This window comes from Bombina bombina, chromosome 4 (assembly GCF_027579735.1).
Source record: "Bombina bombina isolate aBomBom1 chromosome 4, aBomBom1.pri, whole genome shotgun sequence".
Classification (NCBI taxonomy): Eukaryota; Metazoa; Chordata; class Amphibia; order Anura; family Bombinatoridae; genus Bombina; species Bombina bombina.
In genome coordinates this window covers 682,724,998-683,301,713 of record NC_069502.1, presented here as the reverse complement: position 1 = coordinate 683,301,713, position 576,716 = coordinate 682,724,998, and positions in this window count along the sequence as shown.

Sequence of the window (576,716 nt, the reverse complement as noted above, 5' to 3'; positions counted from 1 at the left end):
GCAGCAGGCTCCATTTGAGCCTATGCATTCTGTTGATATTAAGTTATTGTCCTGGAAGGTTTTGTTTCAGCTGGCAATTTCTTCTGCCAGTAGAGTTTAGGAGCTTTCGACTCTACAGTGTGATTCTCCTTATCTTATTCTTCATGCGGGTAAGGCGGGTTTCCATACTAAATTAGGATTTTTAACTAAGGTGCTTTTGGAACGCAATATTAACCAAGAAATTGTTGTTCCTTCATTTTGTCCTAATCCTTCCTCTAAGAAGGAGCGGTTGTTGCACAATCTGGATGTTGTGCATGCTTTGAAGTTCTATTAACAGGCTACAAAAGATTTTTGTCAATCTTCTGCTCTTTTTTGTGTGTTTTCTGGTAAACGTAGAGGTCAGAAGGCCTCTTCTTCTACTCTCTCCTTCTGGTTGAGAAGTGTTATTCAATTGGCTTATAAAACAGCTGGACAGCAGCCTCCAGAGAAAATTACAGCTCACTCCACTAGGGCTGTCGCTTCCTCTTGGGTCTTAAAAATTATGCTTTTATGGAACAGATTTGCAAGGTGGTCACTTGGTCATCATTGCACACTTTTTTCAAATTTTACAAATTTGATGTTTTTGCCTCAGCTGAGGCTTCTTTTGGGAGGAAAGTTCTTCAAGCGGAGGTGCCTTCTGTTTAGGTTTGCCTGTCTTGTGTATCCCTCCCTTACATTCTGTGGACTCTAGCTTTGGTATTGGTTCCCACTAGTAATTGAATGGATTCATGGACTCTCCATGTCCTTGAAAAGAAAACATCATTTATACTTACCTGATAAATTATTTTCTTTCCTGGCATGGAGAGTCCACAACCCGTCCTTATTTTAAGATGGCTTTTTGTCATTTTTCTAAACCTCAGGCACTTCCTCTATACCCTTTGTGTCTTCTACTCTTTCCATAATTCCTCGGTAAATGACTGGGGATTCTGGGTGATAGGACAATACTTGAAGCTTTGCTAGAGTGTTCTTTGCCTCCACCTGGTGGCCAAGAGTTGAATTCCCACTAGTAATTTAATGGATTTGTGGACTCTCCATTCCAGGAAAGAAAATAATTAATCAGGTAAGTATAAATTATGTTATTAGAATACAATTATCAAATATATATATAAATATATATTTAAAAAGAAAAAGAAAAAAAATTCTATGTGAAGAACATTGGAATGTAAAATATGCATAAAGCACTTAAGGTTTCGCGCTGTAGGTCTAACGAGATGTCAGGTTAGCGCACATAAACAATTAGTTATCTTAAGGTGTGTTATGTATATAAAATATTATATATATATATATATATATATATATATATATATATAAAAATTAATAATAATTGATTATAATTAATATAGTAACTGTAAAAAATACATTCTACTAATTTTTTTAGAATTTTTAAAAACATCTATAATAATTATATACATTATTATTTTCCAATATTTTATAATTAATAAATAAATAATGCACCTTAATATAACTCATGTAAGGTCAGCGCACATGAAGAATTAGTGTGCTCCTGTTGGGTTTATGTGTGTATAGTTCTAATAATTCCAACATAATCTCTATAGGCACCCTTCATTGTTCATAAGAAAATATAAACAATAAAATAAATAAGTCTCCACACCAGCATTATGTGGGATGATGCTGTAGAGCTGTTCACATCCACAGTCACCAAAATATCCTGATGTTCTATATGTATCTCATCAATTAATTTTCCTAATTATTATTTATTTTTTAATCCAACAAAAAAGCTCTAGTTTTTGTAAGAATCATTTGTAGAAAATAGACAATGTATTATGGAATGGTCTAAAAACAAGGAATTGATGGACAACACTACTGGTTTGCTAGAAAATTTTGTAAAAAATTTCCGTAATTTAGTCTCTAAAATGGTACCTACAAAAAAATCCAATGTTTAAAACATACTGACTTCTCATCTATATAAGTATGTTGTAGCATTATTTACTATAACTACAACCATTTGTTTATATTTGTTAGTGGAATTAGTCATTAACTGTTGTTAAGTTAAATTGAACTGACAATTGTTCCAATAGTTCCCTCCTATAATATTTATAATCTAAAATAAAATTTTCCCCGCTTTTATACTCAGGACGTACAATTATACTTTCATCTTATCTCAACATATTTCGAGCTTGTAATTTAATTCTTACCCGTTCTTACAAGTCTCACTCTCACCTTCTCTCACTCACACTCCTATTACTACTTACTGCTGGTGACATCTCTCCAAAACCTATCCTTCAGCCCCCACAACCAATCATTCTCTTCATCCTGCCGCAACCACCTACACAATATTTCCAAAAGTTGCCCATTTCTTAGTGCTGACTTGACTACTGCAATAACCTACTAACTGGACTTTCTTTGTCCTGCCTCCCCCTTCAATCCATCCTAAATGCCTCTGCCAGGCGAATTCACCTATCTCATCGATCTGTATCTGATGCACCTCTATGGGAGTCCCATCACTGGCTTCCCATTCACAGCAGAATTAAATTCAAAATTCTCACCCTAACCCACAAAGCCCTTACCAATGCCGCTCCCCACTACCTATCCTCACTAATCAACAAATATACTCTAGCCTGCCCACTAAGTTCCAACAATGACCTGCTCTTTGCATCTTTGATTATCACCTCTTCCCATGCTAAACTGCAGACTTCTCTCTTGCAGAACCTACCCTCTAGAACGCTCTTTTCTAAGCCGTGTCCTCATTCTGTGTATTGACTTTCCATTAATCCACGCATATACATTTTCTCACTGCAATCTGCCTGAACTTTTTAAAATGTATCATATCTTGCTTATATTTATCCACCTTTATGTTTAATTTAATAAGGCAGCTCTCAGTTATATCATAATTTTATTAATAAGAATATTTAGCTCTTATTTTTTTAGTTAGCACTTCAGGCACCAATAATAAGAACTTTTGTACAAGATAGATAAAATATTACACCATGCAAAATACATATATATATATATATATATATATATATATATATATATATACAGGTATACCCCGCTCATACAGCGGGTTAGGGACCGGAGCCCCGCTGTAAAGTGAAAACCGCCTTAAAGTGAACCAAGGCAGTTTTAGCTATCTTTTCACTTGCCAGTGTGTTTAAAAACTTAAAAACATGTTTAAACTAACATATATTAGTGGTGCAATAGCATTAAGTTTAGTTTAACACTAGCTCAGCACAGTATTCAATAAATACTGTACCTGTAAAATAGTGACAATTACTGTAGTACAATTTGCCAGACTATAACACTGAGACACAGATTGCACTGTAATGCTGTAAACAAAGTGAACTGCACATAACAAAATGGTGCCAGTCACTTTTCTCGTAATCTCACAAAGATTACAGCACTGTTTCAAATCTTTGGAGGTTGAACTTCAGCTCCACAAAGCGCTGTATTAGCGAAGCGCTGTAAAGTGAAGCGCTGTAAAGTGAGGTATACCTGTATATATATATATATATATATATGTGTGTATATATGCTAGGCACAAAGGTGGATTATTTCATAAGCTCAGTAACGCCTAGATTTAGAGTTATGCGTTAGCCGTCAAAACCAGCGTTAGGGGGTCCTAACGCTGGTTTTGGCCGCCCGCTGGTATTTAGAGTCAGTCAGGAAAGGGTCTAACGCTCACTTTCCAGCCACAACTTTTCCATACCACAGATCCCCTTACATCAATTGCATATCCTATCTTTTCAATGGGATCTTTCTAACGCCGGTATTTAGAGTCTTGGCTGAAGTGAGCGTTAGAAATCGCAGAAAAAAGTCAGCCGCAGAAAAAAAGTCAGGAGTTAAGAGCTTTCTGGGCTAACGCCGGTTCATAAAGCTCTTAACTACTGTGCTCTAAAGTACACTAACAACCATAAACTACCTATGTACCCCTAAACCGAGGTCCACCACTCTATTAATTTTTTTAACCCCTAATCTGCCGAACGCACACCGCCGCAACCTACATTATCCCTATGTACCCCTAATCTGCTGCCCCTAACATCGCCGACCCCTACATAATATTTATTACCCCCTAATCTGCCCCCCCAATGTCACCACTACCTATAATTATTAACCCCTAATCTGCCGACCGGACCTCACCGCTACTATAATAAATGTATTAACCCCTAAACCTCCTCACTCCCACCTCGCAAACCCTATAATAAATAGTAATTACCCCTAATCTGCCCTCCCTAACATCGCTGACACCTAACTTCAAGTATTAACCCCTAATCTGCCGACCGAACCTCGCCGCTACTCTAATAAATGTATTAACCCCTAAAGCTAAGTCTAACTCTAACCCTAACACCCCCCTAAGTTAAATATAATTTTATTCTAATGAAATAAAATAATTCTTATTAAATAAATTAATCCTATTTAAAGCTAAAGACTTACCTGTAAAATAAACCCTAATATAGCTACAATATAAATAATAATTATATTGTAGCTATTTTAGGATTAATATTTATTTTACAGGCAACTTTGTATTTATTTTAACTAGGTACAATAGCTATTAAATAGTTAAGAACTATTTAATAGCTACCTAGTTAAAATAATTACAAAATTACCTGTAAAATAAATCCTAACCTAAGTTACAATTAAACCTAACACTACACTATCAATAAATTAATTAAATAAACTATCTACAATTATCTACAATTAAATCAACTAAACTAAATTACAAAAACAAACAAACACTAAAGTACAAAAAATAAAAAAAGATTACAAGAATTTTAAACTAATTACACCTACTCTAAGCCCCCTAAAAAAATAACAAAGCCCCCCAAAATAAAAAATGCCCTACACTCTACTCTAAAATAAAAATGTAACCGCTCTTTTACCTTACCAGCCCTTAAAAGGACCTTTTGTGGGGCATGCCCTAAAGAAAACATCTTTTTTGCATTTAAATAAACATACAATACCCCCCCAACATTACAACCCACCACCCACATACCCCTAATCTAACCCAAACCCCCCTTAAAAAACCTAACACTAAGCCCCTGAAGATCTTCCTACCTTGTCTTCACCACGCCGGGTATCATCGATTCGTCCAGAAGAGGCTCAGAAGTCTTCATCCTATCCGGCAAGAAGAGAAGATCCGGACCGGCAAACATCTTCATCCAAGTGGCATTTTCTATCTTCTTCCATCCGGCGCGGAGCGGGACCATCTTGAAGCAGCCGACGCGGATCCATCCTCTTCTAACGACGTCCTAAGTCCGAATGAAGGTTCCTTTAAATGACATCATCCAAGATGGTGTCCCTCGAATTCCGATTGGTTGATAGGATTCTATCATCCAATCGGAATTAAGGTAGGAAAAATCTGATTGGCTGATTGAATCAGCCAATCAGATTCAAGTTCAATCCGATTGGCTGATCCAATCAGCCAATCAGATTGAGCTTGCATTCTATTGGCTGTTCCGACTTAGGACGTCGTTAGAAGAGGATGGATCTGCGTCGGCTGCTTCAAGATGGTCCCGCTCCACGCCGGATGGAAGAAGATAGAAGATGCCGCTTGGATGAAGATGTTTGCCGGTCCAGATCTCCTCTTCTTGCCGGATAGGATGAAGACTTCGGAGCCTCTTCTGGACCTCTTCTTGCCGAATAGGAGGAAGACTTCGGACCCTCTTCTGGACGGATCGGTGATACCCGGCGTGGTGATGAAGCTTGGATGAAGACTTCAGCCGGATCATGGACATCTTCAGCCCCCACTTGGGCTTGGATCAAGACATTGGAGGCTCTTCTGGATCGATCGGTGAACCTGGCGTGGTGAAGATAAGGTAGGAAGATCTTCAGGGGCTTAGTGTTAGGTTTTTTAAGGGGAGTTTGGGTTAGATTAGGGGTATGTGGGTGGTGGGTTGTAATGTTGGGGGGTATTGTATGTTTATTTAAATGCAAAAGAGCTGTTTTCTTTGGGGCATGCCCCGCAAAAGGCCCTTTTAAGGGCTGGTAAGGTAAAAGAGCTGTTAAAATTTTATTTTAGAATAGGGTAGGGCATTTTTTTATTTTGGGGGGCTCTTTTTATTTTTTGGGGGGCTTAGAGTAGGTGTAATTAGTTTAAAATTCTTGTAATCTTTTTTTATGTTTTGTAATTTAGTGTTTTTTTTTTTGTAATTTAGTGTTTGTTTGTTTTTGTAATTTAGTGTTTGTTTTTTTGTAATTTAGTTTAGTTGATTTAATTGTAGATAATTGTAGATAGTTTATTTAATTAATTTATTGATAGTGTAGTGTTAGGTTTAATTGTAACTTAGGTTAGGATTTATTTTACAGGTAATTTTGTAATTATTTTAACTAGGTAGCTATTAAATAGTTCTTAACTATTTAATAGCTATTGTACCTGGTTAAAATAAATACAAAGTTGCCTGTAAAATAAATATTAATCCTAAAATAGCTACAATATAATTATTATTTATATTGTAACTATATTAGGGTTTATTTTACAGGTAAGTATTTAGCTTTAAATAGGATTAATTTATTTAATAAGAATTATATTTAATTTAGGGGGGTGTTAGGGTTAGAGTTAGACTTAGCTTTAGGGGTTAATACATTTATTAGAGTAGCGGTGAGGTCCGGTCGGCAGATTAGGGGTTAATAATTGTAGGTAGGTGGCAGCGACGTTGGGGGTAGCAGATAAGGGGTTAATAAATATAATATAGGGGTCGGCGGTGTTAGGGGCAGCAGATTAGGGGTACATAGGGATAACGTAGGTTGCGGCGGTGTATGGAGCAGCAGATTAGGGGTTAAAAATAATATGCAGGGGTCAGCTATAGCGGGGGCGGCAGATTAGGGGCTAATAAGTGTAAGGCTAGGGGTGTTTAGACTCGGGGTACATGTTAGGGTGTTAGGTGCAGACTTATGAAGTGTTTCCCCATAGGAAACAATGGGGCTGCGTTAGGAGCTGAACGCTGCTTTTTTGCAGGTGTTAGGTTTTTTTTCAGCTCAAACTGCCCCATTGTTTCCTATGGGGGAATCGTGCACAAGCACGTTTTTGTAGCTGGCCGCGTCCATAAGCACCGCTGGTATTGAGAGTTGCAGTGGCGGTAAATATGCCTGTACGCTCCCTTTTTGGAGCATAACGCAGCCCTTCTGAGAACTCTAAATACCAGCGTTGTTTAAAAGGTGCGGGGGAAAAAAAACATGCGTAGCTAACACACCCCTTTGGCCGCAGAACTCTAAATCTAGGCGTAAGTGTGTTCCTTTGTGCCTAACTTGGATATGTTTTGCAATGCCCCCCGGCAGTTGAACTTTGAGTAAGTGTGTGCCAACCTTCCTGTGGGATCTTTATATATATACACACACACAGTATCGAAGAAGAGCACTCTCACTTAAAGGGACAGTCTACACCAGAATTGTTACTGTTTTAAAAAATAGATAATCCCTTTTTTACCCATTCCCTAGTTTTGCATAACCAACAGAGGCAGCCTTCAAGGTCTAAGAAATTAGCATATGAACCTCCTAGGTTAAGCTTTCAACTAAGAATACCAAGAGAACAGAAAGAAAAATTGATGATAAAAGTAAATTTGAAAATTGTTTAAAATTACATGCCCTATCTGAATCATGGAAGTTTTTTTTGGACTAGACTGTCCCTTTAATGTGACAACTGCCAGGGTGCTAGTATTGGATGAGTATAACAAAACAAAAAAATTGCACTCTCTGGTCTTTTTCAAAATATATAATATATAATTTTATATATATAAAATATATATATATATATATATTCATGAGCTCTGTGTAGGTGCTATTTTCACATACATGTTTTACAATACCCTAAATCCATCATTATGTTTTTATTTCCCGTAAAAACGATCTTATTATATCCAACTTCCATCTAGGAAAATAAAAACAGCTTTATATTGATTTTCATCTGTCTTTACTGAAAATCCCTGTAGTGAAGATTTTCTGCCGTGACTGGAAACTGGAAAAACATATTGCATTTTGTACTTCTATTAAGAGATAAAGTCTATAGATATATTGACAACTTTCTCTGTGTTCTAGTGGATGAACATGCACATGTATTTATAAAGTTTATAATTCATAAGTCAGATGTTGTTACATTTGCATTTTGTCTTTCAAAATGTTATAAAATCCAAACATACCTATAGGAACGTTATTGAATATATCCATCGGTCAGTTCTATTGATGATCTATCTTCTTGGGTGACCAATATTTTTCCCAATAATGTAAAAAACAATTGTACCACTAAAATCTTATTGACGTAATTACCTTTGTTTTCACTGCTTCTACTGAAAAAGAGGTTGGAGTGCCTATTGCAAGATCCCGCAACATTCTAGACATTGATTGCTTGGTCAGTGCAGGAGCATATTTACATCTGTAACTATGTGGCTGTAATGCTCGTGGGATATTCCACTATCAGACCGAACTCGGCCAGTAGTCTTCTTATCCCGGCATCGAGCTGGAATGATAGGGAATATCCCAGAGCAGAGAAAGTTTGCAAGATGAGGTAAGCGGCACTCACCACAGGCAGGATAGTCTTCAGAGGCAACAGGCAGGGAATCAGAGAAAGGCAGTTCAGGGGTAAACCACAAGAAGGGTCAGGCAGGCTGGTTTGGCAACGGTAAAGGAGTCCAAATGTAAACCACTAGAATGGTCAGTCAGGCAGGGTTTGGCAATGGTAAAGCAGTCCAAAGGTAAACCACTAGAATGGTCAGGCAGGCAGGGTTTGGCAACAGAGAAGTAATCCAGAACAATAGGGGTTAATCAAGCAGAGGTCAGACAAGCAGAGTTCAGCAGCAGTAAATCAATCCAGCAATTTAGGGGTTAACAGGCAGAGTGGTCAGACAAGCATAGTTCAGCAGCAATATATCAATCCTGTAGTTTAGGGGTTAACAGGCAGAGTGGTCAGACAAGTGGGGTTCAGCAGCAGTAAATCAATCCAGCAATTTAGGGGTTAACAGGCAGTGTGGTCAGACAAGCATAGTTCAGCAGCAGTATATCAATCCAGTAGTTTAGGGGTTAACAGGCAGAGTGGTCAGACAAGCACAGTATATTGATCCAGTAATCAGTAATCTATCACACCCAGGAGCACACAAAGTAACACCTATACTTGGGCAGTGATAAATTGCTAAATGGCAACTTACATAGATGCAGGATTCGCGCCACAGGGAATCCTATTCGGCATCAGAGTGGAGAGCGTGCGACGATGATGTCAGCGCCGCACGCAACAGGAGCCGACACAGTCCCTGACAACAAGCAGGGAAGCAGGCACCGCACCCCTAGTAATGGTTAGTGCGGCGCGGCGTGACAGTGGCTACTGAAAAGAGGCTAAAATAAATTATAATTTTAAATGCAGTGTATAATTGTTGATAACGAATCATATATACATAAAAAAGTCTTTAATATTCCTTACGGCCATTGTTTATTTTTACTTCTTGTATATGTTTATACGAGATGAGAAATAGTTTTTGGGGACAATTTAAAAGAAAACAGACAAAAAAAAGAAACAAACAACTAGTGGGGAAAAACTTAACACCCTACCAGTGCGCAAACCCAATCACATTTTCTCCAGTCCGCTAAACCTGAAAATATTAATATTTCACATTCCAATGTTCTTCACATGGAATGGGAAATATTTACAGTGCAAACACAGTCAAACACTTTATTAAATATGAATATTGCATAAATATGATTTCACATGTTTTCAGCTTATGATTTTATATAAGTCCCACGGGTTTCAATATCATTTGTATGCCAATGAAACTTAAATCTACCTCTCTGCACCAGACCTACCTCCTTCCTTACTAATGTCACTAACTGTCTTTCTCATAGCTCATCTTGGATGTCCTCTCACTACCTTAAGCTAAATCTCTCCAAAACTGAACTCCTTATTTTTCCCCATTCTTCCAAAATCTCCACCCCCCAATTTTCTATAACTGTCGATAATTCCATCATTACCCCTACCCTGCATGCCCGATGTCTTGGGGTCACACTTGACTCAGACCTTTCCTTTACTCCTCACATTCAGTTCTTGGCTAAAGCCTGCCGCTTCCACCATAAAAACATATCTAAAATTAGACATTTCCTTACACAAGACACAACTAAGGTTTTAATCCATTCTCTCATCCTTTCCTGTCTTGACTACTGCAACTCATTCTTCTCTGGTGTATCTAGCTGCCCCCTAGCAACTTTACAATCCATAATGAATGCCTCTGCCAGGCTCATCTTCCTAACATGTCGCTCTTCATCTGCTGCACCTCTCTACCAATCCCTTCATTGGCTTCCTCTTGCCTCTAGGATCAAACACAAAATTCTCACTCTGACCTACAAAGCCCTCAACTGCACTGCTCCCCCCTACATTTCAGACCTTGTCGCCAGATACTCTCCCTCCTGTCCCCTTCACTATGCTCACAATCTCCTACTCTCCTCCTCTCTTGTTACTTCCTCACATTCCCGTTTACAGGACTTCTCCAAACTGGTCCCTATCTTGTGGAACTCCCTGCCTTGCTCCACAAGACTATCCCCTAGTTTTAACAGCTTTAAGCGCTCCCTAAAGACTGTACTATTCAGGGATCCATACAACCTACACTAACCTTTCCTAACTCCATTGCTTTCCCCTTGAACCCCTTAGAATGTAAGCCTATGAGCCCAGCTGTTTGCAGATTGCCTTCATAAGAGCCGACTACAACAGTGCAACTCTCGGCAGGGTCCTCTACCCATTTGATCCCAATAAATGTTATCCTGTATACCTACTATGTTTATAGCACTGCGGAATCTGTTGGCACTCTACAAATACCTGTTAATAATAATATTAATAATTTTCAGCTCTGTATTGTACATGCTAACCTGAACACATAATACAGCCTGAAAAAGGAATGGCGACATCACTGAAGTGTGAATCTCCCATTAAAGGGACAGTCTGCTCCAGAATTTTTATTGCTTAAAAAGACAGATAATCCCTTCATTACCCTTTCCCCAGTTTTGCATAACCAACACGGTTATATTTATACACTTTTTACCTCTGTGATTACCTTGTATCTAAGCCTCAGCAAACTGCATACTTATCTCAGTTCTTTTGACAGACTTGCATTTTAGCCAATCAATGCCCTCTCATAAGAAACTCCATGGGCATGAGCACAATGTTATATATATGGCACACATGAACTAATGCCCTCTAGATGTGAAAAACTGTCAAATGCATTCAGATAAGAGGAGGCCTTCAAGGGCTTAAAAATTAGCATATGAGCCTACCTAGGTTTGGAATATTAACACAAATCAGGAGCACCAGTTCATCCATTTGAATAAAACATAACATGTATTGGAGAATTACAGCTGGATAAAAAGTTACAAATGTAACCACAAACTATCAGTAAGTAGCATATGCAATTCCCATTGTGCTAACGCAATTTGGCATTAGCCGTAGTCATAGCTTAATGAAAATAATGCATACACAACCTTTTAAAGACCTTCTATACATTGATAGGTTAATTAAAATTCTAACCCTGCTTACTGATTGGTTTATTCATCAACTAAATTCTCTAAGTAATCCACACAGTAGCATGGAGTTAGTGTGAGTCATTTAACCCCTTACTACATTTCTATGAGGTTTGGGAAACAATTATAAACTCATTATTTACATCAAATTATGACAATAAACACTCAAACCTGTATATGTTTGGACCTTATAATATGTAGTTTTAAATGATGTCACTGACAATGTTGCCAAATGCACTTATATTATCTGTTTTATATTTATCTTTATAGAATATTTTAGCAAAAATAGGATTCAATTAGATCAATTTATGAAATGCTATTGCAAGATTAGAATTGTATTAGGTAACATTTTTAAAAAAAAATCTCAATATTTTGACAGTGAAAATTATTTTAAACTTTTAATATAACCAAACTCTAAGGCCTAGATTTAGAGTTTGGGGGTAGCCGTCAAAACCAGCGTTAGAGGCTCCTAACGCTGGTTTTTACCGCCCTCTGGTATTTGGAGTCAGTCAGGAAAGGGTCTAACGCTCACTTTGTAGCCGCGACTTTTCCATACCGCAGATCCCCCTACGCCATTTGTGTATCCTATCTTTTCAATGGGATCTTTCTAACGCCGGTATTTAGAGTCTTGGCTGAAGTGAGCGTTAGAAATCTAACAACAAAACTCCAGCCGCAGAAAAAAGTCAGTAGTTAAGAGCTTTCTGGGCTAACGCCAGTTTATAAAGCTCTTAACTACTGTGCTCTAAAGTACACTAACACCCATAAACTACCTATGTACCCCTAAACCGAGGCCCCCCCACATCGCCGCCAATCTATTAATTTTTTTTAACCCCTAATCTGCCGCTCCGTACACCGCCGCCACCTACGTTATCCCTATGTACCCCTAATCTGCTGCCCCTAATACCGCCGACACCTACATAATATTTATTAACCCCTAAGCTGCCGTCCCCAACGTTGCCGCCACCTACCTACACTTATTGACCCCTAATCTGCCGACCGGACCGCACCGCTACTATAATAAATGTATTAACCCCTAATCCGCCTCACACCCGCCTCAATAACCCTATAATAAATAGTATTAACCCCTAATCTGCCCTCCCTAACATCGCCGACACCTAACTTCAAGCATTAACCCCTAATCTGCCGACCGGAGCTCACCGCTACTCTAATAAATTTTTTAACCCATAAAGCTAATTCTAACCCTAACCCTAACACCCCCCTAAATTAAATATAATTTTTATCTAACGAAATAAATTAACTCTTATTAAATAAATTATTCCTATTTAAAGCTAAATACTTACCTGTAAAATAAATCCTAATATAGCTACAATATAAATAATAATTATATTGTAGCTATTTTAGGATTAATATTTATTTTACAGGCAACTTTGTATTTATTTTAACCAGGTTCAATAGCTATTAAATAGTTAATAACTATTTAATAGCTACCTAGTTAAAATAATTACAAAATTACCTGTAAAATAAATCCTAACCTAAGTTACAATTAAACCTAACACTACACTATCAATAAATTAATTAAATAAAATACCTACAATTATCTACAATTAAACCTAACACTACACTATCAATAAATTAATTAAATACAATACCTACAAATAAATACAATTAAATAAACTAACTAAAGTACAAAAATAAAAAAGAACTAAGTTACAAAAAATAAAAAAATATTTACAAACATTAGAAAAATATTACAACAATTTTAAACTAATTACACCTACTCTAAGCCACCTAATAAAATAACAAAGACCCCCAAAATAAAAAAATGCCCTACCCTATTCTAAAATTAAAATAGAAAAGCTCTTTTACCTTACCTTACCAGCCCTGAAAAGGGCATGCCCCAAAGAATTCAGCTCTTTTGCCTGGAAAAAAAAAAACATACAATACCCCCCCAACATTACAACCCACCACCCACATACCCCTAATCTAACCCAAACCCCCCTTAAATAAACCTAACACTAAGCCCCTGAAGATCTCCCTACCTTGTCTTCACCACGCCGGGTTCACCGATCGATCCAGAAGAGCTCCTCCAATGTCTTGATCCAAGCCCAAGCGGGGGGCTGAAGATGTCCATGATCCAACTGAAGTCTTCATCCAAGCGGGAGCTGAAGAGGTCCATAATCGGGCTGAAGTCTTCATCCAAGCGGGAGCTGAAGAGGTCCATGATCGGGCTGAAGTCTTCTATCAAGCGGCATCTTCAATCTTCTTTCTTTCAGATCCATGTTCATCCCGCCGACTCGGAACATCCATCTTCACCGACAACTTCCCGACGAATGACGGTTCCTTTAAGGGACGTCATCCAAGATGGCGTCCCTGGAATTCCGATTGGCTGATAGGATTCTATCAGCCAATCGGAATTAAGGTAAGAAAATTCTGATTGGCTGATGGAATCAGCCAATCAGAATCAAGTTCAATCCAATTGGCTGATCCGATCAGCCAATCAGATTGAGCTTGCATTCTATTGGCTGATCGGAACAGCCAATAGAATGCGAGCTCAATCTGATTGGCTGATCGGATCAGCCAATCGGATTGAACTTGATTCTGATTGGCTGATTCCATCAGCCAATCAGAATTTTCCTACCTTAATTCCGATTGGCTGATAGAATCCTATCAGCCAATCGGAATTCGAGGGACGCCATCTTGGATGACGTCCCTTAAAGGAACCGTCATTCGTCGGGAAGTCGTTGGTGAAGATGGATGTTCCGCGTCGGCGGGATGAACATGGATCCGGAAGAAAGAAGATTGAAGATGCCGCTTGATAGAAGACTTCAGCCGGATCATGGACCTCTTCAGCTCCCGCTTGGATGAAGACTTCAGCCGGATCATGGACATCTTCAGCCCCCACTTGGGCTTGGATCAAGACATTGGAGGCTCTTCTGGATCGATCGGTGAACCTGGCGTGGTGAAGATAAGGTAGGAAGATCTTCAGGGGCTTAGTGTTAGGTTTATTTAAGGGGGGTTTGGGTTAGATTAGGGGTATGTGGGTGGTGGGTTGTAATGTTGGGGGGGTATTGTATGTTTTTTTTTTACAGGCAAAAGAGCTGAATTCTTTGGGGCATGCCCCGCAAAGGGCCCTTTTCAGGGCTGGTATGGTAAAAGAGCTTTTCTATTTTAATTTTAGAATAGGGTAGGGCATTTTTTTATTTTGGGGGTCTTTCTTATTTTATTAGGGGGCTTAGAGTAGGTGTAATTAGTTTAACATTGTTGTAATATTTTTCTAATGTTTGAAAATATTTTTTTATTTTTTGTAACTTAGTTCTTTTTTATTTTTTGTACTTTAGTTAGTTTATTTCATTGTATTTATTTGTAGGTATTGTATTTAATTAATTTATTGATAGTGTAGTGTTAGGTTTAATTGTAGATAATTGTAGGTATTTTAATTAATTTATTTATTGATAGTGTAGTGTTAGGTTTAATTGTAACTTAGGTTAGGATTTATTTTACAGGTAATTTTGTAATTATTTTAACTAGGTAACTATTAAATAGTTATTAACTATTTAATAGCTATTGTACCTGGTTAAAATAATTACAAAGTTGCCTGTAAAATAAATATTAATCCTAAAATAGCTATAATATAATTATAATTTATATTGTAGCTATATTAGTGTTTATTTTACAGGTAAGTATTTAGCTTTAAATAGGAATAATTTATTTAATAAGAGTTAATTTATTTAGTTAGATTTAAATTATATTTAATTTAGGGGGGTGTTAGGGTTAGACTTAGCTTTAGGGGTTAATACATTTATTAGAGTAGCGGCGAGATCCGGTCGGCAGATTAGGGGTTAATTATTGTAGGTAGGTGGAGGCGACGTTGGGGGCGGCATATTAGGGGTTAATAAATATAATATAGGGGTCGGCGGTGTTAGGGGCACATAGGAATAACGTAGGTTGCGGCGGTGTACGGAGCGGCAGATTAGGGGTTAATAATAATATGCAGGGGTCAGCGATAGCGGGGGCAGCAGATTAGGGGTTAATAAATATAACATAGATGTTGGCGGTGTTAGGGGCAGCAGATTAGGGGTACATAGGGATAACGTAGGTTGCGGCGGTGTATGGAGCGGCAGATTAGGGGTTAATAATAATATGCAGGGGTCAGCGATAGCGGGGGGCGGCAGATTAGAGGTTAATAAGCGTAAGGTTAGGGGTGTTTAGACTCGGGGTACATGTTAGGGTGTTAGGTGCAGACTTAGGAAGTGTTTCCCCATAGGAAACAATGGGGCTGCGTTAGGAGCTTAATGCTGCTTTTTTGCAGGTGTTAGGTTTTTTTTCAGCTCAAACAGCCCCATCTTTTTCTATGGGGAAATCGTGCACGAGCACGTTTTTGAAGCTGGCCGCGTCCGTAAGCAACTCTGGTATTTAGAGTTGCAGTGGCGGTAAATATGCTCTACGCTCCCTTTTTTGGAGCCTAATGCAGCCATTCTGTGAACTCTAAATACCAGCGGTATTTAAAAGGTGCGGGGGAAAAAAGCATGCGTAGCTAACGCACCCCTTTGGCCGCAGAACTCTAAATCTAGCCGTAAGATATTACTCATATGGTGGCATTACATTGCTAGTGCTAATTCCTTAAGAGCACATCATAAGCAACTTCAAAAATATAAAATACATAAGTGAATAGGTAAGTTGTCCATCAGAACGTAGTGATCTTATCCTCTTGTTAACGCCTTTAAAGTGTTAATCTATCAAATACATCTTATGATAACACATAGAAGCAAGTTCTGATTCCCTAAATTTACTATATCAAAATATAAGGGTAAGAACATAGACAAAGCTATCTATCGGAGCATTTAGTGTTGCTCTGTGATGTTATATAATTTAAAGGGACAGTAAACCTAAAAAATAATGTTATATAATTCTGCACAGAGTGCATGTTAGTAGGTATAATGTATATAAATCTCTGCAATTAAGACACATGTTATGTTTAAACATCTCTCCTGTTGCTGAGCACCTAAAACATCCCCTTCTAGTAGAAACTCACATGCTCAACAATTTATATTACTACAGTGGTAAGTGCCTCTAAATCTTAACCAAGAGCTCTGTTCGGCTCTAGGGCTTTGCAATCTCTTAGGGGCTATGTGATTCCCTATTGACATACCTTTCTTAAATGTAAATCTAAATCCTTGTTGTGCTATTTCTACTAGTTTCTCATCCGCTTGTAAGAGTGGTGAATGCTTCTTTATGATGTTACATATCTCATGAAATTGTTTGTTTTTTCATGTCTTTAAGAAGATCAGTTCTGTTAATTCTATCAACTGATGATTTAGCTTTATTTATCATCTTCTTTGTATAACCATGGCTTCTCAATTTGTTAGACAGAATTTCAGAATGTGTATTGTATGTTTCATCTGTACTACAATTGCTTTTGAGCCTGGTGAATTTCCCCTTTGCAACTGATCCAAAAATTCTCTTTGGATGATTACTATCATGAAGGAGAGTGTTTCCAGTTATAGGTTTGATATATACTTCTGTGTGTATTTTGTCATCACTTCCCCCTGATAATTTAACATCCAAATAATTAATTTCTCCATTATTGTATTCTGAAGTAAACTTGATCCCTACATCATTTGTGTTCAAAAGGTTAACAAAATCCTTGGCATTATCACTGCCACCCCTCCATATGAGAATCAGATCGTCTATGAATCTGTGATAATAAACAATATTGTCCTTGAGGGGATCCTCACATCCATAGATGTGGGACAGCTCCCACCACCCCATAAAGAGGTTGGTGTATGAGGGGGCAAATTTGGCCCCCATGGCTGTCCCACATCTCTGGAGGTAGAAGATCCCCTCAAATTAAAAATAGTTATGAGTCAAAAGAAACTTTGTAACTCTCAATATGTACACCCTGAATGAATCACTAACATCTGTCTTTCTGCTCATGAAAAAATCGATAGCTTTTAGTCCCATAGGATGGGGGATTGACGAGTACAGAGCCTGTACATCAATCGTCAACCAACCATACTCAGATTTCCAGGGAATTGTATCAATTTCCCTAAGTGTCACACTCTGTCTGTATAAGCTGTCTTGTCTGGATGGTTGGATCTCAACTGCAGATATACAACTAAATATATAACTGGTGGGTGAGAGTAGATTCTCAAGATAGTCTATAGAAATATATTCAGGTTAGTTTTGAAGAGGAAAGAGTTAAACACTTCTGTGTAAGTTCAGGATTATTTGGTTACAGGAGAGAGTCCTGTTTAATTCACTGCTTGTACTGTGGTGGTATACTTAAGTTTGTGCTGTTAGATACTGGAGCAACTGGAGGTATGTATCTTTGTTATTGAAGTAACCGGAATAAAGTCCTTTTGTTAACACAGCATTAAGATTCAATCCTTGAGGTATTGACAGGTAGCCGTAGAGGGAGAGGTGTGCAGCTGCAGGCTCTGTGCTGCGAGAGCAGAGGGTGTGTGCGGAAGCACCAATGAGGAGGTAGAATTCACTGACAGGCTGATGCAGCGTAACTAGTATCGCAGTGAGGAATCTTGTTTGCGGGGAGACCCGCGCTGCTGCAGAGGAGAGCGGGGAAACTTGTTTGCTCACCGGAGTGAGCTGAGGAAGCTGGTAAATGTTACTCAGAGATACCGGAGTTGATATGGTGAGTGAGGATCCGCTCTTGCTGTTGTTTACCCCAAAGACACAAGGAGAACCCCTGCCGGGGTTGCACTCGGTATACAGTTCAGTACACTTTAATAGCTGGATGTCACAGTAGGTGAAATGGCTTCTGTAAGTGAAAGTTATAATCCTTCAGCAGTGGTTTAATTGTTTCAAATGGTATAGAGCCTAGATTAGAGTTGTGGTAGCGTCTCTGCCAGAGAAAGAGTTCACAACTGAAATTAAATGGCAGGTGAGAGGGGGAGGAGCAGTCTTAAATAATGTTGGAGTTAAAGGCATACACCCCATACCTGACACTAAGTAATTGTTTGATGTCACGTAAGTAACTTGTCAGTCCCTTGACCAATGGCTGTAGAATCTCATCCAGCCACTGAGACCAGTGTTCAGTCACTGACCCTATGCCGCTCACTATGGGGAGGCCAGTCATATTTTCTATCACTTTATGGATTTTAGGTAACAAATTGAAAACTGGTATGACTGAATGGTTGGATGTCACAGTAGGTGAAATGGCTTCTGTAAGTGAAAGTTATAATCCTTCAGCAGTGGTTTAATTGTTTCAAATGGTATAGAGCCTAGATTAGAGTTGTGGTAGCGTCTCTGCCAGAGAAAGAGTTCACAACTGAAATTAAACGGCAGGTGAGAGGGGGAGGAGCAGTCTTAAATAATGTTGGAATTAAAGGCATACACCCCATACCTGACAGGTCCCCCCATCAAAGGTGCTGCACCGCAGCAGGAGGAGCAGGCTTGTCCGGATGAGCCGAGTGGAACCGGGCAATCAGTCGGGCGGTATTTATGTTGGTTGACGGCTCCCAAGAATCTTCATCGGGGGAAAACCCCTTCCAACGGATGAGGTACTGCAGGACACCCCTGTAAATTCTGGAGTCCAGAATGGAGGACACTTCGTATATGTCATCATCGACCACTATGGATGGTGTTGCAGACACTGAGGTCTGTTGTCTAGTCGGGGTATAGGGTTTTAGAAGCGAGACATGGAAAGTAGGGTGCACCGGAATCTCAGGTGGGAGATTCAAGGTTACTGCGTTGTCATTCACGAGTTTAGTGATTTCATAAGGTCCGAGGAAGAGATGAGAGAATTTCCGACTAGGTGTCTTTAGTTTAAGATGTCGAGTGGAGAGCCAAACCCGATCACCCACCTTGTAGATAGGAGGGATCCTTCTCTTGGAGTCGTAGTAACGTTTCTGTCTGTCTTGTGCTGCGGTTATATTCTCTTTAAGGAATGTGAATATCTCGGACATAGTGTTGGATGTCTCATCTACAAGAGGAGAGGTGGTGTTTAGATGCGGGAAGAGATGAAAAGTAGGGTGGTATCCATAATTGGCAAAGAACGGTGTATTCTTAGTGGAGGCATTCAGGGTATTATTATATGCGTATTCAGCTAAAGGTAAGTGGAGGGTCCATTGATCCTGTTGGTTGGAACAGTAGCACCTAATGTATTGTTCTATCCACTGGTTAACCCGCTCAGTTTGCCCATTAGTCTGGGGGTGGTAAGCGGTACTATATCGATGATCAATCTTAAGTACTGAACAGAGTTCCCTCCAGAATCTGGAGGTGAACTGCGAACCCCTATCAGATATGATGATAGAGGGTAGTCCATGAATGCGTACCACATGGGATAAAAAGAGGGCTGCAGTCTCAGAGGCGGTGGGTAGTTTTTTATATGGAATGAAGTGAGCCATCTTCGAGAGGTAATCCACAACTACCATTATGATGGTCGACTGGTTTGAGCATGGTAGGTCTACGATGAAATCCATCCCAACTGTATGCCAAGGTCTTACTGGTACGGGAAGAGATTTCAAAGTACCGTAGGGTTTGGAATGTTCATGTTTCGATACAGCACATACTTGACAAGACCTTACGTAGTCGTCTACTGTTTTGTGTAGATTGGGCCACCAATAATTCCTTTTGATGAGTTCAGTTGTTCTTTGTATCCCTGGGTGACCAGCTAGTGGAGATTCATGGCGAACTTGGAGAACGTGATTTCTTAACGTAGGTGGGATGTAAATCTTCCCCTGTACGTAGCTTATTCCATTGGAATCTTTTTCTTGTTGATCTTTGGGGTAGGTAGTGTCCTTATCCTGGTGGAACCGTAAGGTCCGATATTTATCGGTAAGAACACCAATAAAATGTTCCGGGGATAGTATAGGCTGGGCAGGTAACTTTTGAGAAGGACGTGGTAGATGTCTGGAGAGAGCATCGGCTTTGCCGTTTTTAGACCCTGGGCGGTAGGTTATGTGGAAATGAAATCTGGTGAAGAAGAGACTCCAACGGAGTTGTCGAGCCGACAGGGATTTACTTGTTTGAAGGTATTCCAGATTGCGATGGTCGGTATAAATGAGTATCGGATAAGTAGTACCTTCTAATAAGTGTCTCCAGTGTTCTAAAGCGACCTTGATCACAAGAAGCTCCTTTTCGCCTATGGGATAGTTCTGTTCTGGTGGTGTCATTAATCGGGAATAGTATGCCACTGGGTGAATGGGATCAGATGGAGTTTTCCGTTGGGAGAGTATAGCTCCTAGAGCGTAATCCGATGCATCCACCTCAAGAATGAACTGGAGTTTGGTATCCGGGAACTGGAGGATAGGTGCCGTGACGAAAGATTTCTTAAGGTAGTCAAATGCTTGTTGGGCCTCTGAATTCCAAAGGAAAGGTGTGTGTGATCCAGTGAGTTTACAGAGAGGTCTGGATAAGTTGGAGAACCCCTTGATGAACTTCCTGTAGAAGTTGGCAAAACCCAGGAACCGTTGGACGTCCTTTCGAGAAGTAGGAATTGGCCAGTTTTGGATGGCTTGAATCTTTCCATCTTCCATCTTCACACCAGACGATGAGATGTTATAACCTAGGAAGGTTATTTCGTAAGTGTGAAAGGAGCACTTTTCCGGTTTGGCATACAGTTGATGTGTTCTTAGTCGATTGAGAACCCAGCGTACATGTTTCTTGTGATCCTCTAAGTTGTCTGAGTAGATCAGGATGTCGTCCAGATATATCACTAAGCACACGTCCAATAGATCTCTGAATATGTCATTAATGAAATATTGGAACGTGGCAGGGGCATTACAAAGCCCGAACGGCATGACCGTATATTCATAAAGCCCATAGCGGGTCCGGAAGGCAGTAAGCCACTCATCTCCCTCTCTGATCCTGACCAGATTGTAAGCTCCTCTGAGGTCCAGTTTGGTATAGATGGTAGCCTTGCTAAGTCGTTCCACCAATTCGGGAATGAGGGGTAACGGATATCTGTTCTTCTTAGTTCTTTTGTTAAATTCCCGATAATCAATGATTGGACGTAGGGACTTGTCCTTATTCCGTACGAAAAAGATTCCAGCGCCAGCCGGGGAAGTAGAAGGTTTAATGAACCCTTTTTTGAGGTTTTCATCAAGATAAGTCTTGAGATGTTCCAACTCAGGTTGTGAGAATGGATAGATATGCCCATAGGGTATAGTAGAACCTGGTAAGAGTTCTATGGGGCAATCGTAAATATGATGAGGTGGTAGGGTTTCCGCTTGTTTTTTATCGAAGACATCCAGGAAATCGTGATATTCATGAGGAACGACTTCTTCAGAGAGTTGTAATATGTGTTGCTGAGGATAACAGGATTCTTTACAATATGGAGAATCTAAGTGGACCTGGAGATTTTGCCAAGATATGGAAGGTTGATGTTGTTGAAGCCAGGAAAGGCCTAGTACTATGGGATATAAAGGAGAGGGTATGACATCGAAAGTAATGTATTCGGTATGTCCCTTACCCAGGGTGACCTTAAGTGGCACTGTGTGGTGTGTTATAGGACCAGATTTGACATAGGTACCATCAATCACACGAATTGAGACAGGAACTGCTTTGGTAAGTGTAGGTATTTTATTCTTTTTTACAAGGGTTAAATCCAGGAAATTGGAGTAGGCCCCCGAGTCTATAATGGCTTCAGTTTGGAGGGTCCGATGGTCCCACTGTAAGAGGAGAGACATAGTACAATAAGCTACGTTTACAATTTTGTTAGTCAAGCATACATTTACTTGTCTAGGCTTACTTCTTTTTTGGCGTTGGAGGAGTGGGCATTCCTTGACTGGGTGCGTGGGTGATGCACAGTACATACACAAATTCTTTTGTTGTCTGCGGTGTCTTTCTTCCCGTGTCAGTGGTCCTTTTGTGAATCCTATTTCCATAGGAGTGGTAACTTCTTTTGGTACTTGTGGTGATGGGTAGTATCTTTGGTTACCCTCAGATTGTTGTCGTTCAGACCTCCTCTCACGGAGTCTCCTATCTATCTGAATAGATAGGGACATCAGCCCTTCTAGGGTTCTAGGGATCTCAATTCGAGCAAGCTCATCCTTCAATATGTCGGATAACCCGAGGCGGTATTGGTTTCTTAATGCTATCTCACTCCACTCTGAGTCCTTCGTATATAACTTGAACTCGGAGAGATATTCTTCTACAGGTCTTCTTCCCTGGCGCAGTGAGCGCATCTTTGCCTCTGCGGTGAGCTGCTTCTGGGTGTCCTCATATAGTAAGCCCATCTGTGTGAAGAAATCGGTAAGAGATCCCAGGATAGGATCATTGTTCTCTAGGAATGTGTCCGCCCATACTCTGGGTTCGCCAGTAAGGAAAGAAATGGTAGTCATAACCTTGAGCCTCTCGGTATGGTAGGTCCTAGGTTTCATTTGAAAAAGCAGAATACAGGCATTCCTGAACTGTCTGAAGAGTTTTCTGTCTCCTGAGAATCTCTCAGGTAAACACACATGGGGTTCAGGAGTGTTATCTCTTATGGCTGCTCTGAGGCTGTCATTTTGGAGTTGTAAGTCTCTTAATCCATGGGACAACTGGTCCACCTTTTGTGTGAGATTATACACAACAGTGGGTAAATCTGCTGGATCCATTGCTTAGGGCCGTTTAATATGTCACACTCTGTCTGTATAAGCTGTCTTGTCTGGATGGTTGGATCTCAACTGCAGATATACAACTAAATATATAACTGGTGGGTGAGAGTAGATTCTCAAGATAGTCTATAGAAATATATACAGGTTAGTTTTGAAGAGGAAAGAGTTAAACACTTCTGTGTAAGTTCAGGATTATTTGGTTACAGGAGAGAGTCCTGTTTAATTCACTGCTTGTACTGTGGTGGTATACTTAAGTTTGTGCTGTTAGATACTGGAGCAACTGGAGGTATGTATCTTTGTTATTGAAGTAACCGGAATAAAGTCCTTTTGTTAACACAGCATTAAGATTCAATCCTTGAGGTATTGACAGGTAGCCGTAGAGGGAGAGGTGTGCAGCTGCAGGCTCTGTGCTGCGAGAGCAGAGGGTGTGTGCGGAAGCACCAATGAGGAGGTAGAATTCACTGACAGGCTGATGCAGCGTAACTAGTATCGCTGTGAGGAATCTTGTTTGCGGGGAGACCCGCGCTGCTGCAGAGGAGAGCGGGGAAACTTGTTTGCTCACCGGAGTGAGCTGAGGAAGCTGGTAAATGTTACTCAGAGATACCGGAGTTGATATGGTGAGTGAGGATCCGCTCTTGCTGTTGTTTACCCCAAAGACACAAGGAGAACCCCTGCCGGGGTTGCACTCGGTATACAGTTCAGTACACTTTAATAGCTGGATGTCACAGTAGGTGAAATGGCTTCTGTAAGTGAAAGTTATAATTCTTCAGCAGTGGTTTAATTGTTTCAAATGGTATAGAGCCTAGATTAGAGTTGTGGTAGCGTCTCTGCCAGAGAAAGAGTTCACAACTGAAATTAAACGGCAGGTGAGAGGGGGAGGAGCAGTCTTAAATAATGTTGGAGTTAAAGGCATACACCCCATACCTGACACTAAGTAATTGTTTGATGTCACGTAAGTAACTTGTCAGTCCCTTGACCAATGGCTGTAGAATCTCATCCAGCCACTGAGACCAGTGTTCAGTCACTGACCCTATGCCGCTCACTATGGGGAGGCCAGTCATATTTTCTATCACTTTATGGATTTTAGGTAACAAATTGAAAACTGGTATGACTGAATGGTCGACCTGTATATATTCTTTAGTCTGTTGGTCAAAAAACCTTTCTTCGAAACCCTCATCAATTAGATGGAATAGCTTCCTTTCTACCTCGGGGTGGGGTCTGACTCCAATTTGGTATATTGTGTATTATCGCTTAACTGGCGAATTGCTTCCTGGATAAAGTATGATCTATCCAGGACAACAATTGAGCCGCCCTTATCAGATGCTCTCACTACTATGTTGTGATTATTTTTAAGTGTACTAATCACTCCTTTTAATTCTCGTGTGAGGTTAGGTTTAGTGCTTTCTGATTTATAGGCCAAAACTGTCAAATCATGTTCTATTCTTTGTTGGAACTTTTCTAAGATCGTTCCCCTGCTTTGAATGGGATAAAAAACAGATGGTTTTCTAAATTTTGGTGTAACTAGGCAGTCAGACCCATACTCTAGGTTACCCCCTTCTGCTACCAAATCCTCCAATGCTGCTAGATCACATGTTTCACTAAAGGATAAATCACAAGTAGTATGTGTGGAGATTCCATGTAACTTTGATCTTAAGTTGTCATTAGTGATGTCATGTACATCCTTTGAGAAATGCTTTTTAAGAGTTAGGTTTCTGATGAGTTTATTAATGTCTAGTATTGTCTGAAAAAAGGTTAAAACTCTCATCTGGGACAAAGCTTAAGCCCAACCTCAACACTTTTCTTCTGCATTTGTCAAGTGATGTTTGGAGAGATTAACTATAATGTTCAATTGTATGTCATTTGATTTTTGCCTCTCCTGATGGGGTATCTGTTTTGTCTTATGGAATCTTTGCCTCTCCCCCCCCCTTCTGGTCTTGTGTTTTTTTTTTTAAAAAAAAACCTGGGCTAGATCTCTATGGTCAGATTCTTTTAAAATGCCTACTACAGTATTACTGGTAGAGGGGGTTGCTAGGTACTTTGGGACTTCACCTGTTCTATCTTGTGAAGGGTCATAATTGCTAATGTTACTGCTGACTTTTGGTCTCACCGTTTGTGTTTCATGAACACATGTGTTAGCACTAATTTCAGTCCTTTCTTCCTCCCCTGAGGTAAACCCATCACCTGAGTATTCTCCTTGTGACTCAGCTTCACTGTCTGTAAATGTTACCCTTCTCTGTGTGGGTGTATTATCTCCATGATGCCCCCCTCTATTAGTGTTGCCTCTACTGTTTGATCGACCTCTGCCCCTTCCTCTACCTTCTGTAGTTGGACCTTTGTTTTCTCTGCCAAATGTACACTTTATTTGTGTCATAGTCGGATTGGTCCCTGAGGTATTTTCCTTGTTTAACCTCCATTATCAGTTTTTTAGTTTCTGCTATGGAGTTTTTAAGAATCTGGTCAAATTTAACAAACTGTGCTTCCTGACTTTCGTATACTCAAAACCTCTTGTATGGCATCTATTTGTTTAGAAATCTCTAAGCAATTTTGTTTTGTATTCAATTAATAATAACATCAATTTCAAAGAACAGTCAGTAAGTGTTCTATTCCAAATTTTGATAAACTCTGCATCCTCTGTACTGAAGGTGGGAAATTTACTGATTCTCAGTCCCCTACCTAGGTTTGGCTAGTTTCAGCTAAGAATACCAAGAGAACAGTCAATTTGATGATAAAAGTACATTGGAAAGTTGTTTAAAATGACATGCCCTATCTGAATCATAAAACTTTAATTTTGACTAGACTGTCTTTTTAAGCTTATGTCTATATATGTATACAAATGTATTTATGTGTTTATATGTGTATATACTGTATGTCTATAAATACATATATACACATATAAATACATAAATACATATGCATACACATATAAATATATATATATACATACATATACATATTTAGACATGCGTATTTATGTATCTGTATGTTAAAGCCCTTTGCATGTCACCTGAAACCTCATATCTTTGAGCCCTTATAATTTTTGTATGCAAATTTCTTCTTTTTTTAAATAATTTTTATTAGACAGTGTTGAGTGTAACTGTGCTGTACAATATTTTTTTTGATGTGTTTTTAGTCGAGTGTAGCAGTTAACCAGAGCTCTGAAGTCACACTCACGTGTTCGCATTTACTTTCAACTCGTAATACATGCGCTCCTTCCGATGAGTGCAAACAACTGCATTAATGCTCATGCACAGAAGTTAGCGCTTCACTTGTAATCTAGCCCAAAGACGGGAACCTTGTCTGCCCACAGATTTAGTACATGGGGCCCTAAAACTATTCTTTATAGGGACACTTAAGTCAACATTTAGATAGAGCATGCAGTTTTAAGAGACTTTCTAATTTACTATACCAGTCTTTTTATATGCACACTTTCTGAGGCACTACCTCCTACTGAACATGTGCAAAAGTTCATAGTGTATATGTATTCTAGTCTGTGATTGGTTGCTGGCTGTCACATGATACAGGAGGCCAAAAAATGGGGAAAATATATTTTTTCAGAAGAAAGTCTACTGCTTGCTTGAAATTCAAAGTAAGTGTCATTGCATTGTTTTTTTTAGTATGCAATTCTATTGTATTTAATGGTCCTTTAACCCCTTCAGACTCTGCATGGACATCACATATTTCTTGGTTTTATTTAATTAAAATTCTGTATTTTGTATTTTTCTCCTCAAAAACTTCCTAGAAAGTCTTGAGAGAAAAACTGCAATGACAGAAAGTCAGGCATCAAAGAAGACAGCCATGGCACACAGCCACATCAGAAAGAGAGTAAGCAACGTTTTAACCTTTTAAATATTGATTTTATTTCATTTAGGAATTAATTTCTTGAGCTGCATTTCCTTTTAGCATAAGTTGACCTAAAAAGGGTTATTTTATAGATGTTTCCAATATATGGAACACAGGATTTAAAACAAAATTAAACGTAACATAATGAACATAATGGGGCATATGTATCAAGCTCCGAATGGACCTTGATGCTCCGTGTTTCTGGCGAGCCTGCAGGCTCGCCAGAAACAGCAGTTATGAAGCAGCGGTCATGAAGACCGCTTCTCCATAACCCTGACCGCCTGCTCTGAGCACTGTGAGCAGGTGGACAGACATCGCCGGAAATCAACCTGATCGGGTTGATTGACATCCCCCTGCAGAGTATTTGAAAAAATACTTGTTTTACAATAAAAATGATCATTTATGATGAAAAACAAAAGCACCAAGATTCAAAGGCCGCAGTGCTCTGAAAAGCAATGTCTACTGTGACAAATGCAACATTCATCTATGCTTTGTGCTAAGTAGAAACTATTTCAAAACAGCTCATCACAATCAGACACAGTCCATGAGAGGGGGGCATCTGTAAGGAGAACCCACCAGTGGTAGAACTCAGGTCTTACAGGCCATAAGAAATGTTTTGGAGGCCATGCAAAAACATAACATTCAGTAAGTTGTATTTTATTTCAGACAATATCAATGCAAAGTTCATACATATATCATTTTTGCTACACTGCAGGTCAATCATTCAACAAAAGGGAAAATCCCATGTGAGGTTTAATGAAATTTCGCTCTTTATGTCCATTATAGTGGACTTGAAAAAAACATGTTCAAGATGTCACTTAGCTTAAAAAAGTTTAGTATCATATTTGGATGAAGGATTATATTTTCCTATAAAAAAAAATTTCACTCAGTCCAAATAATAGTTTATGTAGAAACAAATAGTTAATCTTTTTTTATGCAGTTCTAGATGTAGTAAAAGGAACATATATATGATAATTACATTTTCGGGAATCAGATAGAGCAAGCAATTTTTAAAGAGATTTTTAAATTGACTTTATTCATTAAATATGTTCTCTTGATATCGTTTGTTGAAAAGCATACCTAGGTAGGCTCAGACGCAACATTGCGTTACTGGAATCTAGCTGGTGATTGTTGGCTACACCTCAATGTTTCTTGTCATGGGCTTACTAGATTTGCTCTGAAGCTGATTTTAATCATGTTTTTAACCTATCCACAATATTATATACAAACAATAGATCTATAATACAAATGCATTTTCTTTTTGCACATTTATGCCCCTTTAAGAAAGTTACTGTGCTTATAATGGGATTTAATCTTTCTGTATTCTACAAAAGACCCCACAGAACTGCATGATATCTCATAGGTACATTTTTAAAAATATATATTTAGCTGTATGGGTAGCAAGAAGTGTGACAATTGAATGCAAAACAATGAGAAACAAAATGGTAGCTTTACATGCTTTAAAACCACTGATTGTACATGCAGATAATCTGCAATGCTGTGATTAATTTCTGATATATATATATATATATATATATATATATATATATATCAAAATTACTTTAATTGCCATTTAAAATATATAATAGTAATGAGATTCCAAGCTGACACAGTCTCTTGATTACATAACATGACACATTATTCGGATTTTCTTCTCCACTGCTAATAGACATTCTCACATTATGAAAGGAAATAAGACCTCCAATGTTTTACTTGATTATGTTTATTACATTCTCATAAAAATATATAAGCTATAATATTTGGACTATAACTGTAGAAAAATAAAGCAATAGTTAGAAAAAGAATGTTAATTAGGGATAGGAACCAATTTACGATCCAGTATTAGCGTTGCTCACTTCCTGTCTTGGCTTTTCTGAAGAGGCCATCAGATATGCAAATTGATGTGTGCTATACATTGTAGCTCACATACTAGTATCATTTCAATATTTAACCAACATCTGATTAATAGGATAACTAGTATGACAATTTAAATATATCCAATCCTCCTGGTGTTTGTGAATAAAATAATTCCTTTAAGTGCATCTGTGAATAGAAAAAAAAATGTGGATCAATAATTGTCTATGTATCTAGTCCTCTGAGATTGCAGTACTTATGCTTGGAGTACTAAACAGCCTATTAAACTATAATGTGGAAGATAATCATGTCTGTGGTTTGCTTAAATGCCTCAAGAGACTCAACTGAAATACAAAATCAAATGTAAAGATACAAGAGAACAAAAGACACGTGACTGAGTATTGAGTAGGCTAAGGTTTAATTAGTAATTCATGGATGGCTATGTAATGCAGACCGCTGGGGATAATAGAGACCTTATGTGGGTGATTATCAATGTGTGAGAGGGGAGAGGAAAGTCATTAGTTTAAAATATGATACATTATATAATATGCTTACAAAAAATGCAATAAAAATGATATATCAATATATATATATATATATATATATATATATATATTTTTTTTTTTATTTTTTTTCAAATAGCTAATGAACTTTGTACTGAGTTCTCTCTACAGGACAAACTAACACTATTCATCTTAAAGGGACATGAAACCCCAAAAATGTATTCCATGATTCAGATAGAGCGCACAATTTTAAACAACTGCCCAATTTACTTCTGTTATCTAATTTGCAACATTCCCTTGGTATCCTTAGGGACAATGCTGCATTTTGTGTAAGTAAAATAATATGTATCCGATCGTCTTCTCCCCAATAGAGGAAGTGAACCCGCTGCTTTCAAAAAATCCAAGCACTTCCTACTACCACGGAGTGCCGTAGCAGTGGTGAAATCAAGCCACTTAGTGTAGAGATGCGGAGAAGAAAAGAGCAGGCACTACTGAGGGGTAATTACCATAAAAAGTAGAAATTTATTGGAAAGACAAGAACAATAAAAACAGCAAGTGCTGGGCGCTATTATATGAAGCCAAATAATTATCCCTCAGTAGTGCCTGCTTTTTTCTTCTCAGTAAAATAATCTAGCCATATTGCAACTGAGACATACAATTAAAATAGAAGGAAGATATTCTCTGTTAGATGACTAGTAACTTGACCTTCTCATTATGATATGGTCGATATTAGATAACCAAAGTAATACATCCATATTAAATTAATAAATATGCGGATGCTCTTATAATGCTCTTTTAAATATGAGGTCAAATGTCCATCTGAATATATTTAAACAAATAAAAGTGTATAAATCACAAAGTCAAAATACAAAAATAATAATAAAAAAAACTAAAACAAATAGGAAAAATACACTTTTCCTATTGGATGACAGAATCAGGCAAAATGGAGTTTTAATATTGGCTGTTGAGGTTCACACTGTCAAATGCTGCTAGTACAAATCTGTATAAGTTAGCGGAGAAAGAGGGAGACGATCATAGTTTAATGCTGTTCTTAAAATTTGACATATAAGATGAAGACAAATGTTTACTTACGCATATTTGTATGCTACTTGTGAAGGCTACACCAGGAAAAACTGCAGAGGTCAGAATAAAAACTTATTTTAGGAAATCAATGAAAAAAAACTAGCCACAATGAAACCACTGATGGAACATATGAGTGGTAGGACAGATAAACATACAGTTGGTATCTCTTGACGTCTGCAGTGTTTCCTAACTGTGCTAAGGTATACTGGCCATGTTGAAACTGCCTGTTTATGTCAAAATCTAGCATAATATTATTCCATATCTAATACTGTATAATAATGACATGGCAGTGTTTTCATACTTAAAGCTGATTTATATGAGCATGGAGTGGGCTACTTTGTAATGAAACACATAAGGTTCTCATTATGCATAACTTGAAAGAAGAGGAGAAAAATAATTTTAAAGTATTTAAACCATAAATAAATCCAAGGACCATTAAATATAGCAGAATTGTATAATTGACAAAAGGACAATGCAATGACACTTACTTTGATTTTTTTGTTAATTCCACCCCCCCCGTAGCATGTGACAGCCATAAGCCAATTACAGAATGAATATCTGTACATACTGAGCACTTTTGCACATGCTCTGTAGGAGCTAGTGCCTCAGAAAATGTGCATATATAAGGACTGCGCAAATTTTAATAATGGAAATAAATTAGAAAGTTGTATGCTCCATCTGAATCATCCAAAATGTAATTTTGACTTCAGTGTTACTTTAAACAATTAATGGAGCAAATATATTATTTGTGCTGGCATTACAAAATTACAAAATCTAGCCCCAAGGGTTTTCCAAAAAGGCAGCCAAATTCTAAAAACATTATCCTCTAAGAATATATATTATTTAATTAAATGTTAGTATATGTAGGGATCATCTTAAAAATGTGGCGGTAGAATTTAACACAATAATCAATCACATATTTGCTGTGGGTAGGCAGAACAAAGTCTGCACAGAACAAAATACAAGGCCAAGAAGCAGATTATGTATGGAAGATTTGAAACAGGTACCTGTTGCAAAAATCAGCAGACTAGGTCCTATGCTTATTTCTATTGGCAGTGACAGGGTTGCTCTATTAACAAATTCCTACTTTCTCCAATGGGGTCGCTTTATCAAAGACTTAGCTAGCCTTCGCCCCCCCCCCCCCACGACTGCAGGTTCTCACAAGAGAAACTGCATTCTGTATTTATGAAGCGGCGGTCATCAGACCACTGCTTCTCTAACCTCTTCACCACTTCTTATGTGGCGATTTCAATTGAAAGCTCCTGTCCGCACGTGATTGGCTGTGTACGGGCAGAGGGGCGGCGTTGCAAAAGAGTGAAAAATTGTGTTCTTGTGCAACGCTGAATTCCGGCATCAGAATTCAGTCCACCAGAGGCGAGCTGCGGTGGACAGGGGCGCGTATGTACTGTCCTGTCCGCCGTAGCTTGATAAATCGACCCCTAAATATTAGCTGATGATCAAATTGCATCATCTTCCAGATAAGCATGACAGCTATTGTTTTCTATGGAATGTGTTATGCATTACTAGCAGCAGATGGGTCGATAACAATCCTTCAGAAAAAAATCAACTTATCATAATTATTTATCTGCAAAAATCTCCATAGACTTTAATGAAGATTTTCTGTTGAAAACCAATAGATAAGGTTTTTCTAAAGGATTGAATGTTATGCTGCTATATCTGGCCAGTCACAATATATGAGCAAACCCCTTTTCCCTTAAGGCTGCATTGACCTGGTGTTAAATGTTTATATAAGCCTCAAGGCAGCCTAAATGGTTGGATCAAAAATAAATGATTTCTTAATCAGTGTTTAACATCCACAGCAAGAAAGAGGACCTCAAGGTTCCCTATTACTGCTGGATAGAAGAGGCTGAAGACAGGTGATGCTGGATTTTACTTAATTTTTTGTGTTTTTTTTTTTATTAGAATTGGGTTTAGTTACTTAGGGCCAGATTACAAGTTGAGCGCAAAATATTGCTTCTGCAAAAGCGATATTTGTGCTCAACTTAGCATAACCAGCGCACACAAATGTGCACTGGTATTACAAGAAAGGTGCAATGCGAACGCGACCTCGCGTTCACATTGCACAGAAGCATTTGTGCTCATGAGAGCACGATTCCATAGGCTCCAATGGGAGCCTCGCTCTAATGCTGTAATACAGTGTTTCTCACCCTTTTTGTAGCAAGTACCCCATCAGGCATACATATTTGTCCCCCAAATGCACATAAATATTATAAGGTAACAAAAATAAGGGAAATGCCCCAGAATGTGTGTAAAAGATAATGAAAAATCAAGCCACTGAGTACCCCGTACCAAAGCTACAGATACCCCCAGGCGTACATGTACCACAGGTTGACAAACTAGGCTGTAAGACACAGCATGAAAACTAGCGCAGCGAAGGGGGTAAGTAGCGCAGCGATGGGCAGCAAATGTAAATATATATGTATATGATTATATACATATATATTTATGTGTCAATAGGTGTATATACACATATTAACACATAAATATATATGTATATAAGCATATACATATATATACAGTATATATATATATATATACATATATATATATACTGTATGTATATATATATATATATATATATATATATATATATATATATATATATATACACAGGGAACACACAGTTCCCCTAGACCGCAATCTAAAGGCACTTTTCAGGGCTGTTTTTTTTTTTCAAACACCCAATAGCCACCAACTTTAGCCCACAAAAACTGCATAGTGCAGTTAAATAAAAAATTAAACTATACATTAATTAAACTATACATTAATTTGGGGCCAATTGGGGCAATTTAAAAAAAATAACCAGAGGTTTGACCTCTGGTTAAAGGGACACTAAACCCACATTTTTTCTTTCATGATTCAAATAAAGCATGCAATTTTAAGCAATTTTCTAATTTACTCCTATTATCAATTTTTTTTTTGTTCTCTTGCTATCTATATTTGAAAAAGCAGAAATGTAAGCTTAAGAGCCGGCCCATTTTTGGTTCAGCACATGCGTAGCGCTTACTAATTGGTGGCTAAATGTAGCAAACCTATTAGCAAGCTCTACCCAGGTGCTGAACCAAAAACGGGCCGGCTCCTAACCTTACTTTCCTGCATTTTCAAATAAAGATAGCAAGAGAACGAAGAAAAATTGATAATAGGAGTAAATTAGGAAAATGCTTAAAATTGCATGCCTATCTGAACCAGGAAAGAAAAAATGTGGGTTTAGTATCCCTTTAAGTTTTTGAGCGCTAATTGCTACCACTTGTAATGGTTGGTTATTTATTGCGCCCATGTAAACGGGCAATTTTGCACATTTGCAGGTGCGTGATAAATTTGAGCTCCACTTGTAATCTGGCCATTAATATTTATTTTAATATTAACAGGTGAGTCAATGTGCCAGCTGCATTACATGATTTAAATGCTGTCAGTTCTACTATTATCCATTGGGTTTGCTAAGTCAAAAAGGCAAAAACTTAAATTGAAAGCCCTGTATATAATTTATGGTCAACGAGGTGATACAGATTAAGTGCAATATATTAATACATTTCTCAAATACATTGCTCAAATAGGGCTAGATTACGAGTGGAGCGCAAAATATCGCTTTTGCAAAAGCGATATTTGCGCCCCACTTAGTAATACCAGTGCACACAAATGTGCACTGGTAAGAGCAAATTAGGTGCTCGCATTCGCATTGTAGAGTCTCCAATGGGAGCTTCGTTCTCATGATGTGAAACACGGCATGAGAACCAATCTAGTGCAGTGAAGGGGATAAGTCGCACAGCAATGGGCAGCAGATTGAAGCATATATTTATATGCTTATATACATATATATTTGTGTGTTTATACAAATATTAACACATAAATATATATGTATACAAGCATATACATATAAATTTACAGGGAACACAGAGTCCCCATAGACCGCAATGTAAAGTCATTTTTCAGTGCCCCACACCACACCTGCCAAATTAAGCCAAAAAAAACTGCTTTGTGCAGTTATTTGTAATAAAATTAAAGATGCTAGATTTTTAATTTTAATAAAGGCACACTATTCCTAATTTTGCGGTCAATTTGGGGACAAATAAAATGAACCAGATATTTGATCTCTGGTTAATTTTATGAACGCTAATTGCTACAGAGAGTAATGGCTGGTTATTTATCTTGCGCCTGTAAACGGGCGAATTTGCCCATTTACGGGGGCATGATAAATTAGTGCTCCACTTGTAATATAGCCCATAATGTTTAATTAAATGTTTTCATAGTACTTTGTAGGTTACATGCGAAATAATGTGATTTGAATATGTTTACAATGATTTTTTTAAGCACCCTTCTACAAAAAAAATATCTAATTCAGCTTCTAAAGTAGACATTTTTGTTTTTCTTTTAGTACTAGCTTCCATTTTCTGTTTAACATTTTCTGTTTAACAGTGCATTAGGGAAAACACAATGACATAGTGTATAATTACAATAATGTATGTATAATTACAATAAGTACAAATATTATTCATAACAGCCCCCATTAAAGGGAGAGTATACTTACCTAAATTTAGTTCTAGTAAGAAAGTGCTATTTATCCTTGTTGTTTTTTTTAAGGCCAATATATTTTTGTTCTGTGACATTTGTAGTAGGCCTGGCAATTAGGGAGGACACAGTGACAGCTGTGAATTGTGTGCATCTCTGTAGAATTCATCACCTCTTTATATAGGATGAGGTGAACTAACTAAAGGTCAGAGGTTATATCATTTTTCTCAGGACTTTTCCTCTCCACACCTCACAACAGGAAGGTATACACGTTCTCCATGTGTTATTTTCACTCATACATGCCCATCCCTTAGTGAAATACTGCAGACCATGACATAACAACCCAGTAGGAAGCTCATAGCAAGACAGTTGCAGAAGAATTTTAAGTAATAAGAGGATTTAGATCAAAGGCTTGAGGGTACGTCAGAGGTCTAAAGGACTAGGGTGTTGACATATGGGTCAGTCTGAGGTCTTGGTTGGCAAATAATGTATGATTTGTATTTGTCCATTCACAGCTGGGAGGATGATTTGGGAAGTCTGGAGAATGAGGGAAAATTACAGTAGCACTGTCTCTGGTTAAATTTAGCCAACTGAATTTAAATAGAAAAGTGGAAGAGCTTATTGCAGATAAAACTAAAAGTATAGTTTATAGTCACCTATTTTGAACTATCAGAGTTTCAAAAATACCTTCCATTAAAGGGACATTAAACACTCTGCAATATACTTTCATTATTTATTTTGTCCTCTTTGCCTGTAATTCCATTCTGAAATTGTGAGCTTTTCAGTTCCTGTTAGAAATGGAAGTGCAGAACACTGTTAAATCCAGCACAGCCATTGGCTGCACACTCTAGTGACCTATTTATAACTGCCCCTAATTGGCCACAGCAGAGAAGGTAACACAAGTTACAACATGGCAGCTCCCAGTGTTTTATAGACACTAAAACTTTACACTTATTTTGTCACTTTTTAAACAACTAAGGAAACTTTAAAAAATACATCTACATGTTAGTCATGGACTAATCTTTTCTTTGAATGCATCATTCTATCTAGCATAGTGTTTAATGTCCCTTTAATATCTATAAATGAAATACCTAAATAATGATAAATTACATCTGCTTCACACACATTTGCAGCTTCTTCTTCATGTTTTACCAGAATGTGCTCTATTCCTAGAACGTATTCTCTAATCTCTAGTCAATTCTTCTACATTGCACTAAACTGACAAGGTTATTTACTACAGTGTAAGTCACTTCTTCAAATTATGTTTTGTGCATTGCTGGCAATGGGATGGAGCAGCCAAAAAACTATTGTAAAACTAGAGGGGCAATGCTTCTTTTTTACAAAAGAAAAAAAAAATGTAGATTTTGTAATATTAATTTTTCTTGTAAAATATTTGATAAGATTAAAGGTCAGTTATGTTTCCAAAAAATGGGTAACTGTTACAGAATAATAAGAAAAATGGGCTCCATTTATCAAATGTCGAGGGGACATGATTCACTGTAGCGAATCATGTCCTCTGGACATTGCTGCATGCAGACAGCATACGCTGTCCTCATTTATCATTGCACAAGCATTTCACCAGAAATGCTTGTGCAAGGCCGCCCCTGCTCACTGGCGGCCAATCGTCCACTAGCAGGGGCTGTCAATCATCCTGATCGTAATGGATTGGGATGATTTCAATCCTCTACCTTTTAAGTGGTGGACAGGTTAAAGGGATATGAAACCCAAATTTAATTTTCTTACCCTTAGGGACCAGGGCTATTTTTACAATTCTGCGGTGTTTGTGTTTAGCTGTAATTTTCCTCTTACTCATTTAATGTACCCACACATATTATATACCGTTTTTCTCGCCATTAAATTGACTTTCTAAGATACGATTACTTTCATCATATCTCATAATTTACTATAATTTTTTTCTTTTTTTAAATATGATGAAAAAATTTAAAAAAAAACACACTTTTTCTAACTTTGACCCCCAAAATCTGTTTCACATCTACAACCACCAAAAAAAGACCTATGCTAAATAATTTCTAAATTTTGTCCTGAGTTTAGAAATACCCAATGTTCTTTGCTTTTTTGCAAGTTATAGGGCAATAAGTACAAGTAGCACTTTGCTATTTCCAAACCATTTTTTTTCAACATTAGCGATAGTTACATTGTAACACTGATATCTGTCAGGTATCTTTATTTAAATAAGCAGGAATATAAGTTTAAGAGCCAACCCATTTTAGGTTCAGCACTCTGGGTAGCGCCCTGGTGGCTACATTTGAGAAACACGTTACGTGAAAACTAAGTTATATGTTTATCACTCTGTGCAAAGCAAATTATTTAACTGTTGTTATTTAATAATTCCAGGTGCTATAAATCATCTAAAAGTAAAATTAAAATACTATCACATATTGGTGTAACTAGTTCTTTTCATTTTACGTACCCCTTCAAAGTTATAATTTTCTCATATGCATTTCTAACAATTGAGTAGTTGAGTTACTCACTTAGATACTAATTTAAAAGGGCATAAAACGACTGGGCACAACAACAATAGTTTAGTTACTGAGGATACTATTGTATTTTCACCAGAGCCGGCAGCTCTCTTAAAAACTCTTCTTTTATTTTAACCCCTTACTGATGCCAGTTGGTGAAGCTCCAGATACTCATACTGGGTGCTGCCATCTTGGAGCTTAAGTATTTTTACTCTCTGTAATAGCTTTTTTACAGTGGTTTTGAGCTTGGTGCAATGTGCATGATACAGAGTAAGAGCTTTATATTTTTGCAAGTGACTGCATTGTTCAATATCACGGGTCATCAATTGTGGACCTCCATAGTTTTGGAAATACATTTCTCATGATGTTCAGCCATTTCAGCTGGCTGAGCATCATGGGAAATCTAGTTCCAAAACCTCTGGAGAACCACAATTGATGACCACTGTTTTATATGTTTCATGTGGCCTTGATGATATGTAACTTTTAAACTATGTATAAAGCTGACAAAATGTAAACTTCCTGCTCTGTATTGCATGTGCTAACCTGAAGCACACATTAAAGCTGTGAAAAAGCCGGCAACATCGCTGATTTGTGAATGTTCACCACTTCTATCACAGAATATTTGAGTTCCAAGATGGTGGCACACAGTATTAAAATGTGGAGCTTCACTAACTAGCACCTGTAAAGACACAGATATTTGCACTTTCACACAAATAAATCTTGTACTGAAATTAAATTAATCGAATGCCACATCCCATGGCCATATTTTGCATTCGTTTGAGAAAGGAATCACAGAATGCAGATGCCTAGCTGTTATTTTATCTATTTAATAGCTGATAGCTGTTTTCCCTTTTAGGAGCCAAACATATTTTCATGTAATTACAGTTGTTAACTGTGAATGCAAATTTTATTTTTTATCCACACTAAGATACTACATATTGTTATACTTTTGTTTTACTTATATTATATAGGATCAACTGACACTATTCTTTTCTTTAAACTTTTTATTCCCAGCTTATATTAGCTTTCCAATTACATCTACAATAAATGTGCATAAATGATATGCCATTACAAACCACACAAATATACTGTATACAGAGAGGAATGGTATAAGTATTAACCACAGACAAATGCCTAATTAGAAAAAAGATGTCAGTCATAGACCATGGTCAACATTGGCAAACCCTGGAAGCAGCCAACAAGTCTTCTCATCATTTCCAACTGTGTAAACAACCTGCAAAAGCATTTATCACAGACAGGCCTCATAAAGTAGACTTTACAGACACATAAAAATAACTGTCTAGAAGAAGTCACTGTAATAATGTTTTAATTATAGGCACCTATGAGCAAGGTCTCCAAAGCTGTGTCTGCAACTTGATAAAGGGAATCCATATCATTTTTGTTTTACATTGAGCATGATTCCTATAAAGGAAATCTGAGGCTGTGGTCTCATTTGTGTGTAGATATAATTGTGGATAAAAGAAAGGCACTGTTTTAGAGCTTGGTTCTTATCAGATAAGAAATCTGTCATTCAGTAGCTGACCTACTCAACAGAGGGACCTGGTCTACGTTTTTGTTGGGGCCAAAGTAAAAGTAAAGCAAAAGTAATAATATACATTCTGCTCTGTATAATGATTTTGAGGATAGATAAATGGACCTACAAGCTGCACTAATACAATTCTCCTCTGCATTAGGATTGTACACATTCTGCACATGATTATGTATATAAATTGGCTGTTATGGGCATCCTCCAGCTCTTGGGCCCTGATGCCACTGCACCTGCTGCACCTGCTGTAGTTCTGCCCCTTCTGTCATTTTCACCCTGACTACATGATAAATAATTGAGGATATTCTCTTTTTTCAATGACAAGTTGTAACCCCTCTTATATGTATTGGGTATGAAATAACATCTTATTTTTTAAGCCCAGGATCATACTCAAGACATGCCTAGGACACAGGAAACACATTTACCCTATCACCCATCCCCCATTTGGAGGCCTAAGTTCATGTTGTATATTTTATTATGTAATATTATGCTTAGGCTGTATTTGCCAAAATTGTGGAAACCTTTTGCAAAACGTATATTTTTGAGGTTAGATGGCTCTTAATACAACTTTTTTTTGGAGTAATACCATAAAATTATGTATCAATAGAAAGATAAGGTAATGCAACAAAGTTTGTTCAATTATCTGTATTCTATGAAAAGTTATAGCCAAATAACCAGAAAAAGGAAGCACAACTTGCTTAGGTTGATATGAAGTTGCTTTCCTTCATTTGAATGTAGCCAATGAGCATGAGTGTTTAGAGAGCCAATCAGGTGTCATGTTGTTTTGCAATGAGCCAATAAAGTCACAGTAGGATTCAGCTAGTATTGATGTCATGTATTGGAGCTGAGAGGAGGACATTTGTCAGTGTGTTATGTGATTGCTATTAAGCTGGTTGGTGTTTTTTGTGTTCTTTCATTTAGTGAGCTTGTAAAACGTAATAAAATTAAAGTAATGCGCAAAGAGTTGACTGGTCACCCAGAAAGCAATGTAAAATAGTACTATTAAGTGAACAAGGATACAGTTCTGAAGAAATTATAATAACTATAATAATAATAACTAATATTTATATACCGCCTTTCTCCCAGTGGGACTCAAAGCGCTTTTTCAGCACTCGCTCTCTGAATTAACCAAATCGGCAGCTGAATAGTAATAGTTGTTACTAGAATAAATATTGGTGGAAACCTAACCAAAGGTGGCATTTCTAAATTTTTGAAGAGGTATAAGGAGGCTCAGTCACTACAAAACCAAACTGGTAAAGGCAGGAAAAGATGCACAACAGCATGTGATTATAGAATAATTGAGAGACTGTGCCTACGTGACAGAAGAAAATCATCTGGGTGTATACAAGATGAAATTGCGCAATACAATGTGAAGTTGAGCGCGGACTGTTCGGCGCAGACTGCAGGAATTTGGTCTAAATGCTAGAATTCTAAGAAAAAAGCCATTTTTATCTCTCAAACAAAGGTTGAAAAGATTAAACTGGGCTAAAACCCATGTTAACTGGACAGCGGAACAATGGGACAGTGTTATTTGGAGTGATGAGACCAAAATCTCCCTGTTTGGTAGTGATGGCATAAAATACGTAAGGAGAAGAATCGGAGAAGATTTGCATCCTGATTGCATTACACGTACCATGAAACACCAAGTTAGTGGTATGATCTGGGGTTGTATGACATCTAACGGTGTGGGCAGAATTTGCATGATTAATAGGAATATAAATGCCCAAAAATACATAAATGAAATACTTGAGCCCGAACTGAAGCTTTACGAACTTGATCTTTTCCAAGATAATGAAGCATTTATATTTTAACAGGATTCAGCTCCATGTCATGTTGCTGCTGTGTGAAAAAAGTGGTTTCAAGATAATCATATTCTACTGCTAAAATGGCCTGGGAATAGCCCAGACCTTTACCCAATCGAAATACTATGGAGCCAACTAAAGAAACTTGTTAGTCAGAAGGAACCCAGCAATAAAACCCAATTAATAGAAGCAATAATTCAATCTTCGTTTCACATTATAACAGCTGCAGAACTAAAAAAACTTGGTTCACTCCATGTGAAGGCGTTGTAAGGCCGTAATTAACGCTAATGGTTACCTAACTAAGTATTAACTGACATGTTGAGAATTTTTGTATATATCATTTTTTTTATGTTTCACTTTTCTTCTTTATAACTGCTGTTCTAATAAAAAAAATCTTCATAAAAGTTATTGCATTACATTCTGGATTATATTATCTTTACATTGATATATAATTTTATGGTATTACTAAAAAAAAATGTGGTGTTATGAGCCATCAAACCTCAAAAATACACTTTTTCCAAAAGGTTTCCACAATTTTGGCCACTTCTATAATATGCTAAATAAAAATAATTACTCAGATAAACACTGAATAATTTTGTAGGTTAAATTAACAAATAGAGGGAGATCAGACATGAAAATACATTTTTGAACCTCAATTAATGCAAAGAGACCTATTTATCAAGCCGTCAACCGCAAATACGCTGGAATTCCGCAGCGTAATTGTGGCGAGCTTGATTTGACCTAGTTATCAAAGCCTACAGGCCGGCAAAAGTTGAAATTTGTGACGTAACATACGATCCGCCGGTCTCAATCCGACACAGATCGATGCTTACGTCATTACAGATGTTCCGAATACAAATTCGGCACTATCTGACACCTTTTGCAAGTTATCAAATTTCTAACAGGTACGCTCGCCACTATTCAGGCCCAGCATACCTGGTTTTCAATCCGCCACCCTGGAAGCCGCAGATGCCATAGGAATCAATGGGAGTCTGAAAGCAGCGAAAGCTTATGTTCGATGCTGCAAGATATCCCATTGATTTATATGGTAGAAAACCTGTAACGTTTACACCTAACACCCTTAGATAAGCCCCGAGTCTAAAAAACCCCTAATCTGCCGCCCGACACCGCCGCCACTAAATAAAGTTATTAACCCCTAAACCCCTGGCCTCCCATATCACTACCATTAACTAATCCTATTAACCCCTAAACCGCCAGCCCCCCACATCGCCATAAACTAAATTAAGCTATTAACCCCTAAACCTAACAACCCGCTAACTTTACATTAAAATGACCTCATCCCTATCTTATAATAAATTAAAACTTACCTGTAGAATTAAATTAAACTATATTAAACTATTAATTAACCTACCCTAACTATTATACTAAAATTACATTAAACTATATTAAACTATTAATTAACCTACCCTAACTATTATACTAAAATTACATTAAACTACCAATTAAATTAACTATATTACATATTTTAAAACCTAACCCTACTCAAATTATTTAAATCTACAATTTTTTTTTTTTTTTTAAATCATTTTTTTTTTTTATTGGATTAATCTCCACAAGAAATACATCAAAAGAAAAAAATATAAGAATCGCAAAAACATTCCATATATATAAGTGCATGGTAAACAAAACAATGAGATGAGAGCTAATATATCATGCAATTTGCGAGGACCAACTAAATCTTGTTGGAGCTTTCATTAATAAATTAAAAGGGAGAGGGAAAAAAAAACAAAAAAAAAAAACCCCACCGCTGAGCCCAAGCCAGACCAGCCCACCGATATTAAGACAGTTATAATCTTATATTAACCAGGTGCCAGGAAATTTATTCAGAAGCACTAATTCTGCAAAACTTATAGACAAACGGAATGGGTACAAGATCTGTTTTTGCAGCGGGAGAGGATAGGATTCAATAATTGGAAGCCAACCAAGAAGAAAATCTTCGATTCTCTTCTCCGAGGCATCTTGTAGGTGAAATGATTCGAAAATAATTTGTTCTTGTATTTCTTTTTGGACTACCGAGAAACTCGGTTCTCTATTCGCTGTCCAATTTTTAAGAATGAGATGACGAACTGCAAGAATAATCGTATTAAATATACGGGTCAAACAAGGGGAACTATCATTAACTTGAGGGAACAATACAATTACATCTTGTAATGCAATAGAAATATTTACATCATAAAGAGTACTAAGCCAAAAGCAGATCTTAAGCCATAATTGGTTTAATTTGGGACACCACCAAAACATGTGGAATAAATCCGCTCTGGACTTAGAGCAGCGTGGACAATTCCCTGCACTAGTGGGAAAATACTTTTGAATTTTCGCTGGGTGTAAATAATAATTATTCAGCAATTTCACGTACATTAAACTATATTAAACTATTAATTAACCTACCCTAACTATTATACTAAAATTACATTAAACTACCAATTAAATTAACTATATTACATATTTTAAAACCTAACCCTACTCAAATTATTTAAATCTACAATTAACTATTTCTAAATTACAAAAAAAAGTAAACACTAAGTTACAAAAATTAAAAAAAACACTGTTACAAAAAATTAAAAACCACAGTATCAAAAATAAAAAAGAATTACACCTAATCTAATAACCCTATCAAAATAAAAAAGCCCCCCAAAATAAAAAAAACCCTAGCCTACAATAAACTACCAATGACCCTTAAAAGGGCATTTTGTGGGTCATTGCCCCAAAGAAATCAGCTCTTTTACCTGTAAAAAAAATACAAAGACCCCCCCAACAGTAAAACCCACCACCCACACAACCAACCCCCCCAAATAAAAAGCCTATCAAAAAAACCTAAGCTCCCCATTGCCCTGAAAAGGGCATTTGTATGGGCATTGCCCTTAAAAGGGCATTTAGCTCTTTTACTGCCCAGACCCTACTCTAAAAATAAAACTCACCCAATAAACCCTTAGAAAAAGCTAACACTAGCCCCCAACGATCCACTTACAGTTTTCGAAGACCGGACATCCATCCTCATCTAAGCAACAGAAGTCTTCATCAAAGACGGATGAAGTCTTCATCCAAGTGGGCCAAAGTCCTCATCGAAGCCGGCAGAAGTCTTCATCCAGATAGCATCTTCTATCTTCATCCATCCGGCACGGAGCGGGTCCATGTTCAATATATCCGGAGTGGAGCTCCTCTTCTTACGATGGTCAACGTAGAATGAAGTTTCCCTTTAAGGTACGTCATCCAAGATGGCGTCCCTTACATTCCGATTGGCTGATAGAATTCTATTAGCCAATAGGAATTAAAGGGGAAAAATCCTATTGGCCTATTGGCCAATAGGATTGAGCTCGCATTCCATTGGTTATTCCAATCAGCCAATAGAATGCGAGCTCAATCCTATTGGCTGATTGGATCAGCCAATAGGATGAAAGCTCAATCGTATTGGCTGATTGCAACAGCCAATAAGATTTTTCCCCTTTAATTCCTATTGGCCTGGGAGCGGCGGGATAGGGGTTAAACATTTTAGTATAGTGGCGGTGTTTAGTGACAGGGTATAAATAAAGTTGGTAAAAAGCCGAATAGCAGCGAGATCAATGACTGTTAGTTAACAACAGTCCGCTGCTCATCGCCCCGTACTTGGTGCGTGTCTTTTTGCAGGCTTTTTTTATAAATATCGAGATCGTATTCAGGTCTGCGGCCGCGATGTTAGGCGAGCGTATTGGTGCCGCTGAATGCAGCATAGTTGACGGCTTGATAAATAGGCCTCAAAGTGATATGGCTATAATAGGGTGAGTAGCACTAAGACTAATTTGTTTTCCTTTGCGGACCATGTTACTTTCTGTTATATTGAATCGGGATGGTACAGGGCGTTGAGAATAAAACTATAACCTTCACAAAATAAAAATAAAAGTTGGTGGCCTAGATTACAAGTGGGTCAATACAATTTTATTGCACTTGAACACTAACTGCGCTCAAGGTAAATCAATAGCGCTCCCATGTTAGTGCTGGTATTAAAAGTTAACAGTAAAAATTTAAGATGTGAGTGAAAGGCACAGGGGCGCTAACATATGGAGGTCAGTCCCTCTCCCCATAGACTTCTATGGGACACGCTAAAAAAGCTTTTTCTTTTTATTATTTTTCTACTCACCCAAGGCATGCAAGACAAACTGCGCTAAAGGCAAAGGTGTGTTAAGAATACTTCAAATACCTATGTTCTTCACTTAGAAGAAAATTATATTTTTAAATATATACACATATATACAGTATATACAGTATATATATATATATATATTTTTTGTAAAATATATAACTATATATCTATATAAATATACATATACATATATATATATATATATTGTATATACATATAACTACACATATATAAAGCTCTTCCCAGCCAAACACTTTACCATATCCTTTTAAATCCTTTTAAAATATTTTTTTTTCTATATAAAAATAATATTTTTATTAAAAATGTTTATATATCAATGAAATACTTTATTTTAATGTTTTCCATGTGTTTTGTGAAACTTTTATTTTAACCCTAATACTTTACTTCAGGTCGTGGGTCGCATTAATTCTTCCAGCGCTATTTTAGCTTGTGCTTGAGCGAAACCATACATTTCTACTTGTCATATAAGCAATATTTGCTGCAGGCGCAATCTCCATTGAAAGTATAGGGCATGCTAAAGCAATGTCAGCTGCGCTAAATCTTCTCTGCTAAATCTGTTTTACCATTGACTTGTAATATCAATTTGCAAGCTAATTATAGCACGGTCTAGCGATATTGATATCGCTTACCGCGCTATCATTAGCGCTTTACTTGTAATCTAGACCTCTATATTTTTATAAATGCATTTTTTCTATGGGCTTAATTATTAGCATAACCTAAGTAGCTTACAGATATTAAAATACAATTTGTTAGAAAAGAAAAAAATAATATACAGACTATCTAAAACAACTGAATCTTACAATGTTGCTGGAAACCATAGGACCAGCATTAATGCACTGACCTGCAATGAGTTCACCACAAAGCAAGTGCATATGAGATGTTTATTAGTCAACAGCAGACACATAACTTCCGTGCTATTCTTTCTTCTTTTATTATTTAAGATACATTTATTACTTTTTTTTAAATTCAACAATTTGTACAAAACAGTTTGATATTTATTGTTTGCTTTATATAGCTATTTATTCATAGAGGATAATTATAGTCGTAAATCTGTACATTTCTCAATTTATATTTCCCATATAAAAGTCTCTTTTGACTCTTCATAGTTCATATGGGCATCATTACCTGGTAATCAGTTCCAAATACATTTCTACAATAAATTGTTTCACAAATGCTTTTCATTAACCCTTCAACTTTGACAGTATATACAAGTATATAACATATTAGTGTGCAGATTTAACTCAGCTATTTATACACAGTACATGATATTCTTATTGGTACCTTAGTCACAATATAAACTTTGTGGTAATATTTATGAAGTTAAACTTTAAAAAGTTTTATTTTTTGTATATAGCAATAGACATGTCTCTTGGTTTTTAAATAATATATCTTATTTTATTTTTGTTACAGAAAAAGTCTTTGATTTTTCTCAGATTTTTTCCCCTATTTTAATTTTTTTTTTTACATTTTTTGTTATTTTGCCAAATATATGAATTACCTTTGGTTAAGGTATTTCATGATCTGACTAAAGATCCGGTTAATATAACTACAAAGATAACATTCTGCCTTTGTTATAAAATTGTCTCAATAAAGAAGTCTAATACAATAATTTGCTTGTTAATTACCCTGGAGGGAGTGGGAATAAAACACAGGATGTGTTGATCAATTAAACTCTTCCTCTTATTTTGCCAAATGTCTTGAGGGAAATTTTTGTTCATCCCAAATATACTTTTTGTTTCTTGATCTATAACTAAATTTGTCATATTTTCCTTCAATTTATATTAATTTTCTGAATTCTGTGGTCTATGTATTTCTAAATAGATATCCCTTTATATATATTATATATAATCATGTATATATATATATATATAGGTATAGATATATGTTACCAAAATACCATCAGATATATGTTGAAATATGTATTTATGAATAAATATAGCATATTCTTTTACGTAAAGAACATTGTAATATATTTATATATTGTACCAACATACCATCAAATATATGTAGAAATATGTATTTCTAAATAATTATAATTTGCGCTAACCCGTCATGGAAATATGAATATTTCACATTCCAATGTTCTGCACAAAGCAGAATATGTTTTATGTATTTGTAAATAAATATTCCTTACCGGAAACAGCAGTTATGAAGCATCGGTCTAAAGACTGCTACTCCATAACCTGTCCGCCTGCTCTGAGGCTGCGGACATCAATCCGCCGGATCCTATACGATCAGGCTGATTGACACCCCCTGCTAGTGGCCGATTGGCCACAAATCTGCAGGGGGCGATATTGCACAAGCAGTTCACAAGAACTGCTTGTGCAATGATAAATGCCGACAGCGTATGCTGTCTGCATTTAGCGATGTGCAGCGGACATGATACGCTACATCGTATCATGTACGCTCGCACTTTCATAAATTGGCCCCTTAGTGCTTTAGGAAACATGACTTTAGGAAACATGACTTTAGGAAACATAACTAAATACATTGTGTTGATGACGACCATGTGTCATTATCTTGCTGTGGCAGGGATCTTAAAGAACTCATTGCAGTCCCCCTGCCGTCACAGGCAGTTGTGAGGTGGCGTGGCCAAGTTGCCTGGCATTGCTGGAGGAATCTGGGGATGTCAGTGACATCATCAAGTATCCATGATTGTGGTGATGTCACTAGGCCCTGGAAACCCATATGGGTCAGGCTGCTGCAGATAGCTTAAGGAAGTTGGATGAGGAAGTAAGTGTTCTAATCCATTGGTCTCAACTCCCCGAAGTCCTAGAACCCCCAAAATACTCAGTATAAGGCAATCACCTTGTGTGGAATAAAGATTAAAGGGACATTCCGGTCAAAAATTAAATGCACATAGATTAATTACATCTAAAAATAGAAATATATTTGTAATATACATGTATTGGCAAAATGCTTCTAGTAAAAGTTAACACTGTTATAGTACTAACATTTTCTCTGCACGTGCATGTGAAGCATAGCTAGATATTTAAAAAAATGCAGCTGATCAGAGATCCAGTGGGGCTTGTATCATGTCAGCAATTAACAAATGTAGTCATTACCAGATGGTACAAGCACCTTAGGCTCTCTGAACAAGTGCTGTGTTTAAAATGCTGGTGCACGGTGCATACTTTTTTGCTAATACAGGCATACCTCGTTTTATTGTGCCTCGCTTTATTGCGCTTCGCAAATATTGTTCTATTTATAAATTTAAGGTTTGTGGAACCCTGTGTCGAGCAAGTCTATCTGTGCCATTTTTCCAACATATATAAACATATAAACGCATAAATATACATGGATACACATATATACACACCTATATACACACACCACCAGCAAAAAGACTGTGGGGCCTATCTATCAAGCTCCGTACGGAGCTTGAGGGCCCGTGTTTCTGGCGAGCCTCCAGGCTCGCCAGAAACACCAGTTATGAAGCAGCGGTCTAAAGATCGCTGCTCCATAACCTGTCCGCCTGCTCTGATGAGGCAGACAGGAATTGCCGCAATTCAACCCGATCGAGTGCGATCGGGTTGATTGTCACCCCCTGCTGGCGGCCGATTGGCAGCGGGTTTGCAGGGGGCGGCGTTGCACCAGCAGCTCTTGTGAGCTGATGGTGCAATGCTGAATACAGTGATCGTAATGCTCTCCGCATTCAGCGAGGTCTTGCAGATCTGATCCGCACTGTCGGATCAGGTCCGCAAGACCTATGATAAATAGGCCTCTGTGACTCACTGAAGGCCCAGATGACGGTTAGTATTTTTTGGCAATAAAGTATTTTTTAATTAAGATATGTCCAGTGTTTTTAGACATAATGCTATTGCACACTTAATAGACTACAATATAGTGTAAACTTACATTTTAAATGCACTAGGAAATCAAATAAAATAGTGTGACTCACTTTATTGCTATTTTTGCTTTATTGCGGTGGTCTGGAATCAAACCCGCAATATCTCTGAGGTATGCCTGTACAGGTATATTACAAAAAACATTCTGTTCAATACCGAAATGCACCCATGTGGTTTCTAATTTTGGCTGGAATATCCCTTTAAGCACAATATAATAAAAATAATGCACATACATTTTGTAGAAAGGGGGAATTTATGTGCCTGTAACAGCTCATCAAAAGACATAGAGACACCCAAGACCACTTGTTTTTAATCTCAAAAGCCTCTCTTTAAAATGAAGCTCATATATACATTTTAATAGCCAGTTGATCACCTGGCGTGTATAAATGTGCATTTGTTTGAGTAGAGGCTCATGGGAGCCCCTATGTGCAGATAAAAGTTATATACATATACAGTACCTAAAGGCCCTTATTAATATGGGGATGACAACTTCTTTTTTACAACAGAGTTTAGAAAAACCCCAAACAAAATGGACAAGATTACGAGTGGCACACTAACAGTTGCGCACAAGCCATAAGGGGTTTATCGCAGGTGATTGCGCACGTCAGAATTAGCAAGCGTATTACAAGTTTAAAGTAAATGCGTTCGCTTGAGCTCAATTGAATTTACTGCATCGGGTAAGGAAGACTTCAGAGCTCTAATTACGCAAACAAAAAAGTGTTTATATGTGTATACAGATGTATTTATGTATTTACAGACATATATACACATATAAACACGTAAATACATTTGTACACATATACAGAAATGTCTTAGGCCACCATTAGATGTGTTGTTTTAGCATTGGTATAATGACCATATATTATTATTTCTCAGTCTCTTAAATTAAAATACAACCAGGAAATACAGGATATTTGTATGCAGTATTAAAAAATAGAAAAAGAATAGCTTCTATATGCTAAAGTGGCAAGTATTTAGTGTGACCTCCCCTTACACTTGAGCAATAGCAGGAACCTTGATCTCGTAAACCTAAATGGAATGGAACCTTTATTAATGTCATTGCTAGCACCTGTATTTGTCCTACTATTTCATGTCAAAATGACTGCTGTGAAAAAAGGTCTATTACACTAGGTTTGTGCAAGACAAGCTTCAGCATTACATACACATGTAGTATGAGTTTAATTCATTGGAAGCTTGCTAATAAGACCATCTTTCAATCACATTAAAAATGCCAAATATCACAAAGTTTGACAGACATAAAATCATACTCTTGCATCAGCAAGGCCACTCTCAAAGGGAAATCAGCAAACAAACTGGATACTCAAGATGTGGTATTCAAGCTGTTATAAAGAGGTGTTGTAAATGTAAAGTGGTGTTGGTGATATTGGCCCCTAGTTATCAAGCCGTCAACCTCAAATACGCTGGAATTCCGCAGCGTATTTGTGGCGAGGCTGATTCGCCTTAGTTATCAAGCCCTAGACACCGAAAAAAGTAGAATTTTGTGACGTAAGCTTCGATCCGCCGGACTCAGTCCGACACAGATCGATTCTTACGTCACTCCAGATGTTCCGCACACAAGTTCGGCACAATATGACTACTTTTGCTAGTTATCAAAAAACTAGCAGGTACGCTCGGCACTTTTCCGGCCCAGCGTACCTGGTTTTCAAACCGCAGCCCTGGAGGCGGCGGATCCCATAGGAAACAATGGGAGTCTGACCATAGCGAAAGTTCATGTTCGCTGCTGCCAGATATCCCATTGATTCCTATGGGAGCTGTCTACACCTAACACCCTAACATGTACCCCGAGTCTAAACACCCCTAATCTGTCCCCCCTACACCGCCGCAACTAAATAAAGTTACCGCTACTCCTGGTCCCTGCCGCAACTATAATATATGTATTAACCCCTAAACCGCCGCTCCCGGACCCCGCCGCCACCTACATAATACCTATTAACCACTATCCTGCCCCCCCTACACCGTCGCCACCTATAATAAAGTTATTAACCCCTATCCTGCTGATCCCGGACCTTGCCGCAACTAAATAAATTGTTTAACCCCTAAACCGCCGCTCCCGGAACCCCGCCGCCACCTATATTAAACTTATTAACCCCTAATCTGCCCCCCCTACACCGTCGCCACCTATAATAAATTTATTAACCCCTACCTTGCCCCCCCTACACCGTCGCCACTGTAATAAAATTATTAACCCCTAAACCTAAGTCTAACACTAACCCTAACATCCCCCTAACTTAAATATTAATTAAATAAATCTAAATAATATTTCTCTTATTAACTAAATTAATCCTATTTAAAACTAAATACCTTTAAAATAAACCCTCATATAGCTACAATATAAATAATAATTATATTGTAGCTATCTTAGGATTTATTTTTATTTTACAGGCAACTTTCAATTTATTTTAACTAGGTAAAATAGCTATTAAATAGTTATTAACTATTTAATAGCTACCTAGTTAAAATAAAGAGAAATTTACCTGTAACATAAAAACTAACCTAAGTTACAATTACACCTTACACTACACTATACTTTAATAAATTATTCCTATTTAAAACTAAATACTTACCTGTAAAATAAACCCTAAGATAGCTACAATGTAATTAATAATTACATTGTAGCTATTTTAGGATTTATATCTATATAGCTAAAATTTAACTTCCTAGCTAAAAGAAATACAAAATTACCTGTAAAATAAATCCTAACCTAAGTTACAATTAAACCTAACCTGTACCTAACACTACACTATCATTAAATTAATTAAATAAATTAGATACAAATAACTACAATTAAATTCAATTAAATAAACTAACTAAAGTACAAAAAATAAAAAAAGCTAAGTTACAAAAAATAAAAAAATAAGTTACAAACATTTCAAAAATATTACAACAATTTTAAGCTACTTACACCTAATCTAAGCCCCCTAATAAAATAACAAAGCCCCCTAAAATAAAAAATTCCCTATCCTATTCTACATTAAAAAGTTACCAGCTCTATTACCTTACCAGCCCTTAAAATGGCCTTTTGCGGGGCATGCCCCAAAGAAAACAGCTCTTTTGCCTGTAAAATAAAAATACAACCCCCCAACATTAAAACCCACCACCCACATACCCCTACTCTAACCCAAACCCCCCTTAAATAAACCTAACACTACCCCCCTGAAGATCATCCTACCTTTAGCCGTCTTCAGCCAGCCGACCCACCGATGGAACTGAAGAAGAGATCCGGAGCGGCAGAAGTCATCATCCAAGGGGCGCTGAAGAAGTCTTCCATCCGATTGAAGTCATCATCCAAGGGGCGTTGAAGAAGTCTTCCATATATATATATATATATGTATTTATGAATAAATAGAACATATTCTTCTATGTGAAGACCATAGAAATGTGAAATATTGAAAAAATGTGATTTGTTTTGAGCGATTTGTTGGGTGTTAGTTTTTTTAAATTTTTCTCGTTCTATAGGGGAATTAGTTAATGTGGTTGCGATATTCAAAGTTTGTCTATTTGTGCTTCGGGATAGTGCGCGAGCAAAAATGTTTTACTTTCAACTTGTAATATGTGCAGTACCTGACGCATGCAAAAAGCTTACTTCCAGCGGAGTTAGCACGCGAGCGGGAACGATAAATAGTGCTCCACTCGTAATCCAGACCAATATTATTTACAATATTGTTTACTGCATTTTCCACACTTCTTTGTTGCAACTTTGTGTTATAATATATACATATAATAAATTAAAATAAGTAATAAAATGTTATAGTTTAAATCTGTGAAACAACAATATATAATATGCGTGGCTTTGTCATTGAATAAGCAAATGGTGAAAAGTATTTCTGCAGTTAACTACTTAAATGGACATTCAAGTGAAAATTTAAATGCAATTAGATGTATTACATCTTCAAATAGAAACATATTTGCAATATACATGTATTGGCAAAAACGCTTCCAATAAAAGTTATCACTTATTTAGTTTTAATATTTTTCTCTGCAGGTGAATATGACGTATAGGTAGATATTCTCAGTGCAGCAGCATTTTAAATACTGCAGCTGCTCAGAGAGCCAGTGGGGATATATAAGCTAAAGAAACATGTCTATGTACACGTGATAAAGTAACAAGATCTAATTATACCTACAAGCTCAACCCAGGTTGTAGCTTTAAAACACAAAACCATCTAATTAATTTACAAATAAACCTTAAAAAGCAAATTCTTATACATTATATACTCTGCAGTTGGTAAAAAAAGTAATAGGAAACACAATTTTACAAAAGGGAAAACAATTTTACAGTATACTGTCCCTTTAACATTGCTTTTATGAACTACTACAAAATGTCTCCCACATTTGGACATATATAGTTTTCGGCATATACAACTGATGGGCCATATAAAACACCCCATAAGGCAACATTATGGCCCTTGCCTCTTATATTTGAAAAGTCTGTCCTTGAGAAACAAAAAGAACCAGGAAAATCCCAATGCTCACCTGATTTGTCAAAATTGTTCAAAACAAGGATCCATTCATTTTTTTAACACTTTGAGCGCTAAGCACTTTCCCACCTGGGTGCTAAGCTGATTTGAGGTTTTTTTCTTAAATATATATATTTTTAACTTTTTTATTATTTTTTTCAGATCCCCAAGACTTAAAGGTTAGGCAATTAATTTTCCAACGGTGGGTCTTGGGGGTCTGTAGCTGCTAAGATGCCTGAGATACAGGCTTCTAAGCAGCATGCCTCCTTTCTCTATACTTTTCATTGTGATTTTTAAATAAAGTTATGCAGTGACGTAATCACGTCATTGTGCATGACGTCACCATGCAAAACGTGAAGCCCTGGCGATGCCTGTCACTACACAGGCCCAATCACCGGGGTAGGAGCGGGTGGGAGCCCCCAGATCTCCCTCAAGATGGGAGAGTGCTAGCGATGGCTCTGAGTCATCGTTAGCACCTGTCTGAGACAATATGCGACGGCTCCGAGCCGTCGTTAGCACTCAAGGGGCTGTCTTTTTGGATGCCATATTGGTATACTGTAAGAAAAATCTAATTTGTGTATGAGAAAAATAAAGGACAGGGCCTTGAAATAGGTATAATCTTCCTTAGTTGACAGTCTGACTTTTTCTTTGGAATACAAAAAACTAAGCTATTCAAATAAAAAGACGTTTTTTCTAAGTAATCCAAAATATTAGTTATTAGACCCACCTTTCTATCGTAAATGTCACATTTTCGTACAGAGAATGTGGGGTGAATTTTCTTTTTATAATACAGATATAATTCAAATGTATTTTATGTTTGACAAAGAAATGATATTATTATCTTGCCTTTCAACACTACTGACTTGGCTCGTTTTCCTGGCATAGTTACATCAAATCAAGCACTTCCCTTCAAATAGGAAATTGATACTATAATAAAGTAATAATAAAAAATGATCTGTAAAAATTACAATTTCAGAATTTAGCACGGCTTGAAATTCTTTAACATAATCACTGTAGCAGATGGTCAGCCAAACGTGTGCCTTATTCTTATGGGAGCTTTGCTACACAGTTCTCAGTATTTCTATTTGACATCTTATTTGCAGGGATCTTTTCACATTTCCTTTCTACTTTAGGTTAAGGAAATGTAACATTTCTTTAATATAAAATTCCTCCCAGGGAGACATAAAAATATATATATACATGTGTGTGTATATATATATATATATATATATTTTATTTATATATATATATATATATATATATATATATATATATATATATATATATATATATATACATATATACATTATGAAATATCTATACAGAAAAAAGGAATAAAACAGCAGAGCTTCAAAAATTTAAAGGGAGATGAAACCACACATTTTCTTTTGTTATTTAAACACAGCATTCAATTAAAATTCCAGCTGATTTCTATTATAAAATTGTTATTAGTTCTCATGGTATTTTAGGTATACTTAGGTAGGTGGTGTGCACAATTGTAGCACTACATGATAGAAAAAAGTGCTGCTGTATAGTGCTCTTGCAAATATATAACATTCTTGCAAAACTGCTGCCATATGGGGGCCTATTTATCAAATGTCTTGCGGACCTGATCCGACAGTGCAGATCAGGTCTGCAAGACATCGCTGAATGTGGAGAGCAATACGCTCTCCGTATTCAGCATTGCACCAGCAGCTCACAAGAGTTGCTGGTGCAACACCGCCCCCTGCAGACTTGCGGACAATCAGCCGCCAGCAGGGGGTGTCAATCAACCCGATCGTACTTGATCGGGGTGAATTGTGGCGATTTCTGTCCGCTTGCTCAGAGCAGGTGGACAGGGTTATGGAGCAGCGGTCTTTAGACCGCTGCTTCATAACTGGTGTTTCTGGTGAGTCTGAAGACTCACCAGAAACACGGGCCCACAAGCTCCATACGGAGCTTGTTAAATAGGTGCATAGTGCTGCAGAAATACAAACTCCTAAGCTTACCTCTCTGTTTTTTAACAAGGGATACCAAGTAAACAAAGAAAATTTGATAATAGAAGTAAATTGGAAAGTTGTTGAAAATGACACATTGGGGCATATGTATGATGCCCCGTGTTTCTGGCGAGCCTGCTCTGAGCAGGCGGACAGATATCACCGGAAATCAACCCGATCGAGTACGATCGGGTTGATTGACACCCCCCTGCTAGCAGCCTATTGGCTGCTGGTGCAATGCTGAATACGGCGAGCGTATTGCTTGCCGTATTCAGTGAGGTCTGTTGGACCTGATCCGCACTGTCGGATCAGGTCCAACAGACCTTGATAACTATGGGCCAGAGTATCTGAATCATGAAAGAAAACTTTGGAGTTCCGTTTACCTTTAACTTGAAACTGCAATTTAATGGAAATTACTAAGTGAAAGGTCACAAGTACTTTAGTCTATGAGAAAATAGAGAAGGCGCCACATAGCATAATTCTGTGTGAAATGTCAGAAAGATAATTCAGACTCTGATACACTCACGTTTTGTGAAGCACCAAGATGTGGTACAGGCTGGGCATACCGGAACCTTAGAGTTGTCCGGTAAAACTCTCCTCTTAAGCTCACAGGAACCAGGTCTCACTCCCTTGGCAATCGGTAATGGAATTGTAGCCTTTGGGGATCCACCTCACTGTTCCCACCTCCAGGTATTGGAAGATTAGAAGCAAAAGAAATCCAAAGTAGCAAGTTGCAAAAAAACAGTGTTTATTAACACAAAAATACAGCAACGCGTTTCTCAGTAACAGTACTGTTTCTTCAGGCTGATAAAAACAATTTAAACTTGCTACTTAATATACACCAATGTAGCCAATACAAATGGCTGCTAAAAATACACACCCTTTTTCCATTGATTAATCACATGATTACCATATGGTGGTGTGTTACAATAGGATTGGGTGATTGACAGTTCCTTCTATTGCGCAATTGGTGAAGTGAAGGGGCGGGCATTACACACTCATCGGAGTGTGTAATGCTGCATACGGGCTAGCGGACAAACAAGTTGAGAAGCTTGTCCGCATGCCAGTTAAGACATGGGGCCCCAAGAGTGCAAAAGAAAAAATGAAATTGAAGTAAAAAGGATTTTCTTTTATGCCTGGAAAGGTTGCAGTATATTAAGAAGCAATATCTTGCAATCCTCTCCAACATCCAAGCTTTTTACATAGGTCTCCACTATTTCATGATTTTTCTTACCTGGATTGGCAGTGTTGCCCATGAAATCCTTGATGCGGTGAAAATTTTCCTCACCAACATAAAGGCTGCAACGTTTTCACTGCTATAATATTATAATACTTTACGTGGTTGTTACAAGCAATATCACACACATGCTCACTTGTGCACATATTACACGTATTAGTTGAAAGTAAACAAGTGCCCAAGAGCACAAACAAAATTTGCACTTGTCAGGTAAACGTGAGTGAAGACCTAGCTTAATAAGGGGGGGGGGGGGGAGTTGCACCAAGCAGAACATAAGTACATTATAATAAAGTGTTACACTCATACAGTATATAGACTATCTGATAAAAAATGATTCACATACATATTTAAAAAATGTTATAAGAGTTAAAATGTATATGGTATATGACAAGATATTTGACTGGAAAGGGCTATAATGTGTGTGTATGTATATATATATATATATATATATATATATACAACACACAGAGAAAACCCAGCACTCACTTACAAGCTCTCAGCTAAAATTTAAAAGCAAAAATGGAAAGGTTAGTCACCGCATCTGGCGAAATGGGACAAGCTCAGGTACCACATCAAGGTCCTTTCCAATACCTGAGACCCTGAACAGCCACACAATGCAACCTTTCAAATCCAAACAAACTGAAAACAAGGGAAGGGTGCACAGGAATATGTAACCACCCTATACATATACAAAACACGGAAGGGAACTGCACTCTCATACCGGACTGGGTACACATCGCATGACCCTGCAACATGCTCAGCCCTGGGTGCCACTGGCACTCACAGGAAGCTGTGCTGTCCCCAGAGCCACAAGCAGTTAACCCCAGACAGGTCTGGGTGCAAGAACCATAGGGAAAATTACAAAACAAATTAATACAACACACAGAGAAAACCCAGCACTCACTTACAAGCTCTCAGCTAAAATTTAAAAGCAAAAATGGAAAGGTTAGTCACCGCATCTGGCCAAATGGGACAAGCTCAGGTACCACATCAAGGTCCTTTCCAATACCTGAGACCCTGAACAGCCACACAAATGTTTGAAAGCAATTTGAAAGCTTGCATTGTGGTTCTTGCACCCAGACCTGTCTGGGGTTAACTGCTTGTGGCTCTGGGGACAGCACAGCTTCCTGTGAGTGCCAGTGGCACCCAGGGCTGAGCATGTTGCAGGGTCATGGGATGTGTACCCAGTCCGGTATGAGAGTGCAGTTCCCTTCCGTGTTTTGTATATATATATATATATATATATATATATATATATATATATATACACACAAGATGAGGTATAGCACTATATTTCCAAAACACTTTTCAAGTGCACATAGACTTACAGGGCACTAGTAACCCTATTCTTTATCCAATCCAAGAAAATAGAAGTAGTCTCAGCACTGCTTTAATCAAGGTGAATCCTTTATTGAGGTGTAGAGGATAAACACAGCAATATTTTGAGCCTACATAGCCCTTACTCATGCGCATGAGTAAGGGCTATGTAGGCCCAAAACGTTGCTGTGTTTTATCCTCCACACCTCAATAAAGGATTCACTTTGATTAAAGCAGTTCTGAGACTACTTCTATTTTCTTGGTAATACTGTATATATATATGTTTCTTTAACATCCAACACTGAGACACATTCAATTGAGATTGAAATATACAGGAAAAGCACAGCAGGCAACACGATATTGCACTCAACATCATGTCACCCTAAACATACTATTGAGTCCATTCCATATGGACAATTAGTAAGAACAAAACGTAACTGTACTACGGATTCTAAATTTCAGATACATGCAGAAAGTACAAATCAGCGTCTAAAAGCCAGAGGGTACAATACAGAACTTTTGAACAAAACCAAAGCAAGAGTAGATCTCCTAAATAGGGAGGATCTAATTTATAAAAGTAATACACGTAAACAGAAAGAATATACTAAACCAATCTTTATTACTAATTACAGTAAAGATTACAATATGATCTGTAACATTGTACGGAATTGTCTTCCCATCCTTGAAAGCGATGTAAAACTTAAAAAAATTGTGGCCAATGGTTGCCTTTTTTCAGCACGAAAAGCGAAAACCTTGGGGAGCATTTTGGCCCCCTCCATGTTACCTACAAGTAATGGTCAGACATGGCTCACAAAAAGGCTAGGTTGCTACAAATGTCAAGGTAGAATCTGTAAAACCTGTCCACATATTGAACAAGGGAACAGATTTAAATCGAGTACAACGGGAAAAGAATTTGATATACGTTATAGAATTACCTGTAACACCACACATATCATATACCTTTTGACATGCCAGGGATGTAAGAAACAGTACGTGGGGCGCACGAAACGTGCCCTACGTGACAGGGCCCTCCAACATTTTAGGGACATAGGAAATCCAGATTGTACTACCCCAATAGCGAAACACTTTAGGCAGGAACACAATTCAGACGATTCATTATTGACTATACAAGGCATAGATCATGTGCCAAGACATAGAAGAGGGGGAGACAGAGAGAGACATTTGGACCAGAGGGAAGTGTTTTGGATATTTAATTTAAAAACCAAGCACCCTTCTGGTCTAAACTCCATTATGGATGTAGATTTATTTTATTGAATCTTTAATAAAATTCTTCCTTTGTAAATACAATTTTGACAAAGGAAACATTTGAGTTGATTGTAGATAAAAAATGTATTTCAAAAATGAAGTTTAAATATTAGTATGCATTGTTTTCAAATATTCTAAATATAAAGTCTTTTGCTTGAACTAAGTTTTTTGCCCATAAGGGGTTAATAAGATACAGGTGCCTGCAATTAACTTAACTCCTTACCTTTAAATAGTACTAGTAGGTGTGGACACAAACTATGCCAGTGAACAAGGGCTGAGATCTGGCCCGAAACATGTTTGGCTATTTTTAGTCCTGAACATCTTGTTGCAGGCCTGTGACTGTTGTGAAACTTTTAACTTTTGTGATGAATAAATTTTGAAGTTTTTAAACAAATATCTCAAGTCCTCTTTCTGGAGTAGCGGGATTACAGAGTGTGTTTACTACATATATATATATATATATATATATATATATATATATATATATATATATATATATATATATATACAGGGAGTGCAGAATTATTAGGCAAGTTGTATTTTTGAGGATTAATTTTATTATTGAACAACAACCATGTTCTCAATGAACGCAAAAAACTCATTAATATCAAAGCTGAATAGTTTTGGAAGTAGTTTTTAGTTTGTTTTTAGTTATAGCTATTTTAGGGGGATATCTGTGTGTGCAGGTGACTATTACTGTGCATAATTATTAGGCAACTTAACAAAAAACAAATATATACCCATTTCAATTATTTATTTTTACCAGTGAAACCAATATAACATCTCAACATTCACAAATATACATTTCTGACATTCAAAAACAAAACAAAAACAAATCAGTGACCAATATAGCCACCTTTCTTTGCAAGGACACTCAAAAGCCTGCCATCCATGGATTCTGTCAGTGTTTTGATCTGTTCACCATCAACATTGCGTGCAGCAGCAACCACAGCCTCCCAGACACTGTTCAGAGAGGTGTACTGTTTTCCCTCCTTGTAAATCTCACATTTGATGATGGACCACAGGTTCTCAATGGGGTTCAGATCAGGTGAACAAGGAGGCCATGTCATTAGATTTTCTTCTTTTATACCCTTTCTTGCCAGCCACGCTGTGGAGTACTTGGACGCGTGTGATGGAGCATTGTCCTGCATGAAAATCATGTTTTTCTTGAAGGATGCAGACTTCTTCCTGTACCACTGCTTGAAGAAGGTGTCTTCCAGAAACTGGCAGTAGGACTGGGAGTTGAGCTTGACTCCATCCTCAACCCGAAAAGGCCCCACAAGCTCATCTTTGATGATACCAGCCCAAACCAGTACTCCACCTCCACCTTGCTGGCGTCTGAGTCGGACTGGAGCTCTCTGCCCTTTACCAATCCAGCCACGGGCCATCCATCTGGCCCATCAAGACTCACTCTCATTTCATCAGTTCATAAAACCTTAGAAAAATCAGTCTTGAGATATTTCTTGGCCCAGTCTTGACGTTTCAGCTTGTGTGTCTTGTTCAGTGGTGGTCGTCTTTCAGCCTTTCTTACCTTGGCCATGTCTCTAAGTATTGCACACCTTGTGCTTTTGGGCACTCCAGTGATGTTGCAGCTCTGAAATATGGCCAAACTGGTGGCAAGTGGCATCTTGGCAGCTGCACGCTTGACTTTTCTCAGTTCATGGGCAGTTATTTTGTGCCTTGGTTTTTCCACACGCTTCTTGCGACCCTGTTGACTATTTTGAATGAAACGCTTGATTGTTCGATGATCACGCTTCAGAAGCTTTGCAATTTTAAGAGTGCTGTATCCCTCTGCAAGATATCTCACTATTTTTGACTTTTCTGAGCCTGTCAAGTCCTTCTTTTGACCCATTTTGCCAAAGGAAAGGAAGTTGCCTAATAATTATGCACACCTGATATAGGGTGTTGATGTCATTAGACCACACACCTTCTCATTACAGAGATGCACATCACCTAATATGCTTAATTGGTAGTAGGCTTTCGAGCCTATACAGCTTGGAGTAAGACAACATGCATAAAGAGGATGATGTGGTCAAAATACTCATTTGCCTAATAATTCTGCACTCCCTGTATATATATATATATATATATATATATATATATATTTATATATTTTTATATATATATATATATATATATATATATATACACAGTATATATGTCTAAATATGTATATGGGTGTTAAATATATGTACAGTATATATATATATATATATTTATGTGTTTTTATGTGTTTATATATATGTATATATATATATATATATATATATATATATATATATATATATATATATATATAAATAAAAATAGCCTTTTCTTCTATGTGAAGAATATTGGAATGTAAAATATTCATAACTACCTTCAGGTTTAGTGCTGTATGTCTAACACGGTGTTGGGTTAGCACGTAAATTATGTGTTTGTTTTGTTTTTTGTTCTGCCTGCTCCATTGAAGGCTATGGGGAGAAGAAGTTAACAATATCAGAAGCCCTGAAGTTAGCGTGCATTGGGTTTTGCTTGCACACAACTCAATTTACTTTGAGTGGTGTTTCTGCTCAAGTGGAAATAAAAATTTAACCAGATACTTGTAATCTGGCCCATACTGTGGAGAGGTGATCTTTTTACATAAATATAAATTGAAGGCTACAATTTCTACTTGCTATGCCACAATGTGAGCAAGGTGCGTCATCATCTTGATGTAATCTGTTGAGGGCTCCATATACCATGATTTTTTTACAAAATCTTGTTGATTCTCAATCCTATTTGACTGATGAAAAAAAAATCGGTTTTGTTTTCCCCTATTGGGATTATTTACCAAACCTACAATATTATATCCATCATTTGGTGTATGAATAAAGGTATGGCATACAATTAACAAAATGCATAAAGCAGGGGTGGCAAATCTTTGCACAGTTGTCTATAGTGGACAAAGTGACACATAGCTCTACCCCTTAAAATTGCTAATACCAAAAGAATATACAAACATAATAAGTATAAAATCTAAAATAAAGGTAAAAATGTTCAGATACACTAATACAAACAAACCTAAAAGAAATACATTATCTAAAATGTCTAAAATTTTTAGAGGCTCTATTAAAGTTGTTTTTAACCTTACACATAGATCCGGTGTTGCGCTTTTCTCGTTTTGTCTTTTTTTGCAGTTGTCTATAGTGGCACACAAAATACTTTTGTTAGTGAGACCTAGAATAGCACGAAGCACTTTATATCTCAGCAAGGAAGACGGAGGTCTTAATATCCCTAATCTCATTAATTATTATAGAGCAGCTCACTTAACAAGGGTTATCTCCTGGAATCATTCCCCTCCTGACAAGATATGGATACAGATAGAGAGACACCTCTCCAAAGTTAAAAATATGAGAGATATTGTTTGGCTCCCAAAACATTCCAGATCTCAGACACTACAATGCAATAGCTATATTAAAGCCACCCTTGAGACTTGGGATTATGTTATTACCCACGTCAATGGAGTATCCACTTCAGCATCCCCTCTAACCTCTTTACCCACACTAACACGAATAAACTGCTTCAGAACCTTCCCATATATCTACTAACAGACTCAACTGGAGTTAAAGAGAGAACTTTACTTAATGAAGAGCTAGGGCCTCCTTTCCAAAACTGGTATGCGTATCTCCAAATCAGGCATGCCATCCACAGCAGCCCTTATAAGCAAGATATACAGAGGCCATTGACACAATTTGAACAATTATGTATCGACCCTAAGATTAAAAAAGCACATCTTTCTAGGACATACAATATCTTAAGAGGTTCCTTCCCGGAACAGCGACCCACGTATTTGGCGAGGTGGAATGAGGAAATACTGCATGACTTAGATGATGAAGATTGGAAACGTTGTTTCCGTATTACCCATTCCTCTTCCACCTCTCTAATTATGGCCGAAGTGAATTATAAAATTATAGCTCGTTGGTACTTAACACCCCAACGCCTGCGAGTCATTTACCCTAACGCCTCTTCCAGTTGCTTGAGGAGATGTGGAGAGGTGGGCTCTATGATCTACATTAGGTGGTCCTGTCCTGCTCTGGCTGACTTCTGGCCACAAATAGAGCAGAACATAAATCATGTTCTGGGCACTAACATTTCTCTGAACTCATGTGCCATTCTTATAAACCATTTACCCCAGGTTCCCTGCGCCTACCGTAAAAAATTGCTTCTTATAATGCTAACGTGCGCTAAGAGGTTAATTCCCAGGTTATGGAAGACACAAGAGGTACCCACTATTCCCAAATGGATCTCGGAGGTAGATCATGCCATAACTCTTGAAAGAATGTATTACTCTTACTTAAGTAAACAATACTTTATAACCAATATATTATTCCTATGGGAATAAAGGTTTCATACTGTTAATTGACATTGTGGTAATTCTTTTAGGCCTTTATTTTATGTGCAGAGAGGACTAGAACTGTGTGTAGTGTTCTTAGAAATGTGTTGTTTGGCTTTGATCTGTTTCTCAGAAATAACAAGGATACACTCTGGACTTGAAATGATGTATAAGTGATAGGATTCCTTTCCCTCTTTTCATCCTCCCTTGTCCCCAAATCCCCCCCCCCCCATCCCCTTCCTTAACCATGTAAAATGCTGGGTCACTGTTACAATATAAGGTGTATTGTTATGCAATTGCTTAATCTGTTGTTAAAAGATATTTTGTACTTTTGTTATATTGCTACACCCAATAAAAAATATTTAAATGAAAAAATACTTTTGTTAGTATGTAACATGCAGTTATACTGATTGGCTACCATCATACTGCCCCTGCTAATGCTCTAACAACTGTGAGAAACATTGGGCTAGGTTTATAGAAGTTCATAAGACTAGGGGCTCCATGTACTAAGCAGCGAAAGCTGCTCCAGAGCCCTTGCGGGGCAGGTTTGCATATGTGAGCCTGCTTCCCGCAATGTAAGAAGCAGTCTTTATACCGCTGCTTCTTACAGCCTACGCCACCTCTGAGGTGGCGAGGGAAAATCACTGAGAGCTCGCTTGCTCACTCTCGGTGATTGACAGCCCCTTCAGTCGCGCGATTAGTCGCACAAATGAAGGGGCGGGCATTACACACTCCGATGAGTGTGTAATGATACATACGGGCAAGCGGATCAACAGATCCGCTGCCCGTGTGTAGCGAAGGAGGGCGGGCGGACAGCTTTGCGAGTTGAGAAGCTGTCTGCCCGCCAGTTAGTACATGGAGCCCTAAGTCTTGCTCTAAAGGTGACATATTTTTTGAAATTCATTGAGCCTTGCTTCACATATCTTTTCAAGCCTATCGTTAGTGGCCTCCTGCAACTCACATCTATGCTTGCATTAAGTGCACAACACATGAAACCTTTTACATAAAACAAAAACAAATTTTATGAACAAAACTTGAAAATTATTAAAATATTGTCAATTTAAATGTCTGTAGAAAAGATAGAATGAGAGATATCTCAGAAACCACACAAACTGAATGAAGGGAAGACCAAGGGCTTTTTTGTGTTCCTTTGGGGGCATGATCATGAATTTTCCCCATAACCTTTTGAAAGTTAACAATGTTGTCTCCATTTTATTTTTATTTTATTTTACTTTTATTTTATAAAGGATGGATTTTTCCCATTTAAATTTGTAAAGTTGTATTTGCATTGTGGGTATGCTTCACAGTGGAGTTTGTTCTATTTGCATAAGAAGAAAATGACTACAAGATAGATTCTAACTGAGGGTGACTCAACTAGCAGCAAATCTTTTTAAATTCCACAATTTTATAAGGCCTTTACCTTTGGTTTCCAAACTTTACCACCTTAATGGAAAAACTAGGCCTAATTGTAATATTGTGGCAAGTTTTTTCCAGCTACATTTTTTTAATTACAAATTAGTTTTATTTAATCTAGTCCCATAGTTAGAAATGTGTCACCAATTTTGTCACCTAATCTTAAAAAGATTTACCAACAACTCTCCTATTTAATTTACACTTTATGTACTAAATATAAATATTTAAACATTTTTGAACAGCTAACGGTTTTGTAAACATTAGACAAATTATACTAGGTGGTTTGTATATTGATTCTTGATGTCAAATGTCTGCAGTCTGTGGCAGCTATGAGGAAAACCAACATACTTCAGAGGTAATGTTTTTTTTATATATATATATGTATGATACATGTGTGATAATCAACACCTTCTCTCTACAAAATCATATCATTATGATTACTTCATTTGGAAAATGAGGACAAGTGAAGGAGACAGGAAACCTCTCCCATACTTTCATTTTTAAGGATTAACATATCTAGAAAAGGTGACAAAGAATTGAAATTGACATTTTTTTGTTGGTGAAAAATGAATTGGTAGGTGATTAATATAGAAATTATAGTCTGCTCTATTAGACTTAACAATGAATGCTCACATTTGATGGAACATTTAGAAGAAAAATTATTATTTTCAGTGGTTAACATTGTAAGTCAAAAGTTGTATTTCCTATATAATAAATAGATGGTCACTGAAGTAATAACAGAGGCTTGGTTAATGAACTTTATATAACGATATCATCTTCCTGCAGGCTGTTGGCAAGACGTAGAAAAGTTGAGGCCTTTGTTCTGCAGAGGAAGCAAGAGTGTTCCTTTAAAATGTCAGGATTTGGCTACACCTTAAAAAATAACAGTGAGTTGATGTCTAGAAATTTAGATTTTAACCCATGTCTTGCAGGATGTCCTTCAATGCATTGATTTGTAATAAAACATTCATCCATTATGGAAAATAGGTTTGTATTAAAATAAAGAAAGATGTATTCATATAACAATGTGCCATATTAGAAATGTTTTCATTAAGCATAGTAAACTTGTATTACTTATTAATGCCCTCTTATTTCTATTAAATAGCTGAAAATTGTGCTCCTTTCACTGTCTCCAAAGAGAATGGAAGGCATCCTGTAGTATCCAAAAACTGACTCTTCAACTGCAATTGCTTGATCAGTGCAGGAGCTGATTTATATGGTCCCTAACTGGCTACAACAAAGAAGATAAGATAAACATACTAAAAGGGATGTTATTATTATTATTATAATTTTTGTATAACGCACCAGAATATTACTGTGTTATCACATTACAGGGAAAGTAAAGACAACATTAAACATTTATTATTCAGACAGATCATGCAATTATATACTACTTTATAATTTACTTCTATTATCTAAAAGTTGCTTTGTTTTCTTGGTTTCTTTGTTGAAAGGCATACCTAGGTAGGATCTGGAGCAGCAATGCACTACTGGGAGCTAGTTGGTGATTGTTGTCTGTCATTGGCTCACCCAATTTGTTTAGGTAGCTACCAGGAGAGCATTACTGAACATTTGATAACAGAAGTAAATTGTAAAGTTGTTTTAATCTGCATGTTCTAAAGGAAGTACATGGGAAAGTTAAGGATTCTGAGACAATAAATACTGTAGATCTTAAACTTGATTGTATGCACCGCTGAACAGATATGTTTTTAAGAAATGATTGAAACTGAAAGCTAGAAGGAAGTCTTAATTACTGTGAGAAGTTCCACGTAATAGGTTCTGGAAGAGTCTTGCCGACAGGAACCAGGAGAATTAACTGGGGTGTTTATGGTACTGAGGCTTAGAGAATCACCCCTATGAGTCTCTAAGCCTTTGTGTTTCCCTTCTTCTCAGTACTGGAGTTGTTAGGAGAACTTTGCACTATATTTCCTGGAGATCTGCAGTACAGACACAGCATTTCTTTAAGTCTATTCCTCTCACATGCGCATACATCCATGGGCTCAGTAGCTTGGGGTGTCCTAGAGAATTTTGTTCTCTCAGTTTGCATTTCCACATATTGATCATTAATTAAGAGTGCCAGAGAAATTGAACCTTCTATTGAAAAAAGAAGCCGGCCAACAAACCAGTTCTTTCATTCACTCTGTGAGGCTCTTAACATCATTACAAAAGGTCTCATGTGCTACGGTGCACTGTCCCACTGATCCATTTCCTTCACTTGTATCCAGTAGAGATGAACTAGTATGTTCCTTCCGTCATGAACATCAAACACTTCAGAGAATAAATAAACTGGTAATAAATGGTCAATAGAAGTGATTCTTCTTCAAACTGAGGCTATTTACAGGCTAAGGTTGTTTACATAACTGAAGCATGATTAAGGCATTCTTTGGGGCCTATCTATCAAGCTCTGAAAGGAGCTTGACGGCCCGTGTTTCTGGAGAGTCTTCAGACTCACCAGAAACAGCAGTTATGAAGCAGTGGTCACAAAGACCGCTGCTCCATAACCTGTCCGCCTGCTCTGAGCAGGCGGACAGACATCGCTGGAAATCAACCCGATCGAGTACGATCGGGTTGATTGACACCCCCCTGCTGGAAGCCCATTGGCCGCGAGTCTGCAGGGGGCGGCATTGCACCAGCAGCTCTTGTGAGCTGCTAGTGCAATGCTGAATATGGAGAGCGTATTGCTCTCCGTATTTAGTGAGGTCTGGCGGACCTGATCCGCACTGTCGGATCAGGTCCGCCAGACCTTGTTAAATAGAGGCCTTTGTCTCCTGTTGAGTGAAGTTTAATGAATCAGAAGTGAAGCATATGTGACAATGGTTCAATAACCTCTACACTCTTTTGGATTCCTATAATTCTTGTCGGGTAAAGGTAGCATGAAGGTAGGAGTTCCCTGAGGAACAGGCAGAGGTGCTGCAGGATGTTCCCAAGCTTTAATTTTTGACAAAGTACAAACAAGCTATTTCTGAGTAAGTTTGTTAAATAATTTGACTTAAAGGGACAGTTTACTCAAAAATTTTCTCCCCTTTAATTTGTTCCCAATGATCCACTTTACCTGCTGGAGTGTATTAAATTGTTTACAAGTAGCTCCTTTACCCTTATATTGGCATTTGAAATGGTTAATTTAGCATGTGGTATCCCCACCTATTCTGAAAGTTTGTGGCCGCGCGTACCAGCTATAGATAAGCTTTGTAAACACAGCCAGCAGAAGAAATTACACTCCCAGTGTGATAAAGCAGAGATAAGGTAATAAAATGTTGATTTTCCATTGTTCTCTCAAAGTATTGGTGATTGTTTTAAGGACAGATATAAGATAAAGAAGCAGGTATATGTGCACAATGTGATACAGTAATGAGATCTGATTATACCTACAAGCTCAACCTATTTTATTAGGTTGTGGCTTCAAAGCACAAAATCAGAGCTTTAATATACAGAAATAAACCTTAAAAAGCTAATTTTCATAAATTTTTTACTCTGCAGTTGGTAAAAAAAGCAATTGTAAACACATTAAGGGAAAAACTATTTTACAGTATACTGTCCCTTTAACTTGTTGGCCCTAGTAGACTTTAAGATTCTGTGTAATTTTATGGTATGGATTTTAATGCAGTCAGTATTAGAGTAAGGAAGTTCAGTAGCATTGTCTGATTAGGGGCTTGGTTCTGTAAACTGTGTAGTTAGTGCTGACAGATGGCAAATATGGCTAGAGAAGAAGCCACATGCACAGGTTAGGCCACATGTAAGGCTGCTGGAACAGGTGAGAGCACAGGTAAGACTGCTGGCACAAGTGTGACATGGAAAGGCTACTCATACCGGTAAGGCCACATTAACAGGTAAGACTAAGGCAAGGTTGCAGAAACAGGTGAAGCCACATGAACAGGTGAGGTCAAGGCAAGGCAGAAATGGGTGAGGCCACAGGAATAGATGAGGCCAGGGAAAGGCTGCCTGAACAGGTGATGCCATAGGAACAGGTGAGGCCAAGGCAAGGCTGCAGGAACAGGTGAGAACATGGCAAGGCCACAGAAACAGGTGAAGCCAAGGCAAGGCCACAGGAACAGGTGCAAGCTGAATAAACAAGCACAATCTTTGATACAGACTTGGTCCAGGTGCAAGTGGAGTTACAGGTACAGACTCTGGTGCAATATCAAGTACAGGTGCAACCTGAGGTACAGGTACAAGCTTAAAGCTTAAAGACAGGTTGTAAGTGTTCTACTATCTGCAAAGGGACTTCCCAAAGGATGTACCAGTAGTATTTGTACCCATTGAAGGGTGACGTTAACTCTGGGTACTGCACCTTTAAGAAGCTGTGGGAGGAAAGAAGAGAGCAGCAGACGGTTGAAATTCTCAATACTCCAGGGAGGAGGATCAACACTGAGCTGGTAAATCTTGACCCCTTATAAATAAACTTAATATTGAGATCTTGATATATATCTCAAGCATTATGGGTTTATTCTAATCATTCTGAAATTTTCATTAATTAATTTACATTTTTTTTCAAAACCAATCAAAATCTTACCAAGTCAAGCACAGCTGAGGTTGATAATTTATATGATATTCAATCTCCATTTTGCCACATTAGCAATTTAAACAATCGATAATGACTGTCGATAACAAAAAAAACGAAATTGTTTAATGGGGTTAATAACGTCCGTGTGTGTGTTGCAGATGGATATAATGGTGTTTCTGTAAAGTGTTAAACAATCAGAATGTAATTTGTATATGGTCATGGTGGGTATACTGGGTGTGTTTGCTCAATAGTGTTTTTCTACCTTTAAAAATGTTTTTTTTTACTTTTTGTTAATCATTAATTGAGAAAACCATGATTTCTGATTTGGCTAGATTTCCATAAAAAATCAAGAAGAATATTGCAGGAAATTATTTTCCATAAGAATAAAGTGTTCGTAACTTATATCATCTCCTATATCAGGATTTACTTTAACAGTTCTAATACTGTAAATCATGAAACTGATATGTTCCGAAGTTTAAAATATCAGCAAAAACTTTCTGTAAAAAGCTATGCAAAAGATCATGGCTGCCAATAAACAAGACAGAATGTCAAACTGTTAAACCCTGGTGACAAAGACGTGATGGCCGATAGAAATAGTGTTTCAGAAGAGTAATTTACTATAAATTACACTCATGAAGATGTTATTATGAAACATTTTAAGAACATGATTGCTAAACACCATTTCTAGATGTTGTGATTATGTTTTTCTTGCATTTCCTGCAGATGTTGTCCATGCATTGTATGGCTACCTTTTTTTATATATCTATTCAGATCTTTATCCAATACAGATATCTGGGTCCATTAAACAAAGGCTGGACGGACAAGAGCAGACATCTCCACACCTGTGCACCCGGGCAGACAGCTGAGTGAACTGAGCACATTGGGTGAGCTAATGACAAGACACACATATGTCTACCCACCAATCAGCAGCTATCTCCTAGAAGCACACTGCTGCTTCTGAGCCTACCTAGGTATACTTTTCAGCTAAGAATGTCAAGATGAAAAAGAAAATTATATAATAGAAGTAAATTAGAAGAATTTCATGCTCTGTCTGAATCATGAAAGTTTAATTTTGACTTTACTTTCCCTTTAACTTGCATTGCTTCTAGTTTCACATACATGCCTTTTCCATCAGTGTAATAAGTGTTTTGTGCATTTGAAACAAACTTGAAAGCTTACATTTGATTAGATAAAAAACCTGTAAGAGTAAATTACCTACAAAATACATTAACGAGAAAACTTTAGACTCGCGCAAGGAGTGCCCTTGCGTCAACTCCCGCAAATAAAATATACTTCAAATTCTGTACTTGTTAATGCTTTTTTAAATGTATATTTTGAAATTACATTCTGGTATATTACGAGTTGTGCGTTCGTCTTTTAATGCTGAAAAAATGGTAATTTCAGTGTTAAAACAACAACGCAGCCATTACAAGTCTTGTCGGTATAGCTGTACCGCAAGCCTTTTAGCCTGTAATGCAATGTCAGTCGCGCACTCATAAAAATAACGTTTTTTCATGGGACTTCCATAGTGCAGCCATTACGAGTTTTGCGTTCAGGCTAAAAAGCTTGTGTTACACTCTATAACAGCAAGATCCGTACCGCCATCTGAGAGCAATAGTTATGAGTTTTACACAACACAACTGTTACATAAAACTCATAGCTAAAGTGTTAAAAAGTACACTAACACCCATAAACTACCTATTAACCCCTAAACCGAGGCCCTTCTGCATCGCAAACACTATATAAATATATATTTATATAAGTTTTTAACCCCTAATCTGCCTCTCCCGACATCGCCCCCCACTAATAAAATGTATTAACCCCTATTCCGCCGCTCCCCGACATCGTCACCACTATAATAAAGTTATTAACCCCTAAACCGCCGCCCTCCCGCATCGTAAACACTATTTAAATATTATTAACCCCTAATCTGCTGTCTGCCCACTATAATAAACCTATTAACCCCTAAACTGCCAGCCCCCCACAACTAAATATACTAAATTAAAGTATTAACCTCTAAACTGAAAGCCGCCCACAATAAACTAATTTAAACTAGTGATCCCTAAACCTAACGCCCCCCTAACTTTATATTAAAATTACAATTTCCCTATCTTAAATTAAATTAAAACTTACCTGTCAAATTAAAAAAAATAAGTTTAAACTAACAAACTAATATAACTATTAAACTAAAATTAAACTAACTACCAATTAAATAAACTATAATACACATTATAAAATCCTAACACTACTATAAAAATTACAAACTAATTACAAAAAATTAAAAATACTAAATTACAAAAAATAGCAAACACTAAATTACAAAAAATAACAAACGAAATTATCAAAATTAAAAAAGAATTACACCTAATCTAATAGCCCTATACAAATAAAAAAGCCCCCCTAAAATAAAAAAACCCCTAGCCTACAATAAATTACCAATAGCCCTTAGAAGGGCCTTTTGTATGGCATTGCCCTAAGTTAAACAGCTCTTTTAGCTGTAAATAAAACACAAAGACCCCCAACAGTAAAACCCACCCACCCAACCAACCCCCCAAAATAAAAAAACCTAACTCTAACAAAAAACTAATCTACAAATTGCCCTGAAAAGGGCATTTGTATGGGCATTGCCCTTACAAGGGCATTTAGCTCTTTTATGAAAAGCCCAAACCCTAAACTAAAAAAAAACCCACCCACAAAAGTTTAAAAAATCCTAACACTAACCCCCGAAGATCCACTTACAGTTGCTGAAGTCCCGCTTGAAGGATCTTCATCCCGGTGGCTTCATCTTCATCCAGACGGTTCCATCTTCATCCAGGTGGCTCCACCTTCACCCAGGAGGCATCTTCTATCTTCATCCCGGGCGGCATCTTCTATCTTCATCCTGGCGGTGTCTTCTATCTTCATCCTGGCGGCGCTGAGCAGGTCCATCCTGAAGACACCCGGCATGGAGCATCCATTTCATGCGGTCGCCGCCATATAATGAATCTTCAATGCATGGTACACAATTCAAAATGGCGTCCCTTGCATTCCTATTGGCTGATTTGATTTTAGAAATTCAAATCAGCCAATAGGATGAGAGCTACTGAAATCCTAATGGCTGTTCAAATCAGCCAATAGGATGAGAGCTACTGAAATTCTATTAGCTGATTTGAATAGCCAAAATCATATCAGCCAATAAGAATGCAAGGGACGTGATTTTGAATCGCGTACCTTGCATTGAAGATTCAGTATTCCGTAATTCCGATTGGCTGATAGAATTCTATCAGCCAATCGAAATTGAAGGGACGCCATCTTGGATGACGTCATTTAAAGGAACCTTCATTCTGTGTTAGTCGTCGGAAGAAGAGGATGCTCCGCGTCTGATGTCTTGAAGATGGACCCGCTCCATGCTGGATGGATGAAGATTGAAGATGCCGTCTGGATGAAGACTTCTGCCCGTCTGGAGGACCACTTCTACCCAGCTTGGATGAAGACTTCTGCCCATCTGGAGGACCACTTCTGCCTGGTTGGATGAAGACGTCTCCTGGTATGGTGATCTTCAAGGGGTTAGTGTTAGGTTTTTTTAAGGGGGGATTGGGTGGGTCTTAGAGTAGGGTTGGTTGTGTGGGTGGTGGGTTTTAATGTTGGGGGGATTTGTAATTTTTTTTACAGGTAAAAGAGCTGATTACTTTGGGGCAATGCTCCGCAAAAGGCCCTTTTAAGGGCTATTTGTAATTTAGTGTAGGGTAGGGCTTTTTTATTTTGGGGGGACTTTTTTATTTTGTTAGGGGGATTAGATTAGGTGTAATTTGTTTAAAAATCTTGTAATTTGTTTATTTTTTTATGTAATTTAGTGGGGGGGTTTTTGTACTTTAGATAATTTAATTTAATTTAGTGAATTAATTTAATTATAGTGTAGTTTTAGGTGTAATTGTGACTTAGGTTAGGTTTTATTTTACAGGTACTTTTGTATCTATTTTAACTAGGTAATTATTAAATAGTTAATAACTATTTAATAACTATTCTACCTAGTTAAAATAAATACGAACTTGCCTGCAAAATAAAAATAAACCCTAAGCTAGCTACAATGTAACTATTAGTTATATTGTAGCTAGCTTAGGGTTTATTTTATAGGTAAGTATATAGTTTTAAATAGGAATAATTTAGATAATGATTTATTTATATTTCTTATTATTTTTATTTAAATTATATTTGTTAGGGGGTGTTAGGGTTAGGTTTAGTGGTTAATACATTTAATATAGTGGCAGCGACGTTGGGGGTGGCAGATTAGGGGTTAATAAGTGTAGGTAGGTGCCGGAGACATTGGGGCGGCAGATTAGGGGTTAATAAATATAATGTAGGTGTCGTCGATGTTGGGGGTAGCAGATTAGGGGTTCATAAGTATAATGTAGGTGGCGGCTGTGTCCGGAACGGCAGATTAGGGATTAATAATATAATGCAGGTGTCTGCGATGTCGGGCGGCAGATTAGGGGTTAATAAGTGTAAGATTAGGGGTATTTAGACTCGGGGTTCATGTTAGGGTGTTAGGTGTAGACATAAATGTATTTTCCCCATAGGAATCAATGGGGCTGCTTTAGGAGCTTTATACTGCTTTTTTGCAGGTGTTAGTTTTTTTTTCCAGCCGGCTCTCCCCCATTGATTCCTATAGGGAAATCGTGCACAAGCACGTTTAGCCAGCTCACCGCTAACGTAAGCAGCGCTGGTATTGAGGTAAGATGTGGAGCAAAATTTTGCTCTATGCTCACTTTTTTGCGGTTAACCCCGGATTTATAAAAAACCCGTAATACCAGCACTGTCTGTAAGTGAGCGGTGAGCATAAACTGCTTGTTAGCACTGCACCCCTGTTAACGCAAAACTCGTAATCTAGGCGTAGGTTTTTTATTTTGGGTTTTTTTTTTAAATGGGTATTAGAATAGCAATAATTGTTATTATTTCTTGTTTGTTATTTTGTGTAAAAATGTTTTCGTTTTTGGGTGGGTTTCTCTTTTTAGAATAGACATTTTTTATTTTTAGGAGAGGATTCAAATGCAAGCATTTGAAAAGTATGCACATAAATAGCACTCAACACCACAGGGGAACAGTAGCTATAAGGTTCAAGTAGGACACAATTGGAATCGTCCAATAGAAGGGGTGAAGAAATTAAACTTAACCTTTAAAATATTTAAAACTAAAACTAAATGCAAGTTAAAAACACAATGTGATAGAATGAGTGGATCACCAGTAAGGGTAGAGTTCCAGAGCGTAATGCCTCTAGGAAATAAATAAAACTACCCTTGGGATCAAGTATACAGAGATCTAAACCTCAAATGGGACTTATGGTGATGCCAAATCAAAGCTGGATAAATCACGCACAAGCAAAAAGATACAGTAAGGATAGTATTCCAGCTGTTGGCAATGCCCCCTATGTTAGTGGGTGAAAAGGTACTATAACTGTAATAGTGGCTGAATCTTGTGTGGATTACAAATTAGTTCAGTAAGTGAAAAAATGTGCAATAGACGCTACAGTGCTACCCAACGTATTAAATATATGATGTGAATTCAATAATTAATACTGATAAGGATATCAAGCCGGAGTTGGACGTGTTGAAATAATACTGAATGAGAGTTATAGAATCTATTGGCCAACTGGGGCATACATTCATTGAATATGTGTGTTTATTCAGAATAGTGTATACATATATATCATAGTAATAAGAGAACACAGGTTGATAAATAGGGTTGTATACAATACTCAACAACTGTTGGTGATAGAATTGTGAGCACTTCACCCTTCCATTTGATTTGTGTGCACACTTACGGCTAGATTACGAGTTTTGCGTTAGAGACTATGCAGTGCTAACAAGCAGTTTTCCCTCACCGCTCACTTCCCTACAGCGCTGGTATTACAAGTTTTTACAAACCCGTTGTTAAAAGACAAGAAGTGAGCATTGAGCAAAATTTTGCTCATTACCGCACTCCAATACCAGTGCTGCTTAAGTCAGCGGTGAGCTGGTCGTACGTGCTTGTTCACGATTTCCCCATAGAAATCAACGGGGAGAGCCGGCTGAGAAAAAGTCTAACACCTGCAAAAAAGAAGCGTAAAACTCACTAACGCAGCCCCATTGATTCCTATGGGGAAATAAAAGTTATGTTTACACCTAACACCCTAACATGAACCGCGAGTCTAAACACCCCTAATCTTACACTTATTAACCCCTAATCTGCCGCCCCCGACATCGCCGACACCTACATTATACTTATTAACCCCTAATCTTCCGCTCCGGACACCGCCGCCACCTACATTATACTTATGGACCCCTAATCTGCTGCCCCCAACATCGCCGCCACCTACATTATATTTATTAACCCCTAATCTGCCGCCCCCAATGTCGCTGCCACCTACCTACACTTATTGACCCCTAATCTGCCGCCCCCAACGTCGCCGCCACTAAAATAAACATATTAACCCCTAAACTGCTGCACTCCCGCCTCACAAACATTAGTTAAATATTATTAACCCCTAATCTGCCGTCCCTAACATCAATGCCACCTACCTACATTTATTAACCCCTAATCTGCCGCCCCAACGTCGCCAACATTATACTAAATGTATTAACCCCTAAACCTAAGTCTAACCCTAACACCCCCTAATTTAAATATAATTTAAATAATTCTAAAGAAAATAAATATCATTAACTACATTATTCCTATTTAAAACTAAATACTTACCTATAAAATAAACCCTCAGTTTAGGATTTATTTTTATTTTACAGGCAAGTTTGTATTTATTTTAACTAGGTAGAATAGTTACTAAATAGTTATTAACTATTTAATAACTACCTAGCTAAAATAAATACAAACTTACCTGTAAAATAAAACCTAACCTAAGTTACACTAACACCTAACACTACACTATAATTAAATAAATTAACTAAATTAACAACAATTAAATCAATTAAATTAAATTAGTTACAAAAAAACAACAACATGAAATTACAGAAAATAATAAACAAATTACAAGATATTTAAACTAATTACATCTAATCTAATAGCCCTATCAAAATAAAAAAAAGCCCACCCAAAATAAAAAAAACCCTAGCCTAAAATACCAATAGCCCTTAAAAGGGCCTTTTGCGGGGCATTGCCCCAAAGTAATCAGCTCTTTTACCTGTAAAAAAAATACAAACAACCCCCCCAACAGTAAAACCCACCACCCACGCAACCCCCCCCAATAAAATACTATCTAAAAAACCTAAGCTCCCCTTTGCCCTAAAAAGGGCATTTGGCAGTTAGTTCTTTTGTAAGCCTAAACCCTAACCTAAAAATAAAACCCACCCAATACACCCTTAAAAAACCTAACACTAACCCCCTGAAGATCGACTTACCGGGAGAAGTCTTCATCCAAGCCGGGCCGAAGTCCTCAACGAAGCCGGGAGAAGTCTTCATCCAAGAAGTGGTCCTCCAGACGGGCAGAAGTCTTCATTTAGACGGCATCTTCTATCTTCATCCATCCGGCGCGGAACGGGTCCATCTTCAAGACATCCGGCTCGGAGCATCCTCTTCAATCGAAGTCTTCTTGCAGAATGAAGGTTCATTTAAACAACGTCAACCAAGATGGCGTCCCTTGAATTAGAATTGGCTGATAGAATTCTATCAGCCAATCGGAATTAAAGGTGAAAAAATCCTATTGGCTGATGCAATCAGTCAATAGGATTGAGCTTCAATCCTATTGGCTGATCCAATCAGCCAATAGGATTGAGCTTGCATTCTATTGGCTGATTGGAACATCAAGGGACGCCATCTTGGATGACGTCATTTAAATGAACCTTCATTTTGCAAAAAGACTTTGACAGAAGAGGATGCTCTGCGCCGGATGTCTTGAAGATGGAGCCGCTCCGCGCTGGATGGATGAAGATAGAAGATGCCATCTGGATGAAGACTTCTACCCGTCTGGAGGACAACTTCTGCCGGCTTGGATGAAGACTTCTCCCGGCTTCGTTGAGGACTTCTTGCCGCTTGGATGAAGACTTCTCCCGGTCTTCAAAACTGTAAGTGGATCTTCAGGGGTTAGTGTTAGGTTTTTTTAAGGGTTTATTTGGTGGGCTTTATTTTTAGATTAGGGTTTGGGCACTTGAAATAGAGCTAAATGCCCTTTTAAGGGCAATGCACATCCAAATGCCCTTTTCAGGGCAATGGGGAGCTTAGGTTTTTTTAGTTAGGATTTTATTTGGGGGGTTGGTTGTGTGGGTGGTGGGTTTTACTGTTGGGGGAGTGTTTGTATTTTTTTTTACAGGTGAAAGAGCTGATTTCTTTGGGGGCAATGCCCTGCAAAAGGCCCTTTTGAGGGCTATTGGTAGTTTAGTTTAGGCTAGGGTTTTTTTTATTTGGGGGGCTTTTTAATATGTTTATTATAGTGGCGGCGATGTCTGGAGCGGCAGATTAGGGGTTAATAATTTTATTTTAGTGTTTGCAATGCGGGAGGGCCTTCGGTTTAGGGGTTAATAGGTAGAGTATGGGTGTTAGTGTACTTTTTAGCACTTTAGTTATGATTTTTTGTTACAGCTTTGTAGCGTAAAACCCATAACTACTGACTTTCAGTTTACGGTATGGATCTTGGCGGCATAGGCTGTACCGCTCACTTTTTGGCCTCCCAGGCAAACTCGTAATACCGGCGCTATGGAAGTCCCATTGAAAAAAGACTTTACGCAAATTGCGTAAGTTAATTTGCATTACGGCCAAAAAAGTGTGCAGTACAGAAATACCTGCAAGACTTGTAATAGCAGCGGTAGTGAAAAAGAGCCTTAACGCTGCTTTTTTACTCATAACGCAAAACTCGTAATCTAGCCGTAACTTAGTTATATTGTAGCTAGCTTATGTTTTATTTTACAGGTAAGTATGCATTTAGTTTTAAATAGGTATTATTTAGTTATTAATTGTAACTTTTATTTAGCTCTATTTTAATTAGGTTAAAGTTTGGGGGTGTTAGGGTTACGTTAGGGTTAGGGTTATGGTTAGGGGTTATGGGTTATGTTAGTGTTAGGGTTAGGTTTAGGGGTTAATATAGTTTAATTTAGTTGTTGCGATGTGGGGGGCTGGCGGTTTAGGGGTTAATAGAATTATTTAGTAATAGTGATGTGGGTGGCCATAGGTTTAGGGTTAATAACTTTATTTAGTGGTGGTGATGTCGTGGAGCGGCGGAAGAGGGGTTAATAGATTTATTATAGTGTTGGCGATGTTGGGGTGCAGGGGAATAGGGGTTAATAACTTTAGTATGGTGGCAGCAAATTTCAGGAGTGGCAACTTAGGGATTAATAGATTTATTTCGGAGGCGGCGATATCGGGAGCGACAGATTAGGGGTTGATAACATTATGTAGGTGGTGGTGATGTCGGGGGTGGCAGATTAGGGGTGTTTAGACGTGTGTTTTTATGTTTAGGGTGTAAGGTTTAAACATAACTTTTTTTCCCCCATAGACAGTCAATGGGGCTGCGTTGACGAAGCTTTTCATTCCGCGATCGCAGTTGTTAGTTTTTTTTTTAACCCGCTCTTCCCATTGATGTCTTTGGGGGGAAAGCGTGCACTAGCACGTCGAAACAGCGCTTGTATTTTGTGCGGTATGGTAGCTCAACGCAACAAGCTGGCTGTTTCAAAACTTGTAATGGCTGCGCTATAGATGATTAAATAACGCAACTTTTGTTGCGTTCATTAAATTCCCTATAGCACGTATAACTCGTAATCTACCCTATTGTAAAAATTTTTTGGTTTTTTTGCGTACAATAAATAACATTTTTCTTGTATACTAAAAAGAACATGAAACCCAATATTTGGCTTATTGTGTTAAGATTAAGAAGCAGCAGTCTGGTGATCTCTGCTTCTTAACACTGGACTACAGACTCACTTGTGCAAACCTACAGCCAAAATGACCCTTAAGCATTTGTTTACACTGAGCATTCTTCCAGTATCTAAGTCCTTAAACAGTATATAAATACTATAGGTGTAATGCTATTAACATGTCATGTGATATGTTTGTTAATTTGCATACAGAATGTTGATTGGTTGTTGGTGTTTCTACCATATATGGTAACAAGTTCAGTTAGGATAATAAACAGTTAGTGACTAGATGCAGATCTGTGTTCTCTGAGTTTTTCGTTGGTAAGACACTAATTTGAGTGACTACACAAGAACAATGCATGGTGTCAGAAGCTGGTTTCTTGCTGCAAAATGGATTTATCAGGTGTTGCCTATGCCATAGATGGATTAGGACTCAAAAAGTTTACTAGAAGCATGGAGGAGATTTCAACAGCATTTACAGCTCATATTCTTCGTCCCACTCTGTGACAAGCCTGAGGAAACCTTGTGCAGCTACTTGCTTCTTTGGGTAGGTGAAAAAGGGAGAGATGTTTAGAATACTTGGACATAAACATTTGAGGAGTCTAAAACGTTGATGTCTTATTATGACAAATTTGAGGAATATGTTATGCCCAAAGCTAATCCAATCTTTGCAAGATACAAGTTTCATGAAAAAATGCAGGTGGAACATGAGGCATTTGAACATTTTGTAACAGAGCATAAATTGTTTGCAAAAGACTGCGGATATGTTAACAGTGATGAGATGGTACGAGACCGCATTGTTTTTGCCACTAATTCTCCAAAAGTCAGAGAGAAATTACTTAATCAGGGTGCTGATCTGACACTTGAAAAAGCCATTGATATAGCGCGGTCGCACGAAATTGCACAAGAGCAGCTAAAGACAATAAACTCACGTGCAATGGGAACCCAGAGCCAGTCAGCTCATGCAGTGTTTAGTAAAAAAAACAGCACCAGCCCAGCAAAAGCATTGAACAACTGTGAAAGAAGTGACAGGAGCATCACTTAAGACAGGCTATGCAGTCGTTGTGCTCTTCAACACAGCCAGGAAGACACGTGCCCTGCAAAAGGACGTCAGTGCAAAATATGCAATAAATTTAACCACTTTGCCAAGGCATGTAAGTCAAGGCCGCCAGATACACATAAAACTGTACATACAATTCAAAACACAAATATTGAAGAGCTGGATGAACTGTTTATTGATGCAGTTAACAAAGAGCACAAAGACAAAGACTGTGAACAGGCTTTCACAGAAATTGAGTTAGGTGCACAAGCAGATAAAGTCAAATTTAAATTAGATACTGGTGCTCAGGTAAATATAATTCTTACCAACAGATACCTGAATCTCTTCAGTACTGTAACACTGAAGCCCACAACACACCGTCTTACAGGCTATGGTGTTGAGCCGCTTGATGTTAAAGGGACCTGTCAGTTAAAATGTAAATACAAAGATACCAAAAGAGTGGCCTAGGTGCCGTATTACTCCAAGAACTTAAGCTAATTGCCTATGCTTCTAAATCTCTCACATCAACAGAAAAAAATATACTCAAATTGAGGAGTTATATGCTGTGGTGTTTGGATGCAAATGTTTTCACACATATGTCTATGGCAGAAAGATTGTTGTTGAATCTTACCACAAACCTTTAATACCAATAATGAAGAAACCCCTTGCAGCTGTACCGCCACACCTTCAGAGAATGATCTTGCAGCTACAGAGCTATGACATTGAAATAGTACATTGGTCAGGAAAAGATATTCCAAAAGCTGATACCCTGTCCAGGAAATCAATACCATACAGTCTTGAATCACTGAATGAAGGAATGGATGCACAGATTCACACAGTCATAATCTCCCTATTATTGACTGACATTCGAACAGCTACAGAACAGGATCCTCAACTCATTATGCTGAAAAAAAATTAATCAAATCTTGGTGGCCTAACGTAAGGAAAAGATGTCCCTCCAGCCTTGTTGAATACTGGAATCACAGAGATGAAATTTCAGAGATTGAAGGGATCCTATTCAAAGGCGAGAAAATAATTGTCCCAGGTGTGCTGAGGGCAAACATGGAGAGAGGAGTAAGCAAAGGGCCAGAGACATCGTATTTTTGCCAGGAGTGAACAAACAAATTGAGTATATGGTAGAAAAAAGGGGAATTTCTCAGAATCAGAAGAAATTGTACAGATGATGCAATTTTTCATCAAAGAGCTAAGGAACTTAAAAAACGACTAAAAGAAAGAGGATATACACATAATGCAATACGCATAGCCTTTCAAAGAGCAAAGAGAACAGCTAGAGATTCACTTTTAACACCTAAGATTAAAACCAATACAGTTGATGAAACAGTGAGATTTGTTACAACTTTTAATATAGATCATAAAACAATTAATAGAATACTTAATAGTCATATTAATATTCTAAAATCGGACAAAATAATATGGCAATATATAGGTGAAACCAGTTGGAGGAGGGCACCAACCATAGGTAACAAATTAATGCAAAGTCACTTTGTAAAAAAAGACCTAGTGACAAGAAAATATGTGATACCTTTACATGTGGCGGATGTAGCATAACGGAAGGGAGTACAGTTCCCCAACAGGAATTAAACGCATCGATTTGCTAATTGCAAAACTAAGAATGTTGTGTACTGTCTTCTGTGTAATTGTGGAAAAAGGTACATAGGCATCACAACACGGGAACTCCGTGTAACATTGGGGGAACCTGTTAACAGTATTAAGAATTGTGAATCTGATATAAAATGAAAGACAAAAATCTGACCCCCTGTCGCGAGACACTATTTGTACCAAAATTGGAACTAGACTACTTCTCAAAGTATGGTGTTCTGCAAGTTATCAAACCAGGTAAAGAGGCGGGGTGATATTGAATCCATGCTACTTCAAGCTGAATGTAGATGGATCTTTTGGTTGAACACAATTGTGCCATACGGCTTAAATGAACAGGATGGATTTGGATCTTCCTATGATATACTATCGTGACAAAGTGAATATTATTTAATGAATTATTTACAGCATGCTAACTTGTTATAAACCACTATCATTAATCCTTACCTAAACATATGAAATAATGTGGTCACACAATGGCTTATTAACATGGATAATTAATTGACTTATGTATTGAGGGTTTTTATGAACTATAACCATAGCATTTCTATACTCTGTATTAATCTAAGCAATCTCCTATTAGACGTTTTTGTATTATCCATACTATGTCAACATTTCCTATGATTCTATTGTTGACCTCTTTATTATTTATTATCTATAGAGTTTGACAGCTGTTTAATTGACCTTTGAAAATTATAATTATATAGGATGTATTTTAACATACTTTTTCAAGCCTTATTAATGTTCATTATTTTGTATGTATTTGGATGTATTCCATACATTTGCACACCCTATATGATCAAATGGGTTAACCTGTTTTAGTTTTGAATTCCATTGCTGGTGTTTTCTAACACGTGTATGTCTGTCAACACACAAGAGAATTATGTTATTGCGAGACATTTACACACGTGACTGGTTCATGGCCAATGAACGCTAGTCACCTGTTATAGGTTGAAAGGTGGTTTTACTTTCATACGATATCCCATTGTTATTGAGAGAATAATATTTAATTAATTGTTTGCAGCATACTAACTGGTTGTAATTACTATCATTGTTCCTTATCTAAACATATTTAATAATGTAGTCAAACAATGTTTGTTTATCGTGATAATAATTTAACTCATGTATTGAGAGTTTGCTTTATGAACATCTTTATACCCTTGTATTAAGTTGTCTCCTATTAGGCACAATTGTTGTCCTTTTCACACTATATTAATTTTTTCCAAGATGGTATTGTTAACATATTTCATTATTCGTACATTTTGACAGTTGTCAAATTGTACCTTTGTAAATTACTATTAATCGGGTGTTTAATAGCATGCAGGTTGTGTGGCTAAAGATGGTGTCCACGACTAGTAGGAATATTCGTTATATAAAAATTTGTTATATAAAAAATGGATGTGTATGTATAATAGATACAAAATTATAAAATTGTGAACAAAATCTAACAATCGTTTTATTAAAATAAAATAAAATTGCAATTTAAAATTGAGCGAGTATATGTAGAATAAAATCTCTCTAAGATTTTAATTTTATTTTAATAAAACGATTGTTAGATTTTGTTCACAATTTTATAATTTTGTATCTATTATACATACACATCCATTTTTATATAACAAATTTTTATATAACGAATATTCCTACTAGTCGTGGACACCATCTTTAGCCACACAACCCTCATTGGGGGTAGTGTAGCGCTGTACCTTGGCATTTTATCTCTTATTCACACATCGGAATCTGGTTTGGGAGACTCCACCTTATAGGGTATAGCTTGTATGGTATTATTGTGGCGCTGAGAGATAATTTACTTGTCTGTATAATAGCATGCACTTTCAAGCGTAATCAATGGTTAACATTATGTGATCTGATGTATTCCATACGTCTATACATGTTATATGATCAAATGGGTTTAACTTGTGTGAGTCTTGAATCCCATTTCAGTGTTTCTTACAACTAGCGTGTCTGTCAATACACAAGATGACATCATTGTAGACGTTTACACATTGTGACAGGTTCATGGCCAATGAACGCTAGTCACCGTGATAGGCTAAAAGGTGTGGGTGTGTAACCGCACTCAACGGCAATTTGGTTACTCAAAAATATAAAGACAAGGGGGCAAATACCACGATCGGGTTAGCCCTTTGACAAAGCCGTGGGTAACGGCGAAATGCGCATCAGGCGTATTTGGGGGACAACATCTACTTTTATAGTTTCTTAAACATAGATAATTGGTTATATTTTGGGTTTATACCCCTAATCTATACCTCCAGTCACATAGAGCCATGCTTACTTCTGCTCCATATTGCATTTTTCAGTTACATTGTGGCGGGGTCAATCCCCCTTTTTAGGTAATTTTCCTTGCAATTTATGAGCTTTGGTTGGTTTGCACTGAGCTGTGTGGCTTGCGGTTTTATTTAGTACTGAGTATACTTAGAATATTTTTAGTGGATGTTGTCACTCTTTGTATATATATTTAATCTAAGTTTTAATGCATTCACACCGTATCCACATTATTTTATTTATCCTAATTAAATGTTAAGTTTTATTAGATCCCTGATTTAGGTGATCTTCCTTGTCACATTATTCATACATACTTTATTTAGTATCTCATGAGTGCTATTATACTGTCACTTTTCTTTTTGCCTCTATTAACCACTGACAGTTAGCACCCCCATTTAATCATTTATTGATAATTAACTCTATTTGGACATATATCTGCTAATATCATGTTTATCATGTAATATATGAGGGAATATCATTCTTAATTATCTGACAAAATTAATAAGGGGTCTCTTTAATTGCTTTGAATTTCCCACCATAATAATTTACCTAGAAAAATGCCCTACCTGCCTAGAACGCCAAAATTGTAACCCTAAAGAGCCCACGATCTCTCATCAGATTCCAGAGCATCCATGGCAAATCATTACAACAGATCTTTTTATGTGGAATGGTCAGGACTACGTAATTTTTTGAATTGGAAAGACTCCACTCAACCACATTAGCGACCATAATCCGCAAGCTAAAGGCTATATTTGCAAGACATGGTATACCTGAATAGGTATGCAATATAAATCATGTGACTTTGAAAACTTTGCAGGTCATTGAGACTTTGCACATGTAACATCCAGTTCCCACCATCCACAAAGCAATGGTCTTGCAGAAAAGACAGTGCAAACAGCAAAGACCATACTAAACAAAGTAAAATCTAGAGGAAAGGACCAGTATCCTGCTGGAACACAGGAATACCCCTGTTGACAAATTCAAGTCTCCCACACAATTGCTCATGAGTAGACGTCTACATTGTATCTTGCCTACAACTGGGGAACAACTGCAGCCTCAGGTAGTTGATCAAAAATGTGTGCGTGCCAAAAGAGAACATAAACAAGCTAAACAAAGACATTACTATAATCGCACTGCACAGCCTTTGTCCCCATTGACACAAGAAAATACTATTCATTTTCAGCAAGCCAGTGGTCAATGGGTGCCACTATTCTGCAGCCTGCAGACACAAAAAGATCTTATCTCGTCTGCACCGACGACACCTGATGCAAACTAAAGAACCCCAACTAGAAGCACATGAGCCAACCCCTGGGAACCCCAGCACAACTACAAATACATGCAATCCCAGAAACACTGAAAGAAGACACTGACAACCCTGAAACATGCACAGCAGGTTTTCAATTCACACGTTCTGGTCGTATGGTGAAACATTCTGGACCTATAACATAAAATATAAATGTGGTATTCCAAAATTTCATAAAAAGAGAGATGTAATGTTATTAACATGTCATGTGATGTGTTTGTTAATTTACATACAGAATGTTGATTGGTTGTTGGTCTTTCTACCAAATATGGTAACAAGTTCAGTTAGGTTAATAAAACGTTAGTGACTAGATACAGATCTGTGTTCTCTGAGTTATTCCTTGGTAAGACACTAATTTGAGTGACTACACAAGAACAATACAATAGGTAATGATTTATTCAAGGCAAAGATTATCTTGAGAATAATATTCTGATTATACTATTTGGTTCAATATTGAGGAAATAAGTGTAAAATTGTAGTCTCTGTAAATAAATGGGGTGCTGTCCTGTTGAAACCTAGGTTTCCCTCTGTTTTAAATAACATTATTTTATCTCCTCAGCTAGGACCATTTAGCGGCAGGTACAAGTAAGTCACTAGAGTTAAAATCTCAGAGGCCTAGATTTGGAGTTTGGCGTTAGCCGTGAAAACCAGCGTTAGAGGCTCCTAACGCTGGTTTTAGGCTACCTCCGGTATTTGGAGTCACTCAAAATAGGGTCTAACGCTCACTTTTCAGCCGCGACTTTTCCATACCGCAGATCCCCTTACGTCAATTGCGTATCCTATCTTTTCAATGGGATTTTTTCTAACTCCGGGTATTTAGAGTCGTGTCTGAAGTGAGCGTTAGAATTCTAACGACAAAACTCCAGCCGCAGAAAAAAGTCAGTAGTTAAGAGCTTTCTGGGCTAACGCCGGTTCATAAAGCTCTTAACTACTGTACTATAAAGTACACTAACACCCATAAACTACCTATGTACCCCTAAACTGAGGTCCCCCCACATCGCCGCCACTCGATTAAATTTTTTTAACCCCTAATCTGCCGACCGCCACCTACGTTATACTTATGTACCCCTAATCTGCTGCCCCTAACACCGCCAACCCCTATATTATATTTATTAACCCCTAACCTGCCCCCCCACAACGTCGCAGCCAGCTACCTACAATAATTAACCCCTAATCTGCCGACCGCAAAGCGCCGCCACCTACATTATACTTATGTACCCCGAATCTGCTGCCCCTAACCACCGCCAGACCCCTATAATATATTATTAACCCCTAATCTGCCCCCCTCAACGTCGCCTCCACCTGTCTACACTTATTAACCCCTAATCTGCCGAGCGGCAACCGCACCGCTACTATAATAAAGTTATTAACCCCTATCCAGGTACAATAGCTATTTAATAGTTAAGAACTATTTAATAGCTAAAATAGTTAAATAATTACAAATTTACCTGTAAAATAAATCCTAACCTAAGTTACAATTAAACCTACACTACACTATCAATAATTAATTAAATAAAATACCTATAATTATCTACAATTAAACCTAACACTACACTATCAATAAATAAATTAAATACAATACCTACAAATAACTACAATGAAAGATAAACTATCTAAAGTACAAAAAATAAAAAAGAACTAAGTTACAAAAAATAAAAAAATATTTACAAACATAAGAAAAATATTACAACAATTTTAAACTAATTACACCTACTCTAAGCCCCCTAATAAAATAACAAAGCCCCCCAAAATAAAAAAATGCCCTACCCTATTCTAAATTACTAAAGTTCAAAGCTCTTTTACCTTACCAGCCCTTAACAGGGCCCTTTGCGGGGCATGCCCCAAGAAGTTTCAGCTCTTTTGCCTGTAAAAAAAACATACAATACCCCCCCCCCCAACATTACACCCACATACCCCTAATCTAAACCCCAAACCCCCCTTAAATAAACCTAACACTAAGCCCCTGAAGGATCTTCCTACCTTGTCTTCACCCTGCCCAGGTTCACCGATCGCGTCCAGAAAGAGCTCCTCCGATGTCCTGATCCAAGCCCAAGCGGGGGGCTGAAGAGGTCCATGATCCGGCTGAAGTCTTCATCCAAGCGGGGCTTGGATCAGGACATCGGAGGAGCTCTTCAGGACCGATCGGTGAACCTGGCAGGGTGAAGACAAGGTAGGAAGATCTTCAGGGGCTTAGTGTTAGGTTTGTTTAGGGGGGGTTTGGGTTAGATTAGGGGGTATGTGGGTGGTGGGTTGTAATGTTGGGGGGGGGGGTATTGTATGTTTTTTTTTACTGGCAAAAGAGATGAACTTCTTGGGGCATGCCCCGCAAAGGGCCCTGTTCAGGGCTGGTAAGGAAAAAGAGCTTTGAACTTTAGTAATTTTGAATAGGGTAGGGCATTTTTTTATTTTGGGGGGCTTTGTTTATTTTATTAGGGGGGCTTAGAGTAGGTGTAATTAGTTTTAAAATTGTGGTAATATTTTTCTTATGTTTGTAAATATTTTTTTATTTTTTGTACTTTAGTTAGTTTATTTAAATGTATTTATTTGTAGGTATTGTATTTAATTAATGTATTGATAGTGTAGTGTTAGGTTTAATTGTAGGTAATTGTAGGTATTTTATTTAATTAATTTAATGATAGTATAGTGTTAGGTAGTAATTGTAACTTAGGTTAGGATTTATTTTACAGGTAATTTTGTAATTATTTTAACTAGGTAACTATTAAATAGTTCTTAACTATTTAATAGCTATTGTACCTGGTTAAAATAATTACAAAGTTGCCTGTAAAATAAATACACTGCTCAAAAAAATAAAGGGAACACTTAAACAACACAATGTATCTCCAAGTCAATCACACTTCTGTGAAATCAAACTGTCCACTTAGGAAGCAACACTGAGTGACAATCAATTTCACATGCTGTTGTGCAAATGGGATAGACAACAGGTGGAAATTATAGGCAATTAGCAAGACACCCCCAATAAAGGAGTGGTTCTGCAGGTGGTGACCACAGACCACTTCTCAGTTCCTATGCTTTCTGGCTGATGTTATGGTCACTTTTGAATGCTGGTGGTGCTTGCACTCTAGTGGTAGCATGAGACGGAGTCTACAACCCACACAAGTGGCTCAGGTAGTGCAGCTCATCCAGGATGGCACATCAGTGCGAGCTGTGGCAAGAAGGATTGCTGTGTCTGTCAGCGTAGTGTCCAGAGCATTGGAGGCGCTACCAGGAGACAGGCCAGTACATCAGGAGACGTGGAGGAGGCCGTAGGAGGGCAACAACCCAGCAGCAGGACCGCTACCTCCGCCTTTGTGCAAGGAGGAACAGGAGGAGCACTGCCAGAGCCCTGCAAAATGACCTCCAGCAGGCCACAAATGTGCATGTGTCTGCTCAAACGGTCAGAAACAGACTCCATGAGGGTGGTATGAGGACCCCAACGTCAACAGGTGGGGGTTGTGCTTACAGTCCAACACCGTGCAGGACGTTTGACATTTGCCAGAGAACACCAAGATTGGCAAATTCGCCACTGGCGCCCTGTGCTCTTCACAGATGAAAGCAGGGGCACACTGAGCACATTTGACAGACGTGACAGTCTGGAGACGCCGTGGAGAACGTTCTGCTGCCTGCCAACATCCTCCAGCATGGCCAGTTTGGCAGTGGGGTCAGTAATGGTGTGGGGTGGCATTTCTTTGAGGGGCCGAACAGCCCTCCATGTGCTCGCCAGAGGTAGCCTGACTGCCATTAGGTATCAAGATGAGATCCTCAGACCCCTTGTGAGACCATATGCTGGTGCGGTTGGCCCTGGGTTCCTCCTAATGCAAGACAATGCTAGACCTCATGTGGCTGGAGTGTGTCAGCAGTTCCTGCAAGATGAAGGCATTGATGCTATGGACTGGCCCTCCCGTTCCCCAGACCTGAATCCAATTGAGCACATCTGGGACATCATGTCTCGCTCCATCCACCAACTTCACTTTGCACCACAGACTGTCCAGGAGTTGGTGGATGCTTTAGTCCAGGTCTGGGAGGAGATCCCTCAGGAGACCATCCGCCACCTCATCAGGAGCATGCACAGGCGTTGTAGGGAGGTCATACAGGCACGTGGAGGCCACACACACTACTGAGCCTCATTTTGACTTGTTTTAAGGACATTACATCAAAGTTGGATCTGCCTGTAGTGTGTTTTTCCACTTTAATTTTGAGTGTGACTCCAAATCCAGACCTCCATGGGTTGAAAATTTTGATTTCCATTTTTTAATTTTTGTGTGATTTTGTTGTCAGCACATTCAACTATGTAAAGCACAAAGTATTTAATTAGAATATTTTATTCATTCAGATCTAGGATGTGTTATTTTAGTGTTCCCTTTATTTTTTTGAGCAGTGTATTAATCCTAAAATAGCTACAATGTAATTATAATTTATATTGTAGCTATATTAGGATTTATTTTACAGGTAAGTATTTAGCTTTAAATAGGAATAATTTATTTAATAAGAGTTAATTTATTTAGTTAGAATAAAATTATATTTAACTTAGGGGGGTGTTAGTGTTAGGGTTAGACTTAGCTTTAGGGTTTAATACATTTATTAGAATAGCGGTGAGCTCCGGTCGGCAGCTTAGGGGTTAATGTTTGAAGTTAGGTGTCGGCGATGTTAGGGAGGGCAGATTAGGGGTTAATACTATTTATTATAGGGTTAGTGAGGCAGATTAGGGGTTAATCACTTTATAATAATAGCGGTGCGGTCCGGTCGGCAGATTAGGGGTTAATAAGTGTAGGCAGGTGGAGGCGACGTTGTGGGGGGCAGATTAGGGGTTAATAAATATAATATAGGGGGTCGGCGGTGTTAGGGGGCAGCAGATTAGGGGTACATAAGGATAATGTAAGTAGCGGCGGTTTACGGAGCGGCAGATTAGGGGTTAAAAATAAAATGCAGGTGTCAGCGATAGCGGGGACGGCAGATTAGGGGTTAATAAGTGTAAGGTTAGGGGTGTTTAGACTCGGGGGACATGTTAGGGTGTTAGGTGCAGACTTTGGAGGTGTTTCCGCATAGCAAACAATGGGGCTGCGTTAAGAGCTGAACGCGGCTTTTTTGCAGGTGTTAGGTTTTTTTTCAGCTCAAACAGCCCCATTGTTTTCTATGGGGGAATCGTGCACGAGCACGTTTTTGAGGCTGGCCGCTTGCGTAAGCAACTCTGGTATTGAGAGTTGAAGCTGCGTTAAAAATGCTCTACGCTCCTTTTTTGGAGCCTAACGCAGCCTTTATGTGGACTCTCAATACCAGAGTTATTTTTATGGTGCGGCCAGAAAAAAGCCGGCGTTAGCTACGCGGGTCCTTACCGACAAAACTCCAAATCTAGGCCAGAGTGTTTAACATCTTTTTAATTAATGAAACATTTGAAAAACAGAAAGTAACATCAAGTAGGCAAAATACGTGTATTTTTCCTAAGCCATGGTCATCGGAGGAATTTCCATGATTTGGTAACGAAAAAAGAAAATACATTTAAATCAGGAAACAAATGTTAACCTGTTACAGCATTCTCAGGAAGTCAAATAGAATAACATCACCAGCATATTTCTAGAAAAAATGTAATTACATTGATTTTCAAATTGTTTTCAAATTTGAAGCCAATCCAAATCATAATGGTGGATTGTCTGTTTTTACCCTTTGTTCACAACGTAAATGTATATTGTAAAATTACATTGTACATTATATATGATTTTACTGTGTACATTAAATAACTTTTTTCTTGCATGCTAAAAAGAACATGAAACCCAATATTTGTATTTCATACACTTCTAAAAAAACTTTCCAATTTACTTCTATTATCAAATTTGCTTCATTCTCTTAGTATCCTTATATCAAGGAGCATCAATGAACTACTTTGAGCTAGCTGAACACATTGGGTGAGCCAATGACAAGATGCATATATGTTCAGCCACCAGTCAGCAGCTAGATCCCAGTAGTGTATTGCTGCACCTGAGATTACCTATGTATACTTTTCAACAAAAAATACCAAGAAAACAAAGAAAGTTAGATCAAATAACTAAATAGGAAAGTTGTTTAAAATTGCATGTTCTATCATGAAAGTTCAAATTTGACTTTACTGTCCTTTCCTTTTAAAATAAGAATTCAACTCATTTTGATAATATGATTTATAATGTTTATTGTTAAAATGTTTTTTAAGACTTACTTTAATTATGATTCTTACATTGTACTTTCGACACATTCTTAAACTATTTAATTTATTATCACTTATTTATAAAGCGCCAACATTTTACGCTACGCTATACAACGATACATTACAATCATAAGGGTACAATACAATAAAAAAAACTTACAATGAGATATTATGTAAGACTATACAATGTATATTACTACATTTACATTAACAAACATAAACAAAAGGAGAGGAGCCCCCTGCCCCTGAGCACAATCAGTTGTAGTTGCAACTTTATCCAAAGTGAACTACAATTAGTCCCACATTTAAGAAAGACTGGGGGGTGAACAGTGGCCTGCATCTATACCCCTTGCCGCCCGGCAGCAATCCACTACCCGCATTTACTGTTGCACACATTCGAAAGTGTTCAACCCTGCCCCGGCTCACCCTCAGCCAATCACGCACAAGCAGGGGCTGTCAATCTCCCTGGTCGGAAATTGTCTGCGGGAATTGACAAACACCACAAAACACTTGGCGTAGTGTGTTAAGAAGCAGCAGTCTGATGACCTCTGCTTCTTAAATCTCGGCTGCAGACTCACTTGTACGAACCTGCAGCCAAAAGGACCCTCAAGCCCTTGTTTCCACTGAGCATTCTTCCAGTATCCAAGTCCTTAAACAGTATATAAATGCTATAGGTAATGATGTATTCAAGCTAAAGAATAGCTTGAGATTAATATTCTGATTTATATTTTAACCCCTTAAATACTAACAACGGCGCTGAGCCATCGCAGTTTCCCACTCAGGTGCTAACGACAGCTCAGAGCCGTCGCTAGCACTCTCCCAACTTGAGGGAGATCTGAGGGCTCCCACCCACTCCTAGCCCTGCATAGTGACAGGCATCACCGAGGCTTCACGTTTTGTGTGGTGACGTCACGCGCAATGACGTGATGATGTCACCGCGCAACATTATTAAAACATTTACAATACAAAATATAGGGAAAGGGGGCATGCTGCTTAGACGCCTGTATCTCAGGCATCTAAGCAGCTACAGATCCCCAAGACCCATCGTTGGAAAGGTAATCGCCTAACCTTTCCAAACCCTTAGCACCCAGGTTGGAAAGTGCTTAGCACTCAAAGGGTTAATTATACTATTTGTTTAAATATTGAGGAAATAAGTGTAAAGTTTTAGTATCTCTAAATAAATGGGGTGCTGTCATGTTTGTATCAAAGAATGTCACTAGAGTTTAAATCTCAGAGTGTTTATTATCTCTTTAATTAATGAAGAATTTGTAAAACAGAAAGTAACATCAAGTAGGCAAAATATGTGCATATTTCCTAAGCCATGGTCATCAGAGGAATTTCCATGATTTGGTAACAAAAATAGAAAAAAAAATTAAATCAGGAAACAAATGTTGACCTTTTACAGGATTCTCAGGAAGTTGAATAGAATAACATATCCAGCATATCTCTAGCACGAATTAATATTTTACTGTTTTAAAAAAAAAAGAAAAAAAATGTTTTTAAGATAAGAATGTGAGTAAATGTGTTTGCGAGTTAAAAAATGCTTAGCTTTTAAATATTTTTACCATGGCAGGATTCAATATAAAAATCACTGCATTCTGTTTTCAATGAATATTTTAATTATTCATAATTGTCATTGATAAAATTATACATCAATTAATAAAATTGTACATCAATCAAAATGTTGTCCCTTATTTTTAGAGGCATCTGCATAAACAGAACAGTTTTTAGTCTAGACAGTTATCTCCCTTATCAACTTTCTAGTCATCAGGCAAAGCCTTGAATCCAACAGAAAGAAAAAGCCAGGATTCCTGATGCTGCGTTTCTATGGTGATATCATTAATTTGCCAGGAAAATAAATCAACCAAAATAATGAGAGCCTATTACAGTATGCACACTGATGTCTATAATTAGTAGGAACTAAAGTTTATTTCATTTTGAAAGACATCTGTAAATGTCTTTATTTTTTGTATTCTTGACCTGTCAGTGTTTGATCTATTTTTACAGAAATGATCTTTTCTGTAGAAATTACATTCTTATTGGTGTAACCAATATTTTATTTTAAAAACAAAACAAAGAACAAAAAACAAGGATAAGCAAATGTTTATTTACTCACTTTTTAGAATTTTAAACTAAGAAGTGTGTTCCTTTTATGATTCATTTAAAAAAAAAAAAGAAAAGATGTTTCAGAAAGAATTTATATGCAGAATAAATATACGTTGTCCTGTTTGAGCTGTTTGGGCTTGTTTCTGTTCATCAATGCAGCTTTGTGGCTTGTTCTTATGAGCCAAACATAATGAACACTGCAATAAGTCAATATATATATATATATATATATATATATATATATATATATATACTGTATATATCTAAAACAGTAGGAGTAGTTGCTCACTCACAAACTAAGTTCAAATGCCAGGGTGCTAAATAGGATAAGTATAAGTACATAAAAGACAGCACTCACTAGGCTTGAAAAAAAGGTGCAGCAAGTGCCTTTTATTCAGTGACGTTTCGGGGAATACACCCCTTCATCAGACCAACGTGCATACAGTGAAAAACAAACATTTATACTCTATTAGACCCTCCAAACAAATGCCAAACTGGTTGCCATGGCAACCAGTCAAATTTACAGTAAACAAAATAACATATTTAAATAACATGTAAAGCAATAGTATAACAAATAATATATACAGTGCACATACATTGTCACATACAAGTGGACAACGATACATTGTTGTCACAGGACAAAAGTGTCAACAGAAGTGTCAAATTAGGAAAAGAAAAAATGAAGAAAAAAACAGCTCAATCTATCTCATAATAACAGTGACAATCTAAAAAGCTGATCAGAAGAAATACACACACTTAATTTTATCCCTACTACCTAAAATGCTGTTAAAGGGATAGTATACCCAAATATTTTATTTAATGGATAGAGCATGCAATTTTAAGCAATTTTCTAATTTACTCCTATTAGCATTGTTTTTGTTCTCTTTGTATCTTTGTTTGAAAAGCAGGAATGAAATCTTTGGAGCCGGCCTATTTTTGGTTCTTTTCCCTGGATAGGGCTTAATGATTGGTGGCTACATTTAGCCATCCAATCAGCAAGAGCAACCTAGGTTCTGGACTTAAAATGGGCTGGCTTCAAAGCTTTTATTGCTGCCACCACTTCTAGACACAGGACCATCACCTAGGAGACACTTAACACATGCTGATCATTTTCGTTAATGGAACCCAGTACTACCTCACAACCTAACTCCAATATCCCTGCAGAGATAGAGGAAGCAGAGACTTTGACCCTGACTGAGAACGATGCTGCTAGGATTCTGTTTGAGACAGAAATCCCTGATAATCCAGCTGAGAATGCCCAGACAATCTTCCTCCAAATCCCAAAACTGAAAAAGAAAGAGGTGGATCTTAAACTACATGGTATCTACCTGTCAGAATACCACCACAAGAAACTTATTCCAAGGGGTTTCTGCATTTAGAATGTTCCAACCATTGGAAGACCAAATCCTGAGTTTTGTAAACGTTGGTGTGCGGTACTCAACAAATGCTCCCTTGACCTCATACTTCTAGTAGTCGAAAAAGTAAGGACCTTGTTGCAGAAAGCCAAAGCTAAACTGGCACAACTTGAAGAGATCAAGGGCATTATATTCACAAATGATAATAGTGAAAATTGGACAGATAAAATATCTGTACAGCTTAAAGAATACAACTATGCCTTTATTGCATTTAAAAACAAAAAACTCACATACGTAACAGAGGATTACAAAATCATTGAAAGGGCATTTCAACATAACTGGATCGACACAGCTCTGAAGGATTGGCTAATGGTCCAGTACCCTATTAGACCTATCCTTTACACCATGCCGAAAATCCATAAACATCTCCAAAACCCCCCTGGTTGCCCTATAGTATCCGCCCGTGGATCCTTACTACAGCCACTAGCTACATATGTTGACTTCATTCTACAGTCATTTGTTGTAAACAGGAAGTCATATTCACGTGACTCTCTGTCCCTCTTGGATAGCTTATCTGACATTACAGATGTTGAACCTGGGGATATCCTAGCCAGTATGGATGTCACAAGTCTTTACACGGTTATTTCCCATGAGATGGGCATTAACATAGTAGTGTGCTTTGTGAACAAATACCCATACATTGGGCCTTCACCAGAATTTATTACTAAATGTTTGTCTCAAATCTAATTACTTCAAGTTCGAGAAGGGCTTCTACCTACAGCTAACAGGACCAGCCATGGGTTCAAACATGGCACCAGCATTTGCTAATATTTTCATGGAGTACGTAGAGAAAAGGATACTCAGAGTATAGGAGCATGCACAGATACTACATTACAAGAGATTCATCGATGACATCCTCCTTTTATGGAGAGGTACTAAAGAAGAGCTGTCTAATTGGACTGATAGCGCCAATACTCCCACAAGTCCTATCAAATTGAAGGTCAATGTGAGCACCCAACAAATCATTTTCCTAGATCTTCAAATTTATAAAGAAGGGACCACATTAGGTACTACTCTATACAAGTAACAGACGGATTGCAGTTCTATCCTGCATGTGAAGAGCTGCCACCCACTATCACTGATCAAGGCGATCCCCAAATCCCAGATGCTCAGGGTCATACGGAACAATGCCTCTGAAGAGAAACGTACAACCCAATTGAATGAGATGGAGCAAAGGTTCATGGCTAGGGGGTCCAACAGGGAAATCATTACCACAGAAAGAATGGCAGTCACAAGTGGAGCATATGATTCACCTAAGACACAAACAGAACCAAGCTGCAACCAACAACGGATTAATTTAATTACCACCTTCACACCCCAGTCCAGTACAGTGGATATGTTTTTGAAGGAACATTGGAGTATCATGAGATTGGATGACTCTTTACCTTTTCAAGAGTATGGGCCACCCAGAGTTGGGTATAAACGTTGAAGAAATCTCAGGGATATACTAATGAAGACATACCCGGTAACAAGCTACAGTACAGATACAGGGACTAAATCTACAAAATTGGGCTCATATAGATGCCCTAGTTGTACGACCTGTCACTCTATGTTACAGGGGACTAGCTTCAGACACCTCCATACCAACCAATGATTCACAATTAGACATTATCTTGCATGCATCACTAAATTTGTCATCTACATGTTAAACTGTATTTGCGGCCTTTTTTACATAGGAAAAATGTCAGATGACATCAAGAAATGTATGGCAAAACATACAAGTGCCATATGGGGCATTGGACAAGGGCAAAAGTGACCAACTGGTAGCCAGAGACTTCCTAGAGCATGGGCATACGGTAAAGGATTTATGCTTCATGAACCACATCCCCCTACTTAAAAGAGGGAGTGACAGGGAAAAACTATTGCTCCAAAGAGAGGCATAGTGTATTTACAAATTGGACATTATTCATCCCAAATGACTAAACATGGGTGTGGACTGGCACTGTTTTCTATAGTACATTTGCCAAACTTCTGAGGTCCCTCCAGGGACTAGAAGGACAGTTCTTGCCCACACGGCGAGTATGCTTTTTGCAGTCTTAATACATAGTTTTAACCCCTATGGTCCCATACAGCACACTGTGGAGGCTACTTTTCTAGACATGTTAACTGAGCATTAGTAATTGTATATAACCAGTTCATATAGTGTTTACAATAATGTAACATATTGATGTGTCTCTACTTCATAGTCTGTATATAGTTGTAGATATTTGATGACATACCCACATGTGTTCCATTGCACTATATCCGTTAAACAATACACTAGGCCATAGGCATTCTTGGTCAAAATATAGATAATATTTGCTATAGATTGTGCACAAATTAAGTTAAATTGATCTACAAGTCTAGGACTATTTGTGCCTTGGTTTATTATAGGTGGGTATTGATATTCTTTAATACACTCCCCCACACTAGCTATATTTTCTTCGGCTCCTTGTTCTCTATGATGTGTGCAGTTCCCACTATGGGTGAGTTTGACCCTGTTATGCCCAAATAGTGTATTATACTCTGCCATCCACTATTTGAATAAATTGACACTTTCAATGCAAGCCAACAGAAGGTGTGTCCCTTCTAACCAATGATAATCCTAGAGTGGTTTGTGCACACTGTTTGTGAACAATGCTGTGCTTAAGGCTGCTTTGGCCAAAATGGATTGCAAATGATGCACACATTGAGGAGGCTATACACCACTGCCGCATACACTCCGGTGTTCACCCGCTCATGATATACCCCACACTGCCACTATTAGTAATTCTCTCATTCATCACATGTTATGTACTTTATGAGTAAGCACAACAGTTCCTGTTATGTATATTCAAAGTTAATGGGTCTACATTTTTGTACCCTGCAATAATTATATAAATGTACAGTCTTAACAGCATTTTAAATAGTACGGATAAAATTAGGTGTGTGTATTTCTTTTGATCAGATTTTTAAATTGTCACTGTTATTATGGGATAGATTGAGTCGTTTTTTTTCTTCTTCTTTTTTTCTTTTCCTAATTTGACACTTCTGTTGACACTTTTGTCCTGTGACAACAATGTATCGTTGTCCACTTGTATATGACAATGTATGTGCACTGTATATATAATTTGTTATACTATTGCTTTACATGTTATTTAAATATATTATTTTGTTTACTGTAAATTTGGCTGGTTGCCATGGTAACCAGTCTGGCATTTTTTTGCACAGGGGGAGGGTCTAATAGAGTTTAAATGTTTGCTTTTCACTGTATGCATGTTGGTCTGATGAAGGGGTGTATTCCCCGAAACGTCACTGAATAAAAGGCACTTGCTGCACCTTTTTTTCAAACCCAGTGAGTGCTATATATATTAGCGCTGCAGAATCTGCTGGCACACTACAAATAACCGATAATAATAATAATATATATATATTCCTGCTAGTTACAATTTTAATGTAAAACACTTTTAATTATTTTATTTCAAGCAATAATGAAATATTCTGTATTTGTCATTCTTCCATAACCCATTAGATCTTTTCTTATCATGTCAATTTATAGTTGTTGTGGTTTTGAAATTCATGTGACACATCATTTTAAAAAGATAAATGAAACATTTATACTGCAGTAAAAGCCATTATGAGAGGACACCTGTGGGTTGCATAAGGATAACGGTTTTGGTTAATGTTAATAGAAAAAACAAAGCTTTTGAGAAGATGTAGCACTGTAAGATATAATGGCCATTAAACAAAACCTATGGATCTAGTGAGATTGATCCCACCAGACAAAGGGGCCTATTTATCAAGCCGTCAACTGTGCTGCATTCGCAGGCACTAATACGCTCGCCTAACATTGCCTAACATCGCTGCCGCGGACCTGAATACGCTCTCCTTATTTAACAAAAAAGCTGTCAAAAAGCTGTGCACAAAAGTACGGGGCAATGAGCAGCGGACTGTTGTTAACTAACAGTCATCGATCTCGCTGCTTTTCGGCTTTTTCACAGCTTTATTTGTATACTGTCACTAAGCACCCACACTATACTAAATGGTTTAACCCTTATCCCGCCGCTCCCAGACCCCACCGCAACAAAAGTTATTAACCCCTAAACCGCCGCTCCTGGAGCCCACCGCCACCTACATTATACTTATTAACCCCTAATATGCCGCCCCTACTCCGCCGCCACCTACATTATACTTATTAACCCCTAATCTGCCACCCCCTATACCGCCGCCACTTACATAAATTTATTAACCCCTATCCTGCCACTCCCGGAGCCCACCACAACTAAATAAATGTATTAACCCCTAAACTGCCAGCCCCCCACATCGCCATAAACTAAATTAACCTATTAACCCCTAAGCCTAACAACCCACTAACTGTACATTAAATATTAAATCATCATCTTATAATAAATTTTAACTTTCCTTTATATTTAAATTAAACTATATTAAACTATTAATTAATCCACCCTAACTATTAGACTAAAATTACATTAAACTATATTAAACTAATAATTAATATATTCTAATTATTATAATAAAATTACATTAAACTATATTAAACTAATAATTAATCTATTCTAACTATTATAATAAAATGACATTAACTATATTAAACTAATAATTAATCTATTCTAACTATTATAATAAAATTACATTAAACTATATTAAATTAATAATTAATCTAACCTAACTTTTATACTAAAATTACATAAAATTACAAATTAAAATAACTATATTACATATTTAAACACCTACCCTACTCAAATAATTTAATTCTACACTAAAAAATTACAAAGTTACAAAAAACTAAGTTACAAAAAATAACAAACACTAAGTTACACAAAAAAATAAACACATACGGCTAGATTTAGAGTTTTGTCGGTAAAGACCCGCGTAGCTAACGCAGCTTTTTTTCCCAACGCACCCTTAAGACAACGCTGGTATTTAGAGTTGTCTGAAGGGCTGCGTTAGGCTACAAAAAGGGTGCGTTGAGCCTAATGTACCACCACTTCAACCCTCAATACCAGCGTTGCTTACGGTAGCGGTAAGCTGTCAAAACGTGCTCGTGCACGATTCCCCCATAGGAAACAATGGGGCAGTTTGGGATGAAAAAAAACCTAACACCTGCAAAAAAGCAGCGTTAAGCACCCAACGCAGCCCCATTGTTTCCTAAGGGGAAACACTTTCTAAGTCTGCTCCTAACACCCTAACATGAACCCCGAGTCTAAACACCACTAACCTTACACTTATTAACCCCTAATCTGCTGCCCCCGCTATCGCCGACACCTGCATTATATTATTAACCCCTAATCTGCCGCTGCGTACACCGCCGCAACCTACATTATCCCTATGAACCCTTAATCTGCTGCCCCTAACACCGCCGATACCTACATAATATTTATTAACCCCTAATCTGCCCCCCCAACGTCGCTGCTACCTAACTACACTTATTAACCCCTAATCTGCCACCCCTACTCCGCCTCCACCTACATTATACTTATTAACCCCTAATCTGCCACCCCCTATACCGCCGCCACCTACATAAATTTATTAACCCCTATCCTGCCGCTCCCGGAGCCCACCACAACTAAATAAATGTATTAACCCCTAAACCGCCAGCCCCCCACATCGCCATAAACTAAATTAACCTATTAACCCCGAAACCTAACAGCCCACTAACTGTACATTAAATATTAAATCATCATCTTATAATAAATTTAAACTTACCTTTATATTTAAATTAAACTATATTAAACTATTAATTAATCCACCCTAACTATTAGACTAAAATTACATTAAACTATATTAAACTAATAATTAATATATTCTAATTATTATAATAAAATTACATTAAACTATATTAAACTAATAATTAATATATTCTAACTATTATAATAAAATTACATTAACTATATTAAACTAATAATTAATCTATTCTAACTATTATAATAAAATTACATTAAACTATATTAAATTAATAATTAATCTAACCTAACTTTTATACTAAAATTACATAAAATTACAAATTAAAATAACTATATTATATATTTAAACACCTACCCTACTCAAATAATTTAATTCTACACTAAAAAATTACAAAGTTACAAAAAACTAAGTTACAAAAAATAACAAACACTAAGTTACACAAAAAAATAAACACATACGGCTAGATTTAGAGTTTTGTCGGTAAAGACCCGCGTAGCTAACGCAGCTTTTTTTCCCAACGCACCCTTAAGACAACGCTGGTATTTAGAGTTGTCTGAAGGGCTGCGTTAGGCTACAAAAAGGGTGCGTTGAGCCTAATGTACCACCACTTCAACCCTCAATACCAGAGTTGCTTACGGTAGCGGTAAGCTGTCAAAACGTGCTCGTGCACGATACCCCCATAGGAAACAATGGGGCAGTTTGGGATGAAAAAAAACCTAACACCTGCAAAAAAGCAGCGTTAAGCACCCAACGCAGCCCCATTGTTTCCTATGGGGAAACACTTTCTAAGTCTGCACCTAACACCCTAACATGAACCCCGAGTCTAAACACCCTTAACCTTACACTTATTAACCCCTAATCTGCTGCCCCCGCTATCGCCGACACCTGCATTATATTATTAACCCCTAATCTGCCGCTGCGTACACCGCCGCAACCTACATTATCCCTATGAACCCCGAATCTGCTGCCCCTAACACCGCCGATACCTACATAATATTTATTAACCCCTAATCTGCCCCCCCAACGTCACCGCTACCTAACTACACTTATTAACCCCTAATCTGCCGACCGGACCTCGCCGCCACTATAATAAATGTATTAACCCCTAAACCGCCGCATTCCCGTCTCACAAACACTATAATAAATGTTATTAACCCCTAATCTGCCCTCCCTAACATCGACGCCACCTAACTTCAAGTATTAACCCCTAATCTGCCGACCGGACCTTGCCGCTTCTATAATAAATGTATTAACCCCTAAAGCTAAGTCTAATCCTAACCCTAACACCCCCTTAAGTTAAATATAATTTTAATCTAACAAAATAAATTAAATCTTATTAACTAAAGTATTCCTATTTAAAACTAAATACTTACCTGTAAAATAAACCCTAATATAGCTACAATATAACAAATAATTATATTGTAGCTATTTTAGGATTTATATTTATTTTACAGGCAACTTTGTATTTATTTTAACTAGGTACAATAGCTATTAAATAGTTATTTACTATTTAATAGCTACCTAGTTAAAATAATTACAAAGTTACCAGTAAAATAAATCCTAACCTAAGTTACAATTAAACCTAACACTACACTATCAATAAATTAATTAAATAAATTACCTACAATTACATACAATTAAATAAACTAAACTAAATTACAAAAACAAACAAACACTAAATTACAAAAAATAAAAAAAGATTACAAGAATATTAGGCTAATTACACCTACTCTAAGCCCCCTAATAAAGTAAAAAAGCCCCCCCAAAATAATAAAGGTCCTTACCCTATTCTAAATTAAAAAGTAACCAGCTCTTTTACCAGCCCTTAAAAGGGCTTTTTGTGGGGCATGCCCCAAAGTCATCAGCTCTTTTGCCTGTAAAAAAAAATACACCCCCCCAACATTAAAACCCACCACCCACATACCCCTACTCTAACCCAAACCCCCCTTAAATAAACCTAACACTACCCCCCTGAAGATCTCCCTACCTTGAGTCGTGTTCACCCAGCTTGGCCGAAGTCTTCATCCGATGGGGCAGAAGAGGACATCCAGACCAGCAGACATCTTCATCCAAGCGGCATCTTCTATCTTCATCCATCCGGAGCGGAGCCATCTTCAAAGCAGCCGACACGGAGCCATCCTTCTTCACCGACGCCTACTCGCCGAATGAATATTCCTTTAAGGGACGTCATCCAAGATGGCATCCCTCGAATTCCGATTGGCTGATAGGATTCTATATATTTGACTCATACCGCCCTATATCGCTCCTAAACGCGGATTACTAAATATTTACCGCAATTCTGGCCTACAGGCTTAAATCTATTCTTGGATCCCTGATACATGTGGATCAGGTCGGCTTTATGGCACAGCGGAATTCAATGGCCAGCATTAGGAAAAAAAATTTGTTAATAGTTTTCCTGCACTCTAATAAGACCCACTGCCAGGTTGACTCAGCTATTCTATCTCTTGATGCCCAAAAAGCATTTGACTCGATTACATGGGATCACTTATTTTATACGATGAAACAGTTTGGGTTTAGAGGGCACTTCCCTACCTGTATTAAGGCACTCTATTCAAATGTATCGTCAGTGTTACTGGTAAATGGCTCACTCACAGATCTCTTTAATATTAGGACTGGCACTCGTCAAGGTTGTCCGATCTCGCCACTTTTATTTAATTTGGCATTAGAACCTTTAGCATTAATGTTAAAAACACAGCTAGCGGGGGTTAGTTTAGGTGATAAATTTCTTAAAGTATTGTTATACGCAGATGATGTATTACTCTTTCTTAGTGATCCGCAATCCGAGATCCCTCGTATTTTGGAGACTATAGACCTATTCGGCTCATTTACGGGTTATAAAATTAATATCAATAAGTCTGATCTACTCTGGTTAAACCCACTTCCACAACTGAACTATGTGCCCCAATTTAATGTTGCAGATCATTACATTACCTATCTAGGTATCAGAATTAGTAGAAACCCATCGAACTGGTACGAACTTAACTTTGCACCACTGTTAAACAAAATAGAAGCAGACTTAATGAATTGGGCGAAAATACCCCTTTCACTAACGGCGAAAATTAATTTAGTTAAGATGACTATCCTACCAAAATTATTATATACTATGCAAAATATTCCTATTATACTATCAAAAAAAGATATTAAGTTCTTGGACAATCGACTTAGGATATTTTTATGGGGTACGGGTAGGAAAAGGATCTCGCTTGACAAAATGGCACATCTCAGACAATTTGGCGGGCTAACATTTCCTATATTTTCACTCTATAATAATATTTGTCTGGCTAAGGTAGCCATGGATTGGATTACGGATAGATCTTATGTTGCTTCTCTTGAAGTAGAGCAAAAATTAGTTTCTCCCTTTTCATTAATAGCTTTATTACACTGTCCCATTAAGGCGCTTCCAAATAAGCTTAAGAATAGATGTACAATAGTAAATGTCATTAAAGCATGGCAGCACATTCGATTACGCATGAATGATAATCCTCGGATCTCGGATTTAGTTCCTATTATTAAGAATCCTTGCTTTAGTCCTGGCTTAAATAATAAAGTATTTAATAGATGGGCGGCACAAGGTCTCACTCATTTATCTCATTTCCGAGACTCTGAGAATTCTAATATATATACATTTGCTTTTCTCAAATCTAAGTATCAACTTATGAATAGAGATTTCTATGCGTACCTACAATTTCGGCATTGGTATAATGAAATAGCTCAAAACCAAATTGGACAATGGCTTCACCCTGTTATAAGAATGGGCCTGTCCCTATATAAAGTGGGAAAACACTCCAGTAGTTACTGGTATAGACTGATATTAGCACAGATAGGGGAAGCCAATCTTGCAAGAATCCATGCTAAATGGTTTCATGATATCCAAACAGTAGATATTGCCCAGATGAAATTTAGTATAACAGCGGTCGAACGAGCTACTCTATCGGCAGCCTGGCGTGAATCACATTTTAAAATTTTAAATCGTATATACATATCCCCTGCAGATATAAATAAATGGTATGGCCAATCATCAAATCTGTGTCCAAGATGTAGCTCTGCCGTGGCTGACCTGGTCCACATGTTTTGGAGATGTCCAAGAATTCTGCAATTTTGGAGACAGGTACAGTTTTGGCTGAATAGATTGCTAACTGTTCAAATCACTCTACTGTCAGCCAATATTTTTTTTCTAGTAAATTCTACTCCCTATATACATAATGTAAGTTTCATTAATACTGTAATATTGGGCGTCAGATATCTTATCTTGAAAAACTGGAAGGCTAACCGACCACCAACAATCAATAATTTAACATATTTACTTTATTCACAATATATAATTGAACAGACGGACAATGTTAATAATGGACCCCAGCAACAACTCAGCTTTGCTAAAAAATGGCTAGATTTCATTCAAAACTACAGACATACTCCATAACCTTTTTTTTTTTTTCTCTCTTCTCCCTCTCCCCTTCCTTCGCCTTGCCCATCTACCCACCCAACCATTACCCCCCCACGCTACTCTGTGAGTGGATGGGTATCGATCTAATGCTACTGACAAGTAGTTATGTATTTGCTCACCTGGTAACTGCTTAAATCAACTTGCAAGTCTAGAGACTTTTCTAAGGTTCTTTTGACACAATATCAGGTCATGTGTTTATTGATAATCGGAGGGAAATTTATTATATGAAATTTTAGTTAATTAAGAATATATGTTATTGTATTTAGGAAACGTCTTATCAACATTGCTGACGTTATAAAAGATGTTGTATATGAGTAATGATTGTTCCAAATGATTACGATACTTGAATCTGTTTTGATGACATAGAAAATAGATAGTATGAATTCTGTTCATTGTTGTGTTTAGTAATTTTGTTGTGACAATTATTTTTTTGCTTTTTGAACATACTATGTCAATCTGTAACAGGCTGTTATTCTTTTTGTTTGTCCCTCAATAAAAAATGAAATTTGAAAAGGATTCTATCAGCCAATCGGAATTAAGGTAGGAAAAATCTGATTAGCTGGTTCAATCAGCCAATTAGATTGAAGTTCAATCCGATTGGCTGATCCAATCAGCCAATCAGATTTAGCTCGCATTCTATTGGCTGTTCCGATCAGCCAATCAGATTGAGCTCGCATTCTATTGGCTGTTCCGATCAGCCAATAGAATGCAAGATCAATCTGATTGGCTGATTGAATCAGCCAATCAGATTTTTCCTACCCTAATTCCGATTGGCTGATAGAATCCTATCAGCCAATCGGAATTTGAGGGACGCCATCTTGGATGACGTCACTTAAAGGAATATTCATTCAGCGAGTAGGTGTCAGTGAAGAAGGATGGCTCCGCGTCTGCTGCTTTGAAGATGGCTCCGCTCCGGATGGATGAAGATTGAAGACGCCGCCTGGATGAAGACTTCTATCGGATGGAAGACCTCTTCAGCGCCCCTTGGATGAAGACTTCTATCGGATGGAAGACATCTTCAGCGCCCCTTGGATGATGACTTCGGCCCGGCTGGGTGAACACGACTCAAGGTAGGGAGATCTTCAGGGGGGTAGTGTTAGGTTTATTTAAGGGGGGTTTGGGTGGGTTAGAGTAGGGGTATGTGGGTGGTGGGTTTTAATGTTGGGGGGTTGTATTTTTTTTACAGGCAAAAGAGCTGATTACTTTGGGGCATGCCCCGCAAAAACCCCTTTTAAGGGCTGGTAAAAGAGCTGGTTACTTTTTAATTTAGAATAGGGTAGGGACCTTTATTATTTTGTTTTTTTTTTATTTTATTAGGGGGCTTAGAGTAGATGTAATTAGTTTAAAATTCTTGTAATATTTTTTTATTTTCTGTAATTTAGTGGGGTTTTTTTTGTAATTTAGTTTAGTTTATTTAATTGTAGGTAATTGTAGTTAATTTATTTAATTAATTTATTGATAGTGTAGTGTTAGGTTTAATTGTAACTTAGGTTAGGATTTTTTTACAGGTAATTTTGTAATTATTTTAACTAGGTAGCTATTAAATAGTAAATAACTATTTAATAGCTATTGTACCTAGTTAAAATAAATACAAAGTTGCCTGTAAAATAAATATAAATCCTAAAATAGATACAATATAATTATTAGTTATATTGTAGCTAGTTTAGGGTTTATTTTACAGGTAAGTATTTAGTTTTAAATAGGAATACTTTAGTTAATAAGAGTTAATTTATTTCGTTAGATTAAAATTATATTTAACTTAGGGGGGGTGTTAGGGTTAGGGTTAGACTTAGCTTTAGGGGTTAATACATTTATTAGAGTAGCGGCGAGGTCCGGTCGGCAGATTAGGGGTTAATACTTGAAGTTAGGTGGCGGCGACGTTGGGGGGGGGGCAGATTAGGGGTTAATACTATTTATTATAGGGTTTGTGAGGCGGGAGTGCAGCGGTTTAGGGGTTAATAACGATTTTAGTAAATATATTATATTATGTAGGTGTCGGCGGTGTTAGGGGCAGCAGATTAGGGGTTCATAGGGATAATGTAGGTTGGCAGATTAGGGGTTAAAAATATTTATTATAGTGGCGGCGATGTGGGGGGGGACCTCGGTTTAGGGGTACATAGGTAGTTTATGGGTGTTAGTGTACTTTAGAGCACTGTAGTTAAGAGCTTTATAAACCGGCGTTAGCCCAGAAAGCTCTTAACTACAGCCTTTCCATGGGCGGTAGGAGTTTTGTCGGTAGAGTTGTAACGCTCACTTCAGCCAAGACTCTAAATACCGGCGTTAGGAAGATCCCATTGAAAAGATAGGATATGCAATTGGCGTAAGGGGATCTGCGGTATGGAAAAGTCGCGGCTTGAAAGTGAGCGGTACACCTTTACCTACCTAACTCTAAATAGCTGCGGGCGGCCAAAAGCAGCGTTAGGACCCCTTAACCTTGTTTTTTACGGCTAACGCAGAACTCTAAATCTAGTCGTAAGTTACAAAATTTTTTTTTTTTTTATCAAAGCTTTAAACTAATTACACCTAATCTAAGGGCCCTATGAAAATAAAAAAGCCCCTCCAAAATAAAAAAAACCCCAGCCTACAATAAACTACAAATAGCCCTTAAAAGGGCCTTTTGCGGGGCATTGCCCCAAAGTAAACACCTCTTTTACCTGAAATAAAAAATACAAATACCCCCAACAGTAAAACCCACCACCCACACAAACAACCCCCCCAAATAAAAACCTAACTAAAAAAACCTAAGCTCCCCATTGCCCTGAAAAGGGTATTTGGATGGGCATTGCCCTTAAAAGGGCTTTTAGCTTTATTGCAGGCCCAAGTCCTAATCTAAAACTAAAACCCACCCAATTTTTTTTATTTGGGGGGAGGGGGGCTTTTTTATTTTCATAGGGCCCTTAGATTAGGTGTAATTAGTTTAAAGCTTTGATAATATCTTTTTTATTTTTTGTAACTTAGTGTTTATTTTTTGTGTAACTTGATGTTTGTTATATTTTGTAACTTTGTAACTTTGTCATAAGCTTTTGCTGCTTTCAGACTCCTATTGATTCCTATGGCATCCACCGATTCCAGGGCGGCGGATAGAAAATGATAAATGCCAACAGTGTATGCTGTTGGCATTTGTCAATGTGCAGAGGACATGATACGCTACATTGTATCATGTCCGCTCGCACATTAATAAATATACCCCTATGAGTTGTTTCCTGACGGCATTCTGAAAGCAACTATCATCATGTTAAATGCTATTTAAACATAATTAGACATGATATATTAAAAAAAAAACTTATCTTCATATGCAGAAGTATGTTTCATTTCAAAGTAAATAAACTAATAAATAATGTTAGAGGGATAGTCTACACCACAATTGTTATTGTTTAATAAGATAGACAACGCATTTACTACCCATTCCCCACCTTTGCACAACCAACATTGTTATATTAATATACTTTATAACCTTTAAACCTCTAAATTTCCTCCTTTTTCTAAGCCACTAAAGACAGCATCTTATATCACATGCTTTTTTTATTTGCTTTTCACAACAGGAGACTGCTAATTCATGTGAGCCATATAGATAATATTGTGCTAACGCCCGTGGATTGTGGCAGACACTGCACTAATTGGATAAAATGCAAGTCAATAGATAATAAATAAAAAGTGATGTGATCAGGGGGCTGTCAGAAGATGCTTAGATACAAGGTAATCACAGAGGTAAAAAGTGTATTAATATAACCATGTTGGTTATGCAAAACTGGGAAATGGGTAATAAAGGCGTTATCTATCTTTTTAAACAATAACAATTTTGGAGCTGACTGTCCCTTTAAATCTTGAGTTGTTTTTTTTTTTTTTTTTGCATTTCATCATGTTCCATCTCCTCACCAGCACTGCAAGATACATCAGTGGTAGGTGCTCTTTCTTATTGGCTACTCCAGAAGAACAATGGTGCTCTATTCTTTATAAATTCTGCAAGGGACCTCACAGGTCTCAATTGTGTAAAACAGTTCACTCTAACATATGTACAAAAGAAAACTTTGGAAATAAAGAGAAATAAAGAAAAAACTAGAGAACCGCATCAGCTTTGAATTAACGAGATTTGACCATTCACAGACGCAATAGACTCTTTATGAATTTTGCATGCTCGAACAAGGTTTAAGTGAAAAACCTCAAACACTCCTCTAGAATGCCTCGCCACATCCACATTTGTGAGATTTCTGAAACACCTCTCCTTCGATCCAAAGAGACTACATTAACCTAATAATACAGAAATGTAGATATTTTGCAATAAAGAACATTTACATTTCCTGTTTTGCAAGCGTGTTTCCTAAGTGTTACAGTAATTATTAGACAAGTGCACTGGTGACAAATTCAATGCGCCCAAATCCTTCGGAACTAATTTTCAATAAATTTTGTTTCTGAATATTTAGCTGCCATCCCATTTCAGTTTAAACAAAATGAATACTGAATGTACACAGAACATTTACATATTGCTTTCATTAAATGAATGTAAATGTTCTTTGCTATAGGTGAAAAAGTTCACCTGTAGCATTATACTTACCTCTAGCGCGCTGTAGAGCAGTTCTAATTCAGACACATTTTCACAGAACCCAGGGTGCGCAATTAGGAGGTTTGGTGTGGCAGATCCCAGGGCCTACAATAAAGGATCTTCAGGATTAGCGTGGCTCTCAAGTGGGTTAGAGGTAAGAATTTTGAATCTCTAAGGTAATTTAATGGACATTAATGAATACTGCTGAATATTTGAAGTAATGTATATTTGATCTGAAGATAACACTACTGTGATCTCTAATATTACCACAGACATTTTCATGGTCAAATATTCAATTTTCAAACTCGTAGCCAACACAATCAGTGCCCTGTGGATGCTTTTCCACTAACATTCTAGGCCACTGTAGTTTATCTTGATCTGCCATTCCCTTCACTGGCCTGCAACTTCTAATGCAGAGTAGCAGTAGAGCTCTCTGCTTTCATCTAAATAATCAAGCAGTGTGATGTCTGATTGGCGATGCTAGCTCTTGAACACGTAAGTTAAAAAAGAAGAAAAATAAGTTTAAATTGGATGAGTAGCCTTAAAGGTTATTAAGCAAGGACCAATGATGGTTTTGAAATTAAAGTTGAATGGACGTTAAACTGCTGAGCACCACTATAATAGAATGGTTATTAATAAAAGAACAGTTAACACTAAAATTGTTATTGTGTAAAAAAGATAAATAATGCCTTTACTAACCATTCCCCAGCTTTGCACAACCAACATTGTTATATTAATATATTTTATAACATTTTAACCTCTAAATTTCTGCCTGTTTTTAAGCCACTAAAGTCAGTCTCTTATCACATGCTTTTTTATTAGCTTTTCACAACAGGAGACTGCTAGTCCATATGGATAACATTGTGTTCACTCCCATGTAGTTAATTAAGAGTCAGCACAACACAGCACTAATTAGCTAAAATGCTATATAGATAATAAATAAAAAGTCTTGTGATCAGGGGGCTGTCAGAAGATGCTTATATACAAGGTAATCACAGAGATAAAAAGTATATTAATATAAACATGTTTTCTGTGAAAAACTGGGAACTGGGTAACAAAGGGATTATCTATCTTTTTTTTTTTTAAATATTTTTTTATTGAAGTTAAAGTATATATTAACAAACAAGCTTCGCCCTGAGGCCAAAATTACATCAGAGTAAATAATACATTGTCTATAAACTGACATTATTAGAAAAAGAAAAACAAGATACGCATGTAACAATATAATTACATATCAAATCTTAACCTGAAGATAGACAATAAGTTTAGGCGAGGTGGAATATAACTTCATTTTATGTTATATTATTAATAAGTGATCTCCATAGTACTATAGAAAATAATCAATAGAGTATCAAAGTCAGAGGTATCAGGCTGTGGAGAATTAGCTTATGTGTCAGCCACTCTTGGGCTGAGATATATAGGGGGGGGATATTCAGCGAGTAAGCACCGCTATATATATAGGGAAAACGGTGGAGAGGCGGGGGGAGGGGGGCAGAGCCTGTATGAGTATGAGAAGTTTAAAGTAAGTGCTGGGAGCTTAGAAATGTTCAAGTGGAGGGACCCCAGAACTGTCTAGGGAAGATTATATCTAGTAAATCATAGAACGGATTAGGGTATCCTCTGTCATTAAGCTTCCCCTCTATTAATATGATTGTACCTATAGGGTTGAAGGGAAATTAGTTAGTAGAGGAACATTATCAGGGCTTAGAATGTCTTAACACTGTCATCACAGCAGGACTTATAAACTATGGGCCAAGACATTATGGGAATAGGTTGGTATTGACCATAGTAAAGTTCTGTAAGAGCGGGGATATTAGAAAGTGTGGAATATAGGGGACTTCTGGGGGGAGCTCCTCACCTAGGGAAATGCTAGCTATAAGCGATGTGGGAAAAAGGAGTAAGGGTATGACCCACAGGCAGCAAGCCAGCGGGAAAGGGAGGAGAGGAGCTCAGCTGGAGCCGTAGGTTCGTGCTATCAGTAATTTCTACATAGGGAGTATACCATTATTGGCAGGGAGCATGTGCGGGCTAAGTAGAGAAAGTTCCCCTATATAGGGGGAGATGCATCATACTAACCATATTAATAAAAGATAAATGTATCCAGCTGGATCTCCCTAGTCTAGCTTATCCCTACATACTCTTAGCATATATATAACTTTTGGAGACTATTTGCCATATGGCAAACTACTATTGTGCAGGAAGAGGCTAAGCACCAACAGAGTAATAATAACCCAGGTGTAGGGTAACAGTCAGTCCCACCATGGAGAAAATATATGGTCTATTATCATATGTTTTGCTAAATTACAAGATGAAGTGTTTTAATTGCAGAGATAGAGCCATATTATATAGCGTGTCATATTTAAACATAAGTAAGCTAATTATTTGAGTAGTCCTTATCTGGAGGAAGCAAAAGCCTGAGTACAATACATAAGCCCAAATAATTTATGTGAAATAAAGCGTGTCACCTGTGTCATCCTTAGTCAATCCTCTTCTACCTTTGTATTAATACTTATAAAAGCATGCTGCTCTGTGTAAGGCTCGATGTCTGAAGTCGAACACTACAGGACAAAACCCACCTGTTTAAATATTTACATAGGTATACCTCTCCCATCATTGGATACTCATACTAGAGCAAGACTGAGGTTTAAAGAATAGAGCTGCATCATTAAGGTATATTGCGCCTTATAGCTATACAGGGAGTGCAGAATTATTAGGCAAGTTGTATTTTTGAGAATTCATTTTATTATTGAACAACAACCATGTTCTCAATTAACCCAAAAAACTCATTAATATCAAAGCTGAATAGTTTTGGAAGTAGTTTTTAGTTTGTTTTTAGTTATAGCTATTTTAGGGGGATATCTGTGTGTGCAGGTGACTATTACTGTGCATAATTATTAGGCAACTTAACAAAAAACAAATATATACCCATTTCAATTATTTATTTTTACCAGTGAAACCAATATAACATCTCAACATTCACAAATATACATTTCTGACATTCAAAAACAAAACAAAAACTAATCAGTGACCAATATAGCCACCTTTATTTGCAAGGACACTCAAAAGCCTGCCATCCATGGATTCTGTCAGTGTTTTGATCTGTTCACCATCAACATTGCGTGCAGCAGCAACCACAGCCTCCCAGACACTGTTCAGAGAGGTGTACTGTTTTCCCTCCTTGTAAATCTCACATTTGATGATGGACCACAGGTTCTCAATGGGGTTCAGATCAGGTGAACAAGGAGGCCATGTCATTAGATTTTCTTCTTTTATACCCTTTCTTGCCAGCCACGCTGTGGAGTACTTGGACGCGTGTGATGGAGCATTGTCCTGCATGAAAATCATGTTTGTCTTGAAGGATGCAGACTTCTTCCTGTACCACTGCTTGAAGAAGGTGTCTTCCAGAAACTGGCAGTAGGACTGGGAGTTGAGCTTGACTCCATCCTCAACCCGAAAAGGCCCCACAAGCTCATCTTTGATGATACCAGCCCAAACCAGTACTCCACCTCCACCTTGCTGGCGTCTGAGTCGGACTGGAGCCCTCTGCCCTTTACCAATCCAGCCACGGGCCCATCCATCTGGCCCATCAAGACTCACTCTCATTTCATCAGTCCATAAAACCTTAGAAAAATTAGTCTTGAGATATTTCTTGGCCCAGTCTTGACGTTTCAGCTTGTGTGTCTTGTTCAGTGGTGGTCGTCTTTCAGCCTTTCTTACCTTGGCCATGTCTCTGAGTATTGCACACCTTGTGCTTTTGGGCACTCCAGTGATGTTGCAGCTCTGAAATATGGCCAAACTGGTGGCAAGTGGCATCTTGGCAGCTGCACGCTTGACTTTTCTCAGTTCATGGGCAGTTATTTTGCGCCTTGGTTTTTCCACACGCTTCTTGCGACCCTGTTGACTATTTTGAATGAAAACGCTTGATTGTTCGATGATCACACTTCAGAAGCTTTGCAATTTTAAGAGTGCTGCATCCCTCTGCAAGATATCTCACTATTTTTGACTTTTCTGAGCCTGTCAAGTCCTTCTTTTGACCCATTTTGCCAAAGGAAAGGAAGTTGCCTAATAATTATGCACATCTGATATAGGGTGTTGATGTCATTAGACCACACCCCTTCTCATTACAGAGATGCACATCACCTAATATGCTTAATTGGTAGTAGGCTTTCGAGCCTATACAGCTTGGAGTAAGACAACATGCATAAAGAGGATGATGTGGTCAAAATACTCATTTGCCTAATAATTCTGCACTCCCTGTATATACATGTAGAGGTCCTGGTGGATGACAGATTATAAGGAGCAGTCAGGGGGGCAAAGACGTTACAAGCATTAACTATAAAAATAAATATATATGGCACAGTAATAGCAATTCACATAGGTGTTCAGTACTAACCTAAATATTAAAGAAACAAGCAGTATATGAACTTATCCAAATATTACTTATTAAAATTGTCCACTAGCAGAAATGGAGTGCGACGAAAAATATACAATATCATAACACATTTGAGAAGATAGTAAACTGTTATATCTAATGAGTATAAAAACAAACATTTCTCAACCTGATGTCCAACCCCTCCCTATTACTGGGTCATGAGAGTAGAAGAATATAAAACATTTAGCCGCCATCTTAGAAAATTCTTAGAGCCAATATATATCTGTGGCCCAGTCATTCAACTTTTAAGTCCATGGTCGCAGAAATTATGTTAGCCTTCTGATTAAAGTGGGGAGAAGTAGCAGTGCTAATACAATTTATTTAAAATTGAAGAGAGATGGAATGGGAAATGGGCAAAAAAAACAAAAAAAAAACATATGTAACCAGCTGTAGTGATGCGTCCTGCTATTATAAAACTATTAGTTGCGTCTTATCTAACAGACATTACAAACATTAGGGACATGAAACACAGAAAATAGAAGAAGAAAAAACCCTGAAAACTTTATAGGAGTGTGCTGGCATTCATAATACCCTCCACAGACCTCTACAACATAATAAAAGGTAACAGTGAGAGGCAAATTCCTTACGGCCATAAGTCATATACTCCTGACTACTTGACTGAATGTAAGCACAATAATATCACAGGGCATTTGTAGTTATCTTGCTATATAATACTATCTGGCAAGCATAATACCCTCCATAGACCTCTACAACATTATAAAGGGTAACAGTGAGAGGCAAATTCCTTACAGCCATAAATCATATAATAATATCACAGGGCATTTGTAGTTATCTTGCTATAGAATACTATCATTGAGCTTTGGTTCTGTATAACTTCAGGAATTTATATGCGGCTATCAGATAGTTTTAATATTTTTCAGTGTCCCATTCTTCAGATCTCTAGATCGTCATGTTGGGTAAGATGTCTTTCACAGCACAGGACAAATGTTATCAGTTCATGTATTTGCGAGTGAGCAAGAGCTAAGTGAGCTAGAGCTAAGTGCCCAAGATATAGGGGCCGCAAATATAAATTTACCCCACTCCAACATTTAATGTCAGCTGTGCGCTAGTTGTTGGGGAGCTCCACCAATATACCGTATTGCAGCAACAATATAGAGCGCTCAGGATCAGCAAGCCGGTTCTGGTGACTTTCATTGCGACCAGGGGGGCCATCTCAGGGCCCTTTCATATCGGCAAAGGCAGTGATGCTAATGGGGAGCAAAGTACCTCTACTGTCATGAGGGATGGTTTAGGGTCTGATGACTGTCGCAGCTTCGCCCTCTGAGGAATCAGCCCTGATGCTCCGTTAGCGCTCATTGCGACTGGCGAGCCATCAGGAAGTAGCAGACCATGTTGGCTCCGTGGCGGGCATTCTCGATCTCCCTCTTCAGTGTGGAGAGGTGGGAGGCAGCATTGCGCTACTGGTGCGCTTTCCAACAGGGGTTCACTCCCCAAGGTTACGGCTTCCCCAAAGGCAATTGCACTCGTGGTCGCTCCATGCAGTGCCGATCTCAGGGTATCCGTTAGATCCTCAAAACAGCCAGTGAGCTGTCGGTTTAGCCCCTGCAAAAGGGTAAAAAGTTCCTCCACAGGCTCCTCCATTTTCAATGTAAATTTAGGCTCCGTTCTGTATTGATCTAAGCCATGATAGTTGCAGTTAGGCCCAGATATCGCGCCATTTGCAGTTTAGCAGCTCCTTCACAAAAGGGATGTTAGAATCTGTAGTAATACTAAATGTTGATTCAAGCAGAGTGTCCTTCCTTTATAGGTTAGTAGGGAAATGTCCACAATAAAATCTAGCTTGTTTTTTATCTAAAATTAGCCACTTTATGTAAGTATGGCCTAGGAGCTCAAGCAAGACACGTCTGCTCTCCTCGGCTGCTGGCTCCGCCCCCCCCAGATTATCTATCTTTTTAAACAATAACAATTATATTGTAGACTGTCCCTTTAATCACCATGTTATTGTATTTCGCCCTGTACATGCAGCACAATTTAAAGCCATTTCCTATTTCTATACCTTAAAGGTACCACATGGTGATGCTCGGTCTCTTGTTACTGGGTGATGCCATCTTGGAGTACAGGTATTCTAACACCCTTTGAAAGAAGGGGTGCACACTCACAGATCAGTGATGTTAGCAGCTGTTTGACAGATCACTTCAATCAGAAGCCGTAACGCTTGCATCTATTGACAATTTTCAAGAGACTGGTTTTGTGTCCATTTTAATTCTGTATGCGCTACATCAGGAACATCTTTCTTTTTACATTCAAATTGGGTAAACACACTGGGGGTTTTTTATAGAAGTTTCAGCAGACCTACAAGGATGCCTCATACCAAGCCAAAGTGAAAGTAAAATACAGTGGCTAATTGATTAATTATTGATAGTGACTGCCTAATGCGTCTGAAAGCAAATTGTTACACTTAAAGGGACACTAAACCCAAATTTTTTCTTCCATGATTCCGATAGAGAATACAATTGTAAACAGCATTCCAATTTACTTCTATTATCTAATTTGCTTAATTCTTTAGATATCCTTTATGGAAGAAATACCAATTCACATGGATGAGCCAATAACACGAGGCATCTATTTGCAGTCACCAATTAGCAGTTACTGAACCTATCTAGATATGCTTTTCAACAAATGATATCAAGAGAATGAAGCAAATTACAAAATAGAAGGGAATTAGAAAGTTGTTAAAATTGCATGCTCTTTCTAAATCATGGAAGAAAATTATTGGGTTTCATGTCCCTTTAACTAATAATATCCATTCATGATTTAACAGTTTCATATATGAGTAATTGTTTAATTTATGAATAAAAAATTCTGCTGATCATAGTGGAGTACATGTTTCAGGTTTTATTTGAGATTTCTTTTTATTAATTACTAAAGAATTTGATTACATCCCAAAATGCTCATATGTATTAATATATGAATTGAACAACCACCATTATGATTTGGATTGGCTCCAAATTTGAAAATCAATGTAAATCAATTTGCATGACTCTTTTAAATTACTTTAATAGATCTCAGCGTGTCACAGAAAAATAATTAAAAACCATGAACTATTATTCAGAGTAACAACAGTCAAAGTAGTAACCAATAGTTAATTGCCAGAGGGTGGCATGTTGCTCTTTCATCGTTATCATATATAGAGAGAGTTTAACAACATCTAAAAAGATCATTTTACCTTCTTGAGTGTTTAAAACATAATTGATAATCAAAACAAGGCAATAGCTTCATAGTGAAACAATCAGACAAATAACTGATTGCAAAATCTGTGGGGTGAAAGTGAGGCGCTAGAAATAAGCACTAAGGGTTAAAAATCAATGGAGGTGACAATGAAAAAAGGGGGACCGAATATATTTCTATCTCACAAATGAATAAGATATTACAATAATCAAAAGATATATATATATCTAACAAGAAACGGGAATATTATAATCAAATACAGAATATGTAAATACTAATCAAAATCAGCATATGTAAATACTTAGGTAAAATAATCGAGGATACAACAAAGGAAATTATAATAATCAGTTTATTAAACCATTAGATATAACATCTCTCAAATAATCTTAAAAATCTATAAACCAGTGTTGCAACACTAAAAAAGCTGTTCAAATAAAGGATTATTTAAAAAACAAAACAGCATAAAAAATTACATAAAAAGAGAATGAAAAAAGAAAAATTCTAAAAGTATTTGCCACAGATCGCTGGTAGAAAGCTCAATATTAATTTCACATGTGAAACCATCTAAGAAGCGCTACTATGAGCATATTGACAATCCAGATATTTGTTAATCAGAATCACAGCTTAATTATTTGTATCGTGACCTTTGTTGGTAATAAACAATGTCTCTGTTTTGTACATAGGTTTGTATCCAAATTTGAGAATGTTATTGTATTTCTGAAGATGTAATTATATTTGTATTGTAACAGTGTCTCTTTCAGTACATAAGCTTTTTGTATATATTCAAAATAATCAGTGCTTATTCACTCCACTCTCGTAATCAGCAGCTTCATATGATTAGATTTTTCTTAAAGTGTTAATTTCAATCTTGAAGTTGGTATAAGACCTTTAAATGTGTTATCCTATTGGAGAAAGCGATAATTTACCGGTATTCTTACCGTGTCGCTTTTCTTGTGTGGTCTCCGTGGCTTTCAGATTGTTCCTTCCAGGATCAACTCCACCGTGGCTCTTAAGGGGTTCTTGTAAGTGCCTGGGAAAAAAAAGGTACTGTCTCGTATATTACCTTACCCGCTGCAGCATCTCTCGAGTTCTCAGAACACACACACGCACTGGCGGTAGAGTTGTCTAATGATGACTTCACAATTTCACCGGGTTTGTATTTTTGTAACTTGGGCAAGTTAGTTGGTGAATCTTGAAGACTACTGCGTCCTGCACTTTAGTACTCCTGTACGCAGAAGACAGCTCTCCACTCTAGATCTTCGACTCTTTTTTGGGGTAGAGATTATTATGGATTCAGATAGGAAATAAACTTTCCTTTCTCACTGATACACTTATCTTTATCCTCAGGGTGTTGGCAACACACTTTAAAACATCAACGCGTTTCACCAGGTGCTCTGGCTTTTTCAAGTGCCTCACTTTCACCCCACAGATTTTGTTTTTATTTTTAAATATTCTATCTAGGAAGGAGATAGTTTGAAGAGAGGCATAGGGGTTATTAAATCCAGCACCCAAGTACAAACATCCATTACACAAATAACTGATTGCAACTGATTGGTGCACTAATTACCAGAATTGATCTTCAAGATAGACAGAAAGATTAGTGCTCTATTCTCTGCCAGAAACTTTACAGTTGCTGATCATCAGAATTTGATGGAAGACTTTTTGTTCTTTCTTTCTAAACACATTTTATTTCTTCTAGAAGCCAAACTTTATTTTTTTTATGTTCAATTATTCTTTAAAGTGTTAATACGCATTGTGAAAACATGTCACAGATGTCTATACACACAAGTCATAAACATCAGAACACACGCTGCAAATATTTGTCTGCATCGTTTGCTTGTTTATAAAACAAAACAACAGAACAGCATCTGTCTCTGGGATGAAACACATTTATACTACAGTGATTCATAGATCTTATGATATTTTCTTATAACAAGCACAAAATGTAATTTCATCATTTTCCAATTACAAAACATAATACTGTATTGGTATTGATGGAGCTATAAATTATTCAGTGATAAATGGTAGCACATAATAATGTAATTCATAAGCAACATGTTATTACTTTAAAAAAAATATATTTATTAAAACACCCATTCAGCTGTTTTTAATAAGAATTTATATAGTTGTATTTCATGTGATCTGTGTTTAGAGAGGTCCTTTTTTCTTTTCTTTAAAGGGACACTCAATTCAAAATAAACGTTTATGATTCGGAAAGAGCATGCAGTTTTAAGACACTTTTTATTATCAGATTTTGCACAATCTTGTTACATACACACTTTCTGGGGAACAAGATCCTACTGAGTATGTGCACATTGTATTTCACAGCATCTTATTTGCTTCTAGACATGCTCCAGCAGGTAATCACTGTATACTTCTGCATTCTACCAAAGCAATGGTAGATATAGATACAGCCATAGAAGGAAATGTGTGTGGGGAGTTAGAGCTGTAAAATTTGGAAACTTAAAAGAAAGGGTCAATGGCGAGGCACTGCAGTATAAATTTGCAGGTAAAAAATTAAATTAAAGTAACAAGGGCCTAGATTCCAATTTTACAACTAAAGAGATCTGGTATCAATTTTTAATGCTAATCAAAAATCACAAATAGCTACCTAATAAATTGATAGACATTATTAATAAGCATTGCAATGTTGTTTTTTCTGACTTCTGATGCCAAAAAGGGCATTAACAAATCCAGAAGTTTCTAAACCAATAGCAAAATGACACATCATCAAAAATCAATAAATGGTTTAGCACTATATCATATCTTAATTTTCACCTATTTTGTGGAATCTGCATATGTATATACTGATATACAAGCTGTGTATTTATCCTCCTGTTTAGTTTTGTATAAATAATATATGAGGTATAAGAGCATATATATTTTTTCATAGGAAATCTTGTAATGAGAGGTATTCATGTTTTTATTATTATTATTATTATTATTATTTTAGAATATTATTAGCAAATTGTAGTTACTGTACAGGGAATATTTCTGTTTTGTATTACATCTGATTTTTTTTTTTTAAAAAACTATATAAAACACTACTATAAAATTCAAACATTTTCATATTTTTTATATAAACATTTCAAATTAAAATGACAGATTACAGATTCCACAAACAGGATCCCCAAAATACAACACAACCTTTGCAGGGGTGGAACACATAAGGGTTGATCTCAAACTATTGTTTGATAATTATGTGCATTTTAATGGCTGCCCTTTTCAATGTTGACGCAATCACAATCAGTTATCATTACTGGTTATCGGCAACACTTTTTTCATTATCGTTTCTGGGAAAATGATCTTATACTTAAAGTGAATGTAAAGTTAAGGCTAATTGATAAAGTCAAACGATAGAAGTTAAAAAATGAATGACACTTTCATTCATGGAATCGTAAGTATATACTTATCTTCAGCTCCAGTCGCCATTTTCAGCAATTGATTGACAGATGACTCATCTGCAATCAACTAATCGTTGTTTCCCCCTCCCCCCCGGGCCGTGATTAGTTGATTGCGGATGAGTCATCTGTCAATCAATTACTGAAAATGGCGACCTGAGCTTCAGCTCTTAAACGTATAACATTTCATTTTAAATATCTCTGAAGGTAAGTATATACTAACGATTTGATGAATGAAAGTGTCATTCATTTTTTAACTTCTATCGTTTGACTTTATCAATTAGCCTTAACTTTACATTCACTTTAAGTATAAGATCATTTTCCCAGAAACGATAATGAAAAAAGTTTGACTTTATCAATTAGGCTTAACTTTACATTCACTTTAAAGGAGTCAGGGCCATAAAACACTGCATTTCAACAACTAGTAAAATGTTTCATTATTGAAAATGAAACATTATTGCAATATACATTCATTATTTATTTTGCTTTAAAATACATATAAAATTTGTACTTGTTCCAATTCCCCCAAAGGAGGATTAGATTAATAATTGTAGATTATTTATCTGTGAGGTTTTGTTTAGCATCCTCCTACCTCACATTCTCTGTATTCATTTGTTATTTTTAAGGTGGATTATCAGTTTTGCATCAACAATCATGATAGAGAAAATATTCTTTGCAATAGCAGTGAGCATACAAGGTAGTTTAGATGTTAATATTATTGTGCATATATAAATATATAGTTATACTTAGCTATTAGATAGAGATTACAACAGAATATATGTTTGTTTATTTAAATACCTGTTAATATATTTTTTTTTTATTAATTAACTAAGCTGAATCAGTGCTAAACCATCTTAAGGAAATACAAGAGGTCAGGCTGCCCTAGTCTCTTTCCTTACCTGCACATGTGCAAACAGAGTTCATGCTATATCTGCGTATTAGTTTGTGATTGGTTAGCAAGGGTTATTTTGTTCTGGGGGACACGGAAATGAGTGAAAAGAAAAAAAAACATAAAATAATATGCTCATTTGACAAAATAAAACAGCATTATTCATTGCAAATTCTTCTCAGATATGAAGCTACATTATCATACAGCTTACAATTAGTGTTTAATGACCCTTTAACGTGACAGTCCTGTTTTCCTGGTCACAGTCCAAATTCACGATAATTAACGGCAAATTTATGGGACAATTTTTTACTTAGGGAATTCAACAGCTAAAAGGACTATATAAATCCCCAGAAAACACCTTTCCAATTAGAACTGACATTTTAATTTTAACTAATTATGTGCATGGGATCAACAGATTAAATGATCTTCCAATATTGGATGATATTAGGAAACAAATTCACCAAACAAATACAAATGCTACCTGTTCAATCAATTGAAGTTAAAGCACTTTAATATTAATATAAAATAGCCAAATCCATAACCGTACACACACACACACACACACACACACACATACCCACTATACTGATAAAGCACCTGTTCAAATCCCTTAAAAAGATGTACATATATATCTCTATGGTTATGTAGCACATTAGGATAATTACACACATGTCACGTTACACGTATTAGCAGCACTACACACTATTTAACGAATCAGTCAGCATACAGACCCTTTAACCCGTGATGTTAATCACTAAACCCCCAAAATCCCCATTTTGTTTGTCATTATTCTTGAACAATTGTTTTTTGGATCACTAAATTGAGAGATGAAGGATGCAGATAATGATTTTGTGTAGTGACCACTGAAAATATATACTGATAATACAAGTCATATTAAAAATAAGAGTAAAATTGTCATAATTCCTATAGTTATATGCTGGTGCATAACTAGAGGGGTCTCAGAGCTCTTAAAGGGCCACTAAACCCAAAATCTTTCTTTCATGATTCAGATAGAGACTAGAAATTTAAACAACATTACAATTTACTTCTATTATTTATTTTGCTTCATTTTTTAGATATCCTTAGTTGAAGAAAAAGCAATGCACATGGTGAGCCAATCACACGAGGCTTCTATGTGCAGCAACCAATCAGCAGCTACTGAGCATATCTAGATATGATTTTCAGCAAAGAATATCAAGAGAATAAAACAAATTAGATAATATAAGTAAATTAGAAAGATGTTTAAAATTACATTCTCTTTCTAAATCATGAAAGAAAAAATGTGGGTTTCATGGCCCTTTAACTAAGACTAGGCCCACACCTCTATGGGGCCCATCTTCCACTGTAATCACTAATGGCATCACCACATGGGAGTCTGATTGGGCACAGGCTCCACCGGCGATACATCTGGCCCCTCTGTGTACCCCCTTGCTAAATATGGCTTACAGTATAGGAAAACTGTATGGATTTTACTTTACAAATATGGTAGCAGGTTTGTCAAGGTGGCCACATCTGCATTGCTGTTCAGAAAAACCTGTCCCATACTTGTACAAGAAGGCTAGTGCATATCACCTTGCACAGACCAAACAAGAGGGAAAAATTATTCACAGTCACAGAGAAGCAGCTCAAATCTGTGGAACATGGGTGCGTGCTACCAATCAGGTATGCTGATGAAATGGGGGGGGGGTGGAGGGTACCACAGCCTTTTATCATTGGGCACAATGAGGCCTAGTTATGCCCTTGGATATATGTAAGCATTTGCTTTTAGACCCTTTATGTCATTTTAACACTATTCCACTTAATATATCTATTATTTATTTTGTCCCCTTTTCCTGTAATTCCATTCTGAAATTGTGAGTTTTTCAGTTCTTGTTACAAATGGAAGTGCAGAACATTGTTATATTCCACACAGCCATTGGCTGCACACTCTAGTGACTTATTTATAACCTAAGTTACAACATGGCAGCTCCCATTATTTTATAGACCCTAAATCTTTACACTTATGTTTTCAATATTTAAACAGCTAATGAAACTTTAAAAAATACATCTACATGTTATCCTCAGATTAATCTGTTCTTTGAATGCATCTTTCTATCTAGCATTTATTTAAGTGTTTAATGTCCCATTAAGTATCTAAGGGTTTCTTGTTGTCCAAAGTAGTCACCCTAAAATGCTTACAATGGGGAAAGTAAAACTGATTCTGCAAATAGTTTCCTGGATAAAAGTAAAAAAGAGAGATGGTTGGTTAATTCAGGAAGTGGTCCAGATGTGACTGGATACAATTGGTGTAAACAGTTTCTACAGCTGACACAAACCAAAACAATTTAAAGTAGCTCAGAAGTAGCCATACTGTAATTTTAAATAGTTAAGGACTCCCATTTCCCTTGATAAATAATTCAGGAATGTCTTAAATCAGACATTGTGTTATAGCTTATTAAGGTTTGCATTATAAGCTGCATCTCCCATTGCTTCTCAGAAGTATTTTTTTATGTATTGACTTCTTTGTCTTAGATAACTTTTACTTTAATACAGGAGTCATTTTGACATTTTTTTTCTTCAGTTACTATACCCCATTACTACTTAACACAGAATAATTAAATGAGCCCTTTTCTTTATGTAAATATGTACATTATTACCCTGAGAAATGTCTAAATAATGAGGTGAACTAAATGTGGACTCTCTGACCCTTTTTTTTTTATCACCTCAGAGTACACTATAAGGGGCCCCTTGTTTTCAAAGTGGAGCTTGCCTTACAACACATCACACTTTTTCCTGGAACTATTCCATCAAGTCTTCTAAAGTGAACAGTGACTATATTACACACTTTTGGTTCTATTATTATTTTTGCACATTCGCTGTTGCACATTTATACGCACATTTGTTATTACCAATTGCAAAAACAAAGTTTTACTTATGGTCATTTGGTTTCACGTTTTTATCATTGTTTGAACAGTTAATACCATATTTATATCTAATTTATTGTTATTAATGTCACATTTTTATTGATTGACGCATTATTGAGTTTCACAGTAGGTGTGTGCCACCTTTTTTTTTTCCCCAGACACCTTCCCTGGCCAATGTTCCTAGAGGGAAATGGCTGCACCTCACCGATAAGACCCACGGAAAGAGGATACATTCATCGGGAGTTAACATACTCCTTTCAGTGGAGGACTGCTTGGCATTTTGGGGGTAAGCTGTCATTTTTTAAGTGGGAACAGACTGCTATACTTCCTTAAAGTGATGGTAAACTTTAACTAATCAAATGCCATATATGTAATCTTTGCCAACAAAAAATATATGAGTAACTTTTTTTGTTTTTAATCCATTTGTGAAAGGGTTAAATTAATGCATATAATAATGCTTCTATTGCAATGTTATGCCGGCCCACTTGGATGAACTATTTTTTTTTATGACAATTCCATTAAACATCCAATCAACATGTGTGTCATTTGACAATCTTGAAGACCAGCCCCTTTAAAGCCCTTAGAACGCCTATGTGGAGAGTGGATGTGACTGCTATATACATTGTAGCCCAGTCAAAAGAGGAAATGAAGAGGTAGGAGGGACAGACAATACCAATTAGGATTATAAATATTTTATTATACAATATATATATATATATATATATATATATACTGTATATATATATATACACTAAAATAATTATGTGGTTTTACTTGCAAACTAATATATTTTCCATTGCAACATTGTTATATTCTAAAATTTACCATCACTTTAAGCTGAGCTAATTTGTTTAGTACAACTAGGCTAAAAGAGGCTGCCCCAGGTGGGGACTTGCCATAAAACAAGCCACTGAGTAATTTTTTGTCCCTGATTAAATACTTCTCTTTCTGTCAATATATTCATTAGATGAAACCATACTTTGAAGAGATGTCTCAACTAACTTGTACAAACTATCTGCCCAAGAAGAGCTTATTCCTTTTCAGTGCTGTTTCTGATTTGCAGTAGTAGGCAGCCAAATGTGCAGAACCTATAATAAGATTAAAGAGTGTATTGCAAAAGTTGTATGACTTAAACGGACATTGTACTAAAATATTTTCTATCATGGATAGAAAAAACAACATTTACACCTGTCAAGATATGTTTTGTTGCCAGAAAAATATTGTTAAAGGACCCCTCAATTCAGTAGAATTACATTATTAAGTACAAAAAAAAAACAAATTCAATAACACCTACCCTTAAATTTCAAATAAGCAGTAGATTTTTTTCAACAAATTTATTTTTTCTGCCATTTGCTAGCCCCCTGTATCATGTGACAGACATCAACAAATACGTATACCCTGTGAGCTTGTGCCCATGCTCAGTAGAATCTTGTTCCCCAAAAAGTGTGAATATAAAAAGACAACATTTGATAATGGAAGTAAATTGGAAAGTGTCTTAAAACTGCATACTCTATCTGAATCATAAAAGTTAATTTTGACTTGAGTGTCCTTTTAAGTAAACGCTACTTGCATTTATGCTAAAAATGAATAGCGCAGTATTGGTTTTGTAGTTCCTACTAATTCTTACTGGTTGATAAGAATAGCTGAAAAGACAAAAGATATAATAAGCATCCACATGGCACACAAAGAAAAAGACTACCCATATTAAACATTGCATATCTTCATAGGATGTGGACGTGCATCAATAAACTTAACGTTTATTCAGTTCCTGAGAAGAAGTGAAAAACACACACAATGAATATGAAACAAAATTAAAAGAACTAACACATAAAATATACCTCTATTCTCCTCCTTCACAAAAATGCAATCACAATATGTGCCCAAGAATAACACTACAAGGTGAATAGAAAAAATTCAAGCAGCACATCCACTTATAAACAAATTTCTGCTTTTGTTTTTGTGTCTGGGTACAATAAAAGCAGAAAGTTTTTTCTATACAGAGATTGATTTGGAGCTTTGGCAGTAGCTCCCCAGGCTTGCACTCCCATCACCAGTGCTGGAGGACATTACATTTGTTTTAACACTACAAGGTGAGATACCTATGTCTTTGAAGAACCCTGTGAAATTGCCTTTTAACCCCTTGAGTGCTAATGACGGCTCTGAGCCGTAACAGAGTTTCCCACTCTGGTGCTAATGACGGCTCAGAGCCGTCACTAGCACTCTCCCAACTTTGGTGACGTCACGCGCAATAAACGTGATGACGTCACCGCGCAACTTTATTTAACATTAACTATGTTAAATATAGGAGCAGGGGGCATGCTGCTTAGAAGCCTGTATCTCAGGCATCTAAGCAGCTACAGACCCCCAAGACCCACCGTTGGAAAGGTAATCGCCTAACCTTTCCAACGGTGTACGTCTTGGGGATCTGAAATAAATAAAAAAAAAGTAAAACATTTTTTTTTTAAAAATATTAAAAAAAAAAAACCCTTTAAGAAAACCTTAGCACCCAGGTGGGAAAGTGCTTAGCACTCAAAGGGTTAATGGCTGTTACAGCCCCACAGGGTAAACATTGAGTTGGACACTATCTAATCTTTTACTGTTCACCATATGAATTATTTAAAAAGAGCTTGGTATTCCCATGCTAGCCTCCTATACAAATGTACTGATACAAGTATACATTCAAAACACACAAAAAATGACCCTCTACAGGTTTTACAACAAACAAAGCAGTAGGTCAAACATGCAGTCATTTAGTACCTCTTATTTGTTACTTGGTTATATACAGGTATCACAGCATATCTTATAACTGGAAAATGGAGAATAATAATATTCTGATCTCAGGGGATAAACAAACTAGATGTAACTCTATTTGCCTATGTAGTCTCCCTGCATTAAAGGGACAGTCTACACCAGAATTGTTATTGTTTAAAAAAGATAGATAATGCCTTTACTACACATTCCCCAGCTTTGCACAACAAACATTGTTATATTAATCTATTTTATAACATATAAACCTCTAAATATCTGCCTGTTTCTAAGCCACTAAAGACAGCCTCTTATCACATGCTTTTTTATTTGCTTTTCACAACAAGGGAGTACTAGTTCATGTGAACCATATAGATAACATTGTGCTCACACCTGTGGGTTGTGGCAGACATTACACTAACTGTATAAAATGCAAGTCAATAGATAATAAATAAAAATTAATGTTATCAGGGGGCTGTCAGAAGATGCTTAGATACAAGGTAATCACAAAGGTAAAAAGTTTATTAATATAACAGTGTTGGTTATGCAAAACTGAGGAATGGGTAATAAAGACATTATCTGTCTTTTTAAACAATAACGTTTTTGGAGTAGACTGTCCCTTTAAAGGACTATTAAATACAGTCAAATTGCATAAAACATAAAAGGACAGAAGCGCCACATGGTCCAATATTGTTTGGTACACTAGTAAATTTTGTGTATAGTGGATACACTCACATTTGATGATGCACCCTTATTGGTGCAAAAGGGACAGGCTGGGATCTACTCAGTCACCCAGCAGACTGGCCTCCGGTGAATATTCAATAATCTGTAAGTGATATAAGCAGAAGAACAAGGGTGCCAATATGGCCTAGTATTGTTTGGACAATAGAGGTGTAATGTGGCTAAAGTTTACACTCACATTTTGTGATGCACCTCGCTTAGTGCAATAGAGGCAAATTGGGATCAGGCAGTCACCCAGTAGACTGATCCTAGGTCCACAGGAGTTCCCAGCAATCCAATCAGGTGGTGGTGATTAGAAGAGAAAGAGTATGGCAGCAAGTAGTAAGTGTATTAAAAAACATACTTTATTTAAAAGTTGTTAAAATGCTAGCAACGCGTTTCTCAGCCAACCAGTGGCTGTTTCATCAGGCTTAATCAAATTGCATAATGATTATAAAGAAATACAAGGACAGAAAAAGAACATCCCCAAAGCACTCAAAGAGGGTCTCAATCTAATATATAAAACTTAACTTTTAATAATGATACAAAGTAAAAAGAGAAATAAAACACCATAAAAATAAATAATAAATAAATAGAAAATCATATATACATTGGCATGTGGGGTCCATGGAAACAGTATAAATCATATAATATCAGATCCAAAACCAAAACAAAAAAAGCCAGACACAGACAAGTACATTATGGGTAACTATCTCCATTGAACTGGGTCAACAAAAGGCCCCTAAATACAGACTATCTGTGACTCATAAGCCTCCCTAGGAAACATAATACGATGGCAATCTGCTATACTCGTGTGTGACACCAGTGCAATTATTTAAGAATAACAAGGTATTCCTGTACTAGTCTGAGCCAGCATAACATATCAGAAAAATATTACCAAATTGCAAGCGATTTCACTGAAGACCCTGAGCCAGGATCGGACCATGCCAGAAATGCCTTGTAAATTGCATAATGAACAAATGAATAATAAAAAAGACAATGCAATTGCACTTAGCATCTGAAATGAGCAGTAGATTTTTTCTGACAAATTTACAAAATGTACTTAAAGGGACACTGAACCCATTTTTTTCCTTTTGTGATTCAGATAGAGCATGCAATTTTAAGCAACTTTCTAATTTACTCCTATTATCAAATTTTCTTTACTCTCTTGGTATCTTTATTTGAAAAGCAAGAATGTAAGTTTAGATGCCGGGCCATTTTTGGTGAACAACCTGGGTTGTTCTTGCTGATTGGTGGATAAATTCACACACTAATAAACAAGTGCTGTCCAGGGTACTGAACCAAAAATTGTCTGGCTCCTTAGTATAGATGCCTTCTTTTTCAAATAAAGATAGCAAGAGAACGAAGAAAAATTGATAATAGGAGTAAATTAGAAAGTTGCTTAAAACTGCATGCACTATCTGAATCACAAAAGAAAAAAAATTGGTTCAATGTCCCTTTAAATTTGTTGGGCCACTGTATCATGTGACAGTGATCAGCCAATCACAGATTCATATACGTATACACTGTGAACTCCTGCACATGCTCAGCAGTAGTAGTCTCAGAATAGGTACAAAAAAGACTGTACGCAATTTGATAATGGAAGTAAATTTGAAAGTCTCTTAAAACTGCATGTTCTAAGTGAATCCTGAAAATTTAATTTTGACTTTAATGTCCCTTTAAGGTGAAAAGCTCTTTACTGATCTAGAGAGTCAGTCACTGCTGTGTCCTGCACTTATGTGATATAGGCCCTGTCCATTGAAGTGGTGCTGAACTGTGCTGGAGTCTCTGAATCTCTACATCTCAAAGCTACTAACCTGAATTCCTTGCAACGCCTCTTCTTATTGTGGTGTTTCCTATTATAAATGTAATTTAGAGAAATTTAATAAAAGTGCTACAAAAAAAAAAAAAACATTTTTGCATAGTAAAACTATGTTTGTATGTTTAAAGGGACACTGTACCCAAAAATGTTCTTTCATGATTCAGATTGAGCATGAAATTTTAAGCAACTTTCTAATTTACTCCTATTATCAAATTTTCTTCATTCTCTTGGTATCTATATTTAAAATGCAAGAATGTAAGTTTAGATGCCGGCCCATTTTTGGTGAACAACCTGGGTTGTCCTTGCTGATTGGTGGATAAATTCATCCACCAATAAAAAATTGCTGTCCAGAGTACTGAACCCCAAAAAAGCATAGATGCCTTATTTTTCAAATAAAGATAGCAAGAGAACAAAGAAAAAATTACAATAGGAGTAAATTAGAAAGTTGCTTAAAATTGCATGCTCTTTCTGAATTACAAAACATTTTTTTTGGGTTCAGTGTCCCTTTAATGTATTTAGGTCAAATCTTACACAATTATCTGTCAAACCCCTCTAATCCATAGCCTCACAATTTGTGAACTTCAAACACATCTTTACCACATTAAGGGGTAGAGATCCAGTTCATTTTATAAGGGTTTAAAGTGAGGGGATATGGGGTGTTAGAAACTGCACTGAAAAGTAATACATATGTACACACACACATATTTACAGTATATATAAATATATTTTTTCTTTCATAATTCAGATATAGCATACAAATTTAAATAACTTTCCAATTTACTTCTGTTATAAAATTTGTCTCGTTGTCTTGATTTCCTTTGTTGAAAAGCATACCAAGGTAGGCTCAGGAGCTAGGATATAGCTGCTGATTGGTGGTTGCACATATATGACTCTTCATTGGCTTACTTATGTGTTCAGCTAGCTCCCAGTAGTACATTGCTGCTCCTTCAATATAGGATTTCAAGGTTATGAAGCACAATTGTTAATAGAAGTACATTAGAAAGTTGTTTAAAAATGTGTGCTAGATTCAAATTATAAAAGGAAAAATTTGGATTTCATGTCCCTTTAATTATAATAATTTGCACACAGTTTTCATGTATTTTCAATACAATCATATTAATAGTTGCAAATTATTTTGATATATTTTATATATAAAAGTTACCTATAAATAAAAAAAAAACATATACAATTCTGAAATATTACATATTAAAATACTTACTAATTCATATGTATCTAAATAAGATAATATTAAAATCATAAACAAAAATAGTTAAATGACTGTAAAAAACGTTTAAATTGTAATATATAATGCTTAATTAAGCAAAGTAAAACAGCTCTACAATATAATATTATTTATTTTGCTCCCTTTCACTCCACTTTCAGTCCTTCACATGCCTAACTTATTTTATCTGCTGAAGCCAAATAGTTAAATAGACACTGAATCCAATATATAATGCTTAATTAGGCAAAATAAAACAGCTCTACAATATAATATTATTTATTTTGCTCCCTTTTCACTCCCTTTCAGTCCTTCACATGCCTAACTTATTTTTTTCTGCTGAAGTCAAATAGTTAAATAGACACTGAATCCAATTTTTTTCTATTGTGATTCAGATAGAGCATGACATTTTAAGCAACTTTCTAATTTACTCCTATTATCAAATTTTCTTCATTCTCTTGGTATCTTTATTTGAAATGCAAAAATGTAAGTTTAGATGCCGGCCCATTTTTGGTGAACAACCTGGGTTGTTCTTGCTGATTGGTGGATACATTAATCCACCAATAAAAAAGTGCTGTCCAGAGTTCAGAACCAAAAAAGCCTAGATGGCTTCTTTTTCAAATAAAGATAGCAAGAGAACAAATAAAAATTGATAATAGGAGTAAATTAGAAAGTTGCTTAAAATTGCATTCTCTATCTGAATCACGAAAGAAAAAATTTGGGTTCAGTGTCCCATTAATATTTTGTTAAAGACCTGTCATTTCCAGACTTAAAGGGTCAGTCAAGTCAAAATTAAACTTTTATGATTCAGGTATCGGTGGGGATGCAATAGGCAAAAGTAGCTATTTTAAATAACAAAATAAAGGTAAAACTCTATTTGTAAACAATTGAATACACTCCAGCAGGTAAAATGGATTATCGGGAACACAATAAAGTGGAGAAAATGTTACGGTACATATGCCTTTTACACCTGGCACACTTTTTGAAAACTTGCCCATAGTTGGCTAGGGTTAATAATAAAAACATTACATGCTCTTATGAGCATATCATTTTTTTCATTCAAATGTCCCTTTAACAGAATATAAATCATGCTCTTGGTTATATCGTTTTCCTATTTGTGTTGAATTTTAAAGTTTTGATAATTTTTTCATCTTTATTTCATATTATATTGATGAGATTAAAACAATTTAAAACATTTTTTAACTATTTATTTACTTTCTAATTGTTAAAACAGACAAAAAATGTCCTATTGTAAAATATAATTTTAGTGTCTGTCTTTAAAATATCCTTCAAGCAATAAAGATTTATATGTTGTGCACAACTCTTACCCATAATCCCACTAAAAAGAGCAACAGCCACAACATTAAAGAATTTACGTGAGATTTACAAACACAGCCCTTTCCCTGTCAGCTTAATCGTGTAACATAACCGCATAACATAATCAAACGTCTGCCAAATGCAAGATAGTGGTCTTTTACCATTAAGTTCTAACCAAAGGCAATACTTCAGGCACAAACTATCACATTTATAACCCTCCTGGCTAACTTCCCAGTCTTAACAGGAAAAAGAGATATTTGTCCACCCACAGTTCTGGCAAGGATCAAACCACCAGTTAGCACATTTAACCCTTAGCTCTACTAGACAGATTTCCATCATTTCAAAAATATATTCCCATGGACTCCTCTTGTAAATGTTATTCTTTATGCTGTTTTGTGTTTTTCATTCTACTATCAATAATTATAATTAATTATTTTTAATAAGCAGCCTTGTACTACAAATAGAAATAAGCATAGTTTTTATTGTAAAACAGTGTAAGATATATGGAAAATAGCAGTAGAGACAAATACATAATGATAATGATAGAAATAAAGATAGATAGATAGATAGATAGATAGATAGATTATAGAAAGAAATATGATAGATAATATGTAGATAGATAGATGATTTCTAGATAAATATATGATAAATCGATAGATAGATAGATAGATAGATAGATGATAGATAGATAGATAGATAGAGAGAGATGATATATAGATAAATAGATAGATAAATAGATGATAAATAAATAGCTAGATAGACAGACCAATAATTGATTGATAAATAGATAGATGATAAATAGATAAATAAATAGATAATAAATAGAATATATATATATATATATACTGTATACAGATGAAAGATAGATAGATCCTATATGGCTGCTTGCTTGCATGCAGAGCTCTCTAATTATTAGTAAACACACCTGATATTATAACATAGTAATTGGAGAACTGTATCCCCCACGAGAGTTACCTGAATCATAGTAAATAAAGGTTAGTTATGTAATTAAAACAATCATCCAAATTTCATTAGAACCAGGATATAGATGGAATCAAGTGCTCAACATCACAAGATTTAAACATAAATACAGTATATGCACAACATAGGTTTTGTTGAAGACAAACAATATCAGATGTACATTACTGGCAACATAAAATATGCCATTATTTACCTGAACAATAACATTACTGATCACAAGACATTATAGCACCAGTGATATAACTAGTTTAACCTACAACAGGACATTAAAGGGATATGAAACCTCCCAAACAATCTTTTGTTATTTAGACAAAGCATACTTTAAAAAAAAAAAAATCCAATTTGATAATAGAAGTAAATTAAAAAGTTGTTTATCTCCTTAATGAACGCGACATGCCATGTACGTTGCCAGTCGTTAAAGGGACAGTATACTGTAAAATAGTTTTTCCCTTAATGTGTTTACAATTGCTTTTTATACCAACTGCAGAGTAAAAAATGTATGAAAATTAGCTTTTTAAGGTTTATTTGTGTATATTAAAGCTCTGATTTTGTGTTTTGAAGCCACAGCCTAATAAAATAGGTTGAGCTTGTAGGTATAATCAGATCTCATTACTGTATCACATTGTGCACATATACCTGCTTCTTTATCTTATATCTGTCCTTAAAACAATCACCAATACTTTGAGAGAACAATGGAAAATCAACATTGTATTACCTTATCTCTGCTTTATCACACTTGGAGTGTAATTTCTTCTGCTGGCTGTGTTTACAAAGCTTATCTATAGCTGGTACGCACGGCCACAAACTTTCAGAATAGGTGGGGATACCACATGCTAAATTAACCATTTCAAATGCCAATATAAGGGTAAAGGAGCTACTTGTAAACAATTTAATACACTCCAGCAGGTAAAGTGGATCATTGGGAACAAATTAAAGGGGAGAAAATTTTTGAGTAAACTGTCCCTTTAAGGTTTTCCTTGTCGATAATAGCGCAGGTCTCACAACAAGCGCGGGACTGAGATATTATACCCTTTCTCTTCCCTTCTAGTCGCCGGAAATAGCACGGTTTTGCCGCTGGTGTTGAGACTGGGCTATTAGTAACACAAACCCCATAGAAAGACTAGCAACAAACAGGGTTCATCGCTGGTTCTTTAAGGGGTTAAAATCACATGCTCTATCTGAATCATAAAAGAAAAAAATTGTGTTTCATATCCCTTTAACCTCAAAATTAAACCTATATAAAATACTGATTTAAATAAGATAAAAAAAACTATGCAATCTATTTAAATTTGTATTCATTTTATTCTTCCTATACTTAAAAAGTTATCGCGCTCTCTCTAATCCAATGTGGGCAAAAAAATGAACTTACAATATCGCGTGAGTGATAACCTTTTCTCCTATAGAAGTCAATGGAGAAAAAAGTGGTAGAAAAAATGTTTTTTATGTTCTGCTAACCCGACATGAAAATATCATTATTTCACATTCCAATGTTCTTCACATTGCAGAATATGTCCTATTTATTCCTAAAAAGCATATTTCTACATATATCTGATGGTATTTTGGTGTAATATATATCTAAACCTATATATACAGATGATTATATACAGGTATAGATATATACAGATATATATATAGGAATATCTATTTATAAATACCTAGAACATATTCCCCTATGTAAAGAACTTTGGAATGTAAAATATTTACAGTAAATACATAATTAAAACCTTTATTAAATATAAATATTGCATAAATATGTTTTTCATGTTTCATGTACTTAAAGGGATGCTAAACCCAAATTTTGTCTTTCATGAATCAGGCAGAGCATGCAATTTTAAGTAACTTTCTAATTTACTCCTATTATCAATTTTTCTTCGTTCTTTTGCTATCTTTATTTTAAAAGCAGGAATGTAAGCTTAGGAGCCGGTCGATTTTTGATTCGGGACCTGGGTTGCGCTTGCTGATTGGCGGCTAAATGTAGGGAAAAAAATGTAGTAAAAAAACTTCTTAAAAAATAACAAGGCAGTAAATCTAGAAGAAGACTCATATGTGGAATGAAATAAGCCATCTTAGTGAAACAATCCTCCACCACTGAAATAGTTTTGTGGCCATCAGAAAGAGGAAGATCTGTGGTGAAATGCATCATTACACAAACCCAATGGTACTTAGGAATAGGCAAAGGATGGAGAATATCAGTAGGAGCCACATTTAAATTCTTCATGCTAGCAAAAACAGAATATCTGTAGCCAATCCTGGTCACCAGACTGTCCTAGCAGTAAATTCTTGAGTCTCCTTAAAGGGACATGAAACCCCCAAATTTTTTTTCATGATTTAGGTAGAACATACAATTTTAAACAATTTTAAAAAAAAATTCAATTTACTTCTACTATCAAATTCCTTCTCTTGGTATCATTTGTTGAAGGAGTAGCAATGGACTACTGGTTTTTAACTGAACACATAGGTGAGCCAATGACAATCGGTATATACAGTGTATGTGCAGCCACCAATCAATAGCTAGAACCTAGGTTCTTTGCTGTTCCTGAGCTTTCCTTGATAAACCTTTCAGCAAAGGATAACAAGAGAATAAATCAAATGAAATAATAGAAGTAAATTGTAAAGTTGTTTAAAATTGAATTCTCTATCTAAATCATGAAATAATTTTTTGGGGTTTCATGTCACTTTAATAACCCCATAACTAGTAGAAAGGTAAACATGGCAAAACTGTAAAACTTCTAACTACATCTGGACACAAAATTATTACTTTTATAGTACCACAAACCATCTAAAGAAAGTATTGCTAAATGGAAGAAGGAGGATACCACTAAAAGACTTGATCTTATCAATTAAAGAATGATGAGTAGCAAGTAAAAATCCTTTCAGTAGAATATTATTAAGCTGAACCAAAGAATCAGATTAAACTTCTAAATTTTAGATAAAGATCATCAGGCCCATTTATCAAGCTCTGTATGGAGCTTGTGGGCCCGTGTTTCTGGCGAGTCTTCAGACTCACCAGAAACCCCAGTTATGAAGCAGCGGTCTAAAGACCGCTGCTCCATAACCCTGTCTGCCTGCTCTGAGCAGGCGGTAGGAATTGCCACAATTCAACCCGATTGAGTACGATCGGGTTGATTGACACCCCCTGCTGGCAGCCGATTGGTCTCGAGTCTGCAGGGGGCGGCGTTGCACCAGCAGCTCTTGTGAGCTGCTGGTGCAATGCCAAATACGGAGAGCGTATTGCTCTCCGCATTCAGCGAGGTCTTGCGTACTTGATCCGTACTATCGGATCAGGTCCGCAAGACCTTTGATAAATATGCCTTCATGTCTCCTTATTATTGGATCCTGGTTAATACATAATGGCAAAATGAAATCTGTAGATAGACAAAGCTCATAAAGTCTGCCTAGGACAGAGCCTTGGTAGAACTAAGATATTCCAAATTACAGTAATCCTTAAAAAAGTGTAATAGAATGGACATCACACTCTAGCAAATACCTCCAATTTTCCAAAGCCCACTTTATCAGCAATAACTCCCAAACTCCTATATCATAACCATCTTGAGAAAAAAGCTACTGGATGCATCTACTTCCAGGTAACATAAAGCTAAATAATAATTGGGAGCTTATGAAAAGCTATTTCTGTTTCTGGTGTCCAGCAAAAGGAAGTTTGATAAAAATGAGACAGGTAATAGGAGCACAGACACCAGGAAAAGTTCTGATAAAACATCTATAAAAACAGGCAAAACCGATAAATGTTTGCACAACCTTCTTGCTAGTGGGTACAGGCCATCCCAAAATTGCAGAAACTTTCTTAGGGTCCATTCTAATATGGCCAGGAGATAAAATGTACCCCAGAAATTTCACTGACGATACTGAAAATTTACATTTCTGCCAATTAAGCAAATAAGTATTAGCTCTAAATAGTAGTTTCACAGATGAATCATGAGCAACATAAGAGTCGTGAGTGGGTGAAAATATAAAAATATAACCATTATAAATCACAATCACCTAGATTACGAGTTTTGAGCTAAACAGGGTGCGAAACTTATGCCAAACAATTGCATTATTGCGCTCTCCATAGCGCTGCCATTATGAGTTACTGAAAAGCCTCCTTGTGCTGTGTGTTATGGTGCATCAAGCTATATACTGCACAAAAGCCATGGGCTGAGTTTATGTGCTCGTGCACGCTTTCCCCCTAGACATCAATGGGGAGAAAGTGTTAGAAAAAAACTAACACCTGAAAAGCGGAATTGCAAATCGCCGTAACGCAACCCCATTGATATCTATGGGGAAAAGAAAGTTGCATTTAAACCTAACACCCTAACATAAACCCCTAGTCTAAATACCCCTAATCCGCCGCCCCCCGACACTGCCGACACTAATAATAGTAATTAACTCCTATTCTGCCACTCCTCGACATCGCCAACACTAATAAAAGTTATTGACCCCTATTCCGCCGCTCCCTGACATCGCAGACACTAATAAAAGTTATTAACCCCTAATCCGCCGCCCCCCCGACATTGCCAACACTAAATATAATTATTAACCCCTATTCCGCTGTTCCCCGGCACCTAAATAAACCTATTAACCCCTTAACTGCCGGCCCCCACACATCACAAAACACTAAATTAAACTATTAACCCCTAAATCTAGCACCCCCTAACTTTAAATTAAAGTTACAATAAAACTATCTGAAAATACATAAAAACTTTCCTGTGAAATAAAAAAAAAACTAAGTTTAAACTATAAATTAACCTAACATAACTATTCTAATAAAATTAAAAAAACCTACCAATTAAAAAATCTAAATGACAAATTTTAAAAACCTAACACTACGAAAAAAATAAAAAAATCTAAAATTACAAAAAATAATAAACACTAAATTATGAAAGATAAAAAAACTCTAAGATTACAAAATAATAAACAAAATTATAAAAAAAACAATTGCACCTAATCAAATAGCCCTATAAAAATAAAAAAGCCTTCCCAAAATAAAAACACCCCCTAACCTACAATAAACTACCAATAGCCCTTAAAAGGGCCTTCTGTAGGGGATTGCCTAAGTTAAACAGCTCTTTTACCTGGCAAAAAATACAAAGTCCCCCCAACAGTAAAACCCACCACCCAACCAACCCCCCAAATTAAAAAACCTAACTGCTAAAAAAACACTAAGCTACCCATTGCCCCTAAAGGGGCATTTGTATGGGCATTGCCTTTAAAAGGGCATTCAGCTCTTTTTCACTGCCCTTTAAAGGGGATCCAGCTCTTTAGCACATTGCCCAAAGCCCTAATCTGAAAAAAACACCAAAAAAAATAAAAATAATACCTAACACTAACATCTGAATATCTACTCACGGTCCCTGAAGTCCAGACATCCATCTCTATCCAGGCGGCGAAAAGTCTTCATCCAGGCAGCGAGAAGTCTTTATCCAGGCGGCGACATCCTCATCAATCGCAGGGGCATCTTTGATTTGAACAGCCAATAGGATTTCAGAAGCTCTCATCCTATTGGCTGATTTCAATTTGAAGATTCAAATCAGTCAATAGGAATGCAAGGTACGCCATTTTGAAACGGCTACCTTGCATTTAACTTCAGTGTATGGTGGTGACCGTATAAAGAGGACGTTCCGAGCAGGATGTCATCGGCGGTCCAGGATAGCTCTGCACCGCCAGGATGAAGATAGAAGACGCCCCCGCAATGGATGAAGATGTCACCGCCTGGATGAAGACTTCTCGCCACCTGGATGGAGATGGATAACCGTACTTCAGGAACCGTGGGTAGATCTTCTGGGGTTAGTGTTAGCTATTTTTTTAATTTTTTGTGATGTTTTGTTTTCAGATTAGGGCTTTGGGCAAAGTGTAAAATAGCTGACTGCCCTTTTAAGGGCAGTGAAAAAGAGCTGAATGCCCTTTTAAGGGCAATGCCCATACAAATGCCCCTTTAGGGGCAATGGGTATCTTAGTTTTTTTTTAAATTAGGTTTTTTATTTTGGGGGGTTGGTTGGGTGGTAGGTTTTACTGTTGGGGGGATTTTGTAAGAGCTGTTAAACTTAGGGCAATGCCCTACAAAAGAGCTATTGGTAGTTTATTGTAGGTTAGGGGGTGTTTTTATTTTTGGGGGCTTTTTTATTTTTATAGGGCTATTAGATTAGGTGTAATTGTTTTTATTTTTGATAATTTCGTATATTATTTTTTATAATCTTAGTAGGGTTTTTTTTTTCGTATTTTTAGTGTTTATTATTTTTTGTAATCTTAGATTTTTTAAATTTTTTTCCTAGGATTATTTTTTTTTTAAATTTGTAATTTAGGTTTTTAATTTCTTCGTAGTGTTTTTAGTTTGTAATTTAGGTTTTTAAATTGGTATTTTTATTTTATTTTATTAGAATGGTAATGTTAGGTTAATTTATAGTTTAATGTTAGGTTTATTTTCATTTCACAGGTATGTTTTTATTTATTTTAATTTAGTGTTTTGCAATGTGGGAGGGCCAGCGGTTTAGGGGTTAATAGGTTTAGTTTAGTAGTTACAATGTGGGGGGCTGTTGTTTAAGAGTTTAATAGATTTATATAGTGGCGGCGATGTTTGGGGCCGGAGGTTTAGGGGTTAATAGGTTTAGTTTATTCATTACTATGTGGGGGCCAGTGGTTTAGGGGTTAATAGGTTTATATAGTGTTGGCAATGTGGGGGGGCGGCGGTTTAGGGGTTAATAGGTTTAGTTTATTCGTTACTATGTGGGGGCTGGCGGTTTAGGGGTTAATAGGTTTATTTTAGTGTCAGCGATGTAAGTGGACAGCAGATTAGGGGTTAATAGGTTTAATATAGTGTTTGGGATGCAGGAGGGTGGCGGTTTAGGGGTTAATAGGTAGTTTATGGGTGTTAGTGTACTTTGTAATGTTTTAGTTATGAGGTTTGTGAAACATTTTTGTTACACAAAATCCATAACTACTGCTCTCAGATGGCGGTATGTATGGATTGTGTCGGTATAGGCTATAACGCAAGCATTTTTAGCCTGAACGCACAACCTGTAATATGGGCGCTATTTTTTTGAGTGCGGAATGGACGTTGCAATACAAGCTAAAATGCTTGTGGTATAGCTATACTGCCACAACTCGTAATATGCGTTCTTGGCCATTCCAGCGTAATGGAATGGCAGTAAGTGTCTAAAGATGCCATTCAAAAAAACATTGAAAAGTGATAATTTAGTACAAAAGGCATAACCAGATACTCAAAATGACTGCAAAGAGTGCAAAAAGCTGTTATCCACGGAACTTCCTCTCTGATTCAAACTAAATTATAGGCTCCCATTAAAAAAAGTGTTGAAAACCTGAGCTCCTTTAATTCTGTCTAACATCTCTGGAATTAAAAATAAAAGATACCTATTACGGACAGTAATGCTTCTTAATATTCCTTAAAATTACGTAATTCTGGACTAAATAAAGGAAAAAATATCCAAAAAGTTGATACTCACGGAACCAAAATCAAAAAGGACAATCACATGGACATCTTGGAGGAAGTAGATCAGCACCTTTTTTTCTCAAATCCATCTCAAAAGTCTCTATAATGTTCAGGGACAGATAATACTTTCTGCACCCCCAAAAATACCACAGACTGGCCTAGACAAGATTATTGACTAAAATCAGAGTAATGCTACCAGTGCTCCAATTTATTGTAGGATTGTGCAGTCTTAACTAAGGTAATCCTAAAATAACAAGGTATAATGGAGATGCAACAATATCAAATTGTAAAGTCTCTTTATTTGTAAGGCCCAAAACAATGGACAAAGTGACAGTTTCTTTCAGAACCAGACCAGATCTCATACGACTTCCAACATCAAAATATAATTGAATTGGTATGAATTTTATTGTTGAGTAATTCCTAAATAAAATGCATACAGAGAGAAGTGCTCTAACAACTGTTCAATAGCTTGTTCTATGGCAAGTCACCATCTAGGAGCAGCCTCTTTTAGCCCAGTTCTGCTTTTCACAAAGGAAAACTTTCCTGAAGTATACCCGTTTGATCCCGCCAAGTGAAGTCAGTCCAGCCCCGAAATACCAGGCAATTCTCCTTTGAACAAGGAACATGACAACCCCAGACAATAGTTTTAGCCTCCTATGGGCCTCGTTAGTGAGATGCAGCCATATTCCTCTAAGCTTCACTGGGCAAGGAGTCCATGCCTGGTTTCCACTATCACCCTAAGTTGCTAAAGTAGTGTAAAAAAAAAACAACCACTTGCTCCAGAATCAATTACTGCTTCAATTGCCACTGTTCTGGTAGGCCAGAGAGATAGTTACAGATAAATATGACGCAGCAGAGACTTAAGTATTATGGAAAACAACTGCAGGCTCCACTTTACATTCTTTAGGCTCTGTTTTAGGCCTCACTGGAGAAGTCCTAAAAAAGAAAATTGCCATCCTTCCTATAATAAAACATAAGTTCATATTTCTTTGTTTAATATGCTCAGAAGACGAAACTGGCCCCTTGATAGTTCCAATCTGCAAAGGCTTCTCTTATGGCAGTGACTCAGAGGCAAAAGCAGATAAAGAAGCAGAAATAGCTTGAGAAGGAGAAAAGTACTGTGAAATTAAGCTCATGTTGTCTTTCCTACTGCCTTTTATGAAATCTTCTATCAATCTGGATGCCAACTCATTCTTAACATTTTCAGAAAGGCCCATATAAATGTGATCAAGCATTCCACTCTGTGTCACTGGCAATATATCAGAAGTCACAAACATAGTCCTCCACTGGCCTTTTACTGTGCTTTAAAGCTCTTAAAGCCATCTGAGCGAAGGAAGCACAATGAGGATCATCATAGAGAGTACTCATTAAAGCAACAAAAAAAATCCCAGGTATTGAGTACATCACTAATACTTTTAGTAAGGTTATGGCAGAGCAAATCTTAACAAAGTCTGTAGTAGACATGTGCAATTCGTTTCGTTACAAATCAAAATTTGGACAAAAATCGGGTGATTCAGGGATTCGATGTATCCGAATCTCCGAATCACCCTAGTAATGAAACTAAACTAATTGAAATAAATTTGTAACGAAAAATCTGAATTAGTTCGGATTCATTCATTTTATTCAAATGGCCATGGCACGATAGTCTGACTCTCTAGACTAATCCCAATTCCTTTGTCGTTCCATACTTATTATAAAAAAAACTAATAGAGATATATTACAATTAAATATAGTGAGATAGAACAGTGAGATGATTCATTTTGTGTTGGTTGGAACCATCCGAATCAACGTAACATAACATAATGATTGAATCCGAACATACAGAACTTCCGAATGCATCCGAAACGAATGACCGCTATAACGAATCAATACGAATGCATCTGAAATGAATGAATAATATAACGAATAGATCCGAATGCATCCGAAACTAAATTAAAGAATACTGAATCAAAATTTTCCAGGTGAACATGTCTAGTCTGTAGCATAGATCTAACTTCCAACAAAATTTGACAAGCAGTGATGAAAGTACAGAACTGCTGTTTGTCACCTCCAGATCTTTCTGGTAAAGGCTGATTCAGCTCAGGGAAATTTATTTGTGCTAATTACTGATTTCCAGCTATCTAGGCCCTTCAGCAACAGATGATGCTAGAAACTGATGAGGTGGTAACAGATATAAAATCAGTCTTTGACTGAGCCTGAAATCCTACTACCTTTGTAATAAATTTAGCTGAGTGGACTGCAACTCATGCATGGATTGGGTTAAAGTAGTCAGTTGTGGAGACAGGGTACCAATAATGCATGACATCTCCGCTGGATTCATATTTGCATGGTAATTATATAAGGTAAAAATGAAGTTACCTTGGTTAGAGTCTGGAACCAGTCCACAGATGTGTTGCCAGGTTTACCATTAGATAGTAATCAGCAGGATAGTCAGGAACAAGGCCAGGATTTGATACAAGATTAGCAGACAGGAGCCAGACATCACAGCTTATGATAGAAACAGAAGAATTGTCAGAATTTGTGTTCCACATGTCAGTAGCCTCTTCATAAAGCTCAGTACAGGCAATAATGAGGCAAGAAGCATAAATCAGGATACAAACCAGGGTCGGGATCAAAGGAACATGTCATGAGCAGGAACACCTAGATATCTATAAAGAATTACCAAGCACAGGACTTGTGTCAATAAGAGTCTTTTAAAACCTAGGCAGAATGATAAGTTTATAGATTGTGTCACCTTTATCGCAGGTCACTGTGTCCTAAATACTATAAACTTCACAAGGAGCCTCAGCCTCTCTATCCTTAGTGCAAGTTAACACATCTTCCTAACTAATTTTAGTGGAAGCCCCAGCCACACTATCCACAGCAGCCAGTGTTGGAGCCTAATGAGTGAACTGATGGGGTTAGTGGGTGTAGACCATCTTCTTTTTTTACTAGATCATGCTATTGGAGAATAAATCCTTTCGGGACAATAGCATATCCTTTGTTTAGACTGTTTATTGTCCACTTATTTTACATTTTCTTTTATTAAAAGATTCTTTCCTATATGATAAATGTATTCTGTTAATTCTCAGTGTTATTAGTGCAAATGCTGATGATAGGTGAACAGAGTTCTTTTTACTCCATGCATGAAATTGGCTAGCACTCCATGTGTCAAATCGCTAACCTGTAGTTCAGCGTTCCTCACGTTGCTCTATCTTTGTGTAACAAGCAGAATGTTCCCCTACAAATTAATGCTTCTCCTCACTGGTGCCCAGGAATAAAACACCTTTCAATAAATAAGTGTAAATACTCAACTTCTCTATCTCAGGGTCTGATGATCTAAACCTCTCTGTTCTCGCGAAATGATCTAATACGTCTCGGCAGGTCCCTCAAAGACTTTTAAAAATGCAATGGTTTCTTCAGAATTGTTTATCTCTCTATGCAGAGAAAGATAGACACCTATGTTGCAAAATAATGTTCAAATATAGTCCCCAAAGATTTTGCAAAATTTCTCTCCATGCCAGCGAGTTATTGATAATCACCCTCAGTCCAGAAAATAAATAAAAATAAATAAGAACAACTGCCTTTATTCCAGTCTCATAAAAGCATAACACAGAAAAAGTTAAGAATCAAGTGCATTTTGTATGATCCTATATAACTTTCTCAATGACTCATATTGACAAATAATGGAATTCCCCATATTTAAAGACAAACCACACCCTAATTACACATTTATTGAATTACTTTGTAATATAGATGCTCTCTTAGAACATTTATTTTATTTTAGTTCAATGCTAGTCAGATCTTGATATTATACAGCTAATGAAGCTAAACATTATAATTACATTTATAACAATTGAGTTTTCCAAAAGTGTGAGGATTTGAGGATTTACAGTCTTTTTTTTTTTTCTGTAACTTTTAGTTGAAATGTAGCTGCTTTCCATGAGGCCATACAGAACTAGGCTTAGAAATCTGCAAATTTCTTAAGCACTATATGGCAGCAGTGTCTGCAAAAACAAAAAAAGATATTTATATCTATCTATATATATGTCTCTCTCTTCATCTGCCTCCATCTCTCTTAATATATATATATATATATATATATATATATATATAAATATATATATATATATACTCTATAAATATATATATATATATATATATATGCTGTATAATATATAGGTATATATATATATATATACGTATATACATACTATATATACAGTATAGATATGTATATATATATATATATATATATATATATATATATATATACGTATATACATACTATATGTACAGTATTGATATGTATGTATATATATATATATATATATATATATACGTATATACATACTATATATACAGTATTGATATGTATGTATGTATATATATATATATATATATATATATACGTATATACATACTATATGTACAGTATTGATATGTATGTATATATATAGGACAAGAGTCCAAGAACCATCTGTAAACCCCCAAAAAAGGCTGACACCTTACCTCATAGGATTGAGGTACTTTCTGGTAAGCACATCTTACTTACCCTAGAAGGATAAAAACTGTTGAAGCATAAGAAATAACTTGAGCTCAAAACCAATTTTATGGACATATGTACTTTATTTTTACTTTTATTTGTATGACATATCAATCAGCAATACATTGATATTGACAATACTTCAATTTATTGATCAATAGCAATCAGCTGTGCGCCATTACTTGATTTTCTCTTTCTATTAACAATATATATATATATATATATATCAAGATACAACAAGATAAGTAGCCTAGGCATATAATTATTCACAGTTTTTAATAAAATATTAAACAATTATAAATCTGACAGTCATCTCTTGACAAGATCAAACAACCATCTGATAAACTACCTGTCTGAGAATTTGCAAGCTTTTTATTTATTTAATGCTGAATAGCAGGGTTTGAAATTGCTAATATGCTGCCTCCAGACAGTCGTTTAGATGAATGACACCAAAGAAAAAGTATCCATGCATGTTTTTTCATTTGGTTAAATCATTTTAGATGTCTTCTTTAAAGGGACATAAAACCCATTTTTTTTTCTTTCATGATTTAGATAGAACATCAAATTATAAACAACTTTCTAATTTAATTCTATTATCAAATTTTCGTTCGTTTTCTTGTTATCCTTATTTGAAAAGCAGAAATGTAAGCTCAAGAGTGTGCACGTGTCTGCAGCACTATATAGCAGCAGTTTTGCAACAATGTAATACATTAGCAGGAGCACTAGATGGCAGCACTATTTCCTGTCATATAGGGCTTCAGGCATGTGCACGCTACCTACCTAGGTATCTCTTCAACAAAGAATAACATGAGACTAAAATAAATATGATAATAGAAGTAAATTGGAAACTTTTTAAAAATGGTATTCTCTATCTGAACCATGAAATAATTTTTTGGGGTTTAATGTCCCTTTAAAGAAAAACATAATAAGAACTTCATGAATTTATTTGATAACAGACACATACATTTCTTTCCAAGGTAAATGAAGACCTGGTATAAATGCATACAATTATTATTTTCAGGAAGATGAGAACCATGGAGAGAGAGAATTTTTATTTTCCTATTTCTTTCTTATTTTTGTTTTCTTTTTAAACAAATGTCTATATAATTTAAAGTAAAGATGTGAATAGAAATAAAAGTGATAAATGGAGAATAGAAAATAAACTTTACAGATATTAACAAAATAAAAATAAAAATGGTCCCAAGGAGAGATTGGAATAATGGGGAAAATCATTTATTTACCATTAAAATTAGTTTTTTGGGAACATACACCAAGATTACAAGTTTTATGGTACTGTGCGGTATGGCTATATCGCTGAAAAATTGGCCATTGCGCTTTAATGGCAGGTCTCCCGTAATACAAGTTACGGCGGTATAGCTATACCGTAAGCATTTTAGCCTATAACACAACTCTCCATTCAGTCATTTTTTGAGTGCAGGATTTCCATTGCGCCGTATTACAGGTTGTGCGGTCCGGCTAAAATGTTTGCGTTATGGTCTATACCGCTATGGTCTATACCACAAAACATTCCGCGATCTGAGACCAGTAGTTATTAACCCCCCTGTTCAAATCAGCCAATAGGATTTCAGTAGCTCTCATCCTATTGACTGATTTGAATTTTTCATCCAATAGGAATGCAAGGTAACCCAAATATAAAATGGATACCTTGCATTCAAGCTTTAGTGTGCGGCATCAATCGCATGAAGAGGATCCTCCATGCTGGATGGCTCTGTGGTCGCCGGTCCTGTTCCGCGGTCACCTCCGCTCCGTGCTGCATTCACCCTGGATGAAGATAGAAGAGGTCCCGCACTGGATGAAGATATTGCCGCCTGGAAGAATACTTCACCACCTGGAAGAAGACCTTCTCCGTCGGACTTCAGGAACGGTGCGTACCTATTTGGGGGTTAGACTTAGGTTTTCTTTTATTTTTAGGGGTTCTTATTTTAATGGGCTGTAAAAGAGCTGAATGCCCTTTTAATGGAAATGCCCATACAAATGCCCCTTTAGGGGCAATGGGTAGCTTAGGATTTTTTAGAGTTAGGTTTTTTTTTATTTTGGGGGGGTTGGTTGTGTGTGGGGTTTTACTTTTAGGGGGACTTTGTAACTTTTTAAGGTAAAAGCTGTATTTATTGTTAGGTTAGGGGGTGTTTTTATTTTGGGGTGTCTTTTTTGTTTTTATAGGGCTATTACATTAGGTGTAATTTTTATTATTTTGGATAATTTCGTTTATTATTTTTTGGTTTTTTTTTTATTTTCCGTAATTTTGCATTTTTATTTTTTGTAATGTTAGATTCTATTTTTTCGTAGTGTTAGGTTTTTATAAAGTTACATTTTTTGAATCTTATAATTTAGTTTTTTTTTATTTGTAGTTTATTTTCTTTTCTTAAAATAAAGGTTTTTTTTATTTCACAGGTAAGTTTTTATTTATTTTAAGATAGTTATATTGTAAATTAAATTTAAAGTTGGGGGGTGTTAGGTTTAGGAGTTAATAGTTTAAATTAATGATTCGCGATGTGGGAGGCCGGTGGTTTAGGGTTTAAAAGATTTCGTTTTATAGTAGCGATGTGGGGGGGGGGGGGTGGCGGTTTAGGGGTTAATAGGTTTATTATAGTAGTAGTGATGTGGGTGGGCGGCAGTTTAGGGGTTAATATGTTTATTTAGTGTTGGCGATGTTGGGGGACAGAGGATTAGGGGTTAATAACTTTAATTAGTGTTGGCGATGTTGGGGGCGGCGGATTAGGGGTAATTAGAATAGGGGTTTATGTTAGGGTGTTAGGTTTTAACATACTGTAACTTTCTTTTCCCCATAGACATCAATGGGGTTGCATTACGGCGATCGCCATTCCGTGATCTCAGGTGTTAGTTTTTTTCTAACACTTTTTCCCCATTGATGTCTATGGGGCAAAGCATGCACAAGCACGTCAAGTCAAGCCTTGGGTTCTGTGCCTTAAGGAGCTTATCGCATCATCTCGCACAACAAGAGAAGGTTTTCTTGTAACTTTTAATGGCAGCGCTATGGAGAGTGCGATACCGCTCATTTTTTGCATTCTTTATGCACCCGGTATAGCGCAAAACTTGTAATCTTGGCGAAAGTGTTACATTCACTTTTATGTATCTCTATCTATATACATTTATTGGCTCACAATAACATTTTTAAATAAAAATATGAACATTAAATGTAGTGGCGATGGAGTAATGTAATAATGAGTATCCAACCCCTAGGTGTTGCTAGGGAGGGCATAAGCCCCCCCAGTAGAATGCCTCACCCCGATATTCCACCCCAAAAGTGGCTTCCTGACACCACTCTGCTCAGGTAACAAACAAAGGTTATTATCCTCTTCACATAAAACTAACCTTAATCACAGTTATCACTGCTTCCAAATAAACTGGGAACATATTATACCTATTCAGTCTCATAATTAATGTATGCAACAGGCCGTGGTATATCTCCAACATATGTGTCACCCACACAGTCTAAATGTTCCTTTTATTCTGTCTAAAACCCCCGTCTACAGAGAGTGAGATATATAACAAGGACACTGGAAAAGTCCGCTGCTCACCTCTCCTCCTCAGGGTAAACGCTGATGTGTGGCGACCTCCTTGTTCCTGTGCAAAGCTGTTCTCCTCCAGATTCAACCCGGTATCAGGCAAAAGTAAATCCATTAGAAAATGCAAAAACCGGGGAGTCCGTTTAGATAAAGCATACATCTTTATTGCTTCAACATTTTAAATCCTCCGAACAGCATATCCATGTTCCACACTGTCCCAATAACATTTGCGGAATTTAAATATGGTAAATATGTTCATTTGCGGTTTTTCTAATATAAGGTTTTTCTTATTTGTGTGTGCTCAGGTTGTTGTTAATTACAGGGTGATGTTAAACACACACACACACACACACATATATATATATACATCCAGTCGTGTCTTTTTGGAGGGTTCTGTCATCCTGGTTTCCTGTTTAGATTGAGTATGTTAAGTAGGTGTTCATTGTTTTTAATTGTTGGACAAATCAGTGTATTGTACATGCTTTTTAAATCTGTCTTGTATGTCTGTACCCTAGGCTATGATTACGGCTTAACCGCCGAAACATGTTAGCTCACGTATCACACCTGTTGTAACCTCTACATTTGGATGCGTTCATGCTTTTTTGCTTTTAATGCATTTAACAATAAAGGACTTTTTTTTTATTATAAACAGCGGGACCCCTTCCATTGTTTATTGCTATTTGCCACCAGCTTGGTTACCGCTTTTACTCAGTGAGTCCCAAGGCACCGGGCTGGTATATTTACACTCCCCCCAACAATACGTCCCAAGTGACGTCATCCTACATTACCGTTGGAGGCCAGAACCGGGACACAGCTCTGGAGGGTAGCTGCTTGTGTCTCTCAGCCCGTGTGGAGACCGGATGGTCCCCGTGAGCTTGTGAGTAGCTCCTACTTTCACCGTAACATCCAGGACAGTTTTGGCTCATACAGGTACTGAAGCAGTACTGCTCTTTACACGTGTTTACTAAAATGGTGGATACAGGCATGGGGGAGGATAAATAATAATATATGCGTAAGTCCCGTTGACCGGACTGGTCTCTATTTTTGTATGCACTTTCAGTTTTATTGCATAAGAATTCCTCTCTTGTTTACATTGTCATGAATTTGATGCCACCAGTAATTTCAAATGCATTTTCCTTTAGCATCATAAGGTAGATACGGTAGGGTTAGCAAAAAATGTTTGTGTTACTTGACTTGTGCTACATATTAGTATGTATCCTGAACGCTAGGTACAAATAGTTCATCTTGGTGGGTCACATGATAGAGAAGAGATTTGCTTTATAGGAAGGTAGTAGAGTACTATACATTTGAAAATGCTCGGGATAGGCATTGGACAGGATTGTTGGGAGCCTTGCATCTGTATGTGTATGCATAAATAGTCTAAAAAAGGTACTGCTTATATTGAGGAATGCATATAAACTATTTGTGTTTCATCCAAAATTTGTAGTGGCACTAATAGTAAAAACAATATTTCATTGTGGCTCCTTAAGAAAACAGGGTGGACAGATCTGAAATATACAAGTAGAAAACCTTTTATCCAAACTGCTTGGGACCGGAAAAGGTTTGGATTTCAGAATAGTTTGGGTTTTGGAATATTTGCATCTTTAAAATGGGACAGTTTCAAAAAGAATGTAACCAAAAGTAAAAAACAATATCTTATGTCATTTAGGCAATCTTTACATGTCATAATACATGCAGCCTAAAGGTAGTTTTATTTCATTTTTAATACTTTTGTATACATAGTACCCTTGGTACAGTTTGTAATCAGAAAGGTGATATTTGTTGTTTTAAATAATTATAGACTTTAATTTGCATAACCAAAACAAAGACAAAACAAAGACAAAAGAAAATTGTTACTTACAGGCAGGGAAAACCAGTCATTTTTGATAATTTTGTTTTAAAAAAATATTAATTCAAAAGTTTGGGATTTCAGAATAAATTTAGATTTTGGAATTCTTGATTTGGGGATTTTTACTATATTTTAAAGGGACAGTCTACTCCAGAATTGTTATTGTTATTTAAAAAGATAGATATTCCCTTTATTACCCATTTCCCAGCTTTGTACAACACACACGGTTATATTAATATACTTTTTACCTCTGTGCTTACTTTGTATTTTAACCTCTGAACACTGCCCCTTATTTCAGTTCTTTTGACAGACTTTAGCCAGTCAGTGTTGACTCATAAATAACTCCACAGGAGTCAGCACAAAGTTATCTATAAGGCACACACGAACTAGTACGGTCTATCTGTGAAAAACTGTCAAAATGCAAAATGAGATAAGAGGCGGCCTTAAAGGGCTTAGAAATTAGCATATAAACCTACCTAGGTTTAGCTTTCAACAAAGCATACCAAGAGAACAAAGCAAATGTAAGGATAAAAGTAAATTGAAAAGTTGTTTAAAATTGCATGCCCTATCTAAATCATGAAAGTTTAATTTTCACTAGACTATCCCTTTAACTATTAAGAATCCAACGTTCCCTCTTCACTCCACTTACCTCATTCTATGCTCTCTATAAACACAGCAGATTTAAATACTTTTGCTGTGGCTACTTGTATATAGGTCAAAAGTATTATGTGGGCTTTTTGAAACTCGGGTCAAAATATGCAGCTTTTTGATAGTCATTAATTGTTTTCCTGACCTATAGACTTTGAATAAACAAACACAGTATATTAACAATAAGAAAGTCCATGTGTTTTTTTTTTAATATTTGAATGACAGAATACAGAATTAGAACACATATTTCATTTATAATGTACCAAATTTAACTGTACACGATGCATTTTGGGAAATTAATTGCACCAAATTATATGCACCAAAAAAAAACATGATTATAATTATATTAAAGTCAAACTTTAGCTAATAGAATTATTTTTTTTGTTCAAAAGCTTCAGTTATATTTAGAAATATAAAAAAATAGCAAGTAGAACTATGTGATTGAAGGTTGTTATTAGAAAAGCAAAATGCTGCTGCATTGTTTTCCCTCGCACACCTTCTTCAGGCCATATGGATTAGGACTGATCATATTTTGAAACCACAGCACTGTAGATATAAAAACAATTTGCATTCTTGATTTAATGTAAATATGTGTCCATTTGTCTATGATAACTAACTTTTCACCAAGGGATTATTGATGTGCGTAAAACTCTACCTCAGATTTTTTTTCATTTGCTATTGTTCTTTAAAAATGTAGTCTCTTTTTCAGTCTCTAGCAATGTGAAGTTATTTTAGATATGCTGCCTTATTCATTACTTTTGAGGTATGCTAAGTAATTATACGCATGTGGTTTAGTATGTCTATATTATCATACAACATGGAAGTTTTTTTTTTATTTTTAGCCATGAGCTTAATAAAAAAAATTGGAATTTCCCAGTGGTTTGGGATTAGTTCTAGGTAAACAAGCTACAATTTTTAGGTTACAAGAATACCGAGAACTTTTGTTACCTCATAATTGTCTTATACTGACTCTCTAAATGGCTATCTGTTGGCGCTCTACAAATACCTGATAATAATGACTCTCTAAATGGCTAAACGTATTTATTACATATGTGTATTTGGATTCAGGTTAAATAAAATTACTAACAAATAAATCAATAAAATAATGCAATGTGAGTAAAAACTGTAGTTGAGTCGTTTATGACATTAAAACTGGAAAGTTTTTTTAGCGGGTAGATAAGGCTTTGCTGCATGAAAGATAGGCCTCAATTTTTACAGTTTTACATTATTTAAAAGCAAGCCAGACACGTTGCTGTTAGTTGATTGATTTCTGTGTCATCTAATGAGAGTGTAAGCTTCAATTTAGACAAACCTGAGCCCCTTGGATTCAGGTGAATGCAAGAAAAAAACCAATAACAAATAAACCAAAAAAATTAATTCAATGTGATTTAAAAATGTAGTTATACAGGAACAAGATGCTTAACAGGAACAAGAATGGATCATAAGATTGGACACTATTGCTCTGATGGGACTAAATTCTATGTCAGATCTGGGTAGTCTTATGTAAATAAAGCATATATTTTGCAATAGGGTGGGTTGTTGAGGGTAGCATGTGTAAAGTTCTTAGTGAGTATGATATAGGTACTTTGATGTCTCTTGACATTAGGAATCTACATCTGTTTACCCACCGTAGGTTTTATTCCGGAGTTTCATAGACCCTGGAATAAAACTTGATTAACAATGAGCATATACATAAGCTGCAATAGCACCACTAGATCACCCTTAATGCATCTGTAATGTTTTGCTATACATATGGCTTTTTTTTTTTTGCTTTAATACACTTTATAGACATACACCTGACAGAGCAACCCCTTAGAGCTACAATAGTGAGATCTGTAACTTTAATTATTACAGTTATAATGTGTACCAGTTTAACAATGCACTACATTGAGTAACCAACGCTATTACTCTATAGCTTAGACAATACTGTTATCCACAAATTGAGCCAGTATATAGATAACACATATTCACATGTTTGAAAGCATATATATTTGGTGCTGATTTGAGTAAGGTGCCTCTTTCAATACATTTTTCTATATGAATAAATTATACACTTAAATTAACAGCTAACACTTGTGAGTGTTGTTACACACTGATTATTGTCCAATTGTATCTAGTGTGTACAATTTGTGCTTTGTTTTTTTGCAAATAGGTTGTGTGATGTTGTAAGAAAATGTTTTAGTTTCATTTTGCCCCACTTCCGGTTTCGAAGCCAGTTCTTTACAATGTGGATGTTACATAATGCCCCACATAATCCGGAATCCACAACACTAACAGGTGATATGGCGCTTGAGACATACAATATATTAAAATCTGTTACTGATAAACGTTATATAGCACACTTGTCAGACTTATTGAGGTGTGGGTTATACATAATTCTTTGAAAGTTGGTTTATAACGCCGGACCGGAAGTGGTTTGGAATTCTACCGGTTTGGCGATTTTCCCATTGTGTGCATTAAGTTTGGCACCTTCATACAGATGGGACTGAGGTAATTACTGTTTTTAACCCTATATAAGAGCATGTTTCACATATTTTTTTTGTTCTGAAAAAGGGGATTGTAATCCCTAAAACGTCAATAAATTTGGCACGTTTGTCAAAATCCTGTGACTTCACTGTTTATTGCTTTGTATCTTTTTCGAGTGCCCAGGTGGTTGTCCCAGGAGGGCAGATTCATATTTGGATTTATATATATATATATATATATATATATATATATATATATATATATATATATATATACAGTGTATATACAGGGAGTGCAGAATTATTAGGCAAGTTGTATTTTTGAGGATTAATTTTATTATTGAACAACAACCATGTTCTCAATGAACCCAAAAAACTAATTAATATCAAAGCTGAATAGTTTTGGAAGTAGTTTTTAGTTATAGCTATTTTAGGGGGATATCTGTGTGTGCAGGTGACTATTACTGTGCATAATTATTAGGCAACTTAACAAAAAACAAATATATACCCATTTCAATTATTTATTTTTACCAGTGAAACCAATATAACATCTCAACATTCACAAATATACATTTCTGACATTCAAAAACAAAACAAAAACAAATCAGTGACCAATATAGCCACCTTTCTTTGCAAGGACACTCAAAAGCCTGCCATCCATGGATTCTGTCAGTGTTTTGCTCTGTTCACCATCAACATTGCGTGCAGCAGCAACCACAGCCTCCCAGACACTGTTCAGAGAGGTGTACTGTTTTCCCTCCTTGTAAATCTCACATTTGATGATGGACCACAGGTTCTCAATGGGGTTCAGATCAGGTGAACAAGGAGGCCATGTCATTAGATTTTCTTCTTTTATACCCTTTCTTGCCAGCCACGCTGTGGAGTACTTGGACGCGTGTGATGAAGCATTGTCCTGCATGAAAATCATGTTTTTCTTGAAGGATGCAGACTTCTTCCTGTACCACTGCTTGAAGAAGGTGTCTTCCAGAATCTGGCAGTAGGACTGGGAGTTGAGCTTGACTCCATCCTCAACCCGAAAAGGCCCCACAAGCTCATCTTTGATGATACCAGCCCAAACCAGTACTCCACCTCCACCTTGCTGACGTCTGAGTCGGACTGGAGCTCTCTGCCCTTTACCAATCCAGCCACGGGCCCATCCATCTGGCCCATCAAGACTCACTCTCATTTCATCAGTCCATAAAACCTTAGAAAAATCAGTCTTGAGATATTTCTTGGCCCAGTCTTGACATTTCAGCTTGTGTGTCTTGTTCAGTGGTGGTCGTCTTTCAGCCTTTCTAACCTTGGCCATGTCTCTGAGTATTGCACACCTTGTGCTTTTGGGCACTCCAGTGATGTTGCAGCTCTGAAATATGGCCAAACTGGTGGCAAGTGGCATCTTGGCAGCTGCACGCTTGACTTTTCTCAGTTCATGGGCAGTTATTTTGCGCCTTGGTTTTTCCACACGCTTCTTGCGACCCTGTTGACTATTTTGAATGAAACGCTTGATTGTTCGATGATCACGCTTCAGAAGCTTTGCAATTTTAAGAGTGCTGCATCCCTCTGCAAGATATCTCGCTATTTTTGACTTTTCTGAGCCTGTCAAGTCCTTCTTTTGACCCATTTTGCCAAAGGAAAGGAAGTTGCCTAATAATTATGCACACCTGATATAGGGTGTTGATGTCATTAGACCACACCCCTTCTCATTACAGAGATGCACATCACCTAATATGCTTAATTGGTAGTAGGCTTTCGAGCCTATACAGCTTGGAGTAAGACAACATGCATAAAGAGGATGATGTGGTCAAAATACTAATTTGCCTAATAATTCTGCACTCCCTGTATATATATATATATATATATATATATATATATATATATATATATATATATATATATATATATATATATATATATATAATTTGAAGTTCAGGACAATTCCCAGTTTACTGAATAAGAATATCCTGCCAGTAAAAATGACCCGCAGAATTTTTTAGGTTCCTACGCCCATGAATGTATGTATGAGTGTATTCATTCATAAGGTTAAAACAGGAAAGTCTTTTTTGCACGGATTAAGGTTTTTCTGTATGCAGGATAGGGCTCAACTGCTGCTGGTGGCTATTAGCTACTACTTTAACTTTATTTAAAGGGGCAGCTAACACCAGAAGTTTTCTTGTTTTAAAAGATAGATAATCCTTTTATTACCCATTCCCTAGTTTAGCATAACCAACACAGTTATATTAATATACTTTTTACCTCTGTGATTACCTTGTATCTAAGCATCTTCTGACAGTCTGCTAACTTAGAATTTCGCTTGTGATAACGTATTCCCCAATAGAAGTCAATGGAGCAAAACAAGTGGAAAAAAAACATAACACCTGATCCCATATTCTCAGGTGCCCTAACCCAACATGAAAATATGAATATTTCATCATCTTCACATAGAAGGATATTTTATATTTATTTATAAATACATATTTCTACATATATCTGATGGTATTTTGGTACACTATGGGCTCTAGTTATCAATGTCTGTCGGACCTGATCCGACAGTGCGGATCAGGTCCGACAGACATCGCTGAATACGGCGAGCAATACGCTTGCCGTATTCAGCATTGCACCAGCAGCTCACAAGAGCTGCTGGTGCAACACCACCCCCTGCAGACTCGCTGCCAATCGGCCGCCAGCAGGGGGGGTGTCAATCAACCCGATCGTACTCGATCGAGCTGTATTGCGGTGATGTCTGTCCGCCTGCTCAGAGCCGGCGGACAGGTTATGGATCAGCGGTCTTTGTGACCGCTGCTTCATAATTGCTGTTTCTGGCGAGTCTGCAGGCTCCCCATAAACACGGGGCATCAAGCACCATACGGAGCTTGATAAATATGCCCCTATATATCTATAGCTATATATATAGATGATTATATAAAGGTATAGATATACAGTTACATATAGGAATATCTATTTAATAATACTTAGAACATATTCAACAATATTTACAGTGAATACATAGTTAAAAACTTTATGAAATATATTGTATAAATATATTTTTTTATGTTTCATCTACTTAACTGAAAATACTGTATATAAGTGATTCAATGCACTTATATATATATATATGTCTATGTATTGATGTGCTTATATGTGTATATATATCTGTAAATACATATATACAGATATAAATACATAAATACATATGCACACATATATAAACATATATATATATATATATATATATATATATATATATATATATATATATATATATATATACATCTTTAGACATGTATATGTATGTATGTCTATGTTAAAGCCCTTTGTTTGCCTTTTTTCATATCTTTGAGCCCTTATAACTTTTTTGTGCAATATTTTTTATTAGATGGTGTTATTATGAGTGCAACTGTACTTTGTAATGTATTTTTGATGTGTTTTGTAATACTTTTTTTTCTCTCAAAACAGTTAACCAGAGCTCTGAGGTCACGCTAATCCGACGTGTGTTAACTTCAATTGCTCTCAAGCAATCGCGTTAACTTTCAACTTGTAATACGAGCGAAAAACCCAATGATCGCAAACAGCCGCAATAAACCCCTTTTCACTTGTGCGCAACTATTAGCGTGCCACTCGTAATCTAGCCCACAATGTTGTCAAAATTAATCTGAACTGAAGGACCTTATAAACTAATTTTGGATGGAAAAAAAAAAAAAAAAAACGAAGGAATTTAATGTCCCTATAAAAGGTAATACAAAATAATGATATAGCTGCAATTACCAATTTTGTAACATTTTGTAAACATCAAAACACTTAACACTTAATTGCAATCATAAATGAGCTATCTAATGAACATCAGTGTGCATGTTCCCCATGTGATTTGAGCAGAATCTTTTTAATGAACAAGGAAACACTAAGGCATCTACTTATCAAAGCGTAGACTTTTTGCATTCGACGGCACCAATATGCTCGCCTAAGATCGCCTAACATCGCTGCTGCAGACCTGAATACACTCTCCAAATTTACCAAAAAAGCTGTCAAAAAGCTGCGCACCAAGTACGGTGCGATGAGCAGCGGACTGTTGTTAACTAACAGTCATCGATCTCGCTGCTCTTCGGCTTCTTTACAGCTTTCTTGGTACCCTGTCACTAAACACCCACACTATACTATACTGTTTACTCCTTATACCGCCACTCCCGGAGCCCACAGCAACTCTAATAAATGTATTAACCCCTAAACCACCACTCCTGGAGCCCACCGCAACTAAATAAAGTGTTTAACTCCTAAACCGTCGCTCCGGGACCCCGCCGCCACCTACATTATACTTATTAACCCCTAATCTGCTGCCCCGACACCGCCGCCACCTAAATAAAAGTTATTAACCCCTATCCCACCGCTCCCGGACCCCGCTGCAACGAAATAAACATATTAACTCCTAAACCACCGCCACCTACAATATATTTATTAACCCCTAATCTGCCCCCCCTACACCGCCGCCACTATATTAAATTTATTAACCCCTAAACCTAAGTCTAACCCTAACCCTGACACCCCCTAACTTAAATATAATTTAAATATATCTAAATAAATATTACTATCATTAAATAAATTATTCCTATTTAAAACTAAATACTTACCTATAAAATAAATCCTAAATAAGCTAGTTACATTGTAGTTAGCTTAGGATTTATTTTTATTTTACAGGCAACTTTGTATTTATTTTAACTAGGTACAATAGTTATTAACTATTTAATAACTATTTAGTTAAAATAAAGACAAATTTACCTGTAAAATAAAACCTAACCTAAGTTACAATTACACCTAACACTACACTATAATTAAATGAATTCCCTAAACTAAATACAATTAAATACAATTAAAAAACATTATCTAAAGTAAAAAAAAAAAAAAAAAAATACTAAATTACAGAAAATAATAAAATAATTACAAGATTTTTAAACTAATTACACCTAATCTAATCCCCCTAATAAAATAAAAAAGCCCCCCAAAATAATAAAAAGCCCTACCCTATACTAAATTACATTGCCCCAAAGTAATCAGCTCTTTTACCTGTAAAAAAAAGTATAATACCCCCAATATTAAAACCCACCACCCACACACCCCACCCTACTCTAAAACCCACCCAATACCCTATTAATAAAGCCTAACACTAATCCCTTGAAGATCACCCTACCTTGAGAAGTCTTCACCCAACCGGGCCGAAGTCCTCAACGAAGCCGGGCAAAGTGGTCCTCCAGACGGGCAGAAGTCTTCATCCAAGCTGGGATAAAGAGGTCCTCCAGATGGGCAGAAGTCTTCATCCAGGCGGCATCTTCTATCTTCATCCATCTGGCGCGGAGCGGCTCAATCTTCAAGACATCCGACCCAGAGCATCCTCTTCAAACGACGTCCAACTGAAGAATGAAGGTTCCTTTAAATGACGTCATCCAAGATGGCGTCCCTTGAATTCCGATTGGCTGATAGAAATAGAAATCAGCCAATCGGAATTAAGTTAGGGAAAATACTATTGGCTGATGTAATCAGCCAATCGGAATTCAAGGGACGCCATCTTGGATGATGTCATTTAAAGGAACCTTCATTCTTCAGTTGGATTTTGTTTGAAGAGGATGCTCCGCGTCGGATGTCTTGAAGATGGAGTCGCTCCGCGCCGGATGGATAAAGATAGAAGATGCCGCCTGGATGAAGACTTCTGCCCGTCTGGAGGATCACTTCGCCCGGCTTTGTTGAGGACTTCGGCCCGGTTGGGTGAAGACTTCTCAAGGTAGGGTGATCTTCAAGGGGTTAGTGTTAGGTTTTATTAAGGGGGTATTGGGTGGGTTTTAGAGTAGGGTTGGGTGTGTGGGTGGTGGGTTTTAATGTTGGTTGGGTAATGTACTTTTTTTTACAGGTAAAAGAGCTGATTACTTTGGGACAATGCCCCGCAAAAGGCCCTTTTAAGGGCTATTTCTAATTTAGTATAGGGTAGGGCTTTTTATTATTTTGGGGGGCTTTTTTATTTTATTAGGGGGATTAGATTAGGTGTAATTAGTTTAAAAAACTTGTAATTATTTTATTATTTTCTGTTATTTAGTGGTTTTTTTTTTGTACTTTAGATAATTTGTTTTAATTGTATTTAATTGTATTTAGTTTAGGGAATCTATTTAATTATAGTGTAGTGTTAGGTGTAATTGTAACTTAGGTTAGCTTTTATTTTACAGGTATATTTGTATTTATTTTAACTAGGAAGTTATTAAATAGTTAACAACTATTTAATAACTATTGTACCTAGTTAAAATAAATACAAAGTTGCCTGTAAAATAAAAATAAACCCTAAGATAGCTACAATGTAATTATTAGTTATATTGTAGCTATCTTAGGGTTTATTTTATAGGTAAGTATTTAGTTTTAAATAGGAATAATTTATTTAATGATAGTAATATTTATTTAGATATATTTAAATTATATTTAAGTTAGGGGGTGTTAGGGTTAGACTTAGGTTTAGAGGTTAATAAATGTAATATAGTGGCGGCAGTGTAGGGGGGGAAGATTAGCGGTTAATAAATATAATGTAGGTGGCGGCAGTGTAGGGGGCGGAAGATTAGGGGTTAATAAGTATAATGTAGGTGACGGTGGGCTCGGGAGTGGTGGTTTAGGGGCTCATATGTTTATTTAGTTGTGGCAGGGTCCGGGAGTGACGGGATAGGGGTTAATAACTTTTATTTAGGTGGCGGCAGTGTTGGGGCGGCAGATTATGGGTTAATAAGTATAATGTAGGTGGCGGCAGTGTAGGGGGGGCAGATTAGGGGTGTTTAGACTCGGGGTACATGTTAGGGTGTAAAGTGTAAACGTTCCCATAGGAATCAATGGGATATCGGGCAGCAGTGAACATAAGCTCTTGATGCTTTCCGACTCCCATTGATTCCTATGGCATCTGCCGCCTCCAGGGCGGCGGATTGAAAACTAGGTACTCTGGGCCGGAATAGTGCCGAGCGTACCTGGCAGATATTTGATAACTTCCAAAAGTTGTCAGATTGTGCCAAACTTGCCTTCGGAACATCTGTAGTAACGTAAGCATCGATCTGTGTCGTAACTGTATGTTACGTCACCAAATTCTACTTTTTCCAGTTTGTAGGGTTTGATAACTAAGGCGAATCAGGCTCGCCACAAATATGCTGCGGAATTCCAGAGTATTTGTGGTTGACGGCTTGATAAATACATGCCTAAGCATGCACAGCTGTCATAGGGAGTCTTGAAAATAGTGACCTTGCAACATGCTACGTATTGAAACACCTGTACAATATTTAATCTGTCCCTTAACAACTTTGGCAGAGGACATAAGATTACCATACTGAAGAAGTTTTTCAGTAGTTATGCCACTGGAGACCGCAAAACAATGTAAACTTTGCTAACAAAATGACATTTCATTGTTTATATAACATTTATTGTGCTTGCATATGCTGTTTAATGCAGTACTCAATTATTTCTACAATAACTATATATAAAAAATACTTTTAAATTAATTTGTAATCTGATATTTTCTTTTTTTCCATCTATAGAGAATATTTGGAAATGTTTTAAAGAGATTTAGTATACAAAAAAAAAAAGTATGTTTCTTTGCTACTAAACAAAGAAACTTTGTGGGAGTGAGCAAAAGATAGCCAGCCAGTGAGCAAAAGATAAATATGATTGAATTGAAGATATACATTTACTTTCTGTTAGTTTCACTTTAAATGTAAACAGCTTTTACTTAAAGGGACACTGAACCCAAATTTTTTCTTTCGGGAATTCAGATAGAGCATGCAATTTTAAGCAACTTTCTAGTTTACTCCTTTTATCAATTTTTCTTCATTCTCGTGGTATGTTTATTTGAAAAGCAAGAATGTAAGTTTAGATGCCGGCCCGTTTTTGGTGAACAACCTGGGTTGTCCTTGCTGATTGGACAGCACCAATAAGCAAGTGCTGTCCATGGTCTGAAACAAAAAATTGCTGGCTCCTTAGCTTAGATGCCTTCTTTTTCAAATAAAGATAGCAAGAGAACGAAGAAAAATTGATAATAGGAGTAAATTAGAAGTTGCTTAAAATTGCATTCTCTATCTGAATCAGGAAATAAAAAAATTGGGTTCAGTGTCCCTTTAACCTTTTTAATGCAAAAGCATATTTAGCTGTTCCCTTTTATGATACAAGTTAAAAATGGAATACTATGGCCCCGAATCTAAAAAAATCTCCGGGCTGGTGAGACTCTATAAGAATGCTCGCCAGTACTTCTATTTCTCTGGTGGAATGATCTCGCTAAGGGGCGTATATTGCATTTTCACATGGGAAGGAGATGCATACGTTACAGAAGTGCACAATAAAATTCGTAATTTTAGAATATTTCAAAAGGAATAATTGAACCATTCACACAAAAATACACAGGAAGAAACTGTATTGTTAAGGTGCACAAAAAAATCGTATTTTATAAAAAATATAAAGGGCTAGATTACAAGTGAAGCCCAAAATATCGCTTTCGCAGGGGCAATATTTGTGCTCCACTTAGTAATAGCAGCGTAATTTGATTTGGGTTTCCCTCTCTGTTCTTCGCCCTCCATTGCAAACTTTTACCTCGCAGAGAGCTCTCATTATTTGTATGGGCTACAACTCACATCTCGTAGGGTCAGTCCCTTTTTAAATATAATTCAAGAAGGGCTGCCCCTGCAAGTTTTGGCATGGAAAACCACGTCTTGACCAACAAAACTTTTAGAATTGGGATCTATATCCCTTTAATATCCCTTTACCTGAAACCAAAATGAGTTTCAAAGTAAATTGCCTACTTAGACATAAGACTAAAACATAGAAGATTAAAGGGTCAGAAAGGTAAAAATTTAAAAGTGCATTGGTGCATTGCAGTTCTTAATAGACATATTTTTGCAATATACTTTCATTAGCAAAAATGGTTTTAGTAAAAGTTACTGTTTTTGCAGCATACACATATATACTATAAGTGCCCAGTGCACCTGCAGTGGATTGTTTTCACTGACCCAGTACACACCACTACCAGCTGTCTGATCTCTGCTGATCCAGGTATTTCTAGGCTGGTGGCTTCCTCCATGGCTGCTCCTGCGGTTGCAGCTGAACCAGCAGTCGCTAAGGGTATGACCTGTCCAGCCCCCCTCCCTCAGTGTTATGTCGTGACTTCCTTAACCAAGTGGGCATTTACTTTGAAATGGTTCCACAGAAATTTCCTTCTGATAGATCGAAGGTGGGCTTCCTGATTTGCTCTCAGTTAAGGCTTTTGCCTGGGCAAATCCTCTATGAGAGAGCAATAAACCTGTGATGTATGATTACTCAGAATTTGTTGCCTCCTTTTATAGGGTATTCAATATACTGGCTCATTACTTCTCTGCCACCAAGCAGCTCATGTCTATCCGACAGGGTACACAAACATTTTCAGAGTATGCCATTGAATTTCTTACCCTGGCGACAGAGGTGGGCTGGAATAATGAGGCTCTGGTGGTCGCTTTCTCACATGGCCTTTCTGATAGCCTAAAAGATAAGATTGAGGCTAGAGACCTTTCTTATGTGCTTGAGGCTCTCATATCTTTCCTGATCTTGATCGATACAAGGCTCAGGGAAAAACCATCCTTTAAGGAGCGTCTTCGGAGTCTCTCTGAAGCTAAGTGGGTTTTTAGGAGTAAGGAGGGTCTATGCATTTACTGTGGTCTCAGTGGTCATCTCCTAAAGACGTGTCCAACGCGTCCGGGTAATGCTCGCACTAAAGATCCTGTCAGGGGCAGACCTTTGGTGGACTTTCCTCTTAAAAGACAAACCATTAGTTACTGTTGTTCTCTCCTAGGCCGATTCCTCTGCTGTCAGGCCCTAGTAGACTCCGGTGTCTCTGGCTACTTCATTGACAGCACGGTTTCCTCAGAGAATTTCATTCCTTTGTTGCCTCAAAACCGCTCCGTTGGCCATTGAGGCAATTGATGGCAGACCCCTCCTTCCTACCAGGTCAGGGAGAGGGTGTGGTTGTTGTCCCATAACCTCAAGCTCAGAGTGCCTACTCCGAAACTGGCACCTGATTACATTGGGCCTTTCTGTATTCTCCATAAGGTTAACCCAGTTACCTACGCCCTCAAAAATACTTCTAGCATGCTTATTTCCAATGTTTTACACTTATCACTCCTTAAGCCGCTATTTTGTTCCTGTTCTCTGTGTTTGACTCTGGCTTTGACTGTCTCCGGCTATTGTTCCTGTAGTTCTTGCCCTCTATGTTCCCTGATCTGGCTTGGCTGACTACCCGCTTTGGCATCTGTCCCCTGGCTTGGTACTGACTTAGTCCTGGAAATCAGTATTGTTATTTATTGTTATTTTTAATAAACTTTATTTATTTTCTAACCTGCACTTTCTGTTTCTCAAAAGCAGACATAAGCGATAGTTTAAGGACCATAAACCTCAGGAATAGACTCAGGCATAGGCTCGGAACCATAACCCTCAAAATAAGACATAGACAATAGTTTAAGGACCGTAAACCTCAGGAATAGACTGTCAGGGTGCCAGGGATCAGACTGAGACGAGAAGTGCAAAAATAATCACACCTTTATTAATAGCAAAAAATAATAAAAAGTCCACAAGTCAAATAACAAGCCAGGAGTCAAAGCGAATAGTCAGACAAGCCGGAATCAGGAACAAGGAAAACAGCAGAGTCAGGAACAAGCCAGGGATCAGGAACCAGGAAGGACATCAGGCAGCCAGGTAATACACAGGAACTCTCACAAACAGATCTGAGACAACGCAAAGGCAAAGCATACTGAACAGAGGCCCTTTAAATAATAAGTGATGACATCACAATTCTGAGACTGCATGCTTTCTCACATGGATGATGCACACCAGTCTGGCCATAAAAGGAAGTGCAGGAATTGAGCAGCATCCCCCACAATGCACCATAGTCAGGAAGAGAGGTGAGTAAAATGGCTGCCAGCAGCACATGGCAAACACAACAGGGAAATAACCCTGACAGTACCCTCCCCTCAACGACCCCTCCCCCGCAGGAGGACAAAAGGCTTATTGGGGAAACGGGCATGGAAGGCACGGAGGAGGGCGGGAGCATGAAAATCAGAGGAGGGAACCCAAGAACGCTCCTCCGGACCATAGCCTCTCCAGAGTACCAAATACTGTACACGGCCCCTGGACATACGAGAGTCAATAATGCTGCTGACCTCATAATCCTCATGGTTGTCAACAAAGATAGGATGGGGATGAGGCAACACAGTGGTAAACCTATTACAAACCAATGGTTTCAAGAGGGAGACATGAAAAACATTGGAGATGCGCATAGCAGGAGGAAGGTCAAGAGCGTAGGCCACATGATTAACCCATCTGAGTATTCGAAAAGGACCAACATAACGGGGAGCCAATTTATTGGAAGGCACATGAAGGTTCAAGTTGCGGGAGGACAGCCAAAGTCTATCACCAACCTGGTAGGGAGGTGCGGGCAGACGCCTACGAACAGCCTGGAACTTTTGGCGCTGCATAGAACGATGAAGGCAATCCTGAATCTGCACCCGCGTGGAACGGAGTTGCCGGAGATGCTCCTCCAAAGCCAGAATACCCTGAGACATGAATGAATCAGGCAACAAGGATGGTTGAAACCCATAATTCGCCATGAACGGGGATATCTTGGAGGAAGCATTAATAGCACTATTACGAGCAAACTTTTCCCAAGGTAACAGTTCAGACCAATTATTGTGGTGATCTGAGACATAGCAACAGAGGAACTGTTCCAGAGCTTGATTAGACTGTTCCGCGGCCCCATTGGATTGAGGGTGATATGCCGAGGAGAAGGAAAGCTGGATCCCAATTTGAGCACAAAAGGAACGCCAAAATCTGGAGACAAACTGGCTATCCCGGTCTGACACTATCTCCTTGGGTAACCCATGTAAACGGAAGACCTCCCGGGCAAAAATTGAAGCAAGCTCCTGAGCGGTAGGCAGCTTCATCAAGGGAATGTAATGTGACATTTTAGAAAAACGGTCAACCACCATAAGGATAACAGTATTGCCATTGGAAACAGGGAGCTCGACAATGAAGTCCATGGAAAGATGTGTCCAAGGACGAACACCATTAGCAATAGGTTGAAGAAGACCCACAGGAAGACGTTGAGGGGTCTTATTCTGTGCACAAACTGAGCAGGAGGCAACATACGCAGCAACATCAGAACGAAGACCTGGCCACCAGAATTGTCGAGTGACACACTAAATCATTTGGTTCTTGCCTGGGTGACCTGCAGCTTTAGGATAGTGGTAAGTGTGCAAAAGTTTAGTTTGAAGATTCTTGGGAACAAAACACTTACCACTAGGTTTCTCAGGAGGTGCATTGGTTTGTGCAGCCAGGATCTCCTCCCCAAAAGAGAAGTCAAATTAGTACATATGGTAGCCAAAATATGGTCAGGAGGTATAACAGGAGTAGGTACAGACTCCTCCTTGGACAGAGGCGAAAATTGTCGAGAGAGGGCATCAGCCCTTACATTCTTACTACCAGGCAGGTAGGAGACCACATAATTAAACCGAGACAAAAATAGCGCCCTTCTGGCCTGTCGAGGCAACAAACGTTTTGCTTCAGATAGATAAGTTAAATTCTTGTAGTCAGTAAGAATGAGCACGGGCACACTAGTACCCTCGAGAAGATGCCTCCATTCCTTAAGTGCCAAAATTATGGCCAGTAATTCCCTGTCGCCAATTTCATAATTGCACCCCGCTGGAGACAATTTCTTAGAGAAGAAACCACACGGATGCAAGGAACCGTCAGGCATAGGACGTTGAGACAAGAGGGCACCTACTCCAGTCTCAGATGCATCGGCCTCAAGAACGAAAGGCAGGACAGGATTAAGATGAGCCAGAACTGGAGCGGCAACAAAGGCAGTCTTAAGACTATCAAAGGCCTTAATGGCAGTAGGTGACCAATGGAGTGGATCATTCTCTTTACGGGTCATGTCTGTGATAGGTTTGACCAAGGAAGAAAAGTTTTTAATAAACTTTCTATAATAATTGATGAACCCCAAAAAACTTTGAATAGACCGAAGACCAACTGGGTGAGGCCACTGCAGAACTGCAGATAACTTGTCAGGATCCATGGAGAACCCTGCAACAGAGATAACATAACCTAGGAAGGTTATTTGAGTCTGATGGAACTCACATTTCTTGAGTTTACAAAACAGGCCGTTCTCACGTAGTCTCTGAAGAACCCGTGTAATATCAGAACGATGAGCCTCAAGTGTGGGTGAGTGTATGAGGATGTCGTCTAAGTACACCACAACACACTGTTGCAACATATCTCATAGGACATCATTAATAAATTCCTGAAAAACAGCAGGAGCATTACATAGGCCAAAGGGCATTACAAGATACTCATAATGCCCGCTCCTGGTGTTATATGCTGTTTTCCATTCGTGGCCCTCTCAAATCAAGTTTAGTAAAGACCGTAGCTCCCTTGAGGTGGTCAAAGAGTTCCGTAATAAGTGGAATAGGGTAAGCATTCTTAATGGTTAGATGATTAAAACCCCTATAATCGATACATGGTCACAAAGAAGAAGCCAGCCCCTGCAGGAGAGCAGGATTTATGGATGATCCCCTGCGACAGAGCATCGGCAACATACTCCTCCATAGCACAATTCTCTGCAACAGACAGAGGGTACACCCGGCCCCGAGGAGGAATTACTCCGGGTTGCAGGTATATGGCACAATCGTAAGACCGGTGAGGAGGCAACGTACCGGCACGCACCTTGTCAAACACGTCTAGGAACTCTCGGTACTCCTCTGGCAATTGAGAAACCAAAGAAGTGCACAAGACTTTAACTGGTTTCCGAAGACAAGTGGAAATACATTGCGGGGACCACGATAAAATTTCGGACCTGCACCAGTCGAGACTGGGATTGTGCTTTTGGAGCCAGGGATAACCCAGAACAACCGGAAAATGCAGAGAGTTTATCACCTGTAACTGGAGGGTTTCAAAATGGAGAGCCCCAACAGCCATGGACAACGGAGCAGTTTCGTGAGTAACGAGTGCGGGCTGAAGGGGCCTGCCATCAATGGCCTCAATAGCAAGCTGAACAGACCGAGGCAAAACAGGAATGGAGTGCTTTGATACAAAAGCACTGTCAATGAAATATCCTGCAGCACCGTAGTCAACAAGAGCCTGGGTGACTATGGAGGAGTCCACCCAGGAAAGGACAACCGTGACCAAAGGTTTCTCCTTAAGCAGTTCCGGGGACGAGGATAAACCACCCAAGGTCTGCCCCCAACAGGACCTTAGGTGTGAGCGTTTCCCGGCCGTGTAGGACAAGACTTCAAAAGGTGGCCCTGTAACCCACAATAGAGGCAGAGCCCCTCCCTCCTCCTAAAAGCCCTCTCCGCCGCGGAGAGACATGTGAATCCCAGCTGCATCGGTTCAGCAGTACCTGGTGACTCGGGACCAGGAGGCATGGGTGGAGAGGGAGGCATGGGTGGGAACGAACACGTAGGAGACAACAGAACAGGAGGCTTCCACAAGCGCTCCTTGAAAGAGGGCCTCTCTCTGAGTCTGATGTCAATTAGGATAAAAAAAGACACCAATGCCTCGAGATCCTCTGGTAAATCTCTGGCAGCAACTTCATCTTTAATCGCATCAGAGAGCCCATGAAAGAAGGCGGCAACAAGGGCTTCATTGTTCCAACCTACCTCTGCGGCAAGCATACGGAACTCAATAGCATACTGAGCAACAGATCTTGTACCTTGCTGAATGGACATGAGTCATTTAGCAGCAGAGGAGGAGCGAGCCGGAACATCAAATACCCTTCGAAAGGAGACCACAAATTCAGGGTAATTAGAAATCACAGGTTTATTAGTCTCCCATAAGGGATTAGCCCAGGCAAGAGCTGCGTCAGAGAGTAACGAGATGAGAAATCCCACCTTAGCTCTGTCAGAGGGAAACGCCTGAGGTAACATCTCAAAGTAAATGCCCACCTGGTTCAAAAACCTCTGCACTGAATAGGATCACCTCCATATCGCTGAGGTAGAGGTGCAGAACCGGACATGCTCCTGGTAGGACTAGGTGCAACAGCGGAAACAGGAGCAGCCATAACTTGTGGGACACTTTGGTCCAAATGTGCAGTGCGAGTCAGCAGGGTTTGCAGGGCTAGTGCAAATTGATCCAAGCGGTGATCCTGTTCATCCATCCTGGAAATTATGGCAGGTAAAGGTGGATTATTAGCACCATCAGGATTTATGGCCTTTGCATAATGTCAGGGTGCCAGGAATCAGACTGAGACGAGAAGTGCAACAATAATCACACCTTTATTAATAGCAAAAAATAATAAAAAGTCCACAAGTCAAATAACAAGCCAGGAGTCAAAATCAGAGCTGGTAGTCAGACGAGCCGAGTCAGGAGCCAAAGCGAATAGTCAGACGAGCCGGAATCAGGAACAAGGAAAACAGCAGAGTCATGAACAAGCCAGGGATCAGGAACCAGGAAGGACGTCAGGCAGCCAGGTAATACACAGGAACTCTCACAAACAGATCTGAGACAACGCAAAGGCAAAGCATACTGAACAGAGGCCCTTTAAATAATAAGTGATGACATCACAATTCTGAGACTGCATCCTGTCTCACATGGATGATGCACACCAGTCTGGCCATAAAAGGAAGTGCAGGAATTGAGCAGCATCCCCCTCAATGCACCATAGTCAGGAAGAGAGGTGAGTAAAATGGCTGCCAGCAGCACATGGCAAACACAACAGGGAAAAAACCCTGACATAGACATAGGCATATGTTCAGGACCATAATCCTCAGAAGCAGACATAGACAATAGTTTAAGGACCATTATGCTCAGGAATATACATAGGCATAGGTTCAGGACCATAATCCTCAGAAGCAGACAAATACAATAGTTTAAGGACCATTAACCTCAGGAATAGACATAGGCATAGGTTCAGGACCATAATCCTCAGATGCAGACATAGGCAATAGTTTGAGGACCATTAACCTCAGGAAAAGACATAGGCATAGGTTCAGGACCATAATCCTCAGAAGCAGAAATAAACAATAGTTTAAGGACCATTAACCTCAGGAAAAGACATAGGCATAGGTTCAGGACCATAATCCTCAGAAGCAGAAATAAACAATAGTTTAAGGACCATTAACCTCAGGAATAGACATAGACATAGGTTTAGGACCATAATCCACAGAAGTAGACATAGGCAATAGTTTGAGAACCATTAACCTCAGGAAAAGACATAGGCATAAGTTCAGGACCATAATCCTCAGAAGCAGACATAGACAATAGTTTAAGGACCATTAACTTTAGGAATAGACATAGGCATAGGTTCAGGACCATAATCCTGAGAAGCAGACATAGGCAATAGTTTAAGGACCATAAACCTCAGGAATAAATACAAACGAAGTAGGGAACAGCAACCAGCAGTGGGCACGGAGCAAAGGGTCAGCCAACCCCTCAATATAAAGTATAAAAGAAAAAGTCACTCCAGCCCAATATCTAAATCATCAGACCTTTATTGATTCATGGTCCCAAAATACAAACAACAACATTTCAGACCTCTCACAGATATGACTAAGGACCTGTGAAAGATCTGAAACATTGTTGTTTGTATTTTGGGACCATGAAGCAATAAAGGTCTGATGATTTACATATTGGGCTCATGGGCTGGAGTGACTTTTCCTTTTAAACCTCAGGAATAGACATAGGCATAGGTTCAGGACCATAATCCTCAGAAACAGACATAGACAATAGTTTAAGGATCATTAACCTCAGGGATAGATATAGGCATAGGTCCAGGACCATAAACCTCAGAAGCAGACATAGGCAAAAATTTAAGGATCTTAAATCTCAGGAACAATGGGGGCGTTGCTGATAGAATTAATTGCAAAGTAAAAGTTCAGCAAAACAATTGTTAGAGGAGGAGTTGTTGTGAATGAAAGGGGTTTTGGGTCACAGATAATGGAAGTGGCGCTTTTTGCAGTCAGGGTAAATTCCCTTGGGGGTTCAGGTCAACATAGTTTGAAGTTTGTTGGGGAATTGGGTCAATACTTTTATCATATTTGGAGGTGCGGAAGGTCACCATTTTTTTTGTCAGTAGGTTATTAGAACAGTGCACTTAAGTAATTTTGAGGTGGATTTAGCTGTATTTATGATTACAACGTGGTGGGGGTTGCAGTTAGATTTAATATGATGTAACCCTATAAAATAACTCTGCTATTTTGTAGATCTGACACTTGTGTCTCTTTATATGGCTAACTAGCTATATCATATATATTTATATTTATTGATGAAAGACCAAATTTATAGTACTTGCTCAGTATCACTTTATAAGCAAACCTGTCTCAGAAAGGAAATTACTAAACTTTCTTGATATATTTTAGAGAGGAAACAAAATTCCACAAGAAAATAATTTATGATGATTACAATTTCTTATGTTGTATTACAAACTTGATTAACAACAGGAGTAAAATTCACTCTACTGAACGAGTATGGTAAGAAACCAGTTTCTGTTATCAGTTTTCCTTATTTTTTCTTGAAAATAATAAAAGTAAATTAGAAAGTCTCTTAAAATTACATGTTCAATCTTAATCATGAAACTGTAATTTTAACTTTAGTGTCCTTTCCTTTTGACTAGATTTTGCTATTTTCAATGAAAACAATTAAGGCTATGGCCTCTATTTAACAAAGTCTGGCGGACCTGATCCAACAGTGCGGATCAGGTCCGCCAGACCTCGCTGAATACGGAGAGCAATACGCTCTCCGTATTCAGCATTGCACAAGCAGCTCATAAGAGCTGCTGGTGCAACGCCGCCCCCTGCAGACTCGCAGCCAATGGGCCGCCAGCAGAGAGGTGTCAATCAACCCGATCGTACTCGATCGGGTTGAATTCCGGCAATGTCTGTCCGCCTGCTCAGAGCAGGCGGACAGGGTTATGGAGCAGCGGTCTTTGTGACCTCTGCTTCATAACTGCTGTTTCTGGCGAGCCTGCAGGCTCGCCAGAAACACGGGGCATCAAGCTCTATATTACAAGTGGAGTGGTATTTAGCTCTCCAGCTTGAACTTTTTGCGTGTGTCAGGTAGCACGCATATTACAAGTTGAAAATAAAAAGTTTGCACCTTAATCAAAGATTTCAAATATCACAACTACGTTAATGTATTCTCCCTATACACTTTAATGGACAGCACAGAAGAAAAAACCTAACCAGACAGGATTTATTAATATTTCACATTCCAATGTTCTTCACATACAGAAAAATGTTTTTTTAATTGTAAATATATATTTCGATTTAAATCAATATTTACCTATAAACGTATATCTATTCCTATAGATATACAGATATAAGATATATATTTTACATTATTATTATCAAATATATATATATATATATATATATATATATATATTAATACAAATTTAAAATGTTTCTATATAAAGAACATTGGAATGTAAAATATGCGTAACGAGGTATCGGGTTAGCACACATGAAAACCTAGTTGTCTTAAAGTGAAAGTAAATTTTTAACCTGTGCAACACATCTATGTAATCTTTATAAGTAATATTTATGTATCGTTTTTTTTTTTTTTTTTTTTTTTTAAATTTGGGTTTATATTTTAATACTTTATTTCCCTACCGTTATTATCGTCGCTCATCCCACCCTCCTCTTCCTGTATTTTTTAGACATTACGTATAGAGTGGTCACACCCGCTCTATACGTAGTCTAAATGCGTGTTCACGATACCTGCAATGTTTGCGCATGCGCGATTCGCCGATCAGGATTACAATGCGCATGCGATTTTATTCATAGCCAATCTTCAACGCGCATGCGTCAACAGATTTCTCAGCTGAAAAAGAGAAGTAGCTGTGCGCATGCGCGAATTGTGCACGAGCTTCGGATATAATCTTGTTTAGAAAATATTTTGCGCATGCGCACTTGATTGCATCGTTGCATGACGTAGCTTCACGGGCGCCGATCGGCCAGAAAGTCAATTGGAGGAGAAAAAAAACGTGACCAGGAAGTGCAGTATGTTTGAAAAAATGGGTTGAGTTGAAAATAGGAAAATTAGTACTTTATTTGCGGCGAAATAGGTATTTATATATTGCTTGGACAAAATTGATGAAAGAAACTCATATTATTTTGATATTGCCTAGGTAAATGTGCATAGCTGACCACCGAACTTTACTTTAACTTTAAGGTGCGTTATGGAAATATTAAAAATAAAATAATACAAAATATTAATAATTCTAAAAAAAATATAGCTACTGTTAAATATATCTATCAATTATTTTGAACGTTTTACAATATCTTTAATAATTTGTAATAATTATTATTAATATTTTTTAATATTCTATATTTAATATTTACATAACGTGGCTTAAGATACCTAATTCTTCATGAGCACTAACCTGACACCATATTAGACCTAAAGTGTGAATTTTTTTTATAGATACTGTAAAAATATATACAGGTGGCCCTCGTTTTACAACGGTTCAATTTACACCGTTTCAGAATAACAACCTTTTTTTTTCCAGTCATGTGACTGCTATTGAAAAGCATTGAGAAGCAGTGCATTTATTAAAATAGCCAGTAGGTGGAGCTGTCCGTTTGTGTTGCAGCAAAGCCAAGCAAGCTGAAATTAATCAGTTTAACCAGACCTGAGCTATCGAGCAGATTTCAAAGGAACAAGATCTTCCTGTCTATAAATCAGTCCTTTTTGGAATGCATAGAAAGAACTGTTTGCAGAAAACATGCAAGTGAAGTCTGTGTTTTGTGATTTTATTAGGTTTATAATGCTGTTTAGCAAATGTTTTTGTTCATTTAACTTAGTTTAATTATATATTCTGTGTTGTGTGATTATTTTATTAGGTTTATAATGCTGTTTAGCATTTAAAGTTTTCATTTCAAAGTGTATTAGGTGTTACTTATGACAATTTTGAGAGGGGCCTAGAACCTATCTCCCTCACTTCCTATTGACTTACATTATAAACTGGGTTTCAATTTACAACGGTTTCGATTTACAACCATTCCTTCTGGAACCTAACCCCGGCGTAAACTGAGGGCTACCTGTATTTAGAATAGTTTAGTACAGCAAAAATAATTTTTACAATTTTTTAGTAGTATTTTTTAATATTTAATATTTAATATATTTAATATTTCAATAACGTGCCTTAAGAGAACTATTTCCTGTGCGCTAACCCGGCACCATTTTAGACCTAAAGTGCAAAACACGAAGCAGGTTACACATATTTTGCATTCCTATGTTCTTCATTTTTTTTAATTTATATTATTAAAGGGACAGTCTAGTCAAAATTAAACTTTAATGATTCAGATATGACATGCGGCTAGATTTAGAGTTCTGCGGCCAAAGGGGTGCGTTAGCTACGCATGCTTTTTTTCTCCCGCACCTTTTAAATACCGCTGGTATTTAGAGTTCACAGAAGGGCTGCGTTAGGCTCCAAAAAGGGAGCGTAGAGCATATTTACTGCCACTGCAACTCTAGATACCAGCGTTGCTTACGGACGCGGCCAGCTTCAAAAACGTGCTCGTGCACGATTCCCCCATAGGAAACAATGGGGCTGTTTGAGCTGAAAAAAAACCTAACACCTGCAAAAAAGCAGCGCTCAGCTCTTAACGCAGCCCCATTGTTTCCTATGGTGAAACACTTCCTATGTCTGCACCTAACACTCTAACATGTACCCCGAGTCTAAACACCACTAACCTTACACTTATTAACCCCTAATATGCCGCCCCCGCTATCGCTGACCCCTGCATATTATTAGTAACCCCTAATCTGCCGCTCCGTACACCGCCGCCAGCTACGTTATCCCTATGTACCCCTAATCTGCTGCCCCTAACATCGCCGACCACTATGTTATATTTATTAACCCCTAATCTGCCGCCCCCGCTATCGCTGACACCTGCATATTATTATTAACCCCTAATCTGCCGCTCCGTACACCGCCGCAACATACATTATAGTTATGTACCCCTAATCTGCTGCCCCTAACACCGCCGACCCCTATATTATATTTATTAACCCATAATCTGCCCCCCACAACGTCGCCGCCAGCTACCTACAATAATTAACCCCTAATCTGCCGACCGGATCTCACCGCTACTATAATAAATGTATTAACCCCTAAAGCTAAGTCTAACCCTAACACTAACACCCCCCTAAATTAAATATAATTTAAATCTAACGAAATAAATTAACTCTTATTAAATAAATTATTCCTATTTAAAGCTAAATACTTACCTGTAAAATAAATCCTAATATAGCTACAATATAAATTATAATTATATTGTAGCTATTTTAGGATTAATATTTATTTTACAGGCAACTTTGTATTTATTTTAACCAGGTACAATAGCTATTAAATAGTTAATAACTACTTAATAGCTAAAATAGTTAAAATATTTACAAAATTACCTGTAAAATAAATCCAAACCTAAGTTACAATTAAACCTAACACTACACTATCAATAAATAAATTAAATAAAATACCTACAATTATCTACAATTAAACCTAACACTACACTATCAATAAATTAATTAAATACAATACCTACAAATAAATACAATGAAATAAACTAACTAAAGTACAAAAAATAAAAAAGAACTAAGTTACAAAAAATAAAAAAATATTTACAAACATTAGAAAAATATTACAACAATTATAAACTAATTACTAATCAAATCTGATCGGGACAGCCAATAGAATGCGAGCTCAATCTGATTGGCTGATTGGATCAGCCAATCGGATTGAACTTGAATCTGATTGGCTGATTCCATCAGCCAATCAGAATATTCCTACCTTAATTCTGATTGGCTGATAGAATCCTATCAGCCAATCGGAATTCGAGGGACGCCATCTTGGATGACGTCATTTAAAGGAACCATCATTCGGCGAGTAGGCGTCGGTTGAAGAGGATGGATCCGCGTAGGCTGGGAAGAAGATGGCTCCGCTCTGGAAGAAAGAAGATTGAAGATGCCGCTTGATAGAAGACTTCATCCCGATGATGGACTTCCGACTTCAGCCCAATGATGGAGTTCTTCAGCCGCCGCTTGGATCAAGACTTCGGACCCTCTTCTGGACCGATCGCTGAACCCGGTGAGGTGAAGACAAGGTAGGGAGATTTTCAGGGGCTTAGTGTTAGGTTTATTTAAGGGGGGTTTGGGTTAGATTAGGGGTATGTGGGTGGTGGGTTGTAATGTTGGGGGGGGTATTGTATGTTTTTTTTTTACAGGCAAAAGAGCTGAATTCTTTGGGGCATGCCCCGCAAAGGGCCCTTTTCAGGGCTGGTAAGGTAAAAGAGCTTTTCTATTTTAATTTTAGAATAGGTTAGGGCATTTTTTTATTTTGGGGGGCTTTGTTATTTTATTAGGGGGCTTAGAGTAGGTATAATTAGTTTAAATTTGTTGTAATATTTTTCTAATGTTTGTAAATATTTTTTTATTTTTTGTAACTTAGTTCTTTTTTATTTTTTGTACTTTAGTTAGTTTATTTCATTGTATTTATTTGTAGGTATTGTATTTAATTAATTTATTGATAGTGTAGTGTTAGGTTTAATTGTAGATAATTGTAGGTATTTTATTTAATTTATTTATTGATAGTGTAGTGTTAGGTTTCATTGTAACTTAGGTTAGGATTTATTTTACAGGTAATTTTTTAATTATTTTAACTAGGTAACTATTAAATAGTTATTAACTATTTAATAGCTATTGTACCTGGTTAAAATAATTACAAAGTTGCCTGTAAAATAAATATTAATCCTAAAATAGTTACAATATAATTATAATTTATATTGTAGCTATATTAGGGTTTATTTTACAAGTAAGTATTTAGATTTAAATAGGAATAATTTATTTAATAAGAGTTAATTTATTTAGTTAGATCAAAATTATATTTAACTTAGGGGGGTGTTAGTGTTAGGGTTAGACTTAGCTTTAGGGGTTAAAAATTTTAGTAGAGTAGCGGTGAGCTCCGGTCGGCAGATTAGGGGTTAATACTTGAAGTTAGGTGTCGACGATGTTAGGGAGAGCAGATTAGGGGTTAATACTATTTATTATAGGGTTATTGAGGCGGGAGTGAGGCGGATTAGGGGTTAATACATTTATTATAGTAGCGGTGAGCTCCGGTCGGCGAGATTAGGGGTTAATTATTGTAGGTAGGTGGAGGCGACGTTGGGGGCGGCATATTAGGGGTTAATAAATATAATATAGGGGTCGGCGGTGTTAGGGGCAGCAGATTAGTTGTACATAGGGATAACGTAGGTGGCCGCAGTGTACGGAGCGGCAGATTAGGGGTTAAAAAATTTTAATATAGTGGCGGCGATGTGGGGAGACCTCGGCTTAGGGGTACATAGGTAGTTTATGGGTGTTAGTATACTTTAGAGCACAGTAGTTAAGAGCTTTATAAACCGGCGTTAGCCCAGAAAGCTCTTAACTACTGACTTTTTTCTGCGGCTGGAGTTTTGTCGTTAGATTTCTAACGCTCACTTCAGCCAAGACTCTAAATACCGGCGTTAGAAAGATCCCATTGAAAAGATAGGATACGCAAATGGCGTAGGGGGATCTGCGGTATGGAAAAGTCGCGGCTGCAAAGTGATCGTTAGACCCTTTTTCTGACTGACTCCAAATACCAGCGGGCGGTAAAAACCAGCGTTAGGACCCTCTAACGCTGGTTTTGACAGCTACCGCCCAACTTTAAATCTAGGCCATGGAATTTTAAACAACTATCCATTATACTTCTATCATCAAATTAGCTTTGTTCTCTTGGCATTCTTTGTTAAAAGCTAAACCTCTGTATGTCCTTATGCTAATTTCTAAGCCCTTAAAGGCCACCTCTTATTTCAGTGCATTTTGACAGTTTTTTTCCAGCTAGACAGTGCTAGTTCATGTGTGTCATATAGATAACATTGTGCTATACGTTAGCACTGATTGGCTAAAATGCATGTCTGTCTTCTCCAAGGACAATAGAGCAAAATCTGAAGAGGTAAATTACAGGAAAAATAAAATAAATAAAAATTCAAATACATTGCATAGTTTTTTTAAATATTATTTAAATCAGTATTTTATAGAGGTTTCATTTTAAAGGTTAAAGGAACATGAAACCCAAAATTTCTTTCACGATTCAGATAGAGCATTTTTAGGCAACTTTCTCATTTATTTCTATTATCAAATTTTCTTTGTCCTCTTGGTATCTTTTGTTGAAAAGCGAGTATGTAATCTAAGGAACCTGCCCATTTCTGGGGCACTATACGGCAGCAGTTTTGCAAGAATGTTATCCATTTGCAAGATCACTAGATAGCAGCACTGTTTCCTGTAATTTAGTGCTCCAGACACTTACCTAGGTATCTCTTCAGTAAAGAATACCATGGGAACAAAGCAAATTTGATAATAGAAGTAAATTTGAAACTTTATTTACAATGATGTGCTCTGTCTAAATAACAAACACATTTTTGGGGTATCATAACCCTGCTGTAGGTTAGTGATATCACTGGTGCTATGTCATGTGATCAGTGATGTCATTGTTCATGTCAATTATTGGAATATTTTATGTTGCCAGTAATGTACATCTGATATTGTTTGTCATCAACAAAACCTATGTTGTGCATATACTTTATTTATGTTTAAATTTGCTCATTTTGTGGAGTTCATTGAACACATGATCCATCGATATCCTGGTTCTAATGAGATTTAGATGATTGTTTTCATTATATCACTAACCTTAAAGGGACAGTCTAGTCAAAAATTAAACTTTTATGATTGAAATAGGGTGCATGTTATTTAAAACAACTCTTTAATTTACTTTTATCATTAAATTTTCTTTGTGCTCTTGGTATTTTTTATTGAAAACTAACCCTAGGTAGGCTCATATGCTAATTTCTAAGCTCTTGAAGGCTGCCTCTTATTTAAGTGCATTTTTACAGTTGTTTCAAAGCTACACAGCTCTAGTTCATATAGATAACATTGTGCTCACTCCCGTGGCTAAAATGCATGTCTATCAAAAGAACTGAAATAAAGGGGCAGTCATCAGAGACTTAAATACAGTATTGGTTATGTAAAAACCGGGGAATGGGTAATAAAGGGATTATTTGTCTTTTAAAACAGTAAAAATTATATATATATGAAATAATGTTAATATAAAATATATTTCTATACCTATATATTTATAGGAATGGATATATAGGTATATATATATATATCCAATGATTTCATTTTGACAGTACAAAGCATTGATCATGTCCCCAGACATAGGAGAGGTGGTGACAGAGAGAGACTTTTGGACCAAAGGGAAGTGTTTTGGATTTTCCATCTTAAAACAAAGCACCCCTTTGGTCTAAATTCAATTATGGATGTGGATTTAATTTACTAATAAGTTAATGTAACGTGTTTATTTCCTAAAAAAATCAAATGAAAGTGAAATTTGGAAACATTTGTTGAATTTAAATAATCATTCATATTTTCTAAGTAAGGGTAACATTCTATATATATCCAGCTAAATGATAGTTTAAATATATTTAACAAATAAGGAAAAATCCAAACAAAATAATTAAATAAAAATTATTTTTTACCATGACCACAAAGCAAGTCATGGGTTAATTTAACAGATGCATGTAATTGATAATTAACTATACCTTTAAATTGAGGCTCTATACACAGCATTAGTTATGCCAGTGAACAAGGGCTGACACTAGGCCTGTAACATGTTTGGCTGCTGCTGCTCAAACTCAGTTACAGGACTGTAGCTGATATTCTATTTTTTCATGTTTTTACATGCAATTGATTTAAATATTTTTGTATTTAATAAAGTTGTGATTTAAATTTTTATTCATTGCCATATTCCCTTTATATGTGGTCCGGAGATGCGGATTAGCAGAGTGTATATATTGTTTTGACCTACTCCATGATGGTCGTACTTTTGCAACTTTCCCTGCTTTAAGGATTACATCTTGGCCATTGAAGACTAGTGAGAAACATGGGGTATGTAGCGCAATTGTGTTTGTTTTGTTCCTAGGATTTGGATTGGCTTACAGTTTGCTGCTTTAGTAATACCCACATACACAAAGACTGCTATTAATTGTTCCCACTTAAATGTTTTAACAATACATACAGAAGTACAATTTATCTGAATACTCGCAGGGATTTGCATAAAACTTTCAGGAAAGCTGTAATATATTTTACCCTTCTCTTCATGCAATGCATCTGTGTTGGGCATAAGTGATAGGGATCATGGTCTCGGACGTTGCTTGATGGTCTCCAGACTTGCCGGTCCTGTGACGCTACTGGAAGGCACAGTCTGATGCTGATGACGTCACAATCAGGGGACAACACAGGCATAGAGGTTTGAGCGCACATCGGAGCAATGCCGCTGCAACGGAATTGATCCCCAACATTCACCGCCCAGCTCGAGTCCATCTCTACCCTCCAGTATTGTGCAGTGAGCAAGGAACTGCTTCTCAGGTATTGTTAATAAGAACTCAGGGCCCAAGCAATCTAAAAAAGTTACATTTAGTGAAACCGAATATGATTATGATACTTCTGACTAGGAAATTTCACAACATACATCCGTCATCTAATGGTAATTCAATAGGGGACACTATCTCTGTACTAGATACCCCAATCACCAGTACATCTTCACAGCCAAAAAATGGGGTGGGCCCCAGCAAACCAAGTACAAAGATAAAAACAAAAAGAAAATACGAAGAGGGAGTAGGGGACAAGGGAGAAGGTGCAAATTACAACAGGTACCCCCAAAGGAAAAAAGTGTCCTACAGGACAACTCGTTCTTAAATAATGTTATCAACCTATCCTCTAGAAATCTCAAAAATCATGAAATTTCACTTTTACAAAAAGGTTTAAGCTTTGCCCCCAGTTGTAACTTTGATTTGTTTTCTACTATCTTAGACGTCAACAGATTTGTAAGGGACATTACCTTGAAAAAACATTTCTTTAATGATGAGTCAGAGGAACATAATGTAACACAAGAGGATAATGACAATACCACATCTACTGAGCCTACACATAATTTCAACTTTAACTTTAATGATCAAGCAGCCATGATAGATATGCAGGAACTTATGAGGGAAAGTAATGTTAAACAAAGATTTGGTCCCTCAGAAAAAGATATTTATCTTGGTAAATTTAAAGATAAAACAAAAAAAAGGTTTTTCAACAAACACTTGAGACTCAGCTTATTGAATTGGATAGAAAGAACAAAAGCACTACAACTAAAGGATTCAGAAATAATAATCTTACTGCACTTGATAGGAAAGCCATTAATGACCTTAGAGATGATCCAAAATTAGTCATTAGGGACTCAGATAAGGGTGGCAATACCGTAATTTTGAACAAATGTGACTATGTGGCTGAAGCCAATAGGCAACTTGCAAATGCGGACATATACCAACCCTTAGCTTGTGATCCCACTGACAGATTTCAAAGATCCCTAGCAGAGGTAGTTCACAAAGCAAAATTGGACGGGGTGATTTCTGAGAAAGTGGTGGAGTATTTATTACCTAAATATCCAACTATGCCGATATTCAAACACTTGCCCAAACTTCATAAAGACCCAATCAATCCTCCAGGTCGCCCGATTGTGGCTGGTATTGGTTCACTTAATGAGAGACTATCGGATTTAGTTGACACGTTCTTATAGCCTATAGTTACTAACTTATATGGTTATTTACGAGACACTACGGCACTTATTGCACAGGTTGAACATATAACTTGGTGTGATAATTACAGATTAGTCACAATGGATGTGACATCACTTTATACATCCATCCCCCATGATAGGGGATTACAAGCTTTGATGTTTTTTCTTACAAATTTTACCACTTATGATTTTCTCACTATTCAGTTTTTGCACACTGCTGTTGAATATTTACTCACTCACAATTTTTTTTATGTTTGAAGGCAAGTACTATCTCCAAAGGTATGGCACAGCCATGGGTGCGAAATTTGCACCATCATATGCTAATTTGGGGTTTTGGGAGCTGTGCCACGTCTTTGGAGATACCAATCCCTTCTGTGAGAACACTGTCTACTTCGGTAGATACATAGATGACTTGCTCTTGGTGTGGGATGTAATAGCTTAAGTACAAAGTATAGGATGGATCGCAACTGCAGATGGATATTAATAATTCTGTATCACCATTGACCTTTGAGCTATTAGATTTGCATAGATCAGGTGGTCAGAGGTGAAGAAATAATAAATTATAAGTAAGATGCTGTTAATTCAGGCACAGCATGTTCCTTTAAGACACTGTATTCCCAGAACTGTTAATGTAGCACAGTAAGGAATTTAGTGTTGTTTACTATAGGAAAATAATGTTCTTGTGTTTGTTAAGTATAGAAACAAATTAGCAGGTTAGCGTTCCTGACTGGTGTTGTTAGAAAATCCCTGCAAACCTGTGGTTGCGTTAAGACTATAGTTGAAGGAGATCAAGTAGCAGAGAAAAAGTATTTTAGAGGGTAAACAAAACTTCCCTTTAGCTGCTGGGGAACTTGATATTTCAGCCGGGTATACAGCAGATTAGCCACAGATGGCTTCGGCTCCGGTCATCTGTGAATTGAAGGAGGAGATGCAATGTCAATCACAATGATGTCACGGCTGCAGTTACAAGCCGATTAAGTGGTTAGTTTGTTTGGGGAATCTTCCTTTGTCAAACAAAATGGAATATATATACCATAGATATCGGAGAGTATAGGCAGTCCTTAGAATTCAAAAAGCAGTCTGTACAAGTAAGACCTACTTGTTAGAGAATGTAGCGGAGGCTGTGAACACACAGCAGATGAGTCTTGCAGCGGCTGTCAGCTTTCAGCTCAGATGCGGTTTACACAATTGCAAGTGTTGTGAAGTTCAGAGAGTATAATTCAGAACAACTGTTAACTGGAACAATCCGTAGAGAGAATAGTTCTAAAGTGAAGCAACAAATATGTACTTTGTAATCCAATAGGGTTGACTTAGCTGAGTAGCAGAAAGTAGCAACCAGCAAGGTGAAGCTACTACGTGGAATAATTAAGCACCTGTTTGTTGTCAGGTGATCACTTAAGTAGAGGAAAGGTAGAAACCATGTGATGTAGGGAGAGAAAGGTAAAACGTGCAGTGGATTCCTTACATGGGATGGGGACAGTCATTTGGTTCATCAGTTCCTTGACCACGCCAACAGCAACAATCTAAATTTGGAATTCACTATGTCTGAAAGTGTGGACAGTCTCAATTATTTGGACGTCACACTTACTTCTCACATTGATACACATTCTTTGGAGATTGAACTCTACAGAAAGAGTTCAGCAGGGAACACTGTTCTTCACTCTTCTGCTTGTCACCCTAAGGACAAAATCAACGTTATACCTTATGGTCAAATGGTTAGAACCAAAAGAAATTGCACCACAGAGGATAAATTTCAATTACATGTAACCAATACCAGCAACAGATTGGAAGCGTGAGGTTATGATACTAAATTACTAAAGGAAACTAAGAGTAGAGTGGACAAATTAAATAGAGATGACTTACTCATTGCAAAACATATTAGTAAAACACAGTCCAAGAGAAATAATAACAAACCCTAACTAACTATAGCAAAGACTATAAGAAAATTTGTGGCATTATTCGTAATTGTTTACCAATTTTAAAAAGTGATGCCAAATTAAACAAAATAGTCCGGGATGGCTGTAATTTTTAGCCTGTAATGCAAAGACTTTAGGAAGGTTATTAGCTCCCTCCATGCTACCGTCACATACAAACCAATCCTGGCTTAGGAGAAAAATAGGTTCCATCAAATGTCAATGAAATATTTGTAAAACCTGCACACACATACAACAGGGACCCAAATTTGTATCTAGTACAACAAATAGGGAGTTTGACATACGTTTCAGTATTTCATGTAACACCAATTTTGTTATCTACCTTCTTACATGCAAAGGCTGTAAGAAACAGTATGTAAGGCGCACTAAGCGTGCCCTACGAGATAGGTTTCTACGACACCTTAGAGATATTGGAAATCCAAAAAGCACTGCACCAATAGCTAAACATTTTAGGGAGGAACATAATTCCAATGATTCCCTTTTGACAGTACAAGGCATTGATCATGTCCCCAGACATAGGAGGGGTGGTGACAGAGAGAGACTTTTGGACCAAAGGGAAGTGTTTTGGATTTTCCATCTTAAAACAAAGCACCCCTTTGGTCTAAATTCAATTATGGATGTGGATTTATTTTACTAATAAGTTAATGTAATGTTTTTATTTCCTAAAAAAATCAAATGAAAGGGTAACATTCTATATATATCCAGCTAAATGATAGTTTAAATATATTTAACAAATCAGGAAAAATCCAAACAAAAGAATTAAATAAAAATAATTTTTTACCATGACCACAAAGCAAGTCATGGGTTAATTTAAAGGGACACTGAACCCAAATTTTTTCTATTGTAATTCAGAAAGAGCATGCAATTTTAAGCAACTTTCTAATTTGCTCCTATTATCAATTCTTCTTCATTCTCTTGCTATCTTTATTTGAAAAAGAAGGCATCTAAGCTTTTTTTGGTTTCAGTACTCTGGACAGCACTTTTTTATTGGTGGATGATTTTATCCACCAATCAGCAAAGACAACCCAGGTTGTTCACCAAAAAAAAGTTCAAAGTAGACAAGCACTCCAGAAATCAAGTCACAAGTGCCCAGGGTGCAACAGATAGGCAAATAGAAACAAAAGAGAGAGTGTACTCGCCAGGACTTTTTCAGAAATTTATTCCAAATATGTACATATTTGGAATAAATTTCTGAAAAGTCCTGGTGAGTGCACTCTCTCTTTTGTTTCTATATATATAAAAATAACAAGAGTATTGCAGTGAGCTCAATGCAATACTCTTGTTATTTTGATATCTAAATCTCTGGACTAACACGGCTACTCCAATCAACGTATATATATTTAAAATAAAAATAACATTGTCCTTTATGTGAAGAACATTGGAATGTGAAACAATAATAACTCCCATTTAAAGTTTATGGGGAGAAAAAGTTGGTGCAGTCCCGATATCCGAGGTCCTGAAGTTAGTGTGCGTTGGGTTTGGCTCACAAACAATACATTCATTTTCAACTTGTAATATGCACGCTAACCCCAGCGTGCAAAAAGATTACTTTTAGCTGTGTTAATGCTCAAGTGGAAAGCGGAAGTGCTAAATAGCATGCCACTTGTAATCTAGCCCAAAATGTGTACACATGTTCATTTATGATTTCAATTAAGTGTTTAGATGTTTAAACATATTAATCATAACATTAATCAAAATATATGAAATTGTTAATTGCATACTTGCCCTAAGTAATAAGTAAAAAACCTTCATACAAACACATTAGGCAGTCATTATTAATATTGAATTAATTATTACTTTAGTTTTGTCTACATATCTTTTACTTACTGTGAAAATCTCTGAAAATCCTTGCTAGAATGTCCTTTAAAAATCATACAATACTGTTGTTTCTTATAGATTTGGTTTGTTTTTCATGCGTTAATCCTCATATGAATGCATCTGTCCGTATTTTATATAAACTATATTTTGGTATTTACAGCATGTGCTACTTCTCAGGAGAACAAAATAGGTTTCCATTTACTTTTGCAGATATATCTAATACTTTCCTTCCTTATGCTTAGGATCTTATCCATGTAAAACCTTTCTAAAGTCTATTTTCTTTTATTTTACTGTAGTTAAAAAGTACTTGAATAGTAAATCATACTATTTGATCATCACAAGACTCTAAGCTGCTAAGCTGTAACCCACAGACACGTGATAATATATCACTGGTTGTGAGTAGTAAGTCCTATATACAGTAGTTGTGTAATATATGATGTAATAAAACGGTGTCAATAAGTAAAGCTGTCCTTTTTTGTGAATTCTGACCTTCTTTAGACTTAAAGATAATGGAGCAGCCTCCTTGGGTAGTGTTGTGGTTAAAAAGTAAAAAAAATAAGTAGAATCAATTTCCTATACCACTTAAAGTATAAAACGTCATTAGGCTGCTCAACCCCTGTTAAAAAAACAAAAAATATTTATTCAATATTGTACTAAAAACATATTGTGTGAAATAGGCATGACAGACAACAGGCTTAATAACTTCACCCAATACATATCCCACTGGTCCAGATATATAGATGATATTTTGCTTATATGGTCTGGACCGGGGGGAATATTAGAGGAATTCATTAAAACACTCAATGCCAATCCTTTTGGCCTTTTTTTTTTAACATTTACATCTAATGTGAATAATGTGGAATTCTTGGATTTAACCATTAAAAAGGTTGACAACTAGCTTGAAACTGATGTGTAACGAAAGCCAACAGCTACTAATAATATCTAGTTATCATCATCCCTCAACTGTGAGAGTCCTTCTATATGGTGAATACCTAAGAATTAAAAGGAACAGCACCACATTAAATTTGTTCAAGAAGGCAGCATCTGATTTGAGAAATAGACTTTCACTATGTGGATACTCCAACAAATCATTGGCTAGGGCATATAATAAGGCCCTTGCAAAGGATAGAGATGATTTATTGAGACCCGAACAACATGGCTCTACAAACACACTCAGGTTCATCTCCACTTATAATCACCAAAGTGATACATTGTCTGATATTGTTAATAAACACTGGCATATCTTACAGGGAGATAAACAACTAAGATCATTGCTACCAGAAAAAACACTCATTTACCTTTAGGAGAGAACCCAATCTTAATGACCGTCTCACCACAAGTCACAAAAATGCCAAAAAACTACCATTATATATGGGTTCTGTTCCATGTGGAGACTGTAAGGTGTGTCAACACATGGTTAAGAAAGAGTTTATGATTGATATATATCATAAAAAATGGAGGATAAACACACATATTAATTGCCAAAGCACTAATGTGATTTACTGTATTTCATGCTCATGTGAACATTTTTATGTTGGGATGACAACTAGAAAATTGGGTAAACACATGACGGAACATCTAAGTGATATCCGTAATGCCTGCAAAGACTTGTATAATGACAAACAAATAACTAGTGCGGCTAGACATTTCCTGTTTAATCACGGAGGTGGCACAGGAACCTTTAAATGTTGGGGATTGGAGAAAGTGAAACCTGGTATTAGAGGTGGAGGGTGCAAACAAACACTGCTTCAAAATGAGACAAATTGGATATTCAGATTAAACTCAATCAGGCCATATGGGATGAATGAAGCCAATAATTTGTGAATTTTTTTTTAATGAATGATCATACATACATTTATCTTGCAAATATTTGTTGTATCTTAGTGGATGAAAACTAGCGAAATCATATTGAGTATCAGATAATCAGTGATATGAATTCTTATCCCCATGAAAGGTATTTTCTACCACTTGTGTAACTAGGTGGATTTAATTAATTTTTAACCTTTATGGTATGATACCTGGTTCATGGAAATTACCTGATTACAGGCTACAATTAGCTAAATTACGAGTTTTGCGTTATGAGCGGCTCGGTGCTAACTTGCAAGTTATTTCCACCGCTAACCTCCCTATAGCGCTGCTATTACAGGTTTGCAAAAACCCGGCGTTAGCAGGCAATATGGCAGCGTTGAGAAAAATTTAGCTCCATACCGCACCCAAATACCAGCTCGTGCACGATTTCCCCATAGACATCAATGGGGAGAGCCAGCTAAAATAAAGCCTAACACCTGCAATAAAAGAGCGTAAAGCTCTGTAACGCAGCCCCATTGATTCCTATGGGGAAAGAAAAGTTATGTTTACAACTAACACCCTAACATAAACCCAGAGTCTAAACTCTGCCCCCAACATCGCCGACACCTACATTACACTTATTAACCCCTAATCTGCTGCCCCCGACACCGCCGCCACCTACATTACAGTTATTAACCCCTAATCTGCCACCCCCGAAATCGCCGCCACTATACTAAAGTTATTAACCCCTAATCCTAACCCTATGTCTAACCCTAACGTAACCCTAACCCTAACACCACTAACTTTAACATAATTAAAATAAATCTAAATAAAAATTACAATTAATACCTAAATAATTCCTATTTAAAACTAAATACTTACCTATAAAATAAACCCTAAGCTAGCTACAATATAACTAATTGTTACATTGTAGCTAGCATAGGTTTTATTTTTATTTCACAGCTAAGTTTGTATTTATTTTAACTAGGTAGACTAGTTAGTAAATAGTTATTAACTATTTACTAACTACCTAGTTAAAATAAATACAAACTTACCTGTAAAATAAAACCTAACCTGTCTTACACTAACACCTAACCTTACACTACAATTAAATCAATTACATTAATTAAATACAATTAACTAAATTACAAAAAAATAAACACTAAATTACACAAAATAAAAAAGAAATGATCAAATATTTAAACTAATTACACCTAATCTAATAGCCCTATCAAAATAAACCCCCCCCCCAAAAAAAATAAAAAAACCCTAGCCTAAACTAAACTGCCAATAGCCCTTAAGAGGGCCTTTTGCAGGGCATTGCCCCAAAGAAATCAGTTATTTTACCTGTAAAAAAAAAAATACAAATAACCCCCAACAGTAAAACCCACCACCCACACAACCAAACGCCCCAAAGAAAATCCTATCTAAAAAAACCTAAGCTCTCCATTGCCCTGAAAAGCTAAAAATAAAACCCACCCAATAAACCCTTAAAAAAACCTAACACTAACCCCTGAAGATCCACTTACAGTTTTTGAAGACCGGACATCCATTCTCAACAAAGCCGGGAGAAGTCTTCATCCAAGCGGGCAGAAGTCTTCATCCAGATGGCATCTTCTATCTTCATCCTTCCGACGCGGAGCAGCTCCATCTTCAAGACATCCAGCGTGGAGCATCCTCTTCTGACGATGGCTATTGAAGAATAAAGGTTCCTTTAAGGGACGTCATCCCTTGAATTCCGATTGGCTGATAGAATTAAAGTTGAAAAATTGGCTGATGGATTGAGTATTGGAACAGCCAATAGAATGCAAGCTCAATCCTATTGGCTGATTAGATCAGCCAATAGGATTGAAGATTAATCATATTGGCTGATTGCATCAGCCAATAGGATTGAAGATTAATCATATTGGCTGATTGCATCAGCCAATAGGATTTTTTCAACTTTAATTCCGAATGGCTGATAATAACTTTAGTGTAGTGGGGGCGATTTTGTGGGCAGCAGATTAGGGGTTAATAACAGTAATGTAGGTTGCGGCGATGTTAGGGACAGCAAATTAGGGGTTAATAATATTTAACTAGTGTTCAGGGGTTAATATGTTTATTATAGTGGCGGCGATGTTGGGAGCGGCAGATTAGGGGTTAATAATTTTATTTTAGTGTTTGCAATGCGGGAGGGTCTCGGTTTTGGGGTTAATAGGTAGTTTATGGGTGTTAGTGTACTTTTTAGCACTTTAGTTATGAGTTTTATGGTACAGCTTTGTAACATAAAAGCCATAACTACTGACTTTCAGTTTACAGTACGGATCTTGACGGTATAGGCTGTACCGCTCACTTTTTGGCAGGACAGGCAAACTCGTAATACCGGCGCTATGGAAGCCCCATTGAAAAAGGACTTTTTGAAAGCTGCGGTAGTTACGTTGCGTTATGGCTAAAAAAGTGTGCGGTACAGATATACCTGCAAAACTCCTAATACCAGCGGTAGTGAAAAAGCAGCGTTATGAAGCTTTTTCATTCATAACGCAAACCTCGTAATCTAGCCGTTTGTGTTTAATCAGACCATAATTGGGTAATATACATAGTGTCAACCAGATAATCATCATTATAGTTATTCTGAACTGACTATAACTATTATAATATGTAAATTAACATCATTACACTACAGGGGATATCATTATACTGAATGATGCACTATATTAGATATATTCACATTTGAGTAAACTCCTTATCTGTTGCAGTATCCGTTGTGAACATCAAGTATAATCAGACCACTGATAATACATGAGTAGTATAGTGGGGACCGAATTTTAGGTTTTCCATCATACTCGCTTTTAGGGCTCACACATACTTGATTTTAGTCCAATGATGTGCACTGATCACGTTCCTAATAAACATGATAGCTAATGATTATCTACTTCCAATGCCACCCATAAATGACCTCACAATAACAGCTAACCTATCACATTTCTGATTAGGTTATATTGTCAGATGCTATGCTGTTAGTACTGTATATGGGTTATTACCAGGACTGAAATTGGTGTATATCATAGCAAGCTGTGTTCTCATCACTCGTTGATATGGTTTAAATAACCTCATAGGGATAATATGATTAGGAATGCATGTTGATGCATATTCTGATCGAAATGACTGCACATAACGGGTAAGGGTCCACATATGTACACATAACGCAGTGCTTTGAATATATGGCTACTTACATATCGTGGATCGTTTAATACACAATTACTGTTTAGTTTTTGTTTATTTTAAATGCAATCACAGGAAAACACTCTGACAGTACCAAGTTCAGAAATCGTTATTTATTGAAAACAAGTGCAAATGGTGATCAACCGCTTTATGTCATAAATGCTATATAATATACTTATGTAAAATAATTTGTTTTAAAGCTTGTTTAGTGCAAATAACTTGAAAAAGAAATAACATTTGACATTCCTAAATTTGCTTAACAATTATCTATCGATTTGGACAACTTATAATTTTAAATATTGATCTAGCATGAACCTTGTTGAACATTATATAATAGTATCAATAGAAATGTCTTCTTAGTTGAGCTATACTGTATTGTACAATATTCCCCTGCCTGCTATGCGCAGTGTGTGGTAGTTTCTATTTTGTGTGATCAATTCAGTTTTTATTTGGTGATAGTTTGTTAAATTGGTTAAAGAAGCCCAAAGCTTTGCATTTTGGCTGTGTTGTGTAAGAATTCAGTCCTCTGACTATTTACTAATAAAACAACTAGATCACACTTTCAAAGTTTGCTTAAATCGTTCCGACACTAAAGAACATTGGAATCTATTTTACAAACCAGTAAAATAGACCCAACTTCTATGAAAAGAAAAGACCCAGGCAGACTTTTTTTTTTTTTTGGAATGTCTGTATCAGAAGCAAAGTACTGGCAATTCAATGTAACCCCCATTCACAATTGTAATGTCAGCACCCCTAAAGCACTCTCACGTTAAGAATGTTTTTAATAGCTGCCATCATTTGTCTTTCACAGCAAGATTCACATACGAAGCAAGGAGATTAGAATAAAGTTTGGCGTAACCGAGGGCCAAGGAATGGGAGCCTTAGTTCAGAAGACGCCCACATAAAAGAGATTCTTTTCAATTTCAGTACAGTAACATTTGCATGGCTGTGCCTAATCTGACAGTTATTTATTGGTTAGATAAAGGAAGAGCTTGATACGTGCCAGATTTCACAGATGGCTTTTTTCTCATATGAACTTATTTCATTAGAACAAGTGGCTTTCGATCCCTGAATAGATGGTGTTCATTCCGTAGCACACAAGATTTGTAGATATACAGTGACTGCATATCAAGAAGCAAACATTACATTATTAGACCTTTTAACAATTCATTATGTTTAGAAACATGGCATTTAATGACAGATGAGAATGAATAAACATATCAAGTCATATCTATACCAAAAGATTTGGCGAAGTCGCTACTCTGTAAGTCCTCATTCATATTCTATGAATTGTTGAAATCCCTTTACTTAATTTGTTTCCATTTCTTCTGCTGGAAGTCCATACCAAATACATTTTAATAATTTTATACTTTTGCAAAATACAGTCGGCTAGATGACGAGTTTTGCGGTAAGATGAAAAAGCAGCATTAACAGGTGCTAACGCTGCTTTTTTACTACCGCTGGTATTACGAGTCTTGCAGGTTTAGGGTCACCGCACACTTTTTTGGCCTTACCGCAAACCGACTTACGTAAATTTCGTAAAGTCTTTTTTCTATGGGACTTCCATAGCACTGGTATTACGAGTCTGTCCTGGGAGGCCAAAAAGTGAGCGGTACACCCTACCCTGTCAAGAGTCCTAACGCATTCTAAAGTCACTAGTTATGAGTTTTATGGTACAACACCATAGCATAAAACCCATAACTAAAGTGCTAAAAAGTACACTAACACCCATAAACTACCTATTAACCCCTAAACCGAGGCCCTCCCGCATCCCAAATACTAAAATAAAATTTGTAACCCCTAATCTGCTGCTCTGGACATCACCTCCACTAGAATAAACATAATAACCCCTAAACCGCCGCACTCCCGCCTTGCAAACACTAGTTAAATATTATTAACCCCTAATCTGTTGCCCCTAGCATCGCCACAACCTACACACATTTATTAACCCCTAATCTGCCGCTCCGGACATCGCCGCCACCTACATTATACTTAATAACCCCTAATCTGATGCCCCCAACATCGCCGACACCTACATTATTTTTATTAACCCCTAATCTGCTGCCCACAATGTTGCCGCAACCTACCTACACTTATTAACCCCTAATCTGCACCCCAACGTCGCCACCACTATTCTAAATTTATTAACCCCTAAGCCTAAGTCTAACCCTAACCCTAACACCTCCTAACTTAAATATAATTTAAATAAATCTAAATAAAATTCCTATCATTAACTAAATAATTCCTATTTAAAACTAAATACTTACCTATAAAATAAACCCTAAGATAACTACAATATAACTAATAGTTACATTGTAGCTAGCTTAGGGTTTATTTTTATTTCACAGGCAAGTTTGTATTTATTTTAACTAGGTAGAATAGTTATTAAATAGTTATTAACTATTTAATAACTACCTAGCTAAAATAAAGACACATTTACCTGTAAAATAAAACCTAACCTAGGTTACACTAACACCTAAACCTACCCTACAATTAAATAAATTAACTAAATTGAAAACAATTAAATAAATTAAATTAAATTAGTTAAATCACAACCCCCCCCACTAAACTACAGAAAACAAAAAACAAATTACAGATCTTTAAACTAATTACACCTAATCTAAGAGCCCTATCAAAATAAATAAAAGCCCCCCCCAAAATAAAAAACCCTAGTCTAAACTATCAATAGCCCTTAAAAGGGCCTTTTGCGGGGCATTGCCCCAAAGTACTCAGCTCTTTTACCTCTAAAAAAAAATACAAACACCGCCCAACAGTAAAACCCACCACCCACACAACCAACCCCCCAAAAAAACCAAGCTCCCCATTGCCCTGAAAAGGTCATTTGGATGGGCATTGCCCTTAAAAGGGCAGTTAGCTCTTTTGCGGCCCAAACCCTAATCTAAAAAATAAAACCCACCCAATACACCCTTAAAAAAACCTAACACTAGCCCCCTGAAGATCGACTTACTGTTCTGAAAACCGGACATCCATCCTCAAGGAAGCGACAGAAGTCTTCATCTAACTGGGCCGAAGTCCTCAATGAAGCCGGGAGAAGTCTTCATCCAAGCCGGGCGTAGTGGTCCTCCAGACGGGCAGAAGTCTTCATCCAGACGGCATCTTCTATCTTCATCCATTCAATGCGGAGCGGCTCCATCTTCAAGACATCTGACGCAGAGCATCCTCTTCATCCGGAGTCTTCTTACTGAATGACGGTTCCTTTAAGTGACGTCATCAAAGATGGCGTCCCTTAGATTCCGATTGGCTGATAGAATTCTATCAGCCAATCAGAATTAAGGTAGAAAAAATCCTATTGGCTCATGCAATCAGCCAATAGGATTGAAGTTCAATCCTATTGGCTGATCCAATCAGCCAATAGGATTGAGCTCGCATTCTATTGGCTGTTCCGGTAGATTAGGGGTTTATAAGTGTAGGTAGGTGGCGACGATGTCGGGGACGGCAGATTAGGGGTTAACAAAAACAATGTAGGTATTGGCGATGTTGGGGGCAGCAGATTAGAGGTTAATAAGTATAATTTACGTGGCGGCGATGTCCGAAGCGGCAGATTAGGGGTTAATAAGAATAATGCAGGTGTCGGCGATGTCGGAGGAGGCAGATTAGGGTTTAATAAGTGTAAGATTAGGGGTGATTAGACTCGGGGTTCATGTTAGGGTGTTAGGTGTAAACATACATTTTATTTCCCCATAGGAATCAATGGGGCTGCATTACTGAGTTATACGCTGCTTTTTTGCAGGTGTTAAACTTTTTCTCAGCCGGCTCTCCCTGTTGATTCCTATGGGGAAATCGTGCATGAGCGCGTACAACCAGCTCACCGCTGACTTAAGCAGCGCTGGTATTAAAGTGAGGTGTGGAGCAAAATTTTGCTCTACACTCACTTTTTGTGTTTTAACGTCAGGTTTGTAAAAACCCATAATACCAGCGTTGTATGTAAGTGAGCGGTGAGAAAAAACTGCTTGTTAGCACCGCACCCCTGTTACTGCAAAACTCGTAATCTAGCCGTATATTAATAGCGGGATTGATTTATTTAATTGTTTTATTTAATTCCTTTTATTACTAAAGTTAAATATATTGGGATTAACACTTTCAGCTAAAGATATGCAGAAAATTCCAATAGAACACCCCCACATTCCAGAAAGAAGGTTATTACAAATGAGAATACTTTGGTTGTCACTTGGTGTAAAGGTCAGTAATAAACAAAGACCCAAGACCTTACAATGATGATGTAAAACTCAGGGCAGAACAGGCAAAAAATGAGCCTAGAGGGGATGGAATCCATTAGTCAATAATTTTTTAAAAATCCTGAAAGAGATAGATTGCCAAATCCAGATAAGTGTAAACATGCAACCCACAATGACCAGAAGCAGAGCAAGGATTAGACAGCGGGTATAAAATTAGGCAACACAAGAAAGAATAAAACTTAAAGGGCCACTAAACCCAAAATCTTTCTTTCATGATTCAGATAGAGAATAGAAATGTAAACAACATTACAATTTACTTCCATTATTTATTTTGCTTCATTTTTTAAACATCCTTAGTTGAAGAAAAAGCAATGCACATGGTGAGCCAATCACACAAGGCTTCTATGTGCAGCAACCAATTAGCAGCTAGTGAGCATATCTAGATATGCTTTTCATCAAAGAATATCAAGAGAATAAAACAAATGAGATAATATAAGTAAATTAGAAAGATGTTTAAAATTGCATTCTCTTTCTGAATCATAAAAGAAAACATGTGGGTGGCATGTCCCTTTAAGTAAAGAAGATGGAAGATACAATTGCACAAACAGACAGATGCTAGAAAAGGTTAATGAGTTTTTTAAAGGAGTAAATTCTAAACAATAAATGCACACATCTCCTGGACTGCAAATGCTTACAACATAGTATGTATTCATTAATTCCATCAGAAGTAGTATACTTTCAACATTAGTCAACATAAACAATGTTCTCCTAGGACTATAGGCCCCATTTATGTAGGTGCAGATAAAGCTCTAGGGCCCAAGCATTTCAGGATTGTACGAGTGAGCCTGAAATCCTAGTTAATTATCTGCTGTCATAGGTCACTTAGCCCCTCCGCCACCTCAAGGCAGAGTTGCAGCATCCTGATCCAATCAAATCTGGATGATAGACAAGATCTTCTCTAATGCAATTGGTTGTTCTAGCACAGAGGGGGCAAGTGCACAAGCAGTGCCGAGTGGATGAGGTTCCTAAGACGGAACCTTGTCTGTTCAGGCATTTAATATATGGGGCCCTATATCTAAATTACTTTCACATCTTAACTAGCAAAAGAGAAAACAAGGAGCAAAAAAACCCAAAACTAAACATATTCAAAGTAATTGCATGCACAATACATTTCCAGTTGTTTTGTTAGTGCTAATGTTTAATGGTCCTATAATTGTTTAGACTTAGGGGCCGAATTATCATTGTGCGAGAGGACATGATCCGATATTGCGGATCATGTCCGCTGCACATCGATAAATGCCGACAGCATAAGCTCTCGGCATTTATTATTGCACCAGCAGTTCTTGTGAACTGCTGGTGAAATGCAAGCCCCCTGCAGAGCTAGCATGGGGTGTCAATCAACCCGATCGCATTCAATTGAGTTGAATTCTGTCGATGTCTGTCCGCCGCCTCAGAGCAGGCGGACAGGTTATGAAGCAACAGTCTTTAGACCGCTGCTTCATAACGTGTTTCCGGCGAGCCTGAAGGCTCGCCAGAAACACGGAACATCAAGCTCCACACAGAGCTTGATAAATATGCCCCTTAGTCTTTTCAAATATATCATCAAGAGGCTGGAGACACAATGTAATTTTGGGAAACTGCCTGTGCTCACTTTGAAACATGTTAGAGGAATTATGTAGTACAGTCAAAATATTTAAGCTTTAATACAAAAAAAATATATTACTTCAATAAAAGTGGGTCTCAAATAGCTTCATTTGTATTTTCCACAATATGTTTATCCACACATAATATCAATCAGCCTAGATAAATACTAAGGTGCCGATTTAACAAAGCCCATAAAGACAGGCTTTGCTTCATTTAACTTGTCCACCCTGGATCAAAGAAGGCAGGCAAGAATACTCTGCCCGCATTTAACATTGCATAAGCGTCTGCTTATGCAATGCCGCCCCAGAAGCTGCTTCTTAACTTTCGGCAGCAGTCATGCGAGCCAGCAGCAAAGGGCCTCCAAAGCTGCATAAGCAGCTTGATAAATGGAGCCCTTAGTCTAATTTTATTAACTTGGTAGTCCATGATGTAAATATGTAGATATTGTGATTAAACTGATCCTGATTCCTGAATATATATTGTTTTGCACTTACAATAATAAATATATTTTACAATAATAAATATATTTTGTAAATAATTATCACAAGCATCTTGCAATATGTGCCAAATAGGGTGGATGTGCAAACTGAATGTACTGTAAAAAGACTACATTTTAGATTTTACAATGCTGAAAACATTGTTTAAAAAAATAAATAAGTAGAAGCCAATGGGTGTCCATTATAAGGATGAAGGCTGTTATGTCACAGTTAGTGAAAGGCAACAAAGGCATTGTCATAAGTGGAGGGTGTCATGTTAAATGTGAGGTATAATGAGATTGGTCCCAGTCAGTGTTGCCTTTAAGGCCAGTTTTGTGAGTGGCCCAGCAGTAAAACAGTTAATTAGTACAATTAGCAAACAGTACACAATGCAGGTTGCCTTATTAACTGTTTCACTGCTGGACTGCTTGGCTACGGCAAACTGGTAGCTATACTTGAATCATTGGAGTGAGTCAGAATTTTTTTGCACTAGCCATGGGGGCAGGCTACATAAAGCTCACAGCTAATGGTGTTTCACTAGTTAGCACTGCTTAGGCATCGGCAGTTGCGAAAACGGGCTGTTGTGGGCATGCTTGCCGCCCTTTCAGTTTTCAACCATGCACAAGGCTTTGAGGATTTCTCCAGTTCCTTTTTAGTGAGACAGATTTTAAAGGACTGGGTAGAGTGGAGGTGCGACATATGGACAGGGTGTAAGCTCATAACACAAGCTCTTGAAGCAGCTGTTGCAACAGCTATCAGCGATATACTCCTCAAATTTTGAGGTTGCCTTGTTTAAGGCAGCATTTGCCCTTGCATTTTTTTTGAGCTCTGAGAGTGAGAGAACTTGTGTCCCAATCTTCGAGGGCGATGGGTAGGGGTGTTCAATGCGACCATGAGAGGTTTTATTCCGATGCTGTTTTGTTATTTATCCCAAAATCTAAGATGGATTAGGATGCAAGGGGTGTCTGGGTGACCTCAATGGCAAGGGATAATTATTCAGCTTTTCCAGTTCAGCTAGTGGGAGAATTCCAACATTTGCGTTCACATGGTGGCTCACAGTTTTTGATGCATGAAAATGGAAGGGCCTTGACCCTTTTTCAGTTTAGGAGAGCCATAGGTTGAGTTGTAGAGAGCAGGGCTGGTTCCAGCTAGGATAACCCCACATTCTTTTAGAATAGGTGCTGTGACCTCAGCAGCTGCTGAAGGGGTCTCTGAAAGCACTATTAACCTCTTAAGGACATATGACGGAATTTTTCCGTCATAAAACAATTGAGCAAACTGAAAGCTGTGTCCTTAAAGGGTTAAGAGTTTGGATAGGTGGTAGTCTAAAAAGTCTAGACTTTATGTGCGCCCAGTTTCAGGGAATGGCAGTCATAAGTTACCCTTCTGTTCCGGTAGTTGTTGGTAGTTTTATTAGGTTTGTTAAGGTTCTGTTTGAATTGTTGTTTTTTTTAGGCATGTACAGTGGAGCTACAAGGGTGTGGATCCTGGATTTCCTTGGAAGATGGCCAACAGTTAGGTTTTTCCTCTGCTAGTACTACAGTTAGGTAGATAGGTAGCAGGGAGCTGTGCTGGAGGGATCCTCCACTTATGTTAGCTGATACTCAGAGAAGGTGCGGCAGACCACAGATTGTGGTTTGGCATTTGGGAGGCAATGACATGAGCTTGTTAACATGCCTGGATATGATTCGCATTATGTAGTAAGACATCGAGTGAATGAGGGCTTGGTGCGCTGGTTGGCTTAGTTGAATATAGTAGCTTGACTTTAAAGGAGGTATATGGGTTCCTCTAGAGCAGCTTATCGAAAGAGAAAAAAGATAAATAGAGAGGACGTAAAACTGTCAAAGGGTCGGGTTTTGTAGGGTCCCATCAAAAAATTACATTTGACTACAGAGAGCTGAACAGAGCCGATGGGATTCACCTATCTGACAAGGGTTTGGATATGTTTATTGGAAATATCTGCAGAGAGCTGTGCTCTCACTTTTAAGGTGGTGCATTTTGATTTTCTGTGTTAGCGGCATTAGTTTCCCTAGTATAACTCTTGTGGTTATGGCCTTTTTATGGGCCCTAATTTTTGGGGGAAAGGATGGAGTGATGTCCCAAGCAGAGGGGGAGGAGAGGATGCTTCAGGTTGGAGTCTGGGGTGCTTCTCCTCGAACAGTTGGAGCAGGAGTACTCTGCGAATCTTGAGTACCATGCAAATGCAGAATGCTCTCTGCTGTAGTTTCCAATGGGAAAAATGCTATGCACTTTAGTTTATTCAGTTATATGTATATGTTATTATTAAATAAACACAACCAGTGATGGTTATTACCTCCAATATTTGTTTCTGTGAGTTATACATAGTTAGTGTTGGTGGGGGGGAGGGGCGTAGTTAAGTTACTTAAAAATTAACTCTAGGTGTTTAATCCATTATGTTTCTGATATGCAGTTTTTTTACTGGTTTTAATTGTAAATAAGAAATATAAACTTTTATGAGGAAAGGTGGGAACCTTAACACTTAGATGCCGGTAGTTAGTTTCATGCCATTCTAACAGTGTTGAGCTTTAACGCTGTTAGGACGGGATGGGACATCTTACCTTACGTTGCATCCTGCAGCCTTCCCTTCTTACACAATCAAGAATTGGGCTGGGGGCTTACCTAGTAACTTAGGCATGTGGGTATTGTTGTAGGTCTGTTGTGGTGGGTGTTTATTAGGTATAATTGGTGTGGTAGGTACAGTAGCATAGTTGCTGTTAGATATGATTAAAGTTGGTTACGTTTTTGGTGAGGGGTGGTCTCAGTGATTTCAGTTTTGGGTAAATGAGGGTAGTGCTAAACATTTCTGTAGTTGGCTCCTTATTATTTTGAGTGTCTTCAAGATTTCAAATACATCTAACAAGAATTGCATTAGGGGACTGATTTTACCATGGGAGGTATAGATGAGAGTCACAGAGATGTAGTGGGTGAACTAAGGTGGCCAATGTTGATGTCTTGTTTATTATGTATGGACCCCCATGTATAGACTATAATTATTTATATTATATAGGTTTTAAAGAATTTAAGTATAAATGAGGGCTCAAACTGCTTATTCATATATTGGCCTAGCATAACTATGAAATATAGTTCAATTCAAAATGAGCCTGTTTGTCTATTAAGGGACAGTGAGTCCAAAAACTGAAACGGTGAGTGTTATGTTAGAGCTTACTCAATTTTTATCGTTGCTGATGAGTTACATAAAATCCACCCCAGTTCTCTGATCAGAAGTGGAGTTTGAATGTTGTTGTACATGGTATTTATATAAATACCCTGCTGGAACCTGGCAAGCAATAGTCTTACCAAAAGCATTTTTGCTTAAAAAATGCTTATATTCAAAACTGAAATGCACTGATGTTCTTTAGAATTGAAGAAGATGAATGTCGCTTTAGTATTTTAAAACCTTTCATATATTTGTTTTCAGAGTATCATGTGTTTCTGCTTTACTGCACAGGAATCATAGATTGAATTGGGAACTTTTTTCATATCATTTATCACATGAATAAATTAAAAATCTATCGTAAGCCATCTATGATTCCATAAACCTCAAGATTTTTTAATGTATTTTTAAACACGGTACACCCAGCCCCAACAGCAGAGCCATTGTGCCTAACTTCTAAATACACATCGTCTATCATAAACCAGGGAGAGTATAGTCTCTTTTGAAAAACCTTGTTTTGTTTTGTATTTTTGGTCATGTGTCTTTTAATTAATTTTGTCTTGCTTAGTTTTTGTCTTTCTTTGGCCTTTATTTGGCACTGGATTTTGAGATAATACTAAAATATTTGTGTGGTCTGTTGGCAAGAATATTGTCAATGCGATAAAAGACCTGGCTGTTGCCCAGAGTCTGTGTTGTGTTTTGTCTGGGGATTTAAGTAAGGTAGCCTGAGTTACTTAAGTTGAGAATCTTACAATTGGTTGAAAACCTGAATAGTGCACATTTTCTTGGCATTGGCAAATCAATGTATCCGTTTCGGAGTATGTTAATAGAAAATTGATTTTGACATGGGATTGCAAATTTCCCATGAATATTTATTAGCATATGTTGCATTTTTTGCCACATTATCATGTCAACTCCATTTGAGCCATTTGTTAAATGAAACAAAAAATACATAATGACAGCATTCCATTTGGGTACATTCACCTTTGTATTTAGACGTTCTGAAACTGGGCAGTGAGCACTGGGAAACACTATTAGGATGCTTTCTTTTGTTCCGTGCTTTCTGTTTGATACATGAAAGTCTCTAGCTATTCTATCAAGGCTTTTCTTTTCATTAAGCCTATTCCTGGCTCAGAACATTGCAACTGGTGCTTTTTAGAACACTGTTTTGGCTACAAGAGTCCTCTTTACAAGCCTTGCACAGGAGAAAGTAAGTAGAAACTGTGAATAATGCAATTGCTTCTTTAGGCCATAACGTCTACTTGTAAGAGAAAAGTAACAAGGCTAGATTTAGATTTAGAAGAAACTAGGATTGAGGAATCCCATATTCTTCAGCTAATCCTTTGCTTTTATATGTTAAAAAGCAGAATGATTAAAAAAAAGTCTGTAAAAATGATGGCAATAATTATTTGACTAAAATAGTTATGCTCGGCTAGGTTTTCTGGACAACCTTTGGTGTCACTGACTCAGACTGAGGTTGACATTAAAGACTAGATATGGTAAAAAAAAAATACCCATTACTCCTGATATCGTTGTTTGATTATAAGCTCTTAACTATTAAATGATCATATAACTCAAAATTGGATGAATTTTAGTTTTGAATTGAAGTATTTTTGTAATACACATATTTGAGTAAATGTTGTCACTGTTTCAGTGATAGCTTTTACTGTACATGGAGCATATGTTCATATGCCCCAAGCTGGTCTGGTTCAGGACATTGTGCTGTCTGTGTCTGGAGAGAAATGAAGTTCACAGCTCCCCATCTACTACAGTCTATGCCCATCAGTTTTAAAGACGCTAATGCCCAGCTGTTGAGACATATTTTTTAAAAACACTATTACTCTTAATATGCTCACTCTATGTTTCACGTCTCCCAAATGTCAACTGGATCCCATAGTCCCACCTTGTTTAGTTATAGGGCTCAATCTATCAAAAGCTGGATGGAAAGGTTCCCATCTGGGAACCTTGACCACCTGGCATCACGGCAAGCAAGGAACATCCACACAAACAATGAGTAATGGAAACTGTAGTTCTTGTATGTTTTCAAAGACATATTGGAAACTGACTCTATTTACGCATTCATGCATATTAACATTGAAGGGCTCACACCTTTTATAGCCATTTAATTGGTTACTAATAAAGATTTAGATCTAAGTAGGTAAAAGAACATATTTGCAGAGTTCCCCCCGCGTACACTACTAAGGGTTAGATTACGAGTGTCGCTCTAACTGTTGCGTGGGAGTGATGAGCGTAATTTAATTTAATGTGTGTCGGGTTAGAACAACTTGTTTACTGTTACATTCGACTAATAAGTTACACATCAAAAATACACTGTACAGTACAGTTACACTGTCTGATAAAAAAATATTTAAAAGACATTCAGCTAGATTACAAGTTATGGCGTTATGGCTGCTCGCTAATTTTGTGTACGTTATTTTAATCGCTCACCTTTCATAGCGCTGCTATTACAAGTTCTGAAAAAGCAGGCTTGCACGGGCGATATGGTGGCGTTGAGCTCCATACTTCACCCAAATACAAGCGCTGCTTTGACATGCTCATGCATGATTTCCCCATAGACATCAATGGGGAGAGTCGGCTAAAAAAAGCCTAACACCTGCAATCGCGTAATGAAAAGCTTCGTAAACGCAGCCCCATTGATGTCTATGGGGAAAGAAAAAGTTAAGTTTAAACCTAACACCTTAACATAAAAAACACTTCTAAACACCCCTAATTTGCCGTTTCCAACATCGCCGCCACCTACATTACAGTTATTAACCCCTAATCTGCCACCCCCGACATCGCCGGCATTTACATTACAGTTATTGACCCCTTATCTGCCGCCCCCAATGTCGCCGCCACTATACTAAAGTTATTAACCCCTAAACCTCTGGTCTCCCACATCACTAACGCTACATAAATATATTAACCCCTAAACCTAACCCTAACACCCCCTAACTTCAATATAATTGACCGTTTTCGAAGACTGGACATCCATCCTCATCCAGGCAGCAGAAGTCCTCATCGAAGCCGGCAGAAGTCTTCATCCAAGTGGGAAGAAGACCTCCTCAAAGCTGGCAGAAGTCTTCCTCCAAGCGCAGAAGTTTTCATCCAGACAGCAAAACTCGTAATTTAGCTGAAAGAGATACAATAAAAGTGAGCGCTAAATAAATAGCAAATTGAGATGTGATATGTTGTTAGATTCAAACACCTAGATTACTAGTTTTGCGCTAAACAGGGTGCAAAACTAACGCAACAAAAATGCGTAATTTCACCCTCCATAGCGCGGCCATTGCGAGTTACTGAAAAGCCTACTTATGATATGGTGGCGTTAAGCTCCATACCGCACAAAATCCAAAGGCTGCTTTAACGTGCTTGTGCACACTTTCCCCCATAGAGATCAATGGGGAGAGAGTGTGTAAGAAAAAAAACACACACCTGAAGTGCGGAATGAAAAATCTCCATAACGCAACCCCATTGATGTCTATGGGGAAAAAAAGTTACGTTTTAACCAAACACCCTAACATAAACCCCTAGTATAAACATCCCTATTCTGCCGCGCCCGACATCGCTGACACTAATAAAAGCTATTAACACATAATCCGCCGCTCCCCGACATTGCCTCCACTATAATAAAGTTATTAACCCCTAATCCACCACTCCCTGATGTCGCTGCCACTATAATAAAGTTATTAACTCCTAAACCTCCGGCCTCCCACATCTCTGCCACTAAATAAACCTATTAACTCCTAAACCACTGACCCCCACATCGCAAAACACTAAATTAAACTATTATCCCCTAAACCTAACACCCCCTAACTTTAACTTTAAATTAAAATTACAAAATAACTCTATTTAAATAAATAAAAACATGCAAAATAAATATAAACCTAACATTAAAACTATAAATTAACCTAACATAACTAATCTAAATAAATAAAAAATACTACCAATTAAATTATCTAAATTACAAATTTAAAAAAATCTAACACTAAGAAAATTTTTTAAAAATATAAATTACAACTAAAAAAAAAAAAATCCTATGAAAAATATAATTAACACTAAAATCACGAAAAATAAAAAACACTAAGATTACAAAAAATATAAACGAAATTATCAAAAATAAAAACAATATAATATAATAGCCCTACAAAAATAAAAAAGCCCCCCAAAATAAAAACACCCCCTAGCCTACAATAAACTACAAATAGCCCTTAAAAGGGCCTTTTGTAGGGCATTGCCCTAAAGAAATCAGCTCTTTTACCTGTAAAAAAATACAGTCCCCCCAACAGTAAAACCCAACCAACCCCTCAAAATAAAAAACCTTACTCTAAAAGGGGCATTTACATAAGCATTGCCATTAAAAGGTCATTTAGTTTTTTTTCAAAGCCCTAATCTAAAAAAAAAAACACCCCCCCCCAAAAAAAAAAAACTAACACTAACCCCAGAAGATCTACTCACGGTTTCTGAAGTCCGGACAGCCATCTCCATCCAGACGGCAAGGTCTTCATCCAGGTGGCGAGGTCTTCATCTATCTCGGGGGCGTCTTCTATCTTCATCCCGGTGGTGCGGAGCGGAGCCATCCTAAAGCCAAAGACATCCTGCGCGGAGCGTCCTCTTCATATGGTCACCGCCGTACACTGAAGTTGAATTCAAGGTAGTCGTTTAAAAATAGAATATCTTTCATTCCTATTGACTGATTTGATTCTTCAAATTCAAATCAGCCAATAGGATAAGAGCTACAGAAATCCTATTGGCTGATTTGAACAGCCAATAGGATTTCAGTAGGTTTCATCCTATTGGCTGTTTTGAACATCCAATAGGATTTCAGTAGCTCTCATCCTATTGGCTGTTTTGAACAGCTAATAGGATTTCAGAAGCTCTCATCCTATTGGCTGATTTTAATTTGAAGAATCAAATCAGCCAATAGGAATGCAAGGTACGCCATTATGAAACGGCTACCTTGCATTCAACTTCAGTTTACGGTGGTGACCATATGAAGAGGATGCAGGATGTATTTGGCTTCCAAGATGGCTTCGCTCCTCGCCGCCGGGATGAAGATAGAAGATGCCCCCGGGATGAATGAATACCTCGCCACCTGGATGAAGACCTCACCGCCTGAATGGGGATGGATGTCTGGACTTCAGTAACTGTGAGGTTAGTGTTAGTTTTTTGTTTTTTTTTTGGGGTGGTTTTTTTTTTAGATTAGGGCTTTGAAAAAGAACTAAATGCCCTTTTAAGGGCAATCCCAAAGAGCTAAATGCCCTTTTAAGGGCAATGCAAAAGAGCTAAATGCCTTTTTAAGGGCAATGCCCATACAAATGCCCCTTTAGGGGCAATGGGTAGCTTAGGTTTTTTTTTTAGAGTTAGTTTTTTTTATTTTGGGGTGTTGGTTGGGTGGTGGGTTTTACTGTTGGGGGAACTTTGTATTTTTTTTACAGGTAAAAGAGCTGATTTCTTTACGGGCAATGCCCTACAAAATGCCCTTTTAAGGGCTATTGGTAGTTTATTGTAGGCTAGGGAGTATTTTTATTTTTGGGGGGCTTTTTATTTTTATAGGGCTATTAGATAAGGTGTAATTGTTTTTATTTTTGATAATTTTGTGGTTTTTTTTGTAATCTTAGTGTTTTTTATTTTTCGTGATTTTAGTGTTAAATATTTTTGGTAAACTTAGATTTTTCAACTTTTTCGTAGGATTTGTTTTTTTTAGTTGTAATTTAGATTTTTATTTGGTATGGTACCAATTTTAATTGGTATTATTTTTTATTTTATTAGATTTGTTATGTTAGGTTAATTTATAGTTTAATGTTAGGTTTATCTTTATTTCACAGGAAAGTTTTTAATTGTTTAAATAGTTATATTGTATTTTTAATTTAAAGTAACGGGGGTGTTAGGTTTAGGGGTTAATAGTTTAATTTAGTGTTTTGTGATGTGGGGGGCCGGCGGTTTAGGGGTTAATAGGTTTATTCAGTGGCGGAGTTGTGGGAGGCCAAAGGTTTAGGAGTTAATAGGTTTTTTAGTGGTGGCGATGTGGGAGGCCAGATGTTTAGGGGTTAATAACTTTATTAAAGTGGCAGCAATGTCAGAGAGCGGCGGATTAGGGGTTATTAGGTTCATTTAAAAGTCACAATGTGGGTGGGCGGCAGATTAGGGGTTAATACGTTTTAAATAGTGTTTGCGATGCAGGAGGGCGGTGGTTTATGGGTTGATAGCTAGTTTATGGGTGTTAGTGTACTTTGTAACAGTTTAGTTATGAGTTTTGTGAAACATTTTTGTAACACAAAATCCATAACTACTGCTCTCAGATGGCGGTATGGATCGTGTCGGTATAGGCTGTAACGCAAGCTTTTTAGCCTCAACGCACAACCTGTAATACCGGTGCTATAGAAATCCCACTCAAAGACTTCATTTTTTTGAGTGAACAGGCTAAAATGCTTGCAGTATATCTCTACCGACACGACTCGTAATATGCGTTCCTGGCCATTATGCTGGAATTTACATTTTTTTCAGCGTTAAAAGCCGTAAAGCAAAACCCTTATCTACCTGAGAGTATCTAACAATATATCACATCTCAATTTGCTATTTATTTAGCGCTCACCTTTATTGTATCTCTTTGTCTTTTTCTGTTACAATTTGAGAAAAATGTAATTTTTAAGGTGTAGCTTAGATTGAGACACTGAAGTGTTTTTCTTAATACTGCTTTGTTTCTTAAAAAATATTTTAAAAAAAATATTGCATAAAAAAGTTATAAGGGCTAAAAGATATGAGTTCTCAGGTGAATAAAAAGGCAGACAAAGGACTTTAACATAGAGATACATACATACTCATGTCTAAATATGTATATCTATGTACAATATATGTTTATATGTGTTTACATGTATTCATTTGAAGATTATTTGAAGAATTTTTTTTCCGGCAAATGAAACCAGGAGGATGGCAAATTGCTTTATTTTTATTAAAAATTTAAATCAGAGATACTTTCTGCATCAACAGCCCAAATAAATATTTATTGTTTTAACCCCTTCTTACCTTGTCAGACAGTGATAAGTCTGAGAGGCTGTGCAAAAGATGGAGGCAATGACAAATAAAGAATAAACTTACTCTTGACCACTCTCTGCTAAAGACAGCAACCTTCTTTCCTCCTTCTCTAGCTCTCACTTTGCCTCACACAGTCACTCACAGGCACAGCAGATACTTCTTTCCAGATGTGGCTGTGGAAGAGGTAGAGGGAAGGAAGAGAAGGAGTCAGCTGTATCCCACACACACAAAATGGTTAATTAATGGGGGAGCATGAGGGACATGTAACTATTGCATTGTCTTTGAATAAGTATAAGTCACGTGTGGACTTTCACTTTATTGGGATTTATCTCCCTCCCACTTAAACACATATTTATATTTATCTGATGGAAAGATATCTTTCCAATGCCAAAATCAAATCCCCAGCTATGCCGCCCAAACAAAAAGAAAAAAAAATGAGACAGCTTGACAGATAATCCAGCGGAAACTGCAAACACTGGGCTGCCTTATATAGATATGCAGGCCCTAGTCAAACAAATATCAGACCTGGTTCTACCTCAGTTTGATCAAATCTGACAAGATGTGGCTGAAGTAGCCAATGAGGTTAAAGGTACAGTCAAGTCCAAAAAAACTTTCATGTTTTAAATAGGGCATGTAATTTTTTAAACAACTTTCCAATTTACTTTTATCACCAATTTTGCTTTGTTCTCTTGGTATTCTTAGTTAAAAGCTAAAACTAGAAGGTTCATATGCTAATTTCTTAGACCTTGAAGGCCGCCTCTAATCTAAATGCATTTTGATAGTTTTTCACCACTAGAGTGCATTAGTTCATGTGTTTCATATAGATAACATTGAGCTCAAGCAAGTGAATTTACCATGGAGACAGCTCTAATTGGCTAAAATGCAAGTCTGTCAAAAGAACTGAAATAAGGGGCAGTCTGATGAGGCTTAGATACAAGGTAATTACAGAGGTAAAACATGTATTATTATAACTGTGTTGTTTATGCAAAACCAGGGAATTGTTAATTAAGGGATTATCTATCTTTTAAAACAACAAAAATTCTGGTGTTGAATGTCCCTTTAAAAAATTTGCTTCAAGACTTTCTAAGGTGGAATCCAGGATCTCAAATTTGGAAGACACAGGTTTTAAAAATCAGTCTGCCTTGAAAGATCAGGGAAAAAAAGACTAAATTATTGCAAGAAAGACTAGATGAGATTGAAGATCGGCTACATAGAAACAATGTAAGAATAATAGGTATTCATGAACAGACTAAATTTACTGATTTTATGCATTTTGCATCAGTCCTATTACCCCAAAATCTAGGCATACAATCTACTCCCCTATTGGTTGAGAGAGAGCACAGGTTAGGCCAACTGAAAACTTCTCAAAGAAAGAAGGGAAATGTGTCCTCTCTGTTTCAAGTTGAAAATTAAAATCTTCTATAAAGATCAGACATTGGTAATAGACAATGTGAGAGAGGCAAATGAGTTTATTCACAAACTTAACAAGTCATCTCTAGATAGTACTAACTGATACTATTAACTAACAATCGGCCAGATTACGAGTTTTGCGTTAGAAGCTGTGTGGTGCTAACGAGCAGTTTTTTTCTCACCGCTCACTTACCTGCAGCGCTGGTATTACGGGTTTTTACAAAGGCAAGAAGTGAGCGTTGAGCAAAAATGTGCTCCTTACCGCATTTCAATACCAGCGCTGCTTAAGTCAGTGATGAGCTGGTTGTACGTGCTCGTGCACGATTTCCCCATAGGAATCAACGGGGAGAGTCGGCTGAGAAAAAGTCTAACACCTGCTAAAAAGCAGCGTAAAACTCAGTAACGCAGCCCCATTGATTCTTATGGGGAAATAAAATTTATGTTTACACCTAACACGAACCCCGAGTCTAAACACCCCTAATCTTACATTTATTAACCCCTAATCTGCCGCCCCCGACATCGTCGACACCTACATTTTATTTTTTAACCCCCTAATCTACCGCTCCGGACATCACCGCCACTATAATAAACATATTAAATCATAAACCGCCACACTCCCGCCTCGCAAACATTAGTTAAATATTATTAACCCTTAATCTGCCGTCCCTAACATCACCACCACCTACCTACATTTATTAACCCCTAATCTGCCGCCCCCAACGTTGCCGCCACTATACTAAATGTATTAACCTCTAAACCTATGTCTAACCCTAACACCCCCTACCTTAAATATAAATACAATAAATATAAATAAAAATTAATATTATTACCTAAATAATTCCTATTTAAAACTAAATACTTACCTGTAAAATAAACCCTAAGATAGCTACAATATAACTAATAGTTACATTGTAGCTAGCTTAGGGTTTATTTTTATTTTACAGGCAAGTTTGTATTTATTTTAACTAGGTAGAATAGTTACTAAATAGTTATTAACTATTTAATAACTACCTAGCTAAAATAAATACAAAAGTACCTGTAAAATAAAACCTAACCTAAGTTACACTAACACCTAACACTAAATTACAATTAAATAAATTAAATACAATTAAATAAATTAAATTAAATTAGCTAAATCACAAAAAAAACAACACTAAATTACAGAAAATAAAAAACAAATTACAGAACTTTAAACTAATTACACCTAATCTAATAGCCCTATCAAAATAACCCCCCCAAAAAGTAAAAAAAACCCTAGCCTACATGAAACTACCAATAGCCCTTAAAAGGGCCTTTTGCGGGACATTGCCCCAAAGAAATCAACTCTTTTTCCTGTAAAAAAAATACAAACACCCCCCAACAGTAAAACCCACCACCCACACAACCAACCCCCAAATAAAATACTAACTAAAAAAACCTAAGCTCCCCATTGCCCTGAAAATGGCATTTGGATGGGCATTGCCCTTAAAAGGGCAGTTAGCTCTTTTGCGGCCCAAAGCCCTAACCTAAAAATAAAACCCAACCAATACACCCTTAAAAAACTTAACACTAACCTCCTGAAGATCGACTTACTGTTCTGAAGACTGGACATCCATCCTCAAAGAAGCTGCAGAAGTCTTCATCCAACCGGGCCGAAGTCCTCAACGAAGCCGGGAGAAGTCTTCATCCAAGCCGGGCGAAGTGGTCCTCCAGATGGGCAGAAGTTTTCATTCAGACGGCATCTTCTATCTTCAAACATCCGACGCGGAACGGCTCCATCTTCAAGACATCTGACGCGGAGCATCCTCTTCATCCGGAGTCTTCTTACTGAATGAAGGTTCCTTTAAGTGACGTCATCAAAGATGGCGTCCCTTAGATTCTGATTGGCTGATAGAATTCTATTAGCCAATCGGAATTAAGGCTCGCATTCTATTGGCTGTTCAAATCAGCCAATAGAATGCGAACTCAATCCTATTGACTGATTGGATCAGCCAATAGGATTGAACTTCAATCCTATTGACTGATTGCATCAGCCAACAGGATTTTTTCTACCTTAATTCCCATTGGCTGAATTCTATCAGCCAATCGGAATCTAAGGGACGCCATCTTGGATGACGTCACTTAAAGGTACATTCATTCAGCAAGAAGACTCCAGATGAAGAGGATGCTCCGCGTCGGATGTCTTGAAGATGGACCCGCTCCGCGTTGGATGGATGAAGATAGAAGATGCCGTCTGGATGAAGACTGCTGCCCGTCTGGAGGACCACTTCACCCGGCTTGGATGAAGACTTCTCCAGGCTTCGTTGAGGACTTCGGCCCGGTTGGATGAAGACTTCTGCCGCTTCCTTGAGGATGGATGTCCAGTCTTCAGAACAGTAAGTCGATCTTTAGGGGGTTAGTGTTAGGTTTTTTTAAGGGTGTATTGGGTGGGTTTTATTTTTTGGTTAGGGCTTTGGGCCGCAAAAGAGCTAACTGCCCTTTAAAGGGCAATGCCCATCCAAATGCCCTTTTCAAGGCAATGGGGAGCTTAGGTTTTTTTAGTTAGTATTTTATTTGGGGGGTTGGTTGTGTGGGTGGTGGGTTTTAGTGTTGGGGGTGTTTGTATTTTTTTTACAGGAAAAAGAGCTGATTTCTTTGGGGCAATGCCCTGCAAAAGGCCCTTTTAAGGGCTATTGGTAGTTTAGTATAGGCTAGGGTTTTTTTTTTTGTTTGTTTGTTTTTTGTTTTTTGTTAGGGCTATTAGATTAGGTGTAATTAGTTTAAAGATCTGTAATTTGTTTTTTATTTTCAGTAATTTAGTGGGTTTTTATTGTGATTTAGCTAATTTAATTTAATTTATTTAATTGTATTTAATTTAGTTAATTTATTTAATTGTAGTGTAGTGTTAGGTGTTAGTGTAACTTAGGTTAGGTTTTATTTTACAGGTCAATTTGTATTTATTTTAGCTAGGTAGTTATTAAATTGTTAATAACTATTTAGTAACTATTCTACCTAGTTAAAATAAATACAAACTTGCCTGTAAAATAAAAATAAAACCTAAGATAGATACAATGTAACTATTAGTTATATTGTAGCTAGCTTAGGGTTTATTTTATAGGTAAGTATTTAGTTTTAAATAGGAATAATGTAGTTATTGATAGTAATTTTCTTCAGATTTATTTAAATTATATTTAAGTTAGGGGGTGTTTGGGTTAGGGTTGGACTTAGGTTTAGGGGTTAATAAATTTAGAATAGTGGCAGTGACGTTGGGAGTGGCAGATTAGGGGTTAATAAGTGTAGGTAGGTGGTGGCGATGTTAGGGGCGGCAGATTAGGGGTTAATAATATTTAACTAGTGTTTGTGAGGCGGGAGTGCGGCGGTTTGAGGGTTAATATGTTTATTCTAGTGGCAGCGATGTCCGGAGCAGCAGATTAGGGGTTCAAAATTTTATTTTAGTGTTTGCGATGCGGGAGGGCAGCGATTTAGGGGTTAATAGGTAGTTTATCGGTGTTAGTGTACTTTTTAGCACTTTAGTTATGAGTTTTATGCTACGGCGTTGTACCATAAAACTCTTAAATACTGACTTTAAAATGTTAGGGATCTTGGAGGTAGAGAGCGTACCACTCACTTTTTGGCCTCCCAGAACAGACTTGTAATACCAGCGCTATGGAAGTCCCATAGAAAAAAGGGTTTACAAAGTTTACGTAAGTTGTTTTGCAGTAAGGCCAAAGAGGTGTGCGGTGCCCCTAAACCTGCAAGACTCATAATACCAGCGGGCGTAAAAAAGCAGCGTTAGGACCTGTTAACGCTGCTTTTTCAGCCTAATGCACAACTCGTAATCTAGCCGAATAATAGTATGCTAAACTATCCCCTATTTATTATGTACATAGGTTGTTTGTCGAAAGTTTGGACATATATTTGGGTATTTTTTGGGATAAGACAGTGTATATGATTTGTTATGCATTATATTCATTTTCTTCTCTCTCTGTTTCTTTCTCTCTCCCTTGCCCCCCGCTTAGCAATTGTCTTTTATATCAGACTTTAAATGGTTTTGAAATATGAAAGATAACATTAACCTCCTGTCATGGAATGTAGAGGGGATCATGTCACCAATGAAAAGAAAATCTATAATAAAACAAATGACATTGCTTTGATTCAAGAGACCCATTTAAAGCTTGAAGAAGCTCGGAAACTCAAAATAAAATGGGTAGAAGAAGAGGTAGCACATTCATGTAAAACACGTAAGAAAGGGGTTGCTTTCCTATTTAGTAAAATTTTAATTATAAGATTATCACTGAAGAGATAGACAAAGATGAGAGATATATAATTCTACATTTAATAATAGAAAACTTCCCTATAGGCCCAATAGAGAAGCTAATATTCTTTAATAACTAAGCAAGAATCTAGCCTTAAAAGATATTTGGAGAATAAAAAACCCAGATGTGAGAATGTATATGTGCGATTTACCAGCTCACAAGACATTGTCCAGCATTGATGTGCTTTTGACTGGAGACAAATTGTGTAGCTTGGAAATGACACCTGATATACAAAATATATTTTTTGTCTGATCATGCGATAATCTCTCTTAAAATCTTTATTTCATAATATCAGACTCCCAATACAGGGAGATTTTTTTCCCCCATAGATATCTTATGGTTAATATTCGTTTTCAAAACTGGATAAAAGAAAAGTGGAAAGAATATTATAAAAAGAACTGTTGCCTATCTCAATAAAATAGAGGTGTTTTGAGAGGCCTTCAAAGCTTTAATTAGGGGAGAAATTAAAGTCTTTTTGGTTAAAAATAAGAAAAAAGCCACTCAGAGTGTGATATACCTTTAAGGTATATTCCCGCCCTGCATTAGTTACACCCTATTTATAGTAGCTCAGGGACAAACATTCCTTGCCTGAAAATTGAGCTTACTAGCAGATACTCAGACCGCTACCTCTCTAGCTTGAGGTAGCACTCAGAACTTACACTGAATTCTACATACTGTTCAAACACTAGTACTATAGCGTCACTTGAGACGGGGATACCAGGGCTATATCAGGATTTGGCAGAGGTTTTCAATATGAAAGAAGCAGAAAACTTACCTCCTCATAGAAAATCCGACTGTCCTATAGATTTAATTCCAGGGTCACAGATACCACATGGAAAGATTTATCCTCTATCTCAGGAGGAATTAACGTATTTGAGGACATATTTGGATGACAATTTAAGAAAGGGATTCATATCCCACTCAACTTCCCCAGCTGCAGCAGGGATGTTTTTGGTTAAAAACAAAGATAAAACTTTAAGGCCCATAATTGACTACAGGGCTCTGAACACTATAGCGATAAAAAATAGGTATCCATTACCACTAATACCAGAACTAATAGAACATTTAAAAGGAGCGAATATATACACAAAGTTGGATTTGAAAGGTGCTTATAACCTTATCAGGATGAAACAAGGAGACGAGTGGAAGACCGCATTCAGGACCAGGTATGGATTATATCAGTATAACGTCATGCCTTTTGGATTAAGTAACACCCCAGCCACATTCCAGCACTTTATAAATGAAATATTTCACGATCTAATGGATATCTGTGTCATATCTTGACAATATTTTAATCTATTCTAAAACACAACAAGAACATGAGAAACATGTACGTTGGGTTTTAACAAGATTGAAGGAACATAAGCTATATGCCAAACAAGAAAAATTTATTTTTCACGTGAACAGAATTAAGTTCCTCGTATACATTATAACACCTAATAGGATCCAAATGGATCCCGAAAAAGTTTCAGCTGTAGTACAATGGCCTCTACCGAATTCAATACGTTCATTACAACGATTCATAGGTTTCACGAACTATTACCGAAAGTTTATAAAAAACTTCAATATAGTGAAACCGTTGACTCAACTAACTAACAGAAAACAAAGATATTAATGGACAGACCAGGCACAATCAGCTTTCGATTGTCTAAAAGAGCAGTTTATTAATGCCCCACTTCTGCATATGCCAGATAATAATTTACAATATGTGCTGGAAGTAGACACCTCCAGTTCAGGAATTGGTGCTGTTTTGTCACAGTATAATAAAGAACAGACGTACCCAGTTGCCTTTTATTCAAGAAGATTTTCTCCAGCAGAAAATAACTATAGTATAGGTGACAAGAAATGACTTGCCATAAAAACCTCCCTTGAACAATGGAGACATTTATTAGAAGGAACTCAAGAACCATTCAAAGTATTCACTGATCATAAAAATTTAGAATACTTGAAGAAAAGTAAGACCTTAACAGCCAGACAAGTAAGGTGGTCATTATTCTTAGACAGGTTTAATTTCCTGATCATATACAGACCAGGGCACTTAAACACCAAGGCAGATGCACTCTCAAGGGTACAGGAGTTATCACATCAAGAAACATTAACTCCAATTATACCAGCTGAAAAATTCATTGGAGTTCTATCTCCTTTGGAAGTAGAAGTTAAAAAAGCATTAGAGAAAGAAGTTACATTACCTAAAACTTGTAACAAAGATCCAAAAACAGGTCTTTATTATCACAAAGATCATTTATACGTACCCAAACCATTAAGAAGCCAAATCCTAAAACACACACATGATGACCCATTATCAGGTCATACTGGCATTCAAAAGACCATAGAGAAAACAAGAAGAAATTTCTGGTGGCCACAAATGGATCAAGCCATTCATGAATGTGTTATTTCCTGTGACATTTGTGCTAGAAATAAAATAGATCATAAAGGACCCATCGGATTGTTGACCCCCCTGCCTGATCCTGATAGGCCCTGGTCCACGATCTAAATGGATTTCATTGTTGAATTGCCCAAATCACAACATTACAACACCGTACTAGTAGTGATAGATCACTTAACGAAACTAGGGCATTTCATACCATTAAAAGGTCTTCCAACTGCCTACACAACTGCCGATGTCTTTCTTAAACACATAGTAAAGCTACATGGACTCCCAACAAACATTATCACAGACAGGGGTACACAATTCACCTCAGCATTTTGGAGGTGATTGTGTAAATTGTTAAAAATAAATTCCAGGTATTCAACAGCATTTCACCCACAAACTAACGGGATGACGGAAAAATTGAACCAAACATTGGAGCAATATTTACGTTGCTATATATCGCACTTACAGGATGATTGGATAGACTGCCTTCCTATGGCAGAGTTTTCGTACAACAACTCAATATCCTCATCAACAAAAATGAGACCTTTTTATGTTACTTATGGATATCATCCGACTACTATATCATTATCCAAAACAGAGGTAAACTCACCTGGTGCGAAGGACTACTCCATTAGATTACAGGAAAGATTAACACTCATTAAAGCTCATCTCTCAGAAGCTAAAGATTACCAAAAACACTATTACGACTTTCATCACAGACCCAGTCCTGAATACAAGCTGGGTGATAGGGTACTTCTATCAATTAAACACCTAAAGGTGCATGTACCCTCTAAGAAGTTAGCAAACCAGTTTATAGGACCATTTAAGGTCGATAAAATAGTGAATTCATCTACTGTCAGATTGGCGCTTCTCACTTCCTACAAAATCCACCCCACATTTCATGTATCTCTGATAAAGCCTTATAAGTCTACAACCCGAGAATCTATTCAGACCCCTATTACGATACTGATTGATGACCAGAAGGAATTTGAAGTTGAACAAATTTTGGATTCTAGAATCCGGAGTCGACATTTGGAATACTTACTGAAGTGGAAGGGTTTTGGGCCCGAGGACAACTCCTGGCATCGCCATTCTGAAGTTCATGCCCCTCGTCTGATTCAAGCTTTTCATCAGAGGTATCCCTCAAAACCCTCTCTTGAATCTGTGAGGGGGTCCCTTCATGGGGGGAGTATGTGATATACCTTTAAGGTATATCCCCGCCCTGCATTAGTTACACCCTATTTATAGTAGCTCAGGGACAAACATTCCTTGCCTGAAAATTGAGCTTACTAGCAGATACTCAGACCGCTACCTCTCTAGCTTGTTTTGCTCTTGTGAGCATTTACCAATTACTTCCTACTTCTAGCCTCATTCACCAACTGCCTCTGAATAACCTATTTCCTTTTGGATTCACCGTAATTCATTTTTATATGGTACCTGTGTTCTCTACTTTTCCTCCGATACCATCACAAAACTACATTCAGATTAAGGACCTGCCGGATCTACATCTCAGTGTTCCCGGAAGCCGCAGTCACACCGCCGACACTGACCGGAACGGTCATACAGGTATCTCTCTGCAAATTGATTACCATTCCTATTTTCTAACTTTGGATTACTTATACTTATCTAAACTTATTGCAATGCAGATGAACTATCTCTGAGCACGCTATTTCAACCTGCTATTTGATTGTTATACCATGGTTGTTTACCTAAGGAGTATTATCGGATATGTCTGGAACTGTATATATTTTAAGTATGAATGTGTGAGTGCGTGAAGAGTATTCCTACTGGATCAAGTTTATATCTCCAGAGTCTCATCAATCTCACAAATATAAGTTAACTTCATAAGTTACATGGTTTGCAACAATTGTATTCATTTGATCATTACAGTAACAAGGTTAACTCCCCAGTGAACTGTTTAAATATATAAAGTTTCTATACATACTCTATACAGCATCTTAAATCAGACCTATATCTTAAGATCATATTAAGAGGTTTCACATTATATCAGTAACTTTCTCACTTATTGTTTTAACGGGTAATTCAAAGCCAATATTACCTGGTTTAACATAAAAGAGATACAAACCCTATATAAAAACACTGCAAAGATCATCTGGTAAGGCAGGTCATCACACAGAGAACTCCAATTATCGTCCCAACTTAGAAATATTAGAATTACATTGCTAACCCCTCTAGGGACAATTGGGAAAGGTATATAAATAAAAAGGAACAAGAGATATTTTTATCCCAAAAAATTGCTTAAGAAGATTTAAGATTAAGATCAACCTATTATAGATATGGGGAAAAAACAAGAAAGCTATTAGCGAACTTAGTCAGGATAAAACAAAAAAAAGCAGTCTATCACAGCAATTTAAATTGAAGGTCAGAGGTACTGTAATTCCCAAGATATCAACAAGCACATTACTGGCTTTTTTCAAAAAATATACTCTAAAGTAGAAATCAATGAGCAAGCTAAGAAGTTCCCAAACTAGCAGCTCATGAACTAGAGGCCTTGAATAGTCGTGTTTCAGAAGAATAAATTAATTGGGCAATTAATAAGGTCCCTTTGGGAAAGGCCCCTGGTCCAGATCAGTTGTCCTCTGAGTTCTATAAAATCTTAGGAGAGGATCTTCTTTCAGTCTTAAAGTCTTTATACAATGAATATTATGGAAAAGCCCAAATGACATCTACGTATTTTACAGCATCTCTAGTGTCATTGATTGTGAAAAAAGGTAATGATCCTGAGACCGATCTCATTGCTAAACAATGATTATAAAATGCTTACATCTGTAATTGCGAAACAAGTAAAAGAAATAATAAATTCCTTAATCCATACTGATCAAACAGGTTTCATGTCAGGAAGAAGCTCCACTACTGATATTAGGAAATTGCAACTGATTCGTGATTATTATTGGCACCAAGTGAACAAGACAAATCCTAAATTAAAAACAGATTATGCAGTAAGTACAGTGGACGCAGAAAAGGCGTTTGATACAGTATCATGGGACCATTTGTTTACTACCTTGGAAAAGTTTGACCTAATTGGGTTGTTCCTTAGGTTTATCCAATTAATTTATAGTGAACCCTCTACAGCCCTCTTGATCAATAACGTAACAATGCAGAGCTTAAGCTTGCAAAGAGGCATGAGACAGGGCTGCCTAGTATCCCCATATATTTTTAATCTTATAGTAGAATAGCTTGTGATACTACTGTTAATCTAGGATGCCGGGCGGTGACATTATCTCTTTATGCGGACGACCTGTTAGTGTTTCTGAGCAACACAAAAAAACAACATACCTATTTTTACAGATATGATGAATAATTGTGCATCCTTTTCTGGGTACAAATTCAACATTAACAAATCAGAGATTATCTGGTTAGCTAAGAGTCAACAGAGTAATGAACTCACCCCTTTTAACGAAGCTAAGGGCACAGTCAAATATCTGGGTATCATTTTTTTCATAGACCCGCAAAAATGATATGCCCTAAATTATCCAATAGGCTTACAGAAATGTGAGGAAGAACTTAGGAGATGGACAAAATTCCCTCTATCTTTGATGGCCAGAGTGAATTTAATTAAAATGTCTCTCTTTCCTCAAATAGGCATTCCCCTAAGTTAAACAGTTCTTTTACCTGTAAAAAAATACAAAGACCCCCCAACAGTAAAACCCACCACCCATCCAAACCCCCAAAATAAAAAACCTAACTCTAAAAAAATAAATAAGCTACCCATTGCCCTGAAAAGGGCATTTGTATGGGCATTGCCCTTAAAAGGGCATTCAGATCTTTTTCCTGCCCTTAAAAGGTCATTCAGCTCTTTTAACCCTAATCTAAAAAAAACCCCACCCCAAAAACCTTAAAAAAACCTAACACTAACCCCTCTTTAGGTACTCACAGTTGCTGGCGGCTCCATCTTTATCCATCATGGGACAGGCATCTTCTTCATCCCTGCGGAAGTGGAGCGGTTGATGCGCGGAGGCAGAGGTCCAGGTGAAAGGTCCAAGGAGGAGGTCCAAGGCGGAGGTAGAGGCGGAGGTCCATCTATCTGACGTGGAGGTTCTCTTCATGTGATCGTCCGCCGCACACTGAGGATTCAAATGCAAGGTACCCCTTTTATAATGGGGGTATCATTGCCTTCCTATTGGCTAAAAAAATGAAATCAGGCAATATTAATTAGAGCTGCTAAAATCCTAATGGCTGTTCAAATCAGCCAATAGGATGAGAGCTACTGAAATTCTGTTGGCTGATTTGAATAGCCAATAGAATTTCAGTAGCTCTCATCCTATTGGTTGATTTGAACAGTCAATAGGATTTTAGCAACTCTATTTCCTATTGGCTGATTTAAAATTTTCAGCCAATAGGAATGCAATGGTACTCCCAGTATAAAAGGGGTACCTTGCATTTGAATCCTCAGTGTGCAGCGGATGATCGCATGAAAAAGACCTCCACTTCGGATAAATGGACCTCTGCCTTGGACCTCCGCCTTGACCTCTGCCTTGGACCTTTGTCTGGGCCTCCACACATCGACCGCTCTGCCTCTGCAGGGATGAAGAAGATGTCAGTCCCGCGATGGATGAAGATGGAGCCGCCTGGATGAAGATGGAGCCACCGGGATGAAGATCGTTCAAGCGGGACTTTAGCAACTGTAAGTACCTAAAGAGAGGTTAGTGTTAGGTTTTTTTAAGGTTTTTTGGGGTGTTTTTTTTTTAGATTAGGGTTTGGGCATTTCTTAAAAGAGCTGAATGCCCTTTTTAATGGCAGGAAAAACAGCTGAATGCCCTTTTAAGGGCAATGCCCATACAAATGCCCTTTTCAGGAAAATTGGTAGATTAGGGTTTTTTAGTTAGGTTTTTTATTTTATGGGTATGGGGGTTGTAATGTTAGGGGGTGTTTGTTTGTTTTTATTTTTAGAAAAAGAGCTGATTTCTTTAGGGCAATGCCCTACAAAAGGGCCTTTTAAGGGCTATTGGTAGTGTATTATAGATTAGGGTTCTTTTATTTTTGGTGGGGGTTTTTAAAACGGGGTATTAGAATAGGAATAATTTTTATTATTTTGGATAATTCATTTGTTATTTTGTGTAATGTTTTTTTTTCTTTTTAAGGGTGTTTTTTAGAATAGCCTTTTTTTATTTTTAATGGGCAGCAAAAGAGTTGAATGCCATTTTAAGGGCAATGCCCATACAAATGCCATTTTCATTATGAAGATGTCAGCAATGTCGGGGGCAGCAGATTAGGGGTGTTTAGACGTGAGGTTTATGTTAGGGTGTTAAGTTTAAACGTAACTTTCTTTTCCCCATAGACATCAATGGGGTTGTGTTACATAGCTTTTCATTCCGCGAATGCAGGTGTTAGGTTTTTTTCTAACACGCTCTCCCCATTGATATCTATGGGGAAAGCGTGCATGAGCACATCAAAGCAATGTTTGTATTTTGTGCGATATGGAGCTCAATGCAACCATATTGCACGCACAAGGCGGCTTTTTAAAAACTCCTAATGGCAGCGCTATGGAGGATGAAATAACGCTGCTTTTGTTGCGTTCGTTAACTACCCTCTATAGCGCACAACTCGTAATCTACCTTTAAGTCCGTTAAAACAGACAGAGACTTTGTCATGCAGATCCTTTGATAACTTGAAAGAATAATTCAATATTCATAGCAAAGACTTTTTGCATATCTCCAGATACGGCATTATTATAATAATATGATTCAAACATACTTAAAAGTTCAGGATTGGGATATTTTAGAACCTCTAATCTCTATAAGAAAGGGAATCGTTCCAACTCTTTGCTTTATAAATTAGCCCAGGACCCTCAGGGTGAGATTAACCTACAGAATATATGGTGGAGTTGGCTTTCACCCAACAAAAAAAGTGCATCTAAATAAAAATAACTTTACTTTATTGGATAAAGCTACATTTTCAACAGCATGGAAGGACTCCCATTTAAAACTAATGAATAGAGTTTATATAACCCCAGAGAAACTAAGTGGGAAAAGAACTTGGTTAACTCTTGCCACAAATGTAAATTACCAATGACTGATTTGCATCATTGTTTATGGAGTTGCGACAAAATTTGTAAATTTTGGAACAAAAAACATTTTTGGCTTAAAGGGACACTAAACCCAAATTTTTTCTTTCGTTATTCAGATAGAGCATTAAATTTTAAGCAACTTTCTAATTTAATCCTATTATCAAATTTTATTCATTCTCTTGGTATCTTTATTTGAAATGCAGGAATGTAAGTTTAGATGCCGGCCCATTTTTGGTGAACAACCTGAGTTGTTTTTGCTGATTGGTGGATAAATTCATCCACCAATAAAAAAGTGCTGTCCATAGTCCTGAACCAAAAAAAATAAAAAGCTTAGATGCATTATTTTTCAAATTAAGATAGCAAGAGAATGAAGAAAAATTAATAATAGGAGTAAATTAGAAAGTTGCTTAAAATGTTATGCTCTATCTGAATCACTAAAGAAAAAATTTGGGTTCAGTGTCCCTTTAACAAAATTCTAACTGCCAAGATAGAATTAGGGCACATTCTATTTTTATTCTCAAGAGCTAATATTATAGACAATTAAGCCTTTGGGGCCGATTTATCATTGTGCAAGCGGACATGATCCGATATTGCGGATCATGTCTGCTGCACATTGATAAATGCCCACAGCATACGCTCTCGGCATTTATCATTGCCCCAGCAGTTCTGGTGAACTGCTGGTGCAATACCGCCCCCTGCAGATTCACGGCCAATCGGCCGCTAGCAGGGGATGTCAATCACGGTTATAAAGTATATTAATATAGCAATGCTGGTTGTGCAAAGCAGGGGAATGGGTAGTAAAGTAATTTCTATCTTTTTAAACAATAAAAAATTTTGTATTGACTATCCCTTTAACGATCCGGCACTAACTACGCTAGTAGTAAGCTTTTTGCGCACATTGGGTAGTGCGCATATTACAAGTTGAAAGTAAAAAGTTTTCATTTGTGCGCTAACCCGATGAGTGCAAAAAGGTGAACTTTGAATATTGCGACAATGTTATTGTATTCCCCCATAGACTTCAATGGAGCGTGAAAAGTGGAAAAAAAACACACAACCCTATAAGTTGCACAAACCCAATTACATATTCTCAAGTGCACTTACCCAACATGAAATATGAATATTTCACATTCCAATGTTCTTCACATAGCAGAATATGCTCTGTTTATTCATAAATACATATTTCTACATAAATCTGATGATATTTTGGTACAATATTTATCTATACCTGTATATATATATATATATATATATATATATATAAATATATATATATACTGTATATATATATATATATATATATATATATACATACATGATTATATATAGGTATATATATATACAGATATATATATATATATACACTCACCGACCACTTTATTAGGTACACCTGTTCAATTGCTTGGTAACACAAATTGCTAATCAGCCAATCATATGGCAGCAACCCAATGCATTTAGGCATCTAGACGTGGTGAAGACAACTTGGTGAAATTCAAACTAAGCATCAGAATGGGGGAAAAGGGGGATTTAAGTGACTTTGAACGTGACATGGTTGTTGGTGCCAGATGGGCTGGTCTGAGTATTTCAAAAACTGCTGATCTACTGGGATTTCCACACACAACCATCTCTAGGCTTTACAGAGAATGGTCTGAAAAAGAGAAAATATCCAGTGAGCGGCAGTTGTGTGGACAAAAATGCCTTGTTGTTGTCCGAGGTCAGAGGAGAATGGGCAGACAGGTTTGAGATGATAGAAAGGCAAAAGTAACTCAAATAACCACTCGCTACAACCAAGATATGCAGAATACCATCTCTGAATGCACAACACATCAAACTTTGATGCAGATGGACTACAGCAGCAGAAGACCACACCGGTTGCCACTCCTGTCAGTTAAGAACAGGAAACTGAGGCTACAATTCGCACAGGCTCACCAAAATTGGACAATAGAAGATTAGAAAAATGTAGCCTGGTCTGGTGAGTCTCGATTTCAGCTGCAACATTTAGATGGTAGGGTCAGAATTTGGCATAAACAACATGAAAGCATGGATCCATCATGCCTTGTATCAATAGTTCAGTGGTGGTGTAATGGTGTGGGGGATATTTTTTATTGGCACACTTTGGACCCCTTAGTACCGATTGAGCATCGTTTAAATGCCACAGCATACCTGAGTATTGTTGCTGACCATGTCCATCCCTTTATGACTATAGTGTACCCATCTTCTAATGGCTACTTCCAGCAGGATAATGCACCATGTCACAAAGCACAAATCATCTCAAACTGGTTTCTTGAACATGACAATGAGTTTGCTGTACTCCAATGGCCTCCACAATCACCATAGCTCAATCCAATAGAGCACCTTTGGGATGTGGTAGAACGGGAGATTCGCATCATGGATGTGCAGCCAACGAATCTGCAGCAACTGCGTGATGCTATTATCAATATGGGCCAAAATCTCTGAGGATTGTTTCCAACACCTTGTTGAATCTATGCCACAAAGAATTAAGGCAGTTCTGAAGGCAAAAGGGGGTCCAGCCCCAAGGTGTATCTAATAAAGTGACCGGTGAGTGTATAGGAATATGTATTTAAAATTACAGAGAAAAATTTCTCCTGTGTGAAGAACATTGGGATGTAAAATATTTACAGTAAATGCACAGTATAATAACACTTTATTAAATATGAATATTGCATAAATATGATTTTTCAAGTTTTTAGCTACTTAACTGCAAAGTGCTCCAGTGCACTTATATATCTATATATATATACATATGTATCTATGTGTTTATATTTGTATATATGTCTGTAAATACATATATACACATATAAATACATATGTACACGCATATATACATACATATATATACATATATATATATACATATATATATATATATATATATATACTATATATATATATATATATATATATATATATATATATACATTTACATGCTATATATACAGCTTTAGACATGTATGTATATGTATCTCTATGTTAAAGCCCTTTGCCTGAAACCTCATATCTTTGAGCCCTCGTAACTTTTTTGTGCAATATTTTTTTAATAATTTTTATTAGATATTGTTATTATGAGTGTAACTGTACTTTGTAATGTATTTTTGATGTTTTTTGTTACACTTTTTGTTTTGCGTAACAATTAACAAGAGCTTTGAGGTTGCATTTGCATTTACTTTTCACTTGCAATACGAGCGTTCCTTCTGACATGAGCAAACAGCAGCGATAAACTCGATATCACTTGCGCAAAACAGTTAGCGCGCCACTCGTAATGTGACCAATAGTGTATGAACAGTACCCCTGTTCAGATGAGGTTATTGAGGGGGTGGCTACCTAGTACCACACAATCATGATGATTATGGCCATAATAAGTATGAGTGAGCGGTCTAGGAGTGCAGCTTGTATAAGTGTCTGAGTCTTTATTCCCCCCCCCCCACATCAACTCAATAACCTCCTTTGAGCAGTGTGCTGTTCATACACGGGATGGCCCAGGCCTGAAGCTCTACTGCTCTGAGAAGGATGTGTGTTAGGGGAAGGCATGGAGCGTGCCTGGCATTGTGAGTGGCAAGTGGCACTCGCAGGACAAAGACATTCTATGAATGCTTCATTCTATCTATCTATTATTTATTTATTATATTATTTATTTAGAGTTTAATGTCCCTTTAAGGATAGGCATCAAAGTATTTGAATTAACCCCTTCACTACCGGGAGAATTTTTAGCATTTTGCTATCACTCCATTTAAACAGAAATAGGGCCTTTGTTTTTTTTTTATTTACCAGTCAAAACTATATACAGACATCCCAACCTGCAAAAACTCATTTCAGGGAGGTGGCTTCTCCTGCTACTGCGCCGCCGCCGCCCCCCCCCCCACCCCTCTCAGTTATATATTGGACACCTTGAAACCCTAAATAAGAGACTTATCATTAAAGTAGCTTCCCACTAAAGTCACATTAAAAAAAAAGTAGCTTTATTGCACAACCACATAGAACAAACCTATTTTCCAGTGATCGTACACTTGTTGAATGCTCAAATATTTTAGAATACGAAGTTTATTTACGTGCAGTAAATAAGGTAGTATTTGTGTTTTATTTTATTAAAATCAGTGGGGGCTTTTTGGTTACTGATGCTTTGAGGGTTCTATAGCGTCCCAGCAACTAAAGGCATTCTTTAAAGAAACACTTTTCCGGATTTGGGCCACATTGGATCATGGTACTTGGAGTTTCAGGGAGATTGCATTCCATTTGCTGGCATCAGGGAGTCGCTATTACAATCAGGGAGACTCCCTGAACTTCAAGGAGACTTGGGATGTCTGTATATATATTTTTAAGTAGACAACCAAACGTATTGTTCTAGGCCCATTTTGGAATATTTCATGCCACCATTTCACTGCCAAATGTTATAATATTAAAACATTGTTAGCTTTTTTGCAAACTTTGGGTTTCTCACTTAAATTATTTGCATACTGCTTGTGCAATCATGACACAAATGATTGTAAAAGCTTCTCTGGGATTCCCTTTGTTTAAAAATAGCAGACATACATTGCTTTGCCATTGGATTTTGGTAATTAGAATGCTGCTAATTGCAGCTGTGCATCACACTTCTATTATCCAAGGCAGTGAAAGGGTTAATCAGGTTTTTTGAGGTTAATTTTAGCTGCAGTTTAGATTAACCTCACACCTGGCACCTCCCACCCCCTGATCCCTATCACTTCCCTCCTAAACAGCTCTCTTCCCTCCCTCATACCCCACTGGTCACCACTCTATGCTAAAGAAAAAGTTAGATTATGAGTTGAACATTATGAGTCAAATAGCAGCATTGTGGCCCATAACACGTCATTTTCCCTAAAGCAGCCATTACAAATCTTGTCGGTAGAGCTGTACCGCAAGCCTTTTAGCCTGTAACGCAACGTCAGTACGGCACTCTTAAAAAAGTTGTTTTTTAATGGGATTCCTATAGCGCTGGTATTACGAGTTTTGCGTTCTGGCTAAAAAAACAGCGTTACAGCCTAAAACGACAAGATCTGTAACGCAATCTAAGGTCAGTAGTTATGAGTTTTATGCTACAAATCTGTAACATAAAACTCAAAACTAAAGTGTTACAAAGTACACTAAATACCCATAAACTACCTATTAACCCCTAAACCGAGGCCCTCCTGCATCGCAAACACTATAATAAACTTATTAACCCCTTATCTGCCGCTCCTGATATCACCGCCACTAATAAAATGTATTAACCCCTATTCCGCCGCTTCCCGACATCGTCACCACTATGATAAAATTATTAACCCCTAAACTGCTGCGCTCCCGCATTGCAAAGACTATTTAAATAATATTAACCCCTAATGTGCTGTCCGCCTACATCGCCCCCACTATACTAAAGTTATTAAGCCCTACACTGCCGCCACTATAATAAACCTATTAACCCCTAAACTGCAAGCCCCCCCACAACGAAATATATTAAATTAAACTATTAACCCCTAAACCCTATTAACCCTAATTCGAATCAGCCAATAGAATGAGAGCTGATTAAATTCTATTGGCTGATTCAAATTTTTCAGCAAAATAGGAATGCAAGGAACGCCATCTTGAATTGCGTCCCTTGCATTGAAGATTCAGTGTATAGTGCGACCGTATGAAGAGGATGCTCTGCGCCGGATTTCTTCAGGATGGACCCGCTCCGCGCTGCCGGGATCAAGATAGAAGCTGCCGCCTGTATGAAGATTGAAGATGCCGCCTGAATGAAGACTTCTCCCCACTTGGATGAGGACTTCAATGCCGGGATGAAGATCGTTCAAGCGAGACTTCAAAAACTGTAAGTTGATCTTCGGGGGGTTAGTGTTAGGCTTTTTAAAGTTTTTTTGGGTGTTTTTTTTTTTAGTTTAGGGTTTAAGCAGTAAAAGAGCTAAATGCCCTTTTAAGCTTAGGTTTTTTTAGAATTAGGTTTTTTATTTTGGGGGGTTGGTTGGGTGGGGGGTCTTTGTGTTTTTTTTTACTGGTAAAAGAGCTGATATCTTTGGGGCAATGCCCCACAAAAAGTCCTTTTAAGGCTATTGGTAGTTTATTGTAAGCTAGGTTTTTTTATTTTGGGTGGGCTTTTTTATTTTGATAGGGCTATTAGATTAGGTGTAATTCTTTTTTATTTTTGATAATTTCATTTTTTTATTTTTTGTAGTTTAGTGTTTTTTTGTAATTTTAGGTTTTAGTGTTAGGTTAGGTTTTATTTCACAGACAAGTTTGTATTTATTTTAACTAGGTAGCAAGTAAAAGTCATCTTACACCATTTATGAAAAATACTCTGGCCCTGATATTCAAAACCTCTCTGCTCAGGTGAGATATTCTAAAATGATCCTCCAGCAATGCGAGATCCCAAGTGAAATATTCAAAAGACTTATTTTGCTTTGCTTCTCCAAGGGGCGTTCCCTGAATTTCTGTATGTGAAGGAAAGACAAGCACAGTGCAATACAGCATTGCATGACATGACAGTTCTGCTGCATTTACACTTTGTGCTTTCTATTTTATATCAATTTACTCTTCAAATTAAGTTGTATTACATTTAAACTTTGCACTTTCTATTTTGTATTTCATTTTGTATACAGCAGTGTATTTGGGATTGTGATTTTTCAATTTCTGATTATGTCTTTACAGTTTCTGTGTAACTTTAACAAATAAGGCTCATACTTTGTGTATCTTTTATAAATTAGATTGCACTTTGCATGTGTTTTTTATTTAAATTTAAACTGAAAAGCTGTCAGCTTCAGTTGCCATTACTTTCCATGGGCCAGAAAATCAAACATTCTCTAGTTTGGAGAGAGAATATAGTGCTGACTTCACAAAGGCAAAACTCATGGAATTTTTAAGAAAAGTGGAGGAACTTGGAAATCCCAGGGAGACGAGATATGCCTCCCATAGGCCTAGATTTAGAGTTTGGCGGTAGCCGTGAAAACCAGCGTTAGAGGCTCCTAACGCTGGTTTTAGGCTACCGCCGTTATTTGGAGTCAGTCAGGAAAGGGTCTAATGCTCACTTTCCAGCCGCGACTTTTCCATACCGCAGATCCCCTTACGTCAATTCCGTATCCTATCTTTTCAATGGGATCTTTCTAACTCCGGTATTTAGAGTCATGGCTGAAGTGAGCGTTAGAATTCTAACGACAAAACTCCAGCCGCAGAAAAAAGTCAGTAGTTAAGAGCTTTCTGGGCTAACGCCGGTTCATAAAGCTCTTAACTACTGTGCTCTAAAGTACACTAACACCCATAAACTACCTATGTACCCCTAAACCGAGGTCCCCCCACATCGCGGCCACTCGATTACATTTTTTTAACCCCTAATCTGCCGACCGCCACCTACGTTATACTTATGTACCCCTAATCTGCTGCCCCTAACACCGCCGACCCCTATATTATATTTATTAACCCCTAATCTGCCGTCCCCGCTATCGCTGACCCCTGCATATTATTATTAACCCCTAATCTGCCGTCCGCACGCCGCCGCCAGCTACATTATAGCTATGTACCCCTAATCTGCAGCCAATCAGATTGAGCTCACATTCTATTGGCTGATCGGAACAGCCAATAGAATGCAAGCTCAATCTGATTGGCTGATCGGATCAGCCAATCGGATTGAACTTGATTCTGATTGGCTGATTCCATCAGCCAATCAGAATTTTCCTACCTTAATTCCGATTGGCTGATAGAATCCTATCAGCCAATCGGAATTCGAGGGACGCCATCTTGGATGACATCCCTTAAAGGAGCCTTCATTCGTCGGTAGTCCGTCGGGCCAGCAGGATGTTCCGCGTCGGAGGTCTGCAAGCTGAACATGGATCCGGAAGAAAGAAGATTGAAGATGCCGTTGATAGAAGACTTCAGCCGGATCATGGACCTCTTCAGCTCCCGCTTGGATGAAGACTTCAGCCAGATCATGGACATCTTCAGCCCCCCGCTTGGGCTTGGATCAAGACATCGGAGGAGCTCTTCTGGATCGATCTGTGAACCTGGTATGGTGAACATAAGGTAGGAAGATCTTCAGGGGCTTAGTGTTAGGTTTATTTAAGGGGGGTTTGGGTTAGATTAGGGGTATGTGGGTGGTGGGTTGTAATGTTGGGGGGGGTATTGTATGTGTTTTTTTACAGGCAAAAGAGCTGAATTCTTTGGGGCATGCCCCGCAAAGGGCCCTGTTCAGGGCTGGTAAGGTAAAAGAGCTTTGAACTTTTGTAATTTAGAATAGGGTAGGGCATTTTTTTATTTTGGAGGTCTTTGTTATTTTATTAGGGGGCTTAGAATAGGTGTAATTAGTTTAAAATTGTTGTAATTTTTTTCTAATGTTTGTAAATATTTTTTTATTTTTTGTAACTTAGTTCTTTTTTATTTTTTGTACTTTAGTTAGTTTATTTAATTGTATTTATTTGTAGGAATTGTATTTAATTAATTTATTGATAGTGTAGTGTTACCTGTAAAATAAATATAAATCCTAAAATAGCTATAATATAATTATAATTTATATTGTAGCTATATTAGGGTTTATTTTACAGGTAAGTATTTAGCTTTAAATAGGAATAATTTATTTAATAAGAGTTAATTTATTTCATTAGATTTAAATTATATTTAATTTAGGGGGGTGTTAGGGTTAAAGTTAGACTTAGCTTTAGGGGTTAATAAATTTATTAGAGTAGCGGTGAGCTCCTGTCGGCAGATTAGGGGTTAATACTTGAAGTTAGGTGTCGGCAATGTTAGGGAGGGCAGATTAGGGGTTAATACTATTTATTATAGGGTTATTGAGGCGGGAGTGAGGCGGATTAGGGGTTAATACATTTATTATAGTAGCGCTCAGGTCCGGTCGGTAGATTAGGGGTTAATAAGTGTAGTTAGGTGGAGGCGACATTGGGTGGCGGCAGATTAGGGGTTAATAAATATAATATAGGGGTCGGCGATGTTAGGGCAGCAGATTAGGGGTACATAGGGATAATGTAGGTGGCGGGGGTGTACAGAGCGGCAGATTAGGGGTTAAAAATAATATGCAGGGGTCAGCGATAGCGGGGGTGGCAGATTAGGGGTTAATAAGTGTAAGGTAAGGGGTGTTTAGACTCGGGGTACATGTTAGAGTGTTAGGTGCAGACGTAGGAAGTGTTTCCCCATAGGAAACAATGGGGCTGCGTTAGGAGCTGAACGCGGCTTTTTTGCAGGTGTTAGTTTTTTTTTAGCTCAAACAGCCCCATTGTTTTCTATGGGGGAATCGTGCACGAGCACGTTTTTGAAGCTGGCCGCGTCCGTAAGCAACTCTGGTATCGAGAGTTGCAGTGGCGGTAAATATGCCTGTACGCTCCCTTTTTGGAGCCTAACGCAGCCATTCTGTGAACTCTCAATACCAGAGGTATTTAAAAGGTGCGGCCAGAAAAAAGCCAGCGTTAGCTACGCCGGTCGTTAGCGACAAAACTCTAAATCTAGGCGATAGAAAGTAATGAAGCTCTCTGGGATACAAAATTCCACATAGGAGAGAGAAGGTAACTGGAGAACCCCTGGGGTTGATATAAAGGTTCTGTTTGCATCAATTCCAAATTAAACTGAAATGTTTTCACTTTTATAAATTACTTTTCTGTTAGTTAAAATAAGTGTATTGTGAATTTTAAGCAAACGTCACCTGCATACAGCTGGCGAGACAAATCAGTGAGACCAGCTTGTTTAAAATGCATAGAAAATGTCATAAGACTTGTGAGAGAGCTTCAGACATACCCTGGACACTCCTCTGTTCAGCCCAGGGAACTGCCCTGTCCCTCCAACTTTCTGAAACTGTCAGTTTACAATGGAGAAAATACAAAGTGCAATTAATTTGTAAAAGATACACAGAAATATACATAGGGGCTGAATGATCAAGCTATGAATGGAGCTTGATGCCCCTGTTTCCGCGGAACACTATGATAAATTGCCCCCAAAGTATGATCCTAAGTTATTAACGTAACACAGAACCTTTCAAAGCATAATCAGAATGTGTAAAATTACTGCTAGATCAAAATTTAAATGTATTAAAATGCAAACGAGAAAGTGCAAATCTTAAATGCAACCATACTGAAAGGACCAAATCTGAAATGTATAGTAACGTAAAATACAATGCACAAAGGGCAAGATTACAAGTAGCGCGTTATAGGTTTTCTGCGTGCGATGTGATCTTTTTGCAATCAATTTCCATTGCGCAGGTATTAGAAGTCTTGAAAAATTGCAATTGCTAGCGCGCATTGGCCTTTTAAGCAACAAGCGCTGCGGAATCTGTTGGTGCTCTACAAATACCCGATAATAATAACAATTATTTTCGTGCTTGAAGAGCTGTAGTAAGCAGTTTTGCAAACATAAAAGTTTAACAAAACACTTCAAAAATACATTACAAAGTGCACTTACACTCATATTAACACTGTGAAAAATTATTTAAAAAAAATATTTCACACAAAAGTTATAAGGGCTCAAAGAGACAAGATCCCGGGCAAAAAAAAAAGCTGACTCAGGAATTTTACATTGGCATACATACACATACTTAGAGTAGAGAAACATGTATTTATATGTATAGAGATATGGTTAACAATGCGGTATTCGCATATAGATCTCGAGATATGTAGACATATTTATATTCATATTAGACTTGTGCACGACGGGAAAATTTGTTTTGTTTCGGTTCGAATTGATTCGGATGTTTTCGAATTTCGTTTTTGGATTGATTCGAATTTGGAAACATTCGAATGCATTCGTTTTGGATTCATTCGGATTTATTCGGATTCTAATAAATTCAGATGTATTCGGATGTATTCGGTCCGGATTCGATTAGCAAATTCGGAAGTTCGGTATATGTTAGGTAGGATGTGATGTGTATTAGACTAGTATTATGTACTGTAATATTAGGTGTAACCCATAGCAGAGTGATATAACCTAATATACTGTATAATACTAGTGTAATTGTGATTATTCCATGGCCATCCAAATGTAACGAATAAATCAGAACTAATTCGAATTTATTCGTTAGTTTCGGTGCTACGGTAATTCTAAATTTGACTAATTTGTCCGAATTTTGATACGGAACGAAACAAAATGCACATATCTAATTCATATACATATCTTGCTATAAATAGATATATCAGTCCAAAAATCATCACATATATAGAGAAATATTTATTTACAAATAAATAGAAATATTCCGTTGTGAAAACAATATGAAATATTCACATTTTCATGAACACTTTTCAAGGAGCATACGTCATGGGCTTTGTGCAACATATGAGGGTTTCTGTGCGGTTTTTTTTTCTATTTGTTTTCTCCATTGACTTCTATGAGGAATACGTGAATGCACACGTGATTTGGATGTTTGCATTACGCGGCTTAACGTGCTTGCAAAATAAGTTATTTTGCAACTTGTAATAGCTGTGCAACCCCAAATGCGAAAAAGTCATAACGTGTGCAGTATTTTCGCAACTGATTTGCTGCATGACTTGTAATCTTGCCCAAAGTGTGTGTAACAAAAATCTGATATCATGCAGTGCTATATTGCACTAGCCTTGTTTCACCTTCACATATAGGAATAGAGAGATCTCGCGGGGTAGCGTTCCGCCCTTTTTCTTTTGAAAATTCAGTGAGTTCAGCCTTTGTTAAGTCTGAAATAAAATGTATCTCCAAGCTGGAGAATCCTTAAATATCAGGGCCGCTATGAGGCCATACTAAGCAGAGACACGTTGCTTCTCATCAAAATGTGCATATTTCTAAGAAATAAAATTCTGAAACAACCTGCTTAAGAAAACAATGACATCTTCCAACACTGAAATACCAAGAGATCTGCTAGGAACATCTGTTTTGCCTGAAGATTATTTCACCTTTATTGATGGTGGTTTTCCTCCACACCTGTCAGACTTGCCTTCTAAACTTATCTGTCAAAATTACCTTAGAGATCAGCTGCCTTGTGCATAAGATCACATATTTTCTTTTTTTCAAGCTAAACTGAAAGTCCTAAAAGGACACCTTGAGGAGAACTTCTGGAAAATGATTAACCTTTAACCCCTAAAACAAAGAAAGTTTTAAATGAAACATAAAAATAGTTCTGTTTAATCATCAACTGCAAGCAGCTAAACAGATGAGCATTTATGGTAACATTTAGTTCTTAAACATGAACGTTTAGGGAAATTCGTACTGACATTCATTATGAGTGATATCTGAATTGTGTTCCACAAATGCATAAAATGCTGATTTGCCAATATCCCTGCAGATGCATAACATTTTTTGAAGTTTAAAATGAGTGAAAAGATACTGTTGTTATGTAAAAACAATCGGCTAGATTACGAGTTTTGCGTTAGAGGCTATGCAGTGCTAACAAGCAGTTTTCTCTCACCGCTCACTTACCTGCAGCGCTGGTATTTTGGGTTTTTACAAACCCGGCGTTAAAAGGCAAGAAGTGAGCGTTGAGCAAAATTGTGCTCCTTACCGCACTCCAATACCAGAGCTGCTTAAGTCAGCGGTGAGCTGGTGGTATGTGCTTGTGCATGATTTCCCCATAGGAATCAACGGGGAGAGCCGGCTGAGAAAAGTCTAACACCTGCAAAAAAGCAGCGTAAAACTCAGTAATGCAGCCCCATTGATTCCTATGGGGAAACACATTTTATGTTTACACCTAACACCATAACATGAACCCCGAGTCTAAACACCCCTAATCTTATACTTATTAACCCCTAATCTGTCGCCCCTGACATCGTCGCCACCTACATTATACTTATTAACCCCTAATCTACCACTCCGGACATCGCCGCCACTATAATAAACATATTAACCCCTAAACTGCCGTACTCCTGCTTCACAAACATTAGTTAAATATTATTAACCCCTAATCTGCCATCCCTAATATCGCCGCCACCTATCTACATTTATTAACCCCTAATCTGCCGCCCCCAACGTCACCACCACTATACTAAATTTATTTACCCCTAAACCTAAGTCTAACCCTAACACCCCCTAACTTAAATATAATTACAATAAATCTAAATAAAAATTTATATTATTACCTAAATAATTCCTATTTAAAACGAAATACTTACCTATAAAATAAACCCTAAGCTAGCTACAATATAACGAATAGTTACATTGTAGCTAGCTTAGGGCTTATTTTTATTTTACAGGCAAATTTTATTTATTTGAACTAGTTAGAATAGTTATTAAATAGTTATGAACTTTTTAATAACTACCTAGCTAAAATAAATACAAATTTACCTGTAAAATAAAACCTGACCTAAGTTACAAAAACACCTAACACTACACTACAATTAAATAAATTAACTAAATTAAAAACAATAAAATAAATTAAATTAAATTAGCTAAATCACAACCCCCCCCCCCACTAAATTACAGAAAATAATAAACAAATTACAAGATATTTAAACTAATTACACCTAATCTAATAGCCCTATCAAAATAAAAAAAGCCCCCCAAAATAAAAAAAACCCTAGCCTAAATTAAACTACCAATAGCCCTTAAAAGTGCCTTTTGCGACCCAAAGAAATCAGCTCTTTTACCTGTAAAAAAAATACAAACAACCCCCCGAACAGTAAAACCCACCACCCACACAACCATCCCCCCAAATACTGTATAATCCTAACTAAAAAAACCTAATCTCCCCATTGCCCTGAAAAGGGCATTTTAATGGGCATTGACCTTTAAAGGGCAGTTAGCTCTTTTGCGGCCCAAAGCCCTAACCTAAAAATAAAACCCACCCAATACACCCTTAAAAAACCTAACACTAACCCCCTGAAGATCGACTTACTGTTCTGAAGACCGGACATCCATCCTCAAGGAAGCGGCAGAAGTCTTCATCCAACCGGGCCGAAGTCCTCAACGAAGCCGGGAGAAGTCTTCATCCAAGCCGGGCGAAGTGGTCCTCCAGACGGGTAGAAGTCTTCATCCAGACGTCATCTTCTATCTTCATCCATTCGACGTGGAGCGGCTCCATCTTCAAGACATCTGATGTGGAGCATCCTCTTCAATCGGAGTCTTTTACTGAATGACGGTTCCTTTAAGTGACGTCATCCAAGATGGCGTCCCTTAGATTCTGATTGGCTGATAGAATTCTATCAATCAGAATTAAGGTAGAAAAAATCTTATTGGCTGATGCAATCAGCCAATAGGATTGAAGTTCAATCCTATTGGCTGATCCAATCAGCCAATAGGATTGAGCTCTCATGGATGAAGACTTCTGCCCGTCTGGAGGACCACTTTGCCCAGCTTGGATGAAGTCTTCTTCTGGCATCTTTGAGGACTTCGTCTCGGTTGGATGAAGACTTCTGCCGCTTCCTTGAGGATGGATGTCCGGTCTTCAGAACAGTAAGTCGATCTTCAGGGGGTTAGTGTTAGTTTTTTAAGGGTGTATTGGGTGGGTTTTATTTTTTAGATTAGGGTTTGGGCCACAAAAGAGCTAACTGCCCTTTTAAGGGCAATGCCCATCTAAATGCCCTTTTCAGGGCAATGGGGAGCTTAGGTTTTTTTAGATAGTATTTTATTTGGGGAGTTGGTTGTGTGGGTGGTGGGTTTTACTGTTGGGGGGGTTGTTTGTATTTTTATTAGAGGTAAAAGAGCTGATTACTTTTGGGCAATGCCCGGCAAAAGGCCCTTGTAAGGGCTATTGATAGTTTAGTTTAGGCTAAGGTTTTTTTTTATTTTGGTTGGGCTTTTTTTATTTTGATAGGGCTATTAGATTAGGTGTAATTAGTTTAAATATCTTGTAATTTGTTTATTATTTTCTGTAATTTAGTGGGTTTTTTTGTACTTTAGCTAATATTATTTAATTTATTTAATTGTTGATAATTTAGTTAATTTATTTATTTATAGTGTAGTGTTAGGTGTTATTGTAACTTAGGTTAGGTTTTATTTTACAGTTACTTTTATATTTATTTTAGCTAGGTAGTTATTAAATAGTTAATAACTATTTAATAACTATTCTACCTAATTAAAATAAATACAAACTTGCCTGTAAAATAAAAACAAACCCTAAGCTAGATACAATGTAACTATTAGTTATATTGTAGCTATCTTAGGGTTTATTTTATAGGTAAGTATTTAGTTTTAAATAGGAATTATTTAGGTAATAATATTATTTTTTATTTAGATTTATTGTAATTATATTTGTTAGGGGGTGTTAGGGTTAGACTTAGGTTTAGGGGTTAATAAATTTAGTATAGTTTCGGCGACATTGGGGGTGGCAGATTAGGGGTTAATAAATGTAGGTAGGTGGCAGCGATGTTAGGGATGGCAGATTAGGGGTTAATAATATTTAACTAGTGTTTGCGAGGCAGGAGTGCGGCGGTTTAGGGGTTAATATGTTTATTATAGTTGTGGTGATGTCCAGAGCGGCAGATTAGGGGTTAAACATTTTATTTTAGTGTTTGCTATGCGGGAGGGCTTTGGTTTAGGGGTTAATAGGTAGTTTATGGGTGTTAGTGTACTTTTTAGCACTTTAGTTATGAGTTTTATGTTACGACGTTGTACCATAAAACTCTTAGCTACTGACTTTTAAATGTGTTAGGGATCTTGGAGGTAGAGGGTGTACTGCTCACTTTTTGGCCTCCCAGGACAGACTCGTAATACCAGCGCTATGGAAGTCCCATGGAAAAAAGGGTTCACGAAGTTTATGTAAGTTGTTTTGCAGTAAGGCCAAAGAGGTGTGCGGTGCCCCTAATCCTGCAAGACTCGTAATAGCAGCTGTAGGGAAAAAGCAGCGTTAAGACCTGTTAACGCTGCTTTTTCAGCCTAACACACAACTCGTAATCTAGCCGTATGGTAGCTGACTAGGGAACAAATCCTGCTTGTTCATAAGTCAGTAAAATGGCACCTGTTATCAAGAAGGCATATTACATAGCAGAAAACAAAGGGAAAATTTTATAAAGAAATCCTTTTCAAATCCTTTTCAGTCTGTCTCTTAATGTTAAAAATTATGATAAAAGAAGAAGAAAACAATCCATTTGTAATACAGTTATTCCCCTAAACCTATTATAACATTGTATTAAATTGCTAAGATTATGTGCAGAAAACCATCAGATAAACCAACAAGGATGATTATAAAAGCTAAAACAATTATATAGAAAATATTTAGTCAGTAGCTTCCTATACAGTTTTCCATGTGCATCTAGTGCCAACAAAATATAATTGCAAAGACATTTCTTTTTTCTTTTTTTAGCATTGTCTAAAATTCGAAGATTTCCAGATTCAGCAGTGTCTGTGGGAAAGGTCTTAGGAAGATATGAGAAAAACTTATTTTGTTACATATTGCTCAGGAATGTAAGCGCTCTTGTAAAGTATGGGAATAATGTGCCTTTTTATGGCTTCCTTAGGACAACATTTTATTTACTAGTAAGTTTGGTACCCATACTTCGAGACCATGTAACGGACAAAAGAAAGCTCATCTGTTCAGGGATTTCTTCATAACAGTTTTATTTTTTGTGATTTGAGGTTGAGTCCTCTATTTATCAAGCTGTCAACCGCAAATACGCTGGAATTATGCAGCGTATTTGTGGCGAGCCTGATTCGCCTTAATTATCAAACCCTACAAACCGGCAAAAGTAGAATTTAGTGATGTAACATACGATCCCCCAGACTCAGTCCGACACAGATCGATGCTTAAGTCACTACAGATGTTCCGAACGCAAGTTCGGCACTATCTGACTACTTTTGCTAGTTATCAAATAACTAGCAGGTACATTCTGCACTTTTCCGGCCCAGCGTACCTGGTTTTCAATCCGCCGCACTGGAGGCCGCGCATACCATAGGAATCAATGGGAGTCGGAAAGCAGCGAAAGCTTATGTTCGCTGCTGCCCGATATCCCATTGATTCCTATGGTAATGTCTACACCTAACACCCTAACATGTACCCCGAGTCTAAACACCCCTAATCTGCCCCCCTACACCACCGCCACCTACATTATACTTATTAACCCCTAAACCACCGCTCCCAGACCCCGCCACAACTGAATAACGTGTTTAACCCCTAAACCGCCGCTCCGGGAGCCCACCGTCACCTACATTATACTTATTAACCCCTAATCTGCCCCCCCTACACCGCCGCCATCTACATTATATTTATTAACCCCTAATCTGCCCTCCCTACACCGCCGCTATATTAAATGTACAGGGAGTGCAGAATTATTAGGCAAGTTGTATTTTTGAGGATTAATTTTATTATTGAACAACAACCATGTTCTCAATGAACCCAAAAAACTCATTAATATCAAAGCTGAATAGTTTTGGAAGTAGTTTTTAGTTATAGCTATTTTAGGGGGATATCTGTTTGTGCAGGTGACTATTACTGTGCATAATTATTAGGCAACTTAACAAAAAACAAATATATACCCATTTCAATTATTTATTTTTACCAGTGAAACCAATATAACATCTCAACATTCACAAATATACATTTCTGACATTCAAAAACAAAACAAAAACAAATCATTGACCAATATAGCCACCTTTCTTTGCAAGGACACTCAAAAGCCTGCCATCCATGGATTCTGTCAGTGTTTTGTTCTGTTCGCCATCAACATTGCGTGCAGCAGCAACCACAGCCTCACAGACACTGTTCAGAGAGGTGTACTGTTTTCCCTCCTTGTAAATCTCACATTTGATGATGGACCACAGGTTCTCAATGGGGTTCAGATCAGGTGAACAAGGAGGCCATGTCATTAGATTTTCTTCTTTTATACCCTTTCTTGCCAGCCACGCTGTGGAGTACTTGGACGCGTGTGATGGAGCATTGTCCTGCATGAAAATCATGTTTTTCTTGAAGGATGCAGACTTCTTCCTGTACCACTGCTTGAAGAAGGTGTCTTCCAGAAACTGGCAGTAGGACTGGGAGTTGAGCTTGACTCCATCCTCAACCCGAAAAGGCCCCACAAGCTCATCTTTGATGATACCAGCCCAAACCAGTACTCCACCTCCACCTTGCTGGCGTCTGAGTCGGACTGGAGCTCTCTGCCCTTTACCAATCCAGCCACGGGCCCATCCATCTGGCCCATCAAGACTCACTCTCATTTCATCAGTTCATAAAACATTAGAAAAATCAGTCTTGAGATATTTCTTGGCCCAGTCTTGACGTTTCAGCTTGTGTGTCTTGTTCAGTGGTGGTCGTCTTTCAGCCTTTCTTACCTTGGCCATGTCCCTGAGTATTGCACACCTTGTGCTTTTGGGCACTCCAGTGATGTTGCAGCTCTGAAATATGGCCAAACTGGCCGCAAGTGGCATCTTGGCAGCTGCACGCTTGACTTTTCTCAGTTCATGGGCAGTTATTTTGCGCCTTGGTTTTTCCACACGCTTCTTGCGACCCTGTTGACTATTTGGAATGAAACGCTTGATTGTTCGATGATCACGCTTCAGAAGCTTTGCAATTTTAAGAGTGCTGCATCCCTCTGCAAGATATCTCACTATTTTTGACTTTTCTGAGCCTGTCAAGTCCTTCTTTTGACCCATTTTGCCAAAGGAAAGGAAGTTGCCTAATAATTATGCACACCTGATATAGGGTGTTGATGTCATTAGACCACACCCCTTCTCATTACAGAGATGCACATCACCTAATATGCTTAATTGGTAGTAGGCTTTCGAGCCTATACAGCTTGGAGTAAGACAACATGCATAAAGAGGATGATGTGGTCAAAATACTCATTTGCCTAATAATTCCGCACATTCCTTGTATTAACCCCAAAACTTAAGTCTAACCCTAACACCACCTAACTTAAATATAATTTAAATAAATCTAAATAAAATTATTCCTATTTAAAACTAAATACTTACTTATAAAATAAACCCTAAGATAGCTACAATATAACTAATAGTTACATGGTAGCTAGTTTAGGATTTATTTTTATTTTACAGGCAACTTTGTATTAATTTTTACTAGCTACAATAGTTATTAAATAGTTATTAACTATTTAATAACTACCTAGTTAAAATAAATACAAAAGTACCTGTAAAATAAAACCTAACCTAAGTTACAATTACGCCTAACACTACACTATCATTAAATTAATTACCTACATTAACTACAATTAACTACAATTAAATAAAATTATCTAAAGTACAAAAAAACCCCCCACTAAATTACAGAAAACAATAAAATAATTACAAGTTTTTATGCTAATTACACCTAATCTAATCCCCCTAATAAAATAAAAAAGCCCCCCAAAATAATAAAAAGCCCTACCCTATACTAAATTACAAATAGCCCTTAAAAGGGCCTTTTGCGGGGCATTGCCCCAAAGTAATCAGCTATTTTACCTGTAAAAAAGTACAATACCCCCCAACATTAAAACCCACCACCCAAACACCCAACCCTACCCTAAAACCCACTCAATCCCCCCTTAAAAAAACCTAACACTAACCCCTTGAAGTCCTCCATGAAGCCGGGCGAAGTGGTCCTCCAGACAGGCAGAAGTCTTCATCCGAGCCGGCCAGAAGAGGTCCTCCAGATGGGCAGAAGTCTTCATCCAGACGGCATCTTCTATCTTCATCCATCCGGCGCGGAGCGGGTCCATCTTCAAGACATCCGATGCGAAGCATCCTCTTCCAACGACATCCGACGACTGAATGAAGGTACCTTTAAGTGACGTCATCCAAGAATTCTATCAGCCAATCAGAATTAAGGTAGGAAAAATCCTATTGGCTGATGCAATCAAAAAATAGGATTGAAGTTAAATCCTATTGGCTGATCCAATTAGTCAATAGGATTGAGCGTGTATTCTATTGGCTGTTCTAATCAGCCTATAGAATGCAAGCTCAATCCTATTGGCTGATTGGATCAGCCAATAGGATTAAACTTCAATCCTATTGGCTGATTGAATCAGCCAATAGGATTTTTCCTACCTTAATTCCGATTGGCTGATAGAATTCTATCAGCCAATCAGAATTCAAGGGACGCCATCTCGGATGACGTCACTTAAAGGTACCTTCATTCAGTCATCGGATGTCGTTGGAAGAGGATGCTCCGCGTCGGATGTCTTGAAGATGGACCCGCTCCGTGCCGGATGGATGAAGATAGAAGATGCCGCCTGGATGAAGACTTCTGCCCGTCTGGAGGACCACTTCTGGCCGGCTTGGATGAAGACTTCTGCCCGTCTGGAGGACCACTTTGCCCGGCTTCATGGAGGACTTCGGCCCGGTTGGGTGAAGACAGCTCAAGGTAGGGTGATCTTCAAGGGGTTAGTGTTAGGTTTTTTTAAGGGGGATTGGGTGGGTTTTAGAGTAGGGTTGGGTGTGTGGGTGGTGGGTTTTAATGTTGGGGGGGGTATTGTATTTCTTTTTTTTACAGGTAAAAGAGCTGATAACTTTGGGGCAATGCCCCGCAAAAGGCCCTTTTAAGGGCTGGGAAAAGTGCCGATTACTTTGGGGCAATGCAGGTAATTGATTTAATGATAGTGTAGTGTTAGGTGTAATTGTAACTTGGGTTAGGTTTTATGTTACAGGGACTTTTGTATTTATTTTAACTAGGTAGTTATTAAATAGTTAATAACTATTTCATAACTATTGTAGCTAGTTAAAATAAATACAAAGTTGCCAGTAAAATAAAAATAAATCCTTAGATAGCTACAATGTAACTATTAGTTATATTGTTGCTATCTTAGGGTTTATTTTATAGGTAAGTATTTAGTTTTAAATAGGAATAATTTTATTTAGATTTATTTAAATTATATTTAAGTTAGGTGGTGTTAGGGTTAGTGTTAGACTTAGGTTTAGGGGTTAATACATTTAATATAGTGGCAGCAGTGTAGGGGGCAGATTAGGGGTTAATAAATATAATGTATGTGGCGGCGGTGTAGGGGGGGCAGATTAGGGGTTAATAAATATAATGAAGGTGGCGGTGGGCTCTGGGAGCGGCGGTTTAGGGGTTAAACACTTTATTTAGTTGCGGCGGGGTCTGGGAGCAGCAGGATAGGGGTTAATAACTTTATGTAGGTGGCGGCGGTATAGGGGGCGGAAGATTAAGGGTTAATATGTATAATGTAGGTGGCGGTGGGCTCCGGGAGCGGCGGTTTAGGGGTCAATAACTTTATTTAGGTGCGGCAGGGTCCAGGAGCGGCGGGATAGGGGTAAATAGTATAGTATAGTGTGGGTGTTTAGTGACAGGGTACCAAGAAAAAAACCCAAAGAGCAGCGAGATCGATGACTGTTAATTTTGGAGAATGTATCCAGGTCCGCGGCAGCGATGTTAGGCGAGCGCATTGGTGCCGTCGAATGCAGGTAAGTTGACGGCTTGATAAATAGAGGCCTGGGTGTTTAGTTTAAATGTAGTTGCGACGTCATGTTTGTAAAGGGAAGCACATTATATATATAAGAAATGGCGAGAGACACTAAAGTTAACTGATGTAAATATATTGTATAAGTGAAAACAAACAATATTCATTGTTTATTGACAGAAATGTAGACTTGTAAGGAAGCATTATACCACTAGAGATACCTGCTGGTTATAGGAAATCTTGGGGATGTGGGACTCCCTCATTCAGTTTATCTGTTGCATTACCCACACTTGTACCACTTGTTTCATAGTGCTGTGGAATCTATTGGAGCTCTACAAATACCTGATAATAATAATATGGCAAATAGTACAAGATATTGGAACAGAAAAATCAAAGCCTAACCTATAGGAGCACAACAGTACCCCACATTCCCTCAAGCCAGCTAAGTTAAAGAAAAGACAAGATAACTAGACAGGAATATTCAATCTATTATTCCTTCATCATTTACAAAATATTTCTTGCACTATTTTATACATTACCTGAAGTAGTAAAGTGTAGGCTATAAAATGCCTGTTGTTTTTCTAATACCCTCTAAGTTGTGATAGATAAAGCAAACAAAACACAGATTTACTGAATTATTCATTATGGGCTAGATTACAAGTGAAGCACGAAAATATTAAAGATATTGAGCGCTAACTGCGCTCAAGCTAGTTTAATAGCACTTTAATAGTCAATAGGATGTAAACAGCTCTCATCCTATTGGCTGATTTTAATTTTTCAGCCAATGGGAATGCAAGGTACCCCAATGTAAAAGGAGTACCTTGCATTTAATCTTCAGTGTGCGGCGGACGATTGCATAAAGAGGAACCTCCACTACGCTGATGACCGCCTACATGACTGCCTACATGTCCGCCTACATGACTGTAATGTTTGATTTTTTTATTCTGTGTAATTTTAGATTTTTAATATTTTCGGTAATGTTATTTTTTTTTGTAGTTTAAGCTTAGGTTTTAATTATTTTAAGGTAGTTAGTATATTGTAACTTTAATTTAATGTTAGGGGGTGTTAGGTTTAGGGGTTAATAGTTTAATTCAGGTAGTTGTGATGTGGAGGGATGGCAGTTTAGGGGTAAATAGGTTTATTTTAGTAGTGCCAATGTGGGGGGATGGCGGTTTAGGGCTTAATGGATTTATTTTAGTAGTCACGATGTAGGGGGGACGGAGGTTTAGGGGTTAATGGGTTTATTTTAGTAAAAGCGATGTCGGAGTATTGTGGTTTAGGGGTTAACAGCTTTATTTATTAGTTGCAATGCTAGGGGATGGTGGTTTAGGGGTTAATAGTGTAATTTAAGGGTGTAAGTACACTTTATAATATATTTTTTATGGGTTTTGTGAAACTTTTTTGTTTTGCAAAATCCATAACTACAGGTCTTTGAATGCGGAATGGATCATTACGTTATAGGCCATAACGATCGCGGTAAAGCCATACCGTGTGACTTGTAATACAGAGTAGCTGACCATTCCGCACTCAAAGGCCATTTTTTTAGATAGTAAAGCCTGAACGGCACAACTTATAATCTTGGTCTGTGTGTGCCAAACCCAACTCTGGGTTTGGCACATTCAGCTCTATTTTGGTTTTATCTGACCATAGAACCAGATCCCATTTAAGTTCCAGCAGTGTCTGGAAAACTGAAGATGCTTGAGTTTGTTTTTGGATGAGAGTAGAGGCTTTTTTCTTGAAACCATTCCAAACAACTTTTGGTAGTGTAGGTAATGTCGGATTGTAGTTTTGAAGACTTTCTGACCCCAAGATGCAACTAACTTCTGCAATTCTCCAGCTGTGATCCTTGGAGATATTTTGGCCACTTAAACCATCCTCTTCACAGTGCATTGAGACAATATAGACACATATCCTCTTCCAGGTTGATTCATAACATTTCCAGTTGACTGGAACTTCTTAATTATTGCCTTGATGGTGGAAATGAGTATTTTCAATTCTTTTGCTATTTTCTTATAGCCACTTCCAATTTTGTGAAGCTCAACAATCTTTTGCCGCACATCATAGCTATATTCCTTGGTCTTACCCATTGTGATGAATGACTAAGGTAATTTGGCCTATATTTATACCCCTGTGAAACAGGAAGTCATGATTGAACAATTTCCTGTTCCTAGTCACCTAAAAAATGAATATGCTTCAAATATATTTTTCTCATATAAATTCATAGGGGTGCCAATAATTGTGGCAGACATATTTAGCAAAGATTTTTTTATATATAAACCTGTGTTGTGTTTGCAATTGTTTGATATCCACGAGAGCAGAGTATTTTTGTGTATTTTTTAACATAACATTTAGACCTCCCCAAGGTCATAATAAAAATTTATACAGAGAGAGAAGCACTCTACCAGGAACGAACAAGCTAGTTGCTTGTTCCAGTGAGTGCGCTTCTCTGTGTGTGTATATATTCTTAAATACATATTTCTATATTTATATCATGTGCGCAACCCCGACCACGTTAAAATCTAAATCGTGAAACACGATGCACAAAACGCATATTTTACATTTCTAATTCTTCACGTAGAAAATAATGTACTTTTTATTATTAATATATATATATATATATATATATATATATATATATATATATATATGATACTGTTCATGTAAAATACACCAGGTACTTCAAAAAAATGTAATCTTCAATCATTTCTAAATGATATCAAGAACCTCCCCTGGCACAGATTAAACCTAATTCCAGATTTAGACTCAGCAGTTGAATTCTTTCAGTCCGAACTCCAACAAGTTTGGAATTTGCATGCCCCGCTGCGTAAGGTGAGAGTAAAAGGAGCACATATGAATTGGATCACAGCTGACCTCATTCAAATGTACCAGTTTCGGGACTCATTGTGGTCAAAGTTCAAGCATACTGGTTCTATGAACGATCACTGTGTATATAGACAACGGCAAAATATATGCACTAAACAAACAAAATTGTCCAAGGCCCAATATTTCTGTGAAAATCTGAACAATAACATATCAAACCGTAGAATGTTTTGCAAAGTCATAAATAATTTGCACACTCCACCAATCCACTCCCAACCCTCCTCTGTCAAGTGGACAACCAAAAACTGCAACTTCCCTTAGAAGTAGCAAATGCCTTTAACAATTATTTTGTCAGATGCTCCACCACCCTGATTGACAAACTAATAAATGACACACATCCTGAAACTACAAATGTGGACCAGGCCCCACTAAATTTGCAAAGACCCAAAATAGAGAAGTTCAATTTTAGACCTGTACCCATCAATGTCATTAAGAAACACCTTAATAATCTAAAAATGAAAAACCAGTCTGGACCTGATCAAATCCCAGCAATGCTGTTGAAACTCAGTGCGCCGGCAATTGCTAAACCTGTCACAACCCTAATTAATGAATCCTTGGTGTCTGGGTACATACCCAAACTTTGGAAGACTGCAAGAGTAGTGCCTATCCATAAAAGTGGTGACATCACCTTGGTTTCTAGCTATCGCCCAATATCATTGCTCCCAGTATAGTAAAAAATCTTAGAAAACTGCGTCCATACGCAACTATATGAGTATTACCAATAATCTAACTATCTGACCCGTGCTCAATCAGGTTTTCGCCCAAATCACTCCACTGCAACTGCCCTCCTAAACGTTTGCAACGACATCCAAACTGGCATGGAACAAGGAGACCTAACTGGAGCATTTTATTTAATTTTGCAAAGGCCTTTGACACAGTACACCACAACATACTACTGCTCAAACTAAAAAACTCAGGTATTGGTGATTGTCGGCTAACCTGGTTTCAATCATATGTATTGGATCGATCACAATATGTCTCCATTTCTGACAGCATTTCACTCCCTCTCCCAGTCACGTGTGGTGTTCCCCAAGGTTCCATTCCCAGCCCCCTACTATTCACATTATTTATAAATGATCTGCCAAATGTCTGCAAATCCTCAACTGTACACATGTACGCAGACGACACTGTAATCTATGCAAGCAAATCCGATCTGCCGCAGCTTGAGGCTGTGTTCCAAGACCAGTTCACAGAGCTAGAAAAGTGGATCTCAAAAAACAAACTCTTCCTAAACACTGACAAAACACAATGATCTTTGGAACGGTACCTAAATTACAAAAACTACAAAATTCCCATCTACGCATCAAAACAAAATCAAATTGCACACTGACCGCAGTCCACAGTTTCAAATACTTGGGAATGTTGTTAGACCCCAATCTATATTTTGGCCTCCACATAGAAAAACTTGCATCTAAACTCTATCCAAAACTAGGTGCCCTGTACAGAAACAAATCCTGCCTAAGCCCTACAGGAAAGGAAAAGATTGTACAGCAAATGGTGATGCCAATCATGGATTATGGGGACATAGTATATGCACCTGCCCCGCAAACTCACCTTAACAAACTTAATACACTGTATAACTCATTCTGCCGCTTTGTGCTACAATGTAACTACAGGACCCACCATTGTGACATGCTAAAAGAACTAAACTGGCTGTCGCTGGAATCCAGACGCACCCTCCATCTTTCCTGCCTTGTATTTAAAAGCTTTTCTAGGAAGCTCCCACCCTACCTGAGCAGAATGCTCTCCACGGCTGTTCCCACCTCCTATAACCTCTGATTCAGTACCAGCACATTATTTAGCTTGCCTCAATACAAAAAGAAAGCAGCTTGATCCTCCTTTTCCTACAGAGCGCCACAATTATGGAACGACTTCCCGCACACTTTCAAACCTTCCCCAAGCCTAATATCCTTTAAGAGATCCCTCTCTACATATCTCAAAACAAAATGCACCTGTCATGGTTGATTATATATTTCCTACCTGTTCTATGTTAAATTTTGCATATATTATGTATTAATATTGTTTTTGTATTTTATTGTACCCTATTGTATCAATGCAATGTTTTGAGGACCCAGGACATACTTGAAAATGAGAGAACTATCAATGTATCCTTCCTGGTAAAATATTTTATAAATAAATAAATATCTATAGGAATAGATATGCAGGTTTATTTATATATAGATATATAAATAGAAATATATCTTTTCAATAAAAAGGACATTATTCTGTAAGTGAAGAACATTGGAATGTGAAATATGTACAGTAAATATACAGTATAACACATAAATGCATAGATATGTATATATATATATATATATATATATATATATATGTAGTCTCAGAGTTTGGGGGGATTTGCACTCTCACCTTCATGTACATCAGCCAGGTTGTCTGGAAGCAACAATCGATTGCAATTCATATTCAATTCCGCACTCACTGATGAAGGGGTAAGTGAGCTCCGAATAAAGAACTTTTTGTTTATAAGTCCAGTGAGTATGGAATTTAATACAAATTGGAATATATATATATATATATATATATATATATATATATATATATATATATATATAAAACAAACAGAGAAAGTCCAGCACTCACTTACAAGCTCTCAGCTAAAATTTAAAAGCAAAAATGGAAAGGTTAGTTACCACATCTGGCCAAATGGGACAAGCCCAGGTACCTTGTCAAGGTCCTTTCCAATACCTGGGACCCTAAAACAGTCACACAAAGCAAGCTCTCTAATCCAAACAAACTAGGAATAAGGGAAGGGTGCACAGGCTTATGTAATCACCCTAGACATATACAAAACACGGAAGGGGACTGCACTCTCATATTGGACCGGGTACACATCCCATGACCCTGCAACATGCTCAGCCCTGGGTGCTCACGGGCACTCACAGGAAGCTGCGCTGTCCCCAGAGTCACAGGCAGTTAACCCCAGACAGGTCTGGGTGCAAGATCCATAGGGAAAATTACAAAACAAATTAATACAACACACAGAGAAAGTCCAGCACTCACAAGCCCTCAGCTAAGATTTAAAAGCAAAAATGGAAAGGTTAGTTACCGCATCTGTTACCACCCTTCCTTTGTTCCCAGTTTGTTTGGATTTGAGAGCTTGCATTTTGTGGCTGTTTTAGGGTCCCAGGTATTGGAAAGGACCTTGACGTGGTACCTGAGCTTGTCCCATTTGGCCAGATGCGGTAACTAACCTTTCCATTTTCCAACTAACATTTCCATGTGTTATTGTCTATTTGATACACTGATTTGAATATATACCTTTTGGTACATTGTTATATTTCAGAGCAGGTCGCAGAGCATTAATTCAGCAGGAGTAGTACATGAGTACGTCAGATATTTTGACATCTGTCTACATGAATTAGGCTTGATTTAGGCTCTCTGAGGCCTATTTAACAAATGTCTGTCAGGCCTGATCCAACAGTGCGGATCAGGTCCAACAGACATCGCTGAATGCAGAGAATGCAGATACACTCTCCGTATTCAGCATTGCACCAGCAGCTCTTGTGAGCTGCTGGTGCAACACCGCCCCCTGCAGACTTGCGACCAATCGGCCACCAGCAGGGGGTGTCAATCAACCCGATCGTACTCGATTGGGTTGAATTCCGGCGATTCCTGCTATGAGCAGGCGGACAGGGTTATGGAGCAGGGGTCTTTGTGACCGCTGCTCCATAACTTGTGTTTCTGGCGAGTCAGTTCAGAGCGTGATAGATAGGCCCCTATATATCTAAGCAAATTATATTTTTTTTCTTCGTTTTATTATATCACAATGAACTTGGTGAGGTCACTTGATGGTTATCTTGGATTAATAAAAATGATATTATATATATATATATATATAGACAGCAGACAGGCCAGCACTCATGGTTAACATTTCATCTACCCAGGGTACTTCCATAGTATTGATAGTAGTAAAGAATGGGGATGCACTCGCCAGGATTTCCAAAGTTACCTTTAAATGTAACGTTTTGGGGTGTTATGCCCTTCGTCAGACAATACAAAATAACACCCCGAAACGTTACATTAAAAGGTAACTTTGGAAATCCTGGGGAGTGCATCCCCATTCTTTACTATATATATATATATATATATATATATATATATATATATATATATATATATATATATATATATATATGAAGTATATATAAATAATTAGATGGATACATAGATAAAAACATCAGATATGTATAGAAATATTTATTTAACAATAATTAGAACATATTCTTCTATGTGAGGAACATTGGAATGTGACATTTTGATATTTTTATGTATGGGTGTTTTTTTCCACACTTTTCACGCTCCATTGAAGTCTATGGGATAATGTGTTTGCGTGTGTCAGGTAAGTGCTAGTTCACAAACTTTTTACTTTCTATTTATAATATGATCGCAACCCAACGCACACAAAAAAGCCTTCATCTAGCCAAGTTAACGCGTGAGCGGGAGTGCTAACTTGCACTCCATTCGTAATCTAGCCCTTAATGATTTGTGGATGGTCAAAGAACAAAAACAGCTATTTCCTATACAAAAATAAACACAAAGAGTGATTTTATATTCTGTTGCAGGAATAGCAAGCTTTAACAGACAGATATGTGATTTCTCATACAGCTAACGAGATCTGCGAGAAAAGGTAGAATATGAAAATCACATGACTACAACATTGAGAAATGACAATCAGCAATCGTTCTCTTAATATCTTTGGTTTTATTTTCTTGGATATGTGGGATTATAAAGTACAGTATTCTAGTCTTTAGGAAGGGGTTTTCTCAATTGCGTTGTCATAATTGGAGTAAGAGTGAGTTTTGGAAATTGCGCATTCGGAAACTATGTTAGTATACAAATAAGGAAGGAGCTGGGCGCTCGCGGCATTCAGCTCTTTTTGGAGCCGGATTTGTTCATGTGAAATTGAAGCACGCAAAGATTTATGCAACACCAGATCTTAGTGTATTGTAATTTCACAAGGAGAAATCTGGCTCCAAAAAGCCCTGAAAGTCACAAGCAGCCTCATTCTTTCTCATTTGGATAATAACAAAGTATCCAAATGCACATGTCTATTCTTTACAGAGGGTATTTGAAATTGAGGTATGTATAGTGGGCTTTGACATTGTGGTCTATACAGTTTTTAAAATCACATTCTGAGTTGCGCAACGTTGGACCATCTTTAGAAATTCATCTCTTATCTGTCTCACAAATTACAGTGTGAGAATATCTTTCTTTTTAGGGAAATTAATATCCCGCACTGTCCTTCTTGATTTTAAAAGAAAATCTTGCCAAAATGGAAAACAAGGTTTTCTTTTATAATATATATATATATATATATATATATATAGACAAAGCAAGAGGTGTGACAGGTGTTATATATATACACACATATAATGTTGTTATTGGGAGGTGGTATAGAGATGTGACAATATTAGCAATCCAATTTAGCACAAAATAAACAAAAAGTCTCTAAAGAAATAGTCCATGAAGAATTAGTATATTTCCGCTGCGAAGATACCACTGTAAAATCCCCAAATGATAAAAATGTCTACTTACTAGACCTTACCTTAATCATAGGAGGCAGGTGAGGCACCTGACATTTGGGGCAAATTGAAATTTTTTGGGGTGTTTTTTTTTTTAGATTAGGGCTTTGGGCTTTTTTAATGACAATACAAATATACAAATATTCCTTTAGGGGCAATAAGTAGCGTAGACTTAGGTTTTTTATTTTGGGGGGTTGGTTGGGTAGTGGGTTTTACTGTTGGGGAACTTTGCATTTTTTTTACAGATTAAAGATCTGTTTAACCTTTTAATGGCTATTGGTAGTTTATTGTAGGCTAGGGGGTGTTTATATTTTGGGGGGCTTTTTTATTTTTATAGGGCTATTAGATTAGGTGTAATTGTTTTTATTTTTGATAATTTTGTTTATTATTTTTTGTAAGCTTAGTGTTTTTTATTTTTCGTAATTTAGTGTTTATTATTTTTTGCAATTTTAGATTTTTTATTTTTTTTAGTAGTGTTAGGTTTTTTTAAATTTGTAATTTAGATTTTTTAATTGGTAGTATTTTTTTTATTTTATTAGAATAGTAATGTTAGTTTAATTTATAGTTTAATGTTAGGTTTATTTTTATTTCACAGGTAAGTTTTTATTTATTTTAAGATAGTTATATTGTAATTTAAAGTTAGGGTGTGCGAGGTTTAGGGGTTAATAGTTTAATTTAGTGTTTTGCGATGTGGGGGGCCAGCGGTTAAGGGGTTAATAGGTTAATTTAGTGACGGCGATGTGGGAGGCCGGAGGTTTAGGGGTTAATAACTTTATTATAGTGGCGGCGATGTGGGAGGCCGGAGGTTTAGGGGTTAATAAATTTATGATAGTGGCCGAGATGACGGGGAGCGGCAGATTAGGGGTTAATAGCTTTATTATAGTGTCGGCAATGTCGGGGGGCGGTGGATTAGGGGTTAATAAGTTTAATATAGTGTTTTCGATGCTGGAGAACGGCAGTTTAGGGGTCAATAGGTAGTTTATGGGTGTTAGTGTACTTTCTAACAGTTTTGTTATGAGTTTTGTGTAAAATTGTTGTTGCGCAAAACTCAGAACTACTGGTCTCAGATAGCGGCATGGATCGTGTCGGTATAGGCTGTAACGCAAGCATTTTAGCATCAACGCACAACCTGTAATACCGGTGCTATGAAAATCCCATACAAAAAAGTAATTTTTTTGAGTGCAGAATGGACGTTGCATTACAGGCTAAAGTCCTTGCGGTATAGCTATACCGACACGACTCATAATATGCGTTACTGGCCATAACGCTGGAATTTATTTATTTATTTATAAAATAAATCTAAATAAAACCTACTATCATTACCTAAATAATTCGCCGACACCCCTAATCTGCCGCCCCGACATCACCGACACCTACGTTATACTTATTAACCCCTAATCTGCCGCCCCCAATATCGCTGACAACTACATTATACTTATTAACCCCTAATCTGCTGCCCCCAACATCGCCGCCACCTACCTACATTTATTTACCCCTAATCTGCCGCCCCCAACGTCTCCGCAACTATGCTAAAGTTATTAACCCCTAACCCGAAGTCTAACCCTAACCCTAACAACCACTAACTTTAATGTAATTAAAATAAATCTAAATAAAACCTACTATTAATAACTAAATAATTCCTATTTAAAACTACCTATAAAACTTACCTATAAAATAAACCATAAGCTAGCTACAATATAACTAATAGTTACATTGTAGCTAGCTTAGGGTTTATTTTTATTTTACAGGCAAGTTTGTATTTATTTTAACTAGGTAGAATAGTTACTAAATAGTTATTAACTATTTACTAGCTACCTAGCTAAAATAAATACAAATTTACCAGTAAAATAAAACTTAACCTGCCTTACACTAACACCTAACCTTACACTACAATTAAATCAATTACATTAATTAAATACAATTACCTAAATTGCAAAAAAAAAGCAAAACAATAAATTACACAAAATAAAAAAATAAATTATCAGATATTTAAACTAATTAAACCTAATCTAATAGCCCTATCAAAATAAAAAAGCCCCACCAAAAAAAAAAAAAAAACCCTAGCCTAAACTAAACTACCAATAGCCCTTAAAAGGGCCTTTTGCGGAGCATTGCCCCAAAGAAATCATCTCTTTACCTGTAAGAAAAAATACAAACAACCCCCCACCCACACAACCAACCCCCCAAATAAAATCCTAACTGAAAAAACCTAAGCTCCCCATTGCCATGAAAAGGGCATTTGGCTGGGCATTGCCCTTAAAAGGGCATTTAGCTCTTTTTCAAGTGCCCAAACCCCTAATCTAAAAATAAAACCCACCCAATAAACTCTTAAAAAAGTCTTAACACTAACCCCCGAAGATCCACTTATAGTTTTGAAGACCTGACATCCATCCTCAAAGAAGCCGGCAGAAGTCCTCAATGAAGTGGCAGAAGTCTTCATCCAACCGGGAAGAAGTCTTCATCCAACCGGGCAGAAGTCTTCATCCAGACGGCATCTTCTATCTTCATCCATCCGGCGCGGAGCGGGTCCATCTTCAAGACATCCGGTACGGAGCATCCTCTTCAATCGACGTCTTCTTCCGAATGAAGTTTCCCTTTAAATGATGTCATCCAAGATGGCATCCCTCAGATTCCGATTGGCTGATAGATTTCTATCAGCCAATTGGAATTAAGGTTGAAAAAATCCTATTGGCTGTTGCAATCAGCCAATAGGATTGAGCTTCAATCCTATTGGCTGATCCAATCAGCCAATAGGATTGAGCTTGCATTCTATTGGCTGTTCCGATCAGCCAATAGAATGCAAGCTCAATCCTATTGGCTGATTGCAACAGCCAATAGGATTTTTTCAACCTTGATTCTGATTGGCTGATAGAAATCTACCAGCCTATCGGAATCTAAGGAACGCCATCTTGGATGACGTCATTTAAAGGGAAACCTCATTCGGAAGAAGACGTCGATTGAAGAGGATGCTCTGCGCCAGATGTCTTGAATAGTGATGTCGCGAACATAAAAATTTGGGTTCACGAATGGCGAACTTCCACAACTGTTCGCGAACGGGCGAACCGGGCGAACCGCCATAGACTTCAATAGGCATGCAAATTTCAAAACCCACAGGGACTCTTTCTGGCCACAATAGTGATGGAAAAGTTGTTTCAAGGGGACTAACACCTGGACTGTGGCATGCCGGAGGGGGATCCATGGCAAAACTCCCATGGAAAATTACATAGTTGATGCAGAGTCTGGTTTTAATCCATAAAGGGCATAAACCACCTAACATTCCTAAGAATCCTAAATTGTTTGGAATAACGTGCTTTAAAACATCAGGTATGATGTTGTATCGATCAGGTAGTGTAAGGGTTACGCCCGCTTCACAGTGACAGACCAAACTCCCCGTTTAATGCACCGCAAACAACCGCAAACAGTCCATTTGCACAACCGCAAACTCCCCATTTGCACAAGGTTGGATACCAAGCTAGTCATGTCCTGTTCCTTGTCCTCACTGATGTCATTGAAGGTCTCTTCCTCCACCCAGCCACGTACAACACCAAGGGTCCCCGAAAGGTGACAACAAGCCCCCTGGGACGCCTGCTGTGTTTGGTCTTCCACCTCCTCAAAGCCACCTTCCTCCTCTGACTCCTCTTCTTCAGACTCCTCTCTCTGCGTTGCCTCTATCTGCGTTATTATAAGGTGTGTTAAGTAGTACTACTCCTATCAGTTTAATCCCTGTTACGTCCCCTATCAGGGGACGTGCATATGGCATCGATTTTAGGAACCGGGAGATGGAAAAAGATGCTTGTTCGGTCCTCCTACTTCAAATTTGGGGCACTGCGCGTGCAATCGTGGCCGGACTTTTAGCCGACGGACATTTGGCAGATGGACATTTGGCCGACGGACATTTGGACGAAACACAAGTGGATGTCAGATAACAGTCCGGCCACGAGATAGATAGATTTGATAGATAGATAGATACATAGAATTAGATAGATAGATCAATAGATGCAATAGATACATTTGATAGATACGATAGATAGATACGATAGATAGATACGATAGATAGATACATAGATTTGATAGATAAATAGATAGATTTGATAGATAGATAATTTCCCAGACAGAGAATTACAAGACATGCGGTCTGTGACCCATGGTAAGGTTCCCAGAGGCAGTTGCGGCGCCAGGGGACGTGTATATGGCATGGATTTTAAGAACCGGGAGATGGAAAAAGATGCTTGGTCGGTCCTCCTACTTCAAATTTGAGGCACTGCACGTGCAATCTACTGTGCCACCAGATAGGAGTGGTGTGTTAAGTAGTGCTATTCTTATCAGTTTAGTCCCTGTTACGTCCCCTATCAGGGGACGTGTATATGGCATGGATTTTAGGAACCGGGAGATCGAAAAAGATGCTTGGTCGCTCCTCCTACTTCAAATTTGGGGCACTGCGCTTGCAATCGTGGCCGGACTTTTAGCCGACGGACATTTGGCAGACGGACATTTGGCCGACGGACATTTGGCCGAAACACAAGTGGCTGTCAGATAACAGTCCGGCCACGAGATAGATTTGATAGATAGATAGATACATAGATTAGATAGATAGATCAATAGATGCAATAGATACATTTGATAGATACGATAGATAGATAGATTTGATAGATAAATAGATAGATTTGATTGATAGATAGATAGATAATTTCCCAGACAGAGAATTACAAGACGTGCGGTCTGGGACCCATGGTAAGGTTCCCAGAGGCAGTTGCGGCGTCAGTGGACGTGTATATGGCATGGATTTTAGGAACCGGGAGATGGAAAAAGATGCTTGGTCGGTCCTCCTACTTCAAATTTGGGGCACTGCGTGTGCAATCTAATGTGCCACCAGATAGGAATGGTGTGTTAAGTAGTACTATTCCTATCAGTTTAATCCCTGTTACGTGCCTTTTTTTTTGTTTGGTTTTTGAAGCCACAGTGCAGCACCAGAGGCCAGAAAAATTTGGCATGTACACATGCCTGAAAAATTAGGTATTGTTGCAGCCGCTGCTGTAGCAGCGGCTAGAAAAATTTATGTTTGTTTCCCAGGCAGAAAGTGCCCTAAAACATTGCGGCTTGAACCCTAGTTGGTGGCGGATAAGTCACGCAAGTCATCCGGCATTCGAAGATAAAATACAGCCCATGTGGACCATTTTTAGCCCAAGGCAGCTCATCTCATCAGGCCTTTTTTACTCAAATGTATTGCCCAATGTCAGTCCCTTCGGGATCCATCCCTCATTCATCTTAATAAAGGTGAGGTAATCTAGACTTTTTTGACCTAGGCGACTTCTCTTCTCAGTGACAATACCTCCTGCTGCACTGAAGGTCCTTTCTGACAGGACACTTGAAGCGGGGCAGGCCAGAAGTTCTATCGCAAATTGGGATAGCTCAGGCCACAGGTCAAGCCTGCACACCCAGTAGTCAAGGGGTTCATCGCTCCTCAGAGTGTCGAGATCTGCAGTTAAGGCGAGGTAGTCTGCTACCTGTCGTTCGAGTCGTTCTCTGAGGGTGGACCCCGAAGGGCTGTGGCGATGCATAGGAGTTAAAAAGCTCTGCATGTCCTCCATCAACATGTCTGTAAAGCGTCCTGTCCATGCCAGCTTGGTCATGGGAGTCGTAGGATTACTTTCACCTCTTCCCCTGTTAGATACCTGTTGTGCTGTGACATCACCCTTATACGCTGTGTAAAGCATACTTTTTAATTTATTTTGGAACTGCTGCATCCTTTCCGACTTGCGGTAGTTCGGTAACATTTCAGGCACTTTATGCTTATACCGGGGGTCTAGTAGCGTGGACACCCAGTACAGGTCGTTCTCCTTCAGCTTTTTTATACAAGGGTCACTCAACAGGCACGACAGCATGAAAGACCCCATTTGCACAAGGTTGGATGCTGAGCTACTCATGTCTCGTTCCTCGTCCTCAGTGATCTCACTGAAGGTATCTTCTTCCCCCCAGCCACGTACAACACCACTGGTACCAGATAGGTGACAACGAGCACCCTGGGATGCCTGTTGTGGTTGGTCTTCCTCCTCCTCCTTAAAGCCACATTCCTCCTCTGACTCCTCTTCCTCACAATCCTCTTCCAGCGTTGCCACTGGTCCAGCAAGCAATGCTGATAAGGCTGTTTCTGGTGGTGATGGTGACCACAACTCTTCCTCTTCATGCTCATCTACGGCCTGATCCAGCACTCTTAGCAGGGCACGCTCCAGGAAGAAAACAAGTGGTATGATGTCACTGATGGTGCCTTCGGTGCGACTGACTAGGTTTGTCACCTCCTCAAAAGGACGCATGAGCCTACAGGCATTGCGCATGAGCGTCCAGTAACGTGGCAAAAAAATTCCTAGCTCCGCAGAGGCTGTCCTAGCATCCCGGTCATACAAATACTCGTTAGTGGCTTTTTCTTGTTGGAGCAGGCGGTCGAACATTAGGAGTGTTGAATTCCAACGTGTCGGGCTGTCGCAAATCAAGCGCCTCACTAGCATGTTGTTTCGCCGCTGGATATCGGAAAAGTGCGCCATGGCCATGTAGGAACGCCTCAAATGGCCACACACCTTCCTGGCCTGCTTCAGGATGTCCTGTAAGCCTGGGTACTTATGCACAAAGCGTTGTATGATCAGATTACACACATGTGCCATGCACGGCACATGTGTCAACTTGCCCAATTTCAATGCCGCCACCAAATTACTTCCGTTGTCAGAAACCACTTTGCCAATATCCAGTTGGTGCGGAGTCAGCCACTGATCCACCTGTGCGTTCAGGGTGGACAGGAGTGCTGGTCTGGTGTGACTCTCTGCTTTCAGGCAAGTCAACCCCAAGACAGCGTGACACTGCCGTATCCGGGATGTGGAATAGTACCTGGGGAGCTGGGGGGGTGCCGTTGATGTGGAGCAAGATGCAGCAGCAGAAGAGGACTCAGCCGAGGAGGTTATGGAAGAGGATGGAGTAGGAGGAGTAGAGGAGGTGGCAGCAGGCCTGCCTGCAAGTCGTGGCGGTGTCACCAACTCCTCCTCTGAAGAGCCACGCATTCCATGCTTGGCAGCCATCAGCAGGTTTACCCAATGCGAAGTGTAGGTGATATACCTGCCCTGACCATGCTTTGCAGACCAGCTCTCAGTGGTCATATGGACCCTTGCCCAAACACTGTGTGCCAGACATGCCATTACTTCCTTTCGCACAATCGAGTACAGGTTGGGGATTGCCTTTTGTGCAAAGAAATTTCGGCCGGGTACCTTCCACTGCGGTGTCCCAATAGCTATTTTTTTGAACGCCTCAGACTCCACCAGCTTGTATGGTAAAAGCTGGCGGGCTAAGAGTTCAGACAAGCCAGCTGTCAGACGCCGGGCAAGGGGGTGACTTTGTGACATTGGCTTCTTATGCTCAAACATGTCCTTGACAGACACCTGACTGTGGGCAGATGAGCAGAAACTGCTCCGGAAGAGAGACGAAGTGGCGGATGGTTGAGAGGGGGCAAGGAGGACAGCAGTGGTTGACGTGGCTGAAGATGCTGGACCAGGAGGAGGATGGCGGCTTTGAGTTTGTGTGCTGCTTCTACTCATGTGTTGATCCCATAGGCTTTTGTGATGTGCGATCATGTGCCTTCGCAAAGCAGTTATACCTAGGTGGGTGTTGGACTTCCCATGACTCAGTTTCTTTTGGCACAGGTTGCAAATGGCATCACTGTTGTCAGAGGCGAACACACAAAAAAAATGCCACACTGCTGAGCTCTGCGATGATGGCATTCTGGTGGTGGCAACAGCATGCATTGATTGGCGTGCTGTCTGGCTGACCCCGGGTGCCGATGCATGCTGTCTGACTGTGCCACTAGCTCCTTGCGATGACCTCCCCCTGCTTCCAACTCGTCTCCTCCTCCTCCTCTCTGTCTCCCCATCTGAACTTTCCCCCTGTTCTTCTCTTCTAGCGGGCACCCACGTGACATCCACGGACGCATCGTCATCATCAACCGCTTCACTTGTATCTGACAAATCAACAAAGGAAGCAGCAGCGGGTAACACATCATCATCACACAGTACGTCCATGTCTGTAATGCTGCCTGACTGAGACATATCATTGTTATCTACATCCTCTGTCAATGATGGTTGCGCATCACCCATTTCTTCCAACTGATGTGTAAAAAACTCCTCTGACAGATCAAGTGAAGCGGCTGTGGTGCTAGTGTTGGTGGTGGCGGCAGGCGGGCGAGTGGTAACTTGAGAGGTGCCCGAAGATAAGCTGGAGGAGGATGGTGCGTCAAGGTTCGGAGCGGAAGCTAAAGAAGATTGGGTGTCCTGTGTAAAAAAGTCAACTATTTCCTCAGAACTTTTCGAGTTCATGGGACGTGGCCTCTGAACACTGGGCATTATTTTAGGGCCAAAGGGAATCACAGCACCACGACCACAACGGCACCTGCGGGGTGGCCTGCCTCTGCCTGTCATTTTTTTTTTAAATGTACACTTACACTACTATTAAACAAGTGGTGTGGTGGCACTGGGCAAGTGGGCACAGTATACGCTGTGAGCCTGACACAAAAAAAGCAGACTGATGTTTCACAGTCCAAAAAGTTTTTATTTTTTTATGTTGAAATATTCTTTATTATTATCAGGATCACAAGGTAAAGTACATAACAAGACATTTTTCATAACTGAAGAGGGAACATATACTGGAGTCACCACTCCATCCTTAACATTTATACAGAAAGAGAAACTTGTGTTGTGACCAATGTACAATCTCATCAGATAAACTCCTGTCATCCTCCCTCCCCACTTCCCTTTCCTGTCATCCCTTCCTATTTTGTTAAGTAAAACACCCTCCGTAATAACAAAACTCTGTTCTGGTCTCAACCAACCGTACCAGAACTAACCAAATTTTCCTGTAGTACTTGAAAACTGAAATTTTTCCAATTTTTACTCCTGTCCTGTCTCTTCTCTACTCACTGAGCTATTTAACTATTTCAGGTGAGACTAGATTCTCCGATAGGGGTATTACTCTGTATTACGAATCCCTCTTATTCTTGCCGCTCTCTCCTCTCTCCCACTTCTGCTCTACCTACTTGCTCTATACATGATCCAGTAGAACCAAATGTTCGTAAACTGTTCCTTGGTTCCCTGCATATTGGCCGCTATCTCTGACATTGTATAAATGTGCTCAATCTTATCCAGCACCTCTGACCATTGTGGCGCCCCTACTTTCCAATGTCTGGCAATACAGACCCTAGTAGCCGTGCAGGCTGTCCTAATGAAGGTGTTAATTACCTTATTGTATGGTCTTAGTGTGCTATTAAGGAGTGCATGCACCACTGTCAGGTTTACTGCGTCTCCCAGGACATCCCCCTAAAGACTCTCTAACCGTACCCAAGTTGACCTTATCTTATTGCACTCCCACCACATATGTAAATATGTTCCCTTGGCCCCACAACCCCGATAACATTTGTCCAAACCTTCTGGGGAGAAGTGTTGTGTCCTATCTGGCGTGAGATACCATCTAAAGGCAGTCTTAACACAATTTTCCCTAAGGTCAGCGCTAATCAACCCCTTGCTTGAGCTGAACAAGATCATATCCCATTGTGACCTTGAGAGAACCAGTCCCGTGTCTTGTTCCCATTTAGTCACTACTGACGACCTATTTTGAGATTTAGCTCCCTGGAGGGCCAGGTATAGTGATGTGATGACCTTTTTTGACCGTTCTCGCCTCATGCATGTATGTTCTAGGGTAGTAGGTGTTTGGGTAGTCCCTGGTGGACAGTATTTCTGTAGTGCAGAGGATATTTGTAGGTAGAGAAACCATTGTAATTTGAGTGGATGAATGCTGTCCTGTATCTGTGAGAACGTCCGTATGCGATTCCCATCTAAGAAGTCAGCTACTCTATATAGCCCCTTATTTTGCCACTTACTTTGTGCTCGTAAATCTGGGTGCAATAGAAGATTTAGTTGTCTGGCCCTAGAGTTTGTATGAATCAATGCTAAGGACCCCGTTACTGTTTTCCATCCCCGAACTGTATCCACTGTGGTCTGAATCTTTGAGGGAGGACCCTCACCCGTGTGTTTTGTCTCCCAAAGTACATCTGCTGGGTATGTGTAGCTCCCTAAGTCTGCTTCCAGTCTCGTCCATATAATGTTATAGTCATTTTTACTCAGTAAAGAGTCTTGGGCCAGCCTGGCTGCTCTGTAGTAGTCGATCAAGTTTGGGAGACCCCCCCCCCCAGCTGTCTGTGTCTAGTGAGAATGTCTGAAGCTATCCTGCCCCTTCTCTCTCCCCTCAGAAAATTGGTCAGTGAAAGCTGTAACTTCTGTAGCTCGGCTCCTGGCACCGTTATCGGGAGCGCCCTAAACAAGTATAAAAGCCTTGGTAGGATGTTCATTTTAATACTCGAGAGCCTACCGTACCAAGAGAAATTAAATGCCTTCCACCTCTTCAAGTCCCTATTTATAGTATTATATAAAGGAACGTAGTTCAAACCATATTGCTGCTGATATGAATCCACTAACTTAATACCCAAATAGGTAATGGATTTCTTGGCCCAGGTGAACTCAAAATTAGTTTCAATCAGCTTCTTGGTCTGCTGGGGGAGATTTAGGGGTAGCGCCTCGCACTTGTCCAGATTAATCTTGAAACCCGAGACAAGAGAGAAGTCCCGAAGGATTTGGTATAGATTTGGCAATGATATCAGGGGTCTAGTCAAGGTCAGCAGGATATCATCAGCAAAGAGCGACAATTTATATTCTGCCTCCTTGACCAGCACCCCCGAGACATCTGGGTTTTTCCTGATATTCGCCGCTAATGGCTCCATGCACAGTGCAAAGAGAATCGGCAAGAGAGGGCAGCCCTGGCGGGTGCCATTTAGTACCTCTATAGTTTTAGATTGAAATCCTGCCGCCCTAATGACCGCCGTTGGTGTGGAATATAGTCCCCCGATAGCCTTCATGAAGGGTCCCTCAAAGCCCATTTCCTCCAAGACCGCTCCCATATACTTCCAGTTTATCCTGTCGAACGCCTTCTCCGCATCCAGGGATAGGAGCAGAAAAGGCGTTCCCCTCCCCCTTAAGCACTCAATCAAGAAAACCACCCTCCTCACGTTGTCTGGAGCCTCCCTTTCTGAAATAAAGCCCACTTGGTCCGGGTGGACCAACTTCGGAGCTATATTCCTGAGCCTATTAGCCAGGATCTTAGTGAGAACTTTGATGTCCTGATTAATTAATGAGATAGGCCTGTAGCATTGACATCTTTCTGGATTCTTACCTATCTTGGGGATCACAACAATTTTGGCCCTAAGCATCTCAGAGGGGATGACCCCTCCCCGCATACCACCATTACAGAAGGTTTGTAGGTGAGTAGCATGTTCCTCTTTGAATGTTTTATAATACTCCCCATCCATCTGGGCCCGGGGCTTTTCCCACCTTCAAATCCCTGAGTGCCAACAGGATCTCCCCCCTAGTAACGTCTGCATTCAGCAGGTCTTTATCTTGTTCACTAATGGCTAGATTTAGAGTTTGGCGTTAGCCGTCAAAACCAGCGTTAGGGGCTTCTAACACTGGTTTTGGGCTACCGCTGGTATTTAGAGTCAGTCAGGAAAGGGTCTAACGCTCACTTTGCAGCCGCGACTTTTCCATACCGCAGATCCCGCTACGCCATTTGCGTATCCTATCTTTTCAATGGTATCTTTCTAACGCTGGTATTTAGAGTCGTGGCTGAAGTGAGCGTTAGAAATCTAACGACAAGACTCCAGCCACAGAGAAAAGCCGGGTTTATTTAAGGGGGGTTTGAGTTAGATTAGGGGTATGTGGGTGCTGGGTTGTAATGTTGGGGGGGGTATTGTATGTTTTTTTTTTACAGGCAAAAGAGCAGAATTATTTGGGGCATGCCCCGCATAAGGCCCTTTTAAGGGCTGGTAAGGTAAAAGAGCTTTTCTATTTTTATTTTATAATAGGGTAGGGCATTTTTTTATTTTGGGGGGCTTTGTTATTTTATTAGGGGGCTTAGAGTAGGTGTAATTAGCTTAAAATTGTTGTAATATTTTTATAATGTTTGTAAATATTTTTTTATTTTTTGTAACTTAGTTCTTTTTTATTTTTTGTACTTTAGTTAGTGTATTTATTTGTATTTAATTAATTTATTGATAGTGTATTGTTAGGTTTAATTGTAACTTAGGTTAGGATTTATTTTACAGGTAATTTTGTAATTATTTTAACTAGGTAACTATTAAATAGTTCTTAACTATTTAATAGCTATTGTACCTAGTTAAAATAAATACAAAGTTGCCTATAAAATAAATATTAATCCTAAAATAGCTACAATATAATTATTATTTATATTGTAGCTATATTAGGGTTTATTTTACAGGTAAGTATTTAGCTTTAAATAGGATTAATTTATTTAATAACAGTTAATTTATTTCATTAGATTTAAATTATATTTTATTTAGGGGGGTGTTAGTGTTAGGGTTAGACTTAGCATTAGGGGTTAATATATTTATTAGAATAGCGGTGAGGTCCGGTCGGCAGATTAGGGGTTAATACTTGAAGTTAGGTGTCGGTGATGTTAGGGAGGGCAGATTAGGGGTTAATACTATTTATTATAGGGTTATTGAGGCGGGAGTGAGGCGGATTAGGGGTTAATAACTTTATTATAGTAGCAGTGAGGTCCGGTCGGCAGATTAGGGGTTAATAAGTGTAGGTAGGTGGAGGTGACGTTGGGGGCAGCAGATTAGGGGTTAATAAATATAATATAGGGGTCAGCTTTGTTAGGGGCAGCAGATTAGGGGTACATAGTGATAACGTAGGTGGCGGCGGTGTACGGAGTGGCAGATTAGGGGTTAAAAAAAATATGCAGGCGTCGGCAGATTAGGGGTTACGTTAGGAGCTGAACGCTGCTTTTTTGCAGGTGTTAGGTTTTTTTTCAGCTCAAACGACCCCATTGTTTCCTATGGGGGAATCGTGCACGAACACGTTTTTGAAGCTGGCCGCGTCTGTAAGCACCGCTGGTATTGAGAGTTGCAGTGGCGGTAAATATGCTATACGCTCCCTTTTTGGAGCCTAACGCAGCCCTTCTGTGAACTCTAAATACCAGTGGTATTTAAAAGGTGCGGGGGAAAAAAAGCCAGCGTTAGCTACGCGGGTCGTTACCGGCAAAACTCTAAATCTAGCCGTAAGTTTGTTGAGGGTAGCATTAGTCAAAATTCTCTTAAGGGTTTCCTGAGTAATAGGGGAGTGTTCCACTTTTTCCCCGTCATATAGGACAGAGTAATAATCCGCAAAGGTATCTGCTATCTCTTGGGGGTCAAAAGTGCGCCTACCATCCTCTCTGACTATCGAGGGGATCTAGAAGGCACTAGTCCTCTCCCTAATTTTGTGCGCTAAGTATCTGTCCGGTTTATTCAAGTACACATAGTATTGTGCCTTCAGTCTCTGTATAGCTCTAACCGAATTGGAATCTAAGATATTCTTTAGCATCTGTCTCTTCAGGTGTAATAGCTTAAGTGTTGCTCCCGACGATGTTTGCTGATGCCTTTTCTCTAATTTCCCAATCTCCCTCTGCAATTTGTTGATTGTGTCTAAGTGTTGTCTCATAAATCTCCCTTTTTCCTTAATCAATAAACCCCTTAGGTATGGCTTGTGAGCCGCCCAGGTGTTAAGTGGATTAACAGTAGTCTCTGCATTGTGCGTCCAATATTCCATTAACAGTTTCGTAAAAATCTGTTGGGTTTTGGGGTCTGTAAGTACTATCGGGTCGTAAGTCCAGGATCGCTGTCTATTGTAATTAATTAATCCTGTCACCTCTAACAGTACGAGCAAGTGGTCAGACCAGACGCACGGCTGAATAGAGGATGTCAGCATATTCGGAATCAATATTTGACTCACAAATATGTAGTCCAACCTTGAGTATGAGCGGTGAGCTGAGGAGTAATATGTGTAGTCATTCGTCCTACCAAATTTAGCTTCCCAGGTGTCCAATAGGTTATGTACCGCTAGGGAGTCCCTAAAAGTCTTTGCCATAGAGTTGTGTCTATGTTGTTTATTAGTTAATATTACCTTCCCCATTGTACCCAAGGGGAGTAGGGAGATATTAAAATCCCCAACCAGAATAATTCTAGATTGGGACCACTGGGTTAACAAGTGAGAGATGTGGCTAAAGAATGCCCCCTGTTTCTCATTGGGAGCATACACATTGCAAATGGTGACCGGGGTGGCCTGGATGGACCCTCTAACTATAAGGAACCTCCCCTCCGGGTCTGAAATTACTTCCTCTGTCTGAAACTGAAGTGATTGGTGAATAAGGATGGAAACCCCTATCTTTTTTGTATCTGTCACTGAGTGGAAATGTGTAGGGAACTTCCTAAACCAGTACCTTGGGATAACTGTATTGGTGAAGTGGGTCTCCTGTAACAAAATTAACTCCGCCCTAGCTCTCATATATTGTGTGAGTGCTGTTTTCCTTTTCACATCTGTATTGAGACCCCTCACATTGTGTGAGATTATTCTAATAGAATTATCCATCTATCAAGTTCTTCCTATCAAGGTATTTCTTGTACCCTTATCATTACCTCTTTTGCAGAATTCAGCACCACAGAGAATCAATGAAAACAAACATATTAAACAATTTAACATAACATAATGAACATTGTAAATAAAAAATGGGCCTATGGCCCCAGTAACATGGATAAGCATTTACAATCAATACCTTTGTGTGAACATAGCCCCTCTCATGCATCTAACAGTTATAATTGTAAATCTAAACTTTGAGCCAAAGGAAGCAGCACATATCATGTATACTTAAGGCACTGAATATCCCGCCCCCCCAGCACATACATTTCCTCCCCATTCCTACTAAGAACCCACCATTACCCAGTCCATGATAAGTCTCTTAGTTTCATACTCCAGTACACTTTATACTAACAAAACATGCTTATACTCTGATCCTGTTCAGTCCTTGATAGTCCAGAGTCCCTGAGGGCCTGAAGCCTCTCTTCTTTTGCAAATCTGAGTCCTATTCCCCTTTAACAGGGAATTCAGGTCTTTTGTTTCTTTTTAAACTGCTTGACCCAGTTCTGCCTCTGCGGCAAAGCCCGGGATCTATTGTAGTCCTTGCTGTTGGGTTCTGGTGGGTCCTCAGGTACCCGAGGAGCCTTCAGACCTAGATGACTGCAGATTTCCGGGATATCTTTGGCCTCTCTGATGGTAAAAGTTGCTCCTTTATGTAGCATGGTGAGAGCAAACGGGAAGCCCCATCTATACTTTATCTCATTCTTTCTGAGCAAAAGTGTGAGCGGTCTCATGGCATGTCTTTTCTGTAAGATTTGCGCACTCAGATCCTGATACAGCTGCACCACTGACCCCTGAAACTTAAATGTGGGGTTTTTCCTTGAAGCTGCCAATATGGCCTCCTGAAGTGGAACATACGTACGATGACATCCCTTGGAGGTGCATCCCCCTAGGTTTTGCCCTTAGGGCTCTGTGTGCCCTTTCCTTCTGGAAACATCCTTCCTCAGAGTGGCCTGTGATGGCTTGAAATAGCTGTGTCAAGTAGCTCTCCAACCCTTCTGGGGGCACCGATTACGGAATGCCCTTCAGTCGGATATTGCACCTCCTACTCTGGTTCTCAATATCTTCCATCTTATCTTGTACCAATGCCAGCTCCTGTTTTTGTATCTCCACCTGTTGTGCAATGGAACTAACCTCCTCCAGTACCGCAGCCTCACCATTTTCTAAAGTAGACACCCTGTTACCCAGATCTTGAATCTCATGTTTAATTTCATCCAAGCTGGTGGTTACTGAATTTTGCATTGCATCCATCTTTTCCCAGAGTTTGTCAAAAGTATTTGATATGTCTTGTTTGGAGACTAGCATTTTAATGTCTGCCTTAGTGACTGGGTTCTGGTCTGTGTGAAGCTCAGAGGTACTATTATCAGAATCTGCTTCTTCTTCTTGTTCTGCCTGTGAGGTGACCACAGCCTTATCCCCCTTCAACTGTTTAAAAAAATGGTGTGTAGTGGTGGCTTTACTTCCCTGAGAGGCCTTATTTGGTTTCTTTGCTGCCATCTTTAGAATGTATTGCCCCTGTAGGGTAGCTCTGCTAGTGACACAGATTAGGAAAACAGTATGCCTCTCTCCTCTGCTCCCCACCAAAGTAAAAGGTAGTATTTCAGTTGCTCACTCTGATCGACTCAAGTCGCTATATCTGGGGATCCAGTAATGTTGTCCCTGCCCTGATGTGATTCACTCAGACTATGTGGGGGTCTTTTGTGAGGGACCTTGTTAACTGGCCCCTTGATCTCTCTATAACTCTATTAGAGTCTCTGCCACTGTCCGTTTTAAGGAGGCTGGGGGGCAACTTTGTGAGCGGTATCTTAGATACATATGCCCCTTATCATCTCCCTGTTCAGAGCTCCCACTATCTCCAACATGCTGCCCTGTATTATAATAGGGCTAACGCTTGGCTCTGTGGTGAAGTTGTCAGGCCGTTTTGGCTAAGGCCCAAAAAGCCCTCAGTTCCTCTCTGCTGGCCTATGATTATTTAATACCGCTATGAGGGGGCGCACCTCCGTGGCGCTTACCTTAGTCAGCTGTCTCCGATTCTCCCTAGCTCCTGCTACAGTCTCTCCGGCGTGAGTGTTTTGCTGACCGGCCCGCCACGTGGGGGATCCAAGATGGCCGCCGCACTCACTGTATCACAGAGTGCCGAGAGCTGTGTAAGCTTGGCTTTATGCCCCTGCTTCAGTCTGACCTCTGTCGCGGCTGCTCTCAGACTCCCTGTATCCTCTGCTCACCAGATTGGTCCCCTCATTGTGCCAGCCAATGTTTATTCGGCTCCCTTTGGCTCCGGTGTGCACGGAGCTCTCACACAGTGCGTCTCACTCCATTGCCATCCAGGCTCCGCCTCCAAGTTTTTATTTTTTTAAATGTACACTTACACTACTATTAAACAAGATATGAGTGGTAGCACTGGGCAAGTGGGCCCAGTATAAGCTGTGAGCCTGACACTAAAAAGCAGACTGATGTTTCACAGTCCAAAAAGTTTTTTTTTTTTAAATGTACACTTACACTACTATTAAACAAGATATGAGTGGTAGCACTGGGCAAGTGGGCACAGTATACGCTGTGAGCCTGACACAAAAAGCAGACTGATATTTCACAGTCCAAAAAGTTTTTATTTTTTTAAATGTACACTTACACTACTATTAAACAAGATATGAGTGGTGGCACTGGGCAAATGGGCCCAGTATACGCTGTGAGCCTGACACAAAAAAGCAGACTGATGTTTCACAGTCCAAAAAGTTTTTTTTGTTTTTAAATGTACACTTACACTACTATTAAACAAGATATGAGTGGTGGCACTGGGCAAGTGGGCACAGTATACGCTGTGAGCCTGACACAAAAAAGCAGACTGATGTTTCACAGTCCAAAAAGTTTTTTGTTTTTAAATTTACACTACTGTTACACCAGATATGAGTGGTGGTACTGGGCAAGTGGGCACAGTATACGCTGTGAGCCTGGCACACACGCTGGCAGGCAGGCAACTGCAATTAGATTACACAAGCAGACTGATGTTTCACAGTCAAAAAAGTTTTTTTTTTTAAATTTACACTACTGTTACACCAGATATGAGTGGGGGCACTGGGCAAGTGGGCACAGTATACGCTGTGAGCCTGGCACACATGCTGGCAGGCAGGCAACTGCAATTAGATTACACTAGCAGACTGATGTTTCACTGTCGAAAACGTTTTTTTTTTTAAATTTACACTACTGTTACACCAGATATGAGTGGTGGCACTGGGCAAGTGGGCCTGGCACACACGCTGGCAGGCAGGCAACTGCAATTAGATTACACTAGCAGACTGATGTTTCACAGTCAAAAAAGTAGTTTTTTAAAAAATGTACACTACTGTTACACCACAAAAAAGCAGACTGATGTTTCACAGTCCAAAAAGTTTTTTTTGTTTTTAAATGTACACTTACACTACTATTAAACAAGATATGAGTGGTGGCACTGGGCAAGTGGGCACAGTATACGCTGTGAGCCTGACACAAAAAAGCAAACTGATGTTTCACAGTCAAAAAAGTTTTTTTTTTTAAATTTACACTACTGTTACACCAGATATGAGTGGTGGCCCTGGGCAAGTGGGCCTGGCACACACGCTGGCAGGCAGGCAACTGCAATTAGATTACACAAGCAGACTGATGTTTCACAGTCAGAAAAGTTTTTTTTTTTAAATTTACACTACTGTTACACCAGATATGAGTGGTGGCCCTGGGCAAGTGGGCCTGGCACACACGCTGGCAGGCAGGCAACTGCAATTAGATTACACTAGCGGACTGATGTTTCACAGTCAGAAAAGTTTTTTTTTTTAAATTTACACTACTGTTACACCAGATATGAGTGGTGGCCCTGGGCAAGTGGGCCTGGCACACACGCTGGCAGGCAGGCAACTGCAATTAGATTACACTAGCAGACTGATGTTTCACAGTTAAAAAAGTTTTTTTTTTTTTTAAATTTACACTACTGTTACACCAGATATGAGTGGTGGCACTGGGCAAGTGGGCCTGGCACACACGCTGGCAGGCAGGCAACTGCAATTAGATTACACTAGCAGACTGATGTTTCACAGTCAAAAAAGTTTTTTTTTTTAAATTTACACTACTGTTACACCAGATATGAGTGTTGGCACTGGGCAAGTGTGCCTGGCACACACGCTGCCAGGCAGGCAACTGCAATTAGATTACACAAGCAGACTGATGTTTCACAGTCAAAAAGTTTTTTTTTTAAATTTACACTACTGTTACACCAGATATGAGTGGTGGCACTGGGCAAGTGGGCCTGGCACACACGCTGGCAGGCAGGCAACTGCAATTAGATTACACTAGCAGACTGATGTTTCACAGTCAAAAAAGTTTTTTTTTTTAAATTTACACTACTGTTACACCAGATATGAGTGGTGGCACTGGGCAAGTGGCTTGGCAGGCAGGCAACTGCAATTAGATTACACAGGAAAAAAAATAAATGATGTTCTAGCCCTAAAAAGGGCTTTTTGGGGTGCTGTCCTTACAGCAGAGATCAGATGAGTCCTTCAGGACTGTAGTGGACACTGAATACTCTAGCCTAGCTATCAATTTCAATATTAAATCACCAGTAGCTACACTGTCCCTCCTCTCACTAACAATGCAGCTTCCGAATGAATCTAAAATGGCTGCTGTCCAGGAGCTGGGAGGGTCTTGGAGGGAGGGTCTGCTGCTGATTGGCTGGAATGTGTCTGCAGACTGTGAGATACAACGTCAAAGTTTACTCAAAGATGACGAATAGGGGGCGTGGATCGAACATCGCATATGTTCGCCCGCCACAGTGAACGCGAACATGCTATGTTCACCGGGAACTATTCACCGGCGAACTATTCGCAACATCACTAGTCATGACCACAGCAATAAATCTACAAGATACTGACATCCAAACTGTGATCTTTCACATGGGTAGCTCCAGGCTGACTAAGTGATATTTCTTCTATTTCTTCTGACTAATTTCCTCTGGAAGTCAATGATACAATAAAGGAGTTTAAATTGTTCAAGAAATTATGAGGAAATATGGAATAAATCCTGGATCTGCATTAAAAATATGTTGTTTGTGTCTAATAATGGTAAATAACAATGGGCCAGATTACAAGTGGAGTGCTAATTAATGCTCCGGCTCAAACATTAATCGTGCTAGAAGTATGCTTTTTGCGCTCGTCGGGCTGCGCTCATATTATGAGTTGAAAGTAAAGTGTTTCCAGTTGCGCGCTAACCTGACGAGCGCAGAAAGCCGCACTTAGAATATTGTGTGAATGCTATTGTATCCCCCCATAGAAGTCGATTAAGAAAAAAAAAAAAGTGGAAAAGAAAACCCAACACCTTACTCTCTCGCAAACCTGGTCGCATATTCTCATGTGCGCTTACCCCAACATAAAAATATTAATATTTCACATGCCAACGCTCTGCACATAGCAGAATATGTTCTATTTATATATATATATATATATACATAATTCTATATATTTAAGATGGTTTTTGGTATAAAATATATCTATAACTATATATAATAAAAATTCAAATTTAGGATTATTAGTAATATATAGATACAGACACACATGTAGATTCACGTTTTTTCTCTCTCCCAATCTTTATCTCTTTACAAGAATGGTGAAATATCATAAGTGAAAATGAGATTAAACATTTGAGTAGATAATATTTCCTTTCAATAGATATTATTACTGTCATAATATGTATGACAAGGTCTCTTTAAGAATTAATTACACAGGTGTCTACTTTTAGACACATTAACTGTAAATAGGAGTCTGGTTTGAGATTTGAAACATGCCAGTGACCAAGGGCTAGAAGAAAGCCCAAAACATGTTTGGCAAATAAATCTCAGTCCAGACTTTGGATTTTTGTTACTGATTTTATGGCTTTTTGCATTTTTAACTGTTTACAATAATTAAATACTTTTTTTTTACTTTTACATCTTTCTCTGATGTCCATTGAATGAGAGGTGCAGACATACTTGGATTGTATACTTATATTTATACAGTAATTGCCAAAAATATTGGCACCCCTGCATTTCTGTCAGATAATGCAGCACTTCACCCAGAAAATTATTGCAATTACAAATGTTTAGTCATTATCATGAATATGATTATATATAGGTATAGATATAAACAGATATGTAGGAATATAAATTTACAAATACATAGAACATATGCTACGGGTAGAACATTAGAATGTGACATATTTACAGTAAATACACAGTATAACACTTTATTAAAAATGAATATTATATAAATATATGTTTTTTTATGTTTTCATCTACTTAACTTCAAAGGACTTACGTATGTATTATACATATATATTTATTATATTTATATGTATATATTTGTCTGTAAAAAATTGACAGATTTAGCAGAACTAGCAGGAAATAAATGAGTCTAAAATCCCTATACTTGAAGCAGCACCATCACATGAACAGGACAAAGTCAGTAGGTATAAACGAAGGAATAAGGGGCACTTATGGTGAGGTTCTTTGGTGCGCTTCAGCTTCATCCTGTACCATGGGCTGGTGCAACGGCACCTTGTATCCTCAACCGCTTCGCTCCCTGTAGCTGCCTTCCAGCGTAGGCTTCCCAAAGAGCTTCCTGGTAATCTGATCTTGGTATCAAGCGTGAGAGCCCAAGGTGCGGTCCAATCAGGTTCACAGAGTAGGAAGAAAGCAAGCACCTAGCAAGACTAGCTCAAATCACGCTATTTTATTAATTAAAAAAGGCATACACTTACGTGGGCCAAGCATAATCAAAAAAGGAAATATAAAAACAAGGAAAGACTAAGCAATGCACATCCCACACACAGGACGTATTTCGGGTTAGCCCCGTATTCACAACTGAATGGCTATTTGCGCATGCAGGCTTTTTATGCAAATCTACAGGCTGCTCATAAAAGATTAACTAATTACACCTATATTTATAAGTCTTCTTAGAACTATATTACAGAAAACAGTCAATACCTTTTCTTCATGCTATATTAGAAAGTTACACCTATACATACTATATACAATATGCAGATTATTTGTAGACATAGAGGCCCATTTATCAAGCTCCGAATGGAGCTTGAGGGCCCCTGTTTCTGGAGAGTCTGTCTAAAGACCGCTGCTCCATAACCCTGTCCGCCTGCTCTGAGCAGCCAGACAGACATCGCCGGAATTCAACCGAATCGAGTACGATCGGGTTGATTGACACACCCCTGCTGGCTGCCGATTGGCCGCGAGTCTGCAGAGGGCGGCATTGCATCAGCAGCTCACAAGAGCTGCTGGTGCAATGCTGAATACGGAGAGCGTATTTCTCTCCGCATTCAGCGATGTCTGCCGGACCTGATCCGCACTGTCGGATCAGGTTCGACAGACATTTGATAAATATGCCTCATATTCTGCATGAAAATGAGTAAGTGATTGATATTTGATAATTGAACACAACAACAGTGACTTGAATAGAGATAAAAAAAATTATACTATGCGGGATATATAGAATATATATATATATATATATATATATATATATATATATATATATATATATATATATATATATATATATAATTCAACAAACCAAAGCGTGATTTGACATTAGTTGGCAAACAGTGCTACATATTTGAACTATGCATCAAGATAGGTCATATATATGCACTCTACAGAATCCAGGATAAATATTTATTATATGCAGGCAAACAATGCCACATAGTTGATCCAAAAGTTTTAAGTTGCTCAAATATTGCAATATAATAGTATAATCATAATAAGCACCTAAAGATAATAGTGAACAAAGTTTAATTTACTATACCATAGCTTAGAATGGGCTCAGTCTAAGTCCAAAAAATTAATAAAAAATTAAACTAGAACTAAAGCTAGGAGTGTTCTTTACTGCAAAACCAATTTTAAATCAATTTTATTTTAGACTACAGACATTAACACTTGGATATATATATACATGTGATGTAATCCGACTACATAATTGAACCAAGAGTTTAGATAAATCATATATATATATATATATATATATATATATATATATATACACACACACACACACACACATGCAGTCTAGCAAATCCAGAACAAATATTGCATGCAGGCAAACAGTGCCACATAGTTGACCTAAAGTAATAAATTGTTTAAATAGCGCGATATAATAGTATAATCATAAGCACCTAATGTTAATTGTGAACAATGTATAATATACCAATGCTTTAATGGGCTCAATCTAAGGGGCCAATTTATTAAAGTGCGAGCCAACATGATACGATGTAGCGTATCATGTCCCGTCGCACATCGATAAATGCCAACAGCATACCCTGTCAGCATTTATCATTGCACAATGTTACCCCTGCAGGGGGTGTTAATCAGCCCAATCGTATAAGATCGGGTGGATTTATGTCTGCAGCCTCAGAGCAGACGGACAAGTTATGGGGCAGCGGTCTTTAGACCGCTGCTTCATAATCTCTTTTTCCGGCGATGACTGAAGGCTCGTACGGAAACAGGGGCATCAAGCTCCATTCGGAGCTTGATAATTCGGCCCCTAAGTCTCAACCTAAAACTGGAACTAGGAGTTTCCTTTTCTGCAAAACCAAATGTACTTTAAATTTTAGATGTTAACGTTTGAAATTATTTTTCCCAGTGATTCATTATGACATATTCTGAATTAAAGCCAGAGGGAAGTCTGGTATATAGCTTGAATATCCAGAAGGTTTCTCTTCTATTCAGTTCTTTTAATTTATCACCTCCACTCTTGGGACACCTCACTGGTTCAATGGCTTGCCATTTAAATGTACCAACTGATGTGTGGTGCACATGTATGAAATTTTTAGCTAAAGCTGAGCATCCTTTCTTACAGTTGATATTGCTAAGGTGTTCTCATACCCTTGACCTTACTTCTCTGGTGGTAAGCCCAACGTACTGGAGTCTACATGATACACAGGAGATAAGATAAACCACATAGCACATGCTACAGTTGATGCATTGAGAGGTTTCATACCTCTTTCCCGTAACATAGGATTCAAAATGGGTATTCACTAGAATGTAGTCACAGGCTTTACACCTTGTGCTTCCACATCTAAATGTTCCTTTGTGGGTAAACCAACTGTTTGTTCTTGTTTGTTTTTTCGGTAGAACAGTAGGGGAAAGAATATTTCCTAAGGTGATACTGCGTCTGTAGGATAAACTACAGTCTCCCTCTGCTATATCTTTTAATTTGTTGCCTGCTAGTAATATAGCAAAATGTTTATTAATAATACCACAGATTTCTGGGTATTGGTCACTATGGCTAGTTACAAATGTTATTTTAGGGGCGTTTTCTGCTACACCTGATTTAGATCAATTTGTATCAGCCAAAAGCTGTTGGCATGGAATAAGATTCACCTCTCTCATGGTGTCAACTATCACCTTTTTAATGTAACCTCTTTGTTTGAGTTCTTTGCTAAGAACTCTGCACTTCTCTCTGTAATGATCTTCTCTGGAGCAGTTACGCTTTATTCTAACAAACTGTCCTTTTGCAATGGCTTTATAGATGTTCTTAGGGTGATTGCTGGTTGAATGAAGAAGATTGTTCTTGGCAATGGGTTTGCATTATGTTCTTGTCTCTATCCTCCCTAGAGTACTATTAGAAGATAGGGTAACATTCAGATAATTTGTGTTTGTTTTATGCCATTCCATTGTAAATTCAACATCGTTGGAATTAAGATACTCCAAAAACATTAGGGCCTTATCCTGGGACCCCCTCCACACCATAATGAGGTCGTCGATAAACCTCCTATAGAAGACCACAAGGTGTCTGAAAGGGTTTCTATCTCCAAAGATGTGGGATGTCTCCCGCCAACCTAAAAATAAGTTGGCGCAGAAAGGGTCAAATATGGCGCCCATGGCTATTCCACACCTCTGGAGATAGAAATTTCCCTTGAATTCAAAAAAGTTATGTTCAAGTAAATACCGGGTGATCATGACAAAAAAGGAGATTTGATCATTCTTAAAGCTGGTTGCTGCTGCCATAAAGTATTAATTAGCACGTAGTCACCATCTATGCGGGATAGACGAATACAGGGAGACCACATCTATGGTGACCCAGCTGAAGCCATCTTCCAAGATGAAATCATCCAGTAAATTAAGAAGATGTTTAGTATCTCTCAAACAACTCCACAGCTGGGCCACCATAGGTTGAAGTTTTGCATCAACCCATTCAGAGTGGCTCTAGTATTGAATCTATGCCAGATACCATTGGTCTCCCTTTTATACAGTCAAGCGACTTGTGGACTTTTGGGAAAAGATGAAAAGCAGGGGTTTTAGGATGTTTAACACACAAAAAGGATGCTGTCTTATCATCAATGTAGCCTTTTTCTTTGCCCTCATCTATCAATCATTTTATCTCTGTTGGATTTCCTGAAATGGACATATAGGTGGTATCATCGTTTAGTTGGCAAAAAGCTTCAGATATATAGTCTTTTTGCAGAAGTATTATATATCTGAAGCTTTTCGCCAACTAAACAATTATACCACCTGTATGTCCATTTCAGGAAATCTTACAGAGATTATACATAAACAGATAAAATCATTGATTTGCACATACAGACTTTTTTCATAATCTACAGGCTCCTCATCACAGATTAACTAATTACACCTGTATTTCTAAGACTTCTTAGAACCATATTACAGAAAACAGCCAATAACTTTTCTTCATACTATATTAGAAAGTTACACCTATACATACTATATACAGATTATTCGTCAACATATACTGCATGAAAATAAGTAAGTGATGGATATTTGATAATTGAACACAACGACAGTGACTTGAATAGAGATAAAAAAATGTTATACCATGCGGTTGTGAATACAGGGTTAACCCAAAACGCGTCCTATGTGTGGGATGTACATCATTTAGTCTCTCTTTGTTTTTATATTTCCTTTTTGAGTATGCTTGGCCCACGTAAGTGTGTGCCTTTTTAATTAATAAAATATTGTGATTTGAGCTAGTCTGGTGCTTGCTTTCTTCCTGCTATATATATGTCTGTAAACACAGATATACACATAAATACATATGTACACACACATATATATATATATATATATATATATACACACACACATATTTAGACATGTATATGTATGTATCTCTATGTTAAAGCCCTTTGCCTGACTCTTTTTTTTTTTTTTAAACCTGAGAGTTCATATCTTTGAGCCGTTATAACTTTTGTGTGCAATATTGTTTTTTTAATATTTTTTATTAGATGGTGTTATTATGAGTGTAACTCTACTTTGTAATGTATTTTTGATGTGCTTTGTGACACTTTTAGTTTCGCAAAACAGGTAACCAAAGCTCTGAAGTCGCACTAATCATTCTAGCGTAAATCACGATTGCGCTCAAGTGATCACGTTTTTCTTTGAACTCGTAATACCAGCGGTAAGCCTGATGAGTGCAAACATCCGCTATAAACTCCTTATCGCTCACGTGCAAATGTTTGCGCTCCACTCATAGTCTGGCCCAATGTGTTTACAAAAAACAATAAAACAGTGACCAAATAAAGATCAATCTCAGAAATGTATTTTTGAAATGCCTGAAATAAATGTGACTCCTGAAGACTCATTCAAGCAACATACTTAGATTAAAATGTGAATAAGAAACAGTAGACTGATTTATTTGCCTATTCTCTTGTCTATTTAAAGGGACACTAAAGTCAAATTTAAACTTTCATGATTTTAAACAACTGAGGTTGTCTGTGATTAGCTGATGGCTGTCACATGATACATGGGACAGTGAAATTAAAGGAAGGAAACTTTAAAAATGTGTCAGAAAAAAATAACCTACTACTCATCTGAAATGTAATTGATATGGGTTTTTTATTACGAGTTTGTGGATTATATAGTTCTACTGTTTTTCTAGTACTTTAAGCAGATATAAAACTCCAAACATTTTTATAATGCATAATAAAAAAACAATTACACTTGCAAAAAAGGTTTAAATTCAAGCTAATAAAAATGTAATTAGAGCAACTCTGTTAGTTGAAAGGAACAATTCTTCACTAGCACAACATTAAAAACTTTTCGTTTCTAATCAAGAATCAGGAAAATACATTAAAAAATATTTTTAAAATACCCTATTTATGCCTAGATTACAAGTGGTGCACACCCTGTGCTATCAGTATTGAGGGCCCATGGTTAGAATAGAGCACAAGTCAATGGTATTACAATAGTATTACAAAAGTATTACAATAGTATTACAAGTCAATGGTTACATAAAATATGCTAAATAAATTAAAGTATAAAGTATTGCACGCACACACACACATATATATATATGTGTGTGTGTGTGTGTGTGTATGTGTGTGTGTGTTGAGCCCTTCCCAGTCAATCACTTTGTCATATACCAAATACCTTTAAAACAATGTTAACATCACTTATGTGTTAATTTCAAAATATAAGTAGTTGAACTAGTTTTGTTCTTCACTCATTTAAAAAATATATTTTGATCTATCAATCTATCTTTTTATATACATACAGTATATATTAATAAAAAATAAAATTTTCTTCTAAATGAAGAATAATGCTAGGTTAGCTGTTGAGCAGTCTATGCATAGATAGATTTAGCACGACCATGCTGTCAGAACCTCTAGATGTTAATGCATCTGAGGCTTTCGTTCGAGCAATAGCTTTTTACTTGTATTATGAGTGCAAGAATGAGAGCAATATTGATTTAACTTGAGCAGCACTCAACAGAAAAAAAGCAAAAAAACAAAAAATTTAAATGTTAATGGTTAGGATATTCCTGTTAATGTCTTCACTTTTTTCATCCCTAATGTTTTCATTGGATTTCCAATATTATTTATATTTTGTAGGTTTGTACAACTATACTCATATATACAGCAGTGGATGTATAAAACTGTAAACATTAAGGGCTAGCTTATGAGTGGAGCACTTAATATTGATTGCATGCAAGCAATATTAGCACTCCACTGAGTAATACCAGCGCACGCTAATGTGCGCTGGTATTACCAGTAAAGCGCAATTTGAATGCAAGCTCACGTTCACATTGATAGGAAGCATTGAGCTCATGAGAGCGCACTTCCATAGGCTCCAATGGGATCCTCGTTCTGATGCCGTCAAAAGCGGCATCAGAAGCTCGCGCAGTGAAGGGGTAAGTAGCGCAGCGATAGCAGTATATTTTTAAATATTTATGTATATGACTATTTACATATATATATATATATATATATTTTAAATAAAAAACTATGATGCCCTCCATTTTGAGGGCATTTAGGGCACTTTTAGAAATTAAACAGAGATCAGATCTCTGTTTAATTTTCTGAGAGCTAATTGCTACCACTGCCACTTATAATGGCTGGTTAATTATTTCACGCCTGTAAACAGGCAAATTTGCCCCTTTTGCGGGTGTGCGATAATTTTAGTGCTCCACTTGTAATCTGGCTCCGATTTCTTTCACCTTTTAACGAATAAACATAAATAAATACACTAGTTTATACTACTTCATTTTGATTTGTATTCTAAACCCATAGACCGTAATACTTTATTAACTTTTAGTATTCCCCCCCCCCAATATTATAAATAGCCTTCCCTTTAGCGAGCTTATTCAAATTAAAGAATTGTTGATGATCCTATAGGGTTGGATCAAAGAGTAGGTGAACTTATGAATAGGTTTAAAGATAGACATTTTCCCAGTGCTTTATTGCAGGAACAACATGAATGCCTTAGCAATTCATCAAGAAAACAGACCTTTACAGAACCAACTTAAACATAACTCCATTGGAAATCAGATACCATTGGTACTCCAAGATGGGTACCATGTGAAACATATAAAACAGATAATTTAAAAATATTGGAATATTCTTTCTAAGAATACCCAACTAGGTTCTACTTTCAAGGAGCCCCCTGTTTTCTCATATAAAAGAAAAATAAACCTGGGGAAATTAAAAAGAAGTGAATATTTCCCTGTTTTAATTGTGCTCAATTCCATTGTATATAATTAGGCTACACATTCAATTAAGTGTCCTTGTGGGTTGGCCTATTTGGGGGAGACGACCCAGAAAGTCAAATACAGGATACGCCAACATAAGACAGCAATAGGAAAATTCGATACTGATGCCCAGTAACGCATCACTTTACAGTGCATAATCACAATAGGAATCAACTTAGGTTTCAAGTTGTAAATTGGGTACCCCCCTTAGGAGGGGTGGAAACAGATTCAAACTTTATTAGGAAAAGAGGTCATGTGGATTGGCAAGATAGATTAATAGATACAATGCATCTGGATGGTTTCAATAGAGAATTAAACTGGGGCAGCTTTATTTGAGATACAGGATTGGTGAGTGTCCATAATGAGGATTCTGGATAGTGAATAGGAGAAATGTTGATGTTAATGTAAATAGTACGTTGTGTAAGGTACTAGAATGACTTATGAATGTTAGAAATCTGTAGAGTTAAAAAGGTAACGTCATCAGTTTCTGTTTAATAGACAGGGTATTCATTTTTAATTCTTTTGACTATTACGGTATCTTGTAATCAGTTCTTTCACTGTACATACCCCTTGACATATTAATGGACTAGTATGACAAGTATTGGATACACATGGAGATGTGATATTAAATTTGCCATTAAAGGGATATGAAACCCAAACATTTTCTTTTGTGATTCAGAGCAAACCATTTAAAAAAGTTTCCAATTTACTTCTATTATCACATTTGCTTTGTTATCATGATATTCTGTGTTGAAGAGATACCTAGGTAGGCATCTGGAGCACTACATGGCAGTAAATAGTACTGCCATCTAGTGCTCTTGCAAATGGATAACATTCTACAAAAACTGCTGACATATAGTACTACAGAAATGGGCTGGCTCCAAAGCATATGTCCTTTCTTTTCAACAAAAGATACCAAACGAATGAAGAAAATTTGATAATAGAAATAAATTAGAAAGTTGTTTAAAATCTCAGAATTTTGGGTTTCATATCCTTTTAAGGGATTCCCATTTGACTATGTGAGCACAAGAGGGAGCCCTGTGACACACATTAGACTTAGCACGTTTTGTTTTTCTTATAAATATGTAGAAGATTGTTCAGCCAATACGGGCCTAGTAAAAATGGCAAAGTTGAAGCACTCACCTGGCTGATGGGACACTTAATATGGAGTTACCAAAAGTTTGGGAAGGTATTATGAAGAACTGCAAAATTGATTGTTACTGAGCTTTTCTTATGATGAGAGGAATGGCCATACAGTAGAACATTAGTGGTTATGGTATACCTCTTATGCTTCATGAAGTTCATCTTTAAATGTCAATACACCTTTGGAACAGAAGGTAAAGATTATTATGTGCTGCTTGAGAGTTTTTTTCCATAACAACGAATGGGCATTTAGATTGCTTGTGAAATTCTGGTTATGTGACAGTTTGTTCTTGTTGAAAGAAGATTTTTTCTTATGTGCTTATATTTACTTGTTACAGGTGAGTTGATTAACCTTTAAGAGCTAGATTGATATACATATACAACGTGAACATCAGCATAAAGAACTCTCTTGGTACTATATTTCTGTCCAGTTTGATCTATATGGGTGGGTGGATTAACCCCTAAAAGCCTATATTATATATACACATGGTATAAACTGTGTTTTCTGAAACTCAAGCCCGACAATTAGATGGTACTTCGGGATACTGCTTGTAGTCACTATTAAGTGCTGGATGGTACATTCTATAGTAGATTTATAATACCCTGCATTGATAGGTTATTTGTGTAGCCCAAGAAATTGGCTGTATATATATATATATATATATATATATATTATACATATACAGTATATATATATATATATATATATATATATACATGGAGTGCAGAATTATTAGGCAAATGAGTATTTTGACCACATCATCCTCTTTATGCATGTTGTCTTACTCCAAGCTGTATAGGCTCGAAAGCCTACTACCAATTAAGCATATTAAGTGATGTGCATCTCTGTAATGAGAAGGGGTGTGGTCTAATGACATCAACACCCTATATCAGGTGTGCATAATTATTAGGCAACTTCCTTTCCTTTGGCAAAATGGGTCAAAAGAAGGACTTGACAGGCTCAGAAAAGTCAAAAATAGTGAGATATCTTGCAGAGGGATGCAGCACTCTTAAAATTGCAAAGCTTCTGAAGCGTGATCATCGAACAATCAAGCGTTTCATTCAAAATAGTCAACAGGGTCGCAAGAAGCGTGTGGAAAAACCAAGGCACAAAATAACTGCCCATGAACTGAGAAAAGTCAAGCGTGCAGCTGCCAAGATGCCACTTGCCACCAGTTTGGCCATATTTCAGAGCTGCAACATCACTGGAGTGCCCAAAAGCACAAAGTGTGCAATACTCAGAGACATGGCCAAGGTAAGAAAGGCTGAAAGACGACCACCACTGAACAAGACACACAAGCTGAAACGTCAAGACTGGGCCAAGAAATATCTCAAGACTGATTTTTCTAAGGTTTTATGGACTGATGAAATGAGAGTGAGTCTTGATGGGCCAGATGGATGGGCCCGTGGCTGGATTGGTAAAGGGCAGAGAGCTCCAGTCCGACTCAGACGCCAGCAAGGTGGAGGTGGAGTACTGGTTTGGGCTGGTATCATCAAAGATGAGCTTGTGGGGCCTTTTCGGGTTGAGGATGGAGTCAAGCTCAACTCCCAGTCCTACTGCCAGTTTCTGGAAGACACCTTCTTCAAGCAGTGGTACAGGAAGAATTCTGCATCCTTCAAGAAAAACATGATTTTCATGCAGGACAATGCTCCATCACACGCGTCCAAGTACTCCACAGCGTGGCTGGCAAGAAAGGTTATAAAAGAAGAAAATCTAATGACATGGCCTCCTTGTTCACCTGATCTGAACCCCATTGAGAACCTGTGGTCCATCATCAAATGTGAGATTTACAAGGAGGGAAAACAGTACACCTCACTGAACAGTGTCTGGGAGGCTGTGGTTGCTGCTGCACGCAATGTTGATGGTGAACAGATCAAAACACTGACAGAATCCATGGATGGCAGGCTTTTGAGTGTCCTTGCAAAGAAAGGTGGCTATATTGGTCACTGATTTGATTTTGGTTTGTTTTTGAATGTCAGAAATGTATATTTGCGAATGTTGAGATGTTATATTGGTTTCACTGGTAAAAATAAATAATTGAAATGGGTATATATTTGTTTTTTGTTAAGTTGCCTAATAATTATGCACAGTAATAGTCACCTGCACACACAGATATCCCCCTAAAATAGCTCTAACTAAAAACAAACTAAAAACTACTTCCAAAACTATTCAGCTTTGATATTAATGAGTTTTTTGGGTTCATTGAGAACATGGTTGTTGTTCAATAATAAAATTAATCCTCAAAAATACAACTTGCCTAATAATTCTGCACTCCCTGTATATATACAAGAGAATACATACCTTGATTATGCGCTGTTTCTTTAAGTTTAGTTTGGTCATTTTATCAAATACCATTATGGCTTAAAACCAATATGACTTATTGGTTGAGTGCCCTATTTGTACCTCTCTCTTTTGAATGCAGATATTATCTTGTAGTATTTGAACCGTTTTTAGGTTCCTTATTTTTTACACTATTTATAGTTGTAATGTTTATTTCCTCTTGTCCCATTTATCTGTATGTACACTGCATATCAGTGTTTTGACACACATGTAAACAACATGTAATTGATTTTTCCCCTAGGGTTTTAGCCCAATATGTTATCTATCATCAGTATGTTGGAAGTACTGACCCTTTAAAAATTCTGTATATTCTGTTTGGTTTATGTGGTTTATGTGTGTTTTTCAAACCACTGTTTTTGCATTGATGATAATCGTTCGATGGTCCGTGATAGACTTATAATGTTTAGATGTTTAATTCATTACTATGGGTTGTGTTTTACCAAATCATCCATTTAAATCCAATAAATATTGTGATATCTGACAAACTTAGCTGTTGCTATGCATAAGCTGTTGCCAGATCAGTATGAATCCAGTCACGCCCTATCCCTATTACAGACATCATGGTTTGGACCAATTCCAGAGTAGCAGGTCAGTTTAAAAAGGGTCAAATCTGTTATGTGTATATACACTGCCAAGCAATGGCACTGTGAAACGCTGAGTTGTTGCTATAATCGATACCGGTATGTGTTATATACTTATATTTGTTACCAACTTGCGTAGGGCACTTAAGAATGTTGTCTTTGAAAGATAACTTTGGCCAATAATACTAGTGTTTACAACATGGAGTAATTACGTTGGGTCTCAATAGTTGTCAAACAGGCTAAAAAAGTTTTATAAGACATAAGCTAAATGCATGTTTTAAATGCAGGTGGATAAAATACATTGTATCTAGCAGTGATACACTAATTACTATTTGGGCCCTGTTGCAACATGGGATTTTACTTGCTCGATAGAAACATTCAATGGATACTTTTCAGTATTACCATACAAGTAATTCCCTGGTTTATGCAGATTTAACATGGAAATCATGGTGGATCTATGGTTCTTTTTTCTCAATTTTTAAAACATTTGTTTAAATTAGGGTGATATTATATTTATGAGTATTAGTCATAATGTCTAGGTAAGGGATTTATATTTGTATTTAGGTCGCTGTTGATTATATACTAATGTATGTATGTATATCATGTTTTTAGATTGTCTTGAAAAAGGCTAGATGTATAGCCGAAACGTTGACTGACACACTGTTCTATGATGAATATATGAAATAAAGATCTGTCAAGTCCTGTAAGTGCCCTTTCTTGGATTCTCTTGTACATATTGTTTGAGGAGTCACCTGAAGTTCAATCCGATTGGCTGATCCAATCAGCCAATCAGATTGAGCTCGCATTCTATTGGCTGTTCCGATCAGCCAATAGAATGCGAGTTGAATCTGATTGGCTGATTCAATCAGCCAATCAGATTTTTCCTACCTTAATTCCGATTGGCTGATAGAATCCTATCAGCCAATCGGAATTGAAGGGACGCCATCTTGGATGACGTCCCTTAAAGGAGCCTTCATTCGTCGTTAGTCCGTCGGGGAAGAAGGATGTTCCGCGTCGGCGGGATGAAGATGGATCCTGAAGAAAGAAAATTGAAGACCCCGCTTGGAAGATGACATCGCCCGGATGGAAGACTTCTTCAGCGCCGCTTGGAAGATGACATCGCCCAGATGGAAGACTTCTTCAGCGCCGCCTGGATGATGACTTCATAGGATGGAAGACTTCTTCAGCGCCCCTTGGAGGATCACTTCTGCCACTCCGGATCTCCTCTTCGGTTCCATTGGTGGGTCGGCTGGCTGAAGACAACTCAAGGTAGGATGATCTTCAGGGGGGTAGTGTTAGGTTTATTTAAGGGGGTTTGGGTTAGATTAGGGGTATGTGGGTGGTGGGTTTTAATGTTGGGGGGGTTGTATTTTTCTTTTCCAGGCAAAAGAGCAGAATTCTTTGGGGCATGCCCCACAAAAGGCCCTTTTAAGGGCTGGTAAGGTAAAAGAGCTTTGAACTTTTTTAATTTAGAATAGGGTAGGGCATTTTTTTATTTTGGGGGGCTTTGTTATTTTATTAGGGGGCTTAGATTAGGTGTAATTAGCTTAAAAATTGTAATATTTTTTAAATGTTTGTAACTTATTTTTTTTATTTTTTGTAACTTAGCTTTTTTTATTTTTTGTACTTTAGTTAGTTTATGTAATTGTATTTAATTGTAGTTATTTGTAGTTAATTTATTTAATTAATTTAATGATAGTGTAGTGTTAGGTTTAATTGTAATTTAGGTTAGGATTTATTTTACAGGTCATTTTGTATTTCTTTTAGCTAGGTAGTTATTAAATAGTTAATAACTATTTAATAACTATTCTAACTAGCTAAAATAAATACCACGTTACCTGTAAAATAAATATAAATCATAAAATAGCTACAATGTAATTATTAATTACATTGTAGCTATCTTAGGGTTTATTTTATAGGTAAGTATTTAGTTTTAAATAGGAATCATTTATTAAATGATAGTGTAGTGTTAGGTGTAATTGTAACTTAGGTTAGTTTTTATTTTACAGGTAATTTTCTCTTTATTTTAGCTAGGTAGCTATTAAATAGTTAATAACTATTTAATAGCTATTGTACCTAGTTAAAATAAATTTAAATTTGCCTGTAAAATAAATATAAAAAAATATAAAAAAATATTATTTATATTGTAGCTATATTAGGGTTTATTTTAAAGGTAAGTATTTAGATTTAAATAGGATTAATTTAGTTAATAATAGAAATATTATTTAGATTTATTTAATTAATATTTAAGTTGGGGGGTGTTAGGGTTAGACAGGTTTAGGGGTTAATAATTTTATTACAGTGGCGGCGGTGTAGGGGGGCAGGATAGGGGTTAATAAATTTATTATAGGTGGCGACGGTGTAGGGGGCAGGATAGGGGTTAATAAATGTATTATAGGTGTAGGGGGGGAAGATTAGGGGTTAATAAGTTTAATATAGGTTGCGGCGGGGTCCGGGAGCGGCGGTTTAGGGGTTAAACTATTTATTTAGTTGCGGCGAGGTCCGGGATCGGCAGGATAGGGGTTAATAACTTTATTATAGAGGGCGGCGGTATAGGGGGGGGGCAGGATAGGGGTTACTAGGTATAATGTAGGTGGCGGCGGTGTCCCGGAGCGGTGGTTTAGGGGTTATTACATTTATAAGAGCTGCGGCGGGGTCTAGGAGCGGCGGTTTAGGGGTTAATAACTTTATTGAGTTGCGCGGGGCTCCGGTATAGGGGGTAGAACAGTGTAGTTAGTGTGGGTGCTTAGTGACAGGCTAGCAAGAAAGCTGTCAAAAAGCCGAAGAGCAGCGAGATCGGATGAGTGATAACTCTCACAATCCGCTGCTCATCGCCCCGTACTTGGTGCGCGGCTTTTTGACAGATTTATTGATAACTTAGGCAAAATTTCGCAGGTCCGCGGCGGCGATGGTAGGCGAGGATAGGCGGGCGTATTGGGCCGGCGAAGGCAGGTAAGTTGACACGTTGATAACTAGGCCTCAAAGACTGTAAAGGAATTCAAAAAAGCCTGGGACATGCATAAGGCTATCCTAAGAAAAAAGTAACATGTAATACAGGTAGACTTTATGGGCCTTTTTGGTTCTTATCTACCGTAAAATTCTATGTTTCTATATTATAATACTTAAGTTGTGAAATCTTATGTATGTATGTCTTGAGCATGTGTACAATATCTAGAGCTATCCCATATACCTGTTTTTAAATTGATTGGGGACGCCTAATCAATTAGGTAATTTTTAATAAATGTTGATATTTTTGGTGATTATTTTATTTTTGTCTGTTAAACTTCAAATTGAGAGCTGGGTCTCATTTATATTTTTCATAATATTCATTTTGTGATCCTTTGGAACGGGAACCTTTGACACGTACACCACATGTGTTCAGAATTCAACTGCATATTTGTTTCAATAAGAGGTGCAATTCTTTATTGTAGTTTATACAAGTGTTTCACTGAGCCAACATTTTAACACAGACAGTCATTTTCTTGCTCTTTTATAGAGACAACTGAACAAATAGAACAGAATAGATATGGAAGGCTGATGAGTAGGAGCAGCAATGCACTACTGGGTACTAGCTGCTGATAGGTGGCTACACACACATCTTTCTTGTCGTTGGTTCACCAATGTTTTCAGTTAGGTTCCAGTAGTGCATTGCTGCTCTGGAGCTGAATTTACTTATGTATTTAACATATTAGAGGAACATTAGCTGATGATTTAGTATCCTCATTTTTGTTTAATAAAAGAGACAGTAACTGTTAAAGGGACAGTCAAGTCAAAATAAAACTTTCATGATTCAGATAGAGCACACAATTTTAAACAACCTTCTAATTCACAACAATTTTCTAAATGTGCGCAATCTTTTTACATGCACACTTTCTGAGGCGCCAGCTCCTACTGAGCATGTGCAAAATTCACAGGATATATGTCTATGCATTTTGTAATTGGCTGATGTCTGTCACATGATGCATTAGGGAAGAAAATGTAAAAAAAATCTACTACTCATTTGAAATTCAAACTAAGTGCATATGCATTGTATTTGTATTATGCATTTACTGATTTTGGAATTCTACTGTGTTTGGTTTAGTGGAGTTTTTTTTCATAATTCGGTATCATATGCACAAGTAATAAGCACAATGAGAATCTTACATTTTTTCTCTATATATAGGACTATAAAGTCCTCTGATTTATTTTTTATAGCCCTCTGTCTTTCTCTGTGTTTTTTTTTTTTTTTTAAACGGCATCACAGGTTTTACTCAAATCACAACCCGCTTGATCACTTTATTCACTTAACCCCTTAAGAACTGGGCATTTCAGACTAAAACTTCCCTCAGAGTATTTTTAGCATTTTTGCCATTACTCCATTTAAACAGAAATAGAGACTTGCTTTTCTTTATTTACCTATCAAAACAATATATTTTTTTAGTAGACAACCCAAAGTATTGATCTAGGCCCATTTTGGTATTTTTCATGCCACCATTTCCCCACCAAATGCGATCAAATAAAATAAATCGCTAACTTTTTCACAAACCTTAGGTTTCTCACTGAAATTATTTACAAACAGCTTGTGCAATCATGACAAAAATGGATGTTAAAGCTTCTCTGGGATCCCCTTTGTTCAGAAATAGCAGACATATATGGCTTTGCCATTGCTTTTTGGTAATTAGAAAGACGCTAATTGCAGCTGCATACCACACTTTTATTATTCCCAGCAGTGAAGGGGTTAATTAGGTAGCTTGTAAAGTTAATTTTAGCTTTAGTGTAGAGATCAGCCTCCCACCTGACACTTCCCATACCCAGATCCCTCCCTGATCCTTCTCAAACAGCTCTCTTCCCTCCCCCACCCCCCAATGGTCACCCCCATCTTAAGTATTAGCAGACAGTCTGCCAGTATGATGTTTTACACCTTTTTATTTATTTATTTATATTTATTTATTTATTATTATTATTGTCATTAGTGTAGGATTACCCCCTTACCTTCCTACCTCCCTGATCCCTCCCAAAAAGCTCTCTAACCCTCCCCCCTCTAACTAATTACCACCATCTTAGGTACTGGCAGCTGTCTGCCAGTACCCAGTTTTCCAAAATTTGTCAATTTTATTTAATAAAAAAAACTAAACATTTTTTTCTGTAGTGTAGCTGCCCCCCACCTAATTTACCCCCTCCCAGATCTATTTCCCAACTTCTAATCCCTCCTCCACTGTATGATCCCCCTATCCCTCCTCCCCCCTCCCTGCTTCTCTCAGAGGGTTTTTTTCTGTAGCTTAGCGTTCCCACCCTGTTCATTTTTTATCTAATAAGACTTTTGAAAAGACGGAATCAACCCAATATAAGATATTGTTGCAAATATATATTTGAATTTAAACTAAAGTTGTAATGAATCTAGGCCTCAATCACAATCTATTTTATTCTATCTATTGGGAGTGGCAATCTTGCCTTTTGTAATCTGATGTTTACTTGTGGCTATGTCTTTTCACCTTTAACTCTCCAATTCTTGTATAATCTTAGTTGAACAGGGATAACCTTATTATATACCATGAATCATTTTTTGCTGTATTCATAACTATTATAGTTTAATGGGACCTATACCTTTAGTTTTATAGAATTGTATTCTAGGTACTGTGTGTTGAACTCACTATATGCGATTTAGTTAATTATTCAGTACTATAAACATACAAAAATACTTTCTCAATAAGAAAGCTCTGCCTTTAGCGTTCCACAGTTTTTTTATAAGCTGTTGCTATATGACAAATTTAATTAAACTATAATTTTTTATTCTTTTGTTCTCTCTCTAATAATTTTTCAACCAGTTTATGTTAAGATTTCCCAAAACACACTCAAATATGTAAAAGCGAGTAACATCCATTTTGACCTGTTGTTATACTTTCCGATTCTAGATTACTATTACTACGTTTATTATTTTCACTCTGTAATAAAATATACAAGGAGATTTGGATGTAGAGGATATTATCTATCTAAATATGTTAAAGCGATAGGAAAGTCAAAATTAAACTTGCAGGATTCAGATAGAGCATGTAATTTTAAAACACTTTTTAATTCACTTCTATTTTCAAATCTGCTTCGTTCTCTTAGTATCCCTTGTTAAAACAATTAATACGCACATATCATACACTAGTGGGAGCTGCTGCTAATTGGTGCCTGCACATATTTGTCTCTTGTGATTGGCTAACTAGCGGCTAGATTTAGAGTTCTGCGTTAGCCTTCAAAAGCAGCGTTAAGGGGTCCTAATGCTGCTTTTGGCCGCCCGCTGGTATTTAGAGTCAGCCAGGAAAGGGTCTAGCGCTCACTTCCTTACCGCGACTCCAGGCTACCGCAGATCCCCTTACGTCAATTGCGTATCCTATCTTTTCTATGGGATTTGCCTAACGCTGGTATTTGGAGTCTTGGAAACACTGAGCGGTAGACCCTCTACCGACAAGACTCCTACCGCCAAAAAAAGTCAGTAGTTAAGAGCTTTATGGGCTAACGCCGGAATATAAAGCTCCTAACTACTGTTCTATAAAGTACACTAACACCCATAAACTACCTATGTACCCCTAAACCGAGGCCCCCCACATCGCAAACCCTCTAATAAAAATTTTTAACCCCTATTCTTCCGACTGTAAACCACCGCCACCTACATTATCCCTATGAACCCCTAATCTGCTGCCCCTAACATCGCCGACACCTATATTATATTTATTAACCCCTAATCTGCCCCCCCCAACGTCGCCGCAACCTAACTACACTTATTAAACCCTAATCTGCCGACCGGGCCTCGCCGCCGCTATAATAAATGTATTAACCCCTAAACCACCGCACTTCCGCCTTGCAAACACTAGAATAAATTTTATTAACCCCTAATCTGCCCTCCCTAACATCGCCGCCACCTACCTTCAATTATTAACCCCTAATCTCCCGACCCCAACGTCGCCGCTACTATAATAAAGTTATTAACCCCTAAACCTAACTCTAACCCTAACCCTAGCCCCCCCTAACATAAATATAATTTAAATTAAACAAAATAATATTCCTATAATTAAATAAATGAATCCTATTTAAAACTAAATACCGGTACTTACCTATAAAATAAACCCTAATATAGCTACAATATAAGTAATAATTACATTGTAGCTATTTTAGGATTTATATTTATTTTACAGGCAACTTTGTATTTATTTTAACTAGGTACAATAGTTATTAAATAGTTAATAACTATTTAATAGCTACCTAGTTAAAATAACTACAAAATTACCTGTAAAATAAATCCAAACCTAAGTTACAAATACACCTAACACTACACTAGCAAGAAATTAATTAAATAAATTAACTACAATTATCTAAACTAAAATACAATTAAATAAACTATTCTATAATACAAAAACCCCCCACTAAATTACAAATTTTTTTTACAAGAAGTTTAAACTAATTACACCTAATCTAAGCCCCCTAATAAAATAAAAAGCCCCCCAAAATAAAAAAAATGCCCAACCCTATTCTAAATTACAAAAGTAACCAGCTCTTTTACCAGCCCTTAAAAGGGCTTTTTGCAGGGCATTGCCCCAAAGTAATCAGCTCTTCAACCGGTTGAAGAGGATGGCTCCGCGTTGGCTCCTTTGAAGATGGCACCGCTCCACTCCGGATGGATGAAGATTGAGGACGCCGCCTGGATGAAGACTTTTACCGGATGAAGGACCTTCTCTGCGCACCTTGGATGAAGATTTCGGCCCGTTGGGTGAAGATGACTCAAAGTAGGGAGATCTTCAGGGGGTTAGCGTTAGGTTTTTTTAAGGGGGGTTTGGGTGGGTTAGAGTAGGGGTATGTGGGTGGTGGTTTTTAATGTTGGGGGGTTGAATTTTTTTTTTACAGGTAAAAGAGCTGATTACTTTGGGGCAATGCCCTGCAAAAAAGCCCTTTTAAGGGCTGGTAAAAGAGCTGGCTACTTTTGTAATTTAGAATAGGGTAGGGCATTTTTTATTTTGGGGGGCTTTTTTATTTTATTAGGGGGCTTAGATTAGGTGTAATTAGTTTAAAATTCTTGTAATTTTTTTTGTAATTTAGTGGGGGGGTTTTGTATTATAGAATAGTTTATTTAATTGTATTTTAGTTTAGATAATTGTAGTTAATTAATGTAATTAATTTATTGCTAGTATAGTGTTAGATGTATTTGTAACTTAGGTTAGGATTTATTTTACAGGTAATTTTGTAGTTATTTTAACTAGGTAGCTATTAAATAGTTATTAACTATTTAATAGCTATTGTACCTAGTTAAAATAAATACAAAGTTGCCTGTAAAATAAATATAAATCCTAAAATAGCTACAATGTAATTATTATTTATATTGTAGCTATATTAGGGTTTATTTTATAGGTAAGTATTTAGTTTTAAATAGGAATAATTTTTTTAATTATAGGAATATTATTTTGTTTAATTTAAATTATATTTAACTTAGGGGGGTGTTAGAGTTAGGGTTAGAGTTAGGTTTAGGGGTTAATAATTTTATTATAGTAGCGGCGACGTTGTGGGCGGGAGATTAGGGGTTAATAATTGTAGGTAGCTGGCGGCGATGTTAGGGAGGGCAGATTAGGGGTTAATAAGTGTAGGTAAGGTAGCGGCGACGTTGGGGGGGGCAGATTAGGGGGTAATAAATATAATGTAGGTGTCGGCGATGTTAGGGGCAGCAGATTAGGGGTTCATAGGGATAATGTAGGTTGCGACGATGTCCGGAGCAGCAGATTAGGGGTTAATAATATAATGCAGGTGTCAGCGATAGCGGTGGCGGCAGATTAGGGGTTAATAAGTGTAAGGTTAGGGATGTTTAGACTTGGGGTTCATGTTAGGGTGTTAGGTGCAGACTTAGAGAGTGTTTCCCCATAGAAAACAATGGGGCTGAGCTAGGAGCTGAACGCTGCTTTTTTGCAGGTGTTAGGTTTTTTTTCAGCCAGCTCAGCCCCATTGTTTCCTATGGGGATATCGTGCACAAGCACGTTTTGCCAGCTTACTGCTACCGCAGGCAACACTGGTATTGAGAGTTGAAGGAAAGGTAAATTCTGCTCAACGCTCCCTTTTCTGAGCCTAACGCAGCCAATCAGGCAACTCTAAATACCAGCGTTGTCTTAAGGGTGCGCTGGGAAAAAAAGCAGCATTAGCTACGCGGGTCTTTACCGACAAAACTCTAAATTTAGCCGTAGATGTTTTCAGCTTCCTGCCAGTAGTGCAATGCTGTCCCTTCAGCAATGGATAACAAGAGAATGAAGCAAATTTGATAATAGAAGTAAATTGGAAAGTTGTTTAAAATTGTATGTTCTATCTGAATCCTAAAATAAAATGTTGGCGTTTACTATCCCTTTAATCGTTACAGATGTTTATATATGAGTATTTATGTTAAATGTTCATGTAGAAGTATTCATTATTTGCCTTATTTGGAGGAGCCAATCGGGGCTTGAGTCTACAGACAACAAGGCTTACCAAAGTCATATTATTATTATAAAATGCATCTTTTGCAGTTCTTATCTGCTAAAGTCAATTGGGGAAAGATATGTAGCAGGGTTATCCTTGAGAAGTCTGCTGGGTGTTTTTTTAATTCTGACAATTAGAAAAGCTGCTATTTTTAAAGTTATAAATAAATAATAAAAGTATATTGTGAAGTTTTCAAATGCCATGCTGATAGTACTGGAGTTTTTCATGTAGTTCTGCGCTATACTAATTCAATGAAAGTTAAGTTTAAAACACAACCTACATACATACACACATATAACTCACACATATAACTACACACTCATGCAACTTTGACCACTTCCCAGTCACTACCCTTTTCATATGCCATATCCCTTTAATTCTGCTTAAAATATTCTTTCATGAATACAACTTTAACCGTAAAGCTGAACAATAGCAAGACAATGCAATAGCACTTACTTTGAATTTGAATTGAGCAGCAAAATATTTTCAAATTTAATCCAATTTTCCCTTCCCTTGTATCATGTGACAACCATCCACCAATCAAAAAATGTATATGTCTATACTATGCACTTTTGCACATGCTCAGTAGGAGCTGGAGCCTCAACAAGTGTGCATATAAAAGAGTGTGCACATATTGATAATGGAAGTATATTGTAAAGTTTTTTTAAATTCCATGCTTTATCTGGATCATGAAAATTTTATTCGAATTTAGTAGCCCTTTAAGTTAAAATATAATTTAAAATCTTCATTCCACAACATTTTCATGTGTGTTATGCAAACTAGCAAGTGACAATGGTTTATTTCAGCTATGAAAATGCTCCAAATTGTGTAGCACAATGAGCACCCTAATAGTGATCCCTGCTCTCTAGATTAAACGTACAGGGTGTGCAAATATAAACACACATGATAGCCCCTTCCAGCTGAACCCTTGACCCCGATATTTAAAACATTGACAGGCCGATGACAAACTGCATGCTTGGGTTCGCCAGGCTCACACTCCGTTGGTCGGTCGATAATTTTAAAGAAAAGGGGCATTGCCAAGCAGTCTAAGCAAGCGGCGATTTTTCTCTCATATAAGTCAATGTGAGCGTGACGTCACCAACCGCATTGTCGACATCTCCACTCGACGGCATTTTTGCTAATAGCTGGCGAGACAAATATGGCCTCTACCCTCCTCCCTACCTGCACTTCGCTGATTCGAACATATCACACTGGTGGTGATATATCTAAATCAAAGTGCAGCCTACTCCCTCTAGCACACTAACTCCCCTGGACACTTACACCTACATCACATCTAACCTACACTACCCCTGCACCACCCAGCTAGCTCTACTTGACCACCTACACCTACGTCACACCTGACCTACACAACCCTGTAAAACCCAGCGAAGTCCCCAAAGACCGCCTACACTTATGTAATGTCTAACCTACACTTCCCTGGAATGCTCCAGCTAACTCCCATATACTATGGACAAACTACCAACTTGGGGATCTCCTGGAACTGAGCACCACCGGCGCATTTTAAAGTTTCCCCCATTCCTCCCAAAAGGTAGCACCCCAAACAAGTGGTATCCCCAGGTGCCTCACCAAATAGCCGACAACATACTAAAAGAGAGACTTGTTCCCCTGCCCTCTGCTTGATCGGCATCCCTTTTAAGATGTGCCAGACCAGAGCTAAAATCCAGTCCGTCCTTCAGTTAGAGGAGCAAGGTTTTACTGTGCCTCCGGCGTTTACCACATCTCCTTGACAAAATATGCTTTTTCATGTCATAATTTAATTATTCTATTGGTTGATAAGAATTTAAAATAAAATAATATCCAGGGACTGGCTCAATTAAAAATCAGCAAATAGGGATGAAGCGGTACCCCTATTTAAAGGGGTTCTGCACATCCTGAAATTCAGTGTGCAACGGAGACCGCAGGGCTCTAGGAAGAAAGCTGAAGACTGAAGACTCGCCAGAACACGGGCCCTCAAGCTCCATTTGGAGCTTAATAAATGGGCCTCTGTGTCTTCTATCTCCAATGTTGGGTCCCCGGGGCCGAGACCCTGGATGAAGAGGGCCCAAGTTGTATGAATATGACACATTGGAGGCAGAAGTCCACCTCTTTCAAGATCCTGTATGAAGAGGACCCAGTCTCGGATCAAGAGAAGCTGGATTTTCAGATGGTGAGTTAGTGTTTGAAATAGGTGGGTGGGGCAAAGGCAACTGGCCCATGCTCAATGTTCAATCTGGACCTACCTCCCTCTAATTGTGGGTGTCACCATTTTGGAGCCTAGGTTTAACTGCAGGTATCTGAAGGAGAATTGCTGCACATATGTCAACAATGCAGTGAAAGCTAGATTTCAACATAACGGCACTCATGACTAGAGAGAGGCGGGAAATAACCTCAATACTATGCTTTTAAAATATATTGTAATTAAAATCCCTTTAAGGGCAAGTAAAGGATTCCACTGTGAAAAAGCACATTAGTTGCTAATGATCAAAACATATTAGAAATAGAAACTGGATTTAAGATTCAGTGCCGCTGTTTTAATCAGTTGTTATGAATTATTATAATTATTAGTATTATTGTTATAGTCTGTTACAACTGCATTTTGTCTATACTTTAAAAATGTGCTTCTGTCTAGATTTTGGCCGCTTTAAGGAACTGAATATCTTTATTTAAAATACATAAATAATTATTTCTTATATCACAACCTGTGGAAAATATGCAAAAATATATTGTTCAACGAGTTTCTTTTCACAAGCAATTATATTTTATTGCTAGGGGATTTGGTAACATCTTATGTAACATTGCAGTCGGAGCTCCCAGCAGGACGCACGTTTTCATGAGCACAGCCTGAGCTACCAACTGTTTTCTAAGCTGATAAGTAAAATAAATGTAGCTACTAATATTACACTGGCTAGTGCTAAAAAGAGAACACACATGGAGACTAATATAATCATAATAAAATGTAACATTTTGTTAAGACAAAAAAAAAAATGTTAATTAAACTGTTCCCACAAATTCAGGTAGAAAATTGTATTTTGGTTACATTTAAAAGTGCTAAACACTCTTCTCAGTGGAATCACTCAATATAAAAAAATATTACCGCAATGCATTCTGGGTACATACTAAGCAAAACAGGCATACACTGTAGAATGTAATGAAGTGTGAAAGCTTTGAAGCTTGCAGTTATATTTTTATCTTATATGTTCTTTATTTTTAAAAGGTACCAGAAGTTAAGTGGGTGTGTCAAAGCTGCATTCTGGAGAGGACGCATATTCATGTTGCCGCTGACGAAATCTTGGTAATCTGTTGATATTAGATATTTCAGACAGCATCTTTGTTAAAAATGAATATCTTTATTGACATCTCTCAGTGGGACACTGTTCCAGTTTGTCAGAAAGTGGTGGCTTTGCATAAGATCAAGACTCCTCTCCCCCGGTTACTTTACCACATCTGGACAGAAGCACACAAGACCTCTACTGATTTCTACTTAAACTTATCTCTGCACTTGCATTCTTTGAACTTTCTTTGGGCTGAATTACAAGTGGAGTGGTAATTACTGCTCATGCGCGTGTTACCTCTCTGCGCGTATCGGGTAGAGCTGGTATCACAATTTGAAAGTAAAAAGTTTTCTCTTGCACGAAAAATGACATGCGTTAAAAGTTTACCAGAGGATATCACTTTTGCAATATCACAGTAGCCCCATTGAATCCAATAGAGCAGCAATGTTAAAAAATCACCTTTACACGTTTACCCCAATCGCAGTAAGTCCCCTACTCTAATAGCCTCGCAATAAGTCCCCTACACTATTAAACCCCTAACCACCACACCCCCTATTGCAATATTCTCCTCAATATAATCTTTAAGATATTTCTGTTCAGGCCTTACACAGGGGAGAAATCTTGCCAAAAGCTACACTAGCACCTGACAAAAGCTCAATGGGACAATCATAAGGTTTATGAGGTGGTAATTTTTCTGAATTGTTCTTTTCAAAAAAATCCCTAAGCTCACAGTATTTAGAGGAATAGGCTCAACATCAGAATAGCCAATACAAATTACAGAAATAATTTTAGACAAATACTCCTGTTCGCAAAACGAAGTGGAAAAGACTACCAATTAATACTAGGATTATGTTTTCTAAACAAAGGTAATCCTAAAGTTATGGGGAAAATTGGAGTTTTAACTACTAAATTTGACTAATGAAAATACCATAGTACCATAGTTGGATTCTCCTTTTCTACCAGTGGTATAGACAATTTCTGAATAAGGGAAGAATAAAAAAAACAACCACTAGCACCAGAATCAATAATTCCCCTAAATTCAATCCGTCTTTCAGGCCAACAGAAAACAAAGGAAATAGACAAATAGTCTGCAGATGCAAAAGAAGAGATACTAAGAAACATACTTGGACTCTCTTTCTTGGGGTTTATTTTGCAACAAAACAGGACAATTCTTAACCATATATCCCTATTATCACAATATAAACAGAACTTTAACCGAAAACTGTATTACTGTTCCTCAGGGGGAAAGGATCCCTTAATCAACTCTATCTCACACTCTTTAACAATAGACTTAAAGGAAGATTCAACTTTAGGTTTACTTAAAAAAGAAAAATCCTTAAAGGATGCTTTCTTAAATAAAATTTGATTGACTGTTTTCACTCTTTTCTTTTCCCTAAATCTAAGTTCAATTTGTATAACCAGTTTCATCAAAGACTTACATGTTAACTCATCATTAAGTTCCTCATATAGTCCAATTCTAAGCTGATCTGCCAATGCAGCCTCATTCCACCCTGTATCACCAGACAACAAATTAAATTTAGGAATATCATCTTCCACAGGCCTAACCCCCTAAGTAATCAAATAGAACTTTGAGCTGTAGCAACAGAAAATGAATTATCATCGATAAACTTCATAGCTTCCACAAAAAGCTCCATGTATCAAGGGTTTTACCCCCAATTAAAAATAAATTATGGGCCAATTTAAGGGGTTCATATGATAACAAAGAAAAAGCTATTCTAATTTTCACAAAATCTGAACAAAAGGTTTTGGGTTTCAAAGAAAACAATACTTCACAGGCCACACTTCACAGTTTTAAACTGCTGCTGGTCCCCTTTTAAATTAGGCTTTACAAAAATACAGGCCAATGCAGATGAATTGGAAATGTTTGCAGCAGGACGTTGCTTGCAATCATCAGGATTGAAATTAAAATGTGGCTCACCTGACCACAAGTCCTTACTGGTGCACTGAACATTAACAACACTATGGGGTAGATTTATCATACCCCGGGCGGACATGATTCGCTATAGTGAATCATGTCCGCCCCCTGCATCGCTAAATGCTGACAGCATATGCTGTCAGCATTTAACATTGTACAAGCAGTTTTGGTGAACTGCTTGTGCAATCGTGCCCCCTGCAGATTCGCAGCCAATCGGGGGTGTCAATGAAATCAATCGTATACAATCGGGCAGATTGCTCTCCGCAGCCTCAGAGGCAGCAAGCGAGTTAAGGAGCAGCGGTCTTAAGACCGCTGCTTCTTAACTCCTGTGTCTGGCGAGCCTGAAGGCTCGCGTGGAAACAGCTGTATTCAGGGCCATTCGGCCCTTAATAAATCGGCCCCAGTGTATCAACAGAGGCCAGGGGAAAGAGAGCAATGAGACTAAACTTAGCAGCTGAACTCTCTCCTGTACTTTAATCAGCTTCTACAAAACAGACAACAATTTAGTACTAGAAAGTAACTGTAAGTGTAACTGTATAAGTTTAGTCTCGCTATACAGACAAATACAACTTTTGTAAATTACTTAATGCAGTGTGCCCTATAGATATCTATGAGGAGAAGGAGTTAGCAGGCGATATCCAACGTCCTGAAGTTAGTAGACCTGAGTCTTTCACTTGCGTGTTACCATTTTACTTTCAACTTGTAAAAAGCACGCCAATGCGGCTGCACTAATTTTTTACTTTGAATGCAGTTTGCTCGTAAGCTGAAAAAATATCACGCCACTTGTAATCTGGCTCTTAATGTGTTCCCAGTGATTTATTTTACCTACTGAAGTTTATTAAATTATTGTCAAAGTCCCTTTACTTTTATTTTGCCATTGAAATAATTGTTTTTTGCCAATAATTCTTTAGATAATATACTCCACTCTATTCAGGAATAATACAAGTTCATGATTGAGAATAATAACAACTCATTTGAACCTCCTGTTTTTTACATATATTTTGTTGCACCATAATACATTGCAATGAGACAGACTTTGCTTTGGATAGTTGTAGTTATTAGTCTAATTGGCGCTAGTTTTTTTGTGGAATGAGTCATAAGATGAGCTTTTATAATTCCTAAACGCAGCTGTTGTGCAGTATATTTTCTATAGACTTCTTGGATTGTCGCCTGTCCTTTCCTGCTATTGAACTGTTTGGTTTGTAATTCTTTATATTGTGGATGATCTGACCGACTTAATTTTGAATCATTTGTAGTTGGACTGATTTTTATGTCTATGTTTTCGGGGGGCGGGGGGGATTTTGTTTTTTGTTTATTTTTTGCTGCAGTTTATTTATTTTTCTTATTTTTTTTTTATATTTTGTTATATTCTTTTACGTATTTTTAATTATCTCTGTGATGTTGATTGATTTCACTGTTTAAATAAACTGTATTTTTTTTTAAATATACTCTGTGTTTTTAGTGCTTCTTTATATTTCTTAATAAAGGATTCAACTACCCATTCATCCTTCCTTGAGTACAACCCCACCTATCCCACTTAAAGGGACAGTCTACACCAGAATAAGTATTGTTTTAAAAGATAGATAATCCCTTTATTACCCATTTCCCAGTTTTGCATAACTAACACATTTATAATACTATACTTTTAACCTCTGTGATTATCTTGTATCTAAGCCTCTGCAAACTGCCCCTTTTTTCAGTTCTTTTGACAGACTTGCAGTCTAGCCAATCAGTGCCTGCTCCAAGATAACTTCTCGTGCACGAGCACAGTGTTATCTATATGAAATACATGAACTAACACCCTCTAGTGGTGAAAAACTGTTAAAATGCAATCTGAAAGAGGTGGGCTTCAAGGTCTAAGAAATTAGTATATGAACCTCCTAGGTTAAGCTTTCAACTAAGAATACAAAGAGAACAAAGTAAAATTGGTGATAAAAGTAATTTGGAAAATTGTTTAAAATTACGTGCTCTATCTGAATCATGAAAGTTTATTTTGGCCTAGACTGTCCCTTTAATACCTCAAACAACAATAAAGACAAGGACACATTTTTGGAAGGAAGACCGGTCACGTTCGTGTTTAATAATACAAATAACTTTATTAACATTCGGCTAGATTATGAGTTTTGCATTATGAGGGGTGCGGTGCTAACTTGCACGTTATTGTCACCGCTCACTTACCTACAGCGCTGGTATTACAGGTTTTCATAAACCTGGAGTTAACAAGCAAGAAGTGAGCATAGAGCAAAATTGTGCTCCATACCGCACTCCAATACCAGCGCTGCTTAAGTCAGCGGTGAGCTGGTTTTACGTGCTTGTGCACGATTTCCCCATATACTTTTTTCAGCCGGCTCTCCCCATTGATGTCTAGCACCTGCAATAAAGCAGCGTAAAGCTCCGTAACGCAGCCCCATTGATTCCTATGGGGAAACAAAATGTATGTTTACACCTAACACCCTAACATAAACCCTGAGTTTAAACACCCCTAATCTGCTGCCCCCGACATCGCCGGCACCTACATTATACTTATTAACCCCTAATCTGCAGCCCCCAACATTGCCAACACCTACATTATACTTATTCACCCCTAATCTCCCGCCCCCAATGTCGCTGCAACCTAAATACACTTATTAACCCCTAAACCGCTGCACTATCGCCTCGCAAACACTAGTTAAATATTAATAACCCCTAATCTCCCGCCCCTAACATCGTCGCCATCTACCTATATTTATTAACCCCTAATCTGCTGCCCCCATCATCGCCGCCACTAAACTAAATTTATTAACCCCTAAACCTAAGTCTAACACTAACACCCCCTAACTTAAACATAATTAAAAGAAATCTAAATAAAACCTACTATCATTACCTAAATAATTCCTATTTAAAACTAAATACTTACCTGTAAAATAAACCCTAAGCTAGCTAAAATATAACTAATAGTTATATTTTAGCTAGCTTAGAGTTTATTTTTGTTTTACAGGCAAGTTTGTATTTATGTTATTAACTATTTACTAACTACCTAGTTAAAATAAATACAAATTTACCTGTAATATAAAGCCTAACCTATCTTACACTAACACCTAACATTACACTACAATTAAATAAATTAAATTAATTAAATACAATTACTTAAATTGCAAAAAAAAAACCACTAAATTACACAAAATAAAAAACAAGTTATCAGATATTTAAACTAATTACACCTAATCTAATAGCCCTATGAAAATAAAAAAGCCCCCCCCAAAATAAAAAAAAACCCTAGCCTAATCTAAACTACCAATAGCTCTTAAAAGGGCCTTTTGTGGGGCATTTCCCCAAAGAAATCAGCTCTTTTACCTGTAAAAAAATACAAACAACCCCCCCCAACAGTAAAACTCACCACCCACACAACTAACCAACCCCCCAAATAAAATCCTAACTAAAAAAACCTAAGCTCCCCATTGCCCTGAAAAGGGCATTTGGATGGGCATTGCCCTTAAAATGGAATTTAGCTCTATTGCTGCCCAAACCCTAATCTAAAACTAAAACCCACCCAATAAACCCTTCAAAAACCTAACACTAACCCCCGTAGATCCACTTACAGTTTTGAAGACCGGACATCCATCCTAAACTAAGCCGGGAGAAATCTTCAGCGAAGCGGCAAGAAGTCCTCAATGAAGCCGGGAGAAGTCTTCATCCAAGCCGGCAGAAGTGGTCCTCCAGATGGGCAGAAGTCTTCATCCAGACGGCATCTTCTATCTTCATTCATCCGGCGCGGAGTGGGTCCATCTTCAAGACATCCGGCGTGGAGCATCCTCTTCTTCCGACGACTAAAGACGAATAAAGGTTCCTTTAAATGACATCATCCAAGATGGCGTCCCTTTAATTCCGATTGGCTTATAGAATTCTATCAGTCAATCGGAATTAAAGGTGATAAAATCCTATTGGCTGATGCAATCAGCCAATAGGATTGAGCTTCAATCCTATTGGCTGATCCGATCAGCCAATAGGATTGAGCTCGCATTCTATTGGCTGATTGGAACAGACTTCTGCTTGTCTGGAGGACCACTTCTGCCAGCTTGGATGAAGACTCCTCCCGGCTTCATTGAGGACTTCTTGCCGCTTCGCTGAGGACTTCTCCCAGCTTCATTTAGGATGGATGTCCGGTCTCCAAAACTGTAAGTCGATCTTCGGGGGTTAATGTTAGTTTTTTTAAGTGTTTATTGGGTGGGTTTTAGTTTTAGATTAGGGTTTGGGCAGCAATAGAGCTAAATGCCCTTTTAAGGGCAATGCCCATCCAAATGCCCTTTTCAGGGCAATGGGGATCTTAGGTTTTTTTAGTTAGGATTTTATTTGGGGGGTTGGTTGTGTGGGTGGTGGGTTTTACTGTTGGGGGGGGCTGTTTGTATTTTTTTTTTTTTTACAGGTTAAAGAGCTGATTTCTTTGGGGCAATGCCCCGCAAAATGCCCTTTTAAGGGCTTTTGGTAGTTTAGGCTAGGGTTTTTTCTTTATTTTGGGGGGGCTTTTTTCATTTTCATAGGGCTATTAGATTAGGTGTAATTAGTTTAAATATCTGATAATTTGTTTTTTATTTTGTGTAATTTAGTGTTTTTTTTTTTGTAATTTAGGTAATTGTATTTAATTAATTTAATTTATTTAATTGTAGTGTAATGTTAGTTGTTAGTGTAAGACAGGTTAGGTTTATTTTACTGGTAAATTTATATTCATTTTAACTAGGTAGTTAGTAAATAGTTAACTATTTAGTAACTATTCTACATAGTTAAAATAAATTGCCTGTAAAATAAAAATAAACCCTAAGATAGATACAATGTAACTATTAGTTATATTGTAGCTAACTTAGGGTTTATTTTATAGGTATTTATTTTTAAATAGGAATAATTTAGGTAATGATAGGAATTTTTATTTAGATTTCTTTTAATTATATTTAAATAAATATATTTATTTATATATAAGTTAGGGGGTGTTAGGGTTAGATTTAGACTTAGGGGTTAATAAATTTAGTATAGTGGCGGTGACGTTGGGGGCTGCACATTAGGGGTTAATAAATGCAGGTAGGTGGCGATGTTAGGGGCAGTAGATTAGGGGTTAACAATATTTAACTAGTGTTTGCGATGTGGGAGTGCTGCAGTTTAGGGGTTAATATGTTTATTATAGTGGTGGCGATGTCAGGAACGGCAGATTATGGGTTAATAATTTTATTTTAGTGTTTGTGATGCGGGAGGGCCTCAGTTTAGGGGTTAATAGGTAGTTTATGGGTGTTAGTGTACTTTTTAGCACTTTAGTTATTAGTTTTATGCTACAGATATGTAGCGTAAAACTCATAACTACTGACTTTAGAATCTTGCGGGATAGGCTGTACCGCTCACTTTTTGGCCTCCCAGAAAAAGCTTGTAATATTGGCGATATGGAAGTCCCATTGGCCAAAAAAGTGTGCGGGACAGCTGTACCTACAAGACTCGTAATAGCAGCGGTAGTGAAAAAGCAGCGTTATAACCCATTATGCTGCTTTTTTACTCATAACGCAAAACTTGTAATCTAGCCGATTATTAGGCCCCTACTTCAGCTGGTCACGGCCCCAAATCAGGTATCTGCGATGGAGTAGTCTTGCTCCACTCATATAACTGACCATCACTCAATTCTTCACTTTATTGCACATTGGGACGCGACCAACCGCTGTAGCTAGGGCATTTGTCTAAGCCAGGACAGAGACACCCAGCTGAGCAAGGTTTACAGCAAGCAACAACTTAGTGGATAATTAAATTAAATAAGTGCTTAATTAATAAACATTCAAAGTTCTAGTTCAACTAAGACAACTCCCACCGACAAAACTGAAACAAAGCACACTACACATATAGAGGCCCATTTATCAAGCTCCGTATTGAGCTTGTTGGCCTGTGTTTCTGGCGATTCTTCAGACTCACCAGAAACAGCAGTTATGAAGCAGCGGTCTAAAGACCGCTGCTCTATAACCCTCTCCGCCTGCTCTGAGCAGGCGGACAGGAATCGCCACAATTCAACCCGATCGAGTACGATCGGGTTGATTGACACCTCCCTGCTGGCGGCCGCGAGTCTGCAGGGGGCGGCATTGCACCAGCAGCTCTTGTGAGCTGCTCGTGCAATGCTGAATACAGAGAGAGTATTGCTCTCCACATTCAGCGAGGTCTTGCGGACCTGATCCGCACTGTCGGATCAGGTCCGCAAGACCTTTGATAAATATCCCCTATACACAGAACACACATACAACCAACACTCATATTGCACACACTACACATGCATGGTAAATACTTAGGGGTCCATTTATTAATGTGTGGATGGACATGATCCAATATAGCGGATCATGTCCGCCGCACATGGATAATTGGCATTTATCATTGCACCAGCAGTTCTTGTGAACTGCTGGTGCAATACCACCCCCTGCAGATTCGTGCCCAATCGGCCGCTAGCAGGGGGTGTCAATCAGCCCGATTGTATTCGATTGGGCGGATTGCTGTCCGCCCCCTCAGAGGTGGCGGATGAGTTAAGGAGCAGCGGTCTTAGGACCGCTGCTTCTTAACTTCCACTTCAGTCGGAACTGAAGCGGAGTGGGTCAGAGGCAGCATCCACTGCTTCATAAATAGACCCCTTAAACATAGAGATACATATAGATACATTGCTACGGATGTATTTGTACATATATGTGTGTGTTTAACTATGTATTTACTGCAAATATTTCACATTCCAATGTTCTGCACATAGCAGAATATGTTCTATGCATTTTGAAATAGATATTCCTATATATATCTGTATATATCTATACCTTTATATGATCATCTATATATATATATATATATATATATATATATATATATATATATATATATATATATATATATATATGAATAAATCAGATATATGTAGAAATATTTAATTATGAATAAATAAAACATATTCCGTTATGCTAAGAACAAAAGTTGAATATGAAATATTCATATTTTCATGTTGGGTTAGTGCAATTGCGAAAATGCGATCGTGTTTTTGTGCTAATCTGGTTACCGCTTGCGCAAAATACGTTTTTTTTACTTTTATTAGCAACTGACTAGCGCAAAAAGCTTTACTGTAGCTGAGTTTTCGCAATCGCGAAAAATGCAATATACAGTGCCACTTGAAATCTAGCCCACACTTTTTTTCTTTACTGTAACAATTAGGAAGTTCAGTAACAAAAACTTGCATTAATTCTAGAGATGTTGAAATACATGACAAATCTGAAATTAAACGATCTACTCACATAGAATTTGATAAAATAATAATACAATATATTTATAATTGGGGAATAGATTTTTGAGATATCCATGCTTATTAATATTTGACTAGGAACTTAAATTTGGCAATAACATATTTTTTTTACACTTCAATTCATTATTAATTGATATTTTGATATAAGGAACCTTTACTCATATAAATTATATTTTTAATGTTGGTATTATAGATATATAGATAGACAGACAGACAGACAGACAGATAGATAGATAGATAGATAGATAGATAAATTGATTGATCGACAGATGATAGATAGATAAATAGATAGATCATACATTGATATAGAGATATCTACAAAGTTTAAACTAGCAAGTAGATTAAAAACTGCACAAGTAGGAAGCATGTAATCTAAGCAAGATAAACAAAGACTACAGATCTAGAGGTTTTATATTTTTCCACATAACCTTTTTTTTACTTCTCTCCTATGACTTCAAGCATCTGCGGCAGGTGTGGTTGCATATTCATTATAATCGTGGCAAATTGGTAATTTTGTCATGGCTTTCATAAAGAAAGAGTTTGAAGTTTTTTTTCTGTGGGAATGGAATGTTATGAAGTGCAAAGGTGTGTTCCAATAAATTTTACGCTCCATAATTAATGTATTTATACATAATAACGCTGACAGATATATACAAGATACATGAGACGTAATGCAAAGTGTTTACACTTTCTGAGAACTATCTTCATTATTTAAAAAGAGTCCCTGAATCTTAGAGAGTATTACTGGTTTATGCTATATAAACAGATTTCATTTAGCTGTACTGAGCAGCAGAGTCTGTGTAACACAAGAGAAGACTGTATAACACACAGAAAGACATTTGCAAAGCATAGCTACAATAATTACTTATTCACTAATGGAGAAAATAGTATTAGTAAAGTAAAAGTGAACTTAAATATTCCACAAAGAATATATTTCAAAGTTGATTAATTTGACCAAGGTGTTAAACACATCCTGAACTAAACACGGTTGGTGATTTGTTCAGCGTATATGTTCAGCTCCATTTATTAAGCTGTATCCACCATTGCTGAGCAGAATCACTCAAGTAAGGCTACAATGACCACTGCTTCTTTAGCTCTCCGCCATCTCCAGGGTGGTAGAGTTAAACCACCCCAGGTCAAGGGTTTTCAAAGTCATAGGTCTCCCCTCTGATAAAATTTAAAAGACAGCAACCTCCACAGCCCCCCAATAGCTGTTGCTTTTATTTATTTATTTTCTTTAAAGAAATTTGTAATATTTATTATTAGTTTTAGTTTGGGGAATTGTCATCAGATCCAAGGTTCACACACAAAGATCTTAAGCAGTGATTCTCCTGAACCAAAATAGCATTTCACTTAAGTTTCAATTTGCATTTTGTTGCTCCTGCATTAAAAGCAAGTTACTCATAAAGACAACAAATGCAATGCAGTCTCTGAAGGATTTCAACCTCAGTACCTTTTCCCCCCTCATGTGGTTTCCATAAAAAGTGTGAAGTGTCACTATTCCCGCGCCTCGCCTTATATGCTCACGCACACCCTGGGCAGGCCCGCCTCACACTTCAAAAACCACTGCCCCAGACTGATCAATGCAAGGTGATTGACAACCCCTGCTCTTACTCGATTGGTTGAACATGAGCGGGGGGCGGAGCTGTACAAGTGTTTGCTCGTACAATGATAGATGCAGGTAGATACATGAAGGTTGCCTGTGAGCTTGGGCAGACAGGTTTGCTGCCTGAGAAACTTGTTTACCAGTATATAAATTATTGGGACATATTAATGCACAGGATTGCCAGGTGTTTAGTATTAAACTGGACAGTCCAGTATTTCAACTGGCTGTCCAGTAAAATCTCACTGATCAGTTGGTTAAAGGGATAATAAACTTTAAACAGATTACAAGGGGAGAGCTAATTAATGCTCCCGCGTTAACTGTGCTAGAAGTAAGCTTTTTGCGCTTGTTGGGTTGCGCTTGTATTATGAGTCGAAAGTAAGCTGTTTTTACTCTTGCGCTAACCCGACGAGCTCAAAAAGCCGAAATTATAATATCATATGCGTGGTCACGTATTACCCCATAGAAGTCAATGAAGAGAAAAAAGTGGAAAAACTCTAACACCCAACTCACGTGCAAACTCGATCCCATATTCTCAAATTACTTTTTTTTATCCTTCCCCTTGTGTACATCTTTTTAAATGATAATCCCCCAGGATTCAAGTGTTTTTTTTTTTACATTTCTTCTCAATCTATACTTCCTGCTCCTACTGAAACTAAAGGAGCACATTCTCACTGCCTGTGCTATACTATTCTGGCAATGTAGAGATGGGTCTCACATGGAGATATCCAGTAGAATGCCCATATGTTTATTTTAGCAGTCTAAGAGAGTAAGAATTAAAATAAAACAAAACCATTTTTTTTAGTTGAATCCCTCTTTTTTTTCTCCCCTTTTCTATAGAATAACAGGCTGTAAAAGATGTGACTGTCTGAACTGTTTAAGTTGCCAAAATTATGTCTGCGATAAATGGAGAACATCTGGGTTTTTTTCAATAATTTTTACACCCATCTGACGAATTTCTCATGAAAAAAATCTGAGATATTTGCGTGCGTGAAATGCGTTAGATGGGGCTGTCTCTTTTCACAGACATTATGCCGGCTGCTATATTAGTGCTTTTATACACGTTCAAATAAAAGTGAAGTTTCAATACTAAGTGCCTCCAGTTTTTATGGAATGCTGCGGTGAGACCCGGAGAGTCACTTGCTAACATCTGTAAAGGGAATGATAACAAAATATGGTCGCTGGGCAACCACTAGAGGAAATGGAATTCAGCAAGCAACCGAGGTAGGCCACAACTGTGGCCACTGCCTCTTCAACAATGTGAGTAAGATGATGTTCATCTATAATAATACTCTGTTTAAAAAATATCTTTAGAAATAAAACGAAAAACTAGGCCATAATTGTAAAAAATATATTTTTTAACAAATTGCCTGCAGTCTACTTGTATATGTGTAAATTAAAATATATACACTGTATTTATTTCACTAATAATTGTATACATGGCTTGATTTGCTATTAGACATAGTAGGGAGCTGTCTAGCTTAAAGGGATATAAACTAAAACATTTTCTTGTGTGATTCGGACAGAACATACAATTTAAAAAAAGTTTCTAATTACTTATATTATTACATTTGCTTTGTGCCCATTGAATTCTTTGTTAAAGAGATCCATAGGTAGGTGTCTCTGAACACTACATGCCACAAAATAGTATAGTCTTCTAGTGCTCTTGCATATGGATATCATTCTTGCAAAACTGCTGCTATATAGTGCTCCAGACACGTGCACACTCCTGAGCTAACACCCTGCTTTCCAACAAAAGATACCAAGAGAACGAAGAAAATGTGATAATAAAAGTAAAGATTGAATGCTCTATCTGAATTATGGACAATAAATGTTGGGTTTCATGTCCCTTTAAGTGAAGTGATATAACTTTAGAGTAAGGGGCCGAATTATCAAGCTCAGAATGGAGCTTGATGCCCCTGTTTACGCACGAGTCTTCAGGGTCGCCAGAAACAGTAGTTATGAAGCATCTGTCTAAAGACCGCTGCTCCATAACTGGTCCGCTGCGATCTTCAATCCGCCCGATCCTATACGATCGGACTGATTGACACCCCCTGCTATCGGCCGACTGTCCGCGAATCTGCAGGGGGCGGCATTGCACAAGCAGTTCACTAGAATTGCTTGTGCAATGATAAATGCCGACAGTGTATGCTGTCTGCATTTATTGATGTTCGGCAGACATAATATGCTACATGGTATTATGTCCGCTCGCACTTTGGTAAATTGGCCCCTAAATCTCTATTTGTGTAAACATGCTAGATGTGTTATCATTTGTCATAATAAAATCTAATGGAAAAGCAGACTAAAAAAATAAATCTTGGCCTAGTGTGGTGGTTTATTAGTTTTTATGCTGCATTAGGCCCGTTTTAATGTGATGCTATCTCCTACATTGTTTGTGTGCTTTTCATTGACCTTATTCATATTTTTCTCCTTTTGTAGCTTAGTCCTTTGTGCACACATAATATGAGAGGCGTTAAATGATGGGAGAACAAGCAGAATATGCTTATTATTTAATCAGCTGCACATGTAAAGATCTAGGCCCATATTTATCAAGCTCCGTACGGAGCTTGAAGGGCTGTGTTTCTGGCGAGTCTTCAGACTCGCCAGAAACACAAGTTATGAAGCAGTGGTCTAAAGTCCGCAAGACCTTTGATAAATAGGGGCCCCTAGGCATCTACTTATCAAGCCGTCAACTTACTTGCATTCGACGGCACCAATACGCTCGCCTAAGATCGCCTAACATCGCTTCCGCGGACCTGAATACGCTCTCCAAAGTTACCAAAAAAGCTGTCAAAAAGCCGCGCACCAAGTACGGGGCGATGAGCAGCGGACTGTTGTTAACTAACAGTCATCGATCTTGCTGCTCTTCAGCTTTTTCCCAGCTTTATTGGTACCCTGTCACTAAACACCCACACTATACTATACTGTTTACCCCCTATACCGCCGCTCCCGGAGCCCACCGCTACTCTAATAAATGTATTACCCCTAAACCACCGCTCATGGACCCCGCCGCAACTAAATAAAGTGTTTAACCCCTAAACCACCGCTCACGTAGCCCACCGCCACCTACATTATAATTATTAACCCCTAATCTGCCGCCCCCTACACCGCCGCCACCTACATTATACTTATTAACCCCTAATCTGCCCCCCTACACCGCCGTCACCTACATTATACTTGTTAACCCCTAATCTGCCCCCCCCTTCACCGCCACCACCTACATTATACTTATTAACCCCTAATCTGCCCCCCCCCCCTACACCGCCGCCATCTACATTATACTTATTAACCCCTAATCTGCCACCCCCTACACCGCCGCCACCTACATTATACTTATTAACCCCTAATATGCCACCTCCTATACCACCGCCACTATATTAAATTTATTAACCCCTAAACCTAAGTCTAACCCTAACACCCACTAACTTAAATATAATTTAAATAAATCTAAATAAATATTCCTGTCATTAAATAAATTATTCCTATTTAAAACTAAATACTTACCTTTAAAATAAACTCTAAGCTAGCTACAATATAACTAATAGTTACACTGTAGCTATCTTAGGGTTTATTTTTATTTTACAGGCAAGTTTGTATTTATTTTAACTAGGTACATTAGTTATTAAATAGTTGTAGGTGTAGGGGGCGGCAGATTAGGGGTTAATAAGTATAATGTAGGTGGCTGCTTTCAGACTCCCATTGATTCCTATGGCATCCGCCGCCTCCAGGGCGGCGGATTGAAAACCAGGTACGCTGGGCCGGAATAGTGGCGAGCGTACCTGGTAGAAAATTGATAACTAGCAAAAGTAGTCAGATTGTGCCGAATTTGCATTCAGAACATCTGTAGTGACGTAAGCATCGATCTGTGTCGGACTGAGTCTGGCGGAGCGCATGTCACATCACAAAATTCTACTTTTGCCGGTCTGTAGGGTTTGATAACTAAGGCAAATCAGGCTCGCCACAAGTACGCTGCGCAATTCCAGCGTATTTGCGGTTGACAGCTTGATAAGTAGATGCCCTAGTATTGACTAACCAGATTTTTTTATTTACCATCATACCTATGTTTTTACTGAAAAGTCAAGGAGTTCTCGATGACATCAGAAAAAGATGATAGTTTAAGAAAGTCAAATACCTCTTGAGTAAAACTGTAAAACGATGTTTAAAAATACTGCTAGGTGTCAGGTTTGGGTAATTTTACAAGGATTACTCGTCTCTTGGTATTCAGAAAAGGATACAATGCCTGTCTTGGCAACAAATTACAGTCTACTGTCTGGTTACAAAGGGGTTAAACTTGTCGCTATAATTAGTTAACTTAGGACCTATTTTAAATTTAAAATAAAGATCACAAACACCACTGTTGCTACTGTTTAAAAATGATAAAATAGCAGAAATGCGAACTAGAGGACAACAGAACAGGTATTTCTGGAATACAAACAATATTCAAGTTGTCGGCGTCAACAATGTTCTGAGATTGACTGAAAAAATTTGTCTCTGAAGAAAACTAGATGTCACTTTCATGTAATTAATAATGTGGGAAAGGCTTTGCACATTTTATCACTCTAAGATTTCAATATGAGCTTGTCGTTTAAAATCAGCAATTCATATGTGTGACCTCCTTAAGTAAATGTTGCACTATTAAGCATGTATGTATGCTTTTAATAGGTTTCCAAAGAGAAAAATGATCATCATTATTAATTATCTTCAGTTATTAATAGACACTGCTGAGTACATTTGTGAAATCGTATCCATTAGCAGAAAATATTTCCCATAAATACATTGTTAAAATAGTGTTAAAGACCACAAGTGACATCCTGTAGCACTGCATGCAAGTACAAATGAGTTATTAGGCACCAGCAGTTAGACTCCAAAAGCTTATTCTAACCCACCCATGACAAATATAAATCTGTGTTGCTTGATGTAAGAGTAGAATACACATGAAAAAAACCACACCATTAGAATTATTCAAAGCAATTCCAAGGCAAATGTAAAATGAATAATATATTATATTGACTAGCAGTTATTAGGTAATGAGTACCTGACTTATGTGAGACACTGAAAGATGCTGCAATATAGAGAAAACTAGGTAACTATGGAACAGGGGATCTGAATTGTTCATTTATATATATATATATATATATATATATATATATATATATATATATATATATATATATATATATATACTGTATATATATATATATATATATACAGTATATATAAATATATATATATATATTATATATTCTGTATATACGTGTATATATATATATATATATATATATATTATATATTCTGTATATATGTGTATATGTATATATATATATATATATATATATATATATATATATATATATTATATATTCTGTATATACGTGTATATATATATATATATATATTATATATTCTGTATATACGTGTATATGTATATATATATATATATATATATATTTTATATATTCTGTATATACGTGTATATATATATATATATATTATATATTCTGTATATACGTGTATATGTATATATATATATATATATATATTATATATTCTGTATATACGTGTATATATATATATATATATTATATATTCTGTATATACCTATATATATATATATATATATATATAGATATATAAAATATATATATATATATATATATATATATATTGGCATTTAACACACTGTACCATATGTCTCATCTTGTTTGACTTAAAGGAAGAGTTAGAAACATAGAAACATAGAATTTGACGGTAGAAAAGAACCAAAATGCCCATCAAATCTACCCTTATTACATGTTACTTTTTTCTTAGGATAGCCTTATGCATGTCCCAGGCTTTTTTGAATTCCTTTACAGTCTTTAGGGTAGATTTATCAAGCAGTGGATGCTGCAATCTACCCCCAAAGCTTCAGGTTCCCCTAAAACATAAGTTAAGAAGCAGCAGTCTTAACTAGTCCGCTACCTCTAAGGTGGTGGACAGCGATCGGGATGATTGACTCCCCCTGCTAGCGGCCGATAGGGCGCGAATGTGCAGGGGGTGGTATAGCACAAGCATTTCACACAAAATGCTTGTGCAATGATAAATTCCAGACACATGATAAATCGGCCCCATAGTGTTTACCACCTCAACTGGAAGTTTGTTCCATGAATCCACCACCCTTTCTGTAAACAAATGCTTCCTCACATTTCTCCTGAGTCTGCTACCCTCTAATTTTGGTCTGGTCTGGCGCTGGACTAACCTGTAAAAAGCATTACTCGTCTAAAAAGAAGCTGCACCCAGGTGGTAAATCGCCAAAGATCAGGCTAACAATGGTATTGAGCCGGTTGTTCATTCCTGTGAGTGCTCTTCTCTCTATGTGTATTTACCCTCTAATTTAAGATCGTGACCTCTTGTTTTGGCATTTCTTTTTTTGAGGAAAATGCATTTTAGCTTCCACTTTATTAAAGGGACAGTAAACCTTAAAAATAATGTTATATAATTCTGCACATAGTGCAGAATTATATAACATTATTTAGGTGCTATAGCCATGACAGGAGCGAGCTGCACTTAGTCTTATGGCGCGGTCGGGCCAGGCTGTGACTATACAGCTGGCCCGATGCGCTGACTGAATATTACAGACCCGCTCAGCAGAGAGCAGAAAGCGGGTCTGTAAAAGCGCCGTATTTTAGCAAAATATAAAAGGAAAAAATGCTTTTATGGCTATAGCACCTAAATAATGTTATATAATTCTGCACTATGTGCAGAATTATATAACATTATTTTTAAGGTTTACTGTCCCTTTAAGTACCTTCATATTTTTTAAGGTTTTCTATTATGTCACCTCTTTCCCTTCTCTACTCTATACTATACATATTTAGGTAATATAGACTTTCTTTGTATTTTTTTTTGTTTGTTTTTTAAATTTATATTTTTATTGAGGTTATATAAAATATAAACATAAGCAAGGTTACAATATGATCATGGTACAGTTTTTTGAGCTCAGGTATCACAATGGTAAAAAAGATCAACAATACATGTCTTGTTTATTATAGGAAATAAAAAAGATTTAGCTTTCTTAGGCATATGTACAGTAAGATATAAATAATTAACCTATATTATCAGTTTTCAACCTATTTTACATTTGTGTTTAATTATTTCCCATTTCACTTGATGGCCATTCTTTGACCCTGGAAATTTAAGTATTGGGGGAACAGTAGTTTCAATATTAATGGAATAAGGGGAAATTCAAAATAATAGAACCAAAAATATAATAATATATAGGGACTAGCATTATATGATACTTAGGTTGAGCATATGTTTTATAAATCTAGTCCCATAGAAACAAGATATAGTCGGTTGCTTCTATAATATATCTGTATTTCTTATATTAATTGGAGGATGTAGGTCAAAGAATACAGTTTCTTGTGTTTGCCAAGCAAACCATGATGAGGGGGGGGGGGGGAGCAGATCTAATGGTGCATTGCTGGAAGTCTTATGAAGATAGAAGTAACTAAGTAGGTTGTGGTATTAGATATATGAAGCTAACAGCTTCAGTCATGGGGTACTGAGTAAACAAAGCATAAAATAGGTTTTGTTAAGGTCACTATGTGTCTTTATAGAGGATATCATATCATTCAAGGTCTTTTGTGAGCCTATAGGTAACTAAATGGGGTTTGTTATATAGATAAGACTATAATTGATTTTATGCTCCCATCTAGAGAGGAGACTTGGTATCATCATCTTATCTTAGAATAATTTACTTTCCATCCACCTTTCCACCATCTATAGGGGGATATATCAAAATAGATATCTCTGACATCGTTGAAGGAATGACATATTGTAGCTTACCAAGCCTGGGGAGGGATAGTCAGTATCTGCCTCAATATTATCAACTAGATATCTACAAATAATTAAAGTAATATATTCTATATACGCATGTCCTAACAAAGCTTTTATAAGTCTAAGAAAATATCATATGTAACTTTGCTATATTAAAGTGTTCCTGCTAAAGGCCTAATATAATCTGGTATAAGAATCTATATTTCTTTGTATGTTTTAAATTTTAGACCATGTACCATTTTAGTAGCCCTCCTTTAGAAAGTTTCTAGTGTATTTATATCTTTCTGAAGATATGGTCTCTAGAACTGTACACAGTATTCCAGATTTGGCCTAACTAATGATCTGTAAAGTGGCATAAGAACCTTGCTATTTCTGCTATCTAATACCTCTCCCAATGCAACCAAGTATTCGACTGGCCTTACTGGCTGCACTACTGCATTGTATACCACATTTTAGTATGAAATAATAATTCCCAAGTCCCGTTCCTCTTTAGTTACAGTCAGTAATGTACCATTGAAATTATAATAGGCCTTTGGGTTTTTGGATCCTAAATGCATAATTTTGCTCTTGGTAATATTACATTTCAGATCCCATTTATTTGACTAGTCCTCTAGTTTTTTAATATCACTGTTCAATTGAACAAGCCCTCCTGGAACATCAACTCAGCAAACAAGCAAACCTTCCCCTAAAGTCCACTTCCAATATCACTTGGGAACATGTTAAACAAAACAGGGCAAAGAACTGACCCTTAGAGAACACGATTAGTAACTGACCCCTCATTTGAATGTACTCCATGAGGGGTCAGTTGCTAGTGGTGTTCCCCTAGGGTCAGTTCTTGGGCCTGTTTTGTTTAATATGTTCATAAGTGATAGTGGAAGTGGGCTTCAGGGGAAGGTTTGCTTGTTTGCTGATGATACAAAAATGTGTAACAGAGTTGATGTTTGAGGAGGATTTGCAAAAAAAAAAAAAAAATTACATAAAACTAAACAAAACTAAAAATATTTTGTAAAAAAAATTCTTCTTTTCTTCCATAAGTTTTTACAAATTTTCAAAACCACACTATTATCCTTCTGTTACGGCAACTGATACATGTTAAAAATTGCTGATACATGTTATCTGTGAAAATTTTATTTAATTACATCAATCTTCATAGATCCTTCCAGTAGAGGTTTAGTACTCATTGTGCATCTATAACAGGAAATAATTAACAATCCACAAGTACAGTTTAAATAAATAAATAAAATATCAATTAAAATAACAATTTTGCATTCATTTCTATTAGCAATGTAGCACTGTTTAGAGCTTCTAAGATAAAAACAATTAAAATATATATTTAACATACCTTTAACTGGTTACCCACTATATATTTATTTTGTTAAAAATATATACAGGTAGCCCTCAGTTTGTGCCGGGGTTAGGTTCCAGAAGGAATGGTTGTAAATCGAAACCGTTGTAAATTGAAACCCAGTTTATAATGTAAGTCAATCGGAAGTGAGGGAGTTAGGTTCCAGGTCCCTCTTAAAATTGTAATAAGTAAGACCTAATACATTATTTTTAAAGCTTTGAAATTAAGACTTTAAATGCTAAACAGCATTACAAACCTAATAAAATAATCACACAACACAGAATATATAATTATACTAAGTTAAATGAACAAAAACATTTGCTAAACATCATTATAAACCTAATAAAATAATCACACAACACAGACTTTACTTGCATTTTTCTGCAAACAGTTCTTTCTATGCTTTCCAATCTGGACTGATTTATAGACAGGAAGATCTTGTTCCTTTGAAATCTGCTCGATAACTCAGGTCTAGTTAAACTGATTCATTTCAGCTTACTTGGCTTGCATATCTTTTCTGCAACACAAGCAGACAGCTCCACCTACTGGCTATTTTAATCAATGCACTGCTTCTCAATGCTTTTCAATAGCAGTCACATGACTCAAAAAAAGGTTGTTATTCTGAAACGGTGCAAATTGAACCGTTGTAAACAGAGGGCCACCTGTATATATTTGGTACTATACTGATAAAGACTCACCCTAACCTTCTTTCTCACAAAATAATTATATATAAGATCCTCCTCTAATAATTCCTTTTACTATAGTGTTATATTCTCATCATTCACACTTCTACTAGATCTAATTGCCATGTTTGAGAAAGTGACAGGGAGCTGTGTGCAGCATTCATTGATAACAGATAAGATCGTTTACAAAAGCAATAAAACGTGAACGCGCAAAAATGTGCTTATGGTGCCATGTTAAATTTTAGTTCAAAATATCTCAAAAACTACTAATCACACACATTTTCACCCAACACCAGACTCTCAGCACACAATATATTCATATATCAAGTTTCAAACAAACCCATTAATCTGTTTCTTAGATATGCTATTCTTTATTACTAATATTAAAGGACCACTCAATGCGGTAGAATTGCATAATTAACAAATGCATAATAAGAAGACAATGATTTAACATCTACTCTGAATTTCAAATAAGCAGTAGATTTTTTTCTTAAACATATATTTTTTCTCCCATTTTTAGGCCCACTATATCATGTGACAGACATCAGCCAATCACAGACTAGTATACATATACCCTGTGTACAAAATTTGATAATGAAAGTTAATTGTAAAGAGTCTTAAAAATAAATGCGTATTTTATCAGAATCATAAAATTTTATTTTGACTTGAGTGTCCCTTTAAGTCTAAGGGATTTTCAACTCATAGCCCTGTTTTTTCAATCTCAAATATCTCAAAAACTAATTAGCAAAATCACATTTCCCTGTTTTCTAGTGGTTCACAGTCTGGATCTAACTGCCAAATTTCATCAAGATATTTAATTCCACTTCGATCATGAAAGTGTTATTGTGCCTCTGGGTTATGTCTGTTCAGATCGCGTCACACTACAGAGTCTTCCCGGGTGTTAGAGAAAAATGGCGGTATGTCGGTCATCCTGGCAGTTCTAATGTGCGCTTTAGCCATGAGATTGATCTCTGGTCCAGTGACCTCCCTGTTCTCTGTTGTGCCATGGCGCTTTAAAGCCACTTTGTGATCCTCTAAGTGTAAAATTAAGAGGTTGATGGCTCTTCTCCCTGACCTGAGACCGTACCTTGCTAATTTAACAGTGAAGACCTATTGTGATAGTCATGATACCCTGATTAGATTAGGCCCTTTTTATTTTCAGTCATGTAAATACACAGTCATCCCTTCGAGAACCCACCACTCTATATATAAATAATATGACCTTCACCCACTCCCTTTACCTCTTCGTTCTGTCATCCTAGTGGGCTCCGCCCCTCCTCCCCTTCCCTATTTCAATTTGAGCGGCTCTTGCCTGCTGTACTTCCTTTCCCCTATATACTTGGGTCCTTGAGCGACCAAAACATAAAACTAACTCCCCTTGCCTCAATTCTCTCAGAGTAGATACCTTATTGAGTGTTCTTTATGGCAATGTGGGGATCATCTTCCTTTTTAATATCATAAAACTGAGGTTACATTATATTCTGTCCGAACTCTTTTATGACATACTAGTTAAGCATACCCTGAATTTTCATTTATATTCATTTATTTAATATTGTAGATCTCTTTATTTTTATTTTTACTCAGATGATTAAAATACAAGACATAGCTATATACTTTATAGTTATAGCTCTTCCATTCCTCTAGTAACATACCTCTTAGTATATTGACAATAATTACTTGTCTATATTGTTCTACAGAGTCGATGCCTAAAGCAGTAACCTATATGCTTCTTTGTTTTGTTAATGTGATAACAATGTCTATCTTATTTCTATGTTCTTATTGTCTATGGACGTAACCATTATGTTACATTTCTCACAACCTCAATAACAAATTAAAAAATAAATAAATAAATAAATATATTTATGTTTAAAATAATAAACACACCAAACAAGAATATCTACATTTTAATTTCTATTCAATACTTAGAATAATATGCATTATACATGACCTGCACTGCATGGCCATGCAACATTTCTTTGAAAATATCATTAAGGCAATATGTGGCGATGCTGGCGAGACATGCGGGCCATTTCCTCGGTGGCCTGACGATATTTTAAATATACGGTCCATACGGTCACACAATCCAACCTCCAGATGTTAGAACATTTGAGTCTTTCGCTTGCGCACTAACATTTTATTTTTAACTTTTAATATGAGCACAAGAAGAAAAGCGATATTGATTTAAACTTGAGTGCAGTTATCACACAATATTTTTGCACTCCACTTCTAATCTAGTCCAAAGTGTATATAATTTGAAATACAAAAAACAATATTTCATAACTCATTCAAGAGGATTGAACCTTGAAAATGGTGTAAATTGAGCATAGAGAAACCTCTCAGTAAATATTTGAAGCTCAAAATGTCCAAAGTTATACTTTTGATTTGATTTACCAAATTTATAGCCATAATATACCAATCATATTGATTGTATCCAAAGGCCAGGTATAATAGAGCATACATACTGTACTTCATTTCATACAATGTATTTATTCAGCATTTCTTGACATTTCTGGGTTTTTTTCTCCACAGTTTTCTGATTATTGAAAACCATCTATCCCAGCTCGTATTTGGATGAGTCACTTTAATGTTGCAAATTTTTCATAAAGGACTTATTTGAAATTTTTTTTTTTTAATTTTGGTTGCACTCAAGTAACATTTTAGTGATTGATCCATGCACATGAATGCTTCTTTATACTTAAAGGGACAGTCTTTATTACCTATTCCCTAGTTTTTCATAACCAACACAGTTATATTAATACACTTTTTACCTCTGTTATTATCTTGTATCTAAGCCTCTGCAAACTACCCCTTATTTTAGTTCTTTTGACAGACTTGCATTTTAGCCAATTAATGCTGGCTCATAGGAACTCCACGTGCATGAGCACAGTGTAATCTATATGAAACACATGGACTAACACCCTCTAGTGGTGAAAAACTGTCAAAATGCCCGGAGCTAAGAGGCGGCCTTCAAGGGCTTAGAAATTAGCATATGAACCTCCTAGATTTAGCTTTCAATTAAGAATACCAAACGAACAAAGCAAAATTGGTGATAGAAGTAAATTGGAAAATTGTTTGAAATGACATACTCTATCTGAATAATGAAAATTTCTTTTGGCCTAGACTGACCCTTTTAACGGATGCTAAACCCAATTTTTTTTCTTTCATAATTCAGATAGAGCAATTTTAAGCAAGTTTCTAATTTACTCCTATTATCAATTTTTCTTCATTCTCTTGCTATCTTTATTTAAAAAAGCAGCACTGCAAAGCTTAGAAGCCAGCCCATTTTAGGTTCAGACCCTGGACAGCACTTGCTTATTGGTAGCTACATTTAGAAAACCAATAAGCAAGCATAACCCAGGTTCTCAACCAATAATGGGACAAATTGATAATAGGAGTAAATTAGAAAGTTGCTTAAAATTACATGCTCTATCTGAATCATTAAATAAAAAAAATTGGGTTTAGTATCCCTTTAAGCTTGACTCTGTGATTATTGTCTATATTCTTGGTATGCAACTGATTATTACCATACACTTAGACTGAGTCTGCATTATCATTACAAAATACATGGCCAATGTCTATAAAATTACTGTCTTTATACCTGTATGTGTCTTCATGATTAATGTTATATGCCAAGTGTGTGTCAGTGGATTAATGACTACATATGCTTCCCTACATTCTGTATGTCTATATGGCAACTGTATAATTCATGTTGGTGACCACTCCTATGTGTGATTATTGTTCATATAACCGTTGTTATCTGCTTAATTAATGGCTATATAGCTTTTCTATCCCTGCAGGACTATTATTATAGTCTTAATAATATTTACAGATTCTCCATCCATTTGTTAATATATTGTACAGCACTTAAATATTACATTTAAAAAACAAACAAAAATAAAACACAGTTTAATAATCTTTCTCTTCCATTTTAACTTATCTTTCTGGCCATTCAAGAGCTTTTTTTTATTAGCCAGTGTTCTGCTTTATTACACAGCCACGATTATATGGGCATTACTCATATGCATCACAGTTTTGGTGTATATATATATATATATATATATATATATATATATATATATATATATATATATATATATACCGTATATATATATACCGTATATATATATATATATATATATATATATATATACTGTATGGCCAAAAGAACATGGTCAGGCACACCTGCTATTAGGTGCATACAATCCAGCACAGCCATGAAATGTCCATAGACAATCAATTGCAATACAGTGGCTGTATTGGAGTGTTTTGTCTGCTTTGCCACAAGTCAGTTTCTGAAATTTGTGCATTACTAGGTCTGCCCTGGATAGCTGTAAGTGTTATTATTGTTAAAGGGACAGTATACTATAAAATAGTTTTTCCCTTAATGTGTTTCCAATTACATTTTTTACCAGCTGCAGAGTATAAAATGTATGAGCTGCACAACAAGATATAAATACAGCGCTAAGTCTAAAGGTTAAAACTTGCCACTCCCAGACCACCTCCCTTAGAATGGACACAGTAGACAATACAAAAATGGAATAGATGAGAGGTCGCTAAAAAGCTAGAAGTAACCAACACATTTTTTTCTGTTAACATCTAGTTAAATATAAAAGGCACAGTGTATAGATTTAGATTAAAATTGACAAGAATCTAAAAATAAAATTGCAAACATGCAAAGGGTATACAATAACGGGGACGTCTCCCCTAAATGTAAAATAATATAATAGTACAAAATTTATATATTTATAAAAAGCAATACATTAAAATTGCAGTATGTAAAAAATAAATATACCAATATACCACCTTATACTAATACAGACCACCTTTTAAAATGATGATTATGGGTGATGTTATATAAAGCAATGTACAATTGTTCTTGTTCTCCGAGACAGGATAAAAGAAAGAATCAGATCCGTGTCTACAGACAGATGGCAACAAATCAAAAAAGTGTTACTGAGGCCACATGTAACAATGTAACTAATTGAAGAGTTAACCGTGTTGCTTCAGTAAGACGAAACAGCCTCTGTATAATTATATACAGCCCGGAAACTGTAATAACCCACTGCTCACCTTCAGGGGAAGTCGGATTGATGGCACTCACCCCACTTTTTCAAAAAAGCAGCTTGTATATCTGTGTTTGGACTCACAGTACTGCCAGATCGCAGTTTTGTCAGGTCGGTATCTTGTGTGATAGATGTCACTACTCACAGTTCCTATGCGTGGAGAATACCAACAGTATCCCCGCGGTTGCAAAGCTTGTGTTCCAAAGATAGGGCGGCTCGCACTTAGCGTGTATCATGTGTGGGTTAGACTTGGTAAATAGTAATAAAGTCTTGTTCTTAGCAGGACAAACAGCTTTGCTTCCTTCAACGCGTTTCACCCGTTATGTTAGGCTTTTTCAAGATAGCAGCTGCTCCTGGAACCATGTTTAAAAACCTGCTGCTTAAATTCCATTGGTCAAGTTCCGTCTTGATTGTTTTTGAAGGTGGAATTTTCTTTAAGGTGGTGTTTTTAAACCAAACAACGTTTTTGGCTCAATTGGTAATTTAGACCTGCAAAAATATTGCCTGATTTTTCTTAATAAATTGTAAGGTATAAATATATATAGATATCCATAAAGGTGGTATATGGCAAAAATAAATTTGAATATATTATCATAACAGGTGTGTGTCTATCCTATACTTCCAAGGTGACATATGTAAAACTAAAAATGTTTTCAATTTGAACATCACTAATATTTTAAAAAACATATAAATCCTATACCATACTTCTTATAGTATTCAACTGAATATTCTTGATCTTATATATGAAAAAAATATGTTAAAAATAGACATTAAGGACAGAAGATGTAAATAATTTAAGTGAATTCAATAATGTTTTTTATTTTAACCAGTCTATATTGTGGCAATGGTTTCTATTTTGAACAGATTTCTTTTAATTTCATTGTGGTTCTAGATGTAATTTTTTTACATCACTTTAGTAGTAAGGAGGAGGGATATAGAATGGGGCTATTTTATAACATAACTTAACTGTTTAAGACAAACAATTTAGAGTTACCTTACACTCCCAAAAAAAGGGGACAAATCCATTTCTGAGTTTAACCCTTTAGGAAAAAGGGTGTCTAGTTTGTGTATTATTTCTGATTCTTTCCTAAAAAGTTTATTTTCAAAGTTGCCCCCTCTCCAGTTTCCCTTAACTATACATATACCCCAGAATTTAAAATGCTTCAAGTTGTTGTTGTGAGTTTCTCTAAAGTGTTTATATAAATGGGTATCAATATTTATTTTTTCTATATTGCAAAGGTGTTCTCTAATCCTATCTCTCAACATCCTATTGGTCTCACCGATGTAAAATAAATTGCATGAGCATTTTATTAGATATACGTCCGCTTTTTGTGAACATCTAATTGTATCTTTAATATTGAAACTATCCCCAGTTCTTGGTGAGTGGATCGATTTGCTTTTTGTGCTATATCTGCAAGCTCTGCATGTATGGCATGGGAAAAAGCCACTAAAATTTAACCTTTTAGGTCTTTATCAACCTTAATTCTACCCTCTCTCTTGAGTTTACTGGGAGCCAATACTTATATTGAAGTAAAGAACTAATTTCTGTCCCATATGCTCTATTAAAGGGACACTCAATCAAAATTAAACTTTCATTATTCAGATAGAGCATGTCATTTTAAACAACTTTCCAATTTACTTCCATTAACAAAATGTGCACAGTCTTTTTATATTTAAACTTTTCGAGTCACCAACTCCTACTGAGCATGTGCAAGAATAAGAGTGTATGCATTTGTGAATGGCTGATGGCTGTCACATGGTACATGTATGCATTTGTGATTGGCTGATGGCTGTCACATGGTACAGGGGGAGTGGAAAAAGCCATAACTTTTAAAATTGTCAGAAAAAAAATCTACTACTCATTTGAAGTTCAGACTAAGTGCTATTGCATTGTCTTGTTATCTTGCATTTGTTGATTATGCAAAACTACTGTGTTGACTGGTCCTTTAATAGCTCCTCCTAATTCCTGATCTGTGTAACCCCTGTCATTAAACCTTTTTTGTAAGATATTGATCCGTGTTTCAAAATCTATTTGTCTTGAACAGTTCTTTCTGATTCTCAAGAACTGTCTAGTGGGTATATTTTCCTTCCATTTTTTAAGATGGCAACTTTTTTTATGGACATAATTATTACAATCTACCTTTTTAAAAAAGGTCCTAGTTGCAAAATTACCTTTATCTACAAATATCTCTAAATCTAAAAACAAAATTGATTCTTTGCTATATTCATAAGTAAAATGTAGGCCCCTATCATTAGAATTCATATCCTGAAAAAGAGATTTTTAAGTTATCTTCAGATCCTCTCCAGATGATCAGAATATCATCAATGTATCTATTGAAGAGTACGAGGTCCGCACCAAGCCCGTGCACACTAAGGAACTGGTCTTCCCAGTCCCCATGAAAATGTTAGCATAGCTTGGTGCAAACCTCGTTCCCATCGCGGTACCCTCTATCTGTAGATAATATTTATTATTAAACTCAAAATATTTGTTTTCCAAAATAAACTTGATGCTTTCCAAAATATATTGACCCATTTCTGGGCTCACTTCCTCATCTTTGCGTAAAATATTTTCTACTGCCTGTAATCCCTTAGTGTGGTCTATAACCGTATACAGTGAAGTGACATCACTAGTAGCTATAATGAGGTTGTCTTCCCATTGGACATTTTCTACTAGCTGTAATACTTATGTGGAATCCCGTAAATATGTGCCTAGATTCCTTACATATTTTTGAAGATAAATATCTACATATCTCGATAAATTACAAGTAATGGATCCGATTCCCGAAATTATGGGTCTCCCCGGGGGATTTATAAGGCTCTTATGAACTTTGGGGAGAAAGTAAAAGATAGGGATCCTGGGAAAATCTAGCTATATGAATTTAAATTCATTATCATTCAGAATTCCCTTATCTTTTCCTTTCTCAAGAATATTCAAAAGATTATTTCTGATTTTATTTGTTGGATTTAGTTCCAATATTTTATAAGTCTTAGGGTAATTTAAGATCCTATTCGCTTCTGTAATGTAATCAACCTTGTTCATAATAACAACTCCTCCCCCTTTGTCCGCTGGCTTTATAACTACCTGTTTGTTCTTCTGTAATTTCTCAATTACATCTCTATCTTTTTTAGTCAGATTGATGTTAGGTTTGAGTTTTTTCGGATTATAGTCTCTTCTTAGATCTCAAAGCACCATTTTTTTCGAAAGTTTTCAAATTGGATCCTTTCGCGTGTAAGGGGTAAAATTTTGATTTTGGTCTTAAATTTGTAGGTGCAATTTTGCTGTCCAACTCAGTTTCTACTTTTGCAAATTTGGAAAAGTTTAACTGTCTCTCAATGGGATTCTTAATGAAATAACGCTTTAATGTCAGCTTTCTTACAAATTGCTTGATATGTATATGTGTATCAAATTTGTTGAGGACTCTTGTTGGGGCACAGGACATTCCTAAAGATAGGACCTGTTTCTCATCTTCTTCTAACTCTATATTGCTTAGATTGAAGATCCCAGTATGTTCTCCCACTACCTCACTCTTTTGGCCTCTCCTATTTTTTCCTCCTCTTTGTCTTCTAGCTGTCTTTTCTTTTGATTTAGAGGAGTGTAAAATTTTTCTCTCCTGTCTAAGGCTAAGAGGTTTTTTGAACTGCCCTCTCTCAGAGGGCCGATCTCTAAAAAATCTTTTTCTATTTGGTTGGAATAGTTATTTTCCTTATCATATCTTTCATTAAAGTGTGAAAATCTATTATTAGTCTCTATTTTCCAACTATCTGATCTTGGTCTGTACGACTGATTTGTATAAGGTCTCTCATTTGAATAGTGGTTAGTATGTGAATTCTTAAAAAAAGGATTAGGATTTGAATTATAGTTTATGTTACTATTGTAATTTCTATTACTATTAAAATAGTTCCTGTTGCCATTGTGATAAATTTTGATAATGGGATCTAAAATGCTGTTGGGTTATGTGATCAGAATTTGTTCTCCAATTGGAGTGTGTGTAGTTAGTGTTAGAGGGTACTGAGTTGAAAGTTTCTCCTCTGTATTGACCTCCTTTATATATCCCTTCTCTATATGTGCCTTGGTTTCCTTCTCTATATTGTCCTTGTTGTCTTTACCTCTCCCATTCTCCCTTTTTATTATGGTTAATTGTTTTCCAGCAATTCTGTTGACCTGTGTTTTCATTTTCATTACTGATTTTTTCTTGATTTTTCCTATTCTGCTCTTCCAAATCATTTTTATCTCTTTCTAATTTTCTCCATTTTGTGTCTAAGAGTTCGTGTTTTAATTCTACTAATTTATCTACTAAGGTGGCTTGTCTTTCTTTGAAACCTGGGTATTCTCTCTTTGTTTCTAATATTTGTTTAAATTCAGTTATTTGTTCATTAATGTCCCCCAAATTATCTTTAGGTGATTTTTTAAGAATTTCTATAAGACTATGTGATGCCTCTTTTAAGAATATATCCTACTCCTTTTGGTGTATAGGGGTTAAAGTAAAAGTACAAGCTTTTTAAAATTTTAGACCTCTTGGTATTAAATCTAAATCTGTGTATAATAGTAACAGAAACTATAATTCAAATCCAAATCCTTTTTTTAAGAATTCACCTACTAACCACTATTGAAATGAGAGACCTTATACAAATCAGTCGTACAGACCAAAAGCAGATAGTCGGAAAATAGAGACTAATAATATATTTTCACACTTTAATGAAAGATATGATAATGAAAATAACTATTCCAACCAAATAGAAAAATATTTTTTAGAGATCAGCCCTCTGAGAGAGGGCAATTTAAAAAACCTCTTAGCCTTAGACAGGAGAGAAAAATTTTACACTCCGCTAAATCAAAAGAAAAGACAGCTAGAGGACAAAGAGGAGGAAAAAAAGAAGGAGAGGCCAAAAGAGTGAGGTAGTGGGAGAACATACTGGGATCTTCAATCTAAGCAATATAGAGTTAGAAGAAGATGAGAAACGGGTCCTATCTTTAGGAATGTCCTTTGCCCTAACAAGAGTCCTCAACAAATTTGATACACATATACATATCAAGCAATTTGTAAGAAAGCTGACATTAAAGCGTTATTTCATTAAGAGTTAAACTTTTCCAAATTTGCAAAAGTAGAAACTGAGTTGGACAGCAAAATTGCACATACAGATTTAAGACCAAAATCAAAATTTTACCCCTTACACGCGAAAGGATCCAATTTGGAAACTTTCGAAAACATAATGCTTCAAGATCTAAGAGACTATAATCCGAAAAAACTCAAACCTAACTTCAATCTAACTAAAAAAGATAGAGATATAATTGAGAAATTACAGAAGAACAAACAGGTAGTTATAAAGCCAGCGGACAAAGGGGGAGGAGTTGTTATTATGAACAAGGTTGATTACATTACAGAAGCGAATAGGATCTTAAGTTACCCTAAGACTTATAAAATATTGGAACTAAATCCAACAAATAAAATCAGAAATAATCTTTTGAATATTCTTGAGAAAGGAAAAGATAAGGGAATTCTGAATGATAATGAATTTAAATTCATATAGCTAGATTTTCCCAGGATCCCTATCTTTTACTTTCTCCCCAAAGTTCATAAGAGCCTTATAAATCCCCCGGGGAGACCCATAATTTCAGGAATCGGATCCATTACTTGTAATTTATCGAGATATGTAGATATTTATCTTCAAAAATATGTAAGGAATCTAGGCACATATTTACGGGATTCCACATAAGTATTACAGCTAGTAGAAAATGTCCAATGGGAAGACAACCTCATTATAGCTACTAGTGATGTCACTTCACTGTATACGGTTATAGACCACACTAAGGGATTACAGGCAGTAGAAAATATTTTACGCAAAGATGAGGAAGTGAGCCCAGAAATGGGTCAATATATTTTGGAAAGCATCAAGTTTATTTTGGAAAACAAATATTTTGAGTTTAATAATAAATATTATCTACAGATAGAGGGTACCGCGATGGGAACGAGGTTTGCACCAAGCTATGCTAACATTTTCATGGGGACTGGGAAGACCAGTTCCTTAGTGTGCACGGGCTTGGTGCGGACCTCGTACTCTTCAATAGATACATTGATGATATTCTGATCATCTGGAGAGGATCTGAAGATAACTTAAAAATCTCTTTTTCAGGATATGAATTCTAATGATAGGGGCCTACATTTTACTTATGAATATAGCAAAGAATCAATTTTGTTTTTAGATTTAGAGATATTTGTAGATAAAGGTAATAAGAGCCTTATAAATCCCCCGGGGAGACCCATAATTTCGGGAATCGGATCCATTACTTGTAATTTATCAAGATATGTAGATATTTATCTTCAAAAATATGTAAGGAATCTAGGCACATATTTACGGGATTCCACACAAGTATTACAGCTAATAGAAAATATCCAATGGGAAGACAAACTCATTATAGCTACTAGTGATGTCACTTCACTGTATACGGTTATAGACCACACTAACGGCTAGATTATGAGTTCTGCGTTAGCTTTAAAAAGCAGTGTTAAGAGGTCCTAACGCTGCTTTTTATCTAACGCTGGTATTACGAGTCAGGCAGGAAAGGGTCTATCGCTCACTTTCTTTCCGCGACTTGAAGCTACCGCAGATCCCCTTACATCAATTGCGTATCCTATCTTTTCTATGGGATTTGCCTAATGCTGGTATTATGAGTCTTGGAAGAAGTGAGTGGTAGAGCCTCTACCGACAAGACTCGAACCGCAAAAAAAAGTAAGTAGTTAAGAGTTTTATGGGCTAACACCGGAACATAAAGCTCTTAACTACAGTGCTATAAAGTACACTAACACCCATAAACTACCTATGAACCCCTAAACAGAGGCCCCCCACATCGCAAACACAATATTAAATTTTTTTAACACCTAATCTGCTGAACGGACATCGCTGCCACCTACATTATCCCTATGAACCCCTAATATGCTGCCCCTAACATCGCTGACACCTATATTAAATTTAATAACCACTAATCTGTCCCCCCCAACCTCGCCGCCACCTACCTACACTTATTAACCCCTAATCTGCCGACCGGACATCGCCGCCACTATAATAAATGTATTAACCCCTAAACCGCCGCACTCCCGCCTCACAAACACTATAATAAATTGTATTAACCCCTAATCTGCAATCCCTAACATCGCCGCCACCTACCTACAATTATTAACCCCTAATTTCCCAACCTCGCTGCTACTATAATAAAGTTATTAACCCCTAAACCTAAGTCTAACCCTAACCCTAACTCCCCCTAACTTAAATATAATTAAAATTAAACAAAATAAATTTACTATAATGAAAACAATTATTCCTATTTAAAACTAAATACTTACCTATAAAATAAACCCTAATATAGCTACAATATAACTAATAGTTACATTGTAGCTATTTTTGGATTTATATTTATTTTACAGGCAACTTTGTATTTATTTTAACTAGGTACAATAGCTATTAAATAGTTAATAACTATTTAATAGCTACCTAGTTAAAATAATTACAAAATTACCTGTAAAATAAATCCTAACCTAAGTTACAAATACACCTAACACTACACTATCAATAAATTAATTAAGTAAATTACCTACAATTATCTAAACTAAAATACAATTAAATAAACTAAACTATAATACAAAAACAAACACTAAATTACAGAAAATAAAAAAATATTACAAGAAGTTTAAACTAATTACACCTAATCTAATCCCCCTAATAAAATAAAAAATCCCCCAAAATAATAAAATGCCCTACCCTATCCTAAATTACAAAGTAATCAGCTCTTTTACCAGCCCTTAAACAGGCTTTTTGGGGGGCATTGCCCCAAAGTAATCAGCTCTTTTACCTGTAAATCAAAATACAATACCCCCCAACATTACAACCCACCACCCACATACCCCTACTCTAAAACCCACCAAACCCCCCTTAAAAAAACCTAACACTAACCCCCTGAAGATCTCCCTACCTTGAGTCATCTTCACTCAGCCGAGCCGAATTCTTCATCCAAGCGGGGCAGAAGAGGTCATCCATCCGGTTGAAGTCTTCATCCAAGCGGGGCAGAAGAGGTCTTCCATCCGATTGAAGTCTTCATCCAAGTGGCATATTCTATCTTCATCCATCCGGAGCAGAGCAGCAGCATCCTGAAGACCTCCGACGTGGAACATCCATCCTGGCCGACGACTGAACGACGAATGAAGGTTCCTTTAAATGACGTCATCCAAGATGGCATCCCTCAAATTCCGATTGGCTGATAGGATTCTATCAGCCAATCAGAATTAAGGTAGGAAAAATCTTATTGGTTGATTTAATCAGCCAATCAGATTGAAGTTCAATCCGATTGGCTGATTGGATGAGCCAATAGAATTGACCTCGCATCAGAATTGACGTCATTTAAAGGAACCTTCATTCGTCTTTCAGTCGTCGGCCAGGATGGATGTTCCGCGTCGGAGGTCTTCAGGATGCTGCCGCTCCACTCCGGATGGATGAAAATAGAAGATGCCGCTTGGATGAAGACTTCAATCGGATGGAAGACCTCTTCTGCCCCGCTTGGATGAAGAATTCGGCTCGGCTGAGTGAAGATGACTCAAGGTAGGGAGATCTTCAGGGGGTTAGTGATAGGTTTTTTAAGGGGGGTTTGGGTGGGTTTTAGAGTAGGGGTATGTGGGTGGTGGGTTGTAATGTTGGGGGGTACTGTATTTTTATTTACAGGTAAAAGAGCTGATTACTTTGGGGCAATACCCCGCAAAAATCCCTTTTAAGGGCTGGTAAAAGAGCTGATTACTTTGTAATTTAGGATAGGGTAGGGCATTTTATTATTTTGGGGGGCTTTTTTATTTTATTAGGGGGCTTAGATTAGGTGTAATTAGTTTAAACTTCTTGTAATATGTTTTTATTTTCTGTAATTTAGTGTTTGTTTGTTTTTTGTATTATAGTTTAGTTTATTAAATTGTATTTTAGTTTAGATAATTGTAGGTAATTTATTAAATTAATTTATTGATAGTGTAGTGTTAGGTGTATTTGTAACTTAGGTTAGGATTTATTTTACAGGTAATTTTGTAATTATTTTAACTAGGTAGCTATTAAATAGTTTTTAATTATTTAATAGCTATTGTACCTAATTAAAATAAATAAAAAGTTGCCTGTAAAATAAATATAAATCCAAAAATAGCTACAATGTAACTATTAGTTATATTGTAGCTATATTAGGGTTTATTTTATAGATAAGTATTTAGTTTTAAATAGGAATAATTGTTTTCATTATAGTAAATTTATTTCGTTTAATTTAATTATATTTAAGTTAGGGGGTGTTAGGGTTAGACTTAGGTTTAGGGGTTAATAACTTTATTATAGTAGCGGCGAGGTTGGGGTCGGGAGATTAGGGGTTAATAATTGTAGGTAGGGGGTGGCGATGTTAGGGACGGCAGATTAGGAGTTAATACAATTTATTATAGTGTTTGTGAGGCGGGAGTGCGGGGGTTTAGGGGTTTATACATTTATTATAGTGGCGGCGATGTCCGGTCGGCAGATTAGGGGTTAATAAGTGTAGGTAGATGGCGGCAAGGTTGGTGGGGGCAGATTAGGGGTTATTAAATATAATGTAGGTGTCGGCGATGTTAGGGACAGCATATTAGGGGTTCATAGGGATAATGTAGGTGGCGGCGGTGTCCGGAGTGGCAGATTAGGGGTTAATAAGTATAATGTAGGTGTCAGCAATAGCGGGGGCAGCAGATTAGGGGTTAATAAGTGTAAGATTAGGGGTGTTTAGACTCGGGTTCAAGTTAGGGTGTTAGGTGTAGACTTAGAAAGTGTTTCCCCATAGGAAACAACGGGGCTGCGTTAGGAGCTGAACGCTGCTTTTTTTCTTTCAGCCAGCTCTGCCTCATTGTATCCTATGGGGAAATCGTGCACAAGCACATTTTTCCAGCTTACCGCTACCATAGGCAACGCTGGTATTGAGAGTTGAAGGGAAGCTAAATTTGTCTCAACGCTCCCTTTTCTGAGGCTAACGCAGCCATTCAGACAACTTGTAATACCAGTGTTGGCTTAAGGGTGCGCTGGAAATAAAAGGCTCGTTAGCACCGCGGGTCTTTACCGACAAAACTCTTAATCTAGGCGTAAGGGATTACAGGCTGTAGAAAATATTTTACGCAAAGATGAGGAAGTGAGCCCAGAAATGGGTCAATTTATTTTGGAAAGCATCAAGTTTATTTTGGAAAACAAATATTTTGAGTTTAATAAAAAAATATTATCTACAGATAGAGGGTACCGCGATGGGCACAAGGTTCACGCCAAGCTAAGCTAACATTTTCATGGGGGACTGGGAAGACCAGTTCCTTAGTGCGCACGGGCTTGGTGCGGACCTTGTGCTCTTAAAAAGGTACATTGATGATATTCTGATCATCTGGAGAGGATCTGAAAATAACTTAAAAATCTTTTTTCAGGATATGAATTCTAATGATAGGGGCCTACATTTTACATATGAATATAGCAAAGAATCAATTTCGTTTTTAGATTTAGAGATATTTATAGATAAAGGTATTTTTGCAACTAGGACCTTTTTTAAAAAGGTAGATTGTAATAATTATGTCCATAAAAAAGTTGCCATCTTAAAAAATGGAAGGAAAATATACCCACTGGACAGTTCTTGAGAATCAGAAAGAACTGTTCAAGACAAATAGATTTTGAAACACAGATCAATATCTTACAAAAAAGGTTTAATGGCAGGGGTTACACAGATCAGGAATTAGGAGGAGTTATTAATAGAGCATATGGGACAGAAAGGAGTTCTTTACTCCAATATAAGAACAAAATACCCCTGATTAATGAAAGAAGTAACAAGTTCAATATAGCCTTTATAACAGACTATAGTAAAAATCATCTGGCCATTAAGAAAATAATTAACAGACATTGGTATATTTTAAAAAAGGACCCTCGGATAGGAGATGCCCTAACATATAAACCAAAAATGATATTCAGAAGAGCAAAAAATCTTAGCTCCCAGTGAACTCAAGAGAGAGGGTAGAATTAAGGTTGATAAAGACCTAAAAGGGTTGAATTTGAGTGGCTTTTTCCCATGCCATACATGCAAAGCTTGCAGATATAGCACAAAAAGCAAATCGATCCACTCACCAAGAACTGGGGATAATTTCAATATTAAAGATACAATTAGATGTTCACAAAAAGGGGGTGTATATCTAATAAAATGCTCATGCAATTTATTTTACATTGGTGAGACCAATAGGATGTTGAGAGATAGGATTAGAGAACACCTTTGCAATATAGAAAAAGGAAATCTTGATACCCATTTATATAAACACTTTAGAGAAACTCACAACAACAACTTGAAGCATTTTCAATTCTGGGGTATATGTAAAGTTAAGGGAAACTGGAGAGGGGGCAACTTTGAAAATAAACTTTTTAGGAAAGAATCAGAAATAATACACAAACTAGACACCCTTTTTCCTAAAGGGTTAAACTCAGAAATGGATTTGTCCCCTTTTTTGGGAGTGTAAGGTAACTCTAAATTGTTTGTCTTAAACAGTTAAGTTATGTTATAAAATAGCCCCATTCTATATCCCTCCTCCTTACTACTAAAGTGATGTAAAAAATTACATCTAGAACCACAATGAAATTAAAAGAAATCTGTTCAAAATAGAGACCATTGCCACAATATAGGCTGGTGAAAATAAAAAACATTATTGAATTCACTTAAATTATTTACATCTTCTGTCCTTAATGTCTATTTTTAACATATTTTTTCATATATAAGATCGAGAATATTCAGTTAAATACTATAAGAAGTATGGTATAGGATTTATATGTTTTTTAAAATATTAGTGATGTTCAAATTGAAAAAAATGTTGGTTTTACATATGTCACCTTGGAAGTATAGGATAGACACACACACCTGTTATGATAATATATTCAAATTTATTTTTGCCATATACCACCTTTATGGATAGCTATTTATATTTATACATTTCAATTTATTAAGAAAAATCAGGCAATATTTCTGCAATTACCAATTGAGCCAAAAATGTTGTTTGGTCCAAAATATCACCTTAAAGAAAATTCCACCTTAAAAAACAATCAAGACGGAACTTGACCAATGGAATTTAAGCAGCCGGTTTTTAAACATGTTTCCAGGAGCAGCTGCTACCTTGAAAAAGCCTAACATAACGGGTGAAACGCGTTGAAGGAAGCAAAGCTGTTTGTCCTGCTAAGAACAAGACTTTATTACTATTTACCTAGTCTAACCCGCGCATGATACACGCTAAGTGTGGACCGCCCTATCTTTGGAACACAAGCTTTGCAACCTGTTGGTATTCTCCACGCATAGGAACTGTGAGTAGTGACATCTATCACACAAGATACCGACCTGACAAAACTGCGATCCTGCAGTACTGTGAGTCTGAACACAGATATACAAGCTGCTTTTTTGAAAAAGTGGGGTGAGTGCCATCAATCCGACTTCCCCTGAAGGTGAGCAGTGGGTTATTACAGTTGCCGGGCTGTATATAATTCTATACCAGATGCTGTTTCGTCTTACTGAAGCAATACGGTTAATAGTAAGAAGATTTGTCACTCTCTTCAATTAGTTACATTGTTACATGTGGCCACAGTAACACTTTTTTGATTTGTTGCCTTCTGTCTGTAGACACGGATCTGATTCTTTCTTTTATCCTGTCTCGGAGAACAAGAACAATTGTACATTGCTTTATATAACATCACCCATAATCATCATTTTAAAAGGTGGTCTGTATTAGTATAAGGTGGTATATTGGCATTTATTTTTTACATACTGCAATTTTAATGTATTGCTTTTTATAAATATATAAATTTTTTACTATTATATTATTTTACATTTAGGGGAGACGTCCCCGTTATTGTATACCCTTTGCATGTTTGCAATTTTATTTTTAGATTCTTGTCAATTTTAATCTAAATCTATACACTGTACCTTTTATATTTGACTAGATGTTAATAGAATAAATGTGTTGGTTACTTCTAGCTTTTAAGCGCCCTCTCATCTATTCCATTTTTATAAAACTTATGAGATTTGCTTTTTTAAGGCTTATTTGTGTATATGAATTAGCTGATATTTTGTTTTGAAGCCACAACCTAATAAAATGGGTTGAGCTTGTAGGTATACTCAGATCTAATTACTTTATCACACTGTGTACATATACCTGCTTCTTTATATTATATCTGTCCAAAAACCAATCACCAATACTTGAAGAGAACAATGGAAAATTAACATTTTATTACCTTATCTCTTCTATAACCAACTGGGAGTGTAATTTCTTCTACTGGCTGTGTTAACACATCTTGGCCTCGAGGCCAAAAACTTTCAGGATGGGTGGGGATACCACAGGCTAAACCAACTATTTCAAATGCCAATATAAGGGTAATGGAAATATTTTTAAACAATTTAATACACTCCAGCAGGTAAAGTGGATTATTGGGAACAAATTAAAGGGGAGAAATATTTTAAGTAAACTGTCCCTTTAAGTAGAAGCGGCTAGGAGCAACAACAGCGCAGCCACCAAGTAGCAGCCCACACCAATCACAGAGAGCTGAAAGCTGAAGCAGATAGCACATAAAAACCTATCATCTGTGGCATCACTCACTTCAGAGTTCCAAACTACCTCTGGAAGCAACAATTACTGATTTTGACTTTGCTAAACCCTTTATACGTCTTGTTAACCTTTCTTTAAAATATGGAATATAGCTACAGAATTAAAGGGACATTGTAATATGTACCAAATCAACCATTTTACCTGTTAGTGTTAAATTACATATGAATTAGCTTAATTACCTTCAATTTGTCCTTTGCAACTTCTACATTTGGCTGTTGAATCCTCCACCTATACTGAAAATTCCAATACTGCAGTAATGGCTATAGAAAGTTATGTAAATAATAAGCAGCATAGGTAACCAACCTCCAAGTGAAGGTGGGAGGAGAAAGCTCAGACTATTTTAAATGTGTGTTGCCTGCTGCTGCTTTGAATACAATAAACTTATCAGTTGCTTGTTTGAGTACATTGTCCCTTTAACCAGTCCTTTTGATATGATCAATCCCCTCTCAGTTTACTTGATATGGAGATTATGTGAATATTGTAATCCTTCAGAAGCTAGCCTTAAACCTAACGCTAGCCCTTTACTCTACTGTAATCACTGTTTAGTGTATTCTATTGCACTTAGTTCATAATAAACTACCGCATTCTCATGTGTCAGTTCCCTTTTTCGGTACTATAGTGAGACCTAATTTGTGTTTTTCCCACCACCAGAACATAAAACAACTGCACTGTAACAACAAAAGTGTTATTAATATAGAATAAGCAATCCCTATTATTTCCTATGGGAGACACACCGAACAGAGAGGGTAAGCTCACTTTCTTCAAATATATCGCCAGATCCACGGATTGCGAGACTGTTGAGGCCAAAAGACAATTTCTCATGGGTCTGATGATGTTTTGATCATCAGGGCCGTAATGAGATCATTAATCACTACCCACCATTGACCATATATGTCCATGGACAGAAGACCACTATTTTTGTGAAGAAGCCAAGAGTTCAAGATTCTTAAAATTAGATGGAAACATCCAATTTGTAAAGGGTGAAGATGAAATCTAAAGACTTTTTTTAACAACACTACAATCATGGTATGGGCAGGCAATTACGTAATGATTAGGTGGGGGATATTATAGTTGTAAATCTTAGTTTGGGGTAATCTTGAAAAAATAAACTTAGCGGATACAGTAGTTATTAAAACATATTATTAAAACATAATATAATGTGTTAATAATGTGTTTTCAATATAGTACAGGGTGAACTGAATTTAAAAAAAAAATGTTTTGTTTTTTTGCATTTTCCATAGTGTCCCAACTTTTTCGAAATTGGGGTTGTATAACAACCGCAAACACCTTTACCTCTCCCTAACTTCACATTAGAAGCATCACATAAATGTAACATCTATCTTTTGCATAACATTTATAAACACGAACAGATATTTTGCATGACAATTTAATACATTACATGAAAACACTGCAATATTATCTTTCATAGTCTTTGAGGTACCCAAAAGGTCTGCTATTTTCTCTGTAGGGGGTATTTTCTATCATTGACTGAGAACTGATCCCGTGCTATGTTTCCTTCCTCTTTCCTGCTCTTGTGTGTGTGATTATTCAGGTTATCATGTTCTTGGAATAAGTCATCATCTTCTGGATCAGACCTTCCTACAGCATAAAAGGTTTAGTATATATTGTGTAAACTTTCATCTTGGGTTTGTCATGATAATCTTTTTGATAAATGCTTGTCGAGTGTCTCTGCGAGTGAATCATTTATATCTGGAAGTTTGATCCAACGTTTGCAAGTGAATAACAGCCCTGCAGGCAATCTGCATGGTGGGGTTGATTGATAGTCGCTTAGAAGGGAGTTCAAATTCTGTTTCCATGACCTACCTTGACCTGTAGTTGCCCTTAGAAACTTCCCCATACAACATTCTTTCGGCTTCCTACATTAGCTTATGGCCACAAAGGAGTGTGGGGGACATTGTTTCAACAATTTTAGAAAATCCCAATAAAAAGTTCACTTTGTCCCAAACCGCTGAGGATGCTGAACTGATAGTTGTTGGGTGAAGTTGTTTAGTAGATATCACCCCATGATAGCATTTTCCTTATTTATTATGGAAGTAAAAAGCGAGTATCACGTGCTATTGCATTCCTATTTTACATATTACCTTTTGAGCAGCTATACTAATCTAATAATAACTGTTACCTCAAGTTTATCTGAGTTATGAAGACTATGATCCCTTGGCATCTTCAGCTGCAGTGAGTTGGTTTTATGTTTGGTAAATTGCTTTAGTAATAAATGAAACATTTTCTTTCAGTGTTGCTCAATCAAATGAGCTAATCCATTAAGTACCATTAGAGGAACAGTAAACTCAAACTTAAACTTTTATTATTCAGATACACTATGCAATTTCAAACAACTTTCCAATTTACTTCTATAATCTAATTTGCTTTGTTTACTTGGCATCCTTTGTTGAAAAGCATACCTAGGTAGGCTCAGGGGCAGCAACATGCTACTGATTATTGGAGGCTGCACATCTATGCCTCTTGTCATTGGCTCACCTGTGTTCAGCTAGCTCCCATTAGTACACTTATGTTTCTTCAACAAATGATACTAAGAAAACGAGGCACATTTGATAAAATAAGTAAATTGTAAAGCTGTTTAAAATGATATGCTCTATCTGAATCATGATTGTTTTGAGTTTTCATGTCCCTTTAAATTCATATAATCCTTATATAGTGATATTAGTGATAAAATAAAATGTAGGTACTAATTTCAGAAATTTGGAATAAAATAATGTTATATTTTTACTAGTGCATATTACATAGTTAATATAGCTATCATTTAAAATAAATATAATGACTTGTTTTATTTCATAAAAGTAGTCAGATACTATTTAAAGTGACAGTCTACACCTTAGTTAAGCTGCAAATATCGTCCTGCATCCTTTCTATATCATGCATCAGTAACAGTAAAAAAAGTTATTTTAAAATGACTATTGAATGGACTAATTAATTATTTTAATCAATATGTTGCATAAACAAGTACAGCGATGTTTGTTGTTAAACTACTGAATTACACATTGTAATAAAAAATACAAAACAAAAACAAGCCCTGTATTGAAAACTGATTACAAATTTAAACTTAGTCTATGCTTGATTTAATTTCATATTTGTTCAGGTTTTGAAACCAAAACATTATAAATGATGGTTTTGCTGCAGATTTTGAGCTGCTTTTAACAGCTGGACAAACAATAGTTTTTGTTTTTTTTATATAGCAAAATTGCAAAGAAAAATTGCAAAAGACTAATTTCTCCTCATTATCTGCCTCATTTAACAAAAACAAAAATGTTTCCTTAGGGGTTTAATTTGTCATTAATAACACCCAAAATAAAACTGCAGCATTTTTTTTAATTTAGTGGATTAAATACTGCTCTGCTGGTCATTCAAAATCTTTCTGTTCTGGCAGAATTTACATTTAAGAAATAATGGAGCATTTTTTTAAAGGATAATTGCACTAAAGAATTGGACATTCTAATAATTTTTGTTAATTAAGGTTGATAATTAGACATAATTATTGGCATTTTGAACATTCAGGCAGGCATTTCTTTTATAGCTTGATGAAGCATCAAGTAAAAATAATTTTAATGCAAATTAGACATGTCATAAGCTTTGGAAATCAGAACATCGAACAGAGAATTAAGAGCTTTTTTTATATTCTTTATAGGTAAAGTAAACCTGGTAAAAAGAAATGTAAATGAAGAATCATAAAAGCCTGCTGAACTTTATTTATTCATTTTTTTATTTATTTTTTTACTTTTACTACAACCACTCCAATCTCACATTGATTTACATGACCCTGTGCATCCAATCAGAATGCAGTCCCTAAGGTTGGTGTATGTACATGCAACTATGGGCACAACCTCACCAGTATTTTAAAGTATCATTTGGATGAATAACTTAACCGTTGAACATACTCTTAGGGGTCGATTTATCAAAGGCTTCACCTGCCTTCACCTGCCTTCACCTGCCTACGACTGCAGGTTCTCACAAGAGAACCTGCAGTCCGTAATTATCAAGCAGCGGTCATCAGACCGCTGCTTCCCTAACTCTTCTCCACCTAGTTTCAGATGAGACTGGGGAGATTGACAGATCCTGCCTGCGTGTGATTGACTGTGCGCGGGCAGGGGGCAGCGTTGCACAAGAGCGCAAAATACCATTCTTGTGCAATGCTGAATTCTGCCAGTGGAATTCAGTCCGCCAGAGGCGAGCTGTGGCGGACAGGTGCGCATATGTACGCCCCTGTCCCCTTTAGCTTGATAAATTGAGCCCCTAGTCTAAAAATTCCCTGTACTGCAATTTTAAGATACTTTTTAATTCCCATATAATATCAAATTTTGTACATATGCTCAGCAGCAGCAATGCACTACTGGGAGCTAGCTGGATGTTGGCCTTGTCATTGGTTCACCACATGTGTTTAGCTAGCTCCCAGTAGTGTACTTCTGGAGCTGATTTTAACTATGAGTTTAACTCATTTACAGGGGTTGAACACATAGATAAGGGCAAACAACAGCACAATACTAAAATACTATAAGATAATAGTAGAGACAGAGTATGTATTACACATTTCAGCAAATTCATAGAGGTTATTACCCATATTGGGCAAGATTACGAGTGGAGCACAAACATTTGCACGCAATCTATAGGGGATTTATCATGTTTTTTTACACACGTTGGGTTTATTGCTTGTATTACAAGTTGAAAGTAAACGCGATCACTTGAGCGCAATTCAAGTTGTTAGAAAAAAAAGGGGGGCAAAGGGTTTTAACATTGAGATACATACATATACATGTCTAAAAAATGTATATGTATGTATATATACAGTATCTCACAAAAGTGAGTACACCCCCTCACATTTTTGTAAATATTTTATTATATCTTTTCATGTGACAACACTGAAGAAATTACACTTTGCTACAATGTAAAATAGTGAGTGTACAGCCTGTATAACAGTGTAAAGTTGCTGTCCCCTCAAAATAACTCAACACACAGCCATTAATGTTTAAACCATTGGCAACAAAAGTTAGTACACCCCTAAGTGGAAATGTCCAAATTGGGCCCAACGTGTCAATATGTTGTGTGACCACCATTATTTTCCAGCACTGCCTTAACCCTCTTTGGCATGGAGTTCTCCAGAGCTTTACAGGTTGCTACTGGAGTCCTCTTCCACTCCTCCATGACGACATCACGGAGCTGGTGGATGTTAGAGACCTTCCGTTTGAGGATGCCCCACAGATGCTCAATAGGGTTTAGGTCTGGAGACATGCTTGGCCAGTTCATCACCTTTACCCTTAGCTTCTTTAGCAAGGCAGTGGTCATCTTGGAGGTGTGTTTGGGGTCATTATGTTGGAATACTGCCCTGTGGCCCAATCTCCAAAGGGAGGGGATCATGCTCTGCTTCAGTATGCTACAGTGCATGTTGGCATTCATGGTTCCCTCAAAACTGTAGCTCCCCAGTGCCGGCAGCATTTATGCAGGCCTAGACCATGACACTCACACACATAATGCTTGACTGTAGGCAAGACACACTTGTCTTTATACTCCTCACCTGGTTGCCGCCACACACGCTTGACACCATCTAAATCAAATAAGTTTATCTTGGTCTCATCGGACCACAGGACATGGTTCCAGTAATCCATTTCCTTAGTCTGCTTGTCTTCAGCAAACTGTTTGTGGGCTTTCTTGTGCATCATCTTTAGAAGAGGCTTCCTTCTGGGATGACAGCCATGTAACATAGTAACATAGCAGATACGATTGAAAAAAGACTGAAGTCCATCGAGTTCAACCTATACAAATCTAAAATACTTACAAAAAGCTCCAGTTAAGCTTAAATAACCCCACTAAAAGGTGACCCATTTAATACTAGCAATTGTATCCATGAATTTTGTTTATATACATAAAATGTATCCAGACTATTTTTAAATGTATCTATGGTATTGGCATTCACTACCTCCTTTGGTAATGAGTTCCACAATTTTATTGCTCTTACAGTGAAAAAACGTTTCCGTTGCAGGAGATTAAATCTCCTTTCCTCCAACCTTAAATTATAACCTCTTGTCAGAAACAATTTTCTTGGAATAAACAGAACTTCTGCCATCTCTGTATATGGGCCTTGAATATATTTATATAAAGTAATCATGTCACCTCTCATGCGCCTTTTTTCTAAAGAAAACAGACCCAGTTTGGCTAGCCTCTCCTCATAGGTTAATTTCTCCAATCCCCTTATTAGCTTTGTGGCCCTTCTCTGAACTTTTTCTAGTTCTGCAATATCTTTTTTAGCGATCGGTCCCCAGAACTGCACTCCAAACTCAAGGTGAGGTCTTACCAGGGCTTTATATAATGACAGAATTATGCTTTCCTCCCTTGAATCAATGCCTCTTTTAATACATGCTAGTATCTTATTAGCTTTTGAAGCCGCTGCCCTGCATTGTGCACCCATCTTTAGCTTGTTATCTATTACTACTCCTAAATCCCTTTCCTCCTGTGTTTGGCTAAGTCTTGTCCCATTTAAAAAAATACGTTGCCTGCTTATTTTTACTTCCAAAATGTAGAACCTTGCATTTTTCCGTATTAAATCTCATTTTCCATTTACTTGCCCATAGTAATAATAATAGCTCTGACCTAATGACCTTACTTAACTTAGTATCATCTGCAAAAATAGAGATGTCGCTATTTAATCCTTGCTCCAAGTAATTTATAAAAATATTAAAAAGAACAGGGCCCAGTACTGATCCTTGGGGGACGCCACTGATTACCTTTGTCCAATCTGAGTATGATCCATTTACTACTACTCGTTGCTCCCTATCTTTTATCCAGTTATTTATCCATGAGCTAACATTTTCAGCTATTCCCAGTCCCTTAATTTTGTGCATTAATCTCTCATGTGGCACTGTATCAAATGCCTTTGCAAAATCTAAGTATATCACATCAACTGATTCCCCTTTATCTATATTTTTACTTACTTCCTCGTAGAATCTAATTAGATTAGTTTAACATGATCTATTTCTCCTAAAGCCATGCTGATTAGAACTCATAATCTTGTTTACATGAATATGCTCATCAATATAATCCCTTATAATCCCTTCAAATATCTTCCCCACTATTGATGTCAGACTAACTGGTCTATAACTTCCTGGATCATCCCTGCTTCCCTTTTTGAAGAGTGGCGCCACATCAGCTTTACGCCAATCCTGGGGTACCCTGCCTGAGGATAATGAGTCTTGAAAAATTAAGAGTCGAGGTTTGTCTATAACAGTGCTAAATTCCCTTAACACCCTTGGGTGTATTCAATCTGGGCCTGAAGTTTTATTTACCTTAATATTATCCAGTTTTTTCCTGATATCCTCTAAACATAACCCAGTTAATGATATGGACTGGCATGTTCTATTTTGTTCCAAAGTATCATCCAATGGTTCCTCTCTTGTGTATACCGAAGAAAAAAAATGGTTTAGTACCTCAGCCTTCTCCCTGTCATTATTTATCATGCTACCCTCCATGCATTTTAATGTACCTATATTATTCTTCTTAGATTTTTTGCTATTAATGTACTTAAAGAACCTTTTAGGGTTAGACTTAGAATCCTTGGCAATTAATTTTTCATTTTCAATTTTGGCTAATTTGATTGCTTTTTTGCATGTTTTGTTACATTCCTTATAAATATTGTATGTTGAGTCTGTACCATTTTCTTTTAATAATTTAAATGCCCTACGTTTTTGCCTAATTTCTCTTAACACATTTTTATTTAGCCATAACGGCTTTGATTTTTTATTTTGATTTTTATAACCATATGGTATTTGTTGATATGTATATTTATTTAACAAATTTTTAAATATTATCCATTTATCCTCTGTATTTTTATTAGAGAATACATTGTCCCAATTTATATTATTTAATGATTTCCTAAAATTGTTGAATTTTGCTTTTTTGAAATTAAAAGTCTTACGGCTAGATTTAGAGTTTTGTCGGTAACGACCCGCGTAGCTAACGCCGGCTTTTTTCTGGCCGCACCATAAAAATAACTCTGGTATTGAGAGTTCACAGAATGGCTGCGTTAGGCTCCAAAAAAGGAGCGTAGAGCATTTTTTACGCATCTGCAACTCTCGATACCAGAGTTGCTTACGGACGCGGCCAGCCTCAAAAACGTGCTCGTGCACGATTCCCCCATAGGAAACAATGGGGCTGTTTGAGCTGAAAAAAAACCTAACACCTGCAAAAAAGCCGCGTTCAGCTCCTAACGCAGCCCCATTGTTTCCTATGGGGAAACACTTCCTACGTCTGCACCTAACACTCTAACATGTACCCCGAGTCTAAACACCCCTATCCTTACACTTATTAACCCCTAATCTTCCGCCCCCGCTATCGCTGACCCCTGCATATTATTATTAACCCCTAATCTGCCGCTCCGTAAACCGCTGCTACTTACATTATCCTTATGTACCCCTAATCTGCTGCCCCTAACACCGCCGACCCCTATATTATATTTATTAACCCCTAATCTGCCCCCCACAACGTCGCCTCCACCTGCCTACACTTATTAACCCCTAATCTGCCGACCGGAGCTCACCGCTACTATAATAAATGTATTAACCCCTAAAGCTAAGTCTAACCCTAACACTAACACCCCCCTAACTTAAATATAATTTAAATCTAACTAAATTAATTAACTCTTATTAAATAACTTATTCCTATTTAAAGCTAAATACTTACCTGTAAAATAAATCCTAATATAGCTACAATATAAATTATAATTATATTGTAGCTATTTTAGGATTAATATTTATTTTACAGGCAACTTTGTAATTATTTTAACCAGGTACAATAGCTATTAAATAGTTAAGAACTATTTAATAGTTACCTAGTTAAAATAATAACAAAATTACCTGTAAAATAAATCCTAACCTAAGTTACAATTAAACCTAACACTACACTATCAATAAATTAATTAAATAAAATACCTACAATTATCTACAATTAAACCTAACACTACACTATCAATACATTAATTAAATAAAATACCTACAAATAACTACAATGAAATAAACTAACTAAAGTACAAAAAATAAAAAAGAACTGTTACAAAAAATAAAAAAATATTTACAAACATAAGAAAAATATTACAACAATTTTAAACTAATTACGCCTACTCTAAGCCCCCTAATAAAATAACAAAGACTAAGCCCCTGAAGATCATCCTACCTTGTCTTCACCTCACCAGGTATCACCGATCCGTCCTGGCTCCAAAATCTTCATCCAACCCAAGCGGGCGCTGGCGATCCATCATCCGGTGGCTGAAGAGGTCCAGAAGAGGCTCCAAAGTCTTCATCCTATCTGGGAAGAAGAGTAGATCCGGACCAGCAACCATCATCTTCCAAGCAGCATCTTCTATCTTCATCCGATGACGACTGGCTCCATCCTGAAGACCTCCAGCGCGGATCCGTCCTCTTCTTCCGACAACTTCCCGACGAATGACGGTTCCTTTAAGGGACGTCATCCAAGATGGCGTCCCTCGAATTCCGATTGGCTGATAGGATTCTATCAGCCAATCGGAATTAAGGTAGGAATATTCTGATTGGCTGATGGAATCAGCCAATCAGAATCAAGTTCAATCCGATTGGCTGATCCAATCAGCCAATCAGATTGAGCTCGCATTCTATTGGCTGATCGGAACAGCCAATAGAATGCAAGCTCAATCTGATTGGCTGATTGGATCAGCCAATCGGATTGAACTTGATTCTGATTGGCTGATTCCATCAGCCAATCAGAATATTCCTACCTTAATTCCGATTGGCTGATAGAATCCTATCAGCCAATCGGAATTCGAGGGACGCCATCTTGGATGACGTCCCTTAAAGGAACCGTCATTCGTCGGGAAGTCGTCGGAAGAAGAGGACGGATCCGCGCTGGAGGTCTCTTCAGGATGGAGCCGGTCCTCATCGGATGAAGATAGAAGATGCCGCTTGGAAGATGATGGTTGCCGGTCCGGATCTACTCTTCTTCCCGGATAGGATGAAGACTTTGGAGCCTCTTCTGGACCTCTTCAGCCACCGGATGATGGATCGCCAGCCCCCGCTTGGGTTGGATGAAGATTTTGGAGCCAGGACGGATCGGTGATACCTGGTGAGGTGAAGACAAGGTAGGAAGATCTTCAGGGGCTTAGTGTTAGGTTTATTTAAGGGGGGTTTGGGTTAGATTAGGGGTATGTGGGTGGTGGGTTGTAATGTTGGGGGGGGTATTGTATGTTTTTTTTTACAGGCAAAAGAGCTGAACTTCTTGGGGCATGCCCCGCAAAGGGCCCTGTTCAGGGCTGGTAAGGTAAAAGAGCTTTTAACTTTATTAATTTAGAATAGGGTAGGGCATTTTTTATTTTGGGGGTCTTTGTTATTTTATTAGGGGGCTTAGAGTAGGTGTAATTAGTTTAAAATTGTTGTAATATTTTTCTTATGTTTGTAAATATTTTTTTATTTTTTGTAACTTAGTTCTTTTTTATTTTTTGTACTTTAGTTAGTTTATTGTAGTTATTTGTAGGAATTGTATTTAATTTATTTATTGATAGTGTAGTGTTAGGTTTAATTGTAGGTAATTGTAGGTATTTTATTTAATTAATTTATTGATAGTGTAGTGTTAGGTTTAATTGTAACTTAGGTTAGGATTTATTTTACAGGTGATTTTGTAATTATTTTAACTAGGTAACTATTAAATAGTTCTTAACTATTTAATAGCTATTGTACCTTGTTAAAATAATTACAAAGTTGCCTGTAAAATAAATATTAATCCTAAAATAGCTACAATGTAATTATAATTTATATTGTAGCTATATTAGGGTTTATTTTACAGGTAAGTATTTAGCTTTAAATAGGAATAATTTATTTAATAAGATTTCATTTATTTCGTTAGATTAAAATTATATTTAACTTAGGGGGGTGTTAGGGTTAGACTTAGCTTTAGGGGTTAATACATTTATTATAGTAGCGGTGAGCTCCGGTCGGCAGATTAGGGGTTAATAAGTGTAGGCAGGTGGAGGCGACGTTGAGGGGGGCAGATTAGGGGTTAATAAATATAATATAGGGGTCGGCGGTGTTAGGGGCAGCAGATTAGGGGTACATAAGGATAACTTAAGTAGCGGCGCTTTGCGGTCGGCAGATTAGGGGTTAATTATTGTAGGTAGCTGGCGACGACGTTGTGGGGGGCAGGTTAGGGGTTAATAAATATAATATAGGGGTCGGCGGTGTTAGGGGCAGCAGATTAGGGGTACATAAGTATAATGTAGGTGGCGGTCGGCAGATTAGGGGTTAAAAAAATGTAATCGAGTGGCGGCGATGTGGGGGGACCTCGGTTTAGGGGTACATAGGTAGTTTATGGGTGTTAGTGTACTTTAGAGCACAGTAGTTAAGAGCTTTATGAACCGGCGTTAGCCCAGAAAGCTCTTAACTCCTGTTTTTTTTCTGCGGCTGGAGTTTTGTCGTTAGATTTCTAACGCTCACTTCAGACACGACTCTAAATACCGGAGTTAGAAAGATCCCATTGAAAAGATAGGATACGCAATTTACGTAAGGGGATCTGCGGTATGGAAAAGTCGCGGCTGAAAAGTGAGCGTTAGACCCTTTTTTCAGTGACTCCAAATACCGGCGGTAGCCTAAAACCAGCGTTAGGAGCCTCTAACGCTGGTTTTCACGGCTACCGCCAAACTCCAAATCTAGGCCTTAGTTAAACCTTTAAGACACTGCATATGAAAAGAGATTTCAAATGTGACCATGTTATGATCACTGTTACCTAAATGTTCTTTGACTTCTATGTTTGATATTATATCTGTATTGTTTGATAGCAATAAATACAATATAGCTTTACTCCTAGTCGGCTCATCTATTAATTGTGACAAGAAGTTATCCCTGAGAACATTTGAAAATCTATCCCCCTTAGCTGAATTACTAGTTTCATTGGCCCAGTTTATATCAGGGTAGTTAAAATCTCCCATAATTACAGCACTGTTATTAGCAGCCTTACCTATTTGGATAAGTAGTTGAGTTTCCTCCGAGTCACTAATGTTGGGGGGCTTGTAGCATGTTCCTAGTAATATTTTTTTAGGATTTTTCCCCCCACTTTTTATTTCAACCCACAGGGTCTCTACATTGTCACTTGTATCATAAATATCTTCCCTTATTGTAGATGTAAGGTTAGGTTTAATATACATGCAGATTCCTCCACCCCTTTTGTTATTCCTGTCCCTCCTAAATAAAGTATACCCCTCTAAGTTAACTGCCCAGTCATGTGAATCATCCCACCAAGTTTCAGTTATACTGATAACATCATAGTCCTCTTCTGCAACTAAGAGCGTCAGCTCCCCCATTTTACCTGTCATGCTTCTTGCATTTGTTGTCATACATTTTATTTTCATGTGCTTTCTGCTGCTACTTGGTGTGCTTTCCTCTATATTTTCTAATGTGACATTTCTTAAGTCATCCCTTCCTTGAGATATTAAGGGAGTGACATATTCACAGACTGATCTCTCTGTTCTATTGTGTTCTAACTGACCCTCACCCCCTTTGCCTAGTTTAAAAGGTTCTCTAAACGTGCTACCATCCTTTCCCCCAATACACCTGCACCCATGTCATTCAGGTGCAATCCATCCTTACTGTACAAATTGTACCCTAGTGAAAAATCAGCCCAGTGTTCTAAAAAGTTAAACCCCTAATTTTTACACCATGTTTTTAACCATGAATTAACAGGCCTTAGCTCCTTCTGCCTTACTGAGTTAGCACACGGCACTGGTAATATCTCAGAAAATATTACTTTGGAGGTCCTTGCTTTAAGCTTGCTACCTAACTCCCTGAAGTAATTTTTTAGGACTCTCCATCTCCCGCCGATTCCTTCATTAGTACCAATATGCACCATGACTGCAGGATCAGACCCACATCCCTCTAACAATCTATCAATACGCTCCACAATATGCCTAACATGAGCCCCTGTAGACCAATTGGATGCAGTGTGCGGTGTATTGGTCTGAGCACTGGCAGGCTGACCCCCCACCCCTTCAACCTCTGCAGCAATGCTGGCAGCACTCATACGTCTATTTCCCAAAGACAAGCTCTGGATATGACACTGAGCAGGAGCACTCAACTTCTTTTATTGACAATGGCAAGGCCTGTTCTGAGTGGAACCTGCCCTGTGAAACTGCTGCATGGTCTTGCACACTGTGCTGCAGCTCAGTTTCAGGGTCTTGGCAATCTTCTTATAGCCTAGGCCATCTTTATGTAGAGCAACAATTCTTTTTTTCAGATCCTCAGAGAGTTCTTTGCCATGAGGTGCCATGTTGAACTTCCAGTGACCAGTGTGAGAGTGTGAGAGCGATAATACCAAATTTAACACACCTGCTCCCCATTCACACCTGAGACCTTGTAACACTAATGAGTCACATGACACCGGGAAGGGAAAATGGCTAATTGGGCCCAATTTGGGCATTTCCACTTAGGGGTGTACTTTTGTTGCCAATGGTTTAGACATTAATGGCTGTGTGTTGAGTTATTTTGAGGGGACAGCAAATTTACACTGTTATACAGGCTGTACACTCACTACTTTACATTGTAGCAAAGTGTCATTTCATCAGTGTTGTCACTTGAAAAGTTATAATAAAATATTTACAAAAATGTGAGGGGTGTACTCACTTTTGTGAGATACTGTATATATATATATATATATATATATATATATATATATATATATATATATATATATATATATATATACCATAATCGCATTGTAACGCATCCGTTGGCAGTTGCGCACCCATCCAAACAGGAATGTTGGCTGCGTGCACAGCCAAAAGAATTGCTGCATCCAGGTGGATTCCGAAAATGGCAGGGTGGTGAAAGAATCCACCGCAGGCAAGCATTAAGAAAAAAACACGCAACCGAGCGCACTAAATATTAACAAAAAAACACGCAACCGCCTGCATGAAATAACAAAAAAAAACCTAACCGCCCCCATGAAATAATAAAAAACAAAGTATAACAAAAAACACTTAGGGGGCGGGGCTAGAGAGCAGTCATTGAAAGCTGCAGCGCTGTTCAAATATCGTTATATATCCCTAACTAAATTTGAAGTTCACCACTCAAACTTCAACCCATCTTCATTGGCAATCCAGCTGGGTCATATGTACCTAACACTCAACTATCAGCTGAGGCATACCTGTCATAATAGCGGATACAGCAGGCCAAGACAAGCGGGTGCTGACCGCCATCCTAGAAGCCCCATCATCTGAGACCTTTCTGTCCTGAGACATCGGGAGCGTGTTGTGCACTCTTAGCCTTGCCGGTGTGTAAGCGGCAGCTAGCACAGTGGAGACTGAGCAGTTCTTTGGCGTGCATCGCCATTACGACTCTCCAGCAGTAAGCTGAGTTGCACATGTGATAGATTCCCCACCACCATCCAATTCCAGAGTCCGGTCAGTTTACATGTTGACTTCGCTCGCATTTGCCTGTTACAAAGCTACACACCCCAGGAGCGTACTTTACAGTGCCTAGGTCTAACACAGGGTTTTGGAACTATCTTGCCACCTACTATAAATGTGAGTACTTAGGCCGAGAGGCCCTATGCTAGCCAGGCACTCATCCTATACATGGAACACTTCACTTACTCACTGCAAACTGTTAATCACTTAGGAATTTGCAGCCCTGCTTCTGAACTGCTAATTCAAAACTAGTTTAGTGGGGCCTGGAACTTCCTACCACCAGATAATAAATATATACTGCTGCCATGTATACAGGCCATACCTGGGGCCTATATACCCAACACGTACCCTACTCAAATTCAGTGAGAATTGATGTGACAGTCTGCCTGGAGATAACAGCTTATATGTGCTGAATCCACCTACACTAAACACCTAATAAATAACTGACCTCTAACTATCAAGGGGCACAGTCAGGAAGAAGGCTTCTACATAACTGATCTCTCCCCTCCCTTTCCCGCCGGCCCATATTGCCTGCGGGTCATATCCAACCACCCTTTACCAACATTGTCCTAAGGAGACAACACCCTAGGGGAGAGATACGTGTGTTATATAGTACACTCAGGGATAGAACCCTGAATTGTCTTGGGCTCTTCTCAAGTTTACTAGAGGGACTTCTCTATACCAGTATCCACAAGTGAAATCTCCTTCATCGGGTTGATTTTAAATAAAATTGCCACTTAACTCTATGTAGAGAGGGGGGACACTGTGAGCCTGTGTGCAAGATAAGTGGTGGTTAACTTGCTACATCACAAGCGAAATCAGATACATTGAAACCCTTTCAACATTTCTTTGAAAACGTAGACAACACTCTATACTTGCTGAATAAACCTGCACTAACTGTCAAATACACCACTTTCAACATGTCTCAGTCAAAAAAAAGAAAACTAAACATTCACAGTCTATTAAACGGACAGTGGTGGATCATTTTTACTCCTCTGCGCTAGCATCAGTTACCACCATGATGGAAGAAAGTTCACCTCCTTCTAGCCAGAACATACATCTCTTTCGGCAGAGGCAGCTAGAGTGTCAGGTATGATGGTCTGTTACCTATAGGAATAGAGTGTAGACTACTAGTCTATAGTACCAGAGTACAGTTATCCAAATGTTACAGATACCATAACCCTGTGATCTAAATTGAATGACAGGTATGTTGATCTCTGTGTAGTTCTATTAAACTGAAATCATAGTGTGTTATGAGCATATCTGAATTCATAAACACTTAGTTAAATTTTATGTTTAAATAAAAAATAATAAAGTTGGCACCAAACAAGTATTTAGCATTTAATAACGTAGTTACTAGACTTGAACAATGATTCAGTTGTAATCACAATTGTTGTTATAATCAGGTAGATTTTGTTAGACTGCTGACTGATCAGAATATTGAGAGTGATATCCTTACGGATCAAGTTGATAGGAAGTCTGTTTGTGAGCAGCGTGGATTAGCTTCAGAGTTCTGTGAGAGCTGGGAGAGAGAGCTGGTCCATAGCTGATGACGTCACTTCGTTACTGCACTGAAACGATCTGACAAGCAAACTGCAGAAATCGAGCTAACAGTGACATAAACTGAAAAGGCTCAGGAGAAAGTTTCCTTGAATTAGCAAGTACTAATTTGGAGAGAGGAGTGAACGGTTAGTATAAACACAGAATGCAATTAGCAATAGGAAGGGCAAGTAAGTTGCTCTAGATTCTGGGAACAAATTATCAAGCAATGATATTAAGGTAGTGAGTAGATTATATAGGCTAACAATTGAATCCACCCACAAGGGGGTGGTCTTATGACATATCCCCCCCTCAAGGAACAACCAAAGGTTGTTAAGGTCTCTGGCGATCTGGGTGTCTGGGATGAAAGATTGAGACCAGTCTGGGTGCATGAAGGTTCGTAGCAGGCTCCCAGGAGTCATCATCAGATGTGTAACCCTTCCATCTGATGAGATACTGTAGCACTCCCTTATGTCGTCTCGAATCTAAAACATGAAGAACCTCATATTCAGCATCAGGTTGAACAATTTGAGGCTGAAGTATGGATGTACAGGTTGATTGCGCAACAGACGAGGGCTAGACCAAGGAGACGTGAAATGTGGGATGTATTTTGAGATGAGAGGGTAAATCTAATGTGACTGTGTTTAGATTTTTGATCTCTATGATCAAATATGGTCCAATAAATAATGGACTTAATTTCCTTGAAGGTGTTGAGAGGCGTAAGTTTTTTGTTGCCAACCAGACCATCTGTCCCACCTTATAAGTTGGAGAATGTCTCTTACGTAAATCATAATAAAACTTGTGAGTCTCCTGAGCTTTCAGTATGTTATCTTTTATAACAGAGACATTTTGTGCAATTTATTGTATCATTGACCTGTGGACAAGCACTGTTTGTGTCAGAAAATGCATGAAAATAAGGATGGTAACCATAGTTAACGAAGAATGGAGTTTGTTGAGGGGTTGAGTTCACAGAATTGTTATAGGCGAACTCAGCTAAAGGTAAGTATGTTGTCCAATCATCTTGTTGGAAGGAACAGTAGCAGCGAAGATACTGTTCTAACCACTGGTTAGTATGTGCCGTCTGGCCATTCGTTTGTGGATGTTATGAGGTACTAAGTCATAGTTGAATCTTCAATGAGGAACATAATTCTTTCCAGAACCTAGATGTGAACTGGGATTCCCTGTCTGAAGTGAGAGAGCTAGGCAGACCATGTAATTTAATTACCTCCTTAATTAATAGGTCACTGGTTTGTTTTGCTGTGGGTAGGGAATGATAGGGTATAAAATGAGCCATCTTGCTAAACTGATCGACCACTACCAGAATAGTTGTGTTATTAGAAGTTGTGGGCCAATCCACAATATAATCTAATTAAATGTTAGACCAAGCTTTATTTAGTACTGGTAGGGAAAGATGTAACCAATAGGGTTTGTTTCTACAATATTTTGAAGTAGAACAAATTTTACAGTCAGGAATGTATGTTTTAACATCATTTGTCATACTTGGCCACCAAAATGTTCTTTTAAGTAAAGAAGTTGTTTTGTTTACTCCTAAATGTCCTGCTAAAGGAAAGTCATGCACTGTCTGCAGTATAGAAGATCTACATGTTTTGGGAATGTAAAATAAGTTATCGTACGTATATAAACCATCATTGTTCTTGTGTAGAAGATGCTTAGGTAATTCCTTGTCTTTTAACTGATATTTTTTCAAGGATGATGGTGTTATATGGCGTAACCCTAGGAAACAACTTTTAGGTAACAATGGTGAGGGAGCTTCTGAATTAGATGGTTTTGTTGGAATCCTAGATAAGGCATCCGCCCTGCCGTTTCTTTTCCCAGGTCTATAGGTAATTACAAAATTAAATCGTGAAAAGAATATACTCCATCTGACCTGACGGGCTGAAAGGTTTTTACAAGACTGCAAATACTGCAAGTTTTTATGATCAGAATAAATCAAAATAGTCTTGAGTGTTCCTTCTAATAAATGCCTCCAATGAACGAAGGAGGATTTATTAGAGAGAAGTTCCTTTTGTCCCACTGAATAATTTAATTCTGCAGAAGATAAAACTCTTAAATAATATGCCACTGGATGAAGAGTGTCAGTAGAAGTTTTCTTTTGTGACAGAACTGCGCCTATGGTGTATTCTGATGCATCAACCTCCAATATAAATTGCAATGATGGGTCTGGATATTGTAGTATTGGAACTGAGGTAAAACTTGTCTTTAAGTAATCAAATGCATGTTGTGCATCTTTACCCCACTTAAAAGTGTGTTGTGTCTTAGTGAGATTAGTTAGGGGTTTAGAGATCACTGCAAAATTTTTGATGAATTTGCGATAGAAATTTGCAAATCCAAGAAAACATTGAATCTGTTTTCTGGTTTTGGGTTGAGGCCATTTCTGTATAGCTTGGGTCTTAGTTTGATCCATTTCTATGCCAGATGGTGAAATATGATATCCCAGAAAAGTAATATCTGTGGAGTTGAATATTCATTTTTCTAATTTAAAAATAAATGATGTGCTCGTAAATGGGATAAAACAGTTCAGACATGTTTGATATGTTCCTCTCTAGATTTAGAGAATATTAAAATATCATCCAAATAAATTACAATATATATATCAAGGATGTCTCTGAATATATCGTTTATAAAATTATGAAACGTAGCTGGAGCATTGCATAAACCAAATGGCATGACCTGATATTCAAACAAGCCATACCCAGTTCTAAAGGCAGCCAGCCATTCATCTCCAGATCTGATACGAATCAAGTTATATGCCCCTCTAAGGTCTAGCTTAGTATAGATGGTTGCTCCATGTAACCTTTCTATAAGTTCAGGTATCAGAGGTAGTGGGTAGCGATTTTTCTTGGTAAATTTATTTAATTGTCGATAATCTATTATCAGCCGTAGGGAATTATCCTTATTACGGACAAAAAAAATCCCTACCCCTGCTGGAGAGGTAGAAGGTCTTATAAAACCCTTCTTTAGGTTTTCTTCAATATACTCTTTTAAATGACATAATTCAGGTTTTGAAAGAGGGTATATTCGGCCAAAAGGTACAGTACTACCAGGAATTAAATCAATTGGACAATCATAATGTCTATGTGGAGGTAAGATTTGAGACTCCTTGGAATCAAAAACATCACTAAAATCTGAGTATACCTCTGGTAGAGTAGGTTCAGAAACATGTACAATGTTATGAATGTGGTGGCAAGTATATTTGCAGTATTCTGAGTCAAGCTGTAGCGATAAATTATTCCAATCTATGTCAGGTTTATGTTTAAGTAACCAGTTCATACCTATTACGACTGGATATAACGGGGAAGGAATAATATCAAAGGACATATATTCAGTGTGTGATTGAAGGGTACTTACTAGTAATGGTATGGTTTCTTGTGTGACAGGTCCAGTACTAATAGGGTTACCGTCAATAACTCGAATGGACACTTAATTTTCTTTTGCTGTGAAAGGAATTTTATTAGTGACTACAAGGTTTAAATCAATGTAACATCCAGTAGCTCCAGTGTCAACGATTGCGTCAACGTTCAGCTGTCTTTGGTCCCACTGTAAAGATAAAGGAAGCCGTATGAATGTGCTATCTGAAAAGGAAGTACATAGGGTGGTGTTAAAGTGTAATGTCTTACCTAACTTCTGTTTTTTAAGCATAGGACAGTCTTTTATTATGTGATCCTTTGAGCCGCAATACATACAGAGTCTATTGAGTCTCCTCCTGTTTTTCTCCTCTTGGGAGAGGGGTCCTCGGAGAATACCTAGCCCCATGGGAATTTCAACAGTTGATGGAGATGTTGGAGATGAATACACTGGGTTAACAGTATGTTTTCTTATAGTAGTATCTGACGTATAATTTTCTTGTCTTCTTTCTCTAAATTGCCTATCTAATTTAATAGACAAGTCATATAAGGCTTCTAATGTCTCTGGGGTATCTAGCCTGGCCAGCTCATCTTTTAAATTTTCATTTAACCCTAAGGGAAATTGATTACGCAAGGAGACATTATTCCATTGTGAATCTCTTGCACATCTTTTAAATTCTGCTATATAGTCTTCGACTGGTCTTTTTGCTTGTCTTAGATGTCTTAAAGTGTTTTCTGCTGTAACCTGACTATAGGGATCCTCATATAATGAGGATAAGGCATCTAAGAATGCCTGAGTGGAATTTAATATTGGGTCTTGAGTTTCAAAATAAATGTCTGCCCATGCCCGAGGTTCACCCCTGAGGTATGAGATTATCGTTAAAACCTTTTGTCTTTCATTGGAGTAAGTTTTAGGCCATAAGGAAAAGAGTAGCAAACAGGCATTTTTAAAATCTCTGTATTTAGTTCTGTCACCAGAAAATATTTCAGGATGCAATACCTGGGGTTCAGGGGCAGTAACAGGTGTAGTTAATTTATTTGCAATTTCCTGCGTAAAAATGGAAAGCAAATTCTGAAGTTCAAGTTGAGTTTCTCTGAGACCCTGACATAATGGCCCCTGTTTATCAAGCCGCCAACCGCAAATACGCTGGAATTCCGCAGCGTAATTGTGGCGAGCCTGATTCCCCTTAGTTATCAAAGCCTACAAACCGGCAAAAGTAGAATTTTGTGACATAACATATGATCCGCTGGTCTCAGTCCGACACAGATCGATGCTTACATCACTACAGATGTTTTGAATGCAAATTCTGCACTATCTGACTACTATTCCAGCACAGCATACCTGGTTTTCAATCCGTCGCCCTGGAGGCGGCGGATGCCATAGGAATCAATGGGAGTCTGAAAGCAGCAAAGCTCATATTCGCTGCTGCCCATTGATTCCTATGGGAGAATAAAAGTTACGTTTACACCTAACACCCTAACATGTACCCCAAGTCTAAACACCCCTAATCTGCTGCCCCCTACACCGCCGCCACCTACATTATACTTATTAACCCCTAATCTGCTGCCCCCTACACCGCCACCACCTACATTATACGTATTAACCCCTAATCTACCACCCGACACCGCCGACACCTACATTATACTTATTAACCCCTAATCTGCTGCCCCTATACTGCCGCCACCAACATTATACTTATTAACCCCTTATCTGCCGCTCCCTATACCGCCGCCACCTACATTATACTTATTAACCCCTATCCCGCCACTCCCGAAGCTCACCGCAACTAAATAAAGTTATTAACCCCTAAACCGCCAGCCCCCCATCTCGCCATAAACTAAATGAACCTAGTAACCCCTAAACCTAACAACCCGCTAACTTTATATTAAATATTAACTCATCCCTATCTTATAATAAATTTAAACTTACCTTTAGAATTATATTAAACTATATTAAATTATTAATAAATCTACCCTAACTATTATACTAAAATTACATTAAACTATATTAAATGAATAATTAATATACCCTAACTGTTATACTAAAATTACATTAAACTACAAATTAAATTAAATATATTATATATTTTGAAACCTAACCCTACTCAAATAATTTAAATCTACACTAAAAAATTACTAAGTTACAAAAAACTAACAACTTAGTTACAAAAAATAACAAACACTAAGTTACACAAAAAAATAAACACATATGCCTAGATTTAGAGTTTGGCGTTAGCCGTCAAAAGCAGCGTTAAGGGCTCCTAACGCTGCTTTTTACCGCCCGCTGGTATTTAGAGTCAGTCAGGAAAGGGTCTAACGCTCACTTCCAAGCCGCGACTTTTCCATACCGAAGATCCCTTTACGCCAATTGCGTATCCTATCTTTTCAATGAGATCTTCCTAACACTGGTATTTAGAGTCTTGGCTGAAGTGAGCGGTAGAGCCTCTACCGACAAGACTCCATCCGCAGGAAAAAGTCAGTAGTTAAGAGCTTTCTGGGCTAACGCCGGTTTATAAAGCTCTTAACTACTGTGCTCTAAAGTACACTAACACCCATAAACTACCTATGTACCCCTAAACCGAGGCCCCCCCTACATCACCGCCACTATAATAAAAAATTTTAACCCCTAATCTGCCGACCGCACATCGCCGCCACCTACATTATCCCTATGAACCCCTAATCTGCTGCCCCTAACATCGCCGACACCTACATAATATTTATTAACCCCTAATCTGCCCTCCCCAACGTCGCCGCTACCTACCTACACTTATTAACCCCTAATCTGCCGACCGAAGACTAATCGATGAATGAAGGTTCCTTTAAGTGACGTCATCCAAGATGGCGTCCCTCAAATTCCGATTGGCTGATAGGATTCTATCAGCCAATCGGAATTAATGTAGGAAAAATCTGATTGGCTGATTGAATCAGCCAATCAGATTCAAGTTCAATCGGATTGGCTGATCCAATCAGCCAATCAGATTGAGCTTGCATTCTATTGGCTGATCGGAACAGCCAATAGAATGCGAGCTCAATCTGATTGGCTGATTGGATCAGCCAATCGGATTGAACTTGAATCTGATTGGCTGATTCAATCAGCCATTTAGATTTTTCCTACCTTAATTCCGATTGGCTGATAGAATCCTATCAGCCAATCGGAATTCGAGGGACGCCATCTTGGATGACGTCATTTAAAGGAACCTTCATTTGTTGTCTAGTCATCGGTCAAGAAGGATGTTCCGCAGCGGAGGTCTTGAAGATGGAGCTGCTCCTCGTCGGATGGATGAAGATAGAAGATGCCGCTTGGATGAAAATGTCTGCCGGTCCAGATGTCCTCTTCTGCCCGGATAGGATGAAGACTTCTGCCGCTCCGGATGCCCTCTTTTGGTCCATCGGTGGCCGGTTGGGTGAAGACGACTCAAGGTAGGGAGATCTTCAGGGGGTAGTGTTAGGTTTATTTAAGGGAGTAGGGGTATGTGGGTGGTGAGTTGTAATGTTGGGGGTGGTATTGTGGGGTTTTTTTACAGGCAAAAGAGCTGATTTCTTTGGGGCATGCCCCGCAAAAAGGTAATAGAGCTGTTAACTTTTTTAATTTAGATTAGGGTAGGGAATTTTTTTTATTTTGGGGGGCTTTGTTATTTTATTAGGGGGCTTAGAGTAGGTGTAATTAGCTTAAAATTCTTGTAATCTTTTTTTACTTTTTGTAATTTAGTGTTTGTATGTTTTTGTAATTTAGTTTAGTTTATTTAATTGTAGGTAATTGTAGGTACTTGTAGTTAATTTATTTAATTAATTTATTGATAGTGTAGTGTTAGGTTTAATTGTAACTTAGGTTAAGATTTATTTTACAGGTAATTTTGTAATTATTTTAACTAGGTAGCTATTAAATAGTAAATAACTATTTAATAGCTATTGTACCTAGTTAAAATAAATACAAAGTTGCCTGTAAAATAAATATAAATCCTAAAATAGCTACAATGTAATTATTCGTTATATTGTAGCTATATTAGGGTTTATTTTACAGGTAAGTATTTAGTTTTAAATAGGAATACTTTAGTTAATAATATTTCATTTATTTCGTTAGATTAAAATTATATTTAAGTTAGGGGGGTGTTAGGGTTAGGGTTAGACTTAGCTTTAGGGGTTAATACATTTATTATAGTAGCGGCGAGGTCCAGTCGGCAGATTAGGGGTTAATAAGTGTAGGTAAGGTAGCGGCGACGTTGGGGGGGGCATATTAGGGGTTAATAAATATAATATAGGTGTCGGGCATGTTAGGGGCAGCAGATTAAGGGTACATAGGTATAATGTAGGTTGCGGCGGTGCACGGAGCGGCAGATTAGGGGTTAATAGTGTAATGCAGGTGTCAGCGATAGCGGGGGCAGCAGATTAGGGGTTAATAAGTGTAAGGTTAGGGGTGTTTAGACTCGGGGTACATGTTAGGGTGTTAGGTGCAGACTTAGAAACTGTTTCCCCATAGGAAACAATGGGGCTGCGTTAGGAGCTTAACGCTGCTTTTTTGCAGGTGTTAGGTTTTTTTCTGCCCAAACTGCCCCATTGTTTCCTATGGGGAAATCGTGCACGAGCACGTTTTTCCAGCTAGCCGCTACCGCAAGCAACGCTGGTATTGAGAGTTGAAGTGGCGGTAAATTATGCTCTACACTCCCTTTTTGGAGCCTAACGCAGCCCTTCAGAGAACTCTAAATACCAGCGTTGTCTTAAGGGTGCGCTGGAAAAAAAAGCAGCGCTAGCTACGCGGGTCTTTACCGACAAAACTCTAAATCTAGCCGTAAGTTACAAAAAATTAAAAATAAATTATCAAAGATTTAAACTAATTACACCTAATCTAAGGGCACCTATGAAAATAAAAAAGAGTGAGCTTCAATCCTATTGGCTATAGAAAGAAATATATATATTTTAAAATGTGTTTGTTAAAGAACAATGTACACAATTGTATATCCCACAGACGTTAGACTTTAGAACAGAACAATATAAACAATCGTATGTATCCCACAAATGTTAGACTTGAGAACAGAAATTCTTCCTTGGGGTTGTTAAGTCCCTGTGAAGATTTACTATGCTGTTTACTTCACATATCCCATGTTAAGTTTGGTACCGCAGGTAAAACGTTAAATAAATGTAGTCTTATGAAAATAGCTGATGTAGATGGGCTAGTTCTTAGTTTATAGAGATTAATGCTAATTGTGAAGTTCCTTATTTGATTTGATGAAAACACGTTAACTTACGTGTATCTTCAGCCTTCCGGCCCAAAGTTACCTTGGTTCTTGTTGCTGCAAACTGCAGTTCCGATTTCTGCAGTTCCAGTTCTTGCTGTGTTTCTTCTTCCGAAACGTACAGTGCACTGTAATTGCGGTTATTAATTCCTTAGTGGTGTGCTGGATGAATTTGTGTTCTCATAGTCTATATATATAAGATAGAACATAGACACCGGTGTCCATTATCATTTTAACAAGTATTCACCCATTTTTTACTAGTAACGAATAAATATTGATTTTAATATAATTTACCGGTACCTGTCACTATTATTATTTTAGCTTACATAGGAATATCCAGATGTTTGGAAAATGTCTTTAAGCTATTACTTTAGGACTTTAGGAGTCAGGAGTACATATTCTGTCTATATGCTTTTTTATTAGCCAGTTCTTTAGGAATCAGCAAATAACTTTGTGCCACCTTCTTTTTTTATATTTATTAATTAACAGTTTTTTGGCAAGAAACGTTTAAAGGTGTGCTGTATTCCTATTCTGCCCAGGACAGATATTCACTTTTCTATCACTTTTTGTATGCTATGTTTTATACCATTCCGATGTTTTATTCTTACAATGTTGAAATGTTCTATGTTACCAGTTTTATATTAGCTGTTATAACACACCATATTAAGAAAGTGAACCCCTTGGTTACTAGGTGAGGGTTCAGAAGTGAGAGATTTTCTTTCCATATAAATGTATTTATACTTTTTCCGCCCCTTCCCCCAACCCCTACAAAAGACAACCTTGAGTCTTAGATAATAGCCCTTTAGGTTATCTAATAAACATCTTAAAGATTCCCAAGATCACTCTTGAGTATTATTTTCTCAGCTTATCTCTTAATAGACTCAGAACTTAAAATGACCATACAAACAATCATTGCCCCTCCCCTTTTTTTTTTCTTTTCTCATTCCAAAATTGAAAATGTGTCAAAATTATAGATAGTCAGGGTCGATGCAGCTGCAGCGATATCATACAGAGTATAGGATTTACCATTAGAAAGTGTAACAAGGCTGTTTTGATATTGTGACTTGTTTTTCTATCCTTCAAAAGGGATCTTATAGTAGACGTACTAATAAGGCATATTTGTTCCATTATAAATCCTATCTAATATTTTTCTAACAACAAAAGCTGGCAGATACTCTAGTACACACTCAAGGGAAGCGATAGCTGATAAATTTATGGTTAGCGTTAGAAGGTGAGATTGTTAAGTTTGAAACCTAAAGAATTGGTCGCCAAACTTAATTTTTTTGTATTTCTTAGGTAGCCTAACCTAATCTAAAACAGATCCCTTAATGTTTAATGGCTGTGCAATTAGATGACTAGATTGAATTGCAAGCACGATCCATTGAGTGTGGATATATAGTACTGCCAACTGATAATAGTACATAGGAAAATGTAATATAAACTGTTTTGTATGGTGCTGTAAGGATATTAGGCAAAAGATCATATAAAACCAATCTAAAAATATTTGATGCTTGTTTCACCACCGTGAAATATTCTACATATTGTATGTACTACATTTTAGACCCGGATATCATTACTGCTTCTCTAATGTATTCTGAATGATATAGTGAAATAACTGCATCTGACAACAAGGGTAAAGACATGTAAAAAAGGTTGCATTATTGTTATATATCTAGTTAAGTACATAAATAGGCTGATTTGAGGCCTTATGTTTTGCTTTGTTTTACTCAATTTAGTACTGCATTATTTACACAAGCATTATGAGTTTGGTACAACACAGCATTTATTTGCATGCTACTATAAAGCACATTAAGATAATACATTTAAATAATATTCCCAACACCAATATCAACAAGAGATGTAAAAACAGACACTGCACTCACATTCTTGGTCTAATCACTTTCATTGCTTTATACATACTCTTAAAACTGCCCCCCTTTATTTTTATTTAATCTCTCGCTCCCCTTACATTTCTTATGGCACTGATATATCCCAGAGGGGGATATAAAGGCGCGCTATTTTGTAAAACAGGGGAAAAAATGAGAAAAATATGAAAAAACAATTGAAAAATATATTGTCTTAAAATGTTGGTAGTATCAAAAATAATATTTGTAACGAACAGTCAGATGGTGATACGGTAGTGATGGCCAAGGTCCCTGGATGGGTGATATTCCTGACCGTGAAGTCCCAACAGGCTGCTCCTCCGTGTCCCAGAGAGTGGGGGTATTGCTATAGGTAGAAAAAGAAGAAAAGAGGGCGCCACATAGGGTGATATCGTTTGATACAGCAAAGGGAACGGACGTCTGTACAGTTGTACGCTTACCAGAAGCTGTGGTACTGTTCTATGACCAGTACTGTCTCGCCTGCTAGCACTTATGTCAGTGGCTAGTACACTGTCTGGCAATCACTTGTGAGCTCTTCTTCTTTCTGAATGTCGGCTCTGCCGTTAAAACACCTGCTCGGGTTGTTCAGAGACTTGTGTGATGGTAATGGATAAAAAGATGCCGGACAACTTCCAAATATAAAAAGTACAGGCTTTATTTTATAACGCGTTTCTCGACCGCCAAGGGTCGTTTCCTCAGATAAAAGCAAGTAAACAAAGTGTCAAACATGGTAACATTATATACACATTCAAAAAATTAAAAACGGAAGTTGTCACATAAAATTTTCACCAATAGGAGTCAAGTACTACTTGTTTAACCGGCATTGGCGGCACAGCTGCTCGAATTAGGAAGCGAGTCTTGGTCTATGTTTGTGAATGAAGGTGGATTTGAAAAGGTACAGCTGTACTAATCAGCGTGTGGGCCGATAGAACACAGACTTGCTATCCTTGCAAAAAAACACACATATTTAGTACAAAGAACAACCAACAACCATTATATTCTTTGAATACCATACAATTAAAACCTTTATGTGTTATTCTCACAGATCCTTCCCGTATATGTCATTTTAATCCTGATCTTTAAATGTGCCGTATAAATACATTGTATAGAGGATGCAGATAAAATGGCAGAGATCTTATCAGTAATAGATACAATGGCATATGTTAAATAATACTACATCAAAGTTGTGTATCAACAATAAAAGTAAATTGTGTCCATTGTAAATATCAATGATAAACTGGTACATGTCAAACAATTTAAAAATATGCTGCATAATAGTTGCAATTCGAATAACTTAAGTCATAGACAATAACGTTGTGTCATACAAGTATATGTCAGCGTATGGACTGTATTCCAGCCCACCGCTGTTACAGAAAAAACTTAAATAAGTCATAGGCAATAACATTGCATCATACTGGTATATGTCAGCGTATGGGTTGTGTTCCAGCCCACCGCTGTTACAGAAAAAACTTAAATAAGTCATAGGCAATAACATTGCATCATACAGGTATATGTCAGCGTATGGGTTGTGTTCCAGCCTACCGCTGTTACAGAAGAAATAATATATGAGATTAGCTTGGTTAATTCATAGTGTGTAAATTTATAGAACAAACGAACTTCATGCTATTATATAGAATTTGAATTTATATCTGTTGGAATAGGTCTAGATATCCTTTTTTGAAAGGCATGTATGATTTGAGTTAATTGTAGAGCTCTATATCATAGAGATATGATGGGTGTATTGATGTAGCATTGAATAACTGATTATTTCTCACATTTGTGACTAAGTAAAATACTAATTTCTATTATTAGATTCAAAGATCTATTCCAGAACCTCTCACACAATTGTATACATTTATTTCAATTCTTTCTGATTTTTGTCAGTCTCAATGATTGTGATCTCGATCTAAAGTTTGCTTTGATTATGTGTTTATTAACACTTATATACACACGGAGTTGTAAAAAGTGTTATGCTCTGTTATATGAGTGGATTTTGTATATGAAATATGAGATATTGTATGTATATGTTTAAAATGTATTATAACCAGCATATGTGTCTGTGTAATGTAATCTCTAAGCGGAGGATCTACTGGTTGAAGGCTGCCAGATCCAAATTGGCATTAAGTCCAAGTGGATGTAGTGTCTTCAACCGGTAGATCCAGTATGTTTCACGTTGTCTGAGTCTGATTAACCTGTTGTAATCTGTGTTTTTTGGAATATAATCAATTGCAATATATTTGAAAATATATGGATTCCCATTGTGTTTGGTTAGACAGTGATTGGGTATGCTATGTTTGATATTCTTTTTTTTGGAGTTTTTACAATTTCGGTGATGTTCACCCCATCTAACGCAAATCATACATGCCTTTCAAAAAAGGATATCTAGACCTATTCCAACAGATATAAATTCAAATTCTATATAATAGCATGAAGTTCGTTTGTTCTATAAATTTACACACTATGAATTAACCAAGCTAATCTCATATATTATTTCTTCTGTAACAGCGGTAGGCTGGAACACAACCCATACGCTGACATATACCTGTATGATGCAATGTTATTGCCTATGACTTATTTAAGTTTTTTCTGTAACAGCGGTGGGCTGGAACACAACCCATACGCTGACATATACCTGTATGATGCAATGTTATTGCCTATGACTTATTTAAGTTTTTTCTGTAACAGCGGTGGGCTGGAATACAGTCCATACGCTGACATATACTTGTATGACACAACGTTATTGTCTATGACTTAAGTTTTTCGAATTGCAACTATTATGCAGCATATTTTTAAATTGTTTGACATGTACCAGTTTATCATTGATATTTACAATGGACACAATTTACTTTTATTGTTGATACACAACTTTGATGTAGTATTATTTAACATATGCCATTGTATCTATTACTGATAAGATCTCTGCCATTTTATCTGCATCCTCTATACAATGTATTTATACGGCACATTTAAAGATCAGGATTAAAATGACATATACGGGAAGGATCTGTGAGAATAACACATAAAGGTTTTAATTGTATGGTATTCAAAGAATATAATGGTTGTTGGTTGTTCTTTGTACTAAATATGTGTGTTTTTTTGCAAGGATAGCAAGTCTGTGTTCTATCGGCCCACACGCTGATTAGTACAGCTGTACCTTTTCAAATCCACCTTCATTCACAAACATAGACCAAGACTCGCTTCCTAATTCGAGCAGCTGTGCCGCCAATGCCGGTTAAACAAGTAGTACTTGACTCCTATTGGTGAAAATTTTATGTGACAACTTCCGGTTTTAATTTTTTGAATGTGTATATAATGTTACCATGTTTGACACTTTGTATACTTGCTTTTATCTGAGGAAACGACCCTTGGCGGTCGAGAAACGCGTTATAAAATAAAGCCTGTACTTTTTATATTTGGAAGTTGTCCGGCATCTTTTTATCCATTACCATCACACAAGTCTCTGAACAACCCGAGCAGGTGTTTTAACGGCAGAGCCGACATTCAGAAAGAAGAAGAGCTCACAAGTGATTGCCAGACAGTGTACTAGCCACTGACATAAGTGCTAGCAGGCGAGACAGTACTGGTCATAGAACAGTACCACAGCTTCTGGTAAGCGTACAACTGTACAGACGTCCGTTCCCTTTGCTGTATCAAACGATATCACCCTATGTGGCGCCCTCTTTTCTTCTATTTCTTATGGCCACAGGCTTTCTAGGTGCTCCCTCCCCTCCCCCTCTCTCTCTCATTGCCACTTCTAGTTTCCTAATAATCCTATCGACTCCTCCCTTATTATCTCTCTCAGACATTTTTTATATGATACTTAGATAAGTGCCTGCTAGCTTACGTCAAAATACTATAGTCTAATGATCGTCTAGCTCTAACTACCCCCATACTTATAGTTCTCTGACCTCTACCCATATACAGAGATTTAATATGAGGTTTCTCTTGCAAATAACCGCCATCAACAGTTTATATTAATTTAACCATTTAGCACACCGTAGGTGCAACCCCCTTCCTCCTCATTCCCTTCCCATTATGAGTGTCACTTGTGTTTCACAGAATGTTAGAGGCCTCAATTCCCCTGCCAAATGCAGTCTTCTACATAATTTCATTAGATCAATTAAAGCTAAAATAATTTTTCTTCAGGAGACACTTTGGGTGGCTGAGTCCTCCCCCCTGTTGCGATTCCCTTCCTACCCGGTACTTGAAGAAGCCTCATACACACAGAAATCGAGAGAGGTAGCCATTCTTGATCATAGAGATATTATATACGAATGTTGCCAAAAGTATGCCAATCCTGTGGTTCCTAATTTTAGCCTGCAAACTAGACGGTATCCCCTACACTTTGGCATCATATTATGATCCTAACACCAAACAAATTAGGCACTTCAAAAAGTTTTTAAATCACTTGGAAAAAATTAAGCATGGTTACGTTATTCTTGCTGGAGACTTCAACATGGTATAGGATCCCAAATTAGGCAGAGGTCTACCGACGGGTAGGTACCCATATAAGACCATGTCAGACATTTCTAAAAAATTATATTCCCTCATCTCCCAAACAAACTTATTTGATATCTGGAGTGCACACCATTCCACATCTAGAGACTACACTTATTATTCCCAAGTACATGACTCATATTCTAGAAGAGATCTATTCCTTTGTCATCCATGGCTGCTGGATAAAATTCAATCTGCTTAGATTGGACTTTGCACATGGTCAGATCATGACACAGTACTCATACAGATCCCAGAACTTCATTCCATAACAATTAGACCCCCATGGAAACTACACGATTCTCTCCTATCCATACCAGGACTAAGAGATAAAATTAAAAAAGAGATTTTTCACTTTCTCTTAACCAACGATAATGGTGAGGTTGAAGATTTCGTTCTTTGGAGTACTTTAAAAGCCTTTCTTAGGGGAATCTTCATCAAAACTCAGACACAGGTTCGCAAAAGGTCGTTGGCATCTTTGGCAGATCTCCACCAGTCCCTAAGATCCTTTTTAGAAACACACAAAGACTTTCTAGACCCACAAATCCGCCTGTGTATAGCTTCAGTGAGACAGTCAATACAAAACCTATAAAATATACGGGTCCAAGAACAACTCAGACATTGTAAAAAGCAGTTTTATTGTAAAGGCAATAAAGCAGACTATCAAACTACGAGACAGGAATTCGCAAGCGTGAATACCCTTCTTACAATCGAGAGGCAAAAAAATCACGCACCCTAAAGAAATTGGAGAGGAATTGGCTTCTTATAATATAACTTAAGCTCCACTTTGCATAACACACCAAACAGAGACCTTATAAAAAACTTTCTTAACCCGTTTATCTCTTTCCACACTTCGAAAAGAGCAATTGTAGAATTTAAACGTGCCAATCACATTAAAAGAAGTTCAGACTGCAATTTCCCACCTAAAACCGTGTAAATCTCTGGGTACATAGACATCTTCTATAAATCATTCTCACAACACTTAGCCCCACTCTTGCATCGTGTCTTTACTCTTGCTGGTCAAGAGGGAAAGTTCACTGCAGAATTTTTACAAGCGACTATCATCACTTTGGCAAATCCCCAGAGTCATGTGAAAATTTTATACCAATATCACTTTTAAACCTTGATGTCAAATTATACGCAAAAATTCTATCTACTTACTTAACAGCATTATTCTACACCTAGTTAATCCAGACCAGGTGGGCTACACGTTGGGTCGACAAGGCCCAGACAACACCAGACAATTGTTGAATATATTCATGGAAACACATAGGCTTGGCCAGCCTTGTGTTACCCTTTAACTAGATGATGAAAAAGCCTTCAACCAGGTTAGCTAGTCCTATATCACTGAGGTTCTACTCAAATTTAGCTTTTGCTCAAGCTTTTATAAATAGAATACTAGCACTATATTCACAACCGTCGGCGGTGGTCAGAGGTCTGGGCTTTTGTTCTTCTTCATTCAAAATAACCAATGGCACTCGGCAGGGGTGTCCGATATCCCCCCTTCTCTTTGCCTTGGTGATGGAATTAGCTGTTCTTCTCAAATAGAGGGAATTTCAATCCACAGATCATCACATAAAGTCACGCTATTTGCCAATTACCTCACGGTAGGTCTCTACAATCCTCAATCTTTCCTACCGGCGTTATTCACACTACTAGACAAATCCAGTTCTATTAGTCTTTATAAACTTAACATCACAAAAACTGAAGCTTATTTTATCAATCTCTTGCAGGATTCTATTAGAAACCTGCAACTTTACTACCCGTTTTTTCTGGTCCACTACCCACCTTAAAATTTTGGGAGTTTACGTACAATCATTTCAGCTAACTTTCATCCTCTTCTTTGGAAATTCAAAGAGAGTGTGACAAAATGGGACTCTCCAAGCCTCTCATGGTGGGGAAGAATCGCATATATCAAAATGAATCTTTTACCCAAACTTACATGCCTGTTTCGATGCTTGCCTGTCCCAGTACCGAGAGCGCTAATAGAACAATTCCAATCTAAATGAAAGGGGTTGCTATGAAAGTTATGCACAACCCGGTTTTAGCTGGTGGAACAGCGATGCCAAATATCGCCACATATCATGAAGCCTCCAGGTTGGCACATATTATGGCATGGGCCCACTCAGCAAACACCAATAAGTGGTTAATATTAGAACAGGCTTCTATAACAATAGACATACCACTTAAAGACCTGATGTGGGTTCCCAAACATACCAGGCCACGAGATTTAACAGGGAACTTTGTTGTGGCTTCCAACCTTAAATTCTGGGATAAAATCAGACATCTACCAGCTGTGTCACCTCACCCCTCTCCAATCCACTCCATCAGAGGATTACTAGTTGCATTACAAGACTCACATCCCAATTTGTGGAGGGAGATAGACATGAAAACCATAAGTGACCTTTTTATACAAAACTCAATATACACTGTCGCACAATTCCAGGTAACATTTTCAGCATCCCCACTCCTACTTTTTGAATTTTATAGATTTAAAAGTTTTTACAATCCTAGGGCTTCCTGCACCTACCCTTGAGACAACCAATGGACTGGGAGAAGAGATGGTTGATGGGGTCTTTGTCCCGGCTATCTTTATCCCTCTGCTATAGAGACATATTACATTTTCCTATTACTTTTTTTTAATCTTCCCACATACTTCAATGGGAAAAAACAGTCAAATTTGAAGCTTCTATTGAGGCTTGGTCTAAGGCCAGCAATATAACTAAACAAGCAATCCATAATATAACCACATATGAACTTTATTCAAAATCCTAACGCAGTGGCACTTAACTCCCCTTTGTCTGTTTAAGATCTCTAATGTACACTCACCGATGTGCTGGAGAGGCTGTGGTAGAGTTGGCACAGACTTGCATATGTGGTGGGATTGCCTTAGGATACGTAGACTTTGGGCGAGGGTTTTTTTTCTATTCCAAATTGGGGGTGGTCAGTATGGCCAATCCTCAAATGGAACTATTCTATCTCTTTCCAGATAATATACCTAAGCACATCATAAATCTAATTATTTACATTTTTATGGCAGTTAAGGCGGTCATCGCCAGAAACTGGCAAAAACCCAAATGCCCTAAATGGTCTCAAGTAATTGACAAAATGGTCATCTAGAATACATGGAAAGTAGCTTATTTGCGGATACAAGAAGAATAGATCTCCACTGTTTATGCTGGGAGACTTGGAGGCAGTGTGGTGGGGGTGCGGCCTAGCCCACCAATAGAAACAGATAATAACATAAGCATGTATCCCCGAATTAAGCTGCAGTATGTGAATACACGAGTAAGAGTTATTATTGTGACCTTAACTCATACCTTCCATTCACCCCCCTTCCCCCTCTTTCTTTCTCCCCTCTTTCTTTCTTTCTTTCTTTCTTTCTTTCTTTCTTTCTTTCTTTCTTTCTTTCTTTCTTTCTTTCTCCCTACACTATGAGTTGCACCCACGATCATTTACTCACCTTATATACCTTATCCCATTTATTCCTAGCTTTACTCGCACCCTTATATACATCTACTTGAACACCTGATGTCCTGTTCTAATATACGGTTGTTTTATTATATAGCCTTATCATGTCTCTACCAGATTAACTACCCATATAGGGCACAAATGAGTATAACATTACTGGACAGTGAATAGCTACCATAATAAAATTATTTTATTAATCTTTTATTTGTATAATGATATATACATTCTACCAAATTGTGTACCTGACAAGTTTTACATTTTGTATTGTTACATATTGCTACTGATTAATGTTTTGTAATATGTAAAACTTAATAAAAATGATTTATAAAAAACAAACAACAAAAAACCCACCTAAGCGCACGCAAGATATATTAACAAACATCTAAACCGCCATACCCCACATTGCAAAATAATAAAGAAAGTAACCCTAATCCGCAAATTAAACAACGCAAATAACATAATTAACCTATTAACCCCTAAACCACCAACCCCCACATTTCAATAAACCTAATTAACTTATTAACCCCTAAACCGCCAACCCCCATATTGCAATAAACCTAATTAACCTATTAATCCCTAAACCGCTAACCCCCACATTGCAATAAGCCTAATTAACCTATTAAATTCTAAACTGCCAACCCCCCACATCACAAAAAAAACTAATTAACCTATTAACCCCTAAATAGTGATGTTGCGAATTGTTCGCCGGCGAATAGTTCCCGGTGAACATAGCATGTTCGCGTTCGCCGCGGACGGCGAACATATGCGATGTTCGATCCGCCCCCTATTCCTCATCATTGAGTAAACTTTGACCCTGTACCTCACAGTCAGAAGACACATTCCAGCCAATCAGCAGCAGACCCTCCCTCCCAGACCCCACCACCTCCTGGACAGCATCCATTTTAGATTCATTCGGAAGCTGCATTCTTAGTGAGAGGAGGGACAGTGTAGCTGCTGCTGATTTAATAGGGAAATCGATAGCTAGGCTAGTGTATTCAGTGTCCACTACAGTCCTGAAGGACTCATCTGATCTCTGCTGTAAGGACAGCACCCCAAAAAGCCCTTTTTAGGGCTAGAACATCAGTCTGCTTTTTTTTTTTTTTCCTGTGTAATCTAATTGCAGTTGCCTGCCTGCCAGCGTGTGTGTCAGGCTTACAGCGTATACTGTGCCCACTTGCCCAGTGCCACCACTCATATCTGGTGTAACAGTAGTGTACATTTAAAAAAAACAACACTTTTTTGACTGTGAAATAATAGCAGACAGCTGCCAGTACCCAAGATGGCCGCCAGTAAGACAGATGGGGAGGGTTAGAGAGCTGTTTGGGGGGGGGGGGGGATCAGGGAGGTTGGGGGCTAAGGGGGCATGCTACACCACAGCATATGTAAATATGCTAAAAAAATTAAAAAAATTGAAAAACCTTTTATTTTAGTACTGGCAGACTTTCTGCCAGTACTTAAGATGGCGGGGACAATTGTGGGGTGGGCGAGGGAAGGGAGCTGTTTGGGAGGGATCAGGGGGTCTGATGTGTCAGGTGGGAGGCTGATCTCTACACTAAAGCTAAAATTAACCCTGCAAGCTCCCTACAAACTACCTAATTAACCCCTTCACTGCTAGCCATAATACACGTGTGATGCGTAGCAGCATTTAGCGGCCTTCTAATTACCAGAAAGCAACGCCAAAGTCATATATGTCTGCTATTTCTGAACAAAGGGGATCCCAGAGAATCATTTACAACCATTTGTGCCATAATTGCACAAGCTGTTTGTAAATAATTTCAGTGAGAAACCTAAAATTGCGAAAAAATGTAAGTTTTTTTTAAATTTGATCGCATTTGGCGGTGAAATGGTGGCATGAAATATACCAAAATGGGCCTAGATCAATACTTTGGGTTGTCTACTACACTACACTTAAGCTAAAATTAACTCTACAAGCTGCCTACATGCTCCCTAATTAACCCCTTCACTGCTGGGCATAAAACATGTGTGGTGCGCAGTGGCATTTAGCAGCCTTCTAATTACCAAAAAGCAATGCCAAAGCCATATAAGTCTGCTATTTCTGAACAAAGGGGATCCCAGAGAAGCATTTACAACCATTTATGCCATAATTGCATAAGTTGTTTGTAAATAATTTCTGTGAGAAACCTAAAGTTTGTGAAAAAGTGAACAATTTTTTTTATTTGATCGCATTTGGCGGTGAAATTGTGGCATTAAATATACCAAAATGGGCCTAGATCAATACTTTGGGTTGTCTACTACACTACACTACTAAAATTAACTCTACAAGCTGCCTACATGCTCCACCCTAATTAACCCCTTCACTGCTAGGCATAAAACACGTGTGGTGCGCAGTGGCATTTAGCAGCCTTCTAATTACCAAAAAGCAACGCCAAAGCCATATAAGTCTGCTATTTCTGAACAAAGGGGATCCCAGAGAAGCATTTACAACCATTTATGCCATAATTGCATAAGTTGTTTGTAAATAATTTCTGTGAGAAACCTATAGTTTGTGAAAAAGTGAACAATTTTTTTTATTTGATTGCATTTGGCGGTGAAATGGTGGCATTAAATATACCAAAATGGGCTTAGATCAATACTTTGGGTTGTCTACTACACTACACTTAAGCTAAAATTAACTCTACAAGCTGCCTACATGCTCCCTAATTAACCCCTTCACTGCTGGGCATAAAACACGTGTGGTGCGCAGTGGCATTTAGCAGCCTTCTAATTACCAAAAAGCAACGCCAAAGCCATATAAGTCTGCTATTTTTGAACAAAGGGGATCCCAGAGAAGCATTTACAACCATTTATGCCATAATTGCATAATTTGTTTGAAAATAATTTCTGTGAGAAACCTAAAGTTTGTGAAAAAGTGAACAATTTTTTTTTATTTGATCGCATTTGGCGGTGAAATGGTGGCATTAAATATACCAAAATGGGCCTAGATCAATACTTTGGGTTGTCTACTACACTACACTTAAGCTAAAATTAACTCTACAAGCTGCCTACATGCTCCCTAATTAACCCCTTCACTGCTGGGCATAAAACACGTGTGGTGCACAGTGGCATTTAGCAGCCTTCTAATTACCAAAAAGCAACGCCAAAGCCATATAAGTCTGCTATAATGGCATGTCTGGCACACAGTGTTGGGGCAAGGGTCCATCTGACCACTGATACCTGGTCTGCAAAGCATGGTCAGGGCAGGTATATCACCTACACTGCGCACTGTGAAGCGGGCTTAACTCTTACACTACCTGATCGATACAACATCATACCTGATGTTTTAAAGCACGTTATTCCAAACAATTTAGGAATGTTAGGTGATTTATGCCCTTTATGGATTAAAACCAGACTCTGCATCAACTATGTAATTTTCCATGGGAGTTTTGCCATGGATCCCCCTCCTGCATGCCACAGTCCAGGTGTTAGTCCCCTTGAAACAACTTTTCCATCACTATTGTGGCCAGTGTCAGTGTGGGTTTTAAAATTCGCCTGCCTATTGAAGTCTATGGCGGTTCGCCCGGTTCGCCGGTTCGCAAGCTTTTGCAGAAGTTCTCGTTTGCGAACCCAAAATTTTATGTTCGCGACATCACTACCCCTAAACCGCCAACCCCCCACATTGCAATAAACCTAATTAATCTATTAAATCCTAAACCCCCAACCCCCCACAACACCAATAACTAATTTAATTACTAAGCCCCCTAACTTAACACCCCCTAAATTAACCCCAATTACATAAAATAAAAAAATACTAAGTTACAATTAAAATAAAAAATCCTAACATTAATTTAAAAATAAAACCTAAGATTAAGTTACAAAAAATAAAAAAGTCTAAAATTACAGAAAAAATAAACCAAATCTAATAACCCTATGAAAATTAAAAAAAAACCCGAAAATAAAAACACCCCCTAATTTAAACTAACAGTAGCCCTTAAAAGCGCCTTTTGTAGGACATTGCCCTAAGTTAAACAGCTCTTTTACATTAAAAAATATTCTAAGCCCCCTAACAGTAAAACAACCCCACCCACCAAACCCCCCAAAATAAAAAAACCTAACACTTAAAAAACCTAATCTACCCATTGCCCCTAAAGGGGCATTTGTATGGGCATTGTCCTTAAAAGGGCAATCAGCACTTTTGCTGCCCATTAAAATAAAAAAGCCCTAATTTAAAAAACCCCCACTAACACTAAACTACCAATAGCCCTTAAAAGGGCCTTTTGTAGGGCATTGTCCTAAGTTAAACAACTCTTTACCTAAACAATTTGCAGTTACCCCCTAACACTAACCCCCTCCCACCCAACCAACCCCCCAAAATGAAAAAACCTAAGTGCAAAAAAACTAAGCTACCCATTGCATTTGTATGGGCAATCAGCTCTTGTACAAACAGCTCTTTTGCGCCCATAAAAAAAAAATCCCTAATCTAAAAAAAAAAAAAAATACCCCAAAAAATAAAAAAAAAAACACCTAAGTTTAACCCCAAAATAGGTACTCACAGTTCTTGAAGTCCAGCGGCGAAGGTCTTCTTCCAGGCGGTGAAGGTCTTCATCCAGCGGGGACATCTTCTATCTTCATTCGGAACAAAGGCATCACGGAGCGGAGGTGATCGTGGAGCAGAGATGACCGTGGAGCAGGACCAGCGATCACAGAGCAGGACCAGCCGCCGTGGAGCAGGACCGGCGTGGAGGTTACTCTTCATGCGGTCGCTGCTGCACACTGAAGATTGAATGCAGGGTACCCCATTTATATTGGGGTACCTTGCATTCCTATTGGCTGAAATTTTGAAATCAGCGAATAGGATGAGAACTACTGAAATCCTATTGGCTTATTTGAACAGTCAATAGGATTTCAGTAGCTCTCATCCTATTGGCTGATTTCAAAATTTCAGCCAATAGGAATGCAAGCAACCTTGCATTCAATATTCAGTATGCGGCGGTGACCGCATGAAGAGGATCCTCCACGCCGGTCCTGTTCTGCAACAGCCAGTCTTGCTCCGCGATCGCCGGTCCTCCTGCTCCACAGTCATCTCCGCTCCGTGATCACCTCCGTTCCACGCCGGTCCTGCTCCATGGTCATCTCTGCTCAGCGATCACCTCCGCTCTACAGGTATAAACTTGCACTGGGGCTTTGATCTTTTGATGAATTATCAACTGAGGCCTTGATCACAATCTTTCCAATATTTGCTCCTAATATACAGGTTTAATTTTGGTCAATATGGGCAGTCTGCTTTTAAAGTGATCACAATCCCATATCAGCCACTAAAAGGCCTCAGCTGTGAATAAGTTTTCAAATTAAAACCTTTGGAAAATGTGTTTAAGTGTGTTTAGTGTCTAAGAGAAATACTAATTTACCTGTATAAAATTATCATTAAGTAATCAAAATCCATGCTGATAAATGATAAACAATCTAAATGCCTTTTTATATGGGTATAATGGATATACTGGGCATGTTTGCTCAAGAATTTACACTTTTACTATTTTTTTTTTTATTAATAATCAATTGAAAAAACACAATTTTCCAATTTGGCAACATTTTTATTTGAAATCAAGAAGAAAACTTGGACAAATTAATTTCCAATATAAGAAAGTGGACGCAATTTCTATAATCTTCTATAACAGGATTTTAACAATTTTAAAACTGTCAATCGTGAAACCAATAAGTTACAAAGTTTAAATTTAGCCAAAAGCTTCACTGTACAAAAAAAGAACAAGATGGTGAATTCCAGATATCGTAAATTACGATAATTCAAATTTTTATTTTTTGGGACTTTGATTTTTTTTTAAAAACTTTGCAAAACATCTGGGTCGCTGTTATGCCTCTACAAATTGTGCAGAATATAAAATGCAGTCTAGCTGTGTGGGTGGACTTTCAGGTGCTGAGTCTGGATTTAATCCTGTCACCCTTTGTTCCTGGTCCTCTGTGTTGTCAGATCACCACTGGGGGTGTTTTATTTGCTAGCTGTTTCTTGTCAAGTTATTTTTTCTACTCTTTGGCTCCACCTTCTTTTCAGGTGTTAGTAATTGCCAACCTCATCATCCCATAAATATCTTAACCTCCCTTTAGTCTGGTCCCATATATAGAGCTTGTCTCTGGGTTTGTGTTCCTGTGTATTTTTTGCTTGTATTTTATCTTGATTTTTAACCTTGCCTGAATCTTTTGACTATTCTCTTGCCTGCAGATTCTGTCTGTTTGATGCCTGACTGGATTTGACCCTTTGCCGGAAATTGACTATAATTTTTGGATTCAAATTTTGTTCATGTTATTTTTACTTTGCCTGCAGTCACTTACCGCATTCCGGTCCATATTCTGAGTATTGTCCTTCACACTGCCTTTCCACCTAAAGCTCGGATAAGAAGACTACTGGCCAGGAAACTGGTCTGGTAGCTTTGCAGGACATAACAGTCACCAAAAATAACAAGAGGAACAAAACTATGAAATCCCTTTCACGACAATGTGATCAGCAATAGAAGATAGAAGAAGTGTAAAGTGTGTATATGTTTCTATAAGAGGTAGTAATGACAAACACTGTGAGGGGACTTTAAGAATGCCTGGGTTAAGCATAAGGCTATCCTACAAACTAGATGTTTATACTTTTAGGAAATATCGGGCAGAAATATTGGGCAGACTTGCTGGTCCTATGGCTCTTATCTGCCGTCAATATCTATGTTTCTCTGTATCTATGTGTAAAAATAAACTACAGGATTGCTTAATGTAATTTCTAGATTTTGCTGTACAGTTTATCACTCACTTGTCTGTCTATTAAATAAATATAAAATGTAAATTTATTTCATACCCACTACCAACAGTCTATACAATAAGGAAAAATATAGTTTTAATGTTTGTATATGCATCACAAAATGGCATCTGTGGCCATTTCAGAGGATGTTGCTCATGCGAAAAATATTAGAATTATTCCATATTGTCTATAAATACTCGCAAATATGTTGAAAAGCCATTTTACTACTTCATCAATTCCCTGTCGAATTCAATAAGTGAAAAATGGTCCTGAAAACCTGTTGAAAAATATTGAGAAATTGGATAGTAATCACCTTGAAAATAAAATGACTGTGCCATGTAAAGTATAGAGAGTGTTATTGATGATAATGTGTTTTTGGCTATGAGAAACACTTAACATAGTAACATAGTAGATGAGGTTGAAAGAAGACAGAAATCCATTGAGATCAACCTATATAGATCTTACCTGATTTACAATAAAAGCCAGAATTCACCTTAACTTAATCCCATTACAAAAAGGAAATCTAAGCTGTTTTAAATGTATCAAAGGTATTGGATTCCAATACCTCCTTAGGCAATGAGTTCCACAAACTGTTGTTGGATATTAAATCTCCTTTCCTCTAGCCTTAAATAGTTACCTCTTGTCACAAACAATTTCATTGGAATAAACAGAGCTTCCTCCAACTCTGTATATGGGCCTTGAATATATTTATATAAAGTAAGCATATCCCTTCTCAAGTGCCCTTTTCTAGAGAAAACAGACCTAGTTTGGCTAACCTTTCCTCATAGCTTAAATTCTCCATTACCTTATTAGTTTTGTGGTCCTTCTCTGAACTTTGTCTAACCCTGCAATGTCTTTTTTTGAAAAAAGAGTGAAAAAAGAAAATTCTTTGAGATACAACACTAAAAGGATCTCTGTCTTGGAGCTAATCTATAATGGTTAAACTGACCTCTAATGCTGGTAACCCATAATACTGTAATCTAGTGGATTTTACTACAATGTGGAATAATAATATTATTATTATTCTTTATTTACAAAGCGCCAACAGATTCCACAGTGCTGCCTATGGGTACAAAGATAAAAGTACAACGGAGAAACAATACAATAAAAGACAAAATTTTACAGACAAATACAGGGGTAATTGAGGGCCCTATTCCCGTGGGAACTTACAATCTAGATGGGTAGGAGGATGGGAAACAGGAGGTGGGGACTGCAAAGGTGAGAATGATATTAGTGAGGAGATAGATGAGGAGAGCTGTTAGGTTAGTACAGTGAGATACTCCAACAGACAGAGGCAATGGAGAGGAGCAGTCACCAACAAAAGAGAAGGAGAAGGATCTGTTAGAGAGATAAGAGTGAATCCAGCAGAGGGCAGTGTCACAGAGCCCAAGAGAGCTGAGAGTCCATAGGAGAAGGGGATGATCAACAGTGTCAAAGGCAGCAGAGAGATCAAGTAAGATGAGTCTAGAGTAGTAGCCTTTGTTTTTAGCAGAAAGGAGATAGTTAGTAACCTTGGTGAGGGCAGTCTCAGTTGAGTGTTGGGGATGGAAGCCAGATTGTAGGGGGTTGAGCAGTAAGTTGGAGGACAGGAAGTTGGTTAAGTGATCGAAAACTAGTTTTTCAAGGATTTTTGAAATTAGCGGGCACAGTGATATAGGGCGGTAGTTTGCAGGAGAATTAGGGTAAGGGAGGGTTTTTTGAGGATGGGGATGACCTTTGCATGTTTGAAGGAGGCAGGGAATGAGCCGGTAGAAAAGGCATAGGTTGAATATATGGGTAAGAGCCAGAGTGAGGGTGGAAGACAGAAAAGGTATTAGATGTGAAGGAATAGGGTCAAGTGGGCAGGTAGTGAGGTGTGAGGAAGACAATAGGGAAGCCACTTCACTCTCAGTGGTTGGTAGGAGGGTGCAGAGAGCGGCAGAGGGGGTGACTGGGAACGAAGTTGGGAGATTGCAGGCTTGTTTTGGGATGTTTCTTCGGATGTTGTGTTTTATTAAAAAAGTAGTCAGCCAGGTCTTGAGCACTGAATGCAGATGAGGGGGTGGTGCAGGTGGGTAGAGAAGAGAGTTGAAATTGGAGGAGTCTTAGGGTTTGAGGAGTGAGTGAATATAAGAGAAGAGAAGAAGGTTTGCTTAGCTAAGTGAAGGGCAGAGGTGTAAGAGTAAAGGATGAACTTATAGTGCATGAAATCAGGTTCAGAGCGGGATTTCCTCAAGGCACGTTCAGCAGTTTGCTGGGAGTACCAGGGCTGGAGCTGATGATGTGGGGCTTTGCAAAGTTGGGATGGAGTGAAAGTGTCAAGTGCAGAGGAGAGAGTATTGTTATAGTGGGTTATGGCAAGGTCAGGGCAGGATATTGTGGAAGTGTGGGGGAGGCATATTTGAATAAGGTTGGAGACTGAGTTGGGGAGGGTCTACAGTGTGCAGATTTCTACAGGTGCGGGGGCGAGAGGGGGGAAAGTAGGTTTAGCCAGTATATTAAGATTAAAGGTGAGCAGATGGTGGCCTGAGATGGGAAATGGGCATCAGGCAACATCTGGGAGAGAGCAGAGATAGGAGAATACCAGATCAAGAGTGTCCATCGCAGTGGGCAGGGAATAGGGTGGATTGTGAAAGGCCGAAGGAGTTAGTGAGTGAGAGAAGTTTAGAGGCAGCAGGGATGGGTTGACAATGGGGATGTTGAAAAAAAAACAATATTCAGGCGTGGAATATGAAATGTAAAACAATCTTAATATTTATTGTAACAAGCGAACAGAGTAAAAAGTTAAACTAATTAATCTTAAAAATGATGCCGGCATCAAAATGAAATACACTAGCTAAGATAATTCATAAAATAGGTCTGAAAATAGAGTATAAAATTACTTATATCTATTCGCTTTAAAATACTAAAAAACGCATATACGATGCAATGTAACACAATACAATTAAGCGAAGAATGATATAAATATGTTAATGCAACATATGTGATAATATGTATTGTAGCAAATGATATGGACAGAATTCGTAGGAACTAAGTACTGAAAGGATTTGAAGCCGTATGTACCGTGCTCCGTGATTTAGACAGTGTCTCTTAAGCTGTAAAAAGAGAACCTGAATGTCTTTGGTTACACGTTTTTTTGTATGTATGCATCTTTAGTATGTAATATTGGGGTTTAGAAATGCATAATCGCTCACGTAACTTCTAAGTCAAATTTACAGGCAACTCAGTCTTGGGCATCTACTTATCAAGCTGTCAACCGCAAATACGCTGGAATTCTGCAGTGTCTTTGTGGCGAGCCTGATTCCCCTTAGTTATCAAAGCCTACAGTCCGGCAAAAGTAGAAATTTGTGACGTAACATATGATCCGCCGGACTTAGTCCAACACAGATCGATGCTTACTTCATTACAGATGTTCCGAATGCAAATTCGGCACTATCTGACTACTTTTGCTAGTTAACAAAAATCTACCAGTTACGCTCGCCAGCCCAGCGTACCTGGTTTTCAATCTGCCACCCTGGAGGCGGCAGATGCCATAGGAATCAATGGGAGTCTGAAAGCAGCGAAAGCTCATGTTCGCTGCTGCCCGATATCCCATTGATTCCTACGGGAGAATAAAAGTTATGTTTACACCTAAAACCCTAACATGTACCCCGAGTCTAAACACTCCTAATCTGCCGCCCCTACACCACACCACCTACATTATACTTATTAACCCCTAATCTGCCGCCCTGACACCGCCGCCACCTGCATTATACTTATTAACCCCTAATCTGCCTCCTCCTACACCGCTGCCACCTGCATTATACTTATTAACCCCTAATCTGCCGTCCCCAACGTCGCCGCCACTATATTAAATTTATTAACCCCTAAATCTAAGTCTAACCCTAACACCCCCTAACTTAAATATAATTAAAATAAATCTAAATAAATATAACTATCATTAACTAAATTATACCTATTTAAAAATTAATACTTACCTATAAAATAGACCCTAAGCTAGCTACAATATAACTAATAGTTACATTGTAGCTAGCTTAGGTTTTATTTTTATTTTACAGGCAAGTTTGTATTTATTTTAACTAGGTAGAATAGTTACTAAATAGTTATTAACTATTTAATAACTACCTAGCTAAAATAAATACAAATTTACCTGTAAAATAAAACCTAACCTAAGTTACAATTATACCTAACACTACACTATAATTAAATTAATTCCCTAAATTAAATACAATTAAATACAATTAAATAAAATGATCTAAAGTACAACCTCCCCCACCACTAAATTACAGAAAATAATAAACAAATTACAAGATTTTTAAACTAATTACACCTAATCTAATCCGCCTAACAAAATAAAAAAGCCCTCCAAAATAAAAAAACCCTATCCTACACTAAATTACAAATAGCCCTTAAAAGGGCCTTTTGCGGGGCATTGCCCCAAAGTAATCAGCTCTTTTACCTGTAAAAAAAATTACAAATCCCCCCAACATTAAAACCCACCACCCACACAACCAACCCTACTCTAAAACCCACCCAATACCCCCTTAAAAAAACCTAACACTAACCCCTTGAAGATCACCTTACCGGGAGAAGTCTTCACCCAACCTGGCCGAGGTCCTCAATGAATCCAGCAGAAGTGGTCCTCCAGACGGGCAGAAGTCTTCATCCAGACGGCATCTTCTATCTTCATCCATCCGGCGCGGAGCGGGTCTATCTTCAATACATCCGACACGGAGCATCCTCTTCATCTGACAGCTCTTCTGGAATGAAGGTTCCTTTAAATGATGTCATCCAAGATGGCGTCCCTTCAATTCCGATTGGCTGATAGAATTCTATCAGCCAATCGAAATTAAGGTAGGAAAAATCCTATTGGCTGATGCAATCAGCCAATAGGATTGAAGTTCAATCCTATTAGCTGATCCAATCAGCCAATAGTATTGAGCTGGCATTCTATTGGCTGTTCCAATCAACCAATAGAATGCCAGCTCAATCCTATTAGCCGAGACTTAGGAAAGGATCCAGGAGATATTTGACAGATTTTGGGGCAGGAATTACGTATATAGAGACCACTCGTATGATACAGAGTGACTCAATACACCTGTCCTACTGCCAGTTTTCTTAGACCATATAAGAGGTAAACAAAAAGTGAGCAGATCTACGCGTTTCAGACGTTCAGCCTTTATCAAGATGCTCACTATTACAACAGTCCGGGTTTAAGTTTGTATTAGATTCCTCTCATTGATTATTTGGGTGTTTGAGATTGACCAATCCTGAAGTTAGGGTTTGTACAACGCCTTTATTTTTTGCTGGGGTTTTTCGAGAGAGAGAATTAACTCTTGTATCTCTGAATACAGTCTGTTTGTTTATTTTTGTAAGAACACTAGACTTCATTAGAACCAAACAATGGATCGAAATGAACAATCCTGTTTAAGTTATTTGATGGTAATAGTCTGTCATTTAAAACAGACTTACATTTACAATGAATGTCTTTTTTTTAAATTTGGTCCCCAGAACTGCACTGCATAATCAAGATGAGGTCTTAACAGGGATTTATGGATTTATATAGTGACAGAATTATGCTTTCCTTTAATACAAGTTAGTATCTTATTAGGCTTAGAAGCATCTTCCCTGCATTGTGCACCCATTATTAGCTTGTAATTGTAAGTGTGCCTAAATCCCTTTCCTCCTCTGGTTTGCTAAGTCTAGTCTGATTTAAAAAATAGCCTGCTTAATTTTACTTCCAAAATTTAGAACCTTCCATTTTCCATTATCAAATCTCATTTTCCATTTACCAGCCCATTCTTTAAATTGTTTTAAACCCCCTTGCAAAGCAATTTCATCCTGAACTGACTTAATGACCTTACTCAACTTTGTATCATCTGCAAAAATAGAGATGTTGCTATTTATTCCTTGCTCTAAGTCATTAATAAAAATATTAAAAACAATAGAGCACAGTACTGATCTTTTGGGTACCCTACTAATTACTTTTGTCCAATCTGAGTATGAACCATTTACTATCATTTTTCCCTGTCGTTTATCCAGTTATCTATCAATGAGCTAAAATTTTAAGCTATTACCAGCCCCTTCATTTTCTACGATAATCTCTTATGTGGTACTGTATCCAAAGCATTTGCAAAATCCAAAACAAAATTGCCATTTTCCCCTGAAAAAAACACTAGGGAAAAAATTGGCCGATAGAATGTGATCAAGGTCTTAATCTTTCACTGCCTATTTCTTTTTCCCTTTCTTTCCCTTACTACCCACGCTACCACACTCATCCTCTTAACCTTTCTCTCTGCACCTCCCTAAAACTCTCTTCAGTATAAGTAGTAATGTATGTAGTATGTTTTTATTAGTCTCTAGTATATCTATATATGTGTAGGGCATGCAATATAGGATACAATAATATGTATCTATTTTTTGATGATGCAGTTGTTTCCTATTGGCTGGTTATAGCTTCCTTCTATTAAGGTCTGCAAAAATCCCATACAATGTCAAAAAGTTTCAAGTAAAGCATGTATATGTCTTGCATATACTTAAACCTATGCAAAAACTAATGTCAGTCACGCAAAAATATTGTATGCAATTTATGTATTGTTTGGTAATTCAAAAGGATAGGATTGATTTAGAAAATGAAGTAAAAAAAATCAACAGAGCTGCATGCATTGTTTTCTCATGACAAACTCTAATCGAGTGAATTGGGTCCAAAGTGTGACACAGGCACTAAAATAAAGAAGTTTACACTTTTTCATAGTGGATGCAATTTAGCAACACATATAGGAGCTACTCCAATTTGTTTGCAAATGTGTTGTTCTTTATAATATTCAATTATACTCTGCCAAATGCAATGATATACTGACCCACTCTTTCCTCATTATGGTAGCATCACATATATGTAATATATGTAAGTGGAGGTGACTTCATTATGACAAGTTTGACACCTGACACAGGTGTGGGCCAAAAGGAAGAAAAGACATGTTGCTGTGTAAATAGATTTAGTCATAAAGTGCTTCATTAATAGCTCACAATATGTACCTAAAGAATGGTAGAACTGCTGCCTGACACAATTTGTCACATAGGTATAAAAAATGGGAACGTCTTTAAGAATTGTTTGTGGATGTATTAATTGAGGATAATGGTAAAGTTTAGAAAAGAATAGTTTTTTCAACCTGCAAACAAGGGAGAGGCTATACTTACATAGCTTTTCAGAAGCGTGTTAAAGCAAACACTTTGTGTGTATATTGGTGTGTTAGCTTTTCACTGACCAGGAGAATTGAAGAGAGGGTTGCATATATCGGGGTTATTGTTGTAAGGCGGGAACATAGCTTAATGTATTATATAAAGAAAGACCTTCAGAATTGGAGAACTACCTATTGTATTTGTATTATCCATTTATCTGATAAGATACATGAATAGTAACAAGAATGTTGTGGGGTATTTCAAAGTCCTCATATGGGCCTCAGTAAAGACCAATAGAGGACATTTGTGACAAGAAGACATGAGAGACAATGTTGAGAGATTTTCACTGTCCACAGATTTATCACTATTAGGGCAGTGAAATTTGGAGAGTTTAGGAATTATACGTGTGTGAGTAGGGAAAATATTCTTCTGCATTGTATAAAGGTGGTCTTTATGTAGATGTGTCATTAGGGTCAAAAGATCAGTGACAATTTATATCCTAAGAAGTGAAATTGATGCTATTTGCTTTTACATTAATGAAACATAGAAGTCAAAATTAAACTTTTATGATTCAGAAACAGGGTACATTTTTTTTAAAAGATAAATCTGACAGATGCTATCTATCAGAATGAGAATAACCAACCTGTCTGAGGTAGATCACACAGGTGAGGTACGTAGCATTGAAAACAAAATTGTTTCATCATCAAATGTCTTTAAGATATGACATTTAGGCATCTATTTATCAAGCCGTCAACCGCAAATACGCTGGAATTCCACAGCGTATTTGTGGCGAGCCTGATTCCCCTTAGTTATCAAACCCTACAGACCGGCAAAAGTAGAATTTAGTGACGTAACATACGATCCGCCAGACTCAGTCCGACACAGATCGATGCTTACGTCATTACAGATGTTCCGAATGCAAATTTGGCACAATCTCACTACTTTTGCTAGTTACCAATTTTCTACCAGGTACGCTCGCCACTATTCCGGCCCAGCGTACCTGGTTTTCAATCCGCCGCCCTGGAGGCGGCGGATACCATAGGAATCAATGGGAGTCTGAAAGCAGCGAAAGCTCATGTTCGCTGCCCGATATCCCATTGATTCCTATGGGAGAATAAAAGTTATGTTTACACTAACACCCTAACATGTAGCCCGAGTCTAAACACCCCTAATCTGCCCCCCCTACACCACCGCCACCTATAATATACTTATTAACCCCTAATCTGCCGCCCCTACACCGCTGCCACCTAAATAAAAGTTATTAACCCCTATCCCACCGCTCCCAGACCCTGCCGCAAATAAATAAACTTATTAACCCCTAAACCGCCGCTCCCGGAGCCCACCGCCACCTACATTATACTTATTAACCACTAATCTGCTGCCCCTACACCGCTGCCACCTACATTATACTTTTACCCCTAATCTGCCGCCCCCTACACCGCCGCCACCTACATTATATTTATTAACCCCTAATCTGCCCCCCTACACCGCAGCCACCTACCTACATTTATTAACCCCTAATCTGCCGCCCCCAACGTCGCCGCCACTATATTAAATTTATTAACCCCTAAACCTAAGTCTAACCCTAACCCTAACACCCCCTAACTTAAATATAATTTAAATAAATCTAAATAAATATTCCTAGCATTAAATAAATTATTCCTTTTTAAAACTAAATACTTACCAATAAAATAAACCCTAAACTAGCTACAATATAACTAATAGTTACATTGTAGCTAGCTTAGGGTTTATTTTTATTTTACAGGCAACTTTGTATTTATTTTAACTAGGTACTATTTAATAACTTCCTAGTTAAAATAAATACAAATATAACTGTAAAATAAAACCTAACCTAAGTTACAATTACACCTAACACTACACTATAATTAAATGAATTACCTAAACTAAATACAATTAAATAAAATTATCTAAAGTACAAAAAAACAAACACTAAATTACAGAAAATAATAAACAAATTACAAGATTTTTAAACTAATTACACCTAATCTAATCCCCCTAACAAAATAAAAATGCCCCCCCAAAATAAAAAAGTCCTACCCTACACTAAATTACCTTAAAAGGGCCTTTTGCAGGGCATTGCCCCAAAGTAATCGGCTCTTTTACCCGTAAAAAAAAATTACAAACCCCCCAAAATTAAAACCCATCACCCACACAACCAACCCTACTCTAAAACCCACCCAATTCCCCCTTAAAAAAAAACCTAACACTAACCCTTGAAGATCACCCAACCGGGCCGAAGTCCTCAACAAAGCCGGCAGAAGTGGTCCTCCAGACGGGCAGAAGTGGTCCTCCAGACGGGCAGAAGTCTTTATCCAGACGGCATCTTCTATCTTCATCCATCCGGCGCAGAGCGGCTCCATCTTCAAGGGCATCCTCTTCTGACGAGTTGCGGTGGGCTCCGGAAGCGGCGGTATAGGGGGTAAACACTATAGTATAGTGTGGGTATTTAGTGACAGGGTACCAAGAAAGCTGTGAAAAAGCCGAAGAGCAGTGAGATCGATGACTGTTAGTTAACAACAGTCCGCTGCTCATCGCCCCGTTCTTGGTGCGCGGCTTTTTGACAGCTTTTTTGATAATTTTGGAGAACGTATTCAGGTCCGCGGCAGCGATGTTAGGCGAACTTAGGTGAGCGTATTAGTGCCGTCGAATGCAAGTAAGTTGATGGCTTGATAAATAGATGCCTTTGTGTCAACTGATTTATTAATTTACTTTCAAATTTTAACATCACTGGTTGGGGCATTCACATGATATTGATTCAGCAATGGTAACAGAACCTACAGGTGGAAATTCATTTTTCCTCTTAAGGACTGCAAAGTCTTCCCACAATAAGCATGCCGTATTTTTTTTATTATCATCTAGCTTTAATGGCAGTGTGTCTATAAGAATTTACACAAGCATAATATATGCAGATGTCAGACACCTTATATATGTGCTTAACATTAGCGCTTTTAAGTTCAATGCTTAAAAATAAGTCAGAACATTGGCAGTGAGGTATTAATTTGTTAATGGCTCAAGTAAAGCACCTGTGCTGAGCTGTTTTGGAGTTTTCAGAAGATTCTCAAATTTAAGCCCTATTTTAGGACATTTTTCAGTGAGAAATCCACATCGATTAAATGTTTTTGTAACAGACCCAGCAGATTCAAACTATTCCATTATTGTATGTATATATCATGACATTTGAGAACGCTACATTAAAATGTATGAAAAAAATGTATATTTTCATTTAATTTTAATAAGCAACGTTTTAAAAAAGTTTGTGTTTTTTAAATAAACAATATAGTTAAAAGAAGAAGGGGTTATACTTCTATAAATTGGGGCTTTTGGATATAGTTTTATAACTTTGTTGTGCACATAGGGGCTCCCATAAGCCACAACTCAAATAAATGCACCTTTATTAACACCAGGGGTTCAATTTATTAATGTGCAAGCGGACTTGATACAATGTAGCATATTATGTCCGCTGCACATCGATAAATGCCAACAGCATACGCTGTCGGCATTTATCATTGCACCAGCAGTTCTTGTGAACTGCTGGTCCAATGCCGCCCCATGCAGATTCGGGGCCAATCGGCCGCAAGCAGGGGGTGTCAATCAACCCGATCGTATTCGATCGGGTTGATTTCTGTCCGCCGCCTCAGATCAGGAGGACAGGTTATGGAGCAGCGGTCTTTAGACCGCTGCTTCATAACTTCTGTTTCCGGCGAGCCGGGCCATCAAGCTCCGTACGGAGCTTGATAAATTGACACCCAGGTGATCATTAATCTAGGATTTTTTAAGGCGTATTATAAGCACCTAGAGACCCCCCCATTAAAAATAACATATATATTTACACATGTGTATATATTATTATTATTATTATTATTATTATCAGGTATTTGTAGAGCGCCAACAGATTCCGCAGCGCTGTAAACATAGTCAATATACAGGATAACTTTTGCAGGGATCAAGTGGGTAGAGGGCCCTGCCGAGAGTTTCACTGTTGTAGTCGGCTCTTATGAAGGCGATTTGCAAACAGCTGGGCTCATAGGCTTACATTCTAAGGGGTTCAAGGGTATATATGTATCTCTATGTTAAAGCCCTTTGCATGCCTTTATTCTAACACCTGAGACCTCATATCTTAGAGCCTTTATAACTTCTTAATGCAATTTTTTAAAATATTTTTTTATCAGACAGTGTTATTATGAGTGTAACTTATCTGCACTGTTAAAAGTAGTTTTGATGTGTTTTGTGCAACTTTTTCATCTTGTGTAACATTTAACCAGAGCTCTGAAGTTGCGCTAACTCGACCAGCGTTAAATTTGATTTTGCTCAAGGAAACATGTTTACTTTCAACTCGTAATACGCAGGCTATTTCTGTTGCGTGCAAAGAGCCGCAAAATACCCCTTATCACTTGTGCACTACAGTTATTGTGTCACTCGTGATCTATCCCTTAAGGAACATATAAAGTGTGTATTTACTTTAAAGCATCAGTTCCACTGAAAAACAAATCATTTGGAATTCATTATTACTTACTAAAGTATCAACTTATATTAACATTGCTTCCTAATCTTGCTCCCTTTCCCAATCTGCTTTTCCTTATACCACTTTGCTTAACAGCTTAACAACCAGCACTGTACCCTGTAGGGTGTACGGTGCTGGTCGTTAAGCCTTTAAGGACCAGTGCCGAACCCTGTACGACACTGCTGTCCTGGGCCTCTCTTTGCCGTGATCTCACTAATAGAGGCAAGATTGCGCTATTTCTGCATGGCAGTGGGGCAGTGCAGAAATAGACTTGCAGAGTTACCGATGTGTCCCTCTCTGCATCGGGTAGCAGGTTGTGCCAATCTTTGGTGTGGGCTGGTTAGGAGGGAGGCGGTGGGTCGGCCCATTGCTGGAGGGAGGGGTGAGAACCGGTGGGACCGCTGCACTACAGAAAAAAATCAAGGCTGAGAGTGGGAGGGAGAGAGAAGGAGGGAGGGGGTGGGAGGTTGAAGGAGGGAGAGGGGATTCCTAGAGTGTAGAGGGGGGATAGAGGGTAGGACAAAAGAGCTTGGAGGGGGAGGTGGGGTAAATGAGAGGGGGCAGCTACACTACAGAAAAATATGTTTTTTTTTGTTTATTTTATTAAAATAAAATGGATAGAAATCTGGGTAAAGGCAGACAGTTGCCAGTACCTAAGATGGCCGATACTTGTTAGAGGGGGGAGGGTTAGAGAGTTTTTTGGGAGGGATCATGGAGGTGGGAAGGTACATACACTGAAGAAAATAATAATAAAAAAGGACTAAAACTGCATACTGACAGCACATAAGATGGAGGTGACCAGTGGGGGGTTGAGGGAAGGAAGAGAGCTGTTTGGGAGGGATCAGGTAGGGATCAGGGGGTGGGAGATGTCAGGTAGGAGGGTAATCTCTATACTAAAGCTAAAGCTAAAATTAACCTTACAAGCTACTTGAATTACCCCTTAACTGCCGGGCATAATAAAAGTGTGGTGCGCAGCTGCAATTAGCGGCATTCTAATTACCAAAAAGCAATGGAAAAGCCATGTAAGTCTGCTATTTCTGAACAAAGGGGATCCCAGAGAAGCTTTTACATCCAATTGTGTTATGACTGCACAAGTGGTATGTTAATAATTTCAGTGCGAACCCCAAAGTTTGTGAAAAAGTTAACAATTTTTTTTAATATGATCACATTTGGTGGCATGAAATATACCAAAATGGGCCTAGATCAATACTTTGGGTTGTCTACTAAAAAATATATATAGTTTTGATAGGTAAATAAAAAAAACAAGGCTCTATTTCTGTTTAAATTGAGTGATGGCAAAAAATGCTCTGGTCTTTTGGGGAAGTTTTAGTCTGAAATGCCCGGTCCTTAAGGGGTTAAAGTGCCACTAAATACAGTAGAATTTAAAAAAAATTATACACAATAAAAAGACAATGCAATGTCACTTACTTTGAATTTCAAATAGCCATTAGAATGTTCTGTCAAATTTCAAAGTTAATTTAAGTTATCCTCCTCTTGTATCATGTGACAGCCATCAGCCAATCACAAAATGCATATACGTCTACACTGTGCATGCACTTTTACCTAGGCTCTGTCATAAAAAGAATGTGCTTGTTTTGATAATGGAAGCATATTGGAAAGTTTTTTTAAAATGCATGCTCTCAAATCATGAAACTTTAATTATGACTTTAGTAGCCCTTGTAGCATCCCCAGAAAAATGCACTCCTATCCGCAGGCGTCTATGTTTCCTTTGATTTGTTACATTGAGGAGTCATTTATAGAAGAAGAAAAAAAGACATAATAAGGGGGCAGAATTTTCAACTAAGTTCTGTTAAATACATATTAAGCAAAAAATATTTTATTTTAAAATGTTTTTCAAATGCCTGATTTTCATACCCTCTTAACAATATTTAATGACAGGATTGTTTTGTTATGTCATTTTCTTATTACAGTAAGTGTTAGATGGGATTCTTTGAAACGCTTGATAAATACATTGTCATGAACTCCTTGCCAAATATGTGCTTTGGAATCCAGACATATCGGGCCCGATCCAATATACGGCGCAGGTTTCAGCGTAAGCGCAGAAACCCACGCCGTCCGTAATTTCACCTCGCACATAGGGGTATTACATATATGGCGCCGGCAGTTCCTAAGTGGCGTTAAGTCAGATAAACTGGCGACGTTCAGAAATGTGCGCAAATACACATTTCTGTCGTCACCAGTAACTTATGGCACTTTAGAAACTGCTGGCGCCTAAGAAAAGTAAAGAAAATTACAAATCTCCCGTAAAAGTCTAACACGCCTCCCAAAAATAAGCCCGACATGTAAAACCCCTATATCCGCAATCCCCCCTCTCACTACTAATAATAAATGTATTAACCCCGAGACCGACAACCCCCACAATACAATATGCCTATTTAAACTATTAACCCCTATATCCGTTATCAAACCCACACCGCAAATAATAACTAAATTATTAACCCCTAAATCCACCAACCCCAACATCGCAAACTACCTATTAAAACTATTAACCCTTAATCTGCCATTAACCCACAACGCAATAAACCTTTTAAAGTATTAAGCCCTAAACCACAATAGCCCACAACGCAATACACCTATTAAAGTATTAACCTCTAAACCGCCATAGCCCACAACGCAATAAACCTATTAAAGTATTAACCCCTAAACTGCCATAGCCCACAACGCAATACACCTATTAAAGTATTAACCTCTAAACCGCCATAGCCCACAACGCAATAAACCTAACCTCTAACCTAACCCTCCCTGACCTAACCCCCCCTAACCTAACACCCCCTAAATGAACCAAAATTATCTAATTTACAAAATACTAAAGTTACTCTTAAATTACAAAAAACTAACACTACTTTAAAAATACAAATAAACTAAGTATAAATTAAAGGGGCAGTCTAATCAAAATTCTGGAGTAGACTGTCCATTTAAGCTAGAATTACAGAAAATAAAAAAATCTAAGATTACGGAAAATAATAAAGAAAATTACAAAATTTTAAAAAAATTATACCTAATCCCTATGAAAATAAAAAGCCCCCCCAAAATAAAAACACCCCCTATTCTAATAAACTACCAGTAGCCCTTAAAAGGACTTTTTGCAAGGCATTGCCCCAAGATAATCAGCTCTTTTTGCAAAAAATACACAAACAGTAAAAGCCCCCACCCACCAAACCCCCCCCAAAAAATAACCTAACACTAAAAACCCTAAACTACCCACTGCCCTGAAAAGGGCATTTGTTGGGCATTGCCCTTTAAAGAGCATTTAGCTCTTTTTCTGCCCACCCTATCTAAATAAAATAACCCCCCAAAAAAAAAACTTAAAAAATCCTAAGTCTAACCCCCAAGTGGTCCTCACCTGTCCTGAAGACCGGCGGAGAAGGTCCTGTTCCAGGCGGTGAAGTCTTCTTCCAAGCAGCGACCTCTTCTTTCTTCTTCCAGGAACCAGCCGGCGCGGAGAGCGGAGTTGAAGACCGATGACTGCGGAGCTGAAGACCGGCGACTCTGGAACTGAAGACCGGCGAGCCTGGAAGTGAAGACCGGCGACTGCGGAACCATAAAGCATGGAAGATCCTCTTCATACGATCTCCACCGTACACTGAATAGGAATTCAAGGTACGCAATTAAAAATGGCGTCCCTTGAATTCCTATTGGCTGATTTGAGCCTTCAAATTCAAATCAGCCAATCGGATGAGAGCTACTGAAATTCTATTGGCTGATTTGAATAGCCAATAGAATTTCAGTAGCTCTTATCCTATTGGCTGATTTGAATTTGAAGACTCAAATCAGCCAATAGGAAATCAAGGGACGCCATTTTTAATCGCGTAACTTGAATTCCTATTCAGTGTAAGGCGGAGATCGTATGCAGAGAATTCTCCACGCTCCATGGCTCCACGGTCGCCGGTCTTCACTTCCAGGCTCGCCAGTCTTCAGTTCCAGAGTCGCCAATCTTCAGCTCCACGGTCATCGGTCTTCAACTCCGCCCTCTGCACGCCGGCTGGTTCCTGGAAGAACAAAGAAGAGGTCGCCGCTTGGAAGAAGACTTCACCGCCTGGAACAGGACCTTCTCCACCGGTCTTCAGGACAGGTGAGGACCAATTGGGGGTTAGACTTAGGGTTTTTTAAGGGGGTTTTGGGGGGGTTTATTTTATTTAGATAGGGTGGGCAGAAAAAGAGCTGAATGCCCTTTTAAGGGCAATGCCCAACAAATGCCCTTTTCAGGGCAATGGGTAGATTAGGGTTTTTAGTGTTAGGTTATTTTTTTGTGGGGGTTTGGTGAGTGGGGGGTTTTACTGTTGGGGGGGGGGCTTTGTGTATTTTTTTCAAAAAGAGTTGATTATCTTTGGGCAATGCCCTGCAAATAGCCCTTTTAAGGGCTACTGGTAGTTTATTAAATTAGGGGGTGTTTTTATTTTGGGGGGGCTTTTTTATTTTCATAGGGATTAGGTATATTTTTTTTTAAATTTTGTAATTTTCTTTATTATTTTCTGTAATCTTAGATTTTTTTATTTTCTGTAATTCTAGCTTCAAGGAACAGTCTACTCCAGAATTTTGATTAGACTGCCCCTTTAATTTATACTTAGTTTATTTGTATTTTTAAAGCAGTGTTAGTTTTTTTGTAATTTAAGAGTAACTTTAGTATTTTGTAAATTGTTCATTTAGGGGGTATTAGGTTAGGGGGGTTTAGGTTAGGGGTTAGGTTTATTGCGTTGTGGGCTATGGCGGTTTAGAGGTTAATACTTTAATAGGTTTATTGCTTTGTGGGCTATGGCGGTTTATGGGTTAATAGTTGGATAGGTTTATTGCATTGTGGGCTATGGCAGTTTAGGGGTTAATACTTGAATAGGTTTATTGTGTTGTGGGCTATGGCAGTTTAGGGGTTAATACTTGGATAAGTTTATTGCGTTGTGGGTTAATGGCGGATTAAGGGTTAAGAGTTTTAATAGGTAGTTTGCAATGTTGGAGTTGGCGGTTTTAGGGGTTAATTGAGTTATTACTTGTGGTGTGGGTTTGATGGCGGATATAGGGGTTAATAAACTTTATTAGTTGTTGCGGTGGGGGATTGCGGTTGACAGGTAGATAGACATTGCGCATGCGTTAGGTGTTAGTTTATTTTTGCAGGAATTTTCAGGAGTTACGGTGCTCCTATACTCAGCGCAAGGTTTGCTACGGCTGCCTTTTATGGCGAGATAAAAATGGAGTAAGATTTCTCCATTTTCGCCACGTAAGTCCTTGTGCTAGTTATTGGATACCGATTTATGACGCGGTCCCATGTTAGCCTATCGGAGTAAAAATTGCGTGCGACGGGTGAAATATACGCGTGTAACTTTTATGTTACGCTGTATATGTGATACCAAAAAAGCGCAAAAAACAGCGTCGACGGCTTTTGCGAGCGACGCTTCATATTGGATCGAGCCCATCACATATTACATTATTTTGGAGTATGCTACTAGTACTGAATACAAAGTGAACACTATACCCAGGCATACTGAGAGTCCGTACAAAATAAGCTTAAAAGATTCACGAGGTTTTAGAGACCTTGTTCTTGTATGTTAGATCTAGAAAAAAGAATAAAAATGATAAAGCCAGGGTTACGTCATATCTATGCAAAATTTAGAATTTTTAGGAGAATAAATAGCCAGTTGTAACAAAAAAAGAATATACAGTATAAATATATTTAAACAATGTCAAATTAACACTGTGTTCACATATCGTATATACTTCCTATGAAAAGGCAGAATTTAAACATGAAAATTGACTGATTTTGCCGGAAAAAAATATCAAGTAAAAGCTTTTTAAATTTCACTTGAAGCTAATATATCTGTATCAGTTCCTGCTAATACTCAAAAGGCATCAACTTGAGATTGTAATATAAAATGTTTAATTATACATAGTAAAACAACTTTTAAATACACTTTATTATTATTTATTATCATAAGTTACCCCCCATCGGAATTTAACAGTGAAAATTAAGAGTTTTCCAATTCTGAGTATTGGAAGTGCACACGCAGGCATCATAAGCCTAACCCTTACCAAAGATAAGAAAATTCAAAACAATTGAACTTTTGCTAACAAAATGACAGTGGCTGTTTCTTCTCCTGTCCTTATTGGTTCCTTAAATAAAGCAAGTGGTGGGTGAAGTTTAGCTATTGACACAAAAATATATAGTAACTCCAAGGTGTTTAGTCATTTTAACTGTTAAAGGGACATTAAACACTAAATATATTTTATAAGCATATTCATGAGGCCATTCCCCACCTCTCTCTAGTGATGGGTGCCGTCATGTTGAAATCTGTCTTTCACTGCTTCCAAGTGCTGACGTGTTTGCACGTGTGCAGCGACTTTTCTTCAGATACCTGCAGTGTAACCGAGTTTCCTAAATGGTGGCACCCATAATTAGAGGTAGGTGCATGAAATGTATTATTGTCTAATGTCCCTTTAAGTACAAATGCTCATGGTTAGCCATATGGGCATTAGCAGGAAGTACCTATCAACTAATGCATTTAAAGGATTTAAAGGCATGTGAAACCCTTTTTTTCATGATTCAGATAGAGCATGCAATTCTGTTATCACATTTACTCTGTTCTATTGGTATTTTTTTTTTAAAAACAGAGACCGTAAGCTCAGGAGTGTACATGTGGCTGAAGCACTATATGATGGCAGCTATACAAGAATGTCATTTATTTGCAAAAGCACTAGATGGAAACACTACTTCCTACCATGAAGTGCTTCAGAGACCTACCTAAGTATCTCTTCATCAAAGAATACCATGGGAACTAAGCAAATTTGATAACTGAATTAGAAATGTTATAAAAATGATATGCTCTGTCTGACTCACACAATTTTCATGTCCCTTTAACAGGAAGTATGCAACTGATACAGCTGTATTAATTTCAAGATGAATTTAAAAATCTTTTTTTTTTCATAGAAATGATTAAACAATGTGAATACAGTGTGTCTTTAATACAAAGGCATAGCCCCCAACTGTCCCGATTTTCGCGGGACAGTCCCGATTTTATGGGTCTGTCCCCCTGTCCCGGGTTGCTAGCAATCTGTCCCGATCTGCCCCATGCATTAAAAATTATTATATTTTTTTTACATTCTAATGGGCCCATACTCAGAAGCAGCTGGCTTTGCTCTCACAGGGTTAGATACCTGTTTCCCTGTGGAAAAGGAATGGTGTGTGGGTTAAGCAGGAGTAAGAAGGCTGTATACCCTCTGACCACGGGTAATGGTGATGTCTAACCCCTGGTGATAATACTAGCATGCCTTCAGTTTTATACAATGAGCAGTGCTAATACCAGAGTAACGAACAGTGGAAGCCGCAGACTGCCAGCTAATGTGCTTGCCAACCCCAGGACTCCATACAATGAATTACAGATACCCATATATGATGTAGTGTGTGTGTCTATCTGTATCCATAACTGTGTGTGTGTGTATCTGTATGTATAAATTTATGCTATGTAGTGTGTGTGTGTCTGCATGTATTAATGTAAGCTATGTAGTGTGTGTGTATCTGCCTGTATAAGTGTATGCTATTAGTGTGTGTGTGTATCTGCATGTATAAGTGTATGCTATTAGTGTGTGTGTGTCTGCATGTATAAGTGTATACTATGTAGTGTCTGTGTATCTGCATGTATAAGTGTATGCTGCATGTATAAGTGTATGCTATGTAATGTGTGTGTGTGTGTATCTGCATGTATAAGTGTATGCTATTAGTGTGTGTGTATCTGCATGTATAAGTGTATGCTTTTAGTGTGTGTGTGTCTGCATGTATAAGTGTATACTATGTAGTGTCTGTGTATCTGCCTGTATAAGTGTATGCTATGTAGTGTGTGTGCATCTGCATGTATAAGTGTATACTATGTAGTGTCTGTGTATCTGCATGTATAAGTGTATGCTATGTAATGTGTGTGTGTGTATCTGCATGTATAAGTGTATGCTATTAGTGTGTGTGTATCTGCATGTATAAGTGTATGCTTTTAGTGTGTGTGTGTCTGCATGTATAAGTGTATGCTATGTAGTGTCTGTGTATCTGCCTGTATAAGTGTATGCTATGTAGTGTGTGTGCATCTGCATGTGTAAGTATATGCTATGTAGTGTGTGTGTATCTGCATGTGTAAGTGTATGCTATGTAGTGTGTGTGTATCTGCATGTATAAGTGTATGCTATGTAGTGTGTGTGTATCTGCAGTAGTGTGTGTGTATCTGCATGTATAAGTGTATGCTATGTAGTGTGCGTGTATCTGCATGTTTAAATGTATGTTATGTAGTGCGCTACTGTGCATTTTTGCTGACTTTAAAGGCCATAATCTAGAATATTAATGGGGAATGCAGAGAGCAGTTTTAAAGAATCTATTATTAAATGTCCAATTAAGATAAAAATATTTAGCAATGTATTTGCAAAGGCTAATTAAATACATAGCTCACATAGCCATACCAGTGGTTTGAGCTTGTGTGTGATTTGCTGCCTTAGGCCTAGATTTGGAGTTTTGCGGTAGCCGTGAAAACCAGCGTTAGAGGCTCCTAACGCTGGTTTTAGGCTACCGCCGGTATTTGGAGTCACTGAAAAAAGGGTCTAACGCTCACTTTTCAGCCGCGACTTTTCCATACCGCAGATCCCCTTACATAAATTACGTATCCTATCTTTTCAATGGGATCTTTCTAACTCCGGTATTTAGAGTTGTGGCTGAAGTGAGCGTTAGAATTCTAACGACAAAACTCCAGCCGCAGAAAAAAACCAGGAGTTAAGAGCTTTTTGGTCTAACGCCGGTTCATAAAGCTCTTAACTACTGTGCCCTAAAGTACACTAACACCCATAAACTACCTATGTACCCCTAAACCGAGGTCCCCCCACATCGCCGCCACTCGATTAAATTTTTTTAACCCCTAATCTGCCGACCGCCACCTACGTTATACTTATGTACCCCTAATCTGCTGCCCCTAACACCGCCGACCCCTATATTATATTTATTAACTCCTAATCTGCCCCCCTCAACGTCGCCTACACTTATTAACCCTTAATCTGTGGAGCGGACCGCACCGCTACTATAATAAAGTTATTAACCCCTAATCGGCCTCACTAACCCTATAATAAATAGTATTAACCCCTAATCTGCCCTTCCTAACATCGCCGACACCTAACTTCAATTATTAACCCCTAATCTGCTGACCGGAGCTCACCGCTATTCTAATAAATGTATTAACCCCTAAAGCTAAGTCTAACCCTAGCACTAACACCCCCCTAAGTTAAATATAATTTAAATCTAACAAAATTAATTAACTCTTCTTAAATAAATTATTCCTATTTAAAGCTAAATACTTACCTGTAAAATAAACCCTAATATAGCTACAATATAAATTATAATTACATTGCAGCTATTTTAGGATTAATATTTATTTTACAGGCAACTTTGTAATTATTTTAACCAGGTACAATAGCTATTAAATAGTTAAGAACTATTTAATAGTTACCTAGTTAAAATAATTACAAAATTACCTGTAAAATAAATCCTAACCTAAGTTACAATTAAACCTAACACTACACTATCAATAAATTAATTAAATAAAATACCTACAATTACCTACAATTAAACCTAACACTACACTATCAATACATTAATTAAATACAATATCTACAAATAACTACAATGAAATAAACTAACTAAAGTACAAAAAATAAAAAAGAACTAAGTTACAAAAAATAAAAAAATATTTACAAACATAAGAAAAATATTACAACAATTTTAAACTATTTACACCTACTCTAAGCCCCCTAATAAAATAACAAAGACCCCCAAAATAACAAAATGCCCTACCCTATTCTAAATTACTAAAGTTAAAAGCTCTTTTACCTTACCAGCCCTGAACAGGGCCCTTTGCGGGGCATGCCCCAAGAATTTCAGCTCTTTTGCCTGTAAAAAAAAACATACAATACCCCCCCCAACATTACAACCCACCACCCACATACCCCTAATCTAACCCAAACCCCCCTTAAATAAACCTAACACTAAGCCCCTGAAGATCTTCCTACCTTGTCTTCACCCTACCAGGTTCACCGATCCGTCCTGAAGAGCTCCTCCGATGTCCTGATCCAAGCCCAAGCGGGGGGCTGAAGATGTCCATGATCCGGTCGAAGTCTTCATCCAAGCGGGGCAGAAGAGGTCTTCCATCCGATTGAAGTCTTCATCCAGGCGGCATCTTCTATCGTCATCCATCCGGAGCGAAGCGGCAGCATCCTGAAGACCTCCGACGCGGAACATCCATCCTGCCTGACGACTGAACGACGAATGACGGTTCCTTTAAATGACGTCATCCAAGATGGCGTCCCTCGAATTCCAATTGGCTGATAGGATTCTATCAGCCAATCGGAATTAAGGTAGGAATATTCTGATTTGGCTGATGGAATCAGCCAATCAGAATCAAGTTCAATCCGATTGGCTGATCCAATCAGCCAATCAGATTGAGCTTTCATTCTATTGGCTGTTCCTAAAATAGCTACAATGTAATTATAATTTATATTGTAGCTATATTAGGGTTTATTTTACAGGTAAGTATTTAGCTTTAAATAGGAATAATTTATTTAAGAAGAGTTCATTAATTTCGTTAGATTTAAATTATATTTAATTTAGGGGGGTGTTAGTGTTAGGGTTAGACTTAGCTTTAGGGGTTAATACATTTATTAGAATAGCGGTGAGCTCCGGTCGGCAGATTAGGGGTTAATAATTGAAGTTAGGTGTCGGCGATGTTAGGGAGGGCAGATTAGGGGTTAATACTATTTATTATAATAGCGGTGCGGTCCGCTCGGCAGATTAGGGGTTAATAAGTGTAGGCAGGTGGAGGCGACGTTGTGGGGGGCAGATTAGGGGTTAATAAATATAATATAGGGGTCGGCGGTGTTAGGGGCAGCAGATTAGGGGTACATAAGGATAATGTAAGTAGCGGCGGTTTACGGAGTGGCAGATTAGGGGTTAATAATTATATGCAGGGGTCAGCGATAGCGGGGGCGGCAGATTAGGGGTTAATAAGTGTAAGGTTAGGAGTGTTTAGACTCGGGGTACATGTTAGAATGTTAGGTGCAGACGTAGGAAGTGTTTCCCCATAGGAAACAATGGGGCTGCGTTAGGAGCTGAACGCGGCTTTTTTGCAGGTGTTTTTTTTCAGCTCAAACAGCCCCATTGTTTCCTATGGGGGAATCGTGCACAAGCACGTTTTTGAGGCTGGCCGCGTCCGTAAGCAACTCTGGTATCGAGAGTTGGAGTGGCGTTAAATTATGCTCTACGCTCCCTTTTTGGAGCCTAACGCTGACATTATATGGTCTCTCAATACCAGAGTTATTTTTATGGTGCGGCCAGAAAAAAGCCGGCGTTAGCTACGCGGGTCGTTACTGACAAAACTCTAAATCTAGCCGTAAGTGTATTAAAATATGTGACTTTATTTAGAATTTTATTTATATTACTTTGGTCTTATGATTTTTTAAGCCCCGCCCACTAAATTTCAATTTTTTTTGCCGTGGGGGGTGTGTGTCCCTCTTTTGAACTATGAAATATTGGGAGGTATGCAAAGGGGCATAGCTAGCCTTCACTAGGCAAAAGGTCATAGTCTGTGCTCCCTCATTTCAGCAGCAGCCCTACCAAAGAAACCCAAATACTTGCAGCATAATAAATCGGTTTACCTGAATAATAACTGATACCATATTCCATAAAGCATTTCATTTTATTAACATAATACATAATAATACCATTTAGCATAATGTCTTATTTCTAGACATAGGTATCCTGGACATAGACATATTACAAAATTCCAAACAGCACCCCAAGAGATTGTTTAAAATATAAAAATATTTTTTGCATTCTTCAGCGAGGCCATGGTACTGTAGGGGTGAATGGACGGGCTCTCTATAAGGCTGGGCTCAAACTCAACTGAACAGAGACTTTTGACATTACACCCCTCAGTATAAATATCAAAATGAATTTAAGAGTATACTGGAAAGTAACATAGAATACAGAACTGTCCTTGAGTCTGTAAGTAAAGGGAAACAACATTAATTTTATTTTGTAGCAAGCAGAAAGGTTAGGTGACCATTTAAAAAAAAGATAAGTGAGTACCAAAAACGCTTACATTTTTATGCCTTTGGACACTTGTTCCTGTCCAACAAAATAGTGTAGAGGTTGTTTATAATAGTTATTGGCAATAAAGACTGTAGTTTTACTTTATACAAACATATTTTTCCTCTAGTTTAAATTAAAATGTAATGAATTAATATGAAGTATCTCAGGACTGGATTTAATAAAAAAAAAGGAAATTGATTATTCATGGGATATCTTGCAGTTTTACTGTAACTTCTTTAGTGTCTTACTTCCTATGTGCTACTGAGAATGAGCCAATCAGAGGCAGTCCTTCTAGATCTATAACCTTATTTTAAGCAACCATATACTTGTTGAATCTAAAATTATAAATGATACTGGTAATATTATTGGGAAGAAATAGAGTGATGAAGAAATGTTCCATGCTTGTTGAAGTTTGCCCGGTAGCCAGTACAGTTGGGGGAGTGGTTTGCTTATCAGTTGTGCACAAATGTTAATTTCCTGCTAGCTTTAGCATACATTTAAACAGCATTAAAGTAACCATTTTCAGCTAAATAAATATTTCACTATTAAATTACTACCCTTTCATAGCTGTGACAATATATATATATATATATGTATATATATATATATATATATATATATATATATATATATATATATATATCCTATAATATAAAAGGCCAAGTGTGTTTGTCCAAAGCTGTCATGCGCAGTAGAGACAGCACGAGGACAAACACACCTGGCCTTAGAGTCCCTACCTGATCCGGTGCAAAGGGGGCTTGTCCGGGCGTGAAGGGGCGTGACCAGGCGTGATGGGGCAGAGCCAGGTGTGGCGGGGGCCAGGCGCGGGCACACACACGAGATAGAGGGGAGAGAGAGATAGAGGGGAGAGAGATAGAGTGGGGGGAGAGATAGAAAGAGGGGGAGAGAACAAAAGAGATGGGAAATAGATAAAGATAGGATAAGAGAGAGCAAGAGAGGTGGGAGAGAGAAAATAAGAGGAGGAAAGAGAGAGAGCAAAAGAAAAGAGGGAGAGAGAGCAAAAGAAGAGAGGGGGGAGAGAGAGAAAGAGAGAGAGAGAGAGGGAGAGAGGGGGGGAGAGAGAGGGGGAGAGAGAGAGAGGGGAGAGAGAGAGAGAGGGGAGAGAGAGAGAGAGGGGGGAGAGAGAGAGAGGGGGGAGAGAGAGAGACGGAGAGAGAGAGAGGGGGGAGAGAGGGGGGAGAGAGTGAGGAAGGGAGAGAGCGAGAGGGGGGAGAGAGCGAGAGGGGGGAGAGAGCAAGGGGGGAGAGAGCGAGGGGGGGAGAGAGCGAGGGGGAGAGAGCGAGGTGGGGGAGAGAGCGATGTGGGGGAGAGTGCAAGGTGGGGGGGAGAGAGCGAGGTGGGGGAGAGAGAGCAAGGGGGGAGAGAGCAAGGGGAGAGAGAGTGAGAGGGGGGAGAGAGCGAGGGGGGATATATAGCGAGGGGGGGAAAGAGCGAGGGGGGAGAGAGCTAGGGGGGGAGAGAGTGAGGGGGAGTGAGTGAGAGCAATAGAGAAGGGGAGAGTGAGAGCAAAAGAGAGGGATGGAGAGAGAGAGGAAAAGAGAGGGGGGAGAGAGAGCAAAAGAGAGGGGGGAGAGAGCGCAAAAGAGAGGGGGGAGAGAGCGCAAGAGAGGGGGGAGAGAGCAAAAGAGAGGGAGAGAGAGAGAAAAAGAGAGAGGGAGAGAGGGAGCGCAAAAGAGAGGGGGGGAGAGAATGCAAAAGAGAGGGGGGAGAGAGAGGGGGGGAGAGAGGGGGGAAGAGAGGGGGGGAAAGAGAGGAGGGGAGAGAGAGGGGGGAGAGAGAGGGGAGAGAGAGAGGGGGAGAGAGAGAGGGGGAGAGAGAGAGAGAGAGAGAGAGAGAGGGGGGGGGAGAGAGAGGAGGGGGATAGAGCAAGGAGGGGGATAGAGTGAGGGGGAAGGGAGAGAGCAATAGAGAGGGGGAGAGAGAGCAAAAGAGAGGGATGGAGAGAGAGAGCAAAAGAGAGGGGAGAGAGAGAGCAAAAGAGAGGGGGAGAGAGAGCAAAAGAGAGTGAGGAGTGAGCGCAAAAGAGAGGGGGGAGAGAGCACAAAAGAGAGGGGGAGAGCGCAAAAGAGGGGGGAAGAGAGTGCAAAAGAGAGGGGGGAGAGAGAGCACAAAAGAGAGGGGGAGAGAGCGCAAAATAGAGGGGGGTAGAGAGCGCAAAAGAGAGGGGGGAGAGAGAGCGCAAAAGAGAGGGGGGAGAGAAAGCGCAAAAGAGAGGGGGAGAGAGAGCGCAAAAGAGAGGGGGAGAGAGCACAAGAGAGAGCACAAAAGAGAGGGGGAGAGAGAGAGCACAAAAGAGAGGGGGAGAGAGAGAGCGCAAAAGAGAGGGGGGAGAGAGAGCGCGCAAAAGAGAGGGGGGAGAGAGAGCGCAAAAAGAGAGGGGGAGAGAGAGAGCGCACAAGAGAGGGGGGGAGAGAGAGAGAGAGCAAAAGAAAGGGGGGAGAGAGAGGGAGCAAAAGAGAGGGGGAGGGAGAGAGGGCAAGAGGTGGGACTGCTGTACTGCAAAAAATGGCCCGTGTGAACGGGCTTTAGGACTAGTATATATATATATATATATATATATATATATATATATATATATCAATAGTTGTGCTCATAATATTACATACCCTGTCAGAATTTAGGATTTCTTTAGCCATTTTTCAGAGAATATAAATGATAAGACAAAAACTTTTCTTTCACTTATGGTTAGTGTTTGGCTGAAGCCATTTATTATCAATCAACTATGTTTACTCTTTTTAAATCATAATGACAACAGAAACTACCCAAATGACCCTGATCAAAAGTTTACATACCCTGGTGATTTTGGCCTGATAACATGCACACAAGTTGACACAAAGGGGTTTGAATGACTATTAAAGGTGACCATCCTCATCTGTGATCTGTTTTCTTGTTATTAGTGTGTGTGTATAAAAGGGCAATGAGTTTCTGGACTCCTGACAGACCCTTGCATCTTTCATCCAGTGCTGCACTGACAATTCTGGATTCTGAGTCATGGGGAAAGCAAAAGAATTGTCAAAGGATCTGCGGGAAAATGTAGTTGAACTGTATAAAACAGGAAAGGAATATAAAAAGATATCCAAGGAATTGAGAATGCAAATCAGCAGTGTTCAAACTCTAATAAAAAAGTGGAAAATGCAGAAGAGCAAAACATTTGCAACGAACAACAGTAAACTTTTTAAAATTAGAATTTTTGCTAATTGCAATTCTATAGGAGTAGTATATTTACAACATTGCTCCTGTCCTTATTTCTATATAGGAAAAACAAAGAGAGTTTTTAAAGAAAGAATTCAGGAACATAGAAATGACATAATATATGGCAGAGACACAAGTGTTGCAAGACACTTTGCTTTATATCATGGAAAAAATCCAGCATCCTTAAAGTTTATTGGGATTGATAGAGGAATCTTGAGTGGTAGAGGGGGTGATGAGGATAAATGTCTCCTCAGAAAAGAGTCTAGATGGATCTATGTCCTTCAAACAATGTCCCCAAAAGGGTTAAATGAAGTAATAGAGTATGCCCCCTTTTTAAGCTAATGACATGGCATAAATAAAAATATAGGTAAATTACTTATACTTATCCCTTTTGTTAGGGAATCCAATAAGGATATGTCTGTTTAAAGTATGCAATAAGTCTGTATCGCTTTCAAATAGCTGTTGCAAAATGTTTAAAGCTAAATTTTAAGGGAAAAAAAGTGCACTCGCAAAATAATAAGACATTTGCGCCTGACTTTGCTAGGATGAGGTCCATTGCTAATAAAGAAACTAACGCCTAGATTTAGAGTTGGGCGGTAGCCGTCAAAACCAGCGTTAGAGGCTCCTAACGCTGGTTTTTACCGCCCGCTGGTATTTGGAGTCAGTCATTAAAGGGTCTAACGCTCACTTTCCAGCCGCGACTTTTCCATACCGCAGATCAACTTACGTCAATTGCGTATCCTATCTTTTCAATGGGATCTTTCTAACGCTGGTATTTAGAGTCGTGGCTGGAGTGAGCGTTAGAAATCTAACGACCAAACTCCAGCCGCAGAAAAAAGTCAGTAGTTAAGAGCTTTCTGGGCTAACGCCGGTTTATAAAGCTCTTAACTACTGTGCTCTAAAGTACACTAACACCCATAAACTACCTATGTACCCCTAAACCGAGGTCCCCCCACATCGCCGCCACTCTATTAAAAATTTTTAACCCCTAATCTGCCGTCCGCACGCCGCCGCAAGCTACATTATACTTATGTACCCCTAATCTGCTGCCCCTAACACCGCCGACCCCTATATTATATTTATTAACCCCTAATCTGCCCCCCTCAACGTCGCCTCCACCTGCCTACAATTATTAACCCCTAATCTGTCGACCAGACCTCGCCGCTATTATAAAAAAGTTATTAACCCCTAATCCGCCTCACTCCCGCCTCAATAACCCTATAATAAATAGTATTAACCCCTAATCTGCCCTCCCTAACATCGCCGATACCTAACTTCAAGCATTAACCCCTAATCTGCTGACCGGAGCTCACCGCTATTCTAATAAATTTTGTAACCCCTAAAGCTAAGTCTAACCCTAACACCCCCCTAACTTAAATATAATTTAAATCTAATGAAATAAATTAACTATTATTAAATAAATTATTCCTATTTAAAGCTAAATACTTACCTGTAAAATAAACCCTAATATAGCTACAATATAACGAATAATTATATTGTAGCTATTTTAGGATTAATATTTATTTTACAGGTAACTTTGTAATTATTTTAACCAGGTACAATAGCTATTAAATAGTTAATAACTATTTAATAGTTACCTAGTTAAAATAATTACAAAATTACATGTAAAATAAATCCTAACCTAAGTTACAATTAAACCTAACACTACACTATCAATAAATTAATTAAATAAAATACCTTTAATTACCTACAATTAAACCTAACACTACACTATCAATAAATTAATTAAATACAATACCTACAAATAAATACAATGAAATAAACTAACTAAAGTACAAAAAATAAAAAAGAACTAAGTTACAAAAAATAAAAAAATATTTACAAACATAAGAAAAATCTTACAACAATTTTAAACTAATTACACCTACTCTAAGCCCCCTAATAAAATAACAATGCCCCCCAAAATAAAAAAATACCCTACCCTATTCTAAATTAAAAAAGTTCAAAGCTCTTTTACCTTACCAGACCTGAAAAGGGCCATTTGCGGGGCATGCCCCAAAGAATTCAGCTCTTTTGCCTGTAAAAAACACATACAATACCCCCCCAACATTAAAACCCACCACCCACATACCCCTAATCTAACCCAAACCCCCCTTAAATAAACCTAACACTAAGCCCCTGAAGATCTTCCTACCTTATCTTCACCTCGCCGGGTATCACCGATCCGTCCTGGCTCCAAAATCTTCATCCAAGCCCAAGCGGGGGCTGGCGATCCATAATCCGGCGGCTGAAGAGGTCCAGAAGAGGCTCCAAAGTCTTCATCCTATCCGGGAAGAAGAGGCGATCCGGACCGGCAACCATCTTGATCCAAGCGGCATCTTCTATCTTCATCCGATGAGGAACGGCTCCATCGTGAAGACCTCCAGCGCGGATCAATCTTCTCCTTCCGACGTCCAACTGAAGAATGAAGGTTCCTTTAAGGGACGTCATCCAAGATGGCGTCCCTCGAATTCCGATTGGCTGATAGGATTCTATCAGCCAATCGGAATTAAGGTAGGAAAATTCTGATTGGCTGATGGAATCAGCCAATCAGAATCAAGTTCAATCCGATTGGCTGATCCGATCAGCCAATCAGATTGAGCTCGCATTCTATTGGCTGTTCCGATCAGCCAATAGAATGCGAGCTCAATCTGATTGGCTGATCGGATCAGCCAATCGGATTGAACTTGATTCTGATTGGCTGATTCCATCAGCCAATCAGAATTTTCCTACCTTAATTCCGATTGGCTGATAGAATCCTATCAGCCAATCGGAATTCGAGGGACGCCATCTTGGATGACGTCCCTTAAAGGAACCTTCATTCTTCAGTTGGACGTCGGAAGGAGAAGATTGATCCGCGCTGGAGGTCTTCACGATGGAGCCGTTCCTCATCGGATGAAGATAGAAGATGTCGCTTGGATCAAGATGGTTGCCGGTCCAGATCCCCTCTTCTTCCCGGATAGGATGAAGACTTTGGAGCCTCTTCTGGACCTCTTCAGCCGCCGGATTATGGATCGCCAGCACCCGCTTGGGCTTGGATGAAGATTTTGGAGCCAGGACGGATAGGTGATACCCGGCGAGGTGAAGATAAGGTAGGAAGATCTTCAGGGGCTTAGTGTTAGGTTTATTTAAGGGGGGTTTGGGTTAGATTAGGGGTATGTGGGTGGTGGGTTTTAATGTTGGGGGGGTATTGTATGTGTTTTTTTACAGGCAAAAGAACTGAATTCTTTGGGGCATGCCCCGCAAATGGCCCTTTTCAGGGCTGGTAAGGTAAAAGAGCTTTGAACTTTTAAATTTAGAATAGGGTAGGGCATTTTTTTATTTTGGGGGGCTTTGTTATTTTATTAGGGGGCTTAGAGTAGGTGTAATTAGTTTAAAATTGTTGTAAGATTTTTCTTATGTTTGTAAATATTTTTTTATTTTTTGTAACTTAGTTCTTTTTTATTTTTTGAACTTTAGTTAGTTTATTTAAATGTATTTATTTGTAGGTATTGTATTTAATTAATTTATTGATAGTGTAGTGTTAGGTTTAATTGTGGGTAATTGGAGGTATTTTATTTAATTAATTTATTGATAGTGTAGTGTTAGGTTTAATTGTAACTTAGGTTAGGATTTATTTTACAGGTAATTTTGTAATTATTTTAACTAGGTAGCTAGTAAATAGTTATTAACTATTTAATAGCTATTGTACCTGGTTAAAATAAATACAAAGTTGCCTGTAAAATAAATATAAATCCTAAAATAGCTACAATATAATTATTCGTTATAATGTAGCTATATTAGGGTTTATTTTACAGGTAAGTATTTAGCTTTAAATAGGAATAATTTATTTAATAATAGTTAATTTATTTCGTTAGATTTAAATTATATTTAAGTTAGGGGGGTGTTAGGGTTAGGGTTAGAATTAGCTTTAGGGGTTACAAAATTTATTAGAATAGCAGTGAGCTCCGGTCGGCAGATTAGGGGTTAATGCTTGAAGTTAGGTGTCGGCGATGTTAGGGATGGCAGATTAGGGGTTATTACTATTTATTATAGGGTTATTGAGGCGGGAGTGAGGCGGATTAGGGGTTAATAACTTTATTATAATAGCGGCGCGGTCCGGTCGGCAGATTAGGGGTTAATAAGTGTGGGCAGGTGGAGGCGACGTTGTGGGGGGCAGATTAGGGGTTAATAAATATAATATAGGGGTCGGCGGTGTTAGGGGCAGCAGATTAGGGGTACATAGGTATAATGTAGGTTGCGGCGGTGTACGGAGCGGCAGATTAGGGGTTAAAAAGAATATGCAGTGGTCAGCGATAGCGGGGGCGGCAGATTAGGGGTTAATAAGTGTAAGGCTAGGGGTGTTTAGACTCGGGGTACATGTTAGAGTGTTAGGTGCAGAAGTAGGAAGTGTTTCCCCATAGCAAACAATGGGGCTGCGTTAGGAGCTGAACGCAGCTTTTTTGCAGGTGTTAGGTTTTTTTTCAGCTCAAACAGCCCCATTGTTTTCTATGGGGGAATCGTGCATGAGCACGTTTTTGAAGCTGGCCGCGTCCGTAAGCATCGCTGGTATCGAGAGTTGCAGTGGCGTTAAATTATGCTCTACGCTCCCTTTTTGGAGCCTAACGCACTGAAAACCCAGCCATTCTGTGAACTCTTAATACCAGGGGTATTTAAAAGGTGCGGCCACAAAAAAGCATGTGTAGCTAACGCACCCCTTTGGCCGCAAAACTCTAAATCTAGGCGTAAGTTTTGTTATATACTTCTATCTTTAGTCGTAATTAATGTATCTTAAAGGCAAATCACCTCAGTAGCAATCAGAGGTATTATTTAAGTTTAAGCCACGCCTTTGAATTGTGACTCAATAAGTAAGGTGAAAGTACCTGTAATAATCAGTCCTGACGAGGCCCCGGATAATCGCAAAGCATTGTGAGGCGAAACGTACGTCGACTGTGCAAAAGACAGAGCACACCTGTTTCAGCAGCCTGATGGTCCGTATTGTGAAGTTTGTAAGCAAAAAGCTTGAGGACACTCTAATCCGGTGGATACCAGCAAACAGACTCATGGGAAGGAGCAATTAAATGCTGCAGCGGTTTCACCTAAGTTATAAGGTAACACGCTAAAGATACGGCACAGACCGGGACAGACCGCTTGAAAGGTATAATTTACCCAGAGTGTTATTTCCTCGCATGGAGCTTTAATTAGCACATTGGAAACTGTGCTGCTGAACAGTATATGCAAAGCGTCAGGATACTTTATTGATGCTGAACAACACTGCATTGATTTGCATTACATGATGAACTATCAGCTCTATATTTCATTCTTTGAGGCCATAAGTAATATTTGTATTAGCTTTTAAGAGGACGCTTTTACCTCGTAAGCCTCCATTTTAGACAATCTGTGGTGAGGCTATCTGCTACAATGTTGAACTTTCATCAGCTTACAACATAAGTTTCAAAGTGGCTGATTTAATGGATATTTTTTGCCATATATAAGTGTTTGTCATTTAGCACATGTTTGTATGAGATTATTATATATTGCTGGTCAAAGTATTTCAAATTTAGGGGCTAAATGCCCAACTTTATATCATCTTGTTGTTTGGAATATTTGCATAGTCATGCTTTTAGTATGTAGTAATGCATCACTTAGTAATCCTATATATCAATTTATTTTGACGTAAATAAATTTCTCAGAATTATAGCAATGTTTTGACTGCCGTTTCTTAAACATTGTGTGGTGGGTGCGGATCTCCCTCGAGTGATTAACTGAACAATATATTGAGTGCTGAAATCCCTATCTTTGTGAATATATAAAATATATTCTTTTTTCTGAAATTAATAGTTGACATATTATTATTAGGGTCTGCACCACTATTTATAGTGTTTGAAAGTACACTAAATAGGTATCTTTTTTACATACTAGTGATAAATATATATTTTTATCCAATTGTATTTACACTTACTCTCTCCCTATACTTACAATTCTTGTTATATATATATATATATATATATATATATATATATATATATTATACTTTAGTGTTCCTTTAAAGTGACACTGAACACAAATTATTTATTTTGTGATTCAGATAGAGCATGCAATTTTAAGCAGCTTTGTAATTTACTCCTATTATCAAATTTTCTTCATTCTCTTGGTATTTTTATTTGAAAATCAAGAATGTAAGTTTAGATTCCGGCCCATTTTTGGTGAACAACCTGGGTTATCCTTGATGATTGGACAGCACCAATAAACAAGTGCTGTCCATGGTTCTGAACCACATATTGGCTGGCTCCTTAGCTTAGATGCCTTCTTTTTCAAATAAAGATAACAAGAGAATGAAAAATAATGATAATAGGAGTAAATTAGAAAGTTTGCATGCTCTATATAACTCACAAAAGAAAAAAATTGGGTTCAGTGTCCCTTTAAGGCAGAGATAGGCTTAGGCACTACATCTTTAAGGCTTCCCATGCAGCCCCAAACTTTCACCCTACATAACATATTCATCTCCACTCCACTTTTCTGTCATAATAATCTCTACCACACACACAGTGGATTTAAACAATGTTGCTGTGGAACTAATATGAGGTTTAAAAATGCAATGTAACCTTTTGAGGATTGAAGGCTTCAAATGTGGCTTTTTGAGGGGTTCCCCGGCACTGATTTAAGGGAAAATTTAGCACACAAAAAAAAAACTTGTACTTCTACTAAATACCCCACAGCAGTCAAAACTGCTTCATTATGACATCCCCTATAAAAGCCAAGGCATCATTAACATTACTCACAAGAATTTGTTTTAAAGATATGTAGAACTTTTTTCAATGATAAATATAAGTGCAGACTATTGCAAAATATTAAATAATATTTTTATATTATAATTTTAAAGGGCACAACGAGTCATTTACTTGGAAAAAGTATACAAAAGTTAACATGCAATCTTTATTTAATATGACTTGATAAGTCTCCTTCCTCTTCACAGGAGCCATGTACTTATAGATAATATAATTATAATTTATATCCTAAGTGCCAGGATATTCTGCAGCACTATTAAACAAGAACCATAGTCACAGAGAATAAAAAGGGCAATGCAATACCACAAACAGTAAATGCATACAGTATATGGCCCTGTCCGTGAGTGCCCATCTGATGCATACCACCTTTATGTAATATAATCTATAGCAATGTGTCTCAAAGTGCAGTGCCACAAGAGATGTGCTGCCAAAATTTGACAATAAAAATAATTTTGTCCAAATTACAGTGCACTTTTGCCTATTTATACAATTATATTTGTATAAAAATGTTTGCAGTATAATATGTAATCAGTTAACATTTATTTCAATAGGTTGTTGTTATGGTCCTAATGTTATTTGCTCCACTCTAGCCAGTCAGCTATAGGAGAGGGGATACAAATAAGAGATACGATTATTGATCTTTCATCATTTTCACCTCAAAGCAGTCTGGGCAGCATGTACAGGCCTGGACTGGCCATAGGGCATACAGGGCAAATGCCCGGTGGGCTGGGTTCTTATGTGGGCCTTGCTGCTATATACCACCCTCTCTTAATATGGGTAACAATAGGAAAGCTGTTAAAATCTACATATTTTGTAAAGCAGAAGTACATTTTCTGTCTGGCTGTTAAGCAGAGCTGCTGACAGAGGTCTAACTGATGTGGGCTGCTCTGCCTTTAAATGCCTGGGCCTATTTTTGGTCCCAGTCCTGAGTATGTAGGATCCATGAATTTCTATTACAATCATATGGGCACCTGCAGTTTTTAGTGCACTTGCCATGAGCAACTATCCACCAGTAAAAAGATTGCTGTAAACTATGCAGTGTGCAGGCAGGCCAAACTAGTGTACTGACCCAATGTTTGAATCACTTCTACTCAAAGAAATTCTACTATCTATTATCTATGATAGTTGTGAATATCCTATACAGTAAAATACTGTATATTTATGGTTAAAGGGACAGTCAAGTCCAAAAAAAACCTTCATTTTTCAAATAGGGCATGTAATTTTAAACAACTTTCCAATTTACTTTTATCAACAATTTTGCTTTGTTCTCTTGGTATTCTAGTTGAAAGCAAACCTATGAAGGCACATATGATAATATTTATAAGCCCTTGAAGGCCGCCTCTATTTTATTTACTTTTCACAGCAGGGGAGAGCTAGCTCTTGTAGGCCATATAGATAGCATTGTGATCACGCCCGTGGCTAGTGGCAGACACTGCACTAATTGGCTAAAATGCAAGTCAATAGATAATAACTAAAAGTCATGTGATTAGGGGCGGTCAGAAGATGCTTAGATACAAGTTAGTCACAGAAGTAAAAAGTGTATTAATATAACAGAGTTGGTTTTGCCAAACTGGGGAATGGGTAATAAAGGGATTATCTATCTTTTTAAACAACAAAAATTCTGGTGTTGACTGTCCCTTTAAAGGGACATAATACTCATATGCTAAATCACTTGAAACCAATGCAGTATAACTGTAAAAAGCTGACAGGAAAATATCACCTGAGCATCTCTATGTAAAAAAAAGGAAGATATTTTACCTCACAATCTCCTCAGCTCAGCAGAGTAAGTTCTGTGTAAAAAGTTATACTCAGTTGCTGCCCAGCTGCAGGTAAAAAATTTTTTTTAAAAAATGAAGAAATGAACTGCAGCCATGAACTGAGGTCATGAACTCTTTTACTATGATCTCATGAGATTTGATGTAACTCTCATGAGATTTCATAGTAAACATCCTTAAACTGAATAGGGAAATAACATGAGAGTGCAGGAAGCTCAATCCCTTAGCTGTCCCGGGACAGACATACTAATTTGCTGCTTAGAAGTCCTTTACAATGGGAGGTGGCTACTGAGGAACTTTTGAGGTAAAAAATCTTTCTTTTTTTACATTGAGATGTTCAGGTGATATTTTCTAGTCAGCTTTTTACAGCTATGCTGCATCACTTTCAAGTGTTTCAACATTTGGGTATCATGGCCCTTTAATACACTTTTTACCTCTGTGATTTTCTTCTGTTATGTGTGATCAGTCCACGGGTCATCATTACTTCTGGGATATAACTCCTCCCCAACAGGAAATGCAAGAGGATTCACCCAGCAGAGCTGCATATAGCTCCTCCCCTCTACGTCAGTCCCAGTCATTCTCTTGCACCCAACGACTAGATAGGATGTGTGAGAGGACTATGGTGATTATACTTAGTTTTTATGACTTCAATCAAAAGTTTGTTATTTTACAATAGCACCGGAGCGTGTTATTACTTCTCTGGCAGAGTTTGAGGAAGAATCTACCAGAGTTTTTTACTATGATTTTAACCGGAGTAGTTAAGATCATATTGCTGTTCTCGGCCATCTGAGGGAGGTAAAAGCTTCAGATCAGGGGACAGCGGGCAGATGAATCTGCATTGAGGTATGTAGCAGTTTTTATTTTCTGAATGGAATTGATGAGAAAATCCTGCCATACCGTTATAATGACATGTATGTATACACTTCAGTATTCTGGGGATGGTATTTCACCGGAACTACTCTGTTAAAAGTCACTAATCCTTTTAATAAGTATTTATCATGTTAAACGTTTTTGCTGGAATGTAGAATCGTTTACATTTCTGAGGTACTGAGTGAATAAATATTTGGGCATTATTTTCCACTTGGCAGTTGTTTGGTTTTAATTGTGACAGTTTCGTTTCTCTTCACTGCTGTGTGTGAGGGGGAGGGGCCGTTTTTGGCGCTCTTTGCTACGCATCAAAAAATTCCAGTCAGTTACTCTTATATTTCCTGCATGATCCGGTTCATCTCTGACAGATCTCAGGGGTCTTCAAACTTCTTTGGAGGGAGGTAGATTCTCTCAGCAGAGCTGTGAGAATTTTATATTGACTGTGAATAAAAACGTTGCTCTGTAATTTTTATGTCAAATTTAATTATTGTTATTTTGCTATTGGGAACAAACCTTTGCTAAAAGTTGTGTTGTTTTAAAGTTTGATGCTATAACTGTTTTTTTTTTTCAGTTCATTATTTCAACTGTCATTTAATCGTTTAGTACCTCTTTGAGGCACAGTACGTTTTTGCTAAAAAAGATTATAACCAAGTTGCAAGTTTATTGCTAGTGTGTTAAACATGTCTGACTCAGAGGAAGATATCTGTGTCATTTGTTCCAATGCCAAGGTGGAGCCCAATAGAAATTTATGTACTAACTGTATTGATGCTACTTTAAATAAAAGTCAATCTGTACAATTTGAACAAATTTCACCAAACAGCGAGGGGAGAGTTATGCCGACTAACTCGCCTCACGCGGCAGTACCTGCATCTCCCGCCCGGGAGGTGCGTGATATTATGGCGCCTAGTACATCTGGGCGGCCATTACAGATAACATTACAAGATATGGCTACTGTTATGACTGAAGTTTTGTCTAAATTACCAGAACTAAGGGGCAAGCGTGATCACTCTGGGGTGAGAACAGAGTGCGCTGACAATACTAGGGCCATGTCTGATACTGCGTCACAGCTTGCAGAGCATGAGGACGGAGAGCTTCATTCTGTAGGTGACGGTTCTGATCCAAACAGATTGGATTCAGATATTTCAAATTTTAAATTTAAATTGGAGAACCTCCGTGTATTACTAGGGGAGGTCTTAGCAGCTCTCAATGATTGTAACACCGTTGCAATACCAGAGAAACTGTGTAGGTTGGATAAATACTTTGCGGTACCGGCGAGTACTGACGTTTTTCCTATACCTAAGAGACTAACTGAAATTGTTACTAAGGAGTGGGATAGACCCGGTGTGCCGTTCTCACCCCCTCCAATATTTAGAAAGATGTTTCCAATAGACACCACCACTCGGGACTTATGGCAAACGGTCCCTAAGGTGGAGGGAGCAGTTTCTACTTTAGCTAAGCGTACCACTATCCCGGTGGAGGATAGCTGTGCTTTTTCAGATCCAATGGATAAAAAATTAGAGGGTTACCTTAAGAAAATGTTTGTTCAACAAGGTTTTATATTGCAACCCCTTGCATGTATCGCGCCGATTACGGCTGCGGCAGCATTTTGGATTGAGTCTCTGGAAGAGAACCTTAGTTCATCTACGCTAGACGACATTACGGACAGGCTTAGAGTCCTTAAACTAGCTAATTCATTCATTTCGGAGGCCGTAGTACATTTAACCAAACTTACGGCTAAGAACTCAGGATTCGCCATACAGGCACGTAGGGCGCTGTGGCTAAAATCCTGGTCAGCTGATGTTACTTCTAAGTCCAAATTACTTAATATACCTTTCAAGGGGCAGTCTTTATTTGGGCCCGGTTTGAAAGAAATTATCGCTGACATTACAGGAGGTAAGGGCCACGCCCTACCTCAAGACAAAGCCAAAGCTAAGGCTAGACAGTCTAATTTTCGTCCCTTTCGGAATTTCAAAACAGGAGCAGCATCAACCTCCACTGCACCAAAACAGGAGGGAGCTGTTGCTCGTTACAGGCAAGGCTGGAAGTCTAACCAGTCCTGGAACAAGAGCAAGCAGGCCAGGAAACCTGCTGCTGCCCCAAAGACAGCATGAACCGAGAGCCCCCGATCCGGGACCGGATCTAGTGGGGGGCAGACTTTTTCTCTTCGCCCAGGCCTGGGCAAGAGATGTTCAGGATCCCTGGGCGCTAGAGATCATATCTCAGGGATACCTTCTAGACTTCAAATTATCTCCCCCAAGAGGGAGATTTCATCTGTCAAGGTTGTCAACAAACCAGATAAAGAAAGAAGCGTTTCTACGCTGTGTACAAGATCTGTTATTAATGGGAGTGATCCATCCGGTTCCGCGGTCGGAACAAGGACAAGGGTTCTACTCAAACCTGTTTGTGGTTCCCAAAAAAGAGGGAACTTTCAGGCCAATCTTAGATTTAAAGATTCTAAACAAATTCCTAAGAGTTCCATCGTTCAAAATGGAAACTATTCGGACAATCTTACCCATGATCCAAAAGGGTCAGTACATGACCACAGTGGATTTAAAAGATGCTTACCTTCACATACCGATTCACAAAGATCATCACCGGTATCTAAGGTTTGCCTTCCTAGACAGGCACTACCAGTTTGTAGCTCTTCCATTCGGATTGGCTACGGCTCCAAGAATCTTCACAAAGGTTCTGGGTGCCCTTCTGGCGGTACTAAGACCGCGAGGGATTTCGGTAGCTCCGTACCTAGACGACATTCTAATACAAGCTTCAAGCTTTCAAACTGCCAAGTCTCATACAGAGTTAGTTCTGGCATTTCTAAGGTCGCATGGATGGAAAGTGAACGAAAAGAAGAGTTCTCTTTTTCCTCTCACAAGAGTTCCATTCTTGGGGACTCTTATAGATTCTGTAGAAATGAAGATTTACCTGACAGAAGACAGGTTAACAAAGCTTCAAAATGCATGCCGTGTCCTTCATTCCATTCAACACCCGTCAGTAGCTCAATGCATGGAGGTGATCGGCTTAATGGTAGCGGCAATGGACATAGTACCTTTTGCACGCCTACACCTCAGACCGCTGCAATTGTGCATGCTAAGTCAGTGGAATGGGGATTACTCAGATTTGTCCCCTACTCTGAATCTGAATCAAGAGACCAGAAATTCTCTTCTATGGTGGCTTTATCGGCCACACCTGTCCAGGGGGATGCCATTCAGCAGGCCAGACTGGACAATTGTAACAACAGACGCCAGCCTACTAGGTTGGGGCGCTGTCTGGAATTCTCTGAAGGCTCAGGGACTATGGAATCAGGAGGAGAGTCTCCTTCCAATAAACATCCTGGAATTGAGAGCAGTTCTCAATGCCCTTCTGGCTTGGCCCCAATTAACAACTCGGGGGTTCATCAGGTTTCAGTCGGACAACATCACGACTGTAGCTTACATCAACCATCAGGGAGGGACAAGAAGCTCCCTAGCAATGATGGAAGTATCAAAGATAATTCGCTGGGCAGAGTCTCACTCTTGCCACCTGTCAGCAATCCACATCCCGGGAGTGGAGAACTGGGAGGCGGATTTCTTGAGTCGCCAGACTTTTCATCCGGGGGAGTGGGAACTTCATCCGGAGGTCTTTGCCCAAATACTTCGACGTTGGGGCAAACCAGAGATAGATCTCATGGCGTCTCGCCAGAACGCCAAACTTCCTCACTACGGGTCCAGATCCAGGGATCCGGGAGCGGTTCTGATAGATGCTTTGACAGCACCTTGGAACTTCGGGATGGCTTATGTGTTTCCACCCTTCCCGCTGCTTCCTCGATTGATTGCCAAAATCAAACAGGAGAGAGCATCAGTGATTCTAATAGCGCCTGCATGGCCACGCAGGACTTGGTATGCAGATCTAGTGGACATGTCATCCTGTCCGCCTTGGTCTCTACCTCTAAGACAGGACCTTCTGATACAGGGTCCATTCAAACATCAAAGTCTAACTTCTCTGAAGCTGACTGCTTGGAAATTGAACGCTTGATTTTATCAAAACGTGGTTTTTCTGAGTCGGTTATTGATACCCTGATACAGGCTAGGAAGCCGGTTACCAGAAGGATTTACCATAAAATATGGCGTAAATACCTATACTGGTGCGAATCCAAAGGTTACTCCTGGAGTAAGGTTAGGATCGCTAGGATATTGTCCTTTCTACAAGAAGGTTTAGAAAAGGGTTTATCAGCTAGTTCATTAAAGGGACAGATTTCAGCTCTGTCCATCTTGTTACACAGGCGTCTGTCAGAAAATCCAGACGTCCAGGCCTTTTGTCAGGCTTTAGCTAGGATCAAGCCTGTGTTTAAAGCTGTTGCTCCGCCATGGAGTTTAAACTTAGTTCTTAACGTTTTACAGGGTGTTCCGTTTGAACCCCTTCATTCCATTGATATAAAATTGTTATCTTGGAAAGTTCTGTTTTTAATGGCTATTTCTTCGGCTCGAAGAGTCTCTGAGTTATCAGCCTTACATTGTGATTCTCCTTATCTGATTTTTCACTCAGACAAGGTAGTTCTGCGTACTAAACCTGGGTTCTTACCTAAGGTAGTCACTAACAGGAATATCAATCAAGAGATTGTTGTTCCATCCTTGTGTCCAAATCCTTCTTCAAAGAAGGAACGTCTTCTACACAATCTGGATGTAGTTCGTGCCCTCAAGTTCTACTTGCAGGCAACTAAAGATTTTCGCCAAACTTCTTCCCTGTTTGTCGTTTATTCTGGACAGAGGAGAGGTCAAAAAGCTTCTGCTACCTCTCTCTCTTTTTGGCTTCGTAGCATAATACGTTTAGCCTATGAGACTGCTGGACAGCAGCCTCCTGAAAGAATTACAGCTCACTCCACTAGAGCTGTGGCTTCCACTTGGGCCTTTAAGAATGAGGCCTCTGTTGAACAGATTTGCAAGGCTGCAACTTGGTCTTCGCTTCATACTTTTTCCAAATTTTACAAATTTGACACTTTTGCTTCTTCGGAGGCTATTTTTGGGAGAAAGGTTCTTCAGGCAGTGGTTCCTTCTGTATAATGAGCCTGCCTATCCCTCCCGTCATCCGTGTACTTTTGCTTTGGTATTGGTATCCCAGAAGTAATGATGACCCGTGGACTGATCACACATAACAGAAGAAAACATAATTTATGCTTACCTGATAAATTCCTTTCTTCTGTTGTGTGATCAGTCCACGGCCCGCCCTGTTTTAAGGCAGGTAAATATCTTTTAAATTATACTCCAGTCACCACTTCACCCTTGGTTACTCCTTTCTCGTTGATTCTTGGTCGAATGACTGGGACTGACGTAGAGGGGAGGAGCTATATGCAGCTCTGCTGGGTGAATCCTCTTGCATTTCCTGTTGGGGAGGAGTTATATCCCAGAAGTAATGATGACCCGTGGACTGATCACACAACAGAAGAAAGGAATTTATCAGGTAAGCATAAATTATGTTATCTTGTATCTAAGCCTCAACAAACTGCCCCCTTATTTCAGTTTTTTTGATAGACATGCATTTTAGTCAATCAGTGCTGACTCCTAGGTAACTTCATGTGCATGAGCACAGTGTTATCAATATGACACACATGAACTAACACCCTCTAGTGGTGAAAAAACTGTCAAAATGCATTCAGATAAGAGGCGGCCTTCAAGGTCTAAGAAATTAGCATATGAACCTCCTAGGTATAGCTTTCAACTAAGAATACCAAGAGAACAATGCAAAATTGGTGATAAAAGTAAATTGGGAAGTTGTTAAAATTTACATGCCCTATCGGAATAATGAAAGTTTATTTTGGACTAGACTGTCCCTTTAAACTAAAATTAGCTAATATTTAAAATGTTCAATTGCACAGCTTATCTTTAAATACATTTATGTTAAATTATTAAATGATTTGTGCTTTGTGGCAGAAAATTTTATAATGTTAGAAAATATGACACTGCCCCCACCCGGCTACTTCATAATGCCATCCAGCAACTACATAATGCCACCCGACAACTTCATAATGCTACCCGGCTTCATCATAATGCCACCCGGCTACTTCATAATGCCACCCGGCTAGCAAGATTTTCTGTGGAGAACATTGAATAATAACATTTTCAAATAGTGACTGACAAATATATACAGAGAAACGACAGACATCAGTGTTCTCCCAAGGACCTATTTAACGGGCCTACCACTGGCTGATTTAAATCTTAACCCAGCTAAAATTTAAGCCAATATAAAAATGTAAAATTATCTTATATTACATTTTTCCAATGTTTGTTGTACAAATTATCATTACTAAATTAAAGGGACAGTCAGCACCATAATTTTTGTTGTTTTTAAAAGATAGATAATTCCTTTATTAGCCATTCCTCAGTTTTGCATAACCAACACTGTTATATTAATACACTTTTACCCCTGTGATTAACAGGTATCTAATCATCTTCTGACAGCTCCCTGATCACATGGCTTTTTATTTATTATTTATTGACTTTCATTTTAGCCCATAAGTGCAGTGTCTGCCACAAGCTACGTGCGTGATCACAATGTTATCTATATGGTTGACATGAACTAGCTCTCCCCTGTTGTGAAAGCAAATAAAAAAGCATGTAATAAGAGGCGGCCTTCAAGGGCTTAGAAATTATATGAAGCTTCCTAGGTTTAGCTTTCAACTAAGAATACCAAGAGAACAAAGGAAAATTGGTGATAAAGGTAAATTGGAAAGTTGTTTAAACGTACACGCCATATTTGAAACGTGAAAGTTTTTTTGGACTTGACTGTCCCTTTAATGTTAAATTAAGCAAATAATTTGTGCTTTGGATAGCTTAAAGGGACAGTCTAGTCAAAAGTAAATTTTCATGATTCAGATAGGGCATGCCATTTTAAACAATTTTCCAATTTAATTTTATCATCAAATTTGCTTTGTTCTCTTGGTATTCATTTTTGAAAGCTAAACCTAGGTAGGCTCAAACTGATTTGAAAACCACCTCTTATCTCAGTGCATTTTGACAGTTTTTTCACAGACAGTGTTAGTTCATGTGTGAAGTTATTAAGAAGTCAGCACTGATTGGCTAAAATGCATGTCTGTCAAAAGCACTGAGATAAGGGGGTAGTCTGCAGAGGCTTAGATACATTGTAATCACAGAAGTAATAAGTGTATTAATATCAATCACAGTGTTGGTTATGAAAAATTGGTGAATAGGTAATAAAGGGATTATCTTTCTTTTTAAACAATAACAAAATTCAAGTGACTGCCCCTTTAAGTAACATTTATAAATAGCAAAACAGGAGAAAATGTTATAATATTGCAAATTATTATACTGTCCCCATACTGTTCCCAGCTATTTAATAATGCCACCTGACTGACAATATTTTCTGTGGAGAACACTGCATGGCTATGTTAATTTAATATTCTTCTTTGAATTAATATGTTTGTGTTTAACAAGTATACACACACAAATATATATATATATATATATATATATATATATATATATACACACACACACACATATATATGTATACACACATATAGTGGCATAGGGGTATTGTGTGACATGTTGGCATCTACAAACATCTTGAGTTACAAAAAGACAATTAACAAAATATATTTTGTTATCATTATAATTTTCTGTGTAGAGTGGCTGCCACATTATAATGAATTTATTAATGTTTTAATAAAAACATATACTGAATGGAGTTGAGTAATTATATTGTATTTATTTGTTGATACCACCAAATATAGTGAAATAATGCCCAGTACTGGTGTCCTTTTGTAGATAAAAATGTTAAAAACAAGCATGAGAGAAAAAAAAAAGAATAATAGGATATTCAAATGGAGGAGAGAAAATAATTAGAATGGGAAAAGGGGTGGAATTAGAAATTAATTTACATTAAGGAGGAAGATTTGTAGTGTGAAGAGATGGTAATGCTTTGAGAGTGAGGTGTAAAAGGCAAAGAACTTGTGAGGGAAATTATTCTGAGAAATATTGAAAATACAAAGTGTTTGAAAAAGTGTAACAATGTAGTTACAGGAAAAGGAAATGGCACAAAACAAAATACAAATAGTTTAAACTATTAAAGCAATTAGGTGATAGTTTATAGAACATTTCAAAAGTGATTGAGAGAAATAAAACCAGGCAACAAAAACTATAGGCGAGGAGATAAAAATGGATGTTAAGGGGCCCCCCTATTGGCTGCAGTGTACAGGCAGGGCGCTCTCTGTGATGTTGAAGATTTAATGAAGTATCCTGTGAGAGAATGGAAGGGATGTCCCTCGCTGCACAGATGGTTCTTTGTTATTGCTGACACCTGCCATCTGCTTGCTTGTGTAAATGATGTTGGCGGGGGGATTCTGAGCTTCCAATCTGCTAAGCTGCCTCCGCCAGCTTCCATTGACCTTCTGACCTCAAGTGTCAGACAGGTCCAGAGAGTTTGTTCTTTCAGCTCAGTGGGTTCTTCCTTCCCAATATTTACAGCCCCTTCCCAGCCAAAGATATACACAGCAGCAACGGCAGCTGCTACTGGCCCGTGGCTCCTCTCACTCCAGGGTACTGTGCCTAGGTTATCACACTGACTAATGCAGGAAACTGCTCACTGAACACACGGGGGAAGAAACCAGAAAATAGTGAGACAATGGCTGACATGTTTGCAGCCAGACACACCACCAGCCGCACGTTACTTGCCACACAGGCTCTGTTCCAGCGCGGGACTATTGTTTAACCCCCCGCCCCCCCTCAAAAAAAAAAAAAGGATTCGAAGGTTATTGTATTAATCACGTCAGTGCCAGTGGAGCCTGTGTGACTCACTGCAACATGTGTGTGTGCTGCAAACTATACCAAACTCGTTATTACTAACTAAAAAAGTTACTTCCAAAGCCTTTAAAATTATTTTACTGCATATCTGAAACCAACTTAAAAAAATAAAATTGTTGCTCTTTTTGCAACTCTGCTAATATTGGTGCTTTTACCTCACAAATCCACATTTTTGTCTTTATTGAACAAAAATAATAATAAATAAATAAATAAAAAACAAACAAAAATATTATTCTAGATGTATGTATGTTAACCATTAAGCTTTAAATAAAATATAGTGGGGAAAATCCATTTTCCCTCAGTTTGGTTCTCTATAGTCTTTAGATTTTTTTTTATAATTTGTTATAACATTATTTATTGAATCTTTTATGGATTCATATTGGAAGATTGATCTGTTAGGTATAAGTGAGCTGGAGAGTTTATGCTCACAATGGCCCTGATTACAAGCGGAGTACTTACAAACTTGAATCACATTCAATAGCTCTAATATGTTTATGGGGCCTATCTATCAAGCTCGGTATGGAGCTTGAGGGCCAGTGTTTCTGGCGAGCCGTCAGGGGCTCACCAGACAGGCCTTTCATAAATAGGGTGGCCAGAAACACCAGTTATGAAGCAGCGGTCTAAAGACTGCTGCTCCATAACCTGTCCACCTGCTCTGAGGAGGCGGACAGACATCCCGCAATTCAACCCGATCGAATACGATCAGGTTGATTGACACCCCCTGCTAGCGGCCGATTGGCCATGAATCTGCAGGGGGCTGCGTTGCACCAGCAGTTCACAAGAGCTCCTGGTGCAATATGAATGCGGAGAGCATAATGCTCTCCGCATTCAACGAGGTCTGTCGGACATGATCCGCAATGTCCGACAGGCCTTTCATAAATAGGCCCCATCGTGTTTACTGTAGGCAGGATATGGCACACATACAGTGCTTTATACTCTGTATACTATACCATTAAAGGTCATCAACTTTCATTTAAAGGGGCATGAACCAAATTGGAATTGTAATACAGAAAGCTAGATTGCAAGTGGAGTGCAATCAATAGTGCAGGGTTCAACCTTGTGCAAAGAATAATGCACAAGTTGGTGCTCTTTAAGGCCTGAAGTAAATCATTATTAAAAATTGTACATCACAGAACTACATGAAGAACTTGTGCACCCTTGACTTAGCACATTATTGGCTTAGCACTTGAGTAACATGACTTTTACTGCTCGCCCCCCATAGAACTCTATTATGTGAGATATTTAGCGGACCCAGGCTATCCAACATGTCAATGTTAGTGCGCCGTAGACTACTGCTCATGTGATAAAAAAAATAAAAATTATGCAGAATTAAAAAAAAACAAAAACCTTTGCAACATATATTTATTTGGACCCTTTCTTTCTGTAATTGAACTCTGAAAATAGTGCACACTGCAGACTTCACATGCCTAACCATGATACACTGCTAGATAACTCATGGAAACCCTACTGTTCCCTAGATTGACAGAGACAGGAGAGACTTTTTCAGTTTTAGGTAATCTAAAACAGTCTGTTAAAAGGATAGAAAACCCCTTTAGATTTCAATAGACAATGCTAGTAAAAGAATTTTGCAATATGCTTTCATTATTTTAGCTTCCCTTTCATGTAATTTAAATCTGAAACCTATGGCTTTAATAATTTTGAGCTGGAAATGCATACTGCAGACCTATCAAGGCAAACCTTGCTACATATATGTCCCTAAATGTCTTTAGCTGATAACTGCAAAGCAATGCACTTTATAATAAAATAATGACACTGGGTAGCCTTTTTTGTCTGCAGACTCAAGTCAGATTGTCTCCACAAAATAAGGCAAATGGTGGGTGGAGTTTGGCCATTGGAAAACAATTGCAGCAAGCAAGACGTTCAATTTTTTTAAACATTTTCATACTTGCTGAAATGCTATTCTTTAGCAAGACAACAAAAATGTTTAGTGTCCCTTCAATGGACATGTTCCATGGAGAGATTGTCACAGTCGTATTCCTACTTAGGTACTACACTGACTTTCTTTACATACAGTATTTTATTTTTGGCTTTTAGATAAGAACCAAATGGTCAGTCTAGTGCAGGGGTCTTCAAACTTTTTTTCCCCAAGACCCAGTGCCATGATACTACATACCTTTGCGACCCTATTTTTATGCTTGGTCTGAAAATTTCTGAAGTAATATACAAGATAGCTGCAATTTTTGGCAAAGTGACTAAAATATGTGCATACTTTATTCCTGATTGTAGTCAGACTTGAAAGTGTTGTAAAAGGTAATAACACATACAGACACTCTTTTACAACACACACACACAATTTTATAAAACACACACAACACTCATACAACACACACTCTCCTACAACATACACACACACCACATACACTCTCCTCCTACACCACATACTATCTCTTACACCACACACACTCTCCTACACCGTGCACCACACACACTTTTCTACAACACACACACACTCTCCTATAACACATACACACACCACACACACTCTCCTACAACATACACACACCACATACACTCTCCAACACCACCCTCTTACACCAAACACTCTCTCCTACAACACACACACTCTCATACAACACACACCACACACACTCTCCTACAACACACACCACACACTCTCCCACAACACACACACTCTCCTACAATAACACACTGTCCCACAACACACAGACTCGCCTACAACACACACACATACACACACACACACACAAGTCAGGACCCAGTAAACATGGTGTTGCAACCCAGTAATGGTTTAGTGTGCTGTATGATTTTTTGTAATATGTAAACTTGTTTATAATAATCTGTGTAGCATTATGCATATCTCATTCACTATTAAAGTCCTTTACTCTCTCTGCTCCTATCATTTCAGCTAGAAGTCTTGGCAAGATAGCTTCCAGTCTAGCCATTTTGTTAAAGAGATGTCGTAAATTACTTTTCAAAGGGACATTGAAATCCATACTGTAGGCCCTTTGCAATACAAAGTGTGTAAAATGCTGATTTAGCTTTTATATTAACACTAAGTGCACAAGGTCTATGCATTTGAGTACAGAGTGGTAGGTCACAGACTCATATACATATAGTATACCAAGAGAACAAATTCAATTTGATATCATTTGAATAGGGTTTCCACCCCCAGAAATTGCATGCTCCATCTGAATCAAGAAAGAACATTTTCATTTTCCATTAATTTTGAAGCTGCTTTTAGAAACATTTTGACATAGACATCCAGTTGCAAAAATACTTTTATTAAAAACGTGTTAATGTTTAGCATGCACATGGCCTCCTGACAATTCTATTTAAAAAAAGACTACAGATGTTTATTTGCAGAATTATATAGCAGCTAAGTGTTAGGGGATTTTGTAGAAGATTTCACTGGCACATATTCCAACAGAAATACAATAACCCCCAATGGGCCAGATTATGATTGGAGCTCTTTCGCTAGAACTCTAATTGCGCTAGAAGTAAACTTTTTGCAAACCCGATCGCATATCCTCATGTGCACTAACCCGACAAGAAAATATGAATATTTCACATTCCAATGTTTTGCACATAGAAGAATATGTTCTATTTATTCATAAATACATATTTCTATATATATTTTTTGACAAAATATATCTATACCTATATAAATAAATGATTATATATAGCTATAGATATATATAGATATATATGTAGGAATATCTATTTACGAATACTTAGAACATATTCTGCTATGCGCAGAACATTAGAATGTGACATATTTACAGTAAATACACAGTATAACACTTTATTAAATATGAATATTGCATTTACATGTTTTCGTATACTTAACTGCAAAATGGCTCCAATGCACTTCTGTAAATCTCTATATATGTATACATATATATTTATGCGTTTATATGTGTATATATGTCTGCAAATACATATATACACATATAAATACATAAATAAATATGTACACATGTATAGACATATATAAATACATACATATTCATCTTTATGTATGTATCTCAATGTTAAATTTTTATTAGATGTTATTATAAGTGTAAGTGTACTTTGTAATGTATTTTTAATGTGTTTTGTGACACTTTTTGCAGACAGACAGGTATAGATACATACACAGGCAGACAGATATAGATAGATAGACAGACATATATAGATAGTTAAAGATATAGATAGATAGATAGATAGATAGAAAGATAGATAGTTAAATAGATAGATAGATACCAGCAAAATAATATTGCTTGACTATTGCAATTAGTTCATAGTGCACTCAGAGCAATTGCTAGTAAAACTATTATGATGCTCATCTTTAGTGGGAACAGCTAATCTTACCATTTGCATCTCAATGACTAAGTAATTTGGGTTCAAGAGAGCGTATCCAAAGTAAATCATCCTCACACTTTTTGTGACAGAAAATGTGAAGAGTGATAATGAAAAGGAGACTGATTCATTACCAGGAATAGTGTGTTGTTCTTATCCATCAAATATAACATATTGGAATTAAAATCAGAATCGTGATTTATGTTGTAGATTTGCCGTGGGGCAGTATATTACTTATAAAAACAATTTGATATAGTCATCGTGGTCTGACATTTTTGAAAACTGAAGGAAGATCATTTCAGGATGGACATTGGAGATAATTGCTATTTAATTATTATTTAACTTGTTTTGCTAGCAGACAATGATTCCAACACAAATTTAACTGAGTAGCTTCAGGAAGTTTCAAAAGACAACAATATATTTTCATAACATTAACTAAGTCTTTGAACTGTTAAATGAATCTAGTTAATGAGTATAGAGTTTATCTGTTCACCAAATGTGTAAATTACTAAAGCATTAAACTTCCAGCGATGTTTAAAACATCCTAAAGGAAATGCAGTTCATTTAGTGAATGTATCATTATGCAGTAGTTATTAATTGTGCTGAGATCTAATGGCGACTACCTTCCAGTTTAAACAAACTCATTTGAATGACAAAGATAATTCTGAAAGCACCATGCAGCAAGTCTGTGTTTCCAAGACATTAAAGCAAGTGGCTTACATGCTCGGCCACACAGCAAAGAGCACGTGTTTGTGAAGCAAGTCTAGCTTAGAGAAGCATAACCTTTACTTTTAATTCCTTTTTTTCCCATGAAACAAGGTGTTAACATAACCATGTTGGCACACGTGGAACAAAGAGAGCTGTGTAGAATGATACCATTAACAAGAAATTAGATGTCAACATACAGTATTTTGTAAATTATTTCCATAAGGAGAAACTGAAATTATTGATCAAAATTAAACTTTAATGATTTAGGTAGGGCATGCAATTTTAATGAACTTTCCAATTTACTTTTATCATCAAATTTGCTTTGTTCTCTTGATATTCTTTGTTGAAAGCTAAATCAAGGTAGGCTTATATGCTAATTTCTAAGCCGTTGAACTGACTCTTATCTCAGTGCATTTTGACAGTTTTTCACAGTTAGACACTGTTAGTTCATGTGTGTCATATAGATAACATTGTGTTCACTCCCGTGGATTTATTTAAGAGTGAGCACTGATTGGCTAAAGTCAGTGGTGTATTTAAGTTTTGTGCTGCCCTAGGCACTCAAAATTCTGCTGCCTCCCCAATATTTTTTGTTTAAGGAATAACGTGAATTTTTTTTTGTTTTGTTTATTTTTTCATGGTATTTCCAAAGTAAATGTTCACAAGGACTTGAAAAACACTTGCATGCACACACACCAATACATACAGAGCAACACACATCTATCTATTGCGGCAATATATATATATATATATATATATAAAACCAGACAGAAGCGCACTCCAAAGGTCTTGTGTTAATGGTCACTTTTAATGTGAACGTTTTTGAGTCTAACAGACTCATCCTCAGACAAACAGTGTACAGTTGCACTTACCACCACCAAACATTTAAACAGTATCCAGGCAGAGCATCACATTCTCCTTAGTAGACACGCCCCCACATGGGCGTCATCGTCCAAGGCAGCGTGAGTCTGTGTGTAAAATTAATCTGTGAAGATATCATGAAAAATGATAACAAACTAATAACAAAGAACAAAAATGTGGTATGTCAGGCAGTAGAACAATATGGCAAAATAATAAATTATAAATTCATAGAGCAAAGCCGGTGCCCATATGTATGATGCAAATGTGTACTTCCGGATTTGGAACGGTTACCATGGTAACAGATGTAAACACATCCCCAAATAAAGTGGAAGCGATCACATAAATGGGCATCAGGTTAGCTCAGCATACAAAAATATAAATACAGAGAATAGGAGAAGAGCAGAATGAATGTAAGTGTAATTAGGGACCCAGCGATCCCGGCACAGTTTCTCATTCTCAGACGGTTACCATAGTAACAAACGTATACAACCCCACAGAAAACAATAGGGTGCTGTTACTAGTGAAAACATGTGGTTGGTTCCTGGGGCCCTACCATGGATACACCTTCATATATTTATACACACCTCCTGAAATTAAAACAAAAAGAAAAAGACCTCTCCCTACACGGAACCTACTTGTCTGAGTACCATCGGAAAGGCTATATCCCAATCCCACGAAGTTTCCGAATTTGGAACGTACCAACCATAGGCAGAAATAATCCTGCTTTCTGTGAGCGCTGGTGTAGTATAGAGAACAAGTGTTCGTTAGACCTTGTTCTCTTGGTTATCTAGGAGGTAGCACGATTACTGGCAATGATTAAAGCAGAGATAACGACTTACGAATTACCTAACCTTCCGAGACTTCTGGCTGATACTAATGAAGACTGGTTAAAGAAACTACAGATAGACAAATATGAGTCCGATTTGATTGACTTTAAGAATAAAAAATTGGAGGCTGTAATTGGGGATTACAGGGAGAAGCGAGTTTACCTATGGCAACTCTAGGCCCAGGAGCGCCAGAGACAACATCAATATCGAGGGAGACGCCGACGATACCAAAAACCCAAGGATCTGACCACATTGGAGAGCTCAGGATCAGGCTCAGGATCGGAGGGAGAACAGCTAGGGGGACAAGAGCAGACCCAACAGCAACCAACAGAAGTGACCACACGGTCAAAAAACTCTGTAGGAAAAGAGCAAGGACAAGGCGAGGGGGGTACAAAGAAAAAACCTCCCCCTATGCCACCGAAATAAAACAAGAGAGCATAGTAGTCAATCTATCCGACTAAGTTTTGAGTGATCTTGAAAGTAAAATATAGAACAAGGGCCTGAATTTTATCCCCACTTGTAGGACCGATCCCTTTGATCTATTTATCGATGTGAAGAAATTCCAATGACAACTATGCCTTAAAGAAAAGTTTAGGGATGTAGAAACTGAACAGAAGTAGTTCCACAAAAAATCTACCTATACCCTCCAATTTTTTAATGCCAGCATTAACAAGTTTACAATATTATTGTTGGAGGACATGAATGAATCTGTTACACAACATGAGACTGACATGTTCAACAAATTTTCAATGGAAGAATGGAATGCGATGAAGAAACTTGCCAACAATAAAGCCATTATTATCCGTGATAATACATTGACAAGGATACTTTTTCTTTCCTAATAGTTATTCACCCTCGGATTCCGGTATTATATACCCTAAAAAATATCCACAAACAGCTACAACATCCACCTGGTAGACCCATAGTTTTGGCTATTGGGTCCTTTCAACAGCCTTTGGCCACCTTTGTGGATAAATTCCTCCAATCTTTGGTCCAACATATGCCCTCGTATTTGAGAGATTCAGCTACATTATTTGACTTACTGGCAGAAATGGAAGTGATAGGGGAAGACGTGCTCTTGGTCACATTAGACATAACAAGTCTATATACGGTGATCCACATTCAGAGGGCTTACGGGCTATTGCCCTCCAGCTGGCCAGATTCCCATACGTGGGTCCACCATCGGAGATTCTCCTCTATCTGTTGGAGGTTAGTTTAACAATGAACTATTTTAGATTTGAACAACATTTCTATCTCCAACTCACAGGGACGGCGATGGGGTCCAATGTGGCCCCATCGTACACCAACCTGTTTATGTCCTGGTTTGAAGAGTTTAAACTGAGCTTTTGAAAGTAGGTGAGATTATTTTTTTCAAGAGATATATAGACGACCTTTTCCTTCTATGGTCAGGCACCTCTAAGAACTTGGAAGGATGGCTTCTAAATCTGAATCTGGAATACCCTGCATTAAAATTCAAGATCCAATATGATAGGGAGCAAATAGATTTCCTTGATGTTCACCTCTATAAACACGGGGCAAACTACAGTCCACCTTGTTCCGCAAAAACACGGATAGGAATTCACTACTACATTTCATCAGCTGCCACCCCCCAGCATTGAAAAAAGCGCTGCCCAAATCCCAACTATTGAGAATTTTGAGGAATAATACAGAGGAAAAGAATAAAGAGGAACAACTTGGAGAGATGGTCCAAAGGTTTCGGATACAAGACTATCCTAACAAATTATTTGAAGTCCAGCGACAAAACCTCCTTGAGGAGCAAGAGCGTAGAAGAATTCCTGAAACTCAAAGAGGGATGTTTGTCACAACATATACTAGCGATAAGAGAACACTGAAGAACGTGATTAATAAACACTGGGATATTATCAAAACAGACAAATCTCTTCCCCTGACCCAGATGTTACCCCCACATATTGGCTATAAGAGGGCTAGATCCCTACTGGATTTCCTGATTAAAACAGATTTGATACAATGCTATAAGCAAGTTACCTGGTTGGATACCAAGAAACCAGGTGTATTTCGATGCCTGGACTTTGAAACCTGTGGGGGGCTCATTACGGGATTGTCTTTCACTCATCCCCATAGACGCAAAATCTACAAGCATAGGTTTCGCCTCACATGTACAACGACCTACATTGTGTATTTATTACACTGTATTTGTGGTCTTTATTATGTGGGCAAGACCTCAGATGATCTGTGGACGAGGATGGCAAACCACCGCTTGGCTATTCACACTGCCCTGAAGAAAGGCACTTCCGAGCAACCGGTGGCACGCCATTTCCTGTAATGTCAACACAAAGTGACTGATCTCAAGTACACCATCATCGATCATGTCCCCTCCATGAATAGAGGGGGTGATCGTAACAGAACTTTGCTGCAAAGAGAGGCTAAATGGACTTTCCATCTGGAGAATATTATGCCAAAGGGACTTAACACACATTTGGATTGGCAGGTCTCTTTATAACTATGACCGGAGGAGAGCCATTAACCTTTTGGGCATTATGTCATCTTTTGTATCTCTCAACTCTTGATTAATTTATTAGTGGGCACTAGATTTGATGATCACATAGAAAGATGTCTTTTTTATTGCTTATATTATTGCTTATATATCTGCTTATATATTTACATGCTCTTCCCAATGTTCTTATGATATATAATTGTCATTATGTTTCAGTGCATGTCTTTTGAAGGGCCCCAGGAACCAACCACATGTTTTCTCTAGTAACAGCACCATATTGTTTTCTGGGGGGTTGTATACGTTTGTTACTATGGTAACCGTCTGAGAATGAGAAACTGTGCCGGGATCGCTGGGTCCCTACTTACACTTACATTCATTCTGCTCTTCTCCTATTCTCTGTATTTATAGTTTTGTATGCTGAGCTAGCCTGATGCCCATTTATGTGATCGCTTCCACTTTATTTGGGGAAGTTGTTACGTCTGTTACCATGGTAACCTTTCCTAATCCGGAAGTACACATTTGCATCATACATTTGGGCACCGGCTTTGCTCCGTGAATTTATAATTTATTATTTTGCCATATTGTTCTACTGCCTAACATACCACATTTTTGTTCTTTGTTATTAGTTTATCATTTTTCTTGATATCTTCACAGATTAAGTTTTGCACGCAGACTCACGCTGCCTTGGACGATGATGCCCATGTGGGGGCGTGTCTACTACTATGGAGAATGCAATGCTCTGCCTGGATACTGTTTAAATGTTTGGTGGTGGTAAGTGCAACTGTAAACTGTTTGTCTGAGGACGAGTCTGTTAGACTCGAAAACGTTCACATTAAAAGTCTGGTTTTGTATCTAATTTACGGCTGCACCCAGGGCTGTTGAGTGGAAAATCCGGCTTGCACTTTGTCTGAGATATATACTGTATATATATATATATATATATATATATATATATATATATATATATATATAGATCCATATCAAGAAGGGCACTCTCAGGATTTCAACAAAGAATGGTCGACGTTTCGGCCCTTATTCAGGCCTTCATCAGGACATATTAAATCTGCAAACGGCTGTATAGTGAAACTCCCAAAGAGAAAAAAAAGACGTCTTTTTTTTCTCTTTGGGAGTTTCGCTGAGAGTCTTTGGGAGTCATTCTCTGAGGATTGCACCCAAGTCTACTACACACAACCTAGGTTGGAGTGCTGGGCCACAGGCTAATTGTTATACTATATATATATATATATATATATATATATATATATATATATATATATAAAAAAAACTCCTAAACACAGATTTTTTGATACAATACTTCCCCAAAACAACACTAAGTGCTGAAAGCCAACAGAACTAAAGGAAATAGCTAGTTAAATAAATTAAAGGTTCAGAGTTAGCTATAAACTGTAAGCTTCATGGGCAGCCTCTTATTATACCTCCTATAATGCAATCTCCTTGGGCAAAATCTCTTATTATATACCTGTATAATACTTCTAAAATATAAGCTTCTTACAAATATTGCCACAAAAAAAGTGCTGCTCCCCCTCCAATCTGCTAGGTAAGTGCCTTGTTTGCCTAGGCCAACATACGCCCCTGGCTAAAATGCATGCCTGTCAAAAGAACTGAGATAAAGGGGCAGTCTGCAGAGGCTTAGATACAAGGTAATCACAGAGGTAAAAAGTGTATTAATATAAGTGTTGGTTATGTAAAACTGGGGAATGGGTAATAAAGGGATTATCTATTTTTTTAAACAATAAAAATTCTGGAGTAGACTGCCCCTTTAAATAGAAAATATATCTCATAATGTCACAGTAGCCTATTAAGCTTTCAGCATTAGTTTAATCTAATATGCTTTCAGCATTAAAGAGGTATGAAAGTCAAAATTAAAGTTTAATGGTTCAGATAGAAAATGCAATTTTAAGAGACTTTTGAATGTAATTGTATTATAAAATCTAATTCATTCCTTTGTTATCATATGTTATGAAGCATAGGCTCAGGAGCAGCAATGCACTTCCTGGAGCTAGCTGGTGGTTGATGGCTACACACATATGCCTCTTGTCTTTGGCTCACCATATATGTTCCTCTAGCTCTGAGTAGTACATTGCTGCTCTAGAGCTTACTTTGACAATTTTTTTAACCCCAATTTGCAATGGTTAAACTCATAGTTATATGCAAGCAATAAATGCAATAATAAAATGCTCTTACACATTAGAATATTTTCCTTTTGCACTTTTTATGCCCATTTAATTCATTAATGCAGGTATCTGCTGATTTGCTACATTATTTCAGGGGGTCGATCCGATAAAAATCGTCGCCCACAAAAGCCGGCGATGCCAATATTTACGCTGGTTTGGTATCACATATACGGCGTAACCTAGAAGTTACGCCCGTATATTTCTGCCGTCGCCCGTAGTTTTTTGGGCCATAGGCAGGTATACCAAACCAGCGCAGTTTGGTATCCAATATGCAGCGTAAGGACTTACGTGGCGAAAATGGAGAAATCTTACTCCATTTTCACCTCGCCACAAAAAGCAGCCGTAAGAAGCCTTACGCTGACTATTGGAGCCCCGTAACTCCCTAAACTAACTAGAAAAGAAACCTAACACCTAACGCATGCGCAATGTCTATCTACCTGTCACCCGCGATCTGCTAAATAAAACCTAACACCTAACGCATGCACAATGTCTATCTACCTGTCAACCGCGATCCTCCCCCCCCCGAAATCCCTAATAAAGTTATTAACCCCTAAAACCGCCGCTCCCGGACCCCGCCGCCATCTACATAAACTAACCCCCTACTGTGAGCCCCTAAAACCGCCGCCATCTACCTTATCTATCCCCTAATCTGACCCCTTACACCGCCGCCACCTATATAAAAATTATTAACCCCTAATCTAATCCCCCTATACCGCCGCCAGCTATATTAATATTATTAACCCCTAATGTAAGCCCGTTACACCGCCGCCATCTCTATTAAAATGATTAACCCCTAATTTAATCTACCTACCCCGCCGCCAGCTATATTATCTATATTAACCCTAAGTATATTATAGTTAATATAGGTATTACATTATATATTAACTATATTAACCCTAATTATATTAGGGTTAATATAGTTAATATAGTTACTATAGTATTTATATTAACTATATTAACTCTATCTAACCCTAACACCCCTAACTAAATTTATATTAAATTAATCTAATTCATATTATAAACTAAAATATTCCTATTTAAATCTAAATACTTACCTATAAAATAAACCCTAAGATAGCTACAATATAATTAATAATTACATTGTAGCTATGTTAGGGTTAATATTTATTTTACAGGTAAATTGTTAATTATTTTAACTAGGTATAATAGCTATTAAATAGTTATGAACTATTTAATATCTACCTAGTTAAAATAATTACCCAATTACCTGTAAAATAAATCCTAACCTAAGTTACAAATACACCTACACTATCAATAAATTAAATAAACTACAAATATCTATCTAAAAATACAATTAAATAAACTAAACTAAATTACAAAAAAAAACAAACACTAAATTACAAAAAATAAAAAAAAGATTACAAGATTTTTAAGCTAATTACACCTATTCTAAGCCCCCTAATAAAATAATAAAGCCCCCCAAAATAAAAAAAATTCCCTGCCCTATTCAAAATTAAAAAAGTTCAAAGCTCTTAACCTTACCAGCCCTTAAAAGGGCCTTTTGTGGGGGCATGCCCCAAAGAATTCAGCTCTTTTGCATTTAAAAACATATACAATACCCCCCCCCCCCCATTACAACCCACCACCCACATACCCCTATTCTAAACCCACCCAAACCCCCCTTAAAAAAGCCTAACACTACCCCCCTGAAGATCTCCCTACCTTGTCTTCACCACACCGGGCCGAACTCCTAATCCGATCCGGGCGATGTCTTGCTCCAAGCGGCAAAGAAGAATTCTTCCTCCGGCGATGTCTTCCTCCAAGCGGCAAAGAAGAATTCTTCCTCCCGGCGACGTCTTCCTCCAAGCGGCAGCAAAGTCTTCTTCCTTCCGGCAACATCTTCCATGAAGCGGCATCTTCTTTCTTCGCTCCGCCACCGCGGAGCATCCATCCCGGCCGACGACTGAACGACGAATGAGGTACCTTTAAATGACGTCATCCAAGATGGCGTCCGCCGAATTCCGATTGGCTGATAGGATTCTATCAGCCAATCGGAATTAAGTTAGAAAAATCTGATTGGCTGATTGAATCAGCCAATCAGATTCAAGTTCAATCCGATTGGCTGATTGGTTCATCTGACAGCGACTTATATAGGATAGCTCGAGTTGCGAGCTGAAACTGCGGGCGACGCCGGTTCCCTCGCTTGCGCCGCAAACTACGATCTATATCGGGTCGCGCCCCTGATGTTCATTTGGTAAACAGTTTTTATCTGTTTTTATTTGTGTTGTATTTGCTCATAGTAGTTTCTCATTTTGATTATTTTTTCTGTTTTTTTTTTTTTAAATATTTTTATTAAGATTCATTTTAAAGCATACAATGTTAAAATGATAGGTGCAAAGAATGTGTATGGTGTTAGCTATATGTCAGACCTATTAAGCTCACAAAGCTACCCCAATTCTGATATTCTCCCAATATCAGAGGTTCAGTTCAAGTTTTGTGTGGGGGTGGGGTATTACTTAAATACACTAAGAATAAAAATAAAACAACTGAATCATTAAAACAGGTTTCATTTATTACAGAATACAATGAAGACCATAAGACCTTAACTAAAATTCTACGTAAACACTGGCACATAATTAGGAAAGATCCATTATTAACAGATATAATAGAGGAACATCCGACAGTAATATTTAGAAAAACAAAAAATTTAAAAAGTATACTAGCGCCAAGTCAATTTAATAAAACCATTGAATCAAAAGAACAGGATTTACTAGGGAATAAATTACAAGGCTTTTACCCATGTAACAGCTGTAAAGCCTGTAGATATGGGAAGAAAGATAAAGAAGTGAGATCTTCAAATAACAATTTTAGATATCCCATAAGAGAAATAATCAGATGTTCCGATATAAACACCATATACCTAATACAATGCCAATGTAATTTACAGTACTTGGGTTACATGACCGAATCAGAGAACATCTCTCAAATATAAAAAGGGGAAATTGTAAACACGTATTTTCGAAACATTTTACAGAAGTTCACCAACAAAAGCCAACAGGCTTTAGGTTACGGTATTGGGGAATAAAAAAAGTGGCAGACAAAAGAGGAGGAAATATAGAGAAACTCATGCTACTGAAAGAAGCAGAGTTAATTTTTAAATTCAATACATTAACCCCCAACGGCTTAAATGCCGAATTAGACCTCAACCCATTCATTTAAATGGGATAATACCTTACAACTTTAAATTACCTCATATTTATAATTTATTATACTTCGAATTCAAAAACTCTTAAGCACATAGTTGAAGTAGTGCACACCCAACTGATTAACATATAATTTTTAGTAAACACCTGACAATGTATGATTATACTCCATTTTGATAATATTCCTAAAAATATTCCTAAAACTATTCTTAAACTATTCTTAAATATTTTAAGCACATAGTAGAAGTAGTGCACACATTTTTTCAGTCTTAAAATCCAATTGCGCTAGTTATTTTTCTATAATTAATCCTTTGTCCATATAAGGATTAATATATTAGTAGTAACGCATTTTTTATGAGTTTAAAAAAAACTCCTTTAAGAGTTATTAAATTGCATATTAGGTTAATTTCACCAAATCCTTTGTCTATATAAGGATTAATATTGCATTTTTCAAATGGTGGTGTAGAATGTGAGAATACAGCGTGTCTTATTGAGAGTGAAATACTCAGAAATGCCGATACAGCACCAAATTAATGTATCTGCCAATATAACATAATATTCAATGTTATTTGCACCAGAGAAATGTATCCTATACAAATGTTTTAGAAAAGTTTGTTCAAAATAAAAACAATGTTTAAACACACTCATTCATATATATGATGACTAACTCTGAACAAAATGGGTGGAGTTATACAATTGGACCGGAACCTTAAATAGAGCCAAAATACACACTAACTATACAAGTCTTGATAAAGGCGCATGAGAGCGCTGAAACGCGTAGACAGACTATCCAGTGTGGATTACAAAGGCTCCAGAGAACCAAAGAACCAAAGAACCAGGACTTCAAAGAGGCATACTCCCCCCACGATCCGGTTACCTGATTGGCCTCAAACAAGTCACGTGGAACGGACGACGTCAGGGATAGGAAGTAAGCTGCCGGGAAACTTTTTTCTCAAACGGAGAGACGCTGATCCTCCCTCAACAAGGTAAAAAAACAGTAACAAGCAGCTTCCCAGGACCCCTGCAAACACACCGAGGTAAGATCAATCGGAGGTCCGGTTAAGGTGAGTGCAACATTACCTTTGCTCAATACTTCCGTCATTCGGTGATACCGAAATTCAAGGAATATAGTTGTGGCCACAACTTTTTGTAATAAATTACACGAACTGCATACATAATTTCAAGGATCGATACATGAATATATAAGAAAGTGTGTTCTGGATTTCGATACAATATTAGAACGTGAACCAGTCTTTTTTATATATGAAGTTTTTACACATGGGATCAAACAAGATTGTATATATGTCTTTTATATGAATGTTTTTTGAATTATAGGATACAAGCAATTGTCAGACACAGATATTAAGACACAAGGTTAACCACATCAAAAAATCATTGGTGGTTATCTAAAACTACTCTCGATCTGTGTAAGATTCTAAATAGAAATCACTTTTAATTTCAATTTTGATTTTTTATGTTATTTTATGTCCATTTTATGTCAATTTTGTTTTATATATATGGATGCAAGTAAACTATTTTAAGTACATATACGTTTAGCGTCATTTCTATTAACACAAGGATAATATATCCCATGGTCCAAAATTTAGGAGTGTCTATTTAGGAGTGTCAATTTAGGAGTGTCAATTTAATAATATAATTTAATAATATATATTTATCTTTTGATAAAGAGAAGGTGATCTTAGATGTGTATAGCACAAGCTGAAAACAGACGTTTAATAGATTATAGAGTATAGAATATTATAGTCACCAATATAAGTTCACTATCACCATTTAATAATAAGTTGCATACACACTTGTAGAGTATAGAAAGGTATTAATCAACAATACCACGTATGCACATAGGTTTTTAAGAAACAGATTAGTTATGACAACAGTTGTTAATTATAACATTTAATTAAGAATAATACGAACTTTGTAGGCACAACACTATAACAGATAATACAATTAATTATCACCAAACACTGTCCTACTCACAGCTATATTGTTAAGCGCTCCCCACCCCCACACAATACAATGTTAAAATGTCAAAGCCAAATGAACAGAGAGACTGTGTCAAGACATGCAATCAATAATCAAACTTGAACAACAAAAAAGAAAGGAAAAAACTGTTACAAGACATTTGCATGGTCTAAATATATGAATTGTGCCTATTCAACTATATCCTCAGAATGAACCATGAAGCCTCTCTTGGAACTCTCAATATTATAGGGAATATGTAAAGCTAAAGCGGATTATTAAAAACTGTAAGAGACCACTCTTGGGTCTCAATCTGTGAATCTTATTGTTTTACTTTTAAGTATGTAGAAGTTGCGCATATGTAATTAACTTCAAGTATATTATAACCAACCTTGAGTCTAAGTATTATATCAAGGAAGTAGTGTAGCAAAATAGAATCCTTTGAATCACATATGTGAGCTAAGAAGGGGAAAAATAACTTTGGGTTAATAGTTTAATTTAGTTTTTTGCGATGTGGGGGGCTGGCGGTTTAGGGGTTAATAGGTTTGTTTAGAAGCAGTGATGTGGGAGGCCAGAGGTTTAGGGGTTAATAGATTTATTATAGTGTGGGCAATGTTGGGCTGCGGGGGAATAGGGGTTAATAACTTTAGTATAGTGTCAGCAATATCGGGAGCGGCAGATTAGGGTTTAATAGATTTATTTAGATGGCGGCGATATCGGGAGCAGCAGCTTAGGAGTTAATAACATAAAAAAATAATGCAATTTAGACATCTAGAAAAAAGAGATGATGCAATTTAGAAAAAGCTAAGAGCTAGGGGTCCTATAGTACAAGCCCCTAAGACACAAAATTCATACGTATACTAATAATGATACAGAGAGAAATAGAGAGAAATAGAGAGAGATAGAAAGGGCACACCAACACCAAATGGTAAAGGGGAAACTTATTAACAGTGAATAATGTTTCATGGCTCTCATATTCATATTCATAGGAAGCAATGCCAATCAAGGTGTGTATTTAGTCCTCTATGGCATAATGTTCCTAGGGTATATATCCAGCGTGATTCACACTGAAGTAAGATCCTGGCTCTATCTCCCCCCCTAATCAGAGGGGGGATATGATCAATTATAATATATCTCAAATTTGAGACTTTGTGTCCAGCTTCAGCAAAATGTTTGGCAACCGGTTGGTCGGTTTCTTTCTTCTCTTTCCTTTCCAAGGCCGTCCATTTAGCCATTCTATGATTGGCCATCCTTGTTCTAAGTATGTCCACCATTTTCCCCATGTAGAACATCCGGCATGGGCAATGTAGCAAAAATACTATGTGGCCTATTTATCAAGCCGTCAACCGCAAATACGCTGGAATTCTCATCATTTATCAAAGCTTACAGACCGGCAAAAGTTGAAATCTGTGACGTAACATATGATCCGCCGGTCTCAGTCCAACACAGATCGATGCTAACGTTATTACAGATGTTCCGAATACAAATTAGGCACTATCTGCCAACCTTTGCTAGTTATGAAACTTCTAAAAGGTACGCTCGCCACTATTCTGGCCCAGCGCACCTGGTTTTCAATTCGCCGCCCTGGAGGCCGCGGATGCCATAGGAATCAATGGGAGTCTGAAAGCAGCGAAAGCTTATGTTCGATGCTGCCAGATATCCCATTGATTCCTATGGGAGAATAAAAGTTATGTTTACACCTAACACCCTAACATAAGCCCCGAGTCTAAACACCCCTAATCTGCTGCCCCGACATCACCGCCACCTACATAATGTTATTAACCCCTATCCCGCTGCTCCTGGACCCCAACGCCACTAAAAAAATATATTAACCCCTATCCCACCACTCCCAGACCCGCCGCCACCTATATAATGTAAATAATCCCTATTCCGCCGCTCCCGGACCCCGCCACCACCTAAATAAATATATTAACCCCTATCCCACCGCTCCCGGAGCTCACCACAACTAAATAAATGTATTAACCCCTAAACCCATGGCCTCCCACATCACTACCACTTACTAAACCTATTAACCCCTAAACCGCCAGCCTCCCACATCGCCATAAACTAAATTAACCTATTAACCCCTAAACCTAACAACCCGCTAACTGTACATTAAAATTACATCAGCACTATCTTATAATAAATTTAAACGTACCTTTAGATTTAAATTAAACTATATTAAACTATTAATAAATCTACCCTTACTGTTATACTAAAATTACATGAAACTATATTAAACTAATAATTAATCTACCCTAACTGTTATACTAAAATTACATTAAACTATATTAAACTATTAATTCATCTACCCTAACTATTATACTAAAATTACATTAAACTACAAATTAAATTAAATATATTATATAGTTAAAAACCTAACGCTAATCAAATAATTTAAATCTACTATTAAAATATACAAAGTTACAAAAAAACTAACAACTAAGTTACACAAAATAACAAACACTAAGTTACAAAAAAAAAACAACACTAAGTTACACAAAAAATGTTATTAGGTTAATTTTTAAATGACCGCCAGCATTCTGATTTATCTATCTCTGATGAGGATCTATCTGGTTCAGAAGATTCTGCCTCAGATATTGACACTGACAAATCTTCATATTTATTTAAAATGGAGTTTATTCGTTCTTTATTAAAAGAGGTGTTGATTGCATTAGATATGGAGGAGACTAGTCCTCTTGATATTAAAACCAGTAAACGTTTAAATTCGTTTTTTAAACCTCATGTAGTTATTCCAGAGGTTTTTCCAGTTCCTGATGCTATTTCAGATGTAATTTCTAGGGAATGGAATAGTTTGGGTACTTCATTTACTCCTTCTTTAAGGTTTAAGAGACTGTACCCTTTTCCGTCTGATAGATTGGAGTTTTGGGAAAAAATCCCCAAAGTTGATGGGGCTATCTCTACTCTTGCTAAACGTACTACTATTCCTACGGCAGATAGTACTTCTTTTAAAGATCCTTTAGATAGGAAGCTTGAATCTTATCTAAGGAAGGCTTATTTATGTTCAGGTCATCTTCTTAGGCCTGCTATTTCTTTGGCTGATGTTGCTGCGGCTTCAACTTTTTGGTTGGAGGCTTTAGCGCAACAAGTACCAGATCATAATGTGTATAGCATTGTTAAGCTACTTCAACATGCTAATACTTTCATCTGTGATGCCATTTTTGATATCATTAGAATTGATGTCAGGTTGGTATATGTCTTTAGCTATTTTAGCTAGAAGAGCTTTATGGCTTAAATCTTGGAATGCGGATATGACTTCTAAGTCAACGTTGCTATCGCTTTCTTTCCAAGGTAATAAATTGTTTGGTTCTCAGTTGGATTCTATAATTTCAACTGTCACTGGGGGGAAGGGAGTTTTTTTGCCTCAGGATAAAAAATCTAAGGGTAAAATTAGGGCTGCTAACCGTTTTTGTTCCTTTCGTCAGAATAAGGAACAGAAGCCTGACCCTTCCCCTAATGGAGCGGTTTCCAATTGGAAGCCCTCTCCAGTCTGGAATAAATCCAAGCCTTTTAGAAAATCAAAACCAGCCCCCAAGTCTGCATGAAGGTGTGGCCCTCATTCCAGCACAGGTGGTAGGGGGCAGACTACGATTTTTCAAAGATGTTTGGATCAATTAAATTCAAAATCATTGGATTCAGAACATTGTTTCTCATGGGTACAGAATAGGTTTCAAGGTAAGACCGCCTGTGAGAAGGTTTTTTCTCTCACGCATTCCAGTAAACCCAGTAAAGGCTCAGGCTTTCCTAAAGTGTGTTTCAGACCTGGAGTCATCTGGGGTAATTGTGCCAGTTCCATATCTGGAACGGGGTCTGGGGTTTTATTCAAATCTGTTCATTGTACCAAAGAAAGAGAATTCTTTCAGACCAGTTCTGGATCTAAAAATTTTGAATCGTTATGTAAGAATACCAAAATTCAAAATGGTGACTATAAGGACTATTCTGTCTTTTGTTCTCCAAGGGCATTATATGTCCACAATAGACTTACAGAATGCTTATCTTCATATTCCAATTCATCCAGATCACTATCAGTTCCTGAGATTCTCTTTTCTAGACAAGAATTACCAATGTGTTGCTCTTCCTTTTTACCTAGCAACAGCTCCAAGGATCTTCTCAAAAGTTCTCTGTGCCCTTCTCTCTGTAATCAGAGAGCGGGGTATTGTGGTGTTTCCTTATTTGGACGATATCTTGGTACTTGCTCAGTCTTTACATTCTGCAGAATCTCACACGAATCAACTTGTGTTGTTTCTTCAAAAACATGGTTGGAGGATCAATTTACCAAAAAAGTTCCTTGATTCCTCAGACAAGGGTAACCTTTTTAGGATTCCAAATAGATTCAGTATCCATGACTTTGTCTCTAACAAACAAAAGACGTCTGAAATTGGTTTCAGCTTATCGGAACCTTCAGTCTCAGTCATTCCCTTCAGTAGCTATGTGCATGGAGGTTTTAGATCTCATGACTGCAGCATCGGACGCGATCCCCTTTGCTCGTTTTCACATGAGACCTCTTCAGCTTTGTATGCTGAACCTATGGTGCAGGGATTATACAAAGATATCACAATTGATATTCTTAAATCCCAATACTCGACTATCTCTGACGTGGTGTTAGATCACTACCATTTGGTTCAGGGGGCCTCTTTTCTTTGTCTAACCTGGACTGTGGTTTCATTAGATGCGAGTTTTTCAGGTTGGGGAGCTGTCTGGGGATCTCTGACAGCGCAGGGAGTTTGGAAATCTCAAGAGGTGAGATTACCAATCAATATTTTGGAACTCCGTGCGATTTTCAGAGCTCTTCAGTTTTGGCCTCTTCTGAAGAGAGAACCGTTTATTTGTTTTCAGACAGACAATGTCACAACCGTGGCATTTGTCAATCATCAAGGTGGGACTCACAGTCCTCAAGCTATGAAAAAAGTATCTTGGATACTTGCATGGGCGGAATCCAGCTCCTGTCTAATCTCTGCGGTCCATATCCCAGGTATAGACAATTGGGAAGCGGATTATCTCAGTCGCCAGACTTTACATCCAGGAGAATGGTCTCTTCACCCAGATGTGTTTCTTCAGATTGTTCAGATATGGGGGCTTCCAGAAATAGATGGCTTCTCATCTAAACAGGAAACTTCCCAGGTACCTGTCCAGGTCCAGGGATCCTCAGGCGGAAGCAGTGGATGCGTTGTCACTTCCTTGGAATTATCATCCTGCTTATATCTTTCCGCCTCTAGTTCTTCTTCCAAGAGTGATTTCCATAATCATAATGGAGCATTCGTTTGTACTGCTGGTGGCTCCAGCATGGCCACACAGGTTTTGGTATGCGGATCTTGTTCGGATGTCCAGTTGCAAACCTTGGCCACTTCCGTTAAGGTCAGACCTTTTATCTCAAGGCCCGTTTTTCCATCAGGATCTCAAATCATTAAATTTGAAGGTATGGAGATTGAACGCTTAGTGCTTAGTCATAGAGGATTCTCTGACTCAGTGATCAATACTATGTTGCAGGCTCGTAAATCTGTATCTAGAAAGATTTATTACTGAGTTTGGAAGACTTACATTTCATGGTGTTCTTCTCATAAGATCTCTTGGCATTCTTTTAGAATTCCTAGAATTTTACAGTTTCTTCAGGTTGGTTTGGATAAGGGTTTGTCGGCAAGTTCATTGAAAGGACAAATCTCTGCTCTTTCTGTTCTATTTCACAGAAAAATTGCTAATCTTCCTGACATTCATTGTTTTGTACAGGCTTTGGTTTGTATCAAGCTTGTCATTAAGTCAGTCTCTCCTCCTTGGAGTCTTAATTTGGTTTTGAGAGCTTTACAGGCTCCTCCGTTTGAGCCTATGCATTCTCTGGACATTAAATTACTTTCTTGGAAAGTATTGTTTCTTTTGGCTATCTCTTCTGCTAGAAGAGTTTCTGAATTATCTGCTCTTTCTTGTGAGTCTCCTTTTCTGATTTTTCATCAGGATAAGGCGGTTTTGCAGACTTCATTTAAATTTTTACCTAAGGTTGTGAATTCCAACAACATTAGTAGAGAAATTGTTGTCCCTTCGTTGTGTCCTAATTCTAAGAATTCTTTGGAAAGATCTTTGCATTCTTTGGATGTGGTAAGAGCTTTGAAATATTATGTTGAAGCTACTAAAGATTTCAGAAAGACTTCTAGTCTATTTGTTATCTTTTCTGGTTCTAGGAAAGGTCAGAAAGCTTCTGCCATTTCTTTGGCTTCTTGGTTAAAGCTTTTGATTAATCATGCTTATTTAGAGTCGGGTAAATCCCTGCCTCAGAGGATTACGGCTCATTCTACCAGGTCAGTTTCTACTTCCTGGGCTTTTAAGAATGAAGCTTCTGTTGATAAGATTTGCAAAGCAGCAACTTGGTCTTCTTTGCATACTTTTACTAAATTCTACCATTTTGATGTTTTCTCTTCTTCAGAAGCAGTTTTTGGTAGAAAAGTTCTTCAGGCAGCTGTTTCAGTTTGATTCTTCTGCTTATAATTTCAGTTTTTTTCATTATAAGATTAAAACTTTTTGATTTGGGCTGTGGATTCTTTTTTCAGCGGAATTGGCTGTCTTTATTTTTATCCCTCCCTCTCTAGTGACTCTTGTGTGGAGTTCCACATCTTGGGTATTTGCTATCCCATACGTCACTAGCTCATGGACTCTTGCCAATTACATGAAAGAAAACATAATTTATGTAAGAACTTACCAGGATAAATTAATTTCTTTCATATTGGCAAGAGTCCATGAGGCCCACCCTTTTTGTGGTGGTTATGATTTTTTGTATAAAGCACAATTATTCCAATTCCTTGTTGATGCTTTCGCTCCTTTCTTATCACCCCACTTCTTGGCTATTCGTTAAACTGAATTGTGGGTGTGGTGGTGGGGGGGGTATTTATAGGCATTTTGAGGTTTGGGAAACTTTGCCCCTCCTGGTAGGAATGTATATCCCATACGTCACTAGCTCATGGACTCTTGTCAATATGAAAGAAATTAATTTATCAGGTAAGTTCTTACATAAATTATGTTTTTGTATAGAGATCAGATACAACTTAATTATAGGTGCCCATCCCATCAATACAGGTGGAATGATACAGGTGGAATGAATCATAGACAATTTTGGGGCAATACCAGAACATATGAGATAGGTCGGCTTTGGAATTAGTACACCAGGACAGACAGCGGGTTTGGTTGGGTAAAATTTAGATATTTTATGAGGAGATACATAAAAGTCATTAATGAGTTTCATGTGAGATTCCTTCCAGCTCACAGAAATTTGACATTTAGCAATAGAAACAATGTTTGTTTAATTTTATCCACATCTATATAACAATTTATCCAAAAATAATAAACTTTGTTTAGTAAGCATTGTATCATACATTAATGAAATCGAAGTGTTACCGGATATAAATTTCTGGATGCAAGTCTTGACATTGGACCACGTGACCATGACAAGGAGGTGCCATTTTTGAGAGAAAATGTAATGTCGTATTTGAAAATAAGCAAACCGATTTGTACGAGGGGGATCGTAATGTTGAAAAATTATCTCGAGGGGGAGTATCTGTTGGTTTTCGTCCATTAATTGTTGAATGTCTTTAAGACCTTTTTTCAGCCAGGATTTAAATGCCTTTTGATTTATACCAGGAGTAAATAGTGGGTTACCTATTATGGGCAAAAATTCTGAGAAAGAGAAATCAATATTCAAAAGAGAGCAAAACTTATGCCAAGCTAAGATTATATTTTTAATCGAAAGAAGAGAAACAACATTCAAAGGTAGATTCAGTGGTGAACAGTGTAATATAGCCTTTAAGGACCATGGAGTAATAAGAGACGATTCCATATCAATGGAGGAGACTATGTTAGTTTCGGCAATCAAGTCTATGGCAATTTTAAGCATAGGAGCCCAATTATACAATCTAAGATTGGAAAGGGCTAGACCAGCTGCTGTATATTTTTGCGAGAGTCTATTAAGAGAAATACGTGGTTTCTTACCTTTCCAAATAAATTAGGAAGAGAGTTTGCGCAGATCTTTATTTAATATGAAGAGTGGTAAGTTTTGAAGAGGATACAAAATATGAGGAAAAATAATTGTTTTAATTAAATTTATCCGAGCCGTGATAGAGAGCGAGAAAGCTGTCTTCTTTCTTTCTTTTGGAAGTTTGCTTGGTACTAATGCTTGGGATCTGTATGCATTTCTAAACCAAGATATTTAATGGCATCAACTATCCTAAATGGGAGATTTAGAAGCTTTGAGAAATGTTTACCAACCCACATGAGTTCACTTTTCTCCAGATTAATTTTGTATCCTGCAAAGGAGCTGAAATCATCTAGACATTGCAATATAGATGGAATTGATAGTGATGTGTTTTGTAGAAATATTAATAAATTATATGCATTTAATAAGGTTTTCAAGCTTTGGGTACCAAAAGGGATCGCAATTAAAACATCTCTTAATTGCACTGCTAAAGGCTCCAAGGCAATATTAAACAGTAGGGGTGACAATGGACACCCCTGTCTAGTGCCTCTCCGCAGTGTTATTTTGGAGGATAAAGTGCCATTAATAACGAGAAAGGATATTGGGTTCTGATAAAGCTTATTAATAAATTGAACAAAATTGTTCTGAAAGCCAAACTTTGCCAGGGCTTTAAAAAGATGTCCCCAAGATATACAGTCAAATGCTTTGACTGCGTCTAATGTAAGAATAACTAAATCCTTGAAAGGAATCTTCTTCTTAAATTGGTCTAGGTTCTATGCATAAACCACAAATTAATTAATTTGCATACATTTTTGTCAGGATTTCTAGATAACATGCAACTGGACTGGTCAGGGTGAATGACCTTATCTAGACAGGAAGCTAGTCTGAAGGAGATGATGGAAGCCAAAATTTTGAAATCTGTGTTGAGAACTGAGATAGGTCTATATGATGGTGGGTCCTTTGGGTTTTTATCTTTCTTCAGGATCAATGAGATATTTGCTGCAGAAACAAAGACCGAATTAGGATTATCTGAGATATAATAACTATTAAAAAGTTTCTCTAGAGTTGGAACTAGCTCTGCAGAAGAAGAGAAGACAATCTGGGACAGCAGTTTTATTAAGTTTGGATTTATCAATTGCTTTACTAATCTCTTCCATAGTGATAGTAGCATTAGGAGCATTAGGAGACTCCAAAACCTCTTTCTGTAACCTAGGTAATTATAGTCTTTGACCAAAATTATAAGTGTTTACATCTACTTCAGCATAGAGTTTGTTGATAGTAATTGAAAAAGACATTACTCATTTATTTTGTATCCGTTTTTAATGGCAGATATAACATTTTTCTTCTTTCTATTTTTAACGAGTCTGGCTAGATTCTTTGCTGAGCAGCCATGAAAAAAATGAAGATTAATTTTGGCTTCTTCTTCTTGTGTTTTTTGCATTAAAAATATCTCTCTCTCTTTTGTCATAGCAAGATATTTATTCCAGTTTACAATAGACTGATCTGTATAGTATTTTTTATAAGCATTTCTGACTTGATTCGCTAATTGAATTTCGAAAAAGCCCTTTTCTTTTTGTTCCAAATAATTAGATATGCTTTAATTTCACCGTGTAAAACAGCTTTAGAAGCCTCCCAAAAAGTTTCTATTTTGGTAAAATATGAAATATTGTGTGTACAATAGTCCTTCCATTTCTGTTTTAACCATAATACAAACCTAGGATTATTATAGAAATGACGAGGATAAAGAAACATTGCAGATTTAACTTTAGATTTACCATAATGGTGAAATGATAAAGAAATGATTGCGTGATCCGATATCAAGATCTCGCCTATTCCGGCCTCAGTTTTAAGAATAGATAGAGTATCAGAGATTAAAAATAGATCAATCTGAGAAAATGTTCTATGAGCTTTGGATTCACATGAAAAAAGCTGAACATCTGGATTTATAATTCGCCAAATATCAACTAATTTCAATTTATTTTAAATATTTTTATGGGATAATCTGTCTAGTTCTGGGCATAGAGTCATGTTAAAATTGCCTCCTGATACCAGATTCTCATTGACAAAGGGAAATACTTTGGTTGTAATATTCTCCCAGAATTCCAATGAAAATTTATTTGGTCCATATATATTACAAAAGGTAAACTTAATATTGAGAATTTGCAATATAATAAATCTAGCGGCGGGCTCTAGCTCAACATGAATAATGTTATAATCAAGCAATTTATTTATTAAGATAGCTACACCACATTTTCTATTTGTGGAAGAGGTGGTGATCACCTCTCCTACCCATTTTATCTTGAGTTTACCAGCTTCTTGATCATTAAAATGCGTCTCCTGGAGGAAGACAATATCAGGATTGAATTTAGTCAGAAATCTAATGATCAATTTGCACTTATCCCTCCTACATTCCATGATAAAATTTTAAAGTCCATTATTAGACTAGTATAAAATAGATCCTTCTACCAACGGACCACGACCATACACGGGAGAGAAAAAAAAAGGGACACACCATGAAACTAATCCTAGAAAGACAAATCATGTATCGAAAATTCTCCATACACAAGATAACTGGTTTAAGACACATGCAGGTTATACCAAAAACAGAAAACATTCTGAAGCCATTAGAAAGCATGAGATATATACAAAAGTGAGCTACCCTATTATTTAGAGGCCAAGTAATCTTTGACCTCTGAAACATCCATGAAAACAAGCCTAGACCCATTGTCCTCAACAATAATTTTGGCAGGATAAATCATGCAAGCCTTCAAACCTTTATTTATTAATTGAGTACACTATGGGGCCATCAGCTTCCTTTTCATGGAGGTTTCACTGGAAAAATCCTGGAACAATAAAATCTTGTTGTTTCCGAACATAAGGGGATCTCCTTTTTTAAATAACTTTAACAATTCTAATTTATCCTGGAATTTTAATACTTTAAAGATACACATTCTACTTCTAGAGGGCCCGTCTGCATGGGGTTTCCTGGGACCTATTCTATGTGCCCTTTCTATAGCTAACGGTAAGTGTTGAGATGGATAACTAGAGCCTGGGGTAATACAACTGAAGTGAATTTTATAAGGTCATCAAATTCTGTGATTTCAGGGAGACCCACTATTCTAATATTAATGCACCTTGAGGGGTCTTCCAGAGCCTCAAGGCGCAACTGCATATTATTAATTTTAGATTCTTGTTTAGTGATTATATTATCTTGAATATTAACCTGGTCCTCTAACTCAGATATCCTGTTCTCTACCTCTAGAATTCTAGTTGAGAACTGTCTAACCTCAGAGGAAAGTGGAGTTATTTCTGACGAGATTGAACCAAGTTCTTTTTTAATCATGTCGAATTAAGGAGCAAACAGTTCGGTTAATTGAAATATCAATGTTTGAGTATCAAATACATTAGGGATTGTATCAGAAGTGATATCTAAACTAGCATCAGGCATCTTAGATTTCTTGTCTTTAGCTTTCACAGGCATTCTGGGTGAAGTGACACATTTTTCCATTAAGTGTAGTGTGTATGAGATATTTATTAAGAAAAAAAACAATAAAATATAAATTCAACTGTTGTGCATAATTACAACAACAAAAACCAATAAGCAAGAGTGGTCAGTAAATATATTTTTTCTCCTTCTCCCCCCCCCCTTTTTTTTCTCTTTTGTTTTTTAGAACAAACTAATTTGTGATCATCTCAAGAAAAAAATTCCCTAACTGGAGAGGGAATACTTGTATAGATCGTGACACAGATCTGTATTAATAATAAATGAATATACCCTTAAAGGGACATAATACTCATATGCTAAATCACTTGAAACTAATGCAGTATAACTGTAAAAAGCTGACAGGAAAATATCACCTGAGCATCTCTATGTAAAAAAGGAAGATATTTTACCTCACAATGTCCTCAGCTCAGCAGAGTAAGTGCTGTGTAAAAAGTTATACTCAGCTGCTCCCAGCTGCAGGTAAAAAAAAAATATATATGAAGAAATGAAGAAATGAACAGCAGCCAATCAGCATCAGCAGTGCTGAGGTCATTACCTCTTTCACTGTGATTTCATGAGATTTCACTTAACTCTCATGAGATTTCATAGTAACCTTCCTTAAACTATATAGAGAAATAACATGAGAGTGCACAAGGCTCAATCCCTTAGCTGTCCCGGGACAGACATACTGATTTGCTGCTTAGAAGTCCTTTACAATGGGATGTGGCTACTGAGGAAATTATGAGGTAAAATATCTTTCTTTTTTACATAGAGATGTTCAGGTAATATTTTCTAGTCAGCTTTTTACAGCTATGCTGCATCACTTTCAACATTTGGGTATCATGGCCCTTTAAGCTAGTAAGATTGTCTCCATATTCCTAAAATGCCTTAAAAGCGAGAGTTAAAGATGAAATCATGAACTGGCCCCATTAGCTGAGTATGCCAAACAACTAGGAAGTTAACTCGTTTGAATCAGATACACAGGTAGATATTACAATAAACTGTATCTAATTGTGAGTAGATCATAATATTAATAGTAGACTCAGAAAGAATTGTACAATGACAGGAGGGTTCTTCCTCCTCTTTTCCTCTTATATAAACCTCTGAATTCAAGAAAAAGCTGGGCTTTCCCAAACCTTTTATAACCTCTCTTTAGTCAAAAGTAAACATCTTATAAAGGTGTTGTTGCCACCCGACCTTTGGAAGACAGCAACGTCCTTTTGCTGAATTACGCTGTACTATTTTGTAAGAACAGCTATATGCTTAGTGAATGAAAAATGAGTCATACAGAGAGTCATTAAGTATACTAACTCTGCTCAAGTCCAGTCTCACAGTTTAAACTATGACCACTGAGTGCAAACTTATTTCCATTAGGACAGAGAAGAGGATATCTGTGTGACTGTATATCAACCAGTCTACAAACTCAGCACACCGCCAGGATCATCATTCAAAAACTGGAACCTGTAACTCCACTCCTAAGAAGAACTTTACCTCTTTTCTCCAGGTCCCAGCTCTTCCTCACAGCACAACTGCTTCTACCGGACTCTGTCAGTCCACCAGATGCGGATAAGTGTGTTTCCGTGCAGTCACAACTTCGATGATGTCACCGGGCTGGCGACCTGTATTTAACTTGCGGTTGGTGTAAGACAGATAGGGGTCTTGGAGACCTTCGTTTTTAACAGCTCCAACGACTCAGTAAAGCTGTCTGTTTTGTATCCAGTAGCTCCAACAGCTTGGTATCAATGTCAATGATGACAGCGCAACCAGCGGATAGCTTTATCAAGAGACAGTTATTCCCGGGGGTTTCCTTTATCAGCTGGCAGCTGACTTAGTACTGAGTTGCTTAGTTTGGCAAAGATAGGGCTTACTTCGTATTCCACCACTCGTCCGTAGCTCTGGCCTCTAGGAGAGCGACTAATCACAGGCCTCTAATTCCAAGTACCTCTGCAGCGTTCCGCTGTGTAGGTAGGGCTTTCCTTTGACGAAAGGGAATATAGCCGGTATGTAGCTCCCCCAGCGCTCATTAAACTGCTGCAGTCCCTGCTGTGCCTTTTCCTTATATTGTTATGCCCTGAGACACAGTTAATAATAAATGTGGCGAAGCCGCAAGCCGGGTCGGCTCAGGATGACTCCCAACTCGGGCAGGCAAAAGCCTTGCAGAGTACCAGATATAAACTCCGGCAAAATCTCAGAGCTACGTGGTAAAGAGAGGGGGTGCGATACACAGGCATTTGGCTACAGCACCGACATGGAACTTGCTGTTTCAAAGCTCCTCCCCACCGGAAGTCACTACAGCGGTATTCTATCTGACATATTTTTCTAGACCACTTTCTTCAGGTTACTTGGCATTATTAACTGTTTAGGTGAATATGTCACATGGAAACGTAATTATACAAATAGTATTCTAAGCACATGAGCAACCAGGTCTCTAAGTAGTAGGTAAAATTAGATAATATGTAAGTAACTACTCACAGGTGATCTATTAGAGTTTGTCTGTCGTAAACTAATATACATAAGAAATATGGCTGAACTTAGTAAAGGATCTAAAATGCCTCAAGAATGTATATAAAAGATTGATTATTCACAAGTCTCATAACATTGCGGCTAGATGGCTAGTTATATAGGGGAAACAATTTAGATTAGCCTATCTTTAAATAAAGAATATACGGCCTTATGTAATGCTAGTGATGGCTAGGTTCCATATATTTAAAGGTATATAATAAGCATATATGATCTATGTATTAACAGGCAGATATATAAAGATGTCAACAAAATGTAATCAAAGACATAGTAGATATAGGTACTTGTGTATTCTGCACTATGTAGACCAGATCTATATAATTTGGCTTAGGGGTACTAGGAAAAATTATTATGTAAATGTCCTGACCATGGATTGTGAACATTATAATAGGTTAGCACCTTGGTTTATACATATTGAAATATGTTTAGAATAAATTAAAAAGCAGACAGGTCTACAGTACCTTATACAGAGAAGCTAGCAGCATGGAGTGAAGCTATAACATATCAAAAGAGCAGTTTTGTACGCTATAAATAAACATAACATTAAAAAAGTCACTGAGAGAGGTATAAAATGGTGAACACCATCAATTCAGAATAATACACGTGGTTATGAAAGGAACAATCCCACTAACGATTATGAGAGAACAAATCAAACTAGGCAAGATTATAGGCAGTGTGACATATAAACAGTGTTGAAGGTAGCATAGCGTACTCATTCATCCATGTTATGTTGTGCTAAACCCCTTGCAGGCAACTATAGTGGGCAACAACATTATACTTTATACATGAAATCTCCAATGTTCAAGCCATGGGCCATCATCAGGGTGTATTAGTCCATTTGCAGTAGTTATAGTTGGACAAGTTACAGCATAGTTTAGCAAATTGTAGAGCACTGTAAGCTATTCTGCGTATATGAATAGGATAACTTGCCATATGCACATGGTTAATTCAGCCAACACCTACTTAAGTATCTTTATAGATATACAAATATTCCGCTCATTTCCACCATGATGGAAGATTAGGCCGCTTCTTGAGGAAAAGGTTTTTATGGTTTCCACAACTCGTTGATCCAAGGCAAGAGGCTTTCAAACTGAGTTAGGTTTTCATTTTAGTGAAAGTTACAAATTTGTGCTTTTTCACTCTTCTGGATGGATATGCACCAGCCATCCCTGCTTTATTGCCCCAGGGATGTTTTGAAGGATGAGGGATTAAAAGTCTGGATGATGGCATCGCTACCATGTTGTCAGGACAGCTCATTCGTATCAGCTTCGTCATGTTTCTTCTGCTGAGGCACCACTCGGATTGTCCCGCGCTGCGCCAGTGAAAATCCACTAAATGAAGAATATAAGAATTCCTTCAGCTCCTCAAAATGGTGGTGTAATGTATGCGGATGTTCTGCTCCCATAAGTCTAGAGTCTCCATTGTAGAAGTTTAAGGTTCAGTATAATTCTATCCTAGATCAACTAGTAAAGATGATGGTAGTCTTGCATATACAAGTCCTCCATTGATTGTGCTCATTATGCGACATGCGCCACTGTGTTAGGTAAAGAACCCCTCATCTAAGGATATTTGTTTCCCTCAGTCTAGCCTGATCTGTGTTATAGCTGGGTCATTCTTCATTTATATTTTGATGGTAGGACTCTGATAAATAATATATGAGTGAGTGTTTTAGCTTCTATGGAGTCTTGCTGCTGTGTAATTTCTTTTATCCTAACAGGTTTAGGTCTTGGGAGGGTGGAGTTGTATTGTTGCTCCCCTTAATATAAGTGTAAGCTATACTTACTGATTTAATATAGGTCCAACTGTATGCTTGTAAGAGCCATGGAGTCTCTCTTCTTTGCATACATTATTTTATAAATTGTCCCTTATTAGTTGCAGTATTGAGTGTAGTTGAGGAATCCTAGCCAATGTCTCAGGTATTTACTTCAAGATGCCGATTTCACCTCGGGTTTTGTAGATGTGTTCTGCAGCTCACCACAATTCCTGTGGCTCCATTGTCAAGATCGCAACTGCGCTTAATTTTCCTTGTGCCTCCTGCTCCAATGCTGCACCTGGGACTGTGGCTACCGTGATATCTCCTGTTGCTCTGTGTTGAGCGGCGTTACTGCCACGATTAGGCCTGAAGCTCTATGGCATAGTTGCTTCACCAGCCACTCCTGTTTGTGTATATTTACTGATATCCTCTGTTTGTTTTCTTCCTTGTTAACTGACTGAATTAGCGGTATGTGGGGATGTAGGGGAATCAAATGTCTCCCCTTCGACCTGTTATTAGCTCCTCTGAGGTTTTGTATGGCTAGTCTAGGGAGTCAGTTTAACGGAGCTTACAAAGATGCGGCCATGTTGGTCTCCTGAAGCTCTATGGCGTAGTTGCTTCACCAGCCGCTTTAGGGGTTAATAGTATAGGATACTTGCAGTGGGCTAGTTGTGGTTTAGGGGTTAATAGTGCAGGGTACTTGGGGTGCGCTAGTGGTGGTATAGGTGTTAATATATTAGTTGGGTACTTGCAGTGGGCTAGTGGCGGTATAGGGGTTATAATAGATTTTATGGGTACTTGCGGTGGGCTAGTGGTGGTATAGGGGTTAATAGATTAGATGGGTACTTGCGGTGGACTAGTGGCGGTATAGGGGTTAATAGATTAGATGGGTAATTGCAGTGGGCTAGTGGAAGTATGGGGATTAACAGGATAGATACTTGCGGTGGGTATGTTGCGGTTTAGATACTTATTAGTATAGCGTTAGTTTGTAATCATGGGGTACTTTGGTTTAGGGGTACTTATGGTTAGTGGTTAGGCATAGCTGCTATATTCCAAGGGATTGTTTACTATACATTGCCAATATGGACGGTGATGTTGGGTCTTATCTATCTATGTTGGGAGCTTGAAATATTTCAACAAGCTCGCTCGACATAGCAGCGGATCCTTTGGAATATCTTGCCGCCTCGTAGCACTTTCAATCATCAGGGCCAATGTGTTAAGTGAAAGAAAACTGATAGGCAAGGAACTTTATCACAATTTTGAGCTATACCCTAATATGTTCTAGATTGGTTTAGAACAGAAGTGAATCTTAAATAGGAATTAATCAACTGACAAGGACATTGCCGGATTGTATTAAATAATCCAATGTATAGCTTTTCCTGGCTGCAAAGAAACATTTAAATGAATGGATGAATTTATTTTCTTTGTTGCATGCATTGTTTGTTGATTCATTAAAGGGACCACTTGGTAATTGTTTTCAGATAAATACAACAAATTTCTTGCATTAGTCTGAATGCGCGTTTGGTAAGCATAACATATTAGAAAGAGATTGGCTGTGAAATTTTATAAAGGGCTGAAGTCAGTGTTTAAAGGCAGTCTCCCCAATAGGAGTTTTACTACACTTCTCTGTGGGAGTACGTCTCAAACTGGCAGAATTTTAAAAGCAGTATTGCCACCTGCATTGAAAGTCTAATGTACATGATACAGTTATACAGTATTGAATAGCAATACAATTTACATGTGTCAACCCAACCCTCATTTAGTGAACACACATTCTATTTTGTGCAAACTTGCTTTGAATACAATCCTCCTCCAATTTACGAGGGATAGGTGTTAAACTAATTTCATAGGAAAGAGGTGTCAACTATGGGGCAGTCACATGGGGCAATAATATTTAGTAGGTATTACCAATTTAGAACTAGATCCTATGGTATGTGCTACCAGTAGTGCCAGCTTTGTACCAGGTGATACGAGTTCCAGCTATCATATATGGTACTCTACAAATTGTAGCTCAAGCGAGCTTGTGGTTGTATCATGTAGCAGCTCCCTATACTTTTCATAAGATAAGCTAGAACATTGTAGTATGACTGTCACTACAATACTGGGTGATGCCACCTAACCTGTTTCCTTGTACATGTGCTTTTAGGACTTGTACAACCTTTTATAAAGGTTGCATGACTCTTAAGGTAAACCAAAAACTAAACCCTAACCACTAGTGAAATGATTTTTTTCCACAATTAACAACCCCTTCACTGAAATGCTCCCATCATAAATGAATCCTAGCCTAAACGACCCCATCAGAAATAACCTTATTGTAGCGCCTATACCAATTCACGCTAAAAGTGACCGAACCTGCACAATTAATTGGTTGATCTGTTTAAATTACTATTGAAGCTAACAGGAAATGCATGTGTTTGTGCAACCTACATTTATCAATGCAATATTAAACTCAAATTTGCTTAGTAATACAACTTTCACCTGTACTTTCATTACATTATACTCATTACATTGTCCCCCCCCTGTAATTTAAATCTGACAGTTGCAGTTTTAAATTTTCCCAGAAATGCTAGATACTCCTACATAATGCACAGTGATTCTTTGATATGTGCAGGAGCGTGTGATGTCTTTCTATAACATAGTGACACTGGGTGTGAGCAGACAGTGCACAAGTGCTGTGAGAGAGGTGCGCTTATGTTGCCTGGCATTAGAGGGCGGTAAAGATGCTGTGGGCGGAGCTTACTCTGGATGTGAATCAGCTCAGCCTAATGGTGGTTCTTCCTCTGCTGTGTATGTGCATGATGGAATAAATAAGTACAGCTGCCCTAAGGAAACGTACTAAGGTATTTGTCTGCAAATAGAATATAGAGGAATAAGCTTATTTTATTATAACAGTTATTTAGTTAATACAAACAGTTGCTAACTGTAATGAGACTGGAGTAATGCAGTAATCTGTCACAGCTGCAAATGACACTGATTAATATGCATTGTTACCTGCACATGTTGTATGTTACTGAGAAGAATATAAAGTACTCTTCAAAGACTGTGCCCAAGTGGCTCTTTTTGTGACAGTATACCACTAGAAGTTGCCACTAGATTTTGCCGGTCATCTTTAACACCTTAATGACCGCGATGTACCATGTACGTCAATGGTCGTTAAGGGTTTTCTTGTTTCTAAAAGCGCGGGTCTCACCGCAGGTCCTTAAGGGGTTAATAAAGATTATTCCTTTTACCACATGAATATTGGACTGTTACCTGAGTTGTTTAACATCTCCTCATGTCTGCATAGACTTATACTCTAGCTTGGATTTTATCTGTGCCTTATTGGCCTCAGCAAATTAGAAAATGTAATCAACACTCAAATACAATCAAACATACAGGCTTTTCAAGAGTTCTGCCCTGAACTGCAAAACAATGCACATTTTGCTATGAAAATTATGTGCATGATGACATCCCATGGATTGTCAAAGTGCCCAAAGACAGAGGTTCTTCCTAAATATCAGTGGTGAGAGTCAATGAGCTGTTACATACACTATTTAAGGGGTATAAGACTTCTCAGTTGAAAGACATGTGTCTTCTTCATGCAAATGGTTGATCTCAACTGCATGTAAGATACATGTGATTGTTTCAAAAATAGTGATCACCCACAGCAGCAATTAAACTGCTGTTTTGCTACTGGGGGAAGAACTGTAAAAGAACCCATATCCCTCCATCTATTTGATCTAGAGGGACTAGTAACTCCTTATTTGAAAGTGGAGACGGGACCACTTATTCCCCCAGGATGCAGGTTACCATTGTTAAAAATGTTGATCACCTGTTAACAGTCAATGCTAAAGGTCTTAACAATCCCAACAAACGGTCGACAGCACTGAGGGACTTTGCAGATACAATAGCTGACTTAATATTGATACAGAAAACTCACTTCTTACAAGGAAGGGAGCCCAAGACCTTTCAATATAAATATGGAACTACGTTCTATGCTTCCAATAGGGCCAAAACCAATGGTGTGGGTATTTTGATTAAACAAAATACCCCTTTCTAACTAATTAATAAAATTGCTGACAAAACAGGTAGTTTCTTAATTCTAGTAGGGAAATTATATAATACAATGTTAACAATGGTCAATATATATGCTCCTAACATTAAATAAGACGTATTTTTCAAAAACGTAACCGACAAAATTCTTGAAGTCTCCAAGGGCTCTCTATTACTGGGTGGCAATGTTACTTTAAACCCCCAATTAGACAATTCTAACCAAACATCTTCAATTTATCACAAAATAATAATAAGTTACAGAAACACCTCAGAGATCTAGCGGTTCATGATATGTGGAGAGTACATCACCCAGATGAACGTAATTACACATTATATTCCTATCCACATGCTAGATACTCTAGCATTGGCTATCTGATGTTAGATGTCACCAACTTAGCCAGGGTATTAGATATCGATATCCACCCACGAATTTGGTCAGACCACTCGATGATTATATGTAAACTAAAGTGGAATAATATGGTAACTCCCCCTTTCACTTGGCGACTGGATGATAACATGCTGGATGATGTTTTATCATCCCAGCGGGTTGAAAAATCAGTCAATGAATACTTTGCCCACAATGCACACTCTACTGTGGGACACTCATAAGAGTGTTAATAGAGACAAATTAATAGGCATTAAAGCCTTTCAGACAAAACAACAAAGAACATATTTCAATAATTCCCTTAACAAACTAAATGAACTAGAAGACTTACATAAATTAGATCCTACGAATGAGACCATAGCCGCAGAAATGGAAGTATACAGGCAAATTATCTTCTCCCTGATAGACAAGGATAATAAAAAATTTCTCTAAAACTCCAACAGCAATACTATGAGGGGGACAACAAATGTAGTTCCTTATTTGCCAGGAAATTAAAACGCAGGATGCACAAATAATTTATCCTACACATTAAAAACCACAAAAATAAAACACACTATATCACTGAGGGAATTATGGAAGCCTTCAGAAAGTACTACGAATCACTTTACAACTTATCTGACAAGCCTCTAACAAATCACACCGGTTCCAAAGTTTCTAAATTTCAGAGAATAGAACAATATCTAGCAGACATCTCTCTTCCTACTCTAGATGACAAACAAAAGGATAAACTTAACCGTCCATTCAATATAGAAGAAATATCTAAGGTTATTAAAAATCTCCCCCAAAACAAGGCCCCAAGACCATATGGGTTTACAAATTACTATTATAAGAAATACTCCCATATCCTACTTATATATCCTCATATGCAAAACCTATTCAATAGTATATCTGAATCCTCTCCCTTCTCTAATGTAGCACTTGAGGCATATATCCCTATCCTGCCAAAACCAGGCAAGAAAGCAGATAGAGTCGAGAACTTTAGACCCATTTCTCTGTTGAATACAGATGTCAAACTTTATGCCGAGCAGGTGAGCTTTATATATACTCGAGAGAAGCAAAAGACAACACTGTCTGAACACTATATCTTATTAACCATGCTTATATACAAAAACCCCAATAGAGATTATCTCAACTGATGCAGAAAAACCGTTTAGTCAAGCATGTTGGCTTTTTCTTATAACTATCCTCCATAAATTCCAAACGGGTCAGGAATGTATCTCTAAAGTATTTGCCTTATACACTACTCCATCTGCCAAAGTGCAGGTTAATATCACTTTATCAGGAGTGTTTCAAATTGCAAACGGCACTAGACAGGGCTGCCCTCTCTCCCTCCTCCTATTTTCATGTATGGTAGAGGCCTTTGGCACTGCTATTAGAAGCCAAACCTCCATTGAGGGGATCACCATTGGCAACACCATCCATAAAACCCTCCTCTATGCTGATTACATACTAATATTTGTCTCTAATACTTATGAGTTAGATACATTTAAAAGGGTCTCCATTTGTTTAGTCAATAACTCAAAATCAGAAATGTTAACAATTAACCTTAAATATATATCCCTTTCTGATATATTGGAGGCAAATTACATACCTCTTCAAAAGAATATAATAGTAGACATGTCCTCATGGAGATCCAAAAGAACACCATGGCTTTGCAAGGTGGCCATATTTAAAATGAACATTTTGCCCAGAGCTTCACAAACTATGTACACAAAACTTGGGTTAGCTTAGAACTTGACTTGTCTGATAGTTCACACCTTGGTTCTACCTGTTGGCAAACACCTATTAGGAAACCAAATGAAAGCAAGCAAAATATCATTATTACTGAGACATACACAGTCTGGGATAGGGTACTCAGAGATTTTCCACACCTAACATCCAGATTTTTGCCACTAACTCCTCTAACAGATAACACAGAATTTAAACCTGGGTTAAGATACATGGATGAAGTTGTTAAATCCTCTAAAACAATATTATTAGTATACCATTTAGGTAATGAAACTCAATTTCTTTCTCAAAGTGAATTATTTGATCAAGGTTGGCAATTATTTAAAAACCTGTTCCTTCTACACCAGTTCTATTCTTATATTAAAAAGCACCCTGAAAAGCTAAACTTATTCAGACCCTTAACAAATTTTAAAAAATTATGCATATCAAATATCCCGATACGGAGGTCCATGTCCTTAATTTATAATATGTTACAACAAAGACTTTCAGGGCAATATCCCTACTATATAGATAGATGGAGAAGTGAACTAGATATACCACTAACACAAAATGACATAAATTAGAATAAATTGAACCCAGAGTCTCTTCAATAACAGGTAAAAAGCAATATCTTTATTCATCCATTTATAAAAAAAAGTGCAGGTATTGGAGTGGTATGTCTGTCAGTCTTTCTGACGCATTTCGGCATTTAGTCATAGCGTGGACACTGACAGATACACCTGTGCTTTTAAAACTAGAGACACCCTCTGATAGGTTAAAAAAAAAGCTATCTTAATTGAGCTTTTAGCGCATTGCATATTAACATCACATGCTTCCCTTGCACTATTCTACATATATCACCAGGGTATAAGAGGGAGTTTATACAGGCTGTTATTGTAAGAATGTGTATATAATTAATAAAAACTTTACAAGGAGCAGTGTGGTTAAGGGAGCGTGATGTGCTAAGTCAACCTATGATGACTTTGAATCATCTCACACACAGTCTGGGACACACAGGGTGGCATAGGAACTGTTGGCTGGTTCTATTGGGAAAGAATGTCTCACAGACTTCCCAATTTAAATTTAAAGGTAATCTATTTGTCCAATTTCACTAATGTCAAAGTCCTCAGTTTATTTCTAGGTTATTTCCCGTCCAATAAAAAAGCTTAAATTCTAATTCCGTGACTGTTGTAATAGATCATGTTAATACTCGCTTATTAAGGCTTGAAAATCTATGCAAGCCTAGATATTAACCTAAGCTCAAATTTTAGATTTGAGTCACTGTTCTTTTTATAATTCAATTATTATTTTATTTAATTATTTGGTTGAAAGTTAAGTATGGCTTGTAATGATTGTGAAAATTATTACTAAATAACAAAATCATTGCCAGAAGTTAATAAGTTCGTATTTGCTACTTAGACCTAGTGGTTGTCTGATCTTAAATGTGAGAATCAAAAAGACCTCCTGGTTCCCCAACAGGAGATCTCTATTACCCCCACGCTTTGGTCTAGGAATATGGTCAGCAATGGTCCACCTTAACCCTTCTGGATTTTTGTTGTTTAAATATTTAAAGTGAGAAATGAGGGGTGTACTCATTGTGACATTCTTTATATTACAAATGTGTTCCTGTATCCGGGATCTGATCTCCCTTGAGGTCATACCAACATACTGTATACTACAGTGTGTACAAGTCAATACATAAATAACATAGGTGGCTCTGCAGTTATAGCACATCTTGCGAGGAAAGTTTACTCCAGTGTTAGTACTGGAGAAACCTTCCCCTACTTGTACAAATTCACAAGCCTTGCAATTTGAGAAATTACATTTAAAGACCCCCATAGTGGAGAGTCAGGAGCTTTGGGTGTTATCTATGCTTCTAAGACATGTTAGAGACACTCTATTGCCTACTGTCACACCTTTTCTGTATGCAAAGCGGCAATCACTCCTTGCAATATCCATTAAGTCATTGTCTGCAGTTAAGACTGGAAAATGTTTTTTAATTATTTCACAGATTCAGTGAAATTGGTCACTATAGCTGGTGAAAAAGGTTGTTTTGCTCATCTGTTTAGTGGTTTTAGACCTAGATCTATGCTTATAATGTAGGAATTCTTCTCTGTCCCTAAGCTCAATTGATCTCCTGATCCCGTTTACCATTGGTTCTGGATAGGACCTGGATATAAGTCTATCAGTAAGTTCATCAGCCTGCTCCTTTAAACTCGAGTTGTCAGAGCAATTTCTCTGGGCTCTGATGAACTGTCATTTCATGTTGGCCTTGAAGACCCAATTGGGATGTCCACTCCTTGCATGTAGCAGATGGAGCCCATAAGGTTTACATCCAAGTAGTTTATACTTGACTTATTTTACTCATAGGTAAATAAAAGACCTATGGTATTGTCATTATGTTTATGTATAAAAGTTTCTATCATGGGCTCCCCTCCCTGCCAAATTAGGATTAGATCATCTATAAATCTCCTAAGGCCTGAAGGGGTTGCTATCTCCAAAGATGTGGGCCAGCTACCACCAACCCATGAAGAGGTTGGCGTAGGAGGGAGCAAATTTTGCTCCCATCGCAGTACCACATCCTTGGAGATAGAACAACCCCTCAAACCTGAAATAATTGTGGGTCAACAAGAATCTAGTTACCCTCAAAATGAATTCACAGCTAGTGTCATCATACAGTGATGATCTTCTCATGGGGTATTAAGCAATATAGGGCTTTGATGTCTATAGTCAGCCAAACTTGATTTTCTGACCATCCTTGATCCCTTAGTAATTCCAGAAGGTGCTTGGTATCTGTAAGGTGGCTTGGTAAAGCCTCCACAAGGGGTTGGAGGATGGCATTAAGCCAATGAGACAGATGTTCAGTTAGGGATCCAATTCCACTTACCAGTGGTCGACCCTGTACCTCTAGCGTTGGTTTGTGGATCTTGGGTAAGTGGTTGAACACAGGGATAACTGGGTTTTTAACAAATAAGTAGTTGAAAGTATCATGGCCAAAAATGCCAATCTTTCTACCCTCATCTAGCAGATGTTTAAATTCCCTCTGATATATGGGTGTGGGGTGATCCCTGAGATGGAAATATTGGTCCTTATCATTAAGTTGCCTAAGTGCTTCAATAATTAACCGTTTCTTATTCATAACCACAATAGAGCCACCTTTATCAGCCGCTCTTATGATTAAATTGTCATTTTCTTGTAGGCTTTTCAGTGTGTCCCAAATTATTTTTAGAGTATCTGGTTTCAGTATCTTCAGCTAGTTAAGTTAGGTTCCTTTCTATCCTTTTCTGAAATGTTTCTAGTATCTGACCTCTGTAGTGTATGGGATAGAAGGTAGATTTCTCCCAAAAAGAGGAAAATCTGGCATGATTGACACCATCATGGCTCCCTCAGTATGAAGTTTATCAAAATCACAAGTTTCCAAAAATGTAAAACCTGTTTGTGTCTCAGAGTCATCAATGGTGTCATTCTCAGTTGAATTAGCCATGGTAGGGTCTACTTTTTAAAATTTCCTCAAAGTTAAATTCTTTATCATTTTGTTGACGCCTATTAGTGTTTGAAATAGGTTAAACTTAGCTGATGGTACAAAGATCAATCCTCTGCTTAGGACAGATCTGGGTAAAAAAAGAAACTATTAGGTAATTTAGACACTGGGATACTTACCAAGTTAATATGTCGAATTCTTGTAAGGTGTTGTGGAAAATTTGCATATTAACGTTCATGCTATCAAGATGTCAAATTTTACAACACTTCTGCTATGTCCATGTCGCTCTAGACTGTTTATTTTTGTTCTCTCATTTTTGTTTATATCATTGTATTTATTGTTTTCACAGTTATATCAAAATTGTGCTCCGTATGCATACCACTTGCATTGTACCTTTTTTGTTATCTTAATAAAGCTGATCTACAAAAAACAAAACAAATGTTGATCACCTTCCCCTCTAACCATTTTCACCACTGAGGTTTACTATGGATGATTTGCTAAGGGATGTTTACCCCATGTCCCCTATCTAGAAACTCATGATGGTGAAGCTGGAGAGAGCTGTTTGAGATTTTTTTTGCAAATGTGTATCAAAAAGGCAAGATCTCTCATTCACTGTAGAGAAAACATGACATACACAAGTGAATTGATAACTATATTGGACCATAGGACATTTCCCAAATAAACATGCTTTTTTCATAGCATATAAAAAAAAAAGGAATTTTCAATTATTTATACTTTTGCATATAACTTTGTAAAATAGGCACAAAATAAACTTATATTTTACATATTTCATATTAATATGGTTGTGGTTTATTTAATATATTATTTTGCATTCTGTAGTCTAGCCCATTGCTTACTGTAGAGGTAACCCTAATAAAATCTTGCAGACAGGTCCTAATTTCTATTTTATACCAAAATATAAAATGTAAATATGTTTCCTGAAAAACACTTGCAATCACCTACAAACTATTGCATGCACCTGCATCTAATGTGTTATCATTCATAGCATAGGCATTATATTTGAACAGTTATGAGGGCCAAGCCTAATATAAGGGAACCTCTAGAAATAAAGCTGTCTTCACTTACACTGACAATAATTCATACAACACAAGTTAGTTCTTGCAGTCTGGCCTCATTTAGCTGTAATGAATTGTGTAAATCATGACTGAGACACAAATCATTTGTATTTAGTTTTGCTCCTTGAGCTTTAATCTAAGCCTGCAATCACAAAGAGGGATGAATGTTTTCCATAAAGGGACATGAAACACAACATTTTTCTTTCATGATTCTGCTAGAGCATAACATTTTAAATAACTTTCCAATCTACTTTGATTATTAATTTTACTTTGTTCTCTTTGTATCCTTTTTTAAAGCAGCAATGCACTACTGGGAGTTACCTGAGCACATCATGAGCCAATGACAATCATCCACCAATCAGTAGCTGGTAGTTATTTGCGGCTCCTTAGGCTACCAAGGTATGCTTTTCAACAAATACCAAGTAATCAAAGCAAATTAGATAATTTGAAATTTGAAAATCATTTAACATTGTACGCTTTATTTAAATCATGAAAGTGTAATGGTAACGTATTATTTTTGTTTGTTTGTTTGCTTATTTGTGTGCAGAAACTTACAAAAACAGCAGTCTCACAAAATGGTAAAATATCATTAATTAGAGACATTACATTATTTTTGTGTGTTTTTTGTGTGTGTGTGTAACCTATGTTTTTAAAATCAGCATTGCCACCTGCATAAAAGGAGTAATGTACGTGATACCTTTATACAGCATTTATACAGCATTGAATGGCAATATAATTTACATGTACCAACTAAAACTCAACCTCTTTTGTGACAGTACAACAGTGAAACTAGTACATAATTAATAAACCTATAGTAGCCAGGGGATTGTGGGTATATTGTACCTGTGTATGCATTGTGTTTTTTTAGAATTCACATCTATATTGTATTTTTATAGCCACTATAAGTTCTCACTGTACTGAACGTGCTTTACTTCTAATATTCTAATATAATATAGAACACATTTGATGCAATGTCACAATATTAGAAATAAAACATGTTCAGTACAGTATTAACTTATAGCGCCTATTCAAATACAATATATAAAAAAGCCCAATACCCAAAAATATGTTTTACAAAGTAAAAGCTAAAATAACACACTTTTTTTTAAAATGAAAAAGCCATGGCTACTGCCTTCTATGGGATATTAAGAGGCCGTACATCTTTTTGAGGGTTTCCGGTAACAGCGTCTGATCACGCTGTGACGTAGGTGCGCATGGAAGAGCGGAGGTGGTAGTGAACGGCTGAGCACGCCAGCAGTAAGCGGAGAGGAGAGTGGTGATAGCCCCAAGCAGCAATTACAGAACAGCCGACTGACACTACGCCTCCGGCTCCTCACGGCCAGCATACACAGAAATTCGGAGGCAAGCAGGAAGCCGCCTGGGTCTGGCTGAACACGCACACCTACCTTTGTCCGTGGCCTCAAGATCTCTTGGCAGGAGTATCCAGTCTGAGATATAGCCGGAGCAATTTGGAAGGGAGGCCGCACAAGCTAAGCAACATCATAGCTTGGACCGGTAAAACCTAACACAGGCCTAATAATGTCTATTGGCCACAGACAGATTAGTTAGTATATGCTTCGCACTAATAAGGAATACAAGGAGTATAAGTGGGGTCTTTTTGGAACAAGCATTATGGTATAGCTCCCTGGCTTATGCACTTACAGACACAGGTATTTTAAGTCTGGCAGACCTGGGAGGGTGAAGAGAGTTTAATGGGGCACAAGCAGCAAAGTGTTGTGTACTGATGGAGGCTAACAGCTGCTGGGTATGCCATCAATTTACAGAGTAAGTCCCTCTTAGAAGCTGCCAGTGAAGCTACCTGATTCTGCCTGATCTTTGTCGAACAGTTTGCTAATACAGGTAACACGTTGAGGAGGAACAGGGCCAGTCGCCAGTCTGGAGGAATAGGGGGGGGGTGAAGAGTGACAAATTAAGAGGGGGAAATAAGGAAAAGGATATTCTGCATGTAATGCTACCCCCCTGGTGACATACCCTAGGTCTAAGTCCCTCACCCTGTCCCCAGTGAAGTAGCCCTGGGTAAAATAGTAATCTACCCCGCACAGATTTGGGGAAGTTGGAGCTAAGAGAAGTGTATTGGTCTGTTGGGAGGGTGAAGAAAATCCGTATTTGGTCACTAGCATTAAAAATTTCTGGTCGTTTGTTGAAGGGCAAAGCAAAATCAAGGGAACTGTGTTTTGTCCTGCATATCTTTGGCACAGCGCTATATTATAAAAATTGAGTCTCTGCGGACTTAGTAATACTGCATCTGAAAATCAGGAAGTCCCTCACAAACCCTACACCTCACTGTTGTTTATAGTTGATGGACTCTTGATTAAAAGGACTAGAACGCTGATATATGTGGTTATATTAAATATAATGCAGGTCTGTTTAGCTAGTTGATGATATGCTTAAACAGTTTATTGTTGTATGACATGCTGCAGTGGAGATTGATGATAAGGTCTGCTCATTCAATATACATATAATTGTCTTAGACTTTTTGGCACATGCACTAACTGTATATAAGGCAAAGTGAAATTCACTTATATATAAAATTTTTTTATTTTATTTTTTTTGCACAAATTTAAATTTAAGTTTGGTTATCCTAGGACATATAGATCTTAGGGGAATATTGTTTGGTTATCCTAGGACATATAGATCTTAGGGGAATATTGTGGTATGTTGCACAGTCTATGGTATAGTCACGTTTTTATATTTTCTGTAGTTAAATTAGATATACCTCTATGGTACACATATGGAGAAATTTGTACACACAGTGAAAACAAAATCGCCAGTTATGGCTCCTAAAAAAGACAAAAAAAGCAAAGCCACTGTTTTGCAGGATAGTATATTGGAAGAGGGTAGTAGCTTTAAAATGGACACAGACTCACAGGCTTTGATAAAAGCCATATGCATGGCAATGTCCCCACAATTTGACCAACTGCGCCAAGACGTACTCACACTTACAAATGAAATACATGGATTCAATAGCAGAATAGAAGCAGCTGAACTTCGCATTTCAGATATCGAGGATAGATTGAATATAGTAGAACAAGATACAAGCCAGCATAAAACATCACTAGAAAAACTGCAGGACAAGGTAGATGACCTCGAGGATAGAGCCAGAAGGAATAACCTGAGATTGGTAGGGATCCCAGAAACATCAGAATATACCGACTTAAAAAAATTTATCGTAGAGAAATTACCCCTCCTGTTAGATTTACCAGATCCTACACGACAGATAGTGATCGAAAGAGTGCACAGAATAGGGCAGTTAAGAACTAGAGCTGATGGTGCGCAGATACCCAGACAAGTGATAGTGAAACTGCTAAATTACCAAGATAAAGTAGATCTGTTGAATGCCTATCGCAAAAAGAAGGAAGTCTTATTAGAAGGTGCTAAACTATTAATGTTTCAGGATTACTCGGCTGAAACAACAAATAGGCGGAAGGTCATGGCCCCTTTATGTACACGCATTATAAAAAATGGTTTCGAAGCATTCTTATTATATCCAGCTAGGATAAAGGTCCGTAAAAACAACACCTGGTTTATGTTAAATACATATCAAGAAGTTAACATGTTTTTAGAGGAGAATGACTAAGAATGTGTTTGGTTCTTAAAGAAGATGAAAGAATCAAATTCCTACAACAGTGTTGATGCATATAATTGAAGATGTTTTTAAGTTTCAGTGTTGGGTTTTTTTTTTTTTTTTTTCTTTCCCTCCTCTCCCTTCTCCTTTTCTCTTTGGCATGCTCTTCCCCTGCCCCCCCCCCTCCTCCGATAGTGAGAGTCGCATCAGGCCTATGGGACATCTATTATATTATGGAGCATAAAGTCAAAAGAGATTTAAAGTTTCCAGGTTAGTAGAATGACAGAGACTGTAAACATCAATCTGGTATCTTGGAATATCAGAGGCATAACAAACCCAATTAAAAGAAAAATGGTTATAAAAAACCTTAAAAAACTTAAATGCAATATTGCATTTTTACAGGAAACGTATGTAACCCAAAAGGAAGTAAATAAACTGAAAACAGATTGGGTGGGTGAAGTTATAGCTTCAGTTGGGACTACCAGAAAATGTGGGGTGGCTATTTTGCTACACAAAAATTTAAATTATAAGATCGCCCAGTTAGAGATAGATGTAGAGGGACGGTTCATTATAATGCAGATAGAGATAAAGGATCAAGTATATATATTGTGCAATATTTATGGACCCAACAATCAAAGCCCAGAATTTTGGGAAAAAATAAAAGCTAAATTGACACCATATATAGAAAGCAATCTGATAGTTGCTGGGGATTTTAATCTAGTCGCTCAACTCCCACTAGACAGATGGCCGCTCAAAGTGAGAGGTCTAGGTCGAGAGAAATGCAATATCACTCGTTTTCGAAAATTTAGAAACACGTTAAACTTAAAGGATGTGTGGCGGATTCAGAATCCAGAGTCAAAAGCTTATACATGTAAGTCCAATACGTATAAATCACTATCACGGATAGATTATATATTAATAAATGAAAGGCTTGTTGGGATTGCTGAGGCAGATATAAATTCGATTATTATATCAGACCATGCTCCAATATCACTATCTTTATCAATTGGTTCTGCTAGTAAAAATAGCCCCACATACCCTTTCCCAAAACACCTATACTCAAATCTCAAATTTCAGAATTGGTTAATAGAGGCCTGGAAAAAGTATGAATGTTTGAATAAGAATTCAGTCAAAAGCCCTGAGACATACTGGGAAGCCTCGAAGGCGGTACTACGTGGCGAAATAAAGGCATATTTACATAAGTTATGGAAAAAAACTCAGCTTCGGGAGGGACAGCTAACAAATCAGTTATCAAATGCATATAACACATATTTACATACAGCCTCGCCAACTAATTGGCAGAGCTATGATAAAGTAAAAAAAGAAAGAGATATATTCCTCCAACAAAAAGCTGCTTACACGGTGGCCAGGGTCAATGCAAGATTATATAAGTATGGGGGAAAGATAGGCAAAAATTTAGCTAACTTAGTCAAACAAAATCGGGGTTCTAATTTCATATCCGCAATATCAGTCAATGGCAGTCGCTTAACACAGTCTAAGGACATAAGCAAAAAATTCTTAGAATATTATACCCAAATTTTTCTATCTAAGGATATTAATGAGGACAATAAAAAAGCTTTTTGGGATACATGTAGGCTCCCGACATTGGATGAGAATGCATGCAAATCGATGTGCGAACCAATTAATAAAGAAGAAGTCACTCAGGCAATAAAAGGTAGCAAGCTAAATAAGGCCTCAGGTCCGGACACTTTTCCGGCAGAATTTTATAAAATTCTTATACAGCAAATAACGGATCCTCTATGTGAACTGTTCAATGCATATTACCTGCAAGGACACCCCATTTCGAGTAATTTCAGTGCCTCCCTAATAGTGTTAATTTTAAAGAAGGGCAAGGATGCAGAAAATCTAGACTCCTATCGACCTATATCCCTGCTCAATGCCGATTATAAATTATTAACAAGTATTTTAGCAGCTAGATTACAAAAAATTCTGGACAAACTTATCCACCCAGACCAAACTGGTTTTTTAAAAGGCAGATCTCTCTTTTCAAATTTAAGGAAACTATTACTAACAACAGAATATTATAACATTAGGAAAAAATCACATAAGGCTGATAGGGAGGACAAGGCTATCATTGCTCTTGACGCCGAAAAGGCATTTGATTCCATTGTTTGGGATCACTTATTTACCACAGTTGAACAGTTTGGAATTAGAGGTGCCTTTCTCTCCTTTATACAAGCACTATATCAGAATCCAAGGTCTGCCTTAATTGTGAATGGCAGGACTACAGAATGGTTTCAATTGGCGCGGGGTACCCGACAAGGGTGCCCACTCTCTCCATTACTTTTTAATCTCTGCATTGAACCCCTGGCTATAGTACTACGCAATTCCATTAAGGGGATTAGACTTGGGGAGACAGACATCCAAATCTCCCTATATGCAGACGACTTGCTTGTATTCCTTTCTAACACCAAGGAGAATGTACCTATATTATTGAGTCTATTGAAGCGATATGGTTCATTCTCAGGTTATACAATAAATGATAATAAATCAGAGATTATGTGGTTAAACAGGACCAGAGATTCTTTGGGGGCATTGCCCTTTAAGGAGGTTAAAATGGTAAAATATCTCGGTATTAATGTCACAAACTGCCCGGAAGAGTGGTATCGAGTTAATATCGATGGCGTAATCAAGAAAATCTTAGAGGATATCTCTAGATGGACATCATTCACATTAACACTAGCTGCCAAAATAAATCTCATAAAAATGATTGCACTCCCTAAACTTCTGTATATAATGCAGAATATCCCACTTTTCTTACGAAAAGGAGATATAAACATGCTAAATTCGGCATTTAGGAGATTTTTATGGGGAAAAGCAAAGCATAAGTTATCGTTAAAAAGACTATCTCAACCAAAGGAAAACGCAGGCTTTGCCCTCCCCTCAATTTATAATTATAATCTGGCTTGTTTGATGAAGATAGTACCAGATTGGCTATTACATATGGGTCAGCTAGCGCCTCAGGATGTTGAAAATGGCCTTCTTAAACCTCATACCTTAAAAGCCCTAATACATATGAGGCAAAAAGATTGTCCTCCTTTACTTAAAGAGATGTACACTCTTAAAAACCCTATCATAGCCTGGCAAAAATTATGCATGGCTGTGGGTGTCAATTTCCAGTGTTCTAGATATTTACCAATACAGAATAACCCACTTTTCCCCGCAGGCTCTGATACTGAAATTTTTAAGAGGTGGAAGGTAGGGGGCCTAGTCTATTTTGCACAATGTATTGATGAAGATAGACAAGTTATACACTCATTTGGCTCGCTAAAAGAAAAATATAATCTCCCTAACCGTGATATGTTTGGCTATTTCCAAACTAACTAAAGCTCTGTCCCGCCGTCAGCTTGGCAAAGCTTCTATATCACAATGGTATAGCTTATTATTGCTTAAAGAAGGTGTATATAGCATGGAACGGCTCTGTGAAAGATGGTCATTAGACATCCCGCAAATAGAGCTTAAGACAATCCAAGAAAGTATTGATAGGGCTTGGTCAGCGACTCCTTTGCTATCCTGGCGCGAATCTCACCTCAGATTAATTAATAGGATTTATATCACCCCAGAGAAGCTAGGGAAGTGGAATAATACACAAAGATATGAATGTACACGCTGTCACTATCTAAATGCCAACCTGATCCACTGCATCTGGGCATGTCCCAAAGTCAAACAGTTTTGAGCAAAAGTCTCATTTTGGCTCTCAAAAATATTAAAGCTTAAAATCTCGCTGAAGGTGGAGGAAATTATCTTTCTAAGGCAATATGATGGAAGGGAGGGAAACATAAAATTTATTAATTTTGTAATCTTATCTGCTAGAAACATTATTTTTTCCTCTTGGAAATCTAACAGAAGCCCTATGTTCACCTCCCTTCTGAACATGTTAGACTCCAAATTAATATATGAACAATATGAGACGCAGATATCTTCTGAAAAAGAAATTGCCAACTTTTTCAGGAAATGGGGAGAATATATTCTCTCCAATACACCGGAAGTTCAAAGAAGTCTCATTGCTCCCTTTCAGCATTCTGAATGGATTCAGAATGCTGTATTGAGAGGGGAAATTAGTAGTGGTGTAATTACTCAATCTTTGATGGCTCCGGCCTCTTGGGGAGGGGGGGGAGGGGAAATTAAAATTTTTTTTTTTTTCTTTCTTTTCTTTTCCCAGTTTTATTTTTGTAAAATCTGTTCTGGGTTATTGTATGTTAAAAAAGGAGAAAATGTTTTGAGGTACAGGCTTCTTAATTTTATTTACAACTTCTACTCCAAGAAGTATTATTGGATAAGGTTGTTGAACTTGGTAAAAGCATTTTGTACTGCCTTTGTGTTATAAGCGGCTGTTTATAATATCAATCATGAAGTATGTATGCTTTTCAATGTATTACTTTATAGACGCACTTGTGAAACTTGTTCCTCATTACAATAAATAAATAAATAAAAAAAATAAAAAAAGAGGCCGTACATAAAGATTTTCTAAAAAGAAAAGTGCACATCAAGAGTTAAAACAACATTTATGATAATATTTTACAGTATAATACATACATGTAGGAAACAGGAAAAATGTGAATCACATACATAGATAATATTCTCCATCTTTGGTGCATCTTTATACCCATATCTGTCTCACCAGCCTTGCAGCGACGAGATTTGCAATTGTAAAAAATCTACTTAAGATACAGAAAAACTTATTTTACATATTTATTATTTGAACTATTACTGCTGCTTTTATTGAATGCACTGTATATTATTATTATCGGTTATCTGTAGAGCGCCAACAGATTTTGCAGCGCTATAAACAAATGCGGAGTGTAACAAAACTATTATAGGGATCAAACGGGTAGAGGGCCCTGCCAAGAGTTGCACTGTTGTAGACAGCTCTTAAGAAGGTGATCTACAAACAGCTGAACTCTTAGGCTTACATGCTAAGGGGGTTCAGGGGATTGCAATGGAGGAGAGGAACTGGTGTAAAGAAAAGTTAGTGTAGGTTGTATGCGTCTCTGAACAGTAGAGTCTTTAGGGAGTGCTTGAAGCTTACAAAACTAGGGGAGTTTTGTGGAGCGAGGTAGAGAGTTCCACAAGTTGGGAGCCAGTCTGGAGAAGTCCTATAAATGGAAGTGTAACAAGAGAGGAGGAGGTCATGAGCAGAGTGAAGGGGACAGGAGGGAGAGTATCTGGAGACAAGGTCTGAGATATAGGCCTCTATTTAAAAACATCTGGCAGTCCTGATCCGACAGTGCGGATCAGGTCCGCCAGACCTCGCTGAATACGGAGAGCAATATGCTCTCCGTATTCAGCATTGCACCAGCAGCTCACAGGAGCTGCTGGTGCAATGCCGCCCCCTGCAGACTCGCGGCCAATGGACCACCAGCAGGGAGGTGTCAATCAACCCGATCATACTCGATCGGGTTGATTTCCGGTGATGTCTGTCCGCCTGCTCAGAGCAGGCGGACAGGTTATGGAGCAGCAGTCTTTGTGACCGCTGCTTCATAACTGCTGTTTCTGGCGAGTCTGAAGATTCGCCAGAAACACGGGCCATCAAGCTCCTTTCAGAGCTTGATAGATAGGCCCCATAGGGTGGAGCAGTGCAGTTGAGGGCTTTGTATGTCAGAGTGAGAATTTTGTGTTTAATTCTAGAGGCAAGAGGAAGCATTGGATACACGCCCGCGGCCCACTGTCAAGATATGAGTTCACAGGCTATGTGGGTGGGGTTTTGTTCAGGAAGTGATCCCTATTGTTTCATGTGGAAGGCACATCGCTACTTGTTGGAACAGAGAGGGTCAACCCACTTTGTTAAAAAATATAATAAGATGCACAAATTGTGAGACTGGTAAAACAAAAAAAAGGCCAATTCTCGAGGGTCTGATGATCCTTTTATAATTGGGGTCTATTGTCTAATTACTGCATAAACAAAAGCACAAACTCAGATACGAATACACTGTGAAATTCTGCACATTCTCAGTAGTAGCTGGTGCCTCACAAAGTGCACATACAAAAAGACTGTGCACAATTTCACAATGGAACTAAATTATAAAACGTAAACTGCATGCTCTTTCTGAATCATGAAAGCTTAGTTTTGACTTTAGTGTCCTTTTAATAAGATATTTAGAAATTATATTTTGAAATATATATTTTGATGAATGCATCAACATATCAGGCTCCATTTATTAAGCAGCGGATGTCGCTTCAGATGCCCATCATTTATGGCTCACTTGAAATGAAGGTTAAGAAGGGGGTGGATTGAAATCATCCCGATACAATATGATCGGGATGATTGACAGTCCCAGAAATGCTTGTGCAATGATAAATGCGGACAGCGTATGCTGTCGCTATATCAAATCATGTCCGCTCGACAAATGATAAATCAACACCTTCTTGTGATTTCAAAACTCTTATATTATGGGAATTGTACAATACACTATTTTTATGACATAGTAAATTAACTCATACAGGCCCATTTATCAAGCTTCGTACGGAGCTTGAAGGGCTGTGTATCTGGCGAGTCTTCAGACTCGCCAGAAACACAACTTATGAAGCAGCGGTCTAAAGACCGCTGCTCCATAACCCTGTCCGCCTGCTCAGATCAGGCGGACAGGAATCGCCGGAAATCAACCCGATCGAATACGATCGGGTTGATTGGCACCCCCTGCTGGCGGCCGATTGGCCGCGAGTCAGCAGGGGGCGGCGTTGCACCAGCAGCTCTTGTGAGCTGGTGGTGCAATGTTAAATGCGGAGAGCGTATTGCTCTCCACATTTAGCGAGGTCTTGCGGACCTGATCCGCAGTGTCGGATCAGGTCCGCAAGCCCTTTGATAAATGGGCCTGATGTACTGAATTACACTGCCATTGTGTAGCTTTTTACACAATATTATGTGAATATGTATATATTAATTTTATGCTTGCACTGAAGCTTGCATAGTAAAAGTGTAATTAAAGTTTATTTGAAATAAAAATATACTTATACCAGAACTAAGATATAATGAAACAGCATAGCATGCACATAGTGGGCATGTTCATATAGTATGAAGCCATTTATTAATATTGTATTGTTAATTTTATTGTATAGAAGTTTTTTACTAATATATGTATTTTCCTACACTTTGCACTTTTAATGTAAAATTAGGTTTTTCCCAGGTTGTCTGGGTTATTGGTGCAGGGCTTGGTTGGTAACTCATAATCCAGATGCAGTGGAAAGAGCATGTAATGTGTCCCTCAGATGGTTCAGATCAGTGACTGACTGTTCTTTAGTGCACTAAAACCGTTGTTCTGTGTTTGGACTATTTGTTAGCATTGATACCATTGATAAAATGTGATTTCAGTGTGTTGTTACCATGGCAACTGGCCTTCACAATGAGCCTTCACTGGACACACATTATGAGAATCCAGGAGGGTGAAAGGGGGTCTTAAGAAATAGACATATTTATAACCAAGTTATACATGCATTATTCCAAGATAATACACAAAGAACATAATAATGGGATACAACCAAACAAGTTATAGTCATTTTTACAAACACATATAAAGATTGTGTCTCTTTTTTTTTAATATATATTTTTTCACATATCAAAACATGTTTAATTCACGTGCTATTTACACTTTTTAAATTCTTATGCCCCTTGAGGTAGTATGTGATTGCCATACAAACACTTTTTGAGTGCTTTGAATTCTTTCTGATTGGGACACTACTAGTGATTTGTCTATCATGGGCCCCATTACATATGCGGCATCGCCCGCAAATGCCGGCGACGCCAGTTTTTGCACATTTTTAGTATCCTATATACAGCGCCGCATATAAATGCGGCACATATATTTCACCCGTCGGACGTAGTTTTTTTACCCATAGGCTAACATATAAAAGACGCAGAATTTGGTATCCAATATCCAGCTCAAGGACTTACGTGGCGAAAATGGAGAAATATTACTCCATTTTCCCCTCACCATAAAATGCAGCCGTAGCAAGCCTTGCGCTGAGTATTGGAGCACCGTAACTCCCTAAAATGCCTTCCAAAAAAAAACTAACACCTAACGCATGCACAATGTCTATCTACCTGTCAACCGCAATCCCCCACCGCAATAACTAATAAAGTGTATTAACCCCTAAACTGCCATAGCCCACACCGCAATAAACCTATTCTATTATTAACCCCTAAACCGCCATAGCCCACACCACAATACACCTTTTCTAGTATTAACCCCTAAACCGCCATAGCCCACATAGCCTATTACATTTATTAACCCCTAATCTGCCGCTGCCAACGTCACCGCCACTATAATAAAGTGGTTAACCCCTAAACCTAAGTATAACCCTAACCCTAACACCCCCTAACCTAATTATTATTTAAATAAATCAAAATAATATTACTATTATTAACTAAAGTATTCCTATTTAAAACTAAATACTTACCTGTAAAATAAACCCTAAGATAGCTAAAATATAATTAATAATTACATTGTAGCTATTTTAGCTTTTATTTTTATTTTACAGGCAACTTTGTATGTATTTTAACTATGTACAATAGCTATTAAATAGTTAATAACTATTTAATAGCTACCTAGTTAAAATAATTACAAAATTACCTGTAAAATAAATCCTAACCTAAGTTACAAATACACCTAACACTACACTATCATTAAATTAATTAAATACATTAACTACAATTATCTAAAATTAAATACAATTAAATAAACTAAAACTATAGTATAAAAAAAAACACTAAATTACAAAAAATAAAAAAAATGACAAGAAGTTTAAACTAATTACACCTAATCTAAGCCCCCTAATAAAATACCCCCCCCCCCCAAAAAAAATAATAAAATGCCCTACCCTATACTAAATTACAAATAGCCCTTAAAAGGGACTTTTGCGGGGCATTGCCCCAAAGTAATCAGCTCTTTTATCTGTAAAAAAAAGAACAATCCCCCCAACATTACAACCCACCACCCACACACCCCTACTTTAAAACCCACCCGATCCCCCCTTAAAAAAACCTAACACTACTCCATTGAAGATCACCCTACCTTGAGCCGTCTTCATCCAGCCAGGCCGAAGTCTTCATCCGATCCGGGCACAAGTGATCCTCCAGCTGGGCAGAAGTCTTCATCCGATCGGGGCAGAAGAGGTCCTCCATCGGGCAGAAGTCTTCATCCAAGCGGCATCTTATATCTTCATCCTTCCGGCGAGGAGCGGCTCCATCTTGAAGACATCCGACGCGGAGCATCCTTCCTGGACGACAACTACCCGATGAATGGCTGGTCCTTTAAATGACGTCATCCAAGATGGCGTCCCTCGAATTCCGATTGGCTGATAGGATTCTATCAGCCAATCGGAATTAAGGTAGGAAAAATCTGATTGGTTGATTTAATCAGCCAATTGGATTGAAGTTCAATCCGATTGGCTGATTGGATCAGCCAATAGAATGCGAGGTCGTCGTGCAGGGTAGGGTCGTGCAGGAAGGATGCTCCCGATATAAGGGGGGATCGGGTGGGTTTTAGAGTAGGGGTGTGTGGATGGTGGGTTGTAATGTTGGGGGGGGGATTGTTCTGTTTTTTTAATAACTATTTAATAACTATTGTACCTAGTTAAAATAAATACAAAGTTGCCTGTAAAATAAATATAAATCCTACAATAGCTACAATGTAATTATTAATTATATTGCAGCTATCTTAGGGTTTATTTTACAGGTAAGTATTTAGTTTTAAATAGGAATAATTTAGTTAATAATAGTAATATTATTTTGATTTATTTAAATAATAATTAAGTTAGGGGGGTGTTAGGGTTATACTTAGGTTTAGGGGTTAATCACTTTATTATAGTGGTGGTGACGTTGGCGGCGGCAGATTAGGGGTTAATAGATTTAATAGGCTATGTGGGCTATGGCAGTTTAGGGGTTAATACTAGAAGAGGTGTATTGCGGTGTGGGCTATGGTGGTTTAGGGGTTAATACTAGAATAGGTGTATTGCGGTGTGGGCTATGGTGGTTTAGGTGTTAATAATAGAATAGGTTTATTGCGGTGTGGGCTATGGTGGTTTAGGGGTTAATACATTTATTATTAGGAGTGAGAGGGGGGATTGCGGATATAGGGGTATACGTGTGGGGCTTATTTTTGGGAGGCGTGTTAGACAGATACGGGACATTTAAAATTTTAGTTAGTTTTCTTAGGCGCTGGCAGTTTCTAAAGTCACTGGCGACTCCAGAAATTTTTACTTACACTTATTTCTGGACATCGCTAGTTTATCCGACTTACGGCACTTAGGAAATGCCGGCGCCCTATATGTTATACCCCGATGTGTGAGGTGAAATTACGGGTGATGCAGGTTTCCACGCTTGTGCCGAAACCTGCGCAGTATATCGGATTGCGCTCCAGATGTCTATCAGATGATCATCACCATAGTAACAGAAACATAAGCAAATGGTGAAAATGCAGGGGGTTTGAAGACAGATTACAGATACAGAGAGGCTGTATCATGATTAGTAAGTAATTTTCACAAAGTGTATATGAGTTTTTTCTAAGAGCTTCATGTCTGTATATACAGGTATATGTAAGCTATGCAAGCATTTCTAAAGATATTGGATTAGATTTATACACTCTTGACTACCAATGGGCTTCATAGGTATGGTAAGATCATGTACAAAATTAATCAAGCCTCGCTTTTCTAGCGTTTTGTTAATTGCTGTTCCTGCCATTACCATATATAGATGTGTTAAAGGGACAGTAAAGTAAAAATAAACTTTCATGATTCAAATAGAGCATGCAGCTTTAAACAACTTTCCACATTACATCTGTTATCAAATTTGCTTTGTTCTTTTGGTATCCTTTGTTGATGAGCAGTGATGCACTATAAGGAGCTAGCTTAACCTATCTGCTGAGCGTATCACATATATAGGCGGGATCAGACTGATATACTACAGGAAAGTTCTTCTCTGTGAGAAGAGTTACTGGGCTAAAAGAAGCTGCACCCAGGTGGTAAATCGCCATAGAACAGGCTAACAATAGTATTGAGCCAGTTGTTCGTTCCTGTGAGTGTGCTTCTCTCTGTGTGTGTGTATATATATATATATATATATATATACTGTATTCAGAACACAATAGGAAATGATGCCTGAAAGAGAAGCACCAAAACCAAGAAAAGTATGCACATATAGCACTCTAGGCCCTGACCAATGGGCAGTGAAATTGCAAACTAATAAAATATAACTTTATATGCAAAATGAAGTTGCTTAGAATATTCAGTTACTAAGTCTCATCGGGTTGTGAATAGCAACCATAGGAGTGTGTATAATATCACTGTGTACTGTTGATGTTTACTTCTGTGTTAGAAAATAACCAGGTATACACCAGTATCCAAGATGTATGATATATACTTTGTGAGGCTGACAGTATCTCTGTTTCATAAATTGCGCACAGAGAACAGTCTAGCCCTTTAATTATTAACCGTCTGGATTTGAAAGTGCATCAACAAGGAACATCAGATTTTTTATGTTTGTAGACGTAAGTTAAGTAACAGTACGTTCCTGCTTTGGCAACAAAGTAACAGTCTGGTAGTAACTACTGTTCGCATGTATCGGGCTCCAGGTAACAGTGATAAACTGCTCCAAAATATACCGCTGCAAAGTATATATTCATAACTCCCCTAAATTAATTTCATATATATGACAGATATTTATCGTGGTAAGATAAATTACTTATCGTAGTATCTCTGTACTGTATAATGAATACATTATGCTTAGGGTCTTAACGTGAATCATAGATAATAAATAAGTTGTGGAATAGCTCGATTCACATGCAGTATATTAATAAATTAGGTTAAATTGTTGCACTTCAATAGCTAGCAGAATGAGATAAACTCAACAGTACAGTCCTATGCTAAAAAAGTCTTGGCACAACCCAGACTGTAAAATAAAGTTAGCTATAGCTAAAGCGACTAAGATTCAGGGCAACAAAAAAACAGTGAACTAGTGTCAGGCAAATTAAAATAATAACAAGAGCGTCTCCACGCTCACAGCTCTCCCCTGATGCATTTCGCCCCTCCAGGCTTTATCAAAGGTGGCGAGCCGCCGGATCTTGGGGGATTTATACCCTCATCTAAACGGAAGTCCCGCCCATTCTCTATTCTGGTAGGTGAGGATGTAAAAGAAGAGAAAGATAGCATAGGCGATAAAAGTATAGACATCACTGAATATGTTTCAAGTTCAGAATCAAAGGTGTTTATTTTAGCTAGTACAGTCTCATTTAACATCTTGTATTCTCAGCGGTATTCGGCACATCTCATGGTTTAAACGTGTTAACCAAGTCCAAGACTTTCTAAGCAATAGAGCACACAGACTATATAATATTGTATTTGTAACATGGAGTCTACTATAGACTCAGATAGACAGGCAAGACATCAAAAAAGAACAGCTGACCCAAATGAGATTTTTGACGGAGGAAATATTAGAAAATAATAGTACTCCAGCTTCTACATTAGATGGTGCCCTTAGAGACATACATAGAACGATGTATCAACAAGATAAGATTTGGTGGAATCGCCATTTTTTCGAAAAATATCTAGAAAGGAAACTTATACCCAGAGGTTTTAGAATCCAGCTATTCCCAGCATTTGAATTTAAAGATGCAACATTGACAAGTGAATGGGAAGATGCACTGTCAGAGTGCTCTGCTAAACTAATGAACATACTAGTCAGGCATGATAAGATAGAATATGATCAATTGGAAGCTAAGATCCAGGAACAAAATGAGATTCTTAAAAAATTTGAACAAGATAGTAATTTTAAGTAACTATATAAAACCTACCAACAAGAACTGGACAAGTATGAATCTGAAATCAAGAGCACAAAGCAGGGAAAACTTAATAGAGATATTGGTGATTTCTCCAATAATAGGGTATTCAAATGGCGCAAACAGGGTTTCTATAAGAACACTAACAACAATCCTAAAGTAAACATCATTGAGAGCGATATATCTGATACTGAGGGGGAAGAAGGGAGTTCTAATAGTAATTCATCTAATAGTGGGCCCCATACATTGGCCCCTCCTGCTCCCCTTTTTACTGCCTCCAGATCCTCGAGTAGAAACAAACGAAAAGATTTTTTTGTTGCAGGAAAACCGGGAGAAGGACACGTAGAGGTGGGAGGTCAAAACAAAAAACCTACCAGAGGCTGTACTCGGTACTAGAGAGGCCACCAGGGACCCTGGAGACCACCCAGAAGAGAACAGAGTCCTTTCTCATAGATTCGATGGAATCATTAAGGGTCATCAATCTATCAAAAATTGCACTAACACAAAATTATATTGCAGTATTATCTAAGGGACTATCCTTTTGTCCATCAAGTAATATTGACAAATTTGAAATTATTAAAGATGTGCAGCTTTATATCAGGAAGTTATTATTAAAAAAACATTTTTCACAGAACCCCAGTGAAGGTATCTGGTCTGAAGAAGAACTAGTAGTATTGAGAGATTTAGAACATCTACTAACTGAATCTGAATTGCAAACAGCATGCAAATGGAGAGATAAATTAAGTAATAAATCTACTTTTGTACCTAAGGGCATCAGTGCTCCACAGATTGAAACCTTTAGAGACTTAGTATGTCAGGATATTACCTCTCTAAGTATTTATCCCAAATTACAGAATATAACATACAGGGAACATCTGGCCATTCAGGAAATGAAGAATTGGGATGAGGTGGTGATAAGGGGCTCTGATAAAGGGGGTAACATCGTTATTTGGCCAATTGACATGTATTTAAAGGAGGCAGCAAAACAACTGAAAGATAAATCATGTTATACAAAGCTGCTATATAATCCAATGGAAGGTTATATGAAAATTTACTCCAATTTGATTAATAGAGCCCACAACGATGGGATCATCACAATTAAAGAGAAAAGATTCTTATATGTGGATAAACCTAAAGTTGCTACATTTTATATGTTACCAAAGATACACAAAAATAAAGAGAATCCCCCTGGCAGACCCATAGTATCTGGGATAGGATGTTTAACAGAGAAGGCTAGTGAATATATTGATCTTAGACTACGCCAATATGTGGAAGAGCTTTCATCCTATGTCCAAGACACTATGCAGGTCCTTCAGAGAATTGAGCACCTAAACCTGAATCAATCTACTTGGCTGGTGACTACAGATGTAGAATCTCTCTATACCTCCATCAATCACAAACAAGGCTTACAGGCCGCAAAGTATTTCCTCTATAGAAACTCTGAGGAAAATGAAGAACATGATCAATTCACTTTAAAACTGTTTTTGTACTGAATTATAACTTTTTTGTTTTTGATGGACATTTCTACCTTCAAACCCGAGGAGCTGCTATGGGTACTACTTGTGCACCAACATATGCCAATCTCTTCCTCGGGTGGTGGGAAACTGAATATGTCTTCACTAAAGACAACCAGAAGTATACAGACCATATACCACTATGGATTCATTATATTGATGATATTTTCTTCATCTGGGAAGGGACTCATTTAGAGCTATAAACATTCATAGGACACTTGAATCAGAATCCTTTGAATATTAAATTGACTTATGAGGCCAATCTTACTCAAATTAATTTTCTTGATATAACAATCAATAAAAATACTGATGGATCAATAAGCACAGACTTATATAGAAAACCATCATCTTCAAATAGTCTACTGCATAGTACTAGTGCACATGCCCCAGGCACAATGAAGAGTTTACCAACTGGTGAATTTTTAAGACTTTGACGTAACTGTTCAGAAGATAAAGTATTTAAGATAAGAGCAACTGAGTTAGAAGAAAGACTGGTGAACAGATGATACAGTAAAAGGTCAATTAAGAGAGCTAAATATAGAGCTCTATGTATATCAAGGCAAAATTTACTGTATAAAAAAACTAACGCCTAGATTTAGAGTTCTGCATTAGCCGTCAAAAGAAGCGTTAAGGGGTCCTAACTCTGCTTTTGGCCGCCCACTGGCATTTAGAGTCAGCCAGGAAAGGGTCTAACGCTCACTTTCAAGCCGCGACTTTTCCATACCGCAGATCCCCTTACGCCAATTGCGTATCCTATCTTTTCAATGGGATCTTCCTAACGCCGGTATTTAGAGTCTTGGCTGAAGTGAGCGGTAGACCCTCTACCGACAAGACTCCAGCCGCAAAAAAAAGTCAGTAGTTAAGAGCTTTCTGGGCTAACGCCGGTTTATAAAGCTCTTAACTACTGTGCTATAAAGTACACTAACACCCATAAACTACCTATGTACCCCTAAACCGAGGTCCCCCCACATTGCCGCCACTATAATAATTTTTTTTAACCCCTAATCTGCCGACTGCACACCGCCGCCACCTACATTATCCCTATGAACCCCTAATCTGCTGCCCCTAACATCGCCGACACCTACATAATATTTATTAACCCCTAATCTGCCCCCCCAATGTCGCCGCTACCTTACCTACACTTATTAACCCCTAATCTGCCGACCGGACCTCGCCGCTACTCTAATAAAGTTATTAACCCCTAAACCGCCGCACTCCCGCCTCGCAAACCCTATAATAAATAGTATTAACCCCTAATCTGCCCCCCCAGCGTCGCTGCCACCTAACTTCAAGTATTAACCCCTAATCTGCCGACCGGACCTCGCCGCTACTCTAATAAATGTATTAACCCCTAAAGCTAAGTCTAACCCTAACCCTAACACCCCCCTAAGTTAAATATAATTTTAATCTAACAAAATAATTTAAATCTTATTAACTAAAGTATTCCTATTTAAAACTAAATACTTACCTGTAAAATAAACCCTAATATAGCTACAATATAACGAATAATTATATTGTAGCTATTTTAGGATTTATATTTATTTTACAGGCAACTTTGTATTTATTTTAACTAGGTACAATAGTTATTAAATAGTTATTAACTATTTAATATCTACCTAGTTAAAATAATTACAAAATTACCTGTAAAATAAATCCTAACATAAGTTACAATTAAACCTAACACTGGACTATCAATAAATTAATTAAATAAATTACTAGCCAATACCTACAATTACATACAATTAAATAAACTAAACTAAATTACAAAAAAAAAAAACACTATATTACAAAAAATAGAAAAAGATTACAAGAATATTAGGCTAATTACACCTACTCTAAGCCCCCTAATAAAATAAAAAATCCCCCCAAAATAATAAAGGTCCCTACCCTATTCTAAATTAAAAAGTAACCAGCTCTTTTACCAGCCCTTAAAAGGGCTTTTTGCGGGGCATGCCCCTAAGTAATCAGCTCTTTTGCCTGTAAAAAAAAAATACAACCCCCCCAACATTAAAACCCACCACCCACATACCCCTACTCTAACCCAAACCCCCCTTAAATAAACCTAACACTACCCCCCTGAAGATCACCCTACCTTGAGCTGTGTTCACCCAGCCAGGCACCGATGGACCAAAAGAGGACATCCGGAGCGGCAGAAGTCTTCATCCTATGCGGGCAGAAGAGGACATCCGGACCGGCAGACATCTTCATCCAAGCGGCATCTTCTATCTTCATCCATCCGACGAGGAGCGGCTCCATCTTCAAGACCTCCGGCGTGGAACATCCTTCTTCCCCGACGACTAGACGACGAATGACGGTTCCTTTAAATGACGTCATCCAAGATGGCGTCCCCTGAATTCTAATTGGCTGATAGGATTCTATCAGCCAATCGGAATTAAGGTAGGAAAAATCTGATTGGCTGATTGAATCAGCCAATCAGATTCAAGTTCAATCCGATTGGCTGATCCAATCAGCCAATCAGATTGAGCTCGCATTCTATTGGCTGTTCCGATCAGCCAATAGAATGCAAGCTCAATCTGATTGGCTGATTGGATCAGCCAATCAGATTTTTCCTACCTTAATTCCGATTGACTGATAGAATCCTATCAGCCAATCGGAATTCAAGGGACGCCATCTTGGATGACGTCATTTAAAGGAACCTTCATTCGGCGAGTAGGCGTTGGTTGAAGAGGATGGATCCGCGTCGGCTGGAAGAAGATGGCTCGGCTCCACTCCGGATGGATGAAGATAGAAGATGCCACTTGGATGAAGATGTCTGCCGGTCCGGATGTCCTCTTCTGCCCGGATAGGATGAAGACTTCTGCCGCTCCGCAAAAATCCCTTTTAAGGGCTGGTAAAAGAGCTGGTTACTTTTTAATTTAGAATAGGGTAGGGACCTTTATTATTTTGGGGGGATTTTTTATTTTATTAGGGGGCTTAGAGTAGGTGTAATTAGCCTAATATTCTTGTAATCTTTTTTTATTTTTTGTAATTTAGTGTTTGTTTTTTTGTAATTTTGTTTAGTTTATTTAATTGTATGTAATTGTAGGTAATTTATTTAATTAATGTATTGATAGTGTAGTGTTAGGTTTAATTGTAACTTAGGTTAGGATTTATTTTACAGGTAATTTTGTAATTATTTTAACTAGGTAGCTATTAAATAGTTAATAACTATTTAATAGCTATTGTACCTAGTTAAAATAAATACAAAGTTGCCTGTAAAATAAATATAAATCCTAAAATAGCTACAATATAATTATTCGTTATATTGTAGCTATATTTGGGTTTATTTTACAGGTAAGTATTTAGTTTTTAATAGGAATACTTTAGTTAATAAGATTTAATTTATTTAATTAGATTAAAATTATATTTAATTTAGGGGGGTGTTAGGGTTAGGGTTAGACTTTAGGGGTTAATACATTTATTAGAGTAGCGGCGAGGTCTGGTCGGCAGATTAGGGGTTAATAAGTGTAGGTAAGGTAGCGGCGACTTTGGGGGGGCAGATTAGGGGTTAATAAATATAATATAGGGGTCGGCGGTGTTAGGGGCAGCAGATTAGGGGTACATAGGTATAATGTAGGTTGCGGCGGTGTACAGAGCGGCCAATTAGGGGTTAATAATATAATGCAGGTGTCAGCGATAGCGGGGGCGGCAGATTAGGGGTTAATAAGTGTAAGGTTAGAGGTTAGAGGTGTTTAGACTCGGGGTTCATGTTAGGGTGTTAGGTGCAGACTTAGAAAGTGTTTCCCCATAGGAAACAATGGGGCTGCGTTGGGAGCTTAACCCTGCTTTTTTGCAGGTGTTAGGTTTTTTTTCAGCCCAAACTGCCCCATTGTTTCCTATGGGGGAATCGTGCACGAGCACGTTTTCCCAACTTACCGCTACCGTAAGCAACGCTGGTATTGAGGGTTGAAGTGGCGGTACATTCGGCTCAACGCACCCTTTTTGGAGCCTAACGCAGCCCTTCAGACAACTCTAAATACCAGCGTTGTCTTAAGGGTGCGTTGGGAAAAAAAAGTAGCGTTAGCTACGCGGGTCTTTTCCGAAAAAACTCTAAATCTAGGCGTAAGAAAAGCTCCAATACACCAAGATTGATTATGACATACAATGCACAAACTCCTGAAGTGCTCAATATTATAAAGAAACAGTGGAATATACTGATGATGGATTCCACATTGAAATCAATACTAGGAGAAAGACCCTCCTTTGGATTCAGGAGAACTAAAAATATCAAGGACATTGTAACTAGCAGTCATTTTCAAAGGAAAATAACAATCTCTGCTTTTAATCCAGGAGCCCACAAATGTGGCAATTGTAACACATGTAAATATATGCAGGACACAGAAACAATCCAAGATAGATTTGGTAAGAACCATAAAATCAAACGATATATAAGCTGTAACACTGAAAGTGTTATATATGTATTACAGTGCACCTGTAATTTATTTTACGTGGGGATGACTTCAAGAAAACTCCGTACGAGACTTATGGAGCATCTCAGAAACATAAAAAATGCTGCTAAAGATAAAGAAGAACTAAAAACTTTAACTAGTGTAGCTGCGCATTTTTTGAAATTTCATAACTCTAATCAGAGTGACCTGAAATGCTGGGGCAAAGAAAAAGTCAGCCTAGGTATGAGAGGTGGTAATCTGAAATCAACATTACTTAAATCAGAAAGCCGTTGGATATATTTATTAAATTCGGTCCATCCTTGGAGCTTGAATGAACAAAATAACTTTTATGTTTATCTATAACAGTTTGTATAGAGTAATAGACATTTTAACAGAAATACTCAATACCTAAATTGGTCCGATATTAAAGTACCACTATTTGCTAACACATGATTTCTTTACTCATAATACACAGATTTACAATATTGACAAAATTAAAACTTTCTCTTCAGGGATTAGGATTAAAAGTTAGCACTATGGCCTTCATTACATATGCAGCGTCGCCCGCAAAATCCTCCGGCGACAGATTTTACACTATTTTGGTATTACAGATACAGCGTAGCATACAAGTTACGCGCGTACATTTCACCCATCGCTCGCAATTATTACTCCCATAGGCTAACATGGGACCGCGTCGTAAATCGGTATCCAATATCCAGCGCAAGGACTTACGTGGTGAAAATGGAGAAATCTTACTCCATTTTTACCTGGCCATAAAAGGAAGCCGTAGCAAGCCTTGCGCTGAGTATGGGAGCACCGTAACTCCCGAAAATGCCTGCAAAAATAAACTAACATCTAACGCATGCGCAATGTCTATCTACCTGTCAACCGCAATCCCCCACCGCAATAACTAAAAAAAGTCTATTAACCCCTATATCCACCATCAAACCCACACCGCAAGTAATAACTAAATTATTAACCCCTAAATCCACCAACCCCAACATCGCAAACTACCTCTTAAAACTATTAACCCTTAATCCGCCATTAACCCACAATGCAATAAACAGATTCAAGTATTAACCCCTAAACCGCCATAGCCCACATAGCCTATTAAATGTATTAACCCCAATCTGCCGCCGCCAACGTCGCCGCCACTATAATAAAGTTATTAACCCCTAAACCTAAGTCTAACCCTAACCCTAACACCCCTCTAACTTAAATATTATTTAAATAAATCTAAATAAATTTACTGAATTATTCCTATTTAAAACTCAATACCTATAAAATAAACCCTAAGATAGCTACAATATAATTAATAATTACATTGTAGCTATTTCAGGGTTTATTTTTATTTTACAGGCAAGTTTGTATTTATTTTAACTAGGGAGAATAGTTATTAAATAGTTTTTAACTATTTAATAGCTACCTAGTTAAAATAAATACAAATTTACCTGTAAAATAAATCCTAACCTAAGTTACAATTACACCTAACACTACACTATCATTAAATAAATTAAATTAATTAACTACAATTACCTAAAATTAAATACAATTAAATAAAATAAACTACAAAAAAAACAAACACTAAATTACAGAAAATAAAAAAAATATTACAAGAAGTTTAAACTAATTACACCTAATCTAAGCCCCCTAATAAAATAAAAAAGCCCCCCAAAATAATAAAATTCCCTACCCTATACTAAATTACAAATAGCCCTTGAAGATCTCCCTACCTTGAACCGTCTTCACCCAGCCGGGCAGAAGTCTTCATCCGATCCGGGCAGAAGTCTTCATCGAATCCGGGCAGAAGAGGTCCTCCACACGGGCAGAAGTCTTCATCCAAGCGGCATCTTCTATCTTCTTCCATCCGACGAGGAGCAGCTCCATCTTGAAGACATCCGACGTGGAGCATCCTCTTCCATCGACGGCAACTGTAGAATGAAGGTTCCTTTAAATGATGTCATCCAAGATGGCGTCTCTTCAATTCCGATTGGCTGATAGAATTCTATCAGCCAATCGGAATTAAGGTAGGAAAAATCCTATTGGCTGATGCAATCAGCCAATAGGATTGAGCTCGCATTCCATTGGCTGATTGGAACAGCCAATAGAATGCGAGGTCAATCCTATTGGCTGATTGGATCAGCCAATCGGATTGAACCTCAATCCGATTGGCTGATTGCATCAGCCAATAGGATTTTTCCTACCTTAATTCCGATTGGCTGATAGAATTCTATCAGCCAATCGGAATTAAAGGGAAGCCATCTCAGGTAAATTTGTATTTATTTTAACTAGGTAGTTAATAACTATTTAATAACTATTCTACCTAGTTAAAATAAATACAAAGTTGCCGTTAAAATAAAAATAAATCCTAAAATAGCTACAATGTAATTATTAATTATATTGTAGCTATCTTAGGGTTTATTTTATAGGTAAGTATTTAATTTTAAATAGGAATAATTGAGTTAATAATAGTAAATTTATTTAGATTTATTTAAATAATATTTAAGTTAGGGGGTGTTAGGGTTAGGTTTAGACTTAGGTTTAGGGGTTAATAACTTTATTATAGTGGCGGCGACGTTGGCGGCGGCAGATTAGGGGTTAATACATTTAATAGGCTATGTGGGCTATGGCGGTTTAGGGGTTAATACTTGAATCGGTTTATTGCATTGTGGGTTTGATGGCAGATATAGGGGTTAATAGTTTAAATAGGCATATTGCGTTGTGGGAGGTTGTCGGTCTAGGGGTTAATACGTTTAATATTAGTAATGAGAGGGGGGATTGCGGATATAGGGGTTTTATGTGTCGGGCTTATTTTTGGGAGGCATGTTAGACTTTTACGGGAGATTTGTTATTTTCTTTACTTTTCTTAGGCGCCGTCAGTTTCTAAAGTGCCGTAAGTAACTGGCGACTCCAGAAATTTGTATTTACGGTCATTTCTGGACATCGCTAGTTTATCAGACTTACAGCACTTAGGAAATGCCAGCGCCGTATATGTAATACCCCGATGTGCAAGGTGAAATTACGGGCGGCGTGGGTTTCTGAGCTTACGCTGAAACCTGCGCCGTATATTTGATCGCGCCCTATATATTTGAACACAGTAAGAATCATTTAAAGGAATTATTTTTCACATTATTTTATTTTATTTTAACATATTTTGATCAGCAATTTAATATTATTTTATTTATTAGATATATTATTCACATTTCATAATAATATTTTCTTCTCAATTATTGACCACTGAAAACTCTGGATATGTGTCCAGATGTAAATTGATCATGTTGATCAACATGTCACAGCAGTAATATAAACACATTAACCTAGATTCATTTAACACACGTTGTCACATTACTAATTCTAGTACTATATTCATTGAAGATCAATCGTATATCTTGCAATATATTAATTCAAGTTGCATATTAGAATCTGAGAGTAAGTAATTCTAAAATCATCAAGAGTTATAATCTATAAGGATTTGACCTATATACTACTGATAACATCCAAAAAGAATTAGTACTTTGGGTTATAAAGGGTTAAAATAGCCCCAGACAGAGATCACTAACGGACTTGGTTAACACATTTAAACCATGAGATGTGCCGAATACCGCTGAGAATACAAGATGCTAAATGAGACGGTACTAGCTGAAATAAACACCTTTGATTCTGAACTTGAAACATTTTCAGTGATGTCTATACTTTTATCGCCTATGCTATCTTTCTCTTCTTTGACACATTGTCAATCATTGGTGACCATGGTTACATCCTCACCTACCAGAATAGAGAATGGGCGGGACTTCCGTTTAGATGAGGGTATAAATCCCCCAAGATCCAGCGGCTCGCCGCCTTTGATAGAGCCCGGAGGGGCGAAACACGTCAGGGGAGAGCTGTGAGCGTGGAGATGCTCGTTATTATTTTAATTTGCCTGACACTAGTTCACTGTTTTTTTGTTGCCCTGAATCTTAGTCGCTTTAGCTATAGCTAACTTTATTTTACAGTCTGGGTTGTGCAAAGACTTTTTTAGCATAGGACTGTACTGTTGAGTTTATCTCATTCTGCTAGCTATTGAAGTGCAACAATTTAACCTAATTTATTAATATACTGCATGTGAATCAAGCTATTCCGCAACTTATTTATTATCTATGATTCCCGTTAAGAGCCTAAGCATAATGTATTCATTATACAGTACAGAAATACTAAGATAAGTAATTTATCTTACCACGATAAATATCTGTCATATATATGAAATTAATTTAGGGGAGTTATGAATATAATATACTTTGTAGCGGTATATTTTGGAGCAGTTTATCACTGTTACCTGGAGCCCGATACATGCGAACAGACATTTCTCTGTGCGCAATTTATGAAACAGAGATACTGTCAGCCTCACAAAGTATATATCATACGTCTTGGATACTGGTGTATACCTGGTTATTTTCTAACACAGAAGTAAACATCAACAGTACACAGTGATATTATACACACTCCTATGGTTGCTATTCACAACCTGATGAGACTTAGTAACTGAATATTCTAAGCAACTTCATTTTACATATAGGGGATTTTATCTAGTATTAATACCCATAGGCCTTATTTTCTATGATAATATCCCTACTACCTATCTATTACCATACAGGACTAGTGTTCAGTGTCGTTTTTAATGTTGTACATGTAACTCATTTTTAATTTTAGACCATTAAAAGTTATATTTTATTAGTTTGCAATTTCACTGCCCATTGGTCAGGGCCTAGAGTGCTATATGTGCATACTTTTCTTGGTTTTGGTGCTTCTCTTTCAGGCATCATTTCCAATTGTGTTCTGAATAAATATTTATGCAACAGCACCATCCCTCTTTTGTACAAATTGGGATTCAATGTAAAAGAATAAACTGATTATCCTTATATATTATTTCAAGGGGAGAAGCCCGAGTGGTGCCATTGCTTCAGTGTATTATAATATATATATATATATATATATATATATATATATATATATACTGTGTATCTATACACACACACACACACATATATATAAATATAGATGGACAGCAGAAAATTGCCTTGTGTTTTAATCATTTAGGACTTTGTAAACCAATAATATTATTCTTTTGTGGTTATGCTTACGTAGCAAAAATATTTAACACCTCTATGAGGCCAATTTATCGGTGCTCTGACAAAATGCAGAAGGACATTTGGCAGAAGGACATTTGGCAGACGGACATTTGGCCGACGGACATTTGGCTGACAGACAGAAATCTAAAGAATGTTCCGATTTCGGCCGAGGGCAGATACGTTCCAGAGTGCTCTGTTCTAATCAGAGCCTCGGGCGCCGCAACTGCCTCTGGGAACCTTACCATGGGTCCTAGGCCGCACGTCTTGTAATTCTCTGTCTGGGAAATTATCTATCTATCAAATCTATCTATTTATCTATCAAATCTATCTATCTATTGTATCTATCAAATGTATCTATTGCATCTATTGATCTATCTATCTAATCTATGTATCAATCTATCTATCTATCAAATCTATCTATCTCGTGGCCGGACTGTTATCTGACAGCCACTTGTGTTTCGGCCAAATGTCCGTCGGCCAAATGTCCATCGGCCAAATGTCCGTCTGCCAAATGTCCGTCGGCTAAAAGTCCGGCCACGAATTTATCATAGTGCGAGCGGACATGATACGATGTAGCCTATCATGTCCACCGCACATTGATGAATGCCGACAGCATACGCTGTCGGCATTTATCATTACACAAGCAGTTCTTGTGCTTGTGCAATGCCACCCCCTGCAGATTCGCAGTCCAATCGGCCGCTAGCAGGGGGTGTCAATCAACCCAATCGTATTTAATCGGGTTGATTTCTGTCTGCTGCCTCAGACTGCTGCTTCATAACTTCTGTTTCCGGCGAGCCTGAAGGCTCGCACGGAAGCAGGGGCATCAAGCTCCATTCGGAGCCTGAGAATTCGACCCCAAAGGGTACTTGCTGCTGAAATCTTTGAGAAATACTACTATAGTGCTTCATAACCAATTAACTGATTAAGGACCATCTGCACATGTATATAGGTGAACTTTTGCTGGGTTTTAAGAATCACATTGATATACACATAGACACATCCAGATGGTCTAAAGTTAGATCTTTATGAACCCTAGGCTGTTTGTCACAAGCCTGTATCATAGTGCATGTCTAGGGTGCCAACTGGTTTCCCTCATTGTGTGCCACTTAGCAGGTGGCTGTGACATTTACAGCAAGTGAATGATCCAAAAACATTGGTATTTTGGTACGCAAACCACCCAGATTTGTTAAGGGTTAAAGTCAGATGTGAAGCATAAAGTCATCAACATTCCCAGCAGCGTTTCGTTTTGGCAACAGAACTCTACCAATATTTTTCTATCACTTGTTAGCTTCTTTGGCATTGATAATGTTACTTCCTTGTAGAAAATCAACTCTTAGACGGTTTTCCAGAAAGTTTTTAAACAATGATATATATCTTTAAAAAGCCCATTAGTTTAAGTCTGTATTAATGTTGTGATATTAAAAAAAGATGTATTCCACACCCCAAGTTTTAAAGTCAACCAATTAAAGGAATTGTTTCATGTTTAACCAATATAAAAAGGATGTTTTCATTGGTTGACACAACTCTTTCAATGTTTAACACATATCTATTTTGTACGTATGACAGGTTTTAAAGTTCAAATTATCCAAAAACATCATCACTTCTGAGTAACGTTTCTACTGGGGAACGTTTACAGAAAATAAATATTCTTTAATTTTTATGGGCCTTTTCTTTAGATTTACTCTGTGTTATGAATTCTAAAAGTTAGCAACATGGAAAACTTTATCCTCCATCGTAAAATTTGTCATTATTGTGCAGTTACTTTTATGATTTTCCTATTTTATTAGACACTCAGCACTTGACACTCAAGTACATTTTCAAGAACAGAGTAAAAACACCCAGTGTCAGGAAACCTTGATGGAAAATATTGAAGGATATTGTAAATGAGCATCCGTTCTTTAATCTTCACGGTGGGTGTTTTCTGTGAGGTTTTTGGAGGCATGTTGCCCGATCTGACATCTTCCACTGGCATGTATTTAATTAAAGTGATATGACACTGCCAACCCACTTCTGAGATGGATTATTTCCTGAAAGAAAAGAAGAAAAAAAATTAACTTACTGTGATGAATAGTTTGTTACGTGTATTTACAGACAGCTTGTAAGGCATTGGTACAGGGCTATAAGGGGTGAACTTGGTACAAGAATTCTAATGAAGCTTCCAGTCTCCACCACATTGTGTGAGCACCACAGGAGGTACCTATGAAATTGGTCAAAATACATATCTGCTGTACAGCTGAGTTGCATCTGATTAGATTGGCTGCAATCCACATTCTGCTTCTGTGAGATGAAAGGATGCTTAGAATTAATCAGAATTACATCCTTAAGTAACTAAAAATCAACTGCAATAAATAAAATTAATGATTCATAAAATGTATTATTAATCTCTATGATATATTCCACATACCTTTTCTAAGCATTGGCATGGTTTATAACAATGTGGTTAGTGGGATATGTCACAAAAACACTAAGCAAAAAATGAAATGATTCCATGCAAGAGTTGTCAAAGACAAACAAGATAATATGACAGAAAAATTAATGAGATAAGCTAGAAAGTTTAGGAATCAAAAAGAATTGTTGGGTATTTTAAAGATTGTTTCTATTGAAACATATTTAAAAAGTTTGGTAGGGGAGATGAGCGCCTGGTATTTTAACCCCTTAGTCACATATATATATATATATATAATATTTTATGTAAATAAACTAGTCCTAAAGCCCGTTTATACAGGCCAATTTTTAAGTACTGCGGTCCCACCCCTCTCCCCCTCTCTTTTGCGCTCTCTCCCCCTCTTTTGCTCTCTCCCCCCTCTCTTTTGCTCTCTTTCTCACTCTCCCCTCTCTTTTGCTCTCTTTCTCTCCCCCTCTCTTTTGCTCTCTCTCCCCTCTTGTTTGCTCTCTCTCCCCTCTTTTGCTCTCTCCCCCTCTTTTGCTCTCTCTCTCCTCCTCTTTTGCTCTCTCTCTCTCCCTCTCTTTTGCTCACTCTCTCCCTCTCTTTTGCTCTCTCTCCCCCCTCTATTTTGCTCTGTCTTCCCCCTCTATTTTGCTCTCTCTCCCCCTCTCTTTTGCTTTCTCTCACCCTCTCTTTTGCTCTCTCTGCCCTCTCTTTTGCTCTCTGTCCCCTCTTTTGCTCTCTCTCTCCCCTCTTTTGCTCTCTCTCTCTCCCCCCCCTCTTTTGCTCTCTCTCCCACCTCTCTTTTGCTCTCTCTATCCCCTCTCTTTTGCTTTCTCTCTTTCCCCTCTCTTTTGTTCTCTCTCCCTCCTCTCTTTTGCTCTCTCTCCCCTCTTTTGCTCTCTCTCTCCCCCCCTCTTTTGCTCTCTCTCCCTCCTCTCTTTTGCTCTCTCTCCCCCTCTCTTTTGCTCTCTCTCCCCCCTCTCTTTTGCTCTCTCTCTTCCCCCCTCTCTTTTGTTCTATCTCTCCTCTCTTTTGCTCTCTATCCCCTCTCTTTTGCTCTCTCTCCCCTCACTTTTGCTCGCTCTCTCTCTCCCCCTTTTTCTCTCTCTCCCTCCTCTCGTTTGTTCTATCTCTCTCCCCCTCTCTTTTGCTATCTCTCTCCCCCCCTCTCTTTTGTGCTCTCTCTCTCTTTCCCCACTATCTTTTGCTCTCTCATTCCCCCCTCTTTTGCTCTCTCTCCCTTCTCTCTTTTGCTCCCTCTCTCCCCCTCTTCTGCTCTCTCTCCCTTCTCTCTTTTGCTCCCTCTCTCCCCCGCTTCTCTTTTGCTCTCTCTCACCCCCTCCTCTCTTTTGCTCTCTCCCCTTTGTTGCTTTCTCCCCTGCCGGCCATGCCCACTCGGCACGCCTGCCGGCCATGCCCCCATCGCAGCACGCCCACTCAACCATGCCCCCATTGTGACACACCCATCACAGCACGCTCGGCCAAGCCCCCATCGCAGCGCTCCTGTCCGGCCAAGCCCACTCCAAGGCAGCTTCTGAAAAACACTTTCTCTGCTGCTCAAGGCCAGGTATGTTTGTCCTCGCACAGTGTCTACTGCGCATGACTGCATCTGACAAACATACCTGGCCTTTTATTATATAGGATGTGTTTTTAAATTTTCTTTTTAGGAAGAAGATTTTATGTACAGAATATTAATATCCCATAAAAAACACTTTTTATAAGTGTGTGTGTGTTTTTAAGCTTAGCACTATGTAAATTTTGGAATTAACGTCCTTATTAAAGGGACACTGAACCCAAATTTTTTCTTTCATGATTCAGATATATCAAGTGCCCGGAGGTGCTGTGGTCCTTCTTTTCTGCTTGTTTTACTCTGATACCCCTGGTGCATGATGATATGTTTTTAACTAATAAAACATGGAACGAGTGACTTTACCTGCCTAGTTCGGCTCTTTTTACTTTTATTACTTATGGGATTTGTATTTTCGTTTCTATGGTGGACTTCTGGGTGCTGAAACCTATTTTGCCTGTGTATGATTTAGACAAAGCATGCAATTTTAAGCAACTTTCTAATTTGCTCCTATAATCAATTTTTATTCATTCTCTTTGTATCTTTATTTGAAAAAGCAGGAATGTAAGCTTATGAGACGACCCATATTTGGTTCAGCACCTGGGTAGCACTTACTGATTGGTGGACAAGTAAACAAACACTACACAAACATGCCATTTTATCAAAACGATTTGAGCTAATGAATACCTACCATTTTTTTTAAATATTGACCAACTTCACATATTCCATCTCCTGGTCTGTTCTGCAGTTCTTTTTGTTCTTCGGGGGATATTTTTTAGGTGTTTCTATGGCACCATAAGCAAAGTGTAATCACTCCTCTAATCTTATGGTTGCTAATAACAGGAAGACAATTCTTATGAGGTTATTTTTCCTGTAGAAAGTTAATGCATTAAAGAAAATCAAAAGGAAAAAAAACAATTTAATGCAAGCACAGAAGTGTTTTTCAAACGATGATCCCATGTTAAATACTTAAGCATTTCCATGCAAAAATGTAGTATGAAAGGTTGGGTGATTTTTATTTTTTGGCTTCTTTTTCCAGCCTATCCAGTAGAAGAACTGCCAATGAATTTGAAAAACAAGTTACAAGCTCAATGTTTCTAGGTTATTAACATTTTTGCTTATGATTATGTAAACGCATAGCTATGTATGCATTATAGACTGATCTTACATGAGTTTCATTCATATATTTTATTCATATATTTACAGAGATATTTACAGAAGTTACAGATAATGCAAAATAATCAAAAAGTGAAACTTTGCTTTACAACGTGATAATTAGATACATTTAACTGCATATGTACAGGAGTTAACACAATTAAAGGGACACTGTAGTCAGATTTGTAATGGGTATGTCACACAAGTATTCATGTAAATAAACATTTTTGTAATGGGGATGCTATATTAAATATGCACCGTTTAAACAATACAGGTGGCCCTCGTTTTACAACGGTTCAATTTACACCGTTTCAGAATAACAACCTTTTTTTCCAGTCATGTGACTGCTATTGAAAAGCACTGAGAAGCAGTGCATTTATTAAAATAGCCAGTAGGTGGAGCTGTCTGCTTGTGTTGCAGCAAAGCTAAGCAATCTGAAATTTATCAGTTTAACCAGACCTGAGCTATCGAGCAGATTTCAAAGGAACAAGATCTTCCTGTCTATAACCAAGTCCAGATTGGAATGCATAGAAAGAACTGTTTGCAGAAAAATGCAAGTGCAGTTTGTATTGTGTGATTATTTTATTAGGTTTATAATGCTGTTTAGCAAATGTTTTTGTTCATTTAACTTAGTTTAATTATATATTCTGTGTTGTGTGATTATTTTATTAGGTTTATAATGCTGTCTAGCATTTAAAGTCTTCATTTCAAAGCTTTAAAAATAATGTATTAGGTGTTAATTATGACAATTTTGAGAGGGGCCTGGAACCTATCTCCCTCACTTCTCTTTGACTTACATTCAAAACTGGGTTTCAATTTACAATGGTTTCGATTTACAACCATTCCTTCTGGAACCTAACCCCGACGTAAACTGAGGGCTACCTGTATATAATTTTGAAATAATTAATTTTTCCAAACCCACTTAGTTGTCATGCCGTTACGGATTCCCAATCCGGGCTGACAACTGCAGTTGGAACATGGCGACGCTGAGACGCATTGAGCATGCGCGAGTTAGCGCAACGTCATAGACTTAGCTGACAGGACGATGACATTGACTGCGCAGCGATCATCTTGGCTTGAGTGCCCCAATGCGCGCATGCGAGAGAAAGGAAATGGTATTGCGCATGCGTTGAATGCCAATAATATACGTAAGTTATATGCAAAATCAAGAGATATGATTGGCGAGTTTGTTAGCCCTTAGACGGCCCACATTTGTGGGCTGGATGACGTGATGTCATGGCCATAAAATAAAATATACTTTTACGCAAAAGGGAGCTTCGTTACAAACAATAAGAAGGTACTTTACATTAATATCATATTTTATATGCAAAATCTATGTTCCGTTTTAGACTTAAAAAAAAAGAAGATAGTAATCCTTTAAGGGCAACATCATCATTCTATATACATTATCTATACTGTACATGCATGTAATGCACAAATGACACAATACATATGACACAGATACACAAGCACATTTTTTTGTACACAAAAGGTAGTGAGAGAGAGGAGAGACAGATTTAGTGATGGAGGGAGAAACAGGGAAAGTTAAAAAGGGAGAGACTTTGAGGCATATTTATCAAATGTCTGTCGGACCTGATCCGACAGTGCGGATCAGGTCTGACAGACATCGCTCTCCGTATTCAGCATTGCACCAGCAGCCCTTGTGAGCTGCTGGTGCAACGCCGCCCCCTGCAGACTCGCAGCCAATCGGCCGCCAGCAGGGGGGTGTCAATCAACCCGATCGTACTCGATTGGGTTGAATTGTGGCGATCTCTGTCTGCCTCATCAGAGCAGGTGGACAGGTTATGGAGCAGCGATCTTTAGACCGCTGCTTCATAACTGCTGTTTCTGGCGAGTCTGAAGACTCGCCAGAAACACGGCCCTTCAAGCTCCGTACGGAGCTTGATAAATGGGCCTTATGGAGTATTAGAGAGTGGGGAGAAAGATAAATGATTCTGAGGATAAAATGAACAGAAAAAAGACCGTCATTTTAAGGAGATGGGGTGAGCAAGAGAGAGAAGATAAGCAGGAACAATTGTACATCTATGCTGAGGGGTGTGTGGAGAGAGAATAAAGAGACCAAAAGAAACAGAACAATACAAAGAAAGTATAACAAAAGGAGAAGGGTACAAGTATGGTAGTTTCAGGGTGCAAACCTAAGCTCCCTAAGAAATAAAGATTTAATAAGCATGTTAAAAGACGGTTTAATCAAAGCCTCAATAATTGTGCTTGCCATGCTAACAAAGAGAGTGAGTAACAATAAACAAAATGCATTGAATGCTCAAAAAAGAGTATAGATTATTAGTTCAGTAACAACTGAATGGGTCTAAAATACATTTTAAGATAAAGCAGCTGTTATGGGTAAAATTAATCTTACAGCCAATTTATCTAAAGTAGTGTTCATAAGACTTCCAAGATGAGTAGATATGGAGGATGTGTCTGCTAATAAAAAAATGTACTCAATAAAACACCTAAGAGATGATAAGTGTGATAAGAGTGTCCTCAATCAATCAGTTTAGCAGCATCTATTTCAGAAACAGTCATCTCTTTGTGCATAGAAATGCCTTTAAAATGTTACGGGAAAAAAATTATTTAAAATAGGAAAACTCCCTTAATAAAACGGGCCACTCTAACATATTCAAAAAGAAATCTGAAAACACTACAACCAAAACAAGGTATGACAGCCCGATCTAGCCCAGAAAATACGTTTTCGTTTGGCATAACGTCAGCCACATGATATTGACATTTCTAGTTCTAAAAAAAGCCTCAATTTACTTTTGTTTGGAAATTTTCAAGATTATAATGTTATAATTTCGGTTCGGATCGATTCGAATTCGGAAAAATTTGAATCAATTTGGTTCGGATTTGTTTCGGATTCATTCGGTTTTGAATAAATTCGGTTCGGATTTGTTTCGGATTCATTCGGATTCGAATAAATTCGGCTGGATTCGGTTTGATTCGGTTCGGAAATTCGGAATTTCGGTAAGTGTTAGGTGGGATTAGACTAGAATTATGTACTGTACATTAGGTGTAACCCATAGCAGAGTGATATAACCTAGTATACTGTACAATACTAGTGTAATCCATGGCCATCCGAATCTACCGAATAAATCTGAATAAATCCGAATAAATCCGAAGTAATTCGGATTTATTCGGTAGATTCGGCACTATTTTAATTCGGAGATTCGGTTCGATCCGAATCTCCGAATTTGCCGAATTTTCCGAATTTCCGAACCGAATCGCACATGTCTAGTTAAAATATTGTGCCGTGTTTAACTTTCTTCATACTTGCGCAGAGTATATCTACTAATCAGTTGACAAATCCATGGGAGAAAATGGAAAAAATGATATATATGCACTTTGTGTGTCTTTTAAAATGGGTTTGAAATGGACCTAATAATGCTGTATAATTGTTTTCTCCATAAATAGAATGTTTATGTGTTTCATCCATGGGGATGTTTTTTTAAATTTAATATCATATAAAATAATTTTATTTTCTCTGTATAGATTTCTTCAAATGTCTTTTAAAATGGTCCTCACCCAGTTTTTCAGCCATCTGACTTAGACCCGGATCACAAGTGGAGAGCTATTGATAGCGCAAAGTGCACTATCAATATCACGGGCCCCTGCCATGAAGAATAGCGCACAATCTGGTATTACAAGTGAATGGTTAAACAGAATTACCAGAGAATGTTTAGCGTGGCCAATATCTCTTTATTGCGCCCTATACTTTCAATGGATAGTACAGCCATGCTAAATATTGCTAATATTATAAATACTAATTTAAAAAGTTAGAGCATCTGGAGACCTAAACTAAAGTTTTAGGGCCCCCAGGACCTGTCCTAAAGTTAAACATCCTGTTAGCATGGCCAGGGACCTGACTAGAAGAGGATCAGGTAAGCGCGCTCTCCAGAGAGTGTTAAGGTAAGTATTACGCCTTTAAAAGTAATTTAAAGGAAACTAATAAATACTAAGGAATTTTGTCATTTTCTTTAAATTTTGCTGGTGCATTCTTTCGGATATCAGATTTTCAGTACAAATGTGCATTTTTCCGAAAACTTGTAATATGAGTACAAGAATAAGAATGCTATTGATTTAATTTGAGCTCTGTTAGCTAATATTTTTGTGCTTTGCCTTATTGTTAGCAATTAAGAACTGTTCGGTTAGGCCATACTCAATATCTTTGTCTTAAACATGAGGAAATGAGCAGGTATAATAATGACATAATAAGTTACATATAGTGCTTGTTTTTTACCTGCACCTAAAATAGAACAAACTGGTAATCTTCTATCTGGAAATGAAGAGAAACAGATTAAATTTATAGAAGGTGTAAAAAAAGCCTTTGATTTAGTATGTAAAGTGTTTCTTACATATCATCACAAAGGTGTAAATGCAGCCCTGGAGCACTGTATACTGGGGGGGATTTATTCACATAGAAGACGTATTTAGGATCGGAGGGGTTGAGAGAGGGCTTAAAGGGACTGTCGACCAGAACATAGTTGGAGAAGTTTCCTTCCCTACCTGGTTGAAGAGGTTGGTTGTCTCAGCAGACGGGGTGCTTGCCTTTTGGGGATTGAGGCTCATCTGTTTAGGTAACTCCTGGAGGTCAGGATAGGTTTGAGGTGGTGTTAATTTAAGTGGGAAAATGGCCAAGCAGCTTGGGTGTTCATTGTTATTTATTTATGTTGATTATATTAGTTAATATTTAGAATATATATGATAATAAAAAAACTGCAGCCTTTAAAACCCATTATTATTTATTATTATTATCAGTTATTTGTAGAGCTCCAACAGATTCCGAAGTGCTAAAAACATGAGTCTTATATGCAAGGTAACAATTATGGGAGACAATGGGATAGAGCAGTGATTTTTAACCTTTTTTTTTGCTGTGGCACACTTTTTTACATTAAAAAATCCTGTGGCACACCACCATCCCAAAATTTGAAAAAAAATCCCACATTGTAGCCTAATACAGCATATATATATATATATATATATATATATATATATATATATATATATACACATACACACAAACACACACATACTGTATGTATTGTGCTGTTATGCCATGCCTCCCTGGGAGTAAAAAACAAGCAAAGTTTAAAAAATATGTCACACTGTTGTCAGTCTGCCGTGGCACACCTGAGGATCTCTCACGGCACACTAGTGTGCCACGGCACACTGGTTGAAAAACACTGGGATAGAGGGACCTGCCAGGAATTTCACTGTTGTAACTCAGCTCTTATGAAGGTGATCTACAAAGCAGCTAGGCTTGTAGGCTTACATGCTAAGGGGGTTGAAGCGGATAACTAGAGGAGGAGAGGAACTAAGATAGGAAAAATGTATATTATATATGCATCCCTGAACAGTAGAGTCTTTAAGGAGCGCCTTTGTGAGGCAGAGAGTTCCACAAAGTAGGAGCCAGTCTGGAGAGGTCTTGTAGATGGGAATGTGAGGAGGTAACAAGAGAGGAGTAGAGGGGGTCATGGGCAGAGTTAAGAGGAGGGGAGGGAGAGTATCTGGAGACGAGGTTGGAGATATAGGATGGAGCAGTGTTATTGAGAGCTTTAAAAGGTAGAGTCAGGATTTTGTGTTTTATTCTGGAAGTCAGAAGAAGCCAGTGAAGGGACTGGCAGAGAGGTACAGCAGATAGGGAACAATATATAAGGAAGATTATCCTGGCAGAGGCATTTATTATGGATTATAAGGGAGATAGATGGCAGTAAAGGAGGCTGGAAAAGATGGGGTTGCAATAGTCAAGGTGGGAAATGAGAGAGTGGATTAACGTCTTAGTTGTGTCTTGCGGGAGGAAGTAGCAAATTTTGGAGATGTTTTTAAGGTAGAGGCAACAGGAATTAGCCAAAAACTGGATGTGGTGAGTAAAAGAGGGATTTCACAGAAGACATCGGGCATGCAGGGTTGGGGTAATAATGTAATTTTAACAGTTGGAGACAGTTGAGGGGTAGGGATTTTGGAAGAAGGGGGGGAAATAAAGAGCTCAGTTTTTTTAAATTTAGCTAAAGGTAGTGAGAGGACATCCAGTTTGAAATATTAGAAAGACAGTGACACAAGTTAGTAAGAAAGGGTTAGGTCTGAGGCAGAGATGTAGATTTGGTTAACATCAGCATACAAATGGTATTGAAACTCATGGACTGTATTAAGGAACCTAAGGATGATGTATTAATTGAGAAGCAAAGTGTGTGTATTTAAAATGGCAGGGAATGTAGTGCCTAAGCATAGAGTCAAATCTATTTGTAGTTTTTTTAAATAGTGTTCATTTTGAGTCCTATGCCTCAAAAACATGCACAGCTTATAAAAAATAAGTATATAAATAATTCCACTAATCTTATAAACAAATGTATGTACATTAGTATATACATTAGCTCAATTATTCCAAAACGCGTTTTCTTTAAATGCAAGTTACATTTTTAAATTAAATGATATGGGGCTAGTATCGCTCCCGCTCGCGTGTTAACTGTTCTAGATGGAGGCTTTTTGCGCATCAGATTGGGCTCATATTACAACTTGAAAGTAAAAAGTATGCATGCAAGCATAAACCTATTGCACGCAAAAAAATATTGTCTTCTCCCATAGATTTCATTGGAGCACCAAAACTACAACAAAAACCTGTCACCCATACTCGTGCAGTAACCCGACCGCATATGTTCAAGCGTGCTAAAACCCGACATGAAATATTAATATTTGGCATTCCAGTGTTCTTCACATAGAATAATATGTTCTATTTATTTTATATACATATTTCTATATATATTTTATCTGTATATACTTATACCTATATATCTATTCTTATAGATATATAGGTATAGATATGTATTTTACATGAACAGTATCAGATATATAGAAATATATATTTAATAATTAAAGTACATTATTTTTTATGTGAAGAACATTGGAATGTAAAATTGTGTTTTGTGCATCGTGTTTTGCAATTTAGATTTTAAAGGGTTAGTGCACATGAAAACAGCATGTTATATACACATTTAGACGTGTATGTATGTATGTATCTACGTTAAAACCCATCTTGGAGCCCTTATAACTTTTTAATACAATATTTTTTTTTAATATATGTTGTCAGACAGTGTTATTATGAGTGTAACTGTACTGTTAAATGTATTTTTGTTGTCTTTTTTTATCTCACTTAACGGTTAACCAGAGCTCTGAAGTCACGTGTGTTAAATTAGATTGCGCTCCAGCGATCGCATTTACTTTCAAATTTTAATACACACGCTATTTTCAAAGTATTTAAAGTGCAGCAAAATACCCCTTACAGCTTGTGTGCAACACTTAGAGCTACACCTGTAATCTAGCCCATAGTGGATACACATTTTAAATATATTGAATTTCCAAAGATTTGCTATTACTTTAGCCATCATAAGGAATTATACACATGAATTGATATGGCTCTGCAAATCTCTCAGTCATGTATCACAGACATGGTGCCATGTATGACACTAGATTAATTACCTACAAGTTTTACCTTCTACTTTAGACAGTATTCATTAAAAATCATGAAGAATACACAATGTGGGCTATGGATCAAGCTGTCATTATTCGCTCCTTTGAACTGTGTATGATTTCCTTTCAATGTTTCTTTGTGCTGAGGCAATTTACATACTAAAAAAATGTCAGAATACTTCCTTGAGGGCAGAATCTTATGGATTTTATAAAGCTGTTGCTTTTAACATTGAACTTCAGCAATAACACTTAATAACACTTAAATATATTTAATTCCAGGGTTCCGTATGACTTGCAGGCTAAATTAATTATGCTTTTAGAATTCTAAATGTAGCTTGTATTATCAGAACTAATATCTAGAATATTTTAACAAATCAGTTCCTGGTATTCCTTCCATAGTTTACTTACTGTATTATTATGAGATATACAGGTTTTGAGGACCATTTAAGCTTTTTGCTGAAGAATTTAAGCACCATCAGTACATTGAGAATCAAACAAGTGATCTAATAGAGATCTACTGTATTTCTCATAGGAGCAGGCGAACAGGTTATAGAGCAGCGGTCTTTAGACAGAAACACGGGCCCTCAGCTCCATCTGTAGCTTGATAAATGGGCCCCACTGCGTTAGACCTACAGTGCTAAACTCGAATCGCAATTCACTTATTTTACTTTCCAATGTTCTTCACATATCAGAAAATTTTCTATTTACTTTTAAATACATATTTTTATATATATATATATATATATATATATATATATATATATCATTATTATTTTGAAAAATATATATTTATAACTGTATATCTATATAAATATATACAGGTAAAGTTATACACATACATATATATATATATATTTTTTTAAATGCATAGAACATATTCTCCTATGTGAAGAACAATGGAATGTAAACCATTTACATAAGCACATTATTAAATATTAAAGATGAATAAATATGATTTTCCATGTTTTCAGGTATTTGACTGCAAAGGGCTCCCTGTGTGTGTGTATATATATATATATATATATATATATATATATATATATATATATATATATATATATATATATTATACATATATAAATACAGAAATACATCTGAACACACACACACACATATATATATATATATATATATATATATATATATATATGTATACAGTATATATTTGTATATACATACATACACATATTTAGAAATGTATATGTATGTATATATTTTACAACCCTTTTTTGTCAAATACCTTATACCATATATCTTTGAGCCCTTATAACTTTGAAATATATATATATATATATATATATATATATATTCATTAGATAGTGTTTTTATGAGTGCAAGTGTTCTTTTAAATATATTTATGTTGTGTTTTATGTAACTTTTTTTAACTCCCTTTACTTGAGTTCTTCGGTCATGCTAACCAAATGAGCGCAAATTGCAATTGCACTCGAACGTGTTTACTTTCAACTTAATATATAATATGTAACATGAACACTATTTCTGACACATGCAAAATATATATAATATGTAACATGAACACTATTTCTGACACATGCAAAAAGATGAAAAAACACAATATCGCTTGCAAAAGTTAGCTCGCCTCTTGTAATCTAGCCCAAGATTCACTTAGGGCGGATGTCAGAGAATTGGTGGGCGTCTTCCTTGAACCCCCCAGGCAGAGGCAAAATAAATAGTGTAGATGGGGGAATTACATTACATCAGGCTTTACCCACAGCCGCTTGGGTAATGTCCTAGGATTACTCAGATATCTGACTTTACCTGTAACATATATATATTTCCTGTATGGACTAGCACTCGCGGTCACCGTTGTGTACCGGGGTGCACTGCAAAGTATTCCAATAGAATCAAATGAGGAAGGTACTCACCGGGTTTAACCAAGGGTATACTTTTTAATCCCTTAACGTGACGTTTTGGAGTTTTACACCCATTTTCAAACTGACAACCAGTTGTCAGTTTGAAAACGGGGGAGAAACTCTGAAAAGTCAAGTTAAGGGATTAAAAAGTATACCCTTGGTTAAACCCGGTGAGTACCTTCCTCATTTGATTATATATATATATATATATATATATATATATATATATATATATATATATATATCCTTTCCGGTAAAACATCTTGCCGTATACCATATCCCTTTTAACCCTTTTAAAACATTTTTAATAGTATTAAAATTATATATATATATATATTTTTTTTTTTTAAATGCTTTATTATGTAATATTATGTAATTCAAAAAGTACAAAGTTTTTGTATCAAAGTCAATATAACAAAGCTTGACATCTATGTTCAATGTAATACAGTATTCTTATACAGTTTTTCTTCTTTTTTTTTTTTGTTACAGAACTTTTTTATATCATTCTGTCTTTTTTATATCATTTATCCCTTAGTGAAACTTTAAGCACTCCCTCACCTCTCATCCCACCTCCAGGGTTGGTTGCTCCCCCCTGTCTCCCCATATTAAAAACTGTATGATCTCTCTGCTGCGCCCCTAGATATATCTGATATGAGTGACACTACCCTAAGTGTAAAGTAGATGAGTGAGCGGGTGGGTTTGCGCCTATTAGCGGGAGAGTTGGTATCTACAAGCGGGGGGAGGAGGGGAGGGTGGGGGAGCGGGACAATGTTTGTTTTCGCGCCAGGATAACATTTGCATTACTGGTGTTTACTCCAGATTTGTAGCATAGTTTCATGTATTTCTGCTGTGCCATTTCTAAGATGGTGGTATCTTTCTAGTTGTATTAACAAATCTACTTGTCTTACCCATTCCTGCTGAGTGGGAGACGTAGCTGTTTTCCAGTGTCGGGGAATTAGAACTTTCGCGCTATTCAGCAGTGTCATTAGCAACTTTCTTTTTGCTGCGCATTTGATCTGGGGTAGTCCTGCATATAGGAGTATCAGTTTAGGGTCTCTGGGAATTATAATTTCTAATATCTTACTGATGCATGCGAGAGTATCCGTCCAGAATTGCTGGATCTCTGGGCACTCCCACCATACATGCAATACGGTACCTTCCATCTCGCAACCTCTCCAACACCTACCCGACGTGTTTGGGTACAATTTTTTTAGTCTGCTTGGGGTGAGGTACCAACTGATAAGAAACTTGAAGTTGGTTTCTTGTATCTGTGCCGATATGGAGGCTGTTTTGTTATTGAGAAAAGCGTTTTTCCATATTTTTACATTTAACTCTTCTACTATCTCATTCTCCCAAGTTTTGGTGTATGTTGGTAAGCAGCCTGAGTCAGTTTGTCGGTAGATGATGGATATTAGGTGCGAATGTGTGTGCCCTATGTAGCAGAGCTGTTCGAAGTCTGTCAGCTCTCTAAGTAATGATTTTTTTTCTTTATGTGTTGAGACAAAGTGGGAAATCTGAGCATAGGCCAGCCAATTTAGGTGTGTTTCTGTGTCTTTGATATCCTCCCATTTTTTAATTTTGTGTTGCTGAGTTAGTGTGGAGATTGTGTTCTGCGCTACTTGTCGGCTTTGGCGTGTGTAATTCCTCGTAATTCCCAACGCTAAGGCAGGGTTGTCCATATATGGTGTCATGGGGGATGTCGGTGTAGAAATTTGTGATGTCGTTTGGATGAGTTTATCCCATACTTTGAATAGTTCTTTGTAAAAAAGGGTATTTGTCTACAGTCAGTGGTCTGTCTTTCTTTAGTATCCATGCTATATGCCCTGGGTTGTTACTGTGTAATATTGCCCTGTCAATCTGTATCCATTTTTTTTTTGTGTTGTCATTGGAGCACCATTCTACCATTCTTTGTAACATTAGAGCCTGTCTGTATGTCTGTATGTTTGGGACTCCCAGTCCACCATCCTCCTTTGCTAAATACATTGTTTGCTTATTGATTCTGGGTCGTATATCTCCCCAAATGTATGATTCTAGGGCGTTTCGAAGCTTGCTCAAAAAATCTATTGGTAGAGGAATGGGCAGAGCTTGTAGTATATAAAGTATTCTGGGGAGGATATTCATTTTGATAACACTGATTCTACCCAGCCATGTCAAGTTTTTGCTTTTCCAATTGGATAAATCTCCTAGTATCTTTTTTTCTAGGTGTTTATAGTTAGATACAAAAATGGCTTCATTGTCTCCTGCTAATTGTATTCCTAGATATTTCATTGTGACTGGCTGCCTTCGCAGTGGGCAAATAGACATCAAATGGGATATGTTATCCTCTGTTAGATTTATATTTAGTACCTCTGACTTACTGATGTTCAATAAGAAATTGGAGTCGACTCCATATTCCTGAATTATTTTTAAAGTTTGCGGCAACAACTCCTCGGATTTTGTAAGGGTTAGCAGAATGTCGTCCACATACATAGCTAGCTTGTGTTCTGTGTTATCCAGTTCCACTCCCGACACCTGAGGGTCTGCTCGGATCTTTAATGCTAAGATTTCTATCGATATTGCGAACAATATTGGGGAGAGAGGGCATCCCTGCCGGGTCCCATTCGTGATGTCAAAACTAGCGTATAAAAGGCCATTAACTTTAATCCTGGCGGACAGGGTGGTGTATAAAGAAAAAATCATTTCTATTAAGTGTGTGCTGAATCCCATCTTTGACAGGGCGAACCGCAAAAACTTCCAGTCCACCCTGTCAAAGGCTTTCTCTGCGTCTAGAGATGTCAGTGTTATTGGGATACGTTCCAGCTTAGCGTATTGTATCAGCTGCAGTACTTTCAAGGTGTTGTCCCTTGCCTCCCTGCCTGGGACGAAGCCCACCTGGTCTGAGTTTAGTATCCCTGGGAGAACCCTATTTATTTGTGTGGCCAGTATCTTCGCATAAATTTTTACATCCGAATTGAGTAAAGAGATGGGGCGGAAGTTTTCAGGCTTATCCGGGGTCTTTCCCGGCTTGGGGAGGACAGTGATATGTGCTTCTAGAAGATTCCGTGAAAATCCCCCGTCTCTATGTAGTGTGTTGAATGTATCTGCGAGGTGGGGGTCCCGGACAATGTTTGTTTTCGCGCCAGGATAACATTTGCATTACTGGTGTTTACTCCAGATTTGTAGCATAGTTTCATGTATTTCTGCTGTGCCATTTCTAATATGGTGGTATCTTTCTAGTTGTATTAACAAATCTACTTGTCTTACCCATTCCTGCTGAGTGGGAGACGTAGCTGTTTTCCAGTGTCTGGGAATTAGAACTTTCGCGCTATTCAGCAGTGTCATTAGCAACTTTCTTTTTGCTGCGCATTTGATCTGGGGTAGTCCTGCATATAGGAGTATCAGTTTAGGGTCTCTGGGAATTATAATTTCTAATATCTTACTGATGCATGCGAGAGTATCCATCCAGAATTGCTGGATCTCTGGGCACTCCCACCATACATGCAATACGGTACCTTCCATCTCGCAACCTCTCCAACACCTACCCGACGTGTTTGGGTACAATTTTTTTAGTCTGCTTGGGGTGAGGTACCAACTGATAAGAAACTTGAAGTTGGTTTCTTGTATCTGTGCCGATATGGAGGCTGTTTTGTTATTGAGAAAAGCGTTTTTCCATATTTTTACATTTAACTCTTCTACTATCTCCTTCTCCCAAGTTTTGGTGTATGTTGGTAAGCAGCCTGAGTCAGTTTGTCGGTAGATGATGGATATTAGGTGCGAATGTGTGTGCCCTATGTAGAAGAGCTGTTCGAAGTCTGTCAGCTCTCTAAGTAATGATTTTTTTTCTTTATGTGTTGAGACAAAGTGGGAAATCTGAGCATAGGCCAGCCAATTTAGGTGTGTTTCTGTGTCTTTGATATCCTCCCATTTTTTAATTTTGTGTTGCTGAGTTAGTGTGGAGATTGTGTTCTGCGCTACTTGTCGGCTTTGGCGTGTGTAATTCCTCGTAATTCCCAACGCTAAGGCAGGATTGTCCATATATGGTGTCATGGGGGATGTCGGTGTAGAAATTTGTGATGTTGTTTGGATGAGTTTATCCCATAATTTGAATAGTTCTTTGTAAAAAAGGGTATTTGTCTACAGTCAGTGGTCTGTCTTTCTTTAGTATCCATGCTATATGCCCTGGGTTGTTACTGTGTAATATTGCCCTGTCAATCTGTATCCATTTTTTTTTGTGTTGTCATTGGAGCACCATTCTACCATTCTTTGTAACATTAGAGCCTGTCTGTATGTCTGTATGTTTGGGACTCCCAGTCCACCATCCTCCTTTGCTAAATACATTGTTTGCTTATTGATTCTGGGTCGTATATCTCCCCAAATGTATGATTCTAGGGCGTTTCGAAGCTTGCTCAAAAAATCTATTGGTAGAGGAATGGGCAGAGCTTGTAGTATATAAAGTATTCTGGGGAGGATATTCATTTTGATAACACTGATTCTACCCAGCCATGTCAAGTTTTTGCTTTTCCAATTGGATAAATCTCCTAGTATCTTTTTTTCTAGGTGTTTATAGTTAGATACAAAAATGGCTTCATTGTCTCCTGCTAATTGTATTCCTAGATATTTCATTGTGACTGGCTGCCTTCGCAGTGGGCAAATAGACATCAAATGGGATATGTTATCCTCTGTTAGATTTATATTTAGTACCTCTGACTTACTGATGTTCAATAAGAAATTGGAGTGGACTCCATATTCCTGAATTATTTTTAAAGTTTGCGGCAACGACTCCTCGGATTTTGTAAGGGTTAGCAGAATGTCGTCCACATACATAGCTAGCTTGTGTTCTGTGTTATCCAGTTCCACTCCCGACACCTGAGGGTCTGCTCGGATCTTTAATGCTAAGATTTCTATCGATATTGCGAACAATATTGGGGAGAGAGGGCATCCCTGCCGGGTCCCATTTGTGATGTCAAAACTAGCGTATAAAAGGCCATTAACTTTAATCCTGGCGGACAGGGTGGTGTATAAAGAAAAAAACATTTCTATTAAGTGTGTGCTGAATCCCATCTTTGACAGGGCGAACCGCAAAAACTTCCAGTCCACCCTGTCAAAGGCTTTCTCTGCGTCTAGAGATGTCAGTGTTATTGGGGTACGTTCCAGCTTAGCGTATTGTATCAGCTGCAGTACTTTCAAGGTGTTGTCCCTTGCCTCCCTGCCTGGGACGAAGCCCACCTGGTCTGAGTTTAGTATCCCTGGGAGAACCCTATTTATTTGTGTGGCCAGTATCTTCGCATAAATTTTTACATCCGAATTGAGTAAAGAGATGGGGCGGAAGTTTTCAGGCTTATCCGGGGTCTTTCCCGGCTTGGGGAGGACAGTGATATGTGCTTCTAGAAGATTCCGTGAAAATCCCCCGTCTCTATGTAGTGTGTTGTATGTATCTGCGAGGTGGGGGTCCCGGACTTTTTCCTGCAGGTGTATCTTTTATCGCGTTTAAAATTTCGACTGGCGTTATACATTCTTCCAGTTTTTCCGCATCTTCCGTACTGAATTGGGGGATGTCTATGTTGTCTACGTATGTCTCTAACTCATGGTCTGTGTTTCTAACTTCTGTGTGCTCGTCAGATAGCTGTGTATGTCCTTTTAAGTTATATAAGGTTGAGTAGTAGAGCCTCAAAAATTATATTTTTTTATTAAAACGTGTAAATGTATGTGTAATAGTTTATTCTAATATATTTTTCATGTGTTTTGTACAAAGTTTTTTTTTTTGAACCCTCACACTTTACTTCAGGTATAAATCTGTGCTAAATATTCTTGCACTGATTCGGCTTTTGCTTGAGTGCAAACTATAACTTTCAACTTGTAATATTCATTCTAACTAGTGTGGTTGCAATCTCAATTGAAAGTATAGGGTGCGCTGCAATATCAGCCGCGCTAACCCTTCTCTGGTAAATGGGATGTACCATGTTCTGGCAATATTTTATATTGCGACCATCGCTATCATTAGTGCGCCACTTGTAATCTGTGCCTTAAAATTTTAAGTTCAGTTTAACAAATAAAAATGGAAACAATACTCTGAAAAGAAAAAAAACATATACACTCTTCCAGAAGCTATTATTTAAATGGATACTGAAATTTAATTATTTGATTTAAGAAATATTATAATAATAATATAAATTGAACTATATTTCAACACCTTACCCCGTAATTATATTGTACCCTCTTTGCAAATATATGTTCTTATACTTTAGTTTATGTGTTTTAATCTCAAGTAAGCAGGACTGTTTGATGGTTAGATGATCCAGAGATCATTTGTATTTTAGTAACAATAAATAAAAGTTATGTTTTAATGCACAATGATACACACAGCACATTGATAACCATATTTAGACCTTTTTTCAAACTTACTCTTGAGGATTAGTGAAATTAAGTTATTTTTTTGCCTCTACAAACCTCTGCCCCTTTATTTTATAAGATTAATAATTTGAGAGTCATAGGCGATTACAATAAAGTGCAGATCCCTTTTAATCTCATTTATAAATTCATGGCTGAAGACTAGTCAATTAAAGAAAAGCTGGTCCATATTTCAGTAGTGATGCTCTTCTATTATTATAATTATTTATTAATTAAGCACCAATATATTACACAGCACTATGACATTAGGTATAAAATTGCATAGTAATCAAAAGACATGTACGTGGATCGTACACTGTAGGAATCACTGTTAGCTGTAAACCACTTTTGCATGTGATGATCAACTACACAAATGGATTCTTTTTTTTTTTTTTTTTTAAACTTTTTCTTTATTGAGTTTGCATAGAAAACAATACAGACAAATTGAACCTTAAGCAACTTGTACACAATCAATGAGAATTAGTTAACAAGAAAATAGACAATTACGTGTTGCAGATCTCATGAGTAATTATGTTAAACCTTGAAACATGAATTTATCTGATATATCTGATATAACTTTCATGCCCTCCATCACCTTACAACACATGTCAGCTGTTAGATCAAGACCTAAAACTTAAAGGAGAAGTGTGCAGGAAGGGGTAAGCCAAGTGGACAGATGTCTAAAGGCGAAGGGCTTTCTAAATTACGAGAAAATTGGGGAGTACCAAAGGAACTTGCATTCGCTCTTGAGTACAGCGTGAATGATAATCGAACAAGAATATATATATGTCGAGGATTGAGTGTACTATCTGTCAGATTAAGTATGATGAACAAATTGGAACAGCATTCTACCCGAGTAGGGCAAGTGAGGATAGGGTACAGTTTAAAGGGAGGGGCACATATGAGGAAGAGGGGAGAAGGAGAATGGGGGAGAAAAAAACAACAAAAAAACACGGAATTAGCGGAGAGAAATTTGTCATTCTCCCGGCAAGTCTACATAGAGAGGTCTAGGAAAGAAATCTCAACTGAATAGTCTCAGGTATATAGCCCCGAGGTGGCACAAGATTGCTTTTGCCTTTTACTGGTGTGTAGTCCAATCCAACCATGTCTCCCAATATGCCTCCATCTTATTGGCTTCGCCAGCAACAAATCTTTTCATTTTCGCAAAGTGGTTCACCAGGTCGCATACTCCATTCAGGGTCGGGGATCTGGTTGCCTCCAGGCTCGAGCAATACACAATTTAGTTGCTGCCAGAATGTAGATAAGTAGTCGTCTAGTGGATATGGGAACAGAGCGTGGGAAAATGTGGAATAGCGCCATTTGGGGAGTCAGGCTTAACTCTATATTTAGGGACCTGAGGAGCAGCTCAACATCAGACCACAAAGTTGCAATCTTCGGACAAGACCACCAGATATGTGTGTCCAAACCCAGTTGATTGCAATTCCTCCAGCATTGCGGACTGTTGGTTTTATACATCTTGGCCAGTCTCACTGGAGTCTTATGCCATTTCAATATTATCTTTATATATGTCTCTAAGACTGTCACACAATGGAGGGTGTTTTTTTGTAATCGAGATCGCTGAGGAGAACTCGCTATCCAGGATTGCAACATCTAATTCTCTGCCCCAGGCCGTTAGCTATCATGGGAGATTTGCCGCGTGATCTGTCAAGAGAGCTGCATAATGAAAGGACAACGGTCTGTGCGTGACTTTGCCTTGGGCCCACCTCATTTCCCATTTGTTTTTTTCTCTCAAGGCTGATTTGGGAAAGCCTCTAGATCTGACAAGACTCAGTACTCGAAAGCTTTCAAAGCAAACCACAGTGGGTTCTCTCCTGGGTCGGATGTTTGCATTATCCCTTTCTCGTGCCAGAAATCCATATGGATAGTTGAAGCATTCCATAGTAGGCCTCCCATACCATGAATGGGAGATGATGTGGGGAGATTTCAGTATGATGACGAAGGTCGTGCCACATACCAAGGGCCTGTATAACGATGGGGTTATCAATCTGCCTACATAAGTTCATATGTTTAGGGACCCATATGGCTTCCATAAGGGTTAAACCTGGAGGCAAGCAAGGCCTGCTCCTCAAGTCTATACCAGCCCGTCTTCTCAGTTAACAACCCCCAATGCGGAGATGTGGGTGAGTCTTGCTGCTTCATAATACAAGAAGATATTGGGGAACGCAATGCCCCCTCTGGTGTACGGCCTTTGGAGGATTCTGTAAGCAACCCTCAGAATCTTATTTCTCCACACATAGTGAAGGAATATCTTATGGATTTGATAAAGGATTTTATACGGGACATTGAGCGGTAGACACCAAAATAGATACAGTACCTTCGGAAGGAGAGACATTTTAACCGTAGCCACTCTACCAAGCCAGGAAATATCTTGATAATCCTACTTTACCATGAGGGACCTAAGCTCTAAAAGTACTTTGTCGAAATTCATCTGGATTACTGTGTCAACTGCTCCACTTAGAATCATGCCCAGATGGTTTAAGTATCTATCTGACCACTGGAAATCGAAGTCTCTCTTCAGAGCTAGGAAATGATCTGCCGTGCAATTAAGCGCGTAGGCTTCAGTATTTGTGATACTTGACTTGTAATAACTGAATCTACCAAAGAGGTCAATTAATCTAAACACTGCCGGGGTTGAGGACTCTGGATTAGTCAAGAGCAACGTGACATCGTCGGCAAAAAGCCTGAGCAAAAGGCTCCATAACTAGGGAAAATATTAGGGGAGAGAGGGGACACCCCTGCCTGGTTCCATTGGTGATGTTAATTTCTGGGGAGCAAAAGCCCGGACCTCTGATCTTTGCGTGTGGCGAAGTATATAGAGCTTGTATGGCCAAAATTATTTGAGAAGGGAGGCCAAACGCCTTAAGAACCTCCCAGATGAACTCCCAACTGACCCTGTCAAAGACCTTCTTGGCATCTAACGACAGGGCCACAAGCGGGGTCCCCATCCTGGTTGCATCAGAGAAGACTGAAAGTAATCTCCTAGTGTTGTCTGGTCCCTGGCACCCTTTAGTAAAGCCAACCTGGTCTACCTGAAAGAGAGACAGTAGAAGGTTGACCAGTCTGTCAGCTAGTAGTTTGGAATAGAGCTTAGTGTCCACATTAATTAGTGAAATTGGACGATAGCTATTTCACAGAGACGGATCTTTGGCTTGCTTAAGAATGGTAATTATTGAAGCCTCTAAGTTCTCTCTCAGTGGTTTACCTTCCGATTTGATTCGCTACAGAATTTGGTGGCTCTATACAAATAAATGATAATAATAATAATAATTAAAAAGGGGGTGTAAGACCGGTACCAATTGTTTCAAAAAGGTTTTGTAGAAAGTCCCAGGGAAGCCATCCGGCCCCGGGGCCTTATTGTTTTTAAGACACCTCATCGCCAGCATAACCTCTTTGTCCCTGAAGGGTTCCAGCAGGGAATTCCCATATTCCTCTGAGAGCTTGGGGAGGTGTAATGTTTGGAGAAACTGGGAGATCTCCATTACTGTAGCTGCGTCAGGGCGTTCGCTTTTAGAGATATTATACAAATTGTCATAATATGCGGCAAATGCATTCCCAATTTCCTCAGGTGCATAGGCCTTCCCACCTTTATGGGCAATATACGGTATTCGAACTGCCACCACTCGATTTTTAAGCTTACTAGCCAACAGAGAATCCGCTTTGTTGCTTTTATGATGTAGAAGCTGTTTGAATACAGACATAGCCTTTTGGATTCTGCCGATCTCAGATTCTTTAATCAAGCCTCTGATGCGCGCAATTTCCTTGGAGCATTGTTGGGTTGGATTATTTGTATTTTGACACTCGGCCACTCTTTGGTCACATAGAAATTTGCCTAGAGGAGCTGCGGATTGCTGGCACATTGCAGCTACCCTTGAAATGCAGAACCCTCTTAAGTATGCTTTCAGCGCTGCCCATCTAATTTGGTGAGAAGTGTGCCCTTCCTGATTTACTACTAGGAACTGTTGAATTTCACTTCAAAAGGTTTGCACAAACAAGGAATCTCTCCAGAGGAATTTGGGGAATTTCCAAGATGGTTTGGCCGAGAGGGGGCCTATGCCCTGAATCTTAAAGGAAACAGTGTCATGATCGGACTAAACACAATAATGGATTTTGGTCCAAGAGTCAACAAAAAAGAAATCCAGATGAGAATACGACCTATGGGAGGCCGAAAAATAGGAAAAGTCTCGCGTCTCAGGGTGACAAGCCCTCCATACATCATATAAAGAATGTTGGAATATCAAGTTCTGAAACTTAGGGGCTTCTGAGATAGTATAGGAGTCTAGGGATTTCTGAATGGGAATTCTCTTATCCATATGAGGATCCCAGACTACGTTAAAGTCGCCACCAAGCATTAAGGTTCCCTGCTTCAATCTATCTACTATGGCAAGGGTTTTCTTTAGGAAAGCTATTTGTCTCTGGTTCGGAGCATAAAGGTTAACTAGCATGAACAGTTGGTTGTTCAGCTTGCAGATCAAGATGAGGAAGCGGCCCTCCACATCTCTCTCCTGATGTACAAGGTAGAAAGACATATTTTTACTAATCATGAGGGAAACTCCCCTAGTTTTGTCTTCATAGGTGGAGTGGTATACCTCTGGAAACTGAGGGAACCTAATGGTCGGCATATGGGAGGTCGCCCAGTGGGTCTCCTGAAGGAAAACCAGATCGCACCCCCGAGATCTGAGGAAATTTCTTAAAAGACTGCGCTTATCAGGAGAATTCAAACCCTTTACATTCAGGGTAAGAAAATTTAACGCTGCCGCTTGGGTCATATTGAGAGAAAAAAAAAAAAGGAAGAAGAAAGGAGGGAAGATGGGAGAAAGCTGGGTCCACAAACTGCTCAAACAGATTTGGAAAGCATCTTAAAAAAATCAAGGTTCACTCAATCATATCAGTAATCTGAGAATATCAATTCACACTTTTAAGAGTAAATAGAAGAAAAATTCTAGAATCTATGTTCTACTGTTTACTTTGTAAACTTATTTTTCATGGGGGGGGGGTTTAAAATTTGAGTGTTTCTTCACAAGAGTGGATGGTGTATCCGGCAATAAGGGGAACAAAAGATAGCCGCGTATGTGTGACTCAAGCTGCTACTAGGCAGTGAGGGACAATATAAGTGATCTATAGCTAAGAAGCATGCAATATGCGTGCAGGTTAGGGGGAGTAAAATAAAGTGAACCTACCTATTATGCGGGTATATAGTGTTCTGTGTATAGTCCTAGTCCTAGAAGAGACTTGTATAGTACAACGGGGGGGCAGTCAGTTGAACAAGGGGTCCCTCAGGGTCACAGTAAATGCATGGGCCACAGGGCCTCTTAACGCAAGTGGCGAAAAAATAGGTGAGGACATGAGGCTAAAAGATATATGAGTGTATGATGGTAACCTGAGCTCAAATGGAGGGCATCAAAAAACTAAAACAGAGAGGTATGGCAAGTTCACAAGTACAGTAAGTCACATCTAACGCCACACCTTAGAAAATATTAATCCCCCCAAAGAGACTCCCCGTGAGTATATAAACCCAAAATCCCACCCCTGCATTTCCCACTGTAACAACACTTAGCAACATGTAGAGAAAAAACATAATAAGAGTAGGCTGACCATATTGCCGCTTTAAGAAGAAACACATATGAAAAATACATATGTGAGGGTTCTTATACAAAACCATTTCTTTAAACAGCCCTGAAAACTGCCCTGACATATGTATTTTTCATATGTGTCCCTTTTTAAAGCGGCAATATGTTCAGCCTATATGAGGGAACATGTCAATATTAATATCGAAATTTAAAGGCTAGGTTATTAAACATAGTGCTAATACACTTGGTCCGACTTGTCGCCACGCGGGTTCCCACATCTACTTTCAGTCATAGTCCAAGACAGAACACTCAGTCTGAAGGACTAGAGAACCAAGCATAGCACCAAGGCAGAGCAAGATATTCGTGTTCAGCAATTGAGTTTCCAATAAACCCTATCGACAAAACAATAATAACATGAAATATTAAAGGCCAAAACAGTTTAACACATAAGTGAGGCTACTGGGCTGTCCCGCCCCCTAGCAAGTGTAGTCACCACCTTCAGCTAACTCTTAGCTGGATGAAACAGCATATATCGCCTTATCTCAACCAAGTGGCCAGACAGAACAGCAGTCCAGGTCCTACCAAACAACCTCCCAAACATATTTATCATGAACTAAACTTATTTAAACCGAATCAGGAATGTTATAGGTAAAACTATCTAGCTAAGGCTTCTCATCTGTAAGAAAAAAAAAATTGTTAAACATACCAGCCACTTGCATGAATATCAGGAATAGTTAAACAATACAATAACAATCATAGCCATGACATCTGTATCTGAAGTCAGTTGGCTTTCCTTAGTATCTCAGAATCGGCTTGTTTAAGATAGACTCTCAATGAATCTATTGGAGTGGCCAAAACCACCCTGACAAGTGCACAACAACACAATCATATGTATCATTAACTAAACTTATTTAAACAGAGTGTTGTAGATAAAACTATCTAGCTAATGCTTCTCATCTGTAGGGAAAAAGAATTGTTAAACATAACAGCCACTTGCATGAATATCAGGAATAGTTAAACCATACAATAACAATCATATCTATGACATCTATATCTGAAGTCAGTTGGCTTTCCTCAGTATCTCTGAATTGGCTTGTTTAAGAGAAACTCTCAATGAATCTATTGGAGTGGCCAAAACCACCCAGACAAGTGCATTATCTTCTAAAGCTCTAGGGCAATTCAACTAAGGGCAGTCTCAGGAGCCCCCAGCTTAGGGTAGAGTCTTAGTTCAGAGGTAGCCTTCAGTAGTGTGATTGGTAATGAGAGGTAGACTGTGTAATTGATACTGATGATGAAATTAAATTATGTATAGTGTCCAATAAGGTAAGAGTCACAGTAGGACACGTAGTAGTAGGGTCATAAACATTATAAGCATATCTGTGAAAGGAAAAACAAGCAAAATAACGGCATATCCCTCCCTTAAAGTAGAATACTTATCATCCTGGGCTCGCAGATCATTCAGGATCAAAGGTGTCTGCCACACTTGATGGCAGGGTTGTGGAACTTGCAGAGTCTCATAACGGAGTGAGCTTCCAAATGGGAGATGTGCGTTTATTGTTGAGCGGTCTTTGTGGTAGAGGGCGCTACTCCATGGCAGATGAGTTGAGAGAGCCTGTTGACTTTGAGGGAGCAGCTGATGGAACTATAGGCTTCTTTTCAATTCTGGCATGTTGTCGACCCCTGGATTAAGGGGCTTGGATTAAATCCCAGTCTTTTAGATATTGTTGGGCCTTATCAGGTGTAGTAGCTGCATAAAGGTGGCCCTCCCTATGAATAAGGAGTTTTGTAGGGTATCTCCACCTATATTTGATGCCCTGATTCCGCAGAACTTTAGTGACTTCTGTGAAAGTAGCCCTCTTCTGGATTGTATACTGGGATAGGTCCGGAAACCTGTATGTTCTGGAACCTGTCCGGGAGTTTGGGACTAGAAAACATTGCTTTGGTGACCTGCTCCTTATAAGTGAAAAAATGAAAGCAGGCAATGATTTTTCGGATGAGACATTTCTGCCTCTAGGAAGTCTATGGACTCTATCTAGCAGATTTTCACTAGGGAGTTGTGGAGATTTGAGGCAGCTGCAGAATTCATTAAGGAAGGACTCTAGGTCCTGGGTTGAGATCTCCTCAAGAATTCCTCTAAATCTTAAGTTATTGTGGCGGGAGTGGTCTTCAATATCTGCCATCTTAGCCTCCATAGTATCTATCATATCAACCACTATTAGTGAATGGTTAGATAGGTTGGCTTGCTCTACTGTTAGATCCTCCTGCTTCTGCTCCAGAACTTCCACTCTCTTGCCAATCGCTCTAATATCTTTCCTCAGATCAGCTACCGAGCTCTTGAAGGTTTTAGTGAGAGTGTCCTGTAGGTTGTTCAATTTCTGGGTGAGCATGTCTACTTTTTCTGACACCATTGTGGATTCTGGATATGGCTTTCTCTGTGGAGGAATCCACATCCGGAACTCTGATATCCAGATTCTTTTCCAGCTGTAGCTTGGGTTTGAAGTGATCAGCAACAGATTTCTTATATTCAATGTTATTTGCTGTCCTTCTCCTGGACCCCTGCGGCATGTTAGAGAGTCCACCACACAGCGGGCCCAAAGTAAATGTACTATACACAAAAGTATCAATATGTATGTGCTTGCCCAAGAAGACAGAAACTACTAAGCCTCACGCAACTTAAATCTTAATTATAATACATAGGGGCATAATATCCCCCATTGGTCCCCTGACCGCCGGAAACTCACGGTCTCTACATGAGCATGTTGAAGAAAAGGTCACTAACCAAGAGGAACATCACGACAGGCACTCAGGTCTTTTAGGAATATTAGTTTGAAATATCACCTCCTCTGTAGTAAAGTGTTCACAGAATGTAGGCACTGTCTCTCATATAGAAGTTCTGTGTCAATACTGAAAAGAGTAGGGCATGTGCTGGATGATAGTTCAAATCTGTATGTCCTCCCTTAAGGCTTCGCTGCCCTGCAGGGTTGATAGGTGACTGTCAATTATTTATGATGATGCACCCCGGGAGCTCAGTATCACAGCTAAAATGTGCTATTAACTCAGACTGGTTCTTATTGCCTCGCTCAAGGAAGGTTATGTCAGTCCCTTAATGGAGTCACTAATAAATGACCCTGTGACACCCCTGAGAGGTTCAGAGCTTCTCCTGCTGTTATTTGTAACATACAATAATAATTGATGGTTCAATATTGGTAAGTTTGAGCCCCAATAAGGCCACCCGCCTATGTGAGGAGGACAGTATACTGTATCTGGGGGTTTAAGGGCCTCACAGCCCACGGGGGATGTCTAGTTCAGGCAAATATACATGCCGTTTATGTGTAGGGGTCAGTGTGCATAAACAGAGATCTTACCCTCCTCTCACAGCCATGGGAGCAGACTCGCTCTTGTGTCGGGTGCTCTGACATTGGTTATGGAGCAGGGCTGGGAGCGGTAAAGATGGCGGGTATTCGCGCCAGTAAACCTGTGGCGCACTTTGAATGAGAGGGTTCCACTGCCGCCTGTCAAGACTCCCCTCCGTTGTGTCTCTTAACCAGGTATGGTAGGTCAGTGGTAGTCCCAGGGGTAGGAACCCCGTCGATCACAGATGATGTCTGACTCGGTCAGGTATGTCGGAAGGCCATGTGGGTGTCCGTGCTTTGGAAGGACTAGGTTGTCTCCTGTGCCAGTGGAGTCGGGCCTCTCTTTATCACTCAGGAGCGTAGCCCCGACCCTCCAGAGTGCAGCGATTCAAAAGTCACTTGCCCACTGGTGCCTGAAGAGTTAGGGTGGTAACGGGAGCGCTGTTGTTCAGTACAGGGGATCCAAGTTGCAAGGCCCCTTTTTTTCCCCCCGGTTTTTCCTCCAGATAGGAGCTCCGAGCTCTCACTCCTTTTGGTCTCCTTATATTCTTGAGGCTCTTAAGACAAAAGACGGCCACTCTAATAATATAAAATAAAATAAATTTGCTGAGTTTTATTAGGTGACCTGAGGAGCTCTCACCGGACACGTCCTCTCAGCTTGGCGGTTAACTCCGCCCCCCCTACACCAATGGATTCTTGATCTTATGGTATCCAAAAGGTTTAAACTGTGATTGCAACCAATACTGAAGCATATCTCTGGCTGGCACTGTTCGGTAAGGATTGGTCATGCATTAACATATGCCGATTTTGTGCAGAAAAATGAAAGTAAAATGTCTTAGGGCCCATTGTTCTAAAGATTGCCGGGAACGCAGAGAAATGTTCATTTCAGTCACATCAGTCTTGCATACTTAGCTCCCGAGGGGCTAAATGTTACAAAAAAGTAGGCTGACCCTACTGAGTGGTAATGTGCCATTCTAAGGAAACTATAGGGCTTGCTGCCTCTGAGCACATCACCAGTGAAAAGGATTCTGAGCAGGATGGAGGGAGCATCTTTTTAAAAAACTTTTACACAACATATAATTTTATTTTCAGAAATTTAAAAAATTATTATATTTTGTAATAGTTCAAATAATCTATATCCAAAGCAACTGAAAAGGTGGTTTTGACGGCTAGACCTATCTGCCCAGCCGTGACTATGGGGAGAGTGTAGGCATGAAAGGGTTAATAGTTACCTTATACCTCTACCTCTACAAAGGCTTAAAAGAACAACAAATTATCCCCCAATTTTGCCTGCACTACCCCAGATTAACTCTACTGCCACCACCCAAGACTTTAGATATGGGTGTCTTGGGGAACCCCAATTTCACTCTAGTAATACTCAGAAAAAAGCTGAAACATTTAACAGTAACTCACACAAGTAACAGTTTGGTAACGTGAGTACAACCTTGTCGCTAAGGGTTTGTGAATTCAGATGCTAGAGCCTAAAACAGAATTAGATTATTAATATTTTCATGAAAAAAGATAAGTAAATGCCACACAGTGTCACATTACATAACATTAAAAAAACAGAATAGATGCAAAATACAACACAAACCTACACTTACACACATAAGCTTCCAGTAGGACTGTAGGAACTTTTGTACAGCTGTTGCTCAAATAAAATCCTCTTGAATTTGGGCTGCATTCCCCTATATGCCTGGAACTCTTCCTTTGTCTGCTAAAATCTAGCCCCTCTGCTCACATGAGTATTTAATAAGCCCAATAATTAAAGGGGCATTATACACTAGATTTTTCATTGCATAAATGTTTTGGAGATGATCCATTTATATAGCCTATACAGTTGTTGTTTTTTTAAATGTATAGTTTCATTTCTATTTTTAAATAACATTGCTCTGATTTTCAGACTCCTAACCAAGTTCCAAAATGTAGGAGAATACTGATGTATACCTACTCCAGCTTGCTCCTGTTTGTGTAAAGAGTCTTTTCATATGCAGAGGAAGGGGGAGGGGGAGTGTCTGTTATTTCCCACTTGCAGTGGGTGTTCCATCTACCTTTTCAACAGAGCTAAACTGGGAGCTTCTAAGTAAGTTTTTAAATGGTTTTATACTGGATTTTTAGATCAGTATCTGTGCATATTATTCTTTATAGTAGTGTCTATTACATGCAGTTAAATGAAAATTGGTATATACTGCCCCTTTAAGATTCCTGACTCCTTTTTTTAATTTAAAGGTGGAATTCTTGTATTCCTTATTTCAGAGCATCGAGAGCAAACATTTGGCTCTATGCACAGTAAGGGGGGGTTCTCTTGATCAATGAAGGCTAAAAACAGACAGAATGTTACACAGAAATGACAGACAATTCAGGTAATGCTGAGACACCACACCTCCTCTGCTGCATGACTATTCCAGGTATCAACTACACCTCATGACTCTATCATAACAGTGGGGTGTCAGGTATATTTGAAAATGTTCACTTAAGCTAGTGTGTACTGTAGAGTTTAGAACTTTAAAACATAACTGCGAAGTGTCCCCGTTATTATACAGGCTACTCTCATGGAACACCCATGGAATGCCTATATATATGCTATGTATGAGATTACTATTGTTAATATAGAAAATAAAAAAACTATTAATAATAAGCCAATATGAGTTGGGGGCTTTGTGGGTATATTGTACATGTGTTCATGGTGTAATATATATATATATATATATATATATATATATATACACTTTTATACCTCATGCTGATGGGGTACAAGCCATCAAGACAGCCCTCCTATATCACCCATATGTGGGACCTGACCCTGAGTTTATCTGTAGGATAATCGAACTTTGTCTAAAACTTAACTATTTAAGATTTCAGATTTGAGACAACATTCTACAATGTATGGGTAGGACGATGGGGTCTAATATGGCCCCATCATATGCGAACCTCTTTATGGAGGACTTCAAGAACAAGGTATATGATAATATCAACATACAGGAGTACAAAAGATACATTGATGATAGCTTTTTAATCTAGAAAATATCAGAGGAAGAACTGGATACATGGGTATCTGAATTTAATGGCTTATCCACGCCTATGAAATTCAAGACCAATAAAAGCATAGAGGAAATTGACTTTCTGGACCTTAGGATTTTCAAGGACAACAACAGACTTGCTACTACACTGTTTCAGAAGCCTACAGACAGAAACTCCATACTGCTAGCTGGCAGTAACCACCCCAGAATGCTTATACGGGCTGATCCCAAAGCGCAAATAACACCAGGAAAGAAAGAGCTGAAGTGCAATTACAGGAGATGTCTCAGAAGTTTCTCAAAAGAGGCTATGCACACAATCTAATTTCTAAAGTGCACAAAGAATTATTAACAGATAATCGGGAACAATTATTGTCTCACAATGTAGAGGACACCAAACAATGATTAACCTTCACGACAACGTATGGACCTAACATCCAAAAGCCTACATGACAAATGGTGGATCAATCAGTCTGATCCCACTCTACCCTTTGCAGCACTTGACCCCCCGAGGATGGGATACAAACGGGCGAGTAACTTAAAGGATGTACTTATGCTTACAGACCCTACCCACTGCTACAAGCATGAAACTGGGCTAAAATCCAAAAAGATGGGATCCTTCAGATGCCCAAGTTGTGTGCCATGTCACGCTATTTTGCACGATCTCAAGAAACGGATGGTGAATCACAAGAGTGCTATTAGATCTGCACTAGACACTGGTAAGACTGATCAACCAGTAGCCAGACACTTTGAAGAGGCTAAACACACTGTTAAGGATTTGCGTTTCACATTGATTGACTATGTCCCACCCCTCAAATGCGGGAGTGACAGAAAGAAGAAACTCCTACAAGTGGAAGCCAAATGGATATTCGGACTGGACACCCTGCAGCTTAAGGGGTTTAAATGTGAATATTGACTGGCATTGTTTCCTCTAATTGCTGGTTGTTCACAACAGACTGCTTCATGAATTATCTGATTGCTTTTTAGACTTGTTTTCTTAAAAGCATCTGTATATTTTGCAATGTACTTAACATCTATAAGATGACTTGGCATTCCTGAGCCATGGTGTTATAATATTTATACCCCCTAAAGGACCTACATTATATACCTGGACAGGCAGCCTAGGTTTTTTTTTTACTAACTCCATATTTTTTCAATTTTTTCTATACTTCTAGGGATCTTTCCTTACCCTCCCCTACAGAGCTTTCTACGTCCCATCAGTGATAGTTCAGATATACTATTATTGAGCTATATATAGAGTAATATAGTCTGATCCCTATCTGGAATAATATACTATTACCTTTGTATAATAGTTTAAGTAGGGCAGTTGTATGTCTCTATAACTTCATTCCCCTTAAGACTTATGTATGGATAGTTACTTTTATTTACTATGATTTTGTGCTTCCCCACGTTATGTACAATATATCTATATAATTATTTTTCGATACTGTATGGGACACACTTGAGGATCATTCATATACATTCTGTGCCCCCTCTCCCATCCCATAGTGCTTATAGCTACTTTGCCATTGCATATGGCTAAGGGAGACACTATGGTTTTCTTTACATCTATTTGTGTATCCAATGTGGGGGCTCCGTTTCTACTTGTATATATTTTTCAGCCTGGTTGCGATAGTTATTACTTATAGCTCAGCTGTGATACCTACATTGCTATTTGTGGGCGTTTTACACACTCTATTTGCTTAGGGCCTATCATTAGCCTTGTTAGTATACACACCCCCTGAGTGTCATTCTCTGCCCGTTTTGAGGCCTCGCCCCTGTATGGTCGGCGTCTCATCGCCATTATGGAGATGCGTGTGCTGCAACCAAGTGTGACCATTAAGACACTGGTAACTTACAGTCTTAACACGCTTGTATATATATTGATTTTCTACATACACAGCCTCTAATACTTAGTATGCTCCATACGTCTAAAGACCGCTGAACCAACCTGTCCACCTTCTCTGATGCGACGGACAGAAATCAACCCAATTGAATACGATCAGGTTGATTGACACCCCCTGCTAGCGGCCCGTTTGGCCGCGAATCTGCAGGGGGTAGCATTGCACCAGCAGTCCACAAGAACTACTGGTGCAATGATAAATGCAGAAAGCGTATGCTGTCAGCATTTATTAATGTGCAGCGGACATGATCCACTATATCGGATCATGTCCGCTTGCACAATCATAAATATGCCCCTTTGTATTTGTCTGAGGAAGGGGTAAATACCCCGAAATGTCACACTAGTAAAATATACTTTTTTTTTTTCAAAACCAGAGAGTGCTTACTTCTTGCTAATCTATTATTCCTATTTTTGCACCCTGGTACCTAACTAACCAGTTTGATGAGAGTGCTTTTGTACCCAAAGATATATATATATATATATATATATATATATATATATATATATATATATAAACATTTTAGCTCTTTTTTTTTTTTCATTAGCAAGAATCGGAGCCTTAAAACAACTTTTTTCAATATATAACTAAGAACTTTGGATTTCACAGTTTCCTAAAACTTATTTCAAGAGTTAGGAAATTTTAGTTTTAAAAGGCTCTTCATATTTTATCTAATAAGCCATTTATTTTTACTTGGCAGAACCTTACATATCCTTACATAAGAGACATTAGGAGCAGGCATCCCTTTACAGTAGCTTTTTCGGAAGTCTTCTTAGTGGGAGGGAGGGTGGTGTCATGTTTTGTCAGCAGAGGCCAACTCATGAAGGAGAGAGAATGCAGCCTGTCTGCCAGCTCCAAAGACTCCCTCATACTTGGCATCATGCCTTGGTATGCAGCCTCTAACCTATCTGACCTGAGAAGGAACAGGCCTTTGCCCAGTTTATTGTTTGGATTTTAATTAATAGAAAGCAAGACAGTAAGAAGTTAAATTGCTGTATTTCTAAACTTCATATTACAGGAATCATGCTTTAATGGCACTGTCAAAATGCTGCACATCACTTAAGTGTTATCCTAATGTCACATGTATTGTTTCATCATCAAACTGATTTGCACAGTGATAACAAATAAGGAAGGGTCATGGTTATGGGATATGTAAATGTTACGATAGGGGTATCCAATCTCTTCACATGAGGGACCATGAGGGACCACACTATAAAATATATATTCTTTTGATAGGGGGTCTAAATCATTTTTGCAACATATTTAGGTTGCACTTGTAATTAATGGTTTTGTTCTATAAAAGGTTGCTACTGTACATGGGATGTTTAATTAATGAATGAATGAATTACATTTTCAATTTGTAATCTGTTTCAAAAGAACAAGCCATGTTATAATTTTTCATAAAAGCTTAAGCGCAGATAACTCCTTGTTGCAACTGACTGAGGGCTAGATTACGCCAACTGTAGCACACAAGCGATATGAGGTAGTTCTTGGCTCTTTGCACACAACAGAAATAGCATACGTATGACTCACATGAGGGCAATCGAATTTAACGCATATCAGTTTAGCACAACTTCAGAGCAGGGTCGGCTCCAAAGGGGGGCATTGACGGCAATCCCCGCCCAAATGGAATGCTGTGCCCCCTCAAAAAATATTGATATGATGATGTTGGCCGATTTGTAAAGAGCTGCGAAAACCAGCACCACACACATCACGTGACTGTGTTGTGTCTACTTGGAGGAGTGTTCCAGGACTGAAAGAGCCGAGTCACGTGTGACGGCGTGTGATTCATGAAGAGCTGCTGCTTCAGTGTGTGGAGTGGAGGTGAACAGAGTCTGTAAGTGAAGTCAAGCCCCAACTTGAGCGCGCTGCACCAACGAGGCCGGGACCTGCCCTGGACGTTTTAACAACACTAAGATATATAAATGTAATTGGAGTAAACATAAGATATAAATGCATATAGCACAGAAAACACAAATAACATGACAAGATAAACAAATGGCAATGCTGCAAGCTGTTTTCTGTGTGTGTTGCATAATTGTGTGTATATTACATAGATGGGTGTGTTTCAATCTATCTACAAAGACATTGGGGCCTATCTATCAAGCTCCGAAAGGAGCTTGACGGCCCGTGTTTCTGGCGAGTCTTTAGACTCGCCAGAAACAGCAGTTATGAAGCAGCGGTCACAAAGACCGCTGCTCCATAACCCTGTCCTCCTGCTCTGAGCAGGCAAGCAGGAATCGCCACAATTCAACCCAATCGAGTACGATCGGGTTGATTGACACCTCCCTGCTGGCGACCCATTGGCCGCGAGTCTGCAGGGGGCGGCGTTGCACCAGCAGCTCTTGTGAGCTTCTGGTGCAATGCTGAATACGGAGAGCGTATTGCTCTCCGCATTCAGCGAGGTCTTGCGGACCTGATCCGCACTGTCGGATCAGGTCCGCAAGACCTTTGTTAAATAGGAGCCTTCGTGTAGGGACATTTTCTTCTACTATCAGCAAATGTGTCAGTTTGCAGGGGCTTTGCCTTTCCTTTACCATCTGTAACAGTGCTTGTGTGCAGTGATATTGTTCTTTCTATACTAACAGTAATAGCACTAGAGTGCTTCTTAGTATAGCACCATGCACACCTTGTGCTTGTAAGGCCTGTGGAATGTGTAAAAAAAATAAATGTATCAAAATCATATATATATATTTTTTGTTGGGGGTCCTTCATGGATTAGCTAATGCTGTGTCTTCACTCCAGTTAGCATCTCCTATGTCTGCTTGCTATGAAAGAGAGTGGAGAGGGGGAAGCAGAAGTGTGATATATGTTTTATTAGAACTAACTGCACAAATCCAAAAGGTGAGATGCATGTGCAAGGGAGAGTGAGAGAGAAGTGAGAGAAAGAAAGAGAGAAGTGAAAGAGAGAGAAAAATGAGAGAGAGAGAGAGAGAGAGAAAGAAAGAAAGTGAGAGAGAGAATATTTTCTGCAGAATATGTAGGTCTGCTCTTATTTTGACTCTCATACATGCTTTGTAAATGCATGCCCCTTTGTGAAAAAAAATGCCCCCCCACTTCATTTGTTCTGGAGCCGACCATGCTTTAGAACTTTTGTTAATTCTTACGCAAGACAAAAAGGTTGTTGTATATTTGTATTTATGCGTTTATATGTGTGTATATATGTCTGTAAATACATACAGGGAGTGCAGAATTATTAGGCAAATGAGTATTTTGACCACATCATCCTCTTTATGCATGTTGTCTTACTCCAAGCTGTATAGGCTCGAAAGCCTACTACCAATTAAGCATATTAGGTGATGTGCATCTCTGTAATGAGAAGGGGTGTGGCCTAATGACATCAACACCCTATATCAGGTGTGCATAATTATTAGGCAACTTCCTTTCCTTTGGCAAAATTGGTCAAAAGAAGGACTTGACAGGCTCAGAAAAGTCAAAAATAGTGAGATATCTTGCAGAGGGATGCAGCACTCTTAAAATTGCAAAGCTTCTGAAGCGTGATCATCGAACAATCAAGCGTTTCATTCAAAATAGTCAACAGGGTCGCAAGAAGCGTGTGGAAAAACTGCCCATGAACTGAGAAAAATCAAGCGTGCAGCTGCCAAGATGCCACTTGCCAACAGTTTGGCCATATTTCAGAGCTGCAACATCACTGGAGTGCCCAAAAGCACAAGGTGTGCAATACTCAGAGACATGGCCAAGGTAAGAAAGGCTGAAAGACGACCACCACTGAACAAGACACACAAGTTGAAACGTCAAGACTGGGCCAAGAAATATCTCAAGACTAATTTTTCTAAGGTTTTATGGACTGATGAAATGAGAGTGAGTCTTGATGGGCCAGATGGATGGGCCCGTGGCTGGATTGGTAAAGGGCAGAGAGCTCCAGTCCGACTCAGACGCCAGCAAGGTGGAGGTGGAGTACTGGTTTGGGCTGGTATCATCAAAGATGAGCTTGTGGGGCCTTTTCGGGTTGAGGATGGAGTCAAGCTCAACTCCCAGTCCTACTGCCAGTTTCTGGAAGACACCTTCTTCAAGCAGTGGTACAGGAAGAAGTCTGCATCCTTCAAGAAAAACATGATTTTCATGCAGGACAATGCTCCATCACACGCGTCCAAGTACTCCACAGCGTGGCTGGCAAGAAAGGGTATAAAAGAAGAAAATCTAATGACATGGCCTCCTTGTTCACCTGATCTGAACCCCATTGAGAACCTGTGGTCCATCATCAAATGTGAGATTTACAAGGAGGGAAAACAGTACACCTCTCTGAACAGTGTCTGGGAGGCTGTGGTTGCTGCTGCACGCAATGTTGATGGTGAACAGATCAAAACACTGACAGAATCCATGGATGGCAGGCTTTTGAGTGTCCTTGCAAAGAAAGGTGGTTATATTGGTCACTGATTTGTTTTTGTTTTGTTTTTGAATGTCAGAAATGTATATTTGTGAATGTTGAGATGTTATATTGGTTTCACTGGTAAAAATAAATAATTGAAATGGGTATATATTTGTTTTTTGTTAAGTTGCCTAATAATTATGCACAGTAATAGTCACCTGCACACACAGATATCCCCCTAAAATAGCTATAACTAAAAACAAACTAAAAACTACTTCCAAAACTATTCAGCTTTGATATTAATGAGTTTTTTGGGTTCATTGAGAACATGGTTGTTGTTCAATAATAAAATTAATCCTCAAAAATACAATTTGCCTAATAATTCTGCACTCCCTTTAAATAAAAATACAAAAATACATAAATACATATGTGCACATATATAGACATAAAAATATACATACATATACATATTTAGATATGTATGTATGTCTATGTTAAAGTACTTTGTCTGCCTTTTTTTGGAACACCTGAGACATTTTATTTTAGAAGGTTTGTTGAATAAAAAGATCAAGGGATCTAAAGGGATTTTATTGGGTATAACTACCTCAACCTCTTTCTTAAGTTTTAAGCCGCTGCGCTAGAAACGGTAGCAATACACACCGCAAGTTGCCATTGTAAACCCTGGTGAACATACATTTTCTTAAGAAAACCCTCAAGTTTCTTATCTATAGGGTCCTTAAAAAAACAGCTATCCTCTATGGGAATAGTAGTTCTCTTAGCTAAAGTGGAAATTGCCCCTTCCACCTTGGGGACCGTATACCAAGACTCCTTGATAGAGTCATCAATGGGAAACATCTTCTTAAAAATAGGAGAAGGAGAAAAAGTAATACCCGGGTTCTCACATTCCTTAACAATAATTTCTGAAGCCCGATCTGGTATGGGAAAACAATCCAGCATGGAAGGTACATCATAATACTTGTTAAGTTTACTAGACTTTTTAGGGTTGACAATGACAGTAGAGTCAGAGTCGTCCAGACTAGCCAAAACCTCCTTGAGTAGTAAACGGAGGTGTTCCAGCTTAAACCTGAAGGATGCAACTTCAGCATCAGAGGAAGGAATTACACTGTCAGAATCTGAGATTTCACCCTCAGATGCTACCGAAAAATCCTCCTCATCAGATTTATGAGAGGAAACATTCGGAAGAGCCACGACCGAGTCAGATACCTTACGCACTGATTCTTTAGACTTCCTCTTGCGCTTTCCCTGTAGCATGGGAAAAGCAGACAATGCATCAGAAACTGCAGAAGACATGAGGTAAACAATGTCTTGCAAGGAGACCCCAGCCGGAGCTTGAGAGGAAGCGCAGGGCACTGACTTAATGGGAGCTTTGCTGAGGTGCCTATTTAAAAAGAAATTGCTTTATTTTTTAAAACCTGAATCCAAACTGGAGCTGTTTCAGTAATGACAGGCTAGCAAATGACAGTTAAACTTGAAAAACGATAAGATGCAGATATCTCTCCTCCATACACAGGAAGTGAGAGAATAACAAATGCGCAATAGATACATTTTTACTTCACACAAGCCCCGCCCATCGTGGGCGTGACAAAAATAACGTCTCAGCAGACATCTTAATGCAAAAAACATTAACAAAACCAATAGTAATTAGATGATCCGTGGACTCATCGTGTCATTAGAAAGAAATACATTTTACAGTACAGTTACACTGATAAAAAAAAATGTATGTATATTTGTATTTATGCGTTTATATGTGTATATATGTCTGTAAATTTATTTAACTATTTATAAAATATTTTACAAGGAAGGATACATTGAGATTTCTCTCATTTTCAAGTATGTCCTGGGTCCACAAAACATTGCATTGATACAATAGGGTACAATAAAATTCAAAAACAATAATAATTATATATATATTATAATATATGCAAAATTTTTACATAGAACAGGTATGAAATATAAAATCAACCATGACAGGTGCATTCTGTTTTGATATATGTAGAGAGGAATCTCTTATAGGATATTAGGCTTGGGGAAGGTTTGAAAGTGTGCGGGAGGTCATTCCATAATTGTGGTGCTCTGTAGGAAAAGGAGGATCAAGCTGCTTTCTTTTTGTATTGAGGCAAGCTAAATAATGTGCTAGTACTGGATTGGAGGTTATAGGAGGTGGGAATAGCCGGGGAGAGCATTCTGCTCAGGTAGGGTACATATATAAAAATACAAAAATACATAAATACATATGTGCACATATATAGACATAGAAATATACATACATATACATATATAGATATGTATATGTATGTATGTCTATGTTAAAGCACTTTGTCTGCCTTTTTTTTGGAACACCTGAGACATTTTATTTTAGGAGGTTTGTTGAATAAAAAGATCAAGGGATCTAAAGGAATTTTATTGGGTATAACTACCTCAACCTCAGTCTACAGTCTACACCAGAATTTTTATTGTTTTAAAAGATAGATAATCCCTTTATTACCCATTTCCCAGTTTTGCATAACCAACACAGTTATAATAATATACTTTTAACCTCTGTGATTATCTTGTATCTAAGCCTCTGCAAACTGCCCCCTTTTTCAGTTCTTTTGACAGACTTGCAGTCTAGCCAATCAGTGCCTGCTCCCAGATAACTTCTCGTGCACGAGCACAGTGTTATCTATATGAAATACGTGAACTAACACCCTCTAGGGGTGAAAAACTGTTAAAATGCAATCTGAAAGGTCTAAGAAATTAGCATATGACCCTCCTAGGTTAAGCTTTCAACTAAGAATACCAAGAGAACAAAGCAAAATTGGTGATAAAAGTAAATTGGAAAATTGTTTAAAATTACATGCTCTATCTGACTTTCATTAACTAAATTATTCCTATTTAAAACTAAATACTTACCTGTAAAATAAACCCTAAGATAGCTACAATGTAATTAATAATTACATTGTAGCTATTTTAGGATTTATATTTATTTTTCAGGTAACTTTGTATTTATTTTAGCTAGCTAGAATAGTTATTAAATAGTTATTAACTATTTAATAACTACCTAGCTAAAAGAAATACAAAATTACCTGTAAAATAAATCCTAACCTAAGTTACAATTACAATTGGCTGATCGGAACAGCCAATAGAATGCAAGCTCAATCTGATTGGCTGATTGGATCAGCCAATCGGATTGAACTTCAATCTGATTGGCTGATTCAATCAGCCAATCAGATTTTTCCTACCTTAATTCCGATTGGCTGATAGAATCCTATCGGAATTCGAGGGACGCCATCTTGGATGACGTCACTTAAAGGAACCGTCATTCGTCGGGAAGTCGTCTGTGGAAGAAGATGGCTCCGCGTCGGCTCGTCTGAAGATGGCTCCGCTCCGGATGGATGAAGATTGAAGACGCCGTCTGGATGAAGACTTCAATCGGATGGAAGACCTCTTCAGCGCCCCTTGGATGATGACTTCAATCGGATGGAAGACTTCTTCAGCACCCCTTGGATGATGACTTCGGCCGCTGCGGATGTCCTCTTCTGTTCCATCGGTGGTCGGCTGGCTGAAGACGGCTAAAGGTAGGATGATCTTCAGGGGGTAGTGTTAGGTTTATTTAAGGGGGGTTTGGGTTAGAGTAGGGGTGTGTGGGTGGTGGGTTTTAATGTTGTGGGGGGTTGTATTTTTTTTTTACAGGCAAAAGAGCTGAATACTTTGGGGCATGCCCTGCAAAAGGCCCTTTTAAGGGCTGGTAAGGTAATAGAGCTGTTAACTTTTATAATTTAGAATAGGGTACGGCATTTTTTTATTTTGGGGGCTTTGTTATTTTATTAGGGGGCTTAGATTAGGTGTAAGTAGCTTAAAATTGTTGTAATATTTTTTAAATGTTTGTAACTTTTTATTTTTTATTTTTTGTAACTTAGTTTTTTTATTTTTTGTACTTTAGTTAGTTTATTTAATTGTATTTAATTGTAGTTATTTGTAGGTAATTTATTTAATTAATTTAATGATAGTGTAGTGTTAGGTTTAATTGTAACTTAGGTTAGGATTTATTTTACAGGTAATTTTGTATTTCTTTTAGCTAGGTAGTTATTAAATAGTTAATAACTATTTAATAACTATTCTAACTAGCTAAAATAAATACAAAGTTACCTGGAAAATAAATATAAATCCTAAAATAGCTACAATGTAATTATTAATTACATTGTAGCTATCTTAGGGTTTATTTTACAGGTAAGTATTTAGTTTTAAATAGGAATAATTTAGTTAATGATAGTGTAGTGTTAGGTGTAATTGTAACTTAGGTTAGGATTTATTTTACAGGTAAATTTGTCTTTATTTTAACTAGGTAGTTATTAAATAGTTAATAACTATTTAATAGCTATTGTACCTAGTTAAAATAAATTTAAATTTGCCTGTAAAATAAAAATAAACCCTAAGATAGCTACAATATAATTATTATTTATATTGTAGCTATATTATGGTTTATTTTATCGGTAAGTATTTAGTTTTAAATAGGATTAATTTAGTTAATAAGAATAATATTTATTTAGATGTATTTAATTAATATTTAAGTTAGGTAGGTGTTAGGGTTAGAGTTAGACTTAGGTTTAGGGGTTAATAATTTTTTTATATTTGCGGCGGGGTTAACATATTTATTATAGTGGCGGCGGGGTCCGGGGGTGGCGGTTTAGGGGTTAACATATTTATTATAGTGGCGGCGGTGTCCGGGACGGCGGTTTAGGGGTTAACATATTTATTATAGTGGCGGCGGGGTCTGGGAGCGGCGGTTTAGGGGTTAATCAGTTTATTAGAGTGGCGGTGGGCTCCGGGAGCGGCGGTTTAGGGGGTAATACATTTATTAGTTGCGGCAGTGTAGTGGGGGACAGATTAGGGGTGTTTAGACTCGGGGTACATGTTAGGGTGTTAGGTGCAGACATCTCCCATAGGAATCAATGGGATATCGGGCAGCAGCGAACATGAACTTTCAGTATGGTCAGACTCCCATTGATTCCTATGGGATCCGCCGCCTCCAGGGCTGCGGATTGAAATCCAGGTACGCTGGGCTGGAAAAGTGCAGAGCATACCTGCTAGTCATTTGATAACTAGCAGAAGTAGTCAGATTGTGCCGAACTTGCGTTCAGAACATCTGGAGTGACGTAAGAATCGATCTGTGTCGGACTGAGTCCGGCGGATCGAAGCTTACGTCACTATATTCTACTTTTGCCGGGCTGTTGGGCTTGATAACTAAGGCGAATCAGCCTCGCCACATATACACTGCGGAATTCCAGCGTATTTGAGGTTGACAGCTTGATAACTAGAGGCCTTTGTGTTTCAGGCCGTGAGCCTGCTGAAACTTTGATATATAGATTAATGTAGTAGTTCTCGAATTGGGAGTAGATTATACAGTATATTTTCATTGTCTGGGGTTCGAAGTTTATGTACAAAAGTCTTTAACTTTTTCATTTTAAGTGCACATGCCAATAGTTTCCATGTTCTGTTCCCCTCATAAAAAACACATATTATCTTTTATTGATGTATTTAAAGAGACAGTATACACCACAATTGTTATTGTTTAAAAACACAGATAACATCTTTATTACACATTCCCCAACTTTGCACAACCAACATTTTTATATTAATATACTTTATTATAATTATTAATAATAATTATTATTATCAGTTATTTATAAAGCGCCAGCAGATTACGCAGAGCTATAAAAAGATTCAAATATTACTGGGATGCATTACATACACAAACAAGTACAGTAGTGGTATATTACACTTGTAGGTGCAATAATTGAGTTATATAAAAGGAGGGGAATGCCCTGCCCTTATAACATTTAAACCTCTAAATAACTGCCTGTTTCTAAGCCACTACAGACAGCCTCTTATAATATGTTTCTATATTAGCTTTTCATAACAAGATACTGCTAATTCATATGTGCCATATCGATAACATTGTGCTCACTCCCATGGTGTTGTGCAGGAATTAACACTATTTGGCTAAAATGCAAATCAATAGATAATAAATAAATAGCCCTGAGATAAGAGGGCAGTCTGCAGAGGCTTAGATACAAGGTAATCACAGAGGAAAATAGTATATTAATAAAACCAAGTTGGCTGTGCAAAACTGGGGAATGGGTGATAAAGGGATTATATATTTTTTAAACAATAACATTTTTGGAGTAGACTGTCCCTTAAATATAAATATAAATATCCCCTTGGTAGAGATTTTTTATAGTACATATATTATATATTTTTCATGTCTGCTTGTTGTAATAATAAATGAGTGCTATTTAGATGTGCTTTCTTTATCATTTTAATTAAATGAGTCCATCCCTGATTTCATTAGTTATGTGTAGGTTGCAGAGAGTACCAAAGGTATACTGATTTTAAATGCATCATGTTTTGAAATATATTAGAATGGGACTCGCCTATGTAGTTTAAAGGGACCCTGAAAAATTGTGCACAGTCTTTTTATATGCACACTTTCTGAGACACCAGCACCTACTGCACATCTGCAAGAGTTCACAATAAATATGTATATGAGCTTGTGATTGGCTGATGGCTGTCAAATGATACAGGTGGCCAGCAAATTGAAGTAAATTTTGAAATTTGACAGAAAAAAAAATCTACTACTCATTTAAAATTCAGAGTATTACTGCATTATCTTTTTTTATCTTATATTTTTATTATGCACTTGTTGATTTGTGCACAGACTTTGTTTTTGTCTTTTTAACTTAGTTAATACATGAGCAGATGTCCAACATTGGGCCAAATTACAAGTTTTGCAGTACGTCTATGCCGCTAAAAAATTGGCCCTTGAGCACGGAACGGCATGTCTCCCGTATTACAAGTCGCGGCGGTACACCTAAACCACTAGCGTTTTCGCCGGTATCGGAACTCTCCAACCCACACTCAAAAAATGGCTTTTGAGTGTGGAATTTTCGGCTCATCTGTATTACAAGTTGTTTGGTCAGGCTATTACGCTAGCGTTATAGTTTATACTGCCACGATCCATTCCGCGATCAGTAGTTATAGATTTTGCGAAGCAAAAATGTTTCACAAAACTCATAAAAATTTTTTTTAAAGTACACTAACACCTATTAACTACACTATTAACCCCTAAACCACCGACCCCCCACATCGCCAACACTGAATTAACCTATAAACCCCTAAACTGTCGACCCCCCACATTGCAACTACTATAATAAAGCTATTAACCCCTAAACCGCTGGCCCCCCACATCGCAATAATATACATATTAACCCCTAAACCGCCATCCCCTCACATCGGAACTACTATAATAAACCTATTAACCCCTAAACCGCCACCCCCCCCACATCACAACTACTATAATAAACCTTTTAACCCCTAAACCACCAGCCCCCCACATCGCAACTACGATAATAAACCCCACATTGTGACACACTAAATTAAACTATTAACCCCTAAACCTAACACCCCCTTACTTTAAATTTAAGTTACAATATACTAACTACCTTAAAATAAATAAAAACTTGTGAAATAAAAAAAACTAAGCTTAAACTATAAATTAACCTAACATTACTATTTTAAAAAACTAAAATAAACCAAAAATAAGAAACCTATGTTACAAAAATAAAAAATCCTAACACTACGGAAAAATAAAAAAATCTAACATTACAAAAAAAAAAAACCACTAAAATTATGAAAAATAAAAAAAAATCTAATATTACAAAAAATAATAAACAAAATTAACCAAAATAATAAAAATTAAACCTAATCTAATACCCCTATAGGGGGGGGAGGAGTCGGCAGCTGTCAAGATGGCAGCGTAAATCCGGAGCTCCGTGAATAAAGTCTCTATTTCCAGCATGGGGCCTCAAAAGCACTAAGCATTAAAAGTGATATGCAACGGATCACTCCCTGAGATGCACCCCTTTGGAAAATGGTAAAAGAACCCAGAATATAAGCTCCCACAGAGGTGGACGGAACTAAAAACTCGGGCGGTAGATAGTTTTGTGAGAGACGACATCACCTCACCTACAATCCCCTTGTCAGCATCACTGGGAAGCTCACGGAACCCTCTGGAGAGGAACAGCATAAACAGAGGGTAAGAGAAAACCACTTAAATATATCCCCGGAGACAAAGATAACCGAAATCAGGCAAAGAAGCCTGCAAACCTGTACCACGCACCACGCTCCCTGCTCCACACGAAGTATAACATCCACTCACGATGACAAATTGTCTATAACGATCTTTCCCTCTCTCCTGATAAAAGTAAAGAATGGAGCCTAACATATATCTTTAGCACTCAAAACCAGTAATGAAGAGGCCTATTTAAATAACGGCCACAAGATTGTCTCACTGAGACGTCCTGCCATAAAATATTATTACCACTGTGTGAAAACAGTAGCAGGCTGAAAATCTGTCAAAATACCCTTGAAACCAACCTATAAAAGAGAAATAAAGGGACCTAAAAACTCTAAAGCGGCCAAGTGAAACCTAGACATTTCTACTCAAAACTGAAATGTCTCTCATCGAATACGCAATACTCGCAAAAAAGGAAACCACATTTAACCCTTACAGGACATTTCAAAAGCAAAAAGGGATATCTCTCCTGCCTTAGACCCACAGGAATCACACAACACAACCTATACTACCTAATAAGCAATTGTACTACTATACTATGGCGTATAGAAGACAGGTCAAACAAGACAAAGCTTCTAAATCTACAATGGCCAGATCACATACTATGCCTTCTTATTTTACCTCATCGGAGCAATCTATATCCCCTACCGCGGCTCCAGACCTCATCGGAGCAATCCATATCCCCTACCGCGGCTCCAGAGCTAAGGAAAACTGTGTCAAGCCAAGATACTCAAGAGAACATATCGTCAACAGCCCCTTACACAGATACTCAAACCTCTCAACCATCACTATCACACCTGGCAATAAAACAAGACATCTCTGAGATCTTCAGAACATGCCTACTTGAAGAACTAGCAGAACTGAAACAAGATTTATCTACCCTGGTGTACAGAGTGGACATGCTAGAGGTGAACAATGAAGAGGTGAGAGATGACATCCTCCGAATAGAAGACAAAACGACATCACAACAAGACCTGATAGACTCATGAAAAAAATTGATGATTTGGAAAATAGAAGCAGACGCAAGAACTTGCGCCTTAGGGGAGTACCTGAAACCATTCTGCCTCGAGACTTCCCTGAATATTTACACGCCTTATTCCCAGTCCTAAAGGAATCCTCATATACAGAAAACATCTTATGAGTAAGGGCACACAGAGCTCTCCGGCCCAAACCTCCAGACACAGCCCCTCCTAGGGACATAATTATCAGGTTTAAAAATGTCCTGGAAAAGGAAATGTTACTGAATCAATCAAGGAGACATCAACCTGTCAGATTCAGAGGAAAGTGTAATCCAAATTTACCAGGACCTATCAATTAGAACTTTACAACTGAGGAAAGAGTTCTCTCCCCTAAAAATACTTCTACGAAATAAGAGGGTCCTGTACAGATAGGGATTCCCCACACAAATACTTGCACTCAAAGAGAACAGAAGATTTTTCTACAGGACCCCTGCAGACATAACACAATTCTGCAAAGATCTGGGACTAGATCCACCCAAAGGAACGTCCACCTCCTAACCAAACACATTAAATGACACCAAAGAGAGCAGGAACAAATCTTAAAAGATGGCACACCAAATTACCCCACAAGACCAACGCCACTTCCTTAGCTTCAAAAGGAGACAAGAACCCATATTCACCTAGTTTTTCTTATAAAACCGGCCTTGATGCAGACAGAAATTCATCATCACCCTGACGAGCACTACAATTCTGCACAAGTGACACCTGAAACCGAAGGGACTTTACCATCTCAGGTAATATGTCTTTATTTCAAATTTATAATGCTGAAGACAAGATTAAACTATTTGGACTCTATATGAGACTATGGCAACAACCAGAACTTCCTTAAGCGCTTTTCCATTATATCCTTAAAGCAGAGAGACTCTGTAACTGTTTACCCCTATTTGTTAAGTCTCTTTTATGTCTGGTAACAGACTGAAAGATGGGTTATTGTTTTTGTTCGTATTTTTCTACTTCACTTTAATTTTTTTTCTTGTTTAGGTTATTATATGGTAAATCACTTACAAACGATGAGATATTTCGCGGCACTCTCATACGTGTTAAATGCTTATTTAGTCGATCATTTATTTTGTGTAAGAATATTGAACCAAATATGTGCACATTTTCTTACTGTGATGTTTCCTAGTTTAGCATATTCAAGTCTAGCATACTCTCTACACTTTCATAAATGACACACCAAACACCCAGACCTCATCGCTCAATCACTTTAATGACCCAAAATGCAAAGGGAATGAAACTAACCATGCAAGCGCTCTAAAGCATTATCTGACATTGCAAAATGCCAAATTGATATATTGTTTCTACAAAAAAACTATTTTAAGCGGAATAAAGAACCTAAATACTTAGGATCAACCTACACCAAACACTTCCACAGCTCAGGACAGACAAAAAAATGCAGAGTGAATATATTACTTAAAAAAACTCTCCCTTTTACATTACTTCAGAAATGCACAGGCACAGAGGGCAGGTTCCTAGGCCTTGTGGGACTACTGTATGGAAGACCAGTCACCTTAATAAATGTTTACGCACCAAGCACTAATCAGAGACCTTTTTTCACAAAAATATTTAATCACCTGATAGATATCTCAAAAGGACCTATTTACCTAGGTGGAGATTTAAACATCCCTCTGCAGCCTGCAATAGACAGTGATAACCCACATAAGACATCCTCCACAAGGACACTTACACACCTCTGGAGAAACATGAAACTAAATAAATTATATTCTTACACCCAAACGCAAAGGATTATACCTTTTTTCACACCCCAACAAGACATACAGCCTAATAGATTATATCCCGACAAATCAAATAAGCCTCACTCAAGTATGCAGAAGCAAGATCACCCTAACCTCATGGTCAGACCCCTCCGCTGTTCAAATATACATTAATTGGCCTTAAAAATCATCCAACCAATTTTTTTGAAAACTAAATTATACATTATTGGACAATACAGATACAATAGATTGACTAAACACCTAACTGAAAGAATATTTTCAAATTAACACTACACCCAATAAATTCGCAGTCTGGGAGGCACATAAATGCTTCTTAAGGGGTGAATTTACAAAATTACAATTTATAATACGGAAAGCCCCCAAAAAATCCTGTGACGACCTCACTTGCAAACTCTCAGAACTAGACTTTTTAAATAAAAAACCACCACTGGATGAGAACATACTAAAAGAACTCACAACAACTAAAGCAGCATTGAATGATTACTTACAGATAGAATATCAGTCACTCCAACGCAAAACACCTAGGCCTAGATTTAGAGTTCGGCGGTAGCCGTGAAAACCAGCGTTAGAGGCTCCTAACGCTGGTTTTAGGCTACCGCCGGTATTTGGAGTCAGTGATTAAAGGGTCTAACGCTCACTTTTCAGCCGCGACTTTTCCATACCGCAGATCCCCTTACGTCAATTGCGTATCCTATCTTTTCAATGGGATCTTTCTAACGCCGGTATTTAGAGTTGTGTCTAAAGTGAGCGTTAGAGCTCTAACGACAAAACTCCAGCCGCCGGAAAATAGCAGGAGTTAAGAGCTTTCTGGGCTAACGCCGGTTCATAAAGCTCTTAACTACTGTACCCTAAAGTACACTAACACCCATAAACTACCTATGTACCACTAAACCGAGGTCCCCCCACATCGCCGCCACTCGATTAAAATTTTTTAACCCCTAATCTGCCGACCGCCACCTACGTTATACTTATGTACCCCTAATCTGCTGCCCCTAACCCCGCCGACCCCTGTATTACATTTATTAACCCCTAACCTGCCCCCCACAACGTCGCCGCCAGCTACTTACAATAATTAACCCCTAATCTGCCGACCGCAAAGCGCCGCCACCTACGTTATCCTTATGTACCCCTAATCTGCTGCCCCTAACACCGCCGACCCCTATATTATATTTATTAACCCCTAATCTGCCCCCCTCAACGTCGCTGACACCTGCCTACACTTATTAACCCCTAATCCGCCTCACTAACCCTACCATAAATAGTATTAACCCCTAATCTGCCCTCCCTAACATCGCCGACACCTACCTTCAATTATTAACCCCTAATCTGACGACCGGAGCTCATCGCTACTATAATAAATGGATTAACCCCTAAAGCTAAGTCTAACCCTAACACTAACACCCCCCTAACTTAAATATAATTTACATCTAACGAAATTAATTATCTCTTATTAAATAAATTATTCCTATTTAAAGATAAATACTTACCTGTAAAATAAATCCTAATATAGCTACAATATAAATTATAATTATATTATAGCTATTTTAGGATTAATATTTATTTTACAGGCAACTTTGTAATTATTTTAACCAGGTACAATAGCTATTAAATAGTTAAGAACTATTTAATAGTTACCTAGTTAAAATAATAACAAATTTACCTGTAAAATAAATCCTAACCTAAGTTATAATTAAACCTAACACTACCCTATCAATAAATTAATTAAATAAACTACCTACAATTAACCTAACACTACACTATCAATAAATTAATTAAATACAATTGCTACATATAAATACAATTACATAAACTAACTAAAGTACAAAAAATAAAAAAGAACTAAGTTACAAAAAATAAAAAAATATTTACAAACATAAGAAAAATATTACAACAATTTTAAAATAATTACACCTACTCTAAGCCCCCTAATAAAATAACAAAGACCCCCAAAATAAAAAAATGACCTACCCTATTCTAAATTAAAAAAGTTAAAAGCTCTTTTACCTTACCAGCCCTGAACAGGGCCCTTTGCGGGGCATGCCCCAAGAATTTCAGCTCTTTTGCCTGTAAAAAAAAACATACAATACCCCCCCCAACATTACAACCCACCACCCACATACCCCTAATCTAACCCAAACCCCCCTTAAATAAACCTAACACTAAGCCCCTGAAGATCTTCCTACCTTGTCTTCACCATCCAGGTTCACCGATCCGTCCTGAAGAGCTCCTCCGATGTCCTGATCCAAGCCCAAGCGGGGGGCTGAAGAGGTCCATGATCCGGTCAAAGTCTTCATCCAAGCGGGGCAGAAGAGGATCTTCCATCCGATTGAAGTCTTCATCCATGCGGCATCTTCTATGGTCTTCCATCCGGAGCGAAGCGGCAGGATCCTGAAGACCTCCAGCGCGGAACATCCATCCGGCCCGACGACTGAACGACGAATGACGGTTCCTTTAAGGGACGTCATCCAAGATGGCGTCCCTCGAATTCCGATTGGCTGATGGGATTCTATCAACCAATCGGAATTAAGGTAGGAATATTCTGATTGGCTGATGGAATCAGCCAATCAGAATCAAGTTCAATCCGATTGGCTGATCCGATCAGCCAATCAGATTGAGCTCGCATTCTATTGGCTGATCGGAACAGCCAATAGAATGCGAGCTCAATCTGATTGGCTGATTGGATCAGCCAATCGGATTGAACTTGATTCTGATTGGCTGATTCCATCAGCCAATCAGAATATTCCTACCTTAATTCCGATTGGCTGATAGAATCCTATCAGCCAATCGGAATTCGAGGGACGCCATCTTGGATGACGTCCCTTAAAGGAACCGTCATTCGTCGTTCAGTCGTCGGGCCGGATGGATGTTCCGCGCTGGAGGTCTTCAGGATCCTGCCGCTTCGCTCCGGATGGAAGACCATAGAAGATGCCGCATGGATGAAGACTTCAATCGGATGGAAGATCCTCTTCTGCCCCGCTTGGATGAAGACTTTGACTGGATCATGGACCTCTTCAGCCCCCCGCTTGGGCTTGGATCAGGACATAGGAGGAGCTCTTCAGGACGGATCGGTGAACCTGGATGGTGAAGACAAGGTAGGAAGATCTTCAGGGGCTTAGTGTTAGGTTTATTTAAGGGGGGTTTGGGTTAGATTAGGGGTATGTGGGTGGTGGGTTGTAATGTTGGGGGGGGGGGGTATTGTATGTGTTTTTTTTACAGGCAAAAGAGCTGAAATTCTTGGGGCATGCCCCGCAAAGGGCCCTGTTCAGGGCTGGTAAGGTAAAAGAGCTTTTAACTTTTTTAATTTAGAATAGGGTAGGGCATTTTTTATTTTGGGGGGCTTTGTTATTTTATTAGGGGGCTTAGAGTAGGTGTAATTAGTTTAAAATTGTTGTAATAATTTTCTTATGTTTGTAAATATTTTTTTATTTTTTGTAACTTAGTTCTTTTTTATTTTTTGTACTTTAGTTAGTTTATGTAATTGTAGTTATTTGTAGCAATTGTATTTAATTTATTTATTGATAGTGTAGTGTTAGGTTAATTGTAGGTAATTGTAGGTAGTTTATTTAATTAATTTATTGATAGGGTAGTGTTAGGTTTAATTATAACTTAGGTTAGGATTTATTTTACAGGTAATTTTGTTATTATTTTAACTAGGTAGCTATTAAATAGTTCTTAACTATTTAATAGCTATTGTACCTGGTTAAAATAATTACAAAGTTGCCTGTAAAATAAATATTAATCCTAAAATAGCTACAATATAATTATAATTTATATTGCAGCTATATTAGGATTTATTTTACAGGTAAGTATTTAGCTTTAAATAGGAATAATTTATTTAATAAGAGTTAATTAATTTCGTTAGATTTAAATTATATTTAAGTTAGGGGAGTGTTAGTGTTAGGGTTAGACTTAGCTTTAGGGGTTAATCCATTTATTATAGTAGCGATGAGCTCCGGTCGTCAGATTAGGGGTTAATAATTGAAGGTAGGTGTCGGCGATGTTAGGGAGGGCAGATTAGGGGTTAATACTATTTATGATAGGGTTAGTGAGGCGGATTAGGGGTTAATAACTTTATTATAGTAGCGCTCAGGTCCGCTCGGCAGATTAGGGGTTAATAAGTGTAGGCAGGTGTCGGCGACGTTGAGGGGGGCAGATTAGGGGTTAATAAATATAATCTAGGGGTCGGCGGTGTTGGGGCAGCAGATTAGGGGTACATAGGGATAACGTAGCTTGCGGCGGTTTACGGAGCGGCAGATTAGGGGTTAAAAAAATATGCAGGGGTCAGCGATAGCGGGAGCGGCAGATTAGGGGTTAATAAGTGTAAGGTTAGGGGTGTTTAGACTCGGGGTACATGTTAGAGTGTTAGGTGCAGACGTAGGAAGTGTTTCCCCATAGGAAACAATGGGGCTGCGTTAGGAGCTGAACGCTGCTTTTTTGCAGGTGTTAGGTTTTTTTTCAGCTCAAACAGCCCCATTGTTTCCTATGGGGATATCGTGCACGAGCACGTTTTTGAGGCTGGCCGCGTCCGTAAGCAACTCTGGTATCGAGAGTTGCATTTGCGGTAAAAATGCTCTACGCTCCTTTTTTGGAGCCTAACGCAGCATTTGTTTGAACTCTCGATACCAGAGTTAAATTTATGGTGCGGCCAGAAAAAAGCCCGCGGAGCGTTAACAGCCCTTCTACCGCCAAACTCCAAATCTAGGCCCTAGTTTTTTTCATTACAAAATCAACAGAGCCGGCAAGCTACTGGCTAGAGCCCTTAAGAAAAAGAGACTCAAAACACATATTTACGAACCCTCCTAATAAGCCTCCATTAAAAACCACTACAGACATTATACAGGAGCTTAACAAATACTACAGTGACCTATATTACTTAGGCCCCACAACTTCATCTATACATAGCACTGAAAAAGAGGCACAATTCATAAAAAACTGCCCCTTCCAGCCCAAAATGAAACACAATTGACAGAACTCAACTCTCAGATCACCAGTCAGGAAGTATTAAGCGCTATACAAATGCTAGCTGGGCCCAGACGGATTCTCCACAAAATATTACCATACATTCTCCACAATACTGGCCCCACAACTACAAACTATCTTTAATGAAATTTCCAATGGATCAAATTTCCCCCCTTTAATGCTAGAGGCACACATGGTGGTGATTCCTAAACCTGGAAAAAACCCCACCTCACCCTCAAACTTTCGCACTATCCTTATAAAATGTGGACATAAAATTATATGCAAAAATTATAGCCACCCAAATGAATAGAGTCCTCTCGGAACTTGTACATGTCAACCAAGTTGGCTTCACCCCATTGCGAGAAGCAAGAGATAACACAATAACATTTTTAATTATAATAGAACATACCACCAAACATCAAATCCCCACAGTAATCCTCTCAATGGACACTGAGAAAGTTTTCAACCATTTAAAATGGTCCTTTTTGAAGACAACATTGGCAAAATTCGGGTTTAATGATAAATTTATTCATAAAATATTCGCCCTCTATAACGACCCTATAGCTAAAATCAAATTAAACGATACCTTTTACCAACCATTTCACATTCAAAACGGAACTAGACAGGGGTGCCCACTTTCCCCAACACTGTTTGTGCTGGCTATGGAAGTACTCGCTACTTATATCAGAATGTCTCCTGATATCAAAGGTATCTAAATTTGCCCCAATGAATACAAAATCTCCCTATACACACATTAACAAATTTAAATTCCTCCATTCCCCCATTAATGACACTTTTACATACCTATGGAGAATTATCTAACTTCCGAGTCAATACAAACAAGTCAGAATTTATAAGTATCAATACTTCACCAAAAGACTTAAATCCTCTAACACCATATCATTTCAGACACCAACCAAATGCCATCAAGTATTTGGGCATACAAATCCCTTTGCACTTAGATAAACTGATACCACTGAATTACAATGTCTTCAAAACAAACATTGATATCACTCTTCACAATTGGTCTTCCAAACCCATATAATTTATCTGGAGAATCAACACGACCAAGATGATGATACTTCTAAAGATATTGTATCTGTTCCAGACCCTTCCGATACAAATGCCTAACTCCCTAATTTATCAAATCCGAAAACTCATAAACTCATTATCCTGGCAACACAAATGCCCCCCCTATAGCCACACAATGTATAGACCTAAACACAGTGGCAGTCTAGGAGTTCCTAACCTTTTATGGTATCGAAATGCAACATTTCTAACACAAATTGCAGACTGGTGCAAGCATGCCACACACAAAGAATGGCTAATATTAGAATATAGTGTTGCAAACTGTGCACAACTAGGCGGTCTATGTTGGCTTCCAGCAGTACGAAAACGTATATCTAACACTTCTTCCACCCTAATAACTGAAACATTTAAAGTTTGGGAAAACACAATTCAAAATTGCAAAACGATATCAACCCCACATTCCCCAATTACACCTTTACTGAACAATCCCAACTTTCTACTTTCCACCTCCCCAACAGATATCATTTTCCCCACACTACAACAAGCAATACCATGCCATATTTTCTTACAAAATGAAAAAAATAAAACCAAAAGAAGATGTAGTGGAAATATTGGGACCCACATTTACAAATTAGTTCACATTTCTCCAACTTTCACACTTTCTCTCAACTCATCCGGATAAGACTAACATACACAGAACTCTCACACCCTATGAAACACTTTGTCTTCTACCACACCCACACACAGATATCCTATCCAAGGTGTATAAACTCCACCAATCATACCAGGCTGAAAACTTTCCATCATATACCCAAAAAAGGGAAACTGAAATAGGGGCAAACCAAAGACCACAAATCTGAAACACCATTTTTAAACAGATTGAGTGCATCCTCCTCATCCATTTCAATTATGGAAATAAAATTGAAATTTTTATGCAGATGGCACTATACACCTGACAAATTAAATAAAATGAACCCAAATTATCCTTCAATGTGCTGGAGAGGATGCAACCAAAGAGGCACGTTTATACACATATGGTGGGAATGCCCAATAACACGAAAATACTGGTCAGACATTAAAAAGGAGATAGATAAAGTATTAGACACTTTTCTACCCTTATGTCCCTGGACTTTCCTCTTTATTCGGGTTAATAGTTTAATTTAGTGTGTCCCGATGTGAGGGCTGGAGGTTTAGGGGTTTATAGGTTTAGTTTGGTAGTTGCGATGTGGGGGGGGGGCGGCGGTTTAGGGGTTAATAGCTTTATTATAGTAGTTGCGATGTGGGGGGGGGCGGCAGTTTAAGGGTTAATAGCTTTATTATAGCAGTTGCAATGTGGGGGCCGGCGGTTTAGGAGTTAATAGCTTTATTATAATAGTTTTGATGTGGGGAGCCAGCAGTTTAGGGGTTAATAGCTTTATTATAGAAGTTGTGATGTGTGGGGCCAGCGGTTTAGGGGTTAATAGATTTATTTAGGTGTTAGTGATGTCGGGAAGCAGTGGATTAGGGGTATTTAGACTAGGGGTTTATGTTAGGGTGTTAGGTTTTTACACAACCTTCTTTTCCCCATGGACATCAATGGGGAATGCGTTATAGCGATTGCCATTCAAACACATTCTCTCCATTGATGTCTACGGGGGAAAACGTGTGCGAGCACGTCAAGTCAGGCCTTGGCTTTTGTGCGGTATGGAGCTTAACGCGCAATAACGCACAACACAAGAAGGTTTTTCTGTAACTTGTAATGGCAGCACTAAAAAAGTGCAGTACAGCTATTTTTTTTGCTTTATTTACGCACTAGGTTTAGCGCACAACTTGTAATCTTGATGATTCTTTATATAGCAAAAGGAAAATAATTTTCTTACATCTTTAAGAGACAAAAAAGTTGGAAAAAAAAACTAGCACCCTACTCGCGCAAACTGCGTCTCATTTCAGCATTCCCTATAGAAGTCAATGGAGAAAAAAGTGAAAAACACCCTACCATACGCCCCTAGCCTAATAACCCCTAATCAGCCCTCCCCCCACATAGCAAACACTCATTTAAACTATTAACCCCTAAACCACCACCCCAATCGCAAAGTACCTAAACACACTATTAACCCCTAAACCACCATCCTCTCACAGCATAAAGTTCCTAAATTATTAACCCCTAAACCGCCATTCCCTTATGTTGCAAACACTAATTAAAACTATTAACCCCTAAACCACCATCCCCCACAACGCGAAGTACCTAAATAAACTATTAACCTCTAGACTGCCATCTCCCCACAATTCAAAGTACCTAAATAAACCATTAACCCCTAAACTGCCACCCCCCCACATCGCAAACTAATTAAAATGCTTAAACCCCTAAACCGCCATCCCCCACATTACAAGCACTAATTAAAACTATTAACCCATAAACCGCCATCCTCCCCACAAAGCGAAGTTATAAACTAATATCTAAGCCATCTAACCTAACACCCCCTAATAACCCAAATTAAAATACCGCTAGAATTACAAAAATATACTAACTACCTTAAACAAACAAAAAACTTACCTGTAAAATTAAAGGGAGAGTCAAGTCCAAAAAAAACATTCATGTTTAAATAGGGCATGCAATTTTAAACAACTTTCCAATTTACTTTTGTCACCAGTTTTGCTTTGTTCTCTTGGTATTCTTAGCTGAAAGCTATGGTTCATATGCTAATTTCTTAGACCTTGAAGGCCGCCTCTAATCTAAATGCATTTTGACAGTTTTTCACCACTAGAGGGCGTTAGTTCACGTGTTTCATATAGATAACATTGAGCTCATGCACGTGAATTTACCATGGAGACAGCTCTGATTGGCTAAAATGCAAGTCTGTCAAAAGAACTGAAATAAGGGGACAGTCTGCTGAGGCTTATATACAAGGTAATTACAGAGGTAAAATGTGTATTATTATAACTGTGTTAGTTATGCAAAACTGGTTAATTGGTAATTAAGGGATTATCTATATTTTAAAACAACAAAAATGCTGGTGTTGACTGTCCCTTTAAATAAAAACCTAATCTTACCTTTAAAAATAAAAAACTAACATTACAAAAAAAAAACTAACATTACTAAAAATTAAAAAAACAAGATTACAGAAAAAGCTTTGAATTTGAAGATTAAAATCAGCCAATAGGAATGCAAGGGTCCCCCTTTATTAAAGGGATACCTCACATTTACATTCAGTGTGCAGCTGAAGACTGTATGAAGAGGAGCTTCATGTTGACGATCGCAAGTGGAGGACCAACGTTGCAACCCAGACAGTTTTAACCATGCAAAAAGAAAATAATTTGGTCCAGTGAGTTATTTTTTGAAGGGATGTGTGGATATGTGCACTTGCAAGGATACTTTTGATATTTATCCAAATAACATCAAGTAGCACATGAAACTAATGGCCCAGCAAACCCTGTCTCCTTGCTTTTATTATAACTTAGTAAAGCAATTGCACTTTAGATGATAATAAGCAATGTACAATATTTTAGGATTATGAGATAGAATATGCTTTTATGTGAAGGAATTTAAAGCTCACTAGACCACAGTTCCCTATTTTCTAACATTATTTGTTTAAAAAAAAAAAAAAAAAAAAAATAGCTCTCAGCAGAAACCTGTTCTATTCTCTCTGGAATGTTTAGTTGTTTAGCTGGAGCTATAATATAATAGATAGCTAGATTAGGGTAATAGGACGTCTCATTTTTAACAGTATTGTCGTTTTTTTAACACAATGTCCTTTTGCACCTAGAACTTTTTAAAGGGATGCCAAAACACCTTGATGACTGTTTAGTTATTTCATTTTTTATTAAATATGCGTAACACTTGCGCTGGTATTATTTTTATGTCCATCACAGTACTATGGCATGCAGTATCTTCAGTTGTTAGTAGCTCTGCAGCCAGGGAACTACAGTTCCCTGCATGTAATGCTGGTGGTGGACATGTGTAAATGGATGCAGGAGATGCCTGTGCGCTTTTTTGGTTGTGTCTGATTGGGAGTGGGGGCGAGGGGCTTGTGAGCAAAGAGAGAGCTAAATAGCAGAGATAGAGTTCATCTGCAGAGAGAGAAGGAGCAATTGAACATCCAAGAGTTAAAAAGCAAAGAGCTTACTCTGTGAGTTTATGGTTATTAAATTTAAATTTGTCCTATAATATAAAAGAAAAAATACTTTGTGTAACCCATTGGAATGGGGTTCTATAAAATTAACATGTACTTATCTATACACTCCAAAAATGTTCCTGATTTATTACATCAGTGGTTCCCAAACTTTTTTCACGTCCCCATTGGTTCTATAAAGTCATCATCAGCACCCCCCTGAAATAACCCATAAAATAATTTTCACACCAGGGCCCTATTCATGAAAGCTGGGACATACAAGGTTTGCCTCTGGGAACCTCTCTGCCTGGCAGTGAAGCGAGCAGGCAGCAATTGCTTGTGCAGCTGTTCCCCCTGCTCTCGCACAGCTAATCACCTGAGAGAGGGGCTTGTCAATCACCCCGATTGGATCTGATAGGGATGATATAACTCTGCAAGCCTTGAGGTGGAGGAGATGTTAAGTAGCAGCAATCTTAAACCCTCAGTGACCAGACAATTTTTCAATTTTCTTACACTTTTTACATTTCTGCGGCGTTTGTGTTTAGCTGTAATTTTCTTCTTACTCATTTACTGTACCCACACATATTATATACAGTTTTTCTTGCTATTAAATGGACTTTCTAAAAATATATATATTTTCATCATATTTTATAATTTACTATAAAAAAATTATAAAATATGATGAAAATATTGAAAAAAACACACTTTTTCTATCTTTGACCTCCAAAATCTGTTAGACATCTACAACCACCAAAAAACACCCATGCTAAATAGTTTCTAAATTTTGTCCTGAGTTTAGAAATACCCAATGTTTACATGTTCTTTGCTTTTTTTGCAAGTTATAGGGCAATAAGTACAAGCAGCACTTTGCTATTTCCATTTTTTTTAAATTAGTGATAGTTACATTGTAACACTGATATCTGTCAGGAATCCCTGAATAACCCTTCACAGGTATCTATTTGTTTTAGTAGACAACCCAAAATATTGATCTAGGCCCATTTTGGTATATTTCATGCTACCATTTCACCGCCAAATGCGATCAAATAATAAAAATTGTTAACTTTTTCACAAACTTTAGATTTCACTTTAGGTTTCTCACAGAAATTATTTACAAATAGCTTGTGAAATTATGGCACAAATGGTTGTAAATGCTTCTCTAGGATCCCCTTTGTTCAGAAGTAGCAGACATGTATGGCTTTGGCGTTACTTTTTGGTAATTAGAAGGCCACTAAATGTCACTGGGCACCACACTTGTATTATGCCCAGCAGTGTAGGGGTTAATTGTATGGTTAATTTTAATGCGATCAAATAAAAAAAAATCGTAAACTTGTTTACAAACTTTAGGTTTCTCACTGAAATTATTTACAAACAGCTTGTGCAATTATGGCACAGATAGTTGTAAATGCTTCTCTGGGATCCCCTTTGTTCAGAACTATCTGACATATATGGCTTTGGCAGAAAATCTGCCAGTACTAAAATTAAAGGCTTTTTTTAAATATAATTTATATATATATATATACAGGGAGTGCAGAATTATTAGGCAAATGAGTATTTTGACCATATCATCCTCTTTATGCATGTTGTCTTACTCCAAGCTGTATAGGCTCGAAAGCCTACTACCAATTAAGCATATTAGGTGATGTGCATCTCTGTAATGAGAAGGGGTGTGGTCTAATGACATCAACACCCTATATCAGGTGTGCATAATTATTAGGCAACTTCCTTTCCTTTGGCAAAATGGGTCAAAAGAAGGACTTGACAGGCTCAGAAAAGTAAAAAATAGTGAGATATCTTGCAGAGGGATGCAGCACTCTTAAAATTGCAAAACTTCTGAAGCGTGATCCTCGAACAATCAAGCGTTTCATTCAAAATAGTCAACAGGGTCGCAAGAAGCGTGTGGAAAAACCAAGGCGCAAAATAACTGCCCATGAACTGAGAAAAGTCAAGCGTGCAGCTGCCAAGATGCCACTTGCCACCAGTTTGGCCATATTTCAGAGCTGCAACATCACTGGAGTGCCCAATACTCAGAGACATGGCCAAGGTAAGAAAGGCTGAAAGACGACCACCACTGAACAAGACACACAAACTGAAACGTCAAGACTGGGCCAAGAAATAACTCAAGACTGATTTTTCTAAGGTTTTATGGACTGATGAAATGAGAGTGAGTCTTGATGGGCCAGATGGATGGGCCCGTGGCTGGATTGGTAAAGGGCAGAGAGCTCCAGTCCGACTCAGATGCCAGCAAGGTGGAGGTGGAGTACTGGTTTGGGCTGGTATCATCAAAGATGAGCTTGTGGGGCCTTTTCGTGTTGAGGATGGAGTCAAGCTCAACTCCCAGTCCTACTGCCAGTTTCTGGAAGATACCTTCTTCAAGCAGTGGTACAGGAAGAAGTCTGCATACTTCAAGAAAAACATGATTTTCATGCAGGACAATGCTCCATCACACGCGTCCAAGTACTCCACAGCGTGGCTGGCAAGAAAGGGTATAAAAGAAGAAAATCTAATGACATGGCCTCCTTGTTCACCTGATCTGAACCCCATTGAGAACCTGTGGTCCATCATCAAATGTGAGATTTACAAGGAGGGAAAACAGTACACCTCTCTGAACAGTGTCTGGGAGGCTGTGGTTGCTGCTGCACGCAATGTTGATGGTGAACAGATCAAAACACTGACAGAATCCATGGATGGCAGGCTTTTGAGTGTCCTTGCAAAGAAAGGTGGCTATATTGGTCACTGATTTGTTTTTGTTTTGTTTTTGAATGTCAGAAATGTATATTTGTGAATGTTGAGATGTTATATTGGTTTCACTGGTAAAAATAAATAATTGAAATGGGTATATATTTGTTTTTTGTTAAGTTGCCTAATAATTATGCACAGTAATAGTCACCTGCACACACAGATATCCCCCTAAAATAGCTAAAACTAAAAACAAACTAAAAACTACTTCCAAAAATATTCAGCTTTGATATTAATTAGTTTTTTGGGTTCATTGAGAACATGGTTGTTGTTCAATAATAAAATTAATCCTCAAAAATACAACTTGCCTAATAATTCTGCACTCCCTGTATATATATATATATAATGCAGTGTTGGATTCCCCCCTTAGCCCCCAACCTCCCTGATCCCCCCAAACAGCTCTCTAACCCTCCCCCCTCTACTAATTTGCCGCCATCTTGGGTACTGGGAGTTTTGTTAAAAAAAAATATTAAAATATAATAAAAAGAAATAAAAACAGCATTTTTCTGTAGTATAGCCCTCTGTAGTGTAGCTGCTCCCCTCAATACCCTCCCCCCTCCCAGATTCCTTTCCCAACATTTATTCCCCCCTCCCCCTCCTTCCTTCTCATACATTTATTGGCCTTAATGTAGTGCACACGGGCACACACGCACTCCCGCCCCCCACCCCCCTTGCGCTCTCCTGGCCACTTATGCGCACTTGATGAATAGGATCTGGAACTGCCTTCAGCAATGGGCTGCCCACCCGCCTCCCTGCTATGGCTTCCACCCACCAATGATCGGCACCATCACCAGTCGATGTAGAGAGGGCCACAGAGTGTCTCTCTCTGCATCGATGGCTAACAAAAGGGTATTGCAGGATGCCGCAATATCGAGGCATTACTACATTATCCTGAAAGCAGCTGAAAGCGATCCTGATAGCTTCTACTGCTTGAAAACACTTAGGATGTGCAGGGTACGTCCTTGGTCATTAAGTACCGTTTTTTGTAGGATGTACCCTGCAGGTCCTTGGTCGTTAAGGGGTTAAAGGGACAGTCTAAAATAAACTTTTTTTTTTACTTTTATAATCAAATTTGCTTTGTTCTCTTGGTATTCTTAGTTTAAAGCTAAAGCTAGGTATGATAATTTCTTAGAACTTAAAGGTCGTCTCTTATCTGAATGCATTTTGACAGTTTTTCACAACTAGAGGGCGTTAGTTCATATGTGCCATATCGATAACATTGTGCTCACGCACATGAAATTACCTGGGAGTCAGCATTGATTGGTTAAACTGCAAGTCTGTCAAAATAACTGAAATGAGGGGGCAGTCTGCAGAGGCTTAGATACAAGGTAATCACAAAGAAAAGAAAAAAAGTATATTAATATAACAGTGTTGGTTATGCAAAACTGGGGAATTTGTAATAAAGGGATTATCTATCTTTTTAATCAATACAAATTCTGGTGTAGACTGTCCCTTTAAATGGGGCCCCAGCAGTGCACAACCCTTAATAAATATAATGACACAATACAATCTAAAGGACAATTAAACATATCTTAATTGTTTTTTTTTTAATTCTATTATCTTTGTCTTCTGATAATAGCTCTTTAAAGTTGATAGACTCTGTGCAAAAGACTTATAAACCTCATTTATTAATTACTTCACTGTTCAAAAACTGTTAATCCTATGAATGGATACCAGTTTCCCAGTCTCTTATTTTATGTAAGTTGCCAGGAGTCGTAAATCACCATAGTCTGAGATCCGGAGTTGATTTATTTGCTTGTGCTACTAAATCAATAAATCAACTTCATAGAAAGTGTTTTCTACTTACCAAAGTGTTATGTAGTGCACCACCAGATTATTTCGGAGGACAGAAGACTTAAAAACCTTAGATGGTTGACTGTGTACAAAGCTACTCAGACAAGCACAACAGGCCTTTGCTGTGTTTCCTGCTACTACACAATGATTCTAAACTGTGCAGTTAATGTTAATAATACGTGCTAATGTATAGTGCTAGCAAAACAAAGAATGCAATACCTACAGTGAAAAGGCCTTGAAGGCAAAGAGCAATACAAATTCATTTACAAAGAAAGTTTTTTTTGTTTTGTGAGTCTAAGATAAACCATAAACCACTAGCATCCTCTTCCACTCCTTTACTATGGTTATTATTGTTATCAGTTATTTGTAGTGCGTCAACATATTCCACAACACTAGAGCGCCCTATGGGAATTCCAGTGTCCCTCTTCCACCTCTTATGCCTATTAGTGCCCCCCCCCAGTAATCCCACCGCCACAGCCTGCCAGAGAACCAATACATTACAGGATTATGAGGCTTAGAATCAGTTGGAAAGACCAGAGACAGTGGCAGTTCAATGGGATCATAATGGAAAATAACAGATCTTTGGGTGGCCTGTGGCGCTAGTGCATATTGTAGGCATGGTACGGTGGGTCTAGGCGGTCCATAAAGTCACTTAAATAAACCTGGACTTTTACTTTTACAAGAAAAAGGAAGTACAGGAGGGATAAGGTGATGACAATACTAGTTGGATGGCTGGGCTCTTGATTGTAGATTGCCATTAGCTCTTATCACTTATTTCTTGGGGTGAGTAATATTTCTCTCACAACTATGTTTGCAATGGCTATGTTAGATATACAAATAAAGCATGCAATGTATGATCTCTGTACATGTGGCTGATATTAGAGGTTTATTCAGCATTATGTTCTTGACATCATATAGTTAAGAATTTGCTCTAATTTATCAAAGAATAACAACCAGAAAAGGATGAAGTTTATTTATTTAGCGCAAGTGCACATTCCAAGAAAATAAAAAAACAGGACTATGTTGAATAAATCACATTTTGTGTATATAGGACCTACAATGTCATCTGTAGATATGCGGAAGTTCCGTGTCTACATGGCATGTGCGCTGTCAATACAGAGTCAGGAGTTGATGGGCCTGGGGGATGTTTGCAGGATATTCATATTGTTAAAATAAGCAATCTGCTTTTTGACGGTCAACATACAAAACCAAATATTACTGTTTAAAAAAAAAAGGTTCATGGAAAAAGATCAAAAGAAAGATGATGACTATTATAAGAAAGGAAGTTAAGGAGCTTGCCAAAAAAATTGCTAAAAATGCTGTTTCCTGCCCAGTTTGATTTTTTTCTTGAGAAAATGTGATCACAGTTCATCTCTCTCTCTTAAAATCATTTTTGCTACCCACTGCTGCATCCTTCAAAACAGGAAGTTGCATTCATCTTGCCTTAATTGCACTGTCTTGCTGTCTCCATGAAAAATTATTTCGTTTTTAACAGCTCTTGGGTGCCAAGATATGTTATCATTTACTAGCCTTGGAAAAAAAATAATCTCTCCAATCAACAGTGTTAAACATAAAATTACATCATCATTTTAATATTTGTAAAAATTGTGGGCTTGATTATAAGTGGAGTGCTATTTATCGGGTAGCGCGCGTATTACAAGTTGAAATGAAAAAGTTTTCGCTAGAGTGCTACCCCAACGTGCGCAAAAAGCCAAAACTAACATTTCTGCACATTGTGAGGGGAGGAGCCTGCTGCGTGAGGAACATGTCAGCCGAGTAACAAAGCTCCGGTTAAACTCCTTGTCAGTACGGGCTGAACCTTGCTAGAATGTATACAGAGTGAGCAGAAATATGTAAAGAACCCTTTCCTTGGCCTCACCTTAAACCCACTCTAAAGAGCCTGGCGCATAAGAAAGGACTCAACAGTAAATTATCCGAAGCCGGTGAGCAGAACAAAAATATATACAGCAGGAGCTGCCGAGGGAAAAAACGGAGAGACGCTACCGGGAGGATCCTCACATCCCCAGCCGTTTTACTCTGCAAATCAAGGCCAGCGGCCATCCTAATGGAAAGTAGTGGAGAGAAGCGCCCAGGTGTCCAGGGAGTGACGGTAAGACACTGAAAAAGCGACTGCTGGGGATACAGAAATAAAATGCTGCAGGGTCAGCAAGAGCAGCAAGTGATTAGGAGAAAGAGAGGGGCAAGAAAGAGAGTGAGTGAAAGCCGAACTGACCGGTAGTGGGCTCAGGGGGGTGAAGTCGGCTGAATACTACAGATAGTAACTGTAAGGAGGGGGAATATAACTATCTGAGCTATGGGGGACGTGTAGCAGATTTAGAGATGGTATCAAGGAGTAAACTGTAATAAACGAAAGGTTACAAAGTAAAGACTGCAAATAAATTGTTTAAATATTGTATTGGAATAAGGGTTCAGTTAAAAAAGACATATAAACAGAAAGTGGGGCCCTAATGTGAAGTTACATTGCTGAAAAGTAATAAAAATTAAAACAGGTTCACATAACAAGGGCACAAATTATATTACTGAACAGATAGTGCTGGGAAAAAGGATAAAAGTACTCCAGGAGAGATAGAAAGGTATATTAATGGCTGAAATGGTTATAACTGGGATAAGCCAAAAAGCTTATGGATGTCTAAATCTACAGTTTGGGGAACTTTAAGAAGCAAAGTGGAATACCGATATATGAATACATATTGTGGAATGGTAATAAAAGTTATAGTATGTCCATATAATAAGAGTATAATTTAAATCACTGCCCAGTAAAGAGCTGGAAAAAGGACATTAATATGTTAACTTACATCTCAGCTTATGGCTGACTAATCTACAGTTTGGTGAGCCCTAAGGAACAGTAGGGGCGAAGAAGTTGCCTATAAGATAGAACACTACTGATAAAACTGGAGATGACTTCAAAAAAAGGTACCAAACAGGAGAAAATAAATAAACACAATTCTCCCACAATTAAAACAAACTAATTTTTCCATAATACCAGTATAGAAAGTGGTACTAGCCCTAAGATACAGGACCCCAATACAAATTTAAAAATACAGCAGTTAGATCCTCAGATCTAATAGAATTAGCAACAAAAGACGATATAACTTCTATTAAAGAATGTATTATCTCTGAAATGGCCAGAATGAAGCAGGAGTTAAAGGAAATAGGGTCAAGAGTTAACTCCTTGGAAGAACAACAAGAAAATACAGATAGAGAATTAACTCTGGTAAACTCAGTTATGTCTTCACAGTCCCGCCTTATAGTAGAGCTCCAAGATAAAATAACAGACCTTGAGGATAGATCTAGAAGAGGAAATTTAAGACTCAAAGGTGTCTCAGAAGAAATTAAAACAGAGACTCTAAATACATTTGTTCAAGGCCTGATAACATATCTGATACCTGATCTGACAGAAGACGAAATTAAAATAGAAAGAGTACATAGATCAGCCCTACCAAAATTGATGGGTAGGACGAGGGACATTATACTTAAGCTACAAAATTTTGAGCTAAAGGAAAAAATACTGAGAAAAGCTAAAGCGGAACACTCGTTCAACTATCAACAGAATGAAGTGCAGATTTTCTCAGACTTAAGCCAAGCCACAATCAAGAAAAGAAAAGAAATACGATTTCTTACAGTATGCCTTCAGGAGAAGGGAATCAGATACAAATGGGGATACCCATTCAGCTTGATAATTATGTGTAATGGAACTACTTTAACATATAAAAGAAAAGAAGATATACTAGAGATTAAAACGAAGTTACAGCTGGATTTGGACATCCCACATGATTTTCTCAAAGAAATGCAAGAAGAAAATGGAACCAAGCAAATAAGGAAATCAGGAGATAAACATCAAGGGCCAAGGACGGAGGGTGATGACTAAGGAAAAGGGGGAAGATCTGCAGAAGTAAAAATAAGAGACATAAAAGAAGCAAGGAAGAGTAAATATAAAGAATATCTTGGTTGAGCTAGAGGGACTGAAGGGTGGGGTATTTAACCATCCTTTTTTTTTTTTTTTTTTTTTGTTCTCACAGTAGGCCACATTCTGTGAGCCTTCGGAGAAATAGAGGAGCACAAGCTATATATATATATATACAGAAATTAGTTCAACACCTCTGATTGTAACAAAAATAGAACCCAATAATCGAAAAAACAGAAAGGCTGATGAAATAAGTGTTAAAACTTCACCTTTAATTGAAATTCCGTGAGTAAAAAACAAAGGCACAGCACACAGACCTGACTACCGCTGACGCGTTTCCTGCCCTATTGGGCACTTCATCAGAGCTACCTAACAGGTGTGTAAGGACTCCTTAAAAACAGGATGTAAGCCCTGCACACCTGCTGCATAATTAATTATAACAAAAAATGGAAATTTTGTGTGTATTGTGAAATAAACATCCAATCCAACGTGTAAAACAATAATAAACATTATGCATAATAAATAAACTTGAAAATATCGATCATAAACAAAAAAATATATACATTATTATACACTAAGACTATGCTTTCATATAAAATTGTATCATTCAATAGGCACATTAAAAACGATAGTACAATTCAATGTGTGGGGGATAACGATTCTTACTGTAACTAAATACATGAATATTCGTCAATTAATAACATCACAGTGTACTGAAGTTAATTTAAACATGTTGAAAACATATAATATAGAAATACAAAAAGGGAACTGATATTCTAATATACCTTAGTAAATAAACGATGTGAAATGTACATTGTATATACATATATTAGGTAACACACAGAGAGCATAAGCAGTTAAGTTTACCAATGTGTATTACATCATATAAAAGTCAAATGCTATAAAGTATAAACACATTCAAAAAACACATACTGCCTGCTCTCCGGGTGACCAAACTTGAATAGTTTATCACTAAGATTTTATATATAATCTGGGCGATATCAGAATTTATATCTATTATAAGATTCAGATCTAAAACACATCTCTAGTAAATGTAATTTTATCTCTCGTAAAGCTAAAACCATTGGTGATATGGCTAGAAAGGATTTTAGCAAGAAGAGCTTACACACCACACAGTCAACTAATTGGTTAACATCTAAACCAGGCTTTTATAAATGCAATGTCAGACCTTGTAAGAGTTGTAGCTATGTCACATGTGGCGATACTTTTACCTCGACTTGTACAGGACAAACATTTAAGATTAAAGAGCATATTACTTGCACTTCTACTTTTGTTATATATCTTTTGACCTGCAAGTCTTGTAATTATCAATATACAGGGTTAACATCTAGAATGCTCAAAGATCGCATAAGAGAGCATTTACTTTCCCTGGAAGCAGAAATTCCCAAAACCCCTGTGGCTAAGCACTTTGCTTTACATGGAAATAGTTCAGCTGGTTTTACATTCCAAGGGATTGAGGTAGTTAAACTAGGACCCAGAGGAGGCAATAGATATGCAGCACTGAGTAAACGAGAAGTTTACTGGATTCACACTTTAAAAACCGGTGCTCCTTTTGGTATTAATAAAATAAGTGACATCAAATTGTTCATTGACAATACATAGACCTAGGATCTGGATCTTATAATAGATATAAATTCTGATATCGCCCAGATTATATATAAAATCTTAGTGATACACTATTCAAGTTTGGTCACCCGGAGAGCAGGCAGTATGTGTTTTTTGAATGTGTTTATACTTTATAGCATTTGACTTTTATATGATGTAATACACATTGGTAAACTTAACTGCTTATGCTCTCTGTGTGTTACCTAATATATGTATATACAATGTACATTTCACATCGTTTATTTACTAAGGTATATTAGAATATCAGTTCCCTTTTTGTATTTCTATATTATATGTTTTCAACATGTTTAAATTAACTTCAGTACACTGTGATGTTATTAATTGACGAATATTCATGTATTTAGTTACAGTAAGAATCGTTATCCCCCACACATTGAATTGTACTATCGTTTTTAATGTGCCTATTGAATGATACAATTTTATATGAAAGCATAGTCTTAGTGTATAATAATGTATATATTTTTTTGTTTATGATCGATATTTTCAAGTTTATTTATTATGCATAATGTTTATTATTGTTTTACACGTTGGATTGGATGTTTATTTCACAATACACACAAAATTTCCATTTTTTGTTATAATTAATTATGCAGCAGGTGTGCAGGGCTTACATCCTGTTTTTAAGGAGTCCTTACACACCTGTTAGGTAGCTCTGATGAAGTGCCCAATAGGGCAGGAAACGCGTCAGCGGTAGTCAGGTCTGTGTGCTGTGCCTTTGTTTTTTACTCACGGAATTTCAATTAAAGGTGAAGTTTTAACACTTATTTCATCAGCCTTTCTGTTTTTTCGATTATTGGGTTCTATTTTTGTTACAATCAGAGGTGTTGAACTAATTTCTGTTTACTTATCATTACAAACGAGGGCTTAGCAGGGGAGCCCTTCTCAACACCTGTGTAACAAGCCGTGATGCTGCTATGAACACAGGCAGTATCTGTGACTGTTGCTACAAATTGCGCTACTAACAGTGAATATAACAGTTCCGTTTTCCTGGATCTCATCTGACATTGGATCTCATCTGACATTGGATTTCATTCTCAGAATCAAGTGAGTTTGTTATTGCTAGAACTGTCTAGCTTATGTTTTATTTATAACGATGAGTCTTGCGAATGTAAGGGGTTAACGGTCTTGGTAATCAATTACAACAATCAACACAGGTTTACTACAATTGTTTCATAATTGGACAAAGCGATACATTGTTTCAGCTAGCACACACGAATATAATGTGCTGCTCATTTAACATTATTTTTTGCTTTTGATCCTTGCATTGAATTGCACAGCCCGAGCTGTCTGTTTGCATTTCTGATTTCGATATACACCTGCAGGGACTGTGATTCAATTGATTTAAGGCTTTAAATTGAAACAATTTGTTATCTGTATATTCTTATTTTTGGAGATTGACACTTTTTCCAATAAGATATGGCTGCCCAGGATGAAAATAACAGAAAAAGACTGTTTGATAACTTATTTAAAGGCACAGCGCCAGACATTGATTTTAAAGTAGACTTGGGATCATTGTTTTCAAAAAAAGAAAAATTGCACATTAAAGAACTAAAATTGTGGTGGGACATTGAATTTTTAAGTTTGTATATCAAAGAGAAAAAAATTCCCAGAGGACTGAGGTTAAAAAAATTTCCGGCATTTCATAAAGAGTTTCCTCTATTCATGATGGAATGGAACCAAGCTCTTTCAGATTGTTCTATCATCTTAATGGAAAAACTAGTTACCTTTAAAAGAGAACAAAGGGACACAATACTGGGAGAACTGGATCAGCTGCAATTACAGCTAGATGTATTTAAGGAGGATTCGAAATATACTCCATTTGAAGAACAACTGAAGGAAACTGTGGACAAGACTGCAGAAGAATTATCTACTAATAAATATAAGAAGTATGGCAGAGATTGCAAAGATTATGATTTGGAAGTTGTTTATAATTGGAACACCACAAACAGAAATTCTAACAATAAATCCAGTAATAATGGCAAAAAGAAGAATGGCAAAAAGGATAAAGGAAAGAACAAAAAGGTCACTTTTACAAGTCTGGATACCATGGACTCACATAGTGAAAGCACAAATAGTGTGGCTTCTAGTACACCTAAGTTGACATCTACACCTATTAAAACAAAATCGAGATCTGAAGAAGAGATGGGAGCACGGCCAAAAAACGGGGAGGTGATATCACTATCAACAGAAGACAAGAGCAAAGTGCCTATCCCTTCGCAGGCACCAAGGTATCCAAGCCGTCAGAAATTCAAGAAGAACAAAAATTACAAGAACTAAAGATCATTAACCTTTCGGACCATCCATTAAATGAGTTTGAGAAAGTAGTGTTATCTAAAGGTCTGGGCTTTTCACCTACACAAGACTTTGATCTTTTTGACACCATTATGGATTTGAACAAATTTGTCCGTAAGATAACACTAAAGAAACACTTCAGCAAGGACCCAACATTGGGTAATGATGAGAGTCCACTAGATCCTCCTGTAACTATGTCTTTGAATGAAAAATGCAATTTCTCAGAGTTATGTGACATTGCTTCATTATGTGATCTTAATATGGATAATGAGAATGAGACAAATAAAACTAAACAACAGGTAGTTAAAAATTTAAAAAAAAGTACCTTTTATCCAGTAAATTCTCGTACAGACCTCATAGAGGTTTTTCATGCCATAGTAGAACAAGATTTAACAGAACTAGCTGAGAAGAATTTAAAAAGTAGTTCAAATAAACGTAGAAACTTAAATAAGAGGGAATGGAATGCTCTAAAAAAAATAACTAACAATAAAGATCTGGTGATAGTGGATTCTGATAAGGGAGGTTCAATTGTTGTTTTAAATAAAGAACAATATCTTAAGGAAGCTATGAGACAGCTGAGTGACACCGATACTTATAAAAAATTAACCTTTAATCCCACAGTCAAATTTCAAAGGGAACTTTCTTCTTTGTTAGATGATGGTATAGAAAAAAACATTTTCACTAACAGTATATGTGATACATTATATATAGAACACCCTAGAATCCCAATTTTCAAGTTCCTGCCTAAAGTACATAAAAGCTTAACCAATCCCCCAGGGAGACCTATTATATCTGCTATTGGCTCTCTGGGGGAGAGGTTGGGGGAATGGTTGGATGCACAATTACAGCCAGTTGTCCAATCTTTACCAGGTTTCTTACGTGACACCAAACACCTGATCAGGTCTTTGCAAGAATGTAAATGTGATACAGATTGTTACTTTGTAACAATAGATGCTGTGTCCTTATATTCTTGTATACCACACGATAAAGGTTTATTGGCTATGAAAGCTATGCTGTCTAAATACTCGAACTATGATTCAGGCCTAATAGAATTTATGTTGCAAGTAACCAGCTTTTTGCTACATCATAATTATTTTATTTTTGATGGCATGTATTTCCTACAGCAGAGAGGCACTGCGATGGGGGCTAAATTTGCCCCCTCGTATGCTAATCTCTATCTAGCTGAATTTGAGGACAAAAAATTGTTCAATGTTGCAAATCCATTTAAGAAGCATATCACCTATTATACACGCTTTATAGATGATATGCTTTTATTATGGAGTGGAGACGATAGAATCTTAGTTAAATTTGTGCAATATCTAAATCAGAATGATGCTAACTTAAGTTTTACATTTAGTCACTCTAAGGATGCCATACCATATTTAGATGTTAAACTTAGTCACAGTGCAGAGGGCATTGTTACTGAGGTCTTTAGGAAAGAGATCTCTGGTAATACTATTCTTAGAGCAGATTCTTGCCACCCATTTCACTTAAAAAAGGGGATACCAAAAGGTCAATATATCAGATTACGGAGGAATTGTAGCAACATAGAGAGTTATAAGAAACATGCAGAAGATCTAACTATTAGACTGAAAGAGAGAGGCTATGATGAACAAAGTTTGTTGAAGATATCGGAACAAGTGAGTAATTTTGATAGAAATAGTCTACTGAAAGATAAGGTTAAAGATATTGGATTAAAAGATGGTGTGAATTTTATTACATCTTATAGCAGACAATTTGATGACATCAGTAGAATTATTAGGAATAGATTACCAATCCTAGATAGGGATTCAGATCTAAAACACATCTCTAGTAAATGTAATTTTATCTCTCGTAAAGCTAAAACCATTGGTGATATGGCTAGAAAGGATTTTAGCAAGAAGAGCTTACACACCACACAGTCAACTAATTGGTTAACATCTAAACCAGGCTTTTATAAATGCAATGTCAGACCTTGTAAGAGTTGTAGCTATGTCACATGTGGCGATACTTTTACCTCGACTTGTACAGGACAAACATTTAAGATTAAAGAGCATATTACTTGCACTTCTACTTTTGTTATATATCTTTTGACCTGCAAGTCTTGTAATTATCAATATACAGGGTTAACATCTAGAATGCTCAAAGATCGCATAAGAGAGCATTTACTTTCCCTGGAAGCAGAAATTCCCAAAACCCCTGTGGCTAAGCACTTTGCTTTACATGGAAATAGTTCAGCTGGTTTTACATTCCAAGGGATTGAGGTAGTTAAACTAGGACCCAGAGGAGGCAATAGATATGCAGCACTGAGTAAACGAGAAGTTTACTGGATTCACACTTTAAAAACCGGTGCTCCTTTTGGTATTAATAAAATAAGTGACATCAAATTGTTCATTGACAATACATAGACCTAGGATCTGGATCTTATAATAGATATAAATTCTGATATCGCCCAGATTATATATAAAATCTTAGTGATAAACTATTCAAGTTTGGTCACCCGGAGAGCAGGCAGTATGTGTTTTTTGAATGTGTTTATACTTTATAGCATTTGACTTTTATATGATGTAATACACATTGGTAAACTTAACTGCTTATGCTCTCTGTGTGTTACCTAATATATGTATATACAATGTACATTTCACATCGTTTATTTACTAAGGTATATTAGAATATCAGTTCCCTTTTTGTATTTCTATATTATATGTTTTCAACATGTTTAAATTAACTTCAGTACACTGTGATGTTATTAATTGACGAATATTCATGTATTTAGTTACAGTAAGAATCGTTATCCCCCACACATTGAATTGTACTATCGTTTTTAATGTGCCTATTGAATGATACAATTTTATATGAAAGCATAGTCTTAGTGTATAATAATGTATATATTTTTTTGTTTATGATCGATATTTTCAAGTTTATTTATTATGCATAATGTTTATTATTGTTTTACACGTTGGATTGGATGTTTATTTCACAATACACACAAAATTTCCATTTTTTGTTATAATTAATTATGCAGCAGGTGTGCAGGGCTTACATCCTGTTTTTAAGGAGTCCTTACACACCTGTTAGGTAGCTCTGATGAAGTGCCCAATAGGGCAGGAAACGCGTCAGCGGTAGTCAGGTCTGTGTGCTGTGCCTTTGTTTTTTACTCACGGAATTTCAATTAAAGGTGAAGTTTTAACACTTATTTCATCAGCCTTTCTGTTTTTTCGATTATTGGGTTCTATTTTTGTTACAATCAGAGGTGTTGAACTAATTTCTGTTTACTTATCATTACAAACGAGGGCTTAGCAGGGGAGCCCTTCTCAACACCTGTGTAACAAGCCGTGATGCTGCTATGAACACAGGCAGTATCTGTGACTGTTGCTACAAATTGCGCTACTAACAGTGAATATAACAGTTCCGTTTTCCTGGATCTCATCTGACATTGGATCTCATCTGACATTGGATTTCATTCTCAGAATCAAGTGAGTTTGTTATTGCTAGAACTGTCTAGCTTATGTTTTATTTATAACGATGAGTCTTGCGAATGTAAGGGGTTAACGGTCTTGGTAATCAATTGCAACAATCAACACAGGTTTACTACAATTGTTTCATAATTGGACAAAGCGATACATTGTTTCAGCTAGCACACACGAATATAATGTGCTGCTCATTTAACATTATTTTTTGCTTTTGATCCTTGCATTGAATTGCACAGCCCGAGCTGTCTGTTTATATATATATATATATATATATATATATATATATATATTCTCCACTTCTTCCACTCTTCCACTCATCAACAACTCACGTATAGACGAACCTTTAGATAAAATTTGGTATGTTTGCACATGTTATTAGTACAAATTGTAAATGCACATAATAGGTCACAAGTATGGTATACCACTTAAGTAAGCACAGGATTATTATTAACACATGAGTGTTGTTTTAGCACTAGATTTGATTATGTGTTTTCTTTTGGGGGGGGTTTCTCCTCTCTTTTCCCTCTTCTCTTTCATAAACTAGCATATTTGAATAAAATATATTAACCTGGCAAGGAGGAAAACTCTACCCACCCAACTGTAAAGGGTATGGGAAATATGTTTTTAGGAAATAAATTCTATGTTATGTGTGTATGTATCCAGGTCGTAGGAGAAACAATTTATACTCATATTAGGGAAATAAGATTTAACAGAGTAAATGATGAACCTTAACGATGAGTAGTATCCAATTTATCTCTATAAATGCTAAGGGGCTTAATACCCCAGAGAAAAGAACCATGGCATTGAGGGAAATGGAAAGATTGAAAGGAGAGGTTATACTGATCCAAGAAACTCATTTTTAAAAAAATAGGCAACACAGATTTACTAACAATAAATATACAGTATGTTATATGGCATCGGACAGGGCTAGGAGGAATGGAGTCTGCATCCTTCTTCATAAAAAATTAGAGTTTCAGCTACAAAATCAGGTAAAAGATAAGGAGGGGAGATACATAGGCATTAGGGGCACTATACAAGGGTTACCTATAACAATATTTAATATCTATGGCCCAAATAGCAAACAATTTTTTTTTTTTTTTAAATTAATCAACCTGTTGGTGGACTTTCAGGAAGAAGTGGTGTTTCTTAAAGGAGATTTTAATATTAAATTGGATCCAGGAATAGATCATTCTAAACATGATTCCTCTGTAGCAAAATATATAATAAAACAAGTACATAATAGTCTAAAAGAAGCAGCGCTATATTATATTTGGAGGGTATTACATCCCGAAGAAAGAGATTATACCTTTTTTTTCTAACCCACACCAATCTTATTCGAGACTAGACTATTTGTGCACTAATATAAAAGGGCTAGATCTAGTCCAGAATGCTCAGATTCTCCCCATTACATGGTCAGACCATGCCCCAGTAAAAACTCAAATGAAATGGGGAATGAAAAAAGGAGTTAGATGAACTGGAGGTTAGATGATAATATATTGAATGATCAGAAACAAAACGATAAAATAGCATCTATAATAGATGAGTTTTTTCTTATTAACAACGTAGAGGATATATCACCTATAACACTATGGGAGACACATAAATGTGTTTTAAGAGGGGAGTTGATAAAAATAAAACATACCCAGAATAAGTTAAAGGAACAGATATTAGAAAAAAATCTAAAAAAAATCCAAGAACTAGAAGAGGCCCACAAACAAAACCCAGAAAATAAAGCAATCTTAGATAACCTTAGTAAGGAAAGAAGGATAATACAGGAGCATTGGTCAATGATCAATAAAAAAAAGCTTTATGGTTAAAAATGAAATACTACACGTAAGGGGGCAAAATGGTAGATTGTTAGCAAGGGCCATTAAGAAAAAAGACCTAAGTAGAAATATATATCGCCTTAAAAAAAGATAAGGAAAATTGGTGTAAAAATAATCAGGAAATAGTAAATCAATTTAGAAACTACTATAAGAATCTATATAATTTAGAAGTACAGATACCAGAGGAATCATCTCTGGACAAATACCTAGGAGACCTTAACATAAGAATTTAAAAAATTATGGATCAAGAAAGAATGAAATTAGAGGAACCACTTCTCCTGCAGGAGATATTGTCAATAATTGAAAGTTTACCAACAAGGAAATCACCGGGCCAGATGGCTATACAGCAAAATATTATAAGGCCTTCTCCGGGAAGGATTGCCCCATATCTGCTGGCTTTGTTCGAGTCAATAGATAAAGGGGACAAATTCTCAAAGGAGATGCAAAAAGCAAGAAGTATAGTACTGCCCAAAGTGGGCAAAAATAGAGAAGAAGTCCAAAATTATAGACCCATTTCTCTTAAATATAGATTTAAAAATGTATGCCAAAATTATAGCCAAATCGGCTAGGAAAAATATTGGGCAATATTATCCATCTAGATCAGGTGGGATTTGTACAAAATAGAGAAGCCAGGGGCAATACAGTAAAAAATATTAATCTAGTAGAGTATGCTCAATCGGAGAATATCCCTTTTTCTCTTATCTCAGTAGACACAGAAAAAGCTTTCGACCGGGTTAGCTGGTCCTTTACGGCAAAAATATTTAAGAGTTATTATTTTGGTCCTAAATTAATAGATAGAATAATGGTCCTATATTCATCCCCATCAGCAAAAATAAAAATTAATGGTAGTATCTCTAATGTGTTTGATATATCTAATGGCACAAGACAAGGGTGCCCACTTTCACCAACGTTATTTGTTCGGTGTGTAGAGGTCTTGGCGGTATACATTAGACATAATAATAATATAAGTGGGATTAAAATAGGGAATAGTGAATATAAAATGTCCCTATTTGCGGACAACATCCACATGACCCTGACTGACCCTATTGCCTCAATAGAAGAACTATTAAAGTCCTTGGAAACCTATGGCTCTTTCTCTAACTTCTTAGTGAACATAAGTTAGTCTGAAGCTCTATATTTGAATATGGATATTGACACCTTGAGTTACATAGCCACAAACTTCCCCTTTAAAGGGGTAGATGCCCTGAAGTATTTAGGGGTTTTTCTAGCAAAAAATGTTAATTAAATGTTCCAATGAAACTATGGGAAATTCAAAAAAACAATTAGTAATGAATTATTATCATGGTTTAATAAAAAAAATGTCATGGTTAGGGAGAATAAATGTTATACAGATTAATATTTTCCCTATGTTTCTCTGTCTACTGCAGACCCTACCTATCCCAATACCAAATAGATGCATAGAAGATTTTCAAAGGGGAATTAATAACTATATCTGGGGTAAAATACACCCAAAAAGCAATAAAGACACAATGTACAGAAAAAGGAAATTAGGGGGTCTAGGCCTACCTAACTTAATGAAATATAGACTAGCCTCAATGATACAAATAATTGTAGAGTGGCATCTTAGAGAAGACTCTAAGAGCTGGGTTCAGCTAGAAAGTAAAATTATACATAGACAATCCATAGGAAGTCAGAGCTGGATTAATAAAAGAGAGAGATCTGTAAGGATTATGCAGTTTATTATATTAAGAGAAACATTTAAGACTTGGGATCATCTACTGAAAAAGAACCCAGAATTGTCCTATATCCCATCCCCTCTAATATCGGTAGTGGAGAATAAAAACTTTCTAAAAGGTCAATTTAATGGGGACAGTACATCTAATAAATATAGGATAATAGACATAACGAAAGAAGGGAGGCTATGCCCCCAAAAGGAACTACGGATGATAGGCATGACAGGATTAATAGGGTGGTTCCCTTATACACAACTACATCATTATATCGATACACATTTAGATAAAGACAAGATATTAAGGAAGCCCACAAATTAATGTAATGCTAAATTTAATGTGAAACATTTACTATCTAAACTATATATACAACTTCAGAATGGGCCAGAAAAAATCCCCCAGGTACATACAGAATTGGCAAGAGGAATTAGAGGAGGAGATAGATGCAAAAACTTGGCAGAAGATCTTTCATCAGACAGCTAAATCTTCAGTATCAGCAAGAGTAGTGGAGCAAAACTTAAAAATCTTGACTAGGTGGTATCTCACCCCCACTAGAATTAAAAAAATCTACCCCCATACACATGATAGATGCTGGAGAGGGTGTGGAGAAAGAGGCAATCTTTCACATATTTTATGGTTCTGCCCATATATTAAAAAGTTTTGGTCCCAAGTTTTAAAGATGGTAGAAAAAAGCACCAAATGCCACAACTTAAATATTTTTTTAGCAACAATATTAAACAATATACTGTAGATAATAAAATAGACAAAAAAAATCAAATTTCAAATTGGATGAAGAAGGTTTGAGTAATCCCAATACTATATGAGAGTAATGGGTTAAAGTCAAGGACCCTATGACAGGATATGTTAATGTTATTGTACGTCTTGTCCAAGTATCAATGTGGTATTTTGTGACCGTGTTAATGTATTCCCCATAGAAGTCAATAAAGACGCATACCTGATCGCATTTTCTCAAGTGTGGTAACCTGACATGAATATATAAATATTTCACATTCCAGTGTTCTTCACATAGCAGAATATGTTCTTTTATTCTTAAATACATATACAAACAAAAAAGTGTCACAAAACACATCAAAAATAAATTTATAAAAATAAAAACTGTATATATCTACTAGTGATGTCGCGAACAGTTCGCCGGAGAACAGTTCCCGGCGAACATAGCTTGTTCGCGTTCGCCGCTGCGGGCGAACATATGCGATGTTCGATCCGCCCCCTATTAGTCATCATTGATGAAACTTTGACCCTGTATCTCACAGTCTGATGACACATTTCAGCCAATCAGCAGCAGACACTTCCATAAAGATCCTGCTGTCTTAGTCAGAGGAGGTTTAGTGCTGCTGCTGTTGATATTATAGGGAAATAGATAGCTAGGCTAGTGTATTTAGTGTCCACTACAGTCCTGAAGGACTCATCTAGTCTCTGCTGTAAGGACAGCACCCCAAAAAGCCCTTTTTAGGGCTAGAATTTCAGCCCTTTGCCTGCCTGTCAGCCTGTGGCTCAGAGCATATACTGTGATTAATTCTTCTGTGCCACCACTTATATCTGCTTAATATTAGTGTAAATTTAAAAAAAAAAAAACTTTTACCTCATTTTGCTAGTGTAATCTAATTTCATTTTCCATCAGGCCTGTGTGTCAGGTACACAGCATATATTGTGCCTAATTGCTCTGTTTTCCACCACTTATATCTGGTGTAACATTAGTGTAAATTAAAAAAAACAAAAAAACTTTTACATCATTTTGCTAGTGTAATCTAATTTAATTTTCCATCAGGCCTGTGTGTCAGGCCCACAGCATATACTGTGATTAATAGCTCTGTTTTCCACCACTTATATCTGGTGTAACATCAGTGTAAATTTTTTTAAAAAAAACTTTTACATCAGTCTGCTATTGTTATTTAATTTTAGTTGCCAGGCCAGCGTGCCACTAGTGCCAGCCTGTGTGTCAGGCTCCCATCATATACTGTGCCTACTTCCATCCTGAGTGCCACCACTCCTATCTGGTGTAACATTAGTAATTTAAAAAAAAAAAAAAAACGTTTACATCAGTCTGCTAGTGTTATTTAATTGCAGGTGCCAGGCCCACTTTCCAACTAGTGCCACCAATCATATTTATAATAACAGTATTGTAAATATTTTAAATAAAAACTTTTTTGACTGTGAAACATCAGTCTTTTAGTGTAATCTAATTGTAGTTGCCTGCCTGCCAGCGTGTGTGCCAGGCCCACTTGCCAAGTTAGTGGCACCACTCATATTTGTTGTAACAGTACTTTAAATATTTAAAATAAAAACTTTTTTGACTGTGAAACATCAGTTTGCTAGTGCAATTGAATTGCAGTTGCCTGCCTGCCAGCGTGTGTGCCAGGCCCACTTGCCAACTAGTGCCACCACTCATATTTGTTATAACAGTAGTGTAAATATTTAATAAAAAAACTTTTTGGACTGGGAAACATCAGTCTGCTATTGTAATCTAATTGAAGTTGCCTGCCTGCCACTGCCAGCGTGTGTGCCAGGCCCACTTGCCAAGTTACTGGCACCACTCATATTTGTTGTAACAGTAGTGTAAATATTTGCAAAAAAAAACTTTTTTGACTGTGAAACATCAGTCAGCTATTGCAATCTAATTGCAGTTGCCTGCCTGCCAGTGTGTTTGCCAGGCCCACTTGCCAACTAGTGCCACCACTCATATTTGTTATAACAGTAGTGTAAATTTTTTTTTTTAAACTTTTTGGACTGTGAAACATCAGTCAGCTAGAGTAATCTAATTGCAGTTGCCTGCCTGCCAGCGTGTGTGCCAGGCCCACTTGCCAACTAGTGCCACCAATCATATTTGTTATAACAGTATTGTAAATATTTAAAAAAAAAAAAAAAATTGACTGTGAAATATCAGTCAGCTAGTGTAATCTAATTGCAGTTGCCTGCCTGCCAGCGTGTTTGCCAGGCCCACTTGCCAACTAGTGCCACCAATCATATTTGTTATAACAGTAGTGTAAATATTTTAAAACAAAAACTTTTTTGACTATGAAACATCAGTCTGCTAGTGTAATCTAATTGCAGTTGCCTGTCTGCCTGCCAGTGTGTGTGCCAGGCCCACTTGCTAAGTGCCACCACTCATATCTGTTGTAACAGTAGTGTAAATTTTTTTTAAAAAAACTTTTTTGACTGTGAAACATCAGAGGGTGTTAGTTCACGTATGTCATATAGATAACACTGTGCTCGTGCACGAGAAGTTATCTGGGAGCAGGCACTGATTGGCTAGACTGCAAGTCTGTCAAAAGAACTGAAAAAAGAGGCAGTTTGCAGAGTCTTAGATACAAGATAATCACAGAGGTTAAAAGTATATTATTATAAATGTGTTAGTTATGCAAAACTGGGAAATGGGTAATAAAGGGATTATCTATCTTTTAAAACAATAAAAATTCTGGTGTAGACTGTCCCTTTAAACAGGGAGTTTGGTCTGTCACTGTGAAGCGGGCGTAACCCTTACACTACCTGATCAATACAACATCATACCTGATGTTTTAAAGCACGTTATTCCAAACAATTTAGGAATGTAAGGTAATTTATGCCCTTTATAGATTAAAACCAGACTCTGCATCAACTATGTAATTTTACGTGAGAGTTTTGCCATGGATCCCCCTCCGGCATGCCACAGTCCAGGTGTTAGTACCCTTGAAACAAGTTTTCCATCACTATTGCGGCCAGAAAGAGTCCCTGTGGGTTTTAAACGGTTCGCCCGGTTCGCCGGTTCGCGGACATTTGACAAAGTTCGCGTTCGCCGTTCGCGAACGCAAAATTTTAGGTTTGTGACATCACTAATATCTACACCTACAGTATATATAATCATATATATTTCTAGGTATATATATAAATATAATGGTATTTGTGTATATATATATATATATATATATATATATATATATACCTAGAAATATATATGATTATATATAGGTGTAGATATATACAGTTTATTTTTGTATAAATGTATTTTTGATGTGTTTTGTGACACTTTTTTGTTTTACATAACAGTTAACCAGAGCTCTGAGGTTTTGGTAATCATTCTAGCGTAAATCGCAATTGCGCTCATGCATTTGCATTTACTTTTATCTTGTAAAACAAGCCCTCCTTTTGATGTGCCCAAACAAACGCGATAAACCCGATATAGCTCGTTCAAAGCAGTTAGCGTACCACTCGTATTCGGGTCCTGTATGTGTTCTTTATCATAGTTTCAAATGTAAACTGCCCCAGCATACCACTGAAATGTTCCAATCAGCCAATAGAATGCAAGCTCAATCCTATTGGCTGATTGGATCAGCCAATAGGATTGAAGCTCAATCCTATTGGCTGATTGCATACAAGCAATAGAATGAAGAACCTCAGTGAGAGTGTAAATATCATCTTATATGCTGATAATTAAGAGTTAAACAATAAATCAATACAACTGTATATATTGATAAGTAAACATAAACATAGGACCAGGCAACCTATCTAGCTTAGCAAAAATATTAACGGTGGAGCAGATTTCACTCCTATCTGAAAATAGGAATATGTGGGGTAGCCCCAAAAATCAAATGTAAACCCTTAGGGCTTGCTGTGTGAGTAATAACTTAACCCTTAAGAGAGTACAGTCATGTCCCGTTCTTTGACAAGATCCCCAATGAAAGACCTCCAGGGTCCTAGCATAAGTTCCACGTGTGAGGTAGAGGTATCATACAAGCGATAGAATGAAGACCTGTATGACTGCCCTAGGAATGCTTGATATTTAGAGCTTCTATTATAAAACAGTACACCTCTAATATGATCTATAAAGAACATTAAGCTAAGTACTAAGTACGGTAACAAGAAGACTTCAAGCTGATAGAATATAGATAGGCAAACGTATTTTAACAAGACTACAGTTCAGTTATCCAGGGATGTGTGTATATTTGCTAGCATCAGATTCAGAAGTTATAATCGATGCATGTTTGCCAGGGGGAACGTGTGCGTACAGTCCCTAAATATAGGCTTGTATATGCAGTCAACCATAAGAGTATGAAGTAATGTTTCTCTAAAACTGGATGCAGCATAACATGTCTTGAGAGCGTTGTAGAGTTAAGCCGGCAGCAGATAGAATGCAATGAGGATTAGCATCAGGCCTGTTGGCTTCTTATTAAGGCGACTCATAAGTGATAATGGAGTTGTTAGAGTACTTGAGTAACTCCGTGTGTAGACTCAGTTGTAAGGCAACAAACAATCTATCTGTGGTACAAACATTCAATCTAGCCCTGCTTATCGGCCAGATAACTTTTAAAACTAGCCGCCCGGGTCAAAAGGGCCCTGTAGTAAGCCAAAGCAATATATGGTGACTCTTTTGGGGAAAACTTCTGTGTGATCCGGTGGTCAGGGAATCCAGTTTAACCGCAAGAATAGAGGCGTAAGCAGGGAGGTATTAGGAGTGCCGGTAAACAAAATCTGCAAGACTAATATGGCGTATGAGATAATCTTTAGTCCCTCTGTAGCTCCCCAAAAATTTGCCTCATCACTCACCTTGCAGAAAAGGGGTATGTAAGTACTCCCTGTGTGAGTAGTGGTCGGCCTATTTTTCTCTAGCTCTATCCCAATCGGCTGCCTCGGGTCCAGGGTGGAGTACAAAGCTGCGCTAAACAGAGCTAGGTCTGAAAAGATCTCTGGGGTCAGGGTGG